Source organism: Schistocerca serialis, chromosome 6, assembly GCF_023864345.2.
Source record: "Schistocerca serialis cubense isolate TAMUIC-IGC-003099 chromosome 6, iqSchSeri2.2, whole genome shotgun sequence".
Classification (NCBI taxonomy): Eukaryota; Metazoa; Arthropoda; class Insecta; order Orthoptera; family Acrididae; genus Schistocerca; species Schistocerca serialis.
This window is the reverse complement of record NC_064643.1, coordinates 18,611,424-19,188,139: the sequence shown is the minus strand read 5'-3', so window position 1 is coordinate 19,188,139 and position 576,716 is coordinate 18,611,424. Positions and strand designations below refer to the sequence as shown.

General features: G+C 40.8%; 1 protein-coding gene across 3 annotated transcripts; it reads left to right on the top strand.

Moving 5' to 3' along the window:
• The first annotated feature begins 90,306 nt into the window (after positions 1-90,306).
• Positions 90,307-419,352, top strand: LOC126483818 (molybdenum cofactor biosynthesis protein 1-like). 3 transcript variants are annotated; one of them, XM_050107012.1, is made up of 8 exons: positions 90,333-93,859; positions 93,954-94,152; positions 111,930-112,043; positions 214,119-214,343; positions 223,316-223,461; positions 228,361-228,446; positions 247,279-247,336; positions 285,143-285,936. In XM_050107012.1, exons 1-7 carry the CDS (start codon positions 93,783-93,785, stop codon positions 247,332-247,334), a joined length of 903 nt encoding a protein of 300 aa, XP_049962969.1. In that variant the 5' UTR covers positions 90,333-93,782; the 3' UTR covers positions 247,335-247,336; positions 285,143-285,936. The 3 variants fall into 3 exon arrangements, with proteins under 3 accessions (XP_049962970.1, XP_049962972.1, XP_049962969.1); XM_050107013.1 differs by lacking the exons at positions 214,119-214,343; positions 223,316-223,461; positions 228,361-228,446; positions 247,279-247,336; positions 285,143-285,936 and adding exons at positions 378,661-378,885; positions 388,073-388,218; positions 396,940-397,025; positions 419,297-419,352 and having other exon boundaries at positions 90,307-93,859; XM_050107015.1 differs by lacking the exon at positions 111,930-112,043 and having other exon boundaries at positions 90,317-93,859.
• The last annotated feature ends 157,364 nt before the right edge of the window (positions 419,353-576,716 follow it).

Genomic DNA, 576,716 nt, shown 5'->3' with positions numbered 1-576,716 from the left:
AGTATTGTGCTGATATCGCTTGTTATGATGTTACCACATCAATTGCATATCGATATCAATGTAGTGTTCACTCAGTTGACTTGACCCTAACAGCTGTGGCTTCTAGTCTTTCAGGTTCAGGGATCTTAATATTTGTGTATTCTTTGTCTCAATATATAATGATTGCTGTTCCACCCACAGTTGTGCCTTCAGGTGGTCAGTACAGTAGATGTAATATCTTGGGAAGAGTAGTTGTTTGTGTGACTGGAGCTCAGCTTTGTTCATGAGAGCAATCCAGATTCCCTTCTCCTCCATAAATGCAGCTAGCTCTGCCCTTTTGTTGCCAATCCCATCTGCATTCCAGAATAGCATCTGGGTCAAAGTATTGTTGTTTGTGTTTTGTGGTGTATTATCTATGGAAGAGTGTGGGCAGTGTGGTGATAGCAGTTTGTATAGCAGCCATGCACTGGCTGGGTGTAGCCGTCATGAGTTTGTGCATGTGTTACGATGAAGAGCCTCAAGAGGATCTTAAGCCACTTGAGTGGGGAATAGTGTCTCCACTATGCCTCTGATTGTGGTGAGAATGTTTGTTATGTCAGCCAAAGTGTTGGCGGTGGTGTTGGTGGCTGGTGGTCATGTTGGTGTACTGGATGGGCTGGCTTGTGTGTTATTCATGGTTCGTATTTCATCTGGGGTCACCTGTGTTATTGCTGAGGTGAGGGGGGGGGGGGGGGGGCAAGAGTGTGAGTTACGGTTACATTGTTCCTTTGAATGTGTTCCTATGTTTGTCTGGTCTGTTGTTGGTGTATTTGTTGTGGTGTGATAGTGTCCCCTCTTTTGTTTTTTGGGTACCTCCGTTTCATTTCGTGTGTTTGTGGTTGCCCTAGTTTGGGTGTGTCTTCTGTGATATCACGAGTGTCACAATCTGGCCCAGACAGAGTTGACTTGGTGTTGTCTGGGACCGGCAGTGTTGTCAGTATAGGGGCAGTTTCTAGCATTGCATGTGTGGGTTGTGGTTCTGTTGTTGTGGGAGTGTGCCATGAGTTTGTGGAGCTCTGTGCATCCTCAGTTCATCCACTTCCACTGACAATGCCAGTAAAAGAGATTCCACACCTTACTGGTTGGGGGGGTGGGGAGTGTCTTGGAGCTGTTCTGGTTACCACTTGTCTGTCTTTGGCACTTTTGCACCTTAGAGCTTCTTTGTATGCTGCACACCATCTGTAGTTTGCACATGGACCCCTCCACATTTGGTACATTTGATAGTTGTACCAAGTTTAAAGTGTCGTGCTACACGGTTACCAGTGCATTTGCGGCACCGTGTGCAAGATCACATCGGGTGCCGCATGGCCAAACTGCTGGCAGTGGTGGCACTGTTGGGGGACACACAGAGGTGTGTATATTTCTACTACGACCATGTGAAGCAGGAGCATCTGCGTCAGAAAGTTGCAGGAGTAAGCTGTGTTGTCCAACTCCACTAAATAGTTTGGCTGCAATCTGTGTGTCACGAATCCCAGAATTCATCTCATGCTCTCACAGTCCCAGCTGAGAGCTGTGATTATACCATGAAGAATGTCATTGAGGGTTGTTTTGTCAACTTCTTTCACGATGTACATTCGAGTTCTTTCCCCTTGGGTGCTATATTTATGATACTCAATTCCCCCAGCTTTGACGAATTTCAGGAGATTTGTGCAATCTGTTTTGTTGCATACATACCGTGATACATGGTCCCTTGTGAGTTTTGTGTTTGGTATATGGTGGGGAGTGACATTCTACAAATGTATTGTTTAGCTTGCCGAGGCAAGTGTAATTGTGTACTTTGACCAGTGGGAAGCCAGTCGGTGTAGTGTTCTGCGTAGCAGCTGGGGTAGTGTTGTGTAGTTGAGGTGCTGCAGAATTGTTTGTATGGTCCCTCATATTACCGATGCTCGGAACTGGTGTTGGTAAAAGCACGCTGCATTTGCCGTGTGAGTCAGTAGACTCAGTTGTTCGTGTATGTTGCTGCTGATTCCATTTTGGACCCACCAGCTTCCAAGGTCCATCTTTGTTCCACGGAGCTCTCACTTTCAGCTCGAGGACTACTGCGGTGATATTGAGGGCCTCTCTAGTATATTCACTGGTGGTGTGACTGGTGTTGGTGTTGCTGTTGCTGTTGTGTTGCTTCCACCCGTCAGTTGGACAATGAGCTCATGCTGTCTCCGAGCCATTGCTTCTTGATTTGTGGCAGCGAAGTCCAGATTTAGCTGGTTCATCACTTACTGATAGGTGGCAAAGCAAGACAGAAACGTCGAAGGGAACAGATGGCACTCCTGCCTCTTGTGCTGCAGTCTTGCTACGGGTCGTCGGGTGGGATCTGCTTGGTGGATCTGCCGTCTCCCAGACATAAGGATACTTTTAAGGATAGAATGTGGATATGAGACAATTTTACTTTTTCATCTGAAAAGACAATTTTGCTTTTTTAGTGTACATAAAGAAGAGGGGAGTCCTTATGACTCACTTGTGCAAGATGCAATGCACAGTGCAAAAGAGCACGGGTGGAAGGCAGCAGCCTGTACTGGACAGTGTTGTCCAATGTGAACGTGACCCGGACACTGAAATACCCTATTAAAGAATGGGAGAGTCACACTGGGGAAGTTCCAACCACATTTGCAGGAACTTTGAGCCAGAACTCTTGGCCACCTAGCACTGTCAAGTGTGTAGCAGCGTGTGCTTGTTAGTGACACTCCAAAGAGTGTCCTGTGGCATCTACGCCAGTTTTAGCGTATGTGTAACACAAATTTCCTCTCGCTCGCAGCTACTGGAGGTACAGGGGGAAGGCAGCTGCGACTCACCCGTAGTACTGCCCGTGGTTTTCCTTGGTGGGAGGACTGGAACGAGGTGCACCAAGCCTTGTGATGCCCATTGGGGAACTGTTGGACTGAGGCGTAGTGACTCTGAGGTCAAGAAAGCTGGCAGTGACCAGAACAGGGTGTGCTAACCCCCCCCCCCCTCGCCTTCTGCTTTCTGTGATGCCATTGCAGAGGATTACACTGTGGTTGGTCATCTGGTTTTGATGTGGACCAGAACATGAAGCTTTCCTTTGCTTTTTTTTTTGCTAAATTGACTCTTACTTCTGGACACAAACACCTATACAGAGCAAATGTATTGGCATCCAGGGTTTGGTTATTTGGGGGGAGGGGGGGGGGGGGGGGGAGTGACTATTGTTTCCACCCTCCCTCGCCCAGCTTCCCTCAAAAATGCAACTCGCTAGCAACCTCGCTGTTAGCATACGACAGACATCTACAATTTTAATAACAATAATAAACACACAAAAATATATTAAATTATTCAATATAATAGTAACAATACAAATAGGTGGATCAAAGAAGGAAGAAAAAATAGAACAAACAAAAGAACTTCAGAAAGTGTACAAACTGACATGGACACACTATAATAAAAGAAACATTTCAGTACAAGGCAAACACATGCACTACAATACAGTTATAGTATCAGAAGCACTCTTCGCATCAGAAATGACCACAATCTGAGGACCAGGCACCACAAAGCAGAAAGAATACAATGCAAAATCCTCAGAAAATTTTTTGGAACAGTGCACAGAGATGGTATATGGATGAAGAGATCAACCAGAGAATTATATAAACACAGAGGCAGACTCAGTCACAATCAGAAAACACCGACTAACATTCTGTGGACACATACACACAATGAATAGCGACAGATTCACAAAGGGATTTAGGATGTAGTAAATGCCTTAATCACAAAAACCAGTTGGTTTCAAGAAATAGAAGAAGGCTACAAACAAGCAGGAATCAGAATGGAAGTGATGAATGAAAGAGACAAATTCAGAAACAAAATTACAAACATAAAACTTGAAGTAAAGGAAAGGAAGAAAACAGAGAAAATATGTACATATCAAAGGAAACAAGAACACAGTCAAAGAATGAAAAGATTTTGGGAAGAGGATAGGGAGGAGGAAAGAAGGAAAAAGCTGAACAATCACGTAACAACCAAGTTGAACTCTGTCAAAGTGTGTGCTCACCATCATTATTTCAATAAACATTATGACTGAACAGAGGTCTGCAAACACATGTGAATGAGGGGAATACTGTTTCTATCAGTGATTTCCAACTGTGTTCAGGAAGTCATTCTTTCTGTTGTTGTTGTATCGGATCTGTTGTTGACAGCTGGTATGTTCAACCCAGTGGTGTGCAGCTTTACCCGGCTGGAATGTTGTCAATCAGACCAAAAGCATGTACTTGTGGGCAGACCCTAGCACGAGCAACTGAAAAGTGGACTTTATTACATGTAGCTTGTCATTGCTGGAAGAACTTGGCATTTTTGACACACTTCTGTTTCCACGCTACCTCCTTCTCCAAAAGTTATGTGTGCATTTGGAAATTGGTGAAGTAAAAAATATAAAGACATCGTGTCATTCTGCCACATCTGTCTGTAGTGTGCATTTTGCGGTGCGTGTACGATACAAGGCATTTAGGTATGGTGAGGTTACTTAGCCATTAGTGTTCACAATGGCTGGCATAAAGGAAACATGACAAGTATTACATTAGAAAGCAACAGCGATAGCTTTCCGACCGCATAAATTCTACTAGGCAGAGTCAGAAGCAGACACAGTGGCCTGTGCCAGATACGAGGGTTGGAAGTGGCTGAAATGTGAGTTGTGGGACAGAGAGAAAGAGAGAGAGAACACACAGACAGCACCATAAAACATTCCCCATCTCTTTCTGCACAGAATGCACCACACTGCTGCCTTCTTAAGGGCACCCCAGTATAATATGTTGTTTGGGAAGTGTTTGGTAGTTATCATCATTGCTATGACCTCCACTTGTATCCACTCCTGCAAGATTGTGAAATCTACAGCCACTGAGGAGATTTACGTGAGATGTTCCTATCAACTTTATGTAATATTCATATTGCACACTTCTGCAGACAAAACAGATTTTCGACCTTAGCTTAGGAAAGAAAAGAATCATCACAGATCATTAAGGTTCAAAGAACTTGTCTTGAACACTGTAAGGGATCCGTGATCCCACAAACATAGATGCTAGTATCTGACGCCCAGGTCGATGGCGGACAGGAGTCGATTGTCGAGCGCTGCAGTAGGCAGTGAGACTAGTGCTGAGTGCGCAGTAGTATGGTAGAGTGTCAAGTGAGAAGTAGAGTGGGAAAGACGGGCAAGAATGGTGGTCGAGTGAGTTGTAAACGGTAAAATTGACTGGAGTATGACGAGTGAGCACGTCCCCCTGATCGTCGTGGGGTTGACTCTCACTAATGCCGATTCGCGAGTGATAAGAAACAGAAAGTGACAAGTGCCGAATTACGTGTTTCACGTCAACCGCGTCGGCCAGCAACAACCATGGATTGCAGTGAGGATTGTTGTGAATGTTAACCATCAGCATTGCGTGTGACAAAGTACTGAAAATCAGCAATCAGTAAAAAGAGATAACCGCAATTAGACGTGTAAGGCAAAGGTAGCAACTGCCTCAGAATTTGTGTGTTAGTAGGAAATATATATCAGTTGTACATCGCAACCTTTGTGATACTTAATAATAGACAAACTTTCAATCATTAGCTATTCTGTCTCAGAACAGCCACATTCGCAGAACAACCAATAGCCTTTCATCCATTAAGCACACGGTCATATATCATAATAATTAACTGTTTGGTGGCTTCGGTAAATTACCCAAAATCCAGTAAAGGAATTAATCGGGGGTGTTTCAACACAAATGCTTAAAAATTCTTTTGTAGTTAACCTATTTTCAGATTATGAAGAGTTCTTTGTTACAGCTTGTATTTTTGTTCCAGGTGGCACTGAACTTGATGGCTGTAGTGATGTCGTGAAGGCACAGAGTTGGAAGTTGTTAAACCTTCAGAAACAAGATTTTCAAAAGTACTTCTTCTCAGATACCAACATTTCGCCCCTGTTTGTGTTGGATACACAGATGTCTCAGTTGTTGTCACATAATTTGAGTGTAGTGACTGAATCTAGAAAACAGTTTCTTTTGCTTCCCTGTACCCCAAGCATTATGTGCAATGCAGGACTCCTAACAAGACAAACACACAGAGCACAGCCCTCTGTCTTCTCTTGCCGTTTCTGCAGTTTGGGAGCACAGTCCGGAAGTCTGACTCATGTTGACCGGACCGGCAGGGCGAAAATGGTCGACATGGGTTCGAAGCTGGTGACAGAACGGACTGCTACAGCATGAGCAAAGGTTTTTGTGGGACCCGAACTGATGAAACTCGTACGAGAAAATGGCCTGAAGAAAGGTGACGTACTTAGCGTTGCTCGCCTGGCGGGAATTGTGGGGTACAAGCAGACGTCCAGTTTTATCCCTCTGTGTCATAATATATCTTTCTCCTCTGTGGCTGTGGACATTGAACTGGACTCTGCTCTCAACTGTGTGATTATAACTGGCACGGCAAAGTGTAGAGGGCAGACGGGCGTGGAGATGGAAGCTCTCACTGCTGTATCGGTGTCTGCCTTAACAGTGTACGATATGTGCAAAGCTGTGAGTCATGACATTGTGATATCTGAAATAATGCTTCTGACCAAAAGTGGGGGAACTAGAGGAGACTTCCACCGGACATGAGCATCTGTGTGGGTCAGTGAAATAAGTTAAGTATACCTGGTGTGACGTAGGCAAATTTCAAAGTCTGTTCGTAGTTATCATAAATTATATACACATCGAATTGGCCTGAATATAAGTTGCACCTTTAATTTCGAAAAAGAGAGAAACTTAATTAAAAATAATTTGTCAAGTTGCCCATTTACAAAAGCTTTTCAAAATGTGATTTACCCTTTACCACTTTTTTTTTGTAGTACACTGTAGATAAATTACACACCAAAACAAAGCTTTCAGTTGCAGTTTTCATGTAAGACACTCTTAACTTCACTAACATTCATTGTTTTGTCACTGTCAGTATTTTTGTCACTCTCCTCCCAAAGTACAGTGCCGTCGCTACAATCCCGGGCATTGCATGTGCAGCATTTGTTGAACCGTACCTTTAAAAAGCACATCTGTTAGATGAATAACTGTGAGTTTGAAATTTGCAACGTAACTGTACGGAATTCCAAAATTTTCTCTCAATGTTGTGCTTCATTGGTGAAGAATAAATTATATTCTTTAGTTAGAGAAAAACTGTGCCTGTCCCATTGTCTAAAATAGTGAAACTGTGAGAATGGTAATACAGAGGGGTCCAGAAAAATGTAGACTCTCTTTGATAGTCAATATTGATGGAACAAAATGGCATAGTGTCAAAATTCTTGCATGGGAGGAAGACCATTTTGTGTGACACCTGTTAGCAGCCAAGCAACATCAATGTTGCTGAATTGTTGACTGAAGTACAGCTGTCAGTGTTGCCAGTGTGGTAGCTGCACAGGATGTCTTGATGGTTTCTCATATCTCATTCAGTGTAGCTGGGTTCTGTTGGTAAACTTTGTTTGTCGAGGTCCCCCATTGGTAGAAGTCGAGAATTGTAAGGTCCCGTGACCTTGGTGGGCACTTGACAGCTCCTCTTCGACTTATCCGTCGTCCAGGTAGATTTTCATCTAAGTAGAATCTGATATCTCTGTGGTGGTGAGGCGGAGTACAGTCTTGTAGGTAAAAATCTTTTGTTTCCAAACACCACTTGGATGGCTAATAAAATCAATGTTTGCAGTATATGATACACCTCACCAGTTATGTACCTTCAAAGAAGAATGGGTCAGAGAAACAATACTATGACGGACCACACCACACATTAACACCATGTGAAGTAACATGTTTGTCCATGTGAACATGAGGATTTTCAGCAGCCCAATACACACAGCTATGACAGTTTACATTACCATTCAGGTTGAATTGTGCCTCATTAAGCCAGATAACCTTCCCTGCAAACCATCATCTTCGTGAAGCATGCCTTCAGACCACTCGTAGTGCTCCATCCTTCGATTCGGGTTGTCCTCATTCATAGTGTGAAATAATCTTGGAATGTACACTTTCCACTTTGCAGTCTTCAGAATTTATCATGCACTTGATCAGCTTACCCCACTTCCCCATACATCCTGCTTCATAGATTTTTGAGATGATCTAGAAAAATGATGCAATACAGCAGTGCTGGAACCTGGAGGTTGATGTTCTTGTTCAGAGGACCTTTCCTTGTGCACATTTTAAACAGCATTGTCGGCTTAAAATTTATACCAAATACAATAAATTGTTGTTTCAGTACAGCCTTGCATTGCTCAAACAATAGTTGTACTTCATTCAGTGCTGCATTGTCATCTGCTGGAAACCCACACGACAAGATCTGTTGGGAAAACAGTGGTCTATGCTACCACTCAAAATTGCAGCCATATAACACTTTGTTCCAAAGGTAATAACAATCAGAAAATGTCTACACTTCTCTGGATCCCTCTGTAGTCACTACCTAAATGGGATAGCAACAAAGAGAATGTTTGCATTGCTACCTCATACACAACAATTGATTTACAAACTGTAGTGATATTTTTGTTTCATTTCAAACTTAAGAAGAAGCACTACAGTTGAGGTTTCTATGATTCATAGAAGTCCCAGTTTTTATGGGGTGTGCTGTATACTCTAATTTTTTTGGACATTTTTTGTAGAAATGGTGTATCTTATATTCAGGCCAGTATGGTACCTGTTTCCATCCTGTTTTAAGTCTTAATTTAAAATATTTATCTTTCTTTTTCCAACACCTTATCAATTTGAGAGAGATATTTAGAACAAAAAATAAGCACTAGCAAGTACGTTAATTTGCTATTGTTAAAACTTTATCTCGTGCATGTTCTCTACAATTTTGATATGACACCACCTGCACTCTTATCTTGTTGCCAGTAAAAAGTGAGTAAGTAGGTCATTAAACTCTCTCTCTCTCTCTCTCTCTCTCTCTCTCTCTCTCTCTCTCTCTCTCTCTCTCTCTCTCTCTGTGCCCTCCCCCAGCTGTGTGGTAGTGTCCTCTGTGTTGCTCTATTGTTTCAATTTTTGATGGTCCCGTGCTGTGAAAAGTTGAGGTGAAGTGATAATTCTTAAATAAATAGTGTGTATCAGCTCTTTTCTCCTAGGATCAGGTTGTCATTGCTGTGTTCATTGATGTAAAATGACACTTTTTTAACAGTTCCTAAAAGGTGCACCACTTCATTGACATTTTTGCTCAGGTGTAGAGCATATTGGCCAGACCAATTTACATGTTTCAGCTTTACACTGTATGGTATCCTCTTTTTTAAAGGCCTATTATCTTTCTTGTGTGTGACTTGTCCAGAGATTGAAAATGTTTTATTTTGTAAGTTACCAATCCAGAACAGGTTTCTGTCAATTTAATTCTTCAGGTTTTTCCAGAAGTTTGCTGAAATTCCCGAGTTGTCCTTTGCACAGTCGGACATCATTGTCTTCCTCGCATATTTCGGTGACATTAGTCATTGCTTTTACTAAGTGCTACTTGAGACTGATCATCAGATGGAGCAGGTCTGTAATTTGTTCCCTCTGCCTTCCTGCTTCATCTGCAATCTGCCTTGACAGACACCATCCTCGGGTATCCGTGTTGCGTGATATTCCGAGTGCCATCTACACTCACGGGCACGATCTTTGTGTGTTATGTTTTCAGTCCAAGCTGGCTGGTAGAATTCTGTTTGTGGGCTGTCCCCGTTTGGGGACAAGGATCAGCAGGGCATGAAACCCTAATCTTTCATCTTTCAGTTAACTCAAATGTCGAGTGTCACTTTTTTCATGTACTGTGGTTACAAATATAAGAAAATACAAAATGAAAATTTCTCAACATAGTCATGTTTCTTTTCAGTATGTTTCTCAGATCAGTACACTGCAATGTAAATATTCCATTAAAAGAATATATTTTTGATTGTTTCTTCAGTCAAAGATGCATTGCCTTCTTGACTTAACAATCAATGTCAAATCATTGTCCCTCAAACAATCCTGCAGGGGTTTGACAACGTGAGACCATGGCTTTATGGAGCATCACCTAGAATTAGCTGCCGTCTTTTCTGACATCATTTGAAATCAATGCTATCATCACTGTTTCTTTTGCTTAGGGTTTTGAGTCTAGGAATGATGCAAACAATCAGCAGTTTATTTCTTTCTTACGTGATCTTGTTTTCTCCTCCCTAGCCCCCTTTCTTCTTTCATTTGGTAGCCTCGAGCAAATTGAATATTCCTGCTTTTGTTTGTATTTATTAATCTGTTTGTGCCCCTAATTCTTAAAAGACTTCATTATGACACTAATACTCTGAAGCAGCAAATTTGGGGAAAAAGAGCTGCATTCATTTATGCTGTTGTAAAATGGAGGAATTGGTTGTAGTTGGAAAAAAAATCTGCCTTTTACAGCTGCTGATTTTTGTCCTACATACGAGTCCTCCAAGCTACTGATGATCTGACCAATGTACGACATGCCAAAATGCTACGGCTGCATGGGGAGATACAATTAAATCCCATCCCCCCCCCCCCCCCCCCCTCTCTCTCTCTCTCTCTCTCTCTCTCTCTCTCTCTCTCTCTCTCAAAGATCGGCACATTCAGGAATCTAACACAGAAAGAATTTAATCACGGTTTCTTTTTCATCTCTATCATACAATGTAGTCCAATTTTTTGCTAATACAGAAATAACATTTTGTGATTTATGTTGTGTACTCTTCAAAAGATCTAATGATGTCCTCATTCCTTTCTTATAAACAAAACAAGAAAAAACTGACAATAATTGTCATTAAAATAAAAAACAGAACAGTGTCTCCATAGCATCAATGAGAACATCCTTTCAGCACCTTTGACCCAGGCAGTGAACACAGCAGCGGTCAGTCTATGACTTGCAGCAGGTGAATCCCAGTCAGCTGCATTGTTCATGCACCCCACATAAGTAATAATAAACAAAATCTAACAATACACATAACCAAGGCTTGATTTGTGACAGTATACCGCTGATGACGAAAAAAATTGGACCCAAAGATTTTGAGATGTGGTACAATAGAACTTTTGCTCTAGCTGAAGCGGTAAGATGCAAATGTTGTATTCACACTTTTAAAAAGCTCAGAAAAGTGTTATAACTTTTTCAGAAGTCTAAATCAAACTACGGAAACTCTCGGTAGGAACTTAGAAATATAGGAAATGATAGAGTGCTACTTACCATAAATACATGTTAAGAAGTCTATTTTTTTTCTTTTAACAAATCTAGCACTGCATATTACTGCCAAATTAGTCATTACCTGTGATTGCCCCAGTGGCAGAAGTATGTATAATAATGTCAAAACGTTTGTGACACTACACACTAGGAGAAGCTCAAGTTTCAGATACACATTGATTGCGTTCTTGATGATGCTATCCACATGTTCATCCACACTCTGCAAACCACTATGAAGAGTATGACAGAGGGTACATCTCACTGTACCAGATATTAAAGCTTGTTCATGTTTCAAGACCATTTAAATCTTTCTCTGTATGCTGTAATTAATCTAATATTGTCCTCATGGTTCCTATGGGAGCAATAGTTACAAGGTTGTAGCATATTCCTAGAGTCGTCTTTTGGTAAGCATACTTTCTTAGGATAGTGTACATCTTATCCTGAAGCGTCTGCCAATTCAGTTATTTCAGCATCTCTGTGACACTCTCCCTTGGGTCAAACAAACCTGTGACCATTTGATCTGCCCTTCTCTGCATGCGTTCAATTCCCCATTAATCCATTTTGATACAGGTCCCACACATTTAAGCAATATTCTAGGATGGATCATACAAACGATTTGTAGAATGACTGCATTTCTATGGTATTCTACAAAAAAAAATCTCACTCTTTCGCCTGCCTTACCCCTGAGTAGGCCCATATGACTGTTCATTTCATATCCCTACAAAGTGCTTCACCCAGGTAATTGTACGAATAGACTTAATCCAAGCAAGACACCCTGATACTGTAGTCATACCACACTGCGTTTTCTTCACTTTGCAAAATGCACGATTTTACATGTCTGAACATTTAAAAGAAAGTTTGAAATTATCAAGATCTGACGAATGTTTGTACAATTTCTTTCAGACTGTGCTTTATTCTAGATAAATGCACTATCTGTGAAAAGAGTGCTTTACTATTAATATTGTCTGCAAAGTCATTAATGTACATGAGCAGCAATGGTCACAACATAACTCTCTATGACACATCTGAGGTTACTTCTACATCAGATGATGACTCCCCAGCCAAGATAACATGCAAGTCATTCCTACCAAAATATCCTCAATTCCAGTGACAAATTTCACTCGATACCCCTCACAGTAGCAATTTTGATAATAAGCATCAATCTGGCACTAAGTCAAAAGCTGTTCAGAAATCGAGAAATACTGCCTGCACCAGTCGAGCCAGGAAGACGAAAGTTTGAAGGTCAGGTTGACAAAACAGATTTTTAATACTCTTGGTAACAACCTTTAAGTTTCTGACGTAGTTCAGGGGAATGACAAAGGGATCTTTGACAGGCTGGATTAAATCTAGGCGGCGTCTCAGACCGACCAGAGTTACAACTTTAAAGGCTTCTACGCTGAGCAAATACAACGGGCTGTTGGAGGAAGAATGCAAAGGCAGCTTCTAGTAATGTGCAATTGCTATTCTGCATGGTCTTTAATGGCCATTATCAAATTTTAAAAAATTAAGAATAACAATAACACAGTACACAACAGGAAGGGTACAGCAGACTTTCCCTGATTGTTCCTTACATTATCTTTCCTTGATTTTTTTTTTTTTTAATGATAATGTTTCTAAGTCTTTCCTGGTTTCCATTGAAAGGTTTGGATTGTTTCAAAGATTAATTTACACATTTTTTAATATTTTAATGTATTCTAGGACAGGAACTCAAAGAGCACAAGTATAAAAAAACTGCATGTAGGACATTCATGTAAAGTTTCCCATTTTTAACTGCAAGGTAATGGCAGTCTATTTTGTTACAAGAAAATGAATCGGGACTTAGTTCTCCAGAGCTGATACTATTATAAGGAGTTGTGATGGAAGAACATGAGTTCCAAACAATGGATGCCTTGGATCTGTTTGCTGCTGCTTCTTTTTAATCTCTGCTGCTAATCCCATGAGTAAAAGATCTCTACCAATGGAAAAGTAGATTTGAATGACATCAAGTTTCTTCTCTTGTCAATAGTTGTTTCTACTGAAGAGAAATGAGTCTGGTCATCTTTGTCCATTTGCAGTAATTCAAAGGTGTCGTGGCACCTGACATGTATGCTTGAAAATAACAAACGATCAATATTGTAATTAACTAAAGTATTGACAGCAGTAAGCTGTATTTATCACATCCAAAAAGTTTGTAAAAGCTGTGGACCCTTGTTTTATCATGTCAATCCATTTGTGCCAATGGCTAACAGAGTACCATTCACCATCATGTCAAGTGGCAGTAACAGTTTGCTTGCATCATAAATATCGAGTGTCAAAAGTTAATTCCAACAATATGAAATAGGACAGATTGCTACTCACCAGTTAGAGCAGGCAATGGGCAGCAGACAAGCATACTGAAAAAAAACTGTCAGATACTATATACTCAAAAAAACACTTAGGTACTGAAGGAATTATCCAAATACCAAATAGGGCTGAAATCAGTAAATGTGACATACATGTGAAGACAGAAAAATAATTACAGTTTCAGAAAAAACTGGATGATTTATTCAAGATAAAGAGCATCACAAATTGGATGAGATGGTCCACCTCTGGCCCTTATACAAGCTTGGCTCTGGCTGATAGAGTTGTTGGATGTCCAACAGAGGGACATCATGCCAAATTCTATTCAAATGTCACGGTAGATAGTCAAAATCCTGAGGTAGTCTAACGGCCCTGCCCATAATGCTCCTTACATTCTCAATTGGGGAGAGATCCAGCAACTTTGCTGGCCAAGCTAGGGTTTGGCAAGCACGAGGACAAGCTGTGTGCGGACAGGCATTATCTTGCTGAAATGTAAGCAATGTATGGCTTGCCAAGAAGGGAAACAAAATAGGATGTACAGTATTGTCAACAGACGACTATGCTGTAGGGGGGGCATCCATGTCACCCCTACAGCATAGTCGTCTGTTGACCAAAAGGGATCTGTTATGAAAAGAAATCGCACCCCAGATCATCAGTCCTGGTAGTTGGACCGTATGGGATGTGACATTCACGGTGGCATCCCACCGTCTGGGGCGTCTTCAGACACATATGTGCTGATCATTGGGGCTCAGTTCGTAGTGGGATTCATCACTGAAGCCAATTATATTCCAGTCAATGCAATTCCAGACCAGGGACGTGCCTGGGGGCACACCAGATAGCAGTGCGATACCAACCTGGCTGCTGGCTGCCATACAGCCAAACGAGGACTGATGGTCTACTGTGCCATTTCTTTTCATAACAGGACCCCTTTGGTTGTCATCTGTGTCACCATTACAACACAGACATCTGTTGACGATATTATAAACCCCATTTTGTTTCTCTTCATGACAAGCCATCATTTGCTTACATTTCAGCAAGATAATGCCTGCCCACACACAATTCGTCTTCATACTTACCACACCTTATCTTTGCCAGCAAGGTCACGGGATCTCTCCCCAACTGAGTATGTCTGGGGCATTATGGGCAGGGCCACCCAACCAGCTCATGATTTAGACAATACAATGCACCACTTGGATAGAATTTGGCTTGATGTCCCTCAGTAGGACATCCAACAAATCTATCAATGCCAAGCTTACTCAAGAGTCAGAGGTGAACCAACTTGCTCAATTTGTGAAGCTCTTTATCTTGAATTAATCAATCAATTTTTCTGACATTGTAATTTTTTTTTTTTTTTTTTTTTTTGTCTGTGCACGTACATCACATCTACATATTTCCATCCCACACAGATAATTCTTTCACGCTGCATAATGTTTATTTTTATCTTACGAGTGTAATCTAATGGACAGAGCCCACCTCAGCATAGGGAGTCTCTGCTGGTTGGGAGTGTGGAGGTGGACAGACAGAGAGAAGTGTACTAGGGGGACAGTAACAGTGTGTGAGATTGGAATGGGAGCAGGGGAGGGCATTGAGGTGTGGGGCCACAGGAACGAAACCTAGAAACTTATCTGCGGCATATTCTTCACTCCTGTAAACCCCGTTACCTAAACCTTTGCTAGTCTCTCTGTCTCACATATCTAGGCCTTTATCTGCTCCCACCCCAGCCTCACACCACCACACCTGCTTGATGAGGGCTGTCCCATACTTTCTAATATCTAAAAATCTTCCTTCAATGTGCCAGTCTGCCACTCAGTGTCTCCTCTAGGTGGGGAGCAGAAAGCTATCCTATTTCATATTATTGTTATTCCATCCCAGTTTTCCCAATGTTTAAAAATTAATTTTACGCTTGCCGTAAAGTATTACACAAACACTAAGTGGTGAGTGAAAATCTCATTCTGGAAACTAAGTGGTTATTTTTTTTCTGATATTCAAATTATATTATACTCTCATTTTTGTCCCTTTACCTAATCAACTTTGCAGTGTGACATTTCTGACGAAAGTACGAGTTATTCAGAAAGTAGGTAAAAAGTAGTGAATTCTTCCTTTGAATCACTCTCACTTTGTCTCAGGCGCGAGCAAATGTGTGTACCCGTATATGCATTTAGCTGTATCAAATTATCTTCCCCAACACACAAAATGGGGGTCATTATTCAATTTATCTTGAAAGTATGTGTGAAACGCACTTTCCACAAAAAGGCTCAGATGCATAACTCTCAAAATATGTGTTTGCACAATAGGTCTGGAATTTTTAAAGACAAGGCGAAGAAACCATTGGATTGTATAATTTTTTTATTAATCACAAAGAACCAACATGATTCAAAGACATCAACAACAGCAATGGACGTTCAAGTAAAAATGGAAATGTCGTGTGGCTAGGGCCTCCCGTCGGGTAGACCGTTCGCCTGGTGCAGGTCTTTCGATTTGACGCCACTTCGGTGACCTGCGCGTCGAGATGTTCAAGTGAATTGTCTGCCTCCAATTCTGATCACAGAGAAACACTCCAATAGGAAAGAGGGCACAACATCCTGCTCCATTTTCAAAAGCTGCAATGTCAAATATTACAACCTGTAACAAAAAAAGGTCATGTGATGATTATTGTTTACATACCGATTACAGTAACAGAGGCATATATGATCTAATAGGAAGGGGGAACAGAAGGGCAGGACATGGGGAACAATGAACAGATGAGATGTGAAACCATGGTAAGTTAATAGTGGTGATAATACCAGTTAATTACATGTGTGGGAAAAGCAACCACTCTTGCAACTCAGAGCTACTCTTGTTTCTGCAACTGATCTTCCGTTCTTTCACTGTTCCTATTTTTCTCATATTAATAATTCTAGTTATAGAAGGTTTTCTAACTAAAAGCTTATTAGCATTTTGTAATGAAACCGATAAACAATACAGTCTCATTCTCTAATGGAAGAACACAGTACATCGCGTTCGTAAATAACTTGATCCAACAAAACTTTTTATATGAGTATCTGGACATTCATTACATGACATTTAATTTTAAGTATCAATACAAACACTTACATAAAACATTATTTACACTCAAAACCCATTATTCAAAACTAATGTCCATATGTGTAACTGTTTACAGCAGCAATTATTAATATAGTTACTATTGCTAGCTTTAATATGGATTGTTAAAAAGTTTAGAAATGTTAACTAAAAAATGAACTGTAAGCAAAATCTTTTCTGTTAAAAAGTTAATGTTGAAACCACTGGAGAAACATTATAATGTATTATTGTAGTCATCATGAACACTGAAAAAAAAAAAAAAAAAAATTTGCAACACCAAAAAGTAATTAACGTAGAGTAATGAAATTTCAGGAACATATATGTCTAAGTAACTTATTTAAGTGATTAATGTTGCAAGATCACAGGATAATATAAGTGCGAGATACACCATTGCAAATGTGATACACTAATACATTGAAATCCAGTGTAACTGCCCAAATGTAAGCATGCAAACATGCATGCATTGTGCTGGATATGAGTTTGTGGGATGAAGTTCCATGCCTGTTTCACATTGTCATCGAAACAGGGATGGTTAATGCTGTTATTGGGAGACACTGGAGTTGTTCGATGATGTCCCGTGTGCACTGAATTGGAGCCAGACCTGGTGATCAAACAGGTCAAGGCAACATGTTGACATACTGTAGAGTATACACCCATGCCTCCATCTTTGCTACCCTCCCTGTTTACCTCTACCCTGTTGCTTCATAACCTGGGTTGTGAGTAACTGAATCCACTTTCTCTTCTTCCCCTTCTTTCCCCTCTCTCCTCCCTGATGAAGGAACAAAGTTCCAAAAGCTAGGATACGTAAATTTTCTGTTATGTTTTGTGTATCTATTGGCTGTACTGGCCAGCCCCTCTATCTCTTTGTTAGTATTTGTTTCACGTCTTTATATGAGACTTTCCATCATCACAATAATGTTAGTTTATAATTTATGGACAGCCTAATCCATTATTTCCTGTCAAGGTTTGAAACTTTAGTAAATCATAATTTTTGTCTTGGTAAAATAAAGGTGATTAGATGTTTCCCTCATGCACATGTAAGGGACTGTCAGTTCACATCTACGTTTGTAATCTGCAATCCACCAGGAGGTGCATGGTACAGGGTAAGTCCCATTGTACCAGTTATCAGGGTTTCTTGCTGTTTCATTCATGTATGGAGCGTGGAAGAATGATTGTCTGAATCTGTCTGAATGCCTCTGTGTGAGCAGTAATCATCCTAATCTTATCTTCACGACCCCTGTGAGAGCAATATGTGGGGGGGGGGGGGGGGGGGGGGGGGTTGTGGTATATCCCTAGAGTAATCATTTAAAGACAGTTCTTGAAACTCTGCTAATACACTTTCTTGGGATAGTTTACACCTGTCTTCAACAGTCTGCCATTTCAGTTCCTTCAGTATCTCTGTGACACTCTCCCATGGATTAAGCAAACCTGTGACCATGCTGCCTTTCTTTGTATACATTCAATGTCTCCTGCTAGTCTTATCTGGTACAAGTCCCACACACTTTAGCAATAGTCTAGGGTGGTGGTGGGGGGGGGGAGGGGGGGGGGTCGCACGAATGACTTGTAAGCATCTCTTTAGTAGACTGATTGCACTTCCCCATTATTATACCAATAAACCAAGGTCTACAACCTGCTTTACCCACAACTGAACCTATGTGATCATGCCATTTCATATTCCTACAAAGTGTTACACACAGGTATTTGTACGAGTTGGCAGATTCCGACAGTGACTCACCAATATTATAGTCACAGGATACTAAGTTTATACATTTCTAAACATTCAGAGCAAGTTGCCAATCACTGCACTATGTTGAAATCTCATCAAGATCTGACTGAATATTTATGCAGCTTCTCTGAAATAGCACTTCATTACAGATAACTGCATCATCTGCAAAAATCCTGATTTACAGCAAGGTCATTAATGGACAAGAACTGCAAGGGCCCCAACACACTTCCCTGGGGCACACCTGAAGTTACTTCTACATCTGATGATGACTCTCCATCCAAGGTAACATGCTGTGTCCTTCCTATCAAAAAGTCCTCAATCCAGTTATGAATTTCACTTGATACCCCATATGATCGTACTTTTCACAGTCAGTGTAGGTGTGGAACAGAGTCAAATACTGTTAGGAAATCAAAAAACACTATCTACCTGTTGCCTTGATCCAACGCTTTCAGCAAGTTATGTGAGAAACGTGAGAGTTGGATTTCATATCATCTATGTTTTTGAAAACCATGCTGGTTGATATTGAGAAGGTAGTTCCGTTCGAGATACCTCATTATGTTTGAGCTCAAAATATTTTCTAAGAATCTACAACAAATCGATGTCAAGGCTACTGGATGGTAGTTTTGTCACTCCTACAACCCTTCTTGTAGACGGGTGTGATCTGTAACTTTTTCCAAAAACTGGGTAAGGTTTTTTGGATAGATTACAGTGAGAAGAGAGGATAACTCAGCCACAAATTCAATATAGAATCTGACTGCGATTCCATCGGGGTCTGGAGCTTTGTTTAATGATTTCAACTGTTTCTCAACACAACTGACACTAATACCTATTTTGTTCATTTTTTCAGTGTACGAGGATTGAATTGGAGCAGTTCTCCTGGGTTTTTATTTGCAAAGGAACATTTGAAAATCGAGTTCAGAATTTCAGCTTTTACTTTGCTACCCTCAATTTCAGTTCCTGTCTCACTTGCTAGGGACTGGACACTAACTTTTGTGCCACTAACAGCCCTTACATACGACCAGAATTTATTTGGATTTTGTGAAATGTCATTTGACAATATTCTGCTACAGTAGCCATTGAAGGCTTCATGCATTGCTCTCTTGACAGCCAAACATGTTTCATCCAGCGTCTCTCAATCTATAATCCTACACTTTGTTTTACACCTATTACGCAGTAATCTCTGTTCTTTTAGACGTTTTCTTTACAGTGACTGTATACCACGGAGGTTCCATCCCATTATGAACTGTTGTACTAGGAACCTATCTACTCAGTGTGTGGTCAACTGTTCTTTTCAAGTAGAGGAAGAGCACCTCTACATGCTCCTGACCTGTGCTGAAAGTTTCAAGTTCCTCACTGAGATAAGATATTACTAATTTCTACTTAGTTAACTGAACGCATAATAAGAGGATCCTCACGACACAGTAAATAACTGTGCGTCAGTCGGGTGTGGCCAATGTGGAGCCGACAAACGACGACTGAGTCCCTGCGGGTGGCTCGCAGGGATGACCGCCAAACAGTCGTCATCTCCTTGATACGACGGAGTTTGTTTGGCACGGGCAGGTTGCGCCATTCAGTGTCCCAGAATTCGAAAACTTTGCGGCGTAATAGTGCCCGCGAATCAGTCGCCGGGAGGCCAATCTCCAGAGGTGATTTACTGATGGCCTCTTTCACCAGGCGGTCAACATTCTCATTGCCGGGGATCCCAACATGGCCTGGGGTCCACACAAAGACCACAGAGCGGCCGTTACGTGCAAGAGTATGCAGGGACTCATGGACAGCCATCACCAGACGAGAACGAGGGAAATACTGGTCGAGAGCTCGTAAACTGCTCAGGGAATTGCTACAGATAACAAAGGACTCACCTGAGCAGAAGCGGATATACTCTAGGGCACAAAAGATGGCGACCAGCTCAGCTGTGTAAACGCTGCAGCCATCCAGCAAGGAACGTTGTTCAGAATAGTCCCCTAGAGTAAGCGCATATCCGACACGACCAGCAACCATCGAACCGTCAGTGTATACAATGCCAGAGCCCTGATACGTGGCCAAGATGGAATAAAAACGGCAGCGGAAGGCCTCTGGAGGGACGGAGTCCTTCGGGCCCTGTGCCAAGTCGAGCCGAAGGCAAGGGTGAGGAACACACAATGGGGGTGTCCGCAAAGTGGCCCGGAAAGGAGGTGGAACTGTAAAAACCCTAAGCCCAGAGAGAAGCTCTTTGACACGGACCGCGATCGTACAACCTGACCGGGGCCGACGTTCAGGAAGATGGACGACCGATTGTGGGAACAGGAGACGATAGTTTGGATGCCCAGGCAAGCTAAAAACATGGGCAGCATAAGCGGCCAGTAAATGTTGGAGCCTCAATCGCAGTGGAGGGACACCTGCCTCCACAAGTATACTGTCCACAGGGCTGGTGCGGAATGCTCCTGTCACCTGTCGAACCCCACAGTGGTGAACGGGGTGCAGCAGTTGCAATGCTGAGGGCGACGCTGAGCCATACGCCACACTCCCATAATCAAGCCGGGACAGCACAAGGGCTTTGTAGAGCTGCAGCAGCGTATTACGATTGGCACCCCAAGTTGTGTTGCTGAGGCAGCGAAGGGCATTCAGATGCTGCCAGCACTGACGCTTGAGCTGATGAATATGTCGAAGCCAAGTAAGCCGGGCATCGAACAGCAATCCCAGAAAACGGTAAGTGTCAACAACCCTGAGAATGGCATCCTGAAGATAGAGCTCAGGGTGGGGATGGACAGTTCGGCACTGACAAAAGTGCATAAAAAAAGTCTTTGCAGGAGAAAATTGAAACCCATGAGATAGGGCCCATGCCTGCGCCTTGCGTATGGCTCCCTGCAACCCACGTTCTGCAACACTAATGGTGGAGGAGCTGAACAAGATGCAGAAATCTTCAGCATATAACGTGGGTGAGACAGACGACCCAACTGCTGCTGCAAGGCCATTTATGGCCACAAGGAAAAGGGGCACACTCAATACTGAGCCCTGTGGAACGCCGTTCTCCTGGATATGAAGTGAACTATGGGATGTGCCAATTAAAACGCGGAATGTCCGAACAGATAAAAAATTCTGAATAAAAATGGGGAGAGAGCCCCGGAGACCCCATCCGTGCAACGTGGCGAGTATATGGTGCCGCCACGTCGTGTCATATGCTCTGGAGAGGTCGAAAAAGCGGGAGACAAGGTGTTGGTGCCTGGAAAAAGCAGTGCGGATTGCAGACTCAAGAAAGACCAAAGTATAGGCGGTGGAACGGCCCTGACGGAAGCCGCTCTGGCACTGAGCCAGAAGACCCCGAGACTTGAGCAGCCAACACAGCCGTCGACTCACCATACGTTCCAGTAGCTTGCACAGAGTATTTGTCAAGCTGATGGGTCGATAGCTATCCACAGTAAGCGGGTCCTTACCAGGCTTCAGCACCGGAATGATGGTACTTTCTCGCCACTGCGACGGAAAGACACCATCGCCTCATATGCGGTTGAAGATCGCAAGAACACATCGCTGACAGACCGGGGACAGGTGTTTGAGCATCTGATTGTTGATGCCATCTGGCCCAGAGGTCGTATCGGGGCACTGTGCCAGGGCGCTTTGGAGTTCCCACAAACTAAATGGGGCGTTATACGTCTCAGGGTGGCGAGAAGCAAAAGAAAGCCGTTTGCCTTCCTCCTGGCGTTTAAGCGCGCGAAACGCAGGCGGGTAATTCCCCGACGCAGAGGCCCGAACATAGTGCTGTGCGAAATGCTCGGCGATTGCATCAGCATCGGTGGATACCGCCCCGTTGATGGTAAGCCCTGGGACACCTGTAGAGTGCTGCACTCCAAAGATGCGCCGAATCTTCATCCACACCTGGGAGGGTGAAGTACGGGAACCAATGGTGGAAACGTACCTCTCCCAGCGCTCCTGTTTCCGCCTCTTGATGAGCCGCCGTGCCTGAGCACGGAGACATTTGAAGAAAATGAGGTTCTCCAAAGACGGGTGCCACTTATGTCGCTGAAGAGCCCGCCGACGTTCTTTAATGGATTCAGCGACCTCCGGAGACCACCAAGGCACTGCCTTTCGCCGGGGGCACCCTAACGAACGAGGAATGGTACGTTCTGCAGCGGAAACAATCGCTGCAGTCAGTGTCTCAACCGCCACATCGATGGTACTGTGGGGGAGAGATGCAACAGTGGCAGCAGAGGAGAATGTTTCCCAGTTTGCCTTGCTAAATGCCCACCTAGGCAGGCGTTCATGGGATCGACGCTGGCGTAGTGAAAGGAAGATGGGAAAATGGTCACTACCACACAAGTCATCATGGACTCTCCAGTGGACCGATGGTAAAAGCCCTGGGCTGCACAACAACAGATCTATGGCCGAGAACGTGCCATGCGCCACTCTGAAATGCGTGGCAGCGCCAGTGTTTAAGAGGCAGAGATCAAGTTGGGAGATGAGATTCTCGACATCTCTGCCTTGGCCAGTAATCTTCGATCCACCCCACAGGGGATTGTGGGCGTTAAAATCCCCAAGGAGAAGAAAAGGCGTGGCAAGTTGGGCGACAAGTGCAGCCAATTCGGTCAGGGAGACTGTACCACCTGGAGGGAGATAGACACTGCAGACGTTTATGTCCTGGGTAGTCCTTATGCGGACAGCCACAGCTTCCAAAGATGTTTGAAGGGGCACAGGAGCACTATATACAGAGGTAAGGACATACACGCAGGCTCCACCTGACACACTATTTTAAGTGCTTCGGTTGCAGTAATAACCCCTGTATCCACGGAGGACAGGGGTCCGCATTGCCGGGAACCAGGTTTCCTGGAGAGCAATGCATAAAGCAGGTGTCAAGCTTACAAGCTGACGCAGCTCAGGTAGATGGCTAAAATAACCGCCACAATTCCACTGGAGGATTGTACAAAGCGTGTCCTGTAGAGGCATTCAGGCACTGAAAAGGCAAATTACTGGGCAGGGTCACATGCTGCCACCGACTGAGTGACGGACGTCGCTACGGCCATCGTTTCTGAGGAGACGGAGATTTTTGTCATTTATTTTACGTAGCCCACCCATGATCTACAATCAGGTCTTCTTTTTTATGTTGTATTTTTTATGATAATGTTGAAACATAGATGATTGTTATGCATCTTTGCAGCACCTAAACTTGAATATTGTACTTAAAAATGTTATTTGTTGTCTTTTTTAAATTAAATTGTTATGTTAAAGAAGTGAATTAAATGATTGTTGCCTGTGACATAATTTTGTAGCAGCTAAAATTAAATGCTGGTCTTCAATATTTTAATTGTTATAGTTTGGGGTATGATTGTTGTAATTAGAAAATGAATATGTGCCTTGTGCACTATGTTGTTACAGTAATTTGGAGTTTATTTTGTACATCATCTGGTGTAAATTATAAGAATTTAAGCAAAAACTTCTGTCTCTCAACAGATTTCTTAATAACACTATTCCAGTAACTGGATATACATATTGAAATATTTGTGTTGTATATTAGATTCTATGACCTGTACCGAGGCAATATTTTGCGGTTGCAAATTTTCTTGACTATTATTATGTGTGTGTGTGTGTGTGTGTGTGTGTGTGTGTGTGTTGCTTATGCCCTACATACGAGTCCTCCAAGGTTCTTATGATCTGACCAATGTACGACATGCCAAAATGCTACAGCTGCATGGGGAGATACAATTAAATCCCATCCCCCCTCTCTCTCTCTCTCTCTCTCTCTGTCTCTCTCCCTCTCTCTCTCTCTCTCAAAGATCGGCAGGTTCAGGAATCTAACACAGAAAGAATTTAATCACAGTTTCTTTTTCATCTCTATCATACAATGTAGTCCAATTTTTTGCTAATACAGATATAACATTTTGTGATTTATGTTGTGTACTCTTCAAAAGATCTAATGATGTCCTCATTCCTTTCTTATAAACAAAACAAAAAGAAACTGACAATAATTGTCATTAAAGTAAAACACAGAACAGTGTCTCCATAGCATCAATGAGCACATCCTTTCAGCACCTTTGACCCAGGCAGTGAACACAGCAGCAGTCAGTCTATGACTTGCAGCAGGTGAATCCCAGTCAGCTGCATTGCTCATGAACCCCACGTAAATAATAATAAACAAAATCTAACAATACACATAACCAAGTCTTGATTTGTGACAGTATACCGCTGATGACGAAAAAAATTAGACCCAAAGATTTTGAGATGTGGTACAATAGAACTTTTGCTCTAGTTGAAGCGGTAAGACACAAATGTTGTATTCACACTTTTAAAAAGCTCAGAAAAGTGTTATAACTTTTTCAGAAGTCTAAATCAAACTATGGAAACTCTCGGTAGGAACTTAGAAATATAGGAAATGATAGAGTGCTACTTACCATAAATACATGTTAAGAAGTCTATTTTTTTTTTCTTTTAACAAATCTAGCACTGCATATTACTGCCAAATTAGTCATTACCTATGATTGCCCCAGTGGCAGAAGTATGTATAATAATGTCAAAACGTTTGTGACACTACACACTAGGACAAGCTCAAGTTTCAGATACACGTTGATTGCGTTCTGGATGATGCTATCTACATGTTCATCCACACTCTGCAAACCACTATGAAGAGTATGACAGAGGGTACATCTCACTGTACCAGATATTAAAGCTTGTTCATGTTTCAAGACCATTTAAATCTTTCTCTGCATGCTGTAATTAATCTAATATTGTCCTCACGGTCCCTATGGGAGCAATAGTTACAAGGTTGTAACATATTCTAGAGTCGTCTTTTGGTAAGCATACTTTCTTAGGATAGTGTACATCTTATCTTGAGGCGTCTGCCAATTCAGTTATTTCAGCATCTCTGTGACACTCTCCCTTGGGTCAAACAAACCTGTGACCATTTGATCTGCCCTTCTCTGCATGCGTTCAAATCACCCATTAATCCATTTTGATACAGGTCCCACACTTTTGAGCAATATTCTAGGATGGATTATACAAATGATTTGTAGAATGACTGCATTTCTATGGTATTCTACCAAAAAAAATCTCACTCTTTCGCCTGCCTTACCCCTGAGTGGGCCTATATGACTGTTCCATTTCATATCCCTACAAAGTGCTCCACCCAGGTAATTGTATGAATAGACTTAATCCAAGCAAGACACCCTGATACTGTAGTCATACCACACTGCGTTTTCTTCATTTTGCAAAATGCACGATTTTACATGTCTGAACATTTAAAAGAAAGTTTGAAATTATCAAGATCTGACGAATGTTTGTACAATTTCTTTCAGACTGTGCTTTATTCTAGATAAATGCACTATCTGTGAAAAGAGTGCTTTACTATTAATATTGTCTGCAAAGTCATTAATGTACATGAACATGAACAGCAATGGTCACAACATACCTCTCTATGACACATCTGAGGTTACTTCTACATCAGATGATGACTCCCCAGCCAAGATAACATGCAAGTCATTCCTACCAAAATATCCTCAATTCCAGTGACAAATTTCACTCGATACCCCTCACAGTAGCAATTTTGATAATAAGCATCAATCTGGCACTAAGTCAAAAGCTGTTCAGAAATCGAGAAATACTGCCTGCACCAGTCGAGCCAGGAAGACGAAAGTTTGAAGGTCAGGTTGACAAAACAGATTTTTAATACTCTTGGTAACAACCTTTAAGTTTCTGACGTAGTTCAGGGGAATGACAAAGGGATCTTTGACAGGCTGGATTAAATCTAGGCGGCGTCTCAGACCGACCAGAGTTACAACTTTAAAGGCTTCTACGCTGAGCAAATACAACGGGCTGTTGGAGGAAGAATGCAAAGGCAGCTTCTAGTAATGTGCAATTGCTATTCTGCATGGTCTTTAATGGCCATTATCAAATTTTAAAAAATTAAGAATAACAATAACACAGTACACAACAGGAAGGGTACAGCAGACTTTCCCTGATTGTTCCTTACATTATCTTTCCTTGATTTTTTTTTTTTTTAATGATAATGTTTCTAAGTCTTTCCTGGTTTCCATTGAAAGGTTTGGATTGTTTCAAAGATTAATTTACACATTTTTTAATATTTTAATGTATTCTAGGACAGGAACTCAAAGAGCACAAGTATAAAAAAACTGCATGTAGGACATTCATGTAAAGCTTCCCATTTTTAACTGCAAGGTAATGGCAATCTATTTTGTTACAAGAAAATGAATTGGGACTTAGTTCTCCAGAGCTGATACTATTATAAGGAGTTGTGATGGAAGAACATGAGTTCCAAACAATGGATGCCTTGGATCTGTTTGCTGCTGCTTCTTTTTAATCTCTGCTGCTAATCCCATGAGTGAAAAATCTCTACCAATGAAAAAGTAGATTTGAATGACATTAAGTTTCTTCTCCTGTCGATAGTTGTTTCTACTGAAGAGAAATGAGTCTGGTCATCTTTGTCCATTTGCAGTAATTCAAAGGTGTCGTAGCACCTGACATGTACGCTTGAAAATAACAAACGATCAAAAATGTAATTAACAGAAGTATTGACAGCAGTAAGCTGTATTTATCACATTCAAAAAGTTTGTAATAGCTGTGGACCCTTGTTTTATCATGTCAATCCATTTGTGCCAATGGCTAACAGAGTACCATTCACCATCATGTCAAGTGGCAATAACAGTTTGCTTGCATCATAAATATTGAGTGTCAAAAGATAATTCTAACAATATGAAATAGGACAGATTGCTACTCACCAGTTAGAGCAGGCAATGGGCAGCAGACAAGCATACTGAAAAAAAAGAAACTGTCAGATACTATATACTCAAAAAAACACTTAGGTACTGAAGGAATTATCCAAATACCAAATAGGGCTGAAATCAGTAAATGTGACATACATGTGAAGACAGAAAAATAATTACAGTTTCAGAAAAAACTGGATGATTTATTCAAGAGAAAGAACATCACAAATTGGATGAGATGGTCCACCTCTGGCCCTTATACAAGCTTGGCTCTGGCTGATAGAGTTGTTGGATGTCCAACAGAGGGACATCATGCCAAATTCTATTCAAATGTCACTGTAGATAGTCAAAATCCCGAGGTGGTCTAACGGCCCTGCCCATAATGCTCCTTACATTCTCAATTGGGGAGAGATCCAGCAACTTTGCTGGCCAAGGTAGGGTTTGGCAAGCATGAGGACAAGCTGTGTGCAGACAGGCATTATCTTGCTGAAATGTAAGCAATGTATGGCTTGCCAAGAAGGGAAACAAAATAGGATGTACAGTATTGTCAACAGACAACTATGCTGTAGGGGTGACATCCATGTCACCCTTACAGCATAGTTGTCTGTTGACCAAAAGGGATCTGTTACGAAAAGAAATCGCACCCCAGATCATCAGTCCTGGTAGTTGGACCGTATGGGATGTGGCATTCACGGTGGTATCCCACCGTCTGGGGCGTCTTCAGACGCATCTGTGATGATCATTGAGGCTCAGTTCATAGTGGGATTCATCACTGAAGCCAATTATATTCCAGTCAATGCAATTCCAGACCAGGGACGTGCCTGGGGACACACCAGATAGCAGTGCGATACCAACCCGGCTGCTGGCTGCCATACAGCCAAACGAGGACTGATGGTCTACTGTGCCATTTCTTTTCATAACAGGACCTCTTTGGTTGTCATCTGTGTCACCATTACAACACAGACATCTGTTGACGATATTATAAACCCCATTTTGTTTCTCGTCATGACAAGCCATCATTTGCTTACATTTCAGCAAGATAATGCCTGCCCACACGCAATTTGTCTTCATACTTGCCACACTTTATCTTCGCCAGCTAGGTCACGGGATCTCTCCCCAACTGAGTATGTCTGCGGCATTATGGGCAGGGCCACCCAACCAGCTCATGATTTAGACAATACAATGTGCCACTTGGATAGAATTTGGCTTGATGTCCCTCAGTAGGACATCCAACAAATCTATCAATGCCAAAGTTGCTCAAGAGTCAGAGGTGGACCAACTTGCTCAATTTGTGAAGCTCTTTCTCTTGAATAAATCATTCAATTTTTCTGACATTGTAATTTTTATTTTATTTTATTTTATTTTTTTTTTTTTTTTTGTCTGTGCACGTACATCACATCTACATATTTCCATCCCACACAGATAATTCTTTCATGCTGCATAATGTTTATTTTCATCTTACGAGTGTAATCTAATGGACAGAGCCCACCTCAGCATAGGGAGTCTCTGCTGGTTGGGAGTGTGGAGGTGGACAGACAGAGAGAAGTGTACTAGGGGGACGTAATAGTGTGTGAGGTTGGAATGGGAGCAGGGGAGGGCATTGAGGTGTGGGGCCACAGGAACGAAGCCTAGAAACTCTAGCTGCGACATATTCTTCACTCCTGTAAACCCCGTTACCTAAACCTTTGCTAGTCTCTCTGTCTCACATATCTAGGCCTTTACCTGCTCCCACCCCGGCCTCACACCACCACACCTGCTAGATGAGGACTGTCCCATACTTTCTAATATCTAAAAATCTTCCTTCAATGTGCCAGTCTGCCACTCAGTGTCTCCTCTAGGTGGGGAGCAGAAAGCTATCCTATTCCATATTATTGTTATTCCATCCCAGATATCCCAATGCTTAAAAATTAATTTTAGGCTTGCCGTAAAGTATTACACAAACACTAATTGGTTATTTTTTCTGATATTCAAATTATATTTTGCTCTCATTTTTGTCCCTTTATCTAATCAACTTTGCATTGTGACATTTCTGACGAAAGTACGAGTTATTCAGAAATTAGGTAAAAAGTAGTGAATTCTTCCTTTGAATCACTCTCACTTTGTCTCAGGCACGAGCAAATGTGTGTACCTGTATATGCATTTAGCTGTATCAAATTATCTTCCCCAACACACAAAATGGGGGTCATTATTCAATTTATCTTGAAAGTATGTGTGAAATGCACTTTCCACAAAAATGCTCAGATGCATAACTCTCAAAATATGTGTTTGAACAATAGGTCTGGAATTTTTAAAGACAAGGTGAAGAAACCATTGGATTGTATAATTTTTTTATTAATCACAAAGAAACAACATGATTCAAAGACATCAACAACAGCAATGGAAGTTCAAGTGAATTGTCTGCCTCCAATTCTGATCACAGAGAAACACTCCAATAGGAAAGAGGGCACAACATCCTGCTCCATTTTCAAAAGCTGCAATGTCAAATATTACAACCTGTAACAAAAAAAGGTCATGTGATAAATATTGTTTACATATCGATTACAGTAACAGAGGCATATATGGTCTAATAGGAAGGGTGAACACAAGGGCAGGACATGGGGAACAATGAACAGATGAGATGTGAAACCACGGTAAGTTAATAGTGGTGATAATGCCAGTTAATTACATGGGTGGGAAAAGCAACCACTCTTGCAACTCAGAGCTACTCTTGTTTCTGCAACTGATCTTCCGTTCCTTCATTGTTCCTATTTTTCTCATATTAATAATTCTAGTTATAGAAGGTTTTCTAACTAAAAGCTTATTAGCATTTTGTAATGAAACCGATAAACAATACAGTCTCATTCTCTAATGGAAGAACACAGTACATCGCGTTCGTAAATAACTTGATCCAACAAAACAGTGGACATTCATTACATGACATTTAATTTTAAGTATCAATACAAACACTTACATAAAACATTATTTACACTCAAAACCCATTATTCAAAACTGATGTCCATATGTGTAACTGTTTACAGTAGCAATTATTAATATAGTTACTATTGCTAGCTTTAATATGGATTGTTAAAAAGTTTAGAAATGTTAACTTAAAAATGAACTGTAAGCAAAATCTTTTCTGTTAAAAAGTTAATGTTGAAACCACTGGAGAAACATTATAATGTATTATTGTAGTCATCATGTACACTGAAAAAAAAAAAAAAAAAAAAAAAAAAAAATTTGCAACACCAAAAAGTAATTAACGTAGAGTAATGAAATTTCAGGAACATATATGTCTAAGTAACTTATTTAATATATGTCTGCTTGTGTCTGTATGTGTGGATGGATATGTGCGTGTGTGCGAGTGTATACCTGTCCTTTTTTCCCCCTAAGGTAAGTCTTTCCGCTCCCGGGATTGGAATGACTCCTTACCCTCTCCCTTAAAACCCACTTCCTTTCGTCTTCCCCTCTCCTTCCCTCTTTCCTGATGAGGCAACAGTTTGTTGCGAAAGCTTGAATTTTGTGTGTGTGTTTGTGTTTGTTTGTGTGTCTATCGACCTGCCAGCGCTTTTGTTCGGTAAGTCACCTCATCTTTGTTTTTATATATAACTTATTTAAGTGATTAACATTGCAAGATCACAGGATAATATAAGTGCGAGATACACCATTGCAAATGTGATACACTAATGCATTGAAATCCAGTGTAACTGCCCGAATGTAAGCATGCAAACGTGCATGCATTGTGGTGGTTATGGGTTTGTGGGATGAAGTTCCATGCCTGTTTCACATTGTCATCAAAACAGGGATGGTTAATGCTGTTTTTGGGAGACACTGGAGTTGTTCGATGATGTCCCGTGTGCACTAAATTGGAGCCAGACCTGGTTATCAAACAGGTCAAGGCAACATGTTGACATACTGTAGAGTATACACCCATGCCTCCATCTTTGCTACCCTCCCTGTTTACCTCTACCCTGTTGCTTCATAACCTGGGTTGTGAGTAACTGAATCCACTTTCTCTTCTTCCCCTTCTTTCCCCTCTCTCCTCCCTGATGAAGGAACAAAGTTCCAAAAGCTAGGATACGTAAATTTTCTGTTATGTTTTGTGTATCTATTGGCTGTACTGGCCAGCCCCTCTATCTCTTTGTTAGTATTTGTTTCACGTCTTTATATGAGACTTTCCATCATCACAATAATGTTAGTTTATAATTTATGGACAGCCTAATCCATTATTTCCTGTCAAGGTTTGAAACTTTAGTAAATCATAATTTTTGTCTTGGTAAAATAAAGGTGATTAGATGTTTCCCTCATGCACATGTAAGGGACTGTCAGTTCACATCTACGTTTGTAATCTGCAATCCACCAGGAGGTGCATGGTACAGGGTAAGTCCCATTGTACCAGTTATCAGGGTTTCTTGCTGTTTCATTCATGTATGGAGCGTGGAAGAATGATTGTCTGAATCTGTCTGAATGCCTCTGTGTGAGCAGTAATCATCCTAATCTTATCTTCACGACCCCTGTGAGAGCAATATGTGGGGGGGGGGGGGGGGGGGGGGGGGGGGGGGGGGTTGTGGTATATCCCTAGAGTAATCATTTAAAGACAGTTCTTGAAACTCTGCTAATACACTTTCTTGGGATAGTTTACACCTGTCTTCAACAGTCTGCCATTTCAGTTCCTTCAGTATCTCTGTGACACTCTCCCATGGATTAAGCAAACCTGTGACCATGCTGCCTTTCTTTGTATACATTCAATGTCTCCTGCTAGTCTTATCTGGTACAAGTCCCACACACTTTAGCAATAGTCTAGGGTGGTGGTGGGGGGGGGGAGGGGGGGGGGTCGCACGAATGACTTGTAAGCATCTCTTTAGTAGACTGATTGCACTTCCCCATTATTATACCAATAAACCAAGGTCTACAACCTGCTTTACCCACAACTGAACCTATGTGATCATGCCATTTCATATTCCTACAAAGTGTTACACACAGGTATTTGTACGAGTTGGCAGATTCCGACAGTGACTCACCAATATTATAGTCACAGGATACTAAGTTTATACATTTCTAAACATTCAGAGCAAGTTGCCAATCACTGCACTATGTTGAAATCTCATCAAGATCTGACTGAATATTTATGCAGCTTCTCTGAAATAGCACTTCATTACAGATAACTGCATCATCTGCAAAAATCCTGATTTACAGCAAGGTCATTAATGGACAAGAACTGCAAGGGCCCCAACACACTTCCCTGGGGCACACCTGAAGTTACTTCTACATCTGATGATGACTCTCCATCCAAGGTAACATGCTGTGTCCTTCCTATCAAAAAGTCCTCAATCCAGTTATGAATTTCACTTGATACCCCATATGATCGTACTTTTCACAGTCAGTGTAGGTGTGGAACAGAGTCAAATACTGTTAGGAAATCAAAAAACACTATCTACCTGTTGCCTTGATCCAACGCTTTCAGCAAGTTATGTGAGAAACGTGAGAGTTGGATTTCATATCATCTATGTTTTTGAAAACCATGCTGGTTGATATTGAGAAGGTAGTTCCGTTCGAGATACCTCATTATGTTTGAGCTCAAAATATTTTCTAAGAATCTACAACAAATCGATGTCAAGGCTACTGGATGGTAGTTTTGTCACTCCTACAACCCTTCTTGTAGACGGGTGTGATCTGTAACTTTTTCCAAAAACTGGGTAAGGTTTTTTGGATAGATTACAGTGAGAAGAGAGGATAACTCAGCCACAAATTCAATATAGAATCTGACTGCGATTCCATCGGGGTCTGGAGCTTTGTTTAATGATTTCAACTGTTTCTCAACACAACTGACACTAATACCTATTTTGTTCATTTTTTCAGTGTACGAGGATTGAATTGGAGCAGTTCTCCTGGGTTTTTATTTGCAAAGGAACATTTGAAAATCGAGTTCAGAATTTCAGCTTTTACTTTGCTACCCTCAATTTCAGTTCCTGTCTCACTTGCTAGGGACTGGACACTAACTTTTGTGCCACTAACAGCCCTTACATACGACCAGAATTTATTTGGATTTTGTGAAATGTCATTTGACAATATTCTGCTACAGTAGCCATTGAAGGCTTCATGCATTGCTCTCTTGACAGCCAAACATGTTTCATCCAGCGTCTCTCAATCTATAATCCTACACTTTGTTTTACACCTATTACGCAGTAATCTCTGTTCTTTTAGACGTTTTCTTTACAGTGACTGTATACCACGGAGGTTCCATCCCATTATGAACTGTTGTACTAGGAACCTATCTACTCAGTGTGTGGTCAACTGTTCTTTTCAAGTAGAGGAAGAGCACCTCTACATGCTCCTGACCTGTGCTGAAAGTTTCAAGTTCCTCACTGAGATAAGATATTACTAATTTCTACTTAGTTAACTGAACGCATAATAAGAGGATCCTCACGACACAGTAAATAACTGTGCGTCAGTCGGGTGTGGCCAATGTGGAGCCGACAAACGACGACTGAGTCCCTGCGGGTGGCTCGCAGGGATGACCGCCAAACAGTCGTCATCTCCTTGATACGACGGAGTTTGTTTGGCACGGGCAGGTTGCGCCATTCAGTGTCCCAGAATTCGAAAACTTTGCGGCGTAATAGTGCCCGCGAATCAGTCGCCGGGAGGCCAATCTCCAGAGGTGATTTACTGATGGCCTCTTTCACCAGGCGGTCAACATTCTCATTGCCGGGGATCCCAACATGGCCTGGGGTCCACACAAAGACCACAGAGCGGCCGTTACGTGCAAGAGTATGCAGGGACTCATGGACAGCCATCACCAGACGAGAACGAGGGAAATACTGGTCGAGAGCTCGTAAACTGCTCAGGGAATTGCTACAGATAACAAAGGACTCACCTGAGCAGAAGCGGATATACTCTAGGGCACAAAAGATGGCGACCAGCTCAGCTGTGTAAACGCTGCAGCCATCCAGCAAGGAACGTTGTTCAGAATAGTCCCCTAGAGTAAGCGCATATCCGACACGACCAGCAACCATCGAACCGTCAGTGTATACAATGCCAGAGCCCTGATACGTGGCCAAGATGGAATAAAAACGGCAGCGGAAGGCCTCTGGAGGGACGGAGTCCTTCGGGCCCTGTGCCAAGTCGAGCCGAAGGCAAGGGTGAGGAACACACAATGGGGGTGTCCGCAAAGTGGCCCGGAAAGGAGGTGGAACTGTAAAAACCCTAAGCCCAGAGAGAAGCTCTTTGACACGGACCGCGATCGTACAACCTGACCGGGGCCGACGTTCAGGAAGATGGACGACCGATTGTGGGAACAGGAGACGATAGTTTGGATGCCCAGGCAAGCTAAAAACATGGGCAGCATAAGCGGCCAGTAAATGTTGGAGCCTCAATCGCAGTGGAGGGACACCTGCCTCCACAAGTATGCTGTCCACAGGGCTGGTGCGGAATGCTCCTGTCACCTGTCGAACCCCACAGTGGTGAACGGGGTGCAGCAGTTGCAATGCTGAGGGCGACGCTGAGCCATACGCCACACTCCCATAATCAAGCCGGGACAGCACAAGGGCTTTGTAGAGCTGCAGCAGCGTATTACGATTGGCACCCCAAGTTGTGTTGCTGAGGCAGCGAAGGGCATTCAGATGCTGCCAGCACTGACGCTTGAGCTGATGAATATGTCGAAGCCAAGTAAGCCGGGCATCGAACAGCAATCCCAGAAAACGGTAAGTGTCAACAACCCTGAGAATGGCATCCTGAAGATAGAGCTCAGGGTGGGGATGGACAGTTCGGCACCGACAAAAGTGCATAAAAAAAGTCTTTGCAGGAGAAAATTGAAACCCACGAGATAGGGCCCATGCCTGCGCCTTGCGTATGGCTCCCTGCAACCCACGTTCTGCAACACTAATGGTGGAGGAGCTGAACAAGATGCAGAAATCTTCAGCATATAACGTGGGTGAGACAGACGACCCAACTGCTGCTGCAAGGCCATTTATGGCCACAAGGAAAAGGGGCACACTCAATACTGAGCCCTGTGGAACGCCGTTCTCCTGGATATGAAGTGAACTATGGGATGTGCCAATTAAAACGCGGAATGTCCGAACAGATAAAAAATTCTGAATAAAAATGGGGAGAGAGCCCCGGAGACCCCATCCGTGCAACGTGGCGAGTATATGGTGCCGCCACGTCGTGTCATATGCTCTGGAGAGGTCAAAAAAGCGGGAGACAAGGTGTTGGTGCCTGGAAAAAGCAGTGCGGATTGCAGACTCAAGAAAGACCAAAGTATAGGCGGTGGAACGGCCCTGACGGAAGCCGCTCTGGCACTGAGCCAGAAGACCCCGAGACTCGAGCAGCCAACACAGCCGTCGACTCACCATACGTTCCAGTAGCTTGCACAGAGTATTTGTCAAGCTGATGGGTCGATAGCTATCCACAGTAAGCGGGTCCTTACCAGGCTTCAGCACCGGAATGATGGTACTTTCTCGCCACTGCGACGGAAAGACACCATCGCCTCATATGCGGTTGAAGATCGCAAGAACACATCGCTGACAGACCGGGGACAGGTGTTTGAGCATCTGATTGTTGATGCCATCTGGCCCAGAGGTCGTATCGGGGCACTGTGCCAGGGCGCTTTGGAGTTCCCACAAACTAAATGGGGCGTTATACGTCTCAGGGTGGCGAGAAGCAAAAGAAAGCCGTTTGCCTTCCTCCTGGCGTTTAAGCGCGCGAAACGCAGGCGGGTAATTCCCCGACGCAGAGGCCCGAACATAGTGCTGTGCGAAATGCTCGGCGATTGCATCAGCATCGGTGGATACCGCCCCGTTGATGGTAAGCCCTGGGACACCTGTAGAGTGCTGCACTCCAAAGATGCGCCGAATCTTCATCCACACCTGGGAGGGTGAAGTACGGGAACCAATGGTGGAAACGTACCTCTCCCAGCGCTCCTGTTTCCGCCTCTTGATGAGCCGCCGTGCCTGAGCACGGAGACATTTGAAGAAAATGAGGTTCTCCAAAGACGGGTGCCACTTATGTCGCTGAAGAGCCCGCCGACGTTCTTTAATGGATTCAGCGACCTCCGGAGACCACCAAGGCACTGCCTTTCGCCGGGGGCACCCTAACGAACGAGGAATGGTACGTTCTGCAGCGGAAACAATCGCTGCAGTCAGTGTCTCAACCGCCACATCGATGGTACTGTGGGGGAGAGATGCAACAGTGGCAGCAGAGGAGAATGTTTCCCAGTTTGCCTTGCTAAATGCCCACCTAGGCAGGCGTTCATGGGATCGACGCTGGCGTAGTGAAAGGAAGATGGGAAAATGGTCACTACCACACAAGTCATCATGGACTCTCCAGTGGACCGATGGTAAAAGCCCTGGGCTGCACAACAACAGATCTATGGCCGAGAACGTGCCATGCGCCACTCTGAAATGCGTGGCAGCGCCAGTGTTTAAGAGGCAGAGATCAAGTTGGGAGATGAGATTCTCGACATCTCTGCCTTGGCCAGTAATCTTCGATCCACCCCACAGGGGATTGTGGGCGTTAAAATCCCCAAGGAGAAGAAAAGGCGTGGCAAGTTGGGCGACAAGTGCAGCCAATTCGGTCAGGGAGACTGTACCACCTGGAGGGAGATAGACACTGCAGACGTTTATGTCCTGGGTAGTCCTTATGCGGACAGCCACAGCTTCCAAAGATGTTTGAAGGGGCACAGGAGCACTATATACAGAGGTAAGGACATACACGCAGGCTCCACCTGACACACTATTTTAAGTGCTTCGGTTGCAGTAATAACCCCTGTATCCACGGAGGACAGGGGTCCGCATTGCCGGGAACCAGGTTTCCTGGAGAGCAATGCATAAAGCAGGTGTCAAGCTTACAAGCTGACGCAGCTCAGGTAGATGGCTAAAATAACCGCCACAATTCCACTGGAGGATTGTACAAAGCGTGTCCTGTAGAGGCATTCAGGCACTGAAAAGGCAAATTACTGGGCAGGGTCACATGCTGCCACCGACTGAGTGACGGACGTCGCTACGGCCATCGTTTCTGAGGAGACGGAGAGATCCAGGTCATCAGGGGACGCAAAGAGCTCGACCTCATCCTCAGAGGCTGAGCTGACAGGAAGCGTTGGTGCGGGAACCACTGGGTCCTTATCCTTCTTGGAGAGCTTCCTCTTCTCTCTCTTGTCTTTCGGAGGAGGGTTGGCATGCTGGGAGGGCTTTCCTGACGCATTATCAGGAACAGAGGAAGAGCGTGAAGCCCTTCGACCAGCAGCTGGTGGCTTCTTCAGCCACTGGCTAGTGTCTTGTGAGACACTGGGGAAGTCCTTGGAAGGGACTCCCCCAAGGGATCCCTTCCGAACAAGTGAGGCCAGAGGAGGCTGTTGCGTCTCTGGCTGAGCAGCCGGAGAGAGCTGTCGCTTCCCCGGCTGAGGAGCCGGAGAGGGCTGTCGCCGCTCCGGCTGAGAGGTGGGGACCGACGTCCTCGGTTGCTTGGGGCGCACTGCTCCCAAACTGTGTGTTTTGGGAGCAGTGGAAGAGAGAGTGGCCCCCACCGGTGGTGGGGCAGGCGAAACATGACTGTTCGGTGGGCCAACTGTCAAAGGAGTCTTTGCAGGATCTGGTGGCTGCAGTGTTACAGCAGCATAACTCCTCAACATAGGTGTGGGGTTGAGCCATTCTAATTTCTTCCTCGCCTCTTGGTAAGTTAAACGGTCCAGGGTCTTAATTTCTTGTATCTTCCGCTCTCGTTGGTAGACTGCACAATCTGGCGAGCAGGGAGAATGATGCTCCCCACAGTTAACGCAGGTGGGAGGTGGAGCACACGGAGCATTTGGATGCGAGGGTCGTCCACAATCGCGACATGTGGGGCTGGCAGTGCATCTGGAGGACACGTGCCCGAATTTCCAGCACTGGAAGCATCGCATAGGGGGCGGGACATAGGGCTTGAAATCGCACCGGTAGATCATGACCTTGACCTTCTCAGGCAAGCAGTTGCCCTCAAAGGCCAGGATGAAAGCACCGGAAGGGATATGGATTCAGTGAAATTGAAGATGACTTATTACATGAGAATATTAACAAAAAATTTGACTTTGATGTAAGCAGTCCGTTTATTGATGTGCAGATAGGATCATGGAAAGGAAAGTGTTTAGTAGACACAGGAAGTCAAGTATCTGGGATATCAGAATCATTAAGTAAAAAACTGAAAACTAATAAGGATTATGTCGAGTTACCTGTGGTAGGAATTAAAATAAGAGGTGCTACCGGGAAGCACAGTAAATCAATAAGGAGTCAGGCTTTTATTACTTTTGAAATTGAAGGAGTATCATGGTCACATGGGTGTCTGGTCATTCCTGATCTCACAGAGGATTTTATCCTAGGCATGTCTTGGATAACAAAAGTAAGTGCAGCATTTGATTGGGCAGGGCAGAAATTAATGATGACTCTACCAAGTGGTGAAGTCATCACTACGAAACTTCTTCAATCAAATGTGTTTTGTATGAATAAGACTGTGAACAGTATTGAATTTACAAAAGAAGGTGAGTACATTGAAAGCCATGTCACAGATTTCGATACAGATGAGATAGAGTTTGAAAAGTTAGTAAATGAAAAAGTAGTCGAGGCTAGAGAACTAACTGAGAACCAAAAACAAGATTTGAAATTATTTTTGTGGGAATATAGTGATGTATTTAGCAATATACCAGGTAAAGTAATTGGATACCAATGTACTTTACAGTTGAAGCCACATGAACCTTTCTTTACAAAACCATACAGTATTCCAATCTCGAAAAGGGTAGCAGTGGAGAAAGAATTGCAAAAGATGGAAGTGTGTGAAATCATTGAGAGGAGTATAAGCCCTTATAATAATCCCTTAGTCACTGTAAATAAACCTAATGGACAAGTCAGACTAGTACTAGATTCCAGACAGTTAAACAAATGTTTATACAGAGAAACTGACCACCCAGAGAACATCGATGAGTTGTTATATAAATTTAAAAATATCCAAATTATGTCAAGCCTTGACCTAACTTCAGGTTTTCATCAAGTACCTCTTGCAATTAGTTCTAGAAAGTACACTGCTTTCTTATACAATGGGAGATGTTACCAGTATTGTGTAGTGCCTTTCGGATTAAACTCATCAGTCGCCGAATTTATAAGGGCACTAGACTATGTACTTGGCCAAGAAGTTGTGTCAGAATTAACAATTTATGTAGACGATATATTAGTTTCAAATCAAAGTTGGGAGGATCATTTGAAGTTATTGAAGAAGGTGTGTGAGAAACTCAGAAGAGGTGGTATGACATTAAAACTGGAAAAATGTAAATTTGGTGTGTCAGAACTCAAATTTTTAGGTCATGTCATTACTAAGGAAGGGATAAGTGCAGATCCGGAGAAAATAAAATCTATCATAAACTTTCCATCTCCTAGAAACCGGAAACAATTAAAGTCTTTCTACGGACTCTGTGGATTCTATCGAAAATATGTAAATGGACAATGCCTTAATGTAACATGTTTAAGCAACTTACTTAGAAAAAATACTCCATGGAATTGGTCTGAAGAGTGCCAGAAAGCATTTGATAAAATTAAGAATGAACTTTGTAAGAACAGTCTTTTACACAGACCAGATTTTAGTTTGCCATTTTGTCTTCACACTGACAGTAGTGATTATGGACTAGGAGCAGAACTATTTCAGGAGAAAATTGTGAATGAAAAAAATCTTCATTGTACAATTGCATTTGCCAGCAGAATGTTACTTAAACATGAGAGAACGTACACTGTCACAGAAAAAGAATTACTCGCAGTACACTGGGCGTTTACAAAATTTAAAACATACCTGTTAGGACACAAGATAAAAGTCTATTCAGACCACAAAGCTTTAAGTTACTTGCAGGAGTGTAGACTATATCACAGTAGATTAACCAGGTGGGCAATGTTCATGCAACAGTTTGATTACGAAATTGTGTATATTAAGGGATCAGAAAACGTAGTAGCTGATGCTTTATCCAGGTTACCAGTAGGAGGAGATCAGGAAATGTTTGATCAAGAGGAAGAAAAGGAATTTAAAATAAGATACATGAAGGGAATCCAGGATGAAAAGCTCATAAAGACACTTTGCAATAACATCAGGAGGGGACAGAATAACGATCCTAATTGGAAATTGGTTAAGGACTGTTTAGGCAAAAGAGGGTATGATAAACTTGACAAGTACTATAAGGTCTTTAAGGGAACACTCTTTAGAAGAACAGATGTGGACTCTGACAATTGGAAGCTATGTTGGCCAGAGTGTGAGGCAGACAAATTAATGAAGTACACCCATGAGAGTTATGGTCACTGTGGAATACAGAAATGTGTAAAAAAAGTTACAAGAAAATATCTACTTTTATAACATGGTAAAGAAGGTGAGGAACGAAATATCAACATGTGACAAATGTCAAAGAGTAAAAGTAAGCAACAGAACATGTCAGGGAGAAATGCAGAACATCATTCCAGATAAACCATTAGATTTAGTAGCTGTAGACTTTTATGGACCTTTACCTAAAAGCAAAGGTGGCCATTGTTTTATATTCGTCATGGTTGATGTATTTTCCAAACTAATTAAACTTTATTCTGTGCGAAAAGCTACAAGTAAACAGATCATTGCAAAAATTGAGAGAGATTACTTCAAGAGTGTAGGGAAACCTAAAGCTATACTATCTGATAATGGTTCACAATTTGTTTCAAAAAACTGGAAAGCATTCATGGAAAAAAACTAACACAAAACATATCTTGATATCCATGTACAACCCATCTTCAAACCCAGCAGAAAGGTACATGAGAGAAATAGGGAGACTTTGTAGGACATATTGTAGTCACAAACATCCTAGTTGGTCCGACCATGTAAACAACTTCGAGGATATCATGAACAGCTTGCAGCATAGCTCTACTGGGTTTTCACCATATGAAATTATGTTTCACCTCAGACCAGCAAATCTTATTTCTGAATTAATAGACTTTCCACAATGTAGCTTAATATCAATGAAAGAACGTGAAGAGATTGTAAAGAAAACCATGAAGAAACTAGGTGAAGCTAGGAAAAACAGACATAATAGGAAAATAAAGGCTACCACATTCAGAGTAGGTGACCATGTCTTAGTGAAATCCCACGAACGATCAAAGTTACTAACAGCAGAACTCAAGAAGTTCTTTGACATTTACATTGGGCCATTTGAGATTATTGAGAACCCCATCCAAATGCGTACCGATTAGTATATCCCAAGTCGAGAAAGCTGTTTGGTCTTAGGAATGTTGTTTCTTTGAAGCCGTATATTGAGAAAAGAGCAAACTGAGCCTAAAAACATGCCTTTATCTGGAAAGAATTTTACTGGAAGTAAAGAAAGAAAGAAAAAAAATGCAGTCACCATACTATGCCATGTAACACATCTCATGCAAAACGATGTTGTATCTAGACTGATTGTCACGTAATTATATTATAAGATTAGATTTCATGATTCCTATGTGTTTTTTAAAGTAATTTTACAGTATTTAATGAATTGCAAAATATGTAAACTTGATAAATAAGGGATTTTATTTTATTGATGATGCTAGGAGACAAGACATGTCACCCACCCTCACAGTTTGAGAATAGCAAATCTCATAAATTTTGAAATTTGTTCATTCACTTAAATAGACCATAATGCTAAAAAAAAAATAAATAAATAAATAAAAATAATTGTATAGTTAATAGAATATATTTTCTTGTATATGCAAGTGTGCCTTTGTTTTACATCATGCTCACCATAACTGGTTTTATTCAGCTCTGTTTATAACCCCATAAAGATACTTTGTTGGCTTATTTTGCCTCTTAATTTTGATATAACATAATTCACAAGGCTCATGAGAGAATAGTGTTGTTGAATTGAAATACTTTTGCAAACTCACTGATGATATAGGAGTTAGTACTATGTTTGTTCTAATATGAGAAAATGTTTTAACTTTAGTATTATTTTATAGTAAATTTCTGGGCAACAAATCGACATATGTATTTATGTTGTGAGACAAAGGAAGAAGTCAATGGTTGATGAAAGAATAAACAGTTTACTACAGTTGTGATAAAAAGTTGTATACAAGCCAAGACAATGATGCAATTTCTGTATCAGACTGACAAGTGGACCAAGGTACACTTGCAAGTCCTGGTGGGCTATTGTAATGTAATTAACTGTCAGAGATAAAGTTTATCTCATGCGAAAAGTACGATGCCCACAGTAGAGAGTTAAGGTAACTTCATTATGTTGCCATACAATGTGTTTAATTTATTTATTTATGAATATTTTCTTTTATGATAAATAATGGATTTGTTTGAGATGATAAATGTGGTATATTTATATGTATTTATTTATATGTGTCTTTGGAGTGTATTAAGGTCAGAAGACCAAAGAATCTGGAATGCAGGAATGTCTGCAACTTCCGGGCACATGTTGGCTTGCACGCCAATTCTTTGTCGGTATTGGAGGGAGATGGACGTGTTTAAGTGACCAGTACAGTATAATGCATTTTTAGGGTATCAATGTTCGAAGTGAAAATATTGTAGTTACTAAACAAAGAGTACGAATAAATATTATTTTTAGCCGAAAGTAATTCGAACCCGGTAGTGTTTATTTCAAACAAGAAGAAAACCCAGGCCAGGCTTGTTAGAGTAATGTTTTGCAGACAAAACCCCTAGACAAACGAGATCTGCAGTGTGTAATCTTTCAGCAGCTACTAATAAATAAGCCTTGCTGAAATTGTGCTGGAACTACTCATATTATTATCAATTACAAACACGTGGTGCGAATGTGGTCCTACCACAATATACCGCGTAAGATTCCACATCATTCAGTTATCAAGAAACGAGATAGGTAACAACCAGTACAATATACATTCCATAACATTACAATATCAACCCGATACTCCAACTCGTTCCACACTCTCTGTAGCATATCAGGTGTAACAGTTTGGATAGCTGCTGTTATTTCTCATTTCAAATCATCAATGGTGGCTGGGAGAGGTGGCCGAAACACCATATCCTTAACATACCCCCATAAGAAAAAATCGCAGGGGGGTAAGATCAGGGCTTCTTGGAGGCCAGTGACGAAGTGCTCTGTCACGGGCTGCCTGGCGGCTGATCCATCGCCTGGGGTAGTTGACGTTCAGGTAGTTACAGACAGATAAGTGCCAATGTGGTGGCGCTCCATCCTGCTGAAATACGAATTATTGTGCTTCTTGTTCGAGCTGAGGGAACAGCCAATTCTCTAAGATCTCCAGATACTGTAGTCCAGTTACAGTAGCACCTTCGAAGAAAAAGGGACCAAAATCTTTATTGGCTGAAATGGCACAGAAAACGTTCACCTTAGGCGAGTCATGTTCATACTGAGTTGTTTCCCGCGGATTCTCAGTGCCCCATACACAGACATTGTGACGGTTGACTTTCCCGTTAGTGTGGAAAGTTGCTTCATCACTAAACACAATCTTTGAAATGAAAGATTCATCTGTTTCCATTTGAGCAAGGATAAAATCACAGAAATCGATTCTTTTAATCTTAAGCTGTTGATATTTTTTTTTATGATGCAACCAGTTTTGGTCAAAGACCATTTTTGAGGACCTGTTGTACCCACAGCATGGAAACAGGAAAAATTCAGGCAAAATGGATACTTCAAAATTGTAGTAACAATACATACAATGCTTGTGGATATTTAATTTATATTTCTGACATTGTATTCTTTTGATATATATAGTTTTTGCTGGTAATCAAATTCTGTAAGTGTTGCTTGTATTGTTACTATAATTTTCAAACATTCTTTTCATCCCAAATTTTCCCGTATCCACGATGTATATACAACAGGTGCCTGAAAATGGTCTTCAACTGAAACCAGTCACACAGTAAAAAATTAAGTTGAATAACAGCTCAAGATGACACATACTGTCATTTCTACAACTCACTGCTTTTGGTATCACCTGTGAGTAGCTGTACGCTTTGATGACGTTGGCATTGGGGTCGTGCTGTATTCTACCACCACCAGTGCACTCGGTATCAACGCCGAGGCCTTTCACCCTGTCCATCGTCTCATCGTAGACGTCCGAATGGAAGCCAACTCACTTGTATCCTCGCACCTAGTAGCAGGAACCATAGTCAAACTTTCAACAAAATGTATCAAGAGTACTAAGCAAGAAGAAAACACAAAAGTAGCAATGTGAGTGGAAATTGTGGCATCAAAAATAATCTGAAAACATAACTTAAAGGAGCTGTTGTTATATCCACTATCTATAGGAAACACAAACAGGGACTTCTGCTTTTTTTTTTTTTTTTTTTTTTTTTTTATTCCATACCTACTGCAAATGCAAACGAAAGCTTTTGTATATTCGGACATGTGTTCTCTCGGAAAACACTGAACATAACGTAAATCATCTAGCTGACGAGGTAGTTGGCAACATCAGCACATGGCTTTTGGAGAACGGATTAATACTTCACTGCCAACAACTGAACTCTTGTAAAATAGAAATAGTCTTGTCCTGAGCTGGTCGAACAGACATTTTAAATTCTTAAGACTGAAAATAGATGAAAAGCTCTCTCAGAAGTATCATGTTCAACACCTTAAGCAGAAAATGAACACTTCTGTCTTCACTATACACTATGTCTTGGACACAAACACAAAAGCTTGTTTACTTTTGCTCTGTTATCTCATATGGTGTTATAGTTTGTGGCAATTCTGTGCACTTGGCAAGAATATTCTCATCCCTGAAAAATGCAGTCAGCAAGGTCTGCAGTGCCAGCTTGTGAACATTCAGGGTTGCCGCAAGTTTCCCCAAGTGACGTTCCCTGATTTCCAGCAAGTTTTAGCATTTTTCCCTGACAAATTTCGAGGTCTCAAGGGCAAGTAAAGACATAAGTTCACAAAAAAAATGTAAGGACTTCTGTATTTCTTCCCCTTTTTAGATGGAGAAAGAAAGACAATGGTATATAATATTCCATGAAGAGCACTGATGTTATTTTATTTCAACAAAACTAAACATATTTGGTGACACAAATACGCATTTCCTTGGAGTCGCAAGACAGATTTAAAATACCTACACTGATTTCAGAAATAACCTCAGAAAAAAGTAGGCCTATTGAAAGTAGTATATAAGGCAGGCCAAAATATACAGGTACATAGCATACAAACCGCCTGTGACTGCCACAAGTTGTTCTTCCTATCGCTCATACTTTCTAATATACAGGGTGTACATTACATCTGGGAACACTTTCAATTATTTATTGCACAAGAACCAAACATAGCACAGATATCACACATATGTCTTTTTGAAGGAAACCCTGAAAGTTCTTTTTCATGTATACCAACGCAGCATACTTTGGTGATTTGCCGATAACACCAGTCATAAACATTGCAAGTTCAGGTGCGGAGCGAGCTTTCTGCGTGTTGGAGTTCGACAAACAAAGTGTTTGCTACAGCTGTTCAATGGATGTTTAGAACAAAGTACGGTAAGAAACCACCAATAAGGAAGGCACAACAAATTTATTATGACGGGTTGCTTGTGCCCAGCACAGAGAAGCAGACATCCCAGTGTGAGTGAAGTGAATTTGGATTGCATATGAGAGACATTCATAAGGAGTCCAAAGAAATTGGTGCGTCGTGCAACCCATGAACTCGAAATGGCTCCACTGACTGTGGCAAGTCATGCGACAGAAGTTGTCTATGAAACCATTCAGATTGGAGCTAGGGTAGAAGGTCAATAACAACGACAAAGACAAGTGTTTTGAGTTTTGTTCACAGTTGCAACAATTGAATAAGGACGGGGATGGCATTTTTGATCGCTTAAGTTTTAGCAATGAAGCCACTTTTCACACTAATGGGAAAGTGTACAGGCATAATTGTCGAATCTGGGGTGCAAAGCATCCACACGAATGCATTGAATTTGGGTGTGATTCGCTAAATGTAAATGTTTTTTGTGCTTTGTTGTGTCGAAAACTGTACGGGCCATTCTTCTTCGCCAAGAGAACTGTCACTGGATATTCCTACTCGGATTTGTTGCAGCAATGGCTGATGCTTCAGATGCAATTGGGCTCTCCGTTCATCTTTCAGCAGGATGGGGCTCCCCCCCATTTTCATCGTGAAGTTTGCGGGTACCTGAATACGGAGCTGCCGCATCGATGAACTGGCCGTGCTACAGAAGGGAACAGCTGTTTCATGAAATGGCCTCCCTGATCACCAGACCTCACTCCGTGTGACTTTTTTTCTGTGGGGACACATTTAAGATCCGGTGTATGTATGGTCTCTACCACGTGATGTAGCGGAGCTCCGGGAGAGAATACGAGAAACAAATATCACAATCGACGATGCCATGCTGGGACAGGTATGGCACGAATTCGATTATTGTATTGATGTCTGCCGGGTCACTCATGATTCGCGTACTGAATGTTTGTAAAAAAAAAAAAAAAAAAAAAAAGATGTACATCCTGTATAAATTATTTTCTAAGCCCCAAAATGTACTAGAATAAATAAAATGTTTATAAAACAATGTACCGCACACTGTACTTGCAGTGAGAAAGTCACAATTCCTGAACTCCATCGCCCGTGGCCTCTGGCCTGCCGAGGAGCACCACAGTCCTGAGTCCTCGGATAAATCACGAAAACCCACTGCATTATACCACACACAAACAGAGCCGGCCTGGGAGCAGATCGGCGAGACTAGATCCGATGGGCAGGGCTTGCACATTATTGGGAAACGATGGGCTTCAAATCGGCAGACCCAATCCGTTAGAGAGACCCACAGAAATGGCCTGTGGTTTTGGCCCATCATGGAAGTCCATTCATGTGGCCAGCTTTACACAAGTCACTGACATTATGTTGATGAAATGAGATGGTGGTGATAAATCCATCAATTTGTGCAAATACTCTGAGAATTAATGCTAATGAAGATAGGTAGCAACTCAACGTAAAGATGATCGCTGAACCATGGACAGACACGTAGAAAAGACAGTCACACTCTCACAACTAAATTTTTGGCCATAGCCTTTCTTGGAAAATAACACACACACACACACACACACACACACACACATATTCACACAATCACTCAGACACAACTCGTGCACATATGACCGTTGTCTCCAGCCACTGGGTCAACAATCTCCAAGAATCATATCAAAACAAACCACCCCTCACGCCACCCATCGGCAGCTACTAGGCTAGTGGCAAGAAGTGGTGGCAGCACTGACTGCAAGCTGAGGGGAGTGGTAGGAAGTGGAGAAGCAGTAAGAATGAGGGAGTAGGGAAGCGGTGCATGTATTAAGCTGCACCCAGCCAGCGACGATGCAGGAAATCCCAGTAAACAAACTGTTTCATCTACTGAGACAAAAAACAAGATTTCTCCAGGGTTTGTTTTCCAAATTTCCCAGCAGGGCAGAAAAAAAGAGTGATACACCTAAGTATTCAAATCCACACACAAAGGTTACCTTGTGGTATGCTAGAATTCCACACAGGAGACCCTCACAATACATGAGAACTTCTCTATGCAACATGTAATTTATCCTAATTTCTCTTAATTTCATATTTTATTAATTCTGTAATTTTTTGTTTATAAATTATATATTCAGCTTTCTGTAAACTAGGTACCACCTCATCCCATGAGCTTTGGCTCAAAGTCTCAAGATACGCGATAAAAAAATAAATGTCAATCCCAAAACCTCACACGCCAATATAATGATCTGCATGCAATCATTCTGTTGATAATGGCTCATTAAATTTGGAAAAAAAAAAATGCATTCAGCCCCCTCACATCATTACATCAGCAGTGCAAACCAGACGATATTTCTCGTGTAAATCTACACAGCTATCTGGCAGTTCACACTTAAGGATACACGGCATTTTTCCAGCTCAATATTATGTAAAAATCAACACCTATTTCTTTCAGGCACTGTTTATAATGTATATGTTTTAAGATTTTTTTGTTGATATCAGGTAATAGATCACACTTTCTAAACAAATTAGAAGTATTTTGAATATTTTTGAACCTGCTTAGAGTTATTTAAAAAAAGTAACAAGGAAATTCTTCCTCAAACTGAGGTACCATTTGATCCAATGTTATACATTTGAAGGAGACCAAATTTTTACCAGACATGCATGACATGGCTGAGGTACTAGACCTATTTAATTCCACCTATTACGTATATTACAAGGATAAAAAAGTATCACATCTTACATTTAATATTTATAATTTTTTCCTAGTAAAAATGTTATTTTTTCTATGATTTAGCTGATTCTGCAATAAAGCTTAGGTCTACTACATAAGTATGGACTACCGAAAGTTACAGAAAAAATGAGAGCAATGCTTTATAAACTTTAGGAAATATTTGTACCTGAATTCTGAAGAAAACAACTAGCGGGAAATTGCGAATGAACATATGAGTCCAATTAAACTGTGCCTCAGAACATTCCTGAAGCATAGTCTACATCCTGCAGCCTTTCTTCATCTTCAAGCTTCCTCTTGGCATTCCTTTTAGCACTTCTTGCTTCTTTGGTAACTTGAAGAGCGAATCTCTCAGCTTCATGCACCCGTTGTCTGTCACACAGAAGAAATTGATCTTTCATATTAGAGCCACATTTTATGCCTAAATTTCTCAGGACTTCCTACCTTCCTATCACTCCATCATTGAAACATAGCACACCATCTAGTACACCAACTATTAATGTATTTATTCCTACAAAAACATTCTTGAGTAATCTTTCCCGTATGGAATGGTTGAAACTTTCATTTGTATTCTGAGTGCCCCCATGAAGACATTTACCGTATTTACTCGAATCTGAGCCGCACTTCTTTTCCAGTTTTTGTAATCCAAAAAACCGCCTGCGGCTTAGAATTGAGTGCAAAGTAAGCAGAAGTTCTGGAAAATGGTAGGTGCCGCCACAACTAACTTCTGCTGTCGAATATATGTAGCGCTACACAGGCATGCTTTGCAGGCACAAAGATAAATACTGGCGCCAAACCCTCTGCATGAGTGTATTAAAAAAAAAAAAAAAGAAAAAGAAAAAGAAAAAGGGGTGGCAGACAAGTTTTTCCTCCGCCTCGAGTTTCGACCACTGCATTTTCATACATTATCCAACGAAGTAAATACAAATTCCGTATTGTGCACCTTTGAATGTAGCAGCATTTCAATGCACTACGAAAATCCAACTGGCAAGACTGTTTGGGATGTTTGTCAATATGGCCAACTCTACGTTCTGAATTTTTTCCTAACTGTGAGAAGAGATGGTTCCTTATAGGAACTTTTATGAATTGTGAATAGCATGCAGTATTCTCTTCACATAAGAATAATTAGAATATAAACATTTTGCCATGTATTCTTTCGTGTTTGCTGCTAACTCATTTAAATCCTGTCTGCCTAATAAACTACGAAACTAGAGTGAGACAACAGCAAACACGGAAAAATATAGATATCATCCCATATTTATATTTGTATTATTCTTATGCCTAATAGTGATACAGTCAGAAATGAAGCACGGCAATTGACTAGATTTTTAAATCGAAGATGACTAATTTCAGTGCAGAATGTAATGTACTAACGAGGTGCCTGCAAAGATTTTCAAACGGAGAAAAATTTTCGCTAAACTCCCGTTCAGAATATCTTCTATCGTACGCTGTCTATTATTTGGTTCTTGTTGATCATTCTCAAAGAAAGCAGGAGTGTAGGTAACAGTAAATAGCAGTCTCTTGCCATTGTTTCGCTAACGAAGTACGCGAAAGAGGAAGGGTACCCGTATAATACGGACGGAGCGCCTGACGCATAGTAATGGCTACCTGGTAAAGCTTAACTACTGAGCTTACGACTCGAACAAAACTACTGTAGCTGTATCGTCATTCATTTGACCTAAATTGTGTCTCATATTACAATGGACCAACTTTGTTTCGATTTGGAGGTGCGGCCTAAAACTTTTCTCTCCCCTTGAATTTCAAGTCTCAAATTTCAGGTGCGGCTTAGATTCGGGAAAATTTTTTTTCCTGGATTTCGAGTCTCATTTTTCAGGTGCATCTTAGATTCTAGTAAATGTGGTACTAAGCAAAACAGGGTCCACTCAAGTCTCTAAAAATTGGTTTTATTTCATTCATAACAGGCTCAAGAAGATAATGCTTATGATATTTTGATAGTATATTTGACCACTTTCTTTTGCTTTTTGGTAAGCACACCTAAGAATCTACTCCTTTAGGGCAAAGTCCATGAACAGTGTGGTCATCTGTGGACAACTTATGAAAGTAGGTGGCCCATACAGCTTTCCTCATTGCTGTATCATCATTCAGAGGTGCAGTTTGTCTAATGGCCAGTCCTTAATACCTCTGAAGGAGGTCTATTTCAGTTTTTGTCAATCTGTCTCAGCCAGACAGAGATTTTCCATCAGATAGCAATTTTCCTTTCATTTCTCTTCTTAGCTTCCTCAATCTAGCACCCATCCTCTTTTGCACATGTCCACAACACTCCAGTTTTGTTACGAAGCTATCACCATAAACATTGAACTCATTAATTTTATTGAAAGCTTTAGATTCCCCATCACCTAGGTACTTTGTATATCTAAGGTTATGAACGGGCACTGACCTCTGAAATAATTTTAGAGCTCCATCACTCTCCATACCTCTACTGTAACCATCATAATTATTATAACACTGATGTTCAATATGTCCTTCAGTGTTACTATGGCAGGTGTGGCAATAATTAGATAAGCACTCAACATCAAAAACTTTTCCATTCTCCACAGAAGTAGCACTTAAAACACCATTCAAGGAACGATGTCCTCGATGTTGCCATGTCCCATCAAGTGCAACAGCAATGTCCCTTGTTTCACTAATATTAACAGTTTTTTCTACTGCACATTTCATAGATGCTTTAGACACAACCGTCAAGGCACCTAAAAGTATTCTTATGTACTTGCTGAACCTACTGGGAGGAGGAAGATCAATCAAATGACAGAACGTTTGTGCAGCCTTTTTTTCCTTTTCCTATTGCACGCATTGCGTACACGAACTTCAAATTCACATCATATGAATTATGCACAATGTTCGAAGTCATTTTCGAGGTAGATTTATTACAGGATCTACACAGACCAACTAATTTTGGCGCTAAACCCTTCCTGCTACTTTGTTGTTCAGTTAGTTCCAGACAGCCTACACCATCACATTGTTTACATTTTTCCACTTCCTTTATCAAAGAAGATAAGATACCCACACCAACAACAACAAATCCACTACAAACAGCGTCATTTTTAACACAAAAATTTGAATCACCAGGAGGCGTGCCACATGTGAATTTCTTCACTGAAGAACTGACACGTAGGTTACTTTCAACAGTGTGGCTTGTTTTGTTTGTCAACTGGTTACCACAGAATTTCCTTTTATTGAATTTCTTGATGTGTGGCACACTAAAAAAATATGTATTTCCACAAATATATGTAGCACTTGGGAAACAAACGTTTATTAACATGTGAACAAACTGCTTCAGAACACAAAAGTAAATACTTGCAAAGGTAATCATTTACAGACGCTAGAAACCTGCACTGTTACCAACATATACAATGTATCATACATATAATCGCTGGAAACAGAAAGAAAGTGCACAGTTCTTTTCAAAATAATACTGGTTTCTGTAACAGAAATAAAGGGGGCATGGCAGTATACAAGGTGCGAATGTAAAGTAATGACACTGATGTGAAAAAAAATGTTGCTTACAGTTTTAGTCAATTTTCATGTTGTCTCCTTCAAAGTTCCCTTCTGATTGCACACACTTTCTTTAGCACTTCTGCCATTGATGGTAACATTTCTGGAACTAATCTTCTGTAATATCCTCCAAGACCTTCGTCACAGCTCTTGGGACATCTTGTGTTATTTGAAAATGGTGTCCTTGACCGCCATTTTGACTCTTTCACAGAGAAAAAAGTTGCACGGAGCAATATTTGGTGAATAAGGTGGCTCTGGTAGTACCGAAATTTGTTTTGAGGTTAGAAATTACTGTACTGACAGAGCAGTATGGGATAGTGCATTATCGTGATGCAGAATCCAATTATCAGCAATGTTATTATTAGACGAACCGTTCCTCGATTGATGTGCAGTTCTCCTGCAATCATTTTCATGGATAAACTTCTATCAGATTTTACGAGTTCATGCACCCATCCGTGAGGTTGACAGTTGTCCACTGCAGTCTTCATCTTCAACATTTGTTCTGCCTTCACTAAACATTTTATGCCAATCAAAAACTTGAGCTTTTGACATAACCTCCTCTCCAAAAGCCTTCTTAAGCTTACCGTAAGTTGTCGTCGCGTTTTCACTCAATTTAACGCAAAAAGAAATGGCATACTGTTGCGCAATATTATGCAGTTCCATTTCTGTGATGAGAGACACTAACACGTGTTAACTTATTACAGCACAACTCGTGACTGAGCAGTTGCTTCAACATGCCGCTTGGACTAGAAGCGGCTTATAGACCAAGGTCACAGATATTGTGCCTACGCAAGCCTGCAGGGGTGCCACACCTTGCAAAGAAAATCAGTCTCATTACTTTATTGTCGCACCTCGTACATGACCGTAACTTTAAAATTTGGTATGTATAGGTCTTTTTTCATTTCAAACCCTACAGTGTATATATCAATGTAATCAGGAAAGACTATAGAATTTAATAAAGTCATTTAAAAAATTTTGATTTTTCCACCATTTATAAGTATCCTGTATCCTTAAGTGTTCGGCAGAGGATTCATCGAAAAGCCTTCAGACTATTTCTGTAACATTCCACTCTTCAACAGCACTGGGGAAAAATATCATTTAAATCTTTCTGTGGGAGCTCTGATTTCTCTTACTTTATCACGATAATAATTTCTCCCTATGTAGGTGGGTGCCAACAAAATATTTTGCCATTCAGAGGAAATTTCCTGAAAACATCTCATCATAACAAAAAACACCTTTGTTTTAATGACTGTCACCCCAACTTGTATATCATGTCAGGGTATACGCGGACAAGGAAAAAAAATTCCCAGTTTTCTCAGTCAAAAATACACTTTCTCCCAAGTGAAAACATACTTTTTCCCTGTTAACTGACGGTATATTTTCTCTTGGAACTGTATAACTTATAAGTCCTTTGATTATGGTTTTATACACGGGCGTAGAATGTCCTGGCGCTTTAGGGAAAAAAATAAAAAAAACACGCATTTTGGAAAGATCTTTGATGTGCAGCAACATGTATGCTGCATATTTTTGTATTAGGAAAGTATGAACTCGAATTCCACCAAACACCGCATGTTACTTTCCAAAGCATTGAAATTGAGATTGGGATGCGCTTTTGTAAGTTAGTCATAGCTCACTTCATGCGATTTCGCCAGCCGATCACAGCAGGTATTCAGAGCTTAGGACACGTGATGTAGTCAACCAACAGCAACATCACTGTTAAGTAGCGTGAACACACAAACAGAAAAAGTTAATGGTTCAAATTAATGTAAATAGTGTTGCTAAACGAAACGCAAAGCCTTCACATATAATATTGGTCTATCAGATTAATACGCTGCAAGAGAAGCTAAGCTTTCACATAAAATGTTGGTCTTTTATGCGCGTATTACAATTTAAGATGTATCACACAAAGGTGCCAGTAAAATTTTTAATAACGACATTAATGTCTGATCTTCCAGCCTCAAAATTCATCTAAATGGCTCATCATCAAAGAGTTGATTTTTAAATGAGAGTCAAACACTTTGTGATTTAAGAAATTCATCGTATATTATCTCACATAGTTCTGGTGTAACTGCTAGAATGGTACTTTGAAGGTAACGATTTTCAACCCACCATTCGAAATATTTTCCCATGACCTGTTAGAAATAGGTTCGTTTCTGCAGTTGCCAGAGAGCGCCAGATGACAGGCATCACTGCGCAAGCGCAGCTACGATGTCGTAGGGAGCCCGCATGTTCGTACGTGCGAAACAATAAAAGATATTACATTATGTAAGAAACAAGACATCAGAGGATACTCCAAGAGAATCAGAATTTCATGACCCATACTAAAATGTTCACATTTAAAGTGCAAATTTGTATGTCCAGAATCCCACGACCTGTTATTAAGCTTTTCTATGTGGTTTTTGGGATGTAAATTTTCTTGGAGTACCAGTACTGTCCTGTCTCATATTTGGTTCTTTATTATGGCGTAATGCCAAATAAGCTAGAAGTTGAAAATGTGCACTTGAAATGCAGCAAACACAGTGTGTGGAATTAAACACTTTGTCTCAATTATATTGTCTGCCTTAGTGGAAAAGATCAATGAAAGAAAATAACTTTGGCAAACCAACAAAAATAACTTCATTGTTCTAAAAGGCAATTAACGCTTGACTGTCAGAAAGATGGAAATAAAATAAAATCTGCTACTAATAACACAGTTTAGCCTTCCATAATTATGTGAATGTATTTTAATTCACTTGATAGCTCCCGGCCACAGAAATCTGTTTTGTCTTCATTTGACGTGGGAGCAGTAAATGAAGAGGAAACAGCAAAAACACTAAATGTAAAAATGGGTCACGTGGAGACTACACACTTCCCAACTGTAATTCAGACTGTTCTGCGCATCGGTCCCGGATCTCTAATATTTCCGAACCGGGGCAATACCCCGCCATCCCCTCGAGCGTTTGAGATAGGACGTTAAAAAAAATATTATATATATATATATATATATATATATATATATATATATATATATATATATATATATATATATATATATATATATATATATATATATATATATATATATAATGGAAGGAAACATTCCACGTGGGAAAAATTATACATAAAAACAAAGATGAGGTGACTTACCGAACAAAAGCGCTGGCAGGTCGATAGACACACAAACAAACACAAACATACACACAAAATTCAAGCTTTCGCAACAAACTGTTGCCTCATCAGGAAAGAGGGAAGGAGAAGGGAAGACGAAAGGAAGTGGGTTTTAGAGGAGAGGGTAAGGAGTCATTCCAATCCCGGGAGCGGAAAGACTTACCTCAGGGGGAAAAAAGGACGGGTATACACTCGCGCGCACACACACACACATATCCATCCACACATATACAGACACAAGCAGACATATTTAAAGACCACATATACAGACACAAGCAGACATATTTAAAGACCATTTTTTTGTGGGGGTGTTGTGAGGGTGACATGGTATTAGAAGGTGGAAAGTGTAACATGAGGTTGAAATGAAAATGAAAGATAAAAATATATGGGGAGAGATAAAGGTGAACTAGAAACTTAAAGTAGCTGCTAGCTGTGGACTGTACAACTCGCCCTTACTAGTATAGCGATCTGACCAAAAATTTTTTGTCAAAATTTCATTTTCTTGTATACACCGAGAACGTAATACGTAATCACTCTTACCTGTTATTCGTTTATTTCCACTCCTGTAATCTGAATCTATGGATTCCGCTAGTAATTACAACAACGCTCATCATTCGCAAACACAATCAACCACACAATCAGACAGCGGTTGGCATTCATCCGTTCAGCCTTACTTCGCTCAGCTCTGTCAGATTCCACTGACAGAGGAAACATGTACACTACGCACGCATTCACAAATCAACTTACGATTCATTCAAAATCAACTTAGAATGTGTTAAAAATGTTCAAAAACCGACAGGGATGAGTTTCAACGTAATATGAATAGTCGATAAACTAACAAACTAACGTGCGCTGGATGCGAGTCGCTTTGTGAAACAAGGTTTCCTCCCCCCCCCCTCAAGAATATGAATTTGCCCCCCCTCCCTAGATTTGGACCTCCTGCGCATGTATAAATCTGGCAGCTTGGGCGCTCCAGTAAAATTTTTCCCAGCAGCATCTAGCTGCTTGCTGCGACTGCTTACACAGCCAACAATTTCTGTAGCCAGAAGCGGGAGAAGGTACTACTCAACTGTGCATGTGCATGATCGAGCTCGTAACTGTTAAAATGAATTTAATGTAAACAGTTGTGACGTCACGCTCAGCAGAGGCAATTTGCTGTTACAAAGCATTGCACAGTCTCCCTAAGGCCTTTGACGCATTTTACTGTTGGCGGACACTTGTATGAGCACCGTTTTGTTGCTGTATATGGTGCATTTCCCTTGAAATTTAAGTTTTATTTTCGTTTTTTCTCTTGTTCATGTTTTATTGCTGCAGTATTGAGACACAGAAATATCCTTTGTTAGAGTATTGGTTCTTACCAATCAAAATTACACAAATTTAACTGAAAACAAAAACAATGAAAAATTTCCCGGGTTTTTCCCCGGCTCTTCCGGGTCGTACACACCCTGCATGTCCATGGCGCACTCCCCCTTCTTAGCAATAAAACAACATAAGTTGCTCTTCTTTGAATGCTTTTTCATGTCCTCTGTCAACACTATCTGACAAAGATACCATAGCACACAGGGCCATAACTGTAGTTCAACAGTGTTTCAGTGAAAATTTTTTGTGTGTTTTCAGTTGTATCACCATCCACCATCTCCCTTCCAATTTAACAGTAAACACTGAAACACTATGTTATGCAGATAACAACCAACCTTAGGCTACAATTCCCCATTGGAAGTCACCGACATCAAAAGAAAAATTCAACTGAGAAAATTGAAAAATGATGCTAACGACTGTCTCTCAAATAATAATGTATCACAAAGTTGACCAAATATTAGTTTACCAGTTACTGACCACTAATTTGCTCGGTTCTTTGCCATCAGGACCCTCTGGACCAAAGACACCTATTAGAACATACTTAAATGTTCCTTCTGGGTCGATATCCACATCAGGAACAGCGGCAAGCTTCTCCGCTGCTGTCATTAGTGTCCTGTTAAACAGGTGATAAAATTATTCCAGAAATATTTATATACAACAGGTGAGAGAAGAGTAGTGCTGCAGTCACAATGTAAACAATACAATTCTGCCTCTAGGATTTATACTGGAAAAAATGTTTCCTTCAGAGAAATAATGATCTAATATTTGGATTTTGAAACGCGTGCCTATTAAGTAAATACAAGCATTCTGTGGAAGATCGTACACCATCCAAACCATAAAACTATCAATTAATTGTATCCAAAGGGAAACATACTTGAGAAAGCAATAAAATTACAAAGAGAGACAACTGCATTCTCGTAGAAAGAATTCGCTGGGTGAATTCCTTCATGTTTGGTGGACTCAAAAATATTTTTTAAAAACATTTATTGGTTATCGTTTAGAAAGAGCAGCCATTTTTGTTTCAGGCTGCAAGCATTCTTACACTTTTATAAGCGTCTGTGGTTTTTTAAATTATTCGGTAATGGATTGCGCCAGACCTTTCATATAAGAGGTATTTATTTCAGCAGACACTGGACCATAAATTAAAACCATGATCACCCTGCTGAATGTATTAGGGAATACACTTTTAATGTCTCAAAGTTGTTGGTTGTAAATTTAAAAAACCCATTTTTAATACTATCTTTCCAAAGAGTAGTTTCTTAGCCTTAATACATTTTGTGGTATTACACTACTCAGTATACTTTTTTTTTTTTTTAGAGAAACAATTATGACAAGCTTATACTTAAAAACACTTTAAAAACAAATGTTTTGAATTTTTTCATTCTTTGGTCTGCAAATCTTTGTTAATGGACCAGATATAAATCTGAAAATTACACATTTAATAGACCTTTATGATATCAAACTTCTGTATAAATTTCAACCTTGAGATTCCATGGACAAAAAAATTTCAAATACGAGTCAAAAATATGTTTCTTACTGTTTGCAATATCTGGGCTGATGGAAACAGTGTATAAATTACATAATTTAAAAATATCTAGGATAACTCTTTAAAAAATGAGACAATTCATTACATTATCCCGTTCTCAACTTATTTGTTTTTACTATGTTGTTTATTGAACAACAGAGATATTTCTTCACTCATGTTGGGCACAGGGTTAAATGTTCGCCTAGTCACAGTCATAAATTCCAGGGGAGAAGACAACTCCTTTAATGATTTTTAACGGGCCTCTCGAATTGATCCTTTTCAAATTTTTTAAACGGGGTTCTTGGTGCTGGTAAAATGTAACATCCACATCTTGGTTTTGACGAGCAATGTTACCAACTTTGGCAATCCACCACTGTTCGTCATAGACACAAGCCACTATGTCCTTACTTTGAAGTGTCAGTGGTACAAGTTTTCCACAGTGATGACGTTCACTATCAGAGGATGTTGATGTGAACTTACAGTTGAGCAAGTTGTATGACTAAGGTATAAAACAATGAAAAGATCAGGTGCCTTTAACCTTCTGACAAGTTTTGAATCTTTCCTCCAAGACATTGGCATAGAGTTCTCGTATTTCCTCACATTTAATGAAACATACGTAATCCCTTTTACCTATTCTTTATACAGAATGTGAACATTTCTTGACGTGTCCAGATTTGGTTCTCATAGGTCCGTTGCAGACTAGCTTTTGTGACAGCTCACTTTGTTGTACCCTTTATGCCATCACACTCACTCTTCCCAGGGCATGATGCAAAAAAGTGCTATTCTGCACCAAGCCAACGGTCTTTTTTTCTTGGAGAAAGGAGATATTAATATTTGTTTGCTTTTATATTGGCTTGCAGCACCATCAGAGAAGTTCATCAGCTTGTTTATGGAACTGTCGTGCTGTTTTACGTAGTTTGTTAACTGCAGGTGAAAAGCATGCACTGCTGTAGCTTTGTGCTCAAAGTAATCATTTGCAACACAAAAACTATGACTCTAGTTTATCTGGATCTTTATAACAGAACATAAATGGACAAACTGTGGCCTGTTTGTTTACCCAGTGGTGCCCTTGTATTTCACTTGAACAACAAAGGAATAGTTTTCAGAAAAGTCAGCAAGAACTATACATTCATCAACTGCCAAGGTTTGCTTTTGTCCTTCAGAAATTTATCCTGACTTTGGCAATTAAATGACACACTATTGAGTTTTCAAGGTTAGTAACCAACACTTAGAAAAACTATTCTCATTATTTTGAGACTCTATTGTTCAACTGCACACTTCAAGGGCTCATTATTAACTAAGTGTGAGTGAACAGATGTTGGTGGAAGGGGGATGACAACACACAGATTTGTACAGGCTTGTCTACATCTACATGGATACTCTGCAAATCATATTTAAGTGCCTAGCAGAGGGTTCATCGAACCACCTTCGCAGTTCTCTATTATTCCAATCTCGTATAGAGCGCAGAAAGAAGGAACACCTATATCTTTCCGTTCGAGCTCTGATTTCCCTTATTCTATCGTGGTGATCGTTTCTTCCTATGTAGGTCAGTGTCAACAAAATATTTTCACATTCAGAGGAGAAAGTTGGTGATTGGAATTTTATGAGAAGATTCTGTTGCAACAAAAAATGCCTTTCTTTTAATTATGTCCAGCCCAAATCCATTATCATTTCTGTGACACTCTCTCTCATATTTCACAATAATACAAAATGTGCTGCCCTTCTTTGAACTTTTTCAATGTACTCTGTCAGTCCTATGTGGCAAGGATCCCACACCGCGCAGCAGAATTCTAAAAGAGGACGGACAAGCGTAGTGTAGGCAATCTCCTTCGTACTGCCAATAAATTGCCGTCTTTGATTACACTTCCCCACAATATTTTCTGTTTGTTACTTCCAATTTAAGTTTGATATCATAAAGATCCATTAAGTGTGTAATTTTCAGACTTTTATCTGCTCTCCTTACAAAGATATTGTAGGTCAAAGAATGAAAAAATTCAAAAAATCAATTTTTTAAAATAGTGTACATTTTGTGTAAGCTTCTCACTATAAGAAGTAGTTATACTGTATAGTGAAATAGCACAATAAATATTAAGGCTGAGAAATTACTCTTACTTTGGAAAAATACAATTAGGGTAGATAAAAAATCTACTCACCAAGTGGCAGCAGAACTCGCACATAAAAGACGGAAGAGGGGTGAAGGAAGAGAACTGGAGACGTCTAGGAAAATTGGTAGATATCGGGAAAGTCACCCAGAACAGCGGGTCAGAGGAGACTAACCGTAAGTAATGTCTTTCCTTCTCATCCCGTACGGTAAGTCTCCTCTGACCCGCGGTTCTGGGTGACTTAACCAATATCTACCCCTTTTCCTAGACCTCTCCAGTCTTTCTCCTTCACTCGATTACTTCCCCTTCCACCCTTCTGCCTGAAGAAGGAGCCACTGGCTCCAAAAGATTGCTAATTACAGCTGTCTTTTATGTATGTGTTCTGCCGCTGCTTGACGAGTAGAATTTTTATCTATTCAATTAAATAGTTTAAAGAATGAGCTTTTTTAGCTTGCAATCAACAAGTTTGAGCCATTAAAAGTAGGGCCTATATTAAGGAATACATTCAGCATGGTTATCATGGTTTTTAATTTATAGTCCAGTTAATGATTCTTATTTGAAATTTCTGGGGCAACTCAGTACTGAATAATTTATATAAAAACAGATGCCTGTAAAAGCAAAAAATAGCCACTGTTTCTAAATGTTGAGAATAAATTTTTTTTAAAAATGTCTTTAAACCCATTAAACATTCGGGAATTCATCCAGCAAATATCAATTTTTTTCTGAAATGACCGAGCGACTGGTTACTTTTTTCCCTGGCCCACTAGTCCTAGCTTACATAACAGAAATTTTGATTTTTATCAATACCAACTGTCTGCTTTCACCTATCACATCATCAAAATGCTGGACATAAATCACTCATCGAAATCAGCCACACACTGCAACGACAAGTAGCCCAAGTTACCTATGGTGTTGTAAGTTGCCACAAATCAGAAACTGCTGTGTTTCCAGTAGCAAAACATACTGTTGCAAAATTGGCAGCAAATGGGTAGCATCACGTTGTGGCACAGCAACCATAAAGCTTTGCTATGTCTCAACGTCATAACCACCAAAGACCCATTGCTCTCGCACCTATGACTTCGATGGTGCTGACGAAGCAGCTCTCGTCTATTTCAACAGTATGGCCAGGGCCGCCCAAAACTATTGGCTCAATTAAGAAATATTCATGGCAGATATCTCTACAAAATTGGCACCAATCGAACACAGTGTGCTCACTGCCAATTTTGAGCTCCCTTATTAAAAACTTTTGCCTACTGAGTTCGAAAACCCACATGTAAGACAGTTGCACAATTTTAGAAATGTCTAAATGACTGCCAGCAAAAAATGACATTTTCCTGACTGAACATTTCTTTCTACAGTCCCTGCCAATGGAGCAGCTCCAAATTTCGCCATCTTTCCCTGTAGTTTTCTCCAGCTTCATCTCGTTGTATCCAACACAATACCTATTTTCACACACCATATCGTTCTTCATAAGACCTTGTTGCCTAGCCCATTGTATTGAGCTTCGGGTGTTCTCCATAACATGGTATAAATCTTCCATTACCAAATTGCTCAAATCTGGAAAATTTCTCGCCATTTTGGCACACGCAGTAATATAAGATACTTCAAAACGGACAGCCTCAACAGAAAAATATAGGTTGTTGGGCGCACTGATCAAGATGCATAACTGTGAGCAACAGGGACAAATACCATATGCAACAATATGCAAAGCCAACAACAGCTATCATGGTAAGGATGTATGAAACTGTCAGCATTACCTATGGCTAAAGAACTCTGTGAAGAAATATATTAAAATGTCTGCAGCATATTGGCATAGCAACATGAATAAGCTGGTGAAAGCAGACAGTTAATTAATCTTCCCCCCCCCCCCCCACCTCCATATGAAAATAAGTACTTTTTTGGTATTCCGTGCATATATATGCTTATATCTTAAGAATATGTGTTTGCTTCAAAAATAGGTATTTTTCTCATGATCAGTGCATGTACCCCCTAAACTGCGTAAGTGCCATTTTCGTTATTGCAGATGTTCGTTTTTTGGTATTGTGGGCTTGGTTTGAGCTATATAGGTCGAGTGAACTGTACGATTCCTGCTGGCTTTGTGGCTGTAGCATTATGTCGTAGGGTGAGACTTTTTTTAGGGGTGATGTGATGTGATGTTTTGTATTGTTAAAATTAGGTTGTCCTTGCGCTAGACCCCCTATTTCCCGCGGTTGTTCTGTAGTTTCATTTTATCATTGAAGTAAGATTACTTTCACTGTTTCTATTTTCTCGATCCCTTTACAAACGCAACCACAAATCACATGGAGTCAGTCTGGCAAAAAGCTAAAGAAAAAAATCCTATAAGGCCTTTCAGAACTCACTGTGCTATGCTGAATAACTACCTGGCGGAATTTCTCTGGTGTCAACGTTTTGGGGAAAACCCATTCCACAATTTTGTTATTAATTCCACCTTTCTAGAAGAGAGAGAGAGAGAGAGAGAGAGAGAGAGAGAGAGAGAGAGAGAGAGAGAGAGAGAGAGAGGAGAAAAAAAAAAAAAATTAAATTCCGTGCATACATATGCAATATGTCATTTTTGATACAAAAAAATTTTTTGAGACAGTTAACTGATTTTTTTCTTTGCATCCAAATGAAAAATAAGTACTTTATTGGTGAAGAGCGCGTCAGATATGACTGTAACACTCAAGTTTTGAAATAAAAAAATTTTTGGCATTCAGCGCATATATATGCTTATATCTTCAGAAATACATGTTTCCTTCAAAAATAGGTACTTTTCTCATGATCAGCGCATGTACTCCCTAGACTGCCTAAGTGCTACGAAAAGCAGAATCAGATGTTTCCCTCGACCTCTACAGCTGAAAGGAAGCCCAGATAGCAAGGAACCAATACAGCTGAAAGGAAGCCCAGATACCAAGGAACCAATAGCTACAACCTGAAGAGTGGAATCAGACATTTCCCTTGACCTATGTAGCTCAAATGCAGCTCTAAATACCTACCAGCAATAATAATAATAATAATAATAATAATAATAATGAAAACAATGTAAACTTCACACACCAACATAACTCAAAAAACACCACAAAAACCAAAACCTTCAACAACTCGAAAACGCAAAAACCTGTATATACACCAGATCAATTAAAACCAACCAAAGTACGATAAATGTAAAACAGACAGAACATCAGAATTACTACAGATTAAAACCAAAATAAAAGTTTATTACCAACAAAAGCATGCAACAAAATCACCTAGGTTGACCGCCGCTACCAGTACACACACACACACACACACACACACACACACACAAAACTAATCAAACCTAACAAAATGCCACACACATAAAAAACCATCACTGAAAAATGAAGATTTCCAAACCCACATTGCAGCACTGGCTACCCAGACTCAAATAAACCCATGTTACCATAGTGATAATGAACCCAATATCACATGTTAAACTCAACAAACACAAACCAATTCAAAAACACACACACAACACCATTATGTCATGGGTCAAAGGAGACAGGTGGAATAGAACACTTCCAATGGCCCCTTAACTTAGTTCCTACCTCACGCAGACAGACAGGATGTGAGGACAAGAATGAATAGTTCTGAAAAATAAGATTAGTGTTTCACTTTTAAAAGTGTTAATCAGCAGTAGGGCCTCCTGGGATCTTGCTTACTTGACTATCAGTAGTGACCAGCCATACTGTTTCTTTATAAAACAATTCCTTAATAACTTCATTGTTTAATATTTGGATTCTTGCACTGATGTCACCTCACGTGTAAGATTGTTCCCCCTATTGTTATCTAGACAACAAACTTGAACTCTAAGACATGATATCACAGTACATAAAATGATTTTTACATGTTAGTCTGAGAACGTGGACAGTGACCAAGAAGGCATACCCTAAAATTGCACTTACTTTAAGTTTTCAAAATGTCACAACCCCTTTCTTCTGTCATTTATCACTCTTTAACCTCTGGCAACAATCTGTTAATATAAAAACTGCACTGTTTTTAGGGTTCATGTTAAACCACAGACCTCTCTATAACTGACTGGTTGGAGAAAGGCAAGACAAAGAACTGGTTATGAATTGTTGTGTCCAAATCAATCTTTGAAATGCCAAAAACAGGATTAGTTAAAAATGTGATACCAAGCTTATGAACGACAACACCCTTAACGTGGTGGAGATATAAGACACAGAACTGATCAACTGCTCACCTAACTAATAACACGTAAATGTTAGCGAAATAAAATGCTAGGGACTAACAGGATCTCTGTGAGAAAAGGTAGTTTTGGGCCCAGGATGTTCTTTCTATTAGTCCTTCAAATATATTAAAAACTTGAAAATACCAGACCCCAATTCGAAAATGGAGCCTCACATAGGTACTTAAATGTATCTATGGAATGACCTACCAACCCAACCTATCCTAGATATATGTTTACACCAGTCTACAGATCAGCCTGTCAATGTAAATGAACACATATATACATCTTGTATGTCACAAGCATTCCCCCAGTCGAACACAATCTCCAGTAGGCCTAGACTTAAAGTACACCTAGCAAACAATACAGTCTAAGCTACCAGCCACAAAAAATAAACTTCATATTATGATCAAAACACACACTCAAAATATTTCACTGAAACAAACGAAATATTCTAGATGCCATATCACATCACATTTCATATAGGCTACCTATGGCTCATGTTGTTCACTGGACTCCAAACACGTTTATTTTTTCACACACAAGCATTTATTGCTTAGTCCAGTTTCTTGAATAAGTATCATGAGGCTATCGTGGTTAAGTTTGTCAAATTAACTCCCAAAAACATCTTTTTGATAGCAATATTCTTTAATACTGGTTGTTTTTCAGATTCCACACCCCCTTCGGAATACCAGCTTGGTGCTTTCTGGGGTTTAGATCTTAGCTACACAGTCATAGTTATGCTACCAAGACCTTGTAATGGATCTGGGAGATGTTATTTTTTTACCGTATTTGTCGATACCGAATTGTAAATGTTTTCTTATATTTTTGTCAGAATTTATTATAATTTGTCTTATTATATGTTAATTTACTTCTGTTTTTGAGAGTAAAAGCATATTGATTACTATTAGAAAATGTATCCACAGTCTAATATAACAGTCGCGACACTCACTGCTGTAAAAATTGTTGCCGTTTGACAGATGGAGCGACACTAGCGCTCCAAGTGGCAGGTAAGGTGAACGTCAGATGCGTCGTAAGCATAATGTTTGTTTGCATCCATTTCCTTCTTCATTTCCGAATTATTTGAGTTATTTTCTTGGCTCCAAGGGTTTGTGTGGTACCAGAAGGCATATATGTTACTAAAAATGATTCTAAAAAAAGCGCAAGTAAGGACAAAAATCATGAATAGAGTGGCAAGCTACAACACATTCGTGAAGAAACACTTTTGACATTGGACAGAATTGCAGCTTACCACGTTGATATCAAAAGATTATAAACACACAGATTCACATGTAGGAAGCACATACATGTACCTCTACATGCAAAAACGACCGACAGCTCGTTTATCGTACTGTAGGCCTACTGCGTTTGTCATTTTCGCCCGTTGCCACAAGTACGACCTTCATCTTTATATTATTCTAAGTGACACAAGCAACTGCAAAATAGTGGGAGAAATATGCTAAAAACATTATAATGAGCTGATTACACTACATTTCAAGAAAAACCAAATATTTGAATAATTTTCAATCAATCAGTCAGTGCACAAGGTGCTGACAAAATAATGTCATCACACGAAAGAAGCAAGGAAAATTAGGTGACTAACAACAGAAGTGAACGAAATACATACCAAAGAAATCAGCAGCCCAAATGAGCCAACTACTTCAGTTTCTTATTTGCTTTCTTGTTGTTAGAAACTAAGTCTTGATTCCAATATTTGAGCCGGTAAACAAGTCTCACTTTAACAAATATCTTGATTAACATCAGCTTAGTTTCTTCACAACATCCAGGGGGAAAACTTGGGACAGCCAGCAACAAGTTTACATATAATTCACCACAGTTTTTCTTGTGAGAATGTTCATCAAAAACTGATGCCATCTGATTTTCACAATCCCTCAAAAATAAACAAATATTTTCACTGCAAATAACCAAGCTTCAAAACTGTCTTCGTAACTTTTGAAATGGCAATAAAATTTGTCATTTGCATCTAAGTCCTGGCTGTTGTCTACAAGTAGATTCCTGCACTTGACACAATTATGTAAAGAAAAAAGTTTCTTCAACATGTAACCAAACACATATCTCATACTGTTTTGTTCTTCAAGGTCTGCTGGAACTTCCACATTTGGTAGCTTTGTTGCAGAACTTGTATCAGTACTGCATAACAACTGAGAGACCTTTAATGTTTGAGCAGATTTCATGTCCAGTATTGCCTGACCCCAGTCAATTCCTTCACAATTACTGCTTGGCACATTAGAGGAATTTATCAGTTTGCTTAGTGTACAGTTGTTAAATGCAGCACAAAACTGCCTTGGAAATGGGTTGCTGCAAAAACCACCTCTCTGCCTCATAGTTGAAAAAAAGTTTTCCAATGTGTCTTGGTTAATTTTACGTGAGAATAAGTACAATTTTGTTCCAGTCAGTACCTCGGCAGCAAGCATTTCCAAAGCACATATATTGCTTAGAAGCCCCTTTACACATGTTATCCTCAGGGAGTAATCTTTTCCATCAGAGCCTACAAATTTCCAAGAGTGAATCCATGGCTTCATCACATGTAGAACATCCAGATGCTCTGAATCACTCCTAATACAGTTTCTTAGATGCACAGGCCCTTTCACACTGTATGTATTAAAGAAATCAAAAATGTCATTAACTTTCTGACAAAAGTCTGAAGTGCCAGTTGCAGATAATGGCATACTACCACAAAATACAAGTGTGTCAACACCAGCTGCCACTGTGTGGCTTAACACACGAACTGCAGTACCCACTTTCATTTTTGAAAAAGCTGGCAGTTTGACAGCTTTTTTAGTCAGCTTCGGAGCTAACTTGTATTTCCTGTGCAAGTCATTTGAATAGAGCTGAGAAATGTCCTTCCAAGAAGCAGTACCAACCAAACCATCATTTGATGTATGAATTATGCCATACCTAAATAGGTTGTTTCTGATGCTCTTAAACAAACGTGGGGTATTATAGAAGAAATAGATCTTCTGCTCCTCATATACCAAACTTGGATTGTCTTGTGTAATTCCCAGTCTCTTTCTACAGCCCACAAAATTTGAACCCTGATCAGTCACACAGGTCTTTACAACCAAGCCAATTTCCTTAAGTGTCTTGAGTACTTCATAAAATATAGCAGTCAAATGCATAGCTCCCACTGTTCCTTTACAAAAACAGTACAGCAATGGTTGTTTGAAACATGAAAAAATGCCACTAATCATTATCACCAACACACTGTTCGCAATTTTAGCTGTGCCTCATATGTCAAATTTGCCATTAGAGACATTTCATCCAATGACATATTCACAAGTTTATCAATATAAGAAAAATGTTGCACCTTTTGCTTTAAAAGATGGAATATATAGTCACTTATCCCACATTTTATTTGCATGCCTTCCACATACCTTTGTAATGTACGCACTGATGGAAGCATAAAACATTCTGACAAAAACCTGTATGCCTGAGTGCTGTAATATAATAAATTTAGAGGAAACAGATTATTTTCGTCTTTCCATCTTGCAGCACGTTTTTCTCTCAATGGCATGGTAATCTGGCTTACCAACAAGTCAACGGCACTTTTTTTAAATATCGGGATACTACAGTCTTTAACATTCGTTTGTCCTTGTTCACTTGCTCCTTCTGATACAGTTTCTGTCGCTGTCTGTAGGCACTTTCCTTGTCCCGTAATAGTTTCGCTCAAAGTCTAGCGATTTGCACATTCTGACACTTCACACGCTTTTGTAAGACACGAACAGCTGCACTTAATCTAACCACTTCATCGTCAAAGCAAGTCTGTGTTGACGATTCACACGAATCTGGCACTGATACATGCAGAGTTGAACCGGCTGCTTCTGTGTCATAGGACTGTTTTACTGCTTTAGATTGACTGTCGAATCTTTGTGGCAGTTTCCTCTTCATCGTCAGCTGAGGTGGCTTATTTGGAATGTCAAACAGTGTGGGTACTGCATTCCACACGAGTCTGTTGTTGTCTGCGTTCATGAACTGGTTTTGTTCGAAATGTGGCGAACAAAACCTAATATTATTATACAGGTACACTAGTTCTTTCTTAATGAGGCCTTCTCGCCTGCTATTAACAAGCCATTTTCTGCTCCTAAAACGAAACATTCATCATTTATACACATATAGTTTGCAAGTGAATCCTGACGATACAGTTTAGTAACATGATGGTATATACCTCTCAGGATCCTTAGGAAACCTAAAAAAAGACAGCTGGGGTGTCTTCTTCCTGTTGTTAGTGCAATTTATTGCGCTACAAACGCTCCCGCCAGTAAAAGCCATTGTATAAATCGAAATAAACAACCACTATTCTCTTTCACGATCGCGGCGAATTCACAGTGTAACGCAGCAGCCTCTTGGGGCGCTGCTGGCAACAAAATCGAGGCGAAGTGTCGCTACTGTTATGATGTATCGAAGAATAGCAAAGAGACTGATTACAAGTGGAAACTTGTGAATTGTGTAAAATATCTTTGACGTTGGAGTCGTCTTTGACTATTGTTTTGGTGTGTGTTGACGGAAGAACAATGTGAAGGTCGCCGTCATAAATAATTTTGAATTATATTACTATTATTTTTGTATTAACTAAAAAGAAGAAACTACATTTGAAGAAACTGTATTTGAAACACCAAAATGAGAGAAACACGTTGAACCACGTCTTTTCTGCAGCCGACAACGATGCATTGTGGAATCATACTTAGACAACTGAAGCCAAGACTAATATCGCCTTGCAAACGTCTAACGGAAAAGGTACTGTCACGAAATATGGCAAATTTAAGTAAATAAAAAATAGTGATCATATTTTCAACTTGTGTCTTAGCCGGGATGCCATATTTCAACTGGGGACTGTAGCCGGGATATTGTGTTCACGAGATTTTCAACAGTGCTACGAGGAAGAACAGTTTTGTGTGTTAATACCTGTTTCTTCAGAATGTGTGTTACAGTGTTTGTGTTCATCGGGAAGTAAAAGTTTTGGAGAAGAAATGTTTCGGCAAAAAATATAATTTTCGACAGAAGAAAATACTTCAAGAATTTTGGTCAACAATCACATGGATGGAAAACGTGGTTTTGCAACAGTAGAAGAGTGTTCCAGATAAGTCACGAAAACCTCGTATTTTGTTAATACAATATTTTTATCTTGTTTTATATTGTTGTGTATAAATTTTTGTTCTTCACAATGACTTATGAGTTTTTCGAGAGTATTGTGCCTAAAGTAGAAAGTAGTAATTTAATAGACTTCGAACATCAGGACAGGTCAAATCAAAGAGAAAGAACCGATCAATTTGATTTAAAAAGTTTTCTTGTAAATTTCACGAAAGAAATTAAACAATCAGTTGACGACAATAAGACTTACTGGGATGAAAAAATTGATAACATTTTGTTGCAAGTCCAAGCAGTCAATACCCAAGTGGGTGAGCTTTCGAACAGAGTTGGCAGTGTTGAGGAAAAAATTGAATCTGTGGAAGCAAAAGTAAATGAAATTGATGCTAAATTGAGCGGTGAAATTAATACTGTAAAAAATGACTTACTGGTAGATAGGGAACGAAATTTAATGTATTTTAATGAGATAAAAGGGGATATTAAAAATTTGGATGAGAATACAAAAAGTTTGACAATCGTTTGGTTACTCTAGAAGAAAAAGTAGAATGCAATGATTTAGAAAACAAAAAATCTGTCAAAGAACTTAGCGAAAAAATTGAAAGTTTTAACATTGAATTTCAAAGCAAAAATTACAATGTCAACACATGTAATCTTGTATCTAATATTCCACTGAAGCACTTTTCGGTAGATGGACCCTTACATCCCATTGATTTTATGCTGTATTGTAAGGATTGTTTTTTACCTCACTCACCAGATGAAATAAAAATTAAATTTGTGAAAAAATTCTTAGAAGGGGAAGCTTTGACTTGGGCAAACCAGATTGTAACTCTGGAAAAATTTTGGGATGATCTTAAACAAACTAGAATCAAAAGTGAATTTTTGAATGGGCGAAACTATAGAGAATCAGATGGGAGCATGAAACAATTTTGCAAAAGTGAACTTCAAAAACTTATTCATTTAACAAAACCTTTGGATGACTTGATCAAAATTGATACCTTAAAGAGAAGATTGCCATCAGCAATGCAGTTGAGTTTAGTTCATTGTCCTGATGGGTTTACTCAGAAAGGTAATGGTCAAAATTGGGGAAATGACAACTTTCAAAAAAGGGAACAAAACAATTATCATGGCGTCAGTCAAAATTCAGGGGGATATAACAATTTTGAAAAGAAGGACCATAAATTTTATCCAAAACAAGAACAACATTTTCACATTAATAATCAACAAAATAGAGAACACTTTAGGGATCAAAATCACAGAAATTTTGATAGAGGTCCGTACAATAGGAACTAGCAACAATCAGGTAATGTTTGGCATAGGAATGGGATCAGAAATGTTGAACCAAGTGAGGTGGCGCAGTGGTTAGACACTGGACTCGCATTCGGGAGGACGACTGTTCAATCCCGCGTCCGGCCATCCTGATTTAGGTTTTCCGTGATTTCCCTAAATCACTCCAAGCAAATGCCGGGATGGTTCCTCTGAAAGGGCACGGCCGAATTCCTTCCCCATCCTTCCCTAATCCGATGAGACCGTTGACCTCGCTGGCTGGTCCCCTTCCCCGAAACCAACCAACCAGAAATGTTGATCAGAGACATTGGCAGAACCACAATCACCAGTTCATACAGGAACCGGAAATAAAAAACGAGTAGACGCCCCCTTGAAGGTCCGCAAGGTTGAGGCAGAAGGTGAGCATGATGAAAGGACCAATGGATGTGACTATCATAAACCCAAACATGACAGTTCCAAACCTAAGCTATCACATGAGGTTATTAGTTGTTACTTATTGAAAAAATTTCAAGAGGAAAATAATATTGATAAAGATAAAATTTTCAGTACACAAGAACATACAGTAGATAAAAGTAATTGTGATTCATTTAATTTAACAGAGTTTTACACTCGGGCAGAAAAGAACAACACTTTGTCAGATGATGTAATTTGTAGTAGTTCAGAGATGTGTGTGAATGAAATAGAGAATGCATGCTGTGAGAATGAAAATGTTGGTGAAAGGGATCTGGTAACTTTAGAAAGGGGAAATAATATTTTGGGGAATAATTTGAATGTGTATGACCTGAATATGTGTAATGATAATGATGTTGTTGATAAAGTTGATAATGATGGTAATGGTATTGATGATGATGTTGAGGAAAGGTATTTCATTAGTTTAAATAGGGAATTGGGTATATACATGGTTGAAAATGGATTAAATAGTGAGAATATTATAGAAATTCCCAGGGATGTTACCAGGATGAATAAAGCTCACAAGCTGGATGTATGTGAAAGTGTGAATTTTGATGTTGTTGATAAAGAATCTGACTACACAAATGACAATGACACATGTATAACTTGTAACCTAAGTGAAACTTTTACAGATACTAATGATACACACACATTTCTTATGAATATATGGCTCAACAGTGAAACTATTTCTTTTGACAAGAACTTTAGAAAGATGCTTATTAATGTATGTGAAACTGTATGTCCTGAGTGGTGGAAAAAGATGAGATATTTTATTTTTGAAAAGCTGAAGGATAAGTACTTCAATAGTATACAATGTGATTTGGATGAAAATTCTTAGCTATTTGAGATAATAGAGAGTACTCATGACAATTTTGTGTCTTGTGCAAATTTTATAACTGTGACAAATAATACATGTAATGATATGCCATATGATTCTGATAAGTATAGGTTTGGGGAAATTGAAAGTGATTTATTACATGAGGATACAGGTTCTGAGAAAAGTGATCAATTTTGCAGTCCCTATATAAAAGTTCAAATTGGGTCATGGATTGGTAAATGTTTAATTGATACAGGAAGTGAGATCTCGGGAATATCTGAAAGGTTAAGCAAGAAATTGAAAGTGGGGAAAGATTATGTTGAAATGCCAGTTGTTGGGGTAAAGATAAAAGGTGCTACTGGGAAGAGCAGTAAATTGGTAAAAAGCCAGGCTTTAGTGACATTTTTAATTGGAGGCAAGTTGTTCACACATGGATGTTTCGTAATTCAGGAATTTAATGAGGATTTTCTTTTGGGTATGAATTGGATAGCAGAAGCAAATACAGCATTTGATTGGGTTGGAAAAAAACTTTTGTAGAAACTAGTGAAAGGGAGTACATTCAGACAAATTTTGCGAACACACTTGGTGATCAGAGTAATGGAAATTTTGACAGTATCAATTTACTAAAAGAAAAAAGATTGGAGAATATTGAAACTCATAGATTTGATACCGATGAAGTTGAATTTGGGAATTTAGTAAATTTGAAAATTTCAGAAACACAAAATTTATCTGGGGAGCGAAAACAACAGTTAGAAAATCTGCTGTGGGAATACAGTGATGTTTTCAGTGACATACCTGGAAGGGTAAAGGGTTGTCAGTGTGAGCTTCAGGTAAAACCTCATGAACCATTTTTCATAAAACCATACGGTATTGCAATATCAAAAAGACCTGGTGTTGAGAAAGAGCTGAAAAAGATGGAAGGATGTAATATAATAGAAAGGAGTATCAGTGCATATAATAATCCTCTAGTAGTAGTTTCGAAAAAAGATGGTGGAGTAACATTGGTTTTGGACTCTACACACTTAAACAAAATTTTGTTCAGACAGATAGACCATCCTGAAAATATTGATGAGTTACTCTATAAATTTACGGATTTAAAATATATGTCAAGTTTGGATCTAACTTCGGGTTTTCATCAGGTACCACTTTCGGTTAATCCTAGAAAATATACTGCTTTCTTGTACAATGGTAAGAGTTACCGTTACCAATATTGTGTTGTGCCATTTGGGTTAAATTCTTCTGTTTCTGAATTTATAAGAGCTTTGGATCATGTACTGGGGCAAGAACTTGCGTCTAAACTGATAATTTATGTAGATGACATTTTGGTTACAGCGCAAAATTGGGAGGAACATTTTTTGATTTTGAAGTCAGTTTGTGAAAAACTTAGAAAAGTGGGGATGACATTGAAATTAGAGAAATGTAAATTTGCAGTTTCTGAATTGAAATTTTTGCGTCATGTTGTCACAGACAAGGGAATTTTGGCAGATCCAGAAAAAATTAAAGCAATTTCAGAAATTCCTATTCGTAAGACTAAAAAACAATTAAAGTCGTTCTTTGGGTTATGCGGTTATTACCGAAAACATATAAGTGATCAGAGTCTGAATGCACCATGTTTAAGCCAATTACTTAAGAAAAACACTGTTTGGGTTTGGGATAAAAGTTGTCAGGAAGAGTTTGATAAAATTAACCAAGAGTTGAGAAAGCAACACTTATTACACAGACCTGATTTTAGTTTTCCATTTTGTTTGAACACGGATAGCAGTAATTATGGGCTTGGAACAGAGTTATTTCAAGAAAGAGTAAAGAATGGAGTTAAGATACATTGTACCATAGCATTTTCAAGCAGAATGTTGCTCAAGCATGAGAAAAATTATACAGTCACAGAGAAGGAACTTTTGGCAATTCATTGGGCTTTTACAAAATTTAGAATTTACCTTGTTGGACATAAAACCATAGTATTTTCGGATCACAAAGCTTTGAGTTACTTACAAGAGTGCAAATTATACCACAGTAGATTGACCAGATGGGCAATTTTACTGCAACAGTTTGACTTTGAAATCAAACACATAAAAGGTTCTGAGAATGTAGTAGCTGATTCACTTTCAAGTTTACCAATTGGGGGAGAAAAGGAGATTTTTGAACAAGAGGAGGAAAAGCAATTTAAAATTAGATACTTGAAAGGGGTGGAAAATGAAAAAACAATTAGAGCTATGTGTAACAAAATTAGAAAAAATCAAAATTTAGATCAGAGTTGGAAATTAATCAAAGAATGTTTAGGCAAGAAGGGGTATGAGAAACTTGATAAATTTTACAAATTGCATAAGGGGATTTTGTTTCGGAGAACAGATGTAGATTCTGATAATTGGAAACTGTGTTGGTCAGAGGCAGATGCTGATAAGCTGATCATTTACATACATGAAAGTTTCGGTCATTGTGGGATACAGAAGTCTATTCAAAAGATACAAGAAAATGTTTATTTTTACAATATTGGAAAGAAGGTAAGAAAAGAATTGGCAACCTGTGACAAATGGCAGAGAGTTAAAGTGAGCAATCAAAGATGTGGTGGAGAGATGCAAAACATTATTCCGGAAAAACCTTTAGATCTTATCGCAGTGGACGTATATGGAATGTTACCAAAGAGTAAAGGTGGTTACTGTTACATATTTGTTATGGTAGATGTATTTTCAAAATTAATTAAACTATATCCAGTGAAAAAAGCTACTAGCCATGAAATTATAATAAAAATTGAAAGAGATTATTTCGAACAGGTGGGTAAACCAAAAGCTATATTATCAGATAATGGTTCACAGTTCACCTCTAAAATTTGGAAAAAGTTTATTGAAAGATAAAAATTGAAGCATATACTTATATCTGTTTATTCTCCGTCCACCAATCCTGCAGAAAGATATATGAGGGAAATTGGGAGACTTTGTAGAAATTATTGTAGCCATAAGCATCCAACCTGGTTTGAGCACATTCGAAATTTTGAAGATATTATGAATAGCCTACAACATAGTTCCACAGGATTTGCACCATATGAGATTATGTTTAATATTAGACCTCCAAATCTTATATCAGAACTTATTGAATTTCCTAAATGTACACCTTTAACTATGCAAGAGAGAGAAGATATTGTCAGGGAAACTATGAGGAAACAAGGGGAAAAGAGGAATAAAAGATATAACAATAGGGTAAGATTAACCACTTTTAAAATTGGGGATCTTGTTCTGGTCAAATCTCATGAAAAATCAAAAATGTTAACTTCAGAAATTAAAAAATTCGTTGATATCTGTATTGGGCCTGTTGAAGTCATAGAAAATCCACACCCTAATGCTTATCTTTTGGTGTATCCTAAGTCAAAGAAATTATTTGGTCTCAGGAATGTTGTCTCTTAAAAACTGTATAAACAGAAATCATAATTTCAAAATTTAAATAACCTATTATCATCTAAAACAAAAGTTCTCCACTGCAATACGCTTGTTAGAACAAAACTGCCTGTACAACGAAGTGTGTATATTTGCATGTATAAATTAATAATTTGAAGTCACATATTAATTGAAACTGATGAAAAACACTGTTCTAACAAAGAATGAGAGAAAGATTTATTTTTACTTTTTTACAAAAAAAAGTCTCCATAGTGAGCATTTCTGAATTTTTCTAATTTTTGGAAGCTAAGTCTTCCCTGTGGGTGAAGGCATGCATGTGAGGACATGCATGCAAAGGTATAAGTTTCAAAACCAATTTTAGATAAAGCCTCATGATATATGAGCAGTTTATTGTTGTTTATACTGATGTTGTGGGGAGCAAAAGTACTCTTCACAAGAATTTAACTTGTAGTAATATTGTAGTAGAGAGGAAAGTGTACATAAATAATTGCAAAAAATTTAGATAATACTGATGTATCTTTAGCTGTACTAAAAGAAGAAAATCATAAAAAAATACAAAATAAAAAAAAACCTAAGTAAAAAAATTTAAAAAGAAAATCATAAGCAAAAAAATATACAAAAAACAAAAAAGCCATGACTAATAAAAAAAATATAAAAATTAAAAAAAAATCAGATGTTAAAAAAATATATATATATAAAAGGGAAATATAGAGAAAAACACATTACACTATATATGTCCAATATCATTTTTACTGTACAATATGTAAGCATAATGAAATTAACATTAATATTTAAAAAAAAATTAAAACTTATTCTAGGAAATGAGTTTTACCTTTCTATTATTTTCAATCTGCATGCTGTATGTTAGAATATTTCTCATGTATGTTTTATACCATGTATATTTGTCATGTTAAATAATTTCTTTACTTGAAAATTTTGTGTATGGGATTGATGGGGAAGTATCATTGCAACAACAGCCAGTAATAAGTCCACAGATTCAAAGAGTCCAAATTTGGAAGAGGCTATCAGACTGCATCATTAATGTACTAATTGTGTAATACAGATCCATCACTGAGTGTTGTCGGGATTTTGTTGTATATGTCCATAACAACAAAAGCCCTGGGGAGCAGTTTAATAGATCTGGGAGATGTTATTTTTTTACCGTATTTGTCGATACCGAATTGTAAATGTTTTCTTATATTTTTGTCAGAATTTATTATAATTTGTCTTATTATATGTTAATTTACTTCTGTTTTTGAGAGTAAAAGCATATTGATTACTATTAGAAAATGTATGGAAGAATAGCAAAGAGACTGATTACAAGTGGAAACTTGTGAATTGTGTAAAATATCTTTGACATTGGAGTCGTCTTTGACTATAGTTAGTCGGCAGCTAACTCTTGGTGTATGTTGACGGAAGAACAATGTGAAGGTCGCCGTCATAAATAATTTTGAATTATGTTACTATTATTTTTGTATTAACTAAAAAGAAGAAACTACATTTGAAGAAACTGTATTTGAAACACCAAAATGAGAGAAACACGTTGAACCACGTCTTTTCTGCAGCCGACAATGATGCATTGTAGAATCATACTTAGACAACTGAAGCCAAGACTAATTTCGCCTTGCAAATGTCTAACGGAAAAGGCACTGTCACGAAATATGGCAAATTTAAGTAAATAAAAAATAGTGATCATATTTTCAACTTGTGTCTTAGCCGGGATGCCATATTTCAACCTTACCAATGATTTACGCTACAATTAAAACAAAACTTATTCACAATTCCAATTACAATAGCTACACATTTCATGTACCGGTTTTCGTAAATACAGATCTTTACGTACTTGGTTTAGGTGAAATAATGCCAATGCGTCACAATTATTTCGATGTGAGCAATGAAACTTCACGTAAAACATGACTGCGATAAAATGCGTAATAAAATAAATATACCGAGGTCTAGAAATAAGCATGATTACACATAAAAGGGATGATTAATACAGTTCAATATTAAAAATGTGTATTCAACAAAACCGTAGTCCTACAGAACTGGAGGGGTGTGACGGTAATGGTTTTATTTTATCAGTGAAATTACATACCGGTACTGGATGTTACTAATGCACCTGAAACCATCAAATAAATGATTACAAACTTAATTTACCGGTTTTTCTCCCCCGGAATCCAAAACATCAGACAGTATATATAATAATGGTATGAGACAATGAAGGGAGATTATTTGAGGACGTATTTTCATCAATTTTGAGACGTTATGACTCGTAATAGCCCTGGAGACGTCTTTTACAACAATCGAATAATTTGTAGCAGTACACCGATAAAAATAACTGCTTGTAACTAGCAAGTAATCGCGCAACGCGCAACCAAACTTCGAACACACAAATAACTTCTTAACACGATACGATTACATGACAATGGACACCATACGCATACTCAAAATAACAAACCTAGATAAACACAGCACCGGTTTTCGTACGCCTCCAAACAAACTGCTTTTCAGAGATTGTATTTTAATAAATGAAGACATACCGGAGCAGTGGATTTTAATAATACCGACAACCAAAGACAACAAAGCAACTGAACTACGCACTAGAACAAGCCAGTTTATTTGATTAATTTAAAATATTTTGTTATTTGTTGACATGAATCCATGGCTTTTTAGATTAAAGTACTGACTTCGAAAGTGGGGGCATTTGATGACAGAATTAAAAATCATTATTGACAAAGCCAATCCAATCCAATAGAGATCGTAGATCTTACACTAATAACTAAACAAGAAATTTCCAGAAACTTACCTCCGCTTATAAAAATGTCTACAGTGTGCGTTAGAAAAATGTGTAGAAGAATGAAACTCAAGGAGAAAATACGAATTGCTTTGGAAGTAAAGGATACTTATTATAAATGTCACTATCTTTATCGTAAGTTTTGCATATGATTTTTACGGCTTAATGCTTTGGTTGCTATTATTGGCTCGTTGTAATACGAGAGTTTCTTATTTAAATTTGAACGAAACCATTAAACAGAGGCACATTTTCGAAGTGTTGTTTGACTGATTTAGTCACTCAGTACAAAACACCTTCCTATACTCTTTACTAGTTTAAAAAAATGGTTCAAAAGGCTCTGAGCACTATGGGACTTAACTTCTGAGGTCATCAGTCCCCTAGAACTACTTAAACCTATTTAACCTAAGGACATCACACACACCCGTGCTCGAGGCAGGATTCGAACCTGCGACAATAGCGGTGGTCTGATCCCTGAAAATGTTACTGCAACTTTTCTGAAGTGTATAATCCTTGACTCATTTGCCAGATTTATGCATTCTGTAATCTCACTAAATAACTCAAGGAAAATAACAGAGACAGTTCTATCCTTCTCCAATCCGTGCATGTATCATGTCTTCAGTGAATTCGGCACCAACAGGACATTACGAATTTGACTTTTTTAAATGTCCAACCACACATGCATATTTCCTTGTCCAGCAGTTCATTCGGTTGGGCAGTCTCCAGTATATGTTTCCTTCTGTGTTTTGTTTGTACAGACATACCGGAGCAATGATCATTCACATAGATTTTAACTTATTTTTTGCCAGTGCACTGTTAATATCTGCGAAAACAAAAACTGCTGCACAAGCTCTGCAAACAACAAATGTGATCTTACAAAACATCAAACAATGGTTCTTCGACAATAAAATGAAAACAAATGAAGAAATAACACAACAAAATCTTACATGCAGCCTTACAAATGTGGCATACCCCGATAATATGGAGGCTATCAAACTGCTGGGATTCCTGATTGACAGCAAATTAATAATGAATGAACAAACAGTGTATGTGTGCTCCCAGCTCTCTGATGTACTATCTGCAGAAAGTAAGTTGACACTCGGCGCCGTGGCTTATGGGAATGACTGTAAATGGGAGATGCCTCCACTGTCACTCGCTTCAGCCCCCGCGCCGAGTGTCAACTTAGTTTGTGTGTACAGTAATATACCTTCTGAGGAGAACAGAAGGTGTATTAGCTGACCCATACCTTATAACAGTGCATTATGCAATATTTAATAGCCACATCAATCATGGCCTACTGTTATGGGGATATTCTGAAGGCTGCAAGTATGTGGCAGTGCTACATAAAAAAAGCAGTCAGAATCTTTGCATCAAGCTAAAGACTGCAGCACTGCAAGCCTATGTTCACGCAATTCGACCTGGTGGAGGCTCTGTAATGGTGTGGGACGTGTGCAGTTGGAATTAAATGGGACCCCTTATACTTCTAGATACGATTCTGACAGGTGACACATATGTAAACATCATGTCTACCTGCCTCCATTCATGTCCATTGTGCATTCCGACAGACTTGGAAAAATCCAGCAGGTCAATCCAATACCCCACACGTCCAGCACTTCCGCTGGCCTCCATCTCTCCAGACATGAACATGTTTGTGCATACCTGGGATGCCTTGCAACAAGCTGTTCAGTACAGATTCGACCCCCTTCTACTCTAGCAGATTGATGGGCAGCACTGCAGGATTCATGGTGTCATTCCTTCCATGACTACTTTAGACATTAGTTGAGTCCATGCCACGTCATGCTGCAAAACTTCTGCATACTCGCGGGGGCCCTACCCGATATTAGGCATGTGTACCAGTTTCTTTGGCTCTTCAGTGTGTGTATCATATATATTTCCTTATATATATGAAAAATGATAAATAACTCTTGCATATTTAATCTTCACACAGTCTGTCCAATCATGACTGGTAAACGACACAGATCCAGAAATTAAAAACATCAAGTTACTGGTATTTCTATAGATACGTTAACTTTGCACACCTTATGTTATGGAAGTAAGAGCTCTGGAAACCAAGGGGCTGTTAGTTCTGTTTTGCATATATATCTACTTGATTAGTTCTCATTAGTTGGAAAATAATATTGTGGCAATATAAAATCTACCACCCCAAGAAACGACAGTGAGAAAATGGATGTCATGTAAAAATAAGCAAACACTGCAGAAAGTGCTAGATTCCCAATTTCTGGAATAGACAGGAAGATTTATGGGTCTCTACGTCAGCCGAACATAACGAATAGAATAGTTTGGTAAATACCATAAATGGATATAAGTCTGCCACAGCAGCCTGTATTCGAGATGACTGTAACTGCAAAATTATCTGAAAGGAAAAAAGATCAAGGTCAATTACAAATACACACTTTCTATCTAATCAAGTGCTTCAGATGAAGGATGTTTCATTTATTTATTTATTATACACCTTTAAAAATGCAACCAACATAATCTTTTGTGTACACAGACGTAGCAATACAATTACATAAATAACACGCACAGACTAAAAAATATTTTACGTAATTACTGTTCGACATTAAATTGTCCATCATACTGCGCATGATGTATTATGTAGAATCACATACATAAGTTTAATGTAATGAAACTATATTACTGTCTGAGATAATTTTTAAAGCCTATTTCGAACTCTTCTATTGTATAAAATGCTTTTTCTCTCAAAGCCACAACTGTGCGACGTCTTTAAACATATTGGTGACACATTGTGTACCTGTAGTGACAACATATTAAACTGTTTTACCCTCATGTATTTGTAACTGTCTAGAGTTTCCTTAAGTCTAGCGACTGTGATGTCTGTCTTCTGTTTTAGGTGTGTATTATATTGACGGGCCACGAGGCTACACCACCGCGGGGTCGAGGCACCTTGTCACAGTTCCTGCAGAACTCCGCCCCCCCCCCCCCCCCCCCCGCCGCCCCCCCCCGCCATCAGAGGTTCGGATCCTCCCTCGGGCGTGGATGGGTGTGTTATCCTTAGCGTGAGATAGTTTTAGATTAAGTAGTGTGTAAACCAATGACCTCATGACCTCAGCAGTTTGTCCCAATAGGAACGTACCACAAATTTCCAAAATAACATCAATGGATAGAGTGTTTTAGTTTGTAATAATGCTAGTTTTCTTTTGTATGTATTAGACAACTTAATATGAAGAGGAATGTAGCTGTGGGTATTTTTATTTATTTATATATATTTTTTTTTTTTAAATAGGGTTCCCAAGACATTATTTATAGCCCCACAAATGCATCTGAACTCCTTATTTTTGCCAAATGTGATCTTTTTTTGCTCCAGGGAAATTCCTCAATAACACAATGGCATGTCAATTGTGCTTGGAAAAAGGTATAGTATGCATTTAGCAATAGCTTATCATTAACACATGACCTTAGTTTACCTAACAAATATGTAGCACATACTAAGTTAGTAGAGATATATTTGGTATAATTCTTCCATGTTAATTTCGTGTGAAGACAGAAGTCAAGAAGTTTAGCTGAAGCAGTTATTGCCATCCTCTTTAATTGATAAGGTAAAGAGAATATTTACAGTTTGTCAGTATTAATACAAAATTCAGTGAGATGGAACCACTTACTGGCTGCTCTGAAATGATCCCTACTTTACTGCTTTAATGCTCCTCAATTTTTACCAGCTGGAACAAAAGTGGTACCATCATAACATAAATTTTCACATACTAATCACTGGTTATGACATAACGTATTGTGAGTCACTAAAATTAGGAAGTATTATGTTATGTGGCTGGCATTTGGCTGAAATCAGAAATTAGTGGCTAGTGTTTGGTTGAAATCAGAAATCGGTCATGTGACATTCCTCACTCACTAATTTTGAGACACAGTATTGTATCCATCATATTTCGTTGTTTCCATGTTATAACTTTGATTTTTTGACAGTATGCAATTTGAAGGCAATGTCAAATAGAAGATTTATCACAAACACATCACTCTATATACAATTTGTTATAATTAAATATCTCTTAGACACATCAGTCCTTAAGAGATTTCAAGATGAAATGCATTCACTGTGGTTAGAGACGTAGTGTTACAGAACTGAAAGAAGTAGGATAATATCCTAGAACACACTAATACCTTTTCTCTCCAGCTTTGCTTTTGTAACACATTCTGGGTCTTCTTATTTATGTAATAGAAGCATGTCCCACAATATTCGATGTTATTTACATGAAATGAGTTTCTTCTCTTTCATGGCTTCAAGCTTAAAAAATGAACGATGAAACTGCTGCTAGTGAAACAAACAGTAAAGACATTTACATCATATGAAATTTACATTTTTTCTTATCACAAATAATTGACTTTTTTTAATATGTCATGATTCCTGAGGGTGTGGTTAGGTGGGAACCTACAAGTAAAGCTTAAGTTACTGCGAGTGAAACGAGCAGCAATCGTATGTATAGTCTTGCTTGTTACCAATGCTTTGTGATTTCTTTGAAATAAGCCACGATTTTTGAGAGTGTGGTTATACACAAACCTAAGAGCACAGCTTAAATTGGTGCAAATGAAATGAGCAGCAATCATATTTGTAGTTTTGCTTGTCATAAATGCTGCGTGGGATTAGCCGAGCGGTCTAAGGCACTGCAGTCAAGGACTGTGCGGCTGATCCTGGCGGAGGTTCGAGTCCTCCCTCGGGCATGGGTGTTTGTGTGTTTGTCCTTAGGATAATTTAAGTTAAGTAGTGTGTAAGCTTAGGGACTGATGACCTTAGCAGTTAAGTCCCATAAGATTTCACATATATTTGAACATTTTGTCATAAATATTTAGTTATGATCAAATCTTTAGCAGCGCTTTCATAAATGTGGTAGTCAAGACAAAGAGCACATTACACTGGGAGAAAGACATCATGTCACAGTCTGATTTCATGCAAATGCCAGTCACACACTGTGGTACTTCCTGATTTCAGTCACTCATAGCATAAGAAACAGTCCCTAATACAACATAAAAATGCTATCAGTTATTGTGTCTTTTCATATAAATCTTTTCACTTATATCTACTTTATCAGCTTTCACTTTGTAATTTAAGTTTTCTTATTTAGAAACTATCATCAGCATTACTAACACTTAGTGGATATCAGAACCACCCACAGTAACATTATGTGTGTGGAGGATGGCTTCTATGGACTAATCCCACTAACTCTGATACGAAAGTGTGTTTCACTTTGCTTTTTGGTACTTTCGTTAAATATAGTTTTTAAGCATATGAGATAGATTGATCAAACTGTGAGGTCAAAATGCCGTGATGGAAGTGATCTGATTAATCTAAAAGAAGATGTTTTAGTCATTATTAATTAACTAAAGCAGAAATAAGGATGTAGCAGCAAATTTCGAGATAACTCAACCTTACAAAATCCGACGCCTAATACGTAATGTGCTAATCAGATACAGTCTTTTAATATACCAATTAAATTATGTACAATTTTGATTTTGTAGTAATTATTGTTTTTGTAACTTTTAGCCCTTCTGTCCCCACACCAAACCAGTTTAGTCAATATATTACAAACACGATTTGCCTCGAAACAACAGAGACAGAGTGTAAGGATACCTGAACATCATTTTGGTTGTCTTTGAAATTGTTTAAACGATAATTCGATTGAAAAGTCATTGTGTAATTCTAACCTGACGCCATAAGAACAACATTACACATCACCATTGTAAAATTAGCTGTTATAGGCAGTTATCTACTAACCAACTAATAAGGGACACATTTGTTTGGTTTGACAGCTTCAGATGACAGTGTGTATTTTCTTTTCTGAGCTATGATATGGTGCAAACATTGATGGCAGCCATATTTAAATGCAGCAAACGTGGATGTTTGCAGAAATTTATTCAGGAGTGGTCAAGGTTTTAAAATTTTTGTATTTGATATGGTCCTCAGCAGACAATTATACCCTAAGAATAAATTGTAACATGGTATTATCAGTTTTATTGTATCTCAAAGCATTGGTAGTTGACTCAGTATATTTTGAAGAACACACTACTTTCATAACCCAAAAGGCAAGCATATTTCATAAATAAATGCAAAGTAAATCTTTTTGTACTAGTAATAATGAATATGGATACATTCTTTTCAATTAAACGATCAAAAATGACATCTGCATATGATTCAACAAATCGGGAAATTATGGCAGACAATATTCACTAAAGATATTTTCATTCATATAGTTATAATGTTTAGATTGTCACTGAATACTGCAATAGAACGAAAAAGTCAGACAGGCTACATAAACCTTGTTGAATATCACAAAACTAACAATAAAAAGTGACTGATTAAAATAGTAACTTTGAAGTCATCTGGCTTACAAAATGTAAAGTCTGATCATGTGAATGGATTTATTAGATTATTTTCACACCATCCAGTGTTTAGGGCTGACCTGCATAATTAAAGTAAAATGAAGCTTCTTTTTTGGTTTGTTTGGATAATGTGCAACCCACAGTCAGCATTCTAAGCTCCCAAATCGAAGAGCATGAAACATAACTTTAAACGTAATTTTAAATCTTCGTTAAATTTTTTCTCCCTTACATGGTTAGTGTCAAATATTTAACACCTTACCTCATTCTTGTATTTATCAGACGTTTGAAGGTGTTTCATACATATGAGTTTGAATCTTTAAAGAATTGGGTGATGGGTTTACTGATGAGGCACGTAAAAGTTTTAGTTGATTTTTGCTGTTTTGACAGCAAAGTAACTGAGGATGGCGGGAGCAGAGAGGATATAAAATGCAGACTGGTTGTAGCTAGAAACACATTTCTCAAGAAGCAGAATTTGTTAACATCTAATACAAATTTCAGTGTCAGGATGTGTTCTCTGAAGCTATTTGTGTGGAGTGTAGCCTTCTACAGAAATGAAATGTGGATTACAAGCAGTTCAAATAAGAAGAGAATAGAAGTTTTCCAAATGTGGTACTACAGAATAATGCTGAACATTAGATAGGTAGATCGAGTATCTAATGAGGTGGTACTGAATGTAATTGGGGAGAAAAGAAATTTATAGAAGAATTTGACTAGAAGAAGGGACCATTTGGTACTACATGTCCTAAGGCATGAAGGTAGCGGTAGTTTGATAGTAGAGGGAAGTGTGCTGAGTAAAAATTGTAGAGGGAGGCCAAGCGATGAATACAGTTAAGCAGATTCAAATAGAGGTTGCTGTATTTAGCGAACATGAGGAGGCTTGCACAGGATACAGTAAAGTGGAGAGCTGCACAAACCAGTCTTTCATTCAAGACCACATCAACAACTACATCACGTTTTATTGGTAGCATTATTATTATTATATTTTCCTTATTACTATGCTTGAGACGCTGGAAACAAAGGGAATGGATACTGCTACTAGCTTCACAGTTGTGTTAGGCTTTAACCATAAAGATTGCACTGTCTGAGAGGCTAATTTTGCATTTTTGAATTGATGTGTTAATCGGAGAATGTTATTAAAATTGTGTTTAGAGAAATACAATATCACTCTTTCCAACAATCTGTGTGCTGAGATGATGTGGATGCGACCACACCCTGCTCTGTACTGCTATGAGAGTATCACGCCACTTCGAGGCAGCCAATCCCGTGTCAGCACGTCGCCACGTGACCGACGGAATGACGGCAGCCTACGGGACTTTGTCCTTCCTGTTTCTTTTGCGCAATACTCTTGCCATACGACTGGGCAAGCTGACACATTGGTTAGCTCACTGTACTCGCATTTGGGAGGACGATGGTTTAAACCCACGTTCGGCCTTCCTGATTGAAGTTTCTGTGATCTCCCTAAATCGCTTCAGGCAAATGCCGGGGTGACAGCTTTGAAAGGGCACGGCCGACTACCTTCCCCGTCCTTCCCTAATCTGATGCGACCACCGATGATCTCGCTATTTGGTCCCCTCACCCCAAATCAACTCAAACCCTCTTACCAAATGAGGCAACATAAAAGAAATCTATTGCTTCTATTAGTGAAAACACGATTTCCCGAAAGTTTTTTAAAAAAATGTTAATCATGACAAATAACAACCATCCTGTGGTTTTCCACACTCATGCAGCATATTTGTTTGCAGAACCATTATAGCCGTGGTTACGGCATGAGTGAAGAAACACAAAGTATGAAGAAAAAATTACGACTAATCGTGGTAATTTAGAAATCTGATAATTTCCGGTATGAAAAACTGTCATCATACCCACTCCTGTGTGTGAGTTTCGTCTGAGGCGAAACGACGGGAAACTCAAAGCGGACACAAGTCAGTGTAGTGCGATTTAGGTTTAACAATAAGTTGTAAAACGAAGGACAGCAGCGATCGAGTATTCGCTGCTGCATGGTGGTCTTACGTAGCAGTGGCGTGCGAGACGAAAGTGGAGGAGGCTGGCAAAGAAGGCGTGGCCAATATCTTACTCACAATCTCTCGACGTCAGCTTTTATCGACTGATCGAGAAAAAGAAGTAGTCCATCTTTAGGCAAAGCCTTTACAAACTATTTCATTATGCCTAACTTTATATGTAGAGGTGGCAGGAGGACGTTATTTGGATCTACTAGGTTTTGTGTAGAATGTTCTTCTCACCAGGTTTTAAAGACTTCCTCACAGACGAGTTCTTTCTGTACCAGTGTTCATCCCTAGCCCTACTGTCCCATTCACACAAGAAACATGGAAATTTGGTAAAGCCACCTTGCTGACCAAGGAGCATGCATGTTACTTTTAGATCGCCACATTTCATCCAACCATGAGCAGAATAGCCTATTTCATTTAACATTATTTCTAGATTTTCATAGCTTTTTTTCATGTGTACAGAATGTCCAACAGGTATAGATGCATACATGTTACAATTGTCTAATAAAACAGCCTTAAAACTAGTTTTGGATGAATCAATAAACATCCTCCAGTCTTCCTTGTTGTATTCAGTACCAAACTCATTCATCAGACCTGGAATGTCTGAGCAGTGCACTAAATCACCTTCTTGTTGAAAAAAGTTGGAAAATTGCTGCTCACTCTTTCTATGCATGTATATGCTGGTTTCAACTGCCAATAAGTTCTTTTCTTTTAATCTAAAGCCAAGCAATTCAACTTTTTCTTTCATTAAGCCCAGATCCCTAACCAAATCGTTAAGCTCGGTCTCAGTAAACAATTTGGGCTCTAGACTTTCTGTATTACATTGGAATTCATCATCGTCTGGTTCATCTAAATCACATTGTGCATCAGAAAATACTTCTGTTAGAACAGAATTTAAATCATCTGGTGGGTCAGGAAACAGCAAATCTACACCATGCCTTACTGATCGGATGGCAGATGAAAGGTTAGAGTAGCTTATTACCTTTTTTGTTTTCCGCATAATGACCAGTAATATCAACACTGCAAAAGTAGCAATCATCGGAATGATTTCTTGGCTTCCTCCATATCATGGGAACAGCAAATCTAAAGGCTTTTCTCTCCTTTTTCAACCATTTTCTCAGGTCTCCAACACACACACAATATACCTTGTGTGGCGCCTAAAATTTATCTTGATGACCAAGTTTAGATCGAAAGTATGATAAATAAACCTTTTTCAAAAAGTCAACAATGTTTCTTTGGTGTTTTTAATCACAAATTCAACACAAATATAACAAAAACTGTCAGCAGAGTTTTTACAACCACGATTAAACACTGTATTGAGCACATGTACAGGAAACGAGAAAGTGAAGTTAGATTGACAGTATACAAACCACCATCTGTTAACACAAAAATAGAATTGACCTTTTGTGCCAGCAAATGTTTCTCATCTACATTTATTGCACCTCATTTTAAATTATTTTAACTATACAAAAGCTGTTAAATTCTTTAAAAAATCACTTACTTTAATAAATTTAACTGTAAAGTGTGAAGAAATGGTGGGTGATACAGTTTTTGAAGTATCATATTTAGATTTCCCACCCTAACAATAAAAAGAATAAGGTATTTTCACCAAACAGTTTTCCATTGTTGGTCTGTGTAATTATTTGTTAATATGGATTTCTCTTCACTGTAACTTTTCTGGTGCTGTAAGCTGTATATTTTTCTCAAATTAGTAACTTTCTGCTAATTAGGAAATAGCATTTCTTTGGAAGTACAATTGTACTGACCATTCATATATGATGCAAAAACACTTCATAAAGGTTTGTTTTCAAATATGAGCTGTAACGTTACATGCATTATGCTTAACCTTAATGAAAGTTATCTTAATCCATTTTGACGTATAAAAAATGTTTGTTTTGTTTTTTTCTCTGCATGCAATAATTCATATTGTCACAGAGTATGCAGTTTCATGGCAAGTCACATCTCCGATGGAATAAACAGCCGAACCAGCAAGTACCACAAAAGTATAGTAAAGCAGCTGCCGTCATTCCACCTTGCAGACATGTGGCGCCCATCCTTACCCATGTACATGCACAGACAGTCATAAACTTCCAAACAACATGCTATTCTAGAACAACAAACTTATAAAAAACCGGTATGCTCACTATGATACTCATCATTTGTCGGCCTGGTAGACATTGTGCAACACATTGCCTTACCCAAGTGGTATGTTATACTGTATGTCACCTTTTTGTGTATGTAAATGATGTCATCACAACCACAGGACGTAGAGAAATAAATAATACTGCTAGTTCAGATTGTACATTTGTCTTCAGAAACGAAAATTGTTAAAACTTTGTAAAATAAAAACCCTTTACTTATGGTATTTGAACTAAGTAATATTTCATATAACTCCATTTCAAAACATCTTTACTCATGACATAGCCCTAACGTTACTTAATGATTACTTACAAAGACTCAGTAAAAATTTATCATTTCAATGTATCTGATCTCAAATACTTTGCTTGAGGTCGGATAAACACTGGTGCAAAGTAACCATTCTTCAATAGGAATTTGAATTCTTGAAGTAAGTTATAGTCTTAAAATGTTATGACCATATATTATTTTTTCATTGTCTCTATTTCTCTATGTATGTGGACCAGCCACAATGGTGGCTGGTAAACCAGCTGTACCTCTGTTTTAATTATCAATGGTCTATTCAGACACAGGGAGTATTCGTAGCCTAATCATGCTGACTGGACATGGAGTAATTATTAATTCCTATTATGAATTGATCATAGTTGTATCTTCATCTGGATTACCAACTAAACTTGTGAGGAAACATAGGCTTAGGAGCCTCATTTCTTATTTCCTCTACACATCCTTCAAGTAGGATAAGGTAAGCAGGCAGTTAACCTACTTATTCTAAGTTAAGCTAACATTCCCTAAAAATGTGTATAAACTAAATCATGTGATTTAACCATCGAAAATAAGTAAAAATTCCCCTCGTAAAAAGCTCCTAGCAAACAAAGGTACTGCTAACCATGAGAAAAGTACAAAAAATTCTAAGGAATAGTTGTGAAACATGCAAACATCCCAAGTCGTTGGATGTATCCATTCAGTTCTGACAGCAAATTATAGTTTTCCATAGACACTTCGAGCTTTTCGGAGTTTATATATTAATCAGTCAATTTCAAACAATCAAATGTAATAAATGTTGAGAACAACTAGTGTAGTGAACTTGTTAACTTCCTACTTTCTGTGTTAAGAGCAGCACACAAAGTTAAGACAATTCTGTCCTAGTTATCCATTTCTGAAATGAGTATAAGAATTAGACCACAAAACTCAGGTTCGTTCCTGTATTTTGCAACTTTATAGTAATCCTCAAAGCTAATAGTATCCTACTTCTGCAGAAACCCATAAATACTCCTCCTCCTACAGAAAAATCCTTCATAAAGACCATTCAAATTTTATAGCTATATTGGCCCTATATATATGCCTCCATTTTTCCTCCATTTAAACTTAAGTAATACTCCCTTTATCCCACCTGCACTATTCATAATATAATTCATGTATATATGCGTATCATAGCCTGTTCATTATTACATCACTCCCACTAAACTGCTACTTTCTCGTCTTCCCTCTTATAACTTTAGTTACCTTAATTCTATTGTATTTTGAACCCATACCTTATTACTGAGCTTCCTGTTAAATATACTACTGTCTCTTAAATATACTACTCTTTGTTCAACTCAGCATGAGCAAGAAACATTATTTTGAGTAAAGTCGTCTAGACCGATATTAAAATTTTCTTCATTTATTACACCACTTCAGCTCCTGCCACTATCAGAGATCGAAAAGCTTAGAACTTACAGAACAAGGTTGTCCTTGACAAAATATATGTTGTTCCTTTTACAGAGTAGCCTTTTTGGACTTAGAATGTAATCTGGATATTCTTGCCATTTATTACCATCTCTCTATGTGGTGATGGCTATGCATGTAAGAGAGAATCTATTCAGTTCTGATGTCTCTTCTGATCTCTTGTTCTTTTTAAATGTGGGCTGTGGCAAATTATGGTGACTTCTGTGAGTAATGAGTAATTCCTTAATAGTAAATGCTATCTTCTCATGCATACTTATCTAGATATTACTCATAAAATATTTATTCTCATCTATTATGTAGTGAAGTTCATAGTCAGTGCGAAATAGTGACTTGTCTTATTTCCATGCTTTTGCTTTAGCTTGCTTAATATTGCTAAAGTCTTCTTTTGTACTTTCATCACAGTTCCAGATAGTTTTCTATTTCAATAAGTTCGATAAATGAGCATCTTTCATAGCCTAGCCTCTTACAAAGCTCCTATAGAATCCAGCCAAATCTAAGTGATCATAGATGCTTAATATTTCTAGTCTCTGGACAGTCTTTTATAACTTGCATTCTTTCTGGACATAGTTGTATTCCCATTATTCTCACACTGTGTCCCAAAAAGTCAACTCTTGTCACCAAAAGTATGTTTTAGAAACTTTTATTAGTAACCCTTTTTCTTCCAGTCACCTCAAAATATATATCAATAATTGTCAACAGTCTTCCCAAGTCTTGTAGACTATTAATAAATCATTGACATACATTATTAATTCTTGCACTAATTCCCTCCCTAATAAATATTGAGCAGGAATGAAAACTGACACAGGAATGTCCAATTCGGTAATGGAGTAATTCAATCATGCTTGCCAAGACTTCAACTAATGAAAGCTGTTGTTCTGTGATCACCTTCTCCTGGATTCCATTCTCCTTGGTACAGCTCACAACCCAAGGCGAATTGTAATACTTCCATGGCATTTACTTTAAACTGAAAAGATTTTCTTTCAAATAAGAAGGCTGTGTATGGCCTTGAGTGGTCATGTAATGCTACCTGCCAGTATCCTTCCATGAAATCTATGGAAATATGAAATTCTGCTTCATCAAAGTTAGATAACATCACTTCTGTACTCAGGGTTCTAACCCTTTCTGTCTCTTTGTGTTTATGGAGTGATCATGAATCTAAAACTAAATGAACACCTACCACAAGTCTCTTAAGTACCCACAACAGACCCTAAAAATGCATTGAGTTATGTTGCTGTCTATCTCCTTTCATATTTCATCTCTCACTGCAATTCGAAGGTTTATTGGTAGTGGATACGACTTGCAAAAGGAAAAAAACTGTGTCATCTTTTACTTTAAACTTACAGAAGTATTCCTTCATTAGTCCCAAGTTATCTGTGACCACATCTTTATGTTTTAACAGAATACCTTCTAATTAAGATTTCTGTTCTTCTGGCACTACAGGTGATTCTCTTGCTATCAATTTAATGCCAACTCCTCTTGATTTAATACTTCCCTTCTTTTTCTTGTTTATTTTCATCTGTTGCAATAATATCAGTAAACACAACTAAATGAATATGCTCCTCTGATGATGGGCCTTGCTTAGATTTCAATGGATTACTTTGGAAAGCTATGCTAGCTACCTTTTTACCTATTTTCCACACAAATATTTTCTGGTTGAAATCCAATCGATAATAATTATCAAGTAACCAATCTTATCCTAACAGGATCTATGGCACTAGCAACAATGTTTGATGGAAGTTCCACTTTTTAATCGTAACTGGTAGTCATGTTTCTTTTTTAATTTGCTTCCCTTTATTACAGGGGGTTCCAGTAACACACACTCCCATTACTGGTACTAGGAGGCAACAATATTTCTTCCTCATTAGCGCTAGCCATGGTGTAAGATTAATGATATTTTATGCACAGAATATAGGTGAACATCAACTTTATTTCCAAAAATGTCACTCACTACTATTGGTTTACAATGTTCTCCCTTAGCTGTTACTTTTCCTTCTTTAAACAACTACTCAAGAATAGGTCTCAACCATGTGAGGATTACTGTCTTCTCTGAATGAGGGCCTACTATTCTATTATTAGTTTGGCATGGATCTTAGTGTCAAATCTTTTTCCTGAACTTTAGGGTGAATTTTACAGCAATTCATCCACAAAGCTTTAATGTAGCAAAAATTATGTTTATATCTTTTTTAGTAATAGGTCAAATTTCGGACAACTTTTTCCATAATGAATCATATTTCGACCAATTTTTTTTCCAGAAATCCAAATGTTTGTCGTATTTTTAAGTACACAAGAATATAAACATGAAAATTTTACTCACATGACAATGTTTGAGGTAATGTTGTCACAATTAAACACAATTACTACAAAGATTTATTTATCGGGTTTATAGTAGACAAGCAGTGTAACACATTATGTAGTCCGTTCACTGATATAAAGATTGTTGCACAGAGTCTACAAAACATTCTCGAAGCCAACAAGGGTGGCTTCTGGCGCAATAAACATAGCACAAGTAGTCGCCCCATTCAGTTTGAATACAAACTTAGTCCTATTCGACGAAACCAGGGGAGAAATTCTTCAGCAATGACAAGGAAATATTATTTTATAAACTATATGAAGTTAAGGTTAATGGGGGAAATGGCTTTAATGTGTAAAAACACTGCAACACCTCCAAACACAGTAGCTGCACGAAGATAAGTGCTGAGAAGGACAGCAGACGAACGCTGTTATTTGAGTAGACATGTCCATCTTCAGAGGTGCAAGAACTTGTTTAAGATGGTGGTGTCTTGCAATGTCCTATTGGAGAAGCTGAAGAATCCCCGCTTCAGACAGTTCTTGAAGTACAAAATAAATCCAGTTCCAGATGAAGCTACGCTGAGAAACGACTATTTATCTGTGTGCTACGAGGAAGTGCTCGACAAAATACGAACTAAAGTTGTTGACCAAGAGATTAGGGCGTCTATCGGAAATCACCAATTTGGATAGGGGTTAAATTGTAAATACTTTTGTTGGTGTCCTTAAAGTTGACGGACCTGGAGAAATGTTTCTCCTAAGGGTGTGAAGCTCTCAGCAGAATAAACAGCTCGACAACTGCCTTTGCGTTTGACAACTCAATGAAGCTACTGTCACTGTTGGTGTGAATAGAGACCAATAAATGGTGCTTCATACATGGCTGTAGCAGCCTACAGACTTCAGAGTCTCTATCCCAGTGTGGCACACATCACTTGCCTTGCACACGCATTGTACAGAGCTGTAGAAGAGGTGAAATTAAATTGCACTGATGTGAGCCAACCGATCTCCTCTAGCAAGAAAATCTATGTGAAAGCTCCACTAAGAGTACAAAAATTAAAGAACAGGGAGCTTCCCTCCATTTCCCCCTCAGCTTGTACTTACACAATGAGGTTCTTGGGTTAATGTTGTTGAGTATTACTGTACCTATTACACCAAAACAAGACGATCTTTTCTGAGCCTGATAGTGATTAATAAAGTGCTATCAGAACTGCCAAAGAGTTCTTTACAGATACGTTGTCTCTAAACTTGACATACATCAACGCGCTGTGTCATCCGAACAAGACACAGGTGCAAAGATGCGAGCTGGTGCCAGTGCCATAGAGACTCTCCACTTGCGCGAGTTCCACCTGCGCCACTGTCGGCGCTGAGCATGGAGGTAAGAATAGAGGGAGACGCCGTGATGTCACAGCTGTGAAGTTATGTGAAGCCGAGGGTAGCCATCTCAATCCGACCAAAACATTGCTGCTGTAAACTTGTGTGCATAGGCTTGTCGCTCACTTTTGGAAGGATTTTGCGCTATTATGGTGACTTGTGTGGTGTTCGGATGTACGAATCTTTCTGATTGTGATGCGAAATCGAAGGGAATAACATTTCATGTGTAAGTTGTCTCGTTAAGTGTGATTTTACAACTTCATTGTGAATGAACGTGTGCTACATCGGTACTTGTACTATAGCGTGTTTTTCTCCTGTAGATTTCCTAAAAATGAAAGTCGGAAAGCTCTGTGGGAGAATGCCGTGAGGAGGAAGAATTGGTGTGCGTCGAAATGGAGCACTATATGTTCTCAGCATTTCCGAGAAGAGGACATAGACCGAACTTCCGTTTCAACAGTAAGGCTCCGAGAAAATGCTGTACCATCAGTTTTCCCTACACACCCAAAACATTTGCAAAAGGTATGTTAATTCAAAGAATTAAATTCTTAGTTTTCAAGTTCACATTTCAGTATAATACGTATGTATCGTCGATAATCAAAGTGTTGAGTAACTCACTTTGTCTTCATGATGTACCAAATTAAAAGCTAACACTACATTAACTGTCCTAAACAGGACACTGTGTAGATTTGCCATTCTATGTACCTCATTTCAGTAAATATTGGTGGTAATGAAGAGTGTTTCCCAGTAGTGTAACGTAACTGAAATGTCCCAGCATGTATTACAAACAAGATGTATTTATGGGTCTTTGGAGGGAGGGTATAGCTAACTTAGTTTTCAGTTTCTATTATTTAGTTTGTGATACACGTTTATTACTGAATTAACAACATTGTATCATTTACATTGAAGGCTAGCTGTTCGTAATATTACATTAAAAACTATTCTTAATCAGAAGAAATGCGGAATTTCGCCTTTACGAGATTTTATTTTAAACAAAAACTTTGAAACAACCAATCTGATGACGTTACATGCATATATATGCTGCAATTAGCGACTGTAATACACGCAGCGCTATAGCACACTGACAATGTTTTGGTCAGAGTGTCATGGCAGTGAGCCACGCCCCCATGGCTTCAAAACGTAGTACGGCTGGGATACGTAGCGCCATCTCCCCTAATTCTTACCTCCATGGCGCTGAGGGTAAAGATATCGACCTCGCCTCAGCCAATTGCTGACCGATTACCGTCCGCCAATGACCAGACGACAACGGAAAGAAGCCCGCTCGGACGATAGAAGAGCAGCTCTCGCCCACTTGTTTATAGATCATCGTCCAGGGCTGGCTTGGACAGGGAACGTCATTTAGTGAACTCTTAAAAGTGAACAGACAGTTCTTGTAAAAATTTCATTTGCTATGTACTGTGAAGTTTACCTTCAATCATTTGCACTTAGCCATTGAGGGCCTCTTTTGTCTTATATTACATGCAGTATTGCAGACTTAATCATTCAACAAGTCACAAAGACAAGTAAACCTTTTTAACTCATTTGTGTGACTTTGTTGCTAATTTGTTGGAGTGTTGTTGAACCTTCATTCACCTATCCTGTCACCTGACCCTGGGGCACAGTTGTGTAATAGTGGCAGGGACAAATTGTCTTAGCGGTGTACTGCACCAGAAGCCATTCCACAAACTCTCAAACTCGGCCTGCCGTAACACGGTGGCAACTCGGCCTCCACAACAGTATCGACGAGCCCTTTACAAAACTGGTGATGTGAGTTTGCAAAACAACGCCAACTTTCCAGTGGTATCAAAAGGCATCACATGACTGTAAGCTGATGGTACTCAACTGTGTGATGCCCTGTCTATTGTGCAACACAAGCAAAGTGAGTTGCATTGAGCTCGTGTTCATCTGATCAATAAAGTGAACAACAAACTGCAAGGTGTTCTCCAGTCAATCAGCATATTAGTACTTACATTACTGTTCACACAACAATTTGACACTCGGCACGGTGGCTGATGGGAGCGACAGCTGCTGGAGATACCTTCACATCAGCCACCACACTAAGTGTCAACCTAGTTCCTGATGATGTTGTTTACATTACTAGAATGAGTTGTCTATGCCTCGTTACTTCCTTGATTATTTCTCCTATTATTATTCCACATCCTTACTTCACAATACTTCGTATTACTTTTTCATTAAAATGTGTGTGGATACCTTTCTCTTCATTATTGTCTGGTTGGCAGTTGTCACCTTGTGCGTAGTCTCCTCATTCTTTGTTCAGTATATCAATACCTTTGATAAATGTCAATAAACAGTTTGCCGTCATCTGCTAAAATATTATATATCTTTCTTGACATAGTAAGGTATCCTCTGCACCAACACTTTAGTTACAGGCTGTCCTCTATAGGATTGTCCACGTATTTTGAGCTTTTTAGCTACCACTCAATATACAGGGTGTCCCAAAATAATGTATACGCTCTTTGAAACAGAGAATATCGTTAATTACAGGAGACAGAAGTACAATTTTTATGGGTAATAATTAAGAAGGCGGTGAAAAACATAACAATGATTTCTTCTGTTTCAGGATTGTCAGCGAACATGGCGTTATCGTTTGAACAAAGGAAATGGATGCTATAGTGTTACTGGAAAACAGAGAATGTGAGTGTCGTATGCTGACATGTTGTTGTTGTTGTTGTGGTCTTCAGTCCTGAGACTGGTTTGATGCAGCTCTCCATGCTACTCTATCCTGTGCAAGCTTCTTCATCTCCCAGTACCTACTGCAACCTACATCCTTCTGAATCTGCTTAACGTATTCATCTCTTGGTCTCCCTCTACGATTTTTACCCTCCACGCTGCCCTCCAATGCTAAATTTGTGATCCCTTCATGCCTCAAAACATGTCCTACCAACCGATCCCTTCTTCTAGTCAAGTTGTGCCACAAACTTCTCTTCTCCCCAATCTTATTCAATACCTCCTCATTAGTTACGTGATCTACCCACCTTATCTTTAGCATTCTTCTGTAGCACCACATTTCGAAAGCTTCTATTCTCTTCTTGTCCAAACTTGTTATTGTCCATGTCTCACTTCCATACATGGCTATACTCCATACAAATACTTTCAGAAATGACTTCCTGACACTTAAATCTATACTCGACGTTAACAAATTTCTCTTCTTCAGAAACGATTTCCTTGCCATTGCCAGTCTACATTTTATATCCTCTCTACTTTGACCATCATCAGTTATTTTACTCCCCAAATAGCAAAACTCCTTTACTACTTTAAGTGTCTTATTTCCTAATCTAATTCCCTCAGCATCACCCGATTTAATTTGACTACATTCCATTATCCTCGTTTTGCTTTTGTTGATGTTCATCTTATATCCTCCTTTCAAGACACTGTCCATTCCGATCAACGGCTCTTCCAAGTCCTTTGCTGTCTCTGACAGAATTACAATGTCATCGGCGAACCTCAAAGTTTTTACTTCTTCTCCATGAATTTTAATACCTTCCCCGAATTTTTCTTTTGTTTCCTTTACTGCTTGCTCAATATACAGATTGAATAACATTGGGGAGAGGCTACAACCCTGTCTCACTCCTTTCCCAACCACTGCTTCCCTTTCATGCCCCTCGACTCTTATAACTGCCATCTGGTTTCTGTACAAATTGTAAATAGCCCTTCGCTCCCTGTATTTGACCCCTGCCACCTTCAGAATTTGAAAGAGAGTATTCCCGTTAACATTGTCAAAAGCCTTCTCTAAGTCTACAAATGCTAGAAATGTATGTTTTCCTTTTCTTAATCTTTCTTCTAAGATAAGTCGTAAGGTTAGTATTGCCTCGTGTGTTCCAACGTTTCTACGGAATCCAAACTGATCTTCCCCGAGGTCTGCTTCTACCAGTTTTTCCATTCGTCTGTAAAGAATTCGCATTAGTATTTTGCAGCTGTGACTTATTAAACTGATAGTTCGGTAATTTTCACATCTGTCAACACCTGCTTTCTTTGGGATTGGAATTATTATATTCTTCTTGAAGTCTGAGGGTATTTTGCCTGTCTCATACATCTTGCTCACCAGATGGTAGAGTTTTGTCAGGACTGGCTCTCCCAAGGTTGTCAGTAGTTCTAATGGAATGTTGTCTACACCGGGGTCCTTGTTTCGACTCAGGTCTTTCAGTGCTCTGTCAAACTCTTCACGCAAAATCATATCTCCCATTTCATCATCATGTACATCCTCTTCCATTTCCATAGTATTGTCCTCAAGTACATCGCCCTTGTATAAACCCTCTATATACACCTTCCACTTTTCTGCCTTCCCTTCTTTACTTAGAACTTGGTTGACATCTGAGCTCTTGATATTCATACAAGTGGTTCTCTTCTCTCCAAAGGTCTCTTGAATTTTCCTGTAGGCAGTATCTATCTTACCCCTAGTGAGACAAGCCTCTACATCCTTACATTTGTCCTCTAGCCATCCCTGCTTAGCCATTTTGCACTTCCTGTCGATCTCATTTTTGAGACGTTTGTATTCCTTTTTGCCTGCTTGATTTACTGCATTTTTATATTTTCTCCTTTCATCAATTAAATTCAATATTTCTTCTGTTACCCAAGGATTTCTATTAGCCCTCGTCTTTTTACCTACTTGATCGTCTGCTGCCTTCACTACTTCATCCCTCAGAGCTACCCATTCTTCTTCTACTGTATTTCTTTCCCCCATTCCTGTCAATTGTTCCCTTATGCTCTGAAACTCTGTACAACCTCTGGTTCTTTCAGTTTATCCAGGTCCCATCTCCTTAAATTCCCACCTTTTTGCAGTTTCTTCAGTTTCAATCTGCAGTTCATAACCAATAGATTGTGGTCAGAATCCACATCTGCCCCTGGAAATGTCTTACAATTTAAAACCAGGTTCCTAAATCTCTGTCTTACCATTATATAATCTATCTGATACCTTTTAGTATCTCCGCGATTCTTCCAGGTATGCAACCTTCTTATATGGTTCTTGAACCAAGTGTTGGCTATGATTAAGTCATGCTCTGTGCAAAATTCTACAAGGCGGCTTCCTCTTTCATTTCTTCCCCCCAATCCATATTCACCTACTATGTTTCCTTCTCTCCCTTTTCCTACTGACGAGTTCCAGTCACCCATGACTATTAAATTTTCGTATCCCTTCACTACCTGAATAATTTCTTTTATCTCGTCATACGTTTCATCTATTTCTTCATCATCTGCAGAGCTAGTTGGTGTATAAACTTGTACTACTGTAGTAGGCATGGGCTTTGTGTCTATCTTGGCGACAATAATGCGTTCACTATGCTGTTTGTAGTAGCTAATCCGCATTCCTATTTTTTTATTCATTATTGAACCTACTCCTGCATTACCCCTATTTGATTTTGCATTTATAACCCTGTAATCACCTGACCAAAAGTCTAGTTCCTCCTGCCACTGAACTTCACTAATTCCCACTATATCTAACTTTAACCTATCCATTTCCCTTTTTAAATTTTCTAACATACCTGCCCGATTAAGGGATCTGACATTCCACGCTCCGATCCGTAGAACGCCAGTTTTCTTTCTCCTGATAACGACATCCTCTTGAGTAGTCCCCACCTGGAGATCTGAATGGGGGACTATTTTACCTCCGGTATATTTTACCCAAGAGGACGCCATCATCATTTAATCATACAGTAAAGCTGCATGTCCTCGGGAAAAATTGGAGACATTGGAGAGCTGAATTTGGAATACCACCACCAACAAGAGTAACAATTCTAATAATCAGAGATAAGTTTGAAATCGAAGAAACAGTGCAGAATGAGAAGAAGAGAAATAGCGGACGAAAGAGAAGTTCAACAGACAACGAGGGTTTTGATGCAGTAATCCAGGCATACACACGATCCCCGAAGAAATATGTGAGGCAATGCTCTCATGGGACTGGGATCTGCAGAAGCAGGGGTCATACAATTTTGCCATCTCAGAACTTTAAGCCTTACATTCCAAGACTTCTCCATGCTCTTAACGAGGATGATCCTGATAGGCGAAGCGAATTTTGTGAGTGGCACATTAACAGATGTGAAGAAGAGCAATGTTTCCAAGATCGAATTATTTGGTCAGATGATGCGACGTTTGAACTTGATGGAGCAATTAACAACCATAATTGCGTGTACTGGGCCAGGGAGAATCCATACGTAACTGAGCAAAGGCATGTTAATCTACTAGGAGTAACAGTCTGGTGTGGTCTGTCTTCTAGAGTGTTAATCAGGCTGTACTTCTTCAACAACACTGTCACGGGTGACTCGTACTTGGAAATGTTGTAAATGATAACTCCTGGTCTTAGCGTTGTGTCTGGAATGGAAGATTATTACTTTCAACAGGATGGGGCGCCACCTCACTTTCACCTGGATGTGAAGACATTTCTCAATCATACATTCCGTACCAGATGGATAGGACGAAGATGGAGTGTGGAGTATCCCACTCAATCTCCAGATTTAACTCCTCTAGACTTCTTTCTTTGGGGTACTCTCAAGAATACAGTTTACACTGTGAGACCACACACACTGGATGACCTTAGAGAGCAAATTAAACAAGTCTGTGCTGCTATTCCGTTGGAAACAATAACATTGGCATGTCGCTCAGTTGTAAGTCTTTGTCGATAGTGTATTGCGATGGACAGACACCACTTTGAACATTTACCATCTTAAGTCGGCCATGAGGCACCTAGTACCACTAAAATTGTATTTCTAACCCCTTTCATTAAAGAGATGTTCAGTTTCAAAGAATGTATACATTATTTTGGGACATTCTGTATTTCTTATAACTACCAGGATGCCAACTATTACTATAATATTTTGGGCCAAATAACTCTAGCATTAACTTTTCCTGTGTGCTGGACAACCAGTACTTCTTAAACATTTCCTGAAAATCATTCCAAGAAGGGAATTCTTCGAATGACCAGTTCCTCATTTAGCATCATCCTCTTCCAAATAACTCAGGGAAAAATCAGTTTTTTGGATTCATCACAACACTTAAGCAGGGACTTATAAAATATCTTTAAAAACATGTAGAATGTACATCTGCCTCTGGGTTTAACTTAATACCTCCAGTTTCAATATTTGCATAAGTAGTATCCAATTTATTATTAAAGTCAGATTTTAATTCTGCAAAAATCTTGAATAGCTCTTCCATCTCATATTGGCATATGGTAAAACCATAACGAGTTTGCACCTAATATTCTACTGCTGCTAACTTGAGGCTAAACAAGTGCTGTATCGTTATAAGAGGCATAGGGGAAAGCTAGTGTGCAGGGGTTTACTCCAATTCACTACTACCAATGTCACATCATCATAACATCTGTGCTTAACATACAAAGGATTACACCATAATATAATTGTGACATTAAATCTAAAATAAATGCTCCAAACTTGATCAGTGTAGGCTTAAGTATATTATTTTTAACATTTTAAGGTCTCAGAATGATCAAATGAATATGAAGGGCTTATTTCAATAGTCGTACAAGTACATTTTTGTTCATTCTGAGATGCAGAGTCCTAAAATTAAATGAGCGCTGAAAAATCTGCAGTTGAGATACCAGAAATATTCAATTATACTATTGAAATAAGCCCTTCATATGTCAGGCAAAATATACGACCTTAAGAAAAAATAGTGGCACTAAATAATAGAACTAGAGAGCTAAAAACTGGTCATAATATACAAATGCACATCATGTACATCACAATCAAAAGTTATTTGGGTTTTTATGAAAAATTAAAGGCTCTAAATACTAGACTTAGAAACATCCTCAGTAAGATGTAAACTTCTTCTATATGTAGCACCAATATGTTACCTCTTTTGGTTTTCAAATTATTTACTAAAAACCAAATTTGAAATGAAGTCCTTACTCATAATTGATTATCATTTGTATTTGTAATAGAAAGTTGTACTTACAGTACGCGATTGCAATAGTGCAGTAATACAGCTATAGCAAGTTTCGGGACAGTTCATAAATAACTATGAGAACAAGGAATCTTAAAAAGGCAGTTCAGAGGTCATGTTCTACTGTCGATTCCGCTTTAAAAAATTGTAGCCAGCTAAAACATTTTAATAACTAAACCAAACTTAATTCTATTTATATACAAATTGAGAAGATTACAAATTGTTAAACAATTATTATTAATTAATACGTGTCCGAGAAATGGGCCTTTTAGATTCTGACCCTGTCCCTAGGACGACTGATAGCAGATGTTCCCTTTGGTGGTCCACTGTGGCCATATATAAATATGGCCTGAGAGGCAGTTAGGAGAGACACTTTGAACCAGGATATCAATATGTTCATGTCAGTCAAATGCCTGCTTGCCTGGTGTCTTGGACGACATCAGAGCTTGGCAGAGTTGAATGCGATTTTCCATAAAAGCTGGAAGTGAACCTGTGAAGATATTCCACTATCCTGGTTCCCTTAAATTTCACAGAAGTAACTGTGTGTCGCCCACAATGCTGACAAAACCACGTGGCAAGTGAGGAAGTTATTTTTCCACTATATTGGCAAGGAAGTAACTTTTGGTGATTAGAAATCAGGATGATATACCATTTTACTTGGAAGTTCCCACAGTGGTCATCTCTGCACTGTTAATAGTGCTGTTTCTGAAACGATTATTATTATTATTATTATTATTATTATTATTATTATTATTTCCTTCACTTTCTCAGACGTTAAGTCCGGTTAAAAATGGAGTGACGCGGACCTTGATCAAGCGTCACTTCCTTTTAACTGTACGGTATGTGTTATATTGCATTTAGGAACTTTCGGGTAATTGAACATGTATCAATAATTACGGATTTCTGTAGTTGTATATATATGTTTGGATGTAGCTGTATTGCATTGATGTACTGGTGGATATTGTGTGGTATGACTCGTGTAGTTGATAGTATAATTGGTATGATGTCAACTTTATCCTGATGCCACATGTCTTTGACTTCCTCAGCCAGTTGGATGTATTTTTCAATTTTTTCTCCTGTTTTCTTTTGTATATTTGTTGTATTGGGTATGGATATTTCGATTAGTTGTGTTAATTTCTTCTTTTTATTGGTGAGTATGATGTCAGGTTTGTTATGTGGCGTTGTTTTATTTGTTATAATGGTTCTGTTCCAGTATAATTTGTATTCATCATTCTCCAGTACATTTTGTGGTGTATACTTGTATGTAGGAACGTGTTGTTTTAAAAGTTTATGTTGTAAGGCAAGCTGTTGATGTATTATTTTTGTGACATTGTCATGTCTTCTGGGGTATTCTGTATTTGCTAGTATTGTACATCCACTTGTGATGTGATCTACTGTTTCTATTTGTTGTTTACAAAGTCTGCATTTATCCGTTGTGGTATTGGGATCTTTAATAATATGCTTGCTGTAATACCTGGTGTTTATTGTTTGATCCTGTATTGCAATCATGAATCCTTCTGTCTCACTGTATATATTGCCTTTTCTTAGCCATGTGTTGGATGCGTCTTGATCAATGTGTGGCTGTGTTAGATGATACAAGTGCTTGCCATGAAGTGTTTTCTTTTTCCCATTTACTTTCTTCGTATCTGTTGATGTTATGTGATCTAAAGGGTTGTAGAAGTGGTTATGAAATTGCAGTGGTGTAGCCGATGTATTTATATGAGTGATTGCCTTGTGTATTTTGCTAGTTTCTGCTCGTTCTAGAAAGAAATTTCTTAAATTGTCTACCTGTCCATAATGTAGGTTTTTTATGTCGATAAATCCTCTTCCTTCTTCCTTTCTGCTTAATGTGAATCTTTCTGTTGCTGAATGTATATGATGTATTCTATATTTGTGGCATTGTGATCGTGTAAGTGTATTGAGTGCTTCTAGGTCTGTGTTACTCCATTTCACTACTCCAAATGAGTAGGTCAATATTGGTATGGCATAAGTATTTATAGCTTTTGTCTTGTTTCTTGCTGTCAATTCTGTTTTCAGTATTTTTGTTAGTCTTTGTCTATATTTTTCTTTTAGTTCTTCTTTAATATTTGTATTATCTATTCCTATTTTTTGTCTGTATCCTAGATATTTATAGGCATCCGTTTTTTCCATCGCTTCTATGCAGTCGCTGTGGTTATCCAATATGTAATCTTCTTGTTTAGTGTGTTTTCCCTTGACTATGCTATTTTTCTTACATTTGTCTGTTCCAAAAGCCATACTTATATCATTGCTGAATCCTTCTGTTATCTTTAGTAATTGATTGAGTTGTTGATTTGTTGCTGCCAGTAGTTTTAGATCACCCATGTATAGCAAATGTGTGATTTTGTGTGGGTATGTTCCAGTAATATTGTATCCATAATTTGTATTATTTAGCATGTTGGATAGTGGGTTTAGAGCAAGGCAGAACCAGAAAGGACTTAATGAGTCTCCTTGGTATATTCCACGCTTAATCTGTATTGGCTGTGATGTGATATTATTTGAATTTGTTTGGATATTAAGTGTGGTTTTCCAATTTTTCATTACCATGTTTAGGAACTGTATCAATTTAGGATCTACTTTGTATAGTTCCAATATTTGTGGTAACCATGAGTGGGGTACACTATCAAAAGCTTTTTGGTAAACAATGTATGCGTAGTGTAGCGACCTTTGTTTAGTTTTAGCTTGATATGTCACCTCTGCATCTATTATCAGTTGCTCTTTACACCCTCGTGCTCCTTTGCAACAGCCTTTTTGTTCTTCATTTATAATTTAGTTCTGTGTTGTATGTGTCATTAATTTCTGTTTAATGACTGAAGTTAATATTTTGTATATTGTTGGTAGGCATGTTATGGGCCGATATTTAGCTGGGTTCGCTGTGTCTGCTTGATCTTTAGGTTTCAGATATGTTATTCCGTGTGTAAGTGTATCAGGGAATGTGTATGGGTCTGCAATGTAATGGTTAAATAATTTAGTTAGATGTGAATGAATTGAGGTGAACTTCTTTAACCAGAAATTTGCTATTTTATCATTTCCAGGGGCTTTCCAATTGTGAGTAAAATTAATTGCTTGGGTGACTTCATGTTGCAAAATTATCACTTCAGGCATTTGTGGTATCATTTTGTATGTGTATGTTTCTGCTTGTATCCATCGTGCATGCCTGTTATGTTGTACCGGGTTTGACCATATGTTGCTCCAGAAGTGTTCCATGTCTGTTATGTTTGGTGGATTGTTTATTTTAATGTGTGTGTTATCTATTGTCTGGTAAAATTTCTTTTGGTTTGTGTTGAATGTTTGGTTTTGTTTCCTTCTATTTTAACTTTTTTTGTATCTTCTGAGTCGTTTGGCTAATGCTTGTAATTTCTGCTTCTTTTCGTCTAATTGCTCTGTCGCTTCTTGTTGTGAGATTTTACTCAACCTTTTTCGTTTTCTTTCCGAGATTTCATTTCTTATAAATTGTGTTAGCTGTCCGATGTCTTTTCTCAGTTTTTCTATTTTGATCTGTAGCCTGTGTTGCCATGCTGGTTTTGTGGGTTTCTTGTGTGTGTTTGTTGGTTCTGATCTCTGCCTAGTGTGTATATTTAGTGTAGTGAGTGCTCCTATATAAACCAGTAGTTGTAACTCTTCCATAGTTGTGTTTTCATTTATTTTGTTGTGTATGATTGTGTTGATAGTTTTTATTGTTGTTTCGACTTGTGGGTTATTTGGTGGTCTATGCAAGAATGGTCTAATGTCTGTATTTGTGTCTTTGTATTCTATATATGTTAGCTGAAATTTTTCTTCTATATCTAACATCTGTGTCACTTCGTGTTCTATTTGTGCTTGTTCTGTTGGCTGTCTTAAGATTTCGTTTTCCTCTAATTGTTTAATTGGTGCGTGTTGTTCTTTGTTTGTTTGCTCTGGGATGTTTGAGTCCATTACTGTATTTTCTTCTTCTTCTTCTGATTGCACATTATTTTGTTCCAGTATTTGTTGTACTTGTTGTTTGATGTTTTCTAATTCTGACTGGGGTATCCTGTTATTTTTTATTATTACACAGATCTGATCAGCTAGTCGTTGTTCTGTTAAAAATTTTAATTCTGGGTATCTGGTAATAAATGTTGTGTATACTTGTGATCTGTATCCAGTTGTGTTGGTTCCTAGGTTTGTTGCTTGGTAATAACAGATTAACTTCATCTGACCATCTCATCCTCTGTCTTTGTTTTCCTTCTAGGGTGGTTGCAGGAAGCATATCCTGCAAAACACCTCTATTTGGATTTAAATCATTTTCCAGTTGGCTAGCAGTGTCGTTACCATTATTATTATTATTATTATTATTATTATTATCAGGGATATTATTATATTTTGTACATGTGAACTTTTACAGAATATAGCAATCAGTTAAAACTCAAAAGTTTTACTAATAGTCGTAGTTCCTGATCCTGCTGAGTAAACAGCAAAGAGGCACATTTTCTTTCAGTGAGCATAAAGAGGAATCTGGACTTGCAGACTGGAAATTATGCTCAGTATGTTCTCCACTACTTTCTGCCAGACTGCAAAAGTAGTTTCCAGGCTCTTGTAAATATCAAAGGGAGGTGTAAAGCATGCACACAAAATTTAAGTGCTTATTCATAACTACATAACAAAAGAAATGACCATTTGAATATTTACCCGCGACCCCATGAACTGTCAAGCTGGCGTATATATATTTCGTTCAACGTCTCTGTTTTTGGATTGTAGACACTTTTAAATTATTTCACAGTAGGTACTACTGTCACAAAAAAGTAGTATGAATTAAGTACAGCTCACCACAGTTGCTGTGCAGCATGGTGTGTAGCGGACACTGATGGCGAGCTGGATCACTGTGCCAGGTGGACTCCATTGCTTCTCAATTCTATGACATAGTTGTGGAACCAATGAAACAGTTTTAGTCCTTAGAAATTGTGATTGACGATCTTCCCACTCATTCTTCAACAGCAGAGTTGATGGCTTTAATAATTACTCATCAACCAAGCAGGTATTCTAAAGTTTCTTTATTGAATTGCTGGTAATGGCTCGTGTGCTACTATAATCTCAACTATTGGTCACATAGTTAAGAACAACAACAATATTTTTCGATGAAACCCCCTTCAAAATCGTTATTTTTTCCTGGGTTTCTGTTTATTTTTCTTATTCAGATTTACAGCACAGAAGTAGTCTGGGCTCTTCAATGAGTTGTCAGGATGAAGTGTTTTCCCTTTTGTGAGACAGTATGTTTAGATTACGGCCATTATTTCAATTTCTGATCTACTTCTTTATTGAGTGTTCTGACAATCATGTAATTCTTCTTTAATGTGGACTAATTCCCCACTGCACCTCCTCAGGTGGTGGAAGCTGTAAACTTTGTTAATTAATTATTAATTAAGATCAACCGCTACACAATTCTCATATTCTTCAAGTTTAAGATAGACCTTCTCTTTCAGCCACTTTAGTGAGACTTGTGGTACCTATGAAGGTAATATACTAAAACGTCTTGTAACTAGACACTTGTAACTACACTGCGTTTTCTCTAGTTGTTTGTGTATCTGTTTTTAATATTTGATAAGTATTATGTTTGTGCACAGGCTGCCTTAGGCTATACTGGTGGTGGTTTTCTTTTAAAGCAAAGGGACAACTCTGTATGAAGAGACATGTAACTATTAATACAATTTACTGTTTGGAATTAGGCCCACAAGATGTTTCAGTTATGGAAACAGCTAATGCTCTACTTCTGCTACATTTTTTTTCTCCAGGAGAATCACCCCACCCAACAAAACCAAATCTTATATAAAAGTGAAAGAATGCACAATATGAACAAAGGTACAGTTTTTCAGAAAGACATTTATGTAGTTTACTCAACAGATAAAATCTGCATCCATATACATGCCAAGTAGTTTACCAGATATTCATTGGCATTAAACCAAGTATTTGATAACTTGAAGGACTCACCGTTTTGCAGTTTCAGTTTGTTCACATCTTTTCCAGAATTTGCAGTCATTGTGTCATCTGCATCATGTACAGATATACATGACAAATTACTCTGAAGATCATTAACAAACATTGCAAATGACAGTGACTGAAGAATTGATCCTTAGGCAAAGGTTCCAAGTCGTGGATGCCATAATGCCTTGGTATCTCCAGTTTACTAAATCAAATACATTAATCAGATCAGCTAGAGTGCCTTCAGTAGATGTTTTTGATTCAAAAGAAGCTTGCACGAAAGAAATAACATTTTCACATCTTTGAATATGAACCATTGGGGCCTGAAACCACACTGAGACCTAGTGAATTATAAACAGTGTGTATAAAAACAATCATCTGATTTCGCACATCAGCATTTCTGAAACTAAAAATAAAATATACAATGAACTTTGTTTTTTGATGAATGGGATACTCAAAAAGTTTTTTCAACTTAAAAGGTCATATTTTTTTTTATTAAAGTTGGGTATGGGAGTGAACATCTTGTAGCAATCACTTGGGAACATCCAGTATGCTAATGAGGAAGTTATTTGCTTGAGACAGCATTCATTTTAAAATCATTTTTGAATGAGTAACATCAATTTTGAAATCTTTTTTGAGCTATATTTGTGGCTCTGTAGCAAGATCTAGTACACGTATGCAAGCTGTCATGCCACCTCACATTAAATTAGAAGTAACACTGACACATCTGGCAAACTGATGTCACTGCAATATTTTTATATGTTTGTTTCACTGGTGCAGCACTTATTTTGTAATCAGAATTTATAAAGCTGTGGAGAAAAGTAATCACTCAGTAACAGCGCCGATATGAACACTGTCATATTTGCATAGGATTTTAATGATGGACAAGAGTAGTTTTAATTCTCTAAAGTTAAAAATAAACTTCTATTTCGCCATAATACTTACACTCAATGACTAAAGCAAGACCTTATTATCACTATACTGAAATAAAAAATACCTTTACAGTATTGAGTGTTCTGCTGTAATATGAACTTCGACAAGTCCATTCTGCCAGTAACGATACTGTTTAATCATTTCGTCGCTTTGAAAGATGATATGTTACTCTGATACAAATAAATGATTATAAAGAGTTGTTGAATGTTAAAAAGATGTCCCTGTCACATAGTTTAAGAATATTTTGTCACTTTAGAAGGTATTCATTAACTTAGTTGAAGAACAAGCACATTATTTTGGTATGATACTAACTTTTCACGAAAATAAACAAACAATTCTAGATCTGTGCTGTTGAATGAATCAGAGTAGAATGAGAGCAGATCCACTAATCATAGTTGCTGAAACTTGTAGATGATGGTGGAGGAGGTAGAACGCCACTTAACTTTCAAAAGTTAGGTGTAAGTTGGTATAACAACATGCAAATTGCATGTTTCCACACGTATGTTGAATTATGGGAGTGGTAGCAGGGGATCTACTTGTAAGAAATTCATGCCAGTAGAAACCCAGCTTTAGAGCCAGGTATGGACTTCTGATTACCAAGAGCAGGGGAACTGGCCTTTGTAGCATTGTGACAACAAAATGAAAGATTAAATTTGTGTTAAGTAACATTAACATCATAGATAGCTTTTTCACACTTTCTGCTTCTACCTAATTTTATGTTAATGATAATCCAAGGAGATGGGATAGAGACCATGATGTGGAATATGAACTAGAAATAATTAAAAATACAGAAACATTATAATTAAAGTTCAACTTTCAAACCACTGTAGAAATAACACCACTGGTCAGAATAACTTCAAATTGATATGGAATATTATCGGAGAAGGGGGAAAACTTATGGCAGAAGAAAAACAAATAGTTACAAAATGTAGCAAAAGAGGGCGCTGTAAGCATAATGATTTAATAGTGGTCAACTAAAAATGAAGAATGAATCATACAACGATACCTAAGGTGTATGTTTGACTTTAAACAAACTGTACTACTCAGTGTGCATGGGTGTACAGTTGTGATACTGTTAGTTAAGTAAGCCCATCCACCATGGCAAGGTCATATCTCATAAGATGGGAAAAATCTATTTTTAATGTCCTGAGGTCAAAACCGCATAAAAAGCATCACTTACATGGGTTTTTAATTGTTCTGAGGCATAAAACCACATAAAAAGTATCAGTCACATCGGTTTTTAATTGTCCTGAAGCCAAAAACCGCATAAAAAGGATCAATCACATCGGTTTTTAATTGTCCAGAAGCAAAAAAGCACATAAAAAGCATCAATAAAAATCAAATCGTATTATTAATTTCCATGTGACTGGCGCAAAACATGTGCAGTATGCTGTCCACCGTTTTCCACAACACTATGCCTATTGACACACAGTCAACATGGGTTCAGAAAACATCGTTCCTGTGAAACACAACTAGCTCTTTATTCACCTGAGCAGCAATGTAGCAGGGCATGTATACACACCCACAGCAGCGAAAGGCAAGATGATGATAATCTGCATAACTTGTCATGAAAAAGACACTTCCACTTTCACATGGATGCTGGTTGTCATCTAACTTGGGAACACCCAGCTTATGGTGTGCATGTAGATATACTGCTGCCATGATGTAATATCATCTGCACACTCAGACAGAGAAAATACAGTAGCCTTGGTCTGTCTATTTATGTTTTAATTGTTGTTGACAATGATGATGATTTGATGAAGATGATGTATCTTCAGACTGGTTTGATGTAGCTCTCCACATGGACCACCTTGTGCAAGCCTCTTCATCTTTGCATTACCACTGCAACCTATATCCACTTTAATCTGCTTACTGTATACAAGCCTTGTTCTCCCTCTACAGTTAGTGCATTACATTTTACTGGGTGCATTCTGTTTTCAGACAACAGACAAGGGAATTGTGATAAACGGAGATCACATCTTTTCTTTCTTTCCTTTCTTTCTTTCTTTATTTTTCTTTCTTTCTTTCTTTATATTTTTCTTTTTTTTTATGGTTGATGCAGCTGCTGTGGATCTCTTTTTAAAACTGTATTTTGCCTGATTGATTTCTCAGTCTTTCAAAGCTGATGCTTTAATGTTTTTCAGTGTGCTTAGCTCATCTCTGTTTTGTCTGATGTTCATTGCCACACATACAAATGTATACAGGTTGGAATTCTAAATTAGGGTGTTTTTGCTAAAAATGAGAATGTATTTGCAGGACATGCTGTAGGGATAAAAGAGTGAGACCTTGTGACTCCGAGAGATTTGTAAAGAAATAAGAACTGTTTCTTCTCATTGACATCGGGGACTTATAACATGGTGGATGTTTATAGGGACCCATTATTGCACTCATTATTTTTGCTCACTTAAGGCTCCAATTGTTTCAAAAAATAATCCTAACTTCACAATCAGCAGCAACAAAAGTTATGAAGTATAAGAAAAAACAAATAGGCCATTGGACCTAGTAGGTAGAATATGGACACCATGATGAAGGCAATCAAGAATTTACAAGACAGAGAGAGAGAGAGAGAGAGAGAGTTTCATGCAATGCTAAGCTTTTTCTTTTTATCGAGATCTTTACATCCTGGCGTATTTGTTTATTTTAATCATTTTAACATCTAGCTTATCAAAATATTTTATCATTATCAGTGAAGACAATGTTGTGTGCTGTGTAAACTTGTGATTTCCTTCAACATTATGTCCATATCTTACTTACAAGGCCAGATACCTTGTTTGTTTTATGTTACACTTTGTAACTTTTGCAGCTGCTCCTAATTGTCAAGTTGGAATTTTCTTGAAACAGTGGGGAGCCTTATACATGAGCAAAAATAATAGCTGTAACAATATAAATCCCCAATGTTACAGAGAAGAAACATTTCGTATTTGTTTACATAGCTCTGTGTGTCACATGATCCTGCCCTTGTATCACTATTAGCAAGTTCTGTAAATATGGTTTTATTTTCAGCAAATGTATCCTCATTTAAAGCTCCATTCTGTTTAGGCACATCTGCTTCTCTATTATTGTACAAAATTGTGACATATTTCAGAATGAAGATAACAACAACAACAAGAACAACAGCTAAAATATCTAATTGAGAAGTCATAATTTATTCTTCAAACAGTTGGAACCTTATATAAGCAAAAATAATAGATGTTATAATAGTTCCTTATAAATGTGCACCTCGTTATAAATCTCAGATGTTACAGAGAAGAAACAATTCTTATTTGTTTACGTCTCTCTCTAGGTCATGTGGTCTCACTGTTTTATTACCATAACATCTCCAGTACATGCTTTCATTTTAACCAAAAACATCTTTATTTATAACTCCAATCATTTTACGCATATTTGCTTCTCATCTATTATCCAACAAGTATAACATGTTCAATAAGTAAGATGTAGTGTAAGTTCACATACTCCATATCATGTAACACAGATATGATAACAGTTTGAAATTCTGTTTACAGTACAGAGTTGGAAGGGCACGATATAATGAAATCAATTGCCTATCAATGTATGTGTCAAGGTCTCACTGCAATATTGTGAAGAAAGACAAAGGATTATACATAATAGATGGTGGGGTAAGTTATGTAATGTAGAGACTCGAAGTTAAAATAAACTGATTACTTCCTTGTAAACATTTGAGTATGAGTGTTTTATTTAATACACATTTTATTATTTAAACTGCTGCATGTAACTTTAAATGTCATATTGGCTCGAGGAATAGGCTCAAACCCTTTTTAATGTGTACTTGCTAGATCTAAACAACAGTATAATATAAGAGAAACCAGTGGAGTGAGGTGTGGCATATAGAAACATGCAGTAGAAAACAGTGTTCATATTAGCTTTCGAGCTCTTACGCTTTCTCTAGAAAAAGTACACATATTTAGGCAGACAGACACCCAACCACATTCCTGCAGTGAGACTGGCTGTTGATTATCACTTATTGAGAGCACTTGCCTGCGCAGATGGTGGTGGGGAGGGAGGAGAGAAGAATGCACTAGAACTGAGGGGTTAGTAGGATAGTGTGAAGGAGGTCTTTCGACAGATGACTCAGTGTCTGCACAACAAGACAAAAGAAATTCAGAGGGTAGAGTTTGTAAGAGATAGAGAAAGGAAGTGGGGTTGAAAGGGATGGGAGGAAGGGAGAGGAAGGTAGAGATGAAGAGGGAGACAGGAAGGAAGGAGGAAGGATGGAAAAGGGTAGAAGGGAGGGGGGGGGGGAGAGAGAGAGAGAGAATGCATGCCACCTCTGGGGGTGGGGGGAGAGTGCTGGGAGAAGACAGTACATGATCTGGAGTGAAAAGGAGTGGTGAGGACAGAAGAGAGAAGGGAAAAGGTAATGAGGAACTGATTAACGGAGGTTTAGATCAGAGGAATTGCGTGAGTGCAGGATGTGTTGGAGAGGGAAGTCCCGCCTATGTAGTTCAGAGAAACTATTCTGGTAGGGGAATCCATTTGCGCAGTTACTGAAGCAGCTGTTGAAGTCATTTGTGCTGTGGTACGCAGCATGTTCGGGAACTGGATGATCAAGTTTGTAGACTGCCACAGTTTGACGATGGCCACTCATGCAAGTAGACAATTGGTTACTTGTCATGCCCACATAGCATGCTGCAGAGTAATTGCAGCATAGCTGATGTAAACTTTTCGGATTTTACATATGACCTTGCCTTTTATTGGGTAGGAAATTCTCTGTCTGGATGGGCCCTGGGGGGCCCAAATGGTATCAAGTGATTGCCACAGCAGGTTATAGGCGTCACGGGATGTGGTTGTGGAGGGGCATGTGGTCAGCCCACTGCTGTTCTGGCCATTGTTAGTTTTTGTGACCGTAACTACTACTTCTCAATGAAGTAGCTCCTTACGTGGTTGTCTCAACGGCTGAGTGCATCCCGCTTACCAACATCCCAAGTGCTAGCCAAGCCTGACAGCACTTAACTTCAGTCATCTGATGGGAACCAGTATTATCAGTGTGGCAAGGCCATTGGCCATTGGAAAGGAAATGCTGTCATATATTAACAACTTATTGAATCATTCACTGTTAAGCTTGAGACTGTTGAGAGTCAGCAAGAGTGCTCCGAGGCAAGAAACCAGAGACACACTGTAGGTACAGGCGTAAATCGTAGCTTTTAGGTTACTCTAGGGAAATAGTAATGGAGGAAACTTACGAACTGCAAATGCTTGGACAGCTGTCCCAGGGTATAAGTCATGATAAAGAGAACTAATTAGTATCTCCACAACCATCTACATGTTGTTGTAAGTAGGCGATAATCATAAACAGGCATTTCTTAGCACATGCAGCAAGAATGACCATTACACCTAAGAATAGCCGCATCAGTAGTTTCACAGAAGTTAGATTGAGAGGGAAAATGAAGAAAACTGCTGAAGTAGAGGCCTCTGCTCATGAGATAGAAGCCTGCGTCTGCAGGGTGAAGCATGGCGATGTAAAACACTGTTGTTCCTTACCGTACTAAGAAGGGCAGTGATGTTTAGCTTTCAGCTGGATGCTGTTGCTACCAAATGTACAGCTTGTTAGTCTGAATGCTAGAAGCAGTCATCCAGCAGAGAAGAAGAAGGGGAAGGATGCAAAATGGAGTTGGTTGGAGGCACCATGAAGGAGAAAAGCCCCATGTTAGACTGGCAAATGACTGTGACATTCCAGTAGTGTTAGTGGGGTGGCTGCAGAAACATTGTGCTGTCAGAATACTTTCTAAAGCCTCAGGTTTTCGTATTCCAAGTATTTGTCAGTCAGAGTGTTGGGATTACGTGTTGCTCAACACCAACCTTGGGTAATGTCCAATTTAAGTCTGTTTTCTCACTTTTAATGTTGCTCTCAAATGTTTGTACTTAATGAAGCACTGGGTGATTCTTCTTCTGTTCTCTCTCATCTATGTTTATAAATGGTCTTCAGTGTAGTAGTTAAGTTGGAATAAAGTAATTGATTGTTATGAAACTCTAGAATTCCTTGAGTCTCCTATAATATTGTGAAAGGATAGTTGCTAGTCACCATATAGTGGAGATGCCGAGTCAGATAGGCACAACAAAAAGACTGTCGCAAAGTTGTTTTGTTGTCCACATCTTTGACCCAGCATCATTGCTGTATGGTGAGTAGCAATTATCCTTTTCATAATATTGTCTTCATTCCATCCTGACTTTTCGATTGTTTGAGTCTCCTACAAGTATCCTCCAAGAGTCGCAAAATCCACACCACTTGTAGGTGCTCCCTGTGACAGTGTTTGGTGCTGACCCAAGGAGCTACCTGCTATCACTGGATGTTTGTCTTTCGGCATTTGCTCCTGACTGCTCGAAAACTATGTCTCACCTGAAACTCCCCTAAAGTTCTCATACACTTCATCTAGCCTATATCAGAACATTACAATGCATATGACTTGACTGCAGTACGAGGTGGTGGATGGTGGGTTGGTGTATGGAAGTGTCTTGCTCCTGTGTTGACCAGAAGGAAATGACCCATGGGGTGCAGGATTGGGAGCTGTATGGCAAGGATATTCTGTTGGTCTGGTGCTTGGCAAACCACTACTTTGGTTGATGTGGGTATGATTTAAGGTACAATGTCCCTCATCTCAGGGTGTAATGAGAGGTAGTTGAAAACCTGGTGAAGGGTGTGGTTGAGCTTTTTGTTGATCTTTTCAAGGCCAAGGTGATACTAGCAGATCAGAGGAGTGCTGGTCGGTGGCTGGTTAACAGGTTTACTGGTGTTTCAGGAGATGACACAGCAGATCTGTCTGTGGACTAGCTCGATAAAACCTTATTGACAGACAGTATCCTGTTCACATCGTGCAGTGTTCTACTGCCCACGCAGTTTACAGAATATACTTATCCGTCCCTATTCCAAACCTACTCCGAATGCACCCCATGGGTCATTCCCTTGTGGTTAACTCCAGTGCAAAATATGTCCCACACACCTAACCATCTCCTATCACAGTCCACTCACTGGCATTTCTTAGCCAATAAAAGGCAGGGCCACATTTAAAAGCAACCATGTTTTGTGTCAGCTATGCTGCAGTTACTACCCAGTGTTCTATGTGGGCATGACAAGTAATCAACCATCTACTCGCATGAATAGTTACCTCCAAACTATGGCAAACTGCAAATATGACCAACCAGTTGCCGAACATTTTGTGCACCACAACACAGGTGACTCCTACAACTATTTCACTAAGGGAGCCATTTGGATACTCCCTGGCAGCACTAGTTTCTTATAACTACACAGGTGGGAATTGTCTCTCCACCATATCCTGCACTTGTACAATCCCCTTGGCCTAAACCTCCATTTAACTGTCTACCACTGCCTCACCTGACCTTTTCCCTTCTCTCATCTGTCTACAGCATTCGTTTCCTGTCCAGATTATGTCCTGCTGCTCCCTCCCCCCCTCCTCTTGCCTCGTGTCGTGTCAAGTGGGCTCTCTCTCTCCCCCTCCCTCCCCCCTCTCTTTTTCCCTCTCCCCTCCCTCCCTCCCCTTCTTCTCTCCCCTCCCCTCTCCCCCCTCTTCTCTCCCCTCCCCCTCTCTTCCCCTCCCCTTCTCTCACTCCCACCTCTCCCTCCCCCTCCCCCTCTCCCTCCCCCTCTCCCTCCCCCTCTCCCTCCCCCTCTCCTCCCAGTCTACCTCCCCCCATCTGCCACCTCCCCTCCCCTCCTCTTACCCGCACCCTCTCCACTTCCCTCCTCACTCCCCTTCCCCTCCCCACTCCTCTCTCCCCCTTCCCCTCCCACCCCCTCCCTCTCTTGCCCCTATCCCTCTTCTCTCACTCCCTCCCCCTCCTATATCCTCCCCTCTCTCACCCCTCCCCATCTTCCCACTTCACCCCTCTCTCTCACCCCTGTCCCCCCTTTCCTTTCCCCTCTATCTTCTGCACTACTTTTGTCTTGGTGTGCAGCCACTGAGTCATCTGTCGAAAGATCTTCCCCACATTAATCCCACTATCCCTCCTTGCCTTGTGTGTCCTTCTCTACATCCTCAGCACCTGCAGCTGTGCAGGCAACTGCTCTCAATAATCAATAATCATTAGTCAACCTTTCTATAGTTGTGGGAGAGTGTGCTTGGGAGTTTGTGTGGTTGTGTGTGTGAATATGTGCATTTTTGCTGGAGGAAGGTAAAGAGCTCAAAAACTAGTGTGAATAATGTTTTCTGTTGCGTGTTTACATGTGTGATACATCAGTCCTCTACAGTCCTTATTTTATGTTTTAGTTCATCCAGAAATTTCCCTTGTTGTTATATGGCAATATGGCAGGCAGTGGGTTATAAATTCCTCTTATTGTTTCAATGTGAAAACAAATTGACTTTTTCAACTTTAACTGCCATGCATGCCTTAATCTATATTAGATCCTGCCAAATATATAACTGAAGCTGATTCCTTGTACTGATCTCCTCCTATAGCAGACCGTAGCAGAGTGAGTGGATTATTGACATTTTTTATAAAACTGTGCTTGAGTTCACTCTCATCTCGAGTATTGAATAATTTCTGTGATTCAAAAGTCCTTAACGTTAAAGGCAGATTTCAAAAGAAATGTCCGGAATGTCTATTCCAGTGCCGAACTGTAAATGAAATTCATGAATTTATTAAGTAGCGAACAGACCCAAATCTGAATACAAGAATGTTTTTATTCTGTCTGTATGTTTCTGCAAAATAGAGTACCTTCACTTAAATTTTTAAAAACAATAAAAACTCATAAAAGATGTGTATTCACTATATTTCTGTCTTAAATTACACAATTTTTCGATTTTTTTATGCTTCTTAAATAGCTGTTAAGTATTTTTGCAGAAACTATAGCCCATGTAGGAAGGTGTTATCACACAGTGAAGTGGAGCAGTAGAGAAGTGTGGAGGGGACAAGATTTACATAAGAAAGGCAGTAGAGAGTGGGCAGACAAAGTCTGCATTGCAAGACCTTGTTGCTGTGGGCAACAATCAGTTTCATTTGTTTTGGTTATGTGTTCCATTGATCATTCTCACAGTAACCATTATGATGTGGAATGTGTCAAGTGCATAATAAATGCATACATGAATCAATTTTTTTATGCTTAAAATTTTTATCATGTACCCCATATTATTAAATGGCACAAAACTCATATATTATACCTATAAATTTATTTATTCCTATTCAAGAATTCATGTATGGTCTGTCAAACATTTTATTTCATCTGGTAATTTATCAAAAAGTTTTACAGCAGCATATTTTACCCCTTCCTGTGCCAAATATAGGTAAAGAAGAGGAGAGTGTAAGTCTTTCTTCCTTCTAGTATCATAATCATGAATGTCACTGTTGTTTTTAAAATGGTCCATGTCATTGAGAACAAATTTCATTAGTGAGTAAATGTACTATGAGGCTGTTGTAAGAATTCCTAACCTTTTAAACAGATGCCTAGATGTGCGACTATGAGTCCCACAAATTATTCTAACCTCTTTCTTCTGAACAGTGAATACATTTGCCCAAGTGTTGAGTTACCCCAAAATATAATTCCGTATGACATCAGAGAGTGAAATTGTGCTAAGTATGTTAGCTTACTAATTTCTATATTCTCAGAATTGGCAATTATTCTGATTGCAAAGTTCCTGAACCTAGTCGCTTTAGGAGATCCAAAATATGAATTTTTCCAATTAAGAATCTCATCTATATGTCCACCTACAAACTTAGTATGCTCTACCCTGTCTACTGACTTCTGTTGATGTGTTATTTTTATTGAAGGAACTGTACTCCTTGTGGCAGAAAATTGGATGTACTGTGCTTTTTTTTTTTTTTTTTTTAAAGTTCAGAGCAAGCCCATTTGCAGAAAAGCAATGAACAACTTTTGCAAATTCATTATTTGTATCATTTTCTATTGGAGTTTCTTTTACTGGATAAATAATGATGCTTGCATAATCAGCAAATAGTGTCAGGTTAGCTTCTTGTTTCAGAGAAGGTAGGAAGATCATTCATTTATATCAAGAACAGAAGGAGACCCGGGATCAAACCCTGTGGTACACCTAATGTAATTTCACTCCAGTTACATGAAGTGGCAAACTTCCTTAAATCATCTAAACCATAGAAAGAAACTTTTTTGTTTCCTCTTTTGTAGATATGGCTTAAACCATTCATATGCTGTTCCATTTATACTGTAGAGTTGCAAGTTCTGTAATATAATGTCATGGTTCACACAATCAGATGCTTAGGATAAGTCACAGAAAATTCCTATTGGCGATATTTTACTATTTAAAGACTCTATTACATGGACAGTGAAATTGTATATAGCTGTCTCAGTAGAACAGCATTTTTGAAATCCGAACTGTGATTTACTAAGTATCCCATTACTGTTGAGATGGCTAACCATTCTTGAGTACATTACATTCTTGGTGATTTTTGAAAATGCTGTAAGCAAGGATACTGACCGGTAATTATTGACATATGTGGTGTCCCATTTTTCCTAGAGAGGCTATGACAATGACATATTTTAAACTGTCTGGGAAAATACCTTGAGTTAGTGATGCATTACATATGTGACTCAGAACATCAGTTGTAAATTCTCCACATTGTTTTAATATCTTGTTAGAGATGTCATCTACTCCAACTGAACATTTATTTTTCAAAGATTTAATGATTTTCCTTATTTCATACGAGGTTGTTAGGTGAAAATTAATTTAAGATTTCTCCAAACTGACTCTTCCACGTGCTGCTTGTTTTTTTTTTCTTGAGCTGTTCTCACCAAGTTTTTTACCTACACTTAAGATATGGTTGTTAAATACATTAGCTGCTTGTGTAGTTGTTAAATACATTAACTGCTTGTGTACTGTTGGTTAAAATAGTCTCATTCCCCTTAATAGTAATACTACATACCCCCGTGGTTACTTTTCCTGTCTCCCTTCTAACAACATTCCATATTGATTTGATTTTATTGCCCGAGTTGTTAATTTCATCTCTAACATATGTATCTCTTTATTTTCTGACAACTTCTTTCACTATGTTACAATAACTTTATAGTGTAAAATTACTCCTGGGTCTATACTAATTCTTGCTATCTCATACAGTTTTCTTTTTCTTTCTGAAGACATTTTAATACTTTTAGCAATCCAAGGTTTCTTTGAAAAATGGTGTTACATTTAGTAATTTTTTTGGGCAACAATGTTCAGAAGGGGATATAAACCTATCAAGATATATGTTGCATTTATCATTAGCATTTGGCTCATTATATAGGTACATCTCCCCAATTAACATTTCTTAAACTTTCTTTGAAGTGCTCTATAGGTACTGGACTGAGCAACCTTACACTGTTACTTAATGGTTTCTGAACTGTACACCCTGCTAGGTTTTGTAAGTTAATCAATTGTGCATCATGGTCTGATAATCCATTTGTCACAGGGAAAGCATGTGTTAGTTCTGCATCCTCTTGCTTTACAAATACATTATCTATTAGAGTGCTACTGTCTTGAGCTATATGTGTAGGGAAATTGATCATTGATTCTAAGTTACATGTCATTAATAACACTTCTTGTTCACTTTTCCTATCAGAGTTGCTTAGAAAGTTTATATTGAAATCACCACAGATTAATAACTTCTTCTTTCTGTCTGACGGACAGCATAATAGGAAGTCAAACGTTTTTTATGAATAGCTCCCATTCTCCTAATGGGGACCTGTGCACTGTTGCTAATATCAACATACACTAGCTAGCTGTAATTCACATGCACAAACTTCAGAGTGCTGATCAACACAAAATTTGCTTACTTCTACAGTTCTGTATTTGTACCCTTGTTTTGTGTAAATGGCAATTCCTCCTTTATCCATGCTAGATCTGCAAGTGTAAGATGCTGAATTATACCCATTTGTACTGACACTTTCCATCCCCACAGTTACATGGTGTTCAGACAGACAAAGTATATCAATCACATTCTTATTTTTGAGATCATCTAAACACACTAATAGCTCATCTACTTTATTTTTTGTTTCCCTGATATTTTGGTGAAGTAAGTTGATAGTACCCATAGCTTTATCTCTATTTGCTGTACATATGGCTTCATTTGTACTATTTTTCTTGATTGTTGTCTGTCTGGACTTTGGCTTTAATCTAAAGAACCTGTTTGCCTGGTCCCATTAACCACAGCGATCGTCCCATGTGTAACTGTGGCCCTCCTTACAGTATCTACTAATAGAGAAGCGACCTTGTCTTTCCCCTTCATATTTAGGTGCAGGTGTATTCCCACTTACCAATAGCATCAACTGGAACAACACTTACATGAGATTTTGCCGGTGTCTGGGGCATCCTGTCCAGTCGTGCCTTATAGCAGTGTTTATCCAGAGCCGATCATGGCATAGAAAGAGCTCCACAAACCCCACATTTGTGTGCCCATTTTCTGCTCCTGTTTTATCCAGGTCACTCCTAATGATTTATCTTGGATTCATAGCCAGGCTGTCTCCTGCTCCTCCAATTATAATAACCTGATGTTCCTTCTCAGAGTTCCTGCATAACTGACCTAAGTTTGCTGTCACCTGGCTAAGGCTAGCACATGGTTTCACAAAACTTGTGACCTATTACCCTGCGCCTAATTCGTCCTGAAGCCGCTGGCCTACACCCCTCCCATGACTGCTACCTAGAAGCAGAATTCTTCTTTTCCTATTCTAATTTAATCCCAACCTGTTTTTTCCTTTAAGCTAATATTCTGCTTCAACCTACATTCATCTACATCTGGGTGAGACCCTTCCTACATTGCCTCAGATAGCAAGTAAAACTGATGATGTGTTCAAATATGTGAGTGGAACAACAAATTTTAAAATCTGATTTGATTTGATTTGATTTTTTATTGGTCCAGTTTTATCATACAGCACAAATTGTACAATTGATATTGGACAGGTCAAATATAAGTTACAATAATACATAGTATAAGCAAAATAGTAGGCAAATTAAAAATAGGTACCTATTACAATTAATTTTGTTACGTATTCAGAAATTCTCTGGCAGAATAGAAACAGTGCTTTATTAGAAATGCCTTTAGTTTAGCTTTAAATATTGGATGAGTAGCATTTTTTATTTCCTCTGTTATCTTATTATGTAGTATTACACCAATGTTAATTATGCTCCTCTAATAGGTGGTTGTTCTGTGATATTTTTGATGTATATTTGATTTCCCTCTGGTACCATAGTTGTGTACATTTTTGTTCTGTAGCAGTTTGCTTGTTTTCGGGAGGTAGTCCCTAGTGAACAAGACAGTTTCATAAATGAATAAACTTGGAACATTTAGAACACTAAGCTCAGTAAAATGGGATTTACAGGAGTCCATCTTTTTAAGGCCACAAATTATTCTTAGAGCCCTTGTTGCATTCTAAAAACCTTTATACTATGAATTGAGTATCCCCAGAAAACGATCCCATATTGGACTAGTGAGTGGAACTGTGCATAGTATGCCTGCAGTACTGTTGTTTTGCTTGTTGTAGCCTTTAAAATTCTTAGGCCATAGCACACAGATTATAGTTTTCTAGACAAGTTATTTATATGTGTGCCCCACTTTAAGTCCTGCTGAACCAATAGACCCAAAAATTTTGTGACACTTACATTTTCTAGGGTATCATTTTTTAATTGTGCTTGAATAGACATTTGATTAGTTGGAGGAATTAAATGAAAATCGACACACACCGTTTTTTCTGTATTTATAATGTGTTTTTTTTTTTGTGAACCACTCAGAAAGTCTTTCCATAGAACTTTTTGCTGTGGACTGCAAAGTTTCTGGATTGGATCCAGTGAGCAATATGCTGGTGTCATCGGCAAACAGGATGGTTTTTGTGGGACTCGTATATTCAACTAAGCCATCCACATAAATCAAGAAGAGTAATGGACCTAAGTTTGAGCCCTGCAGTACACCAAGTTTTATTGTTAATTCGCTAGAAAGTAAGGAGTTGTTTCTTATTTTATTAATTTTGTTGAATTCATACTGAAGTGATACTTTCTGCCTGCAGTTTTTTAGGTATGAAAACAACCAGCTATGTGCTACACCTCTTACTCCTCGTCTTTCTAATTTTTCGAGCAGAATGTTATGGTCCAGGATATCAAAGGCTTTTGATAGATCTAGAAAAATACCTGCACCTAATTTATGTTGATCAAGGGATTTTAAAATGCAGTCTAAGAATTCGAAAATTGGTGTCTGTGTAGATTTAGACTTTCTAAAACCGTGTTGTTGTACTGTAAGTGGTGCATATTTATTTATGAAACTTAGAAGCCTGTCATAGAAGAGTTTTTCTAGAATTTTTAAGTAGAAACTTAACAGTGACACGGGTCGGTAGTTTGATATTTTTTTCCGAAGACCCTTTTTTTTAGCATTGGTGTAACTTTTGCAATTTTAAAAACATCTGGAAATACACCAGTTTTTAAAGAGAGGTTGAAAATTTTTGCCAAGGGGTTTTCTATGTGGTGAGCACATGTTTTTAATATGAAATCAGGTACTTCATCAAGACCACTTGACATTTTATTGCTTAATGATTTAATTTTACTTATAATTTCATTGGGGTTTGTTTCATAAACATACATAGAAGCAGTCAAGATCACTGACTTGCTGGAGAAACTTGGGACTGGTCCTTGACAGTGTACTTGAATGAGGTCTTCAGCCAGTGAAGTGAAGTATTCACTGAATTTTTCCACTATCAAATTGGGGTCTGTGACTTTTGAGTCTTCTAGTGTTAATGATACATTCTTTTTCTTTAAAGCTGAACTACAAGTTTCTTTCTTTATAACTCTCCACGTGGATCTCATTTTGTTAGATGAGTTTCTTATCAAATTGTCATTCCACATAATTTTTGCCTCTTTGACTACTCTACCATAGATTCTTTTGTAGGCTTTTGAATAATCAGTAATAATGATCAATCGGGTCAATATAACTTTTACTGACATCACAGAACTTTATTTGTTTTTTCACAAAGATAGCAGAGCCACCATGTTTGGAAAACTCTCGGCTAAAATGACTTGCTAATCTATATCCTGAGATTGAGGTTAATTTTACTTCGGCATTTCATAGCCAGTGTTCAGTAATGCAAATTGTATCTACATTTAGTGCATAGTGGAGTAGTGCTTCCAACATGGAAATTTTATTTGTGAGTGACTGAACATTATGGTGTACGATAGCAAACCCTGGGTATTTAGTAACTTTAGTGGAAATGGTTTCTGATTCTTTATCCAATGGCATTTCTAATACAGCACTTACCCTAAAAATTTTCAGTACCTTTCTTGTGTATGGCTTCTGTTTTCTGGTGGCAATCAGTAGGTTAGTTAACTTCTGGAGCTTGTATAAGTTTTGCTTCATCCACATCTGACCTCTTCAGTTTAAACCATTTCGTAATTTTCGTTTGGCTGATGACTTGATTGTTTGTTTCTCACCTAATCGGTTTAAACCACACTGTTTGGCAGATGGCACAGCTTGTAACTTGTCTAAAGCACTTCTTAATCTCCGTTTGTTTGTCACTTATACTTTTTTCTTCACTCTTCTTTGAGATGCGAGTACATATTTTTTCGGCTAGTAATTTCTTTCCATTAGTCGTCTACACGAGACATGAGCTGACTATGTTGTGTATGTTGCTCCACAGCTATAACCTCTGTGACGGCAGAAGGTGAAAACAGCTGATGCGGCTTTGTGAAGACTTTTTAAGTACAATTTTTCTCAAAAAAATGACCGTCTAACGATACAATCATCAAAATTGGTTACAGTGTTTATCATTTTAGTAAAAACTGAACAATATTATTAGTAAAAAATGTAGTAACAACCAGATTAACTTCAAGCAGAAACCAAAATTGCTATACTTGATTGACAACTGCTTCTACTACATAGAATTTAAAAAAAAAATGTAAGTTTATATTTTGTGTGTGTGTGTGTGTGTGTGTGTGTGTGTGTGTGTGTGTGTGTGTGTTTTACTGTAGTTGAATGTAAATCACTGTGTGTAAAAAAGAATTACTTATCACAATTCTTTAAAATTATAGTGGTTGGGGGGAGAGATGATGTGAATTGTCCAGATCTGAAGTAATTATCATTTAGCCGCAGCAAAACTTGTCCATAAATGCGCACAGGTATAGATGCATACACATTAAGAACATTGTGGCATTGAATAAATGTTAATTCCTGTTAGTTTGGGTGCGCGTCGTGGTATTTACCTTTTCTCCCCAACGATGTACAACAACATGGCTGCGGCGGCTATTCTCTCTTCAGGTTGACTTCATCTCCAAAAAGGTCCATTTAAAAATGCAAGCCCTTGTCACATTGGGAAGTAGAAAATAAGGTGTAGCTAGGTACGAGAATGAAAACTTGTGTCTTCTGCATATTGTAACTTTTAATTAAAAGAATACTGGTAGAGTGCAATTACATACGTCTTTATTGCACCAGCTCAAAAGACCAACAAGACACCGAGATATATATACGAGGGCGGTTCAGAAAGTAACCTCCGATTGGTCACAGTGCGGGTTGTGGGGGGAGTAGCGACGCCATCTGTGCGTTCACGCACTCAACAGGTCAGTCGGCATCAAGCCGTGGTCGAGTGAACACCGTACCTGCGCTAGTTTAGTTTTTGTGGCAGTTTGAAATGTGTGCTGCAATAGAAAACCCCGCCAAATGTGAAGTGCGTGCTGTCATAAGGTTTTTTACAGCCAAAGGATATTCTGCAGCAGCTATTCATCGTGAGCTTTGTGCCGTGTACGGACCAAGAGTTATGAGTGAAGGAGTTGTCCGTGAATGGGTACGTTTATTTAAAAGTGGACGAGAAAACGTTCATGATGAAGGGAGGAGTGGTTGACCATCATTGGTGACTGACGAACTCGTTCAGACAGTTGATGCAAAAGTTCGTGAAAATCGACGTTTCTCAATGTCGGAGTTGTCTACTGGTTTTCCACAGATTTCTAAGACTCTCTTGTACGAGATAGTGACAGCAAGATTGGGTTACCATAAGTTCTGTGCACGATGGGTGCCCAAAATTCTTACCGACCACCACAAAACTCAAAGAATGGCCTCTGCATTAGACTTTCTGTCACGTTATGAGGACGAAGGAGAACCATTGTTAAACAGAATCGTGACCGGTGACGAAACCTGGATTAAGTACGTGAACCCTGAGACAAAAGAACAATCAAAGATGTGGGCACATTCAAATTCACCTACCAAACCAAGAAAAGCCTCGCAAGATTTTTTCTGCCAGAAAACTGATGGCAACGGTGTTTTGGGATGCCAAAGGGGTGTTGTTGGTTGAATTCATGGAACGTGGTACGACCATTAATCAAGACGTGTACTGTGAAACAATAAAAAAGTTACGACGGGCTATACAGAACAAACGCCGTGGTATGCTGACTTCCGGTATCGTTTTTTTGCACGATAACGCCCGTCCTCACTCTGCTCGCAGATCAACGGCCCTTCTTGAGTCCTTCAAGTGGGACGTTATCAACCATCCACCTTACAGCCCAGACCTGGCGCCAAGTGATTATCACCTCTTCATGCATTTGAAGAAATGGCTCGGGTCACAGCGGTTTGATGACGACGAAGAGCTCAAAGATGCGGTGACAGGCAGGCTCCAGGCACAAGCGGGTGATTTTTATGCAGAAGGAATTTCAAAGCTTGTGAAGAGATACGATAAGTGCCTCAATCGCTATGGAGACTATGTAGAAAAATAGTGCAAAGATGTAGTCGTAAGATGTATATATTAAAATATTTTTATTTAACTTGGTGTATTTTTTTAAATCAACCGGAGGTTACTTTCTGAACGGCCCTCGTATATATATAAACAAAGATGATGTAACTTACCAAACGAAAGTGTTGGTATGTTGATAGACACACTAACAAACACACACACAAAATTCAAGCTTTTGCAACCCACAGTTGCTTCATCAGGAAAGAGGGAAGGAGAGGGAAAGACAAAAGGATGTCGGTTTTAAGGGAGAGGGTAAGGAGTCATTCCAATCCTGGGAGCGGAAAGACTTACCTTAGGGGGAGAAAGAGACAGGTATACACTCGCACACACACATATCCATCCGCACATATACAGACACAAGCAGACATATATACATAAAGAGGTACATAAAAATCGATAGTTTTGTTTTTAAATTTTCTGTCAACGTAGATGTAATCATACCTCCCTATGATATCTCTGCCACGTGGGGATGGTGCGACTTTTTATTGATATGTGTAGGTCATTTAAAGAACCTACACAATTGCAACCCCCCCCCCCCCCTCCCTTGCCACCCCTTACCCCTTACCCCTCCCCATTTATTGTATACTGGAGTGATCCATATCACTGGTCGCTGGATGTCAGTATGCAGTGGTGGTGCATTAACACCATTTAACTTTTCTGTGCTTTAAACTCTTGGCCTGCCATTGTACTGAGACCTTCATTTGTGCCCAAGTTTACCTCATGTACTCTCAGAACATGCCATTACATAATGTTTGTATCTAATTTTGTTTAATGTACACTTTACACATTATTACTACCGCTATTTACAAAATAATAAATGAGTAAATAAAGGTTGCATCAACAGGCACATTTGAATTCAGAGTCTGTAGTTTGATTATTGGAATTTAACTGCTGCTATTGCGGCATCGTCCAGAGTGCTCACCTCACATGAAATATGGTGCAGGCGCACTTGAGTTTGTTAATGCTGCTGTTAAGTTGAACTGTCCATGAATGTGCTACAGTTTCACTTGTTTACCAAAGTCAATAAAAGTGTTCATCCCTTTGCTGGAACATGGTGTGCTGAGGCTTGTGCATAGTGGAACCATTGATACTGTGGTGAGGAGGTTCATCATTTATGGCCCAGGCATTTGTTCTTCTCATAATCCACATGTTTCAGTGGTTGAACCAAGCTCACGCTGTCAGCATTCTGAGGCAATTGAATGGATTCAACGTAAGTCTCCAATGCCCTTATTCTTTTCCATACCACGTCTGTGGTAGAATGCTTTGTCGATACTCAAGTCCACTGATGATACTAATGTTTGATACTCTTCAGCACTGGCACACGGTTTTTACAGGAACACACCATTGAATTGCGAGTTTCAAACCTTCATAAAATGTTCGTTGCATATTTGGTGTTATATTTAGCTCTACATTACATCACAGGCTGCCACGTAATCGTGACTTATTTAGTTTCATAATCGAAAGCAGTCTTTCATGCATTTATGTTGATCAAAACATTGTTATCACGTTTGCAATCTCATTATATGGACGTGGAATGTCGAGCTTCGGGACAGTTTCAACACAGATGGATTTGGCTTATAAACGGGAAATACGTTGCAGATCGATAAGCTCCATCTGCAGTTGCCCAGGGGCGCTTTAAAATGAAATGCAAAACGGTCTCTAAAAGAGATCACAAGGAAATTTAGAACTGGCAGTGCGCTCAAATGTTTGGAAAACTATTTCTGTAATTCTTTTAACGAGACAGAAGTTTGTTCAAATTCATGTTTTCTTTAACACCAGTGAGTTTAGGGAAATGGACGGTGTTTTTTTTTTCATAATTTATCACCCGCACAATGCTATTTTTTTAAACATATCCCCGTCATATCCAAAATAGATTATTTCTCACCTTGCAATATCTTACTGTGGGCAGTGTGCAGTCAAATCCACGTAAAATGCAAAGTCTTCAGCCCATCCTGGGTGTTCCAATTTTCTTTCCTCCTTTCATTTGTCTTTCATAAATTTAACAATAGCGGGTTTCAATTTGAAAAATCGTTTCAGGCATGCCCCTTGACTTAACCAACGTACTTTGAAATAATATAGTCCAGTTACAAAAGACCTGACACCCCTTTAATTTCCTGAACGGTTACAGATATCGAAACGAGGTTTCGTGCAATTGGTAGTACCCTGAGGGGCACTGTTTTGTATGGATAATGCCCTGATATCAGGCATCAACCGAGATGTTGATACAAGTATGATTTTTTTAAATGGAAATGTATACTTTTCATAACTATATTCAGTAGGTCTTGGAAAGGCAGTTACGATGATATAGCGCTTTTATTACTGACACTGAAGCCTTTCGCAAGAGAATCCGAGAAATGCACTAAAACTGGGAAGCAATGAGGCGAGAGTAGGCCATTGCTGTGAAATAAAACCAAGCTCTCAGACCAGACTCAGCCGTTATATGCTGATGCAGCAAGGCACGCCTTCGCTACTAAAATAAAACCTCATTTTGTATACGACCTAGAAACACCTACGATTTTTTTTGTGAGACTATGGCATATGCTAGTTTCTGGCGTATCAGATGGGACTAAGGAAAGCTGTTTCAGTTGTACGTACTTTTCCAGGTTTTTGTTGGAACAACTACAGTTTTTCGAGCAGTTTTTCATTACTATTTTCACAGAATTTTCTTGACGTTCATCTCATAATAGCGTGTCTAACTTTTGCACATTGGTGTACATGTCAGCATGCAAGAAATTATGAATCATAAATGATCTGCTGACAGACAACACAGTTTTGTTAGTTCTGGGGCACAGAGAAGTAAACAGTCGAAAAGCTTAATACAATGATGTAGACTGGCATGACCATGTTTACAATGTAATATCTGATTCCGGATGACTCAGTTTTAGAATATTTCTCTCATTCTTTTGCAAGGAGTTTCTACTACAAAATTAACAAGCATTGTATCACTGCAGTCGTCTTCTCATGCGCTTTCGGATGCCGTTAAGAAAGTATATCATTCTCTTTAAAAAATTATACTTGCCTCATAATCACGATCGATACAAAAGTGAAGATTCTGTATTACGCACCAAATTACGTGTCCCTTAGCGTGCTATCATTGGCCCAAAACCTAGCTTCGGTATCTAAAATCATTCACGAAATAAAAGGGGTATTACGTCGTGCATGACTCATCCTGAATATACTCCCTTTGTCAGAAATGTTACAGGACAGATTAAAAAAAATATAGAAAATTGTACTTCAGTTACCAACGTTTCTGGAGGTCTTGAAATAAAGCAGGGAAATTTTCAACTTCTATGCTTGTAAGCTCATTTGTCACAGGCTGTCGTATGTATGTGATATCTTGATGGAGTTTTCTTTCAGTTGCATTCTTGAAAGGGCCTCGCTGCAGTTGCTTAATCATCGTCCACATTTCACTAGGGTTTTCCCAGCTTAACGCATATCTTATTTTTCACTCTTTGCTCAGAATCAGCATCGATTGTGTCACCAAAACTAATGCGCCAAGAATCCAGACAGGGTGTTGCTAAGCACAGCCTTGCCACATAGTGAGTTTCACGGAAACACGTGCAAGGTCATTTCGAGGACACACACATTAACATGAAAGCAACATTTGTTCCCTTTTGGTATTGCAAGCTCAGAAATAAAAAAAAGCCTGTCCTGGAACTTTTTCTGCGAAATGGATTAGTCTCCATACTCTTCGTACAGTTTCACTGAAACAGTTATACCTGACGGCATAGTAATGTATTCTACTTCCGAATATTTGCTACTTGAACCATCAATGTCATCACGTCAGCTACGTCTGCTAATTTAAAACAAAGTGCTTTTTGATGTACAGAACACAGAATCTTGTCTGCTAATCTTTGTAATTTCTGGTTCTTTCCTCGTCAACTAAAAAAATGGTTCAAATGGCTGTGAGCACTATGGGACTTAACTTCTGAGGCCATCAGTCCCCTAGAACTTAGAACTACTTAAACCTAACTAACCTAAGGACATCACACACATCCATGCCTGAGGCAGGATTCGAACCTGCGACCGTAGCGGTCCCGCGGTTCCGGACTGTAGTGCCTAGAACCGCTCGACCACCCCAGCCAGCCCGTCAACTAAATCTTTAAATTCTATCTGAGTGGTGTGTAATGTTCCATAGGAAATTTCTGCTACTCATATATTACTGCAACTGCATAATGGATATGGAGAATTTCAACCTTCTGTTCTCGTTCCCATCCACATCTTGTGACGATAGATCACTAGACTGCCTGTTTTTGTGCGAATAACCACTGGACCAACTTCCTTTATACCACGAACAAATAGCGAAGGATAAACAGTGCTTACACCAAGACCCTGGCGAGCTGAAGAAAGCCGTGTCGATCAAAAGAAGCCTCATCAAATGCTGGAAGGAAGTGTCGCATCGCTCTGCTGTATGAAATGTGGTGCTATACCGAGAGGGACCGAGCAAAGGCGAGACGTACCAAACAGTGACGAGACAGACCGAACCTCGGAGCGCTTGGAAGCAGCACATTGTGCAAAAGTGAAATTTTGCACGACTTGGTCGACCATGGTGTATAACAACTGACGCTCGGAAAACCGATATTTGATCGGAATAGCAGAGCCGAATTAGACAACGTGTGAATATGATAGTGAAAATGGGCCTCCGGTATCTGGCGAGCATTGTGGGCGCGCGCGGGCCGCTTAGCGCTTACCTCCTCGCGGGACAGCGTCTCGTGTGGCCAGCGCGCGTCCAGGTCCTGCAGCAGGCGCAGCAGGATGCGAGTGTCCAGCGGCGAAGACAGCGCCTGCTGGCAGTAGGACGTCCAGCGCACAGCGGCCAGCTGCAGCTCCGTCACGTCGCCCTGGATCGCGTGTTGGTGCTGGATCGTCTACGCCACATGCGGCAGCTCGCCGCTCCACTCCCACGTCGGGCCCTGCGGGCACATCGCCGGCACCCGTCACTACAGACAATCTCACAGGACAAAATATCAGCCACCCCCTCAAAAAAGCTCAACTCGTCGCTTTGGAGCTCTGAAGGTGGCAGGGGTAAAATACAGGGAGCGAAAGGCTATTTACAATTTGTACAGAAAGCAGGTGACACTTATAAGAGTCGAGGGGTATGAAAGAGAAGCAGTGGTTGGGAAGTGAGTGAAACAGGGTTGTAGCCTATCCCCGATGTTATTCAATCTGTATACAGAGCAAGCAATAAAGGAAACAAAGGAAAAGTTCGGAGTAGGTATTAAAATCCATGGAGAAGAAATAAAAACTTTGAGGTTCGCCGATATTGTTGTAATTCTGTCAGAGACAGCAAAGGACCTGGAAGAGCAGTTGAACGGAATGGACAGTATCTTGAAAGGAGGGTATAAGATGAACATCAACAAAAGCAAAACAAGGATAATGGAATGTAGTCTAATTAAGTCGGGTGATGCTGAGGGAATTAGATTAGGAAATGAGGCACTTAAAGTAGTAAAGGAGTTTTGCTATTTGGGGAGGGTAAAAATCGTAGAGGGAGACCAAGAGATGAATACACTAAGCAGATTCAGAAGGATGTAGGTTGCAGTAGGTATTGGGAGATGAAGAAGCTTGCACAGGATAGAGTAACATGGAGAGCTGCATCAAACCAGTCTCAGGACTGGAGACCACAACAACAACAACCTGTGTAGGACTTCTGCCAAGCTGTCACGTTACCCTCCACCGCTCTGAAGTATGTCATGCCGGCCAAGTGGTGGGTACACCTTCTGATCAAAAGTGTCCAGCATCTAGTAATGGACATAAAGGGCACTGCGCACACACACCAACCGACCGACCAATTTCCTGTACAGCCTACACACTTTACGACCTACTTTACTGAGTGACTACAGGGACAAAAGATGAACTTCTGTTGGTCGGCTGGCAGGGCAGCGCTACACATAACATAATTTTTTGGGTGGAGTGATTGGGGGAGGGAGGGGTTGGGTGAAATTGTGACGGAGATCATGCGAAGGGCTGGTGGGTCGGCTGTTGGCTGTGTGTGTGTGTGTGTGTGTGTGTGTGTGTGTGTGTGTGTCCCTTTATTACTCATGGGATATGACCACCCTTTAATTTATGATAGCTGGAATTCTGCTGGGGACATTTCCAGTGAGGTGCATGAATGTCAGTGAGGGAATGACAGTCTGTTCTTCTTCAAGTGCTGAAACCAGAGGTGGTAGTGATGTTGGATTCTGGAGCGAAGTCGATCTTTTAACACTTCCCAAATGAGTTTCATTGGGTTCAGGTCGGGACACTGGGCAGCATAGTCCATTTCAGGAATATTGTTATTTACAAACCACAGATACTGCCGCACAACAGGGTTTACTATCACGCTGAAACAATTATAGTCTCCGAAAACGTCCTGTGCTGAATGCAGCCTAAAGCTCCACAAAATGTCTTCATATACTTCTGCATATAGCGTTTTCCTAAGTGCAATGAGGGAACGACACCCTAAGCACGATAAACAGCCCCATATTGTAACATCATCTCTTCTGTACTTCTGTGTTGGAATTACGCAGGATGGCAGGCATTCTACAAACCCTTTCATTGGATTTCCAAAGTATGTAGCGTGGTTCCTCACTTCAAATCACCCCTTTCCAGTGATACACTGCCCAATGGCGTCATTCTTTACATCACCCCATGTTTTGCTTAGCACTAATTACAGAAATTTGTGGCTTGACAGAAGCTGCGTGACCATCGTACTCCATTCCATTTAACTCTCATTCATTGTGCTAGCTGGACTACTGGTAGTACTTTGGAACACACGAGTGATCCCTTCCACTCATTTCGTGCGGTTTCTTACAACCACCGTCTGCTAGGGTTGGAGGTCCTGTCCGTCAGTACATGATGTCTGCTTCATCTAGGTTTAGCTGTTAAGTTTCCTCCCCACTTCCACTGCACACTCCCATCGCTAGCAGTCGACTTGGGCAGCTTTAGAACGTCTGAAATGACCCTGATGGATTTGTTACTCTGGTGACATCCAGTCACTACGTTCGAGATCACCGAGCCCTCGTGAACAACCCATTTTACAGTACTGTTTCTCTGCTAATAAGACAATGGCTCCCACCTCCAGTTACCCTGTCGAGTCTACCTCTCGTGACATATAGTCGCCAATTCCGCATCACATAGCGGTGTCCAGATACTTTTGATGAGATGGTTTATGTGCCAGTTAGTTATAAGGAACACCGCAGTAAGAAGGCTCTACATGGAGAAGTGACAGGATTGCAGTTAGTAGTAATCGTGTTTGGACTCTCCTGTGATCAGATCGTGAGTGCAGTCCACCGATTTGTTGATGTATCAAGACAGTAATGGTAAATCTCTCGCAGCCATGTAGTACGGCGTAGGAGCAACACTAGTAAGAAGACTTTAGCTGACATGGACCAGAGACAATTGTCATACACTACCAGATACAATCGGTTTCAAACATGACAAGGAATTGCTGCTCACAGCGAATGCTTTGGATCGCTCTAAGTCACGTAGAACTGATACCAGACGGTTGTGTGACACTCCACTGCTGACCTAATTCAGGACAGTGCCTCTTTACAATGAAATTCTGTGTATGTGCCACTCAGTTATCCGAAATTTGCGCTGTAAGATAGGTTGACGAGGTAATAGGACATGTACATGTGTTAAGACATTAGGCAGTAACTTGGATGGTACTAGAGGGAGCTGTAGAAGGTAAAAACTGTAGGTGAAAACAGAGATTGGAATATATGCACCAAATAATTGAGGACATTGTTCTTCTGAGATGAAGAGGTTGATTGGTGTATCATTGTGGATTGTCTACAAGGAATGGTGGACCACTCACAGTCATGTAACACATGTTAAGAGCAGCCATTGTTAAAACACCCTAACCGACAGTGACTAGTGACGGATGTCACACCTCGCCAATGACAATATTTTTCCAACCCGACAGAAATTGCTGCAGTCATTCAATGCAGACACGGATCCACAGTAGGACCCTAATGGGGGGGGGGGCTCTCAGTTTCTTACTTTCTCACCTCTCCCACCGGAAGGATCCAGGACTGAAAGAATGCAACAAGTTTCCAGCGAACCAACGTTGCGAATGGAACTGCATGCCATGGACTTTCGAAACGAGGTACTTCGCAAAAGGTCATTGCTCTCAGCGGCATGTGGAGTTGGACGTCTTTAATTGGACAAACAACACAGTATCTGGGCAGTAGTTGACTGGAGTGCAATCATGCCATACTGAAGAGTGGAAGTTGTGGATCAGGCCGGAGGTGGTTCTGTGATGTTTTGGGGCAGTTTTCGCACCGTGACTTGCGACCATTCATTGCCATGAAAATAAACCACGATGTTCATCTCTACATTATCTGTAATTAAGCATTACCCCTCTACATTTTGATATGGATATGCTGTGGACCCTCCCGTCTTCCAGGATGACAGCAGCCATTTTCACAGGGTTGTATTCTTATGTTCCTGGTATGACAAACACTCTCACTCCTCTCTGCAGATGACAGCTCTTGCAGGGGTGGATTCGTCAAGTGGATGTGGCATACCTGAAGAAAGTTCTGGAGCATATCATTGTGTGGAACTGAAATATATACCAAGCGAAAATTTGAGAAGTATAAATTAGAAGGACCGAAGATTTGGCTTCCTTTCAGCATCATCATGACTAGAGACTGTGCATAAACTGAGATGTGTGAAGGGTGTGAAGGGAAATCGGCGTATGCTTTTCAAAGGATCTATCCATGCAGTGACCTGAAGTGGTTCAGGGAAGCCACGAAAATCGGATCTCAGTGTGGGGCGAGTATTTGAATCCACCGTCCTCCCCAGTAAGAGACCCTTACCGTCATCACTACGCCACTTCAAACGATCAGAAGTTGGGGAGAATTTGATCCTTTCAGATGAGGTACTATCGAAGAAGGTAGTAATGTAGAGAGACGGGATACGAAACAAGGAGGTACTGAAAAAACAGCCCGCCGCAGTGGCCGAGCGGTTCTAGGCGCTACAGTCGGGAACCGCGCGACCGCTACAGTCGCAGGTTCGAATCCTGCCTCGGGCATGGATGTGTGTGATGTCCTTAGGTTAGTTAGGTTTAAGTAGTTCTAAGTTCTAGGGGACTGATGACCTCAGATGTTAGGGCGCATAGTGCTCAGAGCCATTTGAACCATTTTGAAAAAACAAATAGGCCCTATATTAAATCTATGGGAAAGCCTTACCAGTAGAATGGTCACGTTAATGGAACATTTGCCACGCAGGCCGCTAAAATTAATTTTGCGCTGGAAGGAATTAGAAATGGAAAAAAGTAATGTAGGTGTAGACAGATACTAGAACACGCGTCCTAGTACAAAGAAATTATAAACTTGGTGTTCTAGATATGTTGAAACAGACTTCGAGGGGTTGTAGATGGTATCTTGAGGAATACGTTGCGGGTAGAAACCCGTGTTGGGGAACGTCGTTCAACGATTCTAGAGCGCGCCGATGTTATAGGCGCTGGCAGAAAACGTGACTTTGGACGCTGAAGGACGGTAGGCAGAAAGTCTCTTAATGTTGTTTGTTTATTCACTGATCGACTGATTACCGCGACCTTCAGTGGAGAAGGTGGAGCTAGCTGCTGCTTAGAACGGCTTTGTTTCCTATGAATACGATGCTCTGGTGCTTCGGTTGGTGGCGGTTTCTGACACGAGTATCCACCCGCAGTTTATTTTTCTCCTGGAACCCTCTAAAATACAGGAGAAAAATAAACTACAGATGGAAACCCGTGTCCGAAACAGTCATCCACCAAGGCAACAGAACATCGCATTCATTGGAGACAAGGCCTGTCTACGCAGCAGCTAGCTCCATCCTCTCCAATGGCGATCATGGCAATCAGTTGCGATCACTGAATAAGAAATAACATTGCGAGGCGTTCCTCTTACATTTCGTCAGTGTACAATGTGAATTTGCTGCCGAAGGGGTGCCCTAGTGGCAGACATAGGCTTCTATGACTTCGACGTTCTGTAGCTTCGTTGGATGAAATTTCTAGACACGTACTCCTATCCTCCATTTGTTCCTCAAGACACCCTCTACAACTCCTTGAATTTTGTCGCAACATTTCGGGGACACCCTGTAGAGATGAAAAGTAGTGCAGAAGATAGGAAGCGATGTAGGACTCCAAACCAGTCGAAAGACAGATGAATTAAAAAAACAGACAGTACTTTGGATACGCAGCTGTACACCAGGATAAACTGAAGCAATACCACGTGGGAAGACTGTGGCTAAGGTCCTAAATTCTAAGCTTGTATATGTATTGTCAAGCAACGTACAACTGGTTCATGAATCAGTACTGACAATGTTTCGCGTCAATTGTTAAATGTGTGATATAATAACCAGAACATGTTTCGGGACTACGTTATTACGTTATAAAGTGGTATAAAGTAAGGAAGCAAATCGAAGATCGCAATACTACATACACTGAAAACCATGTAATTATATTGTCCTGCATTATACCATACCCTGATTGAGCCGTGCGCGGCTCGTGTTAGTGCCGTTTATTGCTTAACATCTTGTCTTTGCGGTACTGCCGTCCTGTTTCTTATTAGATTTACTGGCGTCACTAAGTTGCTGGCTTGCCTGCCCGTGAGTGGCACCAGCGGCGCTTATCGATAAGAGGACTGTCGTACTATCTTTAGAGCGACCGCTAGTATTTCCGGGTCGTCGTGTGTTGGGACGGAGCAGCAGTGAGGTCCGGACAGCCATGTACCTGTTATTGGAACACAGCATTCTGGACAGCTCAGGAGCATATTTAGATAGTTGCATGTATTCTCTGTGGTTATCAAGATTAGTGGTGAACCATCTTTTTTTCTGATTCAGTGCTGGCAGACAGTAATAAACTTAGTTTCATGTAAGTACTGTGTGAATTATGAAATTTTTCCACCACACAGTGCTGCCTGCATATTACTGGATGTTCTGTGAGTAAATTTTCCACTGTAACTGCGAGAAATGCGTTCGATTTTCCCCAGATAGTAGCATAGCTATATTGTTAAAACACTTTCCCCGGTTTTCAGAAAGCATGGGTGGTTTTTCAGGAATTCCATTTCTAATCTGTGCAATCGCATTTGAGCAAACTTTTTTATATCCTATTTTGAAATTTAATTCATAGTGTCGCACTTCGTAGATTTATACTTAGTCATAGGCTACAGAAGTGGGGGGGGGGGGGGGGGGGGGGGGAGGGAGGAGGGGGACGTCAGGGGACAGACAGCAAGGAGTTGCACTTGCCACCAACCCCCCCCCCCCCCCTCCCTCCCCACCATGAGTGTCTGCGATAAACTTCATCCATTTAAGAATTCTCACTAATTTCTGGATGTGTCCCGCATGTAATTCGTGACAGACTAAATATTGAGTGTCCTGTCAGTTATTTGTGCAATGTTTCATTCGTTATAATAAATACATCATTTGCCTGTCGTTTCGGAACACTGCTGAAACAAAGTACCTTGTGTTGCTTCTTTCGCCCCCTCATACAGCTGGAAATTAGTTGCGGTAATGGACAGTTCCGACTTAGCACCGTGTATACCTGTCTGACAACTGTCCGAAATTTTAAGAACAGCCCTTTCGTTTCTGGACATCGTGACCTTAACAAAATGTCTGAACTTTACCTGTTAAGGCTTGCTGAGACTTTAACAGCAGACAACTGGATTTCATATCCAAAGATTTATTTCATTTGCAGTATGGACAACATAACATCCTATACTATGTGTTTCTTTACTTTTGGTTTATCTGAGGGCAAACAATAATCCTAGGCTAAACACGATGGAAAATTGTGAATATTGAGGTTGAAATGGTGTTTGGATCTTTCTCAACTGCATGGTTGAGAATTTATATGCTGTATGACCCTGTCTCACTTCTAGTCACATAACTTGTGTACTCGAGTTCACGCATGTACACATGATCACTCCAAACCGAAGAGACGAAGACCATTTTGTTTGCATCATTGGCCTTTGATACGTGATTATGGGTATTCATGTCGGCTCTCCAGCCAGATCAGATGATGTTTTGAATCTGGAGCCCCGACATGAATACAACCAATTATTACGCCGGCAGAGATTACGGAATCACATGAAGATCCTCTACGGTGAGGGGACGTTTCAACTTTCAAGGGTATTTCATGAACTTTGTAAGAAGGGGAAATTACTGAGCAACCTCGCTTTTTGGCTGAGATGCTGGAATGAAGTTTTAATACCTAAATTTGCCAGAAGTGTTGATTACATTGAGACAAGAATGGCCAACACCATTAAGAAGCGTGCTGGTTTTGCCTTACTAAGGGAGCGCAATAGTTTTATACGCGCACAACTGGATTTCATATCCAAAGATTTATTTTATCTGCATTTGGCAGTTTCAGCGGTGCTTCCGCTGCATCCTGGAATTGGGTCGACAGTTCGTCCTGGGCAATATCAGACTGGGTGTAGGCAAACGCCGTCAGTAGGAAATCTTCGAAAATTCAACGGTTTTCTTCGCAGTCTACACTGATAACACCCGTCGACATGTGATCAGTCTCACAACGAAAGAGTGAACGATGCTATGCCTGCAGTATTGGAACAGGAATTCAATTTTACCCATACACCCAGTGATGTTCCAATTACGGAATACATTTCTGCCGTTGAACAAGTCGTGTCCAGGTTTCCCGACCATCTAGCTGATGAGGTTAGGTAAGAGGTGTCTCAGCTGTGTCAGGTGCCACCCCCGCGAGGTAACATCTCGCTTTAAAGAGCCGCAATCCGGTCCTTCAGAGAAGATTTCGTAATTCCTCCAGCGGACAAGGCCAGTTCAACGGTTCTTCTTTTGCGGGACAATTATGTGCTTAAAATTTATCTCTCTCTTGCACACTTGGCATACCAAAGATTGCAGAACTATCCAACTCGCCGTATAAAACCCAAGACTCTCAAGACTCTTCCAGTCATTAAAAGAGACTTCATTATCTGATGAAGTTTTGGGAAAAACGTCGACCTGGTTCTGCAGTCCAGCCGAGATTATACGGTTTGCCTAAGGTAGACAGGAAGTACTTTCTCTTCGGCTTTTTGTTAGAAATTTGGGCACTCCTACTTATAAGTTGGCTAAGTATCTAGCGTCCATGCTCAGTCCCCCTGTCGGAAATTGCTATAATCTTATTTCCAATTCTCTGGTTTTTATTCAACATATGACTTCTGAGTCTCAATCCCAAGAATTGGCTCTTTAGTTTTGATGTTGCGTCTCTGTTTTCCAAAGTTCCTCTTGAGGATTCTTTGCAGTTAATTTGTGAAAAATTGGACGAAGAAACAACAAGCTTTGTCGCCATGTGTTGACGTTGACGTATTTTTTTACTTAATGACAAAAGTTTTAAACAAACTGAGTGGCTATTGGGAGTCCATTATCCCCCGTGGTCGCCAATTTGTGGAAGATTGAGGACATTGCAACATGGTTCTTTAAACCAACTTGTTCATGGAGATACGTCGACCATACGTTTATGGGATGGCCATTTGGGAGAGATGTTCTGGATCGTTTTCTGTATCATTTTAATTGTGTGCATCCCAATATTGAGTTCATTATGGAAGTCAAAGAGGATGGCAAACATCCGTTTTTAGGTGTCTTGGTCCACAGGAGGGGTGATGGGACATTAGGACAGTTTATCTGAAGCACACGCATACGAACAGATATCTTTATCCATCAGGCAGTTATCAATCCTACCAACGCAACGGGGTCCTACTTACATTGGTGAAAAGGGTTTACGCTATCTGAGATGCAGACAGTTTGACGCAAGAACTGGAGACTGGACATTCGCGGGAACTAACAGAAGATACAAGCAAATCTGCGGAATTCCTACATTTTGCGGGGAGCATATCTTCAGAAACAGGAAAAAGTTTAAAGAAGTTTGATATTAAAAGTATTTTCCGTCCACCGCCTGAGACCACAGCTCTGCTGGGCTTAGTGAAGGATAACTTTGGTTCGAGAAAGCCCGGGATCTACACAATTCCCGCAGTTGCGGGAAAGCCTGTATTGGACGAACTATTTGTACGCTCCAGTATCGTTGCGTGAAGCACGATCGGCACGCACATTTAATTCAGCCAGAAAAATCTGAGTGTCTGAACATTGTCTTACTGAAAAATATGAAATGTTGTACGATGAGACAAGTGGTTGACCCTGCGTCGCTGTATTGGGACTGTGTAGTGGAAGAAGCCATTGGAATGCCGCTATCTAACAATACTCTGAATTGAGATAAGAGGTACCCTTTAACTAACAATTAGAACCTTGTTCTGTTTGATGTTAAGAAACACAATGGTCCCTGTTTCGGTCATCAGAAACTGTCAGTTTTTTATATCTATTGTTCCCACGAGCTTTCACCACCTGTGCGCTGTTGTGCCTGTCGCTAGAGGGCAGTTGTGTTCGCGCACGCGCGGTGGACCCACGGTCGATGGATATTTGTGTTCCGGCTGATAGTGCGACGGCTCACAGCCATAGTATTGTGACCAGATGACGATGTGTTCCACCTGGAGACCTGACATGAAAACAACCAATGGGGACGTTTACGGAACCTCAAATGGTGATTCTGCTGACCAATTCTATAGTTGTTTTTAACTATTATTCTATGTTCACATTCACATCAAGCATGTCAGAAGATGTACTGCTGATATACTCATGAGGTACGCTTACTTTCAAGGTACAGCTGCCATCTACATTTGAATAATGTTCGCTGTGTAGCTGTCAAGCGTTTGAGACAGGATAGGCTGTGTGTACTTCATGTGAAACTTATTTCTGCTGCCAAGGGTATTTAACTCCACTGGACGCTCTTTGTTGCTTCCGTACAAGGTAAAACAAAATTAACCACTCTGGAGCAACCCATACTCTAGCTACGCTACATATAAATCTGACCACAACCAACATTTCATTGGGGAGTTGGCAGTATTTCTAACTAGTCAAAATCAGCCTCTGATTATCACAAGAAGCAACTGCATGGAAAAAAGTGGGAATTTCAGAACATCCTTTAGTTACATGATTTGGCCTCACCAAACACCTGTAATACTTTACTCGGAAGAAACACAGCAGTATGATGAATCTCACAGGATACTGAGCTACAAGCATGTGAATTGGGCATTGTTCATGGAAATGCTTGAAAAGTCGTATCCCACAAATTCCCAAAATTACACAAAGCAGGAAACTTGTTGAAGCTGTCAAAGCCCTTACCACCGCAGTTCAGGATGCAATAGCAGGTACCATTACAGTACTTATACCACAAGAATGCTCAATGGCCCTGCTCCCAGAAATACAGGGGCCGATGTCAATGAGAGATCATCTCGGGAGATACTGGCTGTACAAACAGAATATTAGCAGGCTCCAGGGGATCATACGGGCTAAATTAAAACTTTTAAAACCACAAACTGGGACAATACACTCGCAGGGCTGCACACCACATGACCTGGAGTGTTGCAAATAGCTGTCCACTCCACCAAGAAGAAATACTACACACCAAGTTTACAAATACCCTACAGACCAGCATACTCCATGGAGGAGAAGCATGAGCTGATGACCAGAACACTAGCAACATCATTCACACTGAATCTGGCTCCTTCCAATCCAGCACTGCTACTTGAAATGGACCAGGAGGTTACATGGCTTGTAACCCAGCCCAAGTGCAGTGTAACAATACATACTGCTACACATGAAATTACACAGGTTATTAAGCACAAAACAGCTAGAAAAGCTCCTGGTCCCAATCACTTTCAAAACCGTGTCACCCAGGAGTTCATGAATAAAGCTATAGAGCATCTCACACATATGACGAATACCATTCTACAACATCAACACTTCCCTGTCCTGATGTTCAGGAAGCCAGGGAAATACCACTCCCTACCACAAAATTACGGAGCCATCAGCCTGCTGAGCTCCCTAAATAAGGTTGTTGAGAAGATGATTCTCAAACATCTTACTATGCACTGCAACACCAATTACTCGCTGAGACTGGAGCAATTTGGATTCAGCAATCACCACTCCACAACACAACAACTCCTCCGCGTAGTAGAACATATTACACACACCCCCAACACCAACAAAGCTACAGGAGCGCTGTTCCCGGTCTTCAGTCATCTACAGCACAATCGTCTCATTCGCAAACTCTGCACTGCTAGTCTCTCCGACGAGCTCATACATCTTACACACTCATATCTCACCCACAGAAGCTTCAACACCGACGTTCAGGGCAAACAGTCAACACAACACAGTATACAAGTGGGAGTACCCCAAGGCAGCATCCAAGGGCCCCTCTTGTTTAATCTCTACGTCAATGACTTTCCAACTGAACAAAACACAATGGCAACCATCTACGCAGATGACACTACCATCCTAGTGCAAGACTGGAAACCATCAGGCATAATTCGCAACTGCAAGCAAAACTGCCTAGCTGGAATGACAGTGTGTTAAAGCAAATGCTGACAAGTGTGAAGCAGTTCTGTTCATTGACAAGCCATAACAACTGCACAAACATTAAGTGTTCTGGCATACCCACAAGCTCTGGAATGAAAATTAAGATCGCAAGAGCAAAGAAGGCAGCCAATAGCCCATTGGCAAGGACCACACCACGACGGGAGCAGGCCCCTAGACCAAGAGAATATAAGTGCCGCTCCTGCCAGCCTCGGCCACTCAGTATTTGGACAGGATTAGGACAGTATACGGACAGGCCTAGCGCAGAATGGTACAATAACAGTTATTAGTGATCCACAAACTGTGTGTCAAACTTGCACGAACATTGTATATAGCAAAGGACTCTGATTTATACTGCATGTCGCCTATTGCTTGCGACACCATTGTAAATTCCAGGTTAAGCATTGTCAAACTTCTTATTTGTAATAAAAACTATTGATGCTGTTTGCTTGAATTGTTGTATAGCATTTTGAGAATGCAGCATCCTTTAGGCACCCTATATGAGATGAGTGGGCAGGACCCCACATTAAGACTGCAGACGAATAACACTACACACACGCCCGATACGTTTCAGTGTGAAAGTCAAACACTTCAGTGACAGGCCAACTGAGCAAATGCAAGGCTCAAACAGTGTTACTCTAAGCTCAGCAGGTAAAGCACACTGAATAGGAGGGTATCGAGGTCCGTGTACATGATACTGATTAGACCCATGATGATACATGCAGCTGCAGTCTGGGGTTACGTGGCTCTGACCGCCTGTGCTGCCTACAGGTGATACAGAACGAAGTGCACCACAGTGCACACACACACTGTTGACCTTCACAGAGAATACTGCCTTGAGACTCACACACAGATATTCAAAAAACTCACCATACGACTGTACAGGAACTTGAGACACTCTGACAATCACTTCATTTTTAACCTGGGAAACTACAACCACAACCATGGGTGAAAACACAACTGCTGAAAAACACTTCTATCTAGGGACAATTAATCACCTGTGGACAGCACAAGCTCACAGACAAAATAAACACTGGTGAATCCCTGCATTACAGCAAAACTAAATGGCATTGCCAGCTGCAAATATCTAGCTGACCAACTGGCAATACGGGAAAGCAGTATTGCACACTAAACATAAACATATCCAACCAAACCTCTTTATGGCCAATTGACCACTTGTATAATGACCTTGGCATGTTACAAGTACAGATGCTGCAGGTGGCCCAGGAGACACTCAGGTGCACAGCCCAGGAGTACCCCTCCTCAATAGGACTGACACTCGTAAAGAGTGTTTTAAGCTGCGACAGTGGTATTGAGCATCGCACGATACCCAAAACTAACGACAACCTCACCCTTGCAGACAGAAAGAAACTGCTACTGCTCTTACTATCTGTCCGGACTATTGCAGAAGTTCTTTTCCTTTGGTGCTTGCCTCGGCACTTTTCTCCCTCTGCCCTTAAAACTGCTACGTTCTGCTCACTTCTTGACCACTTCTATCGCCTCAAAGTACCTGTATTAGTGGGTAATCCTACGGACAACATCATGACCCCACATCCTGTGCACTTCTCAATTGTAACGAAGCAAACGGAGGTGATGGTAGAACTTTGGTGATGGTCACCATGTCAGTGTGGGTGTGGAGTAGCTTCGCCCTTTAAAGAAAAAGTCATTACCACGAATTGGACCTGGGTCCTCCACATAGCAGCAAGATATGCTGACCTCTGAGCTGCTCAAATGGACAAGAGAGAATTTAGCATTAATTGCAAAGTTTGCAACCACAACAATCACAATATAAATAATTTCCATAGAGAATATGCATTGAAGCTTAGGGTTAAGAAAACTGTTTTATATTCAGGTGCAACACCCTTTTAACATCTGCCAGCCGACATTAGGAGCAATCTGGAAGTCCCCAAATATTCAAAATTAAAGTAAAAAATGTTTTATTAGCCAGTCCACCAATAATTTACCTGGATATGTGAATTTACCTACCTGTCCCACCTCAGATACACAACGCACAAACACTTTCTAACAGAAACCATATTTAGCCATGCAACATATTCTCTAGGAGCAGACAGGAATGGCAGATGGTTTACTCCACAGAGGGAAGCTGGCAGCAGCTTTGGAATGCCTTTTGAAGTGGTGATTCCACCTTAATAATAGCCTATGTGCAGGTACGGTTGGTTCTCCACGGAACAGAAACTACTGTACTGGTCCCAACGTGGCATTGACAGCATAAAGGGCAGCAGCCCTGTAAAGTTAATTGTTTTGGTATCATTTTAGAAGTGTCAACTACATTTCATTTTTGATTATTTTATTTTTGTGATTTAGGAGCAGAAAACTATAGTGGTAAGTATACTTCCCACTGTCTTTAGTAAGCTGTTATGAGTTACTACTACATGTGAAAAAAAGGAATTTTCTGTTTTTATTTGACTATCTATTTTACAATCCTAGAAACTTCATTCAACACTACGTAAAGAAACGAGCCGAGACAAGTCACAATAGCATATATTGCAGAATGAAACAATGTGTTCTGTTGTAACAAGTGACAAAAGCACTGATGTCATGACAAACAGACACCAGTTGTTTAGCATATTATCACAAAAGGTCAACCACATCCAGAGGAGGTACAACATTTTCCCAAGAGCATAGTAAAACAACTAAATTAGTGGTAAGTATGGTCAGTTGGTGGTAAGTATCCTTTCTGCTGTCCAAAAAAGAAATTAATTTTGTGGTAAGTATATTCCCCTTGTATCATGGAAAAATTACTTTGGTAGTAAGCATACTTCCCAGTGGCCTTCAGAACAACATTATTTGGTGGCACATATAGTTGCAACTGCTTCTGAAAGGAACAAGTGACATTTAATGACAATTAAAAGCTACATTTCATAACAGACAGAGAGTTCAGCTGGTGCAGCAAACTAACATCAGGTGCCAGGTGCATACAGAGCTCGTATGATGTGTTCTCAGGAATACAGTAAAGAAATACAGTTGATGGTAAGTACACTTCCCACATCCTGTGAAATGGTTAAATCAGGAACTTCTCTCACAATATATCGAGCGAGGTGGCACAGTGGTGAGCTCACTGGACTCACATTCAGGGCAACTAACAGTTAAAGGCCATGCATTACACTCCTGTGGCAACCTGTTCATCTCAGAGTAGCCCTTTCAACCTACAGCCTCAATTATCTGCTGGATGTATTCCAGTCTCTGTTTTCCTCTACAGTTTTTGCTCTCTACAGCTCCATCTAGTCCACCCAGACTTGGGTTTCCTGAGCTTTCTCTAAATCAGTATAGGCAAATGCCGAGATGGTTTCTCTGAAAGGGCACAATAAATAGCCTTCCCATCCTTGAAACAATCAGAGTTTGTGCTCAGACACTAAAGACCTCAATGTTTATGGGACATTAAACACTTATCTTCCTTCATTTCTCCTTTCTCAATATTCTTTTGTCTACCAGAAATCACTAAGTACAACTGACTGTGTAATGTAGGTGAAAGCGAACCTGCACTCTCATTTACCTTAGCAGAGTGCACTGTGTCTCCATTCGTTAATGGGACAGTGTGACTCACGTGGGCCGTACAGTCTGTCGACCTGCTGCAAAGAGTCACTTAAGGCTTTTACTGGTCATGAGAGATATACTTAGCAGTAGCTGTGTTTCTTTACTGCATTTATGGGAATACATTGAACCACTCTGCATGCTCCTGGCATCCAGTGATAGTCCGCTGCACCAGTTTACTTTCTTTTTGTTATGAAACATAGCTTTTAGGGCTGTGAGAAGTATACAGCCCACCAAATAACAGTGTTTTAATGGCTCTTGGAAAATATGCTTTCCATCAAAATAGTTTCTCAAAATGGTTTGGGAAGTACACTTACTGTATTTACCCGAATCTAAGCCGCACTTGAATCTAAGCCGCACCTGAAAAATGAGACTCGAAATCAAGGAAAAAAAATTTTCTTGAATCTAAGCCGCACTTGAAATTTTTTTAATTTGTTTACTGACACAGAGGTTTTGGCGCCAGTATTTATCTTTGTGCCTGCAAAGCATGCCTGTGTAGTGCTACAAATATTCGATGGCAGAAGTTAGTTGTGGCGGCACCTACCAACATTTTTCAGAACTTCCGCTTACTTTGCACTTGATTCTAAGCCGCAGGCGGTGTTTTGGATTACAAAAACCGGAAAAAAGTGCAGCTTAGATTCGAGTAAACACGGTATTACACAATTATGTCTTTTGTGAATCTCGGGAAGCATACTTGCCAACCACTTAGTGGTTTTACAAAGCTTTTGGGAATATATATTACCATCTGTAGATGTACCTGGTATCTTGTGATAGTACACTGTACCAGATGCATAAAAATTGCTACAACAAATAGTTTTTGTTTGTTGTCTGATCACTACTATCGTCACCTGTGTAGTTGGAAAAAAAATTGCCTCATTTTCACAGTGGGAAATAGCAGCTCACAAAAGGGCTTTAGGAGAAATACACTACCACTACAGTTTTTGTCCTAAACCACAAAATAAAATTACAAAAATAAATAAATAAACAAACTGATCACATGTCAAATATAACATCAAAAAATTTGACTTTGCAATGGGATTAAAGCGTTAATGCTTAAAGACTGCCCAAGCATTGTTACTTTACAGTAAGAATGTTTGTCAGCATGGAAAGTTACCACACAATTGGCAAACACTACAGCGACGTCATATGAACATTCCACAGCCTTTGCAGTAACAAAATGTTAAAAATCGGCACTACAGAGATTGCTCAGAGCCAACAACAACTGACGACTGCTAACTTCAAATTATAGCTGACAGGTAGTACCTCGGGAAATTAATGTAACTGCACTGTGACTTTTTTTGCAGCTAATGGGGAGAGCTGTGTTGACTCACACGTTACACAACCATCTCAACCCATTCAGTGGGGTCTCTAGGTGTCCATTATGTACTACAGTACAAACCCCCGGGCAATGTAGTGCACAAAGAATCGTGGTGTACATGGAAACCGATGGATGGAAAGCGACATTCTTTTTAAGGAGCACTAGTGAGAAAATTTAGAGAAATGGCTGTTGACGCTGACTGCAGAACAATCTACTGCGACTAACGTACATTCCATGTAAGGGCCATGAAGACAAGTTTAGTGAGATTAGGGCTCATTCAGAGGCATATAGACAAGTCATTTTGCCCTCACTCTGTTTGTGGTACAACAGGAAAGGAAATTACTAGTGGTGATACAGGGTGTCCTCCAGCGGAACTTGGATCAGTGGTATTGTATTCCTTTCACAATAAGTGAAGCATTTCTTTGATACCTGATGATCCTTGTAGAAGGGTGCGGAAATGACCAGGTACCAATGCATGTCTGAAGTGTGAAGACCCACAGATTCAGCACATAGTTGAGTCAGCCTGGTTTTGGTCTGGTGTCACCTATGGATATCAAATGCCTCTAATAACTAGTAAGTATAATTTGAGAGCTGTGCAGTATCAGAACTGAATCCTCCAGCCTACTGTCTAGCCAACATAATGTCAAAATTTCAGCAATGGGTCTCTCGACAAATAGTGCACTATGGCATAGGTCCTGTTCTTAGCATGCATTTATTGTAATTTCCTGCTTAATACAAAGTCCTAAGCAATTGGAAAAAGCACGGTAATTCCTGTATATAAGAAGAGTAAAAAAATGGACCCACAACATTACAAACCAATATCCTTAACATTGGTTTGCTGCAGAATTCTTGAATGTATCTTCACTTTGATTTCCACGAGACAGAAAAGCTTCTGTTCACAAATCAGCACAGATTTAGAAATCATCGTTCGTGTGAAACTTGACTTGCCCCTTTCTCACAAGATATCCTGCAAATCACGGATGAAGGGAACAGGCAGATTCCACATTGTTATTTCCAGAAAGTGTTTGCCACAGTGCGCCACTGCAGACTGTTGATGAAGGTCTGAAATTACGGATTAGGTTTCAAGATATGTGAATGGCTCGAGATGGCTTCTTGTGTAGTAGAAGCCAGAATGTCGTCCTTGATGGTGAGTGTTCATCAGAGGCAGGGGTATTGGGGTTATTCTCAGGAGTGCCCCGGGGAAGTATGATAGGACCACTCTCATTCCCTGTACAGGGTGTTACAAAAAGGTACGGCCAAACTTTCAGGAAACATTCCTCACACACAAATAAAGAAAATATGTTATGTGGACATGTGTCCAGAAATGCTTAATTTCCATGTTAGAGCTCATTTTAGTTTCGTCAGTATGTACTATACTTCCTCGATTCACCGCCAGTTGGCCCAATTGAAGGAAGGTAATGTTTACTTCGGTGCTTGTGTTGACATGCGACTCATTGCTCTACAGTAATAGCATCAAGCACATCAATACGCAGCATCAACAGGTTAGTGTTTGTCAGGAACATGGTTTTGCAGTCGGTGCAATGTTTACAAATGCAGAGTTGGCAGATGCCCATTTGATGTATGGATTAGCACGGGGCAATAGCCATGGCGTGGTACGTTTGTATCGAGACAAATTTCCAGAACGAAGGTGTCCCGACAGCAAGACATTCGAAGAAATTGATCGGCATCTTAGGGAGCACGGAACATTCCAGCCTACGACTAAGCGACTGGGGAAGACCTAGAACGACGAGGACACCTGCAATGGACGAGGCAATTCTTCGTGCAGTTGACGATAACCCTGATGTCAGCATCAGAGAAGTTGCTGCTGTACAAGGTAACGTAGACCACGTCACTGTATGGAGAGTGCTACGGGAGAACCAGTTGTTTCCGTACCATGTACAGCGTGTGCAGGCACTATCAGCAGCTGATTGGCCTCCACGGGTACACTTCTGCGAATGGTTCTCCAACATTGTGTCAATCCTCATTACAGTGCAAATGTTCTCTTTACAGATGAGGCTTCATTCCAACGTGATCAAATTGTAAATTTTCACAGTCAACATGAATGGGCTGACGAGAATCCGCACGCAATTGTGCAATCACGTTATCGACACATATTTTCTGTGAACGTTTGGGCAGGCATTGTTGGTGATGTGTTGATTGGTCCCCATGTTCTTCCACCTACGCTCTATGGAGCTTGTTATCATGATTTCATACCTGTGCAGCTAGAACATGTGCCTTTACAAGTACAACACAACATGTGGTTCATGCACGATGGAGCTCCTGCACATTTCAGTCGAAGTGTTCGTATGCTTCTCAACAACAGATTTGGTGACCAATGGATTGGTAGAGGCATACCAATTCCATGGCCTCCACACTCTCCCGACCTCAACCCTCTTGACTTTCATTTATGGGGGCATTTGAATGCTCTTGTCTACGCAACCCCGGTACCAAATGTAGAGACTCTTCGTGCTCATATTGTGGACGGCTGTGATACAATACGCCATTCTCCAGGGCTGCATCAGCGCATCAGGGATTCTATGCGATGGAGGGTGGATGCATGTATCCTCGCTAACGGAGGACATTTTGAACATTTCCTGTAACAAAGTGTTTGAAGTCATGCTGGTACATTCTGTTGCTGTGTGTTTCCATTCCATGATTAATGTGATTTGAAGATAAGTAATAAAATACGCTCTAACATGGAAAGTAAGCGTTTTCGGACACATCCACATAACATATTTTCTTTCTTTGCGTGTGAGGAATGTTTCCTGAAAGTTTGGCCGTACCTTTTTGTAACATCCTGTATAGACTGGTGGTCCAAGACATTATGACCTGCTTAATAGCTTGTTTGTCCATCTTTGGGACAAAATACATCACTGATTTTGCGTATGAGGGATCAGACGGCTTGTTGTTAGGTTTGAGGAGGTATGAAGCATTAGATGTCTGCACATAGGTCTTGTAATTCACGTAAATAACATTTCACTGATTTGCATACGTGGTAATGATGCTCAATAGCGATCCAGATGGGTTCTTTAGGTTTACATCAGGCAAATTTGGCCACCAAGACATCAATGTGACGTCACTATAATGCTTTTCAAACCTCTGTAGCATGATTCTGGCTCTGAGACACAGACATTTACACTGCTGAAAGATGACATCGCTGTCGGGGAAGACATCAAGCATGAAGGGACATAGGTGATTCACAGCTGTCGGCATGTCTTCGATTACTACATGCAAGTGCAGGAGAATGTCTCCCAAGCATAATGCTGCTCCCACCAGCCGGCATCCCTGGTGTGCTGCACATTTGGAGCCGCCATTCTCCTCAATGATGGTTTTTGTGGAGACACCTATCAACCTGGTGTAGCAAAGAGCCAACAATTCCATTGATTGATGGTTTAATCCGAATGGTCCTGTGCCCACTGCAATCACAACTGATGATGTTGTTGGGTAGACATGTGAACATGTAGGAGTGGTCTGCTGTGGAGCTCCGTGTTCCAGAATTTACAATGAACAGTGTGCTATGGAACACTTGTGCGTGCACCAGCATTGTGCCCTTTCAGCAGAGTTGCTACAAATCACCGTCTATCCTACATTGCAGACAGACATGCCCTCAAACCCCAAGTACTGTGAAGCGTCATGGATGTCTAACCATTTAGCACCTAGTGATAGATAGCACATGAACATTTGACCAGCATTGCTGCTTTTGAGATGTGTGTCACAGGCTCAGCATAATAATAATCTGCCATTTATCATAATCACTTATCTCAACTGATTTCCCCATTTGCAGCCCATATCTTCCCTAAAGTGAGCCCTCATCTGTGTCTGCTCTATTTACATATTTTTGTTACCGCATCACATGCCCGCAATGCCACCAGGCAGCATCCAACTCGCAGTGGGCAGTGGTCATAATGTTTTGGCTAATAAGTGTACATTAAGGATCTGAAGCCAACGTGGCCAGCACTATGAGGCTGTTTGCTGATGATGGTATTGTGTATGAGCAAATGTCGCCATTCAGTGACTATAGGAGGATATAAGATGACTTAGACAAAATTTGTGATTGGTGAGATGAATGGAAGCTTATTGTAATTATAAAAAAAAATGTAGCTTAATGCAGATGAGAAGGAAAAAAAATCCCATGATGTTTGAATACAGCATCAGTAGTATGCTGCTTGACAGTCATGTCAATTAAATACCTAGGCATAATGTTGCAAAGCAGTAAGACATGAAACAAGCAAATTTGGTTGTAGGGAAGGCAAATGGCCAAACTGGTTTATTGCAAGAATTTTAGGAAAGTGTAGCTTATCTGTAAAGGACACAACACTAGTGTGACCCATTCTTTAGCATTGCTTGAGTGTTTGGGATCTGCATGACATTGGATTAAAGGAAGACATTGAAACAATTCAGAGATTTATCACCAGTAAGTTTGACCAGCACATAAGTATTATAGAGATGCTTCATGAACTCAAATAGTAACCCCTGGAGGGAAGATGATATTCTTTTCACAAAACACTATTAAACTATTTAGGTACCTCGTACTTGAAGCTGACTGCAGGACGATCCTACAGCCACCAATTTACAATTCATTTAAAGGCCACAAAGACAAGAGAAATTAGGGCTTGTACAGAGGCATATAGACTGTCGTTTTTCCTAGCACTATTTGTCAGTGGAACAGGACAAGAAATTACTAAGGTGGCTTGTGGGGTATGTACGTAATTTTAATCAGCATGATAGATACATTTTTGTACATGTTTACTTTCAAGGAACTTTGTTGTGCTGTTCTTTTTTAATAAAAACAAATACGAAGCTCATGCTTATTCACTCCATTCCTGGCTGATGAAAGTGTCTATTGTAATTATCATCTTTCTCATGTTCCCAGTACCTCGGAAGCTCTCTGTCAATTGTATTTCTTTTTATTTGGCATTTATGGTGTAGACATCTTGGAATTCACGAGCATCTATTCTGTTATCAGAAACATTACATTCTCTTCAGACCATTATGCTGCTCAAAGATCTTGAGTTGAAGACAAAAGTTCACTGATGAAACACCAGAATTTAGCTCTTTCTCTCCTGCTCTCACCAATGCAGAGATAATGGAGACTTCATTTGACAGTTCATCGAAAGACTGATAATGGGCAGAACACGAGTGAACACCTGTGAATGCTAACCAAATGCAACAGAATGGTGTCTGCTTGTGCTCAGCTACTGTTCAGAGCCACAGAGAATTCTTGTTCATTTGTGTCCACTCCAGTGAAAAATGAGTTTCAGACCTGCAGTCCAGTCTTTTAAGTTTAGCAGGCAGATGGATCGGTCATATTTTGGGCCAGTATGGTATACAGATGTCTGACACATCTCATTTCGAATGAGGCTATTTGAGGGCTGTGCAATGTGATGATAGGATGCTCGAACCTACTGTCCTGTCATATAGTCGACGTTTGGATGATCATTGGTTGTGTTACAAGATGACAATGCACAAGTACACCATGGGATACGAATGATGGAGGAAATCAAAGTCAAAATGAGGGCAGCTCAGTCTGTATTATTGTAAAATATTAGGAGAGAGAGAGTCACGGACATGATATGCAAGTTGAGATGGTAATCACAATAAGAAATACTTTTTTGCTGTGGCAAGATCTTTTCACAAAATTCCAGTCTCCAACTTCATCCTCCAAATGCAAAAACATTTTCATTTTCATAGCACTCACCTTCATAGGGAAATATGATTGTTATAATAAAACACAACAAATCAGAGATCACACAGAGCAATTAAAGTGTTCCTTTTCCCCACACATTGTTCAAGAGTGGAACGGTGGAGAAAAAGTATGAAAGTGGTTTGATAAATCCTCTATCAGGCACTGAGCTGTGAAATGCAGAGTAGTCATATAGATGCAGACATTTCATATCCCATAAGCACGGTGGTTGTGGTGGTCTAGTGGGTAGCGCACTAGACTCCAATCAGGGGGTCCTGGGCTCAATTCCCAATAAAACATAAAAGGTGGGGATTTTTCCTTGTTCCAGTGACTGCAGGGTGGCCCCAGGTGACGCCAACCTGTTATCAGATGACTCCTGGGGATATTTCCCAGGGGTAAAAGGAAGCTGGGGTGATAGGCCATAACCCTCTCCCTCCTAGTGCCACGGTGAACAAAGGCTGCACCCTACCTGCTGTCAGGACAACAGCCCAGTCACTGCCTGCCATCATAGACCTTACTTTAACTTCTATGTTGTATGCATCTGAACAATTACTTTAACACAGAACAAATACGGAATGAACAAGACCAGAATAATTAACATATTCTGTTGGATTTTCTGTTGCGGCTATATCATAAATTAAACAACAACAGAAAGACATCTTCAATCAATTTTCTAAAATTCATGACATAAAAGTATTGTATAAATCATTAAAATTGTACTGTACTCTATCGAAATTGTAATACTCCTGGGTAGATGCCAACGTTAGCATGCAGCTAGAGCCAGTGTGGACATAGTTTTTAGACTGTTGTCCACATCCGACTAGATGAATAGCAGACTGGTATGCACACCCCACATCAGTTACATGATCCTCAAACATTTTGAAAACATTCTCACACTTTCACACACGATAATATTAGATACATACAGATACAGGGTACATAACTTTCATCCTGGTGTGGGTTGGAAGGGGGGGGGGGGGGGGGAGGTGGCACGGAAAGGGCATCTGGCCACAATTTACCACTAATACTACCAAATCCACATTAACATGCTGAGACTGTGATAGCAGGGGATAAAGACTAAGAAAAAGAAAAAGTAAAATGTATCAAAGTTGTGAGGTAAAAGTCTGTGCCCACTGCCAGAAGAAAATTCACTCCAGATTTAATGTTGTAACAGTGCATATGGAGTACATGAAATGATCACATTTACAGATCAATACTGCAAATGCTTCTCAGCTAGCATGTATCGACCCGTGCTAAAACACACACATTAGTATGTGGTGTAGCCCTCACTGGTGACAATGCAGGCACTGACTGTGGCATGCAGTCGATAGTACAGATGGCAAATACTGTCCTGAGATAAATTATGTCACACATGCTCAATCTGTTCACATAGTTATGTAAGAGTTGTTGGTTGACAAGTTGCACGAGTCACTTTTCATCCCATGTTCCCACATGTGCTCGGTTGGAGACAAACTCGTAGAACATGCTGGCCCAGGAAGTCACTGCTCATCTTTCGGAGAACACTGAGATTCGTGATCAGCGTGTGGGTCAGCACTGTACTGTTGGAACAGTACATTACCTTCCAGTTGCAAGAATGCAAAAATAACGGGTGTAACATCATTCTGCATGTACCAAGTGCAGAAACACAACAGACGAATGAGAGTTGTAGTTTATCGCACCCCAGACCATAAGGCCTTGGGTGGGGCCACTGTATCTTGGACGAATGCACTCTACAAGAGAGTGCTCACCAGATTTATGTCATTTGCTGATACGACCATCACTTGTGTGGGAGCAGAATCTGCTTTCATCACTTACGACCATGGCGTGCCATGCCATCCTCAAAGAGATCCTCTGATGGCACCACTCGAGCCATGCATGTCAGTGCTGAGGCACGATTGGAAGACGGGATAGATGTGTGCACGTCCGTAACGCAACTGGCAATAACTGCTTCGCAACAGTTTGTGTTGACACATCTGGGGCTCACAAGACCTTTTATCTGTGCTGTGGTAGCCGTACGATCTGCAACTGCTGCCCTTTCAGTACAACAATCCTAGTGAGCATCTGTGCTGTGTGGATGTCCAGAACGACTACGTGTGTGAGAATGTTCACGTGACTACTGATACTAGCAATGTTGCATAACTGACGCAGCACATCCAACTTGTGTGGCAATTCCCCCGAAAGGACCATCCTGCCACTCGGAAGCCCACAATTTGACCCCTTTTTAAACTCACTCGTTGGCTATAAGAATCACAAGTGTGCCTTCCTGGCATGGTTGCCTGCTTGCTTCACATGTCTGCATCACACTGGCTGTGAGCATTTCCTATTAAAGGGTAGACACATATAGCACTCTGATAGCTATGCCATTACACTATCTGTTGGCGGATGACACTGAAACCATTGCCAGTACATCTACTATTCCCAGGTGACATGTGTTGTCATCAGAACAAAATTGACATTGTATTGCCAGGTGTACAATATAAGCTGTATCAGCAGAAACATGTGACTAAAAAGATGCTAGCCTTACATTATTCTTGCACATTATCATTATCTTTGATGTTAATATGACAAGAAACATGAAAAATGCAATATCGAAAGTGAAGTTCATGGGAGAGATCTATGAACCGTTCAAAGTAAAGACAGGAGTGAGGCATGAGGAGAAAATAATCAGGACATGGGACAAAAGAGACAGATGGGTGAAGACTGAACCGTCGCCCTCCAAGTGCCGTGCCAAACAAAGACTGCACTCTACGTGTAGTCAGATCATGTCACACACCACACCATGGCTTGCGGAATATATATGCACATGTAGATAAAATGTCTGGCCTTTGCTGATGATATAGCCATCATAACAAATAACAGAAAAGAAGACAAAAAAGCTCTACAAACTATTTATCAAATCTCAGTCAAAACGGGACTACAAATCTTACATGAAAAAAACTTGTACATTGACACAATGTGAAGAGACAGACACCCACTAGTAACAAAGTATGGAACGATATCACATGAAGAAAGTTTCCAGTGCCTGGAAGAGATTACACAGAAAATGGGACTGAACTCAACATCCAATGAAAAAAGAATCACAAAACTACATAAGGTATTCAGACTTATATGGAACAATTATAACAAAAGAAGTTTTTCCATCAATGCCAAATTAAGACACTGTAGTACAGTAGTTACCACAGGCCTTGTACACCTCAGAACAACAGCCATGAAGGGAAGAACAAAAATCAAAGAGATGGAAAAACAGAAGGGAAGATCTACAGGCCAGTTCAGAGAGAGGGGATCTGGATAAACATATTGACAAAAGAACTGTACAAATACAAACAGAGGATTAAAAACAACACCAGGTAAAGAAGGACAAGGTTCTAGAGACACATACAAATTATGCACAAAAACAGACTTACCAAGAATATTTTTAATATAGTTATGACTAATAAAGTGAAAACCAACTGGGTATAGGAAACCGTGGAGGACCTCAAGAAACTAAACATCTCCGCAGAAGACATCACAGACAGGAAAAAATACAGAGTAAATAACTGGAAAACAGAAATTTCAGCAGATATTGAAAGAAGGAAACGGGGAAGAACGGTACAGAAGAGAGGAAGAAGAATCACAATGAATATATGAGAAGTTTTTGAAAGACAAATGAAAGAGACAGAAAAAAACCTTGAAAATTGATGGTGCTTTACTGCTCTCCTAAAGGGGGTATTAATTAACAATAATTCAATATAATAATAATAATATTTGTTGTACTTTAGAAAACATCAAACAACAAGTACAAAAAATACTGGAACAAAATAATGTGCAATCAGAAGAAGAAGAAAATACAGTAATGGACTCAAACATCCCAGAGCAAACAAACAAAGAACAACACGCATCGATTAAACAATCAGAGGAAAACGAAATCTTAAGACAGCCACCAGAACAAGCACAAATAGAACATGAAGTGACACACATGTTAGATATAGAAGAAAAATTTCAGCTGACATATATAGAATACAAAGACACAAATACAGACATTAGACCATTCTTGCAAAGACCGCCAAATAACCCACAAGTCGAAACAACGTTAAAAACTATCAACACAATCATACACAACAAAATAAATGAAAACACAACTATGGAAGAGTTACAACTACTGGTTTATACAGGAGCACTCACTACACTAAATATACACACTAGGCAGAGATCAGAACCAACCAACACACACAAGAAACCCACAAAACCAGCATGGCAACACAGGCTACAGATCAAAATAGAAAAACTGAGAAAAGACATCGGACAGCTAACACAATTTATAAGAAATGAAATCTCGGAAAGAAAACGAAAAAGGTTGGGTAAAATCTCACAACAAGAAGCGACAGAGCAATTAGACGAAAAGAAGCAGAAATTACAAGCATTAGCCAAATGACTCAGAAGATACAAAAAAAGTGAAAATAGAAGGAAACAAAACCAAACATTCAACACAAACCAAAAGAAATTTTACCAGACAATAGATAACAAACACATTAAAATAGACAATCCACCAAACATAACAGACATGGAACACTTCTGGAGCAACATATGGTCAAACCCGGTACAACATAACAGGCATGCACGGTGGATACAAGCAGAAACAGACACATACAAGATGATACCACAAATGCCTGAAGTGGTAATTTTGCAACATGAAGTCACCCAAGCAATTAATTCTACTCACAATTGGAAAGCCCCTGGAAAAGATAAAATAGCAAATTTCTGGCTAAAGAAGTTCACCTCAACACATTCACATCTAACTAAATTATTTAACAGTGACATTGCAGACCCATACACATTCCCTGATACACTTACACATGGAATAACTTGTCTGAAACCTAAAGATCAAGCAAACACAGCAAAATATCGCCCCATAACATGCCTACCAACAATATACAAAATATTAACTTCAGTCATTACACAGAAATTAATGACACATACAACACAGAACAAAATTATAAATGAAGAACAAAAAGGCTGTTGCAAAGGAGCACGAGGATGTAAAGAGCAACTGATAATAGATGCAGAGGTGACATATCAAGCTAAAACTAAACAAAGGTCGCTACACTATGCATACATTGATTACCAAAAAGCTTTTGATAGTGTACCCCACTCATGGTTACTACAAATATTGGAAATATACAAAGTAGATCCTAAATTGATACAGTTCCTGAACATAGTAATGGAAAATTGGAAAACCACACTTAATATCCAAACAAATTCAAATAATATCACATCACAGCCAATACAGATTAAGCGTGGAATATACCAAGGAGACTCATCAAGTCCTATCTGGTTCTGCCTTGCCCTGAACCCACTATCCAACATCCTAAATAATACAAATTGTGGATACAATATTACTGGAACATACCCACACAAAATAACACATTTGCTATACATGGATGATCTAAAACTACTGGCAGCAACAAATCAAGAACTCAACCAATTACTAAAGATTACAGAAGTATTCAGCAATGATATAAATATGGCTTTTGGAACAGACAAATGTAAGAAAAATAGCATAGTCAAGGGAAAACACACTAAACAAGAAGATTACATACTGCATAACCACAGCGACTGCATAGAAGCGATGGAAAAAACAGATGCCTGTAAATATCTAGGATACAGACAAAAAATAGGAATAGATAATACAAATATTAAAGAAGAACTAAAAGAAAAATATAGACAAAGACTAACATAAATACTGAAAACAGAATTGACAGCAAGAAACAAGACAAAAGATATAAATACTTATGCTATACCAATATTGACCTACTCATTTGGAGTAGTGAAATGGAGTAACACGGACCTAGAAGCGCTCAATACACTTACACGATCACAATACCACAAATATAGAATACATCACATACATTCAGCAACAGAAAGATTCACATTAAGCAGAAAGGAAGGAGGAAGGGGATTTATCGACATAAAAAACCTGCATTATGGACAGGTAGACAATTTAAGAAAATTCTTTATAGAACGAGCAGAAACTAGCAAAATACACAAAGCAATCACTCATATAAATACATCGGCTACACCATTGCAATTTCATAACCACTTCTACAACCCCTTAGATCACATAACATCAACAGACACGAAGAAAATAAATTGGAAAAAGAAAACACTACATGGCAAGCACCCGTATCATTTAACACAGCCACACATCGATCAAGACGCATCCAACACATGGCTAAGAAAAGGCAATATATACAGTGAGATGGAAGGATTCGAGATTGCAATACAGGATCAAACAAAAAACACCAGATATTACAGCAAGCATATTATTAAAGATCCCAATACCACAACAGATAAATGCAGACTTTGCAAACAACAAATAGAAACAGTAGATCACATCTCAAGCGGATGTACAATACTAGCAAATACAGAATACCCCAGAAGACATGACATTGTAGCAAAAATAATACATCAACAGCTTGCCTTACAACATAAAGTTATAAAACAACACAGTCCCACATACAAGTATGCACCACAAAATGTACTGGAGAATGATGAATACAAATTATACTGGAACAGAACCATTATAACAGATAAAACAACACCACATAAAACCGAGCGAGGTGGCGCAGTGGTTAGACACTGGACTCGCATTCGGAAGGACGACGGTTCAATCCCGCGTCCGGCCATCCTAATTTAGGTTTTCCGTGATTTCCCTAAATCACTCCAGGCAAATGCCGGGATGGTTCCTCTGAAAGGGCACGGCCGACTTCCTTCCCCATCCTTCCCTAATCCGATGAGACCGATGACCACGCTGTCTGGTCTCCTTCCCCAAACCAACCAACCAACCAACCAACACCACATAACAAACCTGACATCATACTCACCAATAAAAAGAAGAAATTAACACAACTAATCGAAATATCCATATCCAATACAACAAATATACAGAAGAAAACAGGAGAAAAATTGAAAAATACATCCAACTGGCTGAGGAAGTCAAGGATATGTGGCATCAGGATAAAGTTGACATTATACCAATTATACTATCAACTACAGGAGTCATACCACACAATATCCACCAGTACATCAATGCAATACAGCTACATCCAAACATATATATACAACTACAGAAATCAGTAATTATTGATACATGTTCAATTACCCGAAAGTTCCTAAATGCAATATAACACATACCATACAGTTGAAAGGAAGTGACGCTTTATCAAGGTCCACGTCACTTTCCATTTTTAACCAGACTTAACGTCTGAGGAAGTAAAGAATAACAATAATAATAACGACACTGTCTCTGTCTCAAGAAATTGATCTTCGAAGATCAGCTGAAGTTATCTCCCATGTCTTACTCTGCCTCTGTCCATGTGAATAACAGTAAAATTTAGGCTTATTTGGGAAAACAGCATCAAAGAAATTGTTTATTACAAATGGAACAACAGTATTATAGATTGCACATGACAAAGATTTATTGTCACAAATTGATGTTATCACCACTCTTGATAAATCCTGTTAATACAGTCCAATAAAAAATAACAACACCCGATAAATCTCTGTACACACGCCACATTACCACAAGTGAAAACTACATGGAGTGAAAACAGAGGGAGATACTACGACGCAAAATTGTTTCCATCTTATGACCTTCTTGTTGTTGCTGTGGTAGTCTGAAGATTGGTTTGCTGCAGCTCTCAATACTAATCTATCCTGTGCAAGCCTCATCACCTCCACCTCTACATATCTATTACAACACCCACCCATTTAAACCTGCTAGTTGTCGTGAAGTCTTGATCTATTTCTACAGTTTTTATACCCCTTCCCTTCCAACACACACACACACACACACACACACACACAAGCCACCAAGGAAGAGCCTACAGCTTTGATTCAACCTCCCCCCAGTCATACCCTCATACCTCCCTAACTATGCTTTGTTCATTACTCCATCTTCCACAATCACTACGAATTCCTCCATCCTCCACGAGATATATACATCCTAAGCACCAATCCTGTAAAACTGTTGTCAACCTTTCTGCCACAACTCTTAGCCCTGCAGAAGTCTTGGTACTTTCTAAAGGCCTCACCTTTAGCCCAAAACCTAAATTCAAGTGTGCTGGACTTGTAAAGGACCTTCTTTCCTTACCTAATCTCTGCAGCTGAAATTTCTTCAATGTGCATTAGAGAGGTATGAGGGTATGACTGGAAGAGGGGGGGGGGGGGGGGGGTGAATCAAAGCTGTAGGCTCTTCCTTGGTGGCTAGTGTGTGTGTGTTGGAAGGGAAGGGGTATAAAAACTGTTGAAATAGATCAAGACTATGCTCCAGACTGAATGCGGAAAGGCATAATCAGTCTTAAATGATGATGATGATGCATCCCACTAATAACAGCCAACAAAAACCTCACATAGAACCTTGCTTAAAACAGTTCCAGCCTCCCTCCCACCCTGAACCTCCCATTCCAGCCAGTCATCTCTTGGTTATCTTTCAGGAATTCGTCACTTCTAACCCGGCCTTACTTTCCTTTCCTAAATTCTCCCTAGTGAGACCAACATCACTCCTATGTAACACACACCTACCCATATCCTGAAAATCAATCCGTGCCTTATCATCTTCCCTACAGATAAAAGCTTCATCACAGTGTTCATGAATCATAGTGACTATGTGGCTGAGAGTCTTCACCAACTTTCTAACACCTCTGCATACAAACCTTACAACCATGATCACATCCTTGAATTCCAACAAGACTCCAGCAGCTCTCCAAGACCTTAAGTCCATCCCATAACCTGACTCCTGGATCTATCTCCCTCCTCACACCACTCCTTCCTTTTTACCTATTCGCCAAACTACACAAACCCAACTACACAGGTCTCTCCACTTGTCCAACTGTGGCTGGGTACAATCCTCCCACTGAACATCACATGCAAACCATTGTCTGTAACCTCCCATCCTACAGTGAAGACAATGCTTACTTCCTTCACCGCCTTTCTGCATTTCCTGTTTTGCTACCACATGACTCCTTGCTGGTTACTATGGATGCAACATCATTTTACAACATCCCCCATGCCCGTGGCCTCACTTTCCAAACATCCTCCTGATACCAAACCCACCACCTCTTTCCTAATCCCCCTACCCAATCTCATCCTGACCCACAATTATTTCACTTTTGAAGACCAAGTCACAGGGTGAAATGCCTAAAGCTCGCACCACAAGTATGAAGTGCTATTGATTTGCGGCTTTGACAGAATGGATTGGTTGTCAGGGACTCATTATTGTTACCCAATCAACAGATTGTAAAAATCCTTTCTTGTGCAGATGTACACTTTTTAAATGAAACTGTGCTTACTGACATTAACAAAGTAAAAATATGGTAAATCAGAATGTCAGTGGGGTTTGTTGCAGGATTCTAGTACAAGTTGTCAATGAGATACAATATTTTTAAAAGTTTCCACACCAATACTAGTTTGTGCCACTCAACCTGGGTAGTTGCTAGATATGATGTTATCAACCTCTTCAACCAGTTATGTGGAAGTCATAGCCTAACTCTTAGCAACATAACAGATGAAACAAGTAGTTGATCCACATGTTACCTCTTGCACAATCGCATGTGGAAATGGCATTAATCGGGCAAGTGTCCTATGCATTCTCCATTGATATAGGTTTATCCCTTTCTATAAAGAGCTGCATGGAATTGATCAAAAGAATTGTGTTAACTTCCATACATGGCCATTAAGACAGGATACTCCAGATGTATCATGTATCTTGTTTAGTGGTGAAGGAAATTTTAACAATCGTGGCCTGGTAAAGTGCTGAAATAAGCACAATTGGTCTGTTAAAAATTCTCTTTGGCTGTGGCAGGTGGAATGTCAGCATCCTTGGAGTGTAAACGTGTGGTGTGGGGCAGTGAACCATCAGCTCATAGGCCCGTTTTTCTTAGAAAGAACACTGGATGCGCACAAGTATCACAGCCTCCTAACAAATCATCTTCCACGGATGCTAGAAGAGATTCCTCTGCAGACTAGGAGCAACTTGTGGTACCAATACGATGGCTGTACAACCCACAGTGCACGAAGTACAACATGGCTTCACAAACTGTTTACAAATCATTAGATTGGATGTAGAGGACCTGTATCTCGATTGATCCATTCGCCAAATTTCATGCCTGCAGACTTTTTTTCTATGGGGAAAGCTGAAAGACTGTCTACAAGGGCATACCAACTACATCTGATGATATGCAATGATGTATTACTGCAGCCTGTCGGATTGTCCCTGCTGAAATACTGGTTTGTGTGCAGCAGTCTTTCCATACCAGAATGGGAGCATATACTGGTGCTGCCAGTGGTCGTTTTGAACACAGCCTGTGATGGTCAATTGTCTCATTACTGGTCACAATCCACATAACTAGTGTATGGACTTGGACTGTTCTTTGGTGTGTGCTACCGCAGTACATTGTTGTACCACACATTACGGTTTTTCCCCATTCAATGCTCATGTGGAGTGTGGGAAGAATGATTCTTTAAATGGTTCTGTGCATGCTGTAATTAATCTTGCCTTCATGGTCCCTATAGGAGTGATACATATGCGGTTATTGTATAATCCCTAAATACCTCACTTAATACAGGTTCCTGAAATTTCATAAGTTAGGTTTTGTCATATATTTGGCGTCTATCTTCACTTGTCTGGCATTTCCAATTTTTAGTAGCTTCTTGATGCTCTCCCATGCATCAAATAAATCTATGATCAATCATGCTACACTATTTTGTATACATTCAATGTCTGCCATTAGCCTTATTTGTTATGGGTCATACTTAAGCAATATTCTAGAATGGGCCACACAAGTATTTTGTAAGCAATGTCCTCTATAGACTGATTGCATTTTCCAGTATCTTACCAATGAACTGAAGTCTGTATTCTGCTTTGCCTACAAGTGAGTCTATGTCACCATTTCATTTCATCCTGATATTTGAATGAGTTGACCAATTAAAACTGTGATTATTTGATAATGTAGTCATACAAAACTGTCTTTTATTTGTTTTGTGATGTGCTCCAATTTACATATCTTTGGATGTTATGATCTGACTCAAATTTGTGCAGATATTTTTCGGGTAATAATTCATTATAGACAACTCTATCATCCAGGAAAAGTATGAGGTTCCTTATAATATCGTCTTCCAGAACATTAAGGTACAACATTAATGTAATGGTATAAATTACTATAACTGTATAAATAAGTTTATAAGTGTGTAAAATACATTGAACTATTTGTTACAACAAAATATAGTACCGGTATACTCAGCAAGATGTTAAATCAGCAGATAGCTACATTTTATGTTCAACATTTTGTGTACAGCATATATGCTGGAAAGGATTTATACCCAAATTAAATAAATCTGAAGAAATGGTAGTGTGTATCTGGAAAAAAAATCCGTAAAAACTCATACAGTCCAATTTGCTATTATGTCACTGTTACTGAAATATAATACAAAGTAACTGAATTCGATGAACATTCTCAGAGTGCAATATGCCTCAGAGTGAAATGCACAGTAATGTCAACATTATTTTTCAAGGCTATGTTTGTGAAAATGGATGAAAGCAAACCACACATTTTGTTCTCAATCTGCGGAAGCATTATGCACTGTGAAACACTGTACTGGTGTTATACATAAAAGCTGTCTCATTGCCAACATCTTTCCCCTGCTGGCTGTTCTACACTTCTCATCACTGATTCAACACATTGTAAGATATTTTATGCTGTATGACACCACAATCCAATCTGGTTAGGATAGCATAAAAATAATATATGAATTTCAGTATTGAAACTGAAACAGCAGAACAGCTCTCATCACACTGGATATCAAATCGAGGTTGGATTACAGCCATGGGTACATCATTTCATGCTACTCAACTGTATGTCATATGTCAGAGTTCATCAACTGTAGTGGCTGGCGACTGGTGGCATACCCATCTCTTGGCATCCTGTGAACAGACGTTCTCCACAAGTGACAGATTTGAAGGAAATGCTGGATACGGCAACAGTGGAACACTCTCTGTATCGAGGTAGCTCAGGTGATGTGTAGTCTTGCATTATCTTGTTAAAAGATAACATCACGGAGCCCTTGAAAATAGGGCACAGCGATAGGCCTTAACAAAACACAAATGCAATGGCTGCTGTCCAAATTACTGGCTATGTGAACCAGAGGTTGTGACATGAATCCAGTTGCACCCCATACCATCACATCACGTGCTGGACTCACATGAGAATGACAGATACAATCAGGCCAGGTCTGTTGGCATCAGAGCCTCCACACACATGTACATCAATTGTGACGATGTTGCAGAACCGAGACTCATCCGATACGATGACACAGTGCCATTCCTGTGCCTGGCATTGTTGTCAGTTGCACCGCTGTCAGTTCACCTCTCTCTAGAGCTGCATTAAGGGCTTGACAGTCTGTGCTGCTCCAGATGCCATCACATTGTCTGTGTGGATACTTGTCTCACTGTATACAAGCCCACTTCCTGACTAAATGTACACAACTTCACTGCAGGATCACGTACGCATGAGCGAACACTTGTCTGCCCTCTCAGGTGCTAGTTGGGTGGCACTACTGAGGCCCTGCAAGGCATTTAGCATGGCCCTCCTGAACCTACCAATTCTATGTTCGCACAAAATGAGATTCTGAGCAATGCAAGCAGCAATATAGTGAAACAATAAACCAGATTCTCAGCAGACCATGAGCCTGCCACTGCCAAATCTGGAATGCTGATAAACATTTCTCCTTCTTCCATTATGCTTAACACGGTCTTCGTGTAAACAACCAACACTGAAATAGAATTTCTGAATGAGAAACCTGCTCCATATGCTTTTCTTGCATACAGAATATGCATGGGAGTGCTGAAAAGTAATGCCTCTGAATTTTTTATTCTGTTCTCAATATCGGTCGAGGTATGACACGTCACACATATTACTTGGTCAGCTTTTCCACTTCACTGACTCGTGGCACACCCCCCTCCCGCAAACAGATGGAGTCGCAATAGGCAGCCCACTCTGACCAGAGATTGTGAATATGTTTACGGTGCACTTCGAGGAAGAGGCCCTGATGTCATCCAAATGGAAATCCATCTTCTTCTTCTTCTTCTTCTTCTTCTTCTGTTATGTGGATAACACACTTGTCATCTGGCCTCATGGAAGAGACAAACTTCTTGACTTCTTTGTACATCTGAACTCCACACGCCACAAAATCAAATTCACTATGGAGACCAAAGAAGAAGGAAGACTACCATTCCTGGACATCATAGTCAGGAGAATAACGGACAGCACCCTGTGCCACAGCGTGTATCTGACTCTGTAAAACACATAAACTCAGTTCTCCCTACGGCACTGTGAATAATTTCAATAACAAAAAGTGAGATGAATGTTGCAGCGGATATTTAATTTCCTCTGTGGCTTTGCATTCAAGATCAGTCTTACCTGAGAGTGCAACATTACATCTTTGGTTAATTTAATTATATGTTCATTAGATTTTGGTTATAAGGCACGTTTTGGTGCCTAATGTTTCATCTCCAAATGCTGGAAACAATCCATGGAGGAAGAGGAGTATGTAAGACATTGGTGGACCAGGTTGGAAAAATCTGTGAATTTCAATACTCTGTAGAAGAGCTCAATCATTTGAAAATAACTTTCAGACCTTGTGGCTATTCTAACAGATATACATAAGGCACTACATTCTAAAATATTTGCATCTATCACTGAAAAACAAGCAACTAGAGGAAAAGTTCTCTTGCCATTTGTAAAAACTGTCGCAGATCATGACCTCCGAGTGCTATGAAGAGAAGGTATTGACGCAGTGCTTAAACCAAACTGAAGACCACAACAGCAGCCATACTCAAGTAAATTGCTATGCAGTAGTTTCAGTGAATTTGACAATGATGTGGCTGCTTTCATGGTGGCCCAGTCATATTGTGGGGTAGGGAATGCCAGTGACAGGGCTGGAATTGTAGGTGACAGATGGATTTTTGGCAAAGCCTTGTATCAATACCTCCTTAATTATTGAGCTGAAAAACTGTAAAAAACATTCATACAGTAAAATCACACAAAAAAATTTCCTATTTCTGCAGGTATTGTGCCTTCTGGTTCTTTTTCATTACAAAAACATATTGATTCATGTTTATAAAGTCACAACTATGTCACTGTGATTTGTGTAACACACATTCTAGAACATGTTCCAGGAATGTCATGAAACAGACAGCTTTAAATATTTACTCTAGCTTATCTTTCAAGACTTGCATGCCAACAACAACACCATCTATCCAATCTGTTTTTATTGTACTTTCATGTAAAGATTTCTCCACAAAGGATATCATCTGCCATGTAGGCAGTGCAAGAGGAAATTCCACACTAACATTTGGGTAATCAAGTGGATTCTGTGTCTTGTCAGAACCAAGTACAATCAACCCAATTTCATCTTTACCACTGGTAAATATCTGGAAACATATTAAATGGTAAAAATAAGTTTTGTTTATAACAAGTTGTATACCAATAAAAACATCACACACAGATACTCTTTATAAAATTATTTAATTGGATAGATAAAAAATCTACTCATCAAGCAGTGGCAGAACACACACATAAAAGACTGTTGTGATAGGCATGCATTTGGAGCCAGTGACTCCTTCTTCTGGCTGAAGGGTTGCAGGGGAAGCAAGAAGGGTGAAGGAAAAGGACTGGAGAGGTCTAAGAAAAGGGGTAGATTTTGAGAAAGTTACCCAGAACCGTGGGTCATGGGTGACTTACCGTACAGGATGAGAAGGAAAGACTAATTGTTAGGGACTGCATCGGGCAAGATTCGGAAACCTGAGAGCTTAAAGGTGGAAGACAGGGTAATATCCAAGACAGAGATTACTACTAAAACTGTACATGAGTTCATAAGAGTGAGAAGCTAAGTGTATTGTATGCAATAGCTGTGGGAGGGGGCAGTGAAAATAGACGATAAAGACAATGACATATGTAAAAAGCTAAAACGGAGTGAAGCAAAGAGTAATTACAGTGAAGAAAAGCTGAGACAGGAGAAATTAACGTAAATTAAGGCGAGGTGGGTGGTGAGAACCAAGGACACGTTGTAGTGCTAGTTCCCAGATGCGGAGTTCTGAGAAACTGGTGTCTGGCGGAAGAATACAGGTGGCATGTGTGGTGAAACAAGTGCCGAGGTCACGTATGCCATGTTGTAGAGCATGCTCTGCAACAGGATATTGCGAGTTTCCAGTATATACACTATGCCTATGCCCATTTATCCTAACAGATAATTTGGTGGTAGTCATGCAGATGTAGAAAGCTGAACAGTGTTTACATAATAGATGGTATATGACATGTGTCATTTCTATTTTTCGCCTGATCCGCAGTTCTGGGTGACTTTTCCAAAATCTACACCTTTTCCTGGAACTCTCCAGGCCTTTTCCTTTACCCTTCTTCCTTCCGCTTCAACGCTTCTGTCTGGAGGAGCCATTGGCTCCGAAAGCTTGCCAATCACAACAGTCTTTTATGTGTATGTTCTGCTGCCGCTTGGTGAGTAGATTTTTTATCTATTCAATTAAATAATTTTATCAATAATTTATTGTTTTTGTAAAAAACAAAGATGAGGTGACTTACCGAACAAAAGCGCTGGCAGGTCGATAGACACACAAACAAACACAAACATACACACAAAATTAAAGCTTTCGCAACAAACTGTTGCCTCGTCAGGAAAGAGGGAAGGAGAGGGGAAGACGAAAGGAAGTGGGTTTTAAGGGAGAGGGTAAGGAGTCATTCCAATCCCGGGAGCGGAAAGACTTACCTTAGGGGGAAAAAAGGACAGGTATACACTCGCACACACGCACATATCCATCCACACATACAGACACAAGCAGACATATTTAAAGGTGTGAGATAAGCCACTGCAAGACATTGCTGAAGATGCCACTAAGTGAGACAAGTTCATAGAGAATTGCAATAGAAGGCAAAATCATCAAAAAAAAGGGAGCCGGAGATGCCCAGTGGGAGACAGGCCATTATAGGGTTTATGGTGAAAGCAAAGAGAATGACACTCAGAATGGAACCCTGAGACACACCATTTTCCTGGATAAAGGTGTCCGACAAGGCAGACCCTTCATGCACCTCGAAAACTCGGTCTTTTAAAAATGTCTGAAGGAAACAGGGTAGGTGGCCACGGAAGCTCCACATGTGAAGAGTATGGAGGGTACTAGCTCTCTAGCAGGTGTCATAGGCCTTTTCCAAATCGAAAAACACAGCGACAATCTGGGATTTCTGCAGAAAACCATTCATGACATGGGTGGGCAAAATAATGAGACGGTCCACTGCAGAATGCCCTGTTGAAAGCCACACTGTGCATTCATCAAAAATTGTGAGACTCGAGCCACCATATCATCCGGGCATGAATCATATGTCCCATCACCTTGCGAACACACTGGTAAGAGAGATGGAGTGGTAGCTAGTAGGAAGAGTGTGTGTGTGTGTGTGTGTGTTTTTGTGTGTGTGAGTGTGTGTGTGTGTGTGTGTGTGTGTGTGTGTGTGTGTCAGAGAGAGAGAGAGAGCTAATTTCAGCAAGAGCTGGATTTCCATCAATAAACTGAGTTGAAGTCTGCTGTTGTGGTCTTCATCCAACTACTGCTTTGGTGCATATTACCAGCCTATTCCAGCCTTTGTAAGCCTCTTCATCTCTGCATAGTATTTCAACCTAAATCCACTTAGAATGGTGAACCACCATTCAGAGAATAACTTTTTAACAACATAGTTTGACTTCTGTAAAGGCTTCTATACTGAGAATCCAACATAATGTCTCACAAATTCAATTCCAGTAGAATTAAATAGTGGAAATTATCCCCTCTGTCATCTTGCCAAAGCCTTTGACTGTTTAGATTAAAAAATTCTGTGAGGGGGAGCAAAAAAAGTATGGCATTAAAAGTCTTCCCCTTGCATGGATTGAGTTGTACTTTAACTACAGAAAATGGAAGGTCACATTAACAAATGATAAGACAGGAATAAGATTAAACTCAAAAAGGGAGAACATAAAATATGGTGTGGCACACAGTGTTTGCTGCCAAGTCCACAAAAATGATTTACTTGGGGCACTGGAGGGCTTTGGAAAAACTCTAATGTTTTGCAGTGTCACAAACTTATTGATGCAAGATCTAAACTCATCCATACCACAAACATCCAGGAGAATAACAGAACAGGCTTGTACTGATCAACAGATACCAGCTTAATGCCTAAAAACTTGTATTGTGCAGTTCTAAAGAAATAAAAGTGACTTACAGATACGAATATCAAAAGTAGGGATAAATGGGTAACTAGGCTCCCGTGTTCTAAGTTCCTGGAAATGCAGTTACCACTCACATGTGAGACCAGCATGTGAGTCAGTTAACCGAGAAGCTCAGTTCTGCCCATTTTGTGCTTAGAAATCTCTTACTGTATCAAACTGGACAAAGGATTGCTAACACACTTTCACTCAGTTTACTCATATGGCATAATCTTCTGAGGTACTTCAGCTAAGCGGAAAAAAATATTTATTCTACATCTTGAAAAAGCTTCTTCAGGGACCCATGGATTCTCACACTTACATGCCTATAGAAGTTATATTCCCTAATGGTATATGTGATTAATAACAAGATTTAGTTTAAGATGAACTCAGCAATTCAGAACTGCAATACTAGAAGCAAAAATAATTTCCATATATAAAAACCTAAAATCAGGTTTGCCACAAGTTTCTCCAAGTGAAATTCCCTGATATTTCTCTGATTCCACAGACACGTTTTAGAATTTTTCCCCGACAAATTTTGAGGTCTCAAGGGGAGGTAAAGACATAAGTCGACAAAAGAATGTATTTGTGATTAATAACAAGAGTTATTTTTAGATGAACTCAGCAATTCAGAACTGCAATACTAGAAGCAAAAATAATTTCCATATATAAAAACCTAAAATCAGGGTTGCCACAAGTTTCTCCAAGTGAAATTCCCTGATATTTCTCTGATTCCACAGACACGTTTTAGAATTTTTCCCCGACAAATTTTGAGGTCTCAAAGGGAGGTAAAGACATAAGTCGACAAAAGAATGTAAGGGCTTTGTATTTCTCCCCCATTTTGTTTTAGGGCGCAAAAACAACTAGGGTCATATGTGTCCATGCCAAAACTGTGAAACACAAAGATGAAATGAGGAGTTAAAAATGATTACATGTCAACGTTTAATGACAGAAGATAGGACAGCTACAAACAGGGACGTGGAGAAAGCAATATGAAGTACGCAATAGGGAAATGGAGGCCCAGAACTAAAAATTAAATGGCCTTCACTATATTGCTACAACTGATAAAAAGTAAAACACGGTCGACAGCCCACGGATTGTTCACTAAAATGGCCAATAACTCAGATGGCAAACCCAAACGGGAATGTAAACGGTAAAAAAAAAGGGCATCCCTTCAGGAAACGGCAGACAGTTAAAAGTTGGGTGCAATGTGCACAAAGTAGTAGGGGAGCACCACTTAACAAATGGTGATGGCTAAAAAAGCAGTGCCCAATATGCAACCTAGTTAAAATGACCTCCTTGCCGCAGGAGGACTGAGAGGAGGTTGTCCAAGCCACTGGGAGAGGCATAATAACCCAGAGTTTATTCCTATGAATGGAGGACCAGTGGCGATGCCAAAGTGACACCACCTCCTGACAGAAAGCAACAAGAGATCATCAGAGGGAATGCAAGAATTATTGGGCTGAAGTACGAGGAATGCAGCTTTGGCAGCAGTGTCAGCAACCTCTTGGACCGATATGACCTGGAACCCACATAAACATCACAGTGGCTCCATAAAAAGTTAGCAAGTGGAAGCTTTCCTGGGACGGGTGCACTAAGGGATGGACATGTCATAGGCTTTCTCCAAATTGAAAAACACAGCCAGTCTGGGATTTCCACAGAAAACCATTCATGACATGGGTAAACAAAGTGGGTGATAGCCAGAAGGAAGTTGTTTGTCCTTACCGGGCTTAGGTGTGGGTATGACAATGGCTTCACGACAGTGGCTGGGAAACATGCCCTCTGCCCAGATCCGGTTGTACGTATTAAGCAAAAAGTGTTTGCCCACAAGAGAAAGGTGCTGCAACTTTTGAAAGTTAACAGTGTCTGGTCCAGGGCGGAGGATTGAGATGAAGTGAGAGCATGATCTAGCTTCCTCATAGTAAAGGCAGCACAGTAACACTCACGATTCTGAAAAGAGAAAGGCATTGTTCGAGTCGTCTCTGCTCATTTCCAATAGAGGTAGGCAGGACGATAGTGGGAGGAGCTCAAAATTTCTGCAAAATGGCGACCCAAGGTGTTGGAGATAGCAATAGGGTACACGATGATAGTGTCTGCTACTGTCAGGTCGAAAATTGGGGAATGTATCTTGCACCCAGAGAACCATCGGAGGTTGGTGCACACGATGGAAGAGGGGGGTGAAACTGTTAAAAGAACTAGTGAATGAAGTTCAGCTGCCTTTTTGGTTATCCCGAAGAATGCGAATTGCATTGCAGCTGGCTTCAGTCCACCAAAGGACTGGGACACAGCATGGTAAAGAGGAAGTGTGAGGAATGGAATGTTCTGTGATGGTAAGGATAATGTTTGTAAGAAATTCCACCTGGTCATGACAACTGCGGAAATCGTGTTCGTTGAAGGTCACCAGGGAGGAGTAAAGTCTCCAGTCAGCCTTAGTGAGCTGCCATTTCAATGTGCACGGAGGTGGGGTAGGAGTTAGCAAATGGATAGCACACAGCAAATGGTCGCTCGAGTAGGTGTCAGAAAGAACGGACCGTTCAAGATGATGTGCAGGACGGGCAGTGAAGAAGGAAAGGTCCAAATGGGAATAGGTGTGTGACGAGTCTGAAAGCAACATGGGTGCTTCTGTGCTAAAGAAGAAAAAGTTAAGTTGATTAAGAATGGCAGCGATGAGGGCACCTCTCGGATAGGTTCTGGAAGAGCCCCAAATGTGATGGTGTGCATTAAAGTCCCCAAGCAGCAGAAATCGGCGAGGAAGCTGTCCAATAAGCTGGAGGAAGTCGAACCTGGTGACATCGAATGACGGAGGGATGTAAATGTAGAAGGGGAAAAGCTCAAGTGAGGAAGGAAAAGACAAACTGCAACAGCTTGATGACAGGTAGTCAGGGAGATGGATGGGTTGACTATGAATGTCATCCCATAAGAGCAGCATGACTCCCCCATGAGACAGAATGCCAACCTCGAGCGGAAGGTCAAAACAGACCAGGAAGAAATGTGAAAGCTCAAAGCAGTCGTGAGGATGAATTTTGTTTCCTGAAGACAGAGTACAAATAGAAGCTGCGATTCTAAAAGCAGTCATAAATCCTCTTTGTTGGATCAAAGGCTGCAAAAGTTCCATTGGAGGACAGTCACGATGAGGACAATAGGAAGGGGTGTCACCTCGGCAGCTGCCGAGTGCCAGTCTGCGAAAACTCGCTGCTACAGGGCACAGAGGCAAGAGGATCCTGCTCCATGTGGTCCTACAGAAGTGTCGGCTTTCTTCTGCTGTCGACATGAGGAATCCAGGGCATGTTGTCTGTAGTTCAACAATGCCTAGATGATCCTTACTGCAGTTCGATTGCATCTGCATTATTACACTGTGCCAAGAAGGGCTCTCAACAAGGGTAGTGTCCAGGCATCGTGGAGTGAACCATGGCAATGTTGTTCAGACATGGAGGAGAAACAGAGAGACAGGAACTGTCAGTGACATACCTTGCTCAGGCCACCCGAGGGCTACTACTGCAGTGGGTGACGCTACCAACGGATTATGGCTCTGAGGAATCCTGACGGCAATGCCGCTGTGTCGAATAATGCTTTTCGTGCAGCCACCTTACATCACATTACAACTCAAACTGTGTGCAATGGGCTGCATTATGTGCAGTTTCACTCCACACATCCATGGCGAGGTCCATCTTTGCAACTGCAACACCGTGCAGCACGGTACAGATGAACCCAATAACAAGCTGAATTGGACTGCTCAGGATTGGCATCACGTTCTCTGCACCAATGAGTGTCACATATGCCTTCCGACGATTGTCAGAGATGTGTTTGGAGGCAACCCGGTCACGTTGAACTCTTAGACACACTGTCAAATGAGTGAAGCAGGGTGGAGGTTCCCTGCTGTTTTGGGTGGGATTATGGGGGGCTGATGCACACTGTTGGTGGTCATGGTAGGCACCATGACAGCTGTGCTATAAGTGAATACCATCCTTATATTAGAACAAATAAGCCCTCGGTCACAAATATTAAGTCAAAATTGACCAGGTTTCGATGCTACTATGAGCGTCGTCTTCAGAATTACACTAACTGTTCTAGAACATATTATGTATATAATACATTAATAAAATTAAAGTTTGTACTGACTGGAAAAGATGAAGTACAAACTTTAATTTTATGAATGTATTATATACCTAATATGTTTTAGAACAGTCAGGCTAATTCTGAAGACGACGCTCATAGTAGCATCGAAACCTGGTCAATTTTGACTTAATATTTGTGACCGAGGGCTTATTTGTTCTAATATAATTCTGACACGGGCACTGAACCTTAGCAGCTATGTTCAAAGTTTTATGAATGCCATCCTCCGACCAATAGTGCAGTCATATTGGCAACATATTGGCGAGGCATTCGTCTTTGTGGATGACATTTCGCATCCCCATTGTGCACATCTTGTGAATGACTTCCTTCAAGATAATTACATCACTCGACTAGAGTGGCCAGCATGTTCTCCAGACATGAACCCTATCGACCATGCCTGGGATAGATTGAAAAGGGCTGTTTATGGGCATGTGACTTGCCAACCACTCTGAGGGATGTACGCCGAATCGCCGTTGAGGAGTGGGACAATCAGGACTGACAGTGCCTTGATGAACTTGTGGATAGTATGGCACGACGAACACAGGCATGCATCAATCCAAGAGGACTTGCTACTGGGTATCAGAGGTACCCGTGTGTACAGCAGTCTGGACCAACACCACTGAGAGTCTCGCTGTATGGTGGTACAACATGCACTGTGTGGTTTTCATGATCAATAGAAAGGGCGGAAACGATGTTGATCTCTATTGCAAATTTCTGCACAGGTTCAGGAACCGAGGGGATGCAAAACGTTTTTTGATGTGTGTATGTATGTATGTATGTATGTATGTATGGGATGGGCATCAGTTGTTTGGTAAGTGGTGCTTAGGTGTGTGTGTGTGTGTGTGTGTGTGTGTGTGTGTGTGAGAGAGAGAGAGAGAGAGAGAGAGAGAGAGAGAGAGAGAGTGGAGGGGGGGAAACTGTGGTTGGTAAGACCTTTTTCCTTTTTGTAATGTAGTGGATTTGTTTACGGTTCATTGAGGTAATTTATGTTTGATTAATTTCGTATTATTTTTTGGGGGTATTTATTTGCTTATATCGGTGGGTTTTATGGAGTGTGGTCTGGTGTTGTTGATTTGTGGCAGTTGGTAGTATTGTGCACCTTGGTTGAGCTATATAGGTCAAGTGAAATTTGCAGTACCAGGTTTTTGTGTCTGGTTTCATGGTATCTCTGGCTATGTTTGAGCCGTATAGACCAAGTGAAAGTTTCAGTGTATGTGTGGGTTTCTAGTATCACTGTCTTCATTGGAGCTGTTTAGTTCAGGCAAAATGTATGATACCAATAGCTGTTATTCGCAGTTTTGGGGTGGGATGATTGTTGAGGGTTTGTTGAGGATTTTGTGTGCATAATTTTTGGTTTGATATTTATTTTGGAATGGTGTCATCATCCTTATTGTTGTGTGTGGTGATTGACACTGCCCAAGACCCCTACTTCGAGCGGTTCCCCCATTAGTTTCACTTTATTTCTGGTGTTAAATATTCCACTTGTTAGGGCCTGTTTATGTTTGTTCATGGGTGTAGTGATAGATGTTGTGGTCTCCATATTGAAAACGCTTGAAATAGGAGTGTCACCATCTTGAAGATGCCACGGGTTAAAGCAAATAAGAGAACAAGAACTTTTGGTAATCCCCTGCTGCCTATGTCTGTAAAATATGCTAACAACAAATTATGGCTAGTGCTACTCTGCTCGAATTGATAATTATGAAATTACTTGTAGATTTGTTATGTCAGGGGTAAAACAGCGATTTTGAAAATATCCACTGCTCGTCCTATACTATTTAGCTGCTATTTTTATATAATACTTCAAACAAAACATTCATGTAATGGGACGCAGACTACTGTCAGCTCTCTATATATGGGTAAAGTCAGGATCTATATAATAGTATTAGTATGCAGAATTTACGTTCTGGAGCCCAGATATTCTTATAAATTATGGACACCTTGTCTCATGGGGTATTTTTTTACTTCATTTTTAAGGATTTGGGGATTTTTGTTTGCCTGTCCATCTCTTGTCATACTGTTACACTTTTCTAGCAGAATATAAAGCTGTAATCTGAACCGTACGGAGAGGTGCACAGTCTACATGGAAATATGCCATTGGTACTTGAGGGAACATAGATATATTAATGCTTAAATTCACATCATTGATTTTCCACAATAGTATTTGTTTTATAGTCAGTTATAAACCAGCTTTTGGCATTCTGTGTCATCCTCAGACAATTTCTGATGATGTCCAAAAAAGCCAAAATCTGATTCATAACGAACTATAAAATAAATGACTTTGATCATGCTGAGCACCACAGCTGAGACCAATATTAATGATTATATGTGTTATTACATATTTATCATGTTGCAGTTGGTTTCACTGATTGAACATCTTCAAATTGCCCATTTGTGTCATGACTTTACACATGTAGGCCACCTGAATATGTTTAGTGAACAAATCTGGTCATAACACAATAAATGTGTAATAATACAGCTTAGATGGTTATTAATATGAAATAAATATTATTATGGAACATCAATCATGTGTATTTCCAGGGTTGCCACATGTTCTGGAAATCAGGGAATTTCAAATGTATCAGGGAATTTTGAAAAGAGCACTGGAAAAATCTTGTTTTTGTCTCAGTAGATGAAATGGTTTGTTTACTGAGATGTCATGTGTCATCACTGGCTGGGTGCAGCTGAGTACGTGCGTAACTTCCGTACTCCCTTATTCTTACTGCTTCTCCCCTTTATACCACTCCCCTCGAATTGCAATCAGTACCACCACCACTTCTTGCCACTAGCCTAGCAGCTATCGACAAGAGACAGGGAGGCAGGAGGAGTGGTTATTTGAATCTGATTCTCAGAGATTGTTGACGCAGCAGCCAGAGGTGGTGATCACGTATACATGAGTTGTGTCTGGGTGACTGTCTGAATATCTGTGTGCTCTTGTTTTCTGACAAAGGGTATGGCGGAAGTTTAGTTGTGAGAATGTTATTGTCTTTTTTACATGCCTGGATGTGGCTCAGCAATCATCTTTACCGTGAGTTGCTACTATCCTCATTAGCGTTGATTCTCAGAGTATTTGTGCAACTCACCAGCTACACAACCGGCAGGCCGGAAAGGACAGAAGGAAGACTCCCTTGAAGACTTGCTACATCCCTCCAGCCAATCAACACATGAGTCTCCCTCTGCCAACTGGAAAGGCTCGAAAAAGTCCACCAAAGGCAAATGGTCTTCTGTTTCGCTGACCCAAAGATCCTCTTTGACGGTGTCGCCATGTGATACCTTCTCCTGGCCGGCCACCATTTCGCCAGTGTGCCCCACCAACCTTTCTTGTGCCCTGGATTCCTCATGTCGACAGCAGAAGAAAGCCGACACTTCTGTAGGACCACATGGAGCAGGATCCTCTTGCCTCTGTGCCCTGTAGCAGTGAGTTTTCGCAGACTGGCACTCGGCAGCTGCCGAGGTGACACCCCTTCCTATTGTCCTCATCGTGACTGTCCTCCAATGGAACTTTTGCAGCCTTTGATCCAACAAAGAGGATTTATGACTGCTTTTAGAATTGCAGCTTCTACTTGTACTCTGCCTTCAGGAAACAAAATTCATCCTCACGACTGCTTTGAGCTTTCACATTTCTTCCTGGTCTGTTTTGACCTTCCGCTCGAGGTTGGCATTCTGTCTCATGGGGGAGTCATGCTGCTCTTATGGGATGACATTCATAGTCAACCCATCCATCTCCCTGACTACCTGTCATCAAGCTGTTGCAGTTTGTCTATTCCTTCCTCACTTGAGCTTTTCCCTTTCTACCATTTACACCCCTCCGTCATTCGATGTCACCAGGTTCGACTTCCTCCAGCTTATTGGACAGCTTCCTTGCTGATTTCTGCTGCTTGGGGACTTTAATGCACACCATCCCATCTGGGGCTCTTCCAGAACCTATCTGAGAGGTGCCCTCTTCGCTCCCATTCTTAATCAACTTAACCTTTTCTTCTTTAGCACAGAAGCACCCATGTTGCTTTCAGACTCGTCACACACCTATTCCCATTTGGACCTTTCCTTCTTCACTGCCTGTCCTGCACATCATCTTGAACGGTCCGTTCTTTCTGACACCTACTCGAGCGACCATTTCCTGTGTGCTATCCATTTGCTAACTCCTACCCCACCTCCGTGCACATCGAAATGGCAGCTGACTAATGCTGACTGGAGACTTTACTCCTCCCTGGCGACCTTCAACGAACACGATTTCCGCAGTTGTCATGACCAGGTGGAATTTCTTACAAACATTATCCTTACCGTCAGAACATTCCATTCCTCACACTTCCTCTTTACCATGCTGTGTCCCAGTCCTTTGGTGGACTGAAGCCTGCTGTGATGTAATTCGCATTCTTTGGGATAACCAAACAGGCAGCTGAACTTCATTCACTAGTTCTTTTAACAGTTTCATCCCCCTCTTCCATCGTGTGCACCAACCTCCGACGGTTCTCTGGGAGCAAGATCCATTCCCCAATTTTCACACTGACAGTAGCAGACAATATCATCGTGTACCCTATTGCTATCTCCAACACCTTGGGTCGCCATTTTGCAGAAATTTTGAGCTCCTCCCACTATCATCCTGCCTACCTCTATAGGAGATGAGCAGAGAAGACTCGGGCAATAACATCTCTTCTCAGAATCCTGAGTGTTACTGTGCTGCCTTTACTATGAGGATGCTAGACCACGCTCTCACTTCATCTCAATCCTCCGCCCTGGACCAGACACTGTTAACTTTCAAGTGTTGCAGCACCTTTCTCTTGTGGGCAAGCACTTTTTGCTTAATACATACAACCGGACCTGGGCAGAGGGCATGTTTTCCAGCCACTGTTGTGAAGGCACTGTCATACCCACACCTAAGCCCGGTAAGGACAAACAACTTCCTTCTGGCTATTACCCACTTTGTTTACCCATGTCATGAATGGTTTTCTGTGGAAATCCCAGACTGGCTTTGTTTTTCAATTTGGAGAAAGCCTATGACATTTGTTGGAGGACTGGTATCGTTTGTACTCTCTACACATGTGGCCAACTGCGCCATCTCCTTGAGGAATTTTTAAAAGACGAGTCTTCGATGTACGTATGGGGTCTGCCTCCTCGGACACCTTTATCCAGGAAAATGGTGTACCTCAGGGTTCTGTCCCAAGTGTCGTCGTCTTTGCTGTCACCATTAACCCTACAATGGCCTGTCTCCTGCCGGGCATCTCCGGCTCTCTCTTTGTTGATAATTTTGCCATCTACTGCTGCTCTTCATGAACCTGTCTCATTGAGTGGTGTCTTCAGCAATGTCTTTATCGTCTTTACTTATGGAGCATGGACAGTGGCTTAAGTTTTTCTACTGACAAAAACATTTGTATGAATTTCTGGCAGCACAGCTGGTTTCTCCCACCATTTTTACATCTTGGGCCTGTTGCTCTTCCATTCATTGAAACTACAAAATTCCTGAGGCTCCTGCATTATACAAAACTATCTTGGTCCTCCCACTTCATGCTCCCTGCAGCTTTTTCGATGGGTGTGAACCCTTCACCATCTTGGCTTCGTGCGGCAGCCCATCTTCACCTTGACCTTCATTTCCAAAGACACTGCACCAGGCTCGGTCTATTGCCTTCAGTTTCACGACCTATGCATGGAATTTTGCAGTAGTATCTTTGTATACACTGATGGCTCTTGGACTGACCATGGTGTCGGGTGTGCCTTCAACGTCAACCAACATTTTTTGGTACTGACGTCCGGCACATTGCTCAGTATTTACAGCAGAGCTCTTCACCCTGTATCAGATCATCGAGTACATCTGCTGACATACTCTTTTCACTGTGTCACTGCTCAGACTCTCTTGGCACCCTTCAAAGCCTCTGTGCAGTGTAGACTGTCCATCCCTTAGTGCACCGGTTCCAGGAAAGCTTCCACTTGCTCACTTTTTATGGAGCCACTGTGATGTTTATGTGTGTTCCAGGTCATATCGGTCCAAGAGGTTGCTGACACTGCTGCCAAAGCTGCATTCCTCGTACTTCAGCCCAATAATTCTTGCATTCCCTCTGATGATCTCTTGTTACTTTCTGTCAGGAGGTGGTGTCACTTTGGCATCGCCACTGGTCCTCCATTCATAGGAATAAGCTCTGGGTTATTAAGCCTCTCCCAGTGGCTTGGACAACCTCCTCTCAGTCCTCCTGTGGCGAGGAGGTCATTTTAACTAGGTTGCATATTGGGCACTGCCTTTTTAGCCATCACCATTTGTTAAGTGGTGCTCCCCTACTACTTTGTGCACATTGCACCCAACTTTTAACTGTCTGCCGTTTCCTGAGGGGATGCCCTTTTTTTTTTTAGAGTTTACATTCCCTTTTGGGTTTGCCATCTGAGTTATTGGCCATTTTAGTGAACAATGCGTGGGCTGTCGACTCTGTTTTACTTTTTATCAGTTGTAGCAATATAGTGAAGGCCATTTAATTTTTAGTTCTGGGCCTCCATTTCACTATTGCGTACTTCATAGACCTTTCTCCACGTCCCTGTTTCTAGCTGTCCTATCTTCCGTCATTAAACGTTGACATGTAATCATTTTTAACTCCTCTCTTCATCTTTGTGTTTCACAGTTTTGGCATGGACACATATGACCCTAGTTGTTTTTGCACCCTAAAACAAAATGGGGGAGAAATACAAAGCCCTTACATTCTTTTGTCGACTTATGTCTTTACCTCCCCTTGAGACCTCAAAATTTGTCGGGGAAAAATTCTAAAACGTGTCTGTGGAATCAGAGAAATATCAGGGAATTTCACTTGGAGAAACTTGTGGCAAACCTGATTTTAGGTTTTTATATATGGAAATTATTTTTGCTTCTGGTATTGCAGTTCTGAATTGCTGAGTTCATCTTAAACTAAATCTTCTTATTAATCATATATACCATTAGGGAATATAACTTCTATAGGCATGTAAGTGTGAGAATCCATGGGTCCCTGAAGAAGCTTTTTCAAGATGTAGAATAAATAATTTTTTCCGCTTAGCTGAAGTACCTCAGAAGATTAAGCCATATGAGTAAACTGAGTGAAAGTGTGTTAGCAATCCTTTGTCCAGTTTGATACAGTAAGAGATTTCTAAGCACAAAATGGGCGGAACTGAGCTTCTCGGTTAACTGACCCACATGCTGGTCTCACACGTGATTGGTATCTGCATTCCCAGGAACTTAGAACATGGGAGCCTAATTGCCCATTTATCCCTACTTTTGATATTCGTATCTGTAAGTTGCTTTTATTTCTTTAGAACTGCACAATACAAGTTTTTAGGCATTAAGCTGGTACCTGTGGATCTATACAAGCCTGTTCTGTTATTATCCTGGATGTTTCTGGTATGAATGAGTTTAGATCTTGCATCAATAAGTTTGTGACACTGCAAACATTAGAGTTTTTCCAAAGCCCTCCAGTGCCCCAAGTAAATCATTTTTGTGGACTTGGCAGCAAACACTGTGTGCCACACCATATTTTATGTTCTCCCTTTTTGAGTTTAATCTTATTCCTGTCTTATCATTTGTTAATGTGACCTTCCATTTTCTGTAGTTAAAGTACAACTCAATCCATGCAAGGGGAAGACTTTTAATGCCATACTATTTTAGCTTCCCCTCTCAGAATTTTTTAATCTAAACAGTCAAAGGCTTTGGCAAGATGACAGAGGGGATAATTTCCACTATTTAATTCTACTGGAATTGAATTTGTGAGATATTATGTTGGATTCTCAGTATAGAAGCCTTTACAGAAGTCAAACTGTGTTGTTAAAAAGTTATTCTCTGAATGGTGGTTCACCATTCTAAGTGGATTTAGGTTGAAATACTATGCAGAGATGAAGAGGCTTACAAAGGCAGGAATAGGCTGGTGAGTTGCACCAAAGCAGTAGTTGGATGAAGACCACAACAGCAGCTTCAACTCAGTTTATTGATGGAAATCTAGCTCTTGCCGAAATTAGCTCTCTCTCTCTCTCTCTCTCTCTCTCTCTCTCTCTGACACACACACACACACACACACACACACACACACACACACACACACACACACACACACTCTTCCTTCTAGCTACCACTCCATCTCTCTTACCAGTGTGTTCTCAAGGTGATGGGACATATGATTCATGCCCGGATGATATGGTGGCTCGAGTCTCACAACTTTTTATGAATGCACAGTGTGGCTTTCAACACGGCATTCTGCAGTGGACCATCTCATTATTTTGCCCACCCATGTCATGAATGGTTTTCTGCAGAAATCCCAGATTGTCGCTGTGTTTTTTGATTTGGAAAAGGCCTATGACACCTGCTAGAGAGCTAGTAACGTCCATACTCTTCACATGTGGGGCTTCCGTGGCCACCTACCCTGTTTCCTTCAGACATTTTTAAAAGACCGAGTTTTCGAGGTGCATGAAGGGTCTGCCTTGTCGGACACCTTTATCCAGGAAAATGGTGTGTCTCAGGGTTCCATTCTGAATGTCATTCTCTTTGCTATCACCATAAACCCTATAATGGCCTGTCTCCCACTGGGCATCTCCGGCTCTCTTTTTTTTTGACGATTTTGCCTTCTATTGCAATTCTCTATGAACCTGTCTCACTTAGTGGCATCTTCAGCAATGTCTTGATTGTCTTTACTCGTGGAGCATCAACAATGGCTTTCGCTTTTCCACTGACAAAACTGTCTGTATGAATCCCACGAACGCTGACTGCAAATTTGTATGTCCGTCTGGTTATTTGACCTGTTGTGCTGCCATTCACAAACAGCATTCCAGGAGGTGTTTTCCTACAGGATAACACTTGCTCACATACTGCTGTTGTAAGCCAACATGCTATAGTGTGTCAACATATTGCCTTGGCTTGCTCGATAACCAGCTCTACCTCCCATCGAGCACGTATTGGACATCATCTGATGACAGCTTCAACCCATCCACAAACATCATTAACTGTCCTTATATTGGCCAACCAAGTGCAACAGGCATGGAACTCCATCCCACAAACTGACACATGACACGTGTACAATAGCGTACCAGCATTTGCATTTACATTTGCAGTGGCTTGTCTCACACTCCCATTGATCCTGCAACGTTAATCACTTTACATACGTTGTCTCAACAAATATATTCCTGGTATTTCATTACTCTACATTAATTATTTTTTGGTGTTGCAAATTTTTCCGTCAGTGTACCTGGCCTTTCTTTAACCATCCCTGGGGCAATGCAGAATTCTCTTCCCAGTAGCGAGAAAATGCCGTTATTCCAATTTTGAAATCACATAAATTGCCTCTTCAAACGGACAGCTGTCGTCCAGATTGTTTACTCAGTGTCCTGCAAGTTACTTGAACATATGGTTAGTTGAAGGCTGTATTGTGTCCTTGAATCCCCGGATCTTTTGGCTTCGATCCAGGGTGCTTTTCGCCAAGGGCGCTCTACTGAAGATAATTTAGTCCACTTGAAGTGTGCTATCTGAACAGCTTTTGCTCAGCATCAGTTCCTTGTTGCAGTTTTCATTGATCTGCCTGTATATCTTATGATACCACATGGTGCCATAACGTCCTTGCCACCTTAAAGGAGTGGGGCCTCCATGGCCCACTCCTGATTTTTATCCAGAACTTTCTTCCATGTCACACATTTTGGGTACAGGTTGGTGCCTCCTGTAGCATCCCCCCCCTGCAGGAGAAGGGGCTTGCACAAGGTTCTGTTTTGAGTGTCACTCTCCTTTTTGTGGCTATCAATGATCTGGCGGCAGCTGCACGACATATTTTGTCCCCATCATTTTTGTTCGTCTGCGACGGCTATTGCTGGAGGCAGAATGCAGGGAGCAATACACCAAGCACAATCCTGGGCTTTCACTCATAGCATCCATTTTTTGGCTGCCATGACCTACGTTATGCATTTCTGTCATCGTGTTTTTTAGGTCCGGTCTTTGATGCCTAGTTGACATGGCTTCCCCGTCTTTACCAACTAAAGCAGACATGTAGGTCGCACCTGAATGCTCTTTTATGCCTCAGCGGTGTGGTCCACTCTACTTTGATATGGCTGTATGCAGCATTGGTGCAGTCACACCTAGATTACAGGAATCTCTCATATGACTTTTTATCAGCTTCGACATTACGTCTGGATTCGATACACTATTGTGGGGTAAGACTGGTAACAGGTGCCTTTGGACTAGGCAGCAGTTCCACTATTGTGGGTTCTGCACCATCAAAAATTGATGGCAGCTGCTCACCCATAGTACCCTAACTGTCATCTCCTCTTTCCAGATACAAGATCTACCTCCCAAAACGGCAACACAGGTCTGGGGCTACGATCACCAAGTTTGAGTCTTGGTCAAGCACACAGTTTTAATCTGCCAGGAAGTTTCATATCAGTGCACACTATGCTGCAGAGTGAAAATCTCATTCTAGAAAACTCTTTATCTGTAATTCTCTTTACATATTGGCTATTTTCTTCACATATGGGGGACATGGTCTCATCTGAAAAGTGAAAGTAAGCCTGTAAAAGGAAGGGGTGGGGGAGGGGGGGGGCAGTTCTCAATTCTTGAGCAGTGACCCTCATGTTTTTTTTTTTGTGCAATTTGGGTTAGTTTATGTTCAATCCTTGCACCCAATTTACTCTTTCATCTACCTACTTTTTTTCTCGTCAAGCAGAATGATATTTATGCCCGGTGCTTAATACCTGTTTGTATCACTTACAATGCTGGTATTTATGAATTTTTTAGCATTTGACTCCAGAAAGACCATTTTTCTTTGTAGTGAGGTCTTGCCAACAGCAAATTTTCTGGATGGAAAGTCGCTCAATCTGCTCATATACTTTAAAATTTAAAAGTAAATCTAGCAATGCTAGAATGTATACAAAATACTGATATACCCATTTTCAAGTTGTTGTTTAAAGATTCGCGACTTTTAAAACTTACGTAGATTATCTTTTTGATGATAGAACCGTACATAAGAAGTTATTAAGAACATTGCGAATATCACATGACGAACAATTGAATGACTAAAGCAGTGTTATCAACCCTCATTCATTGACACATGTAATAAATTCATCGAAGCAGTGAAGTTCAGAGCTGTAAAAATTTCTGAAATTAAAAGTATACATTGCCTAATGAATGTATTATTTTGGGGTGAAAGAACACAATAATTGTTAGTTTTGGAATGTAATAATTCACTATGGCTTCATTTTAATTCTAATAAGTTTCACACTGTAATGAAACATTGTCTAAATGCCTCTCTTTCTCTCTCTCTCTCTCTCTCTCTCTCTCTCTCTCTCTCTCTCTCTCTCTCTCTCTCATTTGTTATAACTTACCGCTGTTATATTGTATTTGTATTGCAGTCATTACATTAAAATTGGCTATATTGATTCTGCAATTTATACTATTATGTTATTGCTAAGAATTGATTTAAAGAATAAACGTATATATTTATTTGTAAGATTTTGTAAATTTATACCACTGGAACTCTTTCAAAATATTTGATTGCGTAATACTGCCAATAAATACAATGACTTTCTTTCATCTGTTTATAATTGTAATAGATGTTGGACACTTTGACTCCAAGTATGTTATACAGAAACGCAGTGATTTTTTGCAAAAGGCAAAACTATGTGTTCGAAGAATTGTGGAGAGGAGGGTACGTGATGTATTTTAAGTAGGTTATAAAGAGTAACTATAACAACAAAAACAATAAATTATTTGTGATTGGCAAGCTTTCGGAGCCAATGGCTCCTCCAGACAGAAGCGTTGAAGGGGAAAGAAGAAGGGTAAAGGAAAAGGCCTGGAGAGTTCCAGGAAAAGGTGTAGATTTTGGAAAAGTCACCCAGAACTTCGGATTAGGCGAAAAATAGAAACGACACATGTCATATACCAGCTATTATGTAAACACTGTTCAGCTTTCTACATCTGCATGACTACCACCAAATTATCAGTTAGGATAAGTGGGCATAGGCATAGTGTATATACTGGAAACTCACAATATCCTGTTGCAGAGCATGCTCTACAACATGGCATACGTGACCTCGGCACTTGTTTCACCACACATGCCACCTGTATTCTTCCGCCAGACACCAGTTTCTCAGAACTCCGCAGGTGGGAACTAGCACTACAACGTGTCCTTGGTTCTCACCACCCACCTTGCCTTAATTTACGTTAATTTCTCCTGTCTCAGCTTTTCTTCACTGTAATTACTCTTTGCTTCACTCCGTTTTAGCTTTCTACATCTTTCATTGTCTTTCCCGTCTATTTTCACTGCCCCCTCCCACAACTGTTGCATACAATACACTTACCTTCTCACTCTTATTAACCATATACAGTTTTAGTAGTAATCTCTGTCTTGCATATTACCCTGTCTTCCACCTTTAAGCTCTCAGGTTTCCGAATCTTGCCGATGCAGTCCCCAACAATTAGTCTTTCCTTCTCATCCTGTACCGTAAGTCACCCATGACCCATGGTTCTGGGTGACTTTCCCAAAATCTACCCCTTTTCTTAGACCTCTCCAGTCCTTTTCCTGCATCCTTCTTGCTTCCCCTGCAACCCTTCAGCCTGAAGAAGGAGTCACTGGCTCCAAACGCATGCCTATCACAACAGTCTTTTATGTGTGTGTTCTGCCACTGCTTGGTGAGTAGATTTTTTATCTATCCAATTAAATAATTTTATAAAGAGTATCTGTGTGTGATGTTTTTATTGGTATACAACTTGTTATAAACAAAACTTATTTTTACCATTTAATATGTTTCCAGATATTTACCAGTGGTAAAGATGAAATTGGGTTGATTGTACTTGGTTCTGACAAGACACAGAATCCACTTGATTACCCAAATGTTAGTGTGGAGTTTCCTCTTGCACTACCTACATGGCAGATGATATCCTTTGTGGAGAAATCTTTTCATGAAAGTGAAATAAAAAGAGATTGGATAGATGGTGTTGTTGTTGGCATGCAAGTCTTGAAAGATGAGCTAGAGTAATTATTTAAAGCTGTCTGTTTCATGACATTCCTGGAACATGTTCCAGAATGTGTGTTACACAAATCACAGTGACATAGTTGTGACTTTATAAACTTGAATCAATATGTTTTTGTAATGAAAAAGAAACAGAAGGCACAATACCTGCAGAAATAGGAAATTTTTTTGTGTGATTTTACTGCATGAATGTTTTTTACAGTTTTTCAGCTCAATAATTAAGGAGGTATTGATACAAGGCTTTGCCAAAAACCCATCTGTCACCTACAATTCCAGCCCTGTCACTGGCATTCCGTACCCCACAATATGACTGGGCCACTATGAAAGCAGCCACATCATTGTCAAATTCACTGAAACTACTGCATAGCAATTTGCTTGAGTATGGCTGCAGTTGTGGTCTTCTGTTTGGTTTAAGCACTGCGTCAATACCTTCTCTTTATAGCACTCAGAGGTCGCGATCTGCGACTGTTTTTACAAGTGGCAAGAGAACTTTTCCTCTAGTTGCTTGTTTTTCACTGAAAGATGCAAATATTTTAGAATGTAGTGCCCTATGTATATCTGTTAGAATAGCCACAAGGTCTGAAAGTTATTTTCAAATGATTGAGCTCTTCTACAGAGTATTGAAATTCACAGATTCCTCCAACCTGGTCCAACAATGTCTTACATACTCCTCTTCCTCCATGGATTGTTTCCAGTGTTTGGAGATGAAACATTAGGCAGCAAAACGTGCCTTATAACCAAAATCTAATGAACATATAATTAAATTAACTAAAGATGTTATGTTGCACTCTCAGGTAAGACTGATCTTGAATACAAAGCCAAAGTGGAAATTAATTGTAAGCTGCAACATTCATCTCACTTTTTGTTATTGAAATTATTCACAGTGCCATAGGGAGAATTGAGTTTATGTGTTTTATAGAGTCAGATACACGCTGTGGCACAGGGTGCTGTCCATTATTCTCCTGACTATGATGTCCAGCTATGGTAGTCTTCCTTCTTCTTTGGTCTCCATAGTGAATTTGATTTTGTGGCGTGTGGAGTTCAGATGTACAAAGAAGTCAAGAAGTTTGTCTCTTCCATGAGGCCAGATGACAAGTGTGTTATCCACATAACAGAAGAAGAAGAAGAAGAAGAAGAAGAAGAAAAGAAGAAGATGGATTTCCATTTGGTTGACATCAGGGCCTCTTCCTCGAAGTGCACCGTAAACATATTCACAATCTCTGGTCAGAGTGGGCTGCCTATGCCGACTCCATCTGTTTGCGGGAGGTGGGTGTGCCATGAGTCAGTGAAGTGGGAAAGTTGACCAAGTAATATGCGTGACGTGTCATACCTCGACCGATATTGAGAACAGAATAAAAAATTCAGAGGCATTACTTTTCAGCACTCCCATGCATATTCTGCATGCAAGAAAAGCTTATGGAGCGGGTTTCTCATTCAGAAATTCTATTTCAGTGTTGGTTGTTTACACGAAGACCGTGTTAAGCATAATGGAAGAAGGAGAAATGTTTATCAGCATTCCAGATTTGGCAGTGGCAGGCTCATGGTCTGCTGAGACTCTGGTTTATTGTTTCACTATATTGCTGCTTGCATTGCTCAGAATCTCATTTTGTGCCAACATAGAATTGGTAGGTTCAGGAGGGCCATGCTAAATGCCTTGCAGGGCCTCAGTAGTGCCACCCAACTAGCACCTGAGAGGGCAGACAAGTGTTCGCTCATGCGTACGTGATCCTGCAGTGAAGTTGTGTACATTTAGTCAGGAAGTGGGCTTGTATACAGTGAGACAGATATCCACACAGACAATGTGATGGCATCTGGAGCAGCACAGACTGTCAAGCCATTAATGCAGCTCTAGAGAGAGGTGAACTGACAGCGGTGCAACTGACAACAATGCCAGACACAGGAATGGCACTGTGTCATCGTGTCAGACGAGTCTCGGTTCTGCAACATCGTCACAATTGATGTACTTGTGTTTGGAGGCTCTGATGCCAACAGACCTGGCCAGATTGTACCTGTCATTCTCATGCGGGTCCAGCATGTGATGTGATGGTATGGGGTGCAACTGGATACATGTCACAACTTCTGGTTCACATATCCAGTAATTTGGACAGCAGTCACTGCATTTGTGTTTTGTTAAGGCCTATCGCTGTGCCCTAGTTTCAAGGGCTCCGTGATTGTAGATTGTATTTTATTGGTCCTGTTGTCTACATAGCAGCTTATGCGTAAGACATTGGACAAGTCAAGTTATAAATATACAGGCTGAAAGTAATTTCAAAGCATACATATTTAAGCTTACAATAATACACTTTACACACAAGTATTTATATAACACATTTCATAAATTTAAATATTCTTCAATGGAATAAAAGCAGTGATGCTGTAAATATGACTTTAGAGATTTTCCAAATGTATTGACCTCAGTGATAGCTTTTATGTTTTCAGGAAGTTTGTTATAAAGCTTAACTCCCATGTGAAAAGTACCTTTTTGGCACAGTGCTATGCTGATTTGAGTCATATGTAAGTTCCTGTTTTGTCTGGTAAAGTGCTCATGTATATCACAGTTTTTTTTAGCCTCTGGTCCTTGCCTATTACATTTAATTTAAAGAACAAAAGGGTTTCCATAATGTATACACACGGTAATGGGAGAATACCAGATTTCTTAAACAGGGGTTTACAAGAGTCTCTAGGCTTGCACCCAAACAAGATTCTAATGGCCCTTTTTTTGTAGTTTAAAAGTGCTATTAGCTATTTTAGAGTTTCCCCAGAAGGTGACCCCATATCTAAGACGAGAATGAAAGTACGCATGATATGCATTCAATACTGTTTTCTCACTACAGCATGATTTTAATGAACAAAGAAGATGACGTGTTTTGGTCAGTTCTGCATTGAGACATTCAATATGCTTGTTCCATCTGATGTCACTCTGCAGCCAAAGTCGTAAGAATTTGGTTTCAGTACTGTTACCAACTGCTTCGTCATTGATAGAGACTGATGGGATAAACATGTCCTTGTTAGGAACATTGTGGAATTTTAGAGCAACGGTTTTCTTACTGTTTATTGCAAGCCGATTACTCTGTGCCCAGCTGCTAAGTTGTTTCGTGACTGTGTTTACTGTCTGCTGTAACTGTTCATTGTCATCTCCTTTTAGTAGAATCGTGGTGTCATCTGCAAATATGATTGATTTGTGTGCATCAATATTTAAGCTTAGATCATTTATGTACAGAAGAAACAGAAGGGGTCCCAATACGGATCCTTGGGGTACACCACATTTTATTTGTTTATAGTCAGATAAGTGATTAGATACAGTTTTTAGTTCAATATTTGTGTGCTTGACGCACACTGCCTGCATACGATTTGTCAGGAAGGAACTGATCCACTTGTTGGACAGACCTCGAATACCATATCTTTCTAGCTTTGATAGCGGAATTTTATGGTCCACCATGTCAAAAGCTTTTGACAAGTCAATAAAGACTCCTATTGTTTCCTGTTTTTTGTCCATCAGGTTTAGGATGAAATTGATGCACTCATAGACAGCAGTTGTCGTTGACCTCTTATTTCTGAATCCATGTTGTTCATTACATAGGATGCTGTTTTTATTTATAAATTTCATAAGTTTCTCATACATAACTTTTTCCAGTACTTTAGAGATGCAGGAGAAAATTGTGATGGGTCTGTAGTTATTTACATTGTCTTTATCCCCTTTTTTATATACAGGAATAACTTTTGATGTTTTTAACACATCAGGGAAAGTGCCTGCCTGAAGTGAGCAGTCGCATAAATGTGTGAGTACTTCAGTTAGGTTTGATGCGCTCTTCTTTAACACTGTTGCAGGTATACCATCAATACCTGCCAATTTGGAATTTTTTAGTCCTTTTATTGCTTTAGCTACTTCATCTTGTGAAACAGAACCGATGTACATTGATCCTCTACATGTACTTATTTTATATTCATTTGCCTGGATGCTCTTAAAATTTGATTGTAACATATTTTCAGCAACACCTGTGAAAAAGTTGTTAAATGTGTTAGCTACTTCTAAGGGGTTTGTTACTTTTTTATTTTTATGTGATAGTGTTATATTTTTCCAAGGTTGTCTGTATTCTCCACATTCTTTTTTTATAACACTCCACATAGCCTTTGATTTATTAGCTGAATTATAAATGATTTCATCATTATGCATTATTTTTGCTGCTTTTATTACTTTTCTTAATATTTTGGAGTATTTTTTATAGTATGCGCGTACTACAGGTGAGGAATTTTTCGAGTTACATATTTCATGAAGTAGTCTTCTCTTCTGGCATGAAACCCTTATTCCCTTTGTGATCCAGCTGTTTGTTCTAGAGTTTCCCCGTATGGTTAATGTTTTCAGTGGGAATGCAAGTTCAAAGAAATGGGTTAATGTATCAATGAAAGTGTCGAATTTTTCATTAATATCATTCATTTTGTACACTCCTAGCCATTTTTCTTTGTGTAATAAGTTGTTGAAGTAGTTCACATTATGCTGATTATAGCTTCGATACGCTGTTCTAAAAGACATGTTGTTAATAATACTGCCTTGTACTTTTATGCTTCATATTTGAGCAAGATGATCACTAAAACCTGCATTGAAAATTTTTAGTGAGGTGTTGTGTAAACTCTTATTTACTAGAAACTGATGAAGAGCTGTTTGACAAGTTTCTGATACTCGGGTAGCTGCTTTTACTTCAGCCTTTAAATTGAAGGATGTTGCAAGGTTCAAAATGGTCTCCCTATTTCCACTATTCATGAGGAAGTCAATATTGAAGTCACCACAGATTATAAATTCACAATCCATTTTATTTACTTTATTTAGCAATGACTCCATTTTGTTTAAGAAAAGTTCAAAATTCCCAGACGGTGATCGGTAAACTGTAGCAATAACCAGGTTGAACTGAGTAATTTTTATAGCTGCAATTTCATAATCCTTTTCGACATTTGCCCTAGTTAAGTCAGGTAGTGTAATAAAATCTACATTATCCTTTGTGTAAATTGCTACCCCACACTGTTTGCTGTTTTTCCTGCAGTAGTAAGCAGCCAAGACAAATTTGTTTATTTTAGTATTCTGGATTAATTCTGGGCTAAGCCAGTGCTCAGAAATGCATAACACTGAGATATAATTAAGTTCATGTGTTAATAGAACGTTAATTTCATCGATCTTATTACGCAGGGATTGCACATTATGGTGATAAATTTTTAAATCGGGCGTATTCACAATTTGGTAATTGGGAATCATATTTACAGCATCACATACCTCTAGTTTAAATTAGGAATGTCAGCAGCGTTGTATTTTTGTTCTTCTTTCTTGTTTATTTTGTTTTCCTCGCTGTTGGAAGGATGTTCAGGAAGCTGATAAATTGTTCTATCCCTTACAAGTCTTTCTTCGATGTTATCTTTTAACAAGATAATGCAAGACTACACATCACCTGAGCTGTACTGAGCTACCTCGATACAGAGAGTGTTCCACTGTTGCCGTATCCAGCATTTTCTTCAAATCTGTCACCTGTGGAGAACGTCTGTTCACAGGATGCCAAGAGATGGGTATGCCACCAGCCGCCAGCCACCAGTCGCCAGCCACTACAGTTGAAGAACTCTGACATATGACATTCAGTTGAGTAGCATGAAATGATGTACCCATGGCTGTAATCCAACCTCGATTTGATATCCAGTGTGATGAGAGCTGTTCTGCTTTTCCAGTTTCAATACTGAAATTCATATATTATTTTTATGCTATCCTAACCAGATTGGACTGTGGTGTCATACAGCATAAAATATCTTACAACGTGTTGAATTAGTTATGAGAAGTGTAGAACAGCCAGCAGGGGAAAGATGTTGGCAATGAGACAGCTTTTATGTATAACACCAGTACAGTGTTTCACAGTGCATAATGCTTCTGCAGATTGAGAACAAAATGTGTGGTTTGCTTTCATCCATTTTCACAAACATAGCCTAAAAAATAATGTTGACATTACTGTGCATTTCACTCTGAGGCATATTGCACTCTGAGAATGTTCATCGAATTCAGTTACTTTGTATTATATTTCAGTAACAGTGACATAATAGCAAATTGGACTGTATGAGTTTTTACGGATTTTTTTTCCAGACACACACTACCATTTCTTCAGATTTATTCAATTTGGGTATAAATCCTTTCCAGCATATATGCTGTACACAAAATGTTGAACATAAAATGTAGCTATCTGCTGATTTAACATCTTGCTGAGTATACCGGTACAATATTTTGTTGTAACAAATAGTTGAATGTATTTTACACACTTATAAACTTATTTATACAGTTATAGTAATTTATACCATTACATTAATGTTGTACCTTAATGTTCTGGAAGACGATATTATAAGGAACCTCATACTTTTCCTGGATGATAGAGTTGTCTATAATGAATTATTGCCTGAAAAAAATCTGCACAAATTTGAGTCAGATCATAACATTTCAATTTGGTCCAAAGATAGGCAACTGAGTTTAAGTTTTCAGAAATGTAAATTGGAGCACATCACAAAACAAAAAAAGACAGTATTGTATGACTACATTATCAAATAATCACAGTTTTAATTGGTCAACTCATACAAATATCTGGATGAAATGAAATGGTGACATAGACTCACTTGTAGGCAAAGCAGAATGCAGACTTCAATTCATTGGTAAGACACTGGAAAATGCAATCAGTCTATAGAGGACATTGCTTACAAAATACTTGTGTGGCCCATTCTAGAATATTGCTTAAGTATGACCCATAACAAATAAGGCTAATGGCAGACATTGAATGTATACAAAATAGTGTAGCATGATTGATCATAGATTTATTTGATGCATGGGAGAGCATCAAGAAGCTACTAAAAATTGGAAATGCCAGACAAGTGAAGATAGACGCCAAATATATGACAAAACCTAACTTATGAAATTTCAGGAACCTGTATTAAGTGAGGTATTTAGGGATTATACAATAACCGCATATGTATCACTCCTATAGGGACCATGAAGGCAAGATTAATTACAGCATGCACAGAACCATTTAAAGAATCATTCTTCCCACACTCCACATGAGCATTGAATGGGGAAAAACCATAATGTGTGGTACAACAATGTACTTTGTCGGACAAACCCACAGTGGTTTATACAGTGTGCATGGAGACATGGAATCAGTTGACAGTAGCTGGGTAATGGTTCATATTGATTCCCATTTCCCTGTTGCAGTAGGTGATCTTATGCCTCTAATTATTTTTCCATTGCTATCTTAACTTGCATTCTTCAATTCAGTTTATTAACCCTTCTTATCTCTTTGTATTAGGGCAAATGTACAGTTAACTTTTGAGGAATTTGTATTTTCAATTTATCAACTGGAGTTTTGTTTCATATGCAGCAGCAATGTTACAAATTATTTGTTTCAGTTTCTTTAGAATAATTTGCTGTTTCACGGGTGCTTTGAAGGAAATAAAAGATCTCGAAAGTGTCTTAATGACAACCGATGGCCTCATGTTGACAAGACAGCTGGTTGCCTTGCAGAGGGCAGGGCTTGACGGTCTGAACATCAGCTTAGACACCCTGCAGTCCCAACGCTACAACCAGATCACGAGGAGGAAAGGCTGGGAGCGTGTCATGGTTGGCATAGATCTAGCCTTGCAACTTGAATACGACCCTGTGAAGGTATTACTAGTGCAGCTGTCATCGCATGCAGACTTTCATAAACAAAAGATATAAATCTGTTGTTAAGAATATCAATACAAGAATCACCATTTTAAAGCAGTATGCCCACACCCTCGCCCCCATCCCCGCTTCCACCCTCACCGCTGTCTCCACACTGCAGCTGTAAGTGAAGGAAGGTATATTAAGACAGAAGAAGTAAATTTTAGCTGACGATGCTAACAGTTTCATAGTTTATACAACATAAAAAAGTATGCCTTGCAAGTTTACCAATTAAATATCTTATATTTTCCTCCCAGGAGACTCTTATGAGACTCAAGATCTTTACAGATTCTCTTTTTTTCTTTTGTGTCTTTAGTTTAAAATAAGTTTCCTCTATTGTGGTGTTGATTTGAAAAAAATACTCCATAGTTTGGAAAAATTATTCTTAATTCTGTAGTCACATTTTTGTTGTGTCTAAGTGCTACTGGTTTCAGTAGCAAGTGCCAGCATCAGTTCATCTTATTATCAAACATTTCTGTGCAAAATAAAAGCTGACCACTGTGGCCGAGCGGTTCTAGGCACTTCAGTCCAGAACCGTGCTGCTGCTATGATCGCGGGTTCGAATCCTGCCTCAGGCAGGGATGTCCTTAGGTTAGTTAGGTTTAAGTAGTTCTAAGTCTGGGGGACTGATGACCTCAGATGTTAAGTCCCATAGTGCTTAGAGCCATTTGAACCATTTTGCAAAATAAAAAGCTTCTGTACAACTGCAAACTAGACATACCATTTTCAGGGTGCAGTTCACATCTATTGAAAGCACAACAGTGACCTTTACTTTTAGTAGATAAGACACCTACTGAGGTAAGTGACTTGATGACTGCACACAAGAAGTTGTCATTTATTCCATATGTAGCTACCATGCAGACTCATATTTTGTATTAGTTTGTCCTTACTCTTCCAAAAGGTTAAACCTTGTCTCTGCAGCCACAGCTTCCTCTCTTCAGCAGTTGTCTTCATCTCCATGTGTGAAGAAAATCCCATTCATTGATCATATTGTTTAAGTAGGATGTTCTCAGTCATCCCCTTGTTTTCTTACCTACGATCTTGCCTTCAGAAATGTTTTTTAAAAGATTATCATCTCCAGTTAAGTGTCCAGTGTATTTTGCTTTGCCCTGGCCTATAACTTTCAGTGGTTCTTTCTTCTCTCCTATTTCCTTTAATTTTTCTGTCAATGCAGATAGTTCTTGTACTTCTCCTCCAGAACCACATTTCAGCAGGTCTGAGGCGAGCTTCCTTTGGCTTTTCTAATGTACAGATTTTGCATCTGTGTGTCAGAACACTCCACACAAAGGTCTTTACAAATATTTTCTTAATGTGGAAGCTGATATGTTTATTCAGTTGCAGCTTCTTCTTATTTTGGAAGGAACTCTTCACCTGTGCTATTCTTTTCTTGAATGCCTTGAAATATTGATTGTTTTCTTGCAAAATGCTACTGAGATATTGAATTTCAGTTCCTTTCTTGAGTTGCTCATTGCCTGTTCTTGTGTCAGTCCTACCTCCACCTCCTTTCTTGTCTGTAGCCATAACTTTTGTCTTCTTTGTATTCATTTTTAGCTTTAGTTTTACAACTTCTTGATTTAAGGCCTGAAACATTTTATTTAGTTCCTACTCTGATTTACTATTGTGATGTCGTCAATCTGCAGTGTATATGCATGCAATTAAGTTTCCATATCGACATCATGCTCCAAAAACCACCTAACTGTGTGTGGCAGGGGGTACGTCTCATGCCACCAACTGATCCCCTCTGCCTTGTTCCACTTGTGAACAGTGCTTGGGAAGAATGACTGTCAGTACACTTCTGTATTATCTCTAACTTCTCAAATTTTCTTCTCGTGATCATTTCGTGAATTGTATATGAGAGAAACTATTATGTTGTCAGACTCTTCTCGGAAACTACTCTCTCGAAATTTGGGTAGTAAATCTTTCCGTGATGCACAACTGCTCTCTTATGGCATCTACCACTGGAGTTGCTGATCATCTCTGTAATGATCTCACAGCGACTAAATGATCCTGTGACAAAACACTCCGCACTTCATTGGATCTTCTTTCTCTCTTCTGTCAGTCTTACTGGGTAAGGACACAGGGGTAATTTACATTCACTTAAGATTCTTCCTGTGAATCTTAGTCTGGCATCTGCTTTTCTATTGCTGTTTTATGTGGTCATTCCACTTTAAGGTTGCTCTGGATAGTTACTTCTAGATATTTGATGGTAGATTCTGTTTCCAGCAATTTGTCATTAATAGTGTAGTTGTACAGTATTGGATTTCTTTTCCTGTGTGTGTGTGTGTGTGTGTGTGTGATATGTTACATTTATTTATGTGCAGGGTCAACTGCCAGAGCCTACATCATTCACCAATCCTCTGCAGGTCATTGTGCAAATTGATACTGTCTTCTGTTATTGCTACTTTCTGATGGACAAGTGTAGTACCTGTGAACAATATTAAGGAGCCTCTGACACTTTCTACTGGATCATTTATATACATTGTAAATGTAATGGTCCTATCACATTTCCATGGCGTATTCCAGAAATTACCTTTTGATTCTGGTCATCTTTTCTTTGTTGTTGCTATTACTTCCTTGATGAACATATTAAGGAAGTAAGGTGATAGAAGGCACCCGTCTCTCACTGCCCTTCTGGTTTTCCTTCTTTCATATCCGGTTCAGTACTCTGACTTTAGTATATACTCAAAATTAATCATCTGTCCTTCCACTTTGGACATTACTTTAAGGAATGATGATATAATGGTAATCTGTTTATTAAACAATATTTTAACGATACACTATGCTTTCTGATCATATAGTGGCTTGATGATGGAATTTGATACTGAAATTAGTAATCATTAGACAAAATAAAAGTGAAGCTATAATAAAAGAAAGTAATATTTTGGATCATGTCAGTTGTTGTTCCAAACAACTGCACGTCAGGAATAGGTTCAAATGGCTCTGAGCACTATGCGACTTAACTTCTGAGGTCATCAGTCGCCTAGAACTTAGAACTAATTAAACCTAACTAACCTAAGGACATCACACACATCCATGCCCGAGGCAGGATTCGAACCTGCGAACGTAGCGGTCATTCGGTTCCAGACTGTAGCGCCTAGAACCACACGGCCACTCTGGCTGTCCAGGAATAGGTACTAAATTATTTGTCCGCTGATGACCTCACAGCTTAGAACACTAAAACACAAATGTTAATTGTTTGCTATGTGCCCTGGTAGAGTTTACAGCTGTTTACAGTTCACGATTGGTTGTTGGAGATTGGACATTACTCACATAGTGTATTTAGTGCACAGTGCAGAAAAAGGCAGTGTCCAGAAAAGTAAACAAGTGTAAAGGCAAAAGTTTCATGACAGGATGTTGTGTCACCATACTTGGAAGACAATTATAGCCAAAGACAGAAATTTAAAAGAAACTGGCTCATTTGAGCTGCGGAGACCTAGTTGAGGATTCTCAGTAGATAATTGTTAGCACAGTAGAATTTATAAAGAGACAATGTCAGTTCGTGTCAGGGAAGGTTGATTGGTAAGTATCTATCAGCTTTCTCGTAAAACTCACAATTTGAAGAATACACATCAAGGAAAAGGTAGAAGTCCAACAGTGTCAAATCTAGACAATAATATCGATCATCCAACAGTTTTGCAAAATCCCCAGTTGTACTTTACTTACTTACTTACTTACTAACTTACTCAGATTTGCTGTGTACCATACAAGGAACTGGTTTCCACTAGTTCACTTGATCAGCTGCCAAGTTCTCACCTTCCTCCAAGTTTGTGTCCATGGATTGAAGATTCATTGCAAAAGTTCCAGGTGTTAAAAGGTCTTCCTGTACATCTGTATCTGTCCATTGATTTCAACAACAGTGTTGATTTTGGGATTCTTCCACCTTACATGCGTAGAACATAACCTGCAATCCTCAGTCTTCTTTCAACAATAATTTTGTGCAGGCTGTGTAGACCTCTTATTCTCAGCACTTCATCGTTTGTAACTTGGTTGGGTTAACATCTTCAGAATTCATCTCTAGCATTGTTGGTGAAAAACATGGAGACTGTGTGCTGATTTTACTGACATTTTCCAAGTCTCACACATATAAACGATAAAGGAGTGCAGTCAAAGCTTTGTTGGCATATTACAGACCTAATTGCCATATGGACTGATTTTCCAGTTCTGCTGGTGATTTCTGCATCTGTGACCTCATTATTACATATAAAGCTACCGAGATATGGCAATCTGTCAACATCTTGTATTATCTTCTATTGCACTGTAATCGGGGAAGAGACGAGTAATTTCCACTTACTTTGCACATTCTGTTTACCTTATCCCTATTAATTTTCAGCCCTACACAATAGGGCATTTAATGAGAAAGCATATAAAAATTAACTTGATGCCTTCCAAGGAGACGGTCTCTACTTAGTCTCTACTCCTTCAAGCCTGACTTTGTAAGTGTAGACCAGACATGGCTTAAATTCAGAGAAATAGTATCGACATCAATTAAGAGATATATACCAAATAAATTGAAAGGATACCAAATAAATTAAAAGGGTGGTGCACAAAATATATCAAAACTCAGCTGCAGAAGCAATGAAAAAAAGCATGTCAAAATTTAAAAGAATGCAAAATCTCCAAGATTAGCGATGTTTTACTGAAGCTCGAAACTTAGGGTGGGTTTCAGTGCAAGATGTGTTTAATAGTTCCCATAGTGAAACTTCGTTTTGAAATCTGGAAGAAAATCCAAAGAGGTTCTGGTTGCATGTGTAGTACACCAATGGCAAGACACAACCAATACCTTCACTGCGCAATAGCTGTGGTAATATTACTGATGACAGTGCTACTAAAGCAGGGTTACTAAACACGGATTTCTGAAATTTCTTCACCAAAGACAACAAAGTTATTATTGCAGTATTCAAATCAAGAACAACTGCAACTGTGAGTAACTTAGTAGTAGCTCTCCTCAGTGTCATAAAGCAGTTATGTTTCTTTCAGAGAATGCTGATACAATAGCTCCATTAGAAATCATATATAGCCCTGGAGATTCTAAAAGGTATCAGATAGATTATATAATGGTAAGACAGAGATTTAGGAACCAGGTTTTAAATTGTAAGACATTTCCAGGGGCAGATGTGGACTCTGACCACAATCTATTGGTTATGACCTGTAAGATTAAAACTGAAGAAACTGCAAAAAGGTGGGAATTTAAGGAGATGGGACCTGGATAAACTGAAAGAATCAGAGGTTGTACAGAGCTTCAGGGAGAGCATAAGGGAACAATTGACAGGAATGGGGGAAAGAAATGCAGTAGAAGAATAATGGGTAGCTTTGATGGATGAAGTAGTGAAGGCAGCAGAGGATCAAGTACGTAAAAAGACGAGGGCTAGTAGAAATCCTTGGGTAACAGAAGAAATATTGAATTTAATTGATGAAAGGAGATAATATAAAAATGCAGTAAATGAAGCAGGCAAAAAGGAATACAAATGTCTCAAAAATGAGATCGACAGGAAGTGCAAAATGGCTAAGCAGGGAGGGCTAGAGGACAAATGTAGGGATGTAGAGGCTTATCTCACTAGGGGTAAGATAGGTACTGCCTACAGGAAAATTAGAGAGACCTTTGGAGATAAGAGAACCACTTGCATGAACATCAAGAGCTCAGATGGAAACCCAGTTCTAAGCAAAGAAGGGAAAGCAGAAAGGTGGAAGGAGTATATAGAGGGTCTATACAAGGGCGATACACTTGAGGACAATATTATGGAAATGGAAGAGGATGTAGATGAAGATGAAATGGGAGATACAATACTGCGTGAAGAGTTTGACAGAGCACTGAAAGACCTGAGTCGAAACAAGGCCCCTGGAGTAGACAACATTCCATTGGAACTACTGACGGCCTTGGGAGAGCCAGTCCAGACAAAACTCTACCATCTGGTGAGCAAGATGTATGAAACAGGCGAAATACCATCAGACTTCAAGAAGAATATAATAATTCCAATCCCAAAGAAAGCAGGTGTTGACAGATGTGAAAATTACCGAACAATCAGTTTAATAAGCCACAGCTGCAAAATACTAACACGAATTCTTTACAGACGAATGGAAAAACTAGTAGAAGCCGACCTCAGGGAAGATCAGTTTGGATTCCGTAGAAATACTGGAACATGTGAGGCATTACTGACCTTACGACTTATCTTGGAAGAAAGATTAAGGAAAGGCAAACCTACGTTTCTAGCATTTGTAGACTTAGGGAAATCTTTTAACAATGTTGACTGGAATACTCTCTTTCAAATTCTAAGGGTGGCAGGGGTAAAATACAGGGAGCGAAAGGCTATTTACAATTTGTACAGAAACCAGATGGCAGTTATAAGAGTCGAGGGACATGAAAGGGAAGCAGTGGTTGGGAAGGGAGTAAGACAGGGTTATAGCCTCTCCCCGATGATATTCAATCTGTATATTGAGCAAGCAGTAAAAGAAATAAAAGAAAAATTCGGAGTAGGTATTAAAATCCATGGAGAAGAAATAAAAACGTTGAGGTTCGCCGATGACATTGTAATTCTGTCAGAGACAGCAAAGGACTTGGAAGAGCAGATGAACGGAATGGATGGTGTCTTGAAGGGAGGATATAAGATGAACATCAACAAAAGCAAAACGAGTGTAATGGAATGTAGTCGAATGAAGTAAGGTGATGCTGAGGGAATTAGGTTAGGAAATGAGACACTTAAAGTAGTAAAGGAGTTTTGCTATTTGGGGAGCAAAATAACTGATGTTGGTCGAAGTAGAGAGGATATAAAATGTAGACTGGCAATGGCAAGGAAAGCGTTTCTGAAGAAGAGAAATTTGTTAACATCGAGCATAGATGTAAGTGTCAGGAAGTCATTTCTGAAAGTATTTGTATGGAGTGTAGCCATGTATGGAAGTGAAACATGGATGGTAAATAGTTTGGACAAGAAGAGAATAGAAGCTTTCGAAATGTGGTGCTACAGAAGAATGCTAAAGATTAGATGGGTAGATCACATAACTAATGAGGAAGTATTGAATAGGATTGGGGGGAAAAGAAGTTTGTGGCACAACTTGACCAGAAGAAGGGATCGGTTGGTAGGACATGTTCTGAGGCATCAAGGGATCACCAATTTAGTATTGGAGGGCAGCGTGGAGGGTAAAAATAGCAGGGGGAGACCAAGAGATGAATACACTAAGCAGATTCAGAAGGATGTAGGTTGCAGTAGGTACTGGGAGATGAAGAAGCTTGCACTGGATAGAGTAGCATGGAGAGCTGCATCAAACCAGTCTCAGGACTGAAGACCACAACAACAACATATAGCCACTCATTTGATAAAGATCCATACCTAGAGACTGAAAAGTTGCTCAGGTCACACCAATGCTCAAGAAAGAAAAGAGGAGTAATCTACTAAATAACAGACTCATATCACTAATGTTGATTTGCATTAGGATTTTGGAACATATATTGTGTTTGAATATTATGAATTATCTCAAAGATAATGATTCATTGATAAATAGCCAAGATAGATTCAGAAATATTGACCTTTTAAAACACAGCTAGCTCTTTAGTCACGCAAAGTAATAAGTGCTGCCGACTGGGGCTCTCAAATTGATTCCATATTTGTAGATTTCCAGAAGACTTTTTGAAACAGTTCCTCACAAGTATTTTCTAATCATATTGTGTGCCTATGGTGTATTGTCTCAGTTGTGCAACTGGATGTGTGGTTTCCTGTCAGAAAGGTCACAGTTTATAGTAATTGATGGAAAATCGTCAAGTAAAACAAAAGTGATATCTGACATTCCTCAAGGAAGTGTTATAGACCACCTGCTGTTGCCGATCTACATTAACAATTTAAGAGAGAATCTGAGCAGTCCTCTTAGATGATGCTATCATTTACAGTCTTGCATATCATTTACTGTCTTGTAAAGTGATCAGATGATCAAAACGAACTGCAAAATGATTTAGGCTACCTATCCATATGATGCAAAAAGTGGTAACTGACCTTAAATAATAAAAATTGTTATGTCATCCGCATGAGTAGTAGAAGGCATCTACTAAATTTTGGTTACATGATAATTCACGCAGATCTAAAGGCTGTGAAGTCTATTGAATACTTAGGAATTACATTTACAAATAACTTAAATTGGAATGCTCACATAGATAACGTGGTGGGAAAGCAAACAAAGGACTGTGATTTAATAGTAAAACATTTAGAAGGTTAGGATTACTAAAGAGACTATCTACAACTATACTTGTCTGTCCTCTTTTGGAGTATTCTGCATGGTGTGAGATCCTTACCAGATAGGACTGACAAAGGACATCATTTAAAAGTTCAAAGAAGGGCAGCTCATTTTGTATTATTGGGAAACAGGAAAGTGCATGCCACAGATATCGCATGTGAATTGGGGTGGCAGTCATTAAAGCAAAAGCATTTTGCTGGAGCAGGTTCTTAAAATTTCAATCATCAATTTTCTCCTCCGAATGTGAAAATATTTTGTTAGAGCCCTCTTACATACGGAGAAATGATCATTGTAATAAAATAAGAGAAATCAGAGCTTGTACGGAAATATTGAAGTGTTTGGTTTTCCTCAAATGCTGTAGGGGAGTGGAATGGTAGATAAATAGGTTGAGGGTGGTTCTCTGAACCCTCTGCCAGCAATTAATTGTGAATTACAGACTAGTCATGCAGATATAGATAATGTAGATAGGCTTTCAATATTGTGCACTGATTCTCTAATTTTATACATTGCTCAAATACTTTCGTGGCGCTTTGGAGTGACCCCTTCAAAATAACGCTTTACCAGTCTTCTTAATATGTATTTTGGTAACCAGGTTGATAAGAAGTTACAACAATACTCTCTTATTGCTCCCCAGTTTTGGGTTTTATTAATGAACAAAATCGCCGCAGTGTTCCATAACAATTACGGGCTGAAGTTTCCTGCTGATGGAACCAATATGATTTTCTGTGTTTCTGAGCATACAGGTTGTGTATGCTGTTTGGAGCCTGTTGTATGCTGAATCAAATGTTTTTATTGTTGTGATCTTCCATCTGAAGATTGGTTTCATGGAGTTGCCCATGCTAGCTTATCCTTTGTGACCCTCTTCACCTCTGGGTAACTACTGCAGCGTACACTAACTTGAACTTGCTTACTGCAGTCAGTTTTTGGTCTCCTACAGTTGTTACCCCCATTATATTCACAGATGACCACATATTGTGGAAACTGCATATTGTAATGTAGGATGCAACAATAAGGTACAGAAAGTTTCTGTTGAAAATTACGAATTATTTAGGAATAAAGGAGATGGCTCACCAAAAGGCAGAAGCACTGTCTCATCGATAGGCACACGAACAAAAGGTATGTAGAATGAGATTTTCACCGTGCAGTGGAGTGTGCACTGATATGAAACTTCCTGGCAGATTAAAACTGTGTGCCGGACCAAGAGTCAAACTTGGGACCTTTGCCTTTCGTGGGCAAGTGCTGAGCTATCCTTGCACGACTCACGACCCGTCCTCACAGCTTTACTTCCACCAGTACCTCGTCTTCTACCTTCCAAACTAAAAGGTATGTTACTTGGCGAGCTTCCAGAATGCACTTTCTTTTTCTAGCTGTAGGGAAAACATGTGCGCGCGCCCACACACACACACACACACACACACACACACACACACACTCTCTCTCTCACATGTGCATGCATGTCTCCTTATGCTGTGGTCGCTCAACTGCCAGCTCTTTACTGGCCCATGGTGAGTGTTCTGGAGTGAGGTGGGGCTTTAGAGTGGGGTAGGATGGGGTGGGTTGAGGCAATGTGAGAGATGGAGAGAGATGGGAGGGGTTTGGAGGGAAGCATTTAGTGGCTCGTGGGAGAGTGGGGAGCCATCTGTGGGCTAGCTAGGGGTGCAGGTAGAGGGGTCAGGTGCCAGACAGCTGGGCACTCATAGACTAGGGTGTGACGTGAGATAACAGCACACAACTAGCTGATTTGCGAGGGGGGGAGAGAGGGGTGTGTGTGTGGGGGGAGGGGGGGGGGCTGGGAGTTAACTTGGATTTAGGCCAGGAAGCAAAGGATGTGCTGTAAGTATGGCTACAAAAGTTGACTATTCTTAAATAAGATCAGCTGGTGCCAATGTATTGGAAAGTAACTGGCACACAAAGTGCAATTGTGGCTCCTTTTTCTTCAAAAGTTTTAAATAGTCTGCAGAGCAAATTGAATTAGGAGGATCAGGCATTTGTGTGGGTCTAGGAAAGTAAATTGTAGAGCCAGATAAAAGGTGCACAAGACAGGAGGGGTACTACTACTCATCACTGCTGTATCGTGCTACTAGTACATGTCAGTGTGAGTGCACCGAGAGTGGTGTTGCCGTACATGCGTCTTTAAATTGGTCACGGACTGATCATTGCAGGCTGGCTGCTGGAGGCCGTCTCTGGGAGCCAAGCGTGCCGTGCGGTCCCTGCCGTGCCATCTGCTGGTGACTCGCACATATATTAGTGTGGAACAGTGCTGACTGACTCTCTGTGTGATTCTAGTTTGTAATGTGCACATCAGTGTTCTGTGTCTTGTTGAGTCCTTAGAGGCATATTGTTCGGAGGTTATTATTAAAGCCATATTTGTGCGACTTGGATCACACTTCAGTATTTATTTATTTATTTATTTCTTGTTCCATAGATCCAGTTAGTGAGTCAATCACAAGGATATGGAACGTGTCAAATTGTACAGGTTTCAATTTAAACTATACAAGGGCAATTCAATGGCAAATTGTACATAGTTTAAGTAAGACATACTATAAATACAGTAACAGATACAATATCAGCTAGATAACATAACAACCATTTGACAGAAAAAGGAGTTTCAAATAAAGGTTAAAGGCAAGAGCACAAAGTTAAATCAGATATTAGGCCTACAAGAGTAAATACATGTACAGCCAATCTGTTGTTACAAAAAGTGAGCTAATTCCCAAATGCACAATAAAATCAATTGAACTACTTCTAGACACAATAAGTTTAGTGATGGTATACATTTTCTTTCAGGTATTCATCCACAGTATAATAAGATTTCTCTGTCAGGTAATCTTTGAGAACTCGTTTAAATTTTGGCAGTTCTGTATGAACACATTTGATATGTAGTGGTAGAGCATTGAACAGCTTAATGCTGGAGTAGTAAACTCCTTTTTGTACCAGAGTGAGACGTTTCATTTCTAAATGTAGATTGTTTTTGTTTCTGGTGTTATAACCATGGAATTTACTGTTGTCTTGGTAGATGGAATAATTTTTGCACACAAAGGTCAGCAAGGAAAAAATATACTGTGAGGCAGTTGTTAGGATACCTATCTTCCGAAACAAGTGCCTGCAAGAGTGTCTTTGATTAACCCCACACGTTATTCTGATTGCTTTTTTTTTGGATGGTGAAAACTTGTTTTGCAAGTGGTTGGTTCCCCCAGAATATGATAGCATATGACATCAATGAGTGGAAGTAGCCAAAGTAGGCAACCTTAATAGTGTCAACTTCAGCCACTGAAGAAATTACCCGTAGTGAAAATGTTGCCGAGCTAAGTTTTTTACATAGATGAAGAATGTGAACTGACCAATTACATTTACTGTCTATGTAAGCACCCAGGAATTTTGTTTCTTCAACTTTCTGTATTGGTTGATCTCTACATTTTATGTCAATTTCATTGGGATTACTTTGTGATGTATGGAACCTCATATAATGAGTTTTATCTGCATTGAGTGAGAGACCATTTGAGGAGAAACAATTTAAGATGTCATTAAAAACAGTAGTTGTAGTTTTTTCAAGATCATGATCAGTCAAATCGTCAATTAGAATTGTGGTATCATCGGCAAACAGGGTAAATTTGCTGTTTGTCTCAGAACAAAGAGGAAGATCATTAATAAAGATGAGGAAAATCAGTGGGCCCAAAACGGAGCCTTGAGGCACACCACACGTTATCATGCCCCATTCAGACGAGGCAATTTCTCCAGAAGAGCCATTTAGCATTACAGTCTGCTTCTGATCCTGTAGATATGATTGTAGCCACAAGCCAACAGTACCACCTAAACCATAGTATTCTGCCTTTTTCCAAAGAATTTGGTGGTTTACACAGTCAAAGGCTTTCGTAAGATCGCAAAAAATACCCACTGGAGACATTTTTTTGTTAATGGCTTCCAAAACTTGGTTGCTGAAAGAGAATATTGCCTGTTCAGTACAAAGACCGGCACGAAAACCAAACTGATTTTTGCTTAAGATACTATGGAATTTGATATGGTCTACAATCCTCCTGTGCATGAGTTTTTCTAGAATTTTCGAGAATGTAGTTAATAGGGATATTGGGCGATAGTTTGTAACAATGCTTTTATCCCCTTTTTTAAAGAGAGGAATCACTACAGCCAACTTAAGTCTGTCAGGGACAATCCCATCTTGTAGGGATGCATTGTATATGTTGCATAAGGCGGGACTAACAAATTTATAACAGTGTTTCAGTATTTTACTAGAAATATTGTCCACACCAGCAGAATTTTTGTTTTTTAATGATCTAATTACTCTTATGACTTCGCTTACAGTAAATGGAGATAAGGATAACTGTGGGATTCTGTTGCTAATAGCTTTCTGTAGGAGGGACAATGATTCTTCCATAGAACCATTACAGCTTGTCTTCTCTGCTGCTCTCAAAAAGTGGTTATTAAATATTTCTGCAACCAACTCAGGTTTCTTTATGATACTGTCCCCTGTTTTAATCTCTACCTGAGACATGTTCCCTGTTGTCCTGCCAGTTTCCCTCTTTATTACATTCCTTATAGTTTTAATTTTATTTTCTGAGCTTTCAATTTCTGATTTTATGCACATACTTTTAGATTTATTTATAACCTTCTTGAGAATGCTACAGTAAAGTTTGTAGTGTTGTCATTTCTTTGGATCATTACAAGTCCTGAGAGAACTGTATAACATCCTTTTTGTTCTACAAGATGTTGTTATCCCTGTAGTGATCCAAGACTTCTTGGCATTGCCTATATGACTATTTCTAACTACTTTTTTTGGGAAAGATGGACTCAAATACAGACATGAATTCATTTAAAAATGAATTGTACTTTTTGTTTACATCTGTTTCCCTATCAACTCGGCTCCAGTCTATCTCTTTTAGGCTATCACTGAATTTTTTAAGGCCCTGTTCATTTATTATCCTAAAAGATTTCCAAGAATGCTCGGAACTGTTGCACACACTGATGTAATTGAGCCTAAGCAAGTGACCACCATGATCAGAAAGGCCAAGGATTGGATGTACAGTGATCTCATTCCATGTAGACTTATCTATAAATATATTATCTATCAGACTTTTACTGTTAACAGCAACCCTAGTTGGGAAATCTACTATTGTCATCAGATTATAAGACTCCATTAAATGTACTAAATCAGCTTTACTATTGCTCTCATTTAGGAAATCAACATTAAAGTCACCAGTAATTATCAAGTTCTTGGACTTTGAGTACAGTATGGATAATAAAGAATCTAAGTGCTTAAGAAATACATTCAAATTCCCTGAGGGAGATCTATACAGTGCTAACACTACAGCCGTGAAGTCATTTACAGTAATCTCAACACCACATACTTCAATTTGTTGCTCTATACAATGGCTCTTTAAATCTAATGCATTGTAAAATATGTTGTTTTTTACATAAATTACCACTCCACCTTTTTCCATGATGGTTCTTGAGTAATGCGCTGCCTGACACACAGTATTACTTGGTTAGTACATCACCACAAACATATGGACTGGGACTGTACATGCTTTGACAGTTTGCTACGTCTCTCTCTTCTAGGACTGACATGGTAGCTGCCTTGCATTTCTTAATGACTCTGACCTTGTCAACCACAAACCGAATCTTAGTACAGTCATGATTTCCCTGAAGAGATTACATGACAGCAGAGACTTGTAAAATTGTGTTACCCATTTCTCTAGCCAGTGAAGATTCATTCTATACCTTCAGATACAGTGTCATTTAGGAGTAGAACAGCAAGAAATACGTAGCTCCTCTAACAGTAATGACAGTTTATCACCTCCCAACACTACATGTGCCAATGTTTCAGTGCATTTTTGAATATGTTTGTTAACAGATTCATCAACACAACAAAAATTTACGATCTCAGTAGCATCTTATTTTTTAACTCATACTTTACTATTCATCAGAATCTTCATCGCTGCTCTTTGATTCGTCAGAGCTCCCTGCTGTACTTTGTTTTATTTCATAGTCAGAATTAGTTGAAATACCACCTACCGTATTTACCCAAATCTAAGCCGCACTCAAACCTGAAAAATGAGACTCGAAATAAAGGAAAGAAAAAAAAAAAATTCCCGAATCTAAGCCACACCTGAAATTTGAGACTCGAAGTTCAAGGGGAGAGAAAAGTTTTAGGCCGCACCTCCAAATCAAAACAAAGTCGGTCCATTGTAATATGAGACACAATTTAGGTCGAATGAATGACGATACAGCTACAGTAGTTTGGTTCGAGTCGTAAGCTTAGCAGTTAAGCTTTACCAGGTAGCCTTTGCTATGCGTCAGGCGCTCCATCCGTATTTATACTGGTACCCTTCCTTCTTCATGTGCTTCATCTGGTTTGAATCAATTGCTTATTTTGCTTTGATCTGATAAGTGCCGTTTTCCTTGTTATAGGCGTTTATGTCACTCTAAGCTGAAAATGCATTACTGTACTGTGTCATGCATTGTTTGTCGCATTCTGATAGTGCGTGTTTGCGGCCTGTCGTCACTCGTGGCATGGCTTGCTTTTGTGCACGCTACCGCTGCCTACAATTAAAAAAAAAAAAAAAAAAAAAAAAAGAAGAGAGAGAAATCATCTCATTAGCGAAACAATGGCAAGAGACTACTATTTGTTGTTCCTTACACTGCTGCTTTCTTTGATAATGATCAACAAGAACCAAATAATAGACTGCGTATGATAGAACATGTTCTGAACGAGAGTTAGGTGAAAATTTTTCTCCATTTGAAAATCTTTGCGGCCGCTTCTTTAGTACATCAAATTCTGCACAGAAATTAGAGTCATCTTGGATATAAAAATCTAGTCAGTTGCCGTGCTTCATTTCTGACTGTATCACTATTAGGCATAAGAATAATATGAATATAAACATGACAAGATACGTATATTCTTCCGCGTTTGCTGTTGTCTCACTCTAGTTTCGTAGTTTATTAGGCAGACAGGATTTAAATAAGATAGCAGCAAACACGAAAGAATACGTGGCAAAATGTTTATATTCGTATTACTCTTATGATGAAGAGAATACTGCATGTGATTCACATTTCATCAGGTTCCTATTAGCAACCGTCTCTTCTCACAGGTAGGAAAAAATTCAGAACATTGAGTTGGCCATATTGACAAACATCCCAAACAGTCTTGCCGGTCGGATTTTCGTAATACATTGAAGTTCTGCTACATTCGAAGATGAACAATACGGAATTTGTATTTACTTCGTTGGATAATGTATGAAAATTGTCTTCCACCTTTTTTTTTTAATTTATTTACTGACGCAGAGGTTTTGGCGCCAGTATTTATCTTTGTGCCTACGAAGCATGCCTGTGTAGCGCTACATATATTCGACGGCAGAAATTAGTTGTTTCAGCACCTACTGACATTTTTCAGAACTTCCACTTGCTTTGCACTCGATTCCAAGCCGCATGCGGTTTTTTGGATTACAAAAACCAGAAAAAAAGTGCGGCTTAGATTTGAGTAAATATGGTACATCCTCTCCTTTGGATTCAACTTCTTAAGTATTATATTTCAAGTCAACACCTGCTAATCTGTGAGACCGAAATGATGAGCCATACTACTCTATTTCACTGTACCTGTATGTTTCATTTGTATAACATTTTATTCCATCATAGATGCTGCACTTATAGTTTCATATATGCATTGCAGCAGCAGACACAATAAAAGTAGCAATCAGCAGTGCTTAGTTTGTTGAATGGGTAAAAAATATGCCATTGTCCCAGTTCCACATATCCCCAAAATTTGATTCTGCCAAATTCTGTACTCTCTGAAATCGAATGTTTAATCCAAAGATGAAAGTGAACAAGTTTGATGCAGTATTGCTAATATTGTTTATTACTCATCTTGCTGAATGAAGTGCATACCGTATCCTTTCTGAAAGGTTTGCAGAAGTAATGCACATACCAGTTTTCTAAAAACTTACATTGAGATTGTGCTCTCCTTCCTCTTGTACAAATTAGTAGAGCCCTTTCTGATTACTCCACAATATGCCTCTTGGCAAGGTGGTAACGACAGTATTATGAAAAGGGTAGATTGGCACTCACTGTATAGTGTAGATGTGTTGCTGGCAGGGGGGGGGGGGGGGGGAAAGGAACACCACCTATTAAACACGTAAGCTTTTGGTGCAAACCCCCCCCCCCCCTTTCCCTCACACACACACACACACACACACACACACACACACACACACGCACACGCACACACATGCGCGCAAATGCAGATCACACATACATGACCACTGTCTCCGGCTGCTAGGGCCAGACTGGGAGCAACTGTGCGTCATGGGAGAAACAACGGTCGGGTGTGTGTGTGTGTGTGTGTGTGTGTGTGTGTTTTTTGTCCACTTTGGAAGAAGACTTTCTGATGGAAAGCTTACGTGTTTAGTAGTCTTTTTGTTGTGCTTGTCTGTGACCTAACATCTCCTGTATACAGTGAATAGCAATGTATCTTTTTTATAATATGGTCATTACTCCAGCCTAGATTTCTATTGTTTGTTTCCTTTTAAGACCTTATAAAGACAGTTACTGACAATTTCTTTTTTCTTATTGGAGAAAAGTGAAACCATATGGGGGCCAGACGTAGATTGTAAATGAATATGGAATAGAGTATTTTTATTCTCCCTGTATGCAGTGTCAATAACGTCACCTCACACACTTCATTTCTGGCAGCACCTCCTTCTCAACACATGACTGTCCCCCACCACCTCACCATAGTCTTCAAGTTATATCCTATAGCACTTCTGGGTGAACAAATAGATGAAGAATGTAGTTTAAAACAGTATAACTAAACTTAAAAGTCAAACTGCCCTTTTATAGAGACTGCCATCATTATTTAAACATACTAAACAACATCAAAACAGTCAAAAGAAATTTTTTTTCAAAAGAGCGGAAAATTGTAGTGAAATTCATGAGAGGATTGTTTTAAATTGTTATATCTTAAATCAATAAGTATGTCAGCATTTCCCAGGATTTTCTGGCTTAATTAAGACTAGGTCATGCCACCACAGTGGTCAGACAGTGGACTTGACTTCCAGAGGGCAACGGACCCGAATCCCATCGGGCCATCAAAATTTGGGTTTTCCTTGATTTCCCTAAATGATTTAAGACAAATGCTGGGATGGTTCCTTTGAAAAAGATGACATTCGGCTGAGGAAGCTAATTTCTGTGGCATGTCTGATGACACAGTGCTGGTGGAAGCACGAGTATTTCAGAGCACACCATTCATTGCACATTGTTAAACATAGGGCTCTGCTGCAGACAACCCCTGTATGTTCCCATGTTGACAACACAGTTGAATTACAATTTCTGTGGCTCAGGAGCATTGAGATTGGGCAGTGAATCAATAGAAATGTGTCATCTGGTTGAATCATTCGAGTTTCGCATTACACCTACTTGACGGTTTTGTGCACATACACTGTCAACAGAGTGAATTGGTGCTTGCAAGGTGCACTTTGCTACAGACTTAGGCCAGTGGGAGCAATATTATGCTATGGAGGACATTCACCTGGTCTTCTATGGGTCCTGTGGTAGTAACTGAAGGCTCCATAACAGCTTTGTTCTGTGTGAACGTTATTGTGCACTGTCCGCACCCTGTCCCTAATGAAGGTGACATGTTTCAACAATATGACTTTCAGTGTCACGAGGCCAGAATCAAATTCACCCCTTCTGAATCTGATGGAATACATCTGTGATGCTATCAGATACCAGTTCTGCACCCAGAAACCACTGATCTCCAATTTATGGGAATTACATGACCTGTGCTTAGACATGCGGTGCTGCATAATGCTGGGAACATACCTCACATAATGCTGGAAACATACCTGAAATTTGTTGAACTTGTCCCACACAAAATCACTGCTGTATTGTGTTCCAACACTGGACAAACACATTATCAAACAGGAGGTCATAGTGTTTTGTCTCATCAGTTTATATATTCAATGCTTGAATGAAAGGTGTGCTCTTTTCCTTTTTTCTGCCATTGCGTGTATGTGTAAAGCAGGATGTTCTTCCATTTGGGCTTGTTTATATGATGGCTGTCAGTATTACCACCTGCACAGATACTAAATGCTCCTTTTCTGAAGACCTTTTATCTTGAGAACACTTTCAACTTTGTTTCACAAATGGCAGCACAGTTTCATGTAATTGTTAAAATAATACTTTCAGCAAAAGATGTGTGCGTTGGAGTGGGGAAAAAGATTGGAGATGTATGTAGTTTAATTTTCATAAATTGTTAAGAAGGTTAACAGCTTGGCATGCTAAGATAAATTCAGACATTCTCTAAAAAGAGAGAAAAAGATTAATTTAACAGAATCAGTGAGGTATACAAATATAACAACAGACTTGTAGAACCATTATTTTGTAGGTTAGATTAGATTAGATTCAGCTTTTGTTCCAAGACCCAAAACATGAGACGATTCTCATGGGTGAGTAACATGCCAGAAAGTATAACATAAAAAATATAAAACATTTGAATACCCTGATCATTTGTCAGGAGATTGTCAAACTAGGTGAATACAATACAAACTGGAACAGCTAATATTTTCAGAATTGATACGCTGTCAGACTGAAACATTGTTATGCACTATTAATAAATTTATCAAACAAAAAGTACATAATCTTGACTGTTATGACAAAGTGCTCTCAGAACTGAAATCTAACAGACATTCTTATTTAAGCTGGCCTAACAGCCACTGTTAAGATATTCATCTATTGAGTAGGATGAGTTACCTATCAAAAAGTCTTTCAAACTCTGTTTAAACCATGCTTTATCTGATACCAAGTTTTTAATGGTGTCTTTCTTCCACAGATAAATTGTGTTGTAATGCGAGGTTTTAATGAAGATGAAGTGTGCAGTTTTGTGGAGTTAACAAAAGAGAAAAATGTTGATGTAAGATTTATCGAGTACATGCCTTTCAGCGGCAACAAATGGAATGATGGGAAGATGGTCTCATTTAGTGAAATGGTCCAAATAATTAGAAAGCAGTGGCCTAATTTTGATCCTCTGCCCAATGGGCCCAATGATACCTCAAAGGTACGTGCAGTATTACATATGAACATACATTGAAAATAATTTAATGTTTATGACTTACTACCAATCGCAATAATACTTCACATCTGCTGGTGGTATGAGAGATGGACTGGTTTAGTTACATATTTCTCATCCCATTCAGTAAGTCTGTCCTGGTCTGGGTTTCTCTGCAGCTTTTCTACAACTCTCCCCATTTCCTAAACCTTGACAATCCTTTTCTTTCTTCCCTTTTCCGTCCCCTTATTGTTTCTGCCAGAAGAAGAAGCCACTGGCTCCGAAAGCTTGCACATTTCCATAACTTTAAAGGGAGTTAGAAGCGGAAAACATTCTTTTTCACTTTTTCGGGTTTTTACCTGATTATAAAATTTGCAATTTTCCAAATAAAATGATATGTATATTACTTATAAACTTGCGTGGGAAGTATTTTATTTTATTTTCTAAAATATAATCTACACTAGTTGAAAATGTTAAAATTTTTACACGCATTACTTCAAGACCTAATAAAATCGGTAATTTTTTATATACAGGGTAGTCCATTGATCGTGACCGGGCCATATATCTCACGAAATAAGTGTCAAACGAAAAAACTACAAAGAACGAAATTTGTCTAGCTCGAAGGGGGAAACCAGCTGGCGCAATGGTTGGCCTGCTATAAGGCGCTGCCATAGCTCAAACTGATATCAACTGTGTTTTTTTAAATAGGAACCCCATTTTTTATTGCATATTCATGTAATACGTAAAGAAATGTGAATGTTTTAGTTGGACCACTTTTTTCACTTTGTGATAGATGGCGCTGTAATAGTCACAAACATATGTCTCATAATTTTAGACGAACAGTTGGTAACAGGAAGGTTTTTTAAATTAAAATACAGAACGTAGGTACATTTGAACATTTTATTTTGGTTGTTCCATATGTGATACATGTACCTTTGTGAACTTATCATTTCTGAGAACGCATGCTGTTACGGCGTGATTACCTGTGAATACCACATTAATGCAATAAATGCTCAAAATGATGTCTGTCAACCTCAATGCCTTTGGCAATACGTGTAACGACATTCCTCTCAACAGTGAGTAGTTCGCCTTCCGTAATGTTCGCACATGCATTGACAATGCACTGACGCATGTTGTCAGGCATTGTCGGTGGATCACGATAGCAAATATCCTTCAACTTTCCCCACAGAAAGAAATCCGGGGACGTCGGATCCGGTGAACGTGCGGGCCATGGTATGGTGCTTTGACAACCAATCCACCTGTCATGAAATATGCTATTCAATACTGCTTCAACCGCACGCAAACTATTTGCCGGACATCCATCATGTTGGAAGTACATCGCCATTCTGTCATGCAGTGAAACATCTAGTAGTAACATTGGTAGAACATTATGCAGGAAATCAGCATACATTGCACCATTTAGATTGCCATCGATAAAATGGGGGCCAATTATCCTTCCTCCCTTAATGCCACACCATACATTAACCTGCCTATGTCGCTGCTGTTCCACTTGTTGCTGCCATCATAGATTTTCCGTTGCCCAATAGTGCATATTATGGCGGTTTAGGTTACCGCTGTTGGTGAATGATGCCTCATCGCTAAATAGAATGCATGCAAAAAATCTTTCATCGTCCTGTAATTTCTCTTGTGCCCAGTGGCAGAACTGTACATGACGTTTAAATTCATCGCCATGCAATTCCTGGTGCATAGAAATATGGTACGGGTGCAATCGATGTTGATGTAGCATTCTAAACACCGACGTTTTTGAGATTCCCAATTCTCACGCTTTTTGTCTGCTACTGATGTGTGGATTAGCTGCCCCAGCAGCTAAAACAACTACTAGGGCATCATCATTTGTTGCAGGTCGTGGTTGATGTTTCACATGTGGCTGGACACTTCCTGTTTCCTTAAATAATGTAACTATCCGGCGAATGGTCTGGACACTTCAATGATATCGTCCAGGATACCAAGCAGCATACATAGCACATGCCCCTTGGGCATTTTGATCACAATAGCCATACATCAACACGATATCGACCTTTTCCGCAATTGGTAAACGGTCCATTTTAACACAGGTAATGTATCACGAAGCAAATACCGTCCACACTGGCGGAATGTTATGTGATACCACATAATTATATGTTTGTGACTATTACAGCAGGTGGCTGGAGTGGCCGAGCAGTGCTAGGCGCTACAGTCTGGAAACGCGCGACCGCTACGGTCGCAGGTTCGATCCTGCCTCGGGAATGGATGTGTGTGATGTCCTTAGGTTAGTTAGATTTAAGTAGTTCTAAGTTCTAGGGGACTGATGACCTCAGAAGTTAAGTCCCATAGTGCTCAGAGCCATTTGAACCATTTTTGACTATTACAGCCCCATCTATCACAAAGCGAAAAAATTGGTCCAGCTAAAACATTCATATTTCTTTATGTACTACATGAATATGTAATAAAAAATGGGGGTTCCTATTTTAAAAAAATGCAGTTGATATGAGTTTGACCCATGGCAGTGCCATCTACCAGGCCAACCATAGCGCCATCTGGTTTCTCCCTTCAAGCTAGACGAATTTCGTTCTTTGTAGTTTTTTCATTTGATGCTTATTATGTGAGATATTTGGCCCGGTCACTATCAATGGACCACCCTGTAGAAAGCTGTGGATTGCTGTGTTATAAAGGTTAAATTATGTGTTTGTATTGGTAGCACTGTCAAAAATAGTATCGTATCTTTTCATAGTATAAACATGCTTTGCATATCGAAGTGCTAACATTTTTCTGAGGAATAGTGACGAATAGACTGGTAAATCTCTCAAAAAGTATGACTCCAAAATGAAGTGTTTTTAAGAAATGTGGGTTTCATGGTAATAAATTTTTGAATAAAGAGAAACATTGTGTTCAGCATGTGGTGTGTGAAGTTACAGACAATGAAATACTCGCAAACTCATGAGTATCTAGAGAAACACCCATTAGTGCTTCGAAGATTAAAATAAAACATAGTGATAACACAGTTATCTCAAAACAAAACTCATGTAAATGGTAGGTTAGGTTATATTCTGATACATCTACACATCGTAACAGGGGTGTTATGTGAATGTGTGTGCTGTATGTATGTGGAGGGCCAGTTAGTTTACATGAAGACATTGAGGTATCAAATGGACTAGCCAGGAAACTTATCATTAATTCTGCCAGTTGTAAATATACTCATTCATTTTGGAGTTCTGATAAGTGTAAAGATAATTATTTTGAAATAAATGTTAGGTGGTTTTATGGATTGAGAGCTATTGGCAAAGGACACACTGCAGCAGAAACAATGTGTGTCGTCATGTATATGCCACGCCCACTTTGTAAAATGGACAAGTATGCAGGATTTATTGGAGCTGCTGTGAAATCCACTGCATGTGAGTCAATTAAGGGTGCTGCAAATGAAGCTGCTGAAATAAACGATGGTATGATTGACATATCAGTAGCTTTTGGGGCACTTGGTAGAAGCGCAGCTGAAGTTCTAAGAATTCTGTTGCTACAGTGACCAGTGGTGGATACTGGAAAGCTAATAGATTTCCAGATTTTAACCAAACATTCTTATAAGTATAAATCAGGGAATGAAGAAGGGCATATCTGTGACAGAAATTATGTAGGACAACTAGTCGTACGGAGGCCTGTGCAGCTGTTGAAATTTATAATCGATCTGTAAACTAAAGGGGAGTGTGTTACACTAAGTTCTTAGGTTGTGCAGACTCAAATGCATATAACAGTGTAGTAGCCACTCAGCCTTATGGTGAGAAGCTTATCACAGAACTGGAATGTGTTGGTCATGCCCTCCTGGATCTGGTTCATGGTGCAATTACCGCAATGCCCAGTACTCAAACAGGTCATACAGCCATAAACATTATATCCCAGCAGCAGTTGTGGATATCATAAAACCTGTTTACAGAGACCAGGCAATCCTGAATTATTGAAGAAGTGTCTGCATTGTCAGACTCAAAATCCCAATGAGTCGTTCAATAATCTTATAGCGTCAGTGTCGTCGTAACTGCCGTCTGCGTCACGTCTGCTGTGCAGCGAGCTATGCTGATTTAAGTATTAACTCTATTTTTCTTACTTGTAACTTCTTCTTCTGTGTGTTTTTGCTTTTAGGAAGCTTTAATTGTTGAGTGCTAGTAATAGTGTTCCATAGATTTTGTGTTTGTTTTGAATACAGTCAGAGAAAGTCCGTTTAGTCAGCCATAGTGCCAGTAGTGCTAGTGTTTGTTTTCAATACAGTCCAGAGACAGGTAGTGCTATTTTCATTGTTTTCTACAGGAAGTGTCTAGTAACCACAGTTTAGTCAACTATCAGCTGCCTTTAGTGAATTAGCAGTCTAGTTATAAGTTGATTAACTCTCTACAGTAAATTGATTTCTTAAGATGGATAGGATGTGAGACTGCTGTGTACGGACACAGGAGGAGCTGGCCACTGTTCGCAAACAGCTGAACGTGTTGATGGCCGCGGTTAGCCGTCTTCAGGCAGTGGTGAGTCTGGTGCGTTGCATGGTACACCCCAGGTGTTACATGCTTCACCCACTGACCCTGCTGTCGACACATCTTTGCGGATACCGGGCGCGGTTGTGCCACCCTCTTCCCAAGGGGAGTGGCGGGTTCAGCGGCATTCGCGGCGCACAAGGTGGAGGGTCAGTGTGGAGGCTGGCCGTGTGGCATCGCCCGTTCTGCCTGTGAGTGGACATGTGGCCACTCCTTCAGCAAGGTCCGAGCAGGCACATGGGGGGAGGGGTTTATTAGTTATTGGGAGCTCCAACGTTAGGCGGGTGATGGAGCCGCTTAGGGAAATAGCGGAAAGGTCGGGGAAGAAGGTCAGTGTTCACTCTGTCTGCTTGCCGGGGGTCTCATCCGAGATGTGGAGGAGACCGCGCCGGCAGTGATAGAGAGCACTGGGTGCACCCGACTGCAAATTGTTGCTCATGTCGGCACCAATGACTCCTGCCGTCTGGGTTCAGAGGTCATCCTCAGTTCGTTCAGGCGGTTAGCGGAGTTGGTGAAGGCGGAAAGCCTCGCGGGGTGGAATCTGAGCTAGCTATTTGTAGTATCGTTCCCAGAACCGATAGTGATCCTCTGGTTTGGAGCCGAGTGGAAGGCTTAAACCAGGGACTCAGACGATTCTACGGAGATCTGGGGTGCAAATTTCTCGACCTCCGCTATCGGGTGGAGAAATGTAGGGTCCCCCTGAATAGGTCACGCATGCACTACATGCAGGAAGTGGCTACAAGGGTAGCGGAGTATATGTGGAGTGCACATGTGGGTTTTTTAGGTTAGAGAATTCCCTCCCTAGGCCCGACAAGACACCTCCTGAGATGCGGCAAGGTAGGAGTAGATAAAATGCAACAGGGAATAACAATATTAATGTGCTAATAGTAAACTGCAGGAGCGTCTATAGAAAGGTCCCAGAACTGCTCTCATTAATAAGCGGTCACAATGCCCACATAGTACTAGGGACAGAAAGTTGGCTGAAACCAGATGTAAACAGTAATGAAATTCTAAACTCAGATTGGAGTGTATACCGCAGAGACAGGCTGGACAGTGAAGGGGGAGGCATGTTTAAAGCAATAAGAAGTGCAATAGTATCGAAGGAAATTGACGGAGATCCGAAATGTGAAATAATTTGGGTGAAGGTCACGGTTAAAGCAGGCTCAGACATGGTAATGGGATGTCTTTATAGGCCCCCTGGCTCAGCAGCTGTTGTGGCTGAGCACCTGAAGGATAATTTGGAAAATATTTCGAGTAGATTTGCCCAACATGTTATAGTTCTGGGTGGAGATTTTAATTTGCCGGATATAGACTGGGAGACTCAAACTTTCATAACGGGTGGCAGGGACAAAGAATCCAGTGAAATTTTTTAAGAGCTTTATCTGAAAACTACCTTGAGCAGTTAAACAGAGAACCGACTCATGGCGATAACATATTAGACCTTCTAGTGACAAACAGACCTGAACTATTTGAAACAGTTAACGCAGAACAGGGAATCAGTGATCATAAAGCGGTTACTGCCTCGATGATTTCAGCCGTAAATAGAAATATTAAAAAGGGTACGAAGATTTTTCTGGTTAGCAAAAGTGACAAAAATCAGATTTCAGAGTACCTGACGGCTCAACACAAAAGTTTTGTTTTAAGTACAGATAGTGTTGAGGATCAGTGGACAAAGTTCAAAACCATCGTACAATATGCGTCAGATGAGTATGCATCAAGCAAGATCGTAAGAGATGGAAAAGAGCCAGCGTGGTACAACAACCGAGTTAGAAAACTGCTGCGGAAGCAAAGGGAACTTCACAGCAAACATAAACATAGCCAACACCTTTCAGACAAACAAAAATTACGCAAAGCGAAATGTAATGTGAGGAGGGCCATGCGAGAGGCGTTAAAAGAATTCGAAAGTAAAGTTCTATGTACTGACTTGGCAGAAAATCCTAAGAAATTTTGCTCCTATGTCAAAGCGGTAGGTGAATCAGAACAAAATGTCCAGACACTCTGTGACCAAAAAGGTACTGAAACAGAGGATGATGGACTAAAGGCCGAAATACTAAATGTCTTTTTCCAAAGCTGTTTCACAGAGGAAGACTGCACTGTAGTTCCTTCTCTAGATTGTCGCACAGATGACAAAATGGTAGATATTGAAATAGATGACAGAGGGATAGAGAAACAATTAAAATCACTCAAAAGAGGAAAGGCCGCTGGACCTGATGGGATACCAGTTCAATATTACACAGAGTATGCGAAGGAACTTGCCCCCATTATTGCAGCAGTGTACCGTAGGTCTCTACAAGATCGTAGCGTTCCAAAGAATTGGAAAAGGGCACAGGTCATCCCCGTTTTCAAGAAGGGACGTCGAACATATGTGCAGAACTATAGACCTATATCTCTAACGTCGATCAGTTGTAGAATTTTAGAACATGTATTATGTTCGAGTATTATGACTTTTCTGTAAACTAGAAATCTACTCTGTAGGAATCAGCATGGGTTTCGAAAAAGACGATCGTGTGAAACCCAGCTCGCGCTATTCGTCCACGAGACTCAGAGGGCCTTAGACACGGGTTCCCAGGTAGATGCTGTGTTTCTTGACTTCCACAAGGCGTTCGATACAGTTCCCCACAATCGTTTAATGAACAATTTAAGAGCATATGGACTGTCAGACCAATTATGTGATTGGATTGAAGAGTTGCTAGATAACAGAATGCAGCATGTCACTCTCAATGGAGAGAAGTCTTCCGAAGTAAGAGTAATTTCAGGTGTACTGCAGGGGAGTGTCGTAGGACTGTTGCTATTCACAATATACATAAATGACATTGTGAATGAAATTGGAAGTTCACTGAGGCTTTTTGCGGATGATGCTGTGGTATATCAAGAGGTTGCAACAATGGTAAATTGTACTGAAATGCAGGATGATCTGCAGCGTATTGATGCATGGTGCAGGGAATGGCAATTGAATCTCAATGTAGACAAGTGTAATGTGCTGCGAATACATAGAAAGAAAGATCCCATATCATTTAGCTACAATATAACAGGTCAGCAATTGGAAGCAGTTAATTCCATAAATTATCTGGGAGTATGCATTAGGAGTGATTTAAAATGGAATGATCATATAAAGTTGATCGTCGGTAAATCAGATGCCAGACTGAGGTTCATTGGAAGAATCCCAAGGAAATGCAATCCGAAAACAAAGGAATTAGGTTACAGTACACTTGTTCGCCCACTGTTTGAATACTGCTCAGCAGTGTGGGATCCGTACCAGATAGGGTTGATAGAAGAGATAGAGAAGATCCAACAGAGAGCAGCATGCTTCGTTATAGGATCATTTAGTAATCATGAAAGCATTACGGAGATGTTAGATAAACTCCAGTGGAAGACTCTGCGGGAGAGATGCTCAGTAGCTCTGTACGGGCTTTTGTTGAAGTTTTGAGAACATACCTTCACCGAGGAGTCAAGCAGTATTATGCTCCCTCCTACGTATATCTCGCGAAGAGACGATGAGAATAAAATGAGAGAGATTAGAGCCCGCACATAGGCATACCAACAAGCCTTCTTTCCACGAACAATACGAGACTGGAATAGAAGGGAGAACTAATAGAGGTACTCAAGGTAGCCTACACCGTCAGGTGGCTTGAGGAGTATGGATGTAGATGTAGATGTAGACCAAAAAATGTTTTTCTTGTAATGAAGACACTAAAGTGGGGGTCAGTCATGCTGTTATTGCTTTTAATGATGGCAACATTGGTAGCGTAAAAGTGCTACAACATATGAGAATTAATTCTGGAGCAAACTGCATCAGAGAATTTGAATGGATGGACAAGGTTTGCAATGGTAAAGCACTGTATGCAGCACAGTTGGCCACTACGGAGTCCAGATAGAAGAAAACAAGAAAAAACTTAAAAATGGTCAAGAGGATGATATACAGTATGGTGCAGGGTGCTTCTGAGTGACTAAAAATAAAATGTTAAGCATATATTGAGTTACAGTCTATTAAAACTTTAAAAACTCTTCTTGAAAATTTAGATTTTCTCTTGCATTTTTCCCTAAATCTCAGAAACTACTTCGAGTAGCGAATTAAAATTTTCAGGGAGTAATAACATACGTATTCTGAGTCTTCTGAACTAAAAGAAGAACATAATATTATGCATAAATAAAATTATTTAGAATAACATACAAAAAAGTACACAAAATTTTAACTGTGTAATTAAAAAATTGCATTTCCAAAAGCAGTGGCTGAAATGCAATTATTGTAAGACTCAGAACATATAGTTTAATGTCCTGTAAAAGTTTCTTGTCAATGGCTACAGTTGTTCCTGAAATACGGGGAAGTTAAGTCACCAAATTTAACATTGTCAGGATAGGGCGTTCAAACTCCCCTTAATGCACATTTTCTCCTTCCTCCACTTGGTGAGCAACACATTTATAGTATTTACACAACAGCAGTAGCTATTTTCTTACAATTTCTTTTTGCAGGCATACCATGTCCCGGGCTTCAAGGGACGTGTGGGATTTATTACCTCAATGAGTGAACACTTCTGTGGCACGTGCAACCGTTTACAGATAACAGCTGATGGCAATTTGGAGGTGTGTCTCTTTGGGTATTCAGAGATATCTCTCAGGTGAGTGATGAAACATAGAATAATCATGTCCAAGTGAAAATTCATGCGAGGAAACCATAAAATTACTAGAAGACTGACAGAGTGATCAGTATTTTACCTTCAGGAGGTGAAATTCCAAAACTTCTTATAGACACATTCGTTCCTCTTGTCCTCACATTAGTCATGGACTCCGAGTGACCTTTGAGACCTTCAGAAACTTATCCCTCTTTCCTCTCTCATGAAGGAACTGATAGTTCCAAATGCTGAGTATAGAATAATACTTTCAAACTGTTTGCCATGCACATTAGGTATGTGGTTGGTATATGGAAGAGATAAACTGCAGTTAAATCCAGCAGGTATGAAATGAGTAATCTTTTCTTGAAGTTTTCAGCTTGCACCCTCCTCCCTCCCAGACATACAAACCAGATACCTCTAGCTAAATAATTTGTGAGTATATATAATTTGCCTCTGTCAACATCATGTTACACTAACCTATTAGTGAGATTAAATTAAAGGAAAGTAATCAGAACTGGAAATTATGTAAAGACATTTTTGGCTATGTCCCTGTGTTGTATTAAAGTTAACACAGTATTTCTGTCCATGTGATGGTAACTATGATTCGCCAGCCACCGTTGCCGAGCGGTTCTAGGTCCTTCAGTCCAGAACTGCGCGACTGCTACGGTCGCGGGTTTGAATCCTGCCTTGGCTCAGATGTTAAGTCCCATAGTGCCCAGAGCCATTTCAACTGTGATTCATGATTATCAGAGTCTATATGTTCCAAATAAAAATTGGAACTTCATGTGTATAAATGTACAAATTATTAGACAATGGGACCAACAACTGACACTTTTAAATTGATGACTAGACTAAGACTTGGCGATAAGTTTGTTTCAGGACATGGTAAGGGGGGTGAGGGGTGGGAAGAATCAGCTCTCTCTTTGTGAGCATACCAGAAATCCTTTATCAACCGAAGGTAAAATAAGATATAAAAATACAGGGTCAAACAATTAATTTAAGTATCTTAAAAACCAAATGACTAATAAAATTGGAAGCTAAGAAAAGTAAGTTCATAGTAAGTAGGGTGAAACACAGGGGGCTGCAACATATTGCCATTGTTGTTTGACTTGTCTATCAAAGAAAAAAGAAATGGATCAAAACAAAATAAAAGTGAGAATGGAAATGTATCAGAAGCAAATTAGAATAAGCAAGGAACATATTCTTTAATTAAAAAAAAAAAAAAAAAAGACATGTGAGGCAGATGTTCCTACAATTTTATGTTCAAAGCACAGCAGCCTGTGAAAGCAAAATATTTATGACATTGAAAAAAGAAAATCAGTGAGTGAAAAGCGTGTGTTGGTGAATTGTGGTGAAAGACTGGATATTGGAACTTCTGTTATGCTGCCCAGTATTAGTTGACTTGGTAGTAAAGGAGCAAGTTTGCAAGGGTGGATAACTGTTTGGCTACGTAAAATAGAGTGGGAGTATGGAAAAGCTAGTCCAAGATAGGATGAAAAAGATAACAGCAACTTAAAAAATGAACCCCATGAACCCCATTCCCATCTAGTGAATGCAGTGGTTGACAATATCTTGTGACGTTCACCTATAAGGCTCAAACAATAATTGCTAAATAAAAATACAAAATGTTGACAAGACTGTATCTAAGCTGTCACTCTCTTTTGAAACAAGGGTGTTTAAACCAACAAACACGCAGGAAAGCAGGGACAACTCACACACTAGAGAAGGATGGGCAGTATCATTGAAGGAGTGAGCATGAACCGTGTGGAATATGTGTGATACAAGTAAAAAAAAAAAAAAAAAAAAAAAAAAAAAAAAAAAAAAAAAAAAAGTAATGATAGTAAAATTCCAATCCCGGGAGCGGAAAGACTTACCTTAGGGGGAAAAAGGACAGGTATACACTCGCACACACACACATATCCATCCACACATACAGACACAAGCAGATATATATATGTCTGCTTGTGTCTTTATGTGTGGATGGATATGTGCGTGTGTGCGAGTGTATACCTGTCCTTTTTTCCCCTTAAGGTAAGTCTTTCCACTTCCGGGATTGGAATGACTCCTTACCCTCTCCCTTAAAACCCACTTCCTTTCGTCTTCCCCTCTCCTTCCCTCTTTCCTGATGAGGCAACAGTTTGTTGCGAAAGCTTGAATTTTGTGTGTATGTTTGTGTTTGTTTGTGTGTCTATCGACCTGCCAGCGCTTTCGTTCGGTAAGTCACCTCATCTTTATTTTTATATATAGAAGTTTATTATTTTATTTACCGGTCTTGCAGTTTCCTTGATTTCTTGCAAAGTACAGTACAATGAAAACCTACCATATTGCATAACAAGTAGATGAGTATAAACTTCAGAATAGCATCATCGCCATTAAATGACCTATGTTTTCTTTACTAACAAGAGAAGGGACAGAAGCAATAAACACAAAATCAGAACTGCTTTTGCTTGATTACAGCAGGGACAATAATTTTTAACATCTACATTTACAACAGATCATATTTACAAAATGTTTTCGAAATTTGCTCTGTTTGCTCAAATGAAAGTATTGCACTGCTCAATCATTCATTTACACTCAACCCCGACTGCTGCACATGCTGTGGGGTGTGTCATCTGGTTATGTCATATGTTCAGTGTTTCTCACCAATTTTTGGGGTATTTTGAAATGTACAAAAAGGAAAATAAAGAAAGTTATCACATTTTGCTGCACATTACCTGCGTCACAGAAAAATAATGTATACAAATCTTCTCAGATTTGCCACTGAATAACTTTGTCCAAGCCTCACAATATTTCACCAACACAACTGTTCATCATCTTCAGGTAGTGGTGGGTCCTGTCATCACTGCTGCAAGATGTGGCTGGTGATATTCGCACAGCAGAATTGAAATTTGTCAGGCTAGAAGCAGGAGTACGAATGTGTGGACAGGCACTCCCAGTTGGATGTAAATGCCATTCATAGTAGCCTTCTGCTTATGTGTTGTGGGCAATGACTGCACTTCTGGACACTCGTGTGGTTAAGAGCTGAATTAACTCTCTGCAAGGTACGGCATCAGGTCATACATCGGAGGATCTGGTTTCTACTGTTTTAATTTCATGGCAGTCAGTGCTGGATTCTGGGCAGTGCTTAGTCAAAATTCCATATTCCTGTTGGTAAGATTGCCCACCGTATGGATACATGCCTCATTCTTAAAAACACAGTCCTAGAGTGATGATGCTGAGGATAAAATTTCAGTCCTCTTGGGAAACGTGTGGTGCCCTGTATTCAGGCAGTGCTCTGCTACCATTAATTTACTGGGTGGCATTTTTGTCAGCGCTGTTGAACACAGTGTTCTTGCACAATGTGAGGTGTCTGCCCTATATAAGGTTTCCCATAATGGCATCAGATCTTATATATGATCTGTGTTTTCTAAGGTCAAGATTGTCTTTAACTGAACACAAACAATTCCTTAGTTTTGCTGGTAGACGAAAAACACACTTGATTCTGTTTCTCTTAGCGATTCTTTTAATTTTGAAAACATGCCACTGAAATATGGCAAGAAAGCCATTTGCAGTGCTTGTCTAAGTATCTTCATTTACATCCCTACACTGAACTTGCTTTGCTCAGAACACATTGCAAATCTGTTTACAAGAATAAACATTCTGCTGGAACACTGTTCTTAGGTGTTACAGTTCACCAGGCAGACTGTCGGTATCTGAAATCACGTGTGCTCTATGTGCCAGGGAGTGTAAGACACTACCACATTGTGCAGGGTGACGGCAACTTTTGGACCTCAAATATAACTCTGCGTGTATCAGTTTGCAGTAGAGACTAAGCCCCAGTGCTATGTCAGCTTTTCTTCTAACCGTGACATCCAGGAATGGTAAGCTGCTATCTTTTTGTACTTCCACAGTGAACTGAATATTCAGGTGGAGCGAGTGCAAATGCTGCAGGGACATAGGTAGTGTCTGTATTATGTGGGCCACACCACAAATGTCTCTTCAGCAATCTGCCAGAAGGAGGAATGTTGGATATTTACTAAGGGAAATAGAGGATCTCCCATGGGAACACTGTCCACTTGATTAAAGTAGTTGGTGTTACATAAGAAATAGGATGAGGTATGCACATGTTTAAACAGCATCACAATTTCTTTCTCAAACTTGCTGCTAATAACCTCTAATGAGGGCTGCAGGGGCACTTTTGTAAGTAATGATATAACATTTGAGCTAACTAAAAGATCTGAAAGTTCTAGTTTAAGCATCTTCAGGTATTCTATGAAATCCTCTGAATTCTAAATATGATGGTCATAGTCATCCACATGATAAATTTCAAAGCTGTCACGTGGAAATTGCCAGTTGCATCTTGCAGCAGTGATGGTGGAAATCACCACCACCTGAAGATGCCAAAACGTTGTGTCACTGAAATATTGAGGGAGGGACTTGCATAATGTTATCTGGTGGGGAACCCAAAGTGTTTTTGCAACAGATCTATTAGGCAAGCCTGAAAAGTCACATATACTCCAAGCAGTAAGTACCTGTTATAAAATGGTCACATTAGTGAGCTTGGCAATTAATTAAGAGTTTATCAATAAATTTGGCTTCATTTTGCAAGAAATTGTGCTGTGTTCCAGTACTCCCTCTTCAACAAAACTAATGTCAGTTTCTGCTCCACCTCTTCAGCCCGAGATCCTATGTATACTCTTGAGCATTTGTGTAAGATACCTGTTTATTTATAAAAATAAAAGTAACTTCTATCATGACTTTCCCATTCTTGTCCAGTGGGTTTGTTATCCTGCTGTTGCCTACTGCAGACTACAAGATTACTGTTGAAGATTTCTGCAAAGTTTTTCTTCCTTTTTAGTGTACCAACATTTCACTGTGTGGTAATTGCCTGGTACTGTTTAACGGGTGTTTTAACTGTTGTTTCAGAGATGCAATACGAAGCAAATGCAGTGAGGATGACTTGCTTGCCATGATTGGGGCAGCAGTGAGAAGAAAGAAGAAACAACATGGAGGTAAGATACATTACAGCAAATGTAACTCTGTAGATAGAAAGAAAATTTCTGCTTAACAAGTCATAGCAAACATAAGAGCAAAATAGAATGAAAAGCAACAGTGATAGAACCTGTGTTTTTTGTGTAAACTTGGATTTAATTTTTTATTTAGTATTCATTCTGATTAATGCCCACTGGTCAACAGTATATTTCAGCCCTAGAATTTGGTTCTGCAAGGTCCACCAGATAACCATATATGGCTGTTGTAACTCCTTTATTGGACTTCAGAAGTTTTCCAGCAACAAATCTTTTTTTTTTCTTTCTTTCTTTCTTCTTTTTTCTTTTTTTAAAAAAAAGCTAAAATGCAGAAAACATCATAAAGCAAACACTCACAGAAAAGCATCAGTGTCCTTGAAACAATGGAAACTCCAGTAGGAATATCAACAATGTTGGAAAAGACAGATTACTACTTACTGATGAAGGCTGTGGCTGAAAGCTTTATGTAAGTGTCTTTTAATTCTTCCCATCTGCAGCCTAAGGTATCTTCTTTATGGTAAGTAACAGTCTGTCTTTTCCTTCATTATTCATTAGTGTTCTTTTTTTTTATTGCTGTTTAGCAAGCATCGTGTGGTATATAAGGGATGTGAATAGCGTCAGATGTTGAATCATCACTCTGGAGGATATGAAGGTGCTGCATATTGGTGTGAGACAGCATTATCTGATGAGAGTTTGAAAGAAACCTCATTGTGGATGTCCATTTGGTCCCCTGGTTAAACCTTGCAACATCTGTATTTTTGGAGTATTTGGATCTGACAGTGGCCTGATGTTGGAAAGTAAGGGCTTACTCATCATCAGTGTTCCAGTTGACTACATCAGACCACTACAAGGGAGCATCACTGTGTAGTGTACTGAGTACATTGTAACCTGTTCACGTCTGTGACTGCCATTTGAGAACAAGTACAGTAAACTCTCGTGCAGCTACACTTTTGGCTAGCTAGATTGACACTTGACAAGTTTCAATTTGCGTGCACCTGGAGCCAAGCATTTGCTGGTGTTTTTTGGCAATCTACTGCTAATCAGTGCACTGGTGCGTGTCAAAAGTCCAAGTATCGTCAATTCGTGCGTGTGTTGGTTGAAGCTCTAGTGCGTTTCTTATTCGTATTGCATGGTTTCATGCCACTGCCATCTATTGGAACTCCTTGGAAGCACAGTACATACAGTATTGTTCTATGGAGCGCAACGTAGGCCTGTCGAAACTGACAATTAGAGTGCGCCGCCTAACTCTTTCCACTTGTTGTCGGTACATCAAAGCTGAGTGTTTAACAGTGAACGTACAACACCCTGTTGTGTTGCCACGTGGGCTTGGGTAGAACAGAGGAAATGGCATAGATGTATCGAATGCTTTCATTTGATGGCTGCCACAGCCTGGTTTCAAAAATCAAAAGTTTGTCTAGTGCATCTCGAGTGTTGTCAAGTTGTGCATTTGTGTGTTTCTGATTTGAGGTTTTGTGCTCCCACTATGTGCCTTAAAGTGTCCAGAGATAAAAGGGGCCAAAAACCATAAAGGACTCAGTTGAGTGTCTGTAAAAAGAACACTGAACGTGACTACGGGCACGTAACATAAAATGAATGTGATCTTGTTGGAAAAAGAGCATCACACTTTGCAGAGAATTGATGCTGGTGAGCCACCCACAAAAGTTGCTGCAGAGTAGGAGTACAATTACTGATCGGAAGACAAATCGATCAGGAATTGAAAAATTCTAACATTGCACAACAGTGATCAAATTAGAATTTCTTTATGCATGAGAGAGACTCTTTGTCCAACACAAGACATGAAAACAGCAAACTGAATTAGAAGAATGTAAAATTGTAGTAAAAATCTTAGGTCCAAGAATAAAGGATGGGATACATCACACAGAACCCAGTGTGAAATCTCCAGGCAAATTCCTAAAAGCTCTTGTTACAATGTGTCTCCAAGGAATCCAACTTGTGGGACATACAGAAAGAATGTATCCAAACAGGCAGCTCATTGGATTCCCACATACTTGAAAAATAAGATCCTACTGATGAAAACAAACAGGAAGAGACCTTAAGAAATTGGAATCACCACATTTACAGTATTCTGATGTAGTGATGAGTCACACAGAGTGCAGTTTCGCAGTAGCTTGATCGATGCTTGTACTTGTGTATGTAGTATATGCAAGTGTGTACAGCGTCTCTTCTGGTGTACTCACGATATGCTAATTTAGTGGCCGAGCAGTAAACCGGATCCCTACTCGGTTCCAGTGTGCTGTGCTAATTATTCTTCTTCACTTGACATTTATGCTTGGAGCTGCAAGAGAGGCCATTTTCCAGATAATGCCACAAAAACAACAAATTCTCAGATATCAGTTTAACTTACACGCTTCAACATCATAGACAACATTTCACATTAATATGTTGCAGAACACTAGATTAGTGTTAAAATTGCCAGAGTAAACATTGTTCTCCATGTGACAGATTGTCAAAAGATGTCCAAAATCGATAAATTTTATATCTCTGCACAGAGAAGCAGCTGGTTGCTCATTGTCATCTGTGGTGCTAATCAATGGGTCGAGCTCGTTGCTGGCACAGCGCCACCTCAGAGTAAGTGGCCCCTCATCCCAGCAGGTGTCGATGTTTAAACACCCGTATAGTTCCCAAGACTTACTGCGTCTGTGGATAACTCCATCTCTGCACAGAACTTCCCACATTTCCCACACAGTGGGCCCTCGTGTCTCTTACACACAATAAATCTTCAAACTTATTTCATTGGCTAAGTTAAATTTCGAGTGTGATGTGCTATTTCGTAAAAAATAGCAAAAGGTAGACATGGATGTTATTGTGACTCTTTCCTAAGGCAACATTTGTGTATTACACTTGTAGAAGTGCACTGCAACATAAAACAGTAGACCGTAAGTTCAAACAATGGAAACTCCAGGTTGGAATATCAGCAGTGTAGGAAAAGATAGAGTGCTAATTACCATAAAGATGGCACGTTAAAATGCAGACAGGCACAGTTAAGACACTTACACATAAGCTTTTGGCCACAACCTTCATCAGAAAAAGAAATAGAAATACACACCATTCATTCACACAAGCAAGCACACCTCACACACACATGACCGCCAACTCCGACAGCTCAGACCAGAATGCTAGTCTGTAAGTTTGCTACACAATAAAATAATTATTCTGAGCTACAAGAAAAATGGATTCAAAGAACTAAACAGCTTGAAGAAAAAAAAGGGAAGCTCCCTGAAGCAACGTAGTTTCATGAGTGTGCATACCAGTGGTAAATTATGAGAGTCGCAACTCTCTGAAATGGATACAAAGGCCACCAGATTGCATTAGCTTTGTTTGTGTCTCGGATTGTTACCAAGAATGGTAGGAGCTATAAGAGATGTGAAGAGTGTAAGATGTTGAGTGATCCCTGTGAAGGACACAGATGCCCTGTACTTCTGTGAGTCAGCATTATCAGCACGCAACAAAATTTGAAGGGGCCTAATTGGGTGTCTCCATTTGCCAGGCTGATTGAATTATGCAATATGCAGATTTGTGAGTCATTCAGATGTGGTAGTGGCCCCATGTTGGACTGCTTGGGAACGTAAGGGTGGTGTGCTTGTCAGCAAGCTTCCGGTTTACCGTGTCTGACGAGCCCATGGGAGAATTGCTGTAATGTACGCCGAGCACATAGTAACCCTTTCACACCTGCACCTGTCATGTGACCAGCAGTGAGACATTCTGCAAGACCCGCGATGACAGTTGTCAGTGAGTATGACAACGACATAGGGAGAGGGCGTGTGGGGCAGCATCGGATATGACTTCAGGTCACTCTGACAGCACAGCAGTATGTCATGGACATCCTACATCCTCATTTGCTACCTCCATGTCCAACGGAGTTACAAGAGACAGACCAGTGAAAACATATCCAGTTGTTGACTCACAAAACGGTTTTGAGCTGTGACGCATGTAGTCTTAAGTGAATCATTCATACAAAAAGAAAAGAAGAAGAAGCTAAAGTCAGAATGTGAAAAAATTGGAGAATGGAATAGATATTTGAAAACTTCACACTTGAAACTCCCAGTTTTCCTATTGTGAAAGTGCCTTTGTGACCATATGCATTTCACTGACAATAAACTTTTTTTTCCCCCTGGGTCTTGGCTCCATATTTTTTCATCCAGTTGAGTCAGAATACTTGCATTGTATTTGTGAGGTATTGTTTCAGTCTTGCAAGCTAATCTAAAATACAAATCCCTTTTGCATCCTAGAAAACAATGACCACTCTTTCTCTCCGATTAAGTCACCTTGGCTATTTTTGTGCAACTGCTGTTTCATTTCATCCACGGGAACAGATTGGTGCATAGAATCAGTTGTGTGTCAGATTGTCCCAAATTGTTTTTCACATTAGGTTGTAGTCAGGCTTCAACAGACATGCCACTCACTTTCTGGTATGGCCACGGCATCAAATGTTTTGCTCATCTTTTTAATTACTGATCTTGCAATATCACACTGTGTTCTTTCTCAGCATTTTCATATTTGATTGTAATTCTAGGAAGTTGTTCATGAGTCATCTTACAGAGACATATGCTACATATGAATTCAGCCACCCATTCCTTAACTGTTGACTATGAAGGAACTCCCCCCATGAACCATGGACCTTGCCATTGGTGGGGAGGCTTGCGTGCCTCAGCGAGACAGATGGCCGTACCGTAGGTGCAACCACAACGGAGGGGTATCTGTTGAGAGGCCAGACAAACATGTGGTTCCTGAAGAGGGGCAGCAGCCTTTTCAGTAGTTGCAGGGGCAACAGTCTGGATGATTGACTGATCTGGCCTTGTAACATTAACCAAAACGGCCTTGCTGTGCTGGTACTGCGAACGGCTGAAAGCAAGGGGAAACTACAGCCGTAATTTTTCCCGAGTACATGCAGCTCTACAACTTGACTAGAAGAAGAGATTGGTTGGTAGGACATGTTTTGAGGCATCAAGGGATCACAAATTTAGCATTGGAGGGCAGCGTGGAGGGTAAAAATCGTAGAGGGAGACCAAGAGATGAATACACTAAGCAGATTCAGAAGGATGTAGGTTGCAGTAGGTACTGGGAGATGAAGAAGCTTGCACAGGATAGAGTAGCATGGAGAGCTGCATCAAACCAGTCTCAAGACTGAAGACCACAACAACAACAACATGAAGGAACTGACTCCTAATAAGTAAGATGATGCCTGTAGAAAAGTACAACAAAACAGTAATCTCAAAAAAGGACAGGATAGACAGTACATTCTGTAGGACATATTAAAAGTGATTGGTAAAAGAGACTTGGTGTGTTAAATGCAGCTTTTGGTTACATGATAATTGAATTGGATAGATAAACAATCTACTTGCTAAGTGGCGGCAGAACACACACATAAAAGAAGATTATAATTAGGCAAGCTTTCAGAGCCAGTAGCTCATTCTTCAGGCAGAAGGGTTGAAGTGGAAGGAAGAGGGGTGAAGGATAGGTCTAGGAAAAATTGTAGATTTTGAGAAAGTTACCCAGAACTGCAGATCAGGGGAGACTTTCCAGATGGGATGAGAAGGAAAGACTGATTCCACATCTACATACATACTCCACTAGCCACCATATGGTGCATGGCAGAAGGTACCCTGTCTCACTACAATAGTCTGAATAAAATTACTTGATAGTTGACATCAATCACTTGCCGCAACAATGTTGCCACATTGGCTACCAGCTACCGTTTGGTTACAGGTGACAGCAAACAAGCGGCTCACTTCACAAATTATGTTAAACGTTTAACACAGAGCAATTTTTCTAGTGGCTGGTGCAAGGTATGTCAGAAATGTTGGATACTCTGTCGACTATTGATTTAAAGTGACCAGTGACTGAACTGGGGAAGACGACCCGTTTTGTATCCCTGACTGTAAACTTGTGTCCTAACCCAGCCGAGAAAATTGTGGTCAACAGTCTGCAGCAGTACTAACATCATGATCGCTTTGTTCATGGCGATTAAAGCTAACGCTTAAGGGTAAACTCAAGACAACAAAAACTCAATTTCAGGGCTGAAAGCAAATTAAAATTTCTCCGTTTCATTTGTTACCTGTAACTATCCTTACTCTAGCTGCACATGCTGCCATGTTAGAAACAAGTGAACAGTCCATGTGGGCACTTGTTCGTGGATTATAGATGACTGAGGCAGATTCCAAATGAAGAAATAGTGACAGGAAGAAAAATAAGACCAAATAGAACAGTCAAAACAATGATGAAAAATGATGCAGCAAAGTATTAAAAATAAAAAAATACATTTAAACCAATTAATTGAATGAAAATAATAATCACACTCTTTTGGTTAGATTTAGAAATAAAAATTTTGCTACATTGATGAGATTCAAACCTACGACATGCTACACATTAGATTAATCTGCCAACCATTGTGCTATGCCACAGCACTGCATGAAGTATTTATATATGTGAATGTAGTGACCCAGTTGCAACTATGAACTGCAACCTTAAAAATTTCAGTTTCACACAATGTAGTGAAAAGCTTATCTAATGTAAGATGATCTCTGTGAATATGATAACTATATGTATGATACTGAATTACACCTTGTGCTGAGTTATTCGGTAGTGTTTGGTTAGTGCTATGAATGAAATGTGTGTCTTTCATTAGCATTGTTAATGTGTGTTGTTTTTGGTGTAGGTATCGCGTGTCATGAAATACATAATAAAAGTGTCGGGCTCATAATTCGGGATACAAATACATCAAGAAAGAATGCTGAACCAGGAATTGGAAGTGACTGGCCAATTTTGGTGGAGTTTGGCAACAGCAGACAGTTCAAGTGTGACGCTGACTACTCTTATTGGCGTTTGAAGTGCCAACTATCAAGTAATTTTATTTCGACTGTAGTCAGTTCCTTTTCCGTTCCATCTGCCAATCGATTGAGGAAAAAGTGAATGTCTATATGCCTCTCTATGAGTCCTAATTTGTCGTCTCTTATCTTCGTGGTCCTCACGCATAATGTATGTTGGTGCAATCAGAATTGTTCTGCAGTCAGCACAGTGTTCCTCAAAATCCCTCCAGGGATTCCCATTTGAGTTCCAGAAACATCTCCATAATACTTGTATGTTGTTGTTTCGACCTACTGTTAACAAATCTAGTATCCTGCCTCTGAATTACCCCAATGTCTGCTTTAATTCGACCCCTTGTGGATCCCAGACACTAGCATCCTATATGTGATGTCCATCACAGCTGAGCCACACTGTAGTAAAATCCACCCAACAAACGAAAGATGATTATTCGCCCTCCCTACCATGACCCTCACAAGTTTGTTCCATTTCATATCACATTGCAACGTTATGTCCAGATACTGAAACAATGTGACTTCATTCATGACACTACTAATGCTGGATTCTGGCATTATGGATTAGTTTTTCCAACTCATCTGCAGTAACTTATATTTTTCTACATTTAGGGTTAGCTGTCATTTATCACACCAACTGGGAACTTTGCCCAAGTCATCTTTTATCCTCCTAAATCACTCAACAATGACACCTTCCATACACCACAACATCATCAGCAAACAACCACAGATTACTGTCCACTTTGTCCATCAGATCAGTTATGCACATAGAAAATATGAGTAATAGCGCTCCTATCACACATCCCTGGAATGATCCTAATGATACCCTAGTCACTGATGGACACTCACCGTCGGGATAATGTAGTGGGTTCTATTACTTCAGAAGTCTTTGAGCCACTCACATGTCTGGGAACCTATTCCATGTGCTTGTACCTTTGTTAAAAGTCTGCAGTGAGGCACTATGTCAAATGCTTCTCGGAAATCAAGAAATATGGAATCTGGGTTTGTGAATTTTGTGATGGCAAAGTTAGAGGAGCAATGCATCTGCATTAAATTTTGCGTGAAACTCAAGAAAACCTTTACACAGACACACCAAATGATGCAGGGAGCCTATAGCGATGAGTGCTTAAGCCATACTTGGTGTTATGTATTATTCACACGTTTTAAAATGGCTTTACAAAAGTCAAAAATAATCCTTGTTCAGGACGCTCTTAGATGTCCCCTGATGACGCTTGTGTCAGGAACGTCAAAGAAATTGTGTGCGGCAGTCGAAGATACACTGTCTGAGAGATTGTAGAAGAATGTAACATTTCAATTGGATCATGTTATGAAATGACACAGCATCTTGGAATGCATTGTGTTGCCGCCAAGTTCATTCCACGGCTCATGAGTCAAGACCAAAAAAACTTTTGGATCTCACAAATGAGAATGAGATGTTCCTTGCGAGAATAGTATGACCCCTGCAGACTTCTTTTTATTTCCAAAGTTGAAAAGGATGAAGTTCTGCAATGGTAGATGAGATAAAAGAAAATTCGCAGACGGCACTTTATGCGACCCAGCAAGAGGTGTGTCAAGACTGCTCCTGGAAGTGGAAATGATATTGGGAGCAGTGTATCAATTGTGGAGGAGAGTATTTCGAAGGAGACAATCCATAGTAATTAAAAGATAAGCATAGAAAATTTTGTGGACAAAGTTTTGGAATTTTTTGAACAGACGTCGTATGACAAAAGGGCATGCTGAGTTGCCCATGAGCGATGCTTTGTACTGATTTGTGGACATAAACTTATTGGTCTCTATGAAACTGATTAGATTCAAACCCAGAATATGTTCAAGAATTCTGCAGCAAACTGATGTTACGGGTATTGGTCTGTAATTTCGCGGGTCTGTTCTTTCGCCCTTCGTATATACAGGAGACGCCTCTGTATTTTTTTCCCCAGTTGCTAGGTCTTTCTGCTGGGTGAGAGATTCACAATAAATACAAGCTAAGTAAGGGTCCAGTGCCATATAGCACTCTTTGTAAAACCAAATTGAGATTCCATCTGCAACTGGCAACTTATTTGTTTTTAATTATTTCAGGCGTCGGGGATGCTTACGAGGGTGGTTTGAAAAGTTCTTGAAACAGAATAGAAAAAATGTACTTATGTCACTGAAACTTTTTTGTTTTTCAATGTACCCTGCTTGTAGATTAATTCACTTGGTCCAACAGTGTTCCAATACCTCGATCCCATCTCGACAATGATTTTCCTCCAGGCCTATAAAATAGTTGTCAACTCAGGCTATCAATTCTTCATTTAAGTGAATCTTCATCCACAAAGAAAAATTTTAAGTTTAGGGAAGAGGCACGTGTGGCAACAATTCATACCTTAGTTTGTGTAATTTTACCATGGCGATGGTACATGCATGCGAGCGTGCATTTGCTTGATGCTAGACGACTTTCTTCCTTATTAAACCTGGCCTTTTTCGCATATCATTTGTTGCAATTTGTCCAGAAGGTTAGCATAGTATTCTCCAGTAATTGTTTGCTCAGTGGGGAGATAATGTACAAACAGAATCCCCTTCTCATCCCAGAACACTGATGCCATGCCCTTCCCCGCTGAAGGAATTTGGTGGCGCATCCCAGAACACTGACGCCATGTCCTTCCCCGCTGAAGGAGTTTGGCGGCGGAGATTCAGCATGTTTCCACTGCCTTGATTGTTGCTTTGTCTCTGGGGTATAGTAGTAAACCAAAGTTTCCTCGTGGTCACAAACCAGCACAAAAGATCTTGTTTGTTTCTCCTAAAACAGGCCAAACTTGTTGTGATATGTCCATTCTCATGCGTTTTTGACACAGCGTCAAGAGTCGCGGCACCCATCTTGTGAATATCTTTCAGATGACATCTGGCAAGCGTGAGCAATTTCATGCACTCTAAATTGGTGATCCTCCTTGATCATTATGCGGACTTTTGCAATGATTTCTAGAGTAGTGACACGTTTTGGCTGACCTATTCATGGATGATCATCATCTAAGCTCTCCTGACCAAATTGAAATTCATTTATTCACTTGGCAACAGTTGAAGACAAAGGAGCAGAGTCCCCTGGTGTTTTCTGGAAATCAGCATTAATGTCCTTCACTTTCATACCTTTCTTTATGAAGTATTTAATCACTGCTTGAATCTCGACCCGACCCCCCGTCCCGTACCGTCGCGTCTTTGCAGATCACTGCACAGGAACAACAACAGAGCCGTGTCACTGCCACAGCTCTCTTCCAAGAGCACTGACATGGGACGGGTTTACAGGCAACAGTCCAACGAATATCATGTGAACAACTTGTGCTAGTGCTGGCCTCTTGTGGTGATTGTTGTTAGGTGTCTTTGTGCTATTGTCAAATGACGGTATGTTTATATGATTCTCTTGCATGAATGATTTCTTAAATGCAAAATTTAAAACATTTATCTCCTACTGCCACACCAGATTGGTCAAGTGACTTGATGGAATTCTTTGACTCACTTAGTGATTTTACATAGGACAATAAATTCCCCTGCTTCTCAGCCAGATCTTTTGCTGAGGTATGACAGTGGTAGTAACCTTTCCTTGTTGCCATTTGGCATTCTCTTTTGAACCAAGAGTGCAGTAGCTTTTCCTTCCTCAGTATTTTCCAAATTTCATTGTTAAACCGCAGTGGCTCTTTTGCATCCTTAATTCGTTTACTAGGTACAGACTTGTTGAGAGTGCAATTCACGATCTGTTTAAGCTTTGACCATAATCTCTCTACGTCCATCTTAATGGAACTAAGTGATGTCAGTTCTGTCTAAGTGAGATGCTAACATCTGCTTATCTGCTCTTTCTGGCATGAACATTTTCCTAGCCTTCTTGACTGATTTATTAATTTTTGTAACCTTAGTTGTTATGATGTTATCATGATTATTAATCCCCATCTCTATGCTGAAGTCATTGATGATATCTGGCCTGTTTGTAACTACAAGGTCTAAGATATTTCCATTGCATGTGGCATGGCAAACTAGGTGCTCAAGACAATTTTCGAAAACCACATTCAAAAGTGCTTCACAAGATTGACTGCACCCCCTGCAATGAAGCCATAGGCTACCATCTATACTCAGTAGGCTAAATTCACCTCCAACTAGTATTGCATGATCTAGGTATTTACGTGCTACTGTCTGTAGACTTTCTGTGAATGGCTCCAAAACTGTCATAGCAGAACTGGGTGGCTGATTATCCATTAATTTACGTGATTTCACCTAGACTTGTTATACGCAACCAGATAACTTCACTGTCACAATCAGCTTCGACCTTAATAGAGACAATGGACACTCCCTCTCCTACAGTGTCTAACCTGCCTTTCTGATATATATTCCATTAATCACTAAATATGTCAGAGCTTTCTGCTCTCGGTTTCAGCCATCTCTCAGTCTCTGAGAATAATTTGAGTGCGATACTTTCCTGGATGGCAGTAAATTCGGAAACTGTGTTACAAGTACATTGACAACTGATAAAATTTTGACAATCTACACTGGAGTGAATTCAAAAGATAAACCTCAACCAACATTGAATGTATCTTGGTGATAAAGAGCCCAAATAAATAAATTGATGATTTTATTCCATTTCATCTGATTGAATGAAACACACACAGCATAACTACTCAGAAAACAACTATAGTGCTGATTACATTTACTATCATACATGTAGCACTCTGAGAACATTTCACCTTGTCATAGTAGTCCTGTGTTTTGGAACTAGGCAGTGCTTCATTTCACAAAGCGAAAGGAATAGCTTGTGTAGAAAACAAAAGAAGGGGAAATAGTGGTTGCTGGTGTCTTTAACATTATCATTCAATTTAGTTCCTATTGTGAACTTTGCAGCTAGGATATGTAAATGCTCTGAGACTGCTATTGATAATATCTTTATGAACAAATCTAGGGGAAAGATGTCATATCACAAAACCAATAGTAAATGGACTATCTGATCACGACGTGCAGCATCTTGTGTTAAATGTTGAAACTTGTCAGGATAAAAAAATATTGAATCTGAGTACAGGAGGATAATAAATAAGCCAGAAATTGAGGAATTCAGGAAATTGCTCAAAGACATGAACTGGAGAGATGTTTACCTGACTCAAATGGAAAATGCAAAGCATTTATTAATAAAGTTACCTCCTCTTTTGAAAATTGTTTTCCCCTAAAGGTAACTCAGATCACACAGAAGTCAAAAGATAAACCATGGATTATACAAGGAATAAAGATATCATGTGGGGCAAAAAGGAGACTGTATCTACTATCTAGGAACGTTTCTGATATTAGAATTGTAATGCATTACAAAGAATACTGCAAAATATTGAATTAAGTAATCCAGAAATCGAAGTAGCTTTATTAAGAGAAAATGATAATTGTATCGGGCAACAAAATAAGAACTGTTTCAGATATAGTGAAGACAGAGAGAAGTGGGGCCAAAAAGGAAGTGGAACAGATAGCTCTAAAAGTAAATGAGACTTTGGTAACAAGTGCATGTAGTGTTGTAAATCTCTTAAGCAAGACTTAATTTTTGTTACTGACGGCTCGGGGTTATCAGGTTCGGTGAATGGTGCAATGGAGTATCTGGGACCAGTCTTTGAAGAACATCGTGTAGAACCTATTCGAGGAACTTTGAATTCCAACCATTGCTTCTCAGTATACTTACTCCTTAATGAAATTTGTTGCAAGTTATATATCTATATTTCCAACAAGTAGCTCAATACATATTATCAATACTAGGAATAAGAAAAATCTACATAAAGACCTAAAATCACTTATGTTGGTCCAAAAGGGGGTCCAATATTCAGGAACACACATTTTCAATAAATTACCAGCAACCATTAAAAACTTGGTTTCAGATAAAGCACAGTTTAAACAAAGTTTGAATGACTTTTTGATAGGCAATGCCTTCTACTCTATAGATGAATATCCTAACAGAGACTGTTAGGCCAGCTTAAGTAAAAATATGTTAGATATAAGTTTTGACAGCACTTGGTTGCAACAGTCAAAATTAGGTATTTTGTGTATGATAAATTTATTAATAGTGCATAACAATGTTTCATTCTGACAGCGTATTAATTCTGTAAATATTAGCTTTTCCAGTTTATTGTATTGTATTCACCTATTTTGACAATCTCATGACAAATGATCAGGGTAGTATTCATTATATTAAAATGTTTTGTGTTATACATTCTGACATGTTCCACACCCTCGAGAATCATCTCATTTTTTTGGTGTATGTAATGAAAACTGAATCAAATCAAATCCAATCACCATCTCTCATCATGTAATAACTTCACTTCTTCTTCTTCCCTTGTCGTCTCCTGTTTTTCCAGTACTCGTCCATCTCCTCCTCATGTTTTTCCCCCTTTATTCTATTCGTGTTGTTCTCAATCCCCTATTTCTTCTGCATTGAAAGCCTTTTATTTTTATTTACTTATTTTTTTTATTGAGGTGAGTCTCTACGGACTGCGTGGTAACAACCGACTTCACTCTAGTGTCCAGGTCTTGTTCTTGCTCCAGCTTTGACTTCCTGCCAGTATCTTCTGAGCCCCTGCAAGAAGTGCCTTTTTATGCTCTTCAGATAATGGTCCTCACTGTCTTTCGGATGTTGATGCCATGTTAAAACCTTGGTAGTTGGTCACCAATCTTCTAAATTTGTTCCTTTCAGGAATTTCTCTCTGAGATACCAATCTGCTTAAGATCTTTTTCACATTCTTTGAACCATCTCGGCCTCGTTTTCTTAGATGGGATGAAACTCCATATTCTTTTTGTTAGTCGATCACCATCCATTTTCATGAGATACCATAAAATAACAATCATTTCTTCGTAATGGATGCTGTGATAGGTTCTGTCTTGCTGCACGAGTCCTCATTTGCTCTCATTCGCCATTGTCCATCGACCCATCTATTACCTTAGGATTTTCCTTAATATCCTACACTCACGCTTTTCCAGCCGCTCAGCTTACCTTGTCTATTCGTGGTCAAAGATTTGGATGCTTATAAGCCCTCAGGTTTTATAATGTTGGAACTTGGCCCATATACTCATAGACTTTTTGTTATAAGTATTCTTTGTCAGTTGGTATGCTTGGTCTAACTTCCTCATCCCGACAATTGCTTCTTCTTTTAATCCATTCTCCAGGTGGATGACTTCACCGAGATACCTGAAATTCTTAACTCATCCAATTTTTTCCCAGGTTGGTTATCATCCATTCAGGTCCATCACAGATGTTCGTCATATGTTTTGTCTTTTGAATAGAGATCTGGAGTCTAACTTTTTTCAGCAATTTCTGACAGCCTATTTATCTTGTTGACTGCTGACTCTATGTTGTTAGCAAAAATGGCTAGGTCAGCCGCAAAATCTAAGCAGCCAATGCACACCCCTTTGTTCTTAGGACCAAGTCTGAACCACTCTTCATTTGTTTCTCCTTGGGCTAATAACTTTCTCCACTCTTGAATGACCTTTTCCAAGACACAATTGAAAAGGTTCAGATACCTCACCCATAAATTTAATTTTTGACACTGTGTTAGTAAGAGTTTGTTTGATCAGCTTTCTTGATGTATTATCCACCCCAAACTTTTCCAAAATATTCATTACTGCCTGTCAGTCGATGGAGTCATATACTTTCTGAAAATCAACAAATATGACCACATAGTTATTTTTCCAATTTTTTTTGTACCTGATCATGTTCTTCAAGTTAAAGATCTGTTCTGCGCAAGAATCGCCCTTTCGGAAACCAGCTTGATAGTCCCCAATCAGTTGGTTACAATGATCTTCTATTCTATTCTGTATCACTTTGGAGAGAATCTTATATGGAACAGATACTAATGAGGTACCCTTATAGTTATTGACATTCTATTTATCACCTTTTTTGTGTATACGATGGATTAAAGCTGACTGCCATTCAGTTGGTATCATCCCAGCTCTCCAGATCTCCTCAAAAAGTTGGACTAGTATATCTAGAGTTTCATTATTTGCCAGCTTCAGTAGTTCCACCACTATTGAATCCTCTCCAGCTGCCTTATTATTCTTAAAGTTGTTGATGATCTCTTTGGTCTCCTCTTTACTAGATGGAGATGAGGGGTAGTTTGTGGATTGGGGCACATACAGGGAATCTTTCTTTCGGTTCATCACAATTAAGTAGGTTTTCAAAGTAACGAGACATTATCTTGCAGTTCTCTTTGTTGGTCAGGCTGAGTGTGGTGTGCGTACTGTAAGACCTTCAGTACACACACCATCAGATTATTTGACTTGTTGCTCTAACGAAGTAAGCGAGTGTCAGCAATATGTCTCGTGGTCTTATCATGGCATGTTTATCTTCTGCCATTAGGTCAGACGATAGAAATGCCACTTGCACACTTAGAGTAGCAGATTGATGGTGACCAACTTTAAATAGAACTTGATTAATTTTCACACACATTTATTAAAATAATAACAAATATAAAAATTATTTAACTTGGTTCTGGATGCTATTTACAATTGACAATCTGAAGTTCCTTTGGTATTGGTACGTTAATCTTATTCTTACATATATCTCGGATACTTGACAAAAGTGTCTATACATTTATCTTCATGGCTATGTACAGGAATATGGTAATCTTATTAGGCGCAGACTGGATCTTGACTATGGACTGGCACAGACAATTGTAGAACTCGTACAGACTGGTACAGACTAATGCAGACTGGTACAGACTAATGCAGACTGGTGCAGACAAATGCAGACTGACTGATCGAAGGTCTTTACACCCGTTATAATACCTCGCACGTTCATGTATCACTGCGTGAGTGTGATGCGCGAGGAGAAAGTGTTCTATGTTAGCAGCAATCTCATTGGCTGCGTTACATATTAATACGCGGATCGGCGGAAGCAGAATTTGGTCCGTCTCTATGGCAGCGCCATCTCGTAGTGGGGAGATGGACGAGTGCTGCGCCTGCGCTGTTGTGCTTAGCGGGGCGCACTCTAGTGGGAAATTTGTGTACGCGCTGAATACGCGGAACTATGTACACAACACTGAGCTTTCCATTTTCGTCTCTAAAACAAAAACTAGGGGCTTGGTATCCTTTCAAATTCGATTTGAACGTCTGATAGAAGTCTCTGACATTGTTTATCTGGAAACGCTGATCGATCTGTTCTAACTGCTGTTTCTCATGCAGTAGAGTTCTGGCTGCATATTTTTGAACTTCATGGAATACATCAAAATCATCAGGTCTCCTGGTAGAGTTCCACTATTTCCATGCACTTGCTGTTTGGGCCACCACCTCACCACAAACCTCATTCCACCATGTATGATTCCTCTTTTTAGCTGTCAGGATTGTAGTATTAGCTGCTTGTTGGATCATGGAGGCAATGTCTGCACATTTATATGGGATTCAACTGTCAGTTACTGGTGGCATTGTTCCATTACGTTTTGATTGATTTTGAGCTTCGCAGTATCATATTTATGAAATTTATTTCCAGTTTTCACAGTCTTATTGAGAGGGATGAAATTAATTTTGATCTTGGAGAGGTATGATCCTTTTACATTCAGTATGTTATCTGTAAAAAGGTTTCTTTCTATTATTTCTGATTGTTTGATGTTGTTTCTTTCTTATTTCTGTAATCCATGCTATCATTGATTCCTTCTTCCAGAACTACTCATTCAGTAGAGGTCTCTAAAAAAAGATTAATCTTCTTTTAGCCATTACTTCTGATATTTTCTCAAAATTTTTGTATATCTCCTCATTACTTCTCATTTTCCAGCCATCTGTAGCTTGTATTGCAACCATTATTTTCTAATAATGCTCCTTTGTGGAACCTCTGTTCTGTCCAGCTTATAGTTCATCATTAGGCATCCTCATCCATGTAAACATCCTGGTCATACCACTGTGGGATAGTGTTTAAATTTGTTTTTTTTAGTTGTACATTTCTTGTTGTAAATATCCTTTGTCAAACGATTTGCTCTCTCCAGTTTGCTGACTCTTACATCTACTGTTAATTCTTCTAGTCCATTTTGTTGTACAGTTTGTCCAATATATTTAAATTTACTTACTAATGCTATTTTACATTTTTGTTTTTCTAAGAATGTTGATGCATTGTTTGAAATTGTCATCAATGTTGTTTTTTCGGCTGAAATTTTGGGACCAGCTCTCTATGCTATTTCTTCCAAAAGATTTCTTTTAATAACTGTCTGTCAGATTTTTTGAAAGTATATCAGAATCATCTGCAGAAGCCAGGCAGTTTACCTTAATTCCATTTGTTTTTCGTCCTAAAACTATTGGTTCAATTTTGTGATTTTTTTTTCTCCAAATTCCAATAACTTCCTATTTTTTCTAGAATGTAGTGTTACAGTAAAGGTGATAAACTGTCCCCTTGTCTAACACCAGTTTTTATTTCAAATGGTTGAGATACTTCTCCCATAAATTTAGCTTCAGTCACCCTATTTGCTAGTGTTTTGAGGATTATGTTTGCTTTAACACAAAATTCTTTGATGATTTTACCCATAATTTCTCTGCCTACCAAATCAAATGCTTTCTTGAAACCAATACGTGATACTATTATTGGTTTGGTGATTAACAGTCTGTGGAGAATTATCAATTTTCTAATAAACATCTGTTCTGTGCAGGGTCTTCCCTTTCTAGAGCTCCTTGAGATTCTCCCAGTTATTTGTCTAAAGTTTCTACAACTCTGTCCAGAGAATTTTTGATAATATTTTGTATACCACTGGCAGAAGTCAGGCATCTCTGCAATTGTTGACATTTTGTGTGTCCCCTTTTTTTCATAGCTGTGGATTAATGCTTTCAATAATCTCTTCAGCTTTCCAAATGTTCTCAAACAGCAGTTGTAGATCATTTGTGTGTTCTGACTATTTCAATAATTTTGCTGTAGTGGAGTCTTCATTTGTTGCTTTGAAGTTTTGGAATGATTTGATGGCTTCATGAATTTATTGTTCTGTTAGTGGAAAATCGTCCTCCAGATGTTGTGGGACTGCTATTATATATTGCTACAATGTGCTGTTATTGTTATTGTTGTTGTTGTTGTTGTTGTTTGGTTGCCTGTTCTTCAGCACTATCTTTCTGTTTCGTTTATCTATTTGCCGCCATTTTAACCCATTTACCGGTATTTTCAGCTTGTTCTTCACTTATTTGACCTTTTGGTGGCTCCTCTTGAAGAGATCTTATTTCTCAGCATTTAAAATTACATCATCTGCTGCTCTTTCGCATCTGAATTTCATCATGTCCAGTCTAGTTTTTTCATTCATTTAACCATCCATCTTCCATGACTCAAGATCCTAAATTATCATCCTTATTTCTTGAACAGTCTCATTTCTCTTTTTACATTTTCCAGATGAAGAAACTTTTGGTCCTCAAAGCTAAGATTAGTATCAGTTTTTTTATTTGTTTCTGCCTATGGCTGCTATATCTCTTTAGTTAGAATATTTTCTCTCTCTGTATTTGATTATAGTCTAAGTCTGAATATTTTTATAAGTACATTTATTGCTGTAGCAATGAGTAAAATAAATTGTATTGCACTGCCTGTAGCATGTAGCACCATTTTGACTGTTAGTCCTCTTGCTGTAGAAAAAGTAGCTTTGATGATTACTTAATGCAAGTATTTTGTAAGAGCTGTGGAATGGTTAGTATCTGTTTATATTTTTCTGATTAATTCAAGCTCGTCAATGCACATCCTGTGTTAAGGAAATATTTGCACTGAATTTACTGTGTGTTAAATATAAGCAGTGGATCCATTGGGGTAGTCTTTTTGGTAGAAATATATCAAGGCGAACAAAACAGGAGATGGTGAAGGAAGAGAGGGAAAAGATCAACATTTGCTTCTCATCAGCAATATAACTGGGTTGAAACATTCAGTGAAAATTATCTGTGACAGGAAGTTGTCAGAAATACATTTTTTGAAGAAACTTTATGTTTGTATAAGCATTTATTAAATTTAAAAATTGGATTTCATGTGTTAATACAAAAGGTAATGTTTTGCATTGCAGGCATACTGAACCTGTCAAAGATGAAGAATCGGCCAATGATTCTTATTGGAGGATAACAGTATGTATAACTTAAACTTGAGATTCTTGAAAATAAAGCTAGTCAGTATTTCTTAACAGTACTGATTTAAATACATCTAAAAGATCGCTGTTACCTAAATGAAAGTTGACGAGCAAAGTCTTAGTGGACATTTGTATAAATTTGTCATAGGTGTTATTTACAAGAAGAGTAAATAGTTTCAATAGGAATGTGGTGAGACATTTAACAAATGTGATGACCACACATTAATAGGACCTTGTAACACTACCATTATGATATTAGTATGCTTTTATGTAAATAACAGAAACCCTGTCTCTATGTTGCCACGTATAACCCTCTTACTAAAATTTAGTTTAGTTTCCAAATAAAATACACTGTGGACGGATAGTCCTGTTTATAGGAAAAGATAATCAATAGAGTTATCCTTCTTACAGGATTTACCGTGTGTTGCGTCTAATGGATAAGTAAATTGGACTATTCACTTCTTTTCCTAAGATCTTACCCAGTGGCTAGATAGAAACACAGTATGAATAATAATATACTGAAGCTAGGACAACTCATTTCCAAGTTCATTTAGTGGTTTAAAACATGTACTTAATGGTCACCAACCTATCCTGGCAATGAAATAGTGAAGTATTGGAGAAGCAGAAATGTGAATTTTGCCTACTTTCTTGCTACTGTTTAGTTTGGCTCCTCGAATAAATTACCCCACTTAAACAATTTTGGGCTACATCTTTATACATTATGATTTAAAAAAAGAAAAAGCCCAGTAGATAACTTCAAGGAAGGTAAAAAAAATTAGCCGGGGATGGGGGGAACAACCTTTAGAAAAGCACTTTCCATAATCAAGAAACTTAAATACTTAGACACTAAAGCACACACTTTTTAACTGAACATTTCACTTAAAGAAAACCTCTTTCTTGGTGGAATTTACTTTCAAAAGCTATTATTCTTTGAACTAATTCTGTATAGCCATCTAACAGGTTCTAGTAACTTGGCTTCACTCTGATTGAATTTTATGTAAGCAAACTATAACACTTTGCAATAGTTAAGAAAACATTTTTATTATTTACACTAAAGCAATTTAAATGGTGCCTCTGTATATTAACTTGGCACTTCACTCTGATTGAATTTTATGTAAGCAAACTATAACACTTTGCAATAGTTAAGAAAACATTTTTATTATTTACACTAAAGCAATTTAAATGGTTCCTCTTTATATTAACTTGGCACTTCATAAGTCTGTAAAACAGGACACTCGGATCAATCAAACACCAGGAAGGAACCCTATACAGATGTATGATTAGGATGAAATGACAGGGTGAGCCAGTTTCCGTAAATTTCAAGAATGATTATTAAATCACAGTTTAAATTAATGGTTCATACTGTACAAAGGTAAAAATAGAAAAAAATCTTATCTGGTGGCTATAGGCTTGGGTTTGGCGAACAGTTATGACGGCTACACTACCCACACTATGGCCTGCAAGTTTCTTGCTGTATGGGCTCAATTTCTCTTCTTGGCTTCATTCAGTTTTACATACAGTAGCTCAACAACTCGCAGCTATGCTGTAAGCTGTTTGCAGTCTTCAACCAAGGCATTTTTATGAAAATTTGCAGGCAAAGCTTCTGCTCCACAAAGGAGTTACCTCAATCACTGCTGCCTACAGACTGTGTGACTTACTTCCCACACTTGCTCAAGGTAGCACGCCAATTCGCCTTTCGCACCTTTTCCACTCCCCACAGCTATTTTCGTTTCAAACAAAAGCACACTGGCTTTTACATAACACCTATTTCTTACATTGTTCCTAAGCATGACCATTTCTTAAATTGTCAAATTTACATCAACATGAACAATTTATACACACAAATATTTTTAAATACAAAATGTTATCAAAACATTATTTAGACCCTTGGTATCCTTTGTAGAGGACTTGGGCAGGTTTGTCCCATCCTAGTACACATTATTTTGTTACCTCCCTTCAGATATTCCATTTAGCTACATCTACAATAATTCCCAATGTTCTGCCTTTTGAGGTGTCCAGTGCGGGTTGTTTTTATTTTTTATTTGATATGCGTATTCCATAGATCCGTACATGCGAGTGATTCGCCTGGATGTGGAACATGTCAATACAATTGTACAAATACAATTAATGCTACAGAATAGTAATATAATTCAATGATATAGATATTACAAGCTGTCATTAAACTAGTATAGCAATTCTCAACATAACATTATAACTATAACATTAACACTATAACATTAACATAATATTGTATCATCCATCTAATAACTAAGAGACTAAATACATCTATTATTAAGGGAGGGCATTACTTCTGGAAAAGAATTCATCTAACGAGTACAGTGGATGGTCGAGCAGGTATTTTTTTAACATACCTTTGAACAGCGTTTCATTTTCTATTGTACATTTAATATAATTAGGCAATGCATTAAAAGTCTTTATAGCCGCATACTTTACTCCCTTCTGTACAAGTGTTAAATTTTTTAGTTCAACATGTAGATCATCTTTACCTCTAGTACTGTAGTTATAGTATGAACAATTTGTTTCATACTGAGCATAGTCTTTATTAACTGCATTCATCAGAGAGTATATGTACTGACATGTTGTCGTCAGAATACCTAACTGTATAAAAAGTTTTCTACATGAGGTTCGTGGAGGAACCCCACACATGATTCTGACTGCTCTCTTCTGAGCATTTAAGATTTTTTTTGAGGCTGGTGAATTACCCCAGAATATTATTCCGTAACTCATTAATGAGTGAAAGTACCCAAAGTAAGACGATTTTAAAATGTTGATGTCCCCAAAATGAGTAATTATTCTTAGAGCAAAAGTTGCTGATGAAAGCCTTTTTAGAGTAAGGGACACTTGCTGTTCCCAGTTGAGCCTACTGTCAATGTGAACCCCCAGGAATTTAGTGGATTGCACCTGTTCTAGTTCCTGGTTGTCATGAGCAATTACTATACTTTCTAGAGTTTTATTTTTATGTGGAACTGTATAAAAATAGTTTTTTTAATATTAACTGAAAGAGAATTAATTGAAAACCAAGCTGTAACTTCTCTGAGTATATCATTAACATCAGTCTCCATATCAGCAGTAGACTGACCATCAACGACAATGCTTGTATCATCAGCAAACATTGTGAATTCACAATTTTTACTAATGGACAGGGGTAAATCATTAACATATATTAAAAACAGCAAGGGTCCAAGGACAGATCCCTGGGGAACTCCATGCTGAATTTTGCCCCATTCAGAATCCACTAGATTAGGAGATCCTTTGTTGCAGCCATGTAGAACCACCTTTTGTTTCCTGTCTTGAAGATATGATTTTAGCCAGTTACCTATAGGCCCTTTGATTCCGTAATGATAGACCTTCTCCAAGAGTATCTTGTGGTTTACACAATCAAAGGCCTTGGAAATATCACAGAAGACACTAACTGGTGACTTCGTACTATTAATAGACTCCAAGACATCATTTGTGAGTGAATATATGGCACACTCTGTGGAAACCCCTTTTTGAAAACCAAACTGTCTGTGGTTAATAATATTAAGTTTATCAAGATGTGCCACAATCCTGTTATACACTGCCTTTTCAAGAACCTTTGAGAATGTTGTTAAGAGAGAGACAGGACGATAATTTTTTACATCTGTAGCATCGCCAGACTTGAAAAGAGGTCTCACAGTGGCATATTTCATTCTCTCTGGAACAACTCCCTCATAAAGAGACATGTTGCAAATGTGAGCAAGTACTACACTTACATCATTACTGCAGGCTTTCAACAGTTTATTAGAGATGTTATCTATACCTGAAGATCCTTTACTTTTCAATGAGTGAATTATTTTTTTTATTTCATTAACAGTTATGGGTGTTACATTTATATCATTAAAACATTGTGGGAGGTTAAGTTTCAGAATATCTAAAGCTTCTCTTAGGTCACCACTGAACCTATTTGAGAGGTGACACTTAGAAAGTGGTTGTTAAATGTGTCTGCTATCTGTTTACTATCAGTTATTTCCAAATCGTTAATTTTTAGGACAGCAGATTTTTCATTGTCAGATGGTGAAGTACCTGTTTCCCTCTTTATTACATTCCAAATTGTTCTGATTTTATTGTTTGAACAGTTAATTTTAGATTGCATGCACATACTTTTAGATTTTTTAATGACTTTAGTTAAGATTTTGCAGTATGTCCTATAATATTTCATCTGCAGGGGATTATTGGATTGTCTAGATATTATATACAGTTCCCTTTTTCTCTGGCATGATATTTTTATGCCCTTGGTGAGCCATGGTTTTTTGCTTGATTGCCTGTTCTGTAGTCTACAGACCTTTTTTGGAAAGACATTTTCAAATATATCTGATAATTCATCAGTAAATAAATTATATTTTGTATTAACATCATTTGCAAGATAAACATACCTCCAGTCAGTCTCCCGAATGCATAATTTGAATTTTTGGATATTTTCCTCATTCATGTTTCTAATGGTTTTCCACTGTGCACTAGCTTTGTTCTGATTTGTATTAAAGTTGTCAATTGTGAGTATTTGCCCATCATGATCAGAGAGTCCATTTATGACTTTTTCAACTTTGATGTGATTAGTTTTACTCATATCTACAAAGATATTGTCTATTAGAGTGCTGGAAGTGGCAGTAGTTCTTGTGGGAAAACTGACAGTGGAGACAAGGTTGTAGGTATGCATTAAGTTTGCAAACTCTGTCTTAGAAGATGAGCTTCCTAGGAAATCTATATTAAAATCTCCAGTCACTATAATGTCCCTATTTTTTCTTGTGAGATACAATAGCACAGAATCTAATTGTTTCATGAATACTTTAAAATTACCAGATGGAGCCCTGTATACTGCTACGATTACCAGTTTCTTGTTACCTTCTACTATTTCTGTGACACATGCCTCAAAGTCTTTCTCTACACAATATTTCTCTACATCTATTGTATCAAAGGACAGGCTGTTTTTCACATAAATAACTGCCCCACCTTTGCACATATGCTTTCTACAAAATGAGGTAGCTAAACCATAATTTGGTATATTGAGCATTTCAATGCCAAAAGTGATATGGTGTTCTGTCAGACAGAGAATATGAGCACAATTTGCGCCTGTTGGTTCATCAATATTTACAATAAATTGGTCTAACTTACAGAGCAGGCTTTGAATATTTTGGTGAAAAATTTTGAGCTCATTTTTAATTACATGATTAGTTGTGGTGTTAACATTGCTAGGACTGAGTTTTATTACTTTTGACATACCAGTATTACAGGAACAGTTTTCTGCAGGGAAGAGGGAGCTGTTGTGCTGGTAACACCCACATTTGTTGTTATTAACTACATTACTTACATTCTGATTGGAACCTTCCCCCTTCTGCCCCAGTACCATAAAAAATCCCCATTTGCAGCTGAGGACTTTCTTGATCTCAGGCACATCCTATGTGGAGCAGCTGCAGTCACTACTGTGCTCCTTTTTGCCATAGAGGGTGGATCTCCTGTTGGTGAGGTTTCTACACTGTCGGCTTGTACACTTGATCCTGTGGGGGTTGGTGTTGCTGTTTCTGCTATTGATGACTGTTCTTCCTCCTTAAATGCTGCTGCTTCACAAGTTGGCGGTGGACTAACGTTTCCCACTTGAGTTGTAACTGCTGGTGCTGTCTTGCTTTTGTATAAAAGACCTGTTTGTGTTGATTCACATGCAGGTGCTGCTGCATATGAAGTCTTCCCTTCAGCTGTTCCATTAGGTTTGAAGGAGTATTTTGACGACACTGTATGTATTTCTTCCAATGGTACAGTTTCAATGGGCACAGGTGCTTTTAGAATGATTGGAGGAGTGGTGTTTTCAAATAGTTTGAATGTTTCTGCTAATAATGCTTTAGCGAGTACACGTTTTCCTAGCCAGTTCCTGTGCATTCCATGCCGAGTAAAATGGTTTCTCTCTTTGGAATTACTGTCCAAAAACTTCACGTCCTTGAATGCTTTGCATACCATTTGAAACATTTTGTTTGTGAATTTGATTTCATTATTTACACATGAACTGTTTATTAGGTCATGTCTATATGGGATGCTAACGATGATTGTTTTTCTTGGCGAGATTCTTTCCAGTGCATTTCGCAATGCTGTGATTGCATTTTTCGACTCATTTTTATAAACATCGTTAGCTCCAGCAATAATTACACAAACATCGTTTGGTTGAGGGCTTAAATCTTTAATTATTTGCTGGAAAGGAGCCCCGGGTTTTACTGTGGCAGTAACGGAAAATTTAGATTGCATATTCGTAAGAATAGTGGCTAAATCTCGTCCATGGCTGTCTGCAAAGATATAAACTTTTGGTTTTGTCTCGTCTTCTCTCAATAATTTCATTTGTCGGTGTTTCTCTTGTGCAATGGGCGCAAACGAGTTTTTCGTAACTATAGCAGATATTGGAGCACTTTGAATTTCAGTAACGGTTTCTTTGAGAGTGTTGTAGTTTTCACTTTGTACATTTTTCACAAAAGGATTAAAATCGACATTCAAAGAATTAATTAACGATTCGATGTCATTCATATATTTTTTAGCTATTGCGAGTTCTTCTTTCAGCACATCAGAGATGAGTTCTTCAGTACCAGCATTATATATCTTGACTGCACTTTTTCGACCACTGCACTTAACAAAGCCACATACACAATTCGGATTTATCACTTTTCTGTTGTTCATACACGATAGATGGATCCATATATGTGAAAAAGAGCACAAACAAATACCGCTATGAATACTGTTTTGGCAGACTATGCACTTTAAACTAAATGTAATACGATTTTCTACGGCACGATTTACTACTGCTTGCATACTCGACGCCACTTCCTGGGTGTATTGTATCGAGTTAGCTTTTTCAAATTTCCATGTGGGTTTATCAATGTATTTTGTAACTGATATTTCAGCACCAATGATAACTTTTGTGAGCCAATGTACACTCCTTGAAAAATGTTTCAGTACTACTATTGAGTGATTCAGTGGTAATTTGTTCTCATCAGTGGAAAAGATGGATGGGTAAGGTTTTGTATCAGTTTCCATCTGCCTGCCCAAAACGTTTTAAATTCCTTGGCATCAAACTTAGATAATTTCTTGTGTGTTGATCCATTCGAACAATGGTTCTCTATTTTTGTCTCTATTTATGTATCTCCGGGTTGTGTTTTGGAATTAAAATCTTAAACATATACGTGCTGTCTAGTTGCTGTGTGTAAGACTAGTGTCAGACACTTTCCGTTAGGTGATTTGTGGACTGATGTAATAACCAGGCCTTTGAGTTTTATTCTAATTACTTCTACATCACTAATTTTCTGACAGCTTAAGCCAGCATAATCCAAGAGCTGTTTCTTTTTTCATTTATTGTGGTAGCACCTAACAATTGAGAAGAGTATTGATATTGCTTTATATTGCGTAATCTTGCATGTAGCTTCTGAATTATCACCTAAATGCATTTCCTATAGAGCTATAATACTGACGGCATGCTCATCATCTAATTTGCTTTGGTAACTGCATTTGTCACTTGTTAATCCTACGTTAATTTGCATAATATGGACACCTTGCCTGATAATTTTTGACTGTAAGCTCTGAGAAGTGCTGGACCATCTTTTGTGTAGAGTTTTTGCTGTATGCTCCTGCAGTCACACTGCCTTGGTGGACCATCTCGGGGGTTGTCTACATGCCACACAACAGTCTTTTTGGTGTCCCGTGTGAATGATTCACTGGTAAATATCCTGTCCCATACACTTTTGTTTGTAGACAATACTTCTGTGTTAGCTGAAAATAGAGCCAGGAAGCAGTAGTCTCAGTACCTCAGAGAATTAGTTTCAGGTAAAGTATATGGATCTAACATATCTAAAATGCACATGGTTTAGTTTGGAAACCACACAAACACCCAAATGTACACACCCACAGTAGCTGCACGGGGTGGGGTGGGGGGGTGGGGGGGAGGGGGGGGGGGCAGAGTGATTGGAGAAGACAGTACATTGTCTGAATGGGAAAAGATTGGTGGGTACAGAAGAGAGAAGGGAAAAGGTGAAGTGATACAGTGGGAAACAAATTAGCAGAGGTTTAGGTCAGGTGGATGGCACTAGATGTGCTGGAGAGACAATTTCCACCTGCGTAGGTCAGAGAAACTTGCACTGGAAGGGAATATCCAAATGGTATGTCTAGTGAAGCAGTTGTTGAAGTGGTGTACAGCCTCTTGGCAACTGCAATGTCAAGTCTGTGGTTTGCCACAGTTTGGTGCTGGACATTACTGCGAGTGAACAGTTGGTTACTTGTCATCCCTACATGGAAAATTGTATGGTAATTGCAGCATAGCTGATTTTTAACAGGTTGCTTTTGCACATGATCGTGCCTTTTATATGGTGGGAGATTCCTGCGACTGGACTGCTGTAGGAGGTGGTGGGTGGATCTGTGGGACAGGTCTTGCACCTGGGTCACTCACAGGATTAGGGGCGGACAAGGATGTTCTCTAGATTGTGTGGGCAGTGGAACATTACTTTGCAGGAATAGGGTAGTATCTTGAGTACAGTATACCCCATCTGAGATAGCCAAAGCCCCAGTGAAGGATGTGGTTGAGCTTTTCAAGGCCTGGGTGATTAGATGAGTGCTGACCATTGTCTGGTTAGCAGGGTTACAGGTGTGAAATGAGGAGATGGCACGGGAGATCTATTTATGAATGAGACGGATAGGATACTGTGGCTCTGGTAGTGCTATTGCCATATTTAGACAACTCCTGCTTTCCACTGGGGATAGTGAGTCCACGTGTGACAAGGCTGCATGTAAGAGCCTTTTTGACATGGAATGGGTGACGGCTGTCAAAGTGGAGGGAGGTACTGTTGGTGGTTGGTCCACTTGACATGTATTTATGGATATCGATGTCTAGTGATATGGCGCATTGAGATGAGAATAATCAGGTTAAGATGATTTGGGAGTAGGTTTTTAGGTTATGGAAGAAGCAGTCTATACCATGAGTCCAGATCATGAAAATGTCTCAATTACTCTGAATCAGACAATGGGTTTTAGGTGTTGACAGGATAGGAAGGACTTCTCCTGATGGCCAATATAAAAGCTGGTATAGGATGGCACCATGCGAGTACCCATGGCAGTACTACAGATTTGTTTATACAGGGATAATCACTTAAAACCTGCACCACAAACATTGCAGAAATGGAAAGTGCTATTGATGTGTGGTTTTCACAGAATGGATTGGTAGTTGGGGGCTTATGCTAGTAACCAACCAACAGGTTGTAGTGATATTAGAAAGTGCATTTTTTGTGCAAACATAAACTTTTTTAAATGAAACTATGCCTATCGGTATTAACTAAAAGTAGGGTAAATTAGTCTATCAGCGGTGTTTGTTGCAGGAGTCTAGTGTGAGCCATTCATGAGATATCATATTTTGAAAAGGTCCCACGCCAACACTTGTACATTAGCTGTAAAGTTCCCACACCAACACTTGTACATTAGCTGCGGTAGCACAAACCAAAGAACAGTCCAAGTCCATACACTAGTTATGTGGATTGTGACCAGTAATGAGACAATTGACCATCACAGGCTGTGTTCAAAATGACCACTGGCAGCACCAGTATATGCTCCCATTCTGGTATGGAAAGACTGCTGCACACATACCAGTATTTCAGCAGGGACAATCTGACAGGCTGCAGTAATACATCATTGCATATCATCAGATGTAGTTGGTATGCCCTTGTAGACAGTCTTTCAGCTTTCCCCATAGAAAAAAAGTCTCCAGGCATGAAATTTGGCGAGTGGATCAACCGAGATACAGGTCCTCTGCATCCAATCTAATGATTTGTAAACAGTTTGTGAAGCCATGTTGTACTTCGTGCACTGTGGGTTGTACAGCCATCGTATTGGTACCACAAGTTGCTCCTAGTCTGCAGAGGAATCTCTTCTAGCATCCGTGGAAGATGATTTGTTAGGAGGCTGTGATACTTGTGCGCATTCAGTGTTCTTTCTAAGAAAAACGGGCCTATGAGCTGATGGTTCACTGCCTCACACCACACGTTTACACTCCAAGGATGCTGAGATTCCACCTGCCACAGCCAAAGACAATTGTTAACAGACCAATTGTGCTTATTTCAGCACTTTACCAGGCCACGATTGTTAAAATTTCCTTCACCGCTAAACAAGATACATGATACATCTGGAGTATCCTGTCTTAATGCCCATGTATGGAAGTTAACACAATTCTCTTGATCAATTCCATGCAGCTCTTTATAGAAAGGGATACACCTATATCAATGGAGAATGCATAGGACACTTGCCTGATTAATGCCATTTCCACATGCGATTGTGCAAGAGGTAACATGTGGATCAACTACTTGTTTCATCTATTATGTTGCTAAGAGTTAGGCTATGACTTCCACATAACTGGTTGAAGAGGTTGCCTAGCAACTACCCACACACACAAACACACTGTAAGCAAACAACATCATACCTAGCAACTACCAACACACACACACAAACACACTGTAAGCAAACAACATCATACCTAGCAACTACCCAGATTGAGTGGCACAAACTAGTATTGGTGTGGAAACTTTTAAAAATACTGTATCTCATTGACAACCTGTACTAGAATCCTGCAACAAACCCCACTGACATTCTGATTTACCATATTTTTAGTTTGTTAATGTCAGTAAGCACAGTTTCATTTAAAAAGTGTACATCTGCACAAGAAAGGATTTTTACAATCTGTTGATTGGGTAACAGTAATGAGTCCCTGTCTACCAATCCATTCAGTCAAAGCCGCAAATCAATAGCACTTCATACTTGTGGTGCGAGCTTTAGGCATTTCACCCTGTGACTTGGTCTTCGAAAGTGAAATAATTGTGAGTCAGGATGTGTTTGGGGAAGGGGATTTGGAAAGAGGTGGTGGGTTTGGTATCAGGAGGATGTTTGGAAAGTGAGGCCATGGGCATGGGGGATGTTGTAAAATGATGTTGCATCCATAGTAACCAGCAAGGAGTCATGTGGTAGCAAAACAGGAACTGCAGAAAGGCGGTGAAGGAAGTAAGCATTGTCTTCACTGTAGGATGGGAGGTTACAGACAATGGTTTGCATGTGATCTTCAGTGGGAGGATTGTACCCAGCCACAGTTGGGCAAGTGGAGAGACCTGTGTAGTTGGGTTGGCGAATAGGTAAAAAGGAAGGAGTGGTGTGAGGAGGGAGATAGATCCAGGAGTCAGGTTATGGGATGGACTTAAGGTCTTGGAGAGCTGCTGGAGTCTTGTTGGATTTCACGGATGTGATCATGGTTGTAAGGTTTGTATGCAGAGGTGTTAGAAAGTTGGTGAAGACTCTCAGCCACATAGTCACTATGATTCATGAACACTGTGATGAAGCTTTTATCTGTAGGAAAGATGATAAAGCACGGATTGATTTTAAGGATATGGGTAGCTGTGTGTTAGATAGGAGTGATGTTGGTCTCACTAGGGAGGATTTAGGAAAGGAAAGTAAGGCCGGGTTAGAAGTGATGAATTCCTGAAAGATAACCAAGAGATGACTGGCTGGAATGGGAGGTTCAGGGTGGGAGGGAGGCTGGAACTGTTTTAAGCAAGGTTCTATGTGAGGTTTTTGTTGGCTGTTATTAGTGGGATGCATCATCATCATCATTTAAGACTGATTATGCCTTTCCGCATTCAGTCTGGAGCATAGTCTTGATCTATTTCAACAGTTTTTATACCCCTTCCCTTCCAACACACACACACTAGCCACCAAGGAAGAGCCTACAGCTTTGATTCAACCCCCCCCCCCCCCCCCCCCCCGCCTCTTCCAGTCATACCCTCATACCTCCATAACGCACATTGAAGAAATTTCAGCTGCAGAGATTAGGTAAGGAAAGAAGGTCCTTTACAAGTCCAGCACACTTGAATTTAGGTTTTGGGCTAAAGGTGAGGCCTTTAGAAAGTACCAAGACGTCTGCAGGGCTAAGAGTTGTGGCAGAAAGGTTGACAGCAGTTTTACAGGATTGGTGCTTAGGATGTATATATCTCATGGAGGATGGAGGAATTCGTTGCGATTGTGGAAGATGGAGTATCGAACAAAGCATAGTTAGGGAGGTATGAGGGTACGACTGGGGGGGGGGGGGGGGGGGGGGAGGGGGTTGAATCAAAGCTGTAGGCTCTTCCTTGGTGGCTAGTGTGTGTGTGTGTGTGTGTGTGTGTGTGTGTGTGTGTGTGTGTGTGTGTTGGAAGGGAAGGGGTATAAAAACTGTAGAAATAGATCAAGACTTCACGACAACTAGCAGGTTTAAACGGGTGGGTGTTGTAATAGATATGTAGAGGTGGAGGTGATGAGGCTTGCACAGGATAGATTAGTATTGAGAGCTGCAGCAATCCAATCTTCAGACTACCACAGCAACAACAAAAAGGTCATAAGATGGAAACAATTTTGCATCGTAGTATCTCCCTGTTTCCACTCCATGTAGTTTTCGCTTGTGGTAATGTGGCGTGTGTACAGAGATTTATCGGGTGTTGTTATTTTTATTGTACTGTATTAACAGGATTTATCAAGAGTGGTGATAACATCAATTTGTGACAATAAATCTTTGTCATGTGCAATCTATAATACTGTTGTTCCATTTGTAATAAACAATTTCTTTGATGCTGTTTTCCCAAATAAGCCTAAATTTTACTGTTATTCACATGGACAGAGGCAGAGTAAGACATGGGAGATAACTTCAGCTGATCTTCGAAGATCAATTTCTTGAGACAGAGACAGTGTCATTATTATTATTGTTATTCTTTACTTCCTCAGACGTTAAGTCTGGTTAAAAATGGAAAGTGACGTGGACCTTGATAAAGCGTCACTTCCTTTCAACTGTATGGTATGTGTTATATTGCATTTAGGAACTTTCGGGTAATTGAACATGTATCAATAATTACTGATTTCTGTAGTTGTATATATATGTTTGGATGTAGCTGTATTGCATTGATGTACTGGTGGATATTGTGTGGTATGACTCCTGTAGTTGATAGTATAATTGGTATAATGTCAACTTTATCCTGATGCCACATGTCTTTGACTTCCTCAGCCAGTTGGGTGTATTTTTCAATTTTTTCTCCTATTTTCTTTTGTATATTTGTTGTATTGGGTATGGATATTTCGATTAGTTGTGTTAATTTCTTCTTTTTATTGGTGAGTATGATGTCAGGTTTGTTATGTGCCGTTGTTTTATCTGTTATAATGGTTCTGTTCCAGTATAATTTGTATTCATCATTCTCCAGTACATTTTGTGGTGTATACTTGTATGTAGGAACATGTTGTTTTAAAAGTTTATGTTGTAAGGCAAGCTGTTGATGTATTATTTTTGCGACATTGTCATGTCTTCTGGGGTATTCTGTATTTGCTAGTATTGTACATCTGCTTGTGATGTGATCTACTGTTTCTATTTGTTGTTTACAAAGTCTGCATTTATCCGTTGTGGTATTGGGATCTTTAATAATATGCTTGCTGTAATACCTGGTGTTTATTGTTTGATCCTGTATTGCAATCATGAATCCTTCTGTCTCACTGTATATATTGCCTTTTCTTAACCATGTGTTGGATGCGTCTTGATCGATGTGTGGCTGTGTTAGATGATACGGGTGCTTGCCATGAAGTGTTTTCTTTTTCCAATTTACTTTCTTCATATCTGTTGATGTTATGTGATCTAAAGGGTTGTAGAAGTGTTTATGAAGTTACAGTGGTGTAGCCGATGTATTTATATGAGTGATTGCTTTGTGTATTTTGCTAGTTTCTGCTCATTCTAGAAAGAATTTTCTTAAATTGTCTAACTGTCCATAATGTAGTTTTTTTCTGTCGATAAATCCCCTTCCTGCTTTCTTTCTGCTTAATGTGAATCTTTCTGTTGCTGAATGTATGTGATGTATTCTATATTTGTGGCATTGTGATCGTGTAAGTGTATTGAGTGCTTCTAGGTCTGTGTTACTCCATTTCACTACTCCAAATGAGTAGGTCAATATTGGTATGGCATAAGTATTTATAGCTTTTGTCTTGTTTCTTGCTGTCAATTCTGTTTTCAGTATTTCTGTTAGTCTTTGTCTATATTTTACTTTTAGTTCTTCTTATTATTGTTATTGTTATTATTATTATTATTATTATTATTATTATATTGAATTATTGTTAATTAATACCCCCTTAAGGAGAGCACCATCAATTTTCAAGGCTTTTTTTCTGTCTATTTCATTTGTCTTTCAAAAACTTCTCATATATTCATTGTGATTCCTCTTCCTCTCTTCTGTACCGTTCTTCCCCATTTTCTTCTCTTTCAATATCTGCTGAAATTTCTGTTTTCCAGTTTTTTACTCTGTATTTTTTCCTGTCTGTGATGTCTTCTGTGGAGATGTTTTGTTTCTTGAGGTCCTCCATGGTTTCCTATACCCAGTTGGTTTTCACTTTATTAGTCATAACTACACTCCTGGAAATGGAAAAAAGAACACATTGACACCGGTGTGTCAGACCCACCATACTTGCTCCGGACACTGCGAGAGGGCTGTACAAGCAATGATCACACGCACGGCACAGCGGACACACCAGGAACCGCGGTGTTGGCCGTCGAATGGCGCTAGCTGCGCAGCATTTGTGCACCGCCACCGTCAGTGTCAGCCAGTTTGCCGTGGCATACGGAGCTCCATCGCAGTCTTTAACACTGGTAGCATGCCGCGACAGCGTGGACGTGAACCGTATGTGCAGTTGACGGACTTTGAGCGAGGGCGTATAGTGGGCATGCGGGAGGCCGGGTGGACGTACCGCCGAATTGCTCAACACGTGGGGCGTGAGGTCTCCACAATACATCGATGTTGTCGCCAGTGGTCGGCGGAAGGTGCACGTGCCCGTCGACCTGGGACCGGACCGCAGCGACGCACGGATGCACGCCAAGACCGTAGGATCCTACGCAGTGCCGTAGGGGACCGCACCGCCACTTCCCAGCAAATTAGGGACACTGTTGCTCCTGGGGTATCGGCGAGGACCATTCGCAACCGTCTCCATGAAGCTGGGCTACGGTCCCGCACACCGTTAGGCCGTCTTCCGCTCACGCCCCAACATCGTGCAGCCCGCCTCCAGTGGTGTCGCGACAGGCGTGAATGGAGGGACGAATGGAGACATGTCGTCTTCAGCGATGAGAGTCGCTTCTGCCTTGGTGCCAATGATGGTCGTATGCGTGTTTGGCGCCGTGCAGGTGAGCGCCACAATCAGGACTGCATACGACCGAGGCACACAGGGCCAACACCCGGCATCATGGTGTGGGGAGCGATCTCCTACACTGGCCGTACACCACTGGTGATCGTCGAGGGGACCCTGAATAGTGCACGGTACATCCAAACCGTCATCGAACCCATCGTTCTACCATTCCTAGACCGGCAAGGGAACTTGCTGTTCCAACAGGACAATGCACGTCCGCATGTATCCCGTGCCACCCAACGTGCTCTAGAAGGTGTAAGTCAACTACCCTGGCCAGCAAGATCTCCGGATCTGTCCCCCATTGAGCATGTTTGGGACTGGATGAAGCGTCGTCTCACGCGGTCTGCACGTCCAGCACGAACGCTGGTCCAACTGAGGCGCCAGGTGGAAATGGCATGGCAAGCCGTTCCACAGGACTACATCCAGCATCTCTACGATCGTCTCCATGGGAGAATAGCAGCCTGCATTGCTGTGAAAGGTGGATATACACTGTACTAGTGCCGACATTGTGCATGCTCTGTTGCCTGTGTCTATGTGCCTGTGGTTCTGTCAGTGTGATCATGTGATGTATCTGACCCCAGGAATGTGTCAATAAAGTTTCCCCTTCCTGGGACAATGAATTCACGGTGTTCTTATTTCAATTTCCAGGAGTGTATATAAAAAATATTCTTGGTAAGTCTGTTTTTGTGCATAATTTGTATGTGTCTCTAGAACCTTGTCCTTGTTTACCTGGTGCTGTTTTTAATCCTCTGTTTGTATTTGTACAGTTCTTTTGTCAATATGTTTATCCAGATCCCCTCTCTCTGAACTGGCCTGTAGATCTTTCCTTCTGTTTTTCCATCTCTTTGATTTTTGTTCTTCCCTTCATGGCTGTTGTTCTGAGGTGTACAAGGCCTGTGGTAACTACTGTACTACAGTGTCTTAATTTGGCATTGATGGAAAAACTTCTTTTGTTATAATTGTTCCATATAAGTCTGAATACCTTATGTAGTTTTGTGATTCTTTTTTCATTGGATGTTGAGTTCAGTCTTATTTTCTGTGTAACCTCTTCCAGGCACTGGAAACTTTCTTCATGTGATATCTTCCCATACTTTGTTACCAGTGGGTGTCTGTCTCTTTACATTGTGTCAATGTACAAGTTTTTTTCATTTGAGATTTGTAGTCCCGTTTTGATTGAGATTTGATAAAGAGTTTGTAGAGCTTTTTTGTCTTCTTTTCTGTTATTTGTTATGATGGCTATATCATCAGCAAAGGCCAGACATTTTATCTACATGTGCATATATATTTCGAAAGTCATGGTGTGGTGTGTGACATGATCTGACTACACGTAGAGTGCAGTCTTTGTTTGGCACGGCACTTGGAGGGCGACAGTTCAGTCTTCACCCATTGTCTCTTTTGTCCCATGTCCTGATTATTTTCTCCAAAACTGAGTTAAATAGAGTGGGTGATGGCCATCCTCATGCCTCACTCCTGTCTTTACTTTGAACGGTTCATAGATCTCTCCCATGAACTTCACTTTCAATATTGCATTTTTCATGTTTCTTGTCATATTAACATCAAAGATAATGATAATGTGCAAGAATAATGTAAGGCTAGCATCTTTTTAGTCACATGTTTCTGCTGATACAGCTTATATTGTACACCTGGAAACACAATGTCAATTTTGTTCTGATGACAACACATGTCACCTGGGAATAGTAGATGTACTGGCAATGGTTTCAGTGTCATCCGCCAACAGATAGTGTAATGGCATAGCTATCAGAGTGCTATATGTGTCTACCCTTTATTAGGAAATGCTCACAGCCAGTGTGATGCAGACATGTGAAGCAAGCAGGCAACCATGCCAGGAAGGCACACTCGTGATTCTTATAGCCAACGAGTGAGTTTAAAAAGGGGTCAAATTGTGGGCTTCCGAGTGGCAGGATGGTCCTTTCGGGGGAATTGCCACACAAGTTGGATGTGCTGCGTCAGTTATGCAACATTGCTAGTATCAGTAGTCACGTGAACATTCTCACACACGTAGTCGAGGTTCTGGACATCCACACAGCACAGATGCTCACTAGGATTGTTGTACTGAAAGGGCAGCAGTTGCAGATCGTACGGCTACCACAGCACAGATAAAAGGTCTTGTGAGGCCCAGATGTGTCAACACAAACTGTTGCGAAGCAGTTATTGCCAGTTGCGTTACGGACGTGCACACATCTATCCCGTCTTCCAATCGTGCCTCAGCACTGACATGCATGGTTCGAGTGGTGCCATCAGAGGATCTCTTTGAGGATGGCATGGCACGCCATGGTTGTAAGTGATGAAAGCAGATTCCGCTCGCAGACAAGTGATGGTCGTATCAGCAAATGACATAAATCTGGTGAGCACTCTCTTGTAGAGTGCATTCGTCCAAGATACAGTGGCCCCACCCCAGGCGATAAACTACAACTCTCATTCGTCTGTGGTGTTTCTGCACTTGGTACATACAGAATGATGTTACACCCGTTATTTTTGCATTCTTGCAACTGGAAGGTAATGTACTGTTCCAACAGTACAGTGTTGACCCACACACTGCCCACGAAACTCAGTGTTCTCAGAAAGATGAACAGTGACTTCCCGGGCCACCATGTTCTACGAGTTTGTCTCCAACCGAGCACATGTGGGAACATGGGATGAGAAGTGACTCGTGCAACTTGTCAACCAACAACTCTTACATAACTATCTGAACAGATTGAGCATGTGTGACATAATTTATCTCAGGACAGTTTTTGCCATCTGTACTATCGACTGAATGCTATAGTCAGTGCCTGCATTGTCACCAGTGAGGGCTACACCACATACTAATGTGTGTGTTTTGGCATGGGCCGATACATGCTAGCTGAGAAGCATTTGCAGTATTGATCTGTAAATGTGATCATTTCATGTACTCCATATGCACTGTTGCAACATTAAATCTGGAGTGAATTTTCTTCTGGCAGTGGGCACAAACTTTTACCTCACAACTTTGATACATTTTACTTTTTCTTTTTCTTAGTCTTTATCCCCTGCTATCACAGTCTCAGCATGTTAATGTGGATTTGGCAGTATTAATGGTAAATTGTGGCCAGATGCCCTTTCCATGCCACCTCCCCCCCAACCATCCAACCCACACCAGGGTGAAAGGTATGTACCCTGTATCTGTATGTATCTAATATTATCGTGTGTGAAAGTGTGAGAATGTTTTCAAAATGTTTGAGGATCATGTAACTGATGTGGGGTGTGCATACCAGTCTGCTATTCATCTAGTTGGATGTGGACAACAGCCTAAAAATCATGTCAACACTGGCTCTAGCTGCATGCTAACGTTGGCATCTACCCAGGAGTATTACAATTTCGATAGAGTACAGTAGAGTTTTAATGATTTATACAATACTTTTATGTCATGAATTTTAGAAAATTGATTGAAGATGTCTTTCTGTTGTTGTTTAATTTATGATATAGCCGCAACTGAAAATCCAACAGAATATGTTAATTATTCTGGTCTTGTTCATTTCTGTATTTGTTCTGTGTTAAAGTAATTGTTCAGACGCATACAACATAAAAGTTAAAGTAAGGTCTATGATGGCAGGCAGTGACTGGGCTGTTGTCCTGACAGCAGGTAGGGTGCAGCCTTTGTTCACCGTGGCACTAGGAGGGAGAGGGTTATGGCCTATCACCCCAGCTTCCTTTTACCCCTGGGAAACATCCCCAGGAGTCATCTGATAGCAGGTTGGTGTCACCTGGGGCGATCCTGCAGTCACTGGAACAAGGAAAAATCCCCACTTTTATGTTTTATGGGGAATCGAGCCCAGGACCTCCTGATTGGAGTCTAGTGCGCTACCCACTAGACCTCCACAACCACCGTGCTTATGGGATATGAAATGTCTGCATCTATATGACTACTCTGCATTTCACAAATCAGTGCCTGACAGAGGATTTATCAAACCACTTTCATACTGTTTCTCTACCGTTCCACTCTTGAACAATGTGTGGGGAAAAGTAACACTCAAATTGCTTTGTGTGATCTCTGATTTGTTGTGTTTTATTATAACGATCATTTTTCCCTATGAAGGTGAGTGCTATGAAAATTAAAATGTTTTTGCATTTGGAGGATGAAGTTGGAGACTGGAATTTTGTGAAAAGATCTTGCCACAGCAAAAAAGTATTTCTTTTTGTGATTACCATCTCAACTCGCATATCATGTCCGTGACTCTCTCTCTCCTAATATTTTACAATAATACAGACTGAGCTGCCCTCATTTTGACTTTGATTTCCTCCATCATTCATATCCCATGGTGTACTTGTGCATTGTCATCTTGAAACACAACCAATGATCATCCAAATGTCGACTATATGACAGGTCAGTAGTTTCGAGGATCCTGTCATCAAATTGCACAGCCCTCAAATAGCCTCATTAGAAATGATACGTGTCAGACATCTGTATACCATACTGGCCCAAAACATGACTGATCCATCTGCCTGCTAAACTTAAAAGACTGGACTGCAGGTCTGAAACTCATTTTTCACTGGAGCGGACACAAATGAACAAGAATTCTCTGTGGCTCTGAACAGTAGCTGAGCACAAGCAGACACCATTCTGTTGCATTTGGTTAGCATTCACAGGTGTTCACTCATGTTCTGCCCATTATCAGTCCTTCGATGAACTGTCAAACGAAGTCTCCATCATCTCTGCATTGGTGAGAGCAGGAGAGAAAGAGCTAAATTTTGGTGTTTCATCAGTGAACTTTTGTCTTCAACTCAAGATCTTTGAGCAGCAGAATGGTCTGAAGAGAATGTAATGTTTCTGATAACAGAATAGATGCTCGTGAATTCCAAGATGTCCACACCATAAATGCCAAATAAAAAGAAATGCAATTGACAGAGAGTTTCCGAGGTACTGGGAACATGAGAAAGATGATAATTACAATAGATACTTTCATTAGCCAGGAATGGAGTGAATAAGCACGAGCTTCGTATTTGTTTTTATTAAAAAAGAACAGCACAACAAAGTTCCTTGAAAGTAAACATGTACAAAAATGTATCCATCATGCTGATTAAAATTACGTACATACCCCACACGAGCTTTGTATTTGTTTTTATTAAAAAAGAACAGCACAACAAAGTTCCTTGAAAGTAAACATGTACAAATATGTATCTATCATGCTGATTAAAATTACGTACATACCCCACAAGCCACCTTAGTAATTTCTTGCCCTGTTCCACTGACAAATAGTGCTAGGAAAAATGATAGTCTATATACCTCTGTACAAGCCCTAATTTCTCTTGTCTTTGTGGCCTTTACATGAATTGTAAATTGGTCGCTGTAGGATCGACCTAAAGTCAGCTTCAAGTACGAGGTACCTAAATAGTTTAATAGTGTTTTGTGAAAAGAATATCATCTTCCCTCCAGGGGTTGCTATTTGAGTTCATGAAGCATCTCTATAATACTTATGTGCTGGTCAAACTTACTGGTGACAAATCTCTGAATTGGTTCAATGTCTTCCTTTAATCCAATGTCGTGCAGATTCCAAACACTCAAGCAATGCTAAAGAATGGGTCACACTAGTGTTGTGTCCTTTAGAGATAAGCTACACTTTCCTAAAATTCTTGCAATAAACCAATTTGTCCATTTGCCTTCCCTACAACCAATTTTGCTTGTTTCATGTTTTACTGCTTTGGAACATTATGCCTAGGTATTTAATTGACATGACTGTCAAGCAGCATACTACTGATGCTGTATTCAAACATCATGGGATTTTTTTTTCCTTCTCATCTGCATTAACCTACATTTTTTTATATTTACAGTAAGCTTCCATTCATCTCACCAATCACAAATTTTGTCCAAGTCATCTTATATCCTCCTATAGTCACTCAATGGCGACATTTGCTCATACACAATAGCGTCATCAGCAAACAGCCTCATAGTGCTGGCCACGTTGGCTGTCAGATCCTTAATGTACACTTATTAGCCAAAACATTATGACCACTGCCCACTGCGAGTTGGATGCTGCCTGGTGGATTTGGGGGCATGTGATGCAGTAACAAAAATATGTAAATAGAGCAGACGCAGATGGGGGCTCACTTTAGGTAAGATATGGGCTGCAAATGGGGAAATCAGTTGAGATAAGTGATTTTGATAAATGGCAGATTATTATTATGCTGAGCCTGTGACACACATCTCAAAAGCGGCAGTGCTGGTCAAATGTTCATGAGCTATCTATCACTAGGTGCTAAATGGTTAGACATCCATGACTCTTCACAGTACTTGGGGTTTGGAGGCATGTCTGGCTGCAATGTGGATAGATGGTGATTTGTAGCACAATGCTGGTGCACGCACAAGTGTTCCATAGCACACTGTTCATTGTAAATTCTGGAACACGGAGCTCCGCAGCAGACCACTCCTACATGTTCACATGTCTACCCAACAACATCATCAGTTGTGATTGTAGTGGGCACAGGACCATTCGGATTAAACCATCAATCAATGGAAATGTTGGCTCTTTGGGTGAATCCCATTTTTGCTACACTAGGTTGGTAGGTGTCTCCACAAAAACCATCATTGAGGTGAATGGCAGCTCCAAATGTGCAGCACACCACGGATGCTGGCTGGTGGGAGCAGCATTATGCTTGGGAGACATTCTCCTGCACTTGCATGTAGTAATCGAAGACATGCTGACAGCTGTGAATCACCTATGTCCCTTCATGCTTGATGTCTTCCCCGACAGCGATGTAATCTTTCAGCAGTGTAAATGTCTGTGTCTCAGAGCCAGAATCATGCTACAGAGGTTTGAAAAGCATTATAGTGACGTCATGTTGATGTCTTGGTGGCCAAATTTGCCTGATGTAAACCTAAAGAACCCATCTGGATCGCTATCAAGCATCATTACCACGTATGCAAATCAGTGATATGTTATTTACGTGAATTACAAGACCTGTGTGTAGACATCTAATGTTTCATACCTCCTCAAACCTAACAACAAGCTGTCTGATCCCTGATATGCAGAATCAGTGATGTATTTTGTCCCAAAGATGGACAAACAAGCTATTAAGCAGGTCATAATGTTTTGGACCACCAGTCTAAACAGGATATTACAAAAAGGTACAGCCAAACTTTCAGGAAACATTCCTCACACACAAAGAAAGAAAATATGTTATGTGGTCATGTGTCCGAAAACGCTTACTTTCCATGTTAGAGCTTATTTTATTACTTTTCTTCAAATCACATTAATCATGGAATGGAAACACACAGCAACAGAATGTACCAGCATGACTTCAAACACTTTGTTACAGGAAATGTTCAAAATGTCTTCCATTAGTGAGGATACATGCATCCACCCTCCGTCGCATGGAATCCCTGATGCGCTGATGCAGCCCTGGAGAATGGCGTGTTGTATCACAGCCGTCCACAATATGAGCATGAAGAGTCTCTACATTTGGTACCGGGGTTGTGTAGACAAGAGTATTCAAATGCCCCCATAAATGAAAGTCAAGAGGGTTGAGGTTGGGAGTGTGTGGAGGCCATGCTATTGGTCGGCCTCTACCAATCCATCGGTCACTGAATCTGTTGTTGAGAAGCGTACGAACACTTCGACTGAAATGTGCAGGAGCTCCATCGTGCATGAACCACATGTTGTGTTGTACTTGTAAAGGCACATGTTCTAGCAGCACAGGTATGAAATCATGATAACATGCTCCATAGAGTGTAGGTGGAAGAACATGGGGCCCAATCAAGACATCACCAACAATGCCTGCCCAAACGTTCACAGAAAATATGTGTCGATGACGTGATTGCACAATTGCGTGCAGATTCTCGTCAGCCCACTCAAGTTGAATGTGAAAATTTACAATTTGATCACGTTGGAATGAAACCTCATCCATAAAGAGAACATTTGCACTGAAATGAGGATTGACACAATGTTGGAGAACCATTCGCACAAGTGTACCCGTGGAGGCCAATCAGCTGCTGATAGTGCCTGCACACGCTGTACATGGTATGGAAACAACTGGTTCTCCCGTAGCACTCTCCATACAGTGACGTGGTCAATGTTATCTTGTACAGCAGTAACTTCTCTGACACTGACATTAGGGTTATCGTCAACTGCACGAAGAATTGCCTCGTCCATTCAGGTGTCCTTGTCGTTCTAGGTCTTCCCACTCGCTTAGTCATAGGCTGGAATGTTCCGTGCTCCATAAGATGCCGATCAATTTCTTCAAACGTCTTCCTGTCGGGACACCTTCGTTCTGGAAATTTGTCTCGATACAAACGTACCGCGCCATGGCTATTGCCCAGTGCTAATCCATACATCAAATGGGCATCTGCCAACTCTGCATTTGTAAACATTGCACTGACTGCAAAACCACGTTCCTGACAAACACTAACCTGTTGATGCTACGTATTGATGTGCTTGATGCTGTTACTGTAGAGCAATGAGACGCATGTCAACACAAGCACCGAAGTCAACATTACCTTCCTTCAATTGGGCCAACTGGCGGTGAATCGAGGAAGTACAGTACATACTGACGAAACTAAAATGAGCTCTAACATGGAAATTAAGCATTTCCGGACACATGTCCACATAACGTATTTTCTTTATTTGTGTGTGAGGAATGTTTCCTGAAAGTTTGGCCGTACCTTTTTGTAACACCCTGTATAGAGAATGAGAGTGATCCTATCATACTTCCCCGGGGCACTCCTGAGAATAACCCCAATACCCCTGCCTCTGATGAACACTCACCATCAAGGACGACATTCTGGCTTCTACTACACAAGAAGTCATCTCGAGCCATTCACATATCTTGAAACCTAATCTGTAATTTCAGACCTTCATCAACAGTCTGCAGTGGCGCACTGTGGCAAACACTTTCTGGAAACAGCAATGTGGAATCTGCCTGTTCCCTTCATCGCTGATTTGCAGGATATCTTGTGAGAAAGGAGCAAGTCGAGTTTCACATGAACGATGATTTCTAAATCTGTGCTGATTTGTGAACAGAAGCTTTTCTGTCTCGTGGAAATCAAAGTGAAAATACATTCAAGAATTCTGCAGCAAACCATTGTTAAGGATATTGGATTGTAATGTTGTGGGTCCATTTTTTTACTCTTCTTATATACAGGAATTACCGTGCTTTTTTCCAATTGCTTAGGACTTTGCATTAAGCAGGAAATTACAATAAATGCATGCTAAGAACAGGACCTATGCCATAGTGCACTATTAGTCGAGAGACCCATTGCTGAAATTTTGACATTATGTTGGCTAGACAGTAGGTTGGAGGATTCAGTTCTGATACTGCACAGCTCTCAAATTATACTTACTAGTTGTTAGAAGCATTTGATATCCATAGGTGACACCAGACCAAAACCAGACTGACTCAACTATGTGCTGAATCTGTGGGTCTTCACACTTGAGACATGCATTGGTACCTGGCCATTTCCGCACCCTTCTACAAGGATCATCAGGTATCAAAGAAATGCTTCACTTATTGTGAAAGGAATACAATACCACTGATCCAAGTTCCGCTGGAGGACACCCTGTATCACCACTAGTAATTTCCTTTCCTGTTGCACCACAAACAGAGTGAGGGCAAAATGACTTGTCTATATGCCTATTAGTCGCAGTAGATTGTTCTGCAGTCAGCGTCAACAGCCATTTCTCTAAATTTTCTCACTAGTGCTCCTTAAAAAGATTGTCGCTTGCCATCCACCGGTTTCCATGTACACCACGATTCTTTGTGCACTACATTCCTCGGGGGTTTGTACTGTAGTACATAATGGACACCTAGAGACCCCACTGAATGTGTCGAGATGGTTGTGTACCGTGTGAGTCAACACAGCTCTCCCCATTATCTGCAAAAAAAGTCACAGTGCAGTTACAGTAAGTTCCCGAGGTATTACCTGGCAGCTATAATTTGAAGTTAGCAGTCATCAGTTGTTGTTGGCTCTGAGCAATCTCTGTAGTGCTGATTTTTAACATTTTGTTACTGCAAAGGCTGTGGAATGTTCATTTGATGTCGCTGTAGCGTTTGCCAATTGTGTGGTAACTTTCCATGCTGATAAGCATTCTTACTGTAAAGTAACAATGCCTGGGCAGTCTTTAAGCATTAACGCTTTAATCCCTTTGCAACGTCAAATTTTTTGATGTTATATTGGACATGTGATCAGTTTGTTTATTTATTTATTTTTGTAATTTTATTTTTGTGGTTTAGTACAAAAACTGTAGTGGTAGTGTAATTCTCCTAGAGCCCTTTTGTGAGCTGCTATTTTCCTCTGTGAAAATGAGGCAATTTTTTTTTCCAACTACACAAGTGACGATAGTAGTGATCTGACAATAAACAAAAAGTGTTTGTTGTAGCAATTTTTATGCATCTGGTACAGTGTACTATCACAAGATACCAGGTACATCTACAGATGGTAATATATATTCCCAAAAGCTTTGTAAAACCACTAAGTGGTTGGCAAGTATGCTTCCCGAGATTCACAAAAGACATAATTGTGTTTACTCGAATCTAAGCTGCACTTTTTTCCGGTTTTTGTAATCCAAAACACTACCTGCGGCTTAGAATCAAGTGCAAAGTAAGCGGAAGTTCTGAAAAATGTTGGTAGGTGCTGCCACAACTAACTTCTGCCGTCGAATATATGTAGCACTACACAGGCATGCTTTGCAGGCACAAAGATAAATACTGGCGCCAAAACCTATGCGTCAGTAAACAAACTAAAAAAAAAACAGGGGTGGGGGTGGAAGACGAGCTTTTTTCTCTGCCCCAAGGTTCAACCACTGCATTTCCATACTTTATCCAACAAAGTAAATACAAATTCCGTATTCTTCATCTCCGAATGTTGCAGCCTTTCAATGTACTATGAAAATCCGACTGGAAGACTGTTTGGGATGTTTGTCAATATGGCCAAGTCTACGTTCTGAATTTTTGTCCTACCTGTGACAAGAGATGGTTGTTAATAGCAACTTTTATGAATTGTGAATCACATCCAGTATTCTCTTCACCATAAGAATAATTCGAATGTAAACATTTTGCCATGTATTCCTACATGTTTCCTGCTATCTCATTTAAATCCTGTCTTCCTAATAAACTATGAAACTAGAGTGAGACAACAGCAAACGCGGAAGAATATATATATCATGTCATGTTTATATTCGTATTATTCCTATGCTGAATAGTGATACAGTCAGAAATGAAGCACGGCAACTGACTAGATTTTTAAACCTAAGATGGCTCTAATTTCTGTGCAGAATGTAATGCACTAAAGAGGCGTCTGCAAAAATTTTCAAACGGAGAAAATTTTTCGCTTAACTTTCGTTTGGAACATCTATCATATGCAGTCTATTATATGGTTCTTGTTGATCATTATCAAAGAAACCAGCAGTGTAAGTAACAACAAATAGCAGTCTCTTGCCATTGTTTCACTGATGAGATGATTCCTCTCTCTTTTTTTTTTTTTTTAATTGTAAGCGGCAGTAGCGTGCGCATAAGCAAGCCATCCCGCGAGCGGCGACAGGCCATAAACACGCATAATCAGAATGCGACAAACAATGCATGGCACAGTATGATACTGCGTTTTGAGCTTAGAGTGACGGAAACACCTATAACAAAGAGAACGGCACTTATCAGATCAAAGAAAAATAAGCAATCAATTCAAACCAGACGATGCACGTGAAAAAGGCTCTCTAGTATAAATATGGATGGAGAGCCTGACGCATAGCAATGACTACGTGGTAAAGCTTAACTGCTAAGTTTACCACACGCACCAAACTACTGTAGCTGTATCGTCATTCATTCGACCTACATTGTCTCAGGTTGAAAGGGCTACTCTGAGATGAACAGGTTGCCACAGGAGAGTAATGCATGGACTTTAACTGTTAGTTGCCCTGAATGTGAGTCCAGTGAGCTCACCACTGTGCCACCTCGCTCGATATATTTTGAGAGAAGTTCCTGATTTAACCATTTCACAGGATGTGGGAAGTGTACTTCCCATTAACTGTATTTCTTTACTGTATTCCTGAGAACACATCATACGAGCTCTGTATGCACCTGGCACCTGATGTTAGTTAGCTGCACCAGCTGAACTTTCTGTCTGTTATGAAATGTAGCTTTTAATTGTCATTAAATGTCACTTGTTCCTTTCAGAAGCAGTTGCAAATATACGTGCCACCAAATAATGTTGTTTTGAAGGCCACTGGGAAGTATGCTTACTACCAAAGTAATTTTTCCGTGATACAAGGGGAATATACTTACCACAAAATTAATTTCTTTTTTGGACTGCAGAAAAGATACTTACCACCAACTGACCATACTTACCACTAATTTAGTTGTTTTACTATGCTCTTGGGAAAATGTTGTACCTCCTCTGGATGTGGTTGACCTTTTGTGATAATATGCTAAACCACTGGTGCCTGTTTGTCATGACATCAGTGCTGTTGTCACTTGTTACAACAGAACACATTGTTTCATTCTGCAATATATGCTATTGTGACTTGTCTCAGCTCGTTTCTTTAAGCAGTGTTAAATGAAGTTTCTAGGATTGTAAAATAGATAGTCAAATAAAAACAGAAAATTCCTTTTTTTCACATGTAGTAGTAACTCATAACAGCTTACTAAAGACAGTGGGAAGTATACTTACTACTATAGTTTTTTGCTCCTAAATCACAAAAATAAAATAATCAAAAATTAAATTTAGTTGAAACTTCTAAAATGATACCAAAACAATTAACTTTACAGGGCTGCTACAAAAAATGTGCCTACAAATGGGTTAAAAACAAAGTATGCAAGCTGTGGGGGCAGTGTGAAACTTTTTTAAGCACTGTATTTGAAAAATATTATTCATTTTGTTCCACTTCTAGAATGTTAGGTTTTGTGGATTTTTGCCTGTACATTAATGGGTGTGGATGCGTTCAGTGGAGGCAAGTGTGTCGTGTATGATTTTTCTCAGTAAATATGTCCTACTAACGTTGCAGTATATCTCCAATGTTCTGGATGCATCAAATGAAGTTTAAAAGACAGCTAACTGCTGCTGCTGGTATGCCTCTTCATGTAAATGTCAGAGTTACTATTATTATTCAATACAAAAAGGAAGATTACCAGCTTAGCAATTTGCTGAAAATGAGTTCATTAAAGGGAATATTACAATTAACATCCTGTTAACGACAAATTAATTAGAGATGGGAAGCAGCCACAGATTGGAGAAGGAAATTAATACATTTCATACTGTGCTCGAGCACAGGCAATAAAAAACAGTGAGCAAACATGATGCGTGTACTTGTTGCCTCAGGGTCTCCTGCGAAACTGAGGTGCTTGAGTAAGCTACATCACACTGCTTCGTTGTGTGCTTGTTGGCAAGCCAGTTTATGAAGTACACATCCCTCTTCATTTTTATATAACTTTGTTTTGAATGCACTGTACAAGAATATTGAATACCTTGAAAATTATTGAGTTCAGCCATTCATTCACATGTAATATTCCAACAGCTCCATCACCGATGAGAGCCTTCAGGGGTGTAAAACGAGTAAGTGAGAAGTGCCACTGAACTACTAACAACCATTTTCATCTACTACTAATCTGCTCACATTAATCATTATTCAAGGGGATCAGTTCTACATCATTTTATTTTTATAAATATACAGAGAAGCAACTACTTGAAAAAAGCCAATGCTCTGCTACTTAAACTGCTCTGCCACTATTTTGATTTAATACTTCATGCTAAATGGGCATTTAATTCTACACAGGACACTGTCATCTAAACTTATTCTGATAAATTCATATACTTCCTTCCTGTGCAATGTCCTTTATGCTGTCAATGCCACGTTGGGACCAGTACAGTAGTTTCTGTTCCGTGGAGAACCAACCGTACCTGCACATAGGCTATTATTATGATGGAATCACCACTTCAAAAGGCATTCCAAAGCTGCTGCCAGCTTCCCTCTGTGGAGTAAACCATCTACCATACCTGTCTGCTCCTAGAGAATATGTTGCATGGCTGAATATGGTTTTCTGTTAGAAAGTGTTTGTGCGTTGTGTATCTGAGCTGGGACAGGTAGGTAAATTCACATATCCAGGTAAATTATTGGTGGACTGGCTAATAAAACATTTTTTACTTTAAATTTGAATATTTGGGGATTTCCAGATTGCTTCTAATTTCGGCTGGGAGATGTTAAAAGGGTGTTGCACCTGAATATAAAACAGTTTTCTTAACTCTAAGCTCTTTACGGGTGTCAGTCCTATTGAGGAGGGGTACTCCTGGGCTGTGCACCTGAGTTTCTCCTGGGCCACCTGCAGCATCTGTACTGGTAACATGCCAAGGTCATTATACGAGTGGTCAATTGGCCATAAAGAGGTTTGGTTGGATATGTTTATGTTTAGTGTGCAATACTGCTTTCCCGTATTGCCAGTTGGTCAGCTAGATATTTGCAGCTGGCAATGCCATTTAGTTTTGCTGTAATGCAGGAATTCACCAGTGTTTATTTTGTCTGTGAGCTTGTGCTGTCCACAGGTGATTAATTGTCCCTAGATAGAAGTGTTTTTCAGCAGTTGTGTTTTCACCCGTGGTTGTGGTCGTAGTTTCCCAGGTTAAGAATGAAGTGATTGTCAGAGTGTCTCAAGTTCCTGTACAGTAGTGTGGTGAGTTTTTTGAATATCTGTGTGTGAGTCTCAAGGCAGTATTCTCTGTGAAGGTCGACAGTGTGTGTGGACTGTGGTGCACTTCGTTGTGTATCACCTGTAGGCGGCACAGGCGGTCAGAGCCACGTAACCCCAGACTGCAGCTGCATGTATCATCATGGGTCTAATCAGTATCATGTACACGGACCTCGATATCCTCCTATTCAGTGTGCTTTACCTGTTGAGCTTAGAGTAACACTGTTTGAGCCTTGCATTTGCTCAGTTGGCCTGTCACTGAAGTATTTGACTTTCACACTGAAACGTATTGGGCGTGTGTGTAGTGTTATTTGTCTGCAGTCTTAATGTGGGGTCCTACCCACTCATCTCATATAGGGTGCCTAAAGGATGCTGCATTCTCAAAATGCTATACAACAATTCAAGCAAACAACATTAATAGTTTTTATTACAAATAAGAAGCTTGACAATGCTTGACCTGGAATTTACAATAGTGTCGCAAGCAATAGGCGACATGCAGTATAAATCCGAGTCCTTTGCTATATACAATGTTCGTGCAAGTTTCACACACAGCTTGTGGATCACTAGTAACTGTTATTGTAGCATTCTGCGCTAGGCCTGTCCGTATACTGTCCTAATCCTGTCCAAATACTGAGTGGCCGAGGCTGGCAGGAGTGGCACTTATATTCTCTTTGTCTAGGGGCCTGCTCCCATTGTGGTGTGGTCCTTGCCAGTGGGCTATTCGCTGACGGTGTGTTCACTGCCTTCTTTGCTCTTGCGATCTTAATTTTCATTCCAGTGCTTGTGGGTATGCCAGAACACTTAATGATTGTGCAGTTGTTATGGTTTGTCAGTGAACAGAACTGCTTCACACTTGTCAGCATTTGCTTTAACACACTGTCGTTCCAGCTAGGCAGTTTTGTTTGCAGTTGCGAATTATGCCTGATGGTTTCCAGTCTTGCACTAGGATGGTAGTGTCATCTGCGTAGATGGTTGCCATTGTGTTTTGTTCAGTTGGAAAGTCATTGACGTAGAGATTAAACAAGAGGGGCCCTTGGATGCTGCCTTGGAGTACTCTCACTTGTATACTGTGTTGTGTTGACTGTTTGCCCTGAATGTCGGTGTTGAAGCTTCTGTGAGTGAGATATGAGTGTGTAAGGTGTACGAGCTCGTCAGAGAGACTAGCAGTGCAGAGTTTGCGAATGAGACGATTGTTCCGTAAATGACTGAAGACCAGGAACAGTGCTCCTGTAGCTTTATGGTGTTGGGGGTGTGTGTAATATGTTCTACTACACGGAGGAGTTGTTGTGTTGTGGAGTGGTGATTGCTGAATCCAAATTGCTCCAGTCTCAGCGAGTCATTGGTGTTGCAGTGCATAGTAAGATGTTTGAGAATCATCTTCTCAACAATCTTATTCAGGGAGCTCAGCAGGCTGATGGCTCCATAATTTTGTGGTAGGGAGTGGTATTTCCCTGGCTTCCTGAACATCAGGACAGGGAAGTGTTGATGTTGTAGAATGGTATTCATCATATGTGCGAGATGCTCTATAGCTTTATTTGTGAACTCCTGGGTGACATGGTTTTGAAAGTGATTGGGACCAGGAGCTTTTCTAGTTGTTTTGTGCTTAATAACCTGTGTAATTTCATGTGTAGCAGTATGTATTGTTACATTGCACTTGGGCTGGGTTACAGGCCATGTAACCTCCTGGTCCATTTCAAGTAGCAGTGCTGGATTGGAAGGAGCCAGATTCAGTGTGAATGATGTTGCTAGTGTTCTGGTCATCAGCTCATGCTTCCCCTCCATGGAGTATGCTGGTCTGTAAGGTATTTGTAAACTTGGTGTGTAGTATTTCTTCTTGGTGGAGTGGACAGCTATTTGCCACACTCCAGGTCATGTGGTGTGCAGCCCTGCGAGTCTATTGTCCCAGTTTGTGGTTTTAAAAGTTTTAATTTAGCCTGTATGATCCCCTGGAGCCTGCTAATATGCTGTTTGTACATCCAGTATCTCCCGAGATGATCTCTCATTGACATTGGCCCCTGTATTTCTGGGAGCAGGGCCATTGAGCATTCTTGTGGTATAAGTACTGTAATGGTACCTGCTATTGCATCCTGAACTACGGTGGTAAGGGCTTTGACAGCTTCAACAAGTTTCCTGCTTTGTGTAATTTTGGGAATTTGTGGGATACGACTGTTCAAGCATTTCCTTGAACAATGCCCAATTCACACGCTTGTAGCTCAGTATCCTGTGAGATTCATCATACTGCTGTGTTTCTTGCGAGTAAAGTATTATAGGTGTTTGATGAGGCCAAATCATGTATAATTTCAATGTTGATTGTGACTATAATGCCTATCACATCTAATGTCTATCACATTTAGTCTCTGTTCCCTGTTTTAAGTGTCACCTCAGCTGGCACTAGTGTAATGTAGTTTGGGCGCAGTGCATGTTCGCATAGTTTTTTTGCTATTGGTGTTTGATCTTTGTTAGTTCCAAGCAGAGTGTTTAGCATTAACATCATCAGTGGCTATTAGTCACTATGCTATGTTGAGTATTGTGCTGATATCGCTTGTTGTGATATTACCAGATCAATTGTATATCGATATCAATGTAGTGTTCACTCAATTGACTTGACCCTAACAGCTGTGGCTTCTAGTCTTTCAGGTTCAGGGATCTTAATATTTGTGTATTCTTTGTCTCAATATATGAAGATTGCTGTTCCACCCACAGTTGTGCCTTCAGGTGGTCAGTAAAGTAGATGTAATATCTTGAGAAGAGTAGTTGTTTGTGTGACTGGAGCTCAGCTTCCTTCATGAGAGCATTCCAGATTCCCTTCTCCTCCATAAATGCAGCTAGCTCTGCCCTTTTGTTGCCAATCCCATCTGCATTCCAGAATAGCATCTAGGTCAAAGTACTGTTGTTTGTGTTTTGTGGTGTATTATCTATGGAAGTGTGTGGGCAGTGTGGTGATAGCAGTTTGTATAGCAGCCATGCACTGGCTGTGTGTAGCCATCATGAGTTTGTGCATGTGTTACGATGATGAGCCTCAAGAGGATCTTAAGCCATGTGAGTGGGGTATAGTGTCTCCACTATGCCTCTGATTGTGGTGAGAATGTTTGTTATGTCAGCCAAGGTGCTGGCGGTGGTGTTGGTGGCTGGTGGTCCTTATGTTGGTGTACTGGATGGGCTGGCTTGTGTGTTATTCATGGTTCGTATTTCATCTGGGGTCACCTGTGTTATTGCTGTGGTGAGGGGGGCAAGAGTGTGAGTTACAGTTACATTGTTCCTTTTAATGTGTTCCTATGTTTGTCTGGTCTGTTGTTGGTGTATTTGTTGTGGTGTGATAGTGTCCCCTCTTTTGTTTTTTGGGTACCTCTGTTTTATTTCGTGTGTTTGTGGTTGCCCTAGTTTGGGTGTGTCTTCTGTGATATCACAAGTGTCACAATCTGGCCTAGACAGAGTTGACTTGGTGTTGTCTGGGACCGGCAGTGTTGTCATCAGTACAGGGGCAGTTTCTAGCATTGCAGGTGTGGGTTGTGGTTCTGTTGTTGTGGGAGTGTGCCGTGAGTTTTTGGAGCTCTGTGCATCCTCAGTTCATCCACTTCCACTGACAATGCCAGTAAAAGAGATTCCACACCTTACTGGTTGGGGGGTGGGGAGTGTCTTGGAGCTGTTCTGGTTACCACTTGTCTGTCTTTGGCACTTTTGCACCTTAGAGCTTCTTTGTATGCTGCACACCATCTGTAGTTTGCACATGGACCCCTCCACATTTGGTACATTTGATAGTTGTACCAAGTTTAAAGTGTCGTGCTACACAGTTACCAGTGCATTTGCGGCACCGTGTGCCAGATCACATCGGGTGCCGCATGGCCAAACTGCTGGCAGTGGTGGCACTGTTGGGGGACACACGGAAGTGTGTATATTTCTACTACGACCATGTGAAGCAGGAGCATCTGCGTCAGAAAGTTGCAGGAGTAAGCTGTGTCATCGAACTCCACTAAATAGTTTGGCTGCAATCTGTGTGTCACGAATCCAAGAATTCATCTCATGCTCTCACAGTCCCAGCTGAGAGCTGTGATTATACCATGAAGAATGTCATTGAGGGTTGTGGTGTCAACTCCTTTCACGATGTACATTCGAGTTTTCCCCCCTTGGGTGTTATATTTATGATACTCAATTCCCCCAGCTTTGACGATTTTCAGGAGATTTGTGCAATCTGTTTTGTTGCATACATACAGTGATACATGGTCCCTTGTGAGTTTTGTGTTTGGTATATTGTGGGGAGTGACATTCTACAAATGTCTTTTTTAGCTTGCCGGGGCAAGTGTAATTGTGTATTATGACCAGTGGGAAGCCAGTCGGTGTAGTGTTCTGCGTAGCGGCTGGGGTAGTGTTGTGTAGTTGAGGTGCTGCAGAATTGTTTGTATGGTCCCTCATATTACCGATGCTCAGAACTGGTGTTGGTAAAAGCACGCTGCATTTGCCGTGTGAGTCAGTAGGCTCAGTTGTTCGTGTATGTTGCTGCTGATTCCATTTTGGACCCACCAGCTTCGAAGGTCCATCTTTGTTCCACGGAGCTGTCACTTCCAGCTCGAGGACTACTGTGGTGGTATTGAGGGCCTCTCTAGTATATTCACTGGTGGTGTGACTGGTGTTGGTGTTGCTGTTGCTGTTGCGTTGCTTCCACCCGTCAGTTGGACAATGAGCTCATGCTGTCTCCGAGCCATTGCTTCTTGATTTGTGGCAGCAAAGTCCAGATTTAGCTGGTTCATCACTTACTGATAGGTGGCAAAGCAAGACAGAAACGTCAAAGGGAACAGGTGGCACTCCTGCCTCTTGTGCTGCAGTCTTGCTACGGGTCGTCGGGTGGGATCTGCTCGGTGGATCTGCGTCTCCCAGACATAAGGATACTTTTAAGGATAGAATGTGGATATGAGACAATTTTACTTTTTCGTCTGAAAAGACAATTTTGCTTTTTTAGTGTACATACAGAAGAGGGGAGTCCTTATGACTCACTTGTGCAAGATGCAATGCTCAGTGCAAGAGAGCACGGGTGGAAGACAGCAGCCTGTACTGGACAGTGTTGTCCAATGTGAACGTGCCCCGGACACTGAAATACCCTATTAAAGAATGGGAGAGTCACACTGGGGAAGTTCCAACCACAGTTGCAGGATCTTTGAGCCAGAACTCATGGCCACCTAGCACTGTCAAGTGTGTAGCAGCGTGTGCTTGTAGGTGACACTCCAAAGAGTGTCCTGTGGCATCTACACCAGTTTTAGCGTATGTGTAACACAAATATCCTCTCGCAGCTACTGCAGGTACAGGGGGAAGGCAGCTGCTCAGCTGCGACTCACCCGTAGTACTGCCCGAGGTTTTCCTTGGTGGGAGGACTGGAACGAGGTGCACCAAGCCTTGTGATGCTCATTGAGGAACTGTTGGAGTGAGACGTAGTGACTCTGAGGTCAAGAAAGCTGGCAGTGACCAGAACAGGGTGTGCTGACTCCCCCCCCTCCCCCTCCCACCATACTGCTTTCAGTGATGCCATTGCAGAGGATTACACTGTGGTTGGTCATCTGGTTTTTATGTGGGCCAGAACATGAAGCTTTCCTTTGCTTTTTTTTGCTAAATTGACTCATACTTCAGGACACAAACACCTATACAGAGCAAATGTATTGGCATCCAGGGTTGGGTTATTTGGGGGGGGAGTGACAGTTTGTTATTGTTTCCGCCCCCCCTCACCCAGCTACCCTCAAAAATGCAACTCGCTAGCAACCTCGCTGTTAGCATACGACAGACATCTACAATTTTAATAACAATAATAAACACACAAAAATATATTAAATTATTCAATATAATAGTAACAATACAAATAGGTGGATCAAAGAAGGAAGAAAACATAGAACAAACAAAAGAACTTCATAAAGTGTACAAACTGACATGGACACACTGTAATAAAAGAAACATTTCAGTACAAGGCAAACACATGCGCTATAATACAGTTATAGTATCAGAAGCACTCTTCGCATCAGAAATGACCACAATCTGTGGACCAGGCACCACAAAGCAGAAAGAATACAATGCAAAATCCTCAGAAAATTTTTTGGAGCAGTGCACAGAGATGGCATATGGATGAAGAGATCAACCAGAGAATTATAAGAACACAGAGGCAGATTCAGTCACAATCAGAAAACACCGACTAACATTCTGTGGACACATACACACAACGAACAGCGACAGAATCACAAAGGGATTTAGGATGTAGTAAATGCCTTAATCAAAAAAACCAGTTGGTTTAAAGAGATAGAAGAATGCCAAAACGAGCAGGAATCAGAATGGAAATGATGAATGAAAGAGACAGATTCAGAATCAAAATTATGAACATAAAACTTGAAGTAAAGGGAAGGAAGAAAACAGAGAAAATATGTACATATCAAAGGAAACAGGAACACAGTCAAAGAATGAAAAGATTTTGGGAAGAGAAAAGGGAGGAGGAAAGAAGGAAAAAGCTGAACAACCATGTAACAACGAAGTTGAACTCTGTCAGAGTGTGTGCTCACCATCATTATTTCAATAAACATTATGACTGAACAGAGGTCTGCAAACACATGTGAATGAGGGGAATACTGTTTCTATCAGTGATTTCCAACTGTGTTCGGGAAGTCATTCTTTCTGTTGTTGTTGTATCGGATCTGTTGACAGCTGGTATGTTCAACCCAGTGGTGTGCAGCATTACCCGGCTGGAATGTTGTCAATCAGACCAAAAGCATGTCCTTGTGGGCAGACCCTAGCACGAGCAACTGAAAAGTGTCCTTTATTAAATGTAGCTTGTCATTGCTGGAAGAACTTGGCATTTTTGACACACTTCTGTTTCCATGCTACCTCCTTCTCCAAAAGTTATGTGTGCATTTGGAAATTGGTGAAGTATGAAATATAAAGACATCGTGTCATTCTGCCACATCTGTCTGTAGTGTGCATTTTGGGGTGCGTGTACGATACAAGGCATTTAGGTATGATGAGGTTACTTAGCCATTAATGTTCACAATGGCTGGCATAAAGGAAACATGACAAGTATTACATTAGAAAGCAACAGCGATAGCTTTCCGACCGCATAAATTCTACTAGGCAGAGTCAGAAGCAGACACAGTGGCCTGTGCCAGATACGAGGGTTGGAAGTGGCTGAAATGTGAGTCGTGGGACAAAGAGAAAGAGAGAGAGAGAGAACACACAGACAGCACCATAAAGCATTCCCCATCTCTTTCTGCACAGAATGCACCACACTGCTGCCTTCTTAAGTGCACCCCAGTAGAGCAGGAAAGACGGGCAAGAATGGTGGTCGAGTGAGTTGTAAACGGTAAAATTCACTGGAGTATGACGAGTGAGCACGTCCCCCTGATCGTCGTGGGGTTGACTCTCACTAATGCCGATTCGCAAGTGATAAGAAACAGAAAGTGACAAGTGCCGAATTACGTGTTTCACGTCAACCGTGTCGGCCAGCAACAACCATGGATTGCAGTGAGGATTGTTGTGAATGTTAACCATCAGCATTGCGTGTGACAAAGTACTGAAAATCAGCAATCAATAAAAAGAGATAACCACAATTAGACGTGTAAGGCAAAGGTAGCAACTGCCTCAGAATTTGTGTGTTAGTAGGAAATATATATCAGTTGTACATCACAACCTTTGTGATTCTTAACAATAGACAAACTTTCAATCATTAGCTATTCCGTCCCAGAACAGCCGCATTCGGTTGAAATACTCCTGAAACCACAGCAGAACAACCAATAGCCTTTCATCCATTAAGCACACGGTCATATATCATAATAATTAACTGTTTGGTGGCTTCGGTAAATTACCCAAAATCCAGTAAAGGAATTAATCGGGAGTGTTTCAACACGAATGCTTAAAAATTCTTTTGTAGTTAACCTATTTTCAGATTATGAAGAGTTGTTTGTTACAGCTTGTATTTTTGTTCCAGGCGGCCCTGAACTTGATGGCTGTAGTGATGTCGTGAAGGCACAAAGTTGGAAGTTGTTAAACCTTCAGAAACAAGATTTTCAAAAGTACTTCTTCTCAGATACCAATATTTCGCCCCTGTTTGTGTCGGATACACAGACGTCTCAGTTGTTGTCACGTAATTTGAGTGTAGTGACTGAATCTAGAAAACAGTTTCTTTTGCTTCCCTGTGCCCCAAGCATTATGTGCAATGCAGGACTCCTAACAAAACAAACACACAGAGCACAGCCCTCTGTCTTCTCTTGCCGTTTCTGCAGTTTGGGAGCACAGTCCGAAAGTCGGACTCATGTTGACCGGTCTGGCAGGGCGAAAATGGTCAACGTGGGTTCGAAGCTGGTGACAGAACGGACTGCTACAGCACGAGCAAAGGTTTTTGTCGGACCCGAACTGATGAAACTCATATGAGAAAATGGCCTGAAGGTACTTAGCGTTGCTCGCGTGGCGGGAATTGTGGGGTCCAAGCAGACGTCCAGCCTTATCCCTCTGTGTCATAACATATCTTTATCCTCTGTGGCTGTGGACATTGAACCGGACTCTGCTCTCAACTGTGTGATTATAACTGGCACGGCAAAGTGTAGAGGGCAGACGGGCATGGAGATGGAAGCTCTCGCTGCTGTATCGGTGTCTGCCTTAACAGTGTACGATATGTGCAAAGCTGTGAGTCATGACATTGTGATATCTGAAATAATGCTTCTGGCCAAAAGTGGGGGAACTAGAGGAGACTTCCACCGGACATGAGCATCTGTGTGGCAGTGAAATAAGTTAAGTATACCTGGGGTGATGTAGGCAAATTTCAAAGTCTGTCCATAGTTATCATAAATTATATACACATCGAATTGGCCTGAATATAAGTTGCCCCTTTAATTTCGAAAAAGAGAGAAACTTAATTAAAAATAATTTGTCAAGTTGCCCATTTACAAAAGCTTTTCAAAATGTGATTTACCCTTAACCAGTTTTTTTGTAGTACACTATAGATAAATTACACACAAAAACAAAGCTTTCAGTTGCAGTTTTCATGTAAGACACTCTTAACTTCACTAACATTCATTGTTTTGTCACTGTCAGTATTTTTGTCACTCTCCTCCCAAAGTACAGTGCCGTCACTACAATCCCGGGCATTGCATGTGCAGCATTTCTTGAACCGTACCTTTAAAAAGCACATCTGTTAGATGAATAACTGTGAGTTTGAAATTTGCAACGTAACTGTACCGAATTCCAAAATTTTCTCTCAATGTTGTGCTTCATTGGTGAAGAATAAATTATATTCTTTAGTTAGAGAAAAACTGTGCCTGTTCCATTGTCTAAAATAGTGAAACTGTGAGAATGGGAATACAGAGGGGTCCAGAAAAATGTAGACTCTCTTTGATAGTCAATATTGATGGAACAAAATGGCATAGTGTCAAAATTCTTGCATGGGAGGAAGATCATTTTGTGTGTTCAAAGTGACACCTGTTAGCAGCCAAGCAACATCAATGTTGCTGAATTGTTGACTGAAGTACAGCTGTCAATGTTGCCAGTGTGGTAGCTGCACAGGATGTCTTGATGGTTTCTCATATCTCATTCAGTGTAGCTAGGTTCTGTTGGTAAACTTTGTTTGTCGAGGTCCCCCATTGGTAGAAGTCGAGAATTGTAAGGTCCCATGAACTTGGTGGGCACTTGACAGTTCCTCTTCGACTTATCTGTCGTCCAGGTATATTTTCATCTAAGTAGAATCTGATATCTCTGTGGTGGTGAGGCGGAGTACAGTCTTGTAGGTAAAAATCTTTTGTTTCCAAACACCACTTGGATGGCTAATAAAATCAATGTTTGCAGTATATGATACACCTCACCAGTTATGTACCTTCAAAGAAGAATGGGTCAGAGAAACAATACTATGACGGACCACACCACACATTAACACCAAGTGAAGTAACATGTTTGTCCATGTGAACATGAGGATTTTCAGCAGCCCAATACACGCAGCTATGACAGTTTACATTACCATTCAGGTTGAATTGTGCCTCATTAGGCCAGATAACCTTCCCTGCAAACCATTCATCTTCGTGAAGCATGCCTTCAGATCACTCGTAGTGCTCCATCCTTCGATTCGAGTTGTCCTCATTCATAGTGTGAAACAATCTTGGAATGTACACTTTCCACTTTGCAGTCTTCAGAATTTATCATGCACTTGATCAGCTTATCCCACTTCCCCATACACAATGCTTCATAGATTTTTGAGATGATCTAGAAAAATGTTGCAATACAGCAGTGCTGGAACCTGGAGGTTGATGTTGTTGTTCAGAGGACCTTTCCTTGTGCACATTTTAAACAGCATTGTCGGCTTAAAATTTATACCAAATACAATAAATTGTTGTTTCAGTACAGCCTTGCATTGCTCAAACAATAGTTGTACTTCATCCAGTGCTGCATTGTCATCTGCTGGAAACCCACACGACAAGATCTGTTGGGAAAACAGTGGTTTATGCTACCACTCAAAATTGCAGCCATATAACACTTTGTTCCAAAGGTAATAACTATCAGAGAATGTCTACATTTTTCTGGATCCCTCTGTAGTCACTACCTAAATGGGATAGCAACAAAGAGAATGTTTGCATTGCTACCTCATACACAACAATTGATTTACAAACTGTAGTGATATTTTTGTTTCATTTCAAACTTAAGAAAAAGCACTACAGTTGAGGTTTCTATGATTCATAAAAGTCCCAGTTTTTACGGGAGATTTTTTGTAGAAATGGTGTATCTTATATTCAGGCCAATATGGTACCCGTTTCCATCCTGTTTTAAGTCTTAATTCAAAATATTTATCTTTCTTTTTCCAATACCTGATCAGTTTGAGAGAGATATTTAAAAAAAAAAAAATAAGCACTAGCAAGTACGTTAATTTGCTATTGTTAAAACTTTTTCTCGTGCATGTTCTCTACAATTTTGATATGACACCACCTGCACTCTTATCTTGTTGCCAGTAAAAAGTGAGTAAGTAGGTCATTAAACTCTCTCTCTCTCTCTCTGTGCCCTTCCCCAGCTGTGTGGTAGTGTCCTCTGTGTTGCTCTATTGTTTCAATTTTTGATGGTCCCGTGCTGTGAAAAGTTGAGGTGAAGTGTTCATTCTTAAATAAATAGTGTGTATCAGCTCTTTTCTCCTAGGATCAGGTTGTCATTGCTGTGTTCATTGATGTAAAATGACACTTTTTTAACAGTTCCTAAAAGGTGCACCACTTCATTGACACTTTTGCTCAGGTGTAGAGCATATTGGCCAGACTGATTTACATGTTTCAGCTTTACACTGTATGGTATCCTCTTTTTTAAAGGCCTATTATCTTTCTTGTGTGTGACTAGTCCAGAGATTGAAAATGTTTTATTTTGTAAGTTACCAATCCAGAACAGGTTTCTGTCCATTTAATTCTTCAGGTTTTTCCAGAAGTTTGCTGAAATTCCTGAGTTGTCCTTTGCACAGTTGGACATCATTGTCTTCCTCGCATATTTTGGTGACATTAGTTGTTGCTTTTACAAAGTGCTACTTGAGACTGACCGTCAGATGGAGCAGGTCTGTAATTTGTTCCCTCTGCCTTCGTGCTTCATCTGCAATCTGCTCTGACAGACACCATTCTCGGGTATCCGTGTTGCGTGATATTCCGAGTGTCATCTACACTCACGGGCACGATTCTTGTGTGTTATGTTTTCAGTCCAAGCTGGTTGGTAGAATTCTGTTTGCGGGCTGTCCCCGTTTGGGGACAAGGATCGGCAGGGCATGAAACCCTAATCTTTCATCTTTCAGTTAACTCAAATGTCGAGTGTCACTTTTTTCATGTACTGCGGTTACAAATATAAGAAAATACAAAATGAAAATTTCTCAACATAGTCATGTTTCTTTTCAGTATGTTTCTCAGATCAGTACACTGCAATGTAAATATTCCATTAAAAGAATATATTTTTGATTGTTTCTTCAGTCAAAGATGCATTGCCTTTTTGACTTAACAATCAATGTCAAATCATTGTCCCTCAAACAATCATGCAGGGGTTTGACAACGTGAGACCATGGCTTTATGGAGGATCACCTAGAATTAGCTGCCGTCTTTTCTGACATGATTTTAAATCAATGGTATCATCACTGTTTCTTTTGCTTAGGGTTTTGAGTCTAGGAATGATGCAAACAATCAGCAGTTTATTTCTTTCTTACGTGATCTTGTTTTCTCCTCCGTAGCCCCCTTTCTTCTTTCATTTGGTAGCCTCGAGCAAATTGAATATTCCTGCTTTTGTTTGTATTTATTAATCTGTTTGTGCCTCTAATTCTTAAAAGACTTCATTATGACACTAATAATCTGAAGCAGCAAATTTGGGGAAAAAGAGCTGCATTCATTTATGCTGTTGTAATATGGAGGAATTGGTTGTAGTTGGAAAAAAATCTGCCTTTTACAGCTGCTGATTTTTGTCATTTATTTTACATAGCCCACCCATGATCTACAATCAGGTCTTCCTTTTTATGTTGTATTTTTTATAAGAATGTTGAAACATAGATGATTGTTATGCATCTTTGCAGCACCTAAACTTGAATATTGTACTTAAAAATGTTATTTGTTGTCTTTTTTAAATTAAATTGTTATGTTTAAGAAGTGAATTAAATAATTGTTACCTGTGACATAATTTTGTAGCAGCTAAACTTAGATGCTGGTCTTCAATATTTTAATTTTTATAGTTTGGGGTATGATTGTTGTAATTAGAAAATGAGTGTGTGCTTTGTGCACTATGTTGTTACAGTAATTTGGAGTTTATTTTGTATATCATCTGGTGTAAATTATAAGAATTTAAGCAAAAACTTCTGTCTCTCAACAGCTTTCTTAATAACACTATTCCAGTAACTGGATATGCATATTGAAATATCTGTGTTGTATATTAGATTCTATGACCTGTACCGAGGCAATATTTTGCGGTTGCAAATTTTCTTGACTATTATTAAGTGTGTGTGTGTGTGTGTGTGTGTGTGTGTGTGTGTGTGTGTGTGTATGTTGCTTATGCCCTACATACGAGTCCTCCAAGCTACTGATGATCTGATCAATGTACGACATGCCAAAATGCTACGGCTGCATGGGGAGATACAATTAAATCCCATCCCCCCCCCCCCCCCTCTCTCTCTCTCTCTCTCTCTCTCACTCTCTCTCTCTCTCTCTCTCTCTCTCTCTCTCTCAAAGATCAGCAGGTTCAGGAATCTAACACAGAAAGAATTTAATCACGGTTTCTTTTTCATCTCTATCATACAATGTAGTCCAATTTTTTGCTAATACAGAAATAACATTTTGTGATTTATGTAGTGTACTCTTCAAAAGATCTAATGATGTCCTCATTCCTTTCTTATAAACAAAACAAGAAGAAACTGACAATAATTGTCATTAAAATAAAACACAGAACAGTGTCTCCATAGCATCAATGAGCACATCCTTTCAGCACCTTTGACCCAGGCAGTGAACACAGCAGCAGTCAGTCTATGACTTGCAGCAGGTGAATCCCAGTCAGCTGCATTGCTCATACACCCCACATAAATAATAATAAACAAAATCTAACAATACACATAACCAAGGCTTGATTTGTGACAGTATACCGCTGATGACAAAAAAAATTAGACCCAAAGATTTTGAGATGTGATACAATAGAACTTTTGCTCTAGTTGAAGCGGTAAGATACAAATGTTGTATTCACACTGTTAAAAAGCTCAGAAAAGTGTTATAACTTTTTCAGAAGTCTAAATCAAACTATGGAAACTCTCGGTAGGAACTTAGAAATATAGGAAATGATAGAGTGCTACTTACCATAAATACATGTTAAGAAGTCTATTTTTTTTCTTTTAACAAATCTAGCACTGCATATTACTGCCAAATTAGTCATTACCTATGATTGCCCCAGTGGCAGAAGTATGTATAATAATGTCAAAACGTTTGTGACACTACACACTAGGAGAAGCTCAAGTTTCAGATACACGTTGATTGTGTTCTTGATGATGCTATCTACATGTTCATCCACACTCTGCAAACCACTATGAAGAGTATGACAGAGGGTACATCTCACTGTACCAGATATTAAAGCCTGTTCATGTTTCCTTTCCTCCATCTTGTACTTCAACTTTTCTTCCTTAAACTTATCCTGTTTCTAACTACTCTGATTTGCTTTTGTGGTTAGTGTGAATTTAAACTCAGTTGCCATAAATATCTAATATCTTTTATTGAACAGTGAATGGATTATTTTATATTTCATTTAATGCTGTTCTGCTCTTTGTTACGGCACAAATGGTGTTCCCTACTTTTGTGCAATTTTCACACAACTTGAAAAAATGGTGAGATAAACAACTAGCTTCATTATTTATTTATGTTTTGAATGTACCACTAATGTTTTGAATGTAACCAAAAATGCTTGTTGTTGTAAAATATACTTTCAACTTGCCTCCTTCACTAGCTGAAAACCTTTTTAGTTTCTCATGTTACCCCTGATGTCTTCTTTTTGGTTGATTCATTTATGATAACATTTTACTGTCCTGAGTAGTACCTGTGTATAAATATAATTTTATTTTTATTTTTAGTGATGTGTGTTTTTATGTGCATATTCTTTCAGTCCTGTGTAATGTGAGTCTCTGTTTAATGGTATGGTTATGTTGTCTTCAGACTTAAAGAATTGATGTAGAAATTTATAGTTTTCAGCATGGGGTTCAACAGATCCTTATTGTGTTCCTAAATTGGAAAAGTCCTAAAAACAGAAACTAGAAAATAACTGTATAGAAATTTTGGACCACCATTGGTTAAATATTTTATTACCAACCCAAGAAATAAATTGGGAACAATGTGCAGCATCTTATTCAGTGTAAAAGAAAACTCAAATTTAGTTAAAAGTGGACCACTTGAGTATGCTAAAGGCATAGAATCGTGTGTTTCTAGTGTTCTTAAATCCATTCAAAACCCTCAAAAAGAACAAAAAAGTAAGAGAATATAATATTGAACTTACAGGCCTAAGTCTGGAAACAACATTATAATTGTGTGTATTTGGTTTTGTTTCTATGCTGTTGACATCCTGTACTGTTGATTTGAAATTATATGTGAGAGTTGATGTTTGGAAGCTAAATGCAGGAAAGAAGACCATGAAGTGAAATCCACCCTTCATGTTCTCAGTTGGCAGAGAATGTGGGCAAAGAACTGGAAATCTTTGAGGTACCAAATTGTCAAGGGCTGTGATATTGCCCTTTTAACGTCACTTAGAGTAGACATAGTTCTCTTAGTCCCAAGTGTAAGACAACATTTTTGGTACCTTACAATTTCAGTGGTTTCCATTTACAATTTCTGTTTACAGTGCTCATCATCAAATGTTTTGGTGTTGTTATTTGATTTCATATAAATAACATAGAGGTAGTTATTTTACATACTATTATGTTTCTGATAGCTTTTTCTCACAAAGCATACTTTAGGCTCGTATTTTATTGTAAAATATTGAAACTGACAGACATAAAGACTTGCATTTTCTGCATGTCTTCTGTCACCAGTTTCGCCTCTAATATTGACTGCAAAGCAGAAGTGATCGGCATAGAAAATGATGGAGTGAGGGTGGTGAGGTGGAGAGGGGGGGGGGGGGGGGGGGAGAAATGTAATATTGAAACTAAAATCAAGAAAGAGAGCAGTCAATTGAGGATACAATGAAACATTTGGGACCTCATTAACTGCAGGATCATTCTAGTAGAATAGAATTGTATAAAAGATTACTGCCAAAGAGAAGTGTTAGAACTTCAAGTTTAACACATATATTTACGAACAACACAACAACACATATAAGTCACTGAGTAAGTTGACCTGTGTACAAGTCGGCATTCGATTCAACACTGAGTCTCAGTCTAGCGGCCGCTGCTCGGCTGGCTGCTTAGGTGGCGCAGCTGCTGCATGGCTGGCAGACAGCGCCGCACGTAGAGGACGCGTGTAATTGCGCGGCAGCACTTTGAATAATCGGCGAGTCACAACATTTTTCCCCCCTTTGAAATTGTTGCACTGGTCTTGATGGAGGTGTCCTGGAGATGGCTAATGTAAAGTCTCGAGGAGGAGGTTTCCCGTACGGACGGAAGTGTCCCCGATGATAACGGGTCGAGATGACAGGAGACGTGGGTGATGTGTCAGCATCCATTGAAGGAGGAGGCGAGTAGATGTACTCTGACAGAGGATGATCCTCCGGTTCCTGCATGGGCATGTCTCCTGCTGGCGTCCGTTCTGGTGCTGGCATCGCGATGACGGTGAGAGGGCTGCGTTGTGAGTATTGAGAGATGCCAAGATCCCGGGCATCAGGTAGAGCCAAAAGTGGTGTGGCAGCATTCGGAACAGGCGTTGCTGGCACCCGAGGCCGAAGCTGGTCCGAATGACGCACTGCAACACCCGTGTCCATCTGGATTTCATCCAGGCGTCTACCACGGTGTCGTAAGATGCGGCCAGGGCTCCTTTTTGGCCGCCTGCCATATCCGCGTACCCAGACGAGGCCGGCGGCGGTGAACCGGCCAAGGGAAGGCACCCGCGGCCATGAGGAGGGAGGCCGCAGAAGATGAAGTAGCGTGCGGGGCTGTCGCCATGTAAGAGCTCAGCCAGGCTGTGATCGCCCATGGGGGTGAAACGGTAAGACGCCAGGAACTGGAGAAGTGCATCATCATCAGCAGAAGAAGTCAGAAGTTTCCGCATCTGAGCCTTAAATGTGCGGACCAGCCGTTCAGCCTCACCGTTGGATTGTGGATGGAACGGCGGGGCCGTGACATGAGTAACGCCGTGACGAGCACAAAAATCTGCAAAGTCGGAAGAGGCAAATTGCGGACCATTATCAGTAACAAGAGTAGAGGGGAGGCCTTCCAAAGAAAAAATGCGGGTGAGAGCACTGGTGGTTGCCGCGGTGGTAGGTGACGTGCAACGGACAATGAAAGGAAAGTTAGAGTAGGCGTCAATTACAAGGAGCCAATAAGTACCTAAAAAAGGTCCCGCAAAGTCAGCATGAATGCACTCCCAGGGCTTCTCAGGCGAAGGCCACGGTGACAAAGATGACTTCGGGGCAGCGGCCTGTGACGCACAAGGGCCGCAGGCAGCCACCATGTGTGCAATTTCAGAGTCAGCGTCAGGCCAGTACACATGACGGTGCGCCAGAGATTTTGTGCGAGACACACCCCAGTGCCCCTGGTGAAGGAGGCGCAAGACCGCAACACGCATAGATGCAGGTACCACTACACGCGGTGAAGCATTGTCAGTGGAGAGGAGGATAATACCATCCCTAGCCGTAAGGCGGTAGCGCAAAGTGTAGTAGTTCCGCAACGGATCAGAAGTCTTAGCGGACGGGCGATCTGGCCAACCCTCCTGAATACAGCGTAAAACCCGGGAGAGGGTAGGGTCAGAACCCGTAGCAGCTGCCAGCCTGTCCGCAGTGATGGGGAACCCGTCCACAACCCGCTGCTCGGCAACATCCAGGTGGAAACACCAAAGTTCGTCCCTATTGAATGCCTGATCAGGACCCATGGGAAGGCGAGACAAAGCATGAGCATTCGCATGTTGAGCCATTGGCCAGAAATGAATCTCATAATTGAAACGGGACAAGTGAAGAGCCCAACGCTGGAGGCGGTGTGCAGCCTTGTCGGGCAGTGACGTTGATGGATGGAACAAGGAAACAAGTTTTTTGTGATCCGTAACAAGATGAAATTTTGAGCCATAGAGAAAAACACCAAACTTATGAAGAGCATAAATAATGGCCAAAGCTTCTTTCTCAATTTGGGAATACCTTTGTTGGGCATCCGTGAGCGTTTTGGAGGCACAAGCGATGGGTTGTTCTGAACCGTCAGAAAAATGGTGTGCAAGGACTGCACCGACCCCGTATTGAGAGGCATCTGTGGCAAGAACAAGATGTTGGCCAGGTCGATAAGTAGCCAGGCATAGTCTTTAATTTCTGGAAAGCCGCGTCACATGACGCGGACCAGTGAAAAGGCACGTTTTTATGCAACAGGGGATGCAACGGCTGAGCCACCGACGCCGCAGATGGTAAAAACTTGTGATAGTATGCTATTTTCCCCAAGAAGGCCTGCAGTTCCTTAACAGATGTAGGGCGAGGAAGGGCATCGATCACAGCGACAGTGTGTTGAAACAGTTGAATACCATCGCGAGAGAGTTGGAACCCAAAGTACGTTATAGATGCCTGAAAAAATTGTGATTTCTGAAGATTACATTTAAGACTGGCAGTCTGTAAGACATTAAAAAGTGTGCGGAGATTTTGAAGATGTTCGTCAGTGGTGGCGGCAGTGACAACAATGTCGTCCATGTAATTGATACACCCAGGGACAGGGAGCAATAATTGTTCCAAGAATCGCTGAAAGAGAGCAGGGGCACTAGCAACCCCGAATGGCAAGCGTTGGTATTGATAGAGGCCGAAAGGCGTGTTAAGGACCAGAAACTGTCAGGAAGCAGCATCGAGAGGAAGTTGATGATAAGCTTCTGACAGGTCAATTTTAGGAAAATACTGTCCTCCAGCGAGTTTAGTGAACAGTTCTTCAGGACGGGGCATAGGGTAAGTGTCAATGAGGCATTGAGCATTTACAGTGGCTTTGAAATCGCCACAGAGACAAATATCACCATTGGCCTTAGCAACTACAACAACAGGAGAGGACCACTCACTGGAAGTGACAGGAAGTAAGACCCCTGACGCAGTGAGACGATCCAACTCCCGTTTTACCCGATCTTGAAGGGCCACAGGAATGGGCAGAGCCCAAAAAAACTTAGGCCGAGCCGTGGGTTTGAGCATGATATGAGCTTCAAAGTCGTTCGCACAGCCTAAACCGGGAGAAAAAAAGGGACGAAAATGTAGTCGACAAGGAATCCAGTTGAGCATAAGGAATAGCGTCAGAGACAATATTGACAGAGTCAACTATGGAGAACCCAAAAACGCGAAAGGCATCGAAACCAAAAAGATTTTTTTTTAGATATATTTTCCTGCATGGAATGTTTCCCTCTTATTATGCGTTCAGTTAACTAAGTAGAAATCAGTAATATCTTATCTCAGTGAGGAACTTGAAACTTTCAGCACAGGTCAGGAGCATGTAGAGGTGCTCTTCCTCTACTTGAAAAGAACAGTTGACCACGCACTGAGTAGATAGGTTCCTAGTAGAACAGTTCATAATGGGATGGAACCTCCATGGTATACAGTCACTGTAAAGAAAACTTCTAAAGGAACAGAGATTACTGCATAATAGGTGTAAAACAAAGTGTAGGATTATAGATTGAGAGACGCTGGATGAAACATGTTTGGCTGTCAAGAGAGCAATGCATGAAGCCTTCAATGACTACTGTAGCAGAATATTGTCAAATGACATTTCACAAAATCCAAATAAATTCTGGTCGTATGTAAGGGCTGTTAGTGGCAAAAAAGTTAGTGTCCAGTCCCTAGCAAGTGAGACAGGAACTGAAATTGAGGGTAGCAAAGTAAAAGCTGAAATTCTGAACTCGATTTTCAAATGTTCCTTTGCAAATAAAAACCCAGGAGAACTGCCCCAATTCAATCCTCGTACACTGAAAAAATGAACGAAATAGGTATTAGTGTCAGTTGTGTTGAGAAACAGTTGAAATCATTAAACAAAGCTCCAGACCCCGATGGAATCACAGTCAGATTCTATATTGAATTTGTGGCTGAGTTATCCTCTCTTCTCACTGTAATCTATCCAAAAAACCTTACCTAGTTTTTGGAAAAAGTTACAGATCACACCCGTCTACAAGAAGGGTTGTAGGAGTGACAAAACTACCATCCAGTAGCCATGACATCAATTTGTTGTAGATTCTTAGAAAATATTTTGAGCTCAAACATAATGAGGTATCTTGAACGGAACTACCTTCTCGAATCAACCAGCATGGTTTTCAAAAATATAGATGATATGTAATCCAACTCTCACTTTTCTCACATAACTTGCTGAAAGCGTTGGATCAAGGCAACAGGTATATTGTGTTTCTTGATTTCCTAACAGTTTTTGATTCTGTTCCACACCTACACTTACTGTGAAAAGTACGATCATATGGGGTATCAAGTGAAATACGTGACTGGATTGAGGACTTTTTGATAAGAAGGACACAGCATGTTACCTTGGATGGAGAGTCATCATCAGATGTAGAAGTAACTTCAGGTGTGCCCCAGGGAAGTGTGTTGGGGACCTTGCAGTTCTTGTCCATTAATGACCTTGCTGTAAATCAGGATTTTTGCAGATGATGCAGCTATCTGTAATGAAGTGCTATTTCAGAGAAGCTGCATAAATATTCAGTCAGATCTTGATGAGATTGCAACATGGTGCAGTGATTGGCAACTTGCTCTGAATGTTTAGAAATGTATAAACTTAGTATCCTGTGACTATAATATTGGTGAGTCACTGTCGGAATCTGCCAACTCGTACAAATACCTGTGTGTAACACTTTGTAGGAATATGAAATGGCATGATCACATAGGTTCAGTTGTGGGTAAAGCAGGTTGTAGACCTTGGTGTATTGGTATAATAATGGGGAAGTGCAATCAGTCTACTAAAGAGATGCTTACAAGTCATTCGTGTGACCCCCCCCCCCCCCTCCCACCCCCCCTAGACTATTGCTAAAGTGTGTGGGACTTGTACCAGATGAGACTAGCAGGAGACATTGAATGTATACAAAGAAACGCAGCATGGTCACAGGTTTGCTTAATCCATGGGAGAGTGTCACAGAGATACTGAAGGAACTGAAATGCAGACTGTTGAAGACAGGTGTAAACTATCCCAAGAAAGTGTATTAGCAAAGTTTCAAGAACTGTCTTTAAATGATTACTCTAGGGATATACCACAACCCCCCCCACCCCCACCCCCCCACCCCCCCCCCCCCCCCGCCCCCACATATTGCTCTCACAGGGGTCGTGAAGATAAGATTAGAATGATTACTGCTCACACGGAGGCATTCAGACAAATTCAGACAATCATTCTTCCATGCTCCATACATGAATGAAACAGCAAGAAACCCTGATAACTGGTACAATGGGACTTACCCTGTACCATGCACCTCCTGGTGGATTGCAGATTATAAATGTAGATGTGAACTGACAGTCTTTTACATGTGCATAAGGGAAACATCTAATCACCTTTATTTTACCAAGACAAAATTTATGATTTTCTAAAGTTTCAAACCTTGACAGGAAATAATGGATTAGGCTGTCCGTAAATTATAAACTAACATTATTGTGATGATGGAAAATCTCATATAAAGACGTGAAACAAATACTAACAAAGAGATAGAGGGGCTGGCCAGTACAGCCAATAGATACACAAAACATAACAGAAAATTTACATATCCTAGCTTTTGGAACTTTGTTCCTTCGTCAGGGAGGAGAGAGGGGAAAGAAGGGGAAGAAGAGAAAGTGGATTCAGTTACTCACAACCCAGGTTATGAAGCAACAGGGTAGAGGTAAACAGGGAGGGTAGCAAAGATGGAGGCATGGGTGTATACTCTACAGTATGTCAACATGTTGCCTTGACCTGTTTGATAACCAGGTCTGGCTCCAATTTAGTGCACACGGGACATCATCGAACAACTCCAGTGTCTCCCAAAAACAGCATTAACCATCCCTGTTTTGATGACAATGTGAAACAGGCATGGAACTTCATCCCACAAACTCATAACCAGCACAATGCATGCACGTTTGCATGCTTACATTCGGGCAGTTACACTGGATTTCAATGCATTAGTGTATCACATTTGCAATGGTGTATCTCGCACTTATATTATCCTGTGATCTTGCAATGTTAATCACTTAAATAAGTTACTTAGACATATATGTTCCTGAAATTTCATTACTCTACGTTAATTACTTTTTGGTGTTGCAAATTTTTTTTTTTTTTTTTTTTCAGTGTACATGATGACTACAATAATACATTATAATGTTTCTCCAGTGGTTTCAACATTAACTTTTTAACAGAAAAGATTTTGCTTACAGTTCATTTTTAAGTTAACATTTCTAAACTTTTTAACAATCCATATTAAAGCTAGCAATAGTAACTATATTAATAATTGCTACTGTAAACAGTTACACATATGGACATCAGTTTTGAATAATGGGTTTTGAGTGTAAATAATGTTTTATGTAAGTGTTTGTATTGATACTTAAAATTAAATGTCATGTAATGAATGTCCACTGTTTTGTTGGATCAAGTTATTTACGAACGCGATGTACTGTGTTCTTCCATTAGAGAATGAGACTGTATTGTTTATCGGTTTCATTACAAAATGCTAATAAGCTTTTAGTTAGAAAACCTTCTATAACTAGAATTATTAATATGAGAAAAATAGGAACAATGAAGGAACGGAAGATCAGTTGCAGAAACATGAGTAGCTCTGAGTTGCAAGAGTGGTTGCTTTTCCCACCCATGTAATTAACTGGCATTATCACCACTATTAACTTACCGTGGTTTCACATCTCATCTGTTCATTGTTCCCCATGTCCTGCCCTTGTGTTCACCCTTCCTATTAGACCATATATGCCTCTGTTACTGTAATCGATATGTAAACAATATTTATCACATGACCTTTTTTTGTTACAGGTTGTAATATTTGACATTGCAGCTTTTGAAAATGGAGCAGGATGTTGTGCCCTCTTTCCTATTGGAGTGTTTCTCTGTGATCAGAATTGGAGGCAGACAATTCACTTGAACTTCCATTGCTGTTGTTGATGTCTTTGAATCATGTTGTTTCTTTGTGATTAATAAAAAAATTATACAATCCAATGGTTTCTTCACCTTGTCTTTAAAAATTCCAGACCTATTGTTCAAACACATATTTTGAAAGTTATGCATCTGAGCATTTTTGTGGAAAGTGCATTTCACACATACTTTCAAGATAAATTGAATAATGACCCCCATTTTGTGTGTTGGGGAAGATAATTTGATACAGCTAAATGCATATACAGGTACACACATTTGCTCGTGCCTGAGACAAAGTGAGAGTGATTCAAAGGAAGAATTCACTACTTTTTACCTAATTTCTGAATAACTCGTACTTTCGTCAGAAATGTCACAATGCAAAGTTGATTAGATAAAGGGACAAAAATGAGAGCAAAATATAATTTGAATATCAGAAAAAATAACCAATTAGTGTTTGTGTAATACTTTACGGCAAGCCTAAAATTAATTTTTAAGCATTGGGATATCTGGGATGGAATAACAATAATATGGAATAGGATAGCTTTCTGCTCCCCACCTAGAGGAGACACTGAGTGGCAGACTGGCACATTGAAGGAAGATTTTTAGATATTAGAAAGTATGGGACAGTCCTCATCTAGAAGGTGTGGTGGTGTGAGGCCGGGGTGGGAGCAGGTAAAGGCCTAGATATGTGAGACAGAGAGACTAGCAAAGGTTTAGGTAACGGGGTTTACAGGAGTGAAGAATATGTCGCAGCTAGAGTTTCTAGGCTTCGTTCCTGTGGCCCCACACCTCAATGCCCTCCCCTGCTCCCATTCCAACCTCACACACTATTACGTCCCCCTAGTACACTTCTCTCTGTCTGTCCACCTCCACACTCCCAACCAGCAGAGACTCCCTATGCTGAGGTGGGCTCTGTCCATTAGATTACACTCGTAAGATGAAAATAAACATTATGCAGCATGAAAGAATTATCTGTGTGGGATGGAAATATGTAGATGTGATGTACGTGCACAGACAAAAAAAAAAAAAAAAATAAAATAAAATAAAATAAAAATTACAATGTCAGAAAAATTGAATGATTTATTCAAGAGAAAGAGCTTCACAAATTGAGCAAGTTGGTCCACCTCTGACTCTTGAGCAACTTTGGCATTGATAGATTTGTTGGATGTCCTACTGAGGGACATCAAGCCAAATTCTATCCAAGTGGCACATTGTATTGTCTAAATCATGAGCTGGTTGGGTGGCCCTGCCCATAATGCCGCAGACATACTCAGTTGGGGAGAGATCCCGTGACCTAGCTGGCGAAGATAAAGTGTGGCAAGTATGAAGACAAATTGCGTGTGGGCAGGCATTATCTTGCTGAAATGTAAGCAAATGATGGCTTGTCATGACGAGAAACAAAATGGGGTTTATAATATCGTCAACAGATGTCTGTGTTGTAATGGTGACACAGATGACAACCAAAGAGGTCCTGTTATGAAAAGAAATGGCACAGTAGACCATCAGTCCTCGTTTGGCTGTATGGCAGCCAGCAGCCGGGTTGGTATCGCACTGCTATCTGGTGTGTCCCCAGGCACTTCCCTGGTCTGGAATTGCATTGACTGGAATATAATTGGCTTCAGTGATGAGTCCCACTATGAACTGAGCCTCAATGATCATCACAGATGCGTCTGAAGACGCCCCAGACGGTGGGATACCACCGTGAATGCCACATCCCATACGGTCCAACTACCAGGACTGATGATCTGGGGTGCGATTTCTTTTCGTAACAGATCACTTTTGGTCAACAGACAACTATGCTGTAAGGGTGACATGGATGTCACCCCTACAGCATAGTTGTCTGTTGACAATACTGTACATCCTATTTTGTTTCCCTTCTTGGCAAGCCATACATTGCTTACATTTCAGCAAGATAATGCCTGTCTGCACACAGCTTGTCCTCATGCTTGCCAAACCCTACCTTGGCCAGCAAAGTTGCTGGATCTCTCCCCAATTGAGAATGTAAGGAGCATTATGGGCAGGGCCGTTAGACCACCTCGGGATTTTGACTATCTACAGTGACATTTGAATAGAATTTGGCATGATGTCCCTCTGTTGGACATCCAACAACTCTATCAGCCAGAGCCAAGCTTGTATAAGGGCCAGAGGTGGACCATCTCATCCAATTTGTGATGTTCTTTCTCTTGAATAAATCATCCAGTTTTTTCTGAAACTGTAATTATTTTTCTGTCTTCACATGTATGTCACATTTACTGATTTCAGCCCTATTTGGTATTTGGATAATTCCTTCAGTACCTAAGTGTTTTTTTGAGTATATAGTATCTGACAGTTTCTTTTTTTTCAGTATGCTTGTCTGCTGCCCATTGCCTGCTCTAACTGGTGAGTAGCAATCTGTCCTATTTCATATTGTTAGAATTATCTTTTGACACTCAATATTTATGATGCAAGCAAACTGTTATTGCCACTTGACATGATGGTGAATGGTACTCTGTTAGCCATTGGCACAAATGGATTGACATGATAAAACAAGGGTCCACAGCTATTACAAACTTTTTGAATGTGATAAATACAGCTTACTGCTGTCAATACTTCTGTTAATTACATTTTTGATCGTTTGTTATTTTCAAGCATACATGTCAGGTGCTACGACACCTTTGAATTACTGCAAATGGACAAAGATGACCAGACTCATTTCTCTTCAGTAGAAACAACTATCGACAAGAGAAGAAACTTAATGTCATTCAAATCTACTTTTTCATTGGTAGAGATTTTTCACTCATGGGATTAGCAGCAGAGATTAAAAAGAAGCAGCAGCAAACAGATCCAAGGCATCCATTGTTTGGAACTCATGTTCTTCCATCACAACTCCTTATAATAGTATCAGCTCTGGAGAACTAAGTCCCAATTCATTTTCTTGTAACAAAATAGATTGCCATTACCTTGCAGTTAAAAATGGGAAGCTTTACATGAATGTCCTACATGCAGTTTTTTTATACTTGTGCTCTTTGAGTTCCTGTCCTAGAATACATTAAAATATTAAAAAATGTGTAAATTAATCTTTGAAACAATCCAAACCTTTCAATGGAAACCAGGAAAGACTTAGAAACATTATCATTAAAAAAAAAAAAATCAAGGAAAGATAATGTAAGGAACAATCAGGGAAAGTCTGCTGTACCCTTCCTGTTGTGTACTGTGTTATTGTTATTCTTAATTTTTTAAAATTTGATAATGGCCATTAAAGACCATGCAGAATAGCAATTGCACATTACTAGAAGCTGCCTTTGCATTCTTCCTCCAACAGCCCGTTGTATTTGCTCAGCGTAGAAGCCTTTAAAGTTGTAACTCTGGTCGGTCTGAGACGCCGCCTAGATTTAATCCAGCCTGTCAAAGATCCCTTTGTCATTCCCCTGAACTACGTCAGAAACTTAAAGGTTGTTACCAAGAGTATTAAAAATCTGTTTTGTCAACCTGACCTTCAAACTTTCGTCTTCCTGGCTCGACTGGTGCAGGCAGTATTTCTCGATTTCTGAACAGCTTTTGACTTAGTGCCAGATTGATGCTTATTATCAAAATTGCTACTGTGAGGGGTATCGAGTGAAATTTGTCACTGGAATTGAGGATATTTTGGTAGGAATGACTTACATGTTATCTTGGCTGGGGAGTCATCATCTGATGTAGAAGTAACCTCAGATGTGTCATAGAGAGGTATGTTGTGACCATTGCTGTTCATGTTCATGTACATTAATGACTTTGCAGACAATATTAATAGTAAAGCACTCTTTTCACAGATAGTGCATTTATCTAGAATAAAGCACAGTCTGAAAGAAATTGTACAAACATTCGTCAGATCTTGATAATTTCAAACTTTCTTTTAAATGTTCAGACATGTAAAATCGTGCATTTTGCAAAATGAAGAAAACGCAGTGTGGTATGACTACAGTATCAGGGTGTCTTGCTTGGATTAAGTCTATTCATACAATTACCTGGGTGGAGCACTTTGTAGGGATATGAAATGGAACAGTCATATAGGCCCACTCAGGGGTAAGGCAGGCGAAAGAGTGAGATTTTTTTTGGTAGAATACCATAGAAATGCAGTCATTCTACAAATCATTTGTATAATCCATCCTAGAATATTGCTCAAAAGTGTGGGACCTGTATCAAAATGGATTAATGGGTGATTTGAACGCATGCAGAGAAGGGCAGATCAAATGGTCACAGGTTTGTTTGACCCAAGGGAGAGTGTCACAGAGATGCTGAAATAACTGAATTGGCAGACGCCTCAAGATAAGATGTACACTATCCTAAGAAAGTATGCTTACCAAAAGACGACTCTAGAATATGTTACAACCTTGTAACTATTGCTCCCATAGGGACCGTGAGGACAATATTAGATTAATTACAGCATGCAGAGAAAGATTTAAATGGTCTTGAAACATGAACAAGCTTTAATATCTGGTACAGTGAGATGTACCCTCTGTCATACTCTTCATAGTGGTTTGCAGAGTGTGGATGAACATGTAGATAGCATCATCCAGAACGCAATCAACGTGTATCTGAAACTTGAGCTTGTCCTAGTGTGTAGTGTCACAAACGTTTTGACATTATTATACATACTTCTGCCACTGGGGCAATCATAGGTAATGACTAATTTGGCAGTAATACGCTGTGCTAGATTTGTTAAAAGAAAAAAAAAATAGACTTCTTAACATGTATTTATGGTAAGTAGCACTCTATCATTTCCTATATTTCTAAGTTCCTACCGAGAGTTTCCATAGTTTGATTTAGACTTCTGAAAAAGTTATAACACTTTTCTGAGCTTTTTAAAAGTGTGAATACAACATTTGTGTCTTACCGCTTCAACTAGAGCAAAAGTTCTATTGTACCACATCTCAAAATCTTTGGGTCTAATTTTTTTCGTCATCAGCGGTATACTGTCACAAATCAAGACTTGGTTATGTGTATTGTTAGATTTTGTTTATTATTATTTACGTGGGGTTCATGAGCAATGCAGCTGACTGGGATTCACCTGCTGCAAGTCATAGACTGACTGCTGCTGTGTTCACTGCCTGGGTCAAAGGTGCTGAAAGGATGTGCTCATTGATGCTATGGAGACACTGTTCTGTGTTTTACTTTAATGACAATTATTGTCAGTTTCTTTTTGTTTTGTTTATAAGAAAGGAATGAGGACATCATTAGATCTTTTGAAGAGTACACAACATAAATCACAAAATGTTATATCTGTATTAGCAAAAAATTGGACTACATTGTATGATAGAGATGAAAAAGAAACTGTGATTAAATTCTTTCTGTGTTAGATTCCTGAACCTGCCGATCTTTGAGAGAGAGAGAGAGAGGGAGAGAGACAGAGAGAGAGAGAGAGAGAGAGAGAGAGGGGGGATGGGATTTAATTGTATCTCCCCATGCAGCTGTAGCATTTTGGCATGTCGTACATTGGTCAGATCATAAGAACCTTGGAGGACTCGTATGTAGGGCATAAGCAACACACACACACACACACACACACACACACACATAATAATAGTCAAGAAAATTTGCAACCGCAAAATATTGCCTCGGTACAGGTCATAGAATCTAATATACAACACAAATATTTCAATATGCATATCCAGTTACTGGAATAGTGTTATTAAGAAATCTGTTGAGAGACAGAAGTTTTTGCTTAAATTCTTATAATTTACACCAGATGATGTACAAAATAAACTCCAAATTACTGTAACAACATAGTGCACAAGGCACGTATTCATTTTCTAATTACAACAATCATACCCCAAACTATAACAATTAAAATATTGAAGACCAGCATTTAATTTTAGCTGCTACAAAATTATGTCACAGGCAACAATCATTTAATTCACTTCTTTAACATAACAATTTAATTTAAAAAAGACAACAAATAACATTTTTAAGTACAATATTCAAGTTTAGGTGCTGCAAAGATGCATAACAATCATCTATGTTTCAACATTATCATAAAAAATACAACATAAAAAAGAAGACCTGATTGTAGATCATGGGTGGGCTACGTAAAATAAATGACAAAAATCAGCAGTTGTAAAAGGCAGATTTTTTTTCCAACTACAACCAATTCCTCCATTTTACAACAGCATAAATGGATGCAGCTCTTTATCCCCAAATTTGCTGCTTCAGATTATTAGTGTCATAATGAAGTCTTTTAAGAATTAGAGGCACAAACAGATTAATAAATACAAACAAAAGCAGGAATATTCAATTTGCTCAAGGCTACCAAATGAAGGAAGAAAGGGGGCTAGGGATTGTTTGCATCATTCCTAGACTCAAAACCCTAAGCAAAAGAAACAGTGATGATAGCATTGATTTAAAATCATGTCAGAAAAGACGGCAGCTAATTCTAGGTGATGCTCCATAAAGCCATGGTCTCACATTGTCAAACCCCTGCAGGATTGTTTGAGGGACAATGATTTGACATTGATTGTTAAGTCAAAAAGGCAATGCATCTCTGACTGAAGAAACAATCAAAAATATATTCTTTTAATGGAATATTTGCATTGCAGTGTACTGATCTGAGAAACATACTGAAAAGAAACATGACTATGTTGAGAAATTTTCATTTTGTATTTTCTTATATTTGTAACCGCAGTACATGAAAAAAGTGACACTCGACATTTGAGTTAACTGAAAGATGAAAGATTAGGGTTTCATGCCCTGCCGATCCTTGTCCCCAAACGGGGACAGCCTGCAAACAGAATTCTACCAACCAGCTTGGACTGAAAACATAACACACAAGAATCGTGCCCGTGAGTGTAGATGACACTCGGAATATCACGCAACACGGATACCCGAGGATGATGTCTGTCAGAGCAGATTGCAGATGAAGCACGAAGGCAGAGGGAACAAATTACAGACCTGCTCCATCTGACGGTCAGTCTCAAGTAGCACTTTGTGAAAGCAACAACTAATGTCACCGAAATATGCGAGGAAGACAATGATGTCTGACTGTGCAAAGGACAACTCGGGAATTTCAGCAAACTTCTGGAAAAACCTGAAGAATTAAATTGACAGAAACCTGTTCTGGATTGGTAACTTACAAAATAAAACATTTTCAATCTCTGGACAAGTCACACACAAGAAAGATAATAGGCCTTTTACAAAAGAGGATACCATACAGTGTAAAGCTGAAACATGTAAATTAGTCTGGCCAATATGCTCTACACCTGAGCAAAAGTGTCAATGAAGTGGTGCACCTTTTAGGAACTGTTAAAAAAGTGTCATTTTACATCAATGAACACAGCAATGACAACCTGATCCTAAGAGAAAAGAGCTGATACACACTATTTATTTAAGAATGAACACTTCACCTCAACTTTCACAGCATGGGACCATCAAAAATTGAGACAATAGAGCAACACAGAGGACACTACCACACAGCTGGGGGAGGGCACAGAGAGAGAGAGAGAGATTTGGAATTCGGTACAGTTACGTTGCAAATTTCAAACTCACAGTTATTCATCTAACAGATGTGCTTTTTAAAGGTACGGTTCAAGAAATGCTGCACATGCAATGCCCGGGATTGTAGCGATGCCACTGTACTTTGGGAGGAGAGTGACAAAAATACTGACAGTGACAAAACAATGAATGTTAGTGAAGTTAAGAGTGTCTTACATGAAAACTGCAACTGAAAGCTTTGTTTTTGTGTGTAATTTATCTACAGTGTACTACAAAAAAACTGGTTAAGGGTAAATCACATTTTGAAAAGCTTTTATAAATGGGCAACTTGACAAATTATTTTTAATTAAGTTTCTCTCTTTTTCGAAATTAAAGGTGCAACTCATATTCAGGCCAATTCGATGTGTATATAATTTATGATAACTATGAACAGACTTTGAAATTTGCCTACATCACACCAGGTATACTTAACTTATTTCACTGCCCCACACAGATGCTCATGTCCGGTGGAAGTCTCCTCTAGTTCCCCCACTTTTGGCCACAAGCATTATTTCAGATATCACAATGTCATGACTCACAGCTTTGCACATATCGTACACTGTTAAGGCAGACACCGATACAGCAGTGAGAGCTTCCATCTCCACACCCGTCTGCCCTCTACACTTTGCCGTGCCAGTTACAATCACACAGTTGAGAGCAGAGTCCAGTTCAATGTCCACAGCCACAGAGGATAAAGATATGTTATGACACAGAGGGATAAGGCTGGACGTCTGCTTGGACCCCACAATTCCCGCCAGGCTAGCAATGCTAAGTACGTCACCTTTCTTCAGGCCATTTTCTCGTACGAGTTTCATCAGTTCGGGTCCCACAAAAACCTTTGCTCGTGCTGCAGCAGTCCGTTCTGTCACCAGCTTCGAACCCACGTCGACCATTTTCACCCTGCCGGTCCGGTCAACATGAGTCAGACTTCCGGACTGTGCTCCCAAACTGCAGAAACGGCAAGAGAAGACAGAGGGCTGTGCTCTGTGTGTTTGTCTTGTTAGGAGTCCTGTATTGCACATAATGCTTGGGGTACAGGGAAGCAAAAGAAACTGTTTTCTAGATTCAGTCACTACACTCAAATTATGTGACAACAACTGAGACATCTGTGTATCCGACACAAACTGGGGCGAAATATTGGTATCTGAGAAGAAGTACTTTTGAAAATCTTGTTTCTGAAGGTTTAACAACTTCCGACTTTGTGCCTTCACAACATCACTACAGCCATCAAGTTCAGTGCCACCTGGAACAAAAATACAAGCTGTAACAAAGAACTCTTCATAATCTGAAAATAGGTTAACTACAAAAGAATTTTTAAGCATTCGTGTTGAAACACCCCCGATTAATTCCTTTACTGGATTTTGGGTAATTTACCAAAGCCACAAAACAGTTAATTATTATGATATATGACCGTGTGCTTACTGGATGAAAGGCTATTGGTTGTTCTGCGTTGTTCTGCTGTGGTTTCGGGAGTATTTCAACCGAATGCGGCTGTTCTGAGACGGAATAGCTAATGATTGAAAGTTTGTCTATTATTAAGTATCACAAAGGTTGCGATGTACAACTGATATATATTTCCTACTAACACACAAATTCTGAGGCTGTTGCTACCTTTGCCTTACACGTCTAATTGTGGTTATCTCTTTTTATTGATTGCTGATTTTCAGCACTTTGTCACAGGCAATGCTGATGGTTAACATTCACAACAATCCTCACTGCAATCCATGGTTGTTGCTGGCTGACGCGGTTGACATGAAACACGTAATTTGGCACTTGTCACTTTCTGTTTCATATCACTCGCGAATCGGCATTAGTGAGAGTCAACCCCACGACGATCAGGGGGACGTGCTCACTCGTCATACTCTAGTGAATTTTACCGTTTACAACTCACTAGACCACCATTCTTGGCCGTCTTTCCCACTCTACTTCTCACTCGACACTCTACCATACTACTGCGCACTCAGCACTAGTCTCACTGCCTACTGCAGCGCTCGACAATCGACTCCTGTCCGCTATCGACCTGGGCGTCAGATACTAGAATCTATGTTTGTGGGATCACGGATCCCTAACAGTGTTCAAGACAAGTTCTTTGAACCTTAATGATCTGTGATGATTCTTTTCTTTCCTAAGCTAAGGTCGAAAATCTGTTTTGTCTGCAGAAGTGTGCAATATGAATATTACACAAAGTTGATAGGAACATCTCACATAAATCTCCTCAGTGGCTGTAGATTTCACAATCTTGCAGGAGTGGATATAAGGGGAGGTCATTGCAATGATGATAACTACCACCCACTTCCCAAACAACATATTATACTGGGGTGCCCTTAAGAAGGCAGCAGTGTGGTTCATTCCGTGCAGAAAGAGATGGGGAATGCTTTATGGTGCTGTCTGTGTGTTCTCTCTCTCTCTCTCTTTCTCTCTGTCCCACGACTCACATTTCAGCTACTTCCAACCCTCGTATCTGGCACAGGCCACTGTGTCTGCTTCTGACTCTGCCTAGTAGAATTTATGCGGTCGGAAAGCTATCGCTGTTGCTTTCTAATGTAATACTTGTCATGTTTCCTTTATGCCAGCCATTGTGAACACTAATGGCTAAGTAACCTCACCATACCTAAATGCCTTGTATCGTACACGCACCCCAAAATGCACACTACACACAGATGTGGCAGAACGACACGATGTCTTTATATTTTTTACTTCACCAATTTCCAAATGCAGACATAGCTTTCTCTTCCCAAAATCGTTTCATTCATTGACTGTGTTCTTGTTTCCTTTGATATGTACATATTTTCTCTGTTTTCTTCCTTCCCTTTACTTCAAGTTTTATGTTCATAATTTTGATTCTGAATTTGTCTCTTTCATTCATCATTTCCATTCTGATTCCTGCTCGTTTTAGCCTTCTTCTATTTCTTGAAACCAACTGGTTTTTTTTTTTGATTTAGGCATTTACTACATCCTAAATCCCTTTGTGAATCTGTTGCTGTTCATTGTGTGTATGTGTCCACAGAATGTTAGTCGGTGTTTTCTGATTGTGACTGAGTCTGCCTCTGTGTTCTTATAATTCTCTGGTTGATCTCTTCATCCATATGCCATCTCTGTACACTGCTCCAAAAAATTTTCTGAGGATTTTGCATTGTATTCTTTCTGCTTTGTGGTGCCTGGTCCTCAGATTGTGGTCATTTCTGATGCGAAGAGTGCTTCTGATACTATAACTGTATTGTAGCGCATGTGTTTGCCTTGTACTGAAATGTTTCTTTTATTATAGTGTGTCCATGTCAGTTTGTACACTTTCTGAAGTTCTTTTGTTTGTCCTATGTTTTCTTCCTTCTTTGATCCACCTATTTGTATTGTTACTATTATATTGAATAATTTAATATATTTTTGTGTGTTTATTATTGTTATTAAAATTGTAGATGTCTGTCGTATGCTAACAGTGAGGTTGCTAGCGACTTGCATTTTTGAGGGAAGCTGGGTGAGGGGGGTGGAAACAATAACAAACCATCACTCCCCCAACCCCCCCCCCCCCCCCCCCCAAATAACCAAACCCTGGGTGCCAATACATTTGCTCTGTATAGGTGTTTGTGCCCAGAAGTAAGAGTCAATTTAGCAAAAAAAGGCAAAGGAAAGCTTCATGTTCTGGCCCACATCAAAACCAGATGACCAACCACAGTGTAATCCTCTGCAATGGCATCACTGAAATCAGTATCGTGGGGGGGGGGGGGGGGGGGGGGTGAGTCAGCACACCCTGTTCTGGTCACTGCCAGCTTTCTTGACCTCAGAGTCACTACGCCTCAGTCCAACAGTTCCTCAATGGGCATCACAAGGCTTGGTGCACCTCGTTCCAGTCCTCCCACCAAGGAAAACTACGGGCAGTACTACGGGTGAGTCGCAGCTGAGCAGCTGCCTTCCCCCTGTACCTGCAGTAGCTGCGAGAGGATATTTGTGTTACATATACGCTAAAACTGGCGTAGATGCCACAGGACACTCTTTGGAGTGTCACTAATAAGCACACGCTGCTACACACTTGACAGTGCTAGGTGGCCGAGAGTTCTGGCTCAAAGTTCCTGCAACATTGGTTGGAACTTCCCCAGTGTGAATCTCCCATTCTTTAATAGGGTATTTCAGTGTCCGAGGCACGTTCACATTGGACAACACTGTCCAGTACAGGCCTGCTGTCTACCACCCGTGCTCTCTTGCACTGTGCATTGCATCTTGCACAAGTGAGTCATAAGGACTGCCCTCTTCTGTATGTACACTAAAAAAGCAAAATTGTCTTTTCAGACGAAAAAGTAAAATTGTCTCATATCCACATTCTATCCTTAAAAGTATCCTTATGTCTGGGAGACGGCAGATCCACCGAGCAGATCCCACCCAACGACCCGTAGCAAGACTGCAGCACAAGAGGCAGGAGTGCCATCTGTTCCCTTCAATGTTTCTGTCTTGCTTTGCCACCTATCAGTAAGTGATGAACCAGCTAAATCTGGACTTTGCTGCCACAAATCAAGAAGCAATGGCTCGGAGACAGCATGAGCTCATTGTCCAACTGACGGGTGGAAGCAACGCAACAGCAACAGCAACACCAACACCAGTCACACCACCAGTGAATATACTAGAGAGGCCCTCAATATCACCGCAGTAGTCCTCGAGCTGGAAGTGACAGCTCCGTGGAACAAAGATGGACCTTCGAAGCTGGTGGGTCCAAAATGGAATCAGCAGCAACATACACGAACAACTGAGCCTACTGACTCACACGGCAAATGCAGCGTGCTTTTACCAACACCAGTTCTGAGCATCGGTAATATGAGCGCCCATACAAACAATTTTGCAGCACCTCAACTACACAACACTAACCCAGCCGCTACGCAGAACACTACACCGACTGGCTTCCCACTGGTCATAATACACAATTACACTTGCCTCGGCAAGCTAAACAAGACATTTGTAGAATGTCACTCCCCACCATATACCAAACACAAAACTCACAAGGGACCATGTATCACGGTATGTATGCAACAAAACAGATTGCACAAATCTCCTGAAAATCGTCAAAGCTGGGGGAATTGAGTATCATAAATATAGCACCCAAGGGGGAAAAACTCGAATGTACATCATGAAAGGAGTTGACACCACAACCCTCAATGACATTCTTCATGGTATAATCACAGCTCTCAGCTGGGACTGTGAGAGCATGAGATGAATTCTGGGATTCGTGACACACAGACTTCAGCCAAACTATTTAGTGGATTTGGACGACACAGCTTACTCATGCAACTTTCTGACGCAGATGCTCCTGCTTCACATGGTCGTAGTAGAAATATACACACTTCCGTGTGTCCCCCAACGGTGCCACCACTGCCAGCAGATTGGCCGTGCGGCACCCGATGTGAACTGGCACACAGTGCTGCAAATGCACTGGTAACCATGTAGCGCGACACTTTAAACTTGGTACAACTATCAAATGTACCAAATGTGGAGGGGTCCATGTGCAAACTACAGATGGTGTGCAGCATACAAAGAAGCTCTAAGGTGCAAAAGTGCCAAAGACAGACAAGTGGTAACCAGAATAGCTCCAAGACACTCCACACCCCCCAACCAGTAAGGTGTGGAATCTCTTTTACTGGCATTGTCAGTGGAAGTGGATGAACTGAGGATGCACAGAGCTCCACAAACTCATGGCACACTCCCACAACAACAGAACCACAACCCACACCTGCAATGCTAGAAACTGCCCCTGTTCTGATGACAACACTGCCGGTCCCAGACAACACCAAGTCAACTCTGTCTAGGCCAGATTGTGACACTCGTGATATCACAGAAGACACACCCAAACTAGGGCAACCACAAACACACGAAATGAAACAGAGGTACCCAAAAAACAAAAGAGGGGACACTATCACACCACAACAAATACACCAACAACAGACCAGACAAACATAGGAACACATTAAAAGGAACAATGTAACCGTAACTCACACTCTTGCCCCCCTCACCACAGCAATAACACAGGTGACCCCAGATGAAATACGAACCATGAATAACACACAAGCCAGCCCATCCAGTACACCAACATAAGGACCACCAGCCACCAACACCACCGCCAACACTTTGGCTGACATAACAAACATTCTCACCACAATCAGAGGCATAGTGGAGACACTATTCCCCACTCACGTGGCTTAAGATCCTCTTGAGGCTCTTCATCATAACGCATGCACAAACTCATGACGGCTACACCCAGCCATTGCATGGCTGCTATACAAACTGCTATCACCACACCGCCCACACTCTTCCATAGATAATACACCACAAAACACAAACAACAGTACTTTGACTCAGATGCTATTCTGGAATGCAGATGGGATTGGCAACAAAAGGGCAGAGCTAGCTGCATTTATGGAGGAGAAGGGAATCTGGAATGCTCTCATGAACAAAGCTTAACTCCAGTCACACAAACAACTACTCTTCCCAAGATATTACATCTACTGTACTGACCACCTGAAGGCACAACTGTGGGTGGAACAGCAATCATCATATATTGAGACAAAGAATACACAAATATTAAGATCCCTGAACCTGCAAGACTAGAAGCCACAGCTGTTAGGGTCAAGTCAACTGAGTGAACACTACATTGATATCGATATACAATTGATCTGGTAATATCATAACAAGCGATATCAGCACAATACTCAACATAGCATAGTGACTAATAGCCACTGGTGATCTTAATGCTAAACACTCTGCTTGGAACTAACAAAGATCAAACACCATTAGCAAAAAAACTATGCGAACATGCACTGCGCCCAAACTACATTACACTAGTGCCAGCTGAGGTGACACTTAAAACAGGGAACAGAGACTAAATGTGATAGACATTAGATGTGATTGGCATTATAGTCACAATCAACATTGAAATTATACATGATTTGGCCTCACCAAACACCTGTAATACTTTACTTGGAAGAAACACAGCAGTATGATGAATCTCACAGGATACTGAGCTACAAGCGTGTGAATTGGGCATTGTTCAAGGAAATGCTTGAAAAGTCATATCCCACAAATTCCCAAAATTACACAAAGCAGGAAACTTGTTGAAGCTGTCAAAGCCCTTACCACCGCCTTACAGACCAGCATACTCCATGGAGGAGAAGCATGAGCTGATGACCAGAACACTAGCAACATCATTCACACTGAATCTGGCTCCTTCCAATCCAGCACTGCTACTTGAAATGAACCAGGAGGTTACATGGCTTGTAACCCAGCCCACGTGCAATGTAACAATACACACTGCTACACATGAAATTACACAGGTTATTAAGCACAAAACAGCTAGAAAAGCTCCTGGTCCCAATCACTTTCAAAACCGTGTCACCCAGGAGTTCACAAATAAAGCTATAGAGCATCTCACACATATGACGAATACCATTCTACAACATCAACACTTCCCTGTCCTGATGTTCAGGAAGCCAGGGAAATACCACTCCCTACCACAAAATTATGGAGCCATCAGCCTGCTGAGCTCCCTGAATAAGATTGTTGAGAAGATGATTCTCAAACATCTTACTATGCACTGCAACACCAATGACTCGCTGAGACTGGAGCAATTTGGATTCTGCAATCACCACTCCACAACACAACAACTCCTCGGTGTAGTAGAACATATTACACACACCCCCAAAACCAACAAAGCTACAGGAGTGCTGTTCTTGGTCTTCAGTCATCTACGGCACAATCGTCTCATTCGCAAACTCTGCACTGCTAGACTCTCCAACGAGTTCATGCATCTTACACACTCATATCTCACCCACAGAAGCTTCAACACCGACGTTCAGGGCAAACAGTCAACACAACACAGTATACAAGTGGGAGTACCCCAAGGCAGCATCCAAGGGCCCCTCTTGTTTAATCTCTACGTCAATGACTTTCCAACTGAACAAAGCACAATGGCAACCATCTACGCAGATGACATTACCATCCTAGTGCAAGACTGGAAACCATCAGGCATAATTCGTATCTGCAAACAAAACTGCCTAGCTGGAACGACAGTGTGTTAAAGCAAATGCTGACAAGTGTGAAGCAGTTCTGTTCACTGACAAACCACAACAACTGCACAAACATTAAGTGTTCTGGCATACCCACAAGCTCTGGAATGAAAATTAAGATTGCAAGAGCTAAGAAGGCAGTGAACACACCGTCAGCCAATAGCCCACTGGCAAGGACCACACCACGACGGGAGCAGGCCCCTAGACAAAGAGAATATAAGTGCCGCTCCTGCCAGCCTCGGCCACTCAGTATTTGGACAGGATTAGGACAGTATACGGACAGGCCTAGCGCTGAATGCTACAATAACAGTTATCAGTGATCCACAAACTGTGTGTCAAACTTGCACGAACATTGTACATAGCAAAGGACTCGGATTTATACTGCATGTCGCCTATTGCTTGCGACACCATTGTAAATTCCAGGTTAAGCATTGTCAAACTTCTTATTTGTAATAAAATCTATTAATGTTGTTTGCTTGAATTGTTGTATAGCATTTTGAGAATGCAGCATCCTTTAGGCACCCTATATGAGATGAGTGGGCAGGACCCCACATTAAGACTGAAGACAAATAACACTACACACACGCCCAATACGTTTCAGTGTGAAAGTCAAATACTTCAGTGACTGGCCAACTGAGCAAATGCAAGGCTCAAACAGTGTTACTCTAAGCTCAACAGGTAAAGCACACTGAATAGGAGGGTATCGAGGTCTGTGTACATGATACTGATTAGATCCATGATGATACATGCAGCTGCAGTCTGGGGTTATGTGGCTCTGACCGCCTGTGCCGCCTACAGGTGATATACAACGAAGTGCACCACAGTCCACACACACTGTCGATCTTCACAGAGAATACTGCCTTGAGACTCACACACAGATATTCAAAAAACTCACCTCACGACTGTAAAGGAACTTGAGACACTCTGACAATTATTTCATTCTTAACCTGGGAAACTACGACCACAACCACGGGTGAAAACACAACTGCTGAAAAACACTTCTATCTAGGGACAATTAATCACCTGTGGACAGCACAAGCTCACAGACAAAATAAACACTGGTGAATCCCTGCATTACAGCAAAACTAAATGGCATTGCCAGCTGCAAATATCTAGCTGACCAACTGGCAATACGGGAAAGCAGTATTGCACACTAAACATAAACATATCCAACCAAACCTCTTTATGGCCAATTGACCACTCGTATAACGACCTTGGCATGTTACAAGTACAGATGCTGCAGGTGGCCCAGGAGACACTGAGGTGCACAGCCCAGGAGTACCCCTCCTCAATAGGACTGACACTCGTAAAGAGTGTTTTAAGCTGCGACAATGGTATCAAGCATCGCATGATACCCAAAACTAACGACAACCTCACCCTTGCAGACAGAAAGAAACTGTTGCTGCTCTTACTATCTGTCCAGACTATTGCAGAAGTTCTTTTCCTTTGGTGCTTGCCTCGGCACTTTTCTCCCTCTGCCCTTAAAACTGCTACGTTCTGCTCACTTCTCGACCACTTCTATCGCCTCAAAGTGCCTGTATTAGTGGGTAATCCTACGGACAACATCATGACCCCACATCCTGTGCACTTCTCAATTGTAACGAAGCAAACGGAGGTGATGGTAGAACTTTGGTGATGGTCACCATGTCAGTGTGGGTGTGGAGTAGCTTCGCCCCTTAAAAAAAAAGGCATTACCACGAATTGGACCTGGGTCCTCCACATAGCAGCAAGATATGCTGACCTTGAGCTGCTGAAATGGACAAGAGAGAATTTAGCATTAATTGCAAAGTTTGCAACCATAACAATCACAATATAAATAATTTCCATAGAGAATATGCATTGAAGCTTAGGGTTAAGAAAACTGTTTTATATTCAGGTACAACACCCTTTTAACATCTGCCAGCCGACATTAGGAGCAGTCGGGAAATCCCCAAATATTCAAAATTAAAGTAAAAAATGTTTTATTAGCCAGTACACCAATAATTTACCTGGATATGTGAATTTACCTACCTGTCCCACCTCAAATACACAACACACAAACACTTTCTAACAGAAGACCATATTTAGCCATGCAACATATTCTCTAGGAGCAGACAGGAATGCCTTTTGAAGTGGTGATTACATCATAATAATAGCCTATGTGCAGGTACGGTTGGTCCTCCACAGAACAGAAACTACTGTACCGGTCCCAACGTGGCATTGACAGCATAAAGGGCATTGCACAAGAAGGAAGTATATGAATTTATCAGAATAAGTTTAGATGACAGTGTCCTGTGTAAAATTAAATGCCCATTTAGCATGAAGTATTAAATCAAAATAGTGGCAGAGCAGTTTAAGTAGCAGAGCATTGGCTTTTTTCAAGTAGTTGCTTCTCTGTATATTTATAAAAATAAAATGATGTAGAACTGATCCCCTTGAATAATGATTAATGTGAGCAGATTAGTAGTAGATGAAAATGGTTGTTAGTAGTTCAGTGGCACTTCTCACTTACTCGTTTTACACCCCTGAAGGCTCTCATCGGTGATGGAGCTGTTGGAATATTACATGTGAATGAATGGCTGAACTCGATAATTTTCAAGGTATTCAATATTCTTGTACAGTGCATTCAAAACAAAGTTATATAAAAATGAAGAGGGATGTGTACTTCATAAACTGGCTGGACAACAAGTACACAACGAAGCAGTGTGATGTAGCTTACTCAAGGACCTCAGTTTCGCAGGAGACCCTGAGGCAACAAGTACACGCATCATGTTTGCTCACTGTTTTTTATTGCCTGTGCTCGAGCACAGTGTGAAATGTATTAATTTTTATGGATTCAGCTATCCGTCCAATTTCCTTCTCCAATCTGGGGCTGCTTCCCATCTCTAATTAATTTGTCGTTAACAGGATGTTAATTGTAATATTCCCTTTATTGAACCCATTTTCAGCAAATTGCTAAGCTGGTAATCTTCCTTTCTGTATTGAATAATAATAGTAACTCTGACATTTACATGAAGAGACATACCAGCAACAGCATTTAGCTGTCTTTTAAACTTCATTTGATGCATCCAGAACATTGGAGATATACTGCAAAGTCAGTAGGACATATTTACTGAGAAAAATCATACACGACACACTTGCTTCCACTGAACGCATCCACACCCATTAATGTACAGGCAAAAATCCACAAAACCTAACATTCTAGAAGTGGAACAAAATGAATATTATTTTTCAAATACAGTGCTTAAAAAAGTTTCACACTGCCCCCACAGCTTGCAAACTTTGTTTTTAACCCATTTGTGGGCACATTTTTTGTAGCAGCCCTGTAAAGTTAATTGTTTTGGTATCATTTTAGAAGTTTCAACTAAATTTAATTTTTGATTATTTTATTTTTGTGATTTAGGAGCAAAAAACTATAGTAGTAAGTATACTTCCCACTGTCTTTAGTAAGCTGTTATGAGTTACTACTACATGTGAAAAAAAGGAATTTTCTGTTTTTATTTGACTATCTATTTTACAATCCTAGAAACTTCATTTAACACTACTTAAAGAAACGAGCTGAGGCAAGTCACAATAGCATATATTGCAGAATGAAACAATGTGTTCTGTTGTAACAAGTGACAACAGCACTGATGTCATGACAAACAGGCACCAGTGGTTTAGCATATTATCACAAAAGGTCAACCACGTCCAGAGGAGGTACAACATTTTCCCAAGAGCATAGTAAAACAACTAAATTAGTGGTAAGTATGGTCAGTTGGTGGTAAGTATCTTTTCTGCAGTCCAAAAAAGAAATTAATTTTGTGGTAAGTATATTCTTCTTGTATCATGGAAAAATTACTTTGGTAGTAAGCATACTTCCCAGTGGCCTTCAAAACAACATTATTTGGTGGCACATATATTTGCAACTGCTTCTGAAAGGAACAAGTGACATTTAATGACAATTAAAAGCTACATTTCATAACAGACAGAAAGTTCAGCTGGTGCAGCAAACTAACATCAGGTGCCAGGTGCATACAGAGCTCGTATGATGTGTTCTCAGGAATACAGTAAAGAAATACAGTTGATGGTAAGTACACGTCCCACATCCTGTGAAATGGTAAAATCAGGAACTTCTCTCAAAATATATCGAGCGAGGTGGCACAGTGGTGAGCTCACTGGACTCACATTCAGGGCGACTAACAGTTAAAGTCCATGCATTACTCTCCTGTGGCAACCTGTTCATCTCAGAGTAGCCCTTTCAACCTACAGCCTCAATTATCTGCTTGATGTATTCCAATCTCTGTTTTCCTCTACAGTTTTTGCTCTCTACAGCTCCATCTAGTCCACCCAGACTTGGGATTCCTGAGCTTTCTCTAAATCAGTACAGGCAAATGCCGAGATGGTTTCTCTGAAAGGGCACAATAAATAGCCTTCCCATCCTTGAAACAATCAGAGTTTGTGCTCAGACACTAAAGACCTCAGTGTTTATGGGACATTAAACACTTATCTTCCTTCATTTCTCCTTTCTCAATATTCTTTTGTCCACCAGAAATCACTAAGTATAACTGACTGTGTAATGTAGGTGAAAGCGAACCTGCACTCTCATTTACTTTAGCAGAGTGCACTGTGTCTCCATTCGTTAATGGGACAGTGTGACTCATGTGGGCTGTACAGTCTGTCGACCTGCTGCAAAGAGTCACTTAAGGCTTTTACTGGTCATGAGAGATATACTTAGCAGTAGCTGTGTTTCTTTACTGCATTTATGGGAATACATTGAACCACTTCTGCATGCTCCTGGCATCCAGTGATAGTCTGCTGCACCAGTTTACTTTCTTTTTGTTATGAAATATAGCTTTTAGGGCTGTGAGAAGTATACAGCCCACCAAATAACAGTGTTTTAATGGCTCTTGGAAAATATGCTTTCCATCAAAATAGTTTCTCAAAATGGTTTGGGAAGTACACTTACTGTATTTACCCGAATCTAAGCCACACTGGAATCTAAGCCGCACCTGAAAAATGAGACTCGAAATCAAGGAAAAAAATTTTTCCCGAATCTAAGCCCCACTTGAAATTTGTGACTCGAAATTCAAGGGGGAGAAACGTTTTAGACCACATCTCCAAACCGAAACAAAGTTGGTCCATTTAGGTCGAATGAATGACGATACAGCTACAGTAGTTTGGTGCGTGTGGTAAACTTAGCAGTTAAGCTTTACCACGTAGTCATTGGTATGCGTCAGGCTCTCCGTCCGCATTTATACTAGAGAGTCTTTTTCAAGTGCTTCGTCTGGTTTGAATTGATTGCTTATTTTTCTTTGATCTGATAAGTGCCGTTCTCTTTGTTACATTACAAATGTAATGTATTGCGAATATATAGAAAGAAGGATCCTTTATTGTATGATTATATGATAGCGGAACAAACACTGGCAGCAGTTACTTCTGTAAAATATCTGGGAGTATGCGTGCGGAACGATTTGAAGTGGAATGATCATATAAAATTAATTGTTGGTAAGGCGGGTACCAGGTTGAGATTCATTGGGAGAGTGCTTAGAAAATGTAGTCCATCAACAAAGGAGGTGGCTTACAAAACACTCGTTCAACCTATACTTGAGTATTGCTCATCAGTGTGGGATCCGTACCAGATCGGTCTGACGGAGGAGATAGAGAAGATCCAAAGAAGAGCGGCGCGTTTCGTCACAGGCTTATTTGGTAACCATGATAGCGTTACGGAGATGTTTAATAAACTCAAGTGGCAGACTCTGCAAGAGAGGCGCTCTGCATCGCGGTGTAGCTTGCTCGCCAGGTTTCGAGAGGGTGTGTTTCTGGATGAGGTATCGAATATATTGCTTCCCCCTACTTAAACCCCCCAAGGAGATCACGAATGTAAAATTAGAGAGATTAGAGTGCGCACGGAGGCTTTCAGACAGTCGTTCTTCCCGCGAACCATACGCGACTGGAACAGGAAAGGGAGGTAATGACAGTGGCACGTAAAGTGCCCTCTGCCACATACCATTGGGTGGCTTGCGGAGTATCAATGTAGATGTAGATGTAGATGTATAGGTGTTTCCATCACTCTAAGCTCAAAATGCATTATAGGACTGTGCCATGCATTGTTTGTCGCATTCTGATTATGCGTGTTTACGGCCTGTCGCCGCTCGCGTGATGGCTTGCTTTTGCGCACGCTACCGCCGCTTACAATTAAAAAAAAAAAAAAAAAAAGAGAGAGGAATCGTCTCATCAGTGAGACAATGGCAAGAGACTGCTATTTGTTGTTACTTACACTGCTGGTTTCTTTGATAATGATCAACAAGAACCATATAATAGACTGCATATGATAGATGTTCCAAACGAAAGTTTAGCAAAAAATTTTCTCCGTTTGAAAATTTTTGCAGACGCCTCTTTAGTGCATTACATTCTGCACAGAAATTAGAGCCATCTTAGGTTTAAAAATCTAGTCAGTTGCCGTGCTTCATTTCTGACTGTATCACTATTCAGTATAGGAATAATACGAATATAAACATGACATGATATATATATTCTTCCGCGTTTGCTGTTGTCTCACTCTAGTTTCGTAGTTTATTAGGAAGACAGGATTTAAATGAGATAGCAGGAATCACGTAGGAATAAATGGCAAAATGTTTACATTCGTATTATTCCTATGGTGAAGAGAATACTGCATGTGATTCACAATTCATAAAAGTTGCTATTAACAACCATCTCTTGTCAGAGGTAGGACAAAAATTCAGAACGTAGACTTGGCCATATTGACAAACATCCCAAACAGTCTTCCAGTCGGATTTTCATAGTACATTGAAAGGCTGCAACATCCAGAGATGAAGAATATGGAATTTGTATTTACTTTGTTGGATAAAGTATGAAAATGCAGTGGTCGAAACTCGGGGCAGAGAAAAAAGCTCGTCTTCCACCCCCCCCCCCCCCCCCCACCCTCCACTGTTTTTTTTTTAATTTGTTTACTGACGCAGAGGTTTTGGCGCCAGTATTTATCTTTGTGCCTGCAAAGCATGCCTGTGTAGTGCTACATATATTCGACGGCAGAAGTTAGTTGTGGCGGCACCTACCAACATTTTTCAGAACTTCCGCTTACTTTGCACTTGATTCTAAGCTGCAGGTGGTGTTTTGGATTACAAAAACCGGAAAAAAGTGCAGCTTAGATTTGAGTAAAAACGGTATTACACAATTATGTCTTTTGTGAATCTCGGGAAGCACACTTGCCAACCACTTAGTGGTTTTACAAAGCTTTTGGGAATATATATTACCATCTGTTGATGTACCTGGTATCTTGTGATAGTACACTGTACCAGATGCATAAAAATTGCTACAACAAACAGTTTTTGTTTGTTGTCAGATCACTACTATCGTCACTTGTGTAGTTGGAAAAAAAAATTGCCTCATTTTCACAGTGGAAAATAGCAGCCCACAAAAGGGCTCTAGGAGAAATACACTACCACTACAGTTTTTGTCCTAAACCACAAAAATAAAATTACAAAAATAAATAAATAAACAAACTGATCACATGTCAAATATAACATCAAAAAATTTGACTTTGCAATGGGATTAAAGCGTTAATGCTTAAAGACTGCCCAAGCATTGTTACTTTACAGTAAGAATGTTTGTCAGCATGCAAAGTTACCACACAATTGGCAAAAGCTACAGCGACGTCATATGAACATTCCACAGCCTTTGCAGTAACAAAATGTTAAAAATCGGCACTACAGAGATTGCTCAGAGCCAACAACAACTGACGACTGCTAACTTCAAATTATAGCTGACAGGTAGTACCTCAGGAACTTACTGTAACTGCACTGTGACTTTTTTGCAGATAATGGGGAGAGCTGTGTTGACTCACACGGTACACAACCATCTCGACACATTCAGTGGGGTCTCTAGGTGTCCATTATGTACTACAGTACAAACCCCCAGGGAATGTAGTGCACAAAGAATCGTGGTGTACATGGAAACCGGTGGATGGCAAGCGACAATCTTTTTAAGGAGCACTAGTGAGAAAATTTAGAGAAATGGCTGTTGACGCTGACTGCAGAACAATCTACTGCGACTAATGTACATTCCATGTAAGGGCCATGAAGACAAGTTTAGAGAGATTAGGGCTCATTCAGAGGCATATAGACAAGTCATTTTGCCCTCACTCTGTTTGTGGTGCAACAGGAAAGGAGATTACTAGTGGTGATACAGGGTGTCCTCCAGCAGAACTTGGATCAGTGGTATTGTATTCCTTTCACAATAAGTGAAGCATTTCTTTGATACCTGATGATCCTTGTAGAAGGGTGCGGAAATGGCCAGGTACCAATGCATGTCTCAAGTGTGAAGACCCACAGATTCAGCACATAGTTGAGTCAGTCTGGTTTTGGTCTTGTGTCACCTATGGATATCAAATGCCTCTAATAACTAGTAAGTATAATTTGAGAGCTGTGCAGTATCAGAACTGAATCCTCCAACCTACTGTTTAGCCAACAAAATGTCAAAATTTCAGCAATGGGTCTCTCGACAAATAGTGCACTATGGCATAGGTCCTGTTCTTAGCATGCATTTATTGTAATTTCCTGCTTAATGCAAAGTCATAAGCAATTGGAAAAAAGCACGGTAATTCCTGTATATAAGAAGAGTAAAAAAATGGACCCACAACATTACAAACCAATATCCTTAACACTGGTTTGCTGCAGAATTCTTGAATGTATTTTCACTTTGATTTCCACGAGACAGAAAAGCTTCTGTTCACAAATCAGCACAGATTTAGAAATCATCGTTCGTGTGAAACTCGACTTGCTCCTTTCTCACAAGATATCCTGCAAATCAGCAATGAAGGGAACAGGCAGATTCCACATTGCTGTTTCCAGAAAGTGTTTGCCACAGTGCGCCACTGCATACTGTTGATGAAGGTCTGAAATTACAGATTAGGTTTCAAGATATGTGAATGGCTCGAGATGACTTCTTGTGTAGCAGAAGCCAAAATGTCGTCCTTGATGGTGAGTGTTCATCAGAGGCAGGGGTATTGGGGTTATTCTCAGGAGTGCCCCGGGGAAGTATGATGGCACCACTCTCATTCTCTATACAGGGTGTTACAAAAAGGTACGGCCAAACTTTCAGGAAACATTCCTCACACACAAATAAAGAAAATACGTTATGTGGACATGTGTCCGGAAATGCTTAATTTCCATGTTAGAGCTCATTTTAGTTTCGTCAGTATGTACTGTACTTCCTCAATTCACCGCCAGTTGGCCCAATTGAAGGAAGGTAATGTTGACTTCGGTGCTTGTGTTGACATGCGTCTCATTGCTCTACAGTAATAGCATCAAGCACATCAATACGTAGCATCAACAGGTTAGTGTTCGTCAGGAACGTGGTTTTGCAGTCAGTGCAATGTTTACAAATGCAGAGTTGGCAGATGCCCATTTGATGTATGGATTAGCACTGGGCAATAGCCATGGTGCGGTACGTTTGTATCGAGACAAATTTCCAGAACGAAGGTGTCCCAACAGGAAGACGTTCGAAGAAATTGATCGGCATCTTATGGAGCACGGAACATTCCAGCCTATGACTAAGCGACTGGGGAAGACCTAGAACGACGAGGACACCTGCAATGGACGAGGCAATTCTTCGTGCAGTTGACGATAACCCTAATGTCAGCGTCAGAGAAGTTGCTGCTGTACAAGGTAACGTTGACCACGTCACTGTATGGAGAGTACTACGGGAGAACCAGTAGTTTCCATACCATGTACAGCGTGTGCAGGCACTATCAGCAGCTGATTGGTCTCCACAGGCACACTTCTGCGAATGGTTCTCCAACATTGTGTCAATCCTCATTTCAGTGCAAATGTTCTCTTTACGGATGAGGTTTCATTCCAACGTGATCAAATTGTAAATTTTCACAGTCAACATGAGTGGGCTGATGAGAATCTGCACGCAATTGTGCAATCACGTCATTGACACATATTTTCTGTGAACGTTTGGGCAGGCATTGTTGGTGATGTCTTGATTGGGCCCCATGTTCTTCCACCTACGCTCTATGGAGCATGTTATCATGATTTCATACCTGTGCTGCTAGAACATGTGCCTTTACAAGTACAACACAACATGTGGTTCATGCACGATGGAGCTCCTGCACATTTCAGTTGAAGTGTTCGTACGCTTCTCAACAACAGATTCGGTGACCGATGGATTGGTAGAGGCTGACCAATACCATGGCCTCCACACACTCCTAACCTCAACCCTCTTGACTTTCATTTATGGGGGCATTTGAATGCTCTTGTCTACGTAACCCCGGTACCAAATGTAGAGACTCTTCGTGCTCATATTGTGGATGGCTGTGATGCAATACGCCATTCTCCAGGGCTGCAACAGCGCATCAGGGATTCCATGCGACGAAGGGTGGATGCATGTATCCTCGCTAACGGAGGACATTTTGAATATTTCCTGTAACAAAGTGTTTGAAGTCATGCTGGTACATTCTGTTGGTGTGTGTTTCCATTCCATGATTAATGTGATTTGAAGAAAAGTAATAAAATAAGCTCTAACATGGAAAGTAAGCGTTTTCGGACACATGTCCACATAACATATTTTCTTTCTTCGTGTGTGAGGAATGTTTCCTGAAAGTTTGGCAGTACCTTTTTGTAACATCCTGTATAGACTGGTGGTCCAAAACATTATGACCTGCTTAATAGCTTGTTTGTCCACCTTTGGGACAAAATACATCACTGATTCTGCGTATCAGGGATCAGACAGCTTGTTGTTAGGTTTGAGGAGGTATGAAGCATTAGATGTCTACACACAGGTCTTGTAATTCACTGATTTGCATACGTGGTAATGATGCCCGATAGTGATCCAGATGGGTTTTTTAGGTTTACATCAGGCAAATTTGGCCACCAAGACATCAACGTGACGTCACTATAATGCTTTTCGAACCTCTGTAGCATGATTCTGGCTCTGAGACACAGACATTTACACTGCTGAAAGATGACATCGCTGTCGGGGAAGACATCAAGCATGAAGGGACACAGGTGATTCACAGCTGTCGGCATGTCTTTGATTACTACATGCAAGTGCAGGAGAATGTCTCCCAAGCATAATGCTGCTCCCACCAGCCAGCATCCGTGGTGTGCTGCACATTTGGAGCTGCCATTCACCTCAATGATGGTTTTTGTGGAGACACCTATCAACCTAGTGTAGCAAAAATGGGATTCACCCAAAGAGCCAACATTTCCATTGATTGATGGTTTAATCCGAATGGTCCTGTGCCCACTGCAATCACAACTGATGATGTTGTTGGGTAGACATGTGAACATGTAGGAGTGGTCTGCTGCGGAGATCCGTGTTCCAGAATTTACAATGAACAGTGTGCTATGGAACACTTGTGCGTGCACTAGCATTGTGCTCTTTCAGCAGAGTTGCTACAAATCACCGTCTATCCTACATTGCAGCCAGACATGCCGCCAAACCCCAAGTACTGTGAAGAGTCATGGATGTCTAACCATTTAGCACCTAGTGATAGATAGCACATGAACATTTGACCAGCATTGCCGCTTTTGAGATGTGTGTCACAGGCTTAGCATAATAATAATCTGCCATTTATCAAAATCACTTATCTCAACTGATTTCCCCATTTGCAGCCCATATCTTACCTAAGTGAGCCCCCACCCCCCTCTGCTCTATTTACATATTTTTGTTACTGCATCACATGCCCGCAATGCCACCAGGCAGCATCCAACTTGCAGTGGGCAGTGGTCATAATGTTTTGGCTAATAAGTGTACATTAAGGATCTGACAGCCAATGTGGCCAGCACTATGAGGCTGTTTGCTGATGACGCTATTGTGTATGAGCAAATGTCGCCATTGAGTGACTATAGGAGGATATAAGATGACTTAGACAAAATTTGTGATTGGTGAGATGAATGGAAGCTTACTGTAAATATAAAAAAATGTAGGTTAATGCAGATGAGAAGGAAAAAAAATCCCATGATGTTTGAATACAGCATCAGTAGTATGCTGCTTGACAGTCACGTCAATTAAATACCTAGGCATAATGTTGCAAAGCAGTAAGACATGAAACAAGCAAAATTGGTTGTAGGGAAGGCAAATGGCCAATTAGGTTTATTGCAAGAATTTTAGGAAAGTGTAGCTTATCTGTAAAGGACACAACACTAGTGTGACCCATTCTTTAGCATTGCTTGAGTGTTTGGGATCTGCATGACATTGGATTAAAGGAAGACATTGAACCAATTCAGAGATTTATCACCAGTAAGTTTGACCAGCACATAAGTATTATAGAGATGCTTCATGAACTCAAATAGGAACCCCTGGAGGGAAGATGATATTCATTTCACAAAACACTATTTAACTATTTAGGTACCTCGTACTTGAGGTTGACTGCAGGATGATCCTACAGCCACCAATTTACAATTAATGTAAAGGCCACAAGGACAAGAGAAATTAGGGCTTGTACAGAGGCATATAGACTACTGCTTTTCCTAGCACTATTTGTCAGTGGAACAGGACAAGAAATTACTAAGGTGGCTTGTGGGGTATGTACGTAATTTTAATCAGCATGATAGATACATTTTTGTACATGTTTACTTTCAAGGAACTTTGTTGTGCTGTTCTTTTTTAATAAAAACAAATACAAAGCTCGTGTGGGGTATGTACATAATTTTAATCAGCATGATAGATACATTTTTGTACATGTTTACTTTCAAGGAACTTTGTTGTGCTGTTCTTTTTTAATAAAAACAAATACAAAGCTCGTGCTTATTCACTCCATTCCTGGCTGATGAAAGTATCTAATGTAATTATCATCTTCCTCATGTTCCCAGTACCTCGGAAACTCTCTGTCAATTGTATTTCTTTTTATTTGGCATTTATGGCGTGGACATCTTGGAATTCACGAGCATCTATTCTGTTATCAGAAACATTACATTCTCTTCAGACCATTCTGCTGCTCAAAGATCTTGAGTTGAAGACAAAAGTTCACTGATGAAACACCAGAATTTAGCTCTTTCTCTCCTGCTCTCACCAATGCAGAGATGATGGAGACTTCGTTTGACAGTTCATCGAAGGACTGATAATGGGCAGAACATGAGTGAACACCTGTGAATGCTAACCAAATGCAACAGAATGGTGTCTGCTTGTGCTCAGCTACTGTTCAGAGCCATAGATAATTCTTGTTCATTTGTGTCCGCTCCAGTGAAAAATGTGTTTCAGACCTGCAGTCCAGTCTTTTAAGTTTAGCAGGCAGATGGATCGGTCATGTTTTGGGCCAGTATGGTGTACAGATGTCTGACACATCTCATTTCTAATAAGGCTATTTGAGGGCTGTGCAATATGATGGTAGGATCCTCGAACCTACTGTCCTGTCATATAGTCGACATTTGGATGATCATTGGTTGTGTTTCAAGATGACAATGCACAAGTACACCATGGGATACGAATGATGGAGGAAATCAAAGTCAAAATGAGGGCAGCTCAGTCTGTATTATTGTAAAATATTAGGAGAGAGAGAGTCACAGACATGATATGCGAGTTGAGATGGTAATCACAAAAAGAAATACTTTTTTGCTGTGGCAAGATCTTTTCACAAAATTCCAGTCTCTAACTTCATCCTCCAAATGCAAAAACATTTTAATTTTCATAGCACTCACCTTCATAGGGAAAAATGATCGTTATAATAAAACACAACAAATCAGAGATCACACAGTGCAATTTAAGTGTTACTTTTCCCCACACATTGTTCAAGAGTGGAACGGTAGAGAAACAGTATGGAAGTGGTTTGATAAATCCTCTGTCAGGCACTGAGCTGTGAAATGCAGAGTAGTCATATAGATGCAGACATTTCATATCCCATAAGCACGGTGGTTGTGGAGGTCTAGTGGGTAGCGCACTAGACTCCAATCAGGAGGTCCTGGGCTCGATTCCCCATAAAACATAAAAGGTGGGGAATTTTCCTTGTTCCAGTGACTGCAGGATGACCCCCAGGTGACGCCAACCTGCTATCAGGTGACTCCTGGGGATATTTCCCAGGGGTAAAAGGAAGCTGGGGTGATAGGCCATTAACCCTCTCCCTCCTAGTGCCACAGTGAACAAAGGCTGCACCCTACCTGCTGTCAGGACAACAGCCCAGTCACTGCCTGTCATCATAGACCTTACTTTTACTTTTATGTTGTATGCATCTGAACAATTACTTTAACACAGAACAAATACGGAAATGAACAAGACCAGAATAATTAACATATTCTGTTGGATTTTCTGTTGCGGCTATATCATAAATTAAACAACAGCAGAAAGACATCTTCAATCAATTCTCTAAAATTCATGACATAAAAGTATTGTACAAATCATTAAAACTCTACTGTACTCTATCGAAATTGTAATACTCCTGGGTAGATGCCAACGTTAGCATGCAGCTAGAGCCAGTGTGGACATGGTTTTTAGGCTGTTGTCCACATCCGACTAGATGAATAGCAGACTGGTATGCACACCCCACATCAGTTACATGATCCTCAAACATTTTGAAACATTCTCACACTTTCACACACGATAATATTAGATACATACAGATACAGGGTACATAACTTTCACTCTGGTGTGGGTTGCAAGGGGGGGAGGGGGGGGGGGGGAGGTGGCATGGAAAGGGCATCTGGCCACAATTTACCACTAATACTGCCAAATCCACATTAACATGCTGAGACTGTGATAGCAGGGGATAAAGACTAAGAAAAAGAAAAAGTAAAATGTATCAAAGTTGTGAGGTAAAAGTCTGTGCAGACTGCCAGAAGAAAATTCACTCTAGATTTAATGTTGCAACAGTGCATATGGAGTACATGAAATGATCACATTTACAGATCAATACTGCAAATGCTTCTCAGCTAGCATGTATCGACCCGTGCCAAAACACACACATTAGTACGTGGTGTAGCCCTCACTGGTGACAATGCAGGCACTGACTACGGCATTCAGTCGATAGTACAGATGGCAAAAACTGTCCTGAGATAAATTATGTCACACATGCTCAATCTGTTCAGATAGTTATGTAAGAGTTGTTGGTTGACAAGTTGCACGAGTCACTTCTCATCCCATGTTCCCACATGTGCTCGGTTGGAGACAAACTCGTAGAACATGCTGGCCCGGGAAGTCACTGCTCATCTTTCTGAGAACACTGAGTTTCATGGGCAGCGTGTGGGTCCTCACTATACTGTTGGAACAGTACATTACCTTCCAGTTACAAGAATGCAAAAATAACAGGTGTAACATCATTCTGCATGTACCAAGTGCAGAAACACCACAGATGAATGAGAGTTGTAGTTTATCGCACCACAGACCATAAGGCCTGGGGTGGGGCCACTGTATCTTGGGCAAATGCACTCTACAAGAGAGTGCTCACCAGATTTATGTCATTTGCTGATACGACCATCACTTGTGTGTGAGCGGAATCTGCTTTCATCACTTACAACCATGGCGTGCCATGCCATCCTCAAATAGATCCTCTAATGGCACCACTCGAACCATGCATGTCAGTGCTGAGGCACGATTGGAGGACAGGATAGATGTGTGCACGTCCGTAACGCAACTGGCAATAACTGCTTCGCAACAGTTTGTGTTGACACATCTGGGGCTCACAAGACCTTTTATCTGTGCTGTGGTAGCCGTACGATCTGCAACTGCTGCCCTTTCAGTACAACAATCCTAGTGAGCATCTGTGCTGTGTGGATGTCCAGAACCTCGATTACGTGTGTGAGAATGTTTACGTGACTACAGATACTAGCAGCGTTGCATAACTGATGCAGCACATCCAACTTGTGTGGAAATTCCCCCGAAAGGACCATCCTGCCACTCGGAAGCCCACAATTTTACCCCTTTTTAAACTCACTCGTTGGCTATAAGAATCACGAGTGTGCCTTCCTGGCATGGTTGCCTGCTTGCTTCACATGTCTGCATCACACTGGCTGTGAGCATTTCCTATTAAAGGGTAGACACATATAGCACTCTGATAGCTATGCCATTACACTATCTGTTGGCGGATGACACTGAAACCATTGCCAGTACATCTACTACTCCCAGGTGACATACGTTGTCATCGGAACAAAATTGACATTGTATTTCCAGGCGTACAATATAAGCTGTATCAGCAGAAATATGTGACTAAAAAGATGCTAGCCTTACATTATTCTTGCACATTATCATTATCTTTGATGTTAATATGACAAGAAACATGAAAAATGCAATATCGAAAGTGAAGTTCATGGGAGAGATCCATGAACTGTTCAAAGTAAAGACAGGAGTGAGGCATGAGGAGAAAATAATCAGGACATGGGACAAAAGAGACAGATGGGTGAAGACTGAACCGTCGCCCTCCAAGTGCCGTGCCAAACAAAGAAAGTTGATGATTGAAATTTTAAGAACCTGCTCCAGCAAAATGCTTTTGCTTTATTGACTGCCACCCTAATTCACATGCGATATCTGTGGCATGCACTTTCCTGTTTGCTAATAATACAAAATGAGCTGCCCTTCTTTGAACTTTTAAATGATGTCCTCTGTCAGTCCTATCTGGTAAGGATCCCACACCATGCAGAATACTCCAAAAGAGGACTGACAAGTATAGTTGTAGATAGTCTCTTTAGTAATCCTAATCTTCTAAATGTTTTACTATTAAATCACAGTCTTTTGTTTGCTTTCCCACCACATTATCTATGTGAGCATTCCAATTTAAGTTATTTGTAAATGTAATTCCTAAGTATTCAGTAGACTTCACAGCCTTTAGATCTGCGTGAATTATCGTGTGACCAAAATTTAGTAGATGCCTTTTACTACTCATGCGGATGACATAACAATTTTTATTATTTAAGGTCAGTTACCACTTTTTGCATCATATGGATAGGTAGCCTAAATCATTTTGCAGTTCATTTTGATCATCTGATCGCTTTACAAGACAGTAAATGATTTGCAAGACTGTAAATGATAGCATCATCTAAGAGGACTGCTCAGATTCTCTCTTAAATTGTTAATGAATATCAGCAACAGCAGGTGGTCTATAACACTTCCTTGAGGAATGTCAGATATCACTTCTGTTTTACTTGACGATTTTCCATCAATTAATATGAACTGTGACCTTTCTGACAGGAAACCACACATCCAGTTGCACAACTGATACAATACACCATAGGCACACAATATGATTAGAAAATGCTTGTGAGGAACTGTTTCAAAAAGTCTTCTGGAAATCTACAAATATGGAATCAATTTGAGATCCCCAGTCGACAGCACTTATTACTTTGTGTGACTAAAGAGCTAGCTGTGCTTTAAAAGGTCGATATTTCTGAATCTATCTTGGCTATTTATCAATGAATCATTATCTTTGAGATAATTCATAATATTCAAACACAATATATGTTCCAAAATCCTAATGCAAATCAACATTAGTGATATGAGTCTGTTATTTAGTAGATTACTCCTCTTTTCTTTCTTGAGCATTGGTGTGACCTGAGCAACTTTTCAGTCTCTAGGTATGGATCTTTATCAAATGAGCGGCTATCTATGATTTCTAATGGAGCTATTGTATCAGCATTCTCTGAAAGAAACATAATTGCTTTATGACACTGAGGAGAGCTACTACTAAGTTACTCACAGTTGCAGTTGTTCTTGATTTGAATACTGCAATATTTACTTTGTTGTCTTTGGTGAAGAAATTTCAGAAATCCGTGTTTAGTAACCCTGCTTTAGTAGCACTGTCATCAGTAACATTACCACAGCTATTGCGCAGTGAAGGTATTGGTTGTGTCTTGCCATTGGTGTACTACACATGCAACCAGAACCTCTTTGGATTTTCTTCCAGATTTCAAAACGAAGTTTCACTATGGGAACTATTAAACACATCTTGCACTGAAACCCACCCTAAGTTTCGAGCTTCAGTAAAACATTGCTAATCTTGGAGATTTTGCATTCTTTTAAATTTTGACATGCTTTTTTTCATTGCTTCTGCAGCTGAGTTTTGACATATTTTGTGCACCACCCTTTTAATTTATTTGGTATCCTTTCAATTTATTTGGTATATATCTCTTAATTGATGTCGATACTATTTCTCTGAATTTAAACCATCTCTGGTCTACACTTACATAGTCAGACTTGAAGGAGTAGAGACTTAGTAGAGACCGTCTTCTTGGAAGGCATCAAGTTAATTTTTATCTGCTTTCTCATTAAATGCCTTATTGTGTAGGGCTGGAAATTAATAGAGATAAGGCAAACAGAATGTGCAAAGTAAGTGGAAATTACTCGTCTCTTCCCCGATTACAGTGCAATAGAAGATATTACAAGATGTTGACAGATTGCCATATCTCGGTAGCTTTATATGTAATAATGAGGTCACAGATGCAGAAATCACCAGCAGAACTGGAAAATCGGTCCATATGGCAATTAGGTCTGTAATATGTCAACAAAGCTTTGACTGTACTCCTTTATCGTTTATATGTGTGAGACTTGGAAAATGTCAGTAAAATCAGCACACAGTCTCCATATTTTTCACCAACAATGCTATAGATGAATTCTGAAGATGTTAACCCAACCAAGTTACAAACGATGAAGTGCTGAGAATACGAGGTCTACACAGCCTGCACAAACTTAATGTTGAAAGAAGACTGAAGATTGCAGGTTATGTTCTACGCATGTAAGGTGGAAGAATCCCAAAATCAACACTGTTGTGGAAATCAATGGACAGATACAGATGTACAGGAAGACCTGTTAACACCTGGAACTTTTGCAATGAATCTTCAATGCATGGACACAAACTTGGAGGAAGGTGAGAACTTGGCAGCTGATCGAGTGAACTCTGTGAAACCAGTTCCTTGTATGGTACACAGTAAATCTGAGTAAGTTAGTAAGTAAGTAAGTAAGTAAGTAAAGTAAGTACAACTGGGGATTTTGCAAAACTGTTGGATGATTGATATTATTGTCTAGATTTGACACTGTTGGACTTCTACCTTTTCCTTGATGTGTATTCTTCAAATTGTGAATTTTATGAGAAAGCTGATAGGTACTTACCAACCAACCTTCCCTCACATGAACTGACATTGTCTCTTTATAAATTCTACTGTGCTAACAATCATCCACTGAGAATCCTCGACTAGGTCTCCGCAGCTCAAATGAGCCAGTTTCTTTTAAATTTCTGTCTTTGGCTATAATTGTCTTCCAAGTATGGTGACACAACATCCTGTCATGAAACTTTTGCCTTTACACTATTTTACTTTTCTGGACACTGCCTTTTTCTGCACTGTGCACTAAATACACTATGTGAGTAACGCCCAATCTCCAACAACCAATCGTGAACTATAAACAGTTGTAAACTCTACCAGGGCACATAACAAACAATTAACATTTGTGTTTTAGTGTTCTAAGCTGTGAGGTCATCAGTGGACAAATAATTTAGTACTTATTCCTGGACAGCCAGAGTGGCCGTGCGGTTCTAGGCGCTACAGTCTGGAACCGAGTGACCACTACGTTCGCAGGTTTGAATCCTGCCTCGGGCATGGATGTGTGTGATGTCCTTAGGTTAGTTAGGTTTAATTAGTTCTAAGTTCTAGGCGACTGATTACCTCAGAAGTCGCATAGTGCTCAGAGCCATTCGAACCTATTCCTGACGTGCTGTTGTTTGGAACAACAACTGACATGATCCAAAATATTACTTTCTTTTATTATAGCTTCACTTTTATTTTGTCTAATGATTACTAATTTCAGTATCAAATTCCATCATCAAGCCACTATATGATCAGAAAGCATAGTGTATCGTTAAAATATTGTTTAATAAACAGATTACCATTATATCATCATTCCTTAAAATAATGTCCAAAGTGGAAGGACAGATGATTAATTTTGAGTATATACAAAAGTCAGAGTACTGAACCGGATATGAAAGAAGGAAAACCAGAAGGGCAGTGAGAGACGGGTGCCTTCTATCACCTTACTTCCTTAATGTTTTCATCAAGGAAGTAATAACAACAACAAAGAAAAGATGGCCAGAATCAAAAGGTAATTTCTGGAATACGCCAAGGAAATGTGATAGGATCATTACATTTACAATGTATATAAATGATCCAGTAGAAAGTGTCAGAGGCTCCTTAATATTGTTCACAGGTACTACACTTGTCCATCAGAAAGTAGCAACAACAGATGGCAGTATCAATTTGCACAATGACCTGCAGAGGATTGGTGAATGATGCGGGCTCTGGCAGTTGACCCTGCACATAAATAAATGTAACATATCACACACACACACACACACACACACACACACACACACACACACAGAAAAAGAAATCCAATACTTTACAACTACACTATTAATGACAAATTGCTGGAAACAGAATCTACCATAAAATATCTAGAAGTAACTATCCAGAGCAACCTTAAAGTGGAATGACGACATAAAACAGCAATAGAAAAGCAGATGCCAGACTAAGATTCACAGGAAGAATTATAAGTGAATGTAAATTACCCCCGTGTCCTTACCCAGTAGGACTGACAGAAGAGAGAAAGAAGATCCAATGAAGTGCGGAGTGTTTTGTCACAGGATCATTTAGTCACTGTGAGATCATTACAGAGATGCTCAGCAACTCCAGTGGTAGATGCCATAAGAGAGCAGTTGTGCATCACGGAAAGATTTACTACCCAAATTTTGAGAGAGTAGTTTCCGAGAAGAGTCTGACAACATAATAGTTTCTCTCATATACAATTCACGAAATGATCACGAGAAGAAAATTTGAGAAGTTAGAGATAATACAGAAGCGTACTGACAGTCATTCTTCCCAAGCACTGTTGACAAGTGGAACAAGGCAGAGGGGATCAGTTGGCTGCCACACACAGTTAGGTGGTTTTTGGAGCATGATGTCGATATGGAAATTTAATTGCATGCATATACACTGCAGATTGATGACATCACAATAGTAAATCAAAGTAGGAACTAAATAAAATGTTTCAGGCCTTAAATCAAGAAGTGGTAAAACTAAAGCTAAAAATGAATACAAAGAAGACAAAAGTTATGGCTACGGACAAGAAAGGAGGTGGAGGTTGAACTGACACAAGAACAGGCAATGAGCAACTCAAGAAAGGAACTGAAATTTAGTATCTCAGTAGCATTTTGCAAGAAAACAATCAATATTTCAAAGCATTCAAGAAAAGAATAGCACAGGTGAAGAGTTCCTTCCAAAATAAGAAGAAGCTGCAACTGAATAAACATATCAGCTTCCACATTAAGAAAATATTTGTAAAGACCTTTGTGTGGAGTGTTCTGACACACAGATGCAAAATCTGTACATTAGAAAAGCCAAAGGAAGCTCGCCTCAAACCTGCTGAAATGTGGTTCTGGAGGAGAAATACAAGAACTAGCTGCATTGACAGAAAAATCAAAGGAAATAGGAGAGAAGAAAGAACCACTGAAAGTTATAATCCAGGGCAAAGCAAAATACACTGGACACTTAACTGGAGATGATAATCTTTTAAAAAACATTTCTGAAGGCAAGATCGTAGGTAAGAAAACAAGGGGATGACTGAGAACATCCTACTTAAACAATATGATCAATGAATGGGATTTTCTTCACGCATGGAGATGAAGACAACTGCTGGAGAGAGGAAGCTGTGGCTGCAGAGACAAGGTTTAACCTTTTGGAAGAGTAAGGACAAACTAATACAAAATATGAGTCTGCATGGTAGCTACATATGGAATAAATGACAACTTCTTGTGTGCTGTCATCTAGTCTCTTACCCCAGTAGGTGTCTTATCTACTAAAAGTAAAGATCACTGTTATGCTTTCAATAGATGTGAACTGCACCCTGAAAATGGTATGTCTAGTTTGCAGTTGTACAGAAGCTTTTTATTTTGCAAAATGGTTCAAATGGCTCTAAGCACTATGGGACTTAACATCTGAGGTCAACAGTCCCCCAGACGTAGAACTACTTAAACCTAACTAACCTAAGGACATCCCTGCCTGAGTTAGGATTCGAACCCGCGACCGTAGCAGCAGCACGGTTCCGGACTGAAGTGCCTAGAACCGCTCGGCCACAGTGGTCAGCTTTTATTTTGCAAAGAAATTTTTGATAATAAGATGAACTGATGCTGGTACTCGCTACTGAAACCAGTAGTACTTAGACACAACAAAAATGTGACTACAGAATTAAGAATAATTTTTCCAAACTATGGAGTATTTTTTTCAAATCAACACCACAATAGAGGAAACTTATTTTAAACTAAAGACACAAAAGAAAAAAAGAGAATCTGTAAAGATCTTGAGTCTCATAAGAGTCTCCTGGGAGGAAAATATAAGATATTTAATTGGTAAACTTGCAAGGCATACTTTTTTATGTTGTATAAACTATGAAACTGTTAGCATCGTCAGCTAAAATTTACTTCTTCTGTCTTAATATTGTGTTGATATTCTTAACAACAGATTTATATCTTTTGCTTATGAAAGTCTGCATGCGATGACAGCTGCACTAGTAATACCTTCACAGGGTCGTATTCAAGTTGCAAGGCTAGATCTATGCCAGCCATGACACGCTCCCAGCCTTTCCTCCTCATGATCTGGTTGTAGCGTCGGGTCTGCAGGGTGTCTAAGCTGATGTTCAGACTGTCAAGCCCTGCCCTCTGCAAGGCAACCAGCTGTCTTGTCAACATGAGGCCATTGGTTGTCATTAAGACACTTTTGAGATCTTTCATTTCCTTCAAGGCACCTGTGAAACAGCAAATTATTCTAAAGAAACTGAAACAAATAATTTGTAACATTGCTGCTGCATATGAAACAAAACTCCAGTTGATAAATTGAAAATACAAATTCCTTAAAAGTCAACTGTACATTTGCCCTAATACCAAGAGATATGAAGGGTAAATAAACTGAAGTGAAGAATGCAAGTTAAGATAGCAATGAAAAAATAATTAGAGGCATAAGATCACCTACTGCAACAGGGAAATGGGAATCAATATGAACCATTACCCATCTACTGTCAACTCATTCCATGTCTCCATGCACACTGAATAAACCACTGTGGGTTGTACGACAAAGTACATTGTTGTACCACACATTACGGTTTTTCCCCATTCAATGCTCATGTGGAGTGTGGGAAGAATGATTCTTTAAATGGTTCTGTGCATGCTGTAATTAATCTTGCCTTCATGGTCCCTATAGGAGTGGTACATATGTGGTTATTGTATAATCCCTAAATACCTCACTTAATACAGGTTCCTGAAATTTCATAAATTAGGTTTTGTCATATATTTGGCATCTATCTTCACATGTCTGGCATTTCCAATTTTTAGTAGCTTCTTGATGCTCTCCCATGCATCAAATAAATCTATGATCAATCATGCTACACTATTTTGTATACATTCAATGTCTGCCATTAGCCTTATTTGTTATGGGTCGTACTTAAGCAATATTCTAGAATGGGCCACACAAGTATTTTGTAAGCAATGTCTTCTATAGACTGATTGCATTTTCCAGTATCTTACCAATGAATTGAAGTCTGCATTCTGCTTTGCCTACAAGTGCGTCTATGTCACCATTTCATTTCATCCAGATATTTGTATTAGTTGACCAATTAAAACTGTGATTATTTGATAATGTAGTCATACAATACTGTCTTTTTTTTTGTTTTGTGATGTGCTCCAATTTACATTTCTGAAAACTTAAACTCAGTTGCCTATCTTTGGACCAAATTGAAATGTTATGATCTGACTCAAATTTGTGCAGATTTTTTTCAGGCAATAATTCATTATAGACAACTCTATCATCCAGGAAAAGTATGAGGTTCCTTATAATATCGTCTTCCAGAACATTAAGGTACAACATTAATGTAATGGTATAAATTACTATAACTGTATAAATAAGTTTATAAGTGTGTAAAATACATTCAACTATTTGTTACAACAAAATATTGTACCGGTATACTCAGCAAGATGTTAAATCAGCAGATAGCTACATTTTATGTTCAACATTTTGTGTACAGCATATATGCTGGAAAGGATTTATACCCAAATTAAATAAATCTGAAGAAATGGTAGTGTGTGTCTGGAAAAAAAATCCGTAAAAACTCATACAGTCCAATTTGCTATTATGTCACTGTTACTGAAATATAATACAAAGTAACTGAATTTGATGAACATTCTCAGAGTGCAATATGCCTCAGAGTGAAATGCACAGTAATGTCAACATTATTTTTCAAGGCTATGTTTGTGAAAATGGATGAAAGCAAACCACACATTTTGTTCTCAATCTGCGGAAGCATTATGCACTGTGAAACACTGTACTGCTGTTCTACATAAAAGCTGTCTCATTGCCAACATCTTTCCCCTGCTGGCTGTTCTACACTTCTCATCATTGATTCAACACGTTGTAAGATATTTTATGCTGTATGACACCACAGTCCAGTCTGGTTAGGACAGCATAAAAATAATATATGAATTTCAGTATTGAAACTGGAACAGCAGAACAGTTCTCATCACACTGGATATCAAATCGAGGTTGGATTACAGCCATGGGTACATCATTTCATGCTACTTAACTGTATGTCATATGTCAGAGTTCTTCAACTGTAGTGGCTGGCGACTGGTGGCTGGCGACCGGTGGCATACCCATCTCTTGGCATCCTGTGAACAGACGTTCTCCACAGGTGACAGATTTGAAGAAAATGCTGGATACGGCAACAGTGGAACACTCTCTGTATCGAGGTAGCTCAGTACAGCTCAGGTGATGTGTAGTCTTGCATTATCTTGTTAAAAGATAACATCACGGACCCCTTGAAAATAGGGCACAGCGATAGGCCTTAACAAAACACAAATGCAATGACTGCTGTCCAAATTACTGGATATGTGAACCAGAAGTTGTGACATGTATCCAGTTGCACCCCATACCATCACATCACATGCTGGACCCGCATGAGAATGACAGGTACAATCTGGCCAGGTCTGTTAGCATCAGAGCCTCCACACACAAGTACATCAATTGTGACGATGTTGCAGAACCGAGACTCATCTGATACAATGACACAGTGCCATTCCTTTGTCTGGCATTGTTGTCAGTTGCACCGCTGTCAGTTCAACTCTCTCTAGAGCTGCATTAATGGCTTGACAGTCTGTGCTGCTCCAGATGCCATCACATTGTATGTGTGGATACTTGTCTCACTGTATACAAGCCCACTTCCTGACTAAATGTACACAACTTCACTGCAGGATCATGTACGCATGAGCGAACACTTGTCTGCCCTCTCAGGTGCTAGTTGGATGGCACTACGGAGGCCCTGCAAGGCATTTAGCATGGCCCTCCTGAACCTACCAATTCTATGTTTACACAAATTGAGATTCTGAGCAATGCAAGCAGCAATATAGTGAAACAATAAACCAGAGTCTCAGCAGACCATGAGCCTGCAACTGCCAAATCTGGAATGCTGATAAACATTTCTCCTTCTTCCATTATGCTTAACACGTTCATGGTGTAAACAACCAACACTGAAATAGAAGTTCTGAATGAGAAACCTGCTCCATAAGCTTTTCTTGCATACAGAATATGCATGGGAGTGCTGAAAAGTAATGCCTCTGAATTTTTTATTCTGTTCTCAATATCGGTCGAGGTATGACACATCACGCATATTACTTGGTCAACTTTCCCACTTCACTGACTTTTGGCACACCTCCCTCCCGCAAACAGATGGTGTCGCAATAGGCAGCCCACTCTGACCAGAGATTGTGAATATGTTTACGGTGCGCTTCGAAGAAGAGGCCCTGATGTCATCCAAATGGAAATCCATCTTCTTCTTCTTCTTCTGTTATGTGGATAACACACTTGTCATCTGGCCTCATGGAAGAGACAAACTTCTTGACTTCTTTGTACATCTGAACTCCACACGCCACAAAATCAAATTCACAATGGAGACCAAAGAAGAGGGAAGACTACCATTCCTGGACATCATAGTCAGGAGAATAACGGATAGCACCTTGTGCCACAGCTTGTATCTGACTCTATAAAACACATAAACGCAGTTCTCCCTATGTCACTGTGAATAATTTCAATAACAAAAACTGAGATGAATGTTGCAGCGTACATTTAATTTCCACTTTGGCTTTGCATTCAAGATCAGTCTTACCTGAGAGTGCAACATTACATCTTTGGTTAATTTAATTATATGTTCATTAGATTTTGGTTATAAGGCACGTTTTGCTGCCTAATGTTTCATCTCCAAATACTGGAAACAATCCATGGAGGAAGAGGAGTATGTAAGACTTTGGTGGACCAGGTTGGAAGAATCTGTGAATTTCAATACTCTGTAGAAGAGCTCAATCATTTGAAAATAACTTTCAGACCTTGTGGCTATTCTAACAGATATACATAGGGCACTTCATTCTAAAATATTTGGATCTTTCAGTGAGAAACAAGCAACTAGAGGAAAAGTTCTGTTGCCATTTGTAAAAACTGTCGCAGATAACGACCTCCGTGTGCTATGAAGAGAAGGTATTGACGCAGTGCTTAAACCAAACTGAAGACCACAACAGCAGCCATACTCAAGCAAATTGCTATGCAGTAGTTTCAGTGAATTTGACAATGATGTGGCTGCTTTCATTGTGGCCCAGTCATATTGTGGGGTAGGGAATGCCAGTGACTGGGCTGGATTTGTAGGTGACAGATGGATTTTTGGCAAAGCCTTGTATCAATACCTCCTTAATTATTGAGCTGAAAAACTGTAAAAAACATCATACAGTAAAATCACACAAAAAAATTTCCTATTTCCGCAGGTATTGTGCCTTCTGTTTCTTTTTCATTACAAAAACATATTGATTCAAGTTTATAGAGTCACAACTATGTCACTGTGATTTGTGTAACACACATTCTGGAACATGTTCCAGGAATGTCATGAAACAGACAGCTTTAAATACTTACTCTAGCTCATCTTTCAAGACTTGCATGCCAACAACAACACCATCTATCCATTCTGTTTTTATTTCACTTTCATGTTAAGATTTCTCCACAAAGGATGTCATCTGCCATGTAGGCAGTGCAAGAGGAAATTCCACACTCACATTTGGGTAATCAAGTGGATTCTGTGTCTTGTCAGAACCAAGTACAATCAACCCAATATCATCTTTACCACTGGTAAATATCTGGAAACATATTAAATGGTAAAAATAAGTTTTGTTTATAACAAGTTGTATACCAATAGAAACATCACACACAGATACTCTTTATAAAATTATTTAATTGGATAGATAAAAAATCTACTCACCAAGCAGTGGCAGAACACACACATAAAAGACTGTTGTGATAGGCAAGCGTTTGGAACCAGTGACTCCTTCTTCAGGCTGAATGGTTGCAGGGGAAGCAAGAAGGGTGAAGGAAAAGGACTGGAGAGGTCTAAGAAAAGGGTTAGATTTTGGGAAAGTTACCCAGAACCATGGCTCATGGGTGACTTACCGTACAGGATGAGAAGGAAAGACTAATTGTTGGAGACTGCATCGGGCAAGATTCGGAAACCTGAGAGCTTAAAGGTGGAAGACAGGGTAATATGCAAGACAGAGATTACTACTAAAACTGTACATGATTTAATAAGAGTGAGAAGCTAAGTGTATTGTATGCAACAGCTGTGGGAGGGGGCAGTGAAAATAGACGGAAAAGACAATGAAAGATGTAGAAAGCTAAAACGGAGTGAAGCAAAGAGTAATTACAGTGAAGAATAGCTGAGACAGGAGAAATTAACGTAAATTGAGGCGAGGTGGGTGGTGAGAACCAAGGACACATTGTAGTGCTAGTTCCCACCTGCGGAGTTCTGAGAAACTGGTGTCTGGTGGAAGAATCCAGGTGGCATGTGTGGTGAAACAAGTGCCGAAGTCATGTATGCCATGTTGTAGAGCATGCTCTGCAACAGGATATTGTGAGTTTCCAGTATATACACTATGACTACGCCAATTTATCCTAACTGATAATTTGGTGGTAGTCATGCAGATGTAGAAAGCTGAACAGTGTTTACATAATAGCTGGTATATGACATGTGTCGTTTCTATTTCTCGCCTGATCCGCAGTTCTGTGTGACTTTCCCAAAATCTACACCTTTTCATGGAACTCTCCAGGCCTTTTCCTTTACCCTTCTTCCTTCCCCTTCAACGCTTCTGTCTGGAAGAGCCACTGTCTTTTATGTGTATGTTCTGCTGCCGCTTGGTGAGTAGATTTTTTATCTATTCAATTAAATAAATTTATTAGTAATTTATTGTTTTTGTTGTTATAGTTACTCTTTATAACCTACTTAAAATACATCACGTACCCTCCTCTCCACAATTCTTCGAACACATAGTTTTGCCTTTTGTAAAAAATCACTGCGTTTCTATATAACATACTTGGACTCAAAGTGTCCAACATCTATTACAATTATAAACAGATGAAAGAAAGTCATTGTATTTATTGGCAGTATTACGCAATCAAATATTTTGAAAGAGTTCCAGTGGTATAAATTTACAATATCTTACAATTAAATATATACGTTTATCTTTATATCAATTCTTAGCAATAATATAATAGTATAAATTGTAGAATCAATATAGCCAATTTTAATGTAATGACTGCAATATAAATACAAAATAACAGCGGTAAGTTATAACAAATGAGAGGGAGAGAGAGAGAGAAAGAGAGAGAGAGAGAGAGAGAGAGAGAGAGAGAATGAGGCATTTAGACAATGTTTCATTACAGTGTGAAACTTATTAGAATTAAAATGAAGCCATAGTGAATTATTACATTCCAAAAATAATAATTATTGTGTTCTTTCACCCCAAAATAATACATTCATTAGGCAATGTATACTTTTAATTTCAGAAATTTTTACAACAGCTCTGAACTTCACAGTTTCGATGAATTTATTACATGTGTCAATGAATGAGGGTTGATAACATTGCTTTAGTCATTCAATTGTTCATCATGTGATATTCGCAATGTTCTTAATAACTTCTTATGTAAAGTTCTATCATCAAAAAGATAATCTACGTAAGTTTTAAAAGTCGCGAATCTTTAAACAACAACTTGAAAATGGGTATATCAGAATTTTGTATACATTCTAGCATTGCTAGATTTACTTTTAAATTTTAAAGTATATGAGCAGATTGAGCGACTTTCCATCTAGAAAATTTGCTGTTGGCAAGACCTCACTACAAAGAAGAATGGTCTTTCCGGAGTCAAATGCTAAAAAATTCATAAATACCAGCATTGTAAGTGATACAAACAGGTATTAAGCACTGGGCATAAATATCGTTCTGCTTGGCGAGAAAAAAAGTAGGTAGATGAAAGAGTAAATTGGGTGCAAGGATTGAACATAAACTCACCCAAATTGCAAAGGTTAAAAAAAAAAAAAAAAAATAACAATAGGGTCACTGCTCAAGAATTGAGAACTGCCCCCCCCCCCCATGTCCCCCATATGTGAAGAAAATAGCCAATATGTAAAGAGAATTACAGATAAAGCGTTTTCTAGAGTGAGATTTTCACTCTGCAGCATAGTGTGCACTGATTTGAAACTTCCTGGCAGATTAAAACTGTGTGCTGGACCAAGACTCAAACATGGTGATCGTAAACACAGACCTGTGCTGCCATTTTGGGAGGTAGATCTCGTATCTGGAAAGAGGAGATGACAGTTAGGGTACTATGGGTGACAAGCTGCCATCAATTTTTGATGGTGCAGAACCCACAATAGTGGAACTGCTGCCTAGTCCAAAGTCACCTGTTACCAGTCTTACCCCACAATAGTGTATCGAATCCAGATGTAATGTCGAAGCTGATAAAAAGTCATATGAGAGATTCCTGTAATCTAGGTGTGACTGCACCAGTGCTGTATACAGCCATATCAAAGTAGAGTGGACCACACCGTGGTCGGTGTCGCTGAGGCATAGAAGAGCATTCAGGTGTGACATACATGTCTGCTTTAGTTGGCAAAGACGGGGAAGCCATGTCAACTAGGCATCAAAGACCGGTCCTAAAAATCACAATGACAGAAATGCATAACGTAGGTCATGGCAGCCAAGAAATGGATGCTATGAGTGAAAGCCCAGGATTGTGCTTGGTGTATTGCTAGCTGCATTCTGCCTCCAGCAATAGCCGTCGTGGACGAACAGAAAAGATGGGGACACCATATGTCATGCAGCTGCCGCCAGATCATTGATAGCCACAAAAAGGAGAGTGACACTCAAAACAGAACCTTGTGAAAGCCCCTTCTCCTGCAGGGTGGGGGGGGGGGGGGGGGGGGGGGGATGCTACAGGAGGCACCAACCTGTACCCAAAAAGTGTGACATGGAAGAAAGTTCTGGATAAAAATCAGGAGTGGGCCATGGAGGCCCCACTCCTTTAAGGTGGCAAGGATGTTATGGCACCATGTTGTATCATAAGATATATATGCAGATCAATGAAAACTGCAACAAGGAACTGATGCTGAGCAAAAGCTGTTCAGATAGCGCACTTCAAGTGGACTAAATTATCTTCATTAGAGCGCCCTTGGCGAAAAGCACCCTGGATCGAAGCCAAAAGATCCGGGGATTCAAGGACACAATCCAGCCTTCGACTAACCATATGTTCAAGTAACTTGCAGGACACTGAGTAAACAATCTGGACGACAGCTGTCCGTTTGAAGAGGCAATTTATCTGATTTCAAAATTGGAATATCGGCATTTTCTCGCTACTGGGAATAGAATTCTGCATTGCACCAGGGATGGTTAAAGAAAGGCCAGGTACACTGATGGAAAAATTTGCAACACCAAATAATAATTTATGTAGAGTAATGAAATACCAGGAATATGTGGTGTCACCGCCAGACACCACACTTGCTAGGTGGTAGCTTTAAATCGGCCGTGGTCCATTAGTACATGTCGGACCCGCGTGTTGCCACTGTCAGGGATCGCAGACCGAGCGCCACCACAAGGCAGGTCTCGAGATGCGGACTAGCACTCGCCCCAGTTGTACGGATGACGTAGCTAGGGACTAGCAAGTGTGGTGTCTGGCGGTGATACCACATTAAGAAGCTTTGGCTCTCGTGTTTGGTGTTACTAAGTTCCATGATTTCTTGTATGGTCGTCACTTTACCATCATCACCGACGCACAAACAGTTTGTAAATATTGCTGAAACAATGCAGGGGCGGATGCACACCCGAATGGCAGCCTTTTGAATCGGTACAAGCCAAGATGCGTGTTAACCACCAAGACGCGCTGGGATTCGGCGTCCACTGGGACTTGCAAGTACGCATCTGCTAGGTCCAACTTCGAAAAGTATTTACCCCGTCCGCCGGGCGCACTGCACGGCCCAGTAAACTGCCCTCGCACGCGTCCGCGCAGCTGCCGCCTCGCTCTAAACCAGGTGTGCCGTGACAGCATACAACTGCAGTGAAATCATGCCCGCGGTGTGCTACTAGACATTTGCGTGAAAATTGCCCGTCACGCCAAGCTATTTGTTTTTACTGTAATAAGAAAGGACATGTTCAAAGTGTTTGCCAGAAAAAGCTCAGATCAGACACTCTTAATCATTCCAAGCCCTTTGCTTCGCGCCGGAATCGAACCAAGAATACTCAGGCTCGTGCACCTTCGCCCATGGACATTCATGTAGTTAATTCCACTTCGTCCAGTGCCACTGTCTCTAACAGTGACTGTGTTCGTCCCACAAATGCTGTGCGTCGACGTTGCCGGAACTCGCGTCAAGTCGCAAGTGCTTCTGTACCAGTGTCAGTTCAAATTGCATGAGACAGTCGCTCTTGTCGTCACCAGGACACTAAACTTTTTGTAGATTTGGACTTAAATGGCAAGGTCATACCATTCCAGCTTGATACCGGAGCTGCAGTTTCATTGCTCAATCATGACACGTACAAACAACTGGGCAAACCTCTGTTGCGTGCCGCAAATGTTAAGTTAAATAGTTATTCAGGTCAGAATATCCCTGTGTTAGGACAGTGCACCCTTCTTGCAACATACAAGGGACAAACAAAACTTGTGTCATTTTACGTTCTTCGTTCTTCTACTGCAGTGAACTTGTTTGGTTTAGATTTATTTCAGTTGTTTAACATGTCTATAGTAAATCAAGACCTATCAGTGAACCAGCCTGTACCTCCGTGTACAGCGCAGAAATTCATTCGCTGGTCTATTTTCCTCTCGCATTACCGCTACGATATCTTTTATCGGTCCACTGCTAAGCACGGAAACGCCGATGCGTTGTCCCGTTTGCCTGTTGCTGAGGATAGAGCATTCGACTCTTCCGAACTTGCTTGTATGCTCATTGATTCGGAAACCGATGACGTGGTCAAATCGTTTCCGATTGATTTTCGTCGTGTAGCTACAGCCACAGCTGCTGACCCGGTCCTTGCTACCGTTTTGCGTTTTGTTGCTACGCAATGGCCTTTGTCAAAGTCTCGGATCGAGGATCCGTTGGTTCGCCGATTTTTTGCTCACAAGGAGAGACTTTTTGTTCGACGTGGTGTTTTGTTGTTGCGTTCTGATAATGATCAGTCCAGAGTCGTGGTCCCACGTTCGTTACAGTCCTCTGTTTTACGGCTTCTTCACCAAGGACATTGGGGTATAGTGCGAACGAAACAACTTGCTCGTCAGCACTGTACTTGGTTCGGCATCGATGCTGCGATTACGAATATGTGTTCTTCTTGCATGGCGTGTGCCGAACAACAATCAGCACCGCCGCGGAAAATATTTGCATGGCCAAAAGCCACTTCCCCTTGGCAACGCTTGCACATCGATTTTGCTGGTCCATTCTGGAATGCTCGGTGGTTTATTCTGGTAGATGCCTTCAGTAATTTTCCTTTTGTTGTCCGGATGTCTTCCACGACGTCAACTGCCACCATCCAAGCGTTGTCTGCTATCTTTTGCATTGAAGGTCTTCCGCAGACTATTGTTTCTGACAATGGCCCACAATTCATGTCCGCAGAATTTCAGTCATTCTGCCAGGCCAATGGTATTCAACATCTGACATCCGCGCCGTTTTCGCCTCAGTCAAACGGTGACGCTGAACGATTGGTCCGGACTTTCAAGTCACAGATGTTGAAGTTGAAAGAGTCGCATTCTCGGGAGGACGCGTTGTTGCTCTTTTTGTCTTCGTATTGCTCTCAGCCCCGAGATGGTCGCTCGCCGGCTGAGTTGCTCCACGGTCGTCCTCATCGAACCTTGATGTCTTTGCTGCACCCGCCGCATCAGGTTCCTGTGCAGCGGCAGACTTCTGCTTTTGCTCCAGGCGACGTTGTATTTTATCGCAACCATCGAGGTTCACGGCGTTGGCTCGCAGGGCGCATTCTTCGCTGCCTCGGCCGCGCGATGTATATGGTTTTGGGGGCCTCTGGTGAGGTGTGTCGGCATCTCAATCAGCTGCGCCTCTGTCGTCGCACGGGTTCTGCCGCTCCCCGTCTGCTTTCAGCGACGGTGCCGTCCGGTCAGTGCCCTGGGGACCCATCTACTGGCTCGCCTCATCCCCAGGTGTTACCGACGATGAATTCCATTTTGCCCTATGGCGACGCGCCGCTGCCGCCTCCGCCGCCGCCGCCTGTCCTCCAGCCGGCGCCGCCCACAGTGGACGCTTCGCTGCAGCCGCCAAGCGCCTCCCTGGGTCACGCGCCGCCCATCGCTTCCCGTGACCAGCTGTCCTCCACCATGGAACTCTTGCCCGCTCCGGACCACATGGGGTCTTCGCGGTCGACCCTTCAGCCCCTCCTGTCTCTTTACAGGCACATACACCGCATGTTGATGTGCACCCTGGACTAGGTTTTCAGGCGTTTCCTAGATCCCCTCGCACCGAATGGCTGGGTGCGGGTGGCACAGCCTCGCCTGTTGTTAGTTTCCCCACCTCATCGCATACGTCAACATGGGGTCCTCCCCACGGCGGGCGGAAGCCTTATAACATGACCGTTCGCCGATTTGCGGGGGAGGAATGTGGTGTCACCGCCAGACACCACACTTGCTAGGTGGTAGCTTTAAATCGGCCGCGGTCCATTAGTACATGTCGGACCCGCGTGTCGCCACTGTCAGGGATTGCAGACCGAGCACCACCACAAGGCAGGTATCGAGATACGGACTAGCACTCTCCCCAGTTGTACGGACGACATAGCTAGCGACTATACTGACGAAGCCTTGCTCCTTTGTCGAGCCGATAGTTAGAATAGCCTTCAGCTAAGTCAATGGCTACGACCTAGCAAGGCGCCATTAGTAACATTGCATGTATCTAAAGAGTCTCACTTGTATCACCACATTCCCCAGATGTACCAAAAGGATGGATTAAAGTTAAGTATTACAGAAGCTACGTACTTTTCTGTATAGCATTCGTTACGTATCCTGTTTCAGACCTCACGCCCATCTGCGTGAGCGTAGCGCATGCCTTTCGGCTTCCTCTCATTGTGTCTAGGCTGTCTTGTCTACACACAACAGAATATATTTGTTGAGTCAACGTATGTAAAGTGATTAACGTTGCAGGATCAGAGATCAATGTGAGTGTGAGATAAGCCACTGCAAATGTAAATGCAAATGCTGGTACGCCGTTGTACACTTGTCATGTATCAGTTTGTGGGATGGAGTTTTATGCCTGTTGCACTTGGTTGGCCAATATAAGGACAGTTAATGATGTTTGTGGATGGGTTGAAGCTGTCATCAGATGATGTCCAATATGTGCTCGATTGGAGGTAGAGCTGGTTATCGAGCAAGCCAAGGCAATATGTTGACACACTATAGCATGTTGGCTTACAACAGCAGTATGTGAGCAAGTGTTATCCTATAGAAAAACATCTCCTGGAATGCTGTCAGCGTTCGTGGGATTCATACAGACAGTTTTGTCAGTGGAAAAGCGAAAGCCATTGTTAATGCTCCAGGAGTAAAGACAATCAAGACATTGCTGAAGGTGCCACTAAGTGAGACAGGTTCATAGAGAACTGCAATAGAAGGGAAAATCGTCAAAAAAAAGGGAGCCGGAGATGCCCAGTGGGAGACAGGCCATTATAGGGTTAATGGCGATAGCAAAGAGAATGACACTCAGAATGGAACCCTGAGACACACCATTTTCCTGGATAAAGGTGTCCGACAAGGCAGACCCTTCATGCACCTCGAAAACTCAGTCTTTTAAAAATGTCTGAAGGAAACAGGGTAGGTGGCCATGGAAGCCCCACATGTGAAGAGTATGGAGGGTACTAGCTCTCTAGCAGGTGTCATAGGCCTTCACCAAATCGAAAAACACGGCGACAATCTGGGATTTCTGCAGAAATCCATTCATGACTTTGGTGGGCAAAATAATGAGACGGTCCACTGCAGAATGCCGTGTTGAAAGCCACACTGTGCATTCATCAAAAATTGTGAGACTCGAGCCACCATATCATCCGGGCATGAATCATATGTCCCATCACCTTGCGAACACACTGGTAAGAGAGATGGAGTGGTAGCTAGAAGCTAATTTCGGCAAGAGCTGGATTTCCATCAATAAATTGAGTTGAAGTCTGCTGTTGTGGTCTTCATCCAACTACTGGTTTGGTGCATCTCACCAGCCTATTCCAGCCTTTGTAAGCCTCTTCATCTCTGCATAGTATTTCAACCTAAATCCACTTAGAATGGTGAACCACCATTCAGAGAATAACTTTTTAACAACACAGTTTGACTTCTGTAAAGGCTTCTATACTGAGAATCAAACATAATATCTCACAAATTCAATTCCAGTAGAATTAAATAGTGGAAATTATCCCCTCTGTAATCTTGCCAAAGCCTTTGACTGTTTAGATTAAAAAATTCTGTGAGGGGAAGCTAAAATAGTATGGCATTAAAAGTCTTCCCCTTGCATGGATTGAGTTGTACTTTAACTACAGAAAATGGAAGGTCACATTAACAAATGATAAGACAGGAATAAGATTAAACTCAAAAAGGGAGAACATAAAATATGGTGTGGCACACAGTGTTTGCTGCCAAGTCCACAAAAATGATTTACTTCCGGCACTGGAGGGCTTAGGAAAAACTCTAATGTTTTGCAGTGCCACAAACTTATTGATGCAAGATCTAAACTCATCCATACCAGAAACATCCAGGAGAATAACAGAACAGGCGTGTACTGATCCACAGGTACCAGCTTAATGCCTAAAAACTTGTATTGTGCAGTTCTAAAGAAATAAAAGTGACTTACAGATACGAATATCAAAAGTAGGGATAAATAGGCAATTAGGCTCCCGTGTTCTAAGTTCCTGGGTATGCAGATACCACTCACGTGTGAGTTTAGGATGAACTCAGCAATTCAGAACTGCAATACTAGAAGCAAAAATAATTTCCATATATAAAAACCTAACATCAGGGTTGCCACAAGTTTCTCCAAGTGAAATTCCCTGATATCTCTGATTCCACAGACACATTTTAGAATTTTTCCCCGACAAATTTTGAGGTCTCAAGGGGAGGTAAAGACATAAGTCGACAAAAGAATGTAAGGGCTTTGTATTTCTCCCCCATTTTGTTTTAGGGCGCAAAAACAACTAGGGTCATATGTGTCCATGCCAAAACTGTGAAACACAAAGGTGAGGAGAGGAGTTAAAAATGATTACATGTCAACGTTTAATGACAGGAGAGAGGACAGCTACAATCAGGGATGTGGAGAAAGGTCTATGAAGTACGCAATAGGTAAATGGAGGCCCAGAACTAAAAGTTAAATGGCCTTCACCATATTGCTACAACTGATAAGAAGTAAAACACGGTCGACAGCCCACGCATTGTTCACTAAAACGGCCAATAACTCAGATGGCAAACCCAAACGGGAACGTAAACGGTAAAAAAAAAGGGCACCCTCTCAGGAAACAGCAGACAGTTAAAAGTTGGGTGCAATGTACACAAAGTAGTGGGGGAGCACCACTTAACAAATGGTGATGGCTAAAAAGGCAGTGCCCAATATGCAACCTAGTTAAAATGACCTCCTCGCTGCAGGACGACTGAGAGGAGGTTGTCCAAGCCACTGGAAGAGGCTTAATAACCCAGAGCTTATTCCTATGAATGGAGGACCAGTGGCGATGCCAAAGTGACACCACCTCCTGACAGAAAGCAACAAGAGATCATCAGAGGGAATGCAAGAATTATTGGGCTGAAGTACGAGGAATGCAGCTTTGGCAGCAGTGTCAGCAACCTCTTGGACCGATATGACCTGGAACCGACGTAAACATCACAGTGGCTCCATAAAAAGTGAGCAAGTGGAAGCTTTCCTGGAACTGGTGCACTAAGGGATGGACAGTCTACAGTGCACAGAGGCTTTGAAGGGTGCTGAGAGAGTCTGAGCAGTGACACAGTTGAAAAGAGTATGTCACCAGATGTACTCCATGATCTGATACAGGGTGAAGAGCTCTGCTGTAAATACTGAGCAATGTGCCGGAAGTCAGTACCAAAAAATGTTGGTTGACGTTGAAGGCACACCTGACACCATGGTCAGTCCAAGAGCCTTCAGTGTACACAAAGATACTGTTGCAAAAATCCATGCATAGGTCGTGAAACTGAAGGCGAGCCTGAAGGTCAAGGTGAAGATGGGCTGCCGCATGAAGCCAAGATGGTGAAGGGTTCACACCCATCGAAAAAGCTGCAGGGAGCATGAAGTCGGAGGACCAAGATAGTTTTGTATAAAGCAGGAGCCTCAGGAATTTTGTAGTTTCAATGAATGGAAGAGCAACAGGCCTAAGACGTCCGGTGGCTGCACGAAAAGCATTATTTGACACATTGGCATTGCTGTCAGGCTTCCTCAGAGCCATAATCCGTTGGTAGCAGGCACCCACTGCAGTAGTAGCCCTCGGGTGGCCTGAGCAAGGTATGTCACTGATAGTTCCTGTCCCTCTCTATCTCTTCCATGTCCGAACAACATTGCTACGGTTCACTCCACGATGTCTGGACATTACCCTTGCTGAGAGCCCTTCTTGGCAAAGTGTAATAATGCAGATGCAATCGAACTGCAGTAAGGATCATCTAGGCATTGTTGAACTACAGACAACATGCCCTGGATTCCTCATGTCGACAGCAGAAGAAAGCCGACACTTCTGTAGGACCTCATGGAGCAGGATCCTCTTGCCTCTGTGCCCTGTAGCAGTGAGTTTTCGCAGACTGACACTTGGCAGCTGCCGAGGTGACACCCCTTCCTATTGTCCTCATCGTGACTGTCCTCCAATGGAACTTTTGCAGACTTTGATCCAACAAAGAGGATTTATGACTGCTTTTAGAATCGCAGCTTCTACTTGTACTCTGCCTTCAGGAAACAAAATTGCATCCTCACGACTGCTTTGAGCTTTTGTATTTCTTCCTGGTCTGTTTTGACCTTCCGCTCGAGGTTGGCATTCTGTCTCATGAAGGAGTCATGCTGCTCATATGGGATGACATTCATAGTCAACCCATCCATCTCCCTGACTACCTGTCATCAAGCTGTTGCAGTCTGTCTTTTCCTTCCTCACTTGAACTTTTCCCTTTCTACCATTTACATCCCTCAATCATTTGATGTCACCAGGTTCGACTTCCTCCAGCTTATTGGACAGCTTCCTCGCCGATTTCTGCTGCTTGGGGACTTTAATGCACACCATCCCATTTGGGGCTCTTCCAGAACCTATCCGAGAGGTGCCCTCTTCGCTGCCATTCTTAATCAACTTAACCTTTTCATCTTTAACACAGAAGCACCCATGTTGCTTTCAGACTCGTCGCACTCCTATTCCCATTTGGACCTTTCCTTCTTCACTGCCCGTCCTGCACATCATCTTGAACGGTCCGTTCTTTCTGGCACCTACTCGAGCGACCATTTCCTGTGTGCTATCCATTTGCTGACTCCTACCCCACCTTCGTGCACATCGAAATGGCAGCACACTAAGGCTGACTGGAGACTTTACCCCGCCCTGGCGACCTTCAACGAACATGATTTCCACAGTTGTCACAGGTGGAATTTCTTACAAACATTATCCTTACCGTCGCAGAACATTCCATTCCTCACACTTCCTCTTTACCATGCTGTGTCCCAATCCTTTGGTGGACTGAAGCCTGCTGCGATGGAATTCGCATTCTTCAGGATAACCAAAAAGGTAACTGAACTTCATTCACTAGTTCTTTTAACAGTTTCACCCCCCTCTTCCATCGTGTGCACCAACTTCCGATGGTTCTCTGGGAGCAAGATCCATTCCCCAATTTTCATCCTGACAGTAGCAGACAGTATCATCGTGTACCATATTGCTATCTCCAACACCTTGGGTCGCCATTTTGCAGAAATTTTGAGCTCCTCCCACTATCATCCTGCCTACCTCTATTGGAAATGGGCAGAGAAGACTCAGGCAATACCCTTCTCTTCTCAGAATCGTGTGTGTTACTGTGCTGCCTTTACTATGAGGAAGCTAGCTCACGTTCTCACTTCATCTCAATCCTCTGCCCTGGACCAGACACTGTTAATTTTCAAATGTTGCAGCACCTTTCTCTTGTGGGCAAGCACTTTTTGCTTAATACGTACAACCGGACCTGGGCAAGGGGCATGTTATTAAGCCACTGTTGTGAAGCCACTGTTATACCCACACCTAAGCCCGGTAAGGACAAACAACTTCCTTCTGGCTATCACCCACTTTGTTTACCCATGTCATGAATGGTTTTCTGTGGAAATCCCAGACTGGCTGTGTTTTTCAATTTGGAGACAGCCTACGACATTTGTTGGGGACTAGTATCGTTTGTACTCTCTACACATGGCGCCCACTTCCTGTCTTATCATTTGTTAATGTGACCTTCCATTTTCTGTAGTTAAAGTACAACTCAATCCATGCAAGGGGAAGACTTTTAATGCCATACTGTTTTAGCTTCCCCTCACAGAATTTTTTAATCTAAACAGTCAAAGGCTTTGGCAAGATGACAGAGGGGTTAATTTCCACTATTTAATTCTACTGGAATTGAATTTGTGAGATATTATGTTGGATTCTCAGTATAGAAGCCTTTAGAGAAGTCGAACTGTGTTGTTAAAAAGTTATTCTCTGAATGGTGGTTCACCATTCTAAGTGGATTTAGGTTGAAATACTATGCAGATGAAGAGGCTTACAAAGGCTGGAATAGGCTGGTGAGATGCACCAAACCAGTAGCTGGATGAAGACCACAACAGCAGACTTCAACTCAGTTTATTGATTGAAATCCAGCTCTTGCCGAAATAAGGTCTCTGTCTCTCTCTCTCACTCTCTCTCTCTCTCTCTCTCTCTCTGACACACACACACACACACACACACACACACACACACACACACACACACACTCTTCCTTCTAGCTACCACTCCATCTCTCTTACCAGTGTGTTCGAAAGGTGATGGGACATATGATTCATGCCCGGATGATATGGTGGCTCGAGTCTCACAATTTTTGATGAATGCACAGTGTGGCTTTCAACACGGCATTCTGCAGTGGACCGTCTCATTATTTTGCCCATCCATGTCATGAATGGTTTTCTGCAGAAATCCCATATTGTCGCTGTGTTTTTCGATTTGTGAGAAGGCCTATGACACCTGCTAGAGAGCTAGTACCCTCCATACTCTTCACATGTGGGGCTTCCATGGCCACCTACCCTGTTTCCTTCAGACATTTTTAAAAGACTGAGTTTTCGAGGTGCATGAAGGGTCTGCCTTGTCGGACACCTTTATCCAGGAAAATGGTGTGTCTCAGGGTTCCATTCTGAGTGTCATTCTCTCTGCTATCACCATTAACCCTATAATGGCATGTCTTCCACTGGGCATCTCCGGCTCCCTTTTTTTTGACGATTTTGCCTTCTATTGCAGTTCTCTATGAACCTGTCTCACTTAGTGGCATCTTCAGCAATGTCTTGATTGTCTTTACTCCTGGAGCATTAACAATGGCTTTCGCTTTTCCACTGACAAAACTGTCTGTATGAATCCCACGAATGCTGACTGCAAATTTGTATGTCCGTCTGGTTATTTGACCTGTTGTGCTGCCATTCACAAACAGCATTCCAGGAGGTGTTTTCCTACAGGATAACACTTGCTCACATACTGCTGTTGTAAGCCAACATGCTATAGTGTGTCAACATATTGCCTTGGCTTGCTCGATAACCAGCTCTACCTCCAATCGAGCACATATTGGACGTCATCTGATGACAGCTTCAACCCATCCACAAACATCATTAACTGTCCTTATATTGGCCAACCAAGTGCAACAGGCATGGAACTACATCCCACAAACACACACACATGACACATGTACAACAGCGTATCAGCATTTACATTTACATTTGCAGTGGCTTATCTCACACTCACATTGATCTCTGATCCTGCAACGTTAATCACTTTACATACATTGTCTCAACAAATATATTCCTGGTATTTCATTACTCTACATTAATTATTTTTGGGTGTTGCAAATTTTTCCGTCAGTGTACCTGGCCTTTCTTTAACCATCCCTGGTGCAATGCAGAATTCACTTCCCAGTAGCGAGAAAATGCCGTTTTTCCAGTTTTTAAATCAGATAAATTGCCTCTTCAAACGGACAGCTGTCGTGCAGATTGTTTACTCAGTGTCCTGCAAGTTACTTGAACATATGGTTAGTCGAAGGCTGGATTGTGTCCTTGAATCCCCGGATCTTTTGGCTTCGATCCAGGGTGCTTTTCGCCAAGGGCGCTCTACTGAAGATAATTTAGTCCACTTGAAGTGTGCTATCTGAACAGCTTTTGCTCAGCATCAGTTCCTTGTTGCAGTTTTCATTGATCTGCGTGTATATCTTATGATACCACATGGTGCCATAACGTCCTTTCCACCTTAAAGGAGTGGGGCCTCCATGGCCCACTCCTGATTTTTATCCAGAACTTTCTTCCATGTCACACTTTTTGGGTACAGGTTGGTGCCTCCTGTAGCATCCCCCCCTGCAGGAGAAGGGGCTTGCACAAGGTTCTGTTTTGAGTGCCACTCTCCTTTTTGTGGCTATCAATGATCTGGCGGCAGCTGCATGGCATATGGTGCCCCCATCTTTCCTGTTCATCCACGACGGCTATTGCTGGAGGCAGAATGCAGGGAGCAATACACCAAGCACAATCCTGGGCTTTCACTCATAGCATCCATTTCTTGGCTGCCATGACCTACGTTATGCATTTCTGTCATTGTGTTTTTTAGGACCGGTCTTTGATGCCTAGTTGACATGGCTTCCCCGTCTATGTCAACTAAAGCAGACATGTATGTCACACCTGAATGCTCTTCTATGCCTCAGCAACACCGACCACGGTGTGGTCCACTCTACTTTGATATGGCTGTATGCAGCATTGGTGAAGTCACACCTAGATTACAGGAATCTCTCATATGACTTTTCATCAGCTTCGACATTACGTCTGGATTCGATACACTATTGTGGGGTAAGACTGGTAACAGGTGCCTTTGGACTAGGCAGCAGTTCCACTATTGTGGGTTCTGCACCATCAAAAATTGATGGCAGCTGCTCACCCATAGTACCCTAACTGTCATTTCCTCTTTCCAGATACGAGATCTACCTCCCAAATCGGCAACACAGATCTGGGGTTAAGATCACCAAGTTAGAGTCTTGGTCCAGCACACAGTTTTAATCTGCCAGGAAGTTTCATATCAGTGCACACTATGCTGCAGAGTGAAAATCTCATTCTAGAAAAAGCTTTATCTATAATTCTCTTTACGTATTGGCTATTTTCTTCACATATGGGGGACATGGTCTCATCTGAAAAGTGAAAGCAAGCCTGTAAAAGAAAAGGGGGGGGGGGGGCAGTTCTCAATTCTTGAGCAGTGACCCTCTTGTTTTTTTTTTTTTTTTTAACCTTTGCAATTTGGGTGAGTTTATGTTCAATCCTTGCACCCAATTTACTCTTTCATCTACCTACTTTTTTTCTCGCCAAGCAGAACGATGTTTATGCCCATTGCTTAATACCTGTTTGTATAACTTACAATGCTGGTATTTATGAATTTTTTAGCATTTGACTCCGGAAAGACCATTTTTCTTTGTAGTGAGGTCTTGCCAACAGCAAATTTTCTGGATGGAAAGTCGCTCAATCTGCTCATATACTTTAAAATTTAAAAGTAAATCTAGCAATGCTAGAATGTATACAAAATACTGATATACCCATTTTCAAGTTGTTGTTTAAAGATTCGCGACTTTTAAAACTTACGTAGATTATGTTTTTGATGATAGAACTTTACATAAGAAGTTATTAAGAACATTGTGCATATCACATGATGAACAATTGAATGACTAAAGCAATGTTATCAACCCTCATTCATTGACACATGTAATAAATTCATCAAAACAGTGAAGTTCAGAGCTGTTATAAAAATTTCTGAAATTAAAAGTATACATTGCCTAATGAATGTATTATTTTGATGTGAAAGAACACAATAATTATTATTTTTGGAATGTAATAATTCACTATGGCTTCATTTTAATTCTAATAAGTTTCGCACTGTAACGAAACATTGTCTAAATGCCTCTCTCTCTCTCTCTCTCTCTCTCTCTCTCTCTCTCTCTTTCTCTCTCTCTCTCCCTCTCATTTGTAATAACTTACCGCTGTTATTTTTTATTGGTATTGCAGTCATTACATTAAAATTGGCTATATTGATTCTGCAATTTATACTATTATGTTATTGCTAAGAATTGATTTAAAGAATAAACGTATATATTTATTTGTAAGATATTGTAAATTTATACCACTGGAACTCTTTCAAAATATTTGATTGCGTAATACTGCCAATAAATACAATGACTTTCTTTCATCTGTTTATAATTGTAATAGATGTTGGACACTTTGACTCCAAGTATGTTATACAGAAACGCAGTGATTTTTTACAAAAGGCAAAACTATGTGTTCGAAGAATTGTGGAGAGGAGGGTACGTGATGTATTTTAAGTAGGTTATAAAGAGTAACTATAACAACAAAAACAATAAATTATTGATAAATTTATTTAATTGAATAGATAAAAAATCTACTCACCAAGTGGCAGCAGAACATACACATAAAAGACAGTGGCTCTTCCAGACAGAAGCGTTGAAGGGGAAGGAAGAAGGGTAAAGGAAAAGGCCTGGAGAGTTCCATGAAAAGGTGTAGATTTTGGAAAAGTCACACAGAACTGCGGATCAGGCGAGAAATAGAAACGACACATGTCATATACCAGCTATTATGTAAACACTGTTCAGCTTTCTACATCTGCATGACTACCACCAAATTATCAGTTAGGATAAATGGGCATAGGCGTAGTGTATATACTGGGAACTCGCAATATCCTGTTGCAGAGCATGCTCTTCAACATGGCATACGTGACCTCGGCACTTGTTTCACCACACATGCCACCTGTATTCATCCGCCAGACACCAGTTTCTCAGAACTCCGCAGGTGGGAACTAGCACTAAAACATGTCCTTGGTTCTCACCACCCACCTCACCTTAATTTACGTTAATTTCTCCTGTCTCAGCTATTCTTCACTGTAATTACTCTTTGCTTCACTCCGTTTTAGCTTTCTACATCTTTCATTGTCTTTCCCGTCTGTTTTCACTGCCCCCTCCCACAGCTGTTGCATACAATACACTTAGCTTCTCACTCTTATTAACTCATGTACAGTTTTAGTAGTAATCTCTGTCTTGCATATTACCCTGTCTTCCACCTTTAAGCTCTCAGGTTTCCGAATCTTGCCCGATGCACTCCCCAACAATTAGTCTCTCCTTCTCATCCTGTACGGTAAGTCACCCATGACCCATGTTTCTGGGTAACTTTGCCAAAATCTACCCCTTTTTTTAGACCTCTCCAGTCCTTTTCCTTCACCCTTCTTGCTTCCCCTGCAACCCTTCAGCCTGAAGAAGGAGTCACTGGCTCCAAACGCTTGCCTATCACAACAGTGTTTTATGTGTGTGTTCTGCCATTGCTTGGTGAGTAGATTTTTTATCTATCGAATTAAATGATTTTATAAAGAGTACCTGTGTGTGATGTTTTTATTGGTATACAACTTGTTATAAACAAAACTTATTTTTATCATTTAATATGTTTCCAGATATTTACCAGTGGTAAAGATGAAATTGGGTTGATTGTACTTGGTTCTGACAAGACACAGAATCCACTTGGTTACCCAAATGTGAGTGTGGAATTTCCTCTTGCACTGCCTACATGGCAGATGATATCCTTTGTGGAGAAAGCTTTACATGAAAGTGAAATAAAAACAGATTGGATAGATGGTGTTGTTGTTGGCATGCAAGTCTTGAAAGATGAGCTAGAGTAAGTATTTAAAGCTGTCTGTTTCATGGCATTCCTGGAACATGTTCCAGAATGGGTGTTACACAAATCACAGTGACATAGTTGTGACTTTATAAACTTGAATCAATATGTTTTTGTAATGAAAAAGAAACAGAAGGCACAATACCTGCAGAAATAGGAATTTTTTTTGTGTGATTTTACTGTATGATGTTTTTTACAGTTTTTCAGTTCAATAATTAAGGAGGTATTGATACAAGGCTTTGCCAAAAACCCATCTGTCACCTACAATTCCAGCCCTGTCACTGGCATTCCGTACCCCACAATATGACTGGGCCACTATGAAAGCAGCCACATCATTGTCAAATTCACTGAAACTACTGCATAGCAATTTGCTTGAGTATGGCTGCAGTTGTGGTCTTCTGTTTGGTTTAAGCACTGCATCAATACCTTCTCTTTATAGCACTCAGAGGTCGCGATCTGCGACTGTTTTTACAAGTGGCAAGAGAACTTTTCCTCTAGTTGCTTGTTTTGTCACTGAAAGATGCAAATATTTTAGAATGTAGTGCCCTATGTATATCTGTTAGAATAGCCACAAGGTCTGAAAGTTATTTTCAAATGATTGAGCTCTTCTACAGAGTATTGAAATTCACAGATACTTCCAACCTGGTCCACCAATGTCTTACATACTCCTCTTCCTCCATGGATTGTTTCCAGCATTTGGAGATGAAACATTAGGAAGCAAAACGTGCCTTATAACCAAAATCGAATGAACATATAATTAAATTAAACAAAGATGTAATGTTGCACTCTCAGGTAAGACTGATCTTGAATGCAAAGCAAAAGTGGAAATTAAATGTACGCTGCAACATTCATCTCAGTTTTTGTTATTGAAATTATTCACAGTGCCATAGGGAGAACTGAGTTTATGTGTTTTATAGAGTCAGATACACACTGTGGCACAGGGTGCTGTCCGTTATTCTCCTGACTATGATGTCCAGGAATGGTAGTCTTCCTTCTTCTTTGGTCTCCATAGTGAATTTGATTTTGTGGCGTGTGGAGTTCAGATGTACAAAGAAGTCAAGAAGTTTGTCTCTTCCATGAGGCCAGATGACAAGTGTGTTATCCACATAACAGAAGAAGAAGAAGAAGATGGATTTCCATTTGGATGACATCAGGGCCTCTTCCTCGAAGTGCACCGTAAACATATTCACAATCTCTGGTCAGAGTGGGCTGCCTATTGCGACTCCATCTGTTAGCGGGAGGGGGGTGTGCCACGAGTCAGTGAAGTGGGAAAGTTGACCAAGTAATATGCGTGACGTGTCATACCTCGACCGATATTGAGAACAGAATAAAAAATTCAGAGGCATTACTTTTCAGCACTCCCATGCATATTCTGTATGCAAGAAAGCCGGTTTCTCATTCAGAAATTCTATTTCAGTGTTGGTTGTGTACACAAAGACCGTGTTAAGCATAATGGAAGAAGGAGAAATGTTTATCAGCATTCCAGATTTGGCAGTGGCAGGCTCATGGTCTGGTGAGACTCTGGTTTATTGTTTCACTATATTGCTGCTTGCATTGCTCAGAATCTCATTTTGTGCGAACATAGATTTGGTAGGTTCAGGAGGGCCATGCTAAATGCCTTGCAGGGCCTCCGTAGTGCCATCCAACTAGCACCTGAGAGGGCAGACAAGTGTTCGCTCATGCGTACATGATCCTGCAGTGAAGTTGTGTACATTTAGTCAGGAAGTGGGCTTGTATACAGTGAGACAAGTATCCACACATACAATGTGATGGCATCTGGAGCAGCACAGACTGTCAAGCCATTAATGCAGCTCTAGAGAGAGTTGAACTGACAGCGGTGCAACTGACAACAATGCCAGACAAAGGAATGGCACTGTGTCATTGTATCAGATGAGTCTCGGTTCTGCAACATCGTCACAATTGATGTACTTGTGTGTGGAGGCTCTGATGCCAACAGACCTGGCCAGATTGTACCTGTCATTCACATGCAGGTCCAGCATGTGATGTGATGGTATGGGGTGCAACTGGATATATGTCACAACCTCTGGTTCACATAGCCAGTAATTTGGACAGCAGCCATTGCATTTGTGTTTTGTTAAGGCCTATCGCTGTGCCCTATTTTCAAGGGCTCCGTGATGTTATCTTTTAGCAAGATAATGCAAGACGTTACATCACCTGATCTGTACTGAGCTACCTCGATACAGAGAGTGTTCCACTGTTGCCGTATCCAGCATTTTCTTCAAATCTGTCACCTGTGGAGAACGTCTGTTCATAGGATGCCAAGAGATGGGTATGCCACCAGTCGCCAGCCACCAGTCACCAGCCACTACAGTTGGAGAACTCTGACATATGACATACAGTTGAGTAGCATGAAATGATGTACCCACGGCTGTAATCCAACCTCGATTTGATATCCAGTGTGATGAGAGCTGTTCTGCTGTTCCAGTTTCAATACTGAAATTCATATATTATTTTTATGCTGTCCTAACCAGACTGGACTGTGGTGTCATACAGCATAAAATATCTTACAATGTGTTGAATCAGTGATGAGAAGTGTAGAACAGCCAGCAGGGGAAAGATGTTGACAATGAGACAGCTTTTATGTAGAACAGCAGTACAGTGTTTCACAGTGCATAATGCTTCCGCAGATTGAGAACAAAATGTGTGGTTTGCTTTCATCCATTTTCGCAAACATAGCCTTGAAAAATAATGTTGACATTACTGTGCATTTCACTCTGAGGCATATTGCACTCTGAGAATGTTCATCGAATTCAGTTACTTTGTATCATATTTCAGCAACAGTGACATAATAGCAAATTGGACTGTATGAGTTTTTATGGATTATTTTTCCAGAGACACACTACCATTTCTTCAGATTTATTTAATTTGGGTATAAATCCTTTCCAGCATATATGCTGTACACAAAATGTTGAACATAAAATGTAGCTATCTGCTGATTTAACATCTTGCTGAGTATACCAGTACAATGTTTTGTTGTAACAAATAGTTCAATGTATTTTACACACTTATAAACTTATTTATACAGTTATAGTAATTTATACTATTACATTAATGTTGTACCTTAATGTTCTGGAAGATGATATTATAAGGAACGTCATACTTTTCCTGGATGATAGAGTTGTCTATAATGAATTATTGCCTGAAAAAAATCTGCACAAATTTGAGTCAGATCATAACATTTCAAATTGCTCCAAAGATAGGCAACTGAGTTTAAGTTTTCAGAAATGTAAATTGGAGCACATCACAAAACAAATAAAAGACAGTATTGTATGACTACATTATCAAATAATCACAGTTTTAATTGGTCAACTCATACAAATATCTGGATGAAATGAAATGGTGACATAGACTCACTTGTAGGCAAAGCAGAATGCAGACTTCAATTCATTGGTAAGATACTGGAAAATGCAATCAGTCTATAGAGGACATTGCTTACAAAATACTTGTGTGGCCCATTCTAGAATATTGCTTAAGTACGACCCATAACAAATAAGGCTAATGGCAGACATTGAATGTATACAAAATAGTGTAGCATGATTGATCATAGATTTATTTGATGCATGGGAGAGCATCAAGAAGCTACTAAAAATTGGAAATGCCAGACAAGTGAAGATAGACACCAAATATATGACAAAACCCAACTTATGAAATTTCAGGAACCTGTATTAAGCGAGGTATTTAGGGATTATACAATAACTACATATGTATCACTCCTATAGGGACCATGAAGGCAAGATTAATTACAGCATGCACAGAACCATTTAAAGAATCATTCTTCCCACACTCCACATGAGCATTGAATGGAGATAAACCATAATGTGTGGTACAACAATGTACTTTGTCGGACAAACCCACAGTGGTTTATACAGTGTGCATGGAGACATGGAATGAGTTGACAGTAGCTGGGTAATGGTTCATATTGATTCCCATTTCCCTGTTGCAGTAGGTGATCTTATGCCTCTAATTATTTTTTCATTGCTATCTTAACTTGCATTCTCCAATTCAGTTTATTAACCCTTCTTATCTCTTTGTATTAGGGCAAATGTACAGTTAACTTTTAAGGAATTTGTATTTTCAATTTATCAACTGGAGTTTTGTTTCATATGCAGCAACAATGTTACAAATTATTTGTTTCAGTTTCTTTAGAATAATTTGCTGTTTCACAGGTGCCTTGAAGAAAATAAAAGATCTCGAAAGTGTCTTAATGACAACCGATGGCCTCATGTTGACAAGACAGCTGGTTGCCTTGCAGAGGGCAGGGCTTGACGGTCTGAACATCAGCTTAGACACACTGCAGTCCCAACGCTACAACCAGATCATGAGGAGGAAAGGCTGGAAGCGTGTCATGGCTGGCATAGATCTAGCCTTGCAACTTGAATACGAACCTGTGAAGGTATTACTAGTGCAGCTGTCATCGCATGCAGACTTTCATAAACAAAAGATATAAATCTGTTGTTAAGAATATCAATACAAGAATCACCATTTTAAAGCAGTACGCCCTCACCCTAACCCCCATCCCCGCTCCCACCCTCACCGCTGTCTCCACACTGCAGCTGTAAGTGAAGGAAGGTATATTAAGACAGAAGAAGTAAATTTTAGCTGACGATGCTAACAGTTTCGTAGTTTATACAACATAAAAAAGTATGGCTTGCAAGTTTACCAATTATTGTCAACATGAGGCCTACGGTTGTCATTAAGACACTTTTGAGATCTTTTATTTTCTTCAAGGCACCTGTGAAACAGGAAATTATTCTAAAGGAACTGAAACAAATAATTTGTAATTGGTATCTTATATTTTCCTCCCAAGAGAGCATTATGAAACTCAAGATCTTTACAGTTTCTCTTTTTTTCTTTTGTGTCTTTAGTTTAAAATAAGTATCCTCTATTGTGGTGCCATTTTGAAAAAAATACTCGATTGTTTGGAAAAATTATTCTTAATTCTATAGTCACACTTTTGTTGTATCTAAGTACTACTGGTTTCAGTAGCAAGTACCAGCATCAGTTCATCTTATTATCAAAAATTTCTTTGCAAAATAAAAGCTGACCATTGTGGCCAAGCGGTTCTAGGCACTTCAGTCCGGAACCATGCTGCTGCTACGGTCGCAGGTTCGAATCCTGCCTCAGGCAGGGATGTCCTTAGGTTAGTTAGGTTTAAGTAGTTCTAAGTTTGGGGGACTGATGACCTCAGATGTTAAGTCCCATAGTGCTTAGAGCCATTTGAACCATTTTGCAAAATAAAAAGCTTCTGTACAACTGCAAACTAGACATACCATTTTCAGGGTGCAGTTCACATCTATTGAAAGCACAACAGTGACCTTTACTTTTAGTAGATAAGACACCTACTGGGGTAAGTGACTTGATGACTGCACACAAGAAGTTGTCATTTATTCCATATGTAGCTACCATGTAGACTCACTTTTTTCGTATTTGTTTGTCCTTACTCTTCCAAAAGGTTAAACCTTGTCTCTGCAGCCACAGCTTCCTCTCTTCAGCAGTTGTCTTCATCTCCATGTGTGAAGAAAATCCCATTCATTGATCACATTGTTTAAGTAGGATGTTCTCAGTCATCCCCTTGTTTTCTTACCTACGATCTTGCCTTCAGAAATGTTTTTTAAAAGATTATCGTCTCCAGTTAAGTGTCCAGTGTATTTTGCTTTGCCCTGGCCTATAACTTTCAGTGGTTTTTTCTTCTCTCCTATTTCCTTTAATTTTTCTGTCAATGCAGCTAGTTCTTGTACTTCTCCTCCAGAACCACATTTCAGCAGGTTTGAGGCGAGCTTCCTTTGGCTTTTCTAATGTACAGATTTTGCATCTGTGTGTCAGAACACTCCACACAAAGGTCTTTACAAATATTTTGTTAATGTGGAAGCTGATATGTTTATTCAGTTGCAGCTTCTTCTTATTTTGGAAGGAATTCTTCACCTGTGCTATTCTTTTCTTGAATGCCTTGAAATATTGATTGTTTTCTTGCAAAAAGCTACTGAGATATTGAATTTCAGTTGCTTTCTTGAGTTGCTCATTGCCTGTTCTTGTGTCAGTCCTACCTCCACCTCCTTTCTTGTCTGTAGCCATAACTTTTGTCTTCTTTGTATTCATTTTTAGCTTTAGTTTTACCATTTCTAGATTTAAGGCCTGAAACATTTTATTTAGTTCCTACTTTGATTTACTATTGTGATGTCATCAATCTGCAGTGTATATGCATGCAATTAAGTTTCCATATCAACATCATGCTCCAAAAACCACCTAACTGTGTGTGGCAGGGGGTACGTCTCATGCCACCAACTGATCCCATCTGCCTTGTTCCACTTGTGAACAGTGCTTGAGAAGAATGACTGTCAGTACACTTCTGTATTATCTCTAACTTCTCAAATTTTCTTCACGTGATCATTTCGTGAATTGTATATGAGAGAAACTATTATGTTGTCAGACACTTCTCGGAAACTACTCTCTCGAAATTTGGGTAGTAAATCTTTCCGTGATGCACAACTGCACTCTTATGGCATCTACCACTGGAGTTGCTGAGCATCTCTGTAATGATCTCACAGTGACTAAATGATCCTGTGACAAAACACTCCGCACTTCGTTGGATCTTCTTTCTCTCTTCTGTCAGTCCTACTGGGTAAGGACACAGGGGTAATTTACATTCACTTAAGATTCTTCCTGTGGATGTTAGTCTGGCATCTGCTTTTCTATTGCAGTTTTATGTGGTCATTCCACTTTAAGGTTGCTCTGGATAGTTACTTCTAGATATTTTATGGTAGATTCTGTTTCCAGCAATTTGTCATTAATAGTGTAGTTGTACAGTATTGGATTTCTTTTCCTGTGTGTGTGTGTGTGTGTGTGTGTGTGTGTGTGTGTGTGTGTGTGTGTGTGTGTGTGTGAGTGATATGTTACATTTATTTATGTGCAGGGTCAACTGCCAGAGCCTGCATCATTCACCAATCCTCTGCAGGTCGTTGTGCAAATTGATACTGCCTTCTGTTGTTGCTACTTTCTGATGGACAAGTGAGAGTACCTGTGAACAATATTAAGGAGCCTCTGACACTTTCTACTGGATCATTTATATTCATTGTAAATGTAATGGTCCTATCACATTTCCTTGGAGTATTCCAGAAATTACCTTTTGATTCTTGTCATCTTTTCTTTGTTGTTGTTATTACTTCCTTGATGAAAATATTAAGGAAGTAAGGTGATAGAAGGCACCCGTCTCTCACTGCCCTTCTGGTTTTCCTTCTTTCATATCCGGTTCAGTACTCTGACTTTTGTATATACTCAAAATTAATCATCTGTCCTTCCACTTTGGACATTACTTTAAGGAATGATGATATAATGGTAATCTGTTTAATAAACAGTATTTTAACGATACACTTTGCTTTCCAATCATATAGTGGCTTGATGATGGAATTTGATACTGAAATTAGTAATCATTAGACAAAATAAAAGTGAAGCTATAATAAAAAAAAGTAATATTTTGGATCATGTCAGTTGTTGTTCCAAACAACAGCATGTCAGGAATAGGTTCAAATGGCTCTGAGCACTATGCAAGTTAACTTCTGAGGTCATCAGTCACCTAGAACTTAGAACTAATTAAACCTAACTAACCTAAGGACATCACACACATCCATGCCCGAGGCAGGATTCGAACCTGCGAACGTAGCGGTCACTCAGTTCCAGACTGTAGCGCCTAGAACCACACGGCCACTCCGGCTGTCCAGGAATAGGTACTAAATTATTTGTCCGCTGATGACTTCACAGCTTAGAACACTAAAACGCAAATGTTAATTGTTTGTTATGTGCCCTGGTAGAGTTCACAACTGTTTACAGCTCACGATTGGTTGTTGGAGATTGGGCGTTACTCACATAGTGTATTTAGTGCACAGTGCAGAAAAAGGCAGTGTCCAGAAAAAAAAACAAGTGTAAAGGAAAAAGTTTCATGACAGGATGTTGTGTCACCATACTTGGAAGACAATTATAGCCAAAGACAGAAATTTAAAAGAAACTGGCTCATTTGAGCTGCGGAGACCTAGTCGAGGATTCTCAGTAGATAATTGTTAGCACAGTAGAATTTATAAAGAGACAATGTCAGTTCATGTGAGGGAAGGTTGATTGGTAAGTACCTATCAGCTTTCTCATAAAACTCACAATTTGAAGAATACACATCAAGGAAAAGGTAGAAGTCCAACAGTGTCAAATCTAGACAATAATATCGATCATCCAGCAGTTTTGCAAAATCCCCAGTTGTACTTACTTTACTTACTTACTTACTTACTTACTAACTTACTCAGATTTGCTGTGTACCATACAAGGAACTGGTTTCACAGAGTTCACTCGATCAGCTGCCAAGTTCTCACCTTCCTCCAAGTTTGTGTCCATGCATTGAAGATTCATTGCAAAAGTTCCAGGTGTTAAAAGGTCTTCCTGTACATCTGTATCTGTCCATTGATTTCCACAACAGTGTTGATTTTGGGATTCTTCCACCTTACATGCGTAGAACATAACCTGCAATCTTCAGTCTTCTTTCAACAATAATTACGTGCAGGCTGTGTAGACCTCGTATTCTCAGCACTTCATCGTTTGTAACTTGGTTGGGTTAACATCTTCAGAATTCATCTCTAGCATTGTTGGTGAAAAATATGGAGACTGTGTGCTGATTTTACTGACATTTTCCAAGTCTCACGCATATAAATGATAAAGGAGTACAGTCAAAGCTTTGTTGACATATTACAGACCTAATTACCATATGGACTGATTTTCCAGTTCTGCTGGTGATTTCTGCATCTGTGACCTCATTATTACATATAAAGCTACCGAGATATGGCAATCTGTCAACATCTTGTAGTATCTTCTATTGCACTGTAATCAGGGAAGAGACGAGTAATTTCCACTTACTTTGCACATTCTGTTTGTGCAATTGAAAGGATACCAAATAAATTAAAAGGGTGGTGCACAAAATATGTCAAAACTCAGCTGCAGAAGCAATGAAAAAAAGCATGTCAAAATTTAAAAGAATGCAAAATCTCCAAGATTAGCGATGTTTTACTGAAGCTCGAAACTTAGGGTGGGTTTCAGTGCAAGATGTGTTTAATAGTTCCCATAGTGAAACTTCATTTTGAAATCTGGAAGAAAATCCAAAGAGGTTCTGGTTGCATGTGTAGTACACCAATGGCAAGACACAACCAATACCCTCACTGCTCAATAGCTGTGGTAATGTTACTGATGACAGTGCTACTAAGGCAGGGTTACTAAACACGGATTTCTGAAATTTCTTCACCAAAGACAACAAAGTAAATATTGCAGTATTCAAATCAAGAACAACTGCAACTGTGAGTAACTTAGTAGTAGCTCTCCTCAGTGTAATAAAGCAGTTGTGTTTCTTTCAGAGAATGCTGATACAATAGCTCCTTTAGAAATCATATATAGCTGCTCATTTGATAAAGATCCATACCTAGAGACTGAAAAGTTGCACAGGTCACACCAATGCTCAAGAAAGAAAAGAGGAGTAATCTATTAAATAACAGACTCACATCACTAATGTTGATTTGCATTAGGATTTTGGAACATATATTGTGTTTGAATATTATGAATTATCTCAAAGATAATGATTCATTGATAAATAGCCAAGATAGATTCAGAAATATCGACCTTTTAAAACACAGCTAGCTCTTTAGTCACACAAAGTAATAAGTGCTGTCGACTGGGGATCTCAAATTTATTCCATATTTGTAGATTTCCAGAAGACTTTTTGAAACAGTTCCTCACAAGCATTTTCTAATCATATTGTGTGCCTATGGCGTATTGTCTCAGTTGTGCAACTGGATGTGTGGTTTCCTGTCAGAAAGGTCACAGTTCATAGTAATTGATGGAAAATCATCAAGTAAAACAGAAGTGATATCTGAAATTCCTCAAGGAAGTGTTATAGACCACCTGCTGTTGCCGATCTACATTAACAATTTAAGAGAGAATCTGAGCAGTCCTCTTAGATGATGCTATCATTTACAGTCTTGCAAATCATTTACTGTCTTGTAAAGTGATCAGATGATCAAAATGAACTGCAAAATGATTTAGGCTACGTATCCATATGATGCAAAAAGTGGTAACTGACCTTAAATAATAAAAATTGTTATGTCATCCGCATGAGTAGTAAAAGGCATCTACTAAATTTTGGTTACATGATAATTCACGCAGATCTAAAGGCTGTGAAGTCTACTGAATACTTAGGAATTACATTTACAAATAACTTAAATTGGAATGCTCACATAGATAATGCGGTGGGAAAGCAAACAAAAGACTGTGATTTAATAGTAAAACATTTAGAAGATTAGGATTACTAAAGAGACTATCTACAACTATACTTGTCTGTCCTCTTTTGGAGTATTCTGCATGGTGTGGGATCCTTACCAGATAGGACTGACAGAGGACATCATTTAAAAGTTCAAAGAAGGGCAGCTCATTTTGTATTATTGGCAAACAGGAAAGTGCACGCCACAGATATCGCATGTGAATTGGGGTAGCAGTCATTAAAGCAAAAGCAATTTGCTGGAGCAGGTTCTTAAAATTTCAATCATCAACTTTCTCCTCCGAATGTGAAAATATTTTGTTAGAGCCCACTTACATAGGGAGAAATGATCATTGTAATAAAATAGAGAAATCAGAGCTTGTACGGAAATATTGAAGTGTTTGTTTTTCCTCAAATGCTGTAGGGGAGTGGAATGGTAGATAAAGAGGTTGAGGGTGGTTCTCTGAACCCTCTGCCAGCATTTAATTGTGAATTACAGACTAGTCATGCAGATATAGATTATGTAGATAGGCTTTCAATATTGTGCACTGATTCTCTAATTTTATACATTGCTCAAATACTTTCGTGGCGCTTTGGAGTGACCCCTTTAAAATAACACTTTACCAGTGTTCTTAATATGTATTTTGGTAACCAGGTTGATAAGAAGTTACAACAATACTCTCTTATTACTCCCCAGTTTTGGGTTTTGTTAATGAACAAAATCGCCACAGTGTTCCATAACAATTACGGGCTGAAGTTTCCTGCTGATGGAACCAATATGATTTTCTGTGTTTCTGAGCATACAGGTTGTGTACGCTGTTTGGAGTCTGGTGTATGCTGAATCAAATGTTTTTATTGTTGTGATCTTCCATCTGAAGATTGGTTTCATGGAGTTGACCATGCTAGCCTATCCTGTGTGACCCTCTTCACCTCTGCATAACTACTGCAGCGTACAATAACTTGAACTTGCTTACTGCAGTCAGTTTTTGGTCTCCTACAGTTGTTACCCCCATTATATTCACAGAGGACCACATATTGTGGAAATTGCATATTGTAATGTAGGATGCAATAATAACGTACGGAAAGTTTCTGTTGAAAATTACGAATTATTTAGGAATAAAGGAGATGGCTCACCAAAAGGCAGAAGCACTGTCTCATCGATAGGCACATGAACAAAAGATATGTAGAATGAGATTTTCACTGTGCGGTGGAGTGTGCACTGATATGAAAATTTCCTGGCAGATTAAAACTGTGTGCCGGACCAAGAGTCGAACTTGGGACCTTTGCCTTTCATGGGCAAGTGCTCTACCATCTGAGCTATCCATGCACGACTCACAACCCGTACTCACAGCTTTACTTCCACCAGTACCTCGTCTTCTACATTCCAAACTAAAAGGTACGTTGCTTGGCGAGCTTACAGAATGCACTTTCTTTTTCTAGCTGTAGGGAAAACATGCGCACGAGCACACACACACACACACACACACACACACACACACACACACACACACACTCACACACACACACTCACATGCGCATGCACGTCTCCTTATTTTGTGGTCGCTCAACTGCCAGCTCTTTACTGGCCCACGGTGAGTGTTCTGGAGTGAGGTGGGGCTTTAGAGTGGGGTAGGATGGGGTGGGTTGAGGCAATGTGAGGGATGGAGAGAGATGGGAGGGGTTTGGAGGGAAGCATTTAGTGGCTCGTGGGAGAGTGGGGAACCATCTGTGGGCTAGCTAGGGGTGCAGGTAGAGGGGTCAGGTGACAGACAGCTGGGTACTCATAGACTAGGGTGTGACGTGAGATAACAGCACACAACTAGCTGATTGCGAGGGGGGGGGGAGAGGGGGGGGAGGGGCGTGTGTGTGTGTGGGGGGGGGGGGGGAGGGGGATGGGAGTTAACTTGGATTTAGACCAGGAAGCAAAGGATGTGCTGTAAGTATGGCTACAAAAGTTGAGTATTCTTAAATAAGATCAGCTGGTGCCAATGTATTGGAAAGTAACTGGCACACAAAGTGCAATTGTGGCTCCTTTTTCTTTATGAATTTTAAATAGTCTGCAGAGCAAATTGAATTAGGAGGATCAGGCATTTGTGTGGGTCTAGGAAAGTAAATTGTAGGGCCAGATAAAAGGCACGCAAGACAGGAGGGGTACTACTGCTCATCACTGCTGTATCGTGCTACTAGTACGTGTCTGTGTGAGTGCACCGAGAGTGGTGTTGCCGTACTTGCGTCTTTAAATTGGTCACCGACTGATCATTGCAGGCTGGCTGCTGGAGGCCGTCTCAGGGAGCCAAGCGTGCCGTGCGGTCCCTGCCATGCCATCTGCTGGCAACTTGCACATATGTAAGTGTGGAACAGTGCTGACTGACTCGCTGTGTGATTCTAGTTTGTAATGTGCACATCAGCGTTCTGTGTCTTGTTGAGTCCTTAGAGGCATATTGTTCGGAGGTTATTATTAAAGCCATATTTGTGCGACTTGGATCACACTTCAGTATTACTTGGTTAGTACATCACCACAAACATAAGGACCGGGGATGTACATGCTTTGACAGTTTGCTACGTCTCTTTCTTCTAGGACTGACATGGTAGCTGCCTTGCATTTCTTAATGACTCTGACCTTGTCAACCACAAACCGAATCGTAGTACAGTCATGATTTCCCTGAAGAGATTACATGACAGCAGAGACTTGTAAAATTGTGTTACCCATTTCTCTAGCCAGTGAAGATTCAATCTATACCTTCAGATACAGTGTCATGTAGGAGTAGAACAGCAAGAAATACGTAGCTCCTCTAACAGTAATGACAGTTTATCACCTCCCAACACTACATGTGCCAATGTTTCAGTGCATTTTTGAATATGTTTGTTGACAGATTCATCAACACAAGAAAAATTTATGATCTCAGTAGCATCTTATTTCTTAACTTATACTTTACTATTCATCAGAATCTTCATCGCTGCTCTTTGATTCGTCAGAGCTCCCTGCTGTACTTTGCTTTATTTCATAGTCAGAATTAGTTGAAATACCACCTATCGTATTTACTCAAATCCAAGCCGCACTCAAACCTGAAAAATGAGACTCGAAATAAAGGAAGGAAAAAAAAAAATTCCCGAATCTAAGCCGCACCTGAAATTTGAGACTCGAAGTTCAAGGGGAGAGAAAAGTTTTAGGCCGCACCTCCAAATCAAAACAAAGTCAGTCCATTGTAATATGAGACACAATTTAGTTCGAGTGAATCACGATACAGCTACAGTAGTTTGGTTCGAGTCGTAAGCGTAGCACTTAAGCTTTACCAGGTAGCCATTGCTATGCGTCAGGCGCTCCGTCCGTATTTATACTGGTACCCTTCCTTTTTCACGTGCTTCATCTGGTTTGAATCGATTGCTTATTTTGCTTTGATCTGATAAGTGCCATTTTCCTTGTTATAGGCGTTTATGTCACTCTAAGCTGAAAATGCATTACTGTACTGTGTCATGCATTGTTTGTTGCATTCTGATAGTGCGTGTTTGCAGCCTTTCGTCGCTCGCGGCATGGCTTGCTTTTGTGCACGCTACCGCCGCTTACAATTAAAAAAAAAAAAGAGAGAGAGAGGGAGAGAAATTGTCTCATTAGCGTAACAATGGCAAGAGACTACTATTTCTTGTTACTTACACTGCTGCTTTCTTTGATAATGATCAACAAGAACCAAATAATAGACTGCGTATGATAGAACATGTTCTGAACGAGAGTTAGGCGAAAATTTTTCTCCATTTGAAAATCTTTGCGGCCGCTTCTTTAGTACATCAAATTCTGAACAGAAATTAGAGTCATCTTAGATATAAAAATCTAGTCAGTTGCCATGCTTCATTTCTGACTGTATCACTATTAGGCATAAGAATAATATGAATATAAACATGACACGATACGTATATTCTTCCGCATTTGCTGTTGTCTCACTCTAGTTTCGTAGTTTATTAGGCAGACAGGATTTAAGTAAGATAGCAGCAAACACAAAAGAATACGTGGCAAAATGTTTGTATTCGTATTACTCTTATGATGAAGAGAATACTGCATGTGATTCACATTTCGTCAGGTTCCTATTAGCAACCATCTCTTCTCACAGGTAGGAAAACATTCAGAACGTAGAGTTGGCCATATTGACAAACATCCCAAACAGTCTTGCCAGTCGGATTTTCGTAATACATTGAAGTTCTGCTACATTCGAAGATGAACAATACGGAATTTGTATTTACTTCTTTGGATAATGTATGAAAATTGTCTTCCACCTTTTTTTTTTTAATTTATTTACTGACGCAGAGGTTTTGGCGCCAGTATTTATCTTTGTGCCTATGAAGCATGCCTGTGTAGCGCTACATATATTCGACGGCAGAAGTTAGTTGTTTCAGCACCTACTGACATTTTTCAGAACTTCCACTTGCTTTGCACTCGATTCTAAGCCGCAGGCGGTTTTTTGGATTACAAAAACCGGAAAAAAAGTGCGGCTTGGATTTGAGTAAATACTTCTTAAGTATTATCTTTCAAGTCAACACCTGCTAATCTGTGAGACCGAAATGATGAGCCATACTACTCTATTTCACTGTGCCTGTTTGTTTCATTTGTATAACATTTTATTCCATCATAGATGCTGCACTTACAGTTTCATATATGCATTGCAGCAGCAGACACAATAAAAGTAGCAATCAGCAGTGCTTAGTTTGTTGAATGGGTAAAAAATATGCCATTGTCCCAGTTCCACATATCCCCAAAATTTGATTCTGCCAAATTCTGTACTCTCTGAAATCGAATGTTTAATCCAAAGATGAAAGTGAACAAGTTTGATGCAGTATTGCTAATATTGTTTATTAAGCATCTTGCTGAATGAAGAGCATACCGTGTCTTTTCTGAAAGGTTTGGAGAAGTAATGCACATACCAGTTTTCTAAAAACTTACATTGAGATTGTGCTCTCCTTCCTCTTGTAAAATTAGTAGAGCCCTTCGGATTACTCCACAATATGCCTCTTGGCAAGGTGGTAACGACAGTATTATGAAAAGGATAGATTGGCACTCACTGTATAGTGTAGATGTTGTGTTGCTGGCAGGGGGGGGGGGGGGGGGGGGGAAACACCACCTATTAAACACGTAAGCTTTTGGTGCAAACCCCCCCCCCCCCCCATTCCCACACACACACACACACACACACGCGCAAATGCAGATCACACATACATGACCACTGTCTCTGGCTGCTAGGGCCAGACTGGGAGCAACTGCGCATAATGGGAGAAACAACGGTCATGGGTGTGTGTGTGTGTGTGTGTGTGTGTGTGTGTGTGTGTGTGTTTTGTCCACTTACGAAGAAGACTTTCTGATCGAAAGCTTACTTGTTTAGTAGTCTTTTTGTTGTGCTTGTCTGTGACCTAACATTTCCTGTATACAGTGAATAGCAATGTATCTTTTTTATAATATGGTCATTATTCCAGCCTAGATTTTCTATTGTTTGTTTCCTTTTAAGACCTTATAAAGACAGTTACTGACAATTTCTTTTTTTCTTATTGGAGAAAAGTAAAACCATATGGGGGCCAGACGTAGATTGTAAATGAATATGGAATAGAGTATTTTTATTCTCCCTGTATGCAGTGTCAATAACGTCACCTCACACACTTCGTTTCTGGCAGCACCTCCTTCTCAACACATGACTGTCCCCCACCACCTCACCATAGTCTTCAAGTTATATCCTATAGCACTTCTGGGTGGACAAATAGATGAAGGATGTAGTTTAAAACAGTATAACTAAACTTAAAAGTCAAACTGCCCTTTTATAGAGACTGCCATCGTTATTTAAACATACTAAACAACATCAAAACAGTCAAAAGAAATTTTTTTTCAAAAGAGCAGAAAATTGTAGTGAAATTCATGAAAGGATTGTTTTAAATTGTTATATCTTAAATCAATAAGTATGTCAGCATTTCCCAGGATTTTCTGGCTTAATTAAGACTAGGTCATGCCACCACAGTGGCCAGACAGTGGACTTGCCTTCGAGAGAACAACGGACCCGAGACCCATCGGGCCACCAAAATTTGGGTTTCCCTTGATTTCCCTAATTGATTTAAGGCAAATGCTGGGATGGTTCCTTTGAAAAAGATGACATTCGGTTGAGGAAGCTAATTTCTGTGGCAGGTCTGATGACACAGTGCTGGTGGAAGCACGAGTATTTCAGAGCACACCAATCATTGCACATTGTTAAACATAGGGCTCTGCTGTAGACAACCCCTGTATGTTCCCATGTTGACAACACTGTTGAATTACAATTTCTGTGGCTCAGGAGCATTGAGATTGGGCAGTGAATCAATAGAAATGTGTCATCTGGTTGAATCATTCGTGTTTCGCATTACACCTGCTTGACGGTTTTGTGCACATACACTGTCAACAGAGTGAATTGGTGCTTGAAAGGTGCACTTTGCTACAGACTTAGGCCAGTGGGAGCAATATTATGCTATGGAGGACATTCACCTGGTGTTCTATGGGTCCTGTGGTAGTAACTGAAGGCTCCATAACAGCTTTGTTCTGTGTGAACGTTATTGTGCACTGTCCGCACTCTGTCCCTAATGAAGGTGACATGTTTCAACAATATGACTTTCAGTATCACGAGGCCAGAATCAAATTCACCCCTTCTGAATCTGATGGAATACATCTGCGATGATATCAGATACCAGTTCTGCACCCAGAAACCACTGATCTCCAATTTATGGGAATTACATGACCTGTGCTTAGACATGCGGTGCTGCATAATGCTGGGAACATACCTCACATAATGTTGGGAACATACCTGAAATTTATTGAACTTGTCCCACACAAAATCACTGCTGTATTGTGTTCCAACAGTGGACAAACACATTATCAAACAGGAGGTCATAGTGTTTTGTCTCATCAGTTTATATATTCAATGCTTGAATGAAAGGTGTGCTCTTTTCCTTTTTTCTGCCATTGCGTGTATGTGTAAAGCAGGATGTTCTACCATATGGGCTTGTTTATATGAAGGCTGTCAGTGTTACTACCTGCACAGATACTAAATGCTCCTTTTGTGAAGACCTTTTATCTTGAGAACACTTTTAACTTTGTTTCACAAATGGCAGCACAGTTTCAAGAAAGCTTCATAATTTAATGTAATAGTTAAAATAATACCTTCAGCAAAAGATGTGTGCGTTGGAGTGGGAAAAAGGATTGGAGATGTATGTAGTTTAATTTTCTTAAATTGTTAAGAAGGTTAACAGTTTGGCATGCTAAGATAAATTCCCACATTCTCTAAAAAGAGAGAAAAAGATTAATTTAACAGAATCAGTGAGGTATACAAATATAACAACAGACTTGTAGAACCATTATTTTGTAGGTTAGATTAGATTAGATTCAGCTTTTGTTCCAAGACCCAAAACATGAGATGATTCTCATGGGTGAGTAACATGCCAGAAAGTATAACATAAAAAATATAAAACATTTGAATACCCTGATCATTTGTCAGGAGATTGTCAAACTAGGTGAATACAATACAAACTGTAACAGCTAATATTTTCAGAATTGATACGCTGTCAGACCGAAACATTGTTATGCACTATTCATAAATTTATCAAACAAAAAGTACATAATCTTGACTGTTATGACAAAGTGCTCTCAGAACTGAAATCTAACAGACATTCTTATTTAAGCTGGCCTAACAGCCACTGTTAAGATATTCATGTATAGAGTAGGATGAATTGCCTATCAAAAAGTCTTTCAAACTCTGTTTAAACCATGCTTTATCTGATACCAAGTTTTTAATGGTGTCTTTCTTCCACAGATAAATTGTGTTGTAATGCGAGGTTTTAATGAAGATGAAGTGTGCAGTTTTGTGGAGTTAACAAAAGAGAAAAATGTTGATGTAAGATTTATCGAGTACATGCCTTTCAGCGGCAACAAATGGAATGATGGGAAGATGGTCTCCTTTAGTGAAATGCTCCAAATAATTAGAAAGCAGTGGCCTGATTTTGATCCTCTTCCCAATGGGCCCAATGATACCTCAAAGGTACGTGCAGTATTACATATGAACATACATTGAAAATAATTTAATGTTTATGACTTACTACCGATCACAAGAATACTTCACATCTGCTGGTGGTATGAGAGATGGACTGGTTTAGTTACATATTTCTCATCCCATTCAGTAAGTCTGTCCTGGCCTGGGTTTCTCTGCAGCTTCTCTGCAACTCTCCCCATTTCCTAAACCTTGACAATCCTTTTATTTCTTCCCTTTTCCTTCCCCTTCATTGTTTCTGCCAGAAGAAGAAGCCACTGACTCCAAAAGCTTGCACATTTCCATAACTTTAAGGGGAGTTAGAAGGGGAAAACGTTCTTTTTCACTTTTTTGGGTTTTTATCTGATTATAAAATTTGCAATTCTCCAACTAAAATGATATGTATATTACTTATAAACTTGTGTGGGAAGTATTTTATTTTATTTTCTAAAATATAATCTACACCAGTTGAAAATGTAAAAATTTTTACATGCATTACGTCAAGACCTAATAAAATCGGTAATTTCTTATATACAGGGTAGTCCATTGATTGTGACCGGGCCAAATATCTCACGAAATAAGTGTCAAACGAAAAAACTACAAAGAAAGAAATTTGTCTAGCTCAAAGGGGGAAACCAGCTGGCGCAATGGTTGGCCTGCTATAAGGCGCTGCCATAGCTCAAACTGATATCATCTGTGTTTTTTTTAAATAGGAACCCCATTTTTTATTACATATTCGTGTAATACGTAAAGAAATATGAATGTTTTAGTTGGACCACTTTCTTCGCTTTGTGATAGATGTCACTGTAATAGTCACAAACATATGTTTCATAATTTTAGACGAACAGTTGGTAACAGGTAGGTTTTTTAAATTAAAATACAGAATGTAGGTACATTTGAACATTTTATTTCGGTTGTTCCAATGTGATACATGTACCTTTGTGAACTTATCATTTCTGAGAACGCATGCTGTTATGGCGTGATTACCTGTGAATACCACATTAATGCAATAAATGCTCAAAATGATTTCTGTCAACCTCAATGCCTTTGGCAATACGTGTAATGACATTCCTCTCAACAGTGAGTAGCTCGCCTTCCGTAATGTTCGCACATGCATTGACAATGCACTGACGCATGTTGTCAGGCATTGTCGGTGGATCACGATATCAAATATCCTTCAACTTTCCCCACAGAAAGAAATCCGGGGATGTCAGATCCAGTGAACGTGCGGGCCATGGTATGGTGCTTTGACGACCAATCCACCTTTCATGAAATATGCTATTCAATACTGCTTCAACCGCACGCAAACTATGTGCCGGACATCCATCATGTTGGAAGTACATCGCCATTCTGTCATGCAGTGAAACATCTTGTAGTAACATTGGTAGAACATTACGCAGAAAATCAGCATACATTGCACCATTTAGATTGCCATCGATAAAATGGGGGCCAATTATCCTTCCTCTCTTAATGCCACACCATACATTAACCTGCCAAGGTCGCTGCTGTTCCACTTGTCGCTGCCATCGTAGATTTTCCGTTGCCCAATAGTGCATATTATGGCGGTTTAGGTTACCGCTGTTGGTGAATGATGCTTCATCGCTAAATAGAACGCATGCAAAAAATCTTTCATCGTCCCGTAATTTCTCTTGTGCCCTGTGGCAGAACTGCACATGACGTTCAAAGTCATCATCATGCAATTCATAGCGCATAGAAATATGGTACGGGTGCAATCGATGTTGATGTAGCATTCTCAACACCGACGTTTTTGAGATTCCCAATTCTCGCGCAATTTGTCTGCTACTGATGTGAGGATTAGCTGCCCCAGCAGCTAAGACATCTACTAGGGCATCATCATTTGTTGCAGGTTGTGGTTGGTGTTCCACATGTGGCTGGACACTTCCTGTTTCCTTAAATAATGTAACTATCCGGCGAATGGTTCGGACACTTCGATGATGTCGTCCAGGATACCGAGCAGCATACATAGCACACGCCCCTTGGGCATTTTGATCACAATAGCCATACATCAACATGATATCGACCTTTTCCGCAATTGGTAAACGGTCCATTTTAAATCGGGTAATGTATCATGAAGCAAATACCGTCCGCACTGGCGGAATGTTATGTGATACCACATACTTATATGTTTGTGACTATTACAGCAGCTGGCCGGAGTTGCCGAGCGGTGCTAGGCGCTACAGTCTGGAAACGTGCGACCGCTACGTTCGCAGGTTCGAATCCTGCCTCGGGCATGGATGTGTGTGATGTCCTTAGGTTAGTTAGGTTTAAGTAGTTCTAAGTTATAGGGGACTGATGACCTCAGAAGTTAAGTCCCATAGTGCTCAGAGCCATTTGAACCATTTTTGACTATTACAGCCCCATCTATCACAAAGCGAAAAAAGTGGTCCAGCTAAAACATTCATATTTCTTTACGTACTACATGAATATGTAATAAAAAATGGGGGTTCCTATTTTTAAAAAATGCAGTTGATATGAGTTTGACCTATGGCAGTGCCATCTAGCAGGCCAACCATAGCGCCATCTGGTTTCTCCCTTCAAGCTAGACGAATTTCATTCTTTGTAGTTTTTTCATTTGATGCTTATTTCGTGAGATATTTGGCCCGGTCACTATCAATGGACCACCCTGTAGAAAGCTGTGGATTACTGTGTTACAAATGTTAAATTATGTGTTTGTATTGGTAGCACTGTCAAAAATAGTATCGTATCTTTTCATAGTATAAACATGCTTTGTATATCGAAGTGCTAACGTTCTTCCGAGGAAAAGTGACGAATAGACTGGTAAACCTCTCAAAAAGTGTGACTCCAAAATGAAGTGTTTTTAAGAAATGTGGGTTTCATGGTAATAAATTTTTGTATAAAGAGAAACTTTGCATTCAGCATGTGGTGTGTGAAGTTACAGACAACGAAATACTGGCAAACTCATGAGTATCTAGCGAAACACCCATTAGTGCTTCGAAGATTAAAATGAAACATAGTGATAACACAGTTATCTCAAAACAAAACTCATGTAAACGGTAGGTTAGGTTATATTCTGATACATTTACACAACCTAACAGGGGTGTTATGTGAATGTGTGTGCTGTATGTATGTGGAGGGCCAGTTAGTTTACATGAAGACATTGAGGTATCAAATGGACTAGCCAGGAAACGTATCATTAATTCTGCCAGTTGTAAATATACTCATTCATTTTGGAATTCTGATAAGTGTAAAGATAATTATTTTGAAATAAATGTTAGGTGGTTTTATGGATTGAGAGCTATTGGCAAAGGACACACTGCAGCAGAAACAATGTGTGTCGTGATGTATATGCCACGCCCACTTTGTAAAATGGACAAGTATGCAGGATTTATTGGAGCTGCTGTGAAATCTGCTGCATGTGAGTCAATTAAGTGTGCTGCAAATGAAGCTGCTGAAATAAACGATGGTATGATTGACATATCCGTAGCTTTTGGGGCGCTTGGTAGTAGCGCAGCTGCATTTCTAAGAATTCTGTTGCTACAGTGACCAGTGTGGATACTGGAAAGCTAATAGATTTCCAGATTTTAACCAAACATTGTTATAAGTATAAATCAGGGCATGAAGAAGGGCATATCTGTGACAGAAATTATGAAGGACAACTAGTCGTACGGAGGCCTGTGCAGCTGTTGAAATTTATAATCGATCTGTAAACTAAAGGCGAGTGTGTTACACTAAGTTCTTAGGTTATGCAGACTCAAATGCATATAACAGTGTAGTAGCCACTCAGCCTTATGGTGAGAAGCTTATCACAGAACTGGAATGTGTTGGTCATGTCCAGAAGAGGATGGGTACCAGATTGAGGAAGTTGAAACAAAGTTTGAGAGACAAGAAACTTTCAGGTGGTAAGACCATAAGAAGCAGGCTGACAGACAACATGATTGATCAACTACAACAGTATTATGAGATTGCCATTAGAAATAATACTGAGGATTTGTTGAAATTGAAGCAGGCAGTACGGGCTACCTTCTTCCAGAGACTGTCAGCTGATGATAAACCAGTACACCATCTTTGCCCTCCTGGATCTGGTTCATGGTGCAATTACCGCAATGCCCAGTACTCAAACAGGTCATACAGCCATAAACATTCTATCCCAGCAGCAGTTGTGGATATCATAAAACCTGTTTACAGAGACCTGGCAATCTGGAATTATTGAAGAAGTGTCTGCATTGTCAGACTCAAAATCCCAATGAGTCGTTCAATAATCTTATAGTGTCAGTGTTGTCGTAACTGCCGTCTGCGTCATGTCTGCTGTGCAGCGAGCTATGCTAATTTAAGTATTAACTCTATTTTTCTTACTTGTCACTTCTTCTTCCATGTGTTTTTGCTTTTAGGAAGCTTTTTATTGTCGAGTGCTAGTAATAGTGTTCCATAGATTTTGTGTTTGTTTTGAATACAGTCAGAGAGAGTCCGTTTAGTAAGCCATAGTGCCAGTAGTGCTAGTGTTTGTTTTCAATACAGTCCAGAGACAGGTAGGGCTATTTTCATTGTTTTCTACAGGAAGTGTCTAGTAACCACAGTTTAGTCAACTATCAGCCACCTTTAGTGAATTAGCAGTCTAGTTATAAGTTGATTAACTCTCTACAGTAAATTGATTTCTTAGGATGGATAGGATGTGTGACTGCTGTGTATGGACACAGGTGGAGCTGGCCACTGTTCGCGAACAGCTGAACGTGTTGATGGCCGCGGTTACCCGTCTTCAGGCTGCTGCCTTGGAGTGTAGCGGCAGTGGGGAGTCTGGTGCTTTGCATGGTACACCCCAGGTGATACATGCTTCACCCACTGACCCTTCTGTCGACACATCTTTGCGGGTACCGGGCGCGGTTGGGCCACCCTCTTCCCAAGGGGAGTGGCGGGTTCAGCAGCATTCGCGGCGCACGAGGCGGAGGGTCAGTGTGGAGGCTGGCTGTGTGGCATCGCCCGTTCTGCCTGTGAGTGGACATGTGGCCACTCCTTCAGCAAGGTCTGAGCAGGCACATGGGGGGAGGGGTTTATTAGTTATTGGGAGCTCCAACGTTAGGCAGGTGATGGAGCACCTTAGGGAAATAGCGGAAAGGTCGGGGAAGAAGGACAGTGTTCACTCTGTCTGCTTGCCGGGGGTCTCATCCGAGATGTGGAGGAGGCTGTGCCGGCAGTGATAGAGAGCACTGGGTGCACCCGACTGCAAATTGTTGCTCATGTCGGCACCAATGACTCCTGCCGTCTGGGTTCAGAGGTCATCCTCAGTTCATACAGGCGGTTAGTGGAGTTGGTGAAGGCGGAAAGCCTCGCGGGGTGGAATCTCTGCTAGCTATTTGTAGTATCGTTCCGAGAACCGATAGTGGTCCTCTGGTTTGGAGCCGAGTGGAAGGCTTAAACCAGGGGCTCAGACGATTCTGCGGAGATCTGGGGTGCAAATTCCTCGACATCCGCTATCGGGTGGAGAAATGTAGGGTCCCCCTGAATAGGTCACGCGTGCGCTACATGCAGGAAGTGGCTACAAGTGTAGCGGAGTATGTGTGGAGTGCACATGTGGGTTTTTTAGGTTAGAGAATTCCCTCCCTAGGCCCGACAACACACCTCCTGAGATGCGGCAAGGTAGGAGTAGACAAAATGCAACAGGGAATAACAATATTAATGTGCTAATAGTAAACTGCAGGAGCGTCTATAGAAAGGTCCCAGAACTGCTCTCATTAATAAACGGTCACAATGCCCACATAGTACTAGGGACAGAAAGTTGGCTGAAACCCGATGTAAACAGTAATAAATTCTAAACTCAGATTGGAATGTATACCGCAGAGACAGGCTGGAAAGTGAAGGGGGAGGCATGTTTAAAGTGATAAGAAGTGCAATAGTATCGAAGGAAATTGACGGAGATCCGAAATGTGAAATAATTTAGGTGAAGGTCACGGTTAAACCAGGCTCAGACATAGTAATTGGATGTCTCTATAGGCCCCCTGGCTCAGCAGCTGTTGTGGCTGAGCACCTGAAGGATAATTTGGAAAATATTTCGATTAGATTTGCCCAACATGTTATAGTTCTGGGTGGAGATTTTAATTTGCCCGATATGGACTGGGAGACTCAAACTTTCATAATGGGTGGCAGGGACAAAGAATCCAGTGAAATTTTTTAAGAGCTTTATCTGAAAACTACCTTGAGCAGTTAAACAGAGAACTGACTCATGGCGATAACATATTAGTGACAAACAGACCCGAACTATTTGAAACGGTTAACGCAGAACAGGGAATCAGTGATCATAAAGCGGTTACTGCATCGATGATTTCAGCCATAAATAGAAATATTAAAAAAGGTACGAAAATCTTTCTGGTTAGCAAAAGTGACAAAAATCTGATTTCAGAGTACCTGATGGCTCAACACAAAAGTTTTGTTTTAAGTACAGATAGTGTTGAGGATCAGTGGACAAAGTTCAAAACCATCGTACAATATGCGTTAGATGAGTATGTGCCAATCAAGATCATAAGAGATGGAAAAGAGCCAGCATGGTACAACAACCGAGTTAGAAAACTGCTGAGGAAGCAAACATAAACATAGCCAACACCTTGCAGACAAACAAAAATTACGCGAAGCGAAATGTAATGTGAGGAGGGCCATGCAAGAGGCGTTAAATGAATTCGAAAGTAAAGTTCTATGTACTAACTTGGCAGAAAATCCTAAGAAATTTTGCTCTTATGTCAAAGTGGTAGGTGGATCAAAACAAAATGTCCAGACACTCTGTGACCAAAAAGGTACTGAAACAGAGGATGATGGACTAAAGCCGAAATACTAAATGTCTTTTTCCAAAGCTGTTTCACAGAGGAAGACTGCACTGTGGTTCCTTCTCTAGATTGTCACACTGATGACAAAATGGTAGATATTGAAATAGAGGGATAGAGAAACAATTAAAATCACTCAAAAGAGGAAAGGCCGCTGGACCTGATGGGATACCAGTTCAGTTTTACACAGAGTATGTGAAGGAACTTGCCCCCCTTCTTGCAGTAATGTGCCATAGGTCTCTACAAGAGTGTAGCGTTCCAAAGAATTGGAAAAGGGCACAGGTCATCCCCGTTTTCAAGAAGGGACGTCGAACAGATGTGCAGAACTGTAGACCTATATCTCTAACATCGATCAGTTGTAGAATTTTAGAACATGTATTATGTTTGAATATTATGACTTTTCTGTAAACTAGAAATCTACTCTGTAGGAATCAGCATGGGTTTCGAAAAAGACGATCGTGTGAAACCCAGCTCGCGCTATTCGTCCACGAGAATCAGAGGGCCATGGACACGGGTTCCCAGGTAGATGCTGTGTTTCTTGACTTCCACAAGGCGTTCGATACAGTTCTCCGCAATTGTTTAATGAACAAAATAAGAGCATATGGACTATCAGACCAATTATGTGATTGGATTGAAGAGTTGCTAGATAACAGAACGTAGCATGTCATTCTCAATGGAGAGAAGTCTTCCGAATTAAGAGTGATTTCAGGTGTGCTGCAGGGGAGTGTCGTAGGACCGTTGCTATTCACAATATACATAAATGACCTTGTGAATGACATCGGAAGTTCACTGAGGCTTTTTGCGGATGATGCTGTGGTATATCGAGAGGTTGCAACAATGGAAAATGGTACTGAAATGCAGGATGATCTGCAGCGAATTGATGCATGGTTTAGGGAATGGCAATTGAATCTCAATGTAGACAAGTGTAATGTGCTGCGAATACATAGAAAGAAAGATCCCATATCATTTAGCTACAATATAGCACATCAGCAATTGGAAGCAGTTAATTCCATAAATTATCTGGGAGTATGCATTAGGAGTGATTTAAAATGGAATGATCATATAAAGTTGATCGTGGGTAAATCAGATGCCAGACTGAGATTCATTGGAAGAATCCTAAGGAAATGCAATCCGAAAACAAAGGAATTAGGTTACAGTACACTTGTTCGCCCACTGTTTGAATACTGCTCAGCAGTGTGGGATCCGTACCAGGTAGGGTTGATAGAAGAGATAGAGAAGATCCAACAGAGAGCAGCATGCTTCGTTATAGGATCATTTAGTAATCGCGAAAGAGTTACAGAGATGTTAGATAAACTCCAGTGGAAGACTCTGCAGGGGGGACGCTCAGTAGCTCGGTACGGGCTTTTGTTGAAGTTTCAAGAACATACTTTCACCGAGGAGTCAAGCAGTATATTGCTCCCTCCTACGTATATCTCGCAAAGAGACCATGAGGATAAAATGAGAGAGATTAGAGCCCGCACATAGGCATACCGACAATGCTTCTTTCCACGAACAATACGAGACTGTAATAGAAGGGAGAACCAATAGAAGTACTCAAGGTACCCTACACCATCAGGTGGCTTGAGGAGTATGGATGTAGATGTAGATGTAGACCAAAAAATGTTTTTCTTGTAATGAAGACACTAAAGTGGGGGTCAGTCATGCTGTTATTGCTTTTAATGATGGCAACATTGGTAGCGTGAAAGTGCTACAACATATGGGAATTAATTCTGGAGCAAACTGCATCAGAGAATTTGAATGGATGGACAAGGTTTGCACTGGTAAAGCAGAGTATGCAGCACAGTTGGCCACTACGGAGTCCAGAAAGAAGAAAACAAGAAAAAACTTAAAAAAGATCAAGAGGATGATATACAGTATGGTGCAGGGTGCTTCTGAGTGACTAAAAATAAAATGTTAAGCATATATTGAGTTACAGTCTATTAAAACTTTAAAAACTCTTCCTGAAAATTTACATTTTGTCTTGCATTTTTCCCTAAATCTCAGTAACTAATTCGAATAGCGAATTCAAATTTTCAGTATGTATCCTGAGCCTTCTGAACTAAAAGAAGAACATAATGTTATGTATAAATAAAATTATTTAGAATAACATACAAAAAAGTACACAAAATTTTAACTGTGTAATTAAAAAATTGTATTTCCAAAAGCAGTGGCTGAAATGCAATTATTGTAAGACTCAGAACATATAGTTTAATGTCCTGTAAAAGTTTCTTGTCAATGGCTACAGTTGTTCCTGAAATACGGGGAAGTTAAGTCACTAAATTTAACATTGTCAGGATATGGTGTTCAAACTCCACTTAATGCACATTTTCTCCTTCCTCCACTTGGTGTGCAACACATTTATAGTATTTTCACAACAGCAGTAGCTATTTTCTTACAATTTCTTTTTGCAGGAATACCATGTGCCGGGCTTCAAGGGACATGTGGGATTTATTACCTCAATGAGTGAACACTTCTGTGGCACGTGCAACCGTTTACGGATAACAGCTGATGGCAATTTGAAGGTGTGTCTCTTTGGGAATTCAGAGATATCTCTCAGGTGAGTGATGAAACATAGAATAATTGTGTCCAAGTGAAAATTCATGTGAGGAAACCATAAAATTACTAGAAGACTGACAGACTGATCAGTATTTTACCTCCAGGAGGTGAAATTCCAAAACTTCTTATAGACACATTTGTTCCTCTTGTCCTCACATTAGTCATGGAGTCCGAGTGACCTTTGAGACCTTCAGAAACTTATCCCTCTTTCCTCTCTCATTAAGGAACTGATAGTTCCAAATGCTGAGTATAGAATAATACTTTCAAACTGTTTGCCATGCACATTAGGTATGTGGTTGGTATATGGAAGAGATAAACTGCAGTTAAATCCAGCAGGTATGAAATGAGTAATCTTTTCTTGAAGTTTTCAGCTTGCACCCTCCTCCCTCCCAGACATACAAACCAGATACCTCTAGCTAAATAATTTGTGAGTATATATAATTTGCCTCTGTCAACATCATGTTACACTAACCTATTTGTGAGATTAAATTAAAGGAAAGTAATCAGAACTGGAAATTATGTAAAGACATTTTTAGTTATGTCCCTATGTTGTAATAAAGTTAACACAATATTTCTGTCCATGTGATGGTAACTATGATTCGTCAGCCACTGTTGCCGAGCGGTTCTAGGCGCTTCAGTCCAGAACTGCGCGACTGCTACGGTCGCAGGTTTGAATCCTGCCTTGGCTCAGATGTTAAGTCCTATAGTGCCCAGAGCCATTTGAACTGTGATTCATGATTATCAGAGTCTATATGTTCCAAATAAAAATTGGAACTTCATGTGTATAAATGTACAAATTATTAGACAATGGGACCAACAACTGACACTTTTAAATTGATGACTAGACTAAGAGATTAATAATAGGAAAAAAACTGCAAGATACTTGGCGATAAGTTTGCTTCAGGACAAGGTAAGGGGGGTGAGGGGTGGGAAGAATCAGCTCTCTCTTTGTGAGCATACCAGAAATCCTTTATCAACCGAAGGTAAAATAAGATATAAAAATACAGGGTCAAACAATTAATTTAAGTATCTTAAAAACCAAATGACTAATAAAATTGGAAGCTAAGAAAAGTAAGTTCGTAGTAAGTAGGGTGAAACACAAGGGGCTGCAACATATTGCCATTGTTGTTTGACTTGTCTATCAAAGAAAAAAGAAATGGATCAAAACAAAATAAAAGTGAGAATGGAAATGTATCAGAAGCACATAGGAATAAGCAAGGAACATATTCTTTAATAAAAAAAAAAAAATGACCTGTGAGGCAGATGTTCCTACAATTTTATGTTCATAGCACAGCAGTCTGTGAAAGCAAAATATTTATGACATTGAAAAAAGAAAATCAGTGAGTGAAAAGTGTGTGTAGGTGAATTGTGGTGAAAGACTGGATATTGGAACTTCTGTTAGGCTGCCCAGTATTAGTTAACTTGGTAGTAAAGGAGCAAGTTTGCAAGGGCAGATAACTGTTTGACTACGTAAAATAGAGTGGGAGTATGGAAAAGCTAGTCCAAGATAGGATGAAAAAGATAACAGCAACTTAAAAAATGAATTGATAAGTTACCATGAACCCCATTCCAATCTAGTGAATGCAGTGGTTGACAATATCTTGTGACATTCGCCTATAAGGCTCAAACAATAATTGCTAAATAAAATTACAAAATGTTGACAAGACTGTATCTAAGCTGTCACTCTCTTTTGAAACAAGGGTGTTTAAACCAAGAAACACGCAGGAAAGCAGGGACAACTCGCACACTAGAGGAGGATGGGAAGTATCATTGAAGGAGTGAGCATAAACCGTGTGGAATATGTGTGGTACAAGTAAAAAAAAAAAAAAAAAAAAAAAAAAAAAGAAGAAGAAGAAGAAGAAGAAGAAGAAGAAGAGGAAGTGGAAAAATCTTGATCTGGAAACAAGGGAATAAAAATTTGCCACGCGAAGAGACAATATGGTACTGTGCTGATGAGTGTGTACAAGTGGTGATATACAATATACATTGATAAAGGAACTCTGCATTGGGCCCAGAAGACCACGCAATGCCCTTCGAGAGATGTCCTCTACTATATATCTATGGAGAGTTAGGGGGTCAGTATACAACTCTCCAGGCTGTTATCAACTTCCAGAAGTTGAAGACACTGCTTCTCACTTGAGTAGCTCCTCAGCTGGAACTACAAGCAGAGTGTACCCTATTCCAGTCCGTCCACCGAGCAGAATTTCCCGGCTCTACAAGGAATTGAACCTGATCCCTTTCTATGGCACCCCTGTGGCATACTGACTGCATAGCTGTGGCAAGAGTCATAATATACACTTGTGAACAATTGAGTTATAACTATTCTGTTTATTGGGGAGAGAGTATGTATATTGCACCGTGAGTGAAACAGTTTAGTGTATCGTAAATGGAATGTATTCAGACCTTGTACTTGTTGTGTGTGAGCGCGGTGTCTTAGACACTTGTAGTGTTTGTCTTAGCATGTACGGACCAGTGAGCCTTACTTTCTAGTATTTTTAATTATATATCATTACTGGTGCCTCTGGCACTTTTGTGCTGCAATAGCAATAGCTTGCAATAGCAAACATTGAGTGAACCATGGTTTTTGGATTAGAAGAAGAGGTCAACTGGGTTGACATTGGGAATAGAGTGATGGGAAGTGGACAATAAGCAGTTATATCGAAGGGTGCATTATTTGATATGTTAAGGTTAATTATAAAATGTGGATTGGAGAATTTTTCACGTTGAGCAGAAGTAAGTTTACAGGACCAGATGTCAAATTACACATGATCCGTGTGAATCCCTATAGTCAGCATGAACACTGGCACACAGAATAATATATAGGTAGCCTTGCTGTATATAAAAAATCAGATTTGTGCTGAACTGTCATGAACAAACTGTCACTTCTCTGGAATAAATAGACTCTGATTTGTTAATTACATCTGTGTAAATGAAAAATATAGGAAAACATAGATTGCTGCTTACTGTAAAGCAGACATGTTACATTGTAGACAGGCACAATTAAAAAGGCACTTACACAAAGCTTTCGGTCACAGCCTTCATCAGCAAAAGAGATACAGAGAAACACACACATTCATACACACAGGCAAGCACATGTCACACACATATGACTGACAACTCCAGTAGCTTGCCCCTAGCTGCTGGACTTGGCAGTTTTTTTTTCTCTGTGTGTGTGTGCGTGCGTGCGCGCGTGGAGTGCTTGCTTGTGTGTTGTGCCTGTGTGCAACTTTGTTTTCTTTACGGTAAATAGTGATCTATCTTTCCCTGCACTGTTGATATTCCTACCTGGAATTTCCATTGTTTAATCAGTGTAAATAAGAAGGACACAGTTACATATATTCTGTCACTTGAAGACTAATACATGAAGTAAGTGGACATTATTTTTTATTGCAGAGGATCTTTGTCACCACTAATTATTAATTTTGTGTTCCAGTTAATTAGACATGGTTTCATCCTTTCGTGGATGTGCTCTTTTTGTTAAATCTTCCTGCAAAAGATCTGATTTACTTCAAATTAATAAACCTGAGTATTCTGAAAAAGGAGGTGCAGCTTACAGCTGCAGTGTGACAGTTGATCACAGGGTGATTTTATCACTGCCATATCGTGGGTAACCATGGCTCGAGACACTTATTCTATAAGGGTGTGTAGTCATTGGGCTTTCTTGTACCACAGTGTCAAAGGTGTACTGTGAGCAGATTTACTCAAGGAAAATACTACCACAATCAGCAGAGTGAACTGCTATGGGCAACAGGATATCATTGACAGGGGTTACCACTGACTAGCATGGCTTTAGCAGCGAACAGGTGGGCCACAATGTAGCAAATGACTCACCAACTCAGTGACAGTCAATAAACAGTAACCATTCATGCCACTGGGAACTGTCACCTCTTTGTGGGATACAAAGATGCAATCTGCACACTGCTCGTCACAGTTACAAAGATTAGCATTGGTTCGGAACAGCACCAGGGGATGCTCGAAGCATGCAGGAAGGTCGTCTGTCTGATGATTTGCGGTACATATTGCCAAGGTGGCAGGGTGCAAAATAAGGAGTGATCAAAAAACTTCCATTTGAAGGCTGCATAGTTCAGACCAGTATGCCACACACACACACACACACACACACACACACACACACACACACACACTCTCACACACACACACACACACACACACACACACACACACACACACACACATATCCATCCACACATATACCCTGCTTGTGTCTGTATATGTGCGGATGGATATATGTGTGTGTGTGTGTGTGTGTGTGTGTGTGTGCGAGTGTATACCTGTCCTTTTTCCCCCCTAAGGTAAGTCTTTCCACTCCCAGGGTTGGAATGACTCCTTACCCTCTCCCTTAAAACCCACATCCTTTCGTCTTTCCCTCTCCTTCCCTCTTTCCTGATGAAGCAACTGTGGGTTGCGAAAGCTTGAATTTTGTGTGTGTGTTTGTTTGTGTGTCTATCAACATACCAATGCTTTCGTTTGGTAAGTTACATCATCTTTGTTTTTAGATATATTTTTCCCATTTGGAATGTTTCCCTGTATTATATTATATATCAGTGCTTTCCTCTCCCACAACTATCCTGCAGACCTTGTCCACAAATTGATCTCCCAAACAATACATTCCTCCCCACCCAACAACAATGTTACTACCCCCAGACCACACAGAAGCATCCCCCTTGTCACCCAATATTATCCTGGCCTCGAATACATCAACTAATTACTCCGCCACGGATATGAATTTCTCAAGTCAAGCCCTGAAGTGAGATCATCCCTTGACAATATTCTCCCCACACCACCCAGAGTTGCCTTTTGCCGACCCCCTAACCTCCGTAACATCCTTGTCAAACCCTACAATATTCCCAGACCACCTTCACTACCCAGCGGTTCCTACCCCTGTAACCGACCCCGATGCAAAACCTGCCCCATGCATCCCCCCACAACCAACTACTCCAGCCCCGCTACTGGTATAACATACACAACTCAAGGCAGGGCCACATGTGAGACAGCACGTCATTTATCAGCTGACATGCCTGCACTGCACAGCCTTTTACATTGGTATGACGACAACTAAACTGGCTGAGCGCATGAATGGGCACAGACGAACTGTCCACCTAGGAGATGTCCAATACCCAGTAGCGGAGCATGCCCTCCAGCATAATTCTAGGGACCTAGGAACCTGCTACACCATATGTGCCATGTCGCTTCTCCCACCCAACACCAGTACCTCGGAACTGCGGAGATGGGAACTTGCACTCCAACACATCCTTTCATCCCGCCATCCCCCTGGACTGAACCTATGTTAACCAACCTCACTCCCATTTACTCTTTAGTCTTCTCCTCTTTCCCTTTCCTCTTTAGCCATTCACGCATCTTTTTATCCTACATAGTTGTGTTTATCTTTATACTATGTACCTCTTTACTTCTGTATTCATCCTCCTTGGTTTGAAGCTGGCACAGTAATTACAGTAGAATATCTTTGGCTTCCCTCTGACATCCATGCCTCCATCTTTGCTACCCTCCCTGTTTACCTTTCCCCTGTTGCTTCATAACCTGGGTTGTGAATAACTGAATCCACTTTCCCTTCTTCCCCTTTTTTCCCCTCTCTCCTCCCTGATGAAGGAACGAAGTTCCGAAAGCTAGGATACGTCAATTTTCTGTTCTGTTTTGTGTATCTATCGGCTGTACTGAGCTGAGGTAAGTACTCACCAGGCCCTCTATCTCTTTGTTAGTATTTGTTTCATATATATAAACACACACATACACACACATACTCACACACACACACACACACACACACACACACACACACACACAGGGTGATGCGTATTAACATTTAAAAACCTCCAAAGCACTGTAGATGACCCTGAGACAAGTAATTTAATACAAAACACATGGGATCACAAATGTTGGATACGATACAAATGTTGGGAAATGTGTCAAAAGCAAATGACAAATGTCACCAGATGATGTACCTTGCCATGCTTGCAGTGGTTGAGCCTCTTGGTCTGTCACACTTGATCATCCCAACCCAAGTCAAGTATTCATATCGTTGTGGCTACGGATACATGTGTGCGACTTTAGTGATGGCGTTCAGGATTTGCGTCTTGCATCTGGCAGGCAGTATTTTTTCATTGTGTTAAACAATTATGTATTTATATTGAAGTTTATTATTTTATTTACCGGTCTTGCAGTTTCCTTGATTTCTTGCAAAGTACAGTACAATGAAAACCTACCATATTGCATAACAAGTAGATGAGTGTAAACTTCAGAATAGCATCATCGCCATTAAATGACCTTTGTTTTCTTTACTAACTAATGTCTGTAAACAAAAAGAGAAGTGACAGAAGCAAAAAACACAAAATCAGAACTGCTTTTGCTTGATTACAGCAGGGACAGTAATTTTGTAACATCTACATTTACAACAGATCATATTTACAAAATGTTTTGAAATTTGCTCTGTTTTCTCAAATGAAAGTATTGCACTGCTCAATCATTTCTTTACACTCAACCCCGACTGCTGCACATGCTGTGGGGTATGTCATCTGGTTACGTCATATGTTCAGTGTTTCTCACCAATTTTTGGGGTATTTTGAAATTTACAAAAAGGCAAATGCAGAAAGTTATCACATTTTGCTGCACAATACCTGTGTCACAGAAAAATAATGTATACAAATCTTCTCAGATTGGCCACTGAATAACTTTGTGCAAGCCTCGCAATATTTCACCAACACAACTGTTCGTCATCTTCAGGTAGTGGTGGGTCCTGTCATCACTGCTGCAAGATGTGACTGGTGATATTCGCACAGCAGAATTGAAATTTGTCAGGCTAGAAGCAGGAGTACGAATGTGTGGACAGGCACTCCCAGTTGGATGGAAATGCCATTCATAGTAGCCTTCTGCTTATGTGTTGTGGGCAATGACTGCACTTCTGGACACTCGTGTGGTTAAAAGCTGAATTAACTCTCTGCAAGGTGCTGCATCAGGTCATACATCGGAGGATCTGGTTTCTACTGTTTTAATTTCATGGCAGTCAGTGCTGGATTCTGGGCAGTGCTTAGTCAAAATTCCATATTCCTGTTGGTAAGATTGCCCACCGTATGGCCTCTTGGGAAACGTGTGGTGCCCTGTATTCAGGCAGTGCTCTGCTACCACTAATTTACTGGGTGGCATTTTTGTCAGTGCTGTTGAACACAGTGTTCTTGCACAATGTGAGGTGTCTGCCCTATATAAGATTTCCCATAATGGCATCAGATCTTATATATGATCTATGTTTTCTAGGGTCAAGATTGTCTTTAACTGAACACAAACAATTCCTTAGTTTTGCTGGTAGACGAAAAACACACTTGATTCTGTTTCTCTTAGCGATTCTTTTAATTTTGAAAACATGCCACTGAAATATGGCAAGAAAGCCATTTGCAGTGCTTGTCTAAGTATCTTCATTTACATCCCTACACTGAACTTGCTTTGCTCAGAACACATTGCAAATCTGTTTACAAGAATAAACGTTCTGCTGCAACACTGTTATTAGGTTTTACAGTTCACCAGGCAGACTGTTGGTATCTGAGATCACGTGTGCTCTATGTGCCAAGGAGTGTAAGACACTACCACATTGTGCAGGGTGATGGCAACTTTTGGACCGCAAATATAACTCTGCGTGTATCAGTTTGCAGTAGAGACTATGCCCCAGTGTTCTGTCAGCTTTTCTTCTAACTGTGACATCCAGGAATGGTAAGCTGCTATCTTTTTGTACTTCCACAGTGAACTGAATATTCAGACGGAGCGAGTGCAAATGCTGCAGGGACATAGGTAGTGTCTGTATTATGTGGGCCGCACCACAAATGTCTCTTCAGCATTCTGCCAGAAGGAGGAATGTTGGATATTTACTAAGGGAAATAGAGGATCTCCCATGGGAACACTGTCCACTTGATTAAAGTAGTTGGTGTTACATAAGAAATAGGATGAGGTATGCACATGTTTAAACAGCACCACAATTTCTTTCTCAAACTTGCTGTTAATAACCTCTAATGAGGGCTGCAGGGGCACTTTTGTAAGTAATGATATAACATTTGAGCTAACTAAAAGATCTGAAAGTTCTAGTTTAAGCATCTTCAGGTATTCTATGAAATCCTCTGAATTCTAAATATGATGGTCATAGTCATCCACATGATAAATTTCAAAGCTGTCATGTGGAAATTGCCAGTTGCATCTTGCAGCAGTGATGGTGGAAATCACCACCACCTGTAGATGCCAAAACGTTGTGTCACTTAAATATTGAGGGAGGGACTTGCATAATGTTATCTGGTGGGGAACCCAAAGTGTTTTTGCAACAGATCTATCAGGCAAGCCTGAAAAGTCACATATACTCCAAGCAGTAAGTACCTGTCGTAAAATGATCACATTAGTGAGCTTGGCAATTAATTAAGAGTTTATCAATAAATTTGGCTTCATTTTGCAAGAAATTGTGCTGTGTTCCAGTACTCCCTCTTCAACAAAACTAATGTCAGTTTCTGCTCCACCTCTTCAGCCCAAGATCCTATGTACACTCTTGAGCATTCTTGTCCAGTGGGTTTGTTATCCTGCTGTTGCCTACTGCAGACTACAAGATTACTGTTGAAGATTTCTGCAAAGTTTTTCTTCCTTTTTAGTGTACCAACATTTCACTGTGTGGTAATTGCCTGGTACTGTTTAACGGGTGTTTTAACAGTTGTTTCAGAGATGCAATACGAAGCAAATGCAGTGAGGATGACTTGCTTGCCATGATTGGGGCAGCAGTGAGAAGAAGGAAGAAACAACATCGAGGTAAGATACATTACAGCAAATGTAACTCTATAGATAGAAAGAAAATTTCTGTTTAACAAGTCATAGCAAACATAAGAGCAAAATAGAACGAAAAACAACAGTGATAGAACCTGTGTTTTTTGTGTAAACTTGGATTTAATTTTTATTTAGTATTCATTCTGATTAATGCCCATTGGTCAACAAGATATTTCAGCCCTAGAATTTGGTTCTGCAAGGTCCACCAGATAACCATATATGGCTGTTGTAACTCCTTTATTGGACTTCAGAAGTTTTCCAGCAACAAATCTTTTTTTTTTCTTTCTTTCTTTCTTTTTTTTCTTTTTTTAAAAAAAAGCTAAAATGCAGAAAACATCATAAAGCAAACACTCACAGAAAAGCATCAGTGTCCTTGAAACAATGGAAACTCCAGTAGGAATATCAACAATATTGGAAAAGGCAGATTACTACTTACTGGTGAAGGCTGTGGCTGAAAGCTATGTAAGTGTCTTTTAATTCTGCCCATCTGCAGCCTAAGGTATCTTCTTTATGGTAAGTAACAGTCTGTCTTTTCCTTCATTATTCATTAGTGTTCTTTGTTTTTATTGCTGTTTAGCAAGCATCATGTGGTATATAAGGGATGCGAATAGCGTCAGATGAATCATCACTCTGGAGGATATGAAGGTGCTGCATATTGGTGTGAGACAGCATTATCTGATGAGAGTTTGAAAGAAACCTCATTGTGGATGTCCATTTGGTCGCCTGGTTAAACCTTGCAACATCTGTATTTTTGGAGTATTTGGATCTGACAGTGGCCTGATGTTGGAAGTAAGGGCATACTCATCATCAATGTTCCAGTTGACTACATGAGACCACTACAAGGGAGCATCACTGTGTAGTGTACTGAGTACATTGTAACCTGTTCACATCTGTGACTGCCATCTGAGAACAAGTACAGTAAACTCTCGTGCAGCTACACTTTTGGCTAGCTAGATTGACACTTGACAAGTTTCAGTTTGCGTGCACCTGGAGCCAAGCATTTGCTGGTGTTTTTTGGCAATCTACTGCTAATCTGTGCACTGGTGTGTGTCAAAAGTCCAAGTATCGTCAATTCGTGCGTGTGTTGGTTGAAGCTGTAGTGTGTTTCTTATTCGTATTGCATGGTTTCATGCCACTGCCATCTATTGGAACTGCTTGGTAGTACAGTACATACAGTATTGTTCTATGCAGCGCAACGTAGCCCTGTCAAAACCGACAATTAGAGTGCGCTGCCTAACACTTTCCACTTGTTGTCGGTACATCAAAGCTGAGTGTGTAACAGTGAATGTACAACACCCTGTTGTGTTGCCACGTGGGCTTGGGTAGAACAGAGGAAATGGCATAGATGTATCGAATGCTTTCATTTGATGGCTGCCACAGCCTGGTTTCAAAAGTCAAAAGTTTGTCTAGTGCATCTCGAGTGTTGTCAAGTTGTGCATCTGTGTGTTTCTGATTTGAGGTTTCGTGCTCCCACTATGTGCCTTAAAGTGTCCAGAGATAAAAGGGGCCAAAAACCATAAAGGACTCAGTCGAGTGTCTGTAGAAAGAACACTGAACGTGACTACAGGCACGAAACATAAAATGAATGTGATCTTGTTGGAAAAAGAGCTTCACACTTTGCAGAGAATTGATGCTGGTGAGCCACCCACAAAAGTTGCTGCAGAGTAGGAGTACAATTACTGATCGGAAGACAAATTGATCAGGAATTTAAAAATTTTGTTCCATCCAAGCATTGGGCAGCGCAGTGAAATCTTGAAAAGCAATGAGAAAAGGTGCACATCCTCAGTTAGAAGAGGCATTATTTTTGTGGCACGAATAAATAAGAGCCAAAGGTGTGTCAGTTTCAGGTCCTCTACTTTGTCAAAATGAGCTGATGAGCTGATTGAAGGAAAGAAGCAAGAATTGCTCGGAAGTAATGGCCAGCAGGATCGTTTCAAGAAGCAGCGTGGCATTCATGAAATTGCCATCAGTTCCAAATCATTATCTGGGGATGAAGCTGCTACACTGATTTTAAGAAGAAACTGCACACAATCATTGACAAAGGAGGTTATACTGGCAATCAACTTTACAAATGTGATGAAACTGGGTTGAATTACAAAATGCTGCCAATGAAAACCCTTGCCTCTAAAGAAGAAGAAATGGCTTCAGGATACAAAAAAATCCAAGAAAGATTTACTGTCCTTGCTTGCAGTAATGCCACTGGCAATCATAAACTGTGTCTTACTTTAATTGGCAAATCCAAAACACCAAGAGCATTTAGACACCAACCAACCAGTTTGCCACTGAGGTACACGAGTCAGTCTTAAGGCATGTATGAACAGTGCCATCTTCAGAGAGTGGTTCCAGGCAGAGTTTGTTCCAACTGTAGTAAATTACATGGAAGGAAATGGACTTCCTTGAAAAGTGCTACTTCTTGTGGACAATGCTCCTTCTCACCCAGGTGATCTGCAAGATGGGGATATCAAAGTTGTATTTCTCCCACAAAATGTCACATCTCTATGTCAACCGATGGACCAAGGTATTCTTGAGGCGATGGAAAAACATTACAGACGCAAGATGCTGGAATAATTAATAGGTGTGATTGATGCTGCAGATGATTTTGTGGAAGCTCTTAAAAAAATCGATGTTTTAAGTGTCATTCATTGATTGCTGAAGCTTGGAATCTAATTCCTCCAGTTCCTCTTGTTAGGTCTTGGAAAAAACTCTTAGATCGTAAGGCAACCTAAGTGGTGGGAAGGAGGAGGCAACACCAAAACTCAAGCTGACATAATTTTGGTGAATTTACTGGAGAAGCTGGTTGTAAAGACACACACTTCGAAGACATTGAAGAGTGGATAGAAAATGGCATTTTTTCATGTGACTGAGGATGAAATCGTCCAAATTGTGACCGATCATAAAGTGTCAGAAGACTATGTTTCTGATGATGAATCAGAGAAAAATATTCCTCACACATTCTGTTACGAAGTGATCCAAACTGCCCTGGAGTACATCAGCCAACAGGCGGAGACGATTTATCTTGAAATAGTTTGATTTCAACGTTGGAGATGTATTGTTGCAGCAATAGTTTCTCAAGCAAAAAAACAAAAGAAAAAGACGTTTGTGACTTCGTTACCAAAAAATAAACTCTAATGAAGCATCCTAGAACTTCTATGTCCATAACTTAAAAAGTTTTTTTTTTTTTTTTAATTTTCTTGAAAGTTCCTCTAGACAGACTTTTTGTTCCTTTGAGTAATCTCTAGATTTGTTTCATAATTTTGTTCAGTAGTTTATTTTTTACTCAAAAGAGTAGGTAATAAAATTAAAACTCCTGTTATTTCCTGCTGCCAAATAAGGGAGATTTTTTCTGTAAGAATGCAAAATAAACGAGCTTTGTTATACAGCACTTAAAAACTTTGAGTTTTCAATCATAGTTTGGTGCCTTTTTAACATGTCAACACAATTTTTTCAGTAAAAAAGTGCAGGGTTATTTGCAACCACATCAGTAACGTTTTACATACCCTACGCACGTTTTACGATCGTATTTCGCAATATTGATGCAATTTGGAGTGTTCACATGTGAAAACAGGGGACTTTGATTTATCTGAAATTTTTGTTATCGGAACCGGCCACCGTCCCGATCATTTAGGATAAACAGGAGTTCACTGTAATAGACTCCTTGCAACATGCTGTGTCATACTGCTAGGAGCAGCCAGACTATGGAATTGCCGTCCTGCACATAGGCTGCCATTAACACCCAAGCAAATGACTGCATGTGAAGTGGTGCCATGATCGAGAAGTACGGACTGCTAATGAATAGTGTCACATTATGTTCACTAATGAGTCCCAGTCCTGCACTGCTCCAAATGACTATCGTGGAGAAGTTCGACAGTGACCCGGGGAGATGGGGAGAGGTCCCATTCTTCCACATTTTGGGGGGGGGGGGGGGGTCACAAAGCAGTCCCATGGTGTGGGGAGCCATTGGGTATGACTTCAGGTCACGGCTTGTAATGGCCGAGGGAACTCTGATGGTACAGCAGTGTGTAATAGTATTGTGGTGCTATTTTTCAACAGGCCAGTGCTTGTCCACATGTAGTGTGTGTCTCTTTAAGTTGTCTGCGTGATGTTGATATACTCCTGTGGCCAGCAAAATCCCCATATCTGTCCCCAATAGAACATTATGGGACCAACATGGACGTCAACTCCATCCCACTGCCTGTATCCATGATTGCAATGTCCAGTTACAACAGTTGTGGATCACCTTTCTCAGGAGGGTATGCAGCAGCTTTACGACATCCTCCCGCACTGTCCAGGCCAGACAGGGTGCATTGCTGTGTTGATAAGTGGGCTCAAACTGATAAGTTCTGTGTAAATTTGACTCTGTTTTGTTATCACTGAAATAACATCGCATACCCTCTAAATTAGCTATGTTTCAATTTGTTTTCTCCCCACCTTCTGAGTGTCTCACTTTTTTTCAAGCAGTGTAATTTAAGACAGACATAAGTATATGAAAATGGGATGGCATAACACATTGCTATTCAACTATGCCCCTAAGAAAATTGTAAGATAATGGAGAAGAGCAGGTGCACTATTACACTGACTAGAATGTAAACTTAAAGATAGAATTATATTGTGTAACCTATACCGATGATGTAATACTAATTGACAAAAACATCACTGATGTGCTAAAGCAATTTGAAATATTAAGGGAGCAATCTAGGAAAATTGGACTAATAATTTCACCTGGATAAAAAATTAATGGACGATACCAAAATGGCACTGGGTGAACTTATATAGGCAACAACATAGTATTCGGTGATAAAGAGTTTAAATAATTAGGTGAAAAAGACCACTGAACATCATAATGAAAAGAAGGCATAGAATCCAGACTTCAGAAAATACAAACTGTCTCTCAGTTAACTAAAAGTATTTTTCCTGGAACTCTAAAATCTAACATTGCACAACAGTGATCAAATTAGAATTTCTTTATGCATGAGAGAGACTCTTTGTCCAACACAAGACATGAAAACAGCAAACTGAATTAGAAGAATGTAAAATTGTAGTAAAAATCTTAGGTCCAAGAATAAAAGATGGAATACATCACACAGAACCCAGTGTGAAATCTCCAGGCAAATTCCTAAAAACTCTTGTTACAATGTGTCTCCAAAGAATCCAACTTGTGGGACATACAGAAAGAATGTATCCAAACAGGCAGCTCATTGGATTCCCACATACTTGAAAAATAAGATCCAACTGATGAAAACAAACAGGAAGAGACCTTACGAAATTGGAATCACCACATTTACAGTATTCTGATGTAGTGATGAGTCACACAGAGTGCAGTTTCACAGTAGCTTGATCGATGCTTGTACTTGTGTATGTAGTATATGCAAGTGTGTACAGCGTCTCTTCTGGTGTACTCACAATATGCTAATTTAGTGGCCGAGCAGTAAACCGGATCCCTACTCGGTTCCAGTGTGCTGTGCTAATTATTCTTCTTCACTATACATTTATGCTTGGAGCTGCAAGAGAGGCCATTTTCCGGATAGTGCCACAAAAACAACAAATTCTCAGATATCAGTTTAACTTAAACTCTTCAACATCATAGACAACATTTCACATTAATATGTTGCAGAACACTAGATTAGTGTTAAAATTGCCAGAGTAAACATTGTTCTCCATGTGACAGATTGTCACCCGATGTCCAAAATCGATAAATTTTATATCTCTGCACAGAGAAGCAGCTGGTTGCTCATTGTCATCTGTGGTGCTAATCAATGGGTCGAGCTCGTTGCTGGCACAGCGCCACCTCAGAGTAAGTGGCCCCTCATCCCAGCAGGTGGCGATGTTTAAACACCCGTATAGCTCCCAAGACTTACTGTGTCTGTGGATAACTCCGTCTCTGCACAGAACTTCCCACATTTCCCACACAGTGGGCCCTTGTGTCTCTTACACACAATAAATCTTCAAACTTATTTCATTGGCTAAGTTAAATTTCGAGTGTGACGTGCTATTTCGTAAAAAATAGCAAACGGTAGACATGGATGTTATTGTGACACTTTCCTAAGGCAACATTTGTGTATTACACTTGTAGAAGTGCACTGCAACATAAAACAGTAGACCGTAAGTTCAAACAATGGAAACTACAGGTTGGAATATCAGCAGTGTAGGAAAAGATAGAGTGCTAATTACCATAAAGATGGCACGTTAAAATGCAGACAGGCACAGTTAAGACACTTACACATAAGCTTTTGGCCACAACCTTCATCAGAAAAAGAAATAGAAATACACACCATTCATTCACACAAGCAAGCACACCACACACACACATGACCACCAACTGAGACAGCTCAGGCCAGAATGCTAGCCTGTAAGTTTGCTACACAATAAAATAATTATTCTGAGCTACAAGAAAAATGGATTCAAAGAACTAAACTGCTTGAAGAAAAAAAAGGGAAGCTCCCTGAAGCAACGTAGTTTCACGAGTGTGCATACCAGTGGTAAATTATGAGAGTCGCAACCCTCTGAAATGGATAAAAAGGTCACCAGATTGCATTAGCTTTGTTTGTGTCTCGGATTGTTACCGTGAATGGTAGGAGCTATAAGAGATGTGAAGAGCGTAAGATGTTGAGTGATCCCTGTGAAGGACACAGATGCCCTGTACTTCTGTGAGTCAGCATTATCAGCACGTAACAAAATTTGAAGGGGCCTAATTGTGTGTCTCCATTTGCCAGGCTGATTGAATTATGCAGTATGCAGATTTGTGAGACATTCAGATGTGGTAGTGTCCCCATGTTGGACTGCTTGGGTACGTAAGGGCGGCTTGCTTGTCAGCAAGCTTCCGGTTGACCGTGTCTGACGAGCCCATGGGAGAATTGCTGCAAGTACGCCGAGCACATTGTAACCCTTTCACACCTGCACCTGTCATGTGATCAGCAGTGAGTCACATTCTACAAGACCCGCGATGACAGTTGTCAGTGAGTATGACAACGACATAGGGAGAGGGCGTTTGGGGCAGCATCGGATATGACTTCAGGTCACCCTGACAGCACAACAGTATGTCATGGACATCCTACATCCTCATTTGCTACCTCCATGTCCAACGGAGTTACAAGAGACAGAGCAGTGAAAACATATCCAGTTGTTGACTCACAAAACGGTTTTGAGCTGTGACGCATGTAGTCTTAAGTGAATCATTCATACAAAAAGAAAAGAAGAGGAAGCTAAAGTCAGAATCTGAAAAAATTGGAGAATGGAATAGATATTTGAAGACTTCACACTTGAAACTCCCAGTTTTCCTATTGTGAAAGTGCCTTTGTGACCATATGCATTTCACTGATGATAAACTTTTTTTTCCCCCTGGGTCTTGGCTCCATATTTTTTCATCCGGTTGAGTCAGAATACTTGCATAGTATTTGTGAGGTATTGTTTCAGTCTTGCAAGCTAATCTAAAATACAATCCCTTTTGCATCCTAGAAAACAATGACCACTCTTTCTCTCCGATTAAGTCACCTTGGCTATTTTTGTGCAACTGCTGTTTCATTTCATCCACGGGAACAGATTGGTGCATAGAATCAGTTGTGTGTCAGATTGTCCCAAATTGTTTTTCACATTAGGTTGTAGTCAGGCTTCAACAGACATGCCACTCATTTTCTGGTATGGCCACGGCATCAACTGTTTTGCACATCTTTTTAATTACTGATCTTGCAATATCACACTGTGTTCTTTCTCAGCATTTTCATATTTGATTGTAATTCTAGGAAGTAGTTCATGAGTCATCTTACAGAGACATATGCCACATATGAATTCAGCCACCCATTCCTTAACTGTTGACTATGAAGGAACTCCCCCCATGAACCATGGACCTTACCGTTGGTGGGGAGGCTTGTGTGCCTCAGCGATACAGATGGCCGTACCGTAGGTACAACCACAACGGAGGGGTTTCTGTTGAGAGGCCAGATAAACATGTGGTTCCTGAAGAGGGGCAGCAGCCTTTTCAGTAGTTGCAGGGGCAACAGTCTGGATGATTGACTGATCTGGCCATGTAACATTAACCAAAACACCTTGCTGTGCTGTTACTGCGAACGGCTGAAAGCAAGGGGAAACTATAGCCATAATTTTTCCCGAGGACATGCAGCTCTTCAACTTGACTAGAAGAAGAGATCGGTTGGTAGGACATGTTTTGAGGCATCAAGGGATCACAAATTTAGCATTGGAGGGCAGCGTGGAGGGTAAAAATCGTAGAGGGAGACCAAGAGATGAATACACTAAGCAGATTCAGGAGGATGTAGGTTGCAGTAGGTACTGGGAGATGAAGAAGCTTGCACAGGATAGAGTAGCATGGAGAGCTGCATCAAACCAGTCTCAGGACTGAAGACCACAACAACAACAACAGCATGAAGGAACTGACTCCTAATAAGTAAGATGATGCCTGTAGAAAAGTGCAACAAAACAGTAATCTCAAAAAAGGACAGGATAGACAGTACATTCTGTAGGACATATTAAAAGTGATTGGTAAAAGAGACTTGGTGTGTTAAATGCAGCTTTTGATTACATGATAATTGAATTGGATAGATAAACAACCTACTTGCTAAGTGGCGGCAGAACACACACATAAAAGAAGATTATAATTAGGCGAGCTTCAGAGCCAGTAGCTCATTCTTCAGGCAGAAGGGTTGAAGTGGAAGGAAGAGGGGTGAAGGATAGGTCTAGGAAAAAGGGTAGATTTTGAGAAAGTTACCCAGAACTGCAGATCAAGGGCTGACTTTCCAGATGGGATGTGATTCCACATCTACATACATACTCCACTAGCCACCATATGGTGCATGGCAGAAGGTACCCTGTCTCACTACAATAGTCTGAATAAAATTACTTGATAGTTGACATCAATCACTTGCTGCAACAATGTTGCCACATTGGCTACCAGCTACCGTTTGGTTACAGGTGACAACAAACAAGCAGCTCACTTCACAAATTATGTTAAATGTTTAACACAGAGCAATTTTTCTAGTGGCTGGTGCAAGGTATGTCAGAAATGTTGGATACTCTGTCGACTATTGATTTAAAGTGACCAGTGACTGAACTGGGGCAGACGACCCGTTTTGTATCCCTGACTGTAAACTTGTGTCCTAACCCAGCCGAGAAAATTGTGGTCAACAGTCTGCAGCAGTACTAATATCATGATCGCTTTGTTCATGGCAATTAAAGCTAACCCTTAAGGGTAAACTCACGACAACAAAAACTCAATTTCAGGGCTGAAAGCAAATTGAAATTTCTCCATGTCATTTGTTACCTGTAACTATCCTTACACTAGCTGCACATGCTGCCATGTTAGAAATCAGTGAACAGTCCATGTGGGCACTTGGTCGTGGATTATAGATGGCTGAGGCAGATTCCAAATGAAGAAATAATGACAGGAAGAAAAATAAGACCAAATAGAACAGTCAAAACAATGATGAAAAATGATGCAGCAAATTATTAAAAATAAAAAAAATATATTTAAACCAATTAATTGAATGAAAATAATAATCACACTCTTTTGGTTAGATTTAAAAATAAAAATTTTGCTACATTGATGAGATTCAAACCTACAACATGCTACATATTAGATTAATCTGCCAACCATTGTGCTATGCCACAGCACTGCATGAAGTATTTATATATGTGAATGTAGTGACCCAGTTGCAACTATGAATTGCAACCTTAAAAATTTCAGTTTCACGCAGTGTAGTGAAAAGCTTATCTAATGTAAGATGATCTCTGTGAATATGATAACTATATGTATGATACTGAATCACACCTTGTGCTGAGTTATTCAGTAGTGTTTGGTTAGTGCTATGAATGAAATGTGTGTCTTTCATTAGCATTGTTAATGTGTGTTGTTTTTGGTGTAGGTATCGCGTGTCATGAAATACATAATAAAAGTGTGGGGCTCGTAATTCGGGATACAAATACATCAAGAAAGAATGCTGAACCAGGAATTGGAAGTGACTGGCCAATTTTGGTGGAGTTTGGCAACAGCAGACAGTTCAAGTGTGACGCTGACTACTCTTATTGGCGTTTGAAGTGCCAACTATCAAGTAATTTTATTTCAACTGTAGTCAGTTCCTTTCCCGTTCCATCTGCCAATTGAGTGAGGAAAAAGTGAATGTCTATATGCCTCTCTATGAGTCCTAATTTGTTGTCTCTTATCTTTGTGGTCCTTACGCATAATGTATGTTGGTGCAAGCAGAATTGTTCTGCAGTCAGCACAGTGTTCCTCAAAATCCCTCCAGGGATTCCCATTTGAGTTCCAGAAACATCTCCATAATACTTGTATGTTGTTGTTTCAACCTACTGTTAACAAATCTAGTATCCTGCCTCTGAATTACCTCAATGTCTGCTTTAATTCGACCCCTTGCGGATACCAGACACTCAAACTGTACTCAAGAAGAGATCACACTAGCATCCTATATGTGATGTCCATCACAGCTGAGCCACACTGTAGTAAAATTCACCCAACAAACAAAAGATGATTATTCGCCTTCCCTACCATGACCCTCACACGTTTGTTCCATTTCATATCACATTGCAATGTTACGTCCAGATATTGAAACAATGTGACTTCTTCATTCATGACACTACTAATGCTGGATTCTGGCATTATGGATTTGTTTTTCCAACTCATCTGCAGTAACTTATATTTTTCTACATTTAGGGTTAGCTGTCATTTATCACACCAACTGGGAACTTTGTCCAGGTCATCTTTTATCCTCCTAAATCACTCAACGATGACACCTTCCATACACCACAACATCATCAGCAAACAACCACAGATTACTGTCCACTTTGTCCATCAAATCAGTTATGCACATAGAAAATATGAGTAATAGCGCTCCTATCACACATCCCTGGAACGATCCTAATGATACCCCAGTCACCTGATGGACACTCACCGTCGGGATAATGTAGTGGGTTCTATTACTTCAGAAGTCTTTGAGCCACTCACATGTCTGGGAATGTATTCCATGTGCTTGTACCTTTGTTAAAAGTCTGCATTGAGTCATTATGTCAAATGCTTCTCGGAAATCAAGAAATATGGAATCTGGGTTTGTGAATTTTGTGATGGCAAAGTTAGAGGAGCAATGCATCTGCATTAAATTTTGTGTGAAACTCAAGAAAACCTTTACAGAGACACACCAAATGATGCTGGGAGCCTATAGCGATGAGTACTTAAGCCATACTCGGTGTTATATATTATTCACACGTTTTAAAAATGGCTTTACAAAAGTCAAACATGATCCTTGTTCAGGACGCTCTTAGATGTCCACTGATGATGCTTGTGTCAGGAACGTCAACGAAATTGTGTGTGCCAGTCGAAGATTCACTGTCCGAGAGATTGTAGAAGAATGTAACATTTCAGTTGGATCATGTTATGAAATGACACAGCATCTTGGAATGCATTGTGTTGCCGTCAAGTTCATTCCACGCTCATGAGTCAAGACCAAAAAAACTTTTTGGATCTTACAAATGAGACTGAGATGTTCCTTGTGAGAATAGTATGACCCCTGCAGACTTCTTTTTATTTCCAAAGGTGAAAAGGATGAAGTTTTGCAATGGTAGATGAGATAGAAGAAAATTCGCAGACGGCACTTTATGCGACCCAGCAAGATGTGTGTCAAGACTGCTCCTGGAAGTGGAAATGATATTGGGAGCAGTGTATCAATTTTGGAGTAGAGTATTTTGAAGGAGACAATCCATAGTAACTAAAAGATAAGCATAGAAAATTTTGTGGACAAAGTTCTGGAATTTTTTGAACAGACATTGTATGACAAAAGGGCATGCTGAGTTGCCCATGAGTGATGCTTTGTACTGATTTGTGGACATAAACTTATTGGTCTCTATGAAACTGATTAGATTCAAACCCAGAATATGTTCAAGAATTCTGCAGCAAACTGATGTTACGGGTATTGGTCTGTAATTTCGCGGGTCTGTTCTTTCGCCCTTCGTATATACAGGAGACGCCTCTGTATTTTTTCCCCAGTTGCTTAGGTCTTTCTGCTGGGTGAGAGATTCACAATAAATACAAGCTAAGTAAGGGTCCAGTGCCATATAGCACTCTTTGTAAAACCAAATTGAGATTCCATCTGCAACTGGTGACATTTGTTTTTAATTATTTCAGGTGTCAGGGATGCTTACGAGGGTGGTTTGAAAAGTTCTTGAAACAGAATAGAAAAAAAGTACTTATGTCACTGAAACTTTTTTGTTTTTCAATGTACCCTGCTTGTAGATTAATTCACTTGGTCCAACAGTGTTCCAATACCTTGATCCCATCTCGACAATGATTTTCCTCCAGGCCTACAAAATAGTTGTCAACTCAGGCTATCAATTCTTAATTTAAGTGAATCTTCATCCACAAAGAAAAATTTTCAGTTTAGGGAAGAGGCACGTGTGGCAACAATTCATACCTTAGTTTGTGTAATTTTACCATGGCGATGGCACATGCGTGCGAGCGTGCATTGGCTTGATGCTAGATGACTTTCTTCCTTATTAAACCTGGCCTTTTTCTCATATCTTTTGTTGCAATTTGTCCAGAAGGTTAGCATAGTATTCTCCAGTAATTGTTTGCCCAGTGGGGAGATAAAGTACAAACAGAATCCCCTTCTCATCCCAGAACACTGATGCCATGATCTTCCCCGCTGAAGGAATTTGGTGGCGCATCCCAGAACACTGACGCCATGTCCTTCCCCGCTGAAGGAGTTTGGCGACGGAGATTCAGCATGTTTCCAATGCTTTGATTGTTGCTTTGTCTCTGGGGTATAGTAGTAAACCAAAGTTTCCTCGTGGTCACAAACCAGCACAAAAGTTCTTCTTTGTTTCTCCTAAAACAGGCCAAACATTGTTGTGATATGTCCATTCTCATGTGTTTTTGACCCAGCATCAAGAGTCGCGGCACCCATCTTGTGAATACCTTTCAGATGACATCTGGCAAGCGTGAGCAATTTCATGCACTCTAAATTGGTGATCCTCCTTGATCATTATGCGCACTTTTGCAATGATTTCTAGAGTAGTGACACATCTCGGCTGACCTATTCATGGATGATCATCATCTAAGCTCTCCTGACCAAATTTAAATTCATTTATCCACTTGGCAACAGTTGAAGACAAAGGAGCAGAGCCCCTGGTGTATTCTGGAAATCGGCATGAATGTCCTTCGCTTTCATACCTATCTTTATGAAGTACTTCATCACTGCTTGAATCTCTACCCGTCCCCCCCCGTCTTTGCAGATCACTACACAGGAACAACAACAGAGCCGTGTCACTGCCACAGCTCTCTTCCAAGAGCACTGACATGGCACATGTTTACAGGTGATTGTTGTTAGGTGTCTTTGTACTATTGTCAAATGACGGTATGTTTATATGATTCTCTTGCATGAATTATTTCTTAAATGTAAAATTTAAAACATTTATCTCCTACTGCCACACCAGACTGGTCAAGTGACATGATGGAAACCTTTGACTCACTTAGTGATTTTACATAGGACAATAATTTCCCCTGCTTCTCAGCCAGATCTTTTGCTGAGGTATGACAGTGGTAGTAACCTTTCCTTGTTGCCATTTGGCATTCTCTTTTGAACCAAGAGTGCAGTAGCTTTTCCTTCCTCAGTATTTTCCGAATTTCATTGTTAAACCACAGTGGCTCTTTTGCATCCTTAATTTGTTTACTAGGTACAGACTTGTTGAGAGTGCAATTCACGATCTGTTTAAGCTTTGACCATAATCTCTCTACGTCCATCTTAATGGAACTAAGTGATGTCAGTTCTGTCTAAGTGAGATGCTAACATCTGCTTATCTGCTCTTTCTGGCATGAACGTTTTCCTAGCCTTCTTGACTGATTTATTAATTTTTGTAACCTTAGTTATTATGATGTTATCATGATTATTAATCCCCATCTCTATGCTGAAGTCATTGATGATATCTGGCCTGTTTGTAACTACAAGGTCTAAGATATTTCCATTGCATGTGGCATGGCAAACTAGGTGCTCAAGACAATTTTCGAAAACCACATTCAAAAGTGCTTCACAAGATTGACTGCACCCCCTGCAATGAAGCCATAGGCTACCATCTATACTCAGTAGGCTAAATTAACCTCCAACTAGTATTGCATGATCTAGGTATTGACGTGCTACTGTCTGTAGACTTTCTGTGAATGGCTCCAAAACTGTCATAGCAAAACCGGGTGGCTGATTAAAACATCCATTAATTAACGTGATTTCACATAGACTTGTTATAGGCAACCAGGTAACTTCACTGTCACAATCAGCTTTGACCTCAATAGAGACAATGGACACTCCCTCTCCTACAGTGTCTAACCTGCCTTTCCGATATATATTCCATTAATCACTAAATATGTGAGAGCTTTCTACTCTGGGTTTCAGCCAGCTCTCAGTCTCTGAGAATAATATGAGTGCGAGACTTTCCTGGATGGCAGTAAATTCGAAAACTGTGTTACAAGTACTTTGACAACTGATAAAATTTTGACAATCTACACTGGAGTGAATTCAAAAGATAAACCTCAACCAACATTGAATGTATCTTGGTGATAAAGAGCCCAAATAAATAAATAGATGATTTTATTCCATTTCATCTGATTGAATGAAACACACACAGCATAACTACTCAGAAAACAACTATAGTGCTGATTACATTTACTATCATACATGTAGCACTCTGAGAACATTTCACCTTGTCATAGTAGTCCTGTGTTTTGGAACTAGGCAGTGCTTCATTTCACAAAGCGAAAGGAATGGCTTGTGTAAAAAAAAAAAAAAAAAAAAAAAAAAAAAAAAAAAAAAAAAAAAAAAAGAAGAAGAAGAAGAGGAAATAGTGGTTGCTGGTGTTTTTAACACTATCATTCAATTTAGTTCCTATTGTGAACTTTGCAGCTAGGATATGTAAATGCTCTGAGACTGCTATTGATAATATCTTTATGAACAAATCTAGGGGAAAAAAGTCATATCACAAAACCAATAGTAAATGGACTATCTGATCACAACGTGCAGCATCCTGTGTCAAATGTTGAAACTTCTCAGGATAAAAAAAATATTAAATCTGAGTACAGGAGGATAATAAATAAGCCAGAAATTGAGGAATTCAGGAAATTGCTCAAAGACATGAACTGGAGAGATGTTTACCTGACTCAAATGGAAAATACAAAGCATTTATTAATAAAGTTACCTCCTCTTTTGAAAATTGTTTTCCCCTAAAGGTAACTCAGATCACACAGAAGTCAAAAGATAAACCATGGATTACACAAGGAATAAAGATATCATGTGGGGAAAAAGGAGACTGTATCTACTATCTAGGAACATTTCTGATATTAGCATTGTAATGCATTACAAAGAATACTGCAAAATATTGAATCAAGTAATCCAGAAATTGAAGTAGCTTTATTAAGAGAAAAAGATAATTGTATCAACAAAATAAGAACTGTATGGGATATAGTGAAGACAGAGAGAAGTGGGGCCAAAAAGGAAGTGGAACAGATAGCTCTAAAAGTAAATGAGGCTTTGGTAACAAGTGCATGTAGTGTTGTAAATCTCTTAAGCAAGACTTAATTTTTGTTACTGACGGCTCGGGGTTATCAGGTTCGGTGAATGGTGCAATGGAGTATCTGGGACCAGTCTTTGAAGAACATTGTGTAGAACCTATTCGAGGAACTTTGAATTCCGACCATTGCTTCTCAGTATACTTACTCCTTAATGAAATTTGTTGCAAGTTACATATCTATATTTCCAACAAATAGCTCAATACATATTATCAATACTAGGAATAAGAACAATCTACATAAAGACCTAAAATCACTTATGTTGGTCCAAAAGGGGGTCCAATATTCAGGAACACACATTTTCAATAAATTACCAGCACCCATTAAAAACTTGGTTTCAGATAAAGCACAGTTTAAACAGAGTTTGAATGACTTTTTGATAGGCAATGCCGTCTACTCTATAGATGAATATCCTAACAGAGACTGAAAGGCCAGCTTAAGTAAAAATATGTTAGATTTAAGTTTTGACAGCACTTGGTTGCAACAGTCAATATTAAGTATTTTGTGTATGATAAATTTATTAATAGTGCATAACAATGTTTCATTCTGACAGCGTATTAATTCTGTAAATATTAGCTTTTCCAGTTTACTGTATTGTATTCACCTATTTTGACAATCTCGTGACAAATGATCAGGGAAGTATTCATTATATTAAAATGTTTTGTGTTATACATTCTGACATGTTCCACACCCTCGAGAATCATCTCATTTTTTCGGTGTATGTAACAAAAACTGAATCAAATCAAATCCAATCACCATCTCTCGTCATGTAATAACTTCACTTCTTCTTCTTCCCTTGTCGTCTCCTGTTTTTCCAGTACTCGTCCATCTCCTCCTCATGTTTTTCCCCCTTTATTCTATTCGTGTTGTTCTCAATCCCCTATTTCTTCTGCATTGAAAGCCTTTTATTTTTATTTACTTATTTTTTTTTATTGAGGTGAGTCTCTACGGACTGCGTGGTAACAACCGACTTCACTCTAGTGTCCAGGTCTTGTTCTTGCTCCAGCTTTGACTTCCTGCCAGTATCTTCTGAGCCCCTCCAAGAAGTGCCTTTTTATGCTCTTCAGATAATGGTCCTCACTGTCTTTCGAATGTTGATGCCATGTTAAAACCTTGGTAGTTGGTCACCAATCTTCTAAATTTGTTCCTTTCAGGAATTTCTCTCTGAGATACCAATCTGCTTAAGATCTTTTTCACATTCTTTGAACCATCTCAGCCTTGTTTTCTTAGATAGGATGAAACTCCGTATTCTTTTTGTTAGTCAATCACCGTCCATTTTCATGAGATGACCATAAAATAACAATCATTTCTTTGTAATGGATGCTGTGATAGGTTCTGTCTCACTGCACGTGTCCTCATTTGCTCTCATTCGTCATTGTCCATCGACCCATCTATTACCTTAGGATTTTCCTTAATATCCTACACTCACGCTTTTCCAGCCACTCAGCTTGACCTTGTCTATTCGTGGTCAAAGTTTTGGATGCTTATAAGCCCTCAGGTTGTACAACTGTATTATAATGTTGGAACTTGGCCCATATACTCATAGACTTTTTGTTATAAGTATTCTTTGTCAGTTGGTATGCTTGGTCTAACTTCCTCATCCCGACAATTGCTTCTTCTTTTAATCCATTCTCCTGGTGGATGACTTCACCGAGATACCTGAAATTCTTAACTCATCCGATTTTTTCCCAGGTTGGTTATCTTCCATTCAGGTCCGTCACAGATGTTCGTCATATATTTTGTCTTTTGAATAGAGATCTGGAGTCTAACTTTTTTCATCAATTTCTGACAGCCTATTTATCTTGTTGATTGCTGACTCTATGTTGTTAGCAAAAATGGCCAGGTCAGCCGCAAAATCTAAGCAGTCAATGCACACCCCTTTGTTCTTAGGACCAAGTCTGAACCACTCTTCATTTGTTTCTTCTTGGGTTAATAACTTTCTCCACTCTCGAATGACCTTTTCCAAGACACAATTGAAAAGGAGAGGGATAGTCCATCTCCTCGTCTTATGTCCGTTCTGATTGTAAAGGGTTCAGATACCTCACCCATAAGTTTAATTTTCGACACTGTGTTAGCAAGAGTTTGTTTGATCAGCTTTCTTGATGTATTATCCACCCCAAACTTTTCCAAAATATTCATTAATGCATGTCAGTCGATGGAGTCATATACTTTCTGAAAATCAACAAACATGACCACATAGTTATTTCTTCCAATTTTTTTTTGTACCTCATGATGTTCTTCAGGTTAAAGATCTGTTCTGCGCAAGAATCACCCTTTTGGAAACCAGCTTGATAGTCCCCAATCAGTTGGTTACAATGATCTTCTATTCTATTCTGTATCACTTTCGAGAGAATCTTATATGGAACAGATACTAATGAGGTACCCCTATAGTTATTGACATTCTATTTATCACCTTTTTTGTGTAGACGATGGATTAAAGCTGACTGCCATTCAGTTGGTATCATCCTAGCTCTCCAGATCTCCTCAAAAAGTTGGACTAGTATATCTAGAGTTTCATTATTTGCCAGCTTCAGTAGTTCCACCACTATTGAATCCTCTCCAGCTGCCTTATTATTCTTAAAGTTGTTGATGATCTCTTTGGTCTCCTCTTTACTAGATGGAGATGAGGGGTAGTTTGTGGATTGGGGCACATACAGGGAATCTTTCTTTCGGTTCATCACAATTAAGTAGGTTTTCAAAGTAACGAGACATTATCTTGCAGTTTTTTTGTTGGTCAGGCCGAGTGTGGTGTGCGTACTGTAAGACCTTCAGTGCACACACCATCAGATTATTTGACTTGTTGCTCTAACAAAGTAAGCGAGTGTCAGCAATATGTCTCGTGGTCTTATCATGGCGTATTTATCTTCTGCCATTAGGTCAGACGATAGAAATGCCACTTGCACGCTGAGAGTAGCAGATTGACGGTGACCAACTTTAAACAGAACTTGATTAGTTTTCACATTCATTTATTAAAATAATAACAAATATAAAAATTACTTAACTTGGTTCTGGATGCTATTTACAATTGACAATCTGAAGTTCCTTTGGTATTGATACATTAATCTTATTCTCACATATATCTCGGGTACTTGACGAAAGTGTCTATACATTTATCTTCATGGCAATGTACAGGAATATGGTAATCTTATTAGGCGCAAACTGAATCTTGACTATGGACTGGTACAGACAATTGTAGAACTCGTACAGACTGGTACAGACTATGCAGACTGGTACAGACTAATGCAGACTGGTGCAGACAAATGCAGACTGACTGGTCGAAGGTCTTTACACTTGTTATAATACCTCGCACGTTCATGTATCACTGCGCGAGTGTGATGCGCGAGGAGAAAGTGTTCTATCTTAGCAGCAATCTCATTGGCTCTGTTACATATTAATACGCGAATCGGCGGAAGCAGAATTTGGTCCGTCTCTGTGGCAGCGCCATCTCGTAGTGCGGAGATGGACGAGTGCTGCGCCTGCGCTGTTGTGCTTAGCGGGGCTCACTCTAGTGGGAAATTTGTGTACGCGCTGAATACGCGGAACTATGTACACAACACTGAGCTTTCCATTTTCGTCTCTAAAACAAAAACTAGGGGCTTGGTATCCTTTCAAATTCGATTTGAACGTCTGATAGAAGTCTCTGACATTGTTTATCTGGAAACGCTGATCGATCTGTTATAACTGCTGTTTCTCATGCAACTGCTTAGCCCTTCGTAGAGTTCTGGCTGCATATTTTCGAACTTCATGGAATACATCAAAATCATCAGGTCTCCTGGTAGAGTTCCACTTTTTCCATGCACTTGCTGTTTGGCCCACCACCTCACCACAAACCTCATTCCACCATGTATGATTCCTCTTTTTAGCTGTCAGGATTTTAGTATTAGCTGCTTGTTGGATCATGGAGTCAATGTCTGCCCATTTATGGGATTCAACTGTCAGTTACTGGTGGCATTGTTCCAATATGTTTTGATTGATTTTGAGCTTCGCAATATCATATTTATGAATTTTATTTCCGGTTTTCACGGTCTTATTGAGAGGGATGAAATTAATTTTGATCTTGGAGAGGTGATGATCCTTTTAAATTCAGTATTTTATCTGTAAAAAGGTTTCTTTCTATTATTTCTGATTGTTTGATGTTGTTTCTTTCTTATTTCTGTAATCCATGCTATCATTGATTCCTTCTTCCAGAACTACTCATTCAGTAGAGGTCTCTAAAAAAAGATTAATCTTCTTTTAGCCATTACTTCTGATATTTTCTCAAAATTTTTGTAGATCTCCTCATTACTTCTCATTTTCCAGCCATCTGTAGCTTGTATTGCAACCATTATTTTCTAATAATGCTCCTTTGAGGAACCTCTGTTCTGTCCAGCTTATAGTTCATCATTAGGCATCCTCAACCATATAAACATCCTGGTCATACCACTGTGGTATAGTGTCTTCGTTTTGTTTTTTTAGTTGTACATTTCTTGTTGTAAATATCCTTTGTCAAACGATTTGCTCTCTCCAGTTTGCTGACTCTTGCATCTACTGTTAATTCTTCTAGTCCATTTTGTTGTACAGTTTGTCCAATATATTTAAATTTACTTCCTAATGCTATTTTACTTTTTTGTTTTTCTAAGAGTGTTGATGCATTGTTTGAAATTGTCATCAATGTTGTTTTTTCGGCTGAAATTTTGGGACCAGCTCCCTTTGCTATTTCTTCCAAAAGATTTCTTTCAATAACTGTCTGCCAGATTTTTTGAAAGTATATCAGAATCATCTGCAGAAGCCAGGCAGTTTACCTTAATTCCATTTGTTTTTCATCCTAAAATTATTGGTTCAATTTTGTGATTTTTTTTTCTCCAAATTCCAGATACTTTCTATTTTTTCTAGAATGCAGTGTTACAGTAAAGGTGATAAACTGTCCCCTTGTCTAACATCAGTTTTTATTTCAAATGGTTGAGATACTTCTCCCATAAATTTAGCTTCTGCCATCCTATTTGCTAGTGTTTTGAGGATTATGTTTGCTTTAACACAAAATTCTTTGATGATTTTACCTATAATTTCTCTGCCTACCAAATCAAATGTTTTCTTGAAACCTATACATGATACTATTATAGGTTTGGTGATTAACAGTATGTGGAGAATTATCGATTTTCTAATAAACATCTGTTCTGTGCAGGGTATTCCCTTTCTAGAGCTCCTTGAGATTCTCCCAGTTATTTGTCTAAAGTTTCTACAACTCTGTCCAGAGAATTTTTGATAATATTTTGTATATCACTGGCAGAAGTGAGGCATCTCTGCAATTGTTGACATTTTGTGTTTCCCCTTTTTTTCATAGCTGTGGATTAATGCTTTCCATAATCTCTTCAGCTTTCCAAATGTTCTCAAACAGCAGTTGTAGATCATTTGTGTGTTCTGACTATTTCAATAATTTTTCTGTAGTGGAGTGTTGGAATGATTTGATGGCTTCATGAATTTATTGTTCTGTTAGTGGAAAATCTTCCTCCAGATGTTGTGGGACTGCTATTATATATTGCTACAATGTGCTGTTATTATTATTGTTGTTGTTGTTGTTGTGGTTGTTTGGTTGCCTGTTCTTCAGCACTATCTTTCTGTTTCGTTTATCTATTTGCCGCCATTTTAGCCCATTTACCGGTATTTTCAGCTTGTTTTTCACTTATTTGACCTTTTGGTGGCTCCTCTTGAAGAGATCTTATTTCTCAGCATTTAAAATTACATCATCTGCTGCTCTTTCGCAACTCAATTTCATCATGTCCAGTCTAGTTTTTTCATTCATTTAACCATCCATCTTCCTTGACTCAAGATCCTGAATTTTCATCCTTAATTCTTGAACAGTCTCATTTCTCTTTTTACATTTTCCAGATGAAGAAACTTTTGGTCCTCAAAGCTAAGATTAGTATCAGTTTTTTTATTTGTTTCTGCCTATGGCTGCTATATCTCTTTAGTTAGAATATTTTCTCTCTCTGTATTTGATTATAGTCTAAGTCTGAATATTTTTATAAGTACATTTATTGCTGTAGCAATGAGTAAAATAAATTGTATTGCACTGCCTGTAGCATGTAGCACCATTTTGACTGTTAGTCCTCTTGCTGTACAAAAAGTAGCTTTGATGATTACTTAATGCAAGTATTTTGTAAGAGCTGTGGAATGGTTAGTATCTGTTTATATTTTTCTGATTAATTCAAGCTCGTCAATGCACATCCTCTGTTAAGGAAATATTTGAACTGAATTTACTGTGTGTTAAATATAAGCAGTGGATCCATTGGGGTAGTCTTTTTGGTAGAAATATGTCAAGGTGAACAAAACAGGAGATGAAATTTCCTGGCAGATTAAAACTGTTTGCCCGACCGAGACTCGAACTCGGGACCTTTGCCTTTCGCAGGCAAGTGCTCTACCAAAGCACGACTCACGTCCGGTACTCACAGCTTTACTTCTGCCAGTACCTCGTTTCCGCTGCAGAGTGAAAATCTCATTCTGTAAACAGGAGATGGTGAAGGAAGAGAGGGAAAAGATCAACATTTGCTTCTCATCAGCAATATAACTGGGTTGCAACATTCAGTGAAAATTATCTGTGACAGGAAGTTGTCAGAAATACATTTTTTGAAGAAACTTTATGTTTGTATAAGCATTTATTAAATTTAAAAAGTTGGATTTCATCTGTTAATACAAAAGATAATGTTTTGCATTGCAGGCATGCTAAACCTGTCAAAGATGAAGAATCGGCCAATGATTCTTATTGGAGGATAACAGTATGTATAACTTAAACTTGAGATTCTTGAAAATAAAGCTAGTCAGTATTTCTTAACAGTACTGATTTAAATACATCTAAAGATCGCTGTTACCTAAATGAAAGTTGACGAGCAAAGTCTTAGTGGACATTTGTATAAAATTGTCATAGGTGTTATTTACAAGAAGAGTAAATAGTTTCAATAGGAATGTGGTGAGACATTTAACAAATGTCATGACCACACATTAATAGGACCTTATAACACTACCATTATGATATTAGTATGCTTTTACACAAATAACAGAAACCCTGTCTCTATGTTGCCACGTATAACCCTCTTACTAAAATTTAATTTAGTTTCCAAATAAAATACACTATGGAAGGATAGTCCTGTTTATAGGAAAAGATAATCAATAGAGTTATCCTTCTTACAGGATTTACCATGTGTTGCATCTAATGGATAAGAAAATTTGACTATTCACTTCTTTTCCTAAGATCTTACCCAGTGGCTAGATAGAAACACAGTATGAATAATAATATACTGAAGCTAGGACAACTCATTTCCAAGTTCATTTAGTGGTATGAAACATGTACTTAATGGTCACCAACCTATCCTGGCAATGAAATAGTGAAGTATTGGAGAAGCAGAAATGTGAATTTTGCCTACTTTCTTGCTACTGTTTAGTTTGGCTCTTCAAATAAATTACCCCACTTAAACAATTTTGGGCTACATCTTTATGCATTATGTTTTTAAAAAAGAAAAAGCCCAGTAGATAACTTCGAGGAAGGTAAAAAAAATTAGCCGGGGTGGGGGGGACAACCTTTAGAAAAGCACTTTCCATAATCAAGAAACTTAAATACTTAGACACTAAAGCACACACTTTTTAACTGAACATTTCACTTAAAGAAAACCTCTTTCTTGGTGGAATTAACTTTCAAAAGCTATTATTCTTTGAACTAATTCTGTATAGCCATCTAACAGGTTTTAGTAACTTGGCTTCACTCTGATTGAATTTTATGTAACCAAACTACAACACTTTGCAATAGTTAAGAAAACATTTTTATTATTTACACTAAAGCTATTTAAATGGTGCCTCTTTATATTAACTTGGAACTTCATAAGTCTGTAAAACAGGACACTCGGATTAATCAAACACCAGGAAGGAACCCTATATAGATGTATGATTAGGATGAAATAACAGGGTGAACCAGTTTCCGTAAAGTTCAAGAATGATTATTAAAACACAGTTTAAATTAATGGTTCATGCCCTACAAAGGTAAAAATAGAAAAAAATCTTATCTGTGGGCTGTAGGCTTGGGTGTGGCGAACAGTTATGACGGCTAAACTACCCACACTACAGCCTGCAAGTTTCTAGCTGTATGGGCTCAATTTCTCTACTTGGCTTCATTCAGTTTTACATACAGTAGCTCAACAACTCGCAGCTATGCTGCAAGCTGTTTGCAGTCTTCAACCGAGGCATTTTTATGAAAATTTGCAGGCAAAGCTTCTGCTCCACAAAGGAGTTACCTCAATCACTGCTGCCTACAGACAGTGTGACTTACTTCCCGCACTTGCTCAAGGTAGCACGCCAATTCGCCTTTCGAACCTTTTCCACTCTCCATAGCCATTTTCGTTTCAAACAAAAGCACACTGGCTTTTACATAACGCCTATTTCTTATATTGTTCCTAAGCATGACCATTTCTTAAATTGTCAAATTTACATCAACATGAACAATTTATACACTCAAATATTTTTAAATACAAAATGTTATCAAAAAATTATTTACACCCTTGGTATCCTTTGTAGAGGACTTGGGCAGGTTTGTCATATCCTAGTACACATTATTTTGTTACTTCCCTTCAGATATTCCATTTAGCTACATCTACAATTATTCCCAATGTTCAGCCTTTTGAGGTGTCCAGTGCGGGTTCCTCTCCACTTCCTGGGTGTATTGTAACGAGTTAGCTCCCAGGAGCCTCTCAAACCACAAACTCTTAGAAGATTCACTCTTCTTGTACTTAAGTCAGCATTGTCACTTTCGTATTCAATCCCAATGCAATTTCTGTGTTTCATAGTCAATGTGAAGGTCCAAGGGATACAGAAAACCTGCACTGGTGCATCAGAATCCAATACTGGTCTCCCAGGAGCCACTGAAAGCACAAACTAAAAGAAGATTCACTCTTCTTGTACTTAAGGCGGCATTGTCTCATTTGTATTCAATCCCGATGCAATTACTGTGTTTCATGGTCAATGTGAAGGTCCAAGTAATACAGTAAACCAGCACTGGTGCATCGGAATCTAATACTGAACTCCCAGGAGCCGCTGAAAGCACAAACTCTTAGAAGATTCAATCTTCTTGTACGTAAGTCAGCATTGTGCAATAAGTATTCAATCCCGATGCGATTTCTGTGTTTCATGGTCAATGTGAAGGTCAAAGGGATACATTTAACGTGCACTGGTGCATCAGAATCTAATACTGGTCTCCCAGGAGCCGCTCAAACCACAAACTCTTAGAAGATTCACTCTCCTTGCACTTAAGTTGGCATTGTTCCTTTTGTACACAATCCCGATGCAATTTCTGTGTTTCATGGTCAATGTGAAGATCCAAGGGATACAGTAAACTTGCACTGGTGCATCGGAATCTAATACTATTCTCCCAGGAGCCGCTGAAAGCACAAATTCCTAGAAGATTCATTCTTCTTGTACTTAAATTGGCATTGTCCATTTTGTATTCAATCCCGATGCAATTACTGTGTTTCAAGGTCAATGTGAAGATCCAAATGATACAGTGAACCTGCACTGGTGCATCGGAATGTAGTACCGGCCTCCCAGGAGCCGCTCAAAGCACAAACTCTTAGACGATCACTCTTCTTGTACTTAAGTCGTCATTGTGCCTTTTGTATTCAATCCCGTTGCGATTTCTGTGATTCATGGTCAATGAGAAGGTCCAAGGGATACAGTAAACCTGCGCTGGTGCATCCGAATCCAATACTGGTCTCCCAGGAGCCGCTGAAAGCACAAACTCCTAGAGGATTCATTCTTCTTGTACGTAAGTCACCATTGTCCTATTTGCATTCAATCCCGATGCAATATCTGTATTTCATGGTCAATGTGAAGGTCCAAATGATAGAGTCAACCTGCACTGGTGAATGGGAATGTAATTCTGGTTTCCCAGGAGCCGCTCAAAGCACAAACTCTTAGAAGATTAACTCTTCTTGTACTTAAGTCGGCATTGTGCATTTGATTTCAATCGCGATGCAATTTCTGTGTTTCATGGTCATTGAGAAGTTCCAAGGGATACAGTAAAGCTGCACTGGTTCATCGGAATCCAATACTGGTCTCCCATGAGCCGCTCAAACCACAAACTCTTAGAAGATTCACTCTTCTTGTACTTAAGTCGGCATTGTGCATTTAGTATTCAATCCCGATGCGATTTCTGTGTTTCATGGTCAATGTGAAGGTCCAAGGGATACAGTAAACCTGCACTGGTGCATTGGAATATATTACTCATCTCCCAGGAGCCTCTCAAACCAGAAACTCTTAGAAGATTCACTCTTCTTGTACTTAAGTCGGCAGTCCCTTTTGTATTCAATCCCGGTGCAATTTTTGTGTTTCATGGTCAATGTGAAGGTCCAAGGGATACAGTAAACCTGCACTGGTGAATCGGAATCTAATACTGGTCTCCCAGGAGCCGCTCAAAACACAAACAGTTAGAAGATTCACTCTTCTTGTACTTAAGTCGGCATTGTCCCTTTTGTATTCAATCCCGATGAAATTTCTGTGTTTCATGGGCAATGTAAAGGTCATAGGGATACAGTAAACCAGTACTGGTGCATCAGAATGTAATACTGGTCTCCCTGGAGCTGCTCAACCGCCAACTGCTTAGAAAATTCACTCTTCTTGTACTTAAGTCGGCTTTGTCCCGTTTCTATTCAATCTCGATGCGATTTCTGTGTTTCATCTTCAATGTGGGGGTCGAAGGGATACAGTGAACCTGCGCTGGTGCATCAGAATCTAATACTTGTCTCCCAGGAGCCGCTCAAAGCACAAACTCTTAGAAGATTCAATCTCCTTGTACGTAAGTCAGCATTGTGCATTAAGTATTCAATCCCGATGCGATTTCTGTGTTTCATGGTCAATGTGAAGGTAAAAGGGATACATTTAACGTTCACTGGTGCATCGGATTCTAATACTGGTCTCCCAGGAGCCGCTCAAACCACAAACGCTTAGAAGATTCACTCTTCTTTTACTTAATTGGCATTGTGCCTTTTGTATTCAATCCCGATGCAATTTCTATGTTTCATGGTCAATGTGAAGGACCAAGGGATACAGTAAACATGCACTGGTGCATCGGAAACTAATACTGGTCTCCCAGGAGCCGCTCAAACCACAAACTCTTAGAAAATTCACTCTCCTTGTACTGAAGTTAGCATTGTGCCATTTGTACACAATCCCGATGCAATTTCTGTGTTTCATGGTCAATGTGAAGATGGAAGGGATACAGTAAACTTGCACTGGTGCATCGGAATCTAATACTATTGTCCCAGGAGCCGCTGAAAGCACAAATTCCTAGAAGATTCATTCTTCTTGTACTTAAATTGGCATTGTCCATTTTGTATTCAATCCCGATGCAATTACTGTGTTTCATGGTCAATGTGAAGGTCCAAATGATAGACTCAACCTGCACTGGTGAATGGGAATGTAATACTGGTTTCCCAGGAGCCGCTCAAAGCACAAACTCTTAGAAGATTCACTCTTCTTGTACTTAAGTTGGCATTGTGCATTTGATTTCAATCGCGATGCAATTTCTGTGTTTCATGGTCATTGAGAAGTTCCAAGGGATACAGTAAACCTGCACTGGTTCATCGGAATCCAATACTGGTCTCCCATGAGCCGCTCAAACGACAAACTCTTAGAAGATTCACTCTTCTTGTACTTAAGTCGGCACTGTGCATTTAGTATTCAATCCCGATGCGATTTCTGTGTTTCATGGTCAATGTGGAGGTCCAAGGGATACAGTAAACCTGCACTGGTGCATTGGAATATATTACTCGTCTCCCAGGAGCCTCTCAAACCAGAAACTCTTAGAAGATTCACTCTTCTTGTACTTAAGTCGGCATTGTCCCTTTTGTATTCAATCCCGATGAAATTTCTGTGTTTCATGGGCAATGTAAGGGTCCAAGGGATACAGTAAACCAGTACTTGTGCATCAGAATGTAATACTGGTCTCCCTGGAGCTGCTCAACCCACAACCGCTTAGAAAATTAACTCTTCTTGTACTTAAGTCGGCTTTGTCCCGTTTCTATTCAATCTCGATGCAATTTCTGTGTTTCATGGTCAATGTGAAGCTCCAAGGGATACAGTAAACCTGCACTGATGCATTGGAATCTAATACTGGTCTCCCATGAACCGCTCAAATAACAAACTCTTAGAAGATTTACTCTTCTTGTATGTAAGTCGGCATTGTGCATTTGGTATTCAATCCCGATCCAATTTCTGCGTTTCATGGTCAATGTGAAGGTCCAAGGGATACAGTACACCTGCACTGGAGCATCAGAATCCAATACTGGTCTCCAAGGAGCCGCTCAAATCAATTTCTTAGATGATTAACTCTTCTTGTACTTAAGTCGGTAGTCCCTTTTCTATTCAATCCCAATGCAATTTCTGTGTTTTATGGTCAATGTGAATGTCCAAGGGATACAGTAAACCTGTACTGGTGCATTGGAATCTAATACTGGTCTCCCAGGAATCGCTCAAAGCACAAACTCTTACAAGATTCACTCTTCTTGTACTTATGTCGGTTGTGGTTTTTGTTTTCAATCCCGATGCAATTTCTGTGTTTGATGGTCCGTGTGAAGGTCCGATGGATACAGTAAACCCGCATTGGGTCATCGGGATCTAATACTGGTCTCCCAGGAGCCGCTCATACCACAAACACTTTAAGATTCACTCTTCTTGTACTTAATTTGGCTTTGTGCCTTTTGTATTCAATCCCGATCAAATTTCTGTGTTTCATGGTCAATGTGAAGGTCCAAGGGATACAGTATACCTGCACTGGTGCATCGGAATCGCGTATTGGCCTCCAGGTGCCGTTCAAAACACAAACTCTTAGACGATCACTCTTCTTGTACTTAAGTCGTCATTGTGCCTTTTGTATTCAATCCCGATGCAATTTCTGTGTTTCATGATCAATGTGAAGCTCCAAGGGATACAGTAAACCTGCACTGGTGCTTCGGAATCTAATACTGGTCTCCCAGGACCCGCTCAAAGCACAAACTCTTACAAGAATCATTCTTCGCATACTTAAGTGGGCATTGTGCATTTTGTTTTCAATCCCGATGCAATATCTGTGTTTGATGGTCCATGTGAAGGTCCAAGGGATACAGTAAACCAGCACAGGTGCATCGGAATCTAATAGAGGTCTCCCAGGAGCCGCTCAAAGCACAATATCTAAGAAGATTCACTCTTCTTGTACTAAAGACGGCATTGTGCCTTTTGCATTTTATTCCGATGCAAGTTATGTGTTTCAAGGTCATTGTGAAGGTCCAAGGGACACAGTAAACCTGCACAGGTGCATCGGAATCTGATACTGATATCCCAGGAGCCGCTCAAAACACAAACTCTGAAGAAATTCACTCTTCATGTACTTAAGTTGGCATTGTCCCTTTTGTAAACAATCTCGATGCAATATCTGTGTTTCATGGCCAATGTGAAGGACCACGGGATACAGTAAACCTGTACTGGTGCATCGGAACCTAATACTGGACTCCCAGGAGCAGTTCAAAGCACAAACTCTTAAAAGATTCACTCTTCTTGTACTTAAGTCGGCATTGTGCATTTTGTATTTAATCCCAATGCAATTTCTTCGTTTCATGGTCAATGTGAAGGGCCAAGGGATACAGTAAACCTGCACTGGTGCATCGGAATCTAATGCTGGTCTCCCAGGGGCCGCTCAAAGCACAACCTCTTAGAAGATTCACTATTCTTGTACTTAAGGCGGCATTGTTCCCTTTGTATTCTATCCCGATTCGATTTCTGAATTTCATGGTGAATGGGGCGGTCCAAGGGATACAGTAAACCTGCACTGGTGCATTGGAATTTAATACTGGTCTCCCAGGAGCCGCTCAAATCACAAACTATTAGGAGATTCACTCTTCTTGTACTTAAGTCGACATTGTATCTTTTGTATTGGTTCCCATGCAATATCTGCGTTTCATGGTCAATGTGAATGTCCAAGGGATACAGTAAACCTACACTGGTGCATGGGAATCTAATATTGGTCTCCAAGGATCCGCTGAAAGCACAAACTCCTAGAAGAATCATTCTTCTTGTACTTATGTCAGCATTGTCCATTTTGTATTCAATCCCGATGCAATTTCTGTGTTTCATTGTCAATGTGAACTTCCAAATGATACAGTGAACCAGCACTGGTGCATCGGAATCTAATACTGGTCTCCCAGGAGCCGCTCAAAGCACAAATTCTTAGAAGATTCACACTTCTTGTACTCAACTCGGTATTGTGCATTTTGTAATCAACCCCGAAGCAAATTCTATGTTGCATGGTCAATGAGAATGTCCAAGGGATACAGAAAACCTGCACTGGTTCATCGGAATCGAATACTGGCCTCCCATGAGCCGCTCAAACCACAAACTCTTAGAAGATTCACTCTTCTTGTACTTAAGATGGTATTGTGCCTCTTGTATTCAATCCCGATGCGATATCTGTGTTTCAAGGTCAATGTGATGGTCCAAGGGATACAGTAAACCTGCACTGGTGCATCGGAATCGAATACTGGTCTCCCAGCAGCCACCCACCACAAACTCTTAGAAAATTCAACTTCTTGTACTTAAGTCGGCATTGTCCCTTTTGTATTCAATCCTGATGCAATTTCTGTGTTTCATTTTCAATGTGAAGGTCAAAGAGATACAGTAAACGTGCACTGGTACATCGGAATGTAATATAGGTCTTCCACGAGACGCTCAAATCACAAACTCTTCGAAGATTCACTCACCTTGTACTTATGTTGGCATTGTGAGTTTTGTATCCAATCCCGATGCAATTTCTTTTTATCATGGTCAAATTGAAGGGCCAAGGGATACAGTAAACCTGTACTGGTGCAGCGGAATCTAATACTGGTCTCCCAGGAGCCGCTCAAAGCACAAACCCTTAGAAGATTTGGTCTTCTCGTACTCAAGTCGGCATTGTGCCTTTTGTATTCAATCCCGATGCGATTTCTGTGTTTCATGGTCATTGTGAATGTCCAAGAGATACAATAAACCTGCACTGGTTCATCGGAATCTAATACTGGTCTCCCAGGAGCAGCTCAAACCACAGACTGTTAGAAAATTCTCTGATCTTGTACTTATGGCGGCATTCTCCATTTTCTATTTAATCCCGATGAATTTTCTGTGTTTCATCGTCAATGTGATGGTCCAAGGGATACAGTAAACCTGCACTGGTGCATCGGAATCTAATACTGGTCTCCCAGGAGACGCTAAAAGCACAAACTCTTAGAAGATTCACTCTTCTTGTAGTTACGTCGGCATTGTGCTTTTTGTATTCAATCCCGATGCAATTTCTGTGTTTCATTGTCAATGTGAAGGTCCAATGGCTACAGTAAACCTGCACTGGTGCATCAGAATCTAATACTGGTCCCCAAGGAGCCGCTCAAAGCACAAACCCTTAGAAGATTAACTCTTCTTGCACTTTAGTCGGCATTTTCCCTTTTGTATTCAATCCCGATGCAATATCTGTGTTTCATGGTCAATGTGAAGGTCGAAGGGATACATTAAACCTGTACTGGTTCATCGGAATCTAATACTAATCTCCCAGGAGCCGCTCAAAGTACAAACTCTTGAAAGATTAACTCTTCTTGTACTTAAGTGGGCAGTCCCTTTTGTCTTCAATCCCAATGCAATTTCTGAGTTTCATGGTCAATGTGAAGATCCAAGGGATACAGTAAAACTACACTGGTGCATCGAAATCTAATACTGGTCTCCCAGGAGCCGCTCAAACACAAACCCGTCGAAGATTCACTCTTCTTCTACTCAAGTCGTCATTGTCCATCTTGTATTCAATCCCGTGCAATTTCTGTGTTTCATGGTCAATGTTAAGGTCCAAGGGATACAGTAAACCTGCGCAGGTGCATCGGAATCTGTTACTGGACACCCAGGAGCCGCTCAAAGCTCAAACTCTTGAATGATACACTCTTCCTGTACTTCAGTCGGCATTGTCCCTTATGTATTCCATCCCGATGCAATTTCTGTGTTTCATGGTCAATGTGAAGGTCCAAGGGATACAGTAAATTTGCACTGGTGCATCGGGATCGAACACTGGTCTCTGAGGAGCCGCTCAAAGCACAAACTCTTAGAAAATTCACTCTTCCTGTACTTAAGTTGGCATTGTATATTTTGTTTTCAATCCCGATGCAATTTCTGTGTTTCATGGTCAAATTGAAGGTCCAGGGGATACAGTAAACCTGCACTGGTACATCGGAATCTAATACTGGTCTCCCAGGAGCCGCTCAAAGCACAAACCCTTAGAAAATTCACTCTTCTTGTACGTATGTTGTTATTGACACTTTTGTATTCACTCCCGATGCAATGTCTGTGTTTCATGGTCAATGTGAAGGTCCAGGGGATACAGTAAACCAGCACAGGTGCATCGGAAACTAATACTGGACACCCAGGAGCCGCTCAAAGCTCAAACTCTTAGAAGATTCACTCTTCTTGTACATAAGTCGGCATTATCCCTTTTGTATTCAATCCGGATGCAAATTATGTGTTTCATGGTCAATGTGAAGGTCGAAGGGATACAGTAAACCTGCACAGGTGCATCGGAATCTAATACTGGTCTGCGAGGAGGCGCTCAAAGCACAATCTCTTAGATGATTACCTCTTCTTGTACTGAAGACGGCAGTCCCTTCTGTATTGAATACCGATGCAATTTCCGTGTTTCATGGTCAATGTGAAGGTCCAAGGGATACAGTAAACCTGCACTGGTGCATCGGAATCCTATACTGGTCTCCCAGGAGCCGCTGAAAGCACAAACCACTCGAAGATTCACTCTTCTTGTTCTTAAGTCGGCGTTGTCCCTCTTGTATTCAATCCCGAGCAATTTCTGTGTTTCATGGTCAATGTGAAGGTCCAAGGGATACAGTAAACCCGCACTGGTGCATCGGAATCGAACACTGGTCTCCGAAGAGCCGCTCAAAGCACAAACTCTTAGAAGATTCGCTCTTCTGGTACTTAAGTCGGCTTTGTCCCTCTTGTATTCAATCCCGATGGAATTTCAGTGTTTCATGGGCAATGTGAAGCTCCAAGGGATATAGTAAACTAGCACTGGTGCATCGGTATCTAATACTCGTCTCCCTGGAGCTCCTCAACAAACAACTTCTCAGAAAATTCACTCTTCTTGTACTAAAGTATGCATTGTCCCGTTTGTATTCAATCTCGATGCAATTTCTGTGTTTCACGGTCAATGTGAACGTCGAACGGATACAGTAAACCTACGCTGGTGCATCGGAATCTAATACTGGTCTCCCAGGAGCCGCTCAAAGCACAAACTTTTAGAACATTCTCTCTTCTTGTACTCAAGCTGGCATTGTGCGTTTTTATTCAATCCCAATGCGATATCTGTGTTTCATGGTCAATGTGATGGTCCAAGTGATACAATAAACCTGCACTGGTTCATCGGAATATAATACTGGTCTCTTAGGAGCAGCTCAAACCACAAACCCTTCGAAAATTCCCTCATCTTGCACTAATGTCAGCTATCTCCATTTTGTATTCAATCCCGATGAAATTTCTGTGTTTCATGGTCAATGTGCAGGTCTATGGGATACAGTAAACCTGCACTGGTGCATCGGAATCTAATACTTGTCCCCCAGGAGCCGCTCAAAACACAAACCCTTAGAAGATTCACTACTCTTCTACTCAAGTCGGCATTGTGCCTTTAGTATTCAATCACGATGCGATTTCTGTGTTTCATGGTCAATGGGAAAGTCCATGGGATACAATAAACCTGCACTGGTTCATCGGAATCTGATACTGGTCTCGCAGGAGTAGCTCAATATACAAACTTTAAAAAATTCTCTCATCTTGTACTTATGTCGGCATTGTCCATTTTGTATTGAATCCCGATGCAATTTCTGTGTTTCATGGTCAATCTGAAGGTCCAAGGGATACTGCAAACCTGCACTGGTGCATCGGAGTCTATTACTGGTCTCCCAGGAGCCGCTAAAAGCACAAACTCTTATAAGATTCACTTTTCTTGTACTTACGTCGGCATTGTCCCTTTCGTATTCAATCCCAATGCAATTTCTGTGTTTCATGATCAATGTGAAGATACAATGGCTACAGTAAACCTGCACTGGTGCATTAGAATTTAATACTGGTCTCCCAGGAGCCGCTCAAAACACTAACTCAGGGAAGATTAACTCTTCTTGTATTTAAGTGGACATTGTATCTTTCGTATTGGTCCCCATGCAATTTCTGTGTTTCATTGTCAATGTGAAGGTCCAAGGGATACAGTAAACCTGTACTGGTGCATCGGAATCTAATACTGGACTCCCAGGAGCCGCTCAAAGCACAAACTCTTAGAAGATTCACTCCTCTTGTACTAAAGTCGGCAGTCCCCCTTGTATTCAATCCCGATGCAATTTCTGATTTTCATGGTCAATGGGAAGGTCCAAGGGATACAGTAAACCTGCACTGGTGCATTGGAATCTGAAAGTGGTCTACCAGGAACCGCTGAAAGCACAAACCCGTCGAAGATTCACTCTTCTTGTACTTAAGTCAGCATTGTCCGTCCTGTATTCAATCCCGAGCAATTTCTGTGTTTCATGGTCAATGTGAAGGTCCAAGGGATACAGTAAACCTGCACAGGTGCATCGGAATCTAATACTGGACTCCCAGGAGCCGCTCAATGCTCAAACTCTTGAAAGATTCACTCTTCTTGTACTTCAGTCGGCATTGTCCCTTATGTATTCCATCCCGATGCAATATCTGTGTTTCCTTGTCAATGTGAAGGTCGAAGGGATACAGTAAACCTGCACTGGTGCATCGGAATCTAATTCAGGTCTCCAAGGATCCGCTGAAAGCACAAACTCCTAGAAGAATCCTTCTTCTTGTACTTATGTCAGCATTGTCCATTTTGTATTCAATCCCGATGCAATTTCTGTGTTTCATTGTCAATGTGAACTTCCAAATGATACAGTGAACCAGCACTGGTGCATCGGAATCTAATACTGGTCTCCCAGGAGCCGCTCAAAGCACAAATTCTTAGAAGATTCACACTTCTTGTACTCAACTCGGTATTGTGCATTTTGTAATCAACCCCGAAGCAAATTCTATGTTGCATGGTCAATGAGAATGTCCAAGGGATACAGAAAACCTGCACTGGTTCATCGGAATCGAATACTGGCCTCCCATGAGCCGCTCAAACCACAAACTCTTAGAAGATTCACTCTTCTTGTACTTAAGATGGTATTGTGCCTCTTGTATTCAATCCCGATGCGATATCTGTGTTTCAAGGTCAATGTGATGGTCCAAGGGATACAGTAAACCTGCACTGGTGCATCGGAATCGAATACTGGTCTCCCAGCAGCCACCCACCACAAACTCTTAGAAAATTCAACTTCTTGTACTTAAGTCGGCATTGTCCCTTTTGTATTCAATCCTGATGCAATTTCTGTGTTTCATTGTCAATGTGAAGGTCAAAGAGATACAGTAAACGTGCACTGGTACATCGGAATCTAATATAGGTCTTCCACGAGACGCTCAAATCACAAACTCTTCGAAGATTCACTCACCTTGTACTTATGTTGGCATTGTGAGTTTTGTATCCAATCCCGATGCAATTTCTTTTTATCATGGTCAAATTGAAGGGCCAAGGGATACAGTAAACCTGTACTGGTGCAGCGGAATCTAATACTGGTCTCCCAGGAGCCGCTCAAAGCACAAACCCTTAGAAGATTTGGTCTTCTTGTACTCAAGTCGGCATTGTGCCTTTTGTATTCAATCCCGATGCGATTTCTGTGTTTCATGGTCATTGTGAATGTCCAAGAGATACAATAAACCTGCACTGGTCCATCGGAATCTAATACTGGTCTCCCAGGAGCAGCTCAAACCACAGACTGTTAGAAAATTCTCTGATCTTGTACTTATGGCGGCATTCTCCATTTTCTATTTAATCCCGATGAATTTTCTGTGTTTCATCGTCAATGTGATGGTCCAAGGGATACAGTAAACCTGCACTGGTGCATCGGAATCTAATACTGGTCTCCCAGGAGACGCTAAAAGCACAAACTCTTAGAAGATTCACTCTTCTTGTAGTTACGTCGGCATTGTGCTTTTTGTATTCAATCCCGATGCAATTTCTGTGTTTCATTGTCAATGTGAAGGTCCAATGGCTACAGTAAACCTGCACTGGTGCATCAGAATCTAATACTGGTCCCCAAGGAGCCGCTCAAAGCACAAACCCTTAGAAGATTAACTCTTCTTGTACTTTAGTCGGCATTTTCCCTTTTGTATTCAATCCCGATGCAATATCTGTGTTTCATGGTCAATGTGAAGGTCGAAGGGATACATTAAACCTGTACTGGTTCATCGGAATCTAATACTAATCTCCCAGGAGCCGCTCAAAGTACAAACTCTTGAAAGATTAACTCTTCTTGTACTTAAGTGGGCAGTCCCTTTTGTCTTCAATCCCAATGCAATTTCTGAGTTTCATGGTCAATGTGAAGATCCAAGGGATACAGTAAAACTACACTGGTGCATCGAAATCTAATACTGGTCTCCCAGGAGCCGCTCAAACACAAACCCGTCGAAGATTCACTCTTCTTCTACTTAAGTCGTCATTGTCCCTCTTGTATTCAATCCCGTGCAATTTCTGTGTTTCATGGTCAATGTTAAGGTCCAAGGGATACAGTAAACCTGCGCAGGTGCATCGGAATCTGTTACTGGACACCCAGGAGCCGCTCAGAGCTCAAACTCTTGAATGATACACTCTTCCTGTACTTCAGTCGGCATTGTCCCTTATGTATTCCATCCCGATGCAATTTCTGTGTTTCATGGTCAATGTGAAGGTCCAAGGGATACAGTAAATTTGCACTGGTGCATCGGGATCGAACACTGGTCTCTGAGGAGCCGCTCAGAGCACAAACTCTTAGAAAATTCACTCTTCCTGTACTTAAGTTGGCATTGTATATTTTGTTTTCAATCCCGATGCAATTTCTGTGTTTCATGGTCAAATTGAAGGTCCAGGGGATACAGTAAACCTGCACTGGTACATCGGAATCTAATACTGGTCTCCCAGGAGCCGCTCAAAGCACAAACCCTTAGAAAATTCACTCTTCTTGTACGTATGTCGTTATTGACACTTTTGTATTCACTCCCGATGCAATGTCTGTGTTTCATGGTCAGTGTGAAGGTCCAAGGGATACAGTAAACCAGCACAGGTGCATCGGAAACTAATACTGGACACCCAGGAGCCGCTCAAAGCTCAAACTCTTAGAAGATTCACTCTTCTTGTACATAAGTCGGCATTATCCCTTTTGTATTCAATCCGGATGCAAATTATGTGTTTCATGGTCAATGTGAAGGTCGAAGGGATACAGTAAACCTGCACAGGTGCATTGGAATCTAATACTGGTCTGCGAGGAGGCGCTCAAAGCACAATCTCTTAGATGATTACCTCTTCTTGTACTGAAGACGGCAGTCCCTTCTGTATTGAATACCGATGCAATTTCCGTGTTTCATGGTCAATGTGAAGGTCCAAGGGATACAGTAAACCTGCACTGGTGCATCGGAATCCAATACTGGTCTCCCAGGAGCCGCTGAAAGCACAAACCACTCGAAGATTCACTCTTCTTGTTCTTAAGTCGGCGTTGTCCCTCTTGTATTCAATCCCGAGCAATTTCTGTGTTTCATGGTCAATGTGAAGGTCCAAGGGATACAGTAAACCCGCACTGGTGCATCGGAATCGAACACTGGTCTCCGAAGAGCCGCTCAAAGCACAAACTCTTAGAAGATTCGCTCTTCTGGTACTTAAGTCGGCTTTGTCCCTCTTGTATTCAATCCCGATGCAATTTCTGTGTTTCATGGGCAATGTGAGGCTCCAAGGGATATAGTAAACTAGCACTGGTGCATCGGTATCTAATACTCGTCTCCCTGGAGCTCCTCAACAAACAACTTCTCAGAAAATTCACTCTTCTTGTACTAAAGTATGCGTTGTCCCGTTTGTATTCAATCTCGATGCAATTTCTGTGTTTCACGGTCAATGTGAACGTCGAACGGATACAGTAAACCTACGCTGGTGCATCGGAATCTAATACTGGTCTCCCAGGAGCCGCTCAAATCACAAACTCTTTTAAGATTCACTCTTCTTGTACTTACGTCGGCATTGTCCCTTTCGTATTCAATCCCAATGCAATTTCTGTGTTTCATGATCAATGTGAAGATACAATGGCTACAGTAAAACTGCACTGGTGCATCAGAATTTAATACTGGTCTCCCAGGAGCCGCTCAAAGCACAAACTTTTAGAACATTCTCTCTTCTTGTACTCAAGCCGGCATTGTGCGTTTTTATTCAATCCCAATGCGGTATCTGTGTTTCATGGTCAATGTGAAGGTCCAAGTAATACAATAAACCTGCACTGGTTCATCGGAATGTAATACTGGTCTCTTAGGAGCAGCTCAAACCACAAACCCTTCGAAAATTCCCTCATCTTGTACTAATGTCAGCTATCTCCATTTTGTATTCAATCCCGATGAAATTTCTGTGTTTCATGGTCAATGTGCAGGTCTATGGGATACAGTAAACCTGCACTGGTGCATCGGAATCTAATACTTGTCCCCCAGGAGCCGCTCAAAACACAAACCCTTAGAAGATTCACTACTCTTCTACTCAAGTCGGCATTGTGCCTTTAGTATTCAATCACGATGCGATTTCTGTGTTTCATGGTCAATGGGAAAGTCCAAGGGATACAATAAACCTGCACTGGTTCATCGGAATCTGATACTGGTCTCGCAGGAGTAGCTCAATATACAAACTTAAAAAAATTCTCTCATCTTGTACTTATGTCGGCATTGTCCATTTTGTATTGAATCCCGATGCAATTTCTGTGTTTCATGGTCAATCTGAAGGTCCAAGGGATACTGTAAACCTGCACTGGTGCATCGGAGTCTATTACTGGTCTCCCAGGAGCCGCTAAAAGCACAAACTCTTATAAGATTCACTTTTCTTGTACTTACGTCGGCATTGTCCCTTTCGTATTCAATCCCAATGCAATTTCTGTGTTTCATGATCAATGTGAAGATACAATGGCAACAGTAAACCTGCACTGGTGCATTAGAATTTAATACTGGTCTCCCAGGAGCCGCTCAAAACACTAACTCAGGGAAGATTAACTCTTCTTGTATTTAAGTGGACATTGTATCTTTCGTATTGGTCCCCATGCAATTTCTGTGTTTCATTGTCAATGTGAAGGTCCAAGGGATACAGTAAACCTGTACTGGTGCATCGGAATCTAATACTGGACTCCCAGGAGCCGCTCAAAGCACAAACTCTTAGAAGATTCACTCCTCTTGTACTAAAGTCGGCAGTCCCTCTTGTATTCAATCCCGATGCAATTTCTGATTTTCATGGTCAATGGGAAGGTCCAAGGGATACAGTAAACCTGCACTGGTGCATCGGAATCTGAAAGTGGTCTACCAGGAACCGCTCAAAGCACAAACCCGTCGAAGATCCACTCTTCTTGTACTTAAGTCAGCATTGTCCGTCCTGTATTCAATCCCGAGCAATTTCTGTGTTTCATGGTCAATGTGAAGGTCCAAGGGATACAGTAAACCTGCACAGGTGCATCGGAATCTAATACTGGACTCCCAGGAGCCGCTCAATGCTCAAACTCTTGAAAGATTCACTCTTCTTGTACTTCAGTCGGCATTGTCCCTTATGTATTCCATCCCGATGCAATATCTGTGTTTCCTTGTCAATGTGAAGGTCGAAGGGATACAGTAAACCTGCACTGGTGCATCGGAATCTAATTCAGGTCTCCCAGGAGCCGCTCAATGCATAAACTCATAGAAGATTATCTCTTCTTGTACTAAAGTCGGCAGTCCCTTTTGTATTCAATCCCGATGCAATTTCTGAGTTTCATGGTCAATGGCAAGGTCCAAGGGATACAGTAAACCTGCACTGGTGCATCGGAATCTTAAACTGTTCTCCCAGGAACCGCTCAAAGCACAAACCCGTCGATGATACACTCTTCTTGTACTTAAGTCAGCATTGTCCGTCTTGTATTCAATCCCAAGAAATTTCTGTGTTTCATGGTCAATGTGAAGGTCCAAGGGATACAGTAAACCTGCACAGGTGCATCGGAATCTAATACTGACACCCAGGAGCCGCTTAATGCTCAAACTCTTGAAAGATTCACTCTTCTTGTACTTCAGTCGGCATTGTCCCTTATGTATTCCATCCCGTTGCAATTACTGTGTTTCCTGGTCAATGTGAAGGTCCAAGGGATACAGTAAACCTGCACTGGTGCATCGGAATCTAATACTGACACCCAGGAGCCGCTTAATGCTCAAACTCTTGAAAGATTCACTCTTCTTGTACATAAGTCGGCATTATCCCTTTTGTATTCAATCCGGATGCAAATTATGTGTTTCATGGTCAATGGGAAGGTCCAAGGGATACAGTAAACCAGCACAGGTGCATCAGAAACTAATACTGGACACCCAGGAGCCGCTCAAAGCTCAAACTCTTAGAAGATTCACTCTTCTTGTACATAAGTCGGCATTATCCCTTTTGTATTCAATCCGGATGCAAATTATGTGTTTCATGGTCAATGGGAAGGTCGAAGGGATACAGTAAACCTGCACTGGTGCATCGGAATCTACTACTGGTCTGCGAGGAGGCGCTCAAAGCACAATCTCTTAGATGATTACCTCTTCTTGTACTTAACACGGCAGTCCCTTTTGTATTGAATACCGATGCATTTTCCGTGTTTCATGGTCAATGTGAAACACAGAAATTGCTCGGGATTGAATACAAGACGGACAAAAGGGACTGCCGACTTTAGTACAAGAGGAGTGAATCTTCTAAGAGTTTGTGCTTTGAGCGGCACCCGTCGAAGATTCACTCTTCTTGTACTTAAGTCAGCATTGTCCGTCTTGTATTCAATCCCCAGCAATTTCTGTGTTTCATGGTCAATGTGAAGGTCCAAGGGATACGGTAAACCTGCACAGGTGCATCGGAATCTAATACTGACACCCAGGAGCAGCTTAATGCGCAAACTCTTGAAAGATTCACTCTTCTTGTACTTCAGACGGTATTGTCCCTTGTGTATTAAATCATGATGCAATTTCTGTGTTTCATGGTGAATGTGAAGGTCCAAGGGATACAGTAAACCTGCACTGGTGCACCGGAATCGAACACAGGTCTCTGACGAGCCGCTCAAAGCACAAACTTTTAGAAAATTCACTCTTCTTGTACTTAAGTTGGCATAGTGTATTTTGTATTCAATTCCGATGCAATTTCTGTGTTTCATGGTCAAATTGAAGGTCCAAGGGATTCAGAAAACCTGCACTAGTGCATCGGAATCTAATACTGGTCTCCCAGGAGCTGCTCAACCCATAAACTCTTAGAAAATTCACTCGTCTTGTACTCAAGTCGGCATTGCCCGTTTGTATTCAATCTCGATGCAATTTCTGTGATTCATGGTGAATGTGGCGGTCCAAGGGATACTGTAAACCTTCACTGGTGCATTGGAATTTAATACTAGTCTCCCAGGAGCCGCCCAAATCACAAACTATTAGAAGATTCACTCTTCTTGTACTTATCGGCATTGTGCATTTTGTATTCAATCCCGATTCAATTTCTGTGTTACATGGTCAATGTTGAAGGCCAAGGGATGCAGTAAACCTGCACTGGTGCATCGGAATCTAATACTGGTCTCCCGAGAGCCGCTCAAAGTACAAACTCATAGAAGATTAACTCTTCTTGTACTAAAGTCGGCAGTCCCTTTTGTATTCAATCCCGATGCAATTTCTGAGTTTCATGGTCCATGGCAAGGTCCAAGGGATACAGTAAACCTGCACTGGTGCATCGGAATCTTAAACTGGTCTCCCAGGAACCGCTCAAAGCACAAACCCGTCGAAGATTCACTCTTCTTGTACTTAAGTCAGCATTGTCCGTCTTGTATTTAATCCCGAGCAATTTCTGTGTTTCATGGTCAATGTGAAGGTCCAAGGGATACATTAAACCTGCACAGGTGCATCGGAATCTAATACTGACACCCAGGAGCCGCTTAATGCTCAATCTCTTGAAAGATTCACTCTTCTTGTACTTCAGTCGGCATTGTCCCTTATGTATTCCATCCCGATGCAATTACTGTGTTTCCTGGTCAATGTGAAGGTCCAAGGGATACAGTAAACCTGCACTGGTGCATCAGAATCAAACACAGGTCTACGAGGAGCCGCTCAAAGCACAAACTCTTAGAAAATTCACTTTTTTTGTACTTAAGTGGGCATTGTGTAATTTGTATTATATCCCGATGGAATTTCTGTGTCTCATGGTCAAATTGAAGGTCCAAGGGATTCAGTAAACGTGCACTGGTGCATCGGAATCTAATACTGGTCTCCCAGGAGCTGCTCAACCCACAAACCCTTAGAAAATTCACTCTTCTTGTACTTACGTCGGCACTGTCATTCTTGAATTCAATCGCGAGCAATTACTGTGTTTCATGGTCAACGTGGAAGTCCAAGGGATACATTAACTCCTGCACAGGTGCATCGCAATCTAATACTGGACACCGAGGAGCCGCTCAAAGCTCAAACATCCTGAAAGATTCACTCTTCTTGTACTTCAGACGGTATTGTCCCTTATGTATTAAATCATGATGCAATTTCTGTGATTCATGGTGAATGTGGCGGTCCAAGGGATACAGTAAACCTGCACTGGTGCATTGGAATTTAATACTGGTCTCCGAGGAGCCGCTCAAATCACAAACTATTAGAAGATTCACTCTTCTTGTACTTAAGTCGACATTGTATCTGTGGTATTGGTCCCCATTCAATATCTGTGTTTCATGGTCAATGTGAATGTCCAAGGGATACAGTTAACTTGCACTGGTGCATCGGAATGTAATACTGGTCTCCCAGGAGCCGCTCAAACCAGAAACTCTATAAGATTCACTCATACTGTACTTAGTTTGGCATTGTGCCTTTTATATTCAATCCCGATACAATTTCTGTGTTTCATGGTCAATGTGAAGGTCCAAGGGATACAGTTAACCTCCACTGGGGCATCGGAATCTAATACTGGTCTCCCAGGAGCCGCTCAAAGCACAACCCCGTCGAAGATTCACTCTTCTTGTACTTACGTCGGCATTGTCCCTCTTGAATTCAATCCCGAGCAATTACTGTGTTTCATAGTCAACGTGAAAGTCCAAGCGATACAGTAAACCTGCACAGGTGCATCGGAGTCTAATACTGGTCTCCCAGGAGCAGCTCAAACCACAGACTCTTAAAAAATTCACTCATCTTGTACTTACGTCGGCATTCTCCATTTTGTATTCAATCCCGATGAAATTTCTGTGTTTCATGGTCAATGTGCAGGTCCAAGGGATACCGTAATCCTGCACTGGTGCAACGGAATCTAATACTTGTCCCCCAGGAGCCGCTCAAAACACAAACCCTTAGAAGATTCACTTTTCTTTTACTAATGTCGGCAGTCCCTCTTGTATTCAATCCCGATGCAATTTCTGATTTTCATTGTCAATGGGAAGGTCCAAGGGGTACTGTAAACCTGCACTGGTGCATCGGAGTCTATTACTGGTCTCCCAGGAGCCGCTAAAAGTACAAACTCTTAGAAGATTCACTTTTCCTGTACTTACGTCGGCATTGTCCCTTTCGTATTCAATCCCAATGCAATTTCTGTGTTTCATGATCAATGTGAAGATACAATGGCTACAGTAAACCTGCACTGGTGCATCAGAATTTAATACTGGTCTCCCAGGAGCCGCTCAAAACACTAACTCAGGGAAGATTAACTCTTCTTGTATTTAAGTGGACATTGTATCTTTCGTATTGGTCCCCATGCAATATCTGCGTTTCCTTGTCAATGTGAAGGTCGAAGGGATACAGTAAACCTGCACTGGTGCATCGGAATCTAATTCAGGTCTCCCAGGAGCCGCTCAAAGCATAAACTCATAGAAGATTAACTCTTCTTGTACTAAAGTCGGCAGTCCCTTTTGTATTCAATCCCGATGCAATTTCTGAGTTTCATGGTCAATGGCAAGGTCCAAGGGATACAGTAAACCTGCACTGGTGCATCGGAATCTTAAACTGGTCTCCCAGGAACCGCTCAAAGCACAAACCCGTCGAAGATTCACTCTTCTTGTACTTAAGTCAGCATTGTCCGTCTTGTATTCAATCCCGAGCAATTTCTGTGTTTCATGGTCAATGTGAAGGTCCAAGGGATACAGTAAACCTGCACAGGTGCATCGGAATCTAATACTGACACCCAGGAGCCGCTTAATGCTCAATCTCTTGAAAGATTCACTCTTCTTGTACTTCAGTCGGCATTGTCCCTTATGTATTCCATCCCGATGCAATTACTGTGTTTCCTGGTCATTGTGAAGGTCCAAGGGATACAGTAAACCTGCACTGGTGCATCGGAATCGAACACAGGTCTACGAGGAGCCGCTCAAAGCACAAACTCTTAGAAAATTCACTTTTTTTGTACTTAAGTGGACATTGTGTAATTTGTATTATATCCCGATGGAATTTCTGTGTCTCATGGTCAAATTGAAGGTCCAAGGGATTCAGTAAACGTGCACTGGTGCATCGGAATCTAATACTGGTCTCCCAGGAGCTGCTCAACCCACAAACCCTTAGAAAATTCACTCTTCTTGACTTACGTCGGCATTGTCATTCTTGAATTCAATCGCGAGCAATTACTGTGTTTCATGGTCAACGTGGAAGTCCAAGGGATACAGTAACTCCTGCACAGGTGCATCGCAATCTAATACTGGACACCGAGGAGCCGCTCAAAGCTCAAACATCCTGAAAGATTCACTCCTCTTGTACTTCAGACGGTATTGTCCCTTATGTATTAAATCATGATGCAATTTCTGTGATTCATGGTGAATGTGGCGGTCCAAGGGATACAGTAAACCTGCACTGGTGCATTGGAATTTAATACTGGTCTCCGAGGAGCCGCTCAAATCACAAACTATTAGAAGATTCACTCTTCTTGTACTTAAGTCGACATTGTATCTTTTGTATTGGTCCCCATTCAATATCTGTGTTTCATGGTCAATGTGAATGTCCAAGGGATACAGTTAACTTGCACTGGTGCATCGGAATGTAATACTGGTCTCCCAGGAGCCGCTCAAACCAGAAACTCTTTAAGATTCACTCATACTGTACTTAGTTTGGCATTGTGCCTTTTATATTCAATCCCGATACAATTTCTGAGTTTCATGGTCAATGTGAAGGTCCAAGGGATACAGTTAACCTCCACTGGGGCATCGGAATCTAATACTGGTCTCCCAGGAGCCGCTCAAAGCACAACCCCGTCGAAGATTCACTCTTCTTGTACTTACGTCGGCATTGTCCCTCTTGAATTGAATCCCGATGCGATATCTGTGTTTCATGGTCAATGTGAAGGTCCAAGTGATACAGTAAACCTGCACTGGTGCATCGGAATCTAATACTTGTCCCCCTGGAGCCGCTCAAAACACAAACCCTTAGAAGATTCACTACTCTTGTACTCAAGTCGGCATTGTGCCTTTAGTATTCAGTCACGATGCGATTTCTGTGTTTCATGGTCAATGGGAAAGTCCAAGGGATACAATAAACCAGCACTGGTTCATCGGAATCTGATACTGGTCTCGCAGGAGCAGCTCAATCCACAAACTTTTAAAAAATTCTCTCATCTTGTACTTATGTCGGCATTGTCCATTTTGTATTCAATCCCGATGCAATTTCTGTGTTTCATGGTCAATGTGAAGGTCCAAGGGATACTGTAAACCTGCACTGGTGCATCGGAGTCTATTACTGGTCTCCCAGGAGCCGCTAAAAGCACAAACTCTTAGAAGATTCACTTTTCTTGTACTTACGTCGGCATTGTCCCTTTCGTATTCAATCCCAATGCAATTTCTGTGTTTCATGATCAATGTGAAGATACAATGGCTACAGTAAATCTGCACTGGTGCATCAGAATTTAATACTGGTCTCCCAGGAGCCGATCAAAACACTAACTCAGGGAAGATTCACTCTTCTTGTACTTAAGTCGACATTGTATCTTTCGAATTGGTCCCCATGCAATTTCTGTGCTTCATTGTCAATGAGGAGGTCCAAGGGATACAGTAAACCTGTACTGGTGCATCGGAATCTAATACTGGTCTCCCAGGAGCCGCTCAAAGCACAAACTCTTAGAAGATTCACTCCTCTTTTACTAATATCGGCAGTCCCTCTTGTATTCAATCCCGATGCAATTTCTGATTTTCATGGTCAATGGGAAGGTCCAAGGGATACAGTAAACCTGCACTGGTGCATCGGAATTTTAAAGTGGTCTACCAGGAACCGCTCAAAGCACAAACCCGTCGAAGATTTACTCTTCGTGTACTTAAGTCAGCATTGTCCGTCTTGTATTCAATCCCGAGCAATTTCTGTGTTTCATGGTCAATGTGAAGGTCCAAGGGATACAGTAAACCTGCACAGGTGCATCGGAATCTAATACTGGACTCCCAGGAGCTGCTCAATGCTCAAACTCTTGAAAGATTCACTCTTCTTGTACTTCAGTCGGCATGGTCCCTTATGTATTCCATCCCGATGCAATTTCTGTGTTTCCTGGTCAATGTCAAGGTCGAAGGGATACAGTAAACCTGCACTGGTGCATCGGAATCTAATTCAGGTCTCCCAGGAGCCGCTCAAAGCACAAACTCATAGAAGATCAACTCTTCTTGTACTAAAGTCGGCAGTCCCTTTTGTATTCAATCCCGATGCAATTTCTAAGATTCATGGTCAATGGGAAGGTCCAAGGGATACAGTAAACCTGCACTGGTGCATCGGAATCTTAAACTGGTCTCCCAGGAACCGCTCAAAGCACAAACCCGTCGAAGATTCACTCTTCATGTACCTTAGTCGGCATTGTCCCTTATGTATTCCATCCCGATGCAATTACTGTGTTTCCTGGTCAATGTGAAGGTCCAAGGGATACAGTAAACCTGCACTGGTGCATCGGAATCTAATACTGACACCCAGGAGCCGCTTAATGCTCAATCTCTTGAAAGATTCACTCTTCTTGTACTTCAGTCGGCATTGTCCCTTATGTATTCCATCCCGATGCAATTACTGTGTTTCCTGGTCATTGTGAAGGTCCAAGGGATACAGTAAACCTGCACTGGTGCATCGGAATCGAACACAGGTCTACGAGGAGCCGCTCAAAGCACAAACTCTTAGAAAATTCACTTTTTTTGTACTTAAGTGGACATTGTGTAATTTGTATTATATCCCGATGGAATTTCTGTGTCTCATGGTCAAATTGAAGGTCCAAGGGATTCAGTAAACGTGCACTGGTGCATCGGAATCTAATACTGGTCTCCCAGGAGCTGCTCAACCCACAAACCCTTAGAAAATTCACTCTTCTTGACTTACGTCGGCATTGTCATTCTTGAATTCAATCGCGAGCAATTACTGTGTTTCATGGTCAACGTGGAAGTCCAAGGGATACAGTAACTCCTGCACAGGTGCATCGCAATCTAATACTGGACACCGAGGAGCCGCTCAAAGCTCAAACATCCTGAAAGATTCACTCCTCTTGTACTTCAGACGGTATTGTCCCTTATGTATTAAATCATGATGCAATTTCTGTGATTCATGGTGAATGTGGCGGTCCAAGGGATACAGTAAACCTGCACTGGTGCATTGGAATTTAATACTGGTCTCCGAGGAGCCGCTCAAATCACAAACTATTAGAAGATTCACTCTTCTTGTACTTAAGTCGACATTGTATCTTTTGTATTGGTCCCCATTCAATATCTGTGTTTCATGGTCAATGTGAATGTCCAAGGGATACAGTTAACTTGCACTGGTGCATCGGAATGTAATACTGGTCTCCCAGGAGCCGCTCAAACCAGAAACTCTTTAAGATTCACTCATACTGTACTTAGTTTGGCATTGTGCCTTTTATATTCAATCCCGATACAATTTCTGAGTTTCATGGTCAATGTGAAGGTCCAAGGGATACAGTTAACCTCCACTGGGGCATCGGAATCTAATACTGGTCTCCCAGGAGCCGCTCAAAGCACAACCCCGTCGAAGATTCACTCTTCTTGTACTTACGTCGGCATTGTCCCTCTTGAATTGAATCCCGATGCGATATCTGTGTTTCATGGTCAATGTGAAGGTCCAAGTGATACAGTAAACCTGCACTGGTGCATCGGAATCTAATACTTGTCCCCCTGGAGCCGCTCAAAACACAAACCCTTAGAAGATTCACTACTCTTGTACTCAAGTCGGCATTGTGCCTTTAGTATTCAGTCACGATGCGATTTCTGTGTTTCATGGTCAATGGGAAAGTCCAAGGGATACAATAAACCAGCACTGGTTCATCGGAATCTGATACTGGTCTCGCAGGAGCAGCTCAATCCACAAACTTTTAAAAAATTCTCTCATCTTGTACTTATGTCGGCATTGTCCATTTTGTATTCAATCCCGATGCAATTTCTGTGTTTCATGGTCAATGTGAAGGTCCAAGGGATACTGTAAACCTGCACTGGTGCATCGGAGTCTATTACTGGTCTCCCAGGAGCCGCTAAAAGCACAAACTCTTAGAAGATTCACTTTTCTTGTACTTACGTCGGCATTGTCCCTTTCGTATTCAATCCCAATGCAATTTCTGTGTTTCATGATCAATGTGAAGATACAATGGCTACAGTAAATCTGCACTGGTGCATCAGAATTTAATACTGGTCTCCCAGGAGCCGATCAAAACACTAACTCAGGGAAGATTCACTCTTCTTGTACTTAAGTCGACATTGTATCTTTCGAATTGGTCCCCATGCAATTTCTGTGCTTCATTGTCAATGAGGAGGTCCAAGGGATACAGTAAACCTGTACTGGTGCATCGGAATCTAATACTGGTCTCCCAGGAGCCGCTCAAAGCACAAACTCTTAGAAGATTCACTCCTCTTTTACTAATATCGGCAGTCCCTCTTGTATTCAATCCCGATGCAATTTCTGATTTTCATGGTCAATGGGAAGGTCCAAGGGATACAGTAAACCTGCACTGGTGCATCGGAATTTTAAAGTGGTCTACCAGGAACCGCTCAAAGCACAAACCCGTCGAAGATTTACTCTTCGTGTACTTAAGTCAGCATTGTCCGTCTTGTATTCAATCCCGAGCAATTTCTGTGTTTCATGGTCAATGTGAAGGTCCAAGGGATACAGTAAACCTGCACAGGTGCATCGGAATCTAATACTGGACTCCCAGGAGCTGCTCAATGCTCAAACTCTTGAAAGATTCACTCTTCTTGTACTTCAGTCGGCATGGTCCCTTATGTATTCCATCCCGATGCAATTTCTGTGTTTCCTGGTCAATGTCAAGGTCGAAGGGATACAGTAAACCTGCACTGGTGCATCGGAATCTAATTCAGGTCTCCCAGGAGCCGCTCAAAGCACAAACTCATAGAAGATCAACTCTTCTTGTACTAAAGTCGGCAGTCCCTTTTGTATTCAATCCCGATGCAATTTCTAAGATTCATGGTCAATGGGAAGGTCCAAGGGATACAGTAAACCTGCACTGGTGCATCGGAATCTTAAACTGGTCTCCCAGGAACCGCTCAAAGCACAAACCCGTCGAAGATTCACTCTTCATGTACCTTAGTCGGCATTGTCCCTTATGTATTCCATCCCGATGCAATTACTGTGTTTCCTGGTCAATGTGAAGGTCCAAGGGATACAGTAAACCTGCACTGGTGCATCGGAATCTAATACTGACACCCAGGAGCCGCTTAATGCTCAATCTCTTGAAAGATTCACTCTTCTTGTACTTCAGTCGGCATTGTCCCTTATGTATTCCATCCCGATGCAATTACTGTGTTTCCTGGTCATTGTGAAGGTCCAAGGGATACAGTAAACCTGCACTGGTGCATCGGAATCGAACACAGGTCTACGAGGAGCCGCTCAAAGCACAAACTCTTAGAAAATTCACTTTTTTTGTACTTAAGTGGACATTGTGTAATTTGTATTATATCCCGATGGAATTTCTGTGTCTCATGGTCAAATTGAAGGTCCAAGGGATTCAGTAAACGTGCACTGGTGCATCGGAATCTAATACTGGTCTCCCAGGAGCTGCTCAACCCACAAACCCTTAGAAAATTCACTCTTCTTGACTTACGTCGGCATTGTCATTCTTGAATTCAATCGCGAGCAATTACTGTGTTTCATGGTCAACGTGGAAGTCCAAGGGATACAGTAACTCCTGCACAGGTGCATCGCAATCTAATACTGGACACCGAGGAGCCGCTCAAAGCTCAAACATCCTGAAAGATTCACTCCTCTTGTACTTCAGACGGTATTGTCCCTTATGTATTAAATCATGATGCAATTTCTGTGATTCATGGTGAATGTGGCGGTCCAAGGGATACAGTAAACCTGCACTGGTGCATTGGAATTTAATACTGGTCTCCGAGGAGCCGCTCAAATCACAAACTATTAGAAGATTCACTCTTCTTGTACTTAAGTCGACATTGTATCTTTTGTATTGGTCCCCATTCAATATCTGTGTTTCATGGTCAATGTGAATGTCCAAGGGATACAGTTAACTTGCACTGGTGCATCGGAATGTAATACTGGTCTCCCAGGAGCCGCTCAAACCAGAAACTCTTTAAGATTCACTCATACTGTACTTAGTTTGGCATTGTGCCTTTTATATTCAATCCCGATACAATTTCTGAGTTTCATGGTCAATGTGAAGGTCCAAGGGATACAGTTAACCTCCACTGGGGCATCGGAATCTAATACTGGTCTCCCAGGAGCCGCTCAAAGCACAACCCCGTCGAAGATTCACTCTTCTTGTACTTACGTCGGCATTGTCCCTCTTGAATTGAATCCCGATGCGATATCTGTGTTTCATGGTCAATGTGAAGGTCCAAGTGATACAGTAAACCTGCACTGGTGCATCGGAATCTAATACTTGTCCCCCTGGAGCCGCTCAAAACACAAACCCTTAGAAGATTCACTACTCTTGTACTCAAGTCGGCATTGTGCCTTTAGTATTCAGTCACGATGCGATTTCTGTGTTTCATGGTCAATGGGAAAGTCCAAGGGATACAATAAACCAGCACTGGTTCATCGGAATCTGATACTGGTCTCGCAGGAGCAGCTCAATCCACAAACTTTTAAAAAATTCTCTCATCTTGTACTTATGTCGGCATTGTCCATTTTGTATTCAATCCCGATGCAATTTCTGTGTTTCATGGTCAATGTGAAGGTCCAAGGGATACTGTAAACCTGCACTGGTGCATCGGAGTCTATTACTGGTCTCCCAGGAGCCGCTAAAAGCACAAACTCTTAGAAGATTCACTTTTCTTGTACTTACGTCGGCATTGTCCCTTTCGTATTCAATCCCAATGCAATTTCTGTGTTTCATGATCAATGTGAAGATACAATGGCTACAGTAAATCTGCACTGGTGCATCAGAATTTAATACTGGTCTCCCAGGAGCCGATCAAAACACTAACTCAGGGAAGATTCACTCTTCTTGTACTTAAGTCGACATTGTATCTTTCGAATTGGTCCCCATGCAATTTCTGTGCTTCATTGTCAATGAGGAGGTCCAAGGGATACAGTAAACCTGTACTGGTGCATCGGAATCTAATACTGGTCTCCCAGGAGCCGCTCAAAGCACAAACTCTTAGAAGATTCACTCCTCTTTTACTAATATCGGCAGTCCCTCTTGTATTCAATCCCGATGCAATTTCTGATTTTCATGGTCAATGGGAAGGTCCAAGGGATACAGTAAACCTGCACTGGTGCATCGGAATTTTAAAGTGGTCTACCAGGAACCGCTCAAAGCACAAACCCGTCGAAGATTTACTCTTCGTGTACTTAAGTCAGCATTGTCCGTCTTGTATTCAATCCCGAGCAATTTCTGTGTTTCATGGTCAATGTGAAGGTCCAAGGGATACAGTAAACCTGCACAGGTGCATCGGAATCTAATACTGGACTCCCAGGAGCTGCTCAATGCTCAAACTCTTGAAAGATTCACTCTTCTTGTACTTCAGTCGGCATGGTCCCTTATGTATTCCATCCCGATGCAATTTCTGTGTTTCCTGGTCAATGTCAAGGTCGAAGGGATACAGTAAACCTGCACTGGTGCATCGGAATCTAATTCAGGTCTCCCAGGAGCCGCTCAAAGCACAAACTCATAGAAGATCAACTCTTCTTGTACTAAAGTCGGCAGTCCCTTTTGTATTCAATCCCGATGCAATTTCTAAGATTCATGGTCAATGGGAAGGTCCAAGGGATACAGTAAACCTGCACTGGTGCATCGGAATCTTAAACTGGTCTCCCAGGAACCGCTCAAAGCACAAACCCGTCGAAGATTCACTCTTCATGTACCTTAGTCGGCATTGTCCCTTATGTATTCCATCCCGATGCAATTACTGTGTTTCCTGGTCAATGTGAAGGTCCAAGGGATACAGTAAACCTGCACTGGTGCATCGGAATCGAACACAGGTCTACGAGGAGCCGCTCAAAGCACAAACTCTTAGAAAATTCACTTTTTTTGTACTTTAGTCGGCATTGTGTAATTTGTACTATATCCCGATGGAATTTCTGTGTCTCATGGTCAAATTGAAGGTCCAAGGGATTCAGTAAACCTGCACTGGGGCATCGGAATCTAATACTGGTCTCCCAGGAGCCGCTCAAAGCACAACTTCGTCGAAGATTCACTCTTCTTGTACTTACGTCGGCATTGTCCCTCTTGAATTCAATCGCGAGCAATTACTGTGTTTCATGGTCAACGTGAAAGTCCAAGGGATACACTAACTCCTGCACAGGTGCATCAGAATCTAATACTGGAGACCCAGGAGCCGCTCAAAGCTCAAACATCCTGAAAGATTCACTCTTCTTGTACTTCAGACGGTATTGTCCATTATGTATTAAATCATGATGCAATTTCATTGTTTCATGGTGAATGTGAAGGTCCAAGGGATACAGTAAACCTGCACTGGTAAACGGAAACGAACACAGGTCTCTGAGGAGCCGCTCAAAGCACAAACTCTTAGAAAATTCACTCATCTTGTACTTAAGTTGGCATAGTGTATTTTTTATTCAACTCCGATGCAATTTCTGTGTTTCATGGTCAGATTGAAGGTCCAGGGGATGGAGTAAACCCGCACTGGTGCATCGGAATCGAACACTGGTCTCTGAGGAGCCGCTCAAAGCACAAACTCTTAGAAAATTCACTCTTCCTGTACTTAAGTTGCATTGTGTATTTTGTATTCAATCCAGATGCAATTTCTGTGTTTCATGGTCAAATTGAAGGTCCAGGGGAGACAGTAAACCTGCACTGGTACTTCGGAATCTAATACTGGTCTCCCAGGAGCCGCTCAAAGCACAAACCCTTAGAAAATTCACTCTTCTTGTACGTATGTCGTTATTGACACTTTTGTATTCACTCCCGATGTAATTTCTGTGTTTCATGGTCAATGTGAAGGTCCAAGGGATACAGAAAACCAGCACAGGTGCATCGGAAACTAATACTGGACACCCAGGAGCCGCTCAAAGCTCAAACTCTTAGAAGTTTCACTCTTCTTGTACTTAAGACGGCAGTCCCTTTTTGTATTGAATACCGATGCAATTTTTGTGTTTCATGGTCAATGTGAAGGTCCAAGGGATACAGTAAACCTGCACTGGTGCATCGGAATCCAATACTGGTCTCCCAGGAGCCGCTGAAAGCACAAACCATTCGAAGATTCACTCTTCTTGTTCTTAAGTCGGCGTTGTCCCTCTTGTATTCAATCCCGAGCAATTTCTGTGTTTCATGGTCAATGTGAAGGTCCAAGGGATACAGTAAACCCGCACTGGTGCATCGGAATCGAACACTGGTCTCCGAAGAGCCGCTCAAAGCACAAACTCTTAGAAGATTCGCTCTTCTGGTACTTAAGTCGGCATTGTCTCTCTTGTATTCAATCCCGATGCAATTTCTGTGTTTCATGGGCAATGTGAAGCTCCAAGGGATATAGTATACTAGCACTGGTGCATCGGAATCTAATACTGGTCTCCCTGGAGCTCCTCAACAAACAACTTCTCAGAAAATGCACTTTTCTTGTAATAAAGTCGGCATTGTCCCGTTTGTATTCAATCTCGATGCGATTTCTGTGTTTCACGGTCAATGTGAACGTCGAACGGATACAGTAAACCTACGCTGGTGCATCGGAATCTCATAGTGGTCTCCCAGGTGCCGCTCAAGGCACAAACTTTTAGAACATTCTCTCTTCTTATACTCAAGCCTGCATTTTGCGTTTTTATTCAATCCCGATGCGATATCTGTGTTTCATGGTCAATGTGAAGGTCCAAGTGATACAGTAAACCTGCACTGGTGCATCGGAATCTAATACTTGTCCCCCTGGAGCCGCTCAAAACACAAACCCTTAGAAGATTCACTACTCTTGTACTCAAGTCGGCATTGTGCCTTTAGTATTCAGTCACGATGCGATTTCTGTGTTTCATGGTCAATGGGAAAGTCCAAGGGATACAATAAACCAGCACTGGTTCATCGGAATCTGATACTGGTCTCGCAGGAGCAGCTCAATCCACAAACTTTTAAAAAATTCTCTCATCTTGTACTTATGTCGGCATTGTCCATTTTGTATTCAATCCCGATGCAATTTCTGTGTTTCATGGTCAATGTGAAGGTCCAAGGGATACTGTAAACCTGCACTGGTGCATCGGAGTCTATTACTGGTCTCCCAGGAGCCGCTAAAAGCACAAACTCTTAGAAGATTCACTTTTCTTGTACTTACGTCGGCATTGTCCCTTTCGTATTCAATCCCAATGCAATTTCTGTGTTTCATGATCAATGTGAAGATACAATGGCTACAGTAAATCTGCACTGGTGCATCAGAATTTAATACTGGTCTCCCAGGAGCCGATCAAAACACTAACTCAGGGAAGATTCACTCTTCTTGTACTTAAGTCGACATTGTATCTTTCGAATTGCCCCCATGCAATTTCTGTGCTTCATTGTCAATGAGGAGGTCCAAGGGATACAGTAAACCTGTACTGGTGCATCGGAATCTAATACTGGTCTCCCAGGAGCCGCTCAAAGCACAAACTCTTAGAAGATTCACTCCTCTTTTACTAATATCGGCAGTCCCTCTTGTATTCAATCCCGATGCAATTTCTGATTTTCATGGTCAATGGGAAGGTCCAAGGGATACAGTAAACCTGCACTGGTGCATCGGAATTTTAAAGTGGTCTACCAGGAACCGCTCAAAGCACAAACCCGTCGAAGATTTACTCTTCGTGTACTTAAGTCAGCATTGTCCGTCTTGTATTCAATCCCGAGCAATTTCTGTGTTTCATGGTCAATGTGAAGGTCCAAGGGATACAGTAAACCTGCACAGGTGCATCGGAATCTAATACTGGACTCCCAGGAGCTGCTCAATGCTCAAACTCTTGAAAGATTCACTCTTCTTGTACTTCAGTCGGCATGGTCCTTTATGTATTCCATCCCGATGCAATTTCTGTGTTTCCTGGTCAATGTCAAGGTCGAAGGGATACAGTAAACCTGCACTGGTGCATCGGAATCTAATTCAGGTCTCCCAGGAGCCGCTCAAAGCACAAACTCATAGTAGATCAACTCTTCTTGTACTAAAGTCGGCAGTCCCTTTTGTATTCAATCCCGATGCAATTTCTAAGATTCATGGTCAATGGGAAGGTCCAAGGGATACAGTAAACCCGCACTGGTGCATCGGAATCTTAAACTGTTCTCCCAGGAACCGCTCAAAGCACAAACCCGTCGAAGATTCACTCTTCATGTACCTTAGTCGGCATTGTCCCTTATGTATTCCATCCCGATGCAATTACTGTGTTTCCTGGTCAATGTGAAGGTCCAAGGGATACAGTAAACCTGCACTGGTGCATCGGAATCGAACACAGGTCTACGAGGAGCCGCTCAAAGCACAAACTCTTAGAAAATTCACTTTTTTTGTACTTTAGTCGGCATTGTGTAATTTGTATTATATCCCGATGGAATTTCTGTGTCTCATGGTCAAATTGAAGGTCCAAGGGATTCAGTAAACCTGCACTGGGGCATCGGAATCTAATACTGGTCTCCCAGGAGCCGCTCAAAGCACAACTTCGTCGAAGATTCACTCTTCTTGTACTTACGTCGGCATTGTCCCTCTTGAATTCAATCGCGAGCAATTACTGTGTTTCATGGTCAACGTGAAAGTCCAAGGGATACACTAACTCCTGCACAGGTGCATCAGAATCTAATACTGGAGACCCAGGAGCCGCTCAAAGCTCAAACATCCTGAAAGATTCACTCTTCTTGTACTTCAGACGGTATTGTCCCTTATGTATTAAATCATGATGCAATTTCATTGTTTCATGGTGAATGTGAAGGTCCAAGGGATACAGTAAACCTGCACTGGTGCAACGGAAACGAACACAGGTCTCTGAGGAGCCGCTCAAAGCACAAACTCTTAGAAAATTCACTCATCTTGTACTTAAGTTGGCATAGTGTATTTTTTATTCAACTCCGATGCAATTTCTGTGTTTCATGGTCAAATTGAAGGTCCAGGGGATGGAGTAAACCCGCACTGGTGCATCGGAATCGAACACTGGTCTCTGAGGAGCCGCTCAAAGCACAAACTCTTAGAAAATTCACTCTTCCTGTACTTAAGTTGCATTGTGTATTTTGTATTCAATCCCGATGCAATTTCTGTGTTTCATGGTCAAATTGAAGGTCCAGGGGAGACAGTAAACCTGCACTGGTACTTCGGAATCTAATACTGGTCTCCCAGGAGCCGCTCAAAGCACAAACCCTTAGAAAATTCACTCTTCTTGTACGTATGTCGTTATTGACACTTTTGTATTCACTCCCGATGTAATTTCTGTGTTTCATGGTCAATGTGAAGGGCCAAGGGATACAGAAAACCAGCACAGGTGCATCGGAAACTAATACTGGACACCCAGGAGCCGCTCAAAGCTCAAACTCTTAGAAGTTTCACTCTTCTTGTACTTAAGACGGCAGTCCCTTTTTGTATTGAATATCGATGCAATTTTTGTGTTTCATGGTCAATGTGAAGGTCCAAGGGATACAGTAAACCTGCACTGGTGCATCGGAATCCAATACTGGTCTCCCAGGAGCCGCTGAAAGCACAAACCATTCGAAGATTCACTCTTCTTGTTCTTAAGTCGGCGTTGTCCCTCTTGTATTCAATCCCGAGCAATTTCTGTGTTTCATGGTCAATGTGAAGGTCCAAGGGATACAGTAAACCCGCACTGGTGCATCGGAATCGAACACTGGTCTCCGAAGAGCCGCTCAAAGCACAAACTCTTAGAAGATTCGCTCTTCTGGTACTTAAGTCGGCATTGTCCCTCTTGTATTCAATCCCGATGCAATTTCTGTGTTTCATGGGCAATGTGAAGCTCCAAGGGATATAGTATACTAGCACTGGTGCATCGGAATCTAATACTGGTCTGCCTGGAGCTCCTCAACAAACAACTTCTCAGAAAATGCACTTTTCTTGTAATAAAGTCGGCATTGTCCCGTTTGTATTCAATCTCGATGCGATTTCTGTGTTTCACGGTCAATGTGAACGTCGAACGGATACAGTAAACCTACGCTGGTGCATCGGAATCTCATAGTGGTCTCCCAGGTGCCGCTCAAGGCACAAACTTTTAGAACATTCTCTCTTCTTATACTCAAGCCTGCATTTTGCGTTTTTATTCAATCCCGATGCGATATCTGTGTTTCATGGTCAATGTGAAGGTCCAAGTGATACAGTAAACCTGCACTGGTGCATCGGAATCTAATACTTGTCCCCCTGGAGCCGCTCAAAACACAAACCCTTAGAAGATTCACTACTCTTGTACTCAAGTCGGCATTGTGCCTTTAGTATTCAGTCACGATGCGATTTCTGTGTTTCATGGTCAATGGGAAAGTCCAAGGGATACAATAAACCAGCACTGGTTCATCGGAATCTGATACTGGTCTCGCAGGAGCAGCTCAATCCACAAACTTTTAAAAAATTCTCTCATCTTGTACTTATGTCGGCATTGTCCATTTTGTATTCAATCCCGATGCAATTTCTATGTTTCATGGTCAATGTGAAGGTCCAAGAGATACTGTAAACCTGCACTGGTGCATCGGAGTCTATTACTGGTCTCCCAGGAGCCGCTAAAAGCACAAACTCTTAGAAGATTCACTTTTCTTGTACTTACTTCGGCATTGTCCTTTTCGTATTCAATCCCAATGCAATTTCTGAGTTTCATGATCAATGTGAAGATACAATGGCTACAGTAAACCTGCACTGGTGCATCAGAATTTAATACTGGTCTCCCAGGAGCCGCTCAAAACACTAACTCAGGGAAGATTCACTCTTCTTGTACTTAAGTCGACATTGTATCTTTCGTATTGGTCCCCATGCAATTTCTGTGTTTCATTGTCAATGTGAAGGTCCAAGGGATACAGTAAACCTGCACTGGTGCATCGGAATCTTAAACTGGTCTCCCAGGAACCGCTCAAAGCACAAACCCGTCGAAGATTCACTCTTCTTGTACTTAAGTCAGCATTGTCCGTCTTGTATTCAATCCCGAGCAATATCTGTGTTTCATGGTCAATGTGAAGGTCCAAGGGATACAGTGAACCTGCACAGGTGCATCGAAATCTAATACTGGACTCCCAGGAGCCGCTCAATGCTCAAACTCTTAAAAAGATTTACTCTTCTTGTACTTCAGTCGGCATTGTCCCTTATGTATTCCATCCCGATGCAATATCTGTGTTTCCTGGTCAATGTGAAGGTCCAAGGGATTCAGTAAACCTGCACTGGGGCATCGGAATCTAATACTGACACCCAGGAGCTGCTCAACCCACAAACCCTAAGAAAATTCAGTCTTCTTGTACTTAGGTCGGCATTGTCCCTCTTGAATTCAATCGCGAGCAATTACTGTGTTTCTTGGTCAACGTGAAAGTCCAAGGGATACAGTAACTCCTGCACAGGTGCATCGGAATCTAATACTGGACACCCAGGAGCCGCTCAAAGCTCAAACATCCTGAAAGATTCACTCTTCTTGTACTTCAGACGGTATTGTCCCTTATGTATTAAATCATGATGCAATTTCTGTGTTTCATGGTGAATGTGAAGGTCCAAGGGACACAGTAAACCTGCACTGGTGCATCGGAATCGAACACAGGTCTCTGAGGAGCCGCTCAAAGCACAAACTTTTAGAAAATTCACTCTTCTTGTACTAAAGTTGGCATAGTGTATTTTGTATTCAATTCCGATGCAATTTCTGTGTTTCATGGTCAAATTGAAGGTGCAAGGGATTCAGTAAACCTGCACTAGTGCAGCGGAAACTAATACTGGTCTCCCAGGAGCTGCTCAACCCATAAACTCTTAGAAAATTCACTCGTCTTGTACTTAAGTCGGCATTGCCCGTTTGTATTCAATCTCGATGCAAGTTCTGTGGCTCATGGTAAATGTGAAGGTCGAAGAGATACAGTAAACCTGCACTGCTGCATCGTGATCTAATACTGGTCTTCCTGGAGCCGCTCAAAGCACAAACTCTTAGAAGATTCGCTCTTCTGGTACTTAAATCGGCATTGTGCATTTTGTATTTAATCCCAATGCAATTTCTGCGTTTCATGGTCAATGTGAAGGGCCAAGGGATGCAGTAAACCTGCACTGGTGCATCGGAATCTAATACTGGTCTCCCAGGGGCCACTCAAAACACAATCTCTTAGATGATTAACTCTTCCTGTACTTAAGTCGGCAGTCCCTTTTGTATTCAATCCCGATGCAATTGCTGTGTTTCATGGTCAATGTGAAGGTCCGAGGGATACAGTAAACCTGCACTGGTGCATCGGAATCTAATACTGGTCACCCAGGAGCCGCTCAAAGCACAAACTCTTAGAAGATTCACTATTCTTGTACTAAAGACGGCATTGTTCCCTTTGTGTTCTATCCCGATTCGATTTTTGAATTTCATGGTAAATGTGGCTGTCGAAGGGATACAGTAAACCTGCACTGGTGCATCGGAATGTAATACTGGTCTCCCAGGAGCCGCTAAAACCAGAAACTCTATAAGATTCACTCTTCTTGTACTTAGTTTGGCATTGTACCTTTTATAATCAATCCCGATGCAATTTCTGTGTTTCATGGTCAATGTGAAGGTCCAAGGGATACAGTAAACCTGCACTGGGGCATCGGAATCTAATACTGGTCTCCCAGGAGCCGCTCAAAGCACAACCCCGTCGAAGATTCACTCTTCTTGTACTTACGTCGGCATTGTCCCTCTTGAATTAAATCCCGAGCAATTACTGTGTTTCATGGTCATCGTGAAAGTCCAAGGGATACAGTAAACCTGCACAGGTGCATCAGAATCTAATACTGGACACCCAGGAGCCGCCCAAAGCTCAAACATCAACTCTTAGAAGATTCGCTCTTCTGGTACTTAAATCGGCATTGTGCATTTTGTATTTAATCCCAATGCAATTTCTGCGTTTCATGGTCAATGTGAAAGTCCAAGGGATACAGTAAACCTGCACTGGTGCATCGGAATCTTATACTGGTCTTCCATGTGCCGCTCAACGCACAAACTCTTACGAGACTCACACTTCTTGTTATTAAGTCGGCATTTTCCATTTTGTATTCAATCCCGATGCGATTTCTGTGTGTCTTGGTCAATGTGAAGGTCAAAGGGATACAGTTATCTTGCACTGGTGAATCGGAATTTAATACTGGTCTCCCTGGAGCCGCTCAAAGCACATACTCTTACAAAATTCACTCTTCTTGTACTTGAGTCGGCATTGTCCCTTATGTATTCCATCCTGATGCAATTTCTGTGTTTCTGTGTGTGAAGGGCCAAGGGATACGGTAAACCTGCACTGGTGCATCGGAATCTAATACTGGTCTCCGAGGAGCCGCTGAGAGCACAAACCCTTAGAAAATTCACTCTTCTTGCACTTAAGTTGGCATTGTGCATTTTATATTCAATCCCGATGCAATGTCTGTGTTTCATGGTCAATGTAAAGGTCCAAGGGATACAGTAAACCTGCACTGGTGCATCGGAATATAATACTGGTCTCCCAGGAGCCGCTGAAAGCACAAACCCTTAGTAGACTCGCTCTTCTGGTATTTAAGTCGGTATTGTCCCTTTTTTATTCAATCCCGGTGCAATTTCTGAGTTTCATGGGCAATGTGAAAGTCCAAGGGATACAGTAAACCAGCACTGGATCGTCGGAATCTAATACTAGTCTCCCTGGAGCTGCTCAACCAACAACCTCTTAGAAATATCACATTCCTTGTACTTAAGTCGGCATATTCCCGTTTGTTTTCAATATCGATGCAATTTCTGTGCTTCATGGTTAACGTGAAGGTCCAAGGGATACAGTAAACCTGCACTGCTGGATCAGAATCTAATACTGGTCTTCCTGGAGCCGCTCAAAGCACAAACTCTTGGAAGATTCGCTCTTCTGGTACTTAAATCGGCATTGTGCATTTTGTACTTAATCCCAATGCAATTTCTGCGTTTCATGGTCAATGTGAAGGGCCAAGGGATGCAGTAGACCTGCACTGGTGCATCGGAATCTAATACTGGTCTCCCAGGGGCCACTCAAAACACAATCTCTTAGATGATTAACTCTTCTTGTACTTAAGTCGGCAGTCCCTTTTGTATTCTATCCCGATGCAATTTCTGTGTTTCATGGTCAATGTGAAGGTCCGAGGGATACAGTAAACCTGCACTGGTGCATCGGAATCTAATACTGGTCACCCAGGAGCCGCTCAAAAGCACAAACTCTTAGAAGATTCACTATTCTTGTACTTAAGACGGCATTGTTCCCTTTGTGTTCTATCCCGATTCGATTTTTGAATTTCATGGTAAATGTGGCTGTCGAAGGGATACAGTAAACCTGCACTGGTGAATTGGAATTTAATACTGGTCTCCCAGGAGCCGCTCAAGGCACAACACCGTCGAAGATTCACTCTTCTTGTACTTACGTCGGCATTGTCCCTCTCGAATTCAATCCCGAGCAATTACTGTGTTTCATGGTCATCGTGAAAGTCTAAGGGATACAGTAAACCTGCACTGGTGCATCAGAATCTAATACTGGACACCCAGGAGCCGCTCAAAGCTCAAACATCCGGAAAGATTCACTCTTCTTGTACTTCAGACGGTATTGTCCCTTATGTATTAAATCATGATGCAATTTCTGTGTTTCATGGTGAATGTGAAGGTCCAAGGGATACAGTAAACCTGCACTGGTGCATCGGAATCGAACACAGGTCTCTGAGGAGCCGCTCAAAGCACAAACTCTTAGAAAATTCACTCTTCTTGTACTTAAGTTGGCATAGTGTATTTTGTATTCAATTCCGACGCAATTTCTGTGTTTCATGGTCAAATTGAAGGTCCAAGGGATTCAGTAAACCTGCACTAGTGCATCGGATTCTAATACTGATCTCCGAGGAGCTGCTCAACCCATAAACTCTTGGAAAATTCACTCGTCTTGTACTTAAGTCGGCATTGTCCCGTTTGTATTCAATCTCGATGCATTTTCTGTGATTCATGGTCAATGTGAACGTCGAAGGGATACTGTAAACCTGCACTGGTGCATCGGAATCTAATACTGGTCTTCCTGGAGCCGCTCAAAGCACAAACTCTTAGAAGATTCGCTCTTCTGGTACTTAAACCGGCATTGTCCCTCTTGTATTCTATCCCGAAGCAATTTCTGTGTTTCATGGTCAATGTGAAGGTCCAAAAGATACAGTAAACCTGCACTAGTGCATCGGAATCTAATACCGGTTTCCCAGGAACCGCTCAAACACAAACTTGTAGATGATTCACTCTTCTTGTACTTAAGTCGGCATTGTATCTTTTGTATTGGTCCTCATGCAATTTCTGTGTTTCATGGTCAATGTGAAAGTCCAAGGGATACAGTAAACCTGCTCTGGTGTATCGGAATCTTATACTGGTCTCCCATGTGCCGCTCAACGCACAAACTCTTAGGAGACTCACACTTCTTGTTATTAAGTCGGCATTTTCCATTTTGTATTCAATCCCGATGCGATTTCTGTGTGTCATGGTCAATGTAAAGGTCCAAGGGATACAGTAAACCTGCACTGGTGCATCGGAATATAATACTGGTCTCCCAGGAGCCGCTGAATGCACAAACCCTTAGTAGACTCGCTCTTATGGTACTTAAGTCGGCATTGTCGCTTTTGTATTCAATCCCGGTGCAATTTCTGAGTTTCATGGGCAATGTGAAAGTCCAAGGGATACAGTAAACCAGCACTGGATCATCGGAATCTAATACTGGTCTCCCTGGAGCTGCTCAACCAACAACTTCTTAGAAATATCACACTCCTTGTACTTAAGTCGGCATATTCCCGTTTGTTTTCAATACCGATGCAATTTCTGTGTTTCATGGTTAATGTGAAGGTCCAAGGGATACAGTAAACCTGCACTGATGCATCGGAATCGAACAGTGGCCTCCAAGGAGAAGCTCAAAGCACAAATTCTTAGAAAATTCACTCTTCTTGTACCTAAGTTGACATTGTGTATTTTGTAATCAATCCCGATGAAAATTCTGTGTTTCATTGTCAAATTGAAGGTCCAAGGGATACAGTAAACCTGCACTGGTGCATCGGAATGTAATACTGATTACCAGGAGCCGCTAAAACACAAACTCCTAGAAGATTCGCTGTTCTAGTACTTAAGTCGGCATTGTCCCGTTTGTATTCAATCTCGATGCAATTTCTGTGTTTCATGGTCAATGTGAAGGTCCAAGGGATACAGTAAACCTGCACAGGATCATCGGAATCTAATACTGGACTCCCAGGAGCTGCTCAAATCTCAAACTCTTAGAAGATTCGCTCTTCATGTACTTCAGGCGGCATTGTCCCTTATGTATTCCATCCCGATGCAATTTCTGTGTTTCATGGTCATTGTGAAGGTCTAAGGGATACAGTAAACCTGCACTGGTGCATCCGAATCAAACAGTGGTCTCCAAGGAGTCGCTCAAAGCACAAATTCGTAGAAAACTCACTCTTCTTGTACTTAAGTTGGCATTGTGTATTTTGTAATCAATCCCGATGAAAATTCTTTGTTTCATGGTCAAATTGAAGGTCCAAGGGATTCAGTAAACCTGCACTGGTGCATCGGAATCTAATACTGATCTCCCAGGAGCTGGTCAAACACAAACTCTTAGAGGATTCGCTCTTCTGGTACTTAAGTCGGCATTGACCCGTTTGTATTTAATCTCGATGCAATTTCTGTGTTTCATGGTCAATGTGAAGGTCGAAGGGATACAGTAAACCTGCGCTGGTGCATCTGAATCTAATACTGGTCTCCCAGAACCCGCTCAAAGCACAAACCCTTCGAAGATTCACTCTTCTTGTACTTAAGTCGGCATTGTCCCTCTTGTATTCAATCTCGAGCTATTTCTGTGTTACATGGTCAATGAGAAGGTCCAAGATATACAGTAAATCTGCACAGGTGCGTCGGAATCCAATACTGGACACCCAGGAGCCGCTCAAAGCTCAAACACTTAGAAGATTCACTCTTCTGGTACTTCAGTCGGCATTGTCCCTTATGTATTCCATCCCGATGGAATTTCTGTATTTCATGGTCAATGTGATGGTCCAAGGGATACAGTAAACCTTTACTGGTGCATCGAAATCGAACACTGGTCTCCGAGGAGTCGCTCAAAACACAAACTCTTAGAAAATACACTCTTCTTGTACTTAAGTTGGCATTGTGTATTTTGTATTCAATCCCGATGCAATTTCTGTGTTTCATGGTCAATGGGAGGGTCCAATGGCTACAGTAAACCTGCACTGGTGCATCGAAATCTAATACTGGCCTCCTAGGAGCCGCTCAAAGCACAAACCCTTAGAAGATCACCTCTTTTTGTACTTAAGCCGGCAATGTCCCTTTTGTATTCAATCCCGATGCAATTTCTGTGTTTCATGGTCAATGTGAAGGCCGAAGGGATACAGTAAACCTGCACTGGTAATCGGAATCTAATACTGGTCTCCCAGGAGCCGCTGAAAAGACAAATTCTTAGAAGACTCGCTCTTATGGTACTTAAGTCGGCATTGTCCCTTTTGTGTTCATTCCCGGTGCAATTTCTGAGTTTCATGGGCAATTTGAAAGTCCAAGGGATACAGTACACCAGCACTGGACCATCGGAATCTAATACTGGTCTCCCTGGAGCTGCTCAACCCACAACCTCTTAGAAATATCACTCTCCTTGTACTGAAGTCGGCATATTCCCGTTTGTTTTCAATATCGATGCAATTTCTGTGTTTCATGGTCAATGTGAAGGTCCAAGGGATACCGTAAACTTGCGCTGGTGCATCGGAATCTAATACAGGTCTCCTGAGAGCCGCTCAAAGCGCAAACTCTTAGAAGATTCACTCTTCTCGTACTTAAGTCCTTATTGTTCCCTTTGTATCCAATCCGGATTCGATTTCTGTGTTTCATGGTCTATGTGGTGGTCCAAGGGATACAGTTATCCTTCACTGGTGCACTGGAATTAAATACTGGTCTCCCCGGAGCCGCTCAAATCACAAACTATTAGAAGAATTACTCTTCTTGTACTTAAGTCAACATTGTGTCATTTGTATTGGTCCCAATGCAATATCTGTTTTTCATGGTCAATATGAAGGTCCAAGGGATACAGTAAACCTGTACTAGTGCAGAGGAATCTAATACTGGACTCCCAGGAGCCACTCAATGCACAAACTCTTAGATGATTAACTCTTCTTGTACTTAAGTCGGCAGATCCTTTTGTATTCAATGCCGATGCAATTTCTGTGTTTCATGGTCAATGTGAAGGTCCAACGGATACAGTAAACCTGAACTGGTGCATCGGAATCGAATACTGGTCTCCCAGGAGCCGCTCAAAGCACAAGCCCTTCAAAGATTCACTGTTCTTGTACTTAAGTCGGCATTGTCCATCTTGTATTCAATCCTGAGCAATTTCTGTGATTCATGGTCAATGTGAAGGTCCAAGGGATACAGCAAACCTGCACGGGTGCATCGGAATCTAATACTGGACACCCAGGAGCCGCTTAAAGCTCAAACACTTAGAAGATTCACTCTTCTGGTACTTAAGTCGGAATTGTCCCATTTGTATTCAATCTCGATGCAATTTCTGTCTTTCATGGTCAATGTGAAGATCCAAGGGATATAGCAAACCAGCACAGGTGCATCGTAATCTAATACTGGTCCCCCAGGAACCGCTCAAAGCACAAACCGTTCGAGGATTTACTCTTCTTGTACTTAAGTCGGCATTGTCCCTCTTGTATTCAATCCCGAGCAATTTCTGTGTTTCATGGTCAATGCGAAGGTCCAAGGGATACAGTAAACCTGCACAGGAGCATCGGAATCAAATACTGGACAACCAGGAGTCGCTCAAAGCTCAAACTCCTAGAAGATTCACGCTTCTTGTACTTCAGTCGGCATTGTCCCTTATGTATACCATCACGATGCAATTTCTATGTTTCATGGTCAATGTGAAGCTCCAGGGGATACAGTAAACCTGCACTGGTGCATCGTAATCTAATACTGGTATCTCAGGCGCCGGTCATAGCACAAATTCTGAGGCGATTCACTCTTCTTGTACTTAAGTCGGCATTGTCCCTTTTGTATTCAATCCCGACGCAATATCTGTGTTTCATGGTCAATGTGAAGGACCGATGGATACAGTAAATCTGCACTGGTGCATCGGAACCTAATACTGGTCTCCCATGAGCCGCTCAAAGCACAAACTCTTAGAAGATTCACTCCTCTTGTACTAGAGTTGGCATTGTGCATTTTGTATTTAATCCCTATGCAATTTCTGTGTTTCATGGTCAATGTGAAGGTCCAATGGCTACAGTAAACCTGCACTGGTGCCTCGGAATCTCATACTGGTCTCCCAGGAGCCGCTTAAAGCACAAACCCTTAAAAGATTACCTCTTCATGTACTTAAGTTGGCATTGTCCTTTTGTATTCAATCCCGATGCAATTTCTGTGTTCCATGGTCAATGTGAAGGTCCAAGGGATACAGTAAACCTGCACTGGTGCATCGGAAACGAACACTGGTCGCCGAGGAGCCGCTCGAAGCACAAACTCTTAGAAGATTCACTCTTCTTGTACTTAGGTTGGGATTGTCTCTTTTGTATTCAATCCCGAAGCAATTTCTGTGTTTCATGGTCAATGTGAAGGTCCAAGCGATACAGTAAACCTGCACATGTGCATCGAAATCAAATATTGGTCTCCCATGAGCCGCTCAAAGCACAAACTCTTAGAAGATTCACTCTTCTTGTACGTAAGTCGGCATTGTGCATTTTGTATTCAATCCCAATGTAATTTCTTCACTTCATGGTCAATGTGAAGGTGCAAGGGATGCAGTAAACCTGCACTGGTGCACCGGAATGTAATTCTGGTCTCCCAGGAGCCCCTCAAATCACAAATTATTAGAAGATTCTCTCTTCCTGTACTTAAGTCGACATTGTATCTTTTGTGTTGGTCCGCGTGCAATTTCTGTGTTTGATGGTCAATGTCAAGCTCTAAGGGATACAGTAAACCTGTACTGGTGCATCGGAATCCAATACTGGTCACCCAGGAGCCTCTCAAAGCACAAACTCTTAGAAGATCAGTCTTCTTGTACTCAAGTCGGCATTGTGCTTTTGTATTCGATCCCGTTGCGATTTCTGTGTTTCATGGTCAATGTAAAGGTCCAAGGAAATCAATAAACCTGCACTGGTGCAACGGAATCTAATATTGGTCTCCCAGGAGCCGCTCAGAGCAGAAACTCTTAGAAGACTCACTCTTCTTGTTCTTAAGTCGGCAATGTCCCTTTTGTATTCAATCCCGATGCGATTTCTATGTTTCTTGGTTAATGTGAAGGTGCAAGAGATACAGCAAACCTACACTGGTGCATCGGAATTTAATACTGGTCTCCCAGGAGCCGCTCAAAACACAAACTCTTCCAAAATACACTCCTCTTGTACTTGAGTCGAAATTGTCCCTTATGTATTCCATCCTGATGCAATTTCTGTGTTTCATGGTCAATGTGAAGGTCCAAGGGATACGGTAAACCTTCACTGGTGCATCGGAATGTAATACTGGTCTCCGAGGAGCCGCTCAAAGCACAAATTCTTAGGATCCTCACTCTTCTTGCACTTAAGTTGGCATTGTGCATTTTGTATTTAATCCTGATGGAATTTCTGTGTTTCATGGTCAATGCGAAGGTCCAAGGGATACAGTAAACCTGCACTGGCGCAACGGAATCTAATACTGGTCTCCCAGGAGCCGCTCAAAGCACCAATTCTTAGAAGATTCACTCTTCTTGTACTTACGTCGGCATTGTGCTTTTTGTATTCAATCCCAATGCAATTTCTGTGTTTCATGAACAATGTGAAGGTCCAATGGCTACAGTAAACCTGCACTGGTGCATCATAATCTAATACTGGTCTCCCAGGAGCCGCTCAAAGCACAAGCCCTTAGAAGATTAACTCATTTTGTACTTCAGTCGGCATTGTCCCTTATGTATTCAATCCCGATGCAATTTCTGTGTTTCATGGTGTAGCGTTGCTCTTGGGGGACAAAAAATAAAAAGAATTGTTACTTTTTTTTTTTAATGTCGGAAAATTGAATATTTTGGTGGGCCACTTGGCAACAGAATCAGGGATTTATTACGCTATTATAATAACATATGTTGACCATTAGATACCTGAATAAGAGCAGCATATTGATATATATATATATTTGAGATCACTCGGAAGAAACATTATCATTTCTGTGCATTTTTATAGTCGCGATACAGTCATACCCGGAACAACACTAAGGGACCAGAAGATTTATAGACTTTAAAAGAAAAGCAACACAACACAATTAAAAAAAATTGGTTCAGAAATAATAGGAAAACGATAATGTTCCTTCTGCCTCATGCTGCGTTCGGCCCATCAGCGTGATCATAATTTCTGATGATGAAGTAACACAAAATAATTAAGTTAAGTAAATAAGGAGATGGACTCATCAAGGTTAATTTACGAAAATAAGCACACTTATCTTTAACACACGTTTTTTTTAATGCTACATACCTTTTCATATTAAATTACAATAGATGACCATTGTGGTTAAATACTTTATACATAACAGTCAAAATGTCCTCTTGATGCTGTCTGTTCGATATCAGTTACTAGAAACTACATCTTTTCTGATTGTAAAAAATAACAATTAGCATATTCACTCAATATTTTCACATCAAATATAAAATACAGTTGTGGAACGCAGCAAGTCCGCGTCCGCCTCTCATGGAATACAAACAGTAAAAGGTGAGGCGCCAAAAGCCTCATTTGTCTTGAAATAACAGAATTCTTTTTTATACCATTAATCGATACATGTACATAGAGATTTACTGGCACCGCGCAAGAACGGCAAAGATAAAGAATAATTGATTCTGTCGCTGCTATGCGATGGTTCATTTCGTTTACTTTACAATTGTTCAATAACTTTAGGCCAACAGGCGTTTACTATTGAGCGTATATTAATGTTTGTGAGGCGAAAATGACTAATATTACACTGCCTCCCATGAGGAGGGAAGGAATACCGAAGGTATTACTTTCATCCTCATGCCCACTGGAATATTTGTAATTTTCGGGTGTAACACACAGGTTATTAAAAGTTTCATTTCATATTCATTCCATAAAAAAAGAATTAACGTTTCAATTTGTAATTACTGACGGTGGATCATTGTGAATTTGTTCTGTGTTTCTATCAGTGTTTGTATGGATTCAGTCTATCTTGATGATTCTTAAAATTAAGGCTATAAGTACACATATTTACAAAATTTATAAGGAAATAGAGTCACACTTCATTTTTCATCGTTGCAAAAGTAAATTGACTATCACAACTGGTACACAACTTTCTGTTTTGACAGTATTCATTATATTGTCATCGTCTTGTCGATTGATTGCCTTGTCCGTCGTCGCACTTAATTATACATTTATTTTCGTCGCACATACACTATTTATGATAGACGGGGATTGTAGAGCGGCCACTGGTGATGGCTTCGACAAGGAAGTCCATATCTTTCACTTTCAGGGCTCGTGTGTGGCTCTCCGAATTATTTCACATATGAAACAGATAAAATATCTTATATTAGAATAGCTTACAAAACTAATTTTATATACATGTGGGATGGGATATAGGAAGGATCGGATCCTTTGACGTATTTTCGTGTGCTTATTTTCATTCGTATCGTGACCTCTCGTCAAAGTTTACATTTCAACAGTGTTCAGAGGTGACCTTGTGACTTGTCTCTGTGTACAATCAGTCATTACAATAATTACGTTAACTTCTCTATCTTAGAGTCTCTCGGAAGGTTTATGATACATATAAAATGTTTTCAGTACTGGGTGTGAATGTTTTTGCTACAGAATGTAGCGCACAGCAACTGCGTTGGCGGTTGAACGTTTACATTATTGCGTCACGTGGTGGCTGTCCGCCTCCACTGTTGCGAGCAATCTTGAAATTCAGTCTGTGCGCGCGCACGTGACCGGAGCTTTCTTGCAGAGCGTTGATTTCGCGCTTGAGGTGCCGTGCGTCGCTTTTGTTCGGCGGATCGTGGCTTTGTGCTTTTTAGATTGCTGGAGGGAGCTTCTGCCACCGAAACTGCCTCACATCACTTCCTGTCCACTATCCAGTTACGGATTCACAGGTAAGTGGTAGCTACCACTGCAACTGCATGTGTGGAATGACACTGATTATTACACACTGCACACATCAACGAATTTTTCACACATATGGTGCAGTAGAATACTGCCACTGAAAACCGTCGAACTTTAAAACTTCACTTGCACTGTGTCGAGCGTCTGCATGAACGGTGTATTAAAAGAAATTCTCGCGTCATAACATCACACGGTGTTTACAAGTTGATTTACGTACTAATATTTACAAGAGTTCATATAAATCGATAAATAATCTAATTGACCACTTTGAATCAAAACAATTGTTTCTTAATTAGTCTTTTTTTTTAATTTAAGCCTACGGTCACAGGTAGGCTATTATAAGTCCTTTTTCTTTGACCAAATCCATTCCAATCTCCTTTACAAATTAATTTCATTCATAGTAATCTTTATCACGCTTGCTTATTCATTTTGTAGGACCAATACTTTTTCTTTTAGTGCTCGTCTTATTTAGTGACTTGTGAGGGGAGCTTCATTTATGTCAAAAGTTTTTCTCGTATGTGCTTGTCTTTAAAGAAAGTTCGAGGACAGATTTGAAAATAGCAATTCCGCCTCTGAGTTTCGTGTAGAAATACAAACAGTCGAAAACAGAAAGGTGGGAAAAGCGGGTCTACTCGCTGATCGTCGACAGAATTTAAATTACTCCTCAACCAGGTCGAAACTTTAATTTACCTTGCGCATTACAAAAGCAATATGCGCGTCGCGAACCTACTCATTTTTATATGTAGTGCCTCACTTCCTAAGCACACGTGCATCTTTACAAGTTGATCCTGAGGAGTGGATAGGATCAAGGATCTTAAAGGATTTGCACTTAGGAAAGGGATTCAATAATCACATAATCACAGAGAAAACAATAAATATTGCAGTGCACACTTAAAATAAAATCTATCACTTCAAGCATGTATATCTAATATGTATCTTGCTGCAGCTTGCTTACTACTCTTTGCTCATTTCTTAGACTAAGTCAAGTTTATGCATTATGCATTTGGGTATTAATTATCATTTGTATATATAAGCCTCTCACTAGAGTGTTGTTTGCTGCTGTCGCTACCTGTGAAGCTTGGGCGAGATCCTTATTCTATGTGCTGCTAGCTTGTGAATTTGCAGTATCGCTAATGCTCAATAGTACCGTGAAGTTGACATAATAAACCATGTTACTCATATGTTCTTTTACTCAGCTTGTTTATAGTGTGGACTCATCTTACCTTGCGTTATATAATAAACTTCCTTTTTATTCCATCACGCTTTTACTTAAGGTTAACGTCAGGCCTTTTTAGAACAATTGCACTGCGTTATCAATCTGTTCATGCTTAATCCTATGTATCTGTTCACTTCAAAGAGATGTTATTTTATCGCTGGCACAGCACTGTGCTGGAATTTACAAGTTAAATCTACCGACTGTTTTACGCTAACAGGTGGTGCCTTATTTACGTCACCTTTGAAAATAGGGAATAACCTCATGGAATCGAATCTTTCTCACAACTTTCGTCTTTTGTCTGGACGTTTAAGTATTTCCTTTTAAAACAGGTCATTAATTTGTCCTCGATTAAATTTCACTTACTAATACTAAGCACATATAATCATCATTTTCATATTACTATTTAGTGAGAGAAGTGCATTATTCGCTCCTTCCTGCTCATTCTCAAATTACTATTTAGCGAGAGAAGTGCATTATTCGCTCCTTCCTCTTTCCTCATTTTAGTACTTTGGGGCTAATTAATACCTCTCGAGTACATCATTTTCCTTACATACTAACTTATAACTAAAATTGAAAATCGCCTCTAGGACATGTCCTCCTGTTTGCATAAAGATTATTCATGTAAATACTCGTCTACAACTTATTCTGTATTTTATTTTCCAGACGCGTTGTTTTAATACATAAGGTTTCCTTTCAGCACCGGTTAACGTCCGTAGTCAGTTCAGTTCCGTTCTTGTTACTCATTGGTTAATCCTGATCTCCAATACCTTATAATTTTCTTACAGCTGAAATTAACTTAATTCCTGGCGTTATAAAATTTTCTTAAATCTTGATGGTGGAACAAACCTTTGATTTTATTCGTGGCAGGGTCAGATAACAAATAGCTACCAATGTGTGGTTTCCTCATTATCACAAAGGGACCTTCATAAATGTGTTGCCACTTACGATTCTTCTTTAACAACAGGGATGGTTTAAAGTGAGTCCTGACTAAAACCTTTTCTCCTTCTTTGAAATCTATAACTCTGTTTACCTTCTTATCAAATGCCTTTTTTCGGAGGTTAGCATACGTTGTCAATGATATGAGAGCTTGCCTGATTTTTGCGTCTAGGTCCAATTCGTTGTCTTGTAACTTTGGAAGGGGGTCTATCCACTCATTCCTCTCTTTTGATCTTGACATTAACTCATGTGGCGTGAATCCGGTCGACAGATGAGGAAGGTGGTTTACAATCTGTTCGAATGGTGTTACGAAGTCTACCCACTTAGATTGCTTATTCGGAATGTACGTCCTTATAAATCTGTTAAATTCTTTGAAGATTCTTTCTGTCGGATTCGATTGCGGTCGAAACAGGGATATCAAAATTTGTTTGATTCCATGGCGAGCAAGAAATGCACGCCACGGGCGTGATGTGAAATTTGAAGCATTATCAGACAAGATTGATTCTGGAACCCCGAATCGTGGGAAATAATCATTTTCAATGCGACGAATTATTGGATTTGCACAAGAAGATTTTACTGCGTACAGTCTTATGTGCTTAGAAAAATTGTCCAGGATTGCTACTAAGTATTTAGCGCCTCCCCTACCGGTGGGTAGTGGACCTGCTAAATCAATACTAAGAAGCTGGTTTGGCCTTTCAGCAACTATTGGATTTAGTGGAATTGAAGTGGAAATGTTTAAGGATTTTGCCTTTCGACAGATGACACAGTTTCTCAATAATTTATGAATTCTCTGGTGTAGATTCGGAACATAACAGTAAGTCGAGATTTTCCTTTTACATTTTCTGGTCCGTAGTGACCCCATGAAATGTGAGTGTACCACAGAGATGTTCAATGAAATTTCGAGGGATGCAAACACACCACCCCTCAGATGACTCAGACGTCTTATGAAATAGCACTTGGTTATGAACTTTATAAAACTTGGACAACTTGTGGGCTGGATTTTCGTGAAGAATTTGTCTAACCTTTTTCCATTTTGGATCTGTATTTTGAAGAATCTGAATCTGCCTACATAACTGAAGAAAATACTTTCTGTGAATTGGATCTTTCATTAACAAAACTTTATAATTAGACATTTGTTCCACCAGTTCGCTGGTTTCTAGTAAGCCCTCAGGTGAGCGAGAAAGTGCGTCTGCTATACCATTATCTTTACCTTTTATATATACAATGTCAAAGTCATATTCCTGCAGGAATAAGCACCATCGAGTAAGACGAGGGTGTTGCAACTTGCATGTAAGGAGGAATGATAATGCTTGATGGTCTGAATAGACTTTAATTTTTCTTCCATAGATATAATAGTTAAATCGCCTAAAAGCCCATATTACGGCAAGTGCCTCCAACTCCGTAACCGAATAAGACTTCTCATACTCTGATAACACTCGACTCGCAAAGCTAATCACTTGGATTTGCTCGTGTCCATTTACTAATTGAATCTGGAAAAGACAAGCGCCGATACCCACAAAGGAAGCGTCTGCAGTAATACAAAATTCCTTATCCATCTGAGGATGATGGAGAATGTTACTGTTAACCAGACTGTCTTTAATTTTCTTAAATCCGTCTTGGCATTCCGGCGTCCAATTCCAATGTGAATTCTTTTTTAAAAGGTTGTGAAGAGCGGGATTGTTCAATACCTGATTAGGAACAAAACGTCTGAAAAATGACGTAAGACCGATAAATCCTCTCAGTTGCCTTTTTGTAACAGGGGTTGGAAAGTATTTTATAGCAGACAATTTTTCCGGGTCGGGTTTAATTCCTTCAGGGGTGATGATGTGTCCTAAAAATTTAATTTCACTTTTTCCAAACTTGGATTTCTTAAGATTTGCTGTAACACCATACTCTCTGAATCGTTGAAATATCTTTTGCAGAAGGGCCACATGATCTTCCCAATTTTTCGATGCTACAAGAACGTCATCCACATAGACTGTTACCTCATCTAAAAGTTCAGGACCTAGTACATAGTCAAGGGCAGAAATAAAAATTCCGGAACTCACATTTAGTCCAAATGGTACAACTTTGAAATGGTAAGATCTACCTGCAAATATAAAGGCAGTGTACTTCCTTGACTCCTGCGCAAGTTTTACTTGCCAGTAACTGCTTTTCAAATCAAGGGTACTCAAATACTTAACTCCATGAAACTTCTGCAGATGCTCTTCAAGAGCCTCTGGTCTCGTTCTTATGGGTACTATAATTTTATTGATTAATCTTGCATCTAGGACTAGCCTTACGCTACCATCTGATTTTAGCGCAGACAATAAAGGACTCGAATAAGGTGAATGAGATACTTCTATCACATTCCAGCGTAACATTTTCTTGATCTCTCATTTGACAGCTTCTCGTCTCGCATATGGAATGGAATAGCTTGTTCTACAGTAGGTTGAATGGGGCAGGACATCCATTCGATATTCAAATTCAATGGACTCACTAGCTTTACCGTATAATTCATTCTGACCGGGAATTAGGTCTTTATACTCATCGTCATTAACACTTTCAAGATCTGTCATGTCTTCTGTCTGACTGTACTGTTGTCTTTTAGTCCATGGCCGTACTGCTGTTTGAAGCACCCCAAAGTTTGTCTTCACCTTACTTCTTAACAAATTTACAGTTACTTGTTGCTGACTCGCTACTAGAGTACAGATTCCACACTCGATGTCAATTTTAGCTTTCGTCTGCCTCAAGAATTCCATACTCAGGATACATGGCACTGATAGGTTTTTAACAATAAGAAAAAATGCACGTTACTGAAATAGACTCTATCTGGATTTGAAGCTGAGTCTGAAGATTTACACGTTCTGTTAGTGGACCAATTGCTCCCGATACGGTGCAACCTTGAATTGGAAGTGATAAAACTTTGCATACAGAGGATATTGGCTTAAATAAACATAAAGATAAGACATTTATATTAGCTCCTGTATCTACAATGGCTGTTACTGGTATGTTGGCAATTGATACTCTTATGGAAGCTTGAACTTGTTCGTCCCATACGTCATCATTGTCTTTCGTCTCAGTGTCTGCTACTAGATCATCCCGTAAGTTTGTCTCTTTGTCATACCTAATTGTTTTAATTTCGTGTGGACTAAGGGACAGGGTGCCCCCATTCAAACCTGCAGCATCATCTAGGAGGCTCAAAGGTGCTGCTTTTAATTTTCCGCTCGACGCTTACTTTCCTGCTGATTTATATTTCTTAATGTTTCTTCCGTCTGGAACTGGTGTTGGTTTTGTGGTACGAACTCGGTTGGAAACGATTCTTGTTGTCCTGGCGTATTCGCTTGCGCATAATAAATTTGCGTATTATGCGGGCGTTTAGGCTTCAGAGATCCCGAAGGTCCGTTCGCTTGTGGCTGAAAAGTATTTTGCTGTGGCTTGTGTTGATTGTAACCGTTAGTGAAAGGTGTACATTGGTGTCCACCTTGATTATGGCATTTATTTCTTTTCCACTGTCGATTTGAATCGTAAGACTGATCGTTTTGATAATTCCCGTTGATCGGTTGCGCGTTTCCATATTGCTGGGGCTGTTTGTTGTAATGTGCATTTTCGTACTGAGGTGGTGACGAATTATATATTGGATTGTATCTCTGGCCGTTATTGTACTTATTTTTGTATTTGCTGTTGGAGTACGTAGTGTTTTTATTTTTGAAACCGTTGTGGGGTTGGTACTGGTTGTCGCTGTGACGCGCTTTAGCTCGGCCACCAGTGTTGCCTACGTATTCTGTATCGTGCTGGCCGCCTGCACTGAAGTGACCGTTGCCAACATCAACTCTAGCGTCCTCGTAAATCAGATCTAACGAGTCTAACACAGATAGGAAAGTGTCCGTATCGTCCTCAGACACGTTTACTAACTTTTCTCTGATCCCAATCGGTAGCTTAGTTTTTAGAATCATAATAACGTCTTTGGCGGTGATCGGCGAATCCCAGAACTTGATTTTCGCTAAATACTTTTCAAAATATCTTCTCAAACCACCGCGCTTGCTGTTAAACACTTCGGCGTTGTAAACCTCTTTTCTCAGGCGCTGCTGCACACCAGAACTCCAGAATTTAGCTAAAAACATCTGTTCAAACTCTTTGTAACTTTTACAAGAGTCGACCATTTCGGTTCCCCATAAGGCAGCATCGCCTACGATAAATCCACTAACGAATTGAATTCGCTATCGGTCACTCCAGCTATTCGGGAAAATTCCTGAAAAATTTCGGAGGAACACTATAGGATCAATTTCTCTTTTCTGTGGGTGAAAGGTCGGAAAAATACGATGTTTGATCACGCTTTCCTCCTGCATCAAACTGACAAAAGTGGGTGGGCTGGTAGTCTGGTTAACTTGTGCTTCTATAGAACTATGAGTTTGAGCGTTATCAAATGGTGAACGGTAGTGTACCTGCTGTTGTTCATTACTTCGTGGTGAATTATTCCACTCTCCTGACACGGAAGGTGGGGAATTTTCAATTTGACATTTTAGTGTACGAACTTCATCAACTATCTGTTGACGCCATTCAGGTAAATCTTGAGCTAACGTTCGTCTTATCTGGCCTAATTCTGACATCACCGTGTCTCCTGTTTTTCCAGGGGCTGCCAATATTTCAAAGGCCACGTTTTTGACCGTTCCCCTGAGTTCGTTCTTGACCTTGTTTTCTATGAATCCGTTTTTGTTTTTAATCCACTCTTGGTAGTGGTCGGACAATGCTTCAGCATGTGCCTTAACAGTATTCTTTATTTGATCCTCTACATTAAGAGTCTCAATCTGTTTGGAAAGATCATCAACAACATTCTCGATCGTGTCTACTGCGGTTTTAACTCCTTTGACCTCATCAGAGATTGCAGTATAATCTTGTTTTAAGGTCGCAGCTTGTTTTTGATATTCTATCACTTTTGAATTTATCTCTCCCTGGGCTGCTTCGATTTTTTCATCTAACCGTTTTGAAATATCCTCTATTTTTGACTCTACTTGTGTGTCAATTTCTAGGCTCATGATCGTGATCTGACTACTGATTTGGCTTTGGACATTACCCAACAGGGTATTTAAATCAGCTGTTATGTCTGCCTTTAGTTCGGCCTTTACCGAATTTAACTGTGTATTTAGGTCATTTATCTCCGTTTGCAGATCTGTTTTTACTGAATTTATGTCTATTTTTAACGAATTTATTTCTGTTTTTACTGAATTTATGTCTTCTTTTACTGAGTTGCACAGATTTGTAAGGACCTGATTTTTATTATGCCGTCTTTCGGCCTTCTCTTTTTCTTCACGGGCCTTTTCATCTAATCTTTCCTGTTTTTAGCTTTCGAACTTGCGTTCCATTATGGCTTCGATCATTGCAGCCAAGTCATTTTTTTCAAATGCGGGAATAGTTTGCACACTAGGACCAGCTTCTAAAACTTCGGTCGAGGCTGCTTCTGCTTCCGCTCGTGTACCTATCGCGCGTGATAGTAATGGATGGTGAGGTCCATTCGCATCACCGCTGTCGTCTAGTTTTGTTTGTGTGCGCTGTTTACCGTCAGCCATGGTCGTGAATTATTTGTCAAATGTCAAAATGCTACAGATACTGTTTGTCACTGCCGTCAGTCGTTTGTCTGTGACGTAGTGCTATGGCTTACTGGGACCTAAGATAAAATTTTAACTCTGGGTAACTGACGTTCATTTACGCCAAGAAGACAAGATGGTTCCTACTAATTACAAACAAATGAAATATCACACGTTTTACCCGTTTTGAGCGTAGTTATCCGCCATATCGTAATTTTTTTATGCACTGACAACAATGGTACACTTTCACTGAATTTAACTACATAAGAATGGACTATGGACAAATTGAAATAAAGCTGTTTCAAGGCAAGGAAAGACAGGTCTACGTTCTGATCAACTCGAAAGATGCTACGTCACTACGAAAGCTTGGCTACTGCGTATAAAAATTTGACTTACTATGGCTGTCTTGATAATGATACAGCTGGATACTCGCGTTTTTTGGTAATTTCATCAATCGTTCTTCTGAATAAATTAAAAGATTTTCCCACTTCTCTCTCTCGGTTGAATTGCATCCACATGAAAAAATGAAACAGTTATTGGAACAAGCACTGAAAAATTAATAAACACATACATGAAATGATTTTTGATCATGTCCCTGTTCGGGCGCCAAGTGTAGCGTTGCTCTTGGGGGACAAACAATAAAAAGAATTGTTACTTTTTTTTTAATGTCGAAAAAGTGAATATTTTGGTGGGCCACTTGGCAACAGAATCAGAGATTTATTACGCTATTATAATAACATACGTTGACCATTAAATACCTGAATAAGAGCAGCATATTGATATATATATATATATTTGAGATCGCTCAGAAGAAACATTATCATTTCTGTGCATTTTTATAGTCGCGATACAGTCATACCCGGAACAACACTAAGGGACCAGAAGATTTATAGACTTTAAAAGAAATGCAGCACTACACAATTAAAAAAAATTGGTTCAGAAATAATAGGAAAACGATAATGTTCCTTCTGCCTCATGCTGCGTTCGGCCTATCAGCGTGATCGTAATTTCTGATGATGAAGTAACACAAAATAATTAAGTTAAGTAAATGAGGAGATGGACTCATCAAGGTTAATTTACGAAAATAAGCACACTTATCTTTAACACACGTTTTTTTTAATGCTACATACCTTTTCATATTAAATTACAATAGATGACCATTGTGGTTAAATACTTTATACATAACAGTCAAAATGTCCTCTTGATGCTGTCTGTTCGATATCAGTTACTAGAAACTACATCTTTTCTAATTGTAAAAAATAACAATTAGCATATTCACTCAATATTTTCACATCAAATATAAAATACAGTTGTAGAACGCAGCAAGTCCACGTCCGCCTCTCATGGAATACAAACAGTAAAAGGTGAGGCGCCAAAAGCCTCATTTATCTTGAAATAACAGAATTCTTTTTTATACCATTAATCGATACATGTACATAGAGATTTACTGGCACCGCGCAAGAATGACAAAGATAAAGAATAATGGATTCTGTCGCTGCTATGCGATGGTTCATTTCGTTTACTTTACAATTGTTCGATAACTTTAGGCCAACAGGCGTTTACTATTAAGCGTATATTAATGTTTGTGAGGCGAAAATTACTAATATTAAAATGGTCAATGTGAATATCGAAGGGATACAGCAAACCTGCACTGGTGCATCGGAATCTAATACTGGTCTCCCAGGAGCCACTCAAAGCCCAAACTCTTAGATGATTAACTCTTCTTGTACTGAAGTCGGCAGTCCGTTTTGTATTCAATCCCGATGCATTTCTGTGTTTCATGGTCAATGTGAAGGTCCAAGGGATACAGTAAACCTGCACTGGTGCATCGGAATCTAATACTGGTCTCCCAGGAGCTGCTCAACCCACAAAATCTTAGAAAATTCTCTCTCCTTGTACTTTAGTCGGAATTGTCCCCTTTGTATACAATTTCGATGCAATATCTGTGTTTGCTGGTCAATAAAAAGGTCCAAGGTATACAGTAAACCTGCACTGGTGCATCGGAATCTAATAGTGGTCTCCCAGGACTCGCTCAAAGCACAAACCCTTCGAAGATTCACTCTTCTTGTAATTAAGTCGGCATTGTCCCTCTTGTATTCAATCCCGAGCAATTTCTGTGTTTCATGCTCAATGTGAAGGTCCAATGGCTACAGAAAATCTGCACTGGTGCATCGGAATCTAATACTGGTCTCCCAGGAGTCGCTCAAAGCACAAACCCTTAAAAGATTAAGTCTTCTAGCACTTAAGTTCTCATTGTCCTTTTTGTATTCAATCCCGATGCATTTTCTATGTTTCATGGTCAATGTGAAGGTCGAAGGGATACAGTAAACGTGCACTGGTGCATCGGAATCTAATATTGGTCTCCCAGGAGCCGCTCAAAGCACAAAGTCTTAGATGATGAACTCTTCTTGTACTTAAGCCGGCAGTCCCATTTGTATTTAATCCCGATACAATTTCTGTGTTTCATGGTCAATGTGAAGGTCCTAGGGATACAGTAAACCTGCACTGGTGCATCAGAATCTAATACTGGTCTCCCAGGAACAGCTCAAAGCACAAACCGTTCGAAGATTCACTCTTCTTGTACTTAAGTCGGCATTGTCCAACTTGTATTCAATTCCGAGCAATTTCTGTGTTTCATGGTCAATGTGAAGGTCCAAGGGATACAGTAAACCTGCACTGGTGCATCGGAATCTAACACTGGTCTCCCATGAGCCGCTCAAACCACAAACCCTTAAAAGATTCACTCGTCTTGTACTTAAATCGGCATTGTGCATATTGTATTCATCCCCGATGCGATTTCTTTGTTTCATGGTCAATGTGAAGGTCCAAGGGATACAGTTAAACTGCACAGGTGCATCGTAATCTAATACTGGACACTCAGGAACCGCTCAAATCCCTAACTCTTAGAGGATTCACTCTTCTTGTACTTATGTCGTTATCAACCCTTTTGTATTCAATCCCGATTCAATTTTTGTGTTTCATGGTCAAGTTGAAGGTCCAAGGTATACAGTAAACCAGCACTGGTGGTTCGGAATCTAATACTGGTCTCCCAGGAACCGTTCCAAGCACAAACCGTTCGAGGATTCACACTTCTTGTACTTAAGTCGGCATTGTCCCTCTTGTTTTCAATCCGGAGCAATTTCTGTGTTTCATGGTCAATGCGAAGGTCCAAGGGATACAGTAAACCTGCACAGGTCCATCGGAATCTTATACTGGACACCCAGGAGCCGCTCAAAGCTCAAACTCTTAGAAGATTCACTCTTCTTGTACTTCAGTCGGCATTGACCCTTATGTATTCCATCCCGATGCTATTTCTGTGTTTCATGGTCAATGTGAAGGTCCAAGGGATACAGTAAACCTGCACTGGTGCATCGGATTAGAACACTGGTCTCCGAGGAGGCGCTCAAAGCACTAACTCTTAGAAAATTCACTCTTCTTGTACTATAGTTTAATATCGAGTATCTTGTATTCAATCCCGATGCAGTTTCTGTGTTTCATGGTCAATGTGAACGTCCAATGGATACAGTAAACCTGCACTGGTGCATCGGAATCTAATACTGGTCTCCCAGGAGACGCTCAAAGCACATTCCCTTAGAAGATTCACTCTTCTTGTTCTTAAGTCGCCATTGTCCTTTTGTATTCAATCCCGATGTAATTACTGTGTTTCATGGTCAATGTGAAGGTCCAAGGGATACAGTAAACCTGCACTGGTGCATCGGAATCTATTACTGGTCTCCCAGGAGCTGTTCAAAACACAAACTCTTAGATGATTAACTCTTCTTGTACATAAGTAGGCTGTCCCTTTTCTATTCAATCCCGATGCAATTTCTGTGTATCATGGTAAATGTGAAGGTCCAAGCGATATAGTAAACCTGCACTGGCGCATCGGAATCTAATACTGATCTCCCATGAGCCGCTCAAAGCACAAACTCTTAGAATATTAACTCATCTTGTACTTAAGACTGCATTGGCATTTTGTATTCAATCCCGATGATATATCTGTGTTTCATGGTCAATGTGAAGGTCCAAGGGATACAGTAAACCTGCACCTGTGCATCGCAATCTAATACAGGTGTCCCAGGAGCCGCTCAAAGCACGAACCCTAAGAAGATTCACTCTTCTTTTACTTATGTCGGCATTGTCCCTTTTGTTTTCAATCGCGATGAGATTTCTGTGCTTCATGGTCAATGTGAAGGTGCAAGGGATACAGTAAACCTGCACTGGTGCATCGGAATCTTATACTGGTCTCCCAGGAGCCGCTCAATACACAAACTCTTAGAGTATTAACTCTTCTCGTACTTAAGGCGGCATTGTGCATTTTGTATTCAATCCCGATGCAATTTCTGTGTTTCTTGGTCAATGAGAAGGTCCAAGGGAGAGATTAAATCTGCACTGGTGCATCGGCATCTAATACTGGTATCCCTGGAGCCGCTCAAAGCTCAAACTCTGAAGAGATTCATTCTTCTTGTACTTAAGTCGGCATTGCCCCTTTTGTATAGATTCCCGATGCAAGATCTGTGCTTCATGATCAGTGTGATGGACCATGGGATACAGTAAATCTGCACTGGTGCATTGGAACCAAATAATGGTCTCCCAAGAGCCGCTCAAAACACAAACTCTTAGAAGATTAACTCCTCTTGTACTTAAGACGGCATTGTCTCTTTTGTATTCAATTCCGATGCTATTTCTGTGTTTCATGGTCAATGTGAAAGTCCAAGGGGGACAGTAAACCTGCACTCGTGCATCGGAATGTAATTCTGGTCTCCGAGGAGCCGCTCAAAGCACAAACTCTTAGAAAATTCACTCTTCTTGTAATTAAGTTGGCATTGTGCATTTTTTATTGAATTGGGATGCAATTTATGTGTTTCGTGGTCAATGGGAAGGTCTAAGGGATACAGTAAACCTGCACAGGTGCATCGGAATGTAATACTGGACAACCAGGAGCCGCTCAAAGCTCAAACTATTAGAAGATACACTCTTCTTTTACTTAAGTCGGCTTGACCCTTTTGTATTCAATCCCGATGCAATTTCTCTGTTTCATGTTCAATGTGAAGGTCCATGGGATACAGTAAACCCGCACTGATGCATCGGAATCTATTACTGGTCTCCTATAATCCGCTCAAACCACAAACCCTTAGAAGATTCACTCTCCTTGTACTTAAATCGGCATTGTGCATATTGTATTCATCCCCGATGCGATTTCTTTTTTTCATGGTCAATGTGAAGGTCCAAGGGATACAGTTAAACTGCACAGGTGCATCGTATTCTAATACTGGACACTCAGGAACCGCTCAAATCCCTAACTCTTAGAGGATTCACTCTTCTTGTACTTATGTCGTTATTTACCCTTTTGTATTCAATCCCGATTCAATTTCTGTGTTTCATGGTCAATGTGAAGGTCGAAGGTATACAGTAAACCAGCACTGGTGCATCAGAATCTGATACTGGTCTCCCAGGAACCGTTCCAAGCACAAACCGTTCGAGGATTCACTTTTCTTGTACTTAAGTCGGCATTGTCCCTCTTGTTTTCAATCCCGAGCAATTTCTGTGTTTCATGGTCTATGCGAAGGTCCAAGGGATACAGTAAACCTGCACAGGTCCATTGGAATCTTATACTGGACTCCCAGGAGCCGCTCAAAGCTCAAACTCTTAGAAGATTCACTCTTCTTGTACTTCAGTCGGCATTGTCCCTTATGTATTGCATCCCAATGCTATTTCTGTGTTTCATGGTCAATGTGAAGGTCCAAGGGATACAGTAAACCTGCACTGGTGCATTGGATTAGAACACTGGTCTCCGAGGAGGCGCTCAAAGCACTAACTCTTAAAAAATTCACTCTTCTTGTACTATAGTTTAATATTGTGTGTCTTGTATTCAATCCTGATGCAGTTTCTGTGTTTCATGGTCAATGTGACCGTCCAATGGATACAGTAAACCTGCACTGGTGCATCGGAATCTAATACTGGTCTCCCAGAAGACGCTCAAAGCACAATCCCTTAGAATATTCACTCTTCTTGTTCTTAAGTCGCCATTGTCCTTTTGTATTCAATCCCGATGCAATTTCTGTGTTTCATGGTCAATGTGAAGTTCCAAGGGATACAGTAAACCTGCACTGGTGCATCGGAAACTAATACCGGTCTCCCAGGAGCTGTTCAAAACACAAACTCTTAGATGATTAACTCTTCTTGTACATAAGTAGGCTGTCCCTTTTCTATTCAATCCCGATGCAATTTCTGTGTATCATGGTAAATGTGATGGTCCAAGGGATATAGTAAACCTGCACTGGCGCATCGGAATCTAATACTGGTCTCCCATGAGCCGCTCAAAGCACAAACTCTTAGAATATTAACTCATCTTGTACTAAAGACCGCATTGTGCGTTTTGTATTCAATCCCGATCTAATATCTGTGTTTCATGGTCAATGTGAAGGACCAACAAATACAGTAAACCAGCACTGGTGCATCGGAATCTAATACTGGTCTCCCATGAGCCGCTCAAACCACAAACCCTTAGAAGATTCACTCTTCTTGTACTTAAGTCGGCATTGGCATTTTGTATTCAATCCCAATGATATATCTGTGTTTCATGGTCAATGTCAAGGTCCAAGGGATACAGTAAACCTGCACCTGTGCATCGCAATCTAACACTGGTGTCCCAGGAGCCGCTCAAAGCACAACCCTAAGAAGAATTACTCTTCTTTTACTTATGTCGGCATTGTCCCTTTTGTTCTCAATCGCGATGAGATTTCTGTGCTTCATGGTCAATGTGAAGGTGCAAGGGATACAGTAAACCTGCACTGGTGCATCGGAATCTTATACTGGTCTCCCAGGAGCCGCTCAATACACAAACTCTTAGAGAATTAACTCTTCTCGTAGTTAAGGCGGCATTGTGCATTTTGTATTCAATCCCGATGCAATTTCTGTGTGTCTTGGTCAATGAGAAGGTCCAAGGGAGAGATTAAATCTGCACTGGTGCATCGGAATCTAATACTGGTATCCCAAGAGCCGTTCCAAGCACAAACCGTTCGAGGATTCACTCTTTTTGTACTTAAGTCGGCATTGTCCGTCTTGTTTTCGATCCCAAGCAATTTCTGTGTTTCATGGTCAATGCGAAGGTCCAAGGGATACAGTAAACCTGCACAGGTCCATCGGAAACTTAAACTGGACACCCAGGAGCCGCTCAAAACTCAAACTCTTAGAAGATTCACTCTTCTTGTACCTCAGTCGGCATTGTCCCTTATGTATTCCATCCCGATGCTATTTCTGTGTTTCATGGTCAATGTGAAGGTCCAAGGGATACGGTAAACCTGCACTGGTGCATCGGATTAGAACACTGGTCTCCGAGGAGGCGCTCAAAGCACTAACTCTTAGAACATTCACTTTTCTTGTACTATAGTTTAATATTGTGTATCTTATATTCAATCCCGATGCAGTTTCTGTGTTTCATGGTCAATGTGAGCGTCCAATGGATACAGTAAACCTGCACTGGTGCATCGGGATCTAATACTGGTCTCCCAGGAGACGCTCAAAGCACAATTCCTTAGAAGATTCACTCTTCTTGTTCTTATGTCGCCATTGTCCTTTTGTATTCAATCCCGATGCGATTTCTGTGTTTCATGGTCAATGTGAAGGTCCAAGGGATACAGTAAACCAGCACTGGTTCATGGAATCTAATACTGGTCTCCCAGGAGCTGTTCAAAACACAGACTCTTAGATGATTAACTGTTCTTGTACATAAGTAGGCTGTCCCTTTTCTATTCAATCCCGATGTAAGTTCTGTGTATCATGGTAAATGTGAAGGCCCAAGGGATATAGTAAACCTGCACTGGCGCATCGGAATCTAATACTGGTCTCCCATGAGCCGCCCAATACACAGACTCTAAGGATATTAACTCATCTTGTACTTAAGACGGCATTGTGCGTTTTGTATTCAATCCCGATCTAATATCTGTGTTTCATGGTCAATGTGAAGGACCAACCGATACAGTAAACCTGCACTGGTGCATCGGAATCTAATACTGGTCTCCCATGAGCCGCTCAAACCACAAACCCTTAGAAGATTCACTCTTCTTGTACTTAAGTCGGCATTGGCATTTTGTATTCAATCCCGATGATATATCTGTGTTTCATGGTCAATGTGAAGGTCCAAGGGATACAGTAAACTTGCACCTGTGCATCGCAATCTAATACTGGTGTCCCAGGAGCGCTCAAAGCACAAACCCTAAGAAGATTCACTCTTCTTTTACTTATTTCGGCATTGTCCCTTTTGTTCTTAATCCCGATGAGTTTTCTGGGCTTCATGGTCAATGCGAAGGTGCAAGGGATACAGTAAACCTGCACTGGTGCATCGGAATCTTATGCTGGTCTCCCAGGAGCTGCTCAATACACAAACTCTTAGAGTATTAACTCTTCTCTTACTTAAGGCGGCATTGTGCATTTTGTATTCAATCTCGATGCAATTTCTGTGTTTCTTGGTCAATGAGAAGATCCAAGGGAGAGATTAAATCTGCACTGGTGCATCGGAATCTAATACTGGTATCCCAGGAGCCGCTCAAAGCACAAATTCTGAAGAGATTCTTTCTTCTTGTACATAAGTAGGCATTGCCCCTTTTGTATAGAATCCCGCTGCAATATCTGTGCTTCATGATCAGTGTGATGGACCAATTGATACAGTAAACCTGCACTGGTGCATCGAAACCAAATAATGGTCTCCCAAGAGCCGCTCAAACCACAAACTCTTAGAAGATTCACTCCTCTTGTACTTAAGACGGCATTGTCTCTTTTGTATTCAATCCCGATGCTATTTCTGTGTTTCATGGTCAATGCGAAAGTCCAAGGGATACAGTAAACCTGCACTGGTGCATCGGAATGTAATTCTGGTCTCCGAGGAGCCGCTCAAAGCACAAACTCTTAGAAAATTCACTCTTCTTGTAATTAAGTTGACATTGTGCATTTTGTATTCATCCCCAATGCAATTTCTTTGTTTCATGGTCAATGTGAAGGTCCAAGGGATACAGTTAAACTGCACCTGTGCATCGTAATCTAATACTGGACACTCAGGAACCGCTCAAATCCCTAACTCTTAGAGGATTCACTCTTCTTGTACTTATGTCGTTATTAACCCTTTTGTATTCAATCCCGATTCAATTTCTGTGTTTCATGGTCAATGTGAAGGTCCAAGGTATACAGTAAACCAGCACTGGTGCATCGGAATCTAATACTGGACACCCAGGAGCCGCTCAAAGCACAAACTCTTAGAAAATTAAGTCATCTTGAACTTAAGTTGGCATTGTGCGTTTTGTATTCTATCCCGATCCAATTTCTGTGTATCATGGTCAATGTGAAGGTTCAAGGGATACAGTTAACCTGCGTTGGTGCATCAGAATCTAATGCTGGTATCCCAGGAGCCGCTCAAGCTATAATCTCTGAAGAGATTCACTCTTCTTAGACTTATGTCGGTATTGTCCCATTTGTATTCAATCCTGACGCAATATCTGTGTTTCATGAACAATGTGATGGACCAAGGGATACAGTAAACCTGCACTGGTGCATCGGAATGTAATGCCGGACACGCAGGAGCCGCTCAAAACTCAAACGTTTAGAAGATGCACTCTTCTTGTACTTAAGTTGGCATTGTGCATTTTTTATTCAATCCCGGTGCAATATCTGTGTTTCATGGTCAATGTGAAGGTACAAGGGATACAGTAAACCTGCACTGATGCACCGGAATCTAATACTGGTCCCCCAGCAGCCTTTCAAAGCACGAACTCTTAGAAGATTCACTCTTCTTGTGTCTAAGTCGGCATTGTCCCTTTTGTACTCAATCCCGACGCAATTTCTGTGTTTCATGGTCAATGTGACGGTCCAAGGGATACAGTAAACCAGCACTGGTGCAACGGAATCAAATACTGGTCTCCCAGGAGCCGCTCAGAGCAGAAAGTCTTACAAGATTCACTCTTCTTGTACTTAAGTCGGCATTGTGCCTTATGTATTCATTCCTGGTGCAATTTCTGTGTTTCATGGTCAATGTGAAGGTACAAGGGATACATTAAACCTGCACCTGTGCATTGCAATCTAATACTGGTCTCCCAGGAGCCGCTCAAAGCACAAACCCTAAGAAGATTCACTCTTCTTGTACTTATGTCGGCATTGTCCCTTTTGTTCCCAATCCCGATGCGATTTCTGTGCTTCATGGTAAATGTGAAGGTCCAAGGGATACAGTAAACTATCACAGGCGCATCGGAATCTAACACTGGTCTTCCAGGAGCCGCTCAATACACAAACTCTTAGAATATTAACTCTTCTCGTACTTAAGGCGGCATTGTGGCTTTTGTATTCAATCCCGTTGCAATTTCTGTGTTTCTTGGTCAATGAGAAGGCCCAAGGGAGAGATTAAACCTGCACTGGTGCATCGGAATCTAATACTGGTATCCCAGGAGCCACTCAAAGCAAAAACTCTGAAGAGATTCATTCTTCTTGTACTTAAGTCGGCAATGTCCCTTTTGTATTCAATCCCGATGCAATATCTGTGCTTCATGATGAAAGTGATGGACCAAGGGATACAGTAAACCTACACTGGTGCATCGGAACCAAATACTGGTCTCCCAAGAGCCGCTCAAACACAAACTCTTAGAAAATTCACTCCTCTTGTACTTAAGATGGCATTGTCTCTTTTGTATTCAATCCCGATGCTATTTCTGTGTTTCATGGTCAATGTGAAAGTCCAAGGGATACAGTAAACCTGCACTGGTGCAACGGAATCAAATACTGGTCTACCAGGAGCCGCCCAGAGCAGAAACTCTTAGAAGATTCACTCTTCTTGTACTTAAGGTGGCATTGTGCATTATGTATTCAATCCCGAAGCAATTTCTGTGTGTCATGGTCAATGTGAAGGTCCAAGGGATACAGTAAACCAGCACTGGTGCATCGGAATCTAATACTGGTTTCCCATGTGCCGCTCAAACCACAAACCCTTAGGAGTTTCACTCTTCTTGTACTTAAGTCGCCATTGGCATTTTGTATTCAATCCCGATGCTAGTTCTGTGTTTCATGGTCAATGTGAAGGTCCAAGGGATACAGTAAACCTGCACTGGTGCATCGGAATCTAATAGTGGTCTCCGAGGAGCCGCTCAAAGCACAAACTCTTTGAAAATTCACTCTTCTTGCACTTAAGTTGGCATTGTGCATCTTGTATTAAATCACGATGCAATTACTGTATTTCATGGGCAATGTGAAGGTCCAAGGGATACAATAAACCTGCACCTGTGCATCGCAATCTAATACTGGTTTCCGAGGAGCCGCTCAAAGCAGAAACCCTTAGAAGATTCACTCTTCTTGTACTTATGTCGGCATTGTCTTTTCTGTACTCAATCTCGATGCGATTTCTGTATATCATGGTCAATGTGAATGTCCAAGGGATACAGTAAACCAGCACTTTTGCATCCTAATCTAATACTGGTCTCCCAGGAGCCGCTCAAATCACAATCTCTTAGAAGATTCATTCTTGTACTTAAGTCGGCATTGACCCATTTGTATTCAATCCCGATGCAATTTCTGTGTTTCATGGTCAATGGAAAGGTCCAAGGGATACAGTAAACCTGCAATGGTGCATCGGAATCTTATTCTGGTCTCCCAGGAGCCGCTCAATACACAAAATCTTAGAATATTAACTCTTCTTGTACTTAAGGCGGCAATGTGCCTTTTGTATTCAATGCCGATGCAATTTCAGTGTTTCATGGTCAATGTGAAGGTCCAAGGGATACAGGTAAGCAGGGCTGGTGCATCGAAATCTAACACTGGTCTCCCAGGAGCCGCTCAAAGCACAAACTCTTAGAAGATTCACCATTCTTGTACTTAAGTCGGCATTGTCCCTTTTGTATTCAATCGCGATGCACTTTCTGTGTTTCATGGTCAATGTGAAGGACCAAGTGATACAGTAAACCTGCACTGGTGCATCGGAATCTAACACTGGTATCCCAGGAGCCGCTCAAACCACATACTCTTAGAAGATTCACTTTTCTTGTAATAAAGTCGGCATCGTGAATAATGTATTCAATCCCGAAGCAATTTCTGTGTGTCGTGGTCAATGTGAATGTCCAAGGGATACAGTAAACCAACACTGGTGCATCGGAATCTAATACTGGTCTCCCATGAGTCGCTCAAACCACAAACCCTTAGAAGATTCAGTCTGCTTGTACTTAATTCGGCATTGGCATTTTGTATTCAATCCCGATGCTATTTCTGTGTTTCATGGTCAATGTGAAGGTCCAAGGGATACTGTAAACCTACAGTGGTGCATCGGAATGTAATACTGGTCTCCGAGGAGCCGCTCAAAACACAAACTCTTTGAAAAATCACTCTTCTTGCACTTAAGTTGGCATTGTGCATTTTGTATTCAATCCCGATGCAATATCTGTGTTTCATAGTCAATGTGAAGGTCCAAGGGATACAGTAAACCTGCACTTGTGCATCGCAATCTAATACTGGTCTCCCAGGAGCCGCTCAATGCACAAACCCTTTGAAGATTCACTCTTCTTGTACTTATGTCCGCATTGTCGCTTTTGTTCTCAATCCCGATGCGATTTCTGTGTTTCATGGTGAATGTGATGGTCCAAGGGATACAGTAAATCAGCACTGATGCATCGGAATCTAACACTGATATCCCAGGAGCCGCTCAAACCACAAACTCTTAGAAGATTCACTTTTCTTGTACTAAAGTCGGCATCGTGAATAATGTATTCAATCCCGAAGCAATTTCTGTGTACGTGGTCAATGTGAATGTCCAAGGGATACAGTAAACCAGCACTGGTGCATCGGAATCTAATACCGGTCTCCCATGAGTCGCTCAAACCACAAACCCTTAGTAGATTCACTCTTCTTGTACTTAATTCGGCATTGGCATTTTGTATTCGATCCCTAAGCTATTTCTGTGTTTCATGGTCAATGTGAAGGTCCAAGGGATACTGTAAACCTTCACTGGTGCATCGGAATGTAATACAGGTCTCCGAGGAGCCGCTCAAAACACAAACTCTTTGAAAAATCACTCTTCTTGCACTTAAGTCGGCATTGACCCATTTGTATTCAATCCCGATCCAATTTCTGTGTTTCATGGTGAATGTGAAGGTCGAAGGGTTACAGTAAACCTGCACCGGTGCATCGGAAACTTATACTGGTCTTCCAGGAGCCGCTCAACACACAAACTCTTAGAATATTAACTCTTCTTGTACTTAGGGAGGCATTGTGCTTTTTCACTCAATCCCGATTCAATTTCTGTGTTTGTTGGACAATGAGAAGGTCCAAAGGAGAGATTAAACCTGCACTGGTGCATCGGAATCTCATACCAGTATCCCAGGAGCCGCTCAAAGCACAAACTCTGAGGAGATTCATTCATCTTGTACTTAAGTCAGCATTGTCCCTTTTGTATTCAATCCCGATGCAATATCTGTGCTTCATGATCAATGTGATGGACCTAGGGATACAGTAATCCTGCACTGGTGCATCGGAACCTAATATTGGTCTCTCAAGAGCCGCTCAAGTAGCAAACTCTTAGAAGATTCACTCCTCTTGTACTTAAGTCGGCATTGTCTCTTTTGTATTCAATCCCAATTCAATTTCTGTGTTTCATGGTCAATGTGAAGGTCCAATTGATATAGTAAACCTGCACTGGTGCATCGGAATCTAACACTGGTCACCAAGGAGCCGCTCTAACCACAAACTCTTAGAAAATTCACTCTTCTTGTACTTAAGTCGGCATTGTCCCTTTTGTATTCAATCCCGATGCAATGACTGTGTTTCATGGTCAATAGGAAAGTCCAAGGGATACCGTAAACCGACACTGGTGTAACGGATTCAAATACTGGTCTCCCAGCAGCCGATCAGAGCAGAAACCCTTAGAAGATTCACTCTTCTTGTACTTAAGTCGGCATTGTCCCTTATATATTCAATCCCGAAGCAATTTCTGTCGGTCATGGTCAATGTAAAGGTCTAAGGGATACAGCAAACCAGCACTGGTGCATCGGAATCTAATACTGGTCTCCCATGAGCCGCTCAAACCACAAACCCTTAGAAGATTCACTCTTCTAATACTTAAGTCGACATCGGCATTTTGTATTCAATCCCGATGCCATTTCTGTGTTTCATGGTCAATTTGAAGATCCAAGGGATACAGAAAACCAGCACTGGTGCATCGGAATCTAATACTGGTTTCCGAGGAGCTGCTCAAAACACAAAATCTTTGAAAATTCACTCTTCTTGCACTTAAGTTAGCATTGTGCATTTTGTATTCAATCCCGATGCAATTTCTGTGTTTCATGGTCAATGTGAAGGGCCAAGGGATACAGTAAACCTGCACTTGTGCATCGCAATCTAATACTGGTCTCCCAGGAGCCGCTCAATGCACAAACCCTTTGAAGATTCACTCTTCTTGTACTTATGTCGGCATTGTCCCTTTTGTTCTCAATACCGATGCGATTTCTGTGTTTCATATTCAATGTGAAGGTCCAAGGGATACAGTAAACCAGCACTGGTGCATCGGAATCTAATACTGGTCTCCGAGGAGCTGCTCAAAACACAAAATCTTTGAAAATTCACTCTTCTTGCACTTAAGTTGGCATTGTGCATTTTGTATTCAATCCCGATGCAATTTCTGTGTTTCATGGTCATTGTGAAGTTCTAAGGGATACAGCAAACCAGCACTGGTGCATCGGAATCTAATACTGGTCTCCCATGAGCCGCTCAAACCACAAACCCTTAGAAGATTCACTCTTCTATTACTTAAGTCGACATTGGCATTTTGTATTCAATCCCGTGCTATTTCTGTGTTTCATGGTCAATTTGAAGGTCCAAGGGATACAGTAAACCAGCACTGGTGCATCGGAATCTAATACTGGTCTCCGAGGAGCTGCTCAAAACACAAAATCTTTGAAAATTCACTCTTCTTGCACTTAAGTTGGCATTGTGCATTTTGTATTCAATCCCGATGCAATTTCTGTGTTTCATGGTCAATGTGAAGGTCCAAGTGATATTGTAAACCTGCACTGGTGCATCGGAATGTAATACTGGTCTCCGAGGAGCCGCTCAAAACACAAACTCTTTGAAAAATCACTCTTCTTGCACTTAAGTCGGCATTGACCCATTTGTATTCAATCCCGAATCAATTTCTGTGTTTCATGGTGAATGTGAAGGTCGAAGGGTTACAGTAAACCTGCACCGGTGCATTGGAAACTTATACTGGTCTCTCAGGAGCCGCTCAACACACAAACTCTTAGAATATTAACTCTTCTTGTACTTAAGGCGGCATTGTGCTTTTTTATTCAATCCCGATTCAATTTCTGTGTTTATTGGTCAATGTGAAGGTCCAAAGGAGAGATTAAACCTGCACTGGTGCATCGGAATCTAATACCGGTATCCCAGGAGCCGCTCAACGCACAAACTCTGAAGAGATTCATTCATCTTGTACTTAAGTCAGCATTGTCCCTTTTGTATTCAATCCCGATGCAATATCTGTGCTTCATGATCAATGTGATGGACCAAGGTATACAGTAATCCTGCACTGGTGCATCGGAACGTAATACTGGTCTCGCAAGAGCCGCCCAAAACGCAAACTCTTAGAAGGTTCACTCCTCTTGTACTTAAGTCGGCATTGTCTCTTTTGTATTCAATCCCGATTCAATTTCTGTGTTTCAGGGTCAATGTGAAGGTCCAAGTGATACAGTAAACCAGCACTGGTGCATCGGAATCTAACACTGGTCACCAAGGAGCCGCTCTAACCACAAACTCTTAGAAAATTCACTCTTCTTGTACTTAAGTCGGCATTGTCCCTTTTGTATTCAATCCCGATGCAATGACTGTGTTTCATGGTCAATAGGAAAGTCCAAGGGATACCGTAAACCGACACTGGTGTAACGGATTCAAATACTGGTCTCCCAGCAGCCGATCAGAGCAGAAACCCTTAGAAGATTCACTCTTCTTGTACTTAAGTCGGCATTGTCCCTTATATATTCAATCCCGAAGCAATTTCTGTCGGTCATGGTCAATGTAAAGGTCTAAGGGATACAGCAAACCAGCACTGGTGCATCGGAATCTAATACTGGTCTCCCATGAGCCGCTCAAACCACAAACCCTTAGAAGATTCACTCTTCTAATACTTAAGTCGACATCGGCATTTTGTATTCAATCCCGATGCTATTTCTGTGTTTCATGGTCAATTTGAAGATCCAAGGGATACAGAAAACCAGCACTGGTGCATCGGAATCTAATACTGGTTTCCGCGGAGCTGCTCAAAACACAAAATCTTTGAAAATTCACTCTTCTTGCACTTAAGTTAGCATTGTGCATTTTGTATTCAATCCCGATGCAATTTCTGTGTTTCATGGTCAATGTGAAGGGCCAAGGGATACAGTAAACCTGCACTTGTGCATCGCAATCTAATACTGGTCTCCCAGGAGCCGCTCAATGCACAAACCCTTTGAAGATTCACTCTTCTTGTACTTATGTCGGCATTGTCCCTTTTGTTCTCAATACCGATGCGATTTCTGTGTTTCATATTCAATGTGAAGGTCCAAGGGATACAGTAAACCAGCACTGGTGCATCGGAATCTAATACTGGTCTCCGAGGAGCTGCTCAAAACACAAAATCTTTGAAAATTCACTCTTCTTGCACTTAAGTTGGCATTGTGCATTTTGTATTCAATCCCGATGCAATTTCTGTGTTTCATGGTCATTGTGAAGTTCTAAGGGATACAGCAAACCAGCACTGGTGCATCGGAATCTAATACTGGTCTCCCATGAGCCGCTGAAACCACAAACCCTTAGAAGATTCACTCTTCTATTACTTAAGTCGACATTGGCATTTTGTATTCAATCCCGTGCTATTTCTGTGTTTCATGGTCAATTTGAAGGTCCAAGGGATACAGTAAACCAGCACTGGTGCATCGGAATCTAATACTGGTCTCCGAGGAGCTGCTCAAAACACAAAATCTTTGAAAATTCACTCTTCTTGCACTTAAGTTGGCATTGTGCATTTTGTATTCAATCCCGATGCAATTTCTGTGTTTCATGGTCAATGTGAAGGTCCAAGTGATATTGTAAACCTGCACTGGTGCATCGGAATGTAATACTGGTCTCCGAGGAGCCGCTCAAAACACAAACTCTTTGAAAAATCACTCTTCTTGCACTTAAGTCGGCATTGACCCATTTGTATTCAATCCCGAATCAATTTCTGTGTTTCATGGTGAATGTGAAGGTCGAAGGGTTACAGTAAACCTGCACCGGTGCATTGGAAACTTATACTGGTCTCTCAGGAGCCGCTCAACACACAAACTCTTAGAATATTAACTCTTCTTGTACTTAAGGCGGCATTGTGCTTTTTTATTCAATCCCGATTCAATTTCTGTGTTTATTGGTCAATGTGAAGGTCCAAAGGAGAGATTAAACCTGCACTGGTGCATCGGAATCTAATACCGGTATCCCAGGAGCCGCTCAACGCACAAACTCTGAAGAGATTCATTCATCTTGTACTTAAGTCAGCATTGTCCCTTTTGTATTCAATCCCGATGCAATATCTGTGCTTCATGATCAATGTGATGGACCAAGGTATACAGTAATCCTGCACTGGTGCATCGGAACGTAATACTGGTCTCGCAAGAGCCGCCCAAAACGCAAACTCTTAGAAGGTTCACTCCTCTTGTACTTAAGTCGGCATTGTCTCTTTTGTATTCAATCCCGATTCAATTTCTGTGTTTCAGGGTCAATGTGAAGGTCCAAGTGATACAGTAAACCAGCACTGGTGCATCGGAATCTAACACTGGTCACCAAGGAGCCGCTCTAACCACAAACTCTTAGAAAATTCACTCTTCTTGTGCTTAAGTTGGCATTGTCCCTTTTGTATTCAATCCCGATGCTATTTCTGTGTTTCATGGTCAATGTGAAGGGCCAAGGGATACAGCAAACCTGCACTTGTGCATCGCAATCTAATACTGGTCTCCCAGGAGCCGCTAAATGCACAAACCCTTTGAAGATTCACTCTTCTTGTACTTATGTCGGCATTGTCCCTTTTGTTCTCAATACCGATGCGATTTCTGTGTTTCATATTCAATGTGAAGGTCCAAGGGATACAGTAAACCTGCACTTGTGCATCGCAATCTAATACTGGTCTCCCAGGAGCCGCTCAATGCACAAACCCTTTGAAGATTCACTCTTCTTGTACTTATGTCGGCATTGTCCCTTTTGTTCTCAATACCGATGCGATTTCTGTGTTTCATATTCAATGTGAAGGTCCAAGGGATACAGTAAACCAGCACTGGTGCATCGGAATCTAATACTGGTCTCCGAGGAGCTGCTCAAAACACAAAATCTTTGAAAATTCACTCTTCTTGCACTTAAGTTGGCATTGTGCATTTTGTATTCAATCCCGATGCAATTTCTGTGTTTCATGGTCAATGTGAAGTTCTAAGGGATACAGCAAACCAGCACTGGTGCATCGGAATCTAATACTGGTCTCCCACGAGTCGCTCAAACCACAAACACTTAGAAGATTCACTCTTCTAATACTTAAGTCGACATTGGCATTTTTTTATTCAATCCCGTGCTATTTCTGTGTTTCATGGTCAATGTGAAGGTCCAAGGTATACAGTAAACCAGCACTGGTGCATCGGAATCTAATACTACACACCCAGGAGCCGCTCAAAGCACAAACTCTTAGAAAATTAACTCATCTTGAACTTAAGTTGGCATTGTGCGTTTTGTATTCTATCCCGATCCAATTTCTGTGTATCATGGTCAATGTGAAGGTTCAAGGGATACAGTTAACCTGCGTTGGTGCATCAGAATCTAATGCTGGTATCCCAGGAGCCGCTCAAGCTATAATCTCTGAAGAGATTCACTCTTCTTAGACTTATGTCGGTATTGTCCCATTTGTATTCAATCCTGACGCAATATCTGTGTTTCATGAACAATGTGATGGACCAAGGGATACAGTAAACCTGCACTGGTGCATCGGAATGTAATGCCGGACACGCAGGAGCCGCTCAAAACTCAAACGTTTAGAAGATGCACTCTTCTTGTACTTAAGTTGGCATTGTGCATTTTGTATTCAATCCCGGTGCAATATCTGTGTTTCATGGTCAATGTGAAGGTACAAGGGATACAGTAAACCTGCACTGATGCACCGGAATCTAATACTGGTCCCCCAGCAGCCTTTCAAAGCACGAACTCTTAGAAGATTCACTCTTCTTGTGTCTAAGTCGGCATTGTCCCTTTTGTACTCAATCCCGACGCAATTTCTGTGTTTCATGGTCAATGTGACGGTCCAAGGGATACAGTAAACCAGCACTGGTGCAACGGAATCAAATACTGGTCTCCCAGGAGCCGCTCAGAGCAGAAAGTCTTACAAGATTCACTCTTCTTGTACTTAAGTCGGCATTGTGCCTTATGTATTCATTCCTGGTGCAATTTCTGTGTTTCATGGTCAATGTGAAGGTACAAGGGATACATTAAACCTGCACCTGTGCATTGCAATCTAATACTGGTCTCCCAGGAGCCGCTCAAAGCACAAACCCTAAGAAGATTCACTCTTCTTGTACTTATGTCGGCATTGTCCCTTTTGTTCCCAATCCCGATGCGATTTCTGTGCTTCATGGTAAATGTGAAGGTCCAAGGGATACAGTAAACTATCACAGGCGCATCGGAATCTAACACTGGTCTTCCAGGAGCCGCTCAATACACAAACTCTTAGAATATTAACTCTTCTCGTACTTAAGGCGGCATTGTGGCTTTTGTATTCAATCCCGTTGCAATTTCTGTGTTTCTTGGTCAATGAGAAGGCCCAAGGGAGAGATTAAACCTGCACTGGTGCATCGGAATCTAATACTGGTATCCCAGGAGCCACTCAAAGCAAAAACTCTGAAGAGATTCATTCTTCTTGTACTTAAGTCGGCAATGTCCCTTTTGTATTCAATCCCGATGCAATATCTGTGCTTCATGATGAAAGTGATGGACCAAGGGATACAGTAAACCTACACTGGTGCATCGGAACCAAATACTGGTCTCCCAAGAGCCGCTCAAACACAAACTCTTAGAAAATTCACTCCTCTTGTACTTAAGATGGCATTGTCTCTTTTGTATTCAATCCCGATGCTATTTCTGTGTTTCATGGTCAATGTGAAAGTCCAAGGGATACAGTAAACCTGCACTGGTGCAACGGAATCAAATATTGGTCTACCAGGAGCCGCCCAGAGCAGAAACTCTTAGAAGATTCACTCTTCTTGTACTTAAGTCGGCATTGTGCATTATGTATTCAATCCCGAAGCAATTTCTGTGTGTCATGGTCAATGTGAAGGTCCAAGGGATACAGTAAACCAGCACTGGTGCATCGGAATCTAATACTGGTTTCCCATGTGCCGCTCAAACCACAAACCCTTAGGAGTTTCACTCTTCTTGTACTTAAGTCGCCATTGGCATTTTGTATTCAATCCCGATGCTAGTTCTGTGTTTCATGGTCAATGTGAAGGTCCAAGGGATACAGTAAACCTGCACTGGTGCATCGGAATCTAATAGTGGTCTCCGAGGAGCCGCTCAAAGCACAAACTCTTTGAAAATTCACTCTTCTTGCACTTAAGTTGGCATTGTGCATCTTGTATTAAATCACGATGCAATTACTGTATTTCATGGGCAATGTGAAGGTCCAAGGGATACAATAAACCTGCACCTGTGCATCGCAATCTAATACTGGTTTCCGAGGAGCCGCTCAAAACAGAAACCCTTAGAAGATTCACTCTTCTTGTACTTATGTCGGCATTGTCTTTTCTGTACTCAATCTCGATGCGATTTCTGTATATCATGGTCAATGTGAATGTCCAAGGGATACAGTAAACCAGCACTTTTGCATCCGAATCTAATACTGGTCTCCCAGGAGCCGCTCAAATCACAATCTCTTAGAAGATTCATTCTTGTACTTAAGTCGGCATTGACCCATTTGTATTCAATCCCGATGCAATTTCTGTGTTTCATGGTCAATGGAAAGGTCCAAGGGATACAGTAAACCTGCAATGGTGCATCGGAATCTTATTCTGGTCTCCCAGGAGCCGCTGAATACACAAAATCTTAGAATATTAACTCTTCTTGTACTTAAGGCGGCAATGTGCCTTTTGTATTCAATGCCGATGCAATTTCAGTGTTTCATGGTCAATGTGAAGGTCCAAGGGATACAGGTAAGCAGGGCTGGTGCATCGAAATCTAACACTGGTCTCCCAGGAGCCGCTCAAAGCACAAACTCTTAGAAGATTCACCATTCTTGTACTTAAGTCGGCATTGTCCCTTTTGTATTCAATCGCGATGCACTTTCTGTGTTTCATGGTCAATGTGAAGGACCAAGTGATACAGTAAACCTGCACTGGTGCATCGGAATCTAACACTGGTATCCCAGGAGCCGCTCAAACCACATACTCTTAGAAGATTCACTTTTCTTGTAATAAAGTCGGCATCGTGAATAATGTATTCAATCCCGAAGCAATTTCTGTGTGTCGTGGTCAATGTGAATGTCCAAGGGATACAGTAAACCAACACTGGTGCATCGGAATCTAATACTGGTCTCCCATGAGTCGCTCAAACCACAAACCCTTAGAAGATTCAGTCTGCTTGTACTTAATTCGGCATTGGCATTTTGTATTCAATCCCGATGCTATTTCTGTGTTTCATGGTCAATGTGAAGGTCCAAGGGATACTGTAAACCTACAGTGGTGCATCGGAATGTAATACTGGTCTCCGAGGAGCCGCTCAAAACACAAACTCTTTGAAAAATCACTCTTCTTGCACTTAAGTTGGCATTGTGCATTTTGTATTCAATCCCGATGCAATATCTGTGTTTCATAGTCAATGTGAAGGTCCAAGGGATACAGTAAACCTGCACGTGTGCATCGCAATCTAATACTGGTCTCCCAGGAGCCGCTCAATGCACAAACCCTTTGAAGATTCACTCTTCTTGTACTTATGTCCGCATTGTCGCTTTTGTTCTCAATCCCGATGCGATTTCTGTGTTTCATGGTCAATGTGATGGTCTAAGGGATACAGTAAATCAGCACTGATGCATCGGAATCTAACACTGATATCCCAGGAGCCGCTCAAACCACAAACTCTTAGAAGATTCACTTTTCTTGTACTAAAGTCGGCATCGTGAATAATGTATTCAATCCCGAAGCAATTTCTGTGTACGTGGTCAATGTGAATGTCCAAGGGATACAGTAAACCAGCACTGGTGCATTGGAATCTAATACCGGTCTCCCATGAGTCGCTCAAACCACAAACCCTTAGTAGATTCACTCTTCTTGTACTTAATTCGGCATTGGCATTTTGTATTCGATCCCTAAGCTATTTCTGTGTTTCATGGTCAATGTGAAGGTCCAAGGGATACTGTAAACCTGCACTGGTGCATCGGAATGTAATACAGGTCTCCGAGGAGCCGCTCAAAACACAAACTCTTTGAAAAATCACTCTTCTTGCACTTAAGTCGGCATTGACCCATTTGTATTCAATCCCGATCCAATTTCTGTGTTTCATGGTGAATGTGAAGGTCGAAGGGTTACAGTAAGCCTGCACCGGTGCATCGGAAACTTATACTGGTCTCCCAGGAGCCGCTCAACCCACAAACTCTTAGAATATTAACTCTTCTTGTACTTAGGGAGGCATTGTGCTTTTTCACTCAATCCCGATTCAATTTCTGTGTTTGTTGGACAATGAGAAGGTCCAAAGGAGAGATTAAACCTGCACTGATGCATCGGAATCTAATACCGGTATCCCAGGAGCCGCTCAAAGCACAAACTCTGAGGAGATTCATTCATCTTGTACTTAAGTCAGCATTGTCCCTTTTGTATTCAATCCCGATGCAATATCTGTGCTTCATGATCAATGTGATGGACCTAGGGATACAGTAATCCTGCACTGGTGCATCGGAACCTAATATTGGTCTCTCAAGAGCCGCTCAAGTCGCAAACTCTTAGAAGATTCACTCCTCTTGTACTTAAGTCGGCATTGTCTCTTTTGTATTCAATCCCGATTCAATTTCTGTGTTTCATGGTCAATGTGAAGGTCCAATTGATATAGTAAACCTGCACTGGTGCATCGGAATCTAACACTGGTCACCAAGAAGCCGCTCTAACCACAAACTCTTAGAAAATTCACTCTTCTTGTACTTAAGTCGGCATTGTCCCTTTTGTATTCAATCCCGATGCAATGACTGTGTTTCATGGTCAATGTGAAAGTCCAAGGGATACCGTAAACCGACACTGGTGTAACGGATTCAAATACTGGTCTCCCAGCAGCCGATCAGAGCAGAAACCCTTAGAAGATTCACTCTTGTTGTACTTAAGTCGGCATTGTCCCTTATATATTCAATCCCGAAGCAATTTCTGTGGGTCATGGTCAATGTAAAGGTCTAAGGGATACAGCAAACCAGCACTGGTGCATCGGAATCTAATACTGGTCTCCCATGAGCCGCTCAAACCACAAACCCTTAGAAGATTCACTCTTCTAATACTTAAGTCGACATTGGCATTTTGTATTCAATCCCGATGCTATTTCTGTGTTTCATGGTCAATTTGAAGGTCCAAGGGATACTGAAAACCAGCACTGGTGCATCGGAATCTAATACTGGTCTCCGAGGAGCTGCTCAAAACACAAAATCTTTGAAAATTCACTCTTCTTGCACTTAAGTTAGCATTGTGCATTTTGTATTCAATCCCGATGCAATTTCTGTGTTTCATGGTCAATGTGAAGGTCCAAGTGATATTGTAAACCTGCACTGGTGCATCGCAATGTAATACTGGTCTCCGAGGAGCCGCTCAAAACACAAAGTCTTTGAAAAATCACTCTTCTTGCACTTAAGTCGGCATTGACCCATTTGTATTCAATCCCGAATCAATTTCTGTGATTCATGGTGAATGTGAAGGTCGAAGGGTTACAGTAAACCTGCACCGGTGCATTGGAAACTTATACTGGTCTCTCAGGAGCCGCTCAACACACAAACTCTTAGAATATTAACTCTTCTTGTACTTAAGGCGGCATTGTGCTTTTTTATTCAATCCCGATTCAATTTCTGTGTTTATTGGTCAATGTGAAGGTCCAAAGGAGAGATTAAACCTGCACTGGTGCATCGGAATCTAATACCGGTATCCCAGGAGCCGCTCAAAGCACAAACTCTGAAGAGATTCATTCATCTTGTACTTAAGTCAGCATTGTCCCTTTTGTATTCAATCCCGATGCAATATCTGTGCTTCATGATCAATGTGATGGACCAAGGGATACAGTAATCCTGCACTGGTGCATCGGAACCTAATACTGGTCTCCCAAGAGCCGCCCAAAACGCAAACTCTTAGAAGGTTCACTCCTTTTGTACTTAAGTCGGCATTGTCTCTTTTGTATTCAATCCCGATGCGATTTCTGTGTTTCATATTCAATGTGAAGGGCCAAGGGATACAGTAAACCTGCACTTGTGCATCGCAATCTAATACTGGTCTCCCAGGAGCCGCTCAATGCACAAACCCTTTGAAGATTCACTCTTCTTGTACTTATGTCGGCATTGTCCCTTTTGTTCTCAATACCGATGTGATTTCTGTGTTTCATATTCAATGTGAAGGTCCAAGGGATACAGTAAACCAGCACTGGTGCATCGGAATCTAATACTGGTCTCCGAGGAGCTGCTCAAAACACAAAATCTTTGAAAATTCACTCTTCTTGCACTTAAGTTGGCATTGTGCATTTTGTATTCAATCCCGATGCAATTTCTGTGTTTCATGGTCAATGTGAAGTTCTAAGGGATACAGCAAACCAGCACTGGTGCATCGGAATCTGATACTGGTCTCCCACGAGCCGCTCAAACCACAAACACTTAGAAGATTCACTCTTCTAATACTTAAGTCGACATTGGCATTTTGTATTCAATCCCGTGCTATTTCTGTGTTTCATGGTCAATGTGAAGGTCCAAGGTATACAGTAAACCAGCACTGGTGCATCGGAATCTAATACTGGACACCCAGGAGTCGCTCAAAGCACAAACTCTTAGAAAATTAACTCATCTTGAACTTAAGTTGGCATTGTGCGTTTTGTATTCTATCCCGATCCAATTTCTGTGTATCATGGTCAATGTGAAGGTTCAAGGGATACAGTTAACCTGCGTTGGTGCATCAGAATCTAATGCTGGTATCCCAGGAGCCGCTCAAGCTATAATCTCTGAAGAGATTCACTCTTCTTAGACTTATGTCGGTATTGTCCCATTTGTATTCAATCCTGACGCAATATCTGTGTTTCATGAACAATGTGATGGACCAAGGGATACAGTAAACCTGCACTGGTGCATCGGAATGTAATGCCGGACACGCAGGAGCCGCTCAAAACTCAAACGTTTAGAAGATGGACTCTTCTTGTACTTAAGTTGGCATTGTGCATTTTGTATTCAATCCCGGTGCAATATCTGTGTTTCATGGTCAATGTGAAGGTACAAGGGATACAGTAAACCTGCACTGATGCACCGGAATCTAATACTGGTCCCCCAGCAGCCTTTCAAAGCACGAACTCTTAGAAGATTCACTCTTCTTGTGTCTAAGTCGGCATTGTCCCTTTTGTACTCAATCCCGACGCAATTTCTGTGTTTCATGGTCAATGTGACGGTCCAAGGGATACAGTAAACCAGCACTGGTGCAACGGAATCAAATACTGGTCTCCCAGGAGCCGCTCAGAGCAGAAAGTCTTACAAGATACACTCTTCTTGTACTTAAGTCGGCATTGTGCCTTATGTATTCATTCCTGGTGCAATTTCTGTGTTTCATGGTCAATGTGAAGGTACAAGGGATACATTAAACCTGCACCTGTGCATTGCAATCTAATACTGGTCTCCCAGGAGCCGCTCAAAGCACAAACCCTAAGAAGATTCACTCTTCTTGTACTTATGTCGGCATTGTCCCTTTTGTTCCCAATCCCGATGCGATTTCTGTGCTTCATGGTAAATGTGAAGGTCCAAGGGATACAGTAAACTATCACAGGCGCATCGGAATCTAACACTGGTCTTCCAGGAGCCGCTCAATACACAAACTCTTAGAATATTAACTCTTCTCGTACTTAAGGCGGCATTGTGGCTTTTGTATTCAATCCCGTTGCAATTTCTGTGTTTCTTGGTCAATGAGAAGGCCCAAGGGAGAGATTAAACCTGCACTGGTGCATCGGAATCTAATACTGGTATCCCAGGAGCCACTCAAAGCAAAAACTCTGAAGAGATTCATTCTTCTTGTACTTAAGTCGGCAATGTCCCTTTTGTATTCAATCCCGATGCAATATCTGTGCTTCATGATGAAAGTGATGGACCAAGGGATACAGTAAACCTACACTGGTACATCGGAACCAAATACTGGTCTCCCAAGAGCCGCTCAAACACAAACTCTTAGAAAATTCACTCCTCTTGTACTTAAGATGGCATTGTCTCTTTTGTATTCAATCCCGATGCTATTTCTGTGTTTCATGGTCAATGTGAAAGTCCAAGGGATACAGTAAACCTGCACTGGTGCAACGGAATCAAATACTGGTCTACCAGGAGCCGCCCAGAGCAGAAACTCTTAGAAGATTCACTCTTCTTGTACTTAAGTCGGCATTGTGCATTATGTATTCAATCCCGAAGCAATTTCTGTGTGTCATGGTCAATGTGAAGGTCCAAGGGATACAGTAAACCAGCACTGGTGCATCGGAATCTAATACTGGTTTCCCATGTGCCGCTCAAACCACAAACCCTTAGGAGTTTCACTCTTCTTGTACTTAAGTCGCCATTGGCATTTTGTATTCAATCCCGATGCTAGTTCTGTGTTTCATGGTCAATGTGAAGGTCCAAGGGATACAGTAAACCTGCATTGGTGCATCGGAATCTAATAGTGGTCTCCGAGGAGCCGCTCAAAGCACAAACTCTTTGAAAATTCACTCTTCTTGCACTTAAGTTGGCATTGTGCATCTTGTATTAAATCACGATGCAATTACTGTATTTCATGGGCAATGTGAAGGTCCAAGGGATACAATAAACCTGCACCTGTGCATCGCAATCTAATACTGGTTTCCGAGGAGCCGCTCAAAGCAGAAACCCTTAGAAGATTCACTCTTCTTGTACTTATGTCGGCATTGTCTTTTCTGTACTCAATCTCGATGCGATTTCTGTATATCATGGTCAATGTGAATGTCCAAGGGATACAGTAAACCAGCACTTTTGCATCCGAATCTAATACTGGTCTCCCAGGAGCCGCTCAAATCACAATCTCTTAGAAGATTCATTCTTGTACTTATGTCGGCATTGACCCATTTGTATTCAATCCCGATGCAATTTCTGTATTTCATGGTCAATGGAAAGGTCCAAGGGATACAGTAAACCTGCAATGGTGCATCGGAATCTTATTCTGGTCTCCCAGGAGCCGCTCAATACACAAAATCTTAGAATATTAACTCTTCTTGTACTTAAGGCGGCAATGTGCCTTTTGTATTCAATGCCGATGCAATTTCAGTGTTTCATGGTCAATGTGAAGGTCCAAGGGATACAGGTAAGCAGGGCTGGTGCATCGAAATCTAACACTGGTCTCCCAGGAGCCGCTCAAAGCACAAACTCTTAGAAGATTCACCATTCTTGTACTTAAGTCGGCATTGTCACTTTTGTATTCAATCGCGATGCACTTTCTGTGTTTCATGGTCAATGTGAAGGACCAAGTGATACAGTAAACCTGCACTGGTGCATCGGAATATAACACTGGTATCCCAGGAGCCGCTCAAACCACATACTCTTAGAAGATTCACTTTTCTTGTAATAAAGTCGGCATCGTGAATAATGTATTCAATCCCGAAGCAATTTCTGTGTGTCGTGGTCAATGTGAATGTCCAAGGGATACAGTAAACCAACACTGGTGCATCGGAATCTAATACTGGTCTCCCATGAGTCGCTCAAACCACAAACCCTTAGAAGATTCAGTCTGCTTGTACTTAATTCGGCATTGGCATTTTGTATTCAATCCCGATGCTATTTCTGTGTTTCATGGTCAATGTGAAGGTCCAAGGGATACTGTAAACCTACAGTGGTGCATCGGAATGTAATACTGGTCTCCGAGGAGCCGCTCAAAACACAAATTCTTTGAAAAATCACTCTTCTTGCACTTAAGTTGGCATTGTGCATTTTGTATTCAATCCCGATGCAATATCTGTGTTTCATAGTCAATGTGAAGGTCCAAGGGATACAGTAAACCTGCACTTGTGCATCGCAATCTAATACTGGTCTCCCAGGAGCCGCTCAATGCACAAACCCTTTGAAGATTCACTCTTCTTGTACTTATGTCCGCATTGTCGCTTTTGTTCTCAATCCCGATGCGATTTCTGTGTTTCATGGTCAATGTGATGGTCCAAGGGATACAGTAAATCAGCACTGATGCATCGGAATCTAACACTGATATCCCAGGAGCCGCTCAAACCACAAACTCTTAGAAGATTCACTTTTCTTGTACTAAAGTCGGCATCGTGAATAATGTATTCAATCCCGAAGCAATTTCTGTGTACGTGGTCAATGTGAATGTCCAAGGGATACAGTAAACCAGCACTGGTGCATCGGAATCTAATACCGGTCTCCCATGAGTCGCTCAAACCACAAACCCTTAGTAGATTCACTCTTCTTGTACTTAATTCGGCATTGGCATTTTGTATTCGATCCCTAAGCTATTTCTGTGTTTCATGGTCAATGTGAAGGTCCAAGGGATACTGTAAACCTGCACTGGTGCATCGGAATGTAATACAGGTCTCCGAGGAGCCGCTCAAAACACAAACTCTTTGAAAAATCACTCTTCTTGCACTTAAGTCGGCATTGACCCATTTGTATTCAATCCCGATCCAATTTCTGTGTTTCATGGTGAATGTGAAGGTCGAAGGGTTACAGTAAACCTGCACCGGTGCATCGGAAACTTATACTGGGCTCCCAGGAGCCGCTCAACACACAAACTCTTAGAATATTAACTCTTCTTGTACTTAGGGAGGCATTGTGCTTTTTCACTCAATCCCGATTCAATTTCTGTGTTTGTTGGACAATGAGAAGGTCCAAAGGAGAGATTAAACCTGCATTGGTGCATCGGTATCTAATACCGGTATCCCAGGAGCCGCTCAAAGCTCAAACTCTGAGGAGATTCATTCATCTTGTACTTAAGTCAGCATTGTCCCTTTTGTATTCAATCCCGATGCAATATCTGTGCCTCATGATCAATGTGATGGACCTAGGGATACAGTAATCCTGCACTGGTGCATCGGAACCTAATATTGGTCTCTCAAGAGCCGCTCAAGTCGCAAACTCTTAGAAGATTCACTCCTCTTGTACTTAAGTCGGCATTGTCTCTTTTGTATTCAATCCCGATTCAATTTCTGTGTTTCATGGTCAATGTAAAGGTCCAATTGATATAGTAAACCTGCACTGGTGCATCGGAATCTAACACTGGTCACCAAGGAGCCGCTCTAACCACAAACTCTTAGAAAATTCACTCTTCTTGTACTTAAGTCGGCATTGTCCCTTTTGTATTCATTCCCAATGCAATGACTGTGTTTCATGGTCAATGTGAAAGTCCAAGGGATACCGTAAACCGACACTGGTGTAACGGATTCAAATACTGGTCTCCCAGCAGCCGATCAGAGCAGAAACCCTTAGAAGATTCACTCTTCTTGTACTTAAGTCGGCATTGTCCCTTATATATTCAATCCCGAAGCAATTTCTGTGGGTCATGGTCAATGTAGAGGTCTAAGGGATACAGCAAACCAGCACTGGTGCATCGGAATCTAATACTGGTCTCCCATGAGCCGCTCAAACCACAAACCCTTAGAAGATTCACTCTTCTAATACTTAAGTCGACATTGGCATTTTGTATTCAATCCCGATGCTATTTCTGTGTTTCATGGTCAATTTGAAGGTCCAAGGGATACAGAAAACCAGCACTGGTGCATCGGAATCTAATACTGGTCTCCGAGGAGCTGCTCAAAACACAAAATCTTTGAAAATTCACTCTTCTTGCACTTAAGTTAGCATTGTGCATTTTGTATTCAATCCCGATGCAATTTCTGTGTTTCATGGTCAATGTGAAGGGCCAAGGGATACAGTAAACCTGCACTTGTGCATCGCAATCTAATACTGGTCTCCCAGGAGCCGCTCAATGCACAAACCCTTTGAAGATTCACTCTTCTTGTACTTATGTCGGCATTGTCCCTTTTGTTCTCAATACCGATGCGATTTCTGTGTTTCATATTCAATGTGAAGGTCCAAGGGATACAGTAAACCAGCACTGGTGCATCGGAATCTAATACTGGTCTCCGAGGAGCTGCTCAAAACACAAAATCTTTGAAAATTCACTCTTCTTGCACTTAAGTTGGCATTGTGCATTTTGTATTCAATCCCGATGCAATTTCTGTGTTTCATGGTCAATGTGAAGTTCTAAGGGATACAGCAAACCAGCACTGGTGCATCGGAATCTAATACTGGTCTCCCACGAGCCGCTCAAACCACAAACACTTAGAAGATTCACTCTTCTAAAACTTAAGTCGACATTGGCATTTTGTATTCAATCCCGTGCTATTTCTGTGTTTCATGGTCAATTTGAAGGTCCAAGGGATACAGTAAACCAGCACTGGTGCATCGGAATCTAATACTGGTCTCCGAGGAGCTGCTCAAAACACAAAATCTTTGAAAACTCACTCTTCTTGCACTTAAGTTGGCATTGTGCATTTTGTATTCAATCCCGATGCAATTTCTGTGTTTAATGGTCAATGTGAAGGTCCAAGGGATATTGTAAACCTGCACTGGTGCATCGGAATGTAATACTGGTCTCCGAGGAGCCGCTCAAAACACAAACTCTTTGAAAAATCACTCTTCTTGCACTTAAGTCGGCATTGACCCATTTGTATTCAATCCCGAATCAATTTCTGTGTTTCATGGTGAATGTGAAGGTCGAAGGGTTACAGTAAACCTGCACCGGTGCATTGGAAACTTATACTGGTCTCTCAGGAGCCGCTCAACACACAAACTCTTAGAATATTAACTCTTCTTGTACTTAGGGCGGCATTGTGCTTTTTTATTCAATCCCGATTCAATTTCTGTGTTTATTGGTCAATGTGAAGGTCCAAAGGAGAGATTAAACCTGCACTGGTGCATCGGAATCTAATACCGGTATCCCAGGAGCCGCTCAAAGCACAAACTCTGAAGAGATTCATTCATCTTGTACTTAAGTCAGCATTGTCCCTTTTGTATTCAATCCCGATGCAATATCTGTGCTTCATGATCAATGTGATGGACCAAGGGATACAGTAATCCTGCACTGGTGCATCGGAACCTAATACTGGTCTCCCAAGAGCCGCCCAAAACGCAAACTCTTAGAAGGTTCACTCCTCTTGTGCTTAAGTCGGCATTGTCTCTTTTGTATTCAATCCCGATTCAATTTCTGTATTTCATGGTCAATGTGAAGGTCCAAGTGATACAGTAAACCTGCACTGGTGCATCGGAATATAACACTGGTCACCAAGGAGCCGCTCTAACCACAAACTCTTAGAAAATTCACTCTTCTTGTGCGTAAGTCGGCATTGTCCCTTTTGTATTCAATCCCGATGCAATGACTGTGTTTCATGGTCAATGTGAAAGTCCAAGGGATACCGTAAACCGGCACTTGTGTAACGGATTCAAATACTGGTCTCCCAGCAGCCGATCAGAGCAGAAACTCTTAGAAGATTCACTCATCTTGTACTTAAGTCGGCATTGTCCCTTATAAATTCAATCCCGAAGCAATTTCTGTGGGTCATGGTCAATGTGAAGTTCTAAGGGATACAGCAAACCAGCACTGGTGCATCGCAATCTAATACTGGTCTCCCATGAGCCGCTCAAACCACAAACCCTTAGAAGATTCACTCTTCTAATACTTAAGTCGACATTGGCATTTTGTATTCAATTCCGATGCTATTTCTGTGTTTCATGGTCAATTTGAAGGTCCAAGGGTTACAGTAAACCAGCACTGGTGCATCGGAATCTAATACTGGTCTCCGAGGAGCTGCTCAAAACACAAAATCTTTGAAAATTCACTCTTCTTGCACTTAAGTTGGCATTGTGCATTTAGTATTCAATCCCGACGCAATTTCTGTGTTTCATGGTCAATGTGAAGGGCCAAGGGATACAGTAAACCTGCACTTGTGCATCGCAATCTAATACTGGTCTCCCAGGAGCCGCTCAAACCACAAACCCTTAGAAGATTCACTCTTCTAATACTTAAGTCGACATTGGCATTTTGTATTCAATCCCGATGCTATTTCTGTGTTTCATGGTCAATTTGAAGGTCCAAGGGATACAGTAAACCAGCACTGGTGCATCGGAATCTAATACTGGTCTCCGAGGAGCTGCTCAAAACACAAAATCTTTGAAAATTCACTCTTCTTGCACTTAAGTTGGCATTGTCCCTTTTGTTCTCAATACCGATGTGATTTCTGTCTTTCATATTCAATGTGAAGGTCCAAGGGATACAGTAAACCAGCACTGGTGCATCGGAATCTAATACTGGTCTCCCAGGAGTAGCGCAAATCACAATTTCTTACAAAGTTCCCTCTTCTTGTACTTAAGTCGGCATTGACCCATTTGAATTCAATCCCGATGCAATATCTGTGACCCATGGTCAATGGGAAGGCCCAAGGGATACAGTAAACCTGCGCTGGTGCATCGGAAACTTATATTGGTCTCCCAGGAGCCGCTCACAACACAAACTCTTAGAATATTAACTCTGCTTGTACTTAAGGCGGCATTGTGCCTTTTGTATTCAGTCCCGATGCAATATCTGTGTTTCTGGGTCAATGTGAAGGTCCAAGAGAGAATAAACCTGCACTGGTGCATCGGAATCTAATACTGGTATCTCAGGAGCCGCTCAAAGCACAAACTCTGAAGAGATTCATTCTTCTTGTACTTAAGTCGGCATTGTCCCTTTTGTGTTCTATCCCGATGCAACTTCTGTGTTTCATGGTCAATATGAAGGTCCAAGTAATACAGTAAACCTGCACTGGTGCATCGGAATCTAACACTGGTCTCCCAGGAGCCGCTCAAACTACAAACTCTTAGAAAATTCACTCTTCTTAAACTTAAGTCGGCATTGTCCATTTTGTATTCAATCCCGATGCAATGACTGTGATTCATGGTCAATGTGAAAGTCCAAGGGATACAGTAAACCTGCACTGGTGCAACGGAATGAAATACTGGTCTCCTAGGAGCCGCTCAGAGCAGAAACTCTTAGAAGATTCACTCTTCTTGTACATAAGTCGGATTTTTGCCTTATGTATTCAGTCCCGAAGCAATTTCTGTGTGTCAAGGTCAATGTGAAGGTCCAAGGGATACAGTAAACAAGCCCAAGTGCATCGGAATCTAATACTGGTCTCGGAGGAGCCGCTCAAAGCACAAACTCTTAGAAAATTCATTCTTCTTGTACTTAAGTTGGCATTGTGCATTTTTTTTCCAATTGCGATGTAATTTATGTGTTTCATGGACAGTGTGAAGGTCCAAGCGAGACAGTAAACTTGCACAGGTGCATCGGAATCTAATACTGGACACCCAGGAGCCGCTCAAAGCTCATACTCTTAGAAGATTCACCCTTTTTGTACTTAAGTCGGCATTGTCCCTTATGTATTCCATCCTGATGCAATATCTGTGTTTCATGGTCAATATGAAGGTCCGAGGGATACAGTAAACCTGCACTGGGGCATCAGAATCTAATACTGGTCTCCCAGGAGCCGCCCAAACCACAAACTCTGAGAAAATTTACACTTCTTGTACTTAAGTCGGCTTGACCCTTTTGTATTCAATCCCGATGCAATTTCTCTGTTACATGGTCAATGTGAAGGTCCATGGGATACAGTAAACCCGCACTGGTGCATCGGAATCTATTACTGGTCTCCCATGAGCCGCTCAAACCACAAACCCTTAGTAGATTCACTCTTCTTATACTGAAATCGTCATTGTGCATTTTGTATTCAATCTCGATTCGATATCTTTGTTTCATGGCCAATGTGAAGGTCCAAGGGATATAGTAAACCTTCACTGGTGCATAGGAATCTAATACTGGAATCCCAGGAACCGCTCAAAGCACAAACCCTTAAAAGTTTCACTCTTCTTGTACTTCAGTCATCATTGTCCCTTTTGTTTTCAATCCCGATGCAATTTCTGTGTTTCATGGCGAATGTGAAGGTCGAAGGGTTACAGTAAACGTGCACCGGTGCATTGGAAACTTATACTGGTCTCTCAGGAGCCGTTCAACACACAAGCTCTTAGAATATTAACTCTTCTTGTACTTAGGGCGGCATTGTGCTTTTTTATTCAATCCCGATTCAATTTCTGTGTTTATTGGTCAATGTGAAGGTCCAAAGGAGAGATTAAACCTGCACTGGTGCATCGGAATCTAATACCGGTATCCCAGGAGCCGCTCAAAGCACAAACTCGGAAGAGATTCATTCATCTTCTACTTAAGTCAGCATTGTCCCTTTTGTATTCAATCCCGATGCAATATCTGTGCTTCATGATCAATGTGATGGACCAAGGGATACAGTAATCCTGCACTGGTGCATCGGAACCTAATACTGGTCTCCCAAGAGCCGCCCAAAACGCAAACTCTTAGAAGGTTCACTCCTCTTGTACTTAAGTCGGCACTGTCTCTTTTGTATTCAAGCCCGATTCAATTTCTGTGTTTCATGGTCAATGTGAAGGTCCAAGTGATACAGTAAACCAGCACTGGTGCATCGGAATTTAACACTGGTCACCAAGGAGCCGCTCTAACCACAAACTCTTAGAAAATTCACTCTTCTTGTGCTTAAGTCGGCATTGTCCCTTTTGTATTCAATCCCGATGCAATGACTGTGTTTCATGGTCAATGTGAAAGTCCAAGGGATACCGTAAACCGGCACTGGCGTAACGGATTCAAATACTGGTCTCCCAGCAGCCGATCAGAGCAGAAACTCTTAGAAGATTCACTCATCTTGTACTTAAGTCGGCATTGTCCCTGATAAATTCAATCCCGAAGCAATTTCTGTGGGTCATGGTCAATGTGAAGTTCTAAGGGATACAACAAACCAGCACTGGTGCATCGCAATCTAATACTGGTCTCCCATGAGCCGCTCAAACCACAAACCCTTAGAAGATTCACTCTTCTAATACTTAAGTCGACATTGGCATTTTGTATTCAATTCCGATGCTATTTCTGTGTTTCATGGTCAATTTGAAGGTCCAAGGGTTACTTTAAACCAGCACTGGTGCATCGGAATCTAATACTGGTCTCCGAGGAGCTGCTCAAAACACAAAATCTTTGAAAATTCACTCTTCTTGCACTTAAGTTGGCATTGTGCATTTTGTATTCCATCCCGATGCAATTTCTGTGTTTCATGGTCAATGTGAAGGGCCAAGGGATACAGTATACCTGCACTTGTGCATCGCAATCTAATACTGGTCTCCCAGGAGCCGCTCAAACCACAAACCCTTAGAAGATTAACTCTTCTAATACTTAAGTCGACATTGGCATTTTGTATTCAATCCCGATGCTATTTCTGTGTTTCATGGTCAATTTGAAGGTCCAAGGGATACAGTAAACCAGCACTGGTGCATCGGAATCTAATACTGGTCTCCGAGGAGCTGCTCAAAGCACAAAATCTTTGAAAATTCACTCTTCTTGCACTTAAGTTGGCATTGTCCCTTTTGTTCTCAATACCGATGTGATTTCTGTGTCTCATATTCAATGTGAAGGTCCAAGGGATACAGTAAACCAGCACTGGTGCATCGGAATCTAATACTGGTCTCCCAGGAGCCGCGCAAATCACAATTTCTTACAAAGTTCCCTCTTCTTGTACTTCAGTCGGCATTGACCCATTTGAATTCAATCTCGATGCAATATCTGTGACCCATGGTCAATGGGCAGGTCCAAGGGATACAGTAAACCTGCGCTGGTGCATCGGAAACTTATATTGGTCTCCCAGGAGCCGCTCACTACACAAACTCTTAGAATATTAACTCTGCTTGTACTTAAGGCGGCATTGTGCCTTTTGTATTCAATCCCGATGCAATATCTGTGTTTCTGGGTCAATGTGAAGTTCCAAGAGAGAATAAACCTGCACTGGTGCATCGGAATCTAATACTGGTATCTCAGGAGCCGCTCAAAGCACAAACTCTGAAGAGATTCATTCTTCTTGTACTTAAGTCGGCATTGTCCCTTTTGTGTTCTATCCCGATGCAACTTCTGTGTTTCATGGTCAATGTGAAGGTCCAAGTAATACAGTAAACCTGCACTGGTGCATCGGAATCTAACACTGGTCTCCCAGGAGCCGCTCAAACTACAAACTCTTAGAAAATTCACTCTTCTTAAACTTAAGTCGGCATTGTCCATTTTGTATTCAATCCCGATGCAATGACTGTGATTCATGGTCAATGTGAAAGTCCAAGGGATACAGTAAACCTGCACTGGTGCAACGGAATCAAATACTGGTCTCCTAGGAGCCGCTCAGAGCAGAAACTCTTAGAAGATTCACTCTTCTTGTACATAAGTCGGATTTTTGCCTTATGTATTCAGTCCCGAAGCAATTTCTGTGTGTCATGGTCAATGTGAAGGTCCAAGGGATACAGTAAACAAGCCCAAGTGCATCGGAATCTAATACTGGTCTCGGAGGAGCCGCTCAAAGCACAAACTCTTAGAAAATTCATTCTTCTTGTACTTAAGTTGGCATTGTGCATTTTTTTTTCAATCGCGATGTAATTTATGTGTTTCATAGTCAGTGTGAAGGTCCAAGCGAGACAGTAAACCTGCACAGGTGCATCGGAATCTAATACTGGACACCCAGGAGCCGCTCAAAGCTCATACTCTTAGATGATTCACCCTTTTTGTACTTAAGTCGGCATTGTCCCTTATGTATTCCATCCCGATGCAATATCTGTGTTTCATGGTCAATGTGAAGGTCCGAGGGATACAGTAAACCTGCACTGGTGCATCGGAATCTAATACTGGTCTCCCAGGAGCCGCCCAAACCACAAACTCTGAGAAAATTTACACTTCTTGTACTTCAGTCGGCTTGACCCTTTTGTATTCAATCCCGATGCAATTTCTCTGTTACATGGTCAATGTGAAGGTCCATGGGATACAGTAAACCCGCACTGGTGCATCGGAATCTTTTACTGGTCTCCCATGAGCCGCTCAAACCACAAACCCTTAGTAGATTCACTCTTCTTATACTTAAATCGTCATTGTGCATTTTGTATTCAATCACGATGCGATATCTTTGTTTCATGGCCAATGTGAAGGTCCAAGGGATATAGTAAACCTTCACTGGTGCATCGGAATCTAATACTGGAATCCCAGCAACCGCTCAAAGCAGAAAACCTTAAAAGTTTCACTCTTCTTGTACTTCAGTCATCATTGTCCCTTTTGTTTTCAATCCCGATGCAATTTCTGTGTTTCATGGTCAGTGTGAAGGTCCAAGGGATACAGTAAACCTGCACAGATGCATCGGAATCTAATACTGGACACCCGGGAGCCGCTCAAAGCACAAACTCTTAGAGAATTCACTCATCTTGTACTTAAGTTGGCATTGTGCATTTTGTATTCTATTCCGATGCAATTTCTGTGTTTCATGGTCAATGTGAAGGTCCAAGCGAGACAGTAAACCTGCGCAGGTGCATCGGAATCTAATACTGGACACCCAGGAGCCGCTCAAAGCTCATACTCTTAGAAGATTCACTCTTTTTGTACTTAAGTCGGCATTGTACCTATGTATTCCATCCCGATGCAATTCCTGTGCTTCATGGTCAATGTTAAGGGCCAGGGGATACAGTAAACCGCCACTGGTGCATCAGAATCTAATACTGGTCTTTGAGGATCCGCTCAAAGCACAAACTCTTTGAAAATTCACTCTTCTTGTACTTAAGATGGCATTGTGCATTTTGTTTTCAATCCCGTCGCATTTTCTGTTTTTCATGGTCGATGTGAAGGTGCAAGGGATACAGTATACCAGCACTGGTGCTTTGGAATCTAATACTGGTCTCCCAGGAGCCGCTCGAAGCACAAACTTTTAGAAATTTAACTCTTCTTGTACTTAAGTCGGCATTGTGCCTTTTATATTCAATCCCGAAGCAATTTCTGTGCGTCATGGTCAATGTGAAGGTCTAAGGGATACAGCAAACCAGCACTGGTGCATCGGAATCTAATACTGGTCTCCCATGAGCCGCTCAAACCACAAACCCTTAGAAGATTCACTCTTCTTATACTTAAGTCGACATTGGCATTTTGTATTCAATCCCGATGCTATTTCTGTGTTTCATGGACAATTTGAAGGTCCAAGGGATAGAGTAAACCAGCACTGGTTCATCGGAATCTAATACTGGTCTCCGAGGAGCTGCTGAAAGCATAAACTCTTTGAAAATTCACTCTTCTTGCACTTAAGTTGGCATTGTGCATTTTGTATTCAATCCTGATGCAATTTCTGTGTTTCATGGTCAATGTGAAGGTCCAAGGGATACAGTAAACCTGCACTTGTGCATCGCAATCTAATACTGGTCTCCCTGGAGCCGCTCAATGCACAAACCCTTTGGAGATTCACTCTTCTTGTACTTATGTCGGGATTGTCCCTTTTGTTCTCAATCCCGATGCGATTTCTGTGTTTCATATTCAGTGTGAAGGTCCAAGGGATACAGTAAACCAGCACTGGTGCATCGTAATCTAATACTGGTCTCCCAGGAACCGCGCAAATCACAATCTCTTAGAAGATTCCCTCGTCTTGTACTTAAGTCTTCATTGACCCATTTGTATTCAATCCCGATGCAATATCTGTGTTTCATGGTCAATGGGAAGGTCCAAGGGAGAGAATAAACCTGCACTGGTGCATCGGAATCTAATACTGGTATCCCAGGAGCCGCTCAAAGCACAAATTCTGAAGAGATTCATTCTCCTTGTACTTAAGTCGGCATTGTCCCTTTTGTATTCTATCCCGATGCAACCTCTGTGCTTCATGGTCAATGTGAAGGTCCAAGTGATACAGAAAACCTGCACTGGTGCATCGGAATCTAACACTGGCCTCCCAGGAGCCGCTCAAACTGCAAACTCTTAGAAAATTCACTCTTCTTAAACTTAAGTCGGCATTGTCGATTTTGTATTTTATCCCGATCCAATGACTGTGTTTCATGGTCAATGTGAAAGTCCAAGGGATTCAGTAAACCTGCACTGGTGCAACGGAATCAAATACTGGTCTCCTAGGAGTCGCTCAGAGCAGAAACTCTTAGAAGATTCACGCTTCTTGTACATAAGTCGGATTTGTGCCTTATGTGTTCAGTCCCGAAGCAATTTCTGTGTGTCATGGTCAATGTGAAGGTCCAAGGGATACAGTAAACTAGCACAGGTGCATCGGAATCTAATACTGGTCTCCGAGGAGCAGCTCAAAGCACAAACTCTTAGAAAATTCATTCTTTTTGTACTTAAGTTGGCATTGTGCATTTTGTATTCAATCGCGATGCAATTTATGTGTTTCATGGTCAATGGGAAGGTCCACGGGATACAGTAAACCTGCTCTGGTGCATCGGAAACTAACACTGGTCTCCCAGGAGCGGTCCAAACCACAAACTCTGAGAAAATTTACTCTTCTTGTACTTAAGTCGGCTTGACCCTTTTGTATTCAATCCCGATGCAATTTCTCTGTTACATGGGCAATGTGAAGGTCCATGGGATACAGTAAACCTGCACAGGTGCATCGGAATCTAATACTGGACACCCAGGAGCCGCTCAAAACTCAAACTCTTAGAAGATTCACTCTTTTTGCACTTAAGTCGGCATTGTCCGTATGTATTCCATCCCGATGCAATTCCTGTGTATCATGGTCAATGTTAAGGGCCAAGGGATACAGTAAACCCCCACTGGTGCATCGGAATCTAATACTGGTCTTTGAGGAGCCGCTCAAAGCACAAACTCTTTGAAAATTCACTCTTCTTGTACTTAAGATGGCATTGTGCATTTTGTATTCAATCCCGTCGCAATTTCTGTGTTTCATTGTCAATGTGAAGGTGCAAGGGATACAGTATACTAGCACTGGTGCTTTGGAATCTAATACTGGTCTCCCAGGAGCCGCTCGAAGCACAAACTCTTGGAAGTTTAACTGTTCTTGTACTTAAGTCAGCGTTGTCCCATTTGTATTCAATCCCTATTCCATTTCGGTGTCATGGTCAATGTGAAGGTCCAGGGGATACAGTAAACCTGCACTGGTGCATCTGAAACTAATACTGGTATCCCAGGAGCCGCTCAAAGCACAAACTCTGAAAAGATTCACTCATCTTGAACTTAGGTCGGCATTGTCCCTTTCGTATTCAAACCCGATGCAATATATGATCTTCATGATTTAATGTGATGGACCAAGGGATACAGTATACCTGAACAGGTGAATCGGGACCTAGTACTGGTCTCCCAGTAGCCGCTCAAAGCACAAACTCTTAAAAGTTTCACTCCTCTTGTACCTAAGTCGGCATTGTCTGTTTTGTATTCAATTCGATGCAATTTCTGTGTTTCATGGTCAATGTGAAGGTCCACGCGATACAGTAAACCTGCTCTGGTGCATCGGAAACTAACACTGGTCTCCCAGGAGCCGCTCAAACCACAAACTCTTTGAAAATTCACTCTTACTGTACTTCAGTCGGCATTGTCCCTTTTGTATTCAATCCCGATGAAATTTCTGTGTTTCATGGTCAATGTGAAGGTACAAGGGATACAGTAAACCTGCACTGGTGCAACAGAATCTAATACTGGACTCCCAGGAGCCGCCCAGAGCACAAACTCTTAAAAGATTCACTCTTCTTGTACTTAAGTTGTCATTGTGCATTTTGTAATCAATCCCGATGCAATATCTGTGTCTCATGGTCAGTGTGAAGGTCCAAGGGATACAGTAAACCTGCACTAATACAACGGAATCTGAGACTGGTCTCACAAGAGCCGCTCAAAGCACAAAGTCTTAGAAGGTTCGATCTGCTTGTACTTAAGTCGGCACTGAGCATTATGTATTCAATCCAGATGCAGTTTCTGTGTTTCATGGTCAGTGTTAAGGGCCAAGGGATACAGTAAACCCCCACTGGTGTATCGGAATGTAATACTGGTCTTTGAGGAGCCGCTCAAAGCACAAACTCTTTGAAAATTCACTCTTCTTGTACATAAGATGGCATTGTGCATTTTGTATTCAATCCCGATGCAATTTCTGTGTTTCATGGTCAATGTGAAGGTGCAAGGGATACAGTATACCAGCACTGGTGCATCGGAATCTAATACTGGACTCCCAGGAGCCGCTCAAATCTCGAACTCTTAGAAGATTCACTCTTCTTGTACATAACTCGGTTGTGCCTTTTGTATTCAATCCCGAAGCACTATCTGTGTCTCATGGTTAATGTGAAGGTCCAAGGGATACAGTAAACCTGCATAGGTGCATCGGAATCTAATACTGGACACCCAGGAGCCGCTCAAATCTCAAACCCATAGAGGATTCACTCTTTTTGTACTTAAATCGGCATTGTACCTATGTATTTAATCCCGATGCAATTTCTGTGTTTCTTGGTCAATGTTAAGGGCCAAGGGATACAGTAAACCAGCACTGGTGCATCGGAATCTAATTCTGGTCTCTGAGGAGCTGCTCAGAGCACAAACTCTTAGAAAATTCACTCTTCATGTTCTTAAGATGGCATTGTGCATTTTGTACTCAATCCCGATGCAATTTCTGTGTTACATGGTCAATGTGAAGGTCCAAGGGATACAGTATACCAGCACTGGTGAATCGGAATCTAACACTGGCCTCCCAGAAGCCGCTCAAACTACAAACTCTTAGGAAATTCACACTTCTTGTACTGAAGTCGGAATTGTCCCTTTTGTAATCACCACGATGCAGCTCCTGTGTTTCAAGGTCAATGTGAAGGTGCAAGGGATAGAGTAAACCTGCACTGGTGCATCGGAATCTGATACTGGTCTCCGAGGAGAAGCTGAAAGCACAAATTCTTAGAAAATTCACTCCTCTTGTACTTAAGTGGCATTGTGCGTTTTGAAATCAATCCTGATGAAATATCTGTGTTTCATGGTCAATGTGAAGGTCAAGGGATACAGTAAACCTGCACTGGTGCATCGGAATCTGATACTGGTCTCCGAGAAGCCGATCAAAGCACAAACTCTAAGAAAATTAACTCTTCTTGTACTTAATTTGGCATTGTGCATTTTGTATTATATCCCGATGCAATTTCTGTGTTTCAAGGTCAATGTAAAGGTCCAAGGGATACAGTAATCCTGCACTGGTGCATCGGATTCTAATACTGCTCTCCGAGGAGCTGCTCAAAGCACAAACCCTTAGAATATTCACTCTTCTTGCACTTAAGTTGGCATTGTGTATTTGTATTTAATACCGATGCAATTTCTGTGTTTCATGGTCCATGTGTTGGACCAAGGGATACAGTAAAACTGCGCAGATGAATTGGAACCTAATACTGATCTCTCAGAAGCCGCTCAAAGCACAAACTCTTAGAAGAATCCCAGCTCTTGTACTTCAGTAGGCATTGTCTCTGTTTTATTCAATCCCTATGCAATGTCTGTGTGCCATGCTCAATGTGGAGGGCCAAGGGATAGAGTTAACATGGGCTGGTGCATCCGAACCTAATACTGGTCTCCTAGGAGCCGCTCATCGCACAAACTCTTAGAAGACTCACTCCTCTTATACTTAAGTCGGCATTGTCTCTTCAGTTTTCTATCCCGATGCAATTTCTGTGTTTCATAATCAATGTGAAGGTCCACGCGATACAGTAAACCCGCACTGGTGCATCGGAATCTAACACTGGCCACCCAGAAGCCGCTCAAACCACAAACTCTTAGAAAATTCACACTTCCTGTACGTAAGTCGGCATTGTCCCTTTTGTATTCAATCCCGATGCAGGTCCTGTGTTTCAAGGTCAATGTGAAGGTCCAAGGGATAGAGTAAATCTGCACTGGTGCATCGGAAAATGATACTGGTCTCCGAGGAGCCGCTCAAAGCACAATCTCTTAGAAAATTCACTCCTCTTGTACTTAAGTTGGCATTGTGCGTTTTGAAATCAATGCTGATGAAATATCTGTGTTGCATGGTCAATGTGAAGGCCAAGGGATACAGTAAACCTGCACTGGTGCATCGGAATCTGATACTGGTCTCCGAGGAGCCGATCAAAGCACAAACTCTAAGAAAATTCACTCTTCTTGTACTTAAGTTGGCATTGTGCGTTTTGTATTCCATCCCGATGAAATATCTGTGTTACAAGGTCAATGTAAAGGTCCAAGGGATACAGTAAACCTGCACAGGTGCATCGGAATGTAATACTGGACACTCAGGAGCCGCTCAAAGCACATACTCTTAGAGGATTCACTCTTCTTGTACTGAAGTCGCCATTGTCCCTTATGTATTCCATCCCGATGCAATTTCTGTGTTTCATGGTCAATGTGAAGGTCCAAGGGATATAGCAAACCAGCACTGGTGCATCGCAATCTAATACTGGTCTCCGAGGAGCCGCTCAAAACACTTACTCTTAGAAAATTCACTCTTCTTGTACTTAAGTTGGTATTGTGCCTTTTTTATTCAATCCCGTGCAGTTTATGTGTTTCATGGACAATGTGAAATTCCAAGGGATACAGTAAACCTGCACTGGTGCATCGGAATCTAATACTGGACACCCAGGAGCCGCTCAAAGCTCAAACCCATAGAGGATTCACTGTTTTTGTACTTAAATCGGCATTGTCCCTATGTATTTAATCCCGATGCAATTTCTGTGTTTCATGGTCAATGTTCAGGGCCAAGGGATACAGTAAAAATGCACTGGTGCATCGGAATCTAATTCTGGTCTCTCAGGAGCCGCTCAGAGCACAAACTATTAGAAAATTCACTCTTCTTGTACTTAAGAAGGCATTGTGCATTTTGTACTTAATCCCGATGCAATTTCTGTGTTTCATGGTCAATGTGAAGGTCAAAGGGATACAGTATACCAGCACTGGTGCATCGGAATCTAATACTGGGCTCCCATGAGACGCTCAAACCACAAACCCTTAGAAGATTCACTCTTCTTGAACTTATGTCGGCATCGTGCATTATGTATTCAATCCCGATGCGATTTCTGTGTTTCATGGGCAATGTGAAGGCCAAGGGATACAGTAAACCTACACAGGTGCATCGTAATCTAATACTGGTCTCCGACGAGCCGCTCAAAGCACAAACCCTTAGAAAATTAACTCTTCTTGCACTTAAGTTAACATTGTGTATTTTGTATTCTATCCCGATGCAATCTCTGTGTTTCATGGTCAATGTGAAGGTCCAAGGGATAGAGTACACCTGCACTGGTGCATCAGAATCTAATACTGGTCTCCCAGGAGCCGCTCAGAGCAGAAAATCTTAGGAGATTCACTCTTCTTCTACTTAAGTCGGCATTGTATATTTTGTATTCAATCCCGATGCAATTTCTGTGTTTCATGGTCAATGTGAAGGTCCAAGGGATACAGTAAACCCGCACTGGTGCATCTGAATCTAAATCTGGTATCCCAAGAGCCGTTAAAATCTCAAACTCTTAGAAGATTCACTGTTCTTGTACTTAAGTTGGCATTGAGCATTATGTATTCAATCCCCAAGCAATTTCTGCGTTTCATGGTCAAATTGAAGGGCCAAGGGATACAGTAAACCTGCACTGGTGCATCGGAATCTAATACCGGTCTCCCATGAGCCACTCAAAGCACAAACTATTAGAAGACTCACTCTTCTTGCACTTAAGTTGGCATTGTGCATTTCGTATTCAATCCCCATGCAATTTCTGTATCTCATGGTCAACGGGAAGGTCCAAGGGATACAGTAAACCTGCACTGGTGCATCTGAATCTAATACTGGTCTCCCAGGAGCCGCTGTATGCACAAATCCTTATAAGATTAACTCTTCTTGTACTTTTGTCGGCATTGTTCCTTTTGAATTCAATCCCGATGCAATTTCAGTGTTTCATCGTCAGTATGAACATCCAAGGGATACCGTAAACCTGCACAGCTGCATCAGAATCTAATACTGGACACACAGGAGCCGCTCAAAGCTCAAACTCTTAGTAGATTCACTCTTCTTGTACCTAAGTCGGCATTGTCCCTTATGTATTCGATCCCGAAGAAATTTCTGTGCTTCATGGTCAATGTGAAGGTCCAAGGGATGCAGTAAACCTGCACTGGTACATCCAAATCTAATACTGGTCTCCCAGGAGCCGCTCAAGGCAAAAATTCTTAGAAAATTCACTCTTCTTTTACTTAAGTCGGCATTGTCCCTTATGTATTCCACCCCAACGCAATTTTTGTGTGATTCATGGTCAAAGTGAAGGTCCAAGGGATTCAGTAAACCTGCACTGGGGCATCGGAATCTAATACTGGTCTCCGAGGAGCCCCTCAAAGCACAAACTCTTAGAAAATTCACTCTTCTTGTACTTAGGTTGGCATTTTGCATTTTTTATTTAATCCCGATGCAATTTCTGTGTTTCATGGGCAATGTGAAGGTTCAAGGGATACGGTAAACCCATACAGGTGCAACGGAATCTAATACTGGGCACCAAGGAGCCGCACAAACTGAAACTCTTAGAGGATTTACTGTTTTTGTACTTAAATCGGCATTGTCCTTTACGTATTCCACCCCGACACAATTTCTGTATTTCATGGTCAATGTTAAGGGCCAAGGGATACAGTAAACCAGCACTGGTGCATCGGAATCTAATACAGGTCTCCCAGGAGCCGCTCAAACCACAAATTCGTAGATGACTCACTCCACTTGTACATAAGTTGGCATTGTGCCTTTTGTATTCAATCCCATTGCAATTTCTGTGTTTCATGGTCAATGTGAATGTCCAAGGGATACAGCAAACATGCACTGGTGCATCGGATTCTAATACTGGTCTCCCAGGAGCCACTAAAAACACAAACTCATAGAAGATACAGTCTTTATGTACTTTTGTCCGCATTGTCCCTTTCGCATTCAATGCCGATGAAAATTCTGTGTCTCAGGGTCAATGTGAAGGTCCGAGGGATACAGTAAACCAGCACTGGTGCATCGTAATCTAATACTGGCCTCCAAGGAGCCGCTCAAAGTACAAGCTCTTAGAAGATTCACTCTTCTTGTACTTATGTCGGCATTGTACATTTTGTATTCAATCCCGATGCAACTTCTGTGCTTTATGGTCAATGTGAAGGTCCAAGGGATACAGTAAACCTGCAATGGTGCATCGGATTCTAATACTGGTCTCCTAGGAGCCACTACAAACACAAACTCTTAGAAGATACAGTCTTAATGTACTTATGTCCGCATTGACCCTTTCGCATTCAATGCCGATGAAAATTCTGTGTCTCAGGGTCAATGTGAAGGTCCGAGGGATACAGTAAACCAGCACTGGTGCATCGTAATCTAATACTGGCCTCCAAGGAGCCGCTCAAAGTACAAGCTCTTAGAAGATTCACTCTTCTTGTACTTATGTCGGCATTGTACATTTTGTATTCAGTCCCGATGCAATTGCTGTGCTTTATGGTCAATGTTAAGGGCCAAGGGATACAGTAAACCAGCACTGGTGCATCGGAATCTAATACTGGTCTCCCAAGAGCCGCTCAAACAACAAACCCTTAGAATATTCACTCTTCTTGTACTTAATTAGGCATTGTGCCTTTTGTATTAAATCACGATGCGATTTCTGTGTTTCATGGTCAATGTGAAGGTCCAAAGGATAGAGTAAACCCACACTGGTGCATCGGAATCTAATACTGGTCTCCCAGGAGCCGCTCAAAGCACAAACTCTTAGAAGATTCACTCATTTTGTACATTTGTCGGCATTCTGCTATTTGTATTCAGTTCGATGCAATTTCTGTGTTTCATGGTCTATGTGAAGGTCCAAGGGATACAGTACACCTGTACTGGTGCATCGGAATCTAATACTGGTCTCCCAGGAGCCGCTGCAATCGCATGCTCTTAGAAGTTTCACTCTTCTTGTCCTTAAGTCGGCATTGTTCCTTTTGTATTCAATCATGATGCAATTTCTGTGTTTCATGGTCAATGTGAAGGTCTAATGGATACAGTAAACCTTCACTGGTGCATCGTAATCTGTTACTAGTCTCCCAGGAGCCGCTCAAACCACAAATTCTTAGAAAACTCACTCTTCTTGTACTTAAGTCGGCATTTTGCATTTTGTATTCAATCCCGATGCAATATCTGTGTTTCATGGTCAAGGTGAAGGTCAAAGGGATACAGTAAACGTGCACTGATGCATCGGATTCTAATATAGGTCTCCCAGAAGCCGCTCAAACCACAAACTCGTAGAAGATTCACTCTTTTTGTACATAAGTTGGCATTGTGCATTTTGTATTCAATTCGAATCAATTTCTGTGTTTCATGGTCAATGTGAAGGTCCAAGGGATACAGTAAACTTGCACTGGTGCAACGGAATCTAATACTGGTCTCCCAGGAGTCGCTCAAAGCACAAACTCTTAGAAGATTTACTCTCCTTGTACTTAAGTCGGCATTGTCCCTTTTGTACTCAATGCCAATGCAATATCTGTGCGTCATGGTCAATGTGAAGGTCCAAGGGATACAGTAAAACTGCACTGCTGCATCGGAATCGAATACTGGTTTCCCAGGAGCCACCAAAAACACAAACTGTTAGAAGATTCACTCTTAATGAACTTAAGTCGTCATTGTCCCTATCGTATTCAATGCCGACGCATATTCTGTGTTTCATGGTCAATGTGAAGGTCCAAGGGATACAGTAAATCGGCACTGGTGCATTGTAATCTAATACTGGTCTCCAAGGAGGCGCTCAAAGCACAAACACTTAGAAGATTCACTCTTCTTGTACTTATGTCGGCATTGTACATTTTGTATTCAATCCCGATGCAATTTTTGTGCTTCATGGTCAATGTGAAGGTCCAAGGTATACAGTAAACCTGCGCTGGTGCATCGGAGTCTAATACTGGTCTCCCAGGAACCAGTAAAAGCACAAACTCTTAGAAGATTCACTGTTTATGTACTTAAGTCGGCATTGTCCTTTTCGTATTCAGTGCCGATGCAATTTCTGTGTTTCATTGTCAATGTAAAGGTCCAAGGTATACAGTAAACCTGAAGTGGTGCATCAGAATCTGATACTTGTCTCCCAGGAGCCGCTCAAAGGACAAACTCTTAGATTATTCACTCATCTTGTACGTTTGTCGTCATTATGCCATTTGTATTCAATTCGATGCAATTTCTGTGTTTCATGGTCAATGAGATGGTCTACGGGATACAGCAAATCTGCACTGGTGCATAGGAATCTAATACTGGTCTCCCATGAGCCGCTCAAACCACAAACCCTTAGAAGATTCACTCTTCTTGTACTTTATTCGGCATTGTGCCTTTTGTATTCAATCACGATGCGATTTCTGTGTTTCATGGTCAATGTGAAGGTCCAAGGGATACAGTAAACCTGCTCTGGTGCATCGGAATCTAATACTGGTCTCCGAAGAGCCGCTCAAAGCACGAACTCTTAGAAGTTTCACTCTTCTTGTCCTTAGGTCGGCATTGTCCCTTTTGTATTCAATCCTGATGCAATTTCTGTGTTTCATGGTCAATGTGCAGGTCCAAGTGATAAAGTAAAAGTGCACTGGTGCATCGGAATATAATACTGGTGTCCCAGGAGACGCTCAAAGCACATACTCTTAGAGGATTCACTCTTCTTGTACTTAAGTCGTCATTGTGCCATTTGTATTCGATCCCGGTGCAATTTCTGTGTGTCATGGTCAATGTGACGGTCCAATTGATACAGTTAACCTGCACTGGTGCATCGGAATTTAATACTGGTCGCCCATGAGCCGCTCAAACCACAAACCCTTAGAAGATTCACTCTTCTTGTACTTAATTCAACATTGTGCTTTTTTACTTAATCACGATGCGATTTCTTTGTTTCATGGTTAATGTGAGGGTCCAAGGAATACAGTAAACCTTCACTGGTGCATCGTAATCTATTGCTAGTCTCCCAGGAGCCGCTCAAACCACAAACTCTTAGAAAACTCACTCTTCTTGTACTTAAGTCGGCATTTTCCATTTTGTATTCAATCCCGATGCAATATCTGTGTTTCATGGTCAAGGTTAATTTCAATGGGATACAGTAAACGTGCACTGGTGCATCGCATTCTAATATAGGTCTCCCAGGAGCCGCTCAAACCACAAACTCGTAGAAGATTCACTCTTCTTGTGCATAAGTTGGCATTGTGCATTTTGTATTCAATTCGATGCAATTTCTGTGTTTCATGGTCAGTGTGAAGGTCCATGGGATACAGTAAACATGCACTGGTGCATCGGAATCTAATACTGGTCTCCCAGGAGCCACTCAAAGCACAAACTCTTAGAAGATTCACTCTCCTTGTACTTAAGTCGGCATTGTGCCATTTGTATTCAGTTCGATGCAATTTCTGTGTTACATGGTCAATGAGATGGTCTACGGGATACAGCAAATCTGCACTGGTGCATAGGAATCTAATACTGGTCTCCCATGAGCCGCTCAAACCACAAACCCTTAGAAGATTCACTCTTCTTGTACTTTATTCGGCATTGTGCCTTTTGTATTCAATCACGATGCGATTTCTGTGTTTCATGGTCAATGTGAAGGTCCAAGGGATACAGTAAACCTGCTCTGGTGCATCGGAATCTAATACTGGTCTCCGAAGAGCCGCTCAAAGCACGAACTCTTAGAAGTTTCACTCTTCTTGTCCTTAGGTCGGCATTGTCCCTTTTGTATTCAATCCTGATGCAATTTCTGTGTTTCATGGTCAATGTGCAGGTCCAAGTGATAAAGTAAAAGTGCACTGGTGCATCGGAATATAATATAGGTCTCCCAGGAGCCGCTCAAACCACAAACTCGTAGAAGATTCACTCTTCTTGTTCATAAGTCGGCATTGTCCCTTCTGTATTTAACCCCGATACAATTTCTGTGTTTCATGGTCAATGTGCAGCTCCAAGTGATAAAGTAAAGCTGCACTGGTCCATCGGAATATAATAGTGGTCTCCCAGGAGACGCTCAAAGCAAAAATTCTTAGAAGATGCACTCTTCTTGTTCTTTAGTGGGCATTGTGGCGTTTGTAATCAATCCCGATGCAATTTCTGTGTTTCATGGTAAATGTGAAGGTCTAAGGGATACAGTAAACCTGCACTGGTGTATCTGAATCCAATACTGGTCTCCCATAAGCCGCTGAAACCACAAACTCTTAGAAGATTCACTCTTGTTGTACTTAATTCGGCATTGTACATTTTGTATTCAATCACGATGGAATTTCTGTGTTTCACGGTCAATGTAAAGGTCCAAATGATACAGTCAACCTGAACTGGTGCATTGGAATCTAATAGTGGTCTCCCAGGAGCCGCTCAAAGCACATACTCTTAGAGGATTCACTCTCCTTGTACTAAAGTCGTCACTGTGCCATTTGTAATAATCCCGGTGCAATTTCTGTGTGTCATAGTAAATGTGAAGGTCCAAGGGATACAGTAAACCTGCACTGGTGCATCAGAATCTACTACTGGTCTCCCATGAGCCGCTCAAACAACAAACCCTTAGAAGATTCACTCTTCTTGTACTTAATTCGTCATTGCGCTTCTTTACTTAATCACGATGCAATTTCTTTGTTTCATGGTCAAGGGTTACAGTAGACCTTCACTGGTGCATCGTAATCTATTACTAGCCTACCAGGAGCCGCTCAAACCACAAACTCATAGAAAGCTCACTCTTCTTGTACTTAAGTCGGCATTTCCTATTTTGTATTCAATCCCGATGTAATATCTGTGTTTCATGGTCAAGGTGAAGGTCAAAGGGATACAGTAAACGTGCACTGGTGCATCGGATTCTAATATAGGTCTCCCAGGAGCCGCTAAAACCACAAACTCGTAGAAGATTCACTCTTCTTGTACATAAGTTGGCATTGTGCATTTTGTATTCAATTCGATGCAATTTCTGTGCTTCATGGTCAATGTGAAGGCAAAGGGATACAGTAAACGTGCACTGGTGCATCGGCATCTAATACTGGTCTCCCAGGAGCCGCTCAAAGCACAAACTCTTAGAAGATTCACCCCCCTTGTACTTAAGTCGGCATTGTCCTTTTTGTACTCAATGCCAATGCAACATCTGTGTTTCATGGTCAATGTGAAGGTCCAAGGGATACAGTAAAACTGCACTGCTGCATCGGAATCGAATACTGGTCTCCCAGGAGCCGCAGAAATCACAAACTCTTAGGAGATTCTATCTTCTTGTACTTAAGTCGTCATTGGGCTGTTTGTATTCAATCCCGATGCAATTTCTGTGTTTTATGGTCAATGTGAAGGTCCAAGGTATACGGTAAACCAGCACTGGTGCATCAGAATCTAATACTAGACTCTCAGGAGCCGCTCAAAGCACAGACTCTTAGAAGATTCACACTCCTTGTACCTAAGTCGGCATTGTCCCTTTTGTATTCAATGCCGATGCAATTTCTGTGTTTCATGGTCAATGTGAATGTCCAAGGTATACAGTAAACCTGCACTGGTGCATCGGATTCTAATACTGGTTTCCCAGGAGCCACCAAAAACACATACTCTTAGAAGATTCACTCTTAAGGTACTTAAGTCGTCATTGTCCCTTTCGTATTCAATGCCGATGCTTATTCTGTGTTTCATGGTCAATGTGACGGTCCAAGGGATACAGTAAACCTGCTCTGATGCATCGGAATCAAATACTGGTCTCCGAGGAGCCGCTCAAAGCACATACTCTTAGAAGTTTCACTCTTCTTGACCTTAAGTCGGCATTGTCCCTTTTGTATTCAATCCCGATAAAATTTCTGTGTTTCATGGTCAATGTGCAGGTCCAAGTGATAAAGTAAACCTGCACTGGTGCATAGGAATACAATACTGGTCTCCCAGGAGACGCTCAAAGCAAAAACTCTTAGAAGATTCACTCTTCTTGTACTTTAGTCGGCATTGTGCCTTTTGTATTCAATCCCGATGCAATTTCAGTGTTTCATGGTCAATGCGAAGGTCCAAGGGATACAGTAAATCTCCATTGGTGCATCGCAATGTAATACAGGTCTCCCAGCAGCCGCTCAAAACATGAACTCTTAGAAGATTCACTCTTCTTGTACTTTAGTCGTCATTGTGCCATTTGTATTAATCCCGGTGCAATTTCTGTGTGTCATGGTCAATGTGAAGGTCCAAGGGATACAGTAAACCATCACTGGTGCATCGGATTCTAATACTGGTTTCCCAGGAGCCACCAAAACAACAAACTCTTAGAAGATTCACTCTTAAGGTACTTAAGTCGTCATTGTCCCTTTCGTATTCAATGCCGATGCAAATTCTGTGTTTCATGGTCAATGTGAAGGTCCAAGGGATGCAGTAAATCGGCAATGGTGCATTGTAATCTAATACTGGTCTCCAAGGAGGCGCTCAACGTACAAACACTTAGAAGAATCACTCTTCTTGTATTTATGTCGGCATTGTACATTTTGTATTCAGTCCCGATGCAATTTTTGTGCTTCATGGTCAATGTGAAGGTCCAAGGGTTACAGTTGACCTTCACTGGTGCATCGTAATCTATTACTAGTCTACCAGGAGCCGCTGAAACCACAAACTCTGAGAAAGCTCACACTTCTTGTGCTTAAGTCGGCATTTCCGATTTTGTATTCAATTCCGACGCAATATCTGTGTTTCATGGTCAAGGTGAAGGTCAAAGGGATACAGTAAACGTGCACTGGTGTATCGGATTGTAATATAGGTCTCCCAGGAGCCGCTCAAACCACAAACTCGTAGAAGATTCACTCTTGTTGTACATAAGTTGGCATTGTGCATTTTGTATTCAATTCGATGCAATTTCTGTGCTTCATGGTCAATGTGAAGGTCCAAGGGATACAGTAAACTTGCACTGGTGCATCGGAATCTAATACTGGTCTCCCAGGAGCCGCTCAAAGCACAAACTCTTAGAAGATTCACTCTCCCTGTACTTAAGTCGGCATTGTCCCTTTTGTACTCAATGCCAATGCCACATCTGTGTTTCATGGTCAATGTGAAGGTCCAAGGGATACAGTAAAACTGCACTGCTGCATCGGAATCGAATACTGGTCTCCCAGGAGCCGCAGAAATCACAAACTCTTAGAAGATTCTATCTTCTTGTACTTAAGTCGTCATTGTGCTTTTTGAATTCAATCCCGATCGAATTTCTGTGTTTCATGGTCAATGTATAGGTCCAAGGTAAATAATAAACCAGCACTGGTGCATCGGAATCTAATACTAGTCTCTCAGGAGCCGCTCAAATCACAGACTCTTAGAAGATTCACTCTCCTTGTACCAAAGTCGGCATTGTCCCTTTTGTATTCAATGCCGTTGCAATTTCTGTGTTTCATGGTCAATGTGAATGTCCAAGGTATACAGTAAACCTGCACTGGTGCATCGGAATTCAATACTCGTCTCCCAGGAGACGCTCAAATCACATACTCTTAAAGGATGAATACGAAAGGCACAATGCCGTCTTGCGTACAACAAGAATGAATCTTCTAATAGTTTGTGCTTTGAGCGGCTCCTGGGAGACCAGTATTAAATTCCTATGCACCAGTGCAGGTTTACTGTATCCCTCGGACTTTCACGTGGAGAATGAAACACAGATATTGCAATGGTCAATGTGAAGGTCCAAGGAATACAGTGAACGTGAACTGGTGCATCGGAATCTATTACAGGTCTCCCAGGAGCCGCTCAAACCACAAACTCTTAGGTGATTCACTTTTCTTGTACTTAAGTTGGCTTTGTGCATTTTGTATTCAATCCCGATGCAATATCTGTGTTTCATGGTCAAGGTGAAGGTCAAAGGGATTCAGTAAACCTGCACTGCTGCATCGGAATCTAATACTGGTCTCCCATGAGCCGCTCAAACCACAAACTCTTAGAAGATTCACTCTTCTTGTACTTAATTCGGCATTGTGCCTTTTGTATTCAATCACGATGGGATTTCTGTGTTTCACGGTCAATGTGAAGGTCCAAATGATACAGTCAACCTGAACTGGTGCGTCGGAATCTAAAAGTGGTCTCCCAGGAGCCGCTCAAAGCACATACTCTTAGAGGATTCACTCTTCTTGTACTTAAGTCGTCATTGTGCCATTTGTACTAATCCCGGTGCAATTTCTGTGTGTCATGGTCAATGTGAAGGTCCAAGGGATGCAGTAAACCTGCACTGGTGCATCGGAATCTTATACTGGTCTCCCATGAGCCGCAGAAATCACAAACCCTTAGAAGATTCACTCTGCTTGTACTTAATTCGTCATTGCGCTTCGTTACTTAATCACGATGCGATTTCTTTGTTTCATGGTCAATGTGAAGGTCCAAGGGTTACAGTAGACCTTCACTGGTGCATCGTAATCTACACTCCTGGAAATGGAAAAAAGAACACATTGACACCGGTGTGTCAGACCCACCATACTTGCTCCGGACACTGCAAGAGGGCTGTACAAGCAATGATCACACGCACGGCACAGCGGACACACCAGGAACCGCGGTGTTGGCCGTCGAATGGCGCTAGCTGCGCAGCATTTGTGCACCGCCGCCGTCAGTGTCAGCCAGTTTGCCGTGGCATACGGAGCTCCAACGCAGTCTTTAACACTGGTAGCATGCCGCGACAGCGTGGACGTGAACCGTATGTGCAGTTGACGGACTTTGAGCGAGGGCGTATAGTGGGCATGCGGGAGGCAGGGTGGACGTACCGCCGAATTGCTCAACACGTGGGGCGTGAGGTCTCCACAGTACATCGATGTTGTCGCCAGTGGTCGGCGGAAGGTGCACGTGCCCGTCGACCTGGGACCGGACCGCAGCGACGCACGGATGCACGCCAAGACCGTAGGATCCTACGCAGTGCCGTAGGGGACCGCACAGCCACTTTCCAGCAAATTAGGGACACTGTTGCTCCTGGGGTATCGGCGAGGACCATTCGCAACCGTCTCCATGAAGCTGGGCTACGGTCCCGCACACCGTTAGGCCGTCTTCCGCTCACGCCCCAACATCGTGCAGCCCGCCTCCAGTGGTGTCGCGACAGGCGTGAATGGAGGGACGAATGGAGACGTGTCGTCTTCAGCGATGAGAGTCGCTTCTGCCTTGGTGCCAATGATGGTCGTATGCGTGTTTGGCGCCGTGCAGGTGAGCGCCACAATCAGGACTGCATACGACCGAGGCACACAGGGCCAACACCCGGCATCATGGTGTGGGGAGCGATCTCCTACACTTTCCGTACACCACTGGTGATCGTCGAGGGGACACTGAATAGTGCACGGTACATCCAAACCGTCATCGAACCCATCGTTCTACCATTCCTAGACCGGCAAGGGAACTTGCTGTTCCAACAGGACAATGCACGTCCGCATGTATCCCGTGCCACCCAACGTGCTCTAGAAGGTGTAAGTCAACTACCCTGGCCAGCAAGATCTCCGGATATGTCCCCCATTGAGCATGTTTGGGACTGGATGAAGCGTCGTCTCACGCGGTCTGCACGTCCAGCACGAACGCTGGTCAAACTGAGGCGCCAGGTGGAAATGGCATGGCAAGCCGTTCCACAGGACTACATCCAGCATCTCTACGATCGTCTCCATGGGAGAATAGCAGCCTGCATTGCTGCGAAAGGTGGATATACACTGTACTAGTGCCGACATTGTGCATGCTCTGTTGCCTGTGTCTATGTGCCTGTGGTTCTGTCAGTGTGATCATGTGATGTATCTGACCCCAGGAATGTGTCAATAAGGTTTCCCCTTCCTGGGACAATGAATTCACGGTGTTCTTATTTCAATTTCCAGGAGTGTATTACTAGTCTACCAGGAGCCGCTTAAACCACAAACTCTTAGAAAGCTCACTCTTCTTGTACTTAAGTCGGCATTTCCCATTTTGTATTCAATCCCGATGCAATATGTGTGTTTCATGGTCAAGGTGAAGGTCAAAGGGATACAGTAAACGTGTACTGGTGCATCGGATTCTAATATAGGTCTCCCAGGAGCCGCTCAAAGCACAAACTCTTAGATGATTCACTCTCCTTGTTCTTAAGTCGGCATTGTCCCTTTTGTACTCAATGCCAATGCAACATCTGTGTTTCATGGTCAATATGAAGGTCCAAGGGATACAGTAAAACTGCACTGCTGCATCGGAATCGAATACTGGTCTCCCAGGAGCCGCAGAAATCCCAAACTCTTAGAAGATTCTATCTTCTTGTACTTAAGTCGTCATTGTGTTTTTTGTATTCAATCCCGATGCAATTTCTGTGTTTCATGGTCAATGTGAAGGTCCAAGGTATACAGTAAACCAGCACTGGTGCATCGGAATCTAATACTAGTCTATCAGGTGCCGCTCAAAGCACAGACTCTTAGAAGATTCACTCTCCTTGTACCTAAGTCGGCATTGTCCCTTTTGTATTCAATGCCATTGCAATTTCTGTGTTTCATGGTCAATGTGAATGTCCAAGGTATACAGTAAACCTGCACTGGTGCATCGGATTCCAATACTGGTATCCCAGGAGCCACCAAAAATACAAACTCTTAGAAGATTCACTCTTAAGGTACTTAAGTCGTCATTGTCCCTTTCGTATTCAATGCCGATGCATATTCTGTGTTTCATGGTCAATGTGAAGGTCCAAGGGATACAGTAAATCTGCACTGGTGAATTGCAATCTAATACTTGTCTCCAAGGAGGCGCTCAACGTACAAACACTTAGGAGATTAAATCTTCTTGTATTTATGTCGGCATTGTACATTTTGTATTCAGTCCCGATGCAATTTCTGTGCTTCATGGTCAATGTGAAGGTCCAAGGGATACAGTAAACCTGCACTGGTGTATCGGAGTATAAAACTGGTCTCCCACTAGCCACTAAAAACACAAACTCTTAGAAGATTCACTCTTTATGTACTTAAGTCGGCATTGTCCTTTTCGTATTCAATGCCGATGCAACTTTTGTGTTTCACTGTCAATGCAAAGGTCCAAGGTATACAGTAAACCTGCTCTGGTGCATCGGAATCTAATACTGGTCTTCGAGGAGCCGCTCAGGGCACAAACTCTTAGAAAATTCACTCTTCTTGACCTTAAGTCGCCATTGTCCCTTTTGTATTCAATCCCGATGCAATTTCTGTGTTTCATGGTCAATGTGCAGGTCCAAGTGATAAAGTAAACATGCACTGGTGCATCGGAATATAATACTGGTCTCCCAGGAGACGCTCAAAGCACATACTCTTAAAGGATTCACTCTTCTTGTACTTAAGTCGTCATTGTGCCATTTGTATTCAATCCCGGTGAAATTTCTGAGTGTCATGGTCAATGTGAAGGTCCAAAGGATACGGTAAACCTGCACTGGTGTATCGGAATCTAATACTGGTCTCCCATGAGCCGCTCAAACCACAAACCCTGAGAAGATTCACTCTTCTTGTACTTAATTCGTCATTGTGTTTTTTACTTAATCACGATGCGATTACTTTGTTTCATGGTCAATGTGAAGGTCCAAGGGATACAGTAAACCTTCACTGGTGCATCGTAATCTATTACTAGTCTCCCAGGAGCCGCTCAAACCACAAACTCTTAGAAAACTCACTCTTCTTGTACTTAAGTCGGCATTTTCCATTTTGTATTCAATCCCGATGCAATATCTGTGTTTCATGGTCAAGGTGAAGGTCAAAGGGATTCAGTAAACCTGCACTGCTCCATCGGAATCTAATACTGGTCTCCCATGAGCCGCTCAAACCACAAACTCTTAGAAGATTCGCTCTTATTGTACTTAATCCGGCATTGTGCCATTTGTATTCAATCACGATGCGATTTCTGTGTTTCATGGTAAATTTGAAGGTCCAAGTTATACGGTAAACCTTCACTGGTGGGTCGGAATCGAATGCTGGTCTCCCAAGAGCCGCTCAAACCACAAACTCTTAGAAAATTCACTCTTCTTGTTTTTAAGTCGGCATTGTCCTTTTTGTATCCAATCCTGATGCAATTTCTGTACTTGATGGTCAATGAAGGTCAGGGTGATACAGTAAACGTGCACTGGTGCATCGGATTCTAATACTCGTCTCCCAGGAGCCGCGTAAAGCACAAATTCTTAGAAGATTCACTCTTCTTGTACTTAAGTCGTCATTGTGCCTTTTGTAATCAACACCGATGCAAATTATGTGTTTCATGGTCAATGTGAAGGTCCAAGGGATACAGTAAACCTGCACTGGTGCATCGGAATCTAATACTGGTCTCCCAGGAGCCGCACAAATCACAAACTCTTAGACGTTTCACTCTTCCTGTTCTTAAGACGGCATTGTTCCTTTCGTATTCAATCCCGATGCAATTTCTGTTATTCTTGCCAATGTGCAGGTCCAAGTGATAAACTGAACCTGCACTGGTCCATCGGAATATAATACTGGTCTCCCAGGAGACGCTCAAAGCATAAACTCTTAGAAGATACACTCTTCTTGTACTTTAGTCGGCATTGTGCCTTTTGTATTCAATCCCGATGCAATTTCTGTGTTTCATGGTCAATTTGAAGGTCGAAGGGATAAAGTAATCCTCCACTGGTGCATCGGAATCTAGTACTGGTCTCCCAGCAGCTGCTCACAGCACGAACTCTTAGAAGATTCACTCTTCTTCTACTTATGTCGGCATTGTGCCTTTCTTATTCAACCCCCATGCAATTTCTGTGTTTCATGGTCAATGTGAAGGTCCAAGGGATATGGTAAACCGGCACTGGCGCATCGGAATCTAATACTGGTTTCCCAGGAGCCGCTCAAATCACAAACTCTTAGAAGATTCACTCTTCTTGTACATAATTCGGCATTGTCCCTTTTGTATTCAATCCTAATGCATTTTCTGTGTTTCATGGTCAATGTGAATGTCCAATGGATACGGTAAACCTGCACTGGTGCATCGCAATCTAATACTGGTCTCCCAGGAGCCGCCCAAAGAACAAACTCTTAGAAGATTCACTCTTCTTGTACTTAAGTCGGCATTGTACTTTTGTATTCAATCCCGACGGAATATCTGTGTTTCGTGGTCAATGCGAAGATCCAAGGGATACGGTAAACCTGCAGCGGTGCATCGGAATTTAATACTAGTCTCCCAGTAGCCGCTGGAAGCACAAACTCTTAGAAGATTCACTCATCTTGTGCTTAAGTCGGCATTGTGGTTTTTGTGTTCAATCCCGTTGCAATATCTGAGTTTCATTATCAATGTGAATGTCCAAGGGGTAGAGTAAACCTGCACTGGTGCATCGGAATCTAATACTGGTCTCCCGTGAGCCGCTCAAACCACAAACCCTTATAAGATTCACTTTTCTTGTACTTAATTCGGCACTGTGAATTTTGTATTCAGTCACGATGCGAATTCTGTGTTTCATGGTCAATGTGAAGGTCCAAGGGATACAGTAAACCTTCATTGGTGCATCGGAATTTAATACTGGTCTCCCAGGAGCCGCTAAAACCACAAACTCTTAAAAAACTCATTCTCCTTGTACTTTAGTCGGCATTGTCCCGATGCTATTTCTGTGTTTCATGGCCAATGTGCGGGTCCAAGTGATAAAGTAATCCTGCACTAGTGCATCGGAATATAATCTCCCAGGAGATGCTCAAAGCATAATCTCTTAGAAGATTATCTCTTCTTGTACTTTAGTCGGCATTGTGCATTTTGTATTCAGTCCCGATGCAATTTCTGTGTTTCATGGTCAATGTGCAGGTCCAAGTGATAAAGTATACCTGCCCTGGTGCAACGTAATATAATACTGGTCTCCTAGGAGATGCTCAAAGCAAAAACTCTTAGAAGATTCTCTCTTCTTGTACTTTAGTCGGCATTGTGCCTTGTGTATTCAATCCCGATGCAATTTCTGTGTTTCATGGTCAATGTAATGGTCCAATGGATATGGTAAACCTGCACTGGTGCATCGGAATCTAATACTGGTCTCCCAGGAGCCACTCAAAGCCCAAATTTTTAGAAGATTCACTCTTCTTTCACTTAAGTCGGCATTGTACCTTTTGTATTAATCTCGATGCAATTTCTGTGTTACATGGACAATGTGAAGGTCCAAAGGATACGGTAAACCTGCAGCGGTGCATCGGAATCTAATACTGGTCTCCCATGAGCCGCTGAAACCACAAGCTCTTAGAAGATTCGCTCTTATTGTACTTTATCCGGCATTGTGCCTTTTGTATTCAATCACGATGCGATTTCTATGTTTCATGGTCAATTTGAAGGTACAAGTTATGCAGTAAACCTTCACTGGTGCATCGGAATCGAATGCTGGTCTCCCAAGAGCCGCTCAAAAAACAAACTCTTAGAAAATTTACTCTACTTGTACTTAAGTCGGCATTGTCCTTTTTGTATCCAACCCCGATGCAATTTCTGTGTTTGATGGTCAATGTGAAGGTAAGAGGGATACAGTAAACGTGCACTGGTGCATCGGATTCTAATACTGGTCACCCAGGAGACGCACAAATCACAAACTCTTAGAAGATTCACTCTTCTTGTACTTAAGTCGACATTGTGCCTTTTGCATTCCATCCCGATGCAATTACTGTGCTTCATGGTCAATGTGAAGGTCCAAGGAATACAGTGAACGTGAACTGGTGCATCGGAATCTATTACAGGTCTCCCAGGAGCCGCTCAAACCACAAACTCTTAGGTGATTCACTCTTCTTGTTCTTAAGTTGGCATTGTGCATTTTGTATTCAATCCCGATGCAATTTCTGTGTTTCATGGTCCACATGAAGGTCCGAGGGATACAGTAAACCTGCACTGGTGCATAGGAATTTAATACTGGTCTTCCAGGAGCCGCTCAAAGCACAAACTCTTTGAAGATTCACTTTTCTTGTACTTAATTCAGCTTTGTGAATTTTGTATACATTCTCGATGCAATTTCTGTGATTCATGCTCAATGTGAAGGTCCAAGGGATACAGTAAACCTGCACTGGGGCATCGCAAACTAATACTGGTCTCCCATGAGCCGCTCAAAGCACAAACTCTTAGAACATTCATTCTTGTTGTACTTAAGTCGGCATTGTCCCTTTTGTATTCAATCCCGAAGCAATTTTTGTGTTTCATGGAGAATGTGAAGGTCCAAGGGATACAGTAAACCTGCACTTGTGCATCGGAATCTAGTACTGGTCTCCCAGGAGCCGCTCAAAGCACAAACTCTTAGAAGATTCACTCTTCTTGTACTTAAGTCGGTATTGTGCCTTTTGTTTTGAATCCCAATGCAAAGTCTGTGTTTCATGGTCAATGTGAAGCTCCAAGGGATACAGTAGACCTGCACTTGTGCATCGGAATCTAATACTGGGCCCCCATGAGCCGCTCAAAGCACATACTTTTAGAAGATTCACTCTTCTTGTACTTAGGACGGTATTGTGCATCTTGTATTCAATCCCGTTGCAACTTCTGTGTTAAATGGACAATGTGAAGGTGCAAGTGATACAGTAAACCTGCACTGGTGCATCGGAATCTAATAATGGTCTGCCAGGAGCCGCTTAAATCTTAAACTCTTAGAAGATTCACTCTTTTTGTACTTAAGTCGGCATTGTGCCTTTTGTATTCAATCCCGATGCAATATCTGTGTTTCATGGTCAACGTGAAGGTCCAAAGAATACAGTAAACCTGCACTGGTGCATCGGAATCTAATACTGGTCTCCCAGGGGCCGCTCAAAGCACAAACTCTTTGAAGATTAACTTTTCTTGTACTTAATTCAGCATTGTCCCTTTTGTATACATTCCCGATGCAAATTCTGTGATTCATGCTCAATGTGAAGGTCCAAGGGATACAGTAAACCTGCACTGGGGCATCGGAATGCAATACTGGTCTCCCAGGAGCCGCTCAAAGCACAAACTCTTAGAAGATTCACTCTTCTTGTACTTAAGTCGGCATTGTGTCTTTTGAATTCAATCCCGATGCTATTTCTGTGTTTGATGGTCAATGTGAAGGTCCAAGGGATACAGTAAACCTGCACTGGTGCATCGGAATCTAATACTGGGCTCCCATGAGCCGCTCAAAGCACATACTTTTAGAAGATTCACTCTTCTTGTACTTAAGACGGTATTGTGCATCTTGTATTCAATCCCGATGCAATTTCTGTGTTAAATGGACAATGTGAAGGTGCAAGTGATACAGTAAACCTGCACTGGTGCGTCGGAATCTAATAATGGTCTGCCAGGAGCCGCTTAAATCTTAAACTCTTAGAAGATTCACTCTTTTTGTACTTAAGTCAGCATTGTGCCTTTTGTATTCAATCCCGATGCAATTTCTGTGTTCCATGGTGAATGTAAAGGTCCAAGGGATACAGTAAACCAGCACTGATGCATCGGAATCTAATACTGGTCTGCCAGGAGCCTCTCAAAGCACAAACTCTTAGAAGATCCACACTTCTTGTATTTAAGACGGCATTGTGCCTTTTGGATTCAATCCCGATTCAATTTCTGTGTTTCATGGTCAATGTGAAGCTCCAAGGGATACAGTTAACCTGCACTGGTGCATCAGAATCTAATACTGGTCTCCCAGGAGCCGCTCAAAGCACAAACTCTTAGAAGATTCACTCTTCTTGTACTTAAATCAGCATTGTGCCTTTTGTATTCAATCCCGATGATATTTCTGTGTCTCATGGTCAATATGAAGGTCCAAGGGATACAGTAAACCTGCACTTTTGCATCGGAATCTAATACTGGTCTCCCAGGAGCCGCTCATACCACAAACTCTTAGAAGATTCTCTCATCTTGTATTTAAGTTTTCATTGTGCCTTTTGGATTCAATCCCGATACAATGTCTGTGTTTCATGGTCAATGTGAAGCTCCAAGGGATACGGTAAACCTGCACTGGTGCATCAGAATCTAATACTGGTCTCCCAGGAGCCGCTCAAAGCACAAACTCTTAGAAGATTCACTCTTCTTGTACTTAAATCAGCATTGTGCCTTTTGTATTCAATCCCGATGATATTTCTGTGTCTCATGGTCAATGTGAAGGTCCGAGCTGAAATCGTTATAGGTACAGAAAGCTGTCTAAAGCCAGAGATAAATTCTGCCGAAATTTTTACAAAGGTAGAGACGGTGTTTAGAAAGGATAGATTGCATGCAACCGGCGATGGAGTGTTCGTCGCTGTTAGTAGTTCTTTATCCTGTAGTGAAGTAGAAGTGGATAGTTCCTGTGAATTATTATGGGTGGAGGTTACACTAAACAACCGAACTAGGTTCATAATTGGCTCCTTTTACCGACCTCCCGACTCAGCAGCATTTGTGGCAGAACACCTGAGAGAAAATTTGGAATACATTTCACATAAATTTTCTCAGCATGTTATAGTCTTAGGTGGAGATTTCAATTTACCAGATATAGACTGGGACACTCAGATGTTTAGGACGGGTGGTAGGGACTGAGCATCGAGTGACATTATACTGAGTGCACTATCCGAAAATTACCTCGAGCAATTAAACAGAGAACCGATTCGTGGAGATAACATCTTGGACCTACTGATAACAAACACACCCGAACTTTTCGACTCTGTATGTACAGAACAGGGAATCAGTGATCATAAGGCCGTTGCAGGATCCCTGAATATGGAAATTAATAGGAATATAAAAAAAGGGAGGAAGGTTTATCTGTTTAGCAAGAGTAATAGAAGGCAGATAACAGACTACCTAACAGATCAAAACGAAAATTTCTGTTCCGAAACTGACAATGTTGAGTGTTTATGGAAAAAGTTCAAGGCAATCGTAAAATGCGTTTTAGACAGGTACGTGCCGAGTAAAACTGTGAGGGACGGGAAAAACCCACCGTGGTACAACATCAAAGTTAGGAAACTACTGTGAAAGCAAAGAGAGCTCCACTCCAAGTTTAAACGCAGCCAAAACCTTTCAGACAAACAGAAGCTAAACGATGTCAAAGTTAGCGTAAGGAAGGCTATGCGTGAAGCGTTCATTGAATTCGAAAGTAAAATTCTATGTACCGACTTGACAGAAAATCCTAGGAAGTTCTGGTCTTACGTTAAATCAGTAAGTGGCTCGAAACAGCATATCCAGACGCTACGGGGTCATGATGGCATTGAAACAGAGGATGACACGCGTAAAGCTGAAATACTATACACCTTTTTCCAAAGCTGTTTCACAGAGGAAGACCGCACTGCAGTTCCTACTCTAAATCCTCGCACAAACGAAAAAATGGCTGACATCGAAATAAGTGTCCAAGGAATAGAAAAGCAACTGGAATCACTCAATAGAGGAAAGTCCACTGGACCTGATGGGATACCAATTCGATTCTACACAGAGTACGCGAAAGAACTTGCCCCCCTTCTAACAGCCGTGTACCGCAAGTCTCTAGAGGAACCGAGCGTTCCAAATGATTGGAAAAGAGCACAGGTAGTCCCAGTCTTCAAGAAGGGTCGTCGAGCAGATGCGCAAAACTATAGACCTATATCTCTGACGTCGATCTCTTGTATAATTTTAGAACATGTTTTTTGCTCGCGTATCATGTCATTTCTGGAAACCCAGAATCTACTATGTAGGAATCAACATGGATTCCGGAAACAGCGATCGTGTGAGACCCAACTCGTTTTATTTGTTCATGAGACCCAGAAAATATTAGATACAGGCTCCCAGGTAGATGCTATTTTTCTTGACTTCCGGAAGGCGTTCGATACAGTTCCGCACTGTCGCCTGATAAACAAAGTAAGAGCCTACGGAATATCAGACCAGCTGTGTGGCTGGATTGAAGAGTTTTTAGCAAACAGAACACAGCATGTTGTTATCAATGGAGAGACGTCTACAGACGTTAAAGTAACCTCTGGCGTGCCACAGGGGAGTGTTATGGGACCATTGCTTTTCGCAATATATATAAATGACCTAGTAGATATTGTCGGAAGTTCCATGCGGCTTTTCGCGGATGATGCTGTAGTATACAGAGAAGTTGCAGCATTAGAAAATTGTAGCGAAATGCAAGAACATCTGCAGCGGATAGGCACTTGGTGCAGGGAGTGGGAACTGACCCTTAACATAGACAAATGTAGTGTATTGCGAAAACATAGAAAGAAGGATCCTTTATTGTATGATTATATGATAGCGGAACAAACACTGGTAGCAGTTACTTCTGCAAAATATCTGGGAGTATGCGTGCAGAACAATTTGAAGTGGAATGATCATATAAAATTAATTGTTGGTAAAGCGGGTACCAGGTTGAGATTCATTGGGAGAGTGCTTAGAAAATGTAGTCCATCAACAAAGGAGGTGACTTACAAAACACTCGATCGACCTATACTTGAGTATTGCTCATCAGTGTGGGATCCATACCAGATCGGACTGACGGAGGAGATAGAGAAGATCCAAAGAAGAGCGGCGCGTTTCGTCACAGGGTTATTTGGTAACCGTGATAGCGTTACGGAGATGTTTAATAAACTCAAGTGGCAGACTCTGCAAGAGAGGCGCTCTGCATCGCGGTGTAGCTTGCTCGCCAGGTTTCGAGAGGTTGCGTTTCTGGATGAGGTATCGAGTATATTGCTTCCCCCTACTTATACCTCCCGAGGAGATCACGAATGTAAAATTAGAGAGATTAGAGCGCGCACGGAGGCTTTCAGACAGTCGTTCTTCCCGCGAACCATACGCGACTGGAACAGGAAAGGGAGGTAATGACAGTGGCACGTAAAGTGCCCTCCGCCACACACCGTTGGGTGGCTTGCGGAGTATCAATATAGATGTAGATGTAGATGTAGACAGTAAACCTGCACTGGTGCATCGGAATCTAATACTGGTCTCCCAGGAGCCGCTCAAACCACAAACTCTTAGAAGATTTACTGTGCTTGTACTTTAGTCGGCATGGTCCTTTTTGATTTCAATCCCGATGCAATTTCTGTCTTTCTTGGTTAATGTGAAGGTCCAAGGGAAACAGTAAACCTGCACTGGTGCATCGGAATCTAATACTGGTCTCCCAGGCGCCGCTCAAACCACAAACTCTTAGAAGATTCACTGTTCTTGTACATAAGTCCTCATTGTCTATCGTGTAATCAATCCCGATGCAATTTGTGTGTTTCATGGTCAATATGAAGGTCCAAGGGATACAGTAAACCTGCACTGGTGCATCGGAATCTAATACTGGTCTCCCAGGAGCCGCTCAAACCACAATTTCTTAGAAAATTCATTCTTTTTGTAGTTAAGTCAGCATTGTCCCTTTAGAATTCAATCCCGATGCAATGTCTGTGTTTCATGGACAATGTGAAGGTCAAAGGGATACAGTAAACGTGCAATGGTGCATCGGAATCTAATACAGGTCTCCCAGGAGCCGCTCAAACCTCAAATTCGTAGATGACACACTCTACTTGTACTTAAGTTGGCATTGTGCCTTTTGTATTCAATTCCGTTGCAATTTCTGTGTTTCATGGTCAATGCGAAAGTCCAAGGGATACAGTAAATCAGCACTGGTGCATCGGATTCTAATACTGGTCTCCCAGGAGCCACCAAAAACACAAACTCTTAGAAGATTCACTCGTTATGTACTTATGTCGGCATTGTTCCTTTCGTGTTCATTGCCGATGAAGATTCTGTTTTTCATGGTCAATGTGAAGGTCCAAGGAATACAGCAAACCTGCACTAGTGCATCGTAATCTAATACTGGTCTGCAAGGAGCCGCTAAAAGTACAAACTCTTAGGAGAATCACTTTACTTGTACCTACGTCGGCATTGTACATTTTGAATTCAATCCCGATGCAAATTCTGTGCTTCATGGTCAATGCGAATGTCCAATGGATACAGTAATTCTGCACTGGTGCATCGGAGACTAATACTGGTCTCCCAAGGAGCCGCTCAAAGCACAAACTCTTAGAAGATTCACTCATCTTGTACTTAAGTAGGCATTGTGCCTTATGTATTCAATACCGATGCAACTTCTGTGTTTCATGGTCATGTTGAAGAACCAAGGGATACAGTAAACCTGCACACGTGTATCAGAATCTAATACTGGTCTCCCAGGGGCCGCTCAAAGGACAAACTCTTAGAAGATTCACTCATCTTGTACTTAAGTCGGCATTGTGCCTTTTGTATTCAATCCCGATGCAATTTCTGTGTTCCACGGTGAATGTAAAGGTCCAAGGGATACAGTAAGACAGCACTGGTGCATCGGAATCTAATACTGGTCTCCCAAGAGCCACTCCAACACAAACTCTTAGAAGACTCACTCTTCTTGTACTTGAGTCGGAATTGTGCATTTTGTATTCAATTCCGATGCAGTGTGTGTGTTTCATGGTCAATGTGAACGTCCGAGGGATACAGTAAACCTGCACTGGTGCATCGGAATCTAATACTGGTCTCCCATCGAGCCACTCAAAGCACAAACTCTTAGAAGATTCACTCTTCTTGTACTTAAGTTGGCATTGTCCCTTTTGTATTCAATCCCGATGCAATTTCAGTGTTTCTTGGTCAATGTGAAGGTCCAAGGGATACAGTAAACCTGCACTGGTGCATCGGAATCTGATACTGGTCTCCAAGGAGGCGTTCAAAGCACAAGCTCTTAGAAGATTCACTCTTCTTTACTGGATTCGGTATTGTGCCTTTTGTATTCAATCACGATCTGATTTCTGTGTTTCATAGTCAATGTGAAGGCCCAAGGGATACAGTAAACCTGCACTGGTGCATCGGAATCTAATACTGGTCTCCTAGGAGCCCCTCAAACCCAAATTCATAGATGATTCACTCATCTTGTACCTAAGTCGGCATTGTCCCTTTTGCATTCAGTCCCGAAGCAATTTCTATGTTGCATGGTCAATGTTAAGGCCCAAGGGATACAGTGAGCCAGCACTGGTGCATCGGAATCTCATACTGGTCTCCCAGGAGCCGCTCAAAGTATTAACTCTTAGAAGATTCACTCTTCTTGTACTTAAGACGGAATTGTGCCACTTGTATTCCATCCCGATGCAATTTCTGTGACTCATGGTCAATGTGAAGGCCCAAGGGATACAGTAATCCTGCACTGGTGCATCGGAATCTGATACTGGTATCCCATGCGATGCTCAAACCACAAGCTCTTTGAAGATTCACTCTTGTAGTTTTTAATTCGGCATTGTGCCTTTTGTATTCAATCACGATGCGAATTCTGTTTTTCATGGTCAATTTGAAGGGCAAGGGATACGGTAAAGCTTCACTGGTGCATCGGAATCTAACACTGGTCTCCCAGGAGCCGCTCAAACCACAAACTCGTAGAAAATTCACTCCTCTTGTACTTAAGTGGGCATGGTCCCTTTTGTATCCGATCCCGATGCAATTTCTGTGTTCATGGTCAATGTGAAGGTCAAAGGGATACGGTAAACTTGCACTCGTGTATCGGAATGTAGAACAGGTCTCCCAGGAGCCGCTCAAAACGCAAACTCGTAGAAGAATCACTCTTCTAGTACTTAAGTTTGCATTGTCCCTTTTGTAATCAATGCCGATGCAATTTCTGTGTTTCATGGTGAACGTGAAAGTCCAAAAGATACAGTAAACCTGCACTGGTGCACCGGAATCTAATACTGGTCCCCAAGGAGCCACTCAAAGTAGAAACTCTTAGAAGATTAACTCTTCTTGTACTTCAGTCGCCATTGTGACGTTTGGATTCAATCCCGATGCAATTTCTGAGCTCCATGGTCAATGTGAAGGACCAAGGTATACAGTAAACCTGCACTGGTGCATCGGAATCTAATACTGGTCTCCCAGCAGCCGCTCAAACCACAAATTCTTAGTGGGTTCACTCTTCTTGTACTTAAGTCGGCTTTGTTCCTCTTGTATTCAATCCCGATGCAATTTCTGTGTTTCATGGTCAGTGTGAAGGTCCAAGGGATACAGTAAACCTGCCCTGTTGCATCGGAATCTAATACTGGTCTCCCATGAGCCGCTCAAATCACAAATTCTTAGAAGGTTCACTCTTCTTGTACTTAAGTCGGCATTGTGCGTTTGTATTCAATCCCAATGCGATATCGGAGTTTCATGGTCAATGTGAAGGTCCAAGGGATACAGTAAACCTGCACTGGTGCATCGGAGTTTAATACTGGTCCTGCAGGAGCCCCAAAAAACCACAAACTCTTAGAAAATTCACTCTTCTTGTAATTAAGTCGGCTTTGTGCCTTTTGTATTCAACCCCGATGCAATTTCTGCGCTTCATGGTCAATCAGTGTGTATCAGAATCTAATACTGGTCTCCCAGGGGCCGCTCAAAGGACAAACTCTTAGAAGATTCACTCATCTTGTACTTAAGTCGGCATTGTGCCTTTTGTATTCAATCCCGATGCAATTTCTGTGTTCCACGGTGAATGTAAATGTCCAAGGGATACAGTAAGACAGCACTGGTGCATCGGAATCTAATACTGGTCTCCCAGGAGCCACTCAAACACAAACTCTTAGAAGACTCACTCTTCTTGTACTTGAGTCGGAATTGTGCATTTTGTATTCAATTCCGATGCAGTGTGTGTGTTTCATGGTCAATGTGAACGTCCGAGGGATACAGTAAACCTGCACTGGTGCATCGGAATCTAATACTGGTCTCCCATCGAGCCACTCAAAGCACAAACTCTTAGAAGATTCACTCTTCTTGTACTTAAGTTGGCATTGTCCCTTTTGTATTCAATCCCGATGCAATTTCAGTGTTTCTTGGTCAATGTGAAGGTCCAAGGGATACAGTAAACCTGCACTGGTGCATCGGAATCTGATACTGGTCTCCAAGGAGGCGTTCAAAGCACAAGCTCTTAGAAGATTCACTCTTCTTTACTGGATTCGGTATTGTGCCTTTTGTATTCAATCACGATCTGATTTCTGTGTTTCATAGTCAATGTGAAGGCCCAAGGGATACAGTAAACCTGCACTGGTGCATCGGAATCTAATACTGGTCTCCCATCGAGCCACTCAAAGCACAAACTTTTAGAAGATTCACTCTTCTTGTACCTAAGTCGGCACTGTCCCTTTCGTATTCAATGCCGATGCAATTTCGATGTTTCATGGTCAATGTGAAGGTCCAAGGGATACAGTTAACCTGCGCTGGTGCATCGGAATCTAATACTGGTCTCGAAGGAGCCGCTCAAAGCAAAGGCTCTTAAAGATTCACTCTTCATGTACTTAAGTCGGCATTGTGCTTTTGTATTCGATCCCGACGCAATTTCTGTAATTCATGGTCATATTGAATGTCCAAGGGATACAGTAAACGTGCACTGATGCATCGTAATCTAATACTGGTCTCCCAGGAGCCGCTCAAACCACAAACTCTCAGAAGATTCACTCATCCTGTACTTAAGTCGGCATTGTGCCTTTCGTATTCAATCCCGATGCAATTTCTGTTCTTCATGGTCAATGTGGAAGTCCAAGGGATACAGTTAACCTGCACCAGTGCATCGGAATCTAATACTGCTCTCCCAGGGGCCGCTCAAAGGACAAACTCTTAGAAGATTCACTCTTCTTGTACTTAAGTCGGCATTGTGTCTTTCGTATTCAATCCCAATGCAATTTCTGTGTTTGATGGTCAATGTGAATGTCCGAGGGATAGAGTAAACCTGCACTGGTGCATCGGAGACTAATACTGGTCTCCCAAGGAGCCGCTCAAAGCACAAACTCTTAGAAGATTCACTCATCTTGTACTTAAGTAGGCATTGTGCCTTATGTATTCAATACCGATGCAACTTCTGTGTTTCATGGTCATGTTGAAGAACCAAGGGATACAGTAAACCTGCACACGTGTATCAGAATCTAATACTGGTCTCCCAAGGGCCGCTCACAGGACAAACTCTTAGAAGATTCACTCATCTTGTACTTAAGTCGGCATTGTGCCTTTTGTATTCAATCCCGATGCAATTTCTGTGTTCCACGGTGAATGTAAAGGTCCAAGGGACACAGTAAGACAGCACTGGTGCATCGGAATCTAATACTGGTCTCCCAGGAGCCACTCAAACACAAACTCTTAGAAGACTCACTCTTCTTGTACTTGAGTCGGAATTGTGCATTTTGTATTCAATTCCGATGCAGTGTGTGTGTTTCATGGTCAATGTGAACGTCCGAGGGATACAGTAAACCTGCACTGGTGCATCGGAATCTAATACTGGTCTCCCATCGAGCCACTCAAACCACAAACTCTTAGAAGATTCACTCTTCTTGTACTTAAGTTGGCATTGTCCCTTTTGTATTCAATCCCGATGCAATTTCAGTGTTTCTTGGTCAATGTGAAGGTCTAAGGGATACAGTAAACCTGCACTGGTGCATCGGAATCTGATACTGGTCTCCAAGGAGGCGTTCAAAGCACAAGCTCTTAGAAGATTCACTCTTCTTTACTGGATTCGGTATTGTGCCTTTTGTATTCAATCACGATCTGATTTCTGTGTTTCATAGTCAATGTGAAGGCCCAAGGGATACAGTAAACCTGCACTGGTGCATCGGAACCTAATACTGGTCTCCCATCGAGCCACTCAAAGCACAAACTTTTAGAAGATTCACTCTTCTTGTACCTAAGTCGGCACTGTCCCTTGCGTATTCAATGCCGATGCAATTTCGATGTTTCATGGTCAATGTGAAGGTCCAAGGGATACAGTTAACCTGCGCTGGTGCATCGGAATCTAATACTGGTCTCGAAGGAGCCGCTCAAAGCAAAGACTCTTAAAGATTCACTCTTCATGTACTTAAGTCGGCATTGTGCTTTTGTATTCGATCCCGACGCAATTTCTGTAATTCATGGTCATATTGAATGTCCAAGGGATACAGTAAACGTGCACTGATGCATGGTAATCTAATACTGGTCTCCCAGGAGCCGCCCAAACCACAACCTCTCAGAAGATTCACTCATCCTGTACTTAAGTCGGCATTGTGCCTTTCGTATTCAATCCCGATGCAATTTCTGTTCTTCATGGTCAATGTGAAAGTCCAAGGGATACAGTTAACCTGCACCAGTGCATCGGAATCTAATACTGCTCTCCCAGGGGCCGCTCAAAGGACAAACTCTTAGAAGATTCACTCTTCTTGTACTTAAGTCGGCATTGTGTCTTTCGTATTCAATCCCAATGCAATTTCTGTGTTTGATGGTCAATGTGAATGTCCGAGGGATAGAGTAAACCTGCACTGGTGCATCGGATTCTAATACTGGTCTCCCAGGAGCCGCTCAAACACAAATTCTTAGAAGATTCAGTCTTGTTGTACCTAAATCGGCATTGTCTCCTTTGTATTCAAACCCGATGCAATTACTGTGTTTCATGGTCAATGAGAAGGTCCAAGGGATACAGTAAACCTCTACTGGTGCATCGGAATCTGAAACTGGTCTCCCAGAAGCCGCACAAAGCACTAACTCTTAGAAGATTCACTCTTCTTGTACTTATGTCGGCATTGTGCCTTTTGTATTTAATCCCGAGGCAATTTCTGTGTTTCAAGGTCAATGTAAAGGTCCAAGGGATACGATAAACCGGCATTGGTACATCGGAATCTATTACAGGTCTCGCAGGAGCCGCTCAATATATAAACTGTTAGAAGATTCACTCTTCTTGTACTTAAGTCGGCATTGTGCCTTTTGTATTCAATTCCGATGCAGTGTGTGTGTTTCATGGTCAATGTGCACGTCCGAGGGATACAGTAAACCTGCACTGGTGCATCGGAATCTAATACTGGTCTCCCATCGAGCCACTCAAAGCACAAACTCTTAGAAGATTCACTCTTCTTGTACTTAAGTCAGCATTGTGCTTTTGGATTCAATCCCGATGCAGTTTCTGTGATACATGGTCAATGTGAAGGTCCAAGGGATACGGTAAGCTTTCACTGGCGCATCGGAATCTAATACTGGTCTCCCAGGAGCCGCTCAAACCACAAACTCTTAGAAAATTCACTCTTCTTGTACTTAAGTCGGCATTGTCCCTTTTGATTTCAATCCCGATGCAATTTCTGTCATTCATGGTCAATGTGAATGTCAAAGGGATACAGTAAACCTGCACTGGCGCCCGGAATCTAATACTTTACTCCCAGGAGCCGCTCAAATCACAAACTCTTAAAAGATACATTCAACTTGTACTTATTCGGCATTGTGCCTTTTGTATTCAATCCCAATGCAATTTCTGTGTTTCATGGTCAATGTGAACGTCCAAGGGGTACAGTAAGCCTGCAATGGTGCATCGTAATCTGAAACTGGTCTCCCAGGAGCCGCTCAAACTACAACCTCTTAGAGGATTCACTCTTCTTGTACTTAAGGCGGCATTGTCCCTCTTGCATTCAATCCCGATGCAATTTCTGTATTTTATGGTCAATGTGAAGGTCCAAGGGATACAGTAAACGAGCACAGGTGAATCGTAATCTTATCCTGGTCTCCCAGGAACCGCTCAAAGCACAAAATCTTAGAAAATTCACTCCTCTTGTACTTAAGTCAGCATTGTGCTTTTGGTATGCAATTCCGATGCAATTTCTGTGTTTCATGATCAATGTGAAGGTCCAAGGGATACAGTAAACCTGCACTGGTGCATCGGAATCTAATACTGGTCTCGCAGGAGGCGCTCAAATCACAAACTCTTAGACGAATCACACTTCTTGTACTTAATTCAGCATTGTGCCTTTTACATTCAATCACGATGCAATTTCTGTGTTTCGTGGTCAATGTGAAGGTCCAAGGGATACAGTAAACCTGCACTGGTGAAACGGAATCTAATACTGGTCGCCCAGGAGCGGCTTAAACACAAACTCTTAGAAGATTCAGTCTTCTTGTACTAATGTCGGCATTGTCCCTTTTGTATTCAATCCCGATGCAATTTCTGTGTTTAATTGTCAATGTGAAGGTCCAAGGAATACAGTAAACCTGCACTGGTGCATCGGAATCTGATACTGGTCTCCTAGGAGCCCCTCAAACACAAATTCATAGATGATTCACTCATCTTGTACCTAAGTCGGCATTGTCCCTTTTGCATTCAGTCCCGAAGCAATTTCTATGTTGCATGGTCAATGTTAAGGCCCAAGGGATACAGTGAGCCAGCACTGGTGCATCGGAATCTCATACTGGTCTCCCAGGAGCCGCTCAAAGCATTAACTCTTAGAAGATTCACTCTTCTTGTACTTAAGACGGAATTGTGCGATTTGTATTCCATCCCGATGCAATTTCTGTGACTCATGGTCAATGTGAAGGCCCAAGGGATACAGTAATCCTGCACTGGTGCATCGGAATCTGATACTGGTCTCCCATGCGATGCTCAAACCACAAGCTCTTAGAAGATTCACTCTTGTAGTTTTTAATTCGGCATTGTGCCTTATGTATTCAATACCGATGCAACTTCTGTGTTTCATGGTCATGTTGAAGAACCAAGGGATACGGTAAAGCTTCACTGGTGCATCGGAATCTAACACTGGTCTCCCAGGAGCCGCTCAAACCACAAACTCGTAGAAAATTCACTCCTCTTGTACTGAAGTCGGCATTGTCCCTTTCCTATTCAATCTTGATGCATTTTCTGTGTTTCATGGTCAATGTGAAGGTCCAAGGGAAACGGTAAACCTGCACTGGTGCATCGCAATCTGATACTGGTATCCCAGGAGCCGCTGAAAGCACAAACTCTTGGGAGATTCACTCATCTTGTACTTAAGTCGTCATTGTGCTCTTAGTATTCAATCTAGATGCAATGTCTTTGTTTCATGGTCAATGCGAAAGTCCAAGGGATACAGTAAAAATGCACTGGTGCATCGGAATCTAATACTCGTCTGCCAGGAGCCGCTCAAATCACAAACTCTTTGAAGATTCACTCTTCTTGTACTTTAGTCGGCATTGTGCCTTTTGTATTCAATCCCGATGCAATTTCTTTGTATCATGGTCAATGTGAAGGTTCAAGGGATACAGTAAACCTGCACTGGTGCATCGGTATTTAATACTGGTCTCCCAGGAGCCGCTCATAGCACAAACTCATAGAAAATTCACTCCTCTTGTACTTAAGTCGGCATTGTCCGATTCGTATTCAATCCCGGTGCAATTTCTGAGTTTCATGGTCAATGTGTAGGTCCAAGGGATACGGTAAACATGCGCTGGTGCATCAGAATCTAAGACGGTACTCCCAGGAGCCGCTCAAACCACAAACTCTTAGAAAATTCACTCTTCTTGTACTTAAGTCGGCATGGTCCTTTTCGTATTCGATCCCGATGCGATTTCCGTGTTTCATGGTCAAAGTGAAGGTCAAACGCATACAGAAAACCTGCACTGGTGCATCTGAGTCTGATACTGTTCTCCCATGTGCCGCTCAAAGCTCAAATTCTTAGAAGATTCACTCTGCTTGTACTTAAGTCGTCATTGTGCCTATCGTATTCAATCCCGATGCAATTTCTGTCTTTCATGGTCAATGTGAAGGTCCAAGGGATACAGTATACCTGCGCAGCTGCATCGGAATCAAATACTGGTCTCTCAGGAGCCGCTCGAAGCACAAACTCTTAGATGACTCACGCTTCTTGTACGTCAGTCGGCATTGTGCATTTTGTAATAAATCCCGATGCAATTTCTGTGTTTCATGGTCAATGTGAAGGTCAAACGGATACAGAAAACCTGCACAGGTGCATCTGAATCTAATACTGGTCTCCCATGAGCCGCTCAAGGCAAAAATTCTTAGAAGATTCACTCTTCTTATACTTAAGTCGGCATTGTGCTTTAGTATACAATCCCTACGCGATTTCTGTGTTTCATGGTCAATATGAGGGTCCAAGGGATACAGTAAACCTGCACTGGTGCCTCGGAATCTAATACTGGTCTCCCAGGAGCCGCTCAAAGAACAAACTCATAGAAGACTCACTCTTCTTGTATTTAAGTCGGCATTGTGCTTTTCTATACAATCCCGATGCAATATCTGTGTTTCATGGTCAATGTGAAGGACCAAGCGATACAGTAAACCAGCACTGGTGCATCGGAAACTAATACTGGTCTCCCATGAGCCGCTTAAAGCACAAACTCTTAGCAGATTCACTCTTCTTGTACTTAAGTCGGCATTGTGCCTTCTGTATTCAATCCCGAAGCAATTTCTTTGTATTATGGTCAATGTGAAGGTCCAAGGGATACAGTAAACCTGCAGTGGTGCATCGGAAACTAATACTGGTTCCCCAGGAGATGCTCAAAGCCCAAACGCATAGAAGATTCACTCTTCTTGTACTTAAGTCGGCATTGTCCCTTTCGTATTCAATCCCGACGCATTTTCTGTGTTTCATGGTCAATGTGAAGGTCCAAGGGAAACGGTATACCTGCACTGGTGCATCGGAATCCGTTACTGGTAACCCAGGAGCCGCTGAAATCACAAACTCTTGGGAGAATCACTCATCTTGAACTTAAGTCGTCATTGTGCTCTTAGTATTCAATCCCGATGCAATTTCTTTGTTTCATGGTCAATGTGAAAGCCTAAGGGATACAGTAAAAATGAAGTGGTGCATCGGAATGTAATACTCGTCTGCCAGGAGCCGCTGAAATCACAAATTCTTAGAAGACTTCCTCTTCTTGTACTTAAGTGGGCATTGTGCCTTTTGTATGCAATGCAGATGCAATATTTGTGTTTCATGGTCAATATGAAGGTCCAAGGGATACAGTAAACCTAAACTGGTGCATTGGAATCTAATACTGGTCTCCCATGAGCCGCTCAAAGCACAAATTCTAAGAATGTTCACTCTTCTTGTACTGAAGTCGGCATTGTGCCTTTTGTACTCAATCCCGATGCGATATCTGTGTTTCATGGACAATGTGAAGGTCCGAGGGATACAGTAAACCTCCACTGGTGCATCGGAATCTAATACAGGTCTCCCAGGAGCCGCTCAAACCACAAACTCTTAGAAAATTCACTCTTCTTGTACTTCAGTCGGCATTGTCCCTTTTGTTTTCAATCTCGATGCAATTTCCGTGTTTCATGGTCAAAGTGAAGGTCAAACGGATACAGAAAACCTGCACTGGGGCATCTGAATCTAATACTGGTCTCCCATGTGCCGCTCAAAGCACAAATTCTTATTAGATTCACTCTTCTTGTACTTAAGTCGGCTTTGTGCCTTTTGTATTCATCCCCGATGCAATTTCTTTGCTTCATGGTCAATGAGAAAGTCCATGGTATACAGTAAACCTGCATTGGTGCCTCGGAATCTAATACTGGTCTCCCAAGTAGCAGCTCAAAGCACGAACTCTTAGAAGATTCACAATTCTAGTACTTAAGTCGGCATTGTCCCTTTTGGTTTCAATCTCGATGCAATTTCTGTCTTTCATGGTCAATGTGATGGTCCAAAGTATACAGTAAACCTGAACAGCTGCATCGGAATCAAATACTGGTCTCCCAGGAGCCGCTCGAAACACAAACTCTTAGAAGATTCTCTCTTCTTGTACTTCAGTCGGCATTGTGCATTTTGTATTGATTCTCGATGAAATCTCTGTGTTTCATCGTCAATGTGACGGTCCAAGGGATACAGTAAACCTGCACTGGTGCATCGGAATCTAATACTGGTATCCGAGTAGCCGCTCAAACCACAAACTCTCAGAAGATTCACTCCTCTTGTACTTAAGTCTGCATTGTCCGTTTTGATTTATATCCCGATGCAAGTTCTGTCTTTCATGGTCAATGTGAAGCTCCAAGGGATGCAGTAAACCTGCAGAGCTGCATAGGAATCAAATACTTGTCCCCCAGGAGCCGCTCGAAGCACAAACTCTTAGAAGATTCACTCTTCCTGTACTTAAGTTGGCATTGTGCCTTTTGTATTAACTCCCGATGCAATTTCGTTGTATCATGGTCAATGTGAATGTCCATGGGATACTGTAAACGTGCACTGGTGCATCGGAATCTTATACTGGTCTCCCAGGAGCCGCTCAAAGCACAAACACATAGAACAATCACTCTTCTTGTACTTAAGTCGGCATTGTCCCTTTTGGTTTCAATCCCGATGCAATTTCTGTCTCTCATGGTCAATGTGAAGCTCCAAGGGATGCAATAAACCTGCACAGCTGCATAGGAATCAAATACTGGTCTCCCAGGCGCCGCTCGAAGCACAAACTCTTAGAAGATTCACTCCTCTTGTACTTAAGTCGGCATAGTCCCTTTCGTAATCTATCCCGATGCAATTTATGTGTTCCATGGTCAATGTGAAGGACAAACGTATACAGTAAACCTGCACTGGTGCATCGGAATCTAATACTGGTCTCCCTGGAGCCGCTCAAAGCACAAACTCTCGGAAGATTCACTTTTCTAGTACTTAATGCGGCATTGTCCGTTTTGTATTCCATCCCGATGCAATTTCTGTGTTTCATGGTCAATGTGAAGGTCCAACAAATACAGTAAACCTGCACAGCTGCATCGGAGTCAAATACTGGTCTCCCAGGAGCCGCTCGAACCACAAACTCTTAGATGAGTCACTCTTCTTGTACGTCAGTCGGCATTGTGCATTTTGTAGTCAATCCCGATGCAATTTCTGTGTTTCATGGTCAATGTGAAGGTCAAACGGATACAGAAAACCTGCATTGGTGCATCTGAATCTAATACTGGTCTCCCATGAGCCGCTCAAGGCAAAAATTCTTAGAAGATTCACTCTTCTTATACTTAAGTCGGCATTGTGCTTTTGTATTCAATCCCGATGCGATTTCTGTGTTTCATGGTAAATATGAGGGTCGAAGGGATACAGTAAACCTGCACTGGTGCCTCGGAATCTAATACTGGTCTCCCAGGAGCCGCTCAAAGCACAAACATATAGAAGACTCACTCTACTTGTACTTAAGTCGGCATTGTGCTTTTCTATACGATCCCGATGCAATATCTGTGTTTCATGGTCAATGTGAAGGTCCAAGGGATACAGTAAACCTGCACTGGTGCATCGGAATCTAATACTGGTCTCCCATGAGCCGCTGAATGCACAACCTCTTAGAAGATTCAGTCTTCTTGTACTTAAGTCGGCATTGTGCTTCTGTTTTGAATCCCGAAGCAATTTCATTGTATCATGGTCAATGTGAAGGACCAAGGGATACTGTAAACCTGCACTGGTGCATCGGAAACTAATACTGGTCTCCCAGAAGCCGCTCAAAGCACAAACTTGTAGAAGTTTCACTCTTCTTGCACTTATGTCGGCATTGTCCCTTTCGTATTCAATCCCGATGCATTTTCTGTGTTTCATGGTCAATGTGAAGGTCCAAGGGACAACGGTAAACCTGCACTGGTGCATCGGAATCTGATAGTGGTATCCCGGGAGCCGCTGAAAGCACAAACTCTTAGGAGATTCACTCATCTTGTACTTAAGTCCTCATTGTGCTCTTAGTATTTAATCCCGATGCAATTTCTTTGTTTCATGGTTAATGTGAAAGTCCAAGGGATACAGTAAAAATGAACTGGTGCAACGGAATCTAATACTCGTCTGCCAGGAGCCGCTCAAATCACAAATTCTTAGAAGACTTCCTCTTCTTGTACTTAAGTGGGCATTGTGGCTTTTGTATGCAATGCAGATGCAATATCTGTGTTTCATGGTCAATATGAAGGTCCAAGGGATACAGTAAACCTAAACTCGTGCATTCGAATCTAATACTGGTATCCCATGAGCCGCTCAAAGCACAAATTCTAAGAAGGTTCACTCTTCTTGTACTGAAGTCGGCATTGTGCCTTTTGTATTCAATCCCGATGCGATATCTGTGTTTCATGGTCAATGTGAAGGTCCGAGGGATACAGTAAACTTCCACTGGTGCATCGGAATCTAATACAGGTCTCCCAGGAGTCGCTCAAACCACAAACTCTTAGAAAATTCGCTCTTCTTGTACTTCAGTCGGCATTGTCTTTTTTGATTTCAATCCCGATGCAGTTTCCGTGTTTCATGGTCAAAGTGAAGGTCAAACGGATACAGAAAATCTGCACTGGTGCATCTGAATCTAATACTGGTCTCCCATGAGCCGCTCAAAGCACAATTTCTTATTAGATTCACTCTTCTTGTACATAAGTCGGCTTTGTGCCTTTTGTATTCAACCCCGATGCAATTTCTGTGCTTCATGGTCAATGAGAAAGTCCAAGGGATACAGTAAACCTGCATTGGTGCATCGGAATCTAATACTGGTCTCCCAAGTAGCAGCTCAAAGCACGAACTCTTAGAAGATTCACTCTTCTTGTATTTAAGTCGCCGTTGTGCCTTTTGTATTCAATCCTGATGCAATTTCTATGTTTCATGGTCAATGTAAATGTCCTAGGGATACGTTAAACCAGCACTGGTGCATCTTAATCTAATACTAGAATCCCTGGAGCCGCTCAAAGCACAAACTCTCAGAAGATTCACAATTGTAGTACCTAAGTCGGCATTGTCCCTTTTGGTTTCAATCTCGATGCAATTTCTGTCTTTCATGGTCAATGTGAAGGTCCAAGGTATACAGGAAACCTGAACAGCTGCATCGGAATCAAATACTGGTCTCCCAGGAGCCGCTCAAAACACAAACTCTTAGAAGATTTTCTCTTCTTGTACTTCAGTCGGCATTGTGCATTTTGTATTCATTCTCTATGCAATCTCTGTGTTTCATCGTCAATTTGACGGTCCAAGGGATACAGTAAACCTGCACTGGTGCATCGGAATCTAATACTGGTATCCGAGTAGCCGCTCAAACCACAAACTCTCAGAAGATTCACTCTTCTTGTACTTAAGTCTGCATTGTCCCTTTAGATATATATCCCGATGCAAGTTCTGTCTTTCATGGTCAATGTGAAGGTCTAAGGGATGCAGTAAACCTGCTCAGCTGCATAGGAATCAAATACTGGTCTCCCAGGAGCCGCTCGAAGCACAAACTCTGAGAAGATTCACTCTTCCTGTACTTAAGTCGGCATTGTGCCTTTTTTATTCAATCCCGATGCAATTTCTTTGTATCATGGTCAATGTGAAGGTCCAAGGGATACTGTAAACCTGCACTGGTGCATCGGAATCTAATACTGGTCTCCCAGGAGCCGCTCAAAGCACAAACACATAGAAGAATCACTCCTCTTGTACTTAAGTCGGCATTGTACCTTTTGGTTTCAATCCCGATGCAATTTCTGTGTTTCATGGTCAATGTGAAGGTCCAACAAATACAGTAAACCTGCACAGCTGCATCGGAATCAAATACTGGTCTCCCAGGAGCCGCTCGAACCACCAACTCTTAGATGAAACACTCTTCTTGTACGTCAGTCGGCATTGTGCATTTTGTAATCAATCCCGATGCAATTTCTGTGTTTCATGGTCAATGTGAAAGTCAAACGGATACAGAAAACCTGCACTGGTGCATCAGAATCTAATACTGGTCTCCCATGAACCGCTCAAGGCAAAAATTCTTAGAAGATTCACTCGTCTTGTACTTAAGTCGGCATTGTGCTTTTGTATTCAATCCCGATGCTATTTCTGTGTTTCATGGTAAATATGAGGGTCGAAGGGATACAGTAAACCTGCACTGGTGCCTCGGAATCTAATACTGGTCTCCCAGGAGCCGCTCAAAGCACAAACTCTTAGAAGACTCACTCTTCTTGTACTTAAGTCGGCATTGTGCCTTTCAATACGATCCCGATGCAATATCTGTCTTTCATGGTCAATGTGAAGGTCCAAGGGATACAGTAAACCTTCACTGGTGCATCGGAATCTAATACTGGTCTCCCATGAGCCGCACAAAGCACAAACTCTTAGAAGATTCACTCTTCTTGTACTTAAGTCGGCATAGTGCTTTTATTATTCAGTCCCGATGCAATATCTGTGTTTCATGGACAATGTGAAGGTGATAGGGATACAGAAACAATGCACTGCTGCATCGGAATCTAATACTGGTCTCCCATGAGCCGCTGAAGGCACAACCTCTTAGAAGATTCACTCTTCTTGTACTTAAGTCGGCATTGTGCCTTTGTTATTCAATCCCGATGAAATATCTGTGTCTCATTGTTAATGTGAAGGTCCATTGGATAAAGTAAACCTGCACTGGTGCATCGGAATCTAATACCGGTCTCCCAGGAGCTTCTCAAAGCACAAACTCTTAGAGGAAACACTCTTCTTGTACTGAAGTCGGCATTGTGCCTTCTGTATTCAATCCCGAAGCAATTTCTTTGTATCATGGTCAATATGAAGGACCAAGGGATACTGTAAACCTGCACTGGTGCATCGGAAACTAACATTGGTCTCCCAGGAGCCGCTCAAAGCACAAACTTGTAGAAGATTCACTCTTCTTGCACTTAAGTCGACATTGTCCCTTTCGTATTCAATCCCGATGAATTTTCTGTTTTTCATGGTCAATGTGAAGGTCCAAGGAAACGGTAAAAATGCATTGGTGCATCATAATCTGATAGTGGTATCCCGGGAGCCGCTGAAAACACAATCTCTTAGGTGATTCACTCATCTTGTACTTAAGTCCTCATCGTGCTTTTAGTATTTAATCCCGATGCAATTTCTTTGTTTCATGGTCAATGTGAAAGTCCAAGGGATACAGTAAAAATGAACTGGTGCATCGGAATCTAATACTCGCTTGCCAGGAGCCTCTCAAATCACAATTTCTTAAAAGACTTCCTCTTCTTGTACTTAAGTCGGCATTGTGGCTTTTTGTATGCAATGCAGATGCAATATCTGTGTTTCATGGTCAATATGAAGGTCCAAGGGATACAGTAAACCTAAACTGGTGCATTGGAATCTAATACTGGTCTCCCATGAGCCGCTCAAAGCACAAATTCTAAGAAGGTTCACTCTTCTTGTACTGAAGTCGGCATTGTGCCTTTTGTATTCACTCCCGATGCGATATGTGTGTGTCTATGGTCAATGTGAAGGTCCGAGGGATACAGTAAACCTGCACTGGTGCATCAGAATCTAATACTGGTATCCGAGTAGCCGCTCAAACCACAAACTCTCAGAAGATTCACTCTTCTTGACAAATACTGGTCTCCAGGGAGCCGCTCGAAGGACAAACTCTTAGAGGATTCACTTTTCCTGCACTTAAGTCGGCATTGTGCGTTTTGTATTCAATCCCGATGCAATATCTTTGTATCATGGTCAATGTAAAGGTCCAAGGGATACAGTAAACCTGCACTGGTTCCTCGGAATCTAATACTGGTCTCCCAGGAGCCGCTCAAAACACAAACTCATAGAAGACTCACTCTTCTTGTACTTAAGTCAGCATTGTGCTTTTCTATACGATCCCGATGCAATATCTGTGTTTCATGGTCAATGTGAAGGTCCAAGGGATACAGTAAACCTGCACTGGTGCATCGGAATCTAATACTCGTCTCCCATGAGCCGCTCAAAGCACAAACTCACAGAAGACTCACTCTTCTTGTACTGAAGTCGGCATTGTGCTTTTCTATACGATCCCGATGCAATATCTGTGTTTTATGGTCAATGTGTAGGTCCAAGGGATACAGTAAACCTGCACTTGTGCATCGGAATTTAATACTGGTCTCCCAGGAGCCGCTCAAAGCACAATCTCGTAGAAGATTCACTCTTCTTGCACTTAAGTCGACATTGTCCCTTTCGTATTCAATCCCGATGCATTTTCTGTGTTTCATTGTCAATGTGAAGGTCCAAGGGAAACGGTAAACCTGCACTGGTGCATCGGAATCTGATAGTGGTATCCCAGGAGCCGCTGAAAGCTCAAACTCTTGGGAGGTTCACTCATCATGTACTCAAGTCGTCATCGTGCTCTTAGTATTTAATCCCGATGCAATTTCTTTGTTTCATGGTCAATACGAAAGTCCAAGGGATACAGTAAAAAAGCACTGGTGTATAGGGATCTGATACTCGTCTGCCAGGAGCCGCTCAAATCACAAACTCTTAGAAGACTCCCTCTTCTTGTACTTAAGTCGGCATTGTGCCAATTGTATGCAGTCCAGATGCAATATCTGTGTTTCATGGTCAATATGAAGGTCCAAGGGATACAGTAAACCTAAACTGGTGCATTTGAATCTAATACTGGTCACCCATGAGCCGCTCAAAGCACAAATTCTAAGTAGGTTCACTCTTCTTGTACTTAAGTCGGCATTGTGCCTTTTGTATTCAATCCCGATGCAACTTCTGTGTTTCATCATCAATGTGACGGTCCCAGGGATACAGAAAAAATGCACTGGTACATCGGAATCTAATACTGGTCTCCCTGGAGCCGCTCAGAGCACAACCTCTCACAAGATTCACTCTTCTTGTACTTAAGGCGGCATTGTCCCTTTTGAATTCCATCGCGATGCAATTTCCGTGTTTCATGGTAAATGTGAAGGTCCAAGGGGTACAGTAAACCTGCACTGGTGCATCGGAATCTAATACTGGTCTCCCAGGAGCCTCTCAATGCACAAACCCTTAGCAGATTCACTCTTCTTGTACTTAAGTCGGGTTTGTGCCTTTTGTATTCAACCGCGATGCAATTTCTGTGCTTCATGGTCAATGTGAAAGTCCAAGGGATACAATAAACCTGCATTGGTGCATCGGAAACTAATACTGGTCTCCCAAGTAGCCGCTCGAAACACAAACTCTTAGAAGATTCACTCTTCTTTTACTTAAGTCGGCATTGATCCTTTTGTATTCAATCCCGATGCAATTTCTTTGTATCATGGTCAATGTGAAGGTCCAGGGGATACAGCAAACCTACACTGGTGCGTCGGAATCTATTACTGGAATCCTAGGAGCCGCTCAAAGCACAAATATTTAGAAGATTCACTCTTCTTGTACTTAAGTCGGCATTGTCCCTTTTAATTTATATCCCGATGCACGTTCTGTCTTTCATGGTCACCAAGGGATACAGTAAACCTGCACAGCTGCATCGGAATCAAATACTGGTCTCCTAGGAGCCACTCGAAGCACAAACTCTTAGAAGATTCACTCTTCTTGTACTTAAGTCGGCATTGTGCCTTTTGTATTCAATCCCGATGCAATTTCTTTGTATCATGGCCAATGTGAAGGTCCAAGGGATACAGTAAACCTGCACTGGTGCATCGGAATCTAATTCTGGTCTCCCAGGAGCCGCTCAAAGCACAAACTCATAGAAGATTCACTCTTCTTGTCTTTACGTCGGCATTGTCCCTTACGAATTCAATCCCGATGCCATTTCTGTGTTTCATGGTTAATGTGAAGGTCCAAGAGATACGGTACAACTGCACTGAGGCATCGGAATCTAATTCTGGTCTCCCAAGCAGCCGCTCAAAGAACGAACTCTTAGAAGATTCACTCTTCTTGTACTTAAGTCGCCGTTGTGCCTTTTGTATTCCATCCCGATGCAATTTCTATTTTTCATGGTCAATGTGAAGGTCCAAGGGATACAGTAAACCTGCACTGGTGCATCGGAATCTAATACTGGTCTCCCAGGAGCCGCTCGAAAAACAAACTCTTAGAAGATTCACTCTTCTTGTACTTTTGTCGGCATTGTGTATTTTGTATTCAATCCCGATGCAATTTCTGTGTTTCATGGTCAATGTGAAGGACAAACATATACAGAAAACCTGCACTGGTGCATCTGAATCTAATACTGGTCTCCCATGACCCGCTCGAATCACAAATTATAAATAGATTCACTCTTCTTGTACTTCAGTCGGCATTGTGCATCCCGATACAATTTCTGTAGTTCATCGTCAATGTGACGTTTCAAGGGATACAGAAAACCTTCATTGGTGCATCGGATTCTAATACTGAACTCCCAGGAGCCGCTCGAAGCACAAACTCTTAGAAGATTCACTCTTCTTGTACTTAAGTCGGCATTGTCCATTTTGTATTCAATGCCGATGCAATTTCTGTACTTCATGGACAAAGTGAAGGTCAAACGGATGCAGAAAACCTGCACTGGTGTGTCTGAATCTAATACTGGTTTCCCATGACCCGCTCAAAGAACAAATTATAAATAGATTCACTCTTCTTGTACTTAAGTCGACATTTTGCCTTTAATATTCAATCCCGATGCAATATCTTTGTTTCATGCTCAATGTGAAGGTCCAAGGGATACAGTAAACCTGCACTGGTGCATCGGAATCTAATACTGGTCTCCCAAGGAGCCGCTCAAAACACAAAATCTTAGAAGATTCACTCTTCTTGTACTTATGTCGCCATTGTGCCTTTTGTATTCAATCACGATGTAATTTCTATGTTTCATGGTCGATGTGAAGGTCCAAGGGATACGTTAAATATGCACTGATGCATGGAAATCTATTACGGGTATCCCAAAAGCCGCTCAAAGCACAAATTCTCAGAAGATTCACTCTTCTTGTACTTATGTCGGCATTGTCCCTTTTGATTTCAATCCCGATGCAATATCTGTCTTTCAAGGTCAATGTGAAAGTCCAAGGGATACTGTAAACCTGCACTGCTGCATTGGAATCTAATACTGGTCTCCCAGGAGCCGCTCAAAGCACAATCTCTTAGAAGATTAACTCTTCTTGTACTTCTGTCGGCATTGTGCATTTTGTATTCAATCCCGATGCAATTTCTGTGTTTCATCGTCAATGTGACTGTTCAAGGGATACAGAAAACCTGCACTGGTGAATCGGAATCTAATACTGGTCTCCCTGGACCCACTCAAAGCACAAACTCTTAGAAGATTCATTTTTCTAGTACATAAGGCGGCATTGTTCCTTTCTTATTCCATCCCGATCCAATTTCTGTGTTTCATGGTCAATGTGAAGGTCCAAGGGATACAGTAAACCAGCACTGGTGCATCGGAATCTAATACTGAACTCCCAGGAGCCGCTAAATACACAAACTCTTGGAAGACTCACTCTTCCTGTACTTAAGTCGGCGTTGTCTTTTTTGTAATCAATCCCGATGCAATTTCTGTGTTTCATGGTCAATGTGAAGGACAAACACATACAGAAAACCTGCACTGGTGCATCTGAATCTAATACTGGTCTCCCATGGCCCGCTCAAAGCAAAAACTCTTAGAAGATTCACTCTTCTTGTAGTTAAGTCGTCATTGTGAATTTAGTATTCAATCCCGATGCAATTTCTATACTACATGGTCAAAGTGAAGGTCAAACGGATGCAGAAAACCTGCACTGGTGTGTCTGAATCTAATACTGGTCTCCCATGACCCGCTCAAAGCACAAATTATAAACAGATTCCCTCTTCTTGTACCTCAGTTGGCATTGTGCATTTTGTATTCAATTCCGATGCAATTTCTGTATTTCATCGTCAATGTGACGGTTCAAGGGATACAGAAAACCTGCAATGGTGCATCGGAATCTAATACTGGTCTCCCTGTAGTCGCTCAAACCACAAACTCTTAGAAGATTCACATTTCCTGTACTTAAGTCGGCATTGTCCATTTTGTATTCCATCCCGATGCAATTTCTGTGTTTCATGGTCAATGTGAAGGTCCAGGGGATACAGTAAACCTGCACTGGTGCATCGGAATCTAATACTGGTCTCCCAGGAGTCGCTCAAATCACAAAATCTTAGAAGATTCACTCATCTTGTATTTAAGTTGGAATTGTCCCTCTTGTGTTTAATCCCGATGCAATATCTGTGTTTTATGGTCAATGTGAAGGTCTAAGAGATACAGTAAACCTGCACTCGTGCATCTGAATTTAATACTGGTCTCCCAGGAGCCGCGCAAAGCACAAACTCTAAGAAGATTCACACTTCTTGTACTTAAGTCGACATTTTGCCTTTAATATTCAATCCCGATGCAATATCTACTTTTCATGCTCAATGTGAAGGTCCAAGGGATACAGTAAACCTGCACTGGTGCATCAGAATCAAATACTCGTCTCCCAGGAGCCGCTCTAAGCTCAAAGTCGTAGAAGACTATCTCGTCTAGTACTTAAGTCGGCATTGTGCCTTTTATATTCAATCCCGATGCAATATCTGTGTTTCATGGTCAATGTAAAGGTGATAGGGATACAGAAACAATGCACTGCTGCATCGGAATCTAATACTGGTCTCCCATGAGCCGCTGAAAGCACAAACTCTTAGAATATTCACTCTTCTAGTACCTAAGTAGGCATTGTGCCTTTTCTATTTAATCCCGATGCGATTTCTGTGTTTCATGGTCAATGTGAAGGTCCAAGGGATGCAGTAAACCTGCACAGCTGCATAGGAATCAAATTCTGGTCTCCCAGGAGCCGCTCAAAGCACAAACTCTTAGAAGATTCACTCTTCTTGTAAGTAAGCCGGATTTGTGCCTTTTGTATTCAACCCCAATGCAATCTCTGTGCTTCATGGTCAATGTGAAAGTCCAAGGGTTACAGGAAACCTGCACTGGTGCATCGGAATCTAATACTGGTCTCAGAAGGAGCCGCTCAAAGCAAAAACTCTTCGAAGATTCACTCTTCTTGTACTTGAGTCGCTATTGTGCCTTTTGTATTCAATCCCGATGCAATTTCTATGTTTCATGGTCGATGTGAAGGTCCAAGGGATACGTTAAATATGCACTGGTGCATCGGAATCTAATACTGGTATCCCAAAAGCCGCTCAAAGCACAAACTCGTAGAAGACTCACTCTTCTTGTACTGAAGTCGGCATTGTGTGTTTTGTATTCAATCCCGATGCAATATCTGTGTTTCATGTTCAATGTGAAGGTGCAAGGGATACAGTAAACCTGCACTGGTGCATCGGAATCTAATACTTGTCTCCCATGAGCCGCTCAAAGCACAAACTCTTAGAAGATTCACTCTTCTTGTACTTAAGTCGGCATTGTGCCTTTTCTATTTAATCCCGATGTGATTTCTGTGTTTCACGGTCAATGTGAAGGTCCAAGGGATACAGTAAACCTGCACTGGTGCATTGGAATCTAATACAGGTCTCCTAGGAGCCGCTCAAAACACAAACTCTTAGAAAATTCACTCTTCTTTTAGCTAAGTCGGCATTGTCCCTTCTGTATTCAATCCCGATGCAATTTCCGTGTTTCACGGTCAAAGTGAAGGTCAAACGGATACAGAAAACCTGCACTGGTGCGTCGGAATCTAATACTGGTCTCTCATGAGCCGCTCAAAGCACAAATTCTTAGAAGATTCACTCTTCTTGTACCTAAGTCCGCATTGTGCATTTTGTATTTAATCCCGATGCGATATGTGTGTTTCATGGTCAATGTGAAGGTCCAAGGGATACAGTAAACCTGCACTGGTGCATCGGAATCTAATACTGGTCTCTCAGGAGCCGCTCAAACCACAACATCTTAATAAATTCAGTCTTCTTGTTATTAAGTCGGCTTTGTGCTTTTTGTATTCTAACCCGATGCAATTTCTGTGCTTCATGGTCAATGTGAAAGTCGAAGGGACACAGTAAACCTGCACTGGTGCATCGGAATCTAATACTGGTCTCACAATTATCCGCTCAAAGCAAAAACTCTTAGAAGATTCACTCTTCTTGTACTTAAGTCGCCATTGTGCCTTTTGTATTCAATCCCGATGTAATTTCTATGTTTCATGGTCAATGTGAAGGTCCAAGGGATACAGTAAACCTGCACTGGTGCATCGGAATCTAATACTGGTCTCCCAGGAGCCGCTCAAAGCACAAACTCTTAGAAGATTCACTCTTCTTGTAATTAAGCCGGATTTGTGCCTTTTGTATTCAACCCCAATGCGATTTCTGTGCTTCATGGTCAATGTGAAAGTCCAAGGGATACAGTAAACGTGCACTGGTGCATCGGAATCTAATACTGGTCTCCCAAGGAGCCGCTCAAAACACAAAATCTTAGGAGATTCACTCAAATGGCTCTGAGCACTATGGGACTCAACATCTTATTTCATAAGTCCCCTGGAACTTAGAACTACTTAAACCTAACTAACCTAAGGACATCACACACACCCATGCCCAAGTTGGGATTCGAACCTGCGACCGTAGCAGTCCCGCGGTTCCGGACTGCAGCGCCAGAACCGCTAGACCAACGCGGCCGGCCGGGAGATTCACTCATCTTGTACTTAGGTCGTCATTGTGCCATTTGTATTCAATCCTGATGTAATTTCTGTGTTTCATTGTCAATGTGAAGGTCCATGGGATACAGTAAACATGCAATGGTGCATCGGAATCTAATACCGATCTTCCAGGAGCCGGTCAAAGCACAAACTCTTAGAAGAATCACTCTTCTCTTAAATAAGTGGGCAATGTGCTTTTTGTATTTAAATTCCGAAGCAATTTCTTTCTATTATGCTCAATGTGAAGGTCGAAGGGATACAGCAAACCTGCCCTGGTGCATCGGAATCTAATACTCGTCTCCCAGGAGCCGCTCAAAGAACAAACTCGTAGAAGACTCACTCTTCTTGTACTTAAGTCGACATTGTGCGTTTTGTATTCAATCCCGATGCAATATCTGTGTTTCATGGTCAATGTGAAGGTGCAAGGGATACAGTAAACCTGCACTGGTGCATCAGAATCTAATACTGGTCTCCCATGAGCCGCTCAAAGCACAAACTCTTAGAAGATTCACTCTTCTTGTACTTAAGTCGGCATTGTGGCTTTTCTATTTAATCATGATGCGATTTCTATGTTTCACGGTCAATGTGAAGGTCCAAGGGATACAGTAAACCTGCACTGGTGCATTGGAATCTAATACAGGTCTCCTAGGAGCCGCTCAAACCACAAACTCTTAGAAAATTCACTCTTCTTGTACTTAAGTCGGCATTTTCTCTTCTGTATTCAATCCCGATGCAATTTCCGTGTTTCATGGTCAAAGTGAAGGTCAAACGGATACAGAGAACCTGCACTGGTGCGTCGGAATATAATACTGGTCTCCCATGAGACGCTCAAAGCACAAATTCTTAGAAGATTCACTCTTCTTGTACCTAAGTCGGCATTGTGCATTTTGTATTCAATACCGATGCCATATCTGTGTTTCATGGTCAATGAGATGGTCCAAGGGATATAGTAAACCTGCACTGGTACATCGGAATGTAATACTGGTCTCCCAGGAGCCGCTCAAACCACAAACTCTTAGAAAATTCACTCTTCTTGTAATTAAGTCGGCATAGTGCTTTTTGTATTCAATCCCGATGCAATCTCTATGTATCATGGTCGATGTGAAGGTCCAGGGGATAAGTGAAACCTACACTGGTGCATCGGTATCTAATACTGGTATCCCAGGATACGCTCAAAGCACAAACTCTCAGAAGATTCACTTTTCTTGTACTCAAGTCGGCATTGCCCCTTTTGATTTATATCCCGATGGAAGTTCTGTCTTTCATGGTCAATGTGAAGGTCTAGGGGATGCAGTAAACCTGCACAGCTGTTTAGGAATCAAATACTGGTCTCCCAGGAGCCGCTCGCAACACAAACTCTTAGAAGATTCACTCTTCCTGTACTTAAGTCGGCATTGTGCCTTTTGTATTCAATCCCGATGCAATTTCTTTGTATCATGGTCAATGTGAAGGTCCAAGGGATACTGTAAACCTGCACTGGTGCATCGGAATCTAATACTGGTCTCCCAGGAGCCGCTCAAAGCACAAACACATAGAAGAATCACTCTTCTTGTACTTAAGTTGGCATTGTCCCTTTTGGTTTCAATCCCGATGCAATTCCTGTCTCTCGTGGTCAATGTAAAAGTCCAAGGGATACAGTAAACCTGCACAGCTGCATCGGAATCAAATACTGGTCTCCCAGGTGCCGCTCGAAGCACAAACTCTTAGAAGATTCACTCTTCCTGTACTTAAGCCGGCATAGTACCTTTCGTAATCAAACCCGATGCAATTTATGTGTTTCATGGTCAATGTGAAGGACAAACGTATACAGTAAACCTGCACTGGTGCATCGGAATCTAATACTGGTCTCCCTGGAGCCGCTCAAAGCACAAACTCTCAGTAGATTCACTTTTCTAGTACTTAAGGCGGCATTGTCCGTTTTGTATTCCATCCCGATGCAATTTCTGTGTTTCATGGTCAATGTGAAGGTCCAAAAAATACAGTAAACTTGCACAGCTGCAACGGAATCAAATACTGGTCTCCCAGGAGCCGCTCGAACCACAAACCCTTAGATGAGTCACTCTTCTTGTACGTCAGTCGGCATTGTGCATTTTGTAATCAATCCCGATGCAATTTCTGTGTTTCATGGTCAATGTGAAGGTCAAACGGATACAGAAAACCTGCAGTGGTGCATCAGAATCTAATACTGGTCTCCCATGAGCCGCTCAAGGCAAAAATTCTTAGAAGATTCACTCGTCTTGTACTTAAGTCGGGATTGTGCTTTTGTATTCAATCCCGATGCGATTTCTGTGTTTCATGGTAAATATGAGGGTCGAAGGAATACAGTAAACCTGCACTGGTGCCTCGGAATCTAATACTGGTCTCCCAGAGCCGCTCAAAGCACAAACTCATAGAAGACTCACTCCTCTTGTACTTAAGTCGGCATTGTTCCTTTCTATACGATCCCGATGCAATATCTGTGTTTCATGGTCAATGTGAGGGTCCAAGGAAACGGTAAACCTGCATTGGTGCATCATAATCTAATAGTCGTTTCCCGGGAGCCGCTGAAAACACAAACACTTAGGTGTTTCACTCATCTTGTACTTAAGTCCTCATCGTGCTCTTAGTATTTAATCCCGATGCAATTTCTTTGTTTCATGGACAATGTGAAAGTCCAAGGGATACAGTAAAAATGAACTGGTGCATCGGAATCTAATACTCGTCTGCCAGGAGTCGCTCAAATCACAAATTCTTAGAAGACATCCTCTTCTTGTACTTAAGTCGGCATTGTGGCTTTTGTATGCAATGCAGATGCAATATCTGTGTTTCATGGTCAATATGAAGGTCCAAGGGATACAGTAAACCTAAACTGGTGTTTGGAATCTAATACTGGTCTCCCATGAGCCGCTCAAAGCACAAATTCTAAGAAGGTTCACTCTTCTTGTACTGAAGTCGGCATTGTGCCTTTTGTATTCAATCCCGATGCGATATCTGTGTGTCATGGTCAATGTGAAGGTCCAAGGGATACAGAAAAACCTCCACTGGTGCATCGGAATCTAATACAGGTCTCAAAGGAGCCGCTCAAACCACAAACTCTTAGAAAATTCACTCTTCTTGTACTTCAGTCGGCATTGTCCCTTTCGTATTCAATCCCGACGCATTTTCTGTGTTTCATGGTCAATGAGAAAGTCCAAGGGATACAGTAAACCTGCATTGGTGCATCGGAATCTAATACTGGTCTCACAAGTAGCAGCTCAAAGCACGAACTCTAAGAAGATTCACTCTTCTTGTATTTAAGTCGCCGTTGTGCCTTTTGTATTCAATCCTGATGCAATTTCTATGATTCATGGTCAATGTGAAGGTCCTAGGGATACGTTAAACCAGCACTGGTGCATCTGAATCTAATACTAGAATCCCTGGAGCCGCTCAAAGCACAAATTCTAGTACTTAAGTCGGCATTGTCCCTTTTGGTTTCAATCTCGATGCAATTTCTGTCTTTCATGGTCAATGTGAAAGTCCAAGATATACAGTAAAAATGAACAGCTGCATCGGAATCAAATACTGGTCTCCCAGGAGCCGCTCGAAACACAAACTCTTAGAAGATTTTCTCTTCTTGTACTTCAGTCGGCATTGTGCATTTTGTATTCATTCTCGATGCAAACTCTGTGTTTCATCGTCAATGTGAAGGTCCAAGGGATACAGTAAACCTGCACTCTTGCATCGGAATCTAATACTGGTATCCAAGTAGCCGCTCAAACCACAAACTCTCAGAAGATTCACTCTTCTTGTCAAATACTGGTCTCCCAGGAGCCGCGCGAAGGACAAACTCTTAGAGGATTCACTTTTCCTGCACTTAAGTCGGCATTGTGCCTTTTGTATTCAATCCCGATGCAATATCTTTGTATCATGGTCAATGTGAAGGTCCAAGGGATACAGTAAACGTGCACTGGTTCCTCGGAATCTAATACTGGTCTCCCAGGAGCCGCTCAAAGCACAAACTCATAGAAGACTCACTCTTCTTGCACTTAAGTCGGCATTGTGCTTTAATATACGATCCCGATGCAATGTCTGTGTTTCATGGTCAATGTGAAGGTCCAAGGGATACAGTAAACCTGCACTGGTGCATCGGAAGGCATTGTGCCTTTTGTATTCAATCCCGATGCAATTTCTTTGTATCATGGTCAATGTGAAGGTCCAAGGGATACTGTAAACCTGCACTGGTACATCGGAATCTAATACTGGTCTCCCTGGAGCCGCTCAGAGCACAACCTCTCACAATATTCACTCTTCTAGTACTTAAGGCGGCATTGTCCCTTTTGAATTCCATCCCGATGCAATTTCCGTGTTTCATGGTAAATGTGAAGGTCCAAGGGATACAGTAAACCTGCACTGGTGCATCGGAATCTAATACTGGTCTCCCAGGAGCCTCTCAATGCACAAACCCTTAGAAGATTCACTCTTCTTGTACTTAAGTCGGCTTTGTGCCTTTTGTATTCAACCGCGATGCAACTTCTGTGCTTCATGGTCAATGTGAAAGTCCAAGGGATACAATAAACCTGCATTGGTGCATCGGAAACTAATACTGGTCTCCCAAGTAGCCGCTCGAAGCACAAACTCTTAGAAGATTCACTCTTCTTTTCCTTAAGTCGGCATTGATCCTTTTGTATTCAATCCCGATGCAATTTCTTTGTATCATGGTCAATGTGAAGGTCCAGGGGATACAGTAAACCTGCACTGGTGCATCGGAATCTATTACTGGAATCCTAGGAGCCGCTCAAAACACAAATATTTAGAAGATTCACTCTTCTTGTACTTGAGTCGGCATTGTCCCTTTTAATTTATATCGTTCTGTCTTTCATGGTCACCAAGGGATGCAGTAAACCTGCACAGCTGCATCGGAATCAAATACTGGTCTCCCAGGAGCCACTCGAAGCACAAACTCTTAGAAGATTCACTCTTCCTGTACTTAAGTCGGCATTGTGACTTTTGTATTCAATCCCGATGCAATTTCTTTGTATCATGGTCAATGTGAAGGTCCATGGGATACAGTAAACCTGCACTGGTGCATCGGAATCTAATACTGGTATCCCAGGAGCCGCTCAAGGCACAAACTCATAGAAGATTCACTCTTCTTGTACTTACGTCGGCATTGTCCCTTACGTATTCAATCCCGATGCAATTTCTGTGTTTCATGGTTAATGTGAAGGTCCAAGAGATACGGTAAACCTGCACTGAGGCATCGGAATCTAATTCTGGTCTCCCAAGCAGCCGCTCAAAGCACGAACTCTTATAAGATTCACTCTTCTTGTACTTAAGTCGCCGTTGTGCCTTTTGTATTCCATCCCGATGCAATTCCTATCTTTCATGGTCAATGTGAAGGTCCAAGGGATACAGCAAACCTGCACTGGTGCATCGGAATCTAATACTGGTCTCCCAGGAGCCGCTCGAAGCACAAACTCTTAGAAGATTCATTCTTCTTGTACTTTTGTCGGCATTGTGCATTTTGTATTCCATCCCGATGCAATTTCTGTGTTTCATCGTCAATGTGACGGTTCAAGGGATACAGAAAACCTGCACTGGTGCATCGAAATCTAATACAGGTCTCCCTGGACCTGCTCAAAGCACTAACTCTCTGAAGATTCATTTTTCTAGTACATAAGGCTTCATTGTCCCTTTCCTATTCCATCCCGATGCAATTTCTGGGTTTCATGGTCAATGTGAAGGTCCAAGGGATACAGTAAACCTGCACTGGTGCATCGGAATCTAATACTGAACTCCCAGGAGCCGCTCAATGCACAAACTCTTGGAAGATTCACTCTTCTTGTACTTAAGTCGGCGTTGTCCTTTTCGTAATCAATCCCGATGCAATTTCTGTGTTTCATGGTCAATGTGAAGGACAAACATATACAGACAACCTGCACTGGTGCATCTGAATCTAATACTGGTCTCCCATGACCCGCTCGAAGCACAAATTATAAATAGATTCACTCTTCTTGTACTTCAGTCGGCATTGTGCATTTTGTATTCAATCCCGATACAATTTCTGTATTTCATCGTCAATGTGACGGTTCACGGGATACAGAAAACCTGCACTGGTGCATCGGAATCTAATAGTGGTCTCCCTGGACCTGCTCAAAGCACTAACTCTCAGAAGATTCATTTTTCTAGTACATAAGGCTTCATTGTCCCTTTCCTATTCCATCCCGATGCAATTTCTGTGTTTCATGGTCAATGTGAAGGTCCAGGGGATACAGTAAATCAGCACTGGTGCATCGGAATCTAGTACTGGTCTCCCAGGAGTCGCTCAAAGCACAAAATTTTAGAAGATTCACTCATCTTGTCTTTAAGTTGGAATTGTCCCTCTTGTATTCAATCCCGATGCAATTTGTGTGTTTTATGGTCAATGTGAAGGTCTAAGGGATACATAAAACCTGCACTCGTGCATCGGAATTTAATATTGGTCTCCCAGGAGCCGTTCAAAGCACAAACTCTAAGAAGATTCACACTTCTTGTACTTAAGTCGACATTTTGCCTTTAATATTCAATCCCGATGCAATATCTCTGTTTCATGCTCAATGTGAAGGTCCAAGGGATACAGTAAACCTGCACTGGTGCATCAGAATCAAATACTCGTCTCCCCGGAGCCGCTCTAAGCACAAAGTCGTAGAAGACTCTCTCTTCTAGTACTTAAGTCGGCATTGTGCCTTTTGTATTCAATCCCGATGCAATATCTGTGTTTCATGGTCAATGTGAAGGTGATAGGGATACAGAAACAATGCACTGCTGCATTGGAACCTTATACAGGTCTCTCATTAGCCGCTGAAAGCACAACCTCTTAGAAGATTAAGTCTGCTTGTACTTAAGGCCCCATTGTGCCTTTATTATTCAATCCCGATGCAATTTCTGTGTTTCATGGTCAATGTGAGGGTCCAAGGGATACTGAAAACCTGCACTGCTGCATCGTAATTAAATACTGGTGTCCCAGGAGCCGCTCAAAGCACAAACCCTTAGAAGATTCACTCTTCTTGTAATTAAGCCGGATTTGTGCCTTTTGTATTCTACCCCAATGCAATTTCTGTGCTTCATGGTCAATGCGAAAGTCCAAGGGTTACAGTAAACGTGCACTGGTGCATCGGAAAACTAATACTGGTCTCCCAACGAGCCGCTCAAAACACAAAATCTTAGAAGATTCACTCTTCTTGTACTTATGTCGCCATTGTGGTTTTTGTATTCAATCACGATGCAATTTCTATGTTTCATGGTCGATGTGAAGGTCCAAGGGATACGTTAAATATGCACTGTTGCACGGAAATCTATTACTGGTATCCCAAAAGCCGCTCAAAGCACAAATTCTCAGAAGATTCACTCTTCTTGTACTTAAGCCGGCATTGTCCCTTTTGATTTCAATCCCGATGCAATATCTGTCTTTCATGGTCAATGTGAAAGTCCAAGGGATACTGTAAACCTGCACTGCTGCATCGGAATCAAATACTGGTCTCCCAGGAGCCGCTCAATGCACAATCTCTTAGAAGATTCACTCTTCTTGTACTTCAGTCGGCATTGTGCATTTTGTATTCAATCCGAATGCAATTTCTGTGTTTCATGGTCAATGTGATGGTCCAAGGGTTACAGTAAACCTGCACTGGTGCATCGGAATCTAATACTGGTCTCCCTGGACCCGCTCAAAACACAAAATCTTGGGAGATTCACTCATCTTGAACATAGGTCGTCATTGTGCCTTATGTGTTCAATCCTGATGCAATTTCTGTGTTTCAATGTCAATGTGAAGGTCCATGGGATACAGTAAACCTGGACTGGTGCATCGGAATCTAATACTGGTCTCCCTGGACCCACTCAAAGCACAAACTCTTAGAAGATTAATTTTTCTAGTACATAAGGCGGCATTGTTCCTTTCTTATTCCATCCCGATCCAATTTCTGTGTTTCATGGTCAATGTGAAGGCCCAAGGGATACAGTAAACCTGCACTGGTGCATCGGAATCTTATACTGAACTCCCAGGAGCCGCTCAATACACAAACTCTTGGAAGATTCACTCTTCTTGTACTTAAGTTGGCGTTGTCCTTTTCGTTATCAATCCCGATGCAATTTCTGTGTTTCATGGTCAATGTGATGGACAAACACATACAGAAAACCTGCACTGGTGCATCTGAATCTAATACTGGTCTCCCATGAAGCGCTCAAAGTAAAAAGTCTTAGAAGATTTACTGTTCTTGTAGTTAAGTCGTCATAGTGAATTTAGTATTCAAAACCGATGCAATATCTTAGTTTCATTGTCAAGGCGAAGGTCCAAGGGATACAGTAAAAATGCACTGGTGCATCGGAATTTAATACAGGTCTCCCAGGAGCCGCTCAAACCACAAACTGTTAGAAAATTCACTCTTCTTGTACTTAAGGCGGCATTGTCCATTTTGTATTCAATCCCGATGCAATTTCTATACTACATGGTCAAAGTGAAGGTCAAACGGATGCAGAAAACCTGCACTGGTGTGTCTGAATCTAATACTGGTCTCCCATGACCCGCTCAAAGCACAAATTATAAACAGATTCACTCTTCTTGTACTTCAGTCGGCATTGTGCATTTTGTATTCAATCATGATGCAATTTCTGTATTTCATCGTCAATGTGACGGTTCAAGGGATACAGAAAACCTGCAATGGTGCATCGGAATCTAATACTGGTCTCCCTGTAGCCGCTCAAACCACAAACTCTTAGAAGATTCACTTTTCCTGTACTTAAGTCGGCATTGTCCATATTGTATTCCATCCCGATGCAATTTCTGTGTTTCATGGTCAATGTGTTGGTCCAGGGGATACAGTAAATCTGCACTGGTGCATCGCAATCTAATACTGGTCTCCCAGGAATCGCTCAAATCACAAAATCTTAGAAGATTCACTCATCTTGTATTTAAGTTGGAATTGTAGCTCTTGTATTTAATCCCGATGCAATATCTGTGTTTTATGGTCAATGTGAAGGTGTGAGAGATACAGTAAACCTGCACTCGTGCATCTGAATTTAATACTGGTCTCCCAGGAGCCGCTCAAAGCACAAAGTCTAAGAAGATTCACACTTCTTGTACTTAAGTCGACATTTTGCCTTTAATATTCAATCCCGATGCAATATCTTTTTTTCATGCTCAATGTGAAGGTCCAAGGGATACAGTAAACCTGCATTGGTGCATCAGAATCAAATACTCGTCTCCAGGAGCCGCTCTAAGCTCAAAGACGTAGAAGACTCTCTCATCTAGTACTTAATTCGGCATTGTGCCTTTTGTATTCAATCCGAATGCAATTTCTGTGCTTCATGGTCAATGTGATTCTCCATGGGTTACAGTAAACCTGCACTGGTGCATCGGGATCTAATACTGGTCTCCCTGGACCCGCTCAAACACAAAATCTTGGGAGATTCACTCATCTTGTACTTAGATCGTCATTGTGCCTTTTGTGTTCAATCCAGATGCAATTTCTGTGTTTCATTGTCAATGTGAAGGTCCATGGGATACAGTAAACGTGCACTGGTGCTTCGGAATCTAATACTGATCTCTCAGGAGCCGCTCAAAGCACAAACTCGTAGAAGACTCACTCTTCTTATACTTAAGTCGGCATTGTGCGTTTTGTATTCAATCCCGATGCAATATCTGTGTTTCATGGTCAATGTGAAGGTGCAAGGGATACAGTAAACCTGCACTGGTGCATCGGAATCTAATACTGGTCTCCCATGAGCCGCTCAAAACACAAACTCTTAGAAGATTCACTCTTCTTGTACGTAAGTCAGCATTGTGCCTTTTATATTTATTCCCGATGCGATTTCTTTGTTTCATGGTCAATGTGAAGGTCCAAGGGATACAGTAAACCTGCACTGGTCCGCCGGATTCTAATACTGGTCTCTCATGATCCGCCCAAAGCACAAATTCTTAGTAGATTCACTCTTCTTGTACCTAAGTCGGCATTGTGCATTTTGTATTCAATCCCGATGCAATTTTTGTACTTCATGGTCAAAGTGAAGGTCAAACGTATGCAGAAAACCTGCACTGGTGTGTCTGAATCTAGTACTGGTCTCCCATGACCCGCACAAAGCACAAATTATAAATAGATTCACTCTTCTTGTACTTCAGTCGGCATTGTGCATTTTGTATTCAATCCCGATGCAGTATCTGTATTTCATCGTCTATGTGACGGTTCAAGGGATACAGAAAGCTGCCAATGGTGCATCGAAATAATACTGGTCTCCCTGTAGCCGCTCAAACCACAAACTCTTAGAAGATTCACTTTTCTTGTACTTAAGTCGGCATTCTCCATTTTGTATTCCATCCCGATGCAATTTCTGTGTTTCATGGTCAATGTGAAGGATCAAGGGATACAGTAAACCTGCACTGGTGCATCGGAATCAAATACTGGTCTCCCAGGAGCCGCTCTAAGCACAAAGTCGTAGAAGACTTTCTCTTCTAGTACTTGAGTCGGCATTGTGCCTTTTGTATTCAATCCCGATGCAATATCTGTGTTTCATGGTCAATGTGAAGGATCAAGGGATACAGTAAACCTGCACTGGTGCATCAGAATCAAATACTCGTCTCCCAGGAGCCGCTCAAAGCACAAACCCTTAGAAGATACACTCTTCTTGTAATTAAGCCGGATTTGTGCCTTTTGTATTCAACCCCAATGCAATTTCTGTGTTTCATGGTGTATGTGAAAGTTTAAGGGATACAGTAAACCTGCACTGGTGCATCGGAATCTAATACTGGTCTCCCTGGACCCGCTCAAAGCACAAAATCTTGGGAGATTCACTCATCTTGTACTTAGATCGTCATTGTGCCTTTTGTGTTCAATCCAGATGCAATTTCTGTGTTTCATTGTCAATGTGATGGTCCATGGGATGCAGTAAACATGCACTGGTGCATCGGAATCTAATACTGATCTCTCAGAAGCCGCTCAAAGCACAAACTCTTATAAGAATCACGCTTCTCTTAACTAAGTCGGCAATGTGCTTTTTGTATTCAAATTCCGAAGCAATTTCTTTCTTTCATGGTCAATGTGAAGGTCCAAAAGATACAGCAAACCTGCACTGGTGCATCGGAATCTAATACTGGTCTCCCAGGAGCCGCTCAAAGCACAAACTCTTAGAAGATTCATTCTTCTTGTAAGTAAGCCGGATTTGTGCCTTTTGTATTCAACCCCAATGCGATTTCTGTGCTTCATGGTCGATGTGAAAGTCCAAGGGATACAGTAAACTTGCACTGGTGCATCGGAATCTAATACTGGTCTCCCAAGGAGCCGCTCAAAACACAAAATCTTCGAAGATTCACTCTTCTTGTACTTATGTCGCCATTGTGCCTTTTGTATTTAATACCGATGCAATTTCTATGTTTCATGGTCGATGTGAAGGTCCAAGGGATACGTAAATATGCACTGGTGCATCGGAATCTAATACTGGTATCCCAAAAGCCGCTCAAAGCACAAATTCTCAGAAGATTCACTCTTCTTGTACTTAAGTCGGCATTGTCCCTTTTGATTTCAATCCCGATGCAATATCTGTCTTTCATGGTCAATGTGAAAGTCCAAGGGATACTGTAAACCTGCACTGCTGCATCGGAATCAAATACTGGTCTCCCAGGAGCCGTTCAAAGCACAATCTCTTAGAAGATTCACTCTTCTTGTACATCAGTCGGCATTGTGCATTTTGTATTCAATCCGAATGCAATTTCTGTGTTTCATGGTCAATGTGATGGTCCAAGGGTTACAGTAAACCTGCACTGGTGCATCGGAATCTAATACTGGTCTCCCTGGACCCGCTCAAAAAACAAAATCTTGGGAGATTCACTCAAACGGCTCTGAGCACTATGGGACTCAACATCTTAGGTCATATGTCCCCTGGAACTTAGAACTACTTAAACCTAACTAACCTAAGGACATCACACA

Excerpts from the sequence above, each read along its gene's own strand:
- LOC126483818 (XM_050107013.1), top strand. The coding sequence starts at position 93,783 with ATGGTGACTTGTGTGGTGTTCGGATGTACGAATCTTTCTGATTGTGAT. Across the intron at positions 93,860-93,953 it reads AAGGGAATAACATTTCATGT|ATTTCCTAAAAATGAAAGTC; the intron begins GTAAGTTGTCTC and ends TTTCTCCTGTAG. Across the intron at positions 112,044-378,660 it reads TATACATAATAGATGGTGGG|ATAAATTGTGTTGTAATGCG; the intron begins GTAAGTTATGTA and ends TTTCTTCCACAG.